At 44.1% G+C, this 514,807-nt stretch overlaps 1 protein-coding gene across 2 annotated transcripts; it reads left to right on the top strand.

Moving 5' to 3' along the window:
• The first annotated feature begins 91,436 nt into the window (after positions 1-91,436).
• On the top strand, positions 91,437-447,811 carry SUSD2 (sushi domain containing 2). Of its 2 annotated transcripts, XM_040416013.1 has the most exons (28): positions 91,437-91,796; positions 203,161-203,365; positions 209,881-210,032; positions 210,578-210,745; positions 217,356-217,530; positions 221,882-222,086; positions 225,566-225,651; positions 226,087-226,355; positions 226,432-226,566; positions 238,252-238,293; positions 248,597-248,821; positions 249,804-250,052; positions 252,788-253,048; positions 261,274-261,450; positions 267,674-267,878; positions 271,875-272,026; positions 273,487-273,654; positions 273,812-273,986; positions 277,975-278,176; positions 282,256-282,341; positions 290,142-290,410; positions 295,369-295,512; positions 297,360-297,515; positions 299,405-299,653; positions 300,248-300,514; positions 300,777-300,953; positions 440,895-440,991; positions 446,309-447,811. In XM_040416013.1, exons 1-28 carry the CDS (start codon positions 91,730-91,732, stop codon positions 446,370-446,372), a joined length of 4,827 nt encoding a protein of 1,608 aa, XP_040271947.1. In that variant the 5' UTR covers positions 91,437-91,729; the 3' UTR covers positions 446,373-447,811. The 2 variants fall into 2 exon arrangements, with proteins under 2 accessions (XP_040271947.1, XP_040271948.1); XM_040416014.1 differs by lacking the exons at positions 440,895-440,991; positions 446,309-447,811 and adding an exon at positions 301,272-302,712.
• The last annotated feature ends 66,996 nt before the right edge of the window (positions 447,812-514,807 follow it).

The raw sequence follows: 514,807 nt of genomic DNA, 5'->3' as shown, positions 1-514,807 counted from the left end.
TTCTTCTTCACCTCATTGAGCAGTCTGCCCTGTGCTCTTGCAGTCATCTTTACAGGACGGCCACTCCTAGGGAGAGTAGCAGCAGTGCTGAACTTTCTCCATTTATAGACAATTTGTCTTACCATGGACAGGAAGGCTTTTGGAGATATTTTTATAACCCTTTTCAGCTTTATGCAAGTCAACAATTATCTTAATCGTAGGTCTTCTGAGAGCTCTTTTGTGCGAGGCATCATTCACATCAGGCACTGATTCTTGTGAAAAACAAACCCAGAACTGGTGTGTGTTTTTTATAGGGCAGGGCAGCTGTAACCACACCTCCAATCTCATCTCATTAATTGGACTCCAGTTGGCTGACACCTCACTCCAATTAACTCTTGGTGATGTCATTAGTCTAGGGGTTCACATACTTTTTCCACCTGCACTGTGAATGTTTACATGGTGTGTTCAATAAAAACATGGTAACATTTCATTCTTTGTGTGTTATTAGTTTAAGCAGACTGTGATTGTCTATTGTTGTGACTTAGATGAAGATCAGATCACATTTTATGACCAATTTGTGCAGAAATCCATATCATTCCAAAGGGTTCACATACTTTTTCTTGCAACTGTATATAGTCAGGGACTGGGGTAGTGATAGTTAGGGCACATGTACATAGTCAGGGACTGGGGTAGTAATAGTTAGGGCACATGTACATAGTCAGGGACTGGGGTAGTGATAGTTAGAGCACATCTACATAGTCAGGGACTGGGGTAGTAATAGTAAGGGCACATGTACATAGTCAGGGACTGGGTTAGCGATAGTAAGGGCACATGTACATAGTCAGGGACTGGGATAGTAATTGAAAGGGCACATGTACATAGTCAGGGACTGGAATAGTAATAGTAAGGGCACATGTACATAGTCAGGGACTGGGGTAGCGATAGTTAGGACTCATGTACATAGTCAGGGACTGGGGTAGTAATAGTAAGGACACATGTACATAGTCAGGGACTGGGGTAGTTATAGTTAGGGCTCATGTACAGTACATACCAAAAGTTTGGACACACCTTCTCATTCAAAGAGTTTTCTTTATTTTCATGACTATGAAGGCATCAAAACTATAAATTAACACATGTGGAGTTATATACATAACAAACAAGTGTGAAACAACTGAAAATATGTCATATTCTAGGTTCTTCAAAGTAGCCACCTTTTGCTTTGATTACTGCTTTGCACACTCTTGGCATTCTCTTGATGAGCTTCAAGAGGTAGTCCCCTGAAATGGTCTTCCAACAGTCTTGAAGGAGTTCCCAGAGATGCTTAGCACTTGTTGGCCCTTTTGCCTTCACTCTGCGGTCCAGCTCACCCCAAACCATCTCGATTGGGTTCAGGTCCGGTGACTGTGGAGGCCAGGTCATCTGGCGCAGCACCCCATCACTCTCCTTCATCGTCAAATAGCCCTTACTTTCAAAGTTTTCCCAATTTTTCGGCTGACTGACTGACCTTCATTTCTTAAAGTAATGATGGCCACTCGTTTTTCTTTACTTAGCTGCTTTTTTCTTGCCATAATACCAATTCTAACAGTCTATTCAGTAGGACTATCAGCTGTGTATCCACCTGACTTCTCCTCAACGCAACTGATGGTCCCAACCCCATTTATAAGGCAAGAAGTCCCACTTATTAAACCTGACAGGGCACACCTGTGAAGTGAAAACCATTTCAGGGGACTACCTCTTGAAGCTCATCAAGAGAATGCCAAGAGTGTGCAAAGCAGTAATCAAAGCAAAAGGTGGCTACTTTGAAGAACCTAGAATATGACATATTTTCAGTTGTTTCACACTTGTTTGTTATGTATATAATTCCACATGTGTTAATTCATAGTTTTGATGCCTTCAGCGTAAATCTACAATTTTCATAGTCATGAAAATAAAGAAAACTCTTTGAATGAGAAGGTGTGTCCAAACTTTTGGTCTGTACTGTACATAGTCAGGGACTGGGGTAGTAATAGTAAGGGCACATGTACATAGTCAGGGACTGGGGTAGTAATAGTAAGGGCACATGTACATAGTCAGGGACTGGGGTAGTAATAGTTAGGGCACATGTACATAGTCAGGGACTGGGGTAGTGATAGTTAGTGCACATGTACATAGTCAGAGACTGGGGTAGGGGTAGTGATAGTGAGGGCATATGTACATAGTCAGGGACTGGGGTAGTAATAGTTAGGACACATGTACATAGTCAGGGACTGGGGTAGTGATAGGTCACATGTACATAGTCAGAGACTAGGGTAGTGATAGTGAGGGCATATGTACATAGTCAGGGACTGGGGTAGTGATAGTTAGGGCACATGTACATAGTCAAGGACTGGGGTAGGGATAGTTAGAGCACATGTATATAGTTAGGGACTGGGGCAGTGACAAGATGCAGACTGGAAGCTTATGTACCGGTATGTCACACACAGGCGTGTTCAGCGATCAGTGAATTGCTAACGATTAAATGCAAACTCTACTTAGTTAGAGCTTTGCTAAGGAGACTCTTTACATCCTGTTTTTTAGAACAAAGAAACATCTTTCCCTAATGATGTACAGTATATGACAAAAATGTTTAACCTCCCCGTCCCTACACTATATTATCAATAAACTGAAAAGACAATAACACTTTAACAATCAGCAGACAGCGCATGTCGGCACAGTTTATGGCTTTGTTGCGGCTGGGTCAGTGCAACCCCATGTGGTCAAAACCCCATGTGGTCAATCAGGATAGAGCTGCGACTTACGTAATGAGTCCTGCATCTTGGTCAGGTGTATATGATCAAGACAGGTTTCAGACTATGGGTTAAAATGTTGATATTCACTAGCAGCATGGAGCTATTTTGAAAATGAATTGAAACGTATTAGAAAGTTGTATAACTGTGATACAGTTATGACTAGTGTTGAGCGAATCCATTTGATCGGGACGAGCTGGCCGCTGCCATCTTAATTGAAGATCTCTCTCACACAAAATCATTCTGGCCGAAGTGATCGTGGGCGGTGCGAGATTTCGCGGTAGATCTTCAATTAAGGTGGTGGTGGCTCGACACATTGAAATGGCTGAGATAAGTATGATTTAATTTTTTTTTTTTTATTGTACACCGGGTTATTACTGTTAGATGCAGCGATCATGTATGATTGCGGCATCTGAGGGGTACAATGACAGGCAGCGGTGCAATCGCCACCCCCCCCTCCCGTCATTGCACCCACTACTTACAAAGAAATGTGATTCGTCACAAAACAAATCTTTTTGTAAAACTCTGCGGAGTAGCCAAATCAAATTTTCAAATACTTCGCTCATCGCTAATTATAACCTTTATTTGCACAAAAACAGGAAATGAATTGAAGGTTAGTTTAATATTTGGTTCAGTGGATCCTACTAATAACAGGAACAGGGCTGAGTGTGTTGGCACACGTTAGTGGTGAGTAACATACAATCAGTCAACTGTCATGTTGGCTTGTACTTTGACTTCTACTGATAATGCTCTAAAGATGTAAAACAATATAAAAAATATACTGTATATGTCATGTTTTTACGCACAATGGCCTCTTATGTAAGACTGCTGGCAGTTTTTCATTAAATGGATTGTTCCACAATTACCGTAAACATGAATTTCTGCACATGAATATAACCCCTTACATATCAGCTTCTGAGACTTTTGTACTGATGACCTATCCTCTAGATATGGTAAAGATAGAAGGCCACAGCAGCATATCCAGCAGGTTCTTCTTTATTATCGAGAACTTCACAGCATAGTGTACAAACAGTGGCAATGTTTTGGCTAAGTGTAGCCTTTGTCAAGCATATGTTACAAATGTGAAAGCCAACATATAAATCTAAAATCTAGTAACTCCCACAATCATAATAAACCAATCAACAGTTAGATCGATTGACACACCTACTTAAAATCGAATCACAATGAGGCTATATCTAACTGCCCAGCTGTTTCAAATGGGTATATGCAAATATAGCACATTCACCTGTATGGAGGAGTTGAGGGTAAGCATCCTACCTTTTTCCACTATCCTCTGGATATGTCATCAGTATCTAATGGGTGGGGTTCCAACACTCAGCCAGAACTCCCGCCGATCAGCTGTTTGACAAGGCATCAGCTTCTCACAGTTTTGCCTAGGTCATTTGACGTCACGTTCATTGGTCACATGGCCTAGGCACAGCTCAGCTCCATTGAAGTGAATGTTCGGAGCTGTATGAAAGTCTTGGAAAACAACTATAATTGAACTTTTTTTAATTTTATTTCATGTTATGCTAAATGTTGTATGCATTTTTATGTTAATTTGTGTGCTTCTACGAAATAGGTAAGCTTGTCTTAGTAAAATGGCCAGTTCCTTTAGTGAATATGAATAAGACTTGACATCTTTCCTGAAAGGAATACTAGCACAAGTTATGCATTTTAGATGATGTTTATTCATCCCTATCAATAAATGTATATACAGTCCTGATCAAAAGTTTAAGACCACTTGAAAAATGGCAAAAAATCATATTTTACATTGTTGGATCTTAACAAGGTTCCAAGTAGAGCTTCAACATGCAACAAGAAGAAATGAGAGTGAGACAAAACATTTTTTGAGCATTAATTAATTAAGCAATTAATTGAAAATAACGATTAAACTGAAACAGGCTGTTTTTCAGCTGATCAAAATTTTAGGACCACATGCCTTTAAAAGGCCAAATATATGCAAAGATGTGGATTCAATGCCATTTTCTGTCAGGTAGTCACACGTTGTGATGGCAAAGGCAAAAAAATTCTCCCTTTTTTAACATGGTCGGGTTGTTGAACTGCATAAGCAGGGTCTCTCACAGCGCGCCATCGCTACTGAGGTGGGACGCAGTAAGACAGTCATTTGGAATTTCTTAAATGATCCTGAGGGTTATGGAACAAAAAAGTCAAGTGGAAGACCCAAAAAAATTTCATCAGCACTGAGCCGGAGGATCCAATTGGCTGTCCGTCAAGACACTGGACGATCCTCGACCCAAATTAAGGCCCTTACTGGTGCTGACTGCAGCCCCATAACCATCAGCCGGCATCTGAGACTGAAGGGCTTCAAAAACAAAAAACGTCTTCAAAGACCTCATCTCCTTGAACGCCACAGAACTGCTCGTTTGGACTTTGCAAGAGAGCACCAAACATGGGACATTTAAAGGTGGAATAAAGTTTTATTCTCTGATGAGAAAAAAATGTAACCTTGATGGTTTCCAACGTTACTGACATGACAAGCAGATCCCACCTGAGATGTTTTCTACGCGCCACAGTGGAGGGGGCGCCATAATGGTCTGGGGTGCTTTTTCCTTCAGTGGAACAATGGAGCTTCAGGAAGTCCAGGGGCGTCAAACGGCTGCTGGCAATGTCCAGATGTTGCAGAGAGCATTCCTCATGACTGAGGGCCCTCGTCTGTGTGGTAACGACTGGGTTTTTAACAGGACAACGCTACAGTACACAATGCCCGCAGGACAAGGGACTTCTTCCAGGAGAATAACATCACTCTTTTGGCCCATCCTGCGTGTTCCCCTGATCTAAATCCAATTGAGAACCTTTGGGGATGGATGGCAAGGTAAGTTTACAAAAATGGACAACAGTTCCAGACAGTAGATGGCATTCGTGCGGCCATCTTCACCACTTGGAGAAATGTTCCCACTTACCTCATGGAAACGCTTGCATCAAGCATGCCAAAACGAATTTTTGAAGTGATAAACAATAACGGCGGAGCTACTCATTACTGAGTTCATGTTTGGAAGTTGGATTTCTGTTTTGGGGGGGTTTATTTTTTTTTTTGGAGGTGTGGTCCTAAACTTTTGATCAGCTGAAAAACAGCCTGTTTCAGTTTATTCATTGTTTTCATTAAATTGAATGCTCAAAAAATGTTTTGTCTCACTCCCATTTTTTCTTGTTGCATGTTTCACCTCTACTTGGAACCTTGTTAAGATCCAGCCATGCTAAATATCATTTTTTGCCATTTTTCAAGTGGTCTTAAACTTTTGATCAGGACTGTACAGTTGTCTAATGTCCATGCTTTATTTCCTAGGAATGTAGAGGCTTAACACAACTATTTAGAATAACACCTCCCGGCCATTGGCTTTGCTTAGTAATTTACAACTTACTTTTACAGTACATTTTCTTCTCAATTCTACTCCAGGTTTATAATGCTGCTTTCCATGATTCCTACTGCTCTAAAGAATGACCAGAAAATATGCAAGATTTTAGAAAAGCTGGAAAAGCTAGAGGAGAAGCAGTTTATCAGAATACGGCCTAACTCCTTCCTGAAGGTTCTAAGTGGACTTCGTACTTGGGAATTGTGTTCTCCTGACATAAGTGTGGCTATAGAGGTGAGAGTTAGTATTAGTTCAGATCAGTGTCAGCGTTATAATAACTGTGTAACAAAGACAAGAACCGGGAAGATGGACACACATTTTGTTGTTTTCTTCACTACATTTATTACTCAGCATTTTATTAATATCTTAGTAACCCTGTGTTCACTTCAAGAAGCAATATTGAAATTCTGACAGGGATCTAGAAGAAACTAATAACATATCTTTAATTAGCATTAAAGTGGTTATCCAAGACCTATAATGCCCCCCCCCCCCATATCCCCGGGTCTCTCACACAGATTATACTCACCTTGCTCCCCAGCACCCGCGTCGCTTCTGAGGCCGACACAGCCGCCGCTGCATCTCCCCGTTGCTCAGATTAAAACATCTGGCATCAGGAAAAGGAGGGGGGGTTAGCCAATAGCAGGCCGCGACGGAAACGAGCCTCCCTAATGTCACCCGTAATGCTAGGGAGATTTGTTCCCGTCACAGCCTGCTGCCGCTGTACTAATGGTCCTGAATACATGCTTCTCCTCTATAGCTCTCTGATTATGCACTGTGTAACTGGTGAAACACTTTGGGCAGAAGCATAGTATGTGATCCTTATAGACTGGAGGAACTGATAGGTCGGGGTCTAGGTTCCAGTGTCAGCCTGTGACAGTCCCTCTATCTGCCAATGGTAAGGGATAGTTTTGCTAGCGATCTTTTTTTTTTTTTACTTTTTTTTAATTTATGTTTTATATTATGTTTTTAAGTGTGAATGCACTTCTATTTTACCTTGGGAGTAGCATTTTTGTGCACTTTTGCCCCACCTATTCCACAGGTGACCTTGATTAGCTGGTACATATAGTTGTGCGTGTTTCTCCTCTCATTGGTTGCTTGGTGCACATAGAGGTTGCAAGGAGCAGCACACTATATGTGCATGGTCTGCTCTCCTGAATGTAGATGCCCAATGGCATAGTCCTGCCTAACAGACCACCTTGGTGCTGGTAGGTGGGCATAGATGTGTTTTGATCAAAATATATTGGCTGAGAGTCTCAGATTTTATCATATCAGAATGATGTCACGGCGCAGTGTGGTAAATACACTCCACACTGAACACAGAAGGGAAGGGAAAAGGTATTAGGCCTGGAACCTAGGGAAAGGGAAATGGTCACACCTAGTGACTCCCTGACTACTATCAGTATGAACAGACCTTGATGGTTGGAATGTTCATACGCAGGAATCTAAGCTCTATCTAACCCTAACAGGGCCCTGCAGATAGTGTCAGGCAGGGCCGTCTTTAGCACAGGGCAAAAGGGGCAGCTGCCCCGGACCAAGTTGCTCCTGGGGGGCCCAAGGCAGCTGCTTCTTGAGCCCCGCTGGCAACTGCCCACAAATTATTTTTTGTCCCATAAGACCAATTTTTCCACCAAAAGTGGAGGGAAAATTCCCATTATGAAAGCGCTGATTAGGACCGGAAAGCGGTGAAAGATCTGTACTCACCGCTTCCTGGTTCTCGGCTGTCGGCTGTGCAGTGGCAGCCTTCACAGCCGACAGCCGAGGACCAGGAAGAAGAGAGAGAGCGCTAGTGGTGAGGAGCGGCGGCGTCCAGTAGCAAGAGAGGTAAGTTATTTATTTATTTTATTTGTGCTAATAGCTGGGGGCTGATACATGAGGCTGGGGACTGATATAGGAGACTGGGATGAGGCTGGGGGGCTGATGTATGAGGCTGGGGGGCTGATATATGAGGCTGGGGGGCTGATATATGAGGCTGGGGGGCTGATACATGAGACTGGGGGGCTGATATATGAGGCTGGGGGGCTGATATATGAGGCTTGGGGCTGATATATGAGGCTGGGGGGGCTGATATATGTGTCATGCCCCACTCTGACGATGTGCGGAGGTCGGCCAGGATTGCAGCACGAGTTTAGTGTTTGTTTTGGAGTCGTGCTGGATCCGCCCCTCATCAGGTGCACTGGGTGGAGTCATTAGTTTAAATAGCTCCTCTGCCCAGTGCCCTGAGCGGATTATATTCATCATTGTGATCTTGGAAGCTAGGAAGGAAGGTTGGCTGTCTGCTCCAGCTCAGGAAGATAAGTGTTGTTTCTAGTTGGTTGTTTTGTGTCATCTTTCCCATCCAGGTTCTGTGCGAGCAGGCTGCTCCTATTTCCCACTTCACCATCTGAGGGAATTCAGGGTTTTGTCAGCCCAGGCACGGGGACATCTCAGATCTACCTTCAAGATCTGTAGATGGGCTGAGCAGTGCAGAGAAAGAGGTCAGGGATTAGCTAGGAGGTGACCCTTCCCCTGTCTCTCGCCCAGAGCCTGGTTGGTTCGTTATCTGTCATACTGAGTGCACGCCCGCCGTAACAATATGAGGCTGGGGGGCTGATACATGAGGCTGGGGGGCTGATACATGAGGCTGGGGGGCTGATATATGGCGCTGGGGGGGCTGACATATGGCATTGGGGGGCTGATATGAGGTCTGATTCAGGGTCTTATTAACATTGGGGGTCTGATTGGGGCTGTCAGCTGAGGTCTGATTAACATTGGGGGTCTGATTGGTGGTCTGACCTGAGGTGTAATTGAAAATATTTTTTCTTATTGTCCTCCTCTAAAACCTTATGGGCCGGTGCGTCTTATAGGGCAAAAAATACGGTACTTGCTTGCTCCTCCTCCCGACCTCCCCTGCCCTTTCCATATGCTGCGCGCCGTGACATCACCTGCAACGCTAGGGTGAGCCAAGCCCCGGTCTCCTTCTTGAACTGCAGAGCGGTGCCCACTTCCAGCCCTGAGCCCAGCTGCCCAGAGCACTGATCCTGAGCCTGATGGAGTCTTCAGAACTGTATTTACGGTAATTCACTGTAAGCTATATTATATATATTATATATATTTTTTGTGTGTGTGTGTGTTGTGGTGGAAGGCGTGATTGCATGCTAGGGTGTAGGAAGGCGGGATCCAGGGGGCCCAAGTAAATTCTTGCCCAGGGTCAAATCAATATTAAAGCGGCCCTGGTGTCAGGACACGGATGGCCTATTGCTTCCCAGATGAAGGAATAGGAGACCCCCTCAGGCCTAATATCTGCAGGTAGGGGAAAACAACAAACAACAAAGAATATAAACGTAACTTCCAGAAGTATGCGGACGAGCAGGAACTCAGAGAGAACCAACACCAGGACTTCCACAAACAAGGAGCTATCAACCGCATAGCATGATGGGTGAGGCCATAGAGAAGGAATGACCACTTAAGCTACACCTGAGACAAGAGGTGTGGTCATCCCCAGAAACAACACAGAAATGTGAAACCAAAGAGGCTGTCAATCACGTGCAGCCAGTCTCCTCGATCTTCTAGTCCCTGTCACAGACGGGACCATAACAAATGAGGGCTTAGTCCATATATAATGTTTGCATCTATTGTGTGAACATGACATGGAGTATTGTTAAGAGGAAGATGAGAGACACCAGACCCAACAATGCAGATGAACTGATGGCCGCTATCAAATCAACCTAGGCTTCCATACCACCTCAGCAGTGCCACAGGCTGATCGCCTCCATGCCACGCCACATTGATGCAGTAATTCACGCAGAAGGAGGCCCTGACTAAGTATTGAGTCCATATACTGTACATACTTTTTAGTAGGCCAACATTTCTGTATTTAAATCATTTTTTAATTGGTCTTATATAATAATCTAATTTTCTAAAATACTAACTTTTGGGTTTTCATTAGCTGTAAACCATAATCATCAGCATTAAAAGAAATAAATGCTTGAAATAGATCACTCTGTGTGTAATGAATCTATAGAATAAATGAGTTTCACTTTTTTAATTGAATTACTGAAATAAATTAACTTTTTGACGATATTCTAATTTATTGAGATGCACTAGTATTCAACTATCAATTATATTTTAATTAGTATAATTTCCAAACTGATTTTGTTTTCAATGAATACTTTTTACCCAAATCAGATGTAGGCACTACCCCGATTCCCCAAATAGCTTTCACTGGTAGCAAATGATAGACGTCCAGTATGTAGGACATCGTGCGGTGCTAGCAAACGATCCTGTTGTGGTGAAATGATCCTTTAGGCTCCTGCAGCCTTCTGTTTATTTACTGCTTAATTATAACCTGCTGATTGCTTTTTTGGCCCCATGGAGCAGCCATAAAACTCTGATGCATGCATCACATTAATAATTCGGATCCTCCTTATTTAAACAATATTCCAAAATCTTTTAAAATATTTTCCCCATGTTGACGAGCCTGTAACTAAAGACAATAGATAAACATCTAAATTAATAAATGTGGCTATGTTACCCACTGTGGGGTTTCGCTCTGGTAGATAGGGTAAGCGGGCGCAGTACAGAGGCAAAATACAAGTTCTTAACTCAAAACGTCAGTGTTTATTCACACTTGAGACAATTGCAGAAAACAGCACGTAACTTTGCAGTCTTGGTGTTAATTTACACACAGTGGAAAGTTCATATAACACAAGTCACCTTGCTGGCAGTTCTGCCTCTAGTATTCCACAGCAAGCTTTAGGGGGCCTGATTCCCCAGCATGCGGCTCTCGGCCCTCCAGCACGGCACAGAGCCTCAGATCCCCAAAAACAGAGACATCTCTGCTGAGCCCAGCTACCTATTTAAGGACAGCCAGGTGCTGCCAAAACCCGGACCGGCACTTAAACTCCGGTCTGGTATTTGACCTCACCTGGCTGGAAACCAGCCCAGCCGCACATGCTGGGAGAAAAATACCTGCCTTGCCAGACACAACCCCTCACTGTGACACATACCCCCCACCCCTCTTTGTTCAACCCTGAGGGGGTGGACACACGCCAGACAATGCACCCGGGACAGGACATCCACGTTTCCCTGCAACCGGCCTGCTCTGTGTTCTACCAAGAACTTAAAGTTCTGCAGAGTCAAAAAACATCTGGTGACCCGGGCATTCATGTCTTTGGCATGGCTCATCCACTTGAGAGGGGAGTGGTCGGTCACCAGGCAGAACTTTCTCCCCAACAAATAGTAGCAGAGAGACTTGAGTGCCCACTTGATAGCCAGGCACTCTCTCTCCACTGTACTGTATCTGGTTTCAGCTGGGGTGAGCTTGCGGTTTAGGCAGACAACAGGATGCTCCTCCCTGTTGACTTTCTGAGACAGTACAGCACCGAAGCCTACTTCGGAGGCATCCGTGTGTACCAAGAACTCCCTCTTGAAGTTAGGCATCACCAAAATCGGTGACCCAAACAGGGCCGACTTCAAAGCGGCAAAAGCTTCTTCCGCCCAATTATCCCAGCGAACCATCACTGATTTTCGTCCCTTCAAGAGCCCTGTCAAGGGCGCGGCTAGAGTAGCAAAGTGGGGAACAAACCTCATGTATTAGCCCACCATTCCCAGGAATGACTTTATTTGCCTAGTGGTGACAGGTCAGGGCCAATTCCATATCGCCTCTATTTTGTTCACTTGGGGTTGGATGACAATGACATACACCAGGTACTTAGTCTCTTCTAACCCTATCGCACATTTTTTTGGGTTAGCATTGAGGTCAGCTTTCCGAAGGGAGTCCACTACAGCCTACACTTTTGGTAGGTGACTTTCCCAGTCAGTACTGTGGATGACAATATCATCCAGGTAAGCTGAAGCGTACCGACGATGTGGACGAAGCACAATGTCCATTAGTCGCTGAAAAGTGGCGGGGGCGCCATGCAGACCAAAGGGTAAGACCTTATATTGATACAGCCCCTCAGGCGTGATGAATGCAGTTTTCTCTTTGGCAGCCTTCGTTAAGGGCACCTGCCAGTACCCTTTCGTGAGGTCTAAAACAGAAAAATTCCGGGCTTGTCCTAACCTCTCGATGAGCTCATCCACCCAGGGCATGGGATATGCATTGAATTTGGAAACCTCTTTAAGTTTTCGAAAGTCGTTACAAAACCACAACGTCCCGTCCGGCTTGGGTATCAATACTATAGGACTGGCCCACTCACTTTTGGACTCCTCAATGACATTTAGCTGCAACATTAGCTGCACCTCCTCCAATATGGCTTGTCACCTAGGCTCGGGTACCCGGTTTTAATCGGGCTTTTCAATGAGGCTCAGTGACAATGTCATGCTGGATTATGGAAGTGTGTCCAGGGAAGTCCGAGAACACATCTGTGTTCCGACTAACGAACTCTCTGGCCTCCTGAGTCTGTTTAGAGGAGAGGCTGTCAGCAATTTTTACTGTGGCAGCTGCCTATCTTGTATTATACAGAGGGGCCGGTACCTCTTCTCCTAGAAAACCCGGCCGCGGTCTGTCTTATGTACAGGTTTCCCTATCTTTCCACAGTTAGAGTAAATTCACATGGTAAACCTGCTCTGGCTTTTGCCGCCCTGGCTGGTGTACCTTGTAGTTTACATCTCCAATTTTTTTAAGTACCTCGTAGGGCCCCTGCCACCTAGCTAGGAACATACTGTCCACAGTCGGCACCAGAACCAAAACCCGATCACCCGGGTTAAAGATCCGGACCCTGGCCTGACGATTATAGACCCGACTCTGGGCTCGCTGAGCTGCCTCTATATGCTCCCTAACAAGAGGCAACACTGTCTCTATCCGATCTTGCATCTAGATAACATACTCAATGACACTTTTATGTGGAATGAGTTGTTGTTCCCACGCCTCTTTGGCCACGTCCAAGAGACCGCGAGGGTGTCTGCCATATAGCAGTTCGAAGGGCAAGAACCCAGTAGAGGCCTGGGGTACCTCTCGCACTGCGAACATGAGATAGGGCAGAAGGAGGTCCCAGTTCTTCCCATCTTTAGACACTACCTTTTTCAAAAAAAAATTAATGCTTGGTTAAACCGTTACACCAGTCCCTCCATTTGCGGATGGTAAACAGACGTCTGTAGTTGTTATATGTGCAGCAACTTACGAGAGTTTTCTCTCATCACCTTGGACATAAAAGGGTCCCTTAGTCAGTCAGAACCTCTTTAGGTAGTCCTACTCAGGAAAACATCTCCATTAACTCCTTAGCTATGAGTTTGGCCGAGGTATGTTGCAGTGGCACCGCCTCCAGGTACCGAGTGGCGTAGTCTAGAATGACTAAGATGTGTTGATGCCCTCTTGCGGACTTCGGTACTGGGCCTATGAGGTCCATAGCTATTCGGTCAAACGGTATTTCGATAATCGGGAGAGGTTCTAGGGGACTACGGAAGTGTGGCTGGGGGCTAGTTATCTGGCAGGTCGGGCAAGACTTACAAAACCCTTCCACTTCTTTGAATATGCTGGGGCAATAAAACTGCTGTAGAATACGATCCTGAGTTTTCTTCAGCCCCAGGTGACCCCCAAGAATGTGTTGGTGGGCTAGATCTAACACAAGCTTGCGATAAGCCTTGGGGACCACCAACTGTTCAATAGGCTCACCCCTTAGTTGGTTTACCCAATACAACATATCCTGATGAACCACAAAACGGGGAAACACTGACTCTGCACACATCCTCCACCAATTGTGGGGTTTCGCTCTGGTAGATAGGGTAAGCGGGCGCAGTACAGAGGCAAAATACAAGTTCTTAACTCAAAACATCAGTGTTTATTCACACTTGAGGCAATTGCAGAAAACAGCACGTAACTTTGCACTCTTGGTGTTAATTCACACACAGTGGAAATTTCATATAACACAAGTCACCTTGTTGGCAGTTCTGCCTCCAGTAGTCCACAGCAGGCTTTAGCGGGCCTGTTTCCCCAGCATGCGGCTCTCAGCCCTCCAGCACGACACAAAGCCTCAGATCCCCAAAAACAGAGACATCTCTGCTGAGCCCAGCTGCCTATTTAAGGACAGCCAGGTGCTGCCAAAACCCGGAACGGCACTTAAACTCCGGTCTGGTATTTGACCTCACCTGGCTGGAAACCTGCCCAGCCGCACATGCTGGGAGGAAAATACAGTTGTGCTCATAAGTTTACATACTTTGCAGAATTTATGATTTCTTAACCATTGTTAAGAGAATATGAATGATTACACAAAAACTTTTCTTTCACTTATGGTTAGTGGTTGACTGAAGCCATTTATTGTCATACAACTGTGTTTACTCTTTTTAAATTATAATCACAACACAATCTACCCAAATGACCCTGATCAAAAGTTTACATATCCTGGTGATTTGGCCTGATTACATGCACACAACTTGACACAAAAAGGTTACAATGGCTATTAAAGGTAACCATCTTTACCTGTGATCTGTTTGCTTTTAAATAGTGGGTGTGTATAAAAGGTCAATGACTTTCTTGACTCCTGACAGACCCTTGCATCTTTCAGCCAGTGCTGCACTGATGTTTGGATTCTAAGTCATGGGGAAAGCAAAAGAATTGTCAAAGGATCTGCGGGAAAAGGTAGTTGAACTCTATAAAACAGGAAATGGATATGAGAAAATATCAAAGGACTTGAGAATGCCAATCAGCAGTGTTCAAACTTTAATTAAGTGAAAAAGTAGGCGTTCTGTTGAAACCAAACCACGGTCAGGTAGACCAAATAAACTTTCAGCCACAACTGCCAGAAATATTTTTCGGGATGCAAGGAAAAACCCACAAAAAACTTTAGGTGAAATACAGGACTGTCTGAAAGAATGTGGTGTGACTGTTTCAAGATGCACAATAAGGAGGCACTTGAAGAAAGATGGGCTGCATGGTCGAGTTGCCAGAAGAAAGCCATTACTACGCAAATGCCACAAAGTATCCCGCTTACAATATGCCAAACAGCACAGAGACAAGCCTCAAACCTTCTGGCACAAAGTCAATTGAACTGTTTGGACACAACCATAAACGCTACATTTGAAGAGGAGTCAACAAGGCCTATGATGAAAAGTACACCATTCCTACTGTGAAACATGGTGGTGGATCGCTCATGTTTATGGGTGTGTGAGCTACAAAGGCACAGGAAATTTGGTCAGAATTGATGGCAATATGTATGCAGTAATGTATCAACAAATACTGGAGGGAAATTTGCACTCATCATCCCGGTAGCTGCTCATGGGAGTACTTGGACATTTCAACATGACAATGATTCAAAACAAAAGGCCAATTTGACCTGTCATTGGCTACAGCAAAATAAAGTGAAGGTTTTGGAGTGGCCATCTCAGTCTCCAGACCTCAATATCATTGAGCCACTCTGCGGAGACTTCAAACATGCAGTTCATGCAAGACAGCCCAAGAGTTTTGGGGAACTGGAGGCTTTTTGCCAGAAAGAATCGGCAGCTTTACCATCTGAGAAGATAAAGAGCTTTATCCACAACTACCACAAAAGACTTCAAGCTGTCATTGATGTTAAAGGGGGCAATACATGGTTTTAAGAACTGGAGTATGTAAACTTTTGATCAGGATCATTTGGGTAGTTTGTGTTGTGATTATGATTTAAAAAGAGTAAACACAGTTGTTTGACAATAAATGGCTTCAGCCAACCACTAACCATGAGTGAAAGAAAAGTTTTTTGTGTTATCATTCATCATCATTTCTGAACAATGGTTAAGAAATCATAAATTCTGCAAGGGTATGTAAACTTATAAGCACAACTGTACCTGCCTTGCCAGACACAACCCCTCACTGTGTCACACCACCCACAGCTAAATATAAAGCCTTTTGTTTTGTGTAATCTTGCTTTTTACAGCTCTATGATCAGCTTATTAATATACTGTTATAAGCCCATCAGCACTGTTGTCCCCTGCTGAACAGCAGAGCCCCCTTGTGTAGTACGGCCAGCTGCCCAGTTTACACAGCAGTCCAGTCCCAGCATGATGTAGGGCCTGACCAGACCAGTCCATCAGCAGCCTCCACTAAATAACTCGGCTTATGCTTATGCGCATGACGGATACCGGCCATATGCATTCCACATTTTGCGGAACGGAATAGTCGGCCCCTAACAGAACAGTACTATCCTTGTCCGAAATGCGGATAAGAATAGGACATGTTCTAAAATAATGCGGACGCCACGGAACAGATGTGCGGATGCAGACAGAACACTGAGTGTTGTCCGCATTTGTTGTGGCCCTATTGATGTGAATGGGTCCGTATCCCAAAAAAATGCAGATCGGATGTGGACCGAAAATATGTTCGCGTGCACAAGGCCTTACACTGCACATGTGCTAGTTTCCTATGCTTTATGCATTGTTGAGATTCACTCTGGTAGTTGGGATAAGCGGGTGCAGTACAGAGGCAAAGTACAAGTTCATAATTCAAATGTCCGTGTTTATTCACACATAAGGTCAAACAAAAAACACTCTTTGCAAGGTTGGTGTTTGTTAACACCAAGTAGAAAGTTTGTGCATAACAAAAAAACGTGATCTTGTCGGCGGTTCTGCCTCCAGCAGTCAAATTGCAGGCTTTAGATGGCCTGCACTCCCAATACACAGGTCTCAGCTTTTCAGCCCAGCACAGGGCTCAGTTCCCACACCAGCGATTGCCAGAGCTCTTCTGTCAGAGAGAGGTAATCACTCTCAGCTGACACTGCTGGCTGGGTTTTTTATAGGCCAGTCAAGACCCGGCCTGGAACGTGGGGAGTAGTCACCCACCCATCACTTTGACTACTCTCAGTAAGAGCCGTCCCGGATCAGCTATACAGCCATACTAAAATAGCAAAGTGTCAATCAGCATTAGCTGCCGCTGACACCTGAAAAAAACGGCTTTTACTTCACCGAGGCCAGGAACCTCGGTGACACATACCTTCCGTCAACAACGGACTCTTGTGCCTTCCTACAGCATATATGTTCGATGTGCACTTTTTTTTTAACATGGGAATATATGGTGATAGATTGCTCACAGGTAATTCTGTTTGTTTAAAATCCTGCAGGATTAGAGACAAGTTAAAAGATGTTGCACCTGGATCTGAATACATGTTCAACTGCATGTAATTTACAATTTTGTCTAGCCACTGAGATATTCATTAACCCCTTCCTGACCTAAGATGTACTATTACGTCATGGGAACCACTGCGTTCCCGCAATTTGACGTAATAGTACGTCATGGTGATCGCCCGGGCATTGGAGTGGTGCGCGGGCGATCACTGCAGGGGCCTGGCAGTCCCTGGTAGCCGAGCCCCTGCTGTATCTGCCGGCATCGCTGTAAAAGCTGATGCCGGCGAATTATCCCCTTCTATGCCGCGGTCCGGGTCGAGAAGGGGTTTGTGTTGGGTGAGTGAGCACATAGAGTCCCCGCGCTGCTGTGGCAGGGACACGATGCGTGACAAGGCAGCCTGATGCCGTGCAGAGGCTGCCCAATGCCTTGCACGGCATCGGGAACTGCTTTCTACGGGTGCTGAGGAGATCCGGCCTCAGGCTGGGTCTCCTAGGCAACCTGTTAGTGTATGACTCAGTGTCATACACTAACAGGCAATGCATTACAATACAGATGTATTGTAATGTATTGCAGAGGGGATCAGACCCCCAAAAGTGAACATCAGAAAAAAAAGTTAAAAAAAAAGTATTTTTAATAAAATTAATAAAGTAATAAAATTAATAAAGTAAAAAAAGAAAAAAACGCCCCTTTCCCCTTATTTTATAATAAAAGAACTGAAAAAAACCACACATATTAGGTATGTCGCGTCCGAAATGACCGGCTCTATAAATATATCACATCATCCACCCTGTCCGATAAACACCATAAAAAAAGAAAAAAAATGTGTAAAAAAAAAACATTTTTGCCACATTACATCACAAAACTTGCAACAGCAAGTGATCAAAAAGGTGTATGCCCTCCAAAACAGTACAGATAAGACCATCACCTCATCCCTCAAAAAATGAGACCCTACCTAAGAGAATCGGTCAAAAAATAAAAAAGCTATCACTCTCAGACAATGGAGACACTAAAATATGATTATTTTTTGCTTCAAAACTGCTATTATTGTGCTAAAGTGAAAAAAAAAAGCTTACATATTAGGTATCGCCACGTCCGTAGCAACCAGCTATATAAAAATATCACATGACCTAACCACTCAGGTGACCACCGTAAAAAAATAAAATAAAATGTTTAAAATAAAAAGCCATTTTTGTCACATTACATCACAAAAATTGCAATAGCGAGTGATCAAAAAGGCGTATGCCCCCAAAATAATCAAACCGTCACCTCATCCCGCAAAAAATGAGACCCTACCTAAGAGAATCGGTCCAAAAATAAAAAAGCTATGGCTCTCAGAGTATGGATACACTAAAATATCATTATTTCGGTTTTAAAAATGCTATTATTGTGTAAAACTTAAATAAATAAGAAAAAGTTGACATATTAGGTATTGCCACATCTGTAACGATCTGCTCTATAAAAAAGTGACATGTCCTAATTCCTCAGGTAAGGCTACTTTCACACTTGCGGCAGGACGGATCCTGTTATTGAGGTCCTTCCTGCATGATACTCATCTGATTTGTTTGTTCCTGCTTGGCTTCCGATTTCCCGTCCGTCTCATCCTCTGGTCTTGGCGTGCTTTCCTGGTTTGACTTCGGCTTGTCCTGATGATTCTCTGCTTGCTCCTCCGGTACCTTTTTGCTTTCTTGGTTTTGACGCGGCTTGTTTGACCTTTCTGTTTGTGTTGTTTGTGTTCGCCGCACTATCCTAGCTAATGGTTTGTCGACCAGTTGTCCCTTGTCGCTAGGACTTGCGAGGCAAGTAGGCAGGGACAGGGGTGAGGGTGGATATCAGTGGTCACTACCCCACCCCCTGTGTGTGTGACAAAAATGAAATTCTGAAATTTCATCTCCATATTCCATTAATTTTTGTGGAACACCTAAAGGGTTAAAAAGTTAGTAAAATCAGTTTTGTATACCTTGATGGGTGTAGTTTCTAAAATGGGGTCATTTTTGGGTGGTTTCTATTATGTAAGCCTCACAAAGTGACTTCAGACCTAAACTGGTCCTTAAAAAGTGGGTTTTGGAAATTTTCCGAAAAATATCAAGATTTGCTTCCAAACTTTTAAGCCTTCTAGGGTCCCCAAAAAATAAAAAGTATTTTTCAAAATGATCCATACATAAAGTAGACATATGGGAAATGCAAAGTAATTACTATTTTTGGAGGTATTACTATATATTATAAAAGTAGAGAAATTGAAATTTGGAAATTTGGAAATTTTTCTAAATTTTTGGTAAATTTGGTATTTTTTTATGAATACAATTTTATTTTTTTTTACACATTTTTACCACTGTCATGAAGTATGATATGTGACGAGAAAACAATCTCAGAATGGCCTGTATAAGTAAAAGCGTTTTAAAGTTATTACCACATAAAGTGACACGTCAGATTTGCAAAAAATGGCCTGGTTAGGAAGGTGAAAACAGTCCCGGGGTTGAAGGGGTTAGAATGCATAATGCGTAATCCCACCTTCTGTTTATTGTTTTCTTTATTTCTCATGCTCAGTTCCATCCTTCAAGTGCCTTCAGCCTTGTCTTCAGTTACAAGCTGTGACAATTACAGGTAGATTACTGCAGCAGAAAGGTCACTCCCCCAGAGAAAGGACACATACCCCCGAGAAAGGTCACGCCCGCTGATTTCCGAGCTTGAATAAATCTATCAGAGTGATTAATGGGGAGATCTTTGGATCTATGTGAGGTACAGGGCTGGTTCTGGCTAACCAGGTCTTGCTCTCTTTTGCCTGGCGACCCGGACCCACTTGTTCCTCTGCTGCTGATAGATGGCCCTGGCTCCAAAATTCCATGTGCTTTCCTTGCAGGCCGTGGTCTGCTCCTGCTTCCAAGGTTCCCCATCCTGTCTCTAGGGTGTTTGTACACTCTTGATGACTCTGAGTTTTTTGGCGGTCATTTTGGAGCATTTCTGCCTCAAAACACCCATTGGTTAAAAAAGTGTCAAAAAAGTTTTAAAAACGCGAAAAAAAAACACAGGAAAAACGTGGGAAAAAACACCCTGAAAAAAAACCTGTGGATCAGCTTGGAATCATGTGTATTTTTTCACGTGTTTTCAAAATCTGTGGTGCGAACAGCCTTTTAGATAAATGTGCAGAAAGTCCGCACAAATGCTCATGATGATTTTTTGTGTTTCTACATTAGCACTTTTTGGTGTGGATTTGATGTAGTGTTGTCGCTTATCTCAGACCTCTAGAAAAGGATAACATCCGCAGCTAAAATTGCAAACAAAATTGACATGCTGTAAATTCCTAAATTCATACAGCAGGTCAAGTTTCACACAGAAAACATTTGCAAAGTGTACTTGAGATTTGTTTAAACTCATACACTTTGGTACTGTACTACGCATGTATTCCGCCACATGTGGTGGTATCTTTCAAGTTCAGCTCACGTCCTGAACTGTTCCTGCCTACGGCTGGCTACTTGATTGTGTTTAAGCTGCCTTTCAATAGTGGAAGGTGCCTGAGTTTTTGGTAACATAGTAATGTAGTAACATACATAGTAACATAGAAAGGGTACATTCACACAATTGTGTTGCCACCATTCCCGTGTTGCAGACCGTAAAACAACGGTCTGCAAAACACGGGCATTGGCCATATGAACGCTGCATGGCTGTGTGGGCCCATTGCCTTCAATGGGTCTGCGATACGCAAGATAAGGCAAAAGATTGGACATGTGCCACAGAGGCACATTGAAGGCAGGTCTGTCCAGTTCAGCCTGTTATTCTGCACAGTTGATCCAGAGGAAAGCAAAAAAACATATGAGATAGAAGCCAATTTTCCTCATCTTAGAGGGAAAAAAATTCCGTCCCAACTCCAATCAGGCAGTCAGAATAACTCCCTGGATAAACAGCACTTCTCCAGAAATCTAATCTAATAACTAGCCTGTAATATTATTCAGAAATACAGGGAGTGCAGAATTATTAGGCAAATGAGTATTTTGACCACATCATCCTCTTTATGCATGTTGTCTTACTCCAAGCTGTATAGGCTCGAAAGCCTACAACCAATTAAGCATATTAGGTGATGTGCATCTCTGTAATGAGAAGGGGTGTGGTCTAATGACATCAACACCCTATATTAGGTGTGCATAATTATTAGGCAACTTCCTTTCCTTTGGCAAAATGGGTCAAAAGAAGGACTTGACAGGCTCAGAAAAGTCAAAAATAGTGAGATACCTTGCAGAGGAATGCAGCACTCTTAAAATTGCAAAGCTTCTGAAGCGTGATCATCGAACAATCAAGCGTTTCATTCAAAATAGTCAACAGGGTCGCAAGAAGCGTGTGGAAAAACCAAGGCGCAAAATAACTGCCCATGAACTGAGAAAAGTCAAGCGTGCAGCTGCCAAGATGCCACTTGCCACCAGTTTGGCCATATTTCAGAGCTGCAACATCACTAGAGTGCCCAAAAGCACAAGGTGTGCAATACTCAGAGACATGGCCAAGGTAAGAAAGGCTGAAAGACGACCACCACTGAACAAGACACACAAGCTGAAACGTCAAGACTGGGCCAAGAAATATCTCAAGACTGATTTTTCTAAGGTTTTATGGACTGATGAAATGAGAGTGAGTCTTGATGGGCCAGATGGATGGGCCCGTGGCTGGATTGGTAAAGGGCAGAGAGCTCAAGTCCGACTCAGACGCCAGCAAGGTGGAGGTGGAGTACTGGTTTGGGCTGGTATCATCAAAGATGAGCTTGTGGGGCCTTTTCGGGTTGAGGATGGAGTCAAGCTCAACTCCCAGTCCTACTGCCAGTTTCTGGAAGACACCTTCTTCAAGCAGTGGTACAGGAAGAAGTCTGCATCCTTCAAGAAAAACATGATTTTCATGCAGGACAATGCTCCATCACACGCGTCCAAGTACTCCACAGCGTGGCTGGCAAGAAAGGGTATAAAAGAAGAAAATCTAATGACATGGCCTCCTTGTTCACCTGATCTGAACCCCATTGAGAACCTGTGGTCCATCATCAAATGTGAGATTTACAAGGAGGGAAAACAGTACACCTCTCTGAACAGTATCTGGGAGGCTCTGGTTGCTGCTGCACGCAATGTTGATGGTGAACAGATCAAAACACTGACAGAATCCATGGATGGCAGGCTTTTGAGTGTCCTTGCAAAGAAAGGTGGCTATATTGGTCACTGATTTGTTTTTGTTTTGTTTTTGAATGTCAGAAATGTATATTTGTGAATGTTGAGATGTTATATTGGTTTCACTGGTAAAAATAAATAATTGAAATGGGTATATATTTGTTTTTTGTTAAGTTGCCTAATAATTATGCACAGTAATAGTCACCTGCACACACAGATATCCCCCTAAAATAGCTAAAACTAAAAACAAACTAAAAACTACTTCCAAAAATATTCAGCTTTGATATTAATGAGTTTTTTGGGTTCATTGAGAACATGGTTGTTGTTCAATAATAAAATTAATCCTCAAAAATACAACTTGCCTAATAATTCTGCACTCCCTGTACATCCAGGCCCCTCTTGAACTTTTTTTAGCAAGTTCACCATCACAACCTCTTGGCAGAGAGTTCCTTAGATTCACTGCTCTTACAGTAAAGAATCCCCTTTTACGATGGAGAAACCTTCTGTCCTTTAGACATGGAGGATGTCCCCACAGCACAGTTCTGGTTATAAATAGATCATAGGAGAGATCTCTGTATTGACCTTTGATATAGTTAGACATAGTTATTAGATATCCCCTCAGTCATCTTTTCCCTAAACTAAATAACTAAAATTTTGATAATCTTGACCCTCGGCTGCCTCGCCTGAACTCTGACTTGTTTCTCAGATACACACAAACTCTGCCTGCCTGACCTTGGCCTGTTTCCTGACTACGAGTATTGCCTGATCCCTTGCTGCTTCGCCGGGACTCTTCTGCTACTTCCTCTTTACTGGAACCGTGTCAGGACAATCTCACAGTTGCCTAATCAATTTATTCCAAGTTGGCCTGGAATAATGAAACTCTAATGTCAGACTTTTAGGAAGGGTTGTCAAGGCGAATCAAGGATAAACTGGTGGGTCAAGACTCTATAGGCCTTGGTATGTCTAGTTACCCTCATTGACCTTCGGTTCCAGGAGCGAGCCACAAAGGCAGCTCATGAGATCAGACCTTCTCGACAGACACCTCCATTTAAAGAAACACTGTTTGCATGCACCAGTGGCCATGCATATGGGAAGAGTCAGGTTTTCAAAGAAGAACGTCTGTGCAGGCGCTCTAACAATCTGTGTGTAACAAGGGGCAGGCTTCCTTCGCAGCACCGCCGGCTACCTGTGCAAGGAGATGGACAAGGATGTCACATGGCATAGTTGCACCTTAGCCCCATTCAAGTCAATGGGGCTGAGCTGCAATACGAAGCACAGTCGCTATATCATGTACGGTGCTGTGCTTGGTAAGTACCTGGGAGGCCGCTTCACTCACCAGAGGTCTGGTGAGTGTTGTAGATTCCTAAAACAGCTGATCGGTGGGGCTGCCGGGACTCAGACCCTCATCCACTAAATTTACCATTCCATACAGTTAATAATGGAATACCCGCTTTAAGAAAGGGCACATCTGTAATAGGAGCCATATATACATGTTACAAACAAATTCATATGGCAAAAATAAATACCATTACAAAATAAAAGGAACACACTAAATAAAAGCATACAAAACATAATAAATTAGTATGCTCTGAGGAGATGTATAACCACCTAGATAATGTTGTGCCCCTGGAGTATTATTTATTTTTTCCTTTCGAGGGTGTGTCCTTTTGAGGGTGGTCATTCACACTCAAAAGCTCAGTCTCTTTGCTTGGACCAGCTTGTGCAGACCAGTGAACAACATTCAGAATACTCTCCCAATAAGGAGGAATAGTAAACAACCGCGCCCTCCCCCCCAAATTCCGGTGGATGTTCTGAGACAAAAAAAAAACGGATGGGGATGTCTTAAAAGGTAACTAAAGCCAGGACCCAAACACAAAAAAAAGACCAACCAAGAAAACATAACATGAGTCTCTTCATTTTTCATCAAATATCACAACTGCAGAGCTTGAAAAAATAAACTAGAAAAGCATTGCATTGTTCTCTTAGGCTGCAGTCATGTCTGTTTTCCCCTCGTTTTCTCTTATGCTGGAGCACATACGTACGTCAGGAAGTGTTGTAGGAGGGTGCTGGGTTTAATGTGGATCACTTTTGTCCATACAGCAAGTGGCTATTTTGTTGGAAGGAATCTCCTAGTTAGTAATAGTACAATTTTGTTACAATCATGAGGCGCTGTAATAGACTGCAGAATAGTAAATCTACCAAGATAAATCCCACTACGTATTCCTAAATAGTGCCATAACAAGTCACATAATGATAGTCAGGCATGCAAGGCTGTGTTCACATCAAGTTTTGTCACATGATATATACTTTAAATGGCTGCTTCAGACAGATGTCATACACTGTCTTCCACTAAAGATGCTACAAAAATGGACTGTTGTCAGGCACTGCTGGAGATGATGATTCTTTGTGTGATCTTTTTTGTAAAAATAGGACAAATACATCTCCCAGCATGTCCAGACTGTTATTCTGGGGCATCAGTGAACTTTATAGAGAGATGGTTATAAGGGGACAGTACTATAAATCCTAGCATGTCCAGATTGTTGTTATGAGCCATCAGTGGACATTACGTGGAGAGGGATGTGAGGAGAGAACTAAAACTCCCAGCATGTCCAGACTGTTATTATGATGCATCAGAGGCCATTACATGAAAAGAGGTATAAGAAGAAAGAGAGCTACAACTCTGAGCATGTCGACTGTTATGGGGCATCAGTGGCCATTACATGGAGAGTGATATAATAGGAAATAGCTATAACTCCCAGCATTTCTAGGAGATTGGGAGCTATCAGAGGACAGTACAGGGAGTGAGCATAAGGAAATAACTACAACTCCTAGTATTTGACAACTTGTATAGGTAAACGCTAACCTCTCACAGACACACAGCACATGAGCTCCACCCACATGGTGACATCATTCAGGTCCTTATAGGCTCTTTAATACTTCTCTGCACTGCTGAACTCTCTCTGTCAATGGGTAAATGGGATGAATTGAAAGGAGCAAGTTGAAAAGGCTGGGAGGCAGCTGACAGATCTCAAGGGAGTGGGAGGGAAAGTGGCCATGGGGGCCAAGAGCAGGGACTCCTATAGCAGTGTAGGCAGATTGATTTGCCTTCAGTGTGGTTAAGCCTCTCATTTCCTGAACTTCTTGTTCAGTATTTGTGTGTTATGTTGGGCTCATTCAGTCAGCCATTCTGTAGCCAAAGATGGGGATGGACTAGGGAAAAGACAAAGTACTTTGTCTGCAAGATCTCTCTTAAACTACTTATGATAGCAGTTTGGGGAGCACATCGTAGATATAGCTGTGCATACACAATGGATTAAATGCATTTGTATGATTTATGTTTTTTTTTACTTTAGTTCTCGTTTAACAACCCCTTTAAAAAATGACCTTCATAAATATTTAATTTACGCTTTAATTCTTCTATTCAAAACAGAAATTGATTCTTTTAATCAGTTCATTGTTGTACTACCTCATACTGTGTTTTATTTCTTTTTTTGCTCTCTGTTTTTCAGTTTGTAAGAGAACATGTAGTGCAGATGTCATTAGAGGATTACATAAGCTGGCTTCAGACTCGACTGGCTTCCTCAGCAACAAGTAGGGCTCAGAGTGCCCCACCACAGAGATGTCCTCCACAACTCCATGTAGTAACATAGGACCATCATTCAAAGAAACACTTCACATGTCTGAACACTTAGGTTTTTGTGCAGTTTTTTTGTTTTTTTTTACAGCTTTTTTTATGTTTTGTTTAATGACGTCACTTAACAAGATTATGTATTCCACCGTTGTAAATTATTTGATTTGTACTTTTTTACATAGTTATCGAGAATACACAGTTGATGCATGCACTGTTTACAGACATTGTAAGCTTACTATAATTCTTCATGAGGTGACACTAAATATGTAACCCAACAGAGATGCTTTCATATCTAATTGACAACTGTTAAGTGTCCTAATAGGAATTATCATGTAGGCTCAATTCACAATAAGTTTTGCCATATGGTTGACAGTTTAAGTCTTAAAATTAGGCTTCATGCACACTACCATATCTGTTTTGTGGTTTGCAAATCGTGGATCCGCAAAGTACGGATAACGGCAATGTGTTCCGCACACCTTACCCCAAGTTAAAAATGCCTATTCTTGTTCGCAAAATGGGCAAGAATAGGACATGTTCTATTTTCTTTTTCTTTTTTTTTGGATGAATAGACATTCGGATGCATTCAGCAGACGGTGTGCTGTCCGCATTTTTTGCAGCCCCATTGAAATGAATGGGTCTGCATCTAATCCGCAAAAATTGTGGATCGGATGCAGACCAAAGAAACAGTTGTGTGCATGATGCCTTAAAATAAAAAAAGGAAGTCTGTAAATAAATACTGTACAGCAAGGATCCCTTTTTTCTATCTTTTGAGCCACATTCAATTCAGCTAACAATGGAGGACATTAAATGTGGAGAAACAATTGTTACACTGCAAACAGTATGCACATGTCTACAGCATTGTGTGAAACGTGAAACCAAAAACTAACATGCAGACACAGCAGGCTGTATCTTTTCCTGTGAAGCGTGCAACCACGTTAACAAACATTCGTAGAAATGTCACTCCATTCATCGCATGACAAATGTTCATTTAACGAAGGCTGCATCTGTATGTTAAAAGAGAGGTCAGTGGCAGTCATGAAAAAAGGCCCAAAAAAGTTCACTTCCCCATGAACAAAAAAATGGATCCATCAGATGGATACCAACTATTTGCCTTTTTGCGAAGGGGCAATTCGATGATCTGTTAAAGGTGTATTCCCATCTTAGAAAGACCCTCACTGATAAAGTCTTGGCATATCTTAGCAATATGCTGTCACTTTATAAAATGGGAGTAAAGCCTGTATTAGACAGGCAGATCAGCAAGCAATTGTCGGGAGGCAAGCGTTCCCTCCCGGAAATCACTTGCTAGCTAGCGGAAGAGACCTCTGCTATTACATACAGTGTTTTCCACCGCAGCATGGGGAGGAGCGATCACTATACCATCGCTCCCCCACCCCCTATGTTGTCTAGTGGTTTGCCAGAGGTAGATCGCTATTAGACAGCACTGATTTTTAAACATGCTTAGGCTACTTTCACACCTGCGTTCGGGTGTCCGCTCGTGAGCTCCGTTTGAAGGGGCTCACAAGCGGCCCCGAACGCAACTGTCCAGCCCTAATGCATTCTCAGTGGACGCGGATCCGCTGAGAATGCATCAGTCTGCCAGCGTTCAGCCTCTGCTCCGCTCAGGTGTCCGCCTGGCCGTGCGGAGGCAAGCGGATCCGTCCAGACATTCAATGGAAGTTAATGGGGACGGATCCGCTTGAAGATGACACCATATGGCTCAATCTTCAAACGGATCCGTCCCCCATTGACTTTCAATGTAAAGTCTGGACGGATCCGTTCAGGCTACTTTCAGACTTAGTTTTTTTTTCAAACTATAATGCAGACGGATCCGTTCTGAACGGATACAAACGTCTGCATTATAGGAGCGGATCCATCTGAGCAGACATCAGACGGACCCGCTCTGAACACTAGTGTGAAAGTAGCCTTAAAGGTTGTAGTTTTTAATGGCACCATTTTATGGGTACATATACTCATTGATTAACTATCCTTAGGGGGGTTTGTCACTTCAGTAAGTGGCATTTATGATGTACAGAAAATTAATACAAGCCACTTAGTAATATTTTGTGATTGTCCATATTGCTTCCTTTTCTGGCTGGATTCATTTTTCCATCAAGTTATACACTATTAGTTTCCATGGTTACGACCTCCCTACAATCCATCAGTGATGGTCGTACTTGCACACTATAGGAAAAAACGTCAGCCTCTAAGGTGACTGTGACCGTGGGAGGGCACATAGGCTGTTGCTTTTTTATAGTATGCACGCACAGCCATGCTGATGGATTGCAGGATGGTCACAACCATAGAAGCAAGCAGTGTATAATGTGATTATTAATCCAGCCAGCAAAGGAAGCAATATGGATAATAACAATACATTAGTAAGTGCCTTGTATTAACTTCCTCTACATAAAAAATGCTATTTGCTGAGGTGACATAACCCCTTTAACGTTCTGGGGAGAAAATGACTTTTTACATTGTAAATTTTGCAGTGTTCACTTTGCACCTTCTTCATTACCTTATTTTTACTTCTGGGTCAGTACGAATACAGCAATACCAAATATATATAAATGTATTTTACTACTCTGCACAATAAAACCAATAACTTTTTTATTTTGCTTTCTATAAAGCTGTCTGACGGCTTGACTTTTTTGCAGGACTACTTGTGGTTTTCATTGGTTTAATTTTGGGATACATAACAGATTTTGATCACTTTTAATTTAATTTTTCCTGACGCCTCCACAACGGCACTACGTGGAGGATTACCCCGCCTTCTCCAGGGACAGGAAACAGCTTTTGAGCCCAGCCAATAAAGGGCCCCCTCCCTCTTACCTTGTCAGTTGTGTTCTGTCCCTCAGAAGGATCGGGATCTCGAGCACCAGCATTATTCCGCATGGCCTTTGGTTTGTTTGTCCCGGCGCTGCCGGAGGGCCGTCGCAGGGGAGAGGATCACGGGACCCGATAGCTTGGTCCTTCCTTCCCTTGGTGAAACCCCAGCTGCGCTGGTCACCCCGGGCTGTTTCTCCGCGTTCTATGAGAACCGGCGTCTCTGTGCGGCTTGAGGGGGCGTGCCTGGGCCTGGGCACGCCCCCTTATTCCTCCCATAGCTGCGGGCGCTTGCCTCTATGACGGATCGCGTCATTAGAAGGGGCCGGCGTGGCGCATGGGAGGTGGCGGAGCTTAATACATAAGGTGGAAGTACAACCAGTCGGCAGCGTTCTACCCAGATTTTCTGGTCCTGCAGTTATTAAAGTGCTTCACTGTAGCCTACCTGAAGAACGAACTGACGATGCATGCCGAAGATGACTCTCCCAGAGAGCCCACAGATTCCTCCAGGCCTTCTAGCCCGGTAAGCCTCCTCCCTACTCCATGTATGAGGGGTGTTTGTTTGTCAATGCACTTGTATATACTTGCACTCGGTTTTCTTCTGGTGGTGGTTCCTAAAAATAAAAAAAAATAAAAAAAGGGGATATAGATAAAACTATTCTTGCTGTTGTGTCTCCTAGGGAAGAGAATCTTCTAAAAAGGAGCCATCCATCAGAAGAAAATGTGCTATGTGCAAAAAAGCGCTGTCTGGCTCTCATAAAAAATCTTTATGCCAAAAATGCTGCGACAAAGTGGTCTCAGAAGAAACCCCTTCCTTGGTGGAGACTCTGAGAAATATCATTAAAGAAGAAGTAGGGTCAGCGGTAGAAGCAAAGCTATCCACCATACAGCCCAGACCTTCTACCTCTAACACCTCCATTGTGGAGCAAGATTCCGATTTGGATGATGGAGAAATTTCATCGGGTCCAGACTCTGATATTTCGGAAGGCCCCCTTATGGTCGACCCATGTGTTCTGTAGAAGAGACAGACGTCTTGGTAAAAAATATCAGAGCTACAATTAATCTGGAAGAAGCGAAAGAGACACTATCTGTGCAAGATCAGATGTTCGCAGCTCTAGGAGACAAGAAAAAAACTTGTTTTTCCTGTCCACGCTAATATTAAGTCCTTAATCCAAAACTAATGGAAAGACCCTGAAAAGAGGCAATCCGCCTCTAAAATTTTCTAAAGGAAATATCCATTTGGAGAAGAGGACTCGGCCACTTGGGATAAAACGCCTAAGGTGGATGCCCCCGTGGCAAGAATTTCAAAAAAATCTGCCCTACCCTTTGAAGACCTGGGACTTCTCAAGGATCCCATGGATAAAAAATGTGAAAGTCTCCTAAAAAAGACATGGGAATCCTCCACCGCGGTGTTGAGACCAGATATTACTGCAACCTACACCGCCAGAACCCTGTCTCTGTGGTTGGGACAATTAGATGAGCATATTGGATCCGGCACGCCCAGAGAAGACTTCCTTGCTTCAATCCCTATACTGAAGCAAGCTTCAAATTTTATCGCTGATGCCTCAGCAGATATAGTAAAATTATCGGCCAGAACAGCCGCCCTATCAAACGCTTCACGGAGAGCTATTTGGTTGCGTACCTGGTCAGGTGATACGGCGTCAAAGAATAAACTTTGTTCTCTACCATGTGAAGGTGACAGAGTTTTTGGCACGGCTCTAGATGACATCCTGGAAAAAGCCTCGGATAGAAAAAAGGGCTTTCCCACTGAATCAAAGTTTTTTTTACAAAAGACGTTCCTTTTGTCCCCAGAAACGTGGTAGATTTGACCAAAAAAAGAAAGATTCAGGGCAGTCTTGGCAGTCTACCAGAGGGAAAGGAAAAGGGTTCTTGTTTAACCCCGACAAGTCTGCCCGCACATCCTCCCAATGACGCCAGAGTGGCCATAGGGTGAAGACTCAAGTTTTTCCACTCTGCCTGGGAGAACATTCAAGCTTGCCCCTGGGTACTAGAGGGGATAGAAAATGGATTCAGTCTGGAATTCAATCATTATCCCCCAAACCGATATATGGAGAACATAAAACTAAAAGCGGAGAATCAAGAGGCTATGGACCTACAGATATCACTCCTGCTGGAAAAGAGGGCTATCGTTCCTGTACCAGTGGAAGAACAAAAGGAAGGGTTTTATTCCCCGATTTTTCTGATAAAGAAACCGAACTGCTCCTTCAGAGCAATTATAAACTTGAAAGCCCTGAACAAGTACATAGTGTACAAAAGGTTCAAAATGGAGTCAATAAAGTCCGTGACCAACCTCCTTCAGAAAGACTGTTTCATGGTAAAATTAGACCTGGCAGACGCCTATTACCATGTTCCAATCCGAGAGAAAGACCAGAAGTTTTTGAGGACGGCAGTATGGTTCAAAGGATCCCTATGTCACTACCAGTTCCAGGTTCTTCCATTTGGCCTCAGTTCAGCTCCAAGACTATTCACAAAGGTCATGACGGAAGTGGCAAAACATTTTCATCTGGCAGGGATCCTATTGATCCCATACTTGGACAATTTTTTGATTGCGGCTCCATCGAAAAACCTCTTGTTTTGTCATCTTCAGATTATACAGAACACCCTGACCAACCTAGGATGGATGATCAACAAAGAAAAATCATGTCTACTTCCCTCAAAAAGAATGACATTTTTGGGAGTTCTTCTGGACTCAATACTAATGTATTCCTTCCTTCCAGAGCAAAAACAGGACACCTTGATTTCCAGCATCAAGAATTTCCGGAGACAGGAACGTCCCTCCCTCTGGAAAATAATGACAATCCTGGGTCTAATGACTTCAACAATTTCATCGGTAAAATGGGCCCAGCACCATACAAGAGAACTCCAGTCCTTTCTTTTGGAGAGCTGGGACAAAAAACAAACTTCCTTAAACAAAAGAATAAAAATTCCATCTCGTGTAAAAATATCCTTGTCCTGGAAACTGACAAATCAAGTCGTCATCACTACGGATGCCAGCCAACACGGGTGGGGAGCCCACAGGGGAAAACGGTTGCAGCAGAGCCTATGGGATTCTCACCTTCGACAAGCCTCGTCAAACTTGAGAGAGTTGACCGCAGTATGGGAAGCCCTAAAAGCCTTTGCCCCTTTCGTCCTCCTGAAGAATGTAAAGATTCTATCAGACAATTCAACAACTGTAGCCTACCTGAAACAGCAGGGAGAACAAGGAGTCGCTCCCTTTCCTTGGTGACAGCGAAGATCCTAAGATGGGCAGAGAAAAACCTACGGTCTCTATCCGCAACCCATGTGAGGGGAAAAGAAAATCAAGTGGCGGACTTCCTCAGCAGAGACCAACTAAAGGCAGGAGAATGGACTCTGAACAAACAGGTCTTCTTCAAGCAAATCTGTTCCAGATGGGGCACTCCAAGTGTCGACCTGTTTGCCACAAGAAAAAACACACAGGTCAGGGACTTTTTCTCCCTCTCAGTCCTAGATTGCCCCTTGAGTGTGGACGCTTTGTCAACACCTTGGCCCCAGCAACTTCTCTATGCCTTTCCCCCCTTTCCCCTGATACAAAGGGTACTAGGCAAGATCATGGAGGAAAATGCCCAGATCATACTGATAACTCCGTTCTGGCCCAGAAGATTGTGGTTCCCAGTCCTAAAGAACCTGGCAGGGGAAGACTTTTGGATTCTCCCTCCCCAGCCGGATCTATTGTCTCAGGGCCCAGTTGTTCATCCCAGAGTCACCCAGCTTCACTTAACAGCCTGGAGGCTGAAATGAGTATACTGAGAGGGAAAGGTTTTTCAGAGGCAGTAATATCCACCCTTTTGCAAAGTAGAAAACCTGTTACATCAAGAATATATCTGAGAGCTTGGGAAGCCTTTCTGAGGTTTAGTGGCGATAAATATGACCCTTCCGGAGAACTTCAGGTGGCGCTAATCTTGGACTTCCTTCAATCAGGACTAGATAAGGGACTATCTGTAAGTACCCTAAAAGTCCAGGTAGCAGCTTTAAGTGTGTTCTTAAATACCAAGATATCAGACATAAATGTTATCAAAAGGTTCCTTAGGGGGGCAATTAGAATCCGCCCAAGATTAAGATCTTCCGTTCCGCCCTGGGATTTAAATCTGGTACTATCCAGATTAATGTATCCACCCTTTGAACCTTTAGCTGAAATCCCCTTGAGATCATTGACCCTCAAGACAGCTTTTTTGTTAGCCATCACCACAGCAAGAAGAGTAGGGGAGATTCAGGCATTTTCTATCCTAGCTCCTTATCTTAGGATTCTAAAGGATAGAATCATATTGAAACATGCTCCTGAATTTCTGCCTAAAGTTGTAACAAAGTTCCACTGTCAACAGGAAGTTACTCTTCCCTACTTCTGTTCCCAGGCGTCCTCTGAGATGGAAAGACTATTTCATAACCTAGACTTTAGGAGATGCATCCTACAATATATGGAGGCCACAAAAGATCTAAGGAAATCAAACCAGCTACTTGTGCAATATCTGGGTCTACATCGTGGACAGGCAGCTAGCAAGACTTCCATCTCAAGATGGATCAAGGCCTGCATTGTCTTAGCCTATGAAACAGAAGGGCTAGCCCCTCCACCCTTGTTGAGAGCCCACTCCACCAGGGCATTGGCCACATCCTGGGCTGAAGGGGCCTCGGCTTCGATAGAAGAAATATGTCGGGCAGCCACATGGTTTTTTAAACATTACAGATTGGACGTCTCTACAAATAGAGATTTGTCTTTTGGACGCAAAGTCCTGTCGGCAGTTGTCCCACCCTAATCATGTCTTCTATATTATTCCTCCCCGTAGTGCCGTTGTGGAGGCGTCAGGAAAAGATAATAATTACTCTTACCGGTAATTGGATTTTCCTTTAGCCTCCACAACGGCACGAGGAATTCCCCCCCCCCAAAATAAAATAAAAAAAGAGGGGATAATTTTGAATATTTAACATTTTCATTTCTTTTACGCTCAGGAGAATTAATCCTGACCTCGTATGTTGAACGATATTGTTATTGATATTATTTACTTCATTAAATTTGAATTGTTGCATCTATCTTTGAGTACTAGGTTACTAACTGACAAGGTAAGCGGGAGGGGGCCCTTTATTGGCTGGGCTCGAAAGCTGTTTCCTGTCCCTGGAGAAGGCGGGGTAATCCTCCACGTAGTGCCGTTGTGGAGGCTAAAGGAAAATCCAATTACCGGTAAGAGTAATTATTATCTTTTTTTGTGGCAGATATACAAAAAACAGTAATTCTAGATTTCTTTTTTTTTACGGCATTCACCATGCGAGATAAACGTGATTATTTTCCATTGAGAAGCATTTTTGCATTGAAAAAAAGATGCATATGGTTTTCAAATTGGAGATTTTTAAATTAAACTTTTTTTTTTTTTTAACCATTTATTAGTTAAACAAGGGGACTCTGGCTTGTGATCGTTCGATCGCTTCCAGAAATACACTATACTACTTATGTAGTACAGTGTATTATGCTGTCAGAAGGATTCTGACAAACAAGCTGTTAGGCCGTGCTTCTGGATGGGCTAAATGGGACACTCCACTATTTAATTTGCAGCTGTGCTGATACCTAACAGAGGCAGCCCCCTCCCTCTGAAAGACCTTAGATGCTATGGTCAAAGGGCTGGGGTTTGCGATTCTGCCGATCCTGGCCGTTACATCAGGAGCACAGCTGTCATGAGAGAGCTAAGCTCCTGCTCTTCTCTGTATCGGTAGAAGGGTGGCAGCCTAGAAGGCCCCTTAATGACCGCTGTAAAAACACGTATTGGCATGGGGTTAATGCTATGCCAGGGGCTGGGGAGAGAACATACCTTTTTGTAGATCTTTTTTACATCAGCAGTAATGAGAATTTAAAGCTTTATTCTGCCAGGCTTTACTATCTTAAGTGCCCAGAGAAGAGCTTCAGTGTGAAGTGCTCTCTGCACTGGGCTGCTTTACAACCCCCTTCTGTCTGCTCTGAGTGACAGCTGTATCATCTAACTAGGAGACCACTACAGTTGTCACCTAGAGCAGGGGGAGGCGTGAAGTAGATCAAAGCAGAGAGCTCTTCACATTAAAACTTCTCCCTTAACATGCAAGAGATCAGAATCTGCCAGAATAAAACTTCATATTCTTACTACCCCTAATGAAAGAAGCTTTAAAAGAGATATATTTGTCCTGCTCTCCCTAGCGCCAACTAGTGCTGTTAACAGTTTACGGTCGCATGGTTAAAAGTTCTAACAGACTCCATTTAAAGAAGCACTCTATAGAGTACCAGTATATATGTCTCATACAGTACACAGATGTAGTGTACACTGAGGCTTACTATGCATATATTGACCAATGGTCTTTTGTGTAAAGTCTTTTTGTGGTTAGCCCTATAAGGCCTCTTTCACACGGGCGAGTTTTACGTGAACGCATTGCACCCGCACTGAATCCGGACCCATTCATTTCTATGGGGCTGTGCACATGAGTGGTGATTTTCACGCATCCCTTGTGCGTTGCGTGAAAATCGCAGCATGCTCTGTATTGTGCGTTTTTCACTCAACACAGGCCCCATAGAAGTGAATAGGGCTGCATGAAAATCGCAAGCAAGTGCGGATGCGGTGCGATTTTCACTCATGTTGCTAGGAGATGATCGGGATGGGGACCCGATCATTATTATTTTCCTTTATAACATGGTTATAAGGGAAAATAATAGCATTCTTAATACAGAATGCTAAGTAAATTAGGGATGGAGGGGATAAAAAATATATAATTATAATTAAACTCACCTCATCCACTTGTTCTCGCTGCCCGACTCGTCTTCTGTCTTCTTCTTTGATGACCTGGGAGGAAAAGGACCTTTGGTGATGTCACTGCGCTCATCACATGGTCCATCACATAATCATCACCATGGTGATGGATCATGTGATGAGCGCAGTGACATCACCAAAGGTCCTTTTCCTCCCAGGTCATCAAAGAAGAAGAAAGAAGAGAAGCTGGGCAGCGCGAACAAGTGGATGAGGTGAGTTTAATTATTTTATTTTATTTTTTTAACCCCTCCATCCCTATTTTACTAAGCATTCTGTATTAAGAATGCTATTATTTTCCCTTATAACCATGTTATAAGGGAAAATAATATGATTTACACAACACCGATCACAAACCCGAACTTCTGTGAAGAAGTTCGGGTCTGGGTACCAAACATGCCGATTTTTCTCACCAGTGCAAAACGCATTAAAACGCTTTGCACTCATGCAAAAAAGTCACACATTTTCCCGCAATGCATCCTATCCGGCCCTCACGCTTGACGCCCGTGTCAAAGAGGCCTAAGAGTAGTGATTCTGGAGAATATCTTCCTTGTTCCAGTTTCACACAACTTCTTAATTTCAGAATGCTTTGATGTGACTTGTAAATACTGTACATTTAATAAAACATAAATGGTTTGTAATTTATCCCTGAATGATCCTATTATGAGCTTTACATGATAAATCATGTGGCCTCATTTATTGGCTTGTATACAAAAGTGTTATTGAACTTTTTTTCACCTTTCACTTTTGGTTGCTTAACAGAGTGGACAGAAGCTTTCAAAGAAGTCTTTATTCTAGTACATACAGCAGTCATAGAAAAGAAGATGGCTCTGTTATAGGGAGACAGTTTTAAGGAGACTAACAATGTTATCTTGAAGCAGGGTTATCCTAATTTCCGGGGTAAGATCTCATAGGCTTTACATACACCTCTCCTAGATGTTCTAAATTGCTTCCACACTCTTCATATGAAACGTGTGGCTCACTGTGAAACTGATAGCCAGGAAGACTCTCTGATAAGTGTCCGTGGCCCTGTCAAAAGAGAGAGCCACAAGCATGCACGACAACCTCTCATATATTGTAGGTGGCTGCAGTAGGGTTCAGTTGGAGTTTGGAGGTAGAATGGAAGCCCCCCATTAATTCACATAAAAAATATTTCTCCAGACTTTTCCTTTACCTCATGGCTGCTGCAAAATCCCTTATACCACAATATTGGAATCAAAAAACACCACCGACCGTTTCACAGTGGCTAAATAAGGTCAACGATATTTACTACATGGAGGAACTGTCAGCCTGGGAGAAAAGATCCCACACAACATTTCAAAAAATATGGGAAGATTGGTTATCCTTCCGAAATACTACACCAGCACTTAAAGGGAACCTGTCACCAGTTTTATGGTGTCCTAACTAAGGGCAACATAAATAAGTGACTGATTCTCTTAGCAAAATGCTGGGTCACTTTCTTTAATTGACCCAGTCAATCTGCCAACATCTTGTATTGAAAAGCTCCAGCTGATAATGATGAGTCCTGAATATTCATGAGCCCCTGACTCTCCCTGCCCACCGTTAAAAAACAGGATGGATAGGAAACTGAACGGACTCCATTGTAGTCAATAGAGTCTATTCAGCTCTGCCAGGGTCCGTTTTGTGCCCTATCTCGCACTTCCATTATCTCTGTTTTGCTTCTCTAATGGAGCAGAACAATGGAAAAAATAGATGTGAACCCGACCTTATACTGAATCTTTTCCCACTATACATCAACCTGCTCAGCTCTTCCTGCTCTATAACCCACTTCCTACAGCTCAGACGCCATGTATACAATATGATAGGTTCCCTATGAAGATGTCAGTCTATTTCACTGCATTTCAGTTTGCCACTTATGGAAAAATCTGTATTTAATTAGGGGATCTACTGTAGTCTCTCTGTATTTGTAGGGGGTATGGTGTATGTATTTATTTAAGGGGTCTGAATTGGCTTACGGGGCTTAACCCCTTTAGTACCAAGCCATTTTTCACCTTACAGGGGTATTCCGGTTACCATAAATATAACTTATTACCTAATATAATGTAAATTTCACATATTTACCGTTCAGTAGTTATAAAAGTAGTTTTCCTCCTCTGCTGCCCACTGAGTTTTCTCATAAATTACCACGGCATTGACCTGTAGTTCTGAGCCTTTGTTAGGTCGAGCATGCTCAGTGTGTTGCTATCAGTTCTCTAGCTAAATGTCTTGTGAAACAAAGGGCGTGTCAGTGTGCTGGTGATTACTGAGTAGGGGGCGTGACTGGGCTGGAATATCAGGCAGCCAATCAATAAACATCAACACTTACAGCAGAAAAGCTAGGGATTGTGGAGATTGTCGTTTTGTGAGGGAAGAGCAGGCGCCATGATACTCTGTGTGTTGCAAGCTCACACAGGAGCTAGAGAAATGGAGTACAAGGTAAATAAAAAATCTGATTATATGTATAGGTATGGGTTCTGGTTGAGTCATAGCTTGCAGCCTTAAAGGGGTTCTCCGGGCTTAACCTTTTTTTGGGGATTAAAAGTTAATCTGTGGAAGAAAGATTATTGAGCACATACTTACCTTCCATAGTGCAGCCGGTTCCAAGATCCACCACCCGGTCACGTGACTGCTCTTGTCGGGCTTTCTTGTCTTCCGGTGAGTCTCACTCTTCCTTTCTTGTGCAGGAGACGGATCGTCATGAATGACATCACCGCCTTCTGCAAAAGAAAGGGCGTCTTCACTTACAACGCAAGCTCACTATGCTAAATCATAGTGCGCATGCGTGGGATTGCCGGCAGCTCTCTGCAGTGTACAGGCTTCTATGTGAAGCCTGTACTGACTCCTGCACAGCGCGATATAAGCGCTGTGCAGGAGTGACAGCATAGCAATCAGCCACAGAGGCTGATCGCTATGCTGTGCATGTCCCAGGGGGCACTTTGGATGGCAAACAGGGGGCAATAGATGGCAAACAGGGGGCAATGGATGGCAAAGAGGGGAACTGGATGGCAAATGGGCACTGGATGGCACAAGGGGCACTGGATGGCACAAGGGGGGCAATGGATGGCAGAATGGGGGTACTGTGGATGTCACTGTTATGGGGGCAGCGTGGACGTCACTATTATGGGGCAACTAATGACGTCACTGTTGTGGGGGCACTGTGGATGTCACTGTTATGGGGGCACTGTGGATGGCACTGTTATGGACGCACTTTGGATGTCACTGTTATGGGGGCACTGTGGATGTCATTGTTATGGGGGCACTGTGGATGGCACTGTTATATGGCACTGTTATGGGGGCACTGTGGATGGCACTGTTATGGGGGCACTGTGGATGGTGCTGTTATGGGGGCACCATAGATGTCATTGTTATGGGGGCACTATAGATGTCATTGTTATGGGGGGACTGTAGATGCCACTGTTATGGGGGCACCGTGGACGTCACTGTTATTGGGGCGCTGTTGACATCATTGTTATGGGGGCGCTGTGGATGTCACTGTTACGGGCGCTCAGTAAAAGTGATAAGGCTCGTGCACTGAACCTTTTCGGATTTGCGGTCTGCAAGTTGCGTATCCACTAAATAAGGTTACTGTCCGTGTGCGATTCACATTTTTTTTGCAGTCCCATTGAGTTCTATGGGTTTTAGATCTGCATTATGAGGACCAGAATAGGACATGTCTATCTTTCGCAGAACTGACATACAGATGTGGAAAACACATGGACATCATCAGTGTGTTTTCTACATCCGTATGTCAGTTCCAGTAAAGACAGAACATGTCCTATTCTGGCCTTCAAAATGAGGACCTCAAATCCATAGAACTCAATGGGACTGCAAAATTATGGATTGCAAAATGGATACGGTTGTGTGCATAAAGGTTTAGTTACACAGCTCAACAGGTTTTATGATACAAAATGGAATTAGTACACACTTCAGCAGGCAGTATCGCACACAACAGGCCCTGTATCAGGCACACATACATGTTAGTATTAGATACAGATGTGTTTGGACGTGCTTGCCGATTCCAACTGTTTATCACACTCTGGAGATAGTAAGGAAAGAGCCCGTGGACAGTCAGTAATGAGTTTAGATGCACAGCTCAGCAGGCTGTATCACATAGGATAGGATTAGATATACAGTTGTGTTCAAAATTATTCAACCCCCACTGAAATTGAGTGTTTTGGCCAGTTTGACATTGATTTTGATCATTTCAGTCATCTTGTTTACAATTAAATCAAAGAGGCACTTGTAAGTCAGACAAATATAACACAACATTTATAATGAAATAACCACAAATGTATTTTCTGTGCTCACATTATTATCAGTTTTATTCAACCCCCAAGTGACATTCAATCTTAGTACTTAGTACAACATCCTTTTCCAGTTATAACAGCTTTTAAACGGGAAGCATAGCTTGACACAAGTGTCTTGCAGCGATCTACGGGTATCTTCACCCATTCTTCATGGGCAAAAGCCTCCAGTTCAGTCACATTCTTAGGCTTGCGCGCTGCAACTGCTTTCTTTAAGTCCCACCAGAGGTTCTCAATCGGATTTAAGTCTGGTGACTGCGATGGCCACTTCAAAATGTTCCAGCCTTTAATCTGCAACCATGCTCTAGTGGACTTGGAGGTATGCTTGGGATCATTGTCCTGTTGAAAGGTCCGTCTCCCAAGCCTCAGGTTTGTGACGGACTGCATCACATTTTTATCCAATATCTCCTGGTACTGAAGAGAATTCATGGTACCTTGCACACGCTGAAGCTTCCCTGTACCTGTTGAAGCAAAACAGCCCCAAAGCATGATTGACCCCCCGCCATGCTTCACAGTAGGCAAGGTGTTCTTTTCTTCATAGGCCTTGTTCTTCCTCCTCCAAACATAGCGTTGATCCATGGGCCCAAACAGTTCTAATTTTGTTTCATCAGTCCACAGAACACTATCCCAAAACATTTGTGGTTTGTCCACATGACTTTTGGCATACTGCAGTCGACTCTTCTTATTCTTTGGAGACAGCAAGGGGGTGCGCCTGGGAGTTCTGGCATGGAGGCCTTCATTACGCAGTGTGCGCCTTATTGTCTTAGCTGAAACTTCAGTACCCACATCTGACAAATCTTTTTTCAGTTCCTCAGCAGTCACACAGGGACTTTTCTCCACTTTGCGCTTCAGGTAGCGCACAGCAGTCGAAGTCAGCATCTTCTTTCTGCCACGACCAGGTAGCGTTTCAACAATGTGTTCTGGTTCTGGCCAAGCTGCCAGTTCGGTTGATGTACTGCTCCAAATTAATTAATGTACGTGCACGGAGAGATCAAATCTGAGACAACCCACAGCTCGGAGTTAAAACAGTATCTCTGGTTTATTTTCTGAAAACAGCAGACAATACATAGGTTTTACGACTGGAAGAAGTGGGAGGGGGGAGTGAAAGATAAAGTATATCTTTTCTATTGGCTATGAACTCTATACTTTTCTGTAACCTTGACGTCCCAGAGGAAATTCCTCCCCCCTCCCCCCTTGCTCGTGGGTGAAACCGTTACTTCTTCTTTCTTTGTAACTGCTTGCTTGAGCTGAACGGAAACCACAAAGAAACACATGATAAAACACAAAGTAAGATTCTAGTTTATAGGTGTTGGCTGAATGCCTGGCCGCCATCTTAGCTAAACATTGTCCTCAACAAGCAAGTATCCATTTTGTATCAATAGTCCATAACAGTCCACCCTTGGAAACTTGATTGTAGACTTTCCCTTCGCCTAGCGAATCCCCTGGGCATACCATTCGTATCCTCTTCACCCGCAGTGGCGACAACCTACCCCTTATAGGTAGGCTCCCGGTTGCTCGGACTTGTGGTAATACCCTGGGATTCATCTCACCCTATCTCAGCCAGGCATCATTGTGAGGAGGGGGAGCTGTGTTGAACGATGTTTCCTTCTGTCCTTCCTCATCGTAGAGGAGCATAATAGGTCGTTGATCAGTTTTCTTCATTCTTTTTGAAAAGCGGGTCACACAAATAAGAACGAGCTTAATCACTACATATATCACCAATATTATTAGGGATACCTGCAATATTACTTGGACAATTCCCATGAGCCAACCCCCAATACCTTTGAACCAGTTATTGGGGTTAAGGGAAGAGAAGGTATCAGACCACCATGTATCTTTATCAGCTTTATGTGCATCCAGCCATTTATCTCTTAAATCCGCCATCTTCTCTATATCCACCTTAACTTGCAAATTACCCTGCGGGTCTATGTAATGGCAACAAGAGGGTCCCACAATCTGGCACATACCTCCATCTTTAGCTGTAACATAATCTAGAACTAATGTGTGTTGGTTGGTGACAATGATTAACTGGTTTTGCACAATGTTTGAGGTATTCATAAGTCTCATCACCTCCCATATTTGGTCATCCAGGTAGTCTGTTGCTACTACCAGATGATCCCACATCTGCATTATCATGGGATATATGAAGATGGAACTAACAATTTTGTTGGTAATGCTCATCTCTACTACATGTGGCTTGCCATTTGGTCTGGGTGTGTTATCTTTGGCCCTACGATACAAGGTGTGTTTAGGTACTGCATTTATGTCAATTTCAGAGTGTGGTACTATAAAGGTAGCAGGAGTAAGCCTGGCGATGGTGCACAGTCCTGTGACATTCTCGGATAACCATTTGTATGCTTTGTGTCCACAAACTAAGTATATGTCGTCTGGAACTGCTACTGCTGTGCCATTGAATAATCGGGTAATTAGTTTGGCTAATTGTGTCCCTTTCGCCAACTCATATCCTTTTGACTGACTTTCGGTGTCGTTAGCTAATATACCTGTCCGGAGATCCTGTACAGTACGGTTGTTACAGGGCAGATCCTTTCCGTTCTCAGCATCTACACCAATACACTGCACGTGGCTGTCTGTTTTTGAATCATTGCAACCTGAGTGTATGTGTGGACTAAATGTCATACCTTTGGTTTGTACTTGGAGACAATAACAGTGTGTCCAGCTAGGAAAACATGTGACATTAGCCCAGTGTCCCTCTTGCCAAGGAGTAGAGCTATAATCTACCGAGGGTCCTGATCTGTTTATCATGAGCCATGGGGCATCTGCCCACCCTGCAACAGGTAAGGCTACTTCCCTGTCCTTGTTTGTACTGGATTTAACTTGGTGTATACTAGTGAGAAAGATGGTAGAATTAGACAGGTCAATCAGTTCAGAAAGGTCCAGGGGTATTGCAAAATGAGGCATACTGGTTGAACTCACGGGACTGTGGGTACAGATCCAACAATCTCTCAGAGTTTCAGTCTCCTTCAACCCCTGGACTAAAATTTGATGGTGCCGTATCAGTGAATTGTCCCATTCATCACCCAGTGGTGTGAATACTGCAGATATGCCCACTGTCAAAGTCATGATCAGTATGTGAATCCTCATGGCTTATGGTTCCTGGGACGGTGGGACAGCCTTCACTCTTTTACAATGTGAAGCGTGGATCCAGGTGGGTCTCCCTTCGAGTTTCACAGAGGTTGGGGTGGTCAGCAACACCTGATAAGGTCCCTCGTATCGTGGTTCGAGGGTGCTTCTGACGTGTTTCTTGACCACCACCCACTCTCCAGGTTTGAGAGTGTGGCTTCCCTCCAGGGAGTTAGGATCTGGAATGGAAGAGAAAACTTGTGCATGTATATTAGACAATTGCTTGCTCAAGGCTATCACATATTTTGCAACAGATTCATAATGCATTTGTAACTGTTGTGGGAAATACTGTCCCATTCTTGGCCCTGTTCCAAATAAGATCTCATATGGGGTTAGTTTGTGTGGGGGCCTTGGTGTATGCCTAACTGAAAAGAGGGTTATAGGCAAACACTGAACCCAATTAAGCCCTGTCTCCCTGGTCATCTTCAGGATTTTAGATTTTAACACCCCGTTCAATCTTTCGACTTTGCCGCTGCTTTGGGGCCTGTATGGGGTATGACACGCCAGGTGTGACCCTACCATCTTCCAGACCTCTTGGGTTAGACTAGCAGTGAATGCTGGGCCCTGATCACTCTCAATGACCTCAGGTACTCCGAACCTACAGACAAGCTCCTGCATCAGTTTTTTTGCAGTAGTGGTTGCTGTCTGGTTTCGGACGGGGTAGGCTTCTGGCCACCCAGAGAACAAGTCTATCACTACTAGCACATATTGAAACCCTTGGCACATTGGCATCTGGATATGATCGATTTGTATCCTCTGAAAGGGATATAAGGCTTTCGGGAGACATTTTCTGGGAGTGGGCTCGGTTCTGCCGGGGTTACACTCTGCACAGATGAGACACGCTTGAGTATGTCTCACCAGGACAGGGGTTATCCCTGGGGCCACCCATATTTTGTCAATTAGCTCTTTCATGATGGTTTTGAATTGGTGGGTGGGCCCATGGGCCACTGAGGCTATTAGGGGATAAAGAGCTCTGGGTAGGCAGACTCTCTTTCCTTGTGTCCAGAGTCCAGATTCTTCTTCGAGGGCTGATTCTTTCAGCCAGATTTCCTTTTCCCTGGGAGTGGCCTGTTTCTGCATTTGTTTCAGTAGGTCCCATGTGATTTCTTCTTGTTCCAGGTCTTCCTGTGTTATCATAATCTGGTCTGACTGGACTCTTTCCTCTTTCACTGCTGCTTCATAGAAACATAGGATGTGTCGGCAGATAAGAACCATTTGGCCCATCTAGTCTGCCCAATATATCTGAATCCTATGAATATTCCCTGGCCCTATCTTATATGAAGGATAGCCTTATGCCTATCCCATGCATGCTTAAACCCCTTCACTGTATTTGCAGCTACCACTTCTGCAGGAAGGCTATTCCATGCATACACTACTCTCTCAGTAAAGTAATACTTCCTTATATTACTTTTAAACCTTTGCCCCTCTAATTTAAAACTGTGTCCTCTTGTGGTAGTTTTTCTTCTTTTAAATATGCTCTCCTCCTTTACCGAGTTGATTCCCTTTATGTATTTAAAAGTTTCTATCATATCCCCTCTGTCTCTTCTTTCTTCCAAGCTATACATGTTAAGGTCCTTTAACCTTTCCTGGTAAGTTTTATCCTGCAATCCATGTACTAGTTTAGTAGCTCTTCTCTGAACTCTCTCTAGAGTATCTATATCCTTCTGGAGATATGGCCTCCAGTACTGCGCACAATACTCCAAGTGAGGTCTCACCAGTGTTCTGTACAGCGGCATAAGCACTTCACTCTTTCTACTGCTTATACCTCTCCCTATACATCCAAGCATTCTGCTGGCATTTCGTGCTGCTCTATTACATTGTCTTCCCACTTTTAAGTCTTCTGAAATAATTACTCCTAAATCCCTTTCCTCAGATACTGAGGTCAGGACTGTGTCAAATATTCTATATTCTGCCCTTGGGTTTTTACGCCCCAGGTGCATTATCTTGCACTTATCCACATTAAATTTCAGTTGCCAGAGTTCTGACCATTCTTCTAGTTTTCCTAAATCCTTTTCCATTTGGCGTTTCCCTCCAGGAACATCAACCCTGTTACATATCTTTGTGTCATCAGCAAAAAGACAAACCTTACCATCGAGGCCTTTTGCAATATCACTTATGAAGATATTAAACAAAATTGGTCCCAGTACAGATCCCTGTGGAACCCCACTGGTAACATGACCTTGTTTTGAATGTTCTCCATTGACTACAACCCTCTGCTGTCTGTCACTCAGCCACTGCCTAATCCACTCAACAATATGGGAGTCCATGCTCAATGACTGCAGTTTATTGATAAGTCTTCTATGTGGGACAGTGTCAAAAGCCTTACTAAAATCTAGATATGCGATGTCTACTGCACCTCCACCGTCTATTATTTTAGTCATCTATAAGATTTGTTTGACATGATCTCCCTGAAGTAAACCCAATGTTGTTTTTCATCTTGCAATCCATGGGATTTTAGATGTTCCACAATCCTATCCTTTAATAGGGTTTCCATTAATTTGCCTACTATTGATGTCAGACTCACTGGTCTATAGTTGCTCGATTCCTCCCTACTACCTTTCTTGTGAATGGGCACGACATTTGCCAATTTCCAATCTTCCGGGACGACTCCTGTTACTAATGATTGGTTAAATAAATCTGTTAGCGGTTTTGCCAGCTCACCACTAAGCTCTTTTAATAATTTTGGGTGTATCTCATCACGCCCCTGTGACTTATTTGTCTTCACCTTAGACAGCAAACTTAGAACATCTTCCTCTGTAAAGATACATGCATCAAATGATTTATTAGTCATCCTTTCTAGTGGAGGTCCTTCTCCTTCTTTTTCTTTTGTAAAAACTGAACAGAAGTATTCATTAAGGCAGTCGGCTAGCCCTTTATTCTCTTCTACATACCTTCCGTCCTTTGTTTTTAATTTAGTTATTCCTTGTTTTAATTTCCTTTTTTCATTTATATATCTGAAGAATGTCTTATCCCCTTTTTTCATAGACTGAGCTAGTTTTTCTTCTGCCTGTGCTTTAGAAGTTCTTATAACTTGCTTGGCCTCTCTCTGCCTAATCTTGTAGATTTCCTTATCTTCATTGCTCTGGTTTTTTTTATAATTACAAAATGCTAGCTTTTTATTTTTAATGATTTGGCCGCTTGGTCAGCTAGGGCGTTTCCTCTGGCCTCAAGGGTGTCGGGTCGAGTATGGGCCTTTACTTTGATCACTGCCACTTGGTTGGGCAGGAGTACTGCTGCCATTAGGGCTGCTACTGCTGCAGCATTCTTAATCGGGGTTCCTGCAGCTGTGATGTAATCCCGGGCCTTCCATATTAGTCCAAAGTCATGAACCACTCCAAAGGCATATCTAGAATCTGTGTAGATATTGGCGGTAGAGTCTTTTGCCATGAGGCAGGCTTCAGTGAGGGCAATGAGTTCAGCTTCTTGTGCTGACTGGTCTGGGCGCAATTGTCTTGCACACAGCACTTCATGCTCACTAGTGACTGCCATGCCTGTATGAAATTTCCCCTTGTCATCGGCATACCTTGAGCCGTCCACAAAGAGAATCCAATGAGGGTTTGTCAGAGGAGTGTCTTGGACTGATGGTGGTGTCCCTACTTCAGCTTCCATCATTGTGATGCAATCATGTTCTTGTTCCTTGTAAAGAGAGTCGGTTGAGGCCCATAGTTCTTCTTCCTGAAGATCCTCTTCAGCATGTAGATCAATAAAATCTTCAGAATCTCCATTATACTCCCCCCTTGGAAGCGGAAGGAGTGCAGCAGGATTGAGGATGTGGCACCTCTGAATGGTGACATTATCTGGCAGAAGCAAACTACACTGAAGCCGGAGGTGGCGCTGTGCAGTGAGGTGTTTAGGTTGAGTCTGCTGGAGGATGGCAGAAATGTCATGGGGAGCCAGAATAGTGAGGGGATGACCCAGCACAACGTCAGATGTGACGTTTAGAAGAGAGATGACAGCATGGATAGCTCTGACACAGGAGGGGGCAGCTCTGGCTAACGGGTCAAGACGCTTAGAATAGTAACCCAAGGGTCGATTGCGGCCACCATGAGTTTGAGTGAGGACTCCAGTGGCATGACCTTGGCGTTCCATGACATACAGCCGGAAAGGAAGGTTGTAGTTGGGGATGCCAAGAGCAGGGGCAGATGCAATGGCGGCCTTCAATGACTGAAAAGCTTCTCCGGCCTCCATTGTCATCTGGAAAGGAGTAGCAGCATTACGAGGTATACAGTCATATAAGGGCTGCATGAGGACAGAAGCATCAGATATCCAAGGCCTGCAGTAGGAGATGAGTCCCAGAAAGGTTTGCAGCTGATGAGGAGTGTCCGGGAGTTGGATGTCAGAGATAGCCTTCTTCCTCGCCTCAGTTAGGTGCTTGTGACCTTGAGAGATGCAATGACCTAGGAAGACAACTTTGGGGAGACACAGTTGTAGTTTGGCTTGTGAGACTCGACATCCAGCAGAGGCTAAAAACTGGAGAAGTGAGACAGATTTTGTCATGCAGATTTGGGGAGAGACCGCACAGAGGAGAAGGTCATCCACATACTGGAGGAGTTCCACATCCGGGTGATCTGCTTGCCAGGGTTGCAGAACAGAGGACATAGCCTTGCTGAAGCAGGAAGGGCTGTTTTGAGCCCCTTGAGGCATAACAGTCCAGGTGTACTGTTTGCCTGCATGTGTGAAAGCAAAAAGAAACTGACATTTCTCATGTAAGGGAACAGAAAAGAATGCATTGGCCAGATCAATGACAGTGAAAGTAGTGGCAGTGGGTGGAATGCCAGCAAGGAGCGTGTGCGGATTGGGGACAATAGGTGTCTCAAGAACAGTAGCCTCATTGACAGCTCGGAGGTCCTGCACCATGCGGTACGTTGGAGGCTGTCCTTTCTCCCTTTTCTTCCGTACTGGGTAAAGGGGTGAGTTACAGGGAGAAGTAGTGATCTTGATTGCCCCATTCTGCAGGAGGGCCTGCACCTGGAGGGTAATAGCATCCTGTTGTGAGATAGAAAGCGGATATTGCGCTTTGTATGGCAGAACCTTGGGATCCTTCAGGGTCACAGTGACCGGTGGGACATTGAGGTGTCCGATATCCTGGGGTCCTTTGGTCCAGAGAGTATCGGGGATGAGGTGCAAAATGGTTTGCAGCGAATCCCCTTGTTCATATGAGTCAGCATCCTGAAGTGTGGTTAATGCCATAAGGAGGCAAGTATCTTCCGGGTGTAGGGCTGTACCGAGGGTGACTGTTCCATCCTCTTTGAACTGTATGTTAGCCTGGATTTTCTGAAGAAAATCAGAGCCTAACAGATTGAAGGGGCATGTTTGGCTGACAACAAACTGCGACATGACTCCTGCAGGGAGGTGGAGTTGGGGGGTTTTAGTCCGGGAGAATCTAGGGGAAGTGACTGTGAGTGGCTTGGTCACGGAGTTATGTTGCACAACCCCCTCTAGTCCAGAACAAGGTAATTGAATGTCAGTGAGCCAAGAATGAGGTACGGCAGTCTCACATAATACACTGCGGGCTGCACCAGTGTCCACAAGAAACGAAAGTTCCTTCCCTGCAACCTCGAGAGTCACTCGAGGGGTGGGACCGGTAGGAGGGGTAGAGACTGTCATATATGGAATGTCCCCTCCCTGCACTGGTTTGCCAGCGTCCTATTGCGATGAAGGGGGCTGAGTGCGCCCCTGTCGCCGTTGATTGGTTGGCCACAGATGTTTGCTACGGCAGTGCCGTTTTATGTGTCCGGGCTTGCCGCACCCATAACAGACATAAGGGGGTGGGTGTTCTCTACCATCTTCTCCTGACATTACGGCTATCACAGCAGCACGGGTTTTCTTTGTCTTACTCTCTAGACCCTTTGCAATCTGCTCCAACATATCTAGTGTCAAGGATTTCCACTCGGGGCGACAGGTCACAAGGGCTTTGTTTATCTCTGGTCGTAGACCATCGACAAACGAGCGGGCCAAGAGTCTGAGATGAACAGGCTCATTCTGACTAAAACCCATGTCTTTGTAATTTTGTTTAATCCTCTGAGCAAATTTCTCGACAGTTTCAACTTTTTCCTGTGTCATATCCTGTAATGTCGTGGATTGGTCTGCTAATCTTGCTTTCGCCCATTTCTGTAGTTGTTCTATAAAGAATTCTCCAGACTCATGATCCCGGGGGTCAAAGTTAGCACCTTTAAGTTCAGGGATGTGGATTTGATCCATTATCAGTGTGGAGTATTCACCTGTCTTGTTTTCCACTATACTTTGCAGGTCCGACCATGTGCACCCATAGGTTTGATGCACTTGGGACAGTTTCCTGAAAAAAGGGCATGGGATGGGTCTCAGGGTCAGGCAGTAAATTCACTATGGTGAATAACTGTTGTGGGGTGAAAGACACATATTTTGGTGGTCCCTGTGGCCGGTTAAGTGCTAGGGCTTCTTTCAGTGTCTCAAGGTTTCCCTGCTCAATTTTCTGTAAGTTCTTTTGTAACTCTGTAATCTGACCCTGCAGTATTTGATCTTGTGAACATCGTGATGGAGTCTGCATATTACCCTGTGCATTTTGTATGCCCATTGTGGATTCTGCAGCACCGTCTGCATCCCCCTGTTCTGCTTCATCAGGTTGCCCTCCTACTATTATAGGAGTAAGGGTGGCAGGTGAGTGGGGTAGCATGAATGTACCGTCCGGGTTAACCATGGGGTACAAGGTAGTAGGAAGGGGCAAGGGTGACATAGGAGTGACGGGGGGGGGTCCGGACCGAATGATATTAAAGGTCCGTTCATGGGCGTTGCCTGGGGACAAGATGGCGCTGTAGCTAACACGGGAAGTGATGGGACGTGCCGGGGAGTAGTTACCAAGGTGTGGTTTTGTGGGTGGGGAACCCCACAGGGAAGGCACGTATCACGGGAGGAGGGATTCTGTTGACCACATGTTTTGCAGGTCCACCCACCTGCTTTCTTCCCGGCGCCATTATAGGGTGGTGGCAAGTCATGTATCAATGCAACACCAGGCTTACAGAAATATCTCTGTCTTTTCTCATCAAAATTTAGTTCCCCCCGGTCTGTTCAAATTCTTTACTACAGTCCAACCACACACGGACCATGTCTGTCAATTTATTATCTTCTAACTTCCCCCTCTTCTCGTTTAACAACACTTGCCAGGTGGCACTACATAGGATGCCTCCTTTACAGACACTATAACTCTTCTCCAACTTAGTTAATCCTTTTATGAAACGTTTGCCTCTCATGTTCGCCACGTACTGTTCAGGTGAACAGTAGCCCTTCGGGACACTTTACTCATTTCCCATTATCTCTCGTACCTACTGAAGCCGCCTAAAGACCTCTGTATAGAGTAATCACTGGACGTGAAGACCTTTGAGTCCCGGTCAGCACACTCTGGGCTACCGCGAACCGCTCTCCACCCATCTGTGATCGTCCCCTTTATGGAGATTCGAGTCAGACACCGGGCTGAACTCCGATACAGGCACACAGGAGAACTCCGTGTCTCAGTCAGTGATACTTGTCAACAGGGTCTTCACAACTTATAGGCACAACACAGTACATCAAGACTTTAAAAAACATATGGGGTTCTTACTTTCATGCCCTCGAGGACGTCCCAGACTGCTTCCGCACCCCTCCCTCAGACGAACACCAAGAGGCTACACCAGGGGACACTTTATGGGCAAGATGACTCAATTTTCTTACCTCATATCACGGGTTACGATCCCGGTGTCCGTTAGTGCGCCTCTCCTCGTCTGGTCTCTGGGGGTACGGGAACAGAGGGTCCAATCCTCGAGCCCCACGATTGGGCGCCAAAATTGTTCTGGTTCTGGCCAAGCTGCCAGTTCGGTTGATGTACTGCTCCAAATTAATTAATGTACGTGCACGGAGAGATCAAATCTGAGACAACCCACAGCTCGGAGTTAAAACAGTATCTCTGGTTTATTTTCTGAAAACAGCAGACAATACATAGGTTTTACGACTGGAAGAAGTGGGAGGGGGGAGTGAAAGATAAAGTATATCTTTTCTATTGGCTATGAACTCTATACTTTTCTGTAACCTTGACGTCCCAGAGGAAATTCCTCCCCCCTCCCCCCTTGCTCGTGGGTGAAACCGTTACTTCTTCTTTCTTTGTAACTGCTTGCTTGAGCTGAACGGAAACCACAAAGAAACACATGATAAAACACAAAGTAAGATTCTAGTTTATAGGTGTTGGCTGAATGCCTGGCCGCCATCTTAGCTAAACATAGTCCTCAACAAGCAAGTATCCATTTTGTATCAATAGTCCATAACAAGTGCCCTTTGCCTTGAATTTGCGAATGATGCTTCCTATGGTGTCTCTTGGTATGTTTAACATATTTGCAATCTTCTTATAGCCATTGCCCTTCCTGTGAAGAGAAATCACCTCTTCTTTTGTCTTCCTGGACCATTCTCTTGACTTCACCATGTTTGTAAACACACCAGTAAATGTCTAGAAGGAGCTGAGTATCACAGTCCTTTTAAATCTGCCTAATTGGTGCTTATTATGCTTGATTGCTGCTCCTTGACATCCACAGGTGTTTTCAAAACCTGATCGAAAACACTTGAATGAACCTCTGTTCTTAAGAGTGGTAGTCTTTAAGGGGTTGAATAATTGTGTCAATGAAGAAATCACAAAAAAACATTAAATACTGTATTACAAAAACAATTGATGTCATTTTAGTTGCATTTGGTTCTTTAAAAAGTCCTTGTAAGATTTCATTCTGAACACAATTACAAATGTACACTAAATTCCCTAAAACCCTTTACAGCATTGGGGGTTGAATAATTTTGAACACAACTGTAGATGTGTGTGGGTGTGCTTGCTGCTTCCAGCTGTTTATTATTACTCTGGAGATGGTGAGGGAAGAGCCTGTGGACGGTCTGTAATGGGATTTAGACACTGAGTGAGAAGTAGAATCATGTCTGTGTGCAGAAAGATAGACGCCCCTTTCCCGCCCCCTTTGTCTTTGGCGGTTTTTTAAAATGTATGTAATTTGCTTGTATGTATGCAAGTCATTTGTACCTGAAGAAGGGGTATATCCCCGAAACGCGTTGTACCGCTTGCTTAATAAAAAAGAACCCTCATTCTATTCCAACTACTGGGTGGTTCTTGCGCCGTGGGACATTCTTTTTCTCTATTGAACTACTGGCTTTCTGAGGGATTCCAGGCATCCCTGAACAGAAGCACTCATCCCGGGCTGCATACCATCCGCCGTGAGGGGCTTATGCCAACCTGACATACGTCTACATTAGAGTTGTGCCTAATTTAGCACAACTCTACCAGGTGAGCCTCCATTTTTTGGAGATACTACTTATTACCTATCTAAAACGTTATTACCCTATGGTGCGCCATTTTTTTGTTCTACAGCTGAACGAAGCCTGCTTTTATTGCAGAAAGATAGACACAGGAGTTATAGATGGAGTAGCTGCTGCAGGCAGAGTGGGGGGCATGTCCAGCCTGTGACTCATCTCTGTGCAGTGCAGCCAGGCTTGTGTATTAATAAAGTTATGTATTCAACAAAACATGAAGGGCAGAAAGTAATCAGATCTGCCAGGATAATGTGATGTCTTCCAGGGAGAAAGGAAAGCTCAGACATGAAAAACAGGTATTGGGGGCATATGTATGCATGGTAAGGGGTGTTAGGAACACATAAAAAGAATTTTGATTTTGGGACCGGACAGCCTCTTTAACCGCCTCCGGACCACCTAACGCAGGATCGCGTTCCGGAGGCGGCTCACTCAGGCAGAGTCACGCATATACGCGTCATCTCGCGAGACGCGAGATTTCCTGTGAACGCGCGCACACAGGCGCGCGCGTTCACAGGAACTGCAGGTAAACGAGTGGATCTACAGCCTGCCAGCGGCGATCGTTCGCTGGCAGGCTGTAGATGCGATTTTTTTAACCCCTAACAGGTATATTAGACGCTGTTTTGATAACAGCGTCTAATATACCTGCTACCTGGTCCTCTGGTGGTCCCTTTTGCTTGGATCGACCACCAGAGGACACAGGCAGCTCTGTAATAAGTAGCACCAAGCACCACACTACACTACACCCCCCCTGTCACTTATTAACCCCTGATCACCCCATATAGACTCCCTGATCACCCCCCTGTCATTGATCCCCCCTTGTCATTGATCACCCCCCTGTAAGGCTCCATTCAGACGTCCGTATGTGTTTTACGGATCCATGGATAGGATCCGCAAAACACATACGGACGTCTGAATGGAGCCTTACAGGGGGGTGATCAATGACAGGGGGGTGATCACCCCATATAGACTCCCTGATCACCCCCCTGTCATTGATCACCCCCCTGTAAGGCTCCGTTCAGAGGTCCGTATGTGTTTTGCGGATCCACGGATCCATGGATCGGATCCGCAAAACACATACGGACGTCTGAATGGAGCCTTACAGGGGGGGTGATCACCCCATATAGACTCCCTGATCACCCCCCTGTGATTGATCACCCCCCTGTAAGGCTCCATTCAGACGTCCGTATGTGTTTTGCAGATCTGATCCATGGATTTTTGGCATTTTAGGGGCCCTAAAGCGTGAGAAGAAGTCTGGGATCCAAATGGCTAAAAATGCCCTCCTAAAAGGAATTTGGGCCCCTTTGCGCATCTAGGCTGCAAAAAAGTGTCACACATGTGGTATCGCCGTACTCAGGAGAAGTTGGGGAATGTGTTTTGGGGTGTATTTTTACATATACCCTTGCTGGGTGAGATAAATATCTCGGTCAAATGCCAACTTTGTATAAAAAAATGGGAAAAGTTGTCTTTTAGAGAGATATTTCTCTCACCCAGCATGGGTATATGTAAAAAGACACCCCAAAACACATTGCCCAACTTCTCCTGAGTACGGCAATACCACATGTGTGACACTTTTTTGCAGCCTAGGTGGGCAAAGGGGCCCACATTCCAAAGAGCACCTTTAGGATTTCACAGGGCATTTTCTACACATTTTGATTTCAAACTACTTCTCACGCATTAGGTCCCCTAAAATGCCAGGGCAGTATAACTCCCCCACAAGTTACCCCATTTTGGAAAGAAGACACCCCAAAGTATTCCATGAGGGGCATGGCGAGTTCCTAGAATTTTTTATTTTTTGTCATTTTTGTCACAAGTTAGCGGAAAATTATGATTTTTGTTTTTTTTCTTACAAAGTCTCATATATCACTAACTTGTGACAAAAAATAAAAACTTCCATGAACTCACTATGCCCATCACGAAATACCTTGGGGTGTCTTCTTTCCAAAATGGGGTCACTTGTTGGGTAGTTATACTGCCCTGGCATTTTAGGGGCCCTAATGCGTGAGAAGTAGTTTGAAATCAAAATGTGTAAAAAATGCCCTGTGAAATCCGAAAGGTGCTCTTTGGAATGTGGGCCCCTTTGCCCACCTAGGCTGCAAAAAAGTGTCACACATGTGGTATCGCCGTACTCAGGAGAAGTTGGGCAATGTGTTTTGGGGTGTCTTTTTACATATACCCATGCTGGGTGAGAGAAATATCTCTCTAAAAGACAACTTTTCCCATTTTTTTTATACAAATTTGTCATTTGACAGAGATATTTATCTCACCCAGCATGGGCATGTGTAAAAAGACACCCCAAAACACATTGCCCAACTTCTCCTGAGTACGGCGATACCACATGTGTGACACTTTTTTTCAGCCTAGGTGGGCAAAGGGGCCCACATTCCAAAGAGCACCTTTAGGATTTCACAGGGCATTTTTTACACATTTTGATTTCAAACTACTTCTCACGCATTAGGGCCCCTAAAATGCCAGGGCAGTATAACTACCCCACAAGTGACCCCATTTTGGAAAGAAGACACCCCAAGGTATTTCGTGATGGGCATAGTGAGTTCATGAAAGTTTTTATTTTTTGTCACAAGTTAGTGGAATATGAGACTTTGTAAGGAAAAAAAATAATTTAAAAAATCATCATTTTCCGCTAACTTGTGACAAAAAATAAAAAGTTCTATGAACTCCCTATGCCCATCAGCGAATACCTTAGGGTGTCTACTTTCCGAAATGGGGTCATTTGTGGGGTGTTTTTACTGTCTGGGCATTGTAGAACCTCAGGAAACATGACAGGTGCTCAGAAAGTCAGAGCTGCTTCAAAAAGCGGAAATTCACATTTTTGTATCATAGTTTGTAAACGCTATAACTTTTACCCAAACCATTTTTTTTTTACCCAAACATTTTGTTTTATCAAAGACATGTAGAACAATAAAGTTAGAGAAAAATTTATATAGAAATGTATTTTACAACTGAAAGTGAAAAATTAAATTTTTTTGCAAAAATTTCGGTAAATTTTGATTAATAACAAAAAAAAGTCAGCAGCAATGAAATACCAGCAAATGGAAGCTCTATTAGTGAGAAGAAAAGGAGGTAAAATTCATTTGGGTGGTAAGTTGTATGACCGAGCAATAAACCGTGAAAGTAGTGTAGTGCAGAATTGTAAAAAAGTGGTCTGGTCATTAAGGGTGTTTAAGCTAGGGGAGCTGAGGTGGTTAATGCAGTTTTTCAAAAATTAAGTTACTTTACCAGAATACTTCTTTTAGGACCAGGCCAATTTTTGGAAATCTGACATGTGTCACTTTATGTTGTAATAACTCTGGAACTCTTTTACTTACCAAGCCATTATGAGAATGTTTTCATGTGACTACAACCCTCAAGTTATTCAAAGCCGATTTTACAAACTTTGTTAATCCTTTAGGTGTTCCACAAGAATGAAAGGAAAATGGAGATGAAATTTATAAATTTTACTTTTTTGGCAGATTTTCCATTTGAATCCATTATTTCCTGTAACACAGCAAGGGTTAACGGCCAAACAAAACTCAATATCTATTACCCTGATTCTGCAGTTTACAAAAATACCCCATATGTGATCGTAAACTGCTGTATAGGCACACGGCAGGGCGCAGAAGAAAAGGAGCTCTGCATGGTTTTTGGAGGACAGATTTTCCTAAACTGATTTTTAGACACCATGTCCCATTTGGAGCCCCTCTGATGATCCCCTACAGTAGAAACTCCCCAACAATGACCCCCTTTTGGAAACTACGGTCTAAGGTGACAGTTTTATTGATACTATTTTGGAGTACATATGATTTTTGAACGCTCAATATTATGCTATATGAGACAAGGTAACCAAAAAATGTCTGTTCTAGCACAGTTTTTATTTTTATTTTTTTACAGTGTTCACCGGACAGGTTAGATCATGTGATTTATTTAAGTTTTACACAATGAAAGCATTTTTGAAAAAAAAAATCATGTTTTTCTGTCTCCATTTTCTGAAAGCCATTTTTGGGGCGATTGTCTTATATAGGGGCTCATTTTTTGGCGGGATGAGGTAACAGTTTGAGTGGTACTAATTTTGGGTACATATGACCTTTTTGATCACTTTTTATAACATTTTTTGGGAAGTGAGCTGGGCAAAATTGCAATTTCATCATAGTTTTATCATTATTATAACTTGGCAAGTATGCCATATAGACGTGATGGAACAATAGATTGGTGAAATGAATGATCTATAGATCTATCTATCTATACATCTGTATGTATCTGTCTGATCGATCTATCTACATTTGCAAGAAAAAGTATGTGAACCATTCAGAATGATCTGGATTTCTGCACAAACTGGTCATAAAATGTGATCTGATCTTCATCTGAGTCACAACAATAGAAAATCATAGTCTGCTTAAACTAATAACACACAAAGAATTAAATGTTACCATGTTTTTATTGAAAACACTATGTAAACATTCACAGTGCAGGTGGAAAAAGTATGTGAACCCCTAGACTAATGATATCTTCAAAAGCTAATTGGAGTGAGGTGTCAGCCAACTGGAGTCCAATCAATGAGATGAGATTGGAGGTGTTGGTTACAGCTGCCCTGCCCTATAAAAAACACACACCAGTTCTGGGTTTGCTTTTCACAAGAAGCATTGCCTGATGTGAATGATGCCTTGCACAGAAGAGCTCTCAGAAGACCTACGATTAAGAATTGTTGACTTGCATAAAGCTGGAAAGGGTTATAAAAGTATCTCCAAAAGCCTTGCTGTTCATCAGTCCACGGTAAGACAAATTGTCTATAAATAGAGAAACTTCAGCACTGCTGCTACTCTCCCTAGGAGTGGCCGTCCTGTAAAGATGACTGCAAGAGCACAGCGCAGACTGCTCAATGGGGTAAAGAAGAATCCTAGAGTGTCAGCTAAAGACTTACAAAAGTCTCTGGCATATGCTAACATCCCTGTTAGCGAATTTATGATACGTAAAACACTAAACAAGAATGGATTTCATGGGAGGATACCACAGAGGAAGCCACTTCTGTCCAAAAAAAACATTGCTGCACGTTTACAGTTTGCACAAGAGCACCTGGATGTTCCACAGCAGTACTGGCAAAATATTCTGTGGACAGATGAAACCAAAGTTGAGTTGTTTGGAAGAAACACACAACACTATGTGTGGAGAAATAGAGGCACAGCATACCAACATCAAAACCTCATCCCAACTGTGAAGTATGGTGGTGGGGGCATCGTGGTTTGGGGCTGCTTTGCTGCGTCAGAGCCTGGACGGATAGCTATCATCGAAGGAAAAATGAATTCCCAAGTTTATCAAGACATTTTGCAGGAGAACTTAAGGCCATCTGTCCACCAGCTGAAGCTCAACAGAAGATGGGTGTTGCAACAGGACAACCGCCCAAAGCATAGAAGTAAATCAACAACAGAATGGCTTAAACAGAAGAAAATACACCTTCTGGAGTGGCCCAGAGTCCTGACCTAAACCCAATTGAGATGCTGTGGCATCACCTCAAGACATCCCACCAGACATCCCAAGAATATTGCTGAACTGAAACAGTTCTGTAAAGAGGAATGGTCAAGAATTACTCCTGACCGTTGTGCACGTCTGATCTGCAACTACAGGAAACATTTGGTTGAAGTTATTGCTGCCAAAGGAGATTCAACCAGTTATTAAATCCAAGTGTTCATATACTTTTTCCACCTGCACTGTGAATGTTTACATGGTGTGTTCAATAAAAACATGGTAACATTTAATTCTTTGTGTGTTATTAGTTTAACCCCTTCCCGACCTTTGACATACTGTTACGTCATGGGAACCTCTGAGTTTCCGCAATTTGACGTAATAGTACGTCATAGTGATCGCGCGGGCACCGGAGCTGACCGCGACATAGAAGAGGTTTGATGCCGTGCAGAGGCTGCCCAATGCCTTGCACGGCATCGGGAACTGCCTTCTACGGGAGCCGAGCAGATCCATCCTCAGGCTGGGTCTCCTAGGCAACCTGTTAGTGTATGACTAAGTGTCATACACTAACAGGCAATGCATTACAATACAGATGTATTGTAATGCATTGCAGAGAGGATCAGACCCCCAAAAGTGAATGTCATAAATAAAGTAAAGTAAAAAAAAAAGTGTTTTTAATAAAATTAATAAAGTAATAAAATTAATAAAGAAAAAAAACGCCCCTTTCCCCTTATTTTCTAATAAAAAACTGAAAAAATAAACCAAAAACACATATTAGGTATTGCCACATCCGTAATGACCGGCTCCATAAATATATCACATGATATATCCTTTTTGTCACCTTACATCACAAAAAGTGCAACACCAAGCGATCAAAAAGGCGTATGCCCCTCAAAATGGTATCAATAAAACCGTCACCTAATCCCACAAAAAATCAGCCCCTACCTAAGACAATCGCCCGAAAAATAAAAAACTATAGCTCTCTTTTTTTGTGTCAAAACTGCTATTATTGTGCTAAAGTGAAAAAAATAAAAAAAGTATACATATTAGGTATCGCCATGTCCATAACAAACAGCTCTATAAAAATATCACATGACCTAACCACTCAGATGAACACCGTAAAAAGAAATAAATAATAAAACGTGTAAAAAAGGCAATTTTTGTCACATTACATCACAAAAATTGAAACAGCAAGTGATCAAAAAGGCGTATGCCCCCCAAAATAGTACCAATCAGACTGTCACCTCATCCCGCAAAAAATTAGACCCTACCTGAGAGAATCGGTCAAAAAATAAAAATACTATGGCTCTCAGACTATGAGACACTAAAATATTATTATTTTTTGCTTCCAAACTGCTATTATTGTGCTAAACTGAAAAGAATAAAAAAAATATACATATTAGGTATCGCCACATCCGTAACAAACAGCTCTATAAAAATATCACATGACATAACCACTCAGGTGAACACCGTTAAAAAAAAAAAGTGTAAAAAAAAAAAGCAATTTTTGTCACATTACATCACAAAAATTGCAACAGTAAGTGTTTAAAAAGGTGTATGCCCCCCAAAATAGTACCAATCAGACCGTCACCTCATCACGCAAAAAATGAGACCCTACATGAGAGAATCGGTCAAAAAATAAAAAAGCTATGGCTCTCAGACTATGAGACACTAAAATATGATTATTTTTTGCTTCAAAACGGCTATTGTGCTAAAGTGAAAAAAATAAAAGTATACATATTAGGTATTGCCACGTGCGTAACGATCTGCTCTATAAAGAAGTCACATGACCTAATCCCTCAGTTAAACGCTGTAAAAATAAAAAATAAAAATGGTGGCAAAACATACATTTTTTTGTTACCTTGCCTCACAAAAAACGTAATATGGAGCAATAAAAAATCATATGTACCCCAAAATACTACCAAATAAAACTGGCACCTTATCCCGTAGTTTCCAAAATGTGGCTACTTTTTTGAGTTTCTACTGTCGGGGTGCATCGGGGGGGCTTCAAATGGGACATGGCATCTAAAAACCAGTTCAGCTAAATTTGCCTTCCAAAAACCATATGGCGTTCCTTTCCTTCTGCGCCCCCTGCCGTGTGCCCATACAGCAGTTTACGATTACATGTGGGTTTTTTCTGTAAACCGCAGAATCAGGGTAATAAATATTGAGTTTTATTTGGCTGTTAACCCTTGCTTTGCTACTGGAAAAAATGGATTAAAATGTAAAATCTGCCAAAAAAGTGAAATTCTTTTTCCATCAATTCTTGTGGAACACCTAAAGGGTTAAGAAAGTTTATAAAATCAGTTTTGTATACCTTGAGGGGTGTAGTTTCTAAAATGGGGTGATTTTTGGGTGGTTTCTATTATGTAAGCCTCACAAAGTGACTTCAGACCTGAACTGGTCCTTAAAAAGTGGGTTTGGGAAATTTTCTTCCATACTTTGCTTCCATACTTTTAAGCCTTCTAACGTCCCCAAAAAATAAAATGTCATTTTCAAAATGTCCAAACATGAAGTAGACATATGAGGAATGTAAAGTAATTACTATTTTGAAGGTATTACTATCTATTATAAAAGTAGAGAAATAGAAATTTGGAAATTTGGAAATTTTTCAAAATTTTTGGTAAATTTGGTATTTTTTTTATGAATAAAAATGTTTTTTTAACTTATTTTTACCACTGTCATGAAGTACAATACAGGTTCTTCTCAAAAAAAATTGCATATTGTGATAAAGTTCATTATTTTCTGTAATGTACTGATAAACATTAGACTTTCATATATTTTAGATTCATTACACACAACTGAAGTAGTTCAAGCCTTTTCTTGTTTTAATATTGATGATTTTGGCATACAGCTCATGAAAACCCAAAATTCCTATCTCAAAAAATTAGCATATCATGAAAAGGTTCTCTAAACGAGCTATTAACCTAATCATCTGAATCAACTAATTAACTCTAAACACCTGCAAAAGATTCCTGAGGCTTTTAAAAACTCCCAGCCTGGTTCATTACTCAAAACCGCAATCATGGGTAAGACTGCCGACCTGACTGCTGTCCAGAAGGCCATCATTGACACCCTCAAGCAAGAGGGTAAGACACAGAAAGAAATTTCTGAACGAATAGGCTGTTCCCAGAGTGCTGTATCAAGGCACCTCAGTGGGAAGTCTGTGGGAAGGAAAAAGTGTGGCAGAAAACGCTGCACAACGAAAAGAGGTGACCGGACCCTGAGGAAGATTGTGGAGAAGGACCTATTCCAGACCATGGGGGACCTGCGGAAGCAGTGGACTGAGTCTGGAGTAGAAACATCCAGAGCCACCGTGTACAGGCGTGTGCAGGAAATGGGTTACAGGTGCCGCATTCCCCAGGTCAAGCCACTTTTGAACCAGAAACAGCGGCAGAAGCGCCTGACCTGGGCTACAGAGAAGTACTTTTTTCGGATGAAAGCAAATTTTGCATGTCATTCGGAAATCAAGGTGCCAGAGTCTGGAGGAAGACTGGGGAGAGGGAAATGCCAAAATGCCTGAAGTCCAGTGTCAAGTACCCACAGTCAGTGATGGTCTGGGGTGCCATGTCAGCTGCTGGTGTTGGTCCACTGTGTTTTATCAAGGGCAGGGTCAATGCAACTAGTTATCAGGAGATTTTGGAGCACTTCATGCTTCCATCTGCTGAAAAGCTTTATGGAGATGAAGATTTCATTTTTCAGCACGACCTGGCACCTGCTCACAGTGCCAAAACCACTGGTAAATGGTTTACTGACCATGGTATTACTGTTCTCAATTGGCCTGCCAACTCTCCTGACCTGAACCCCATAGAGAATCTGTGGGATATTGGGAAGAGAAAGTTGAGAGACGCAAGACCCAACACTCTGGATGAGCTTAAGGCCACTATCGAAGCATCCTGGGCCTCCATAACACCTCAGCAGTGCCACAGGCTGATTGCCTCCATGCTAAGCCGCATTGAAGCAGTCATTTCTGCAAAAGGATTCCCGACCAAGTATTGAGTGCATAACTGAACTTAATTATTTGAAGGTTGACTTTTTTTGTATTAAAAACACTTTTCTTTTATTGGTCGGATGAAATATGCTAATTTTTTTAGATAGGAATTTGGGGTTTTCATGAGCTGTATGCCAAAATCATCAATATTAAAACAAGAAAAGGCTTGAACTACTTCAGTTGTGTGTAATGAATCTAAAATATATGAAAGTCTAATGTTTATCAGTACATTACAGAAAATAATGAACTTTATCACAATATGCTAATTTTTTGAGAAGGACCTGTATGTGACGAGAAAACAGTCTCAGAATGGCCTGTATAAGTAAAAGCTTTTTAAAGTTATCACCACATAAAGTGACACGTCGGATTTGCAAAAAATGGCCTGGGCAGGAAGGTGAAACAGGCCCGGGGTTGAAGGGGTTAAGCAGACTGTGATTGTCTATTGTTGTGACTTAGATGAAGATCAGATCACATTTTATGACCAATTTGTGCAGAAATCCATATAATTCCAAAGGGTTCACATACTTTTGATTGCAAGTGTATAACTCTATATCTATCCATCTATCTATCTCATATCTATCAATCTACATGTTTATCTATCTATCAGTGTGTATATCTGTCAGATAGATAGATTTATAGATAGATAGATAGATAGATAGATCAATCTATCTATATATCTATCGGTTCTGTCTATCCTATTATCTATTTATCTATCATCTCTCTCTCTCTATCTATACGTCTATATGTATATCTGTCTGATCGATCTATCTATAAATCTATCTATCCTAAAATCTATATCTATCTATCTTTCAGTTCTATCTATCGATCAATTCTATCTATCTATCTATCTAGGGAAGAAAGAAAATGTTATGGGCAGGACAGCGATATTTAAGTAAATGCGGAGTGCCAGCGGCTCAAGAGGTGACCCACAACCAAAAAAAAAAGGATAATAAGCTGCTTGAGAAAGGTCCCCTTGAGAGGACTGAAACGTTGCTATCTGGTGATTAAACTAATACTTTTTTTCTTTTGGAAGTGCCATGGAATGTATTTGTATTATCTATCTATCTATCTATCTATCTATCTATCTATCTATCTATCTGATTGATCTATCTATGTATCTATCTAGAAAATAGTGAAATTGGGCAGCACAGCAGTTTTCTGCATACCGTAGATGTGGAGTGCCTGAGGCTGAGGGGGCGATCCACCTCCAAACAATATGTAAGCAAAGGAATTCCACGGCACATCCAGAAAGTAAAATCAAAGTGATAGCTTTATTCACCAGACCGCGATGTTTCGGTCCACTTGCTGGGACCTTTCTCAAGCAGTGACAAGTGTACTGGTGCAATGCGCATATTTATACAGGTTCACACAATCAATCATCAATTAATCAAATAAAATACAAAAAGTGTAAAAATATCTCATATTAACACACTATTTTCATAAATTACAATATGATTCATTAAGTGCATGGTAAAGTGACATCAGTGCATATATAAAAAAAATAAAAAAATATCTCATTCGTTAATTCATACATTCATGGATAATTGACATGATTGTTGTAAAACTCACACGTGATAATATAATTCAAATACCTTAGTGCAGGTGCATTTAATAAAAACAATGGGGTAGGAAGCCATGGAGATAGCGGGGATATGGTCCTCATGGATACCGGCGTATCGATTTGCGCACTGCGCATGTCCAAACTATTCTAACTTCCGGATCTCCGCATCACGTGATCGGGAATCTAAGTCACATGACACATGACTGCACTCGCGATCTCGCGAGTCCCCGCTGTTCAATCCATGCAGTGTTCCATACAGAAAGGAGGCATGAACCACAAGCCTCACCATGGAAACAAAGGGGCCGGTCAAGTTCATACACACACTACCCACGTGAGAAGTACACCCAAGCACTGCTTAACACCAAGCAAAGGGGACAATCAATTAAGGCTATGTGAAAACATTCTTGTATCTAAAGAACATCGGGAATATCGTGGGGTCGACACAATATATAGTTTCTGTTAAACGTCCTGACCCAAGTATATAATGCGGAAGTACCGCCTGAATCGGGAGCCAATAACCACTGGTTACACTGTATGTCCAACCTGGACACCCAGTGTATCTTCAGGGGTCTATTGAATCCCTAATAGATATAAAATGAAAACAAGTAAGAAATTAGATGGCAACCTCGTGCGTGCATTCCTGGACGCACCATTGGTCACCAATAGCACAAAGTCACCCAATCGTATGGAGACTCCAAATAATGCGTCATGTGGGTGTCACACACGACAACATATTGGAAATCCACAACTGCCACTGGGTGTCTATTCCTAGACCCCCAGTGTCGCAATGTAAGATCCAATCTCCCTGATTGTGGGGACATAGGCCCAATAACTCAATATAATATTGGTCAGGACGTATATATACAAACCGGATTCCAGAAAAGTTGGGACACTAAACAAATTGTGAATAAAAACTGAATGCAATGATGTGGAGATGGCAAATGTCAATATTTTATTTGTAATAGAACGTAGATGACAGATCAAACGTTTAATCCGAGTAAATGTATCATTTTAAAGGAAAAATACGTTGATTCCAATTTTCACGGTGTCAACAAATCCCAAAAAAGTTGGGACAAGTAGCAATAAGAGGCTGGAAAAAGTAAATTTGAGCATAAGAAGAGCTGGAAGAACAATTAACACTAATTAGGGCAATTGGCAACATGATTGGGTATAAAAAGAGCTTCTCAAGTGACAGTGTCTCTCAGAAGCCAAGATGGGTAGAGGATCACCAATTCCCACAATGTTGCGCAGAAAGATAGTGGAGCAATATCAGAAAGGTGTTACCCAGCAAAAAATTGCAAAGACTTTGAATCTATCATCATCAACTGTGCATAACATCATCCGAAGATTCAGAGAATCTGGAACAATCTCTGTGCGTAATGGTCAAGGCCGTAAAACCATACTGGATGCCCGTGATGTCCGGGCCCTTAAACGACATTGCACCACAAACAGGAATGCTACTGTAAAGGAAATCACACAATGGGCTCAGGAATACTTCCAGAAACCATTGTCATTGAACACAATCCACCGTGCCATCCGCCGTTGCCAGCTGAAACTCTACAGTGCAAAGAAGAAGCCATTTCTAAGCAAGATCCACAAGCTCAGGCGTTTTCACTGGGCCAGAGATCATTTAAAATGGAGTGTGGCAAAATGGAAGACTGTTCTGTGGTCAGACGAGTCACGATTCAAAGTTCTTTTTGAAAATCTGTGACGCCATGTCATCCGGACCAAAGAGGACAAGGACAACCCAAGTTGTTATCAACGCTCAGTTCAGAAGCCTGCATCTCTGATGGTATGGGGTTGTATGAGTGCGTGTGGCATGGGCAGCTTGCATGTCTGGAAAGGCACCATCAATGCAGAAAAATATATTCAGGTTCTAGAACAACATATGCTCCCATCCAGACGTCATCTCTTTCAGGGAAGACCCTGCATTTTTCAACAAGATAATGCCAGACTACATTCTGCATCAATCACAACATCATGGCTGCGTAGGAGAAGGATCCGGGTACTGAAATGGCCAGTCTGCAGTCCAGATCTTTCACCTATAGAGAACATTTGGCGCATCATAAAGAGGAAGGCGCAACAAAGAAGTCCCAAGACGATTGAACAGTTAGAGGCCTGTATTAGACAAGAATGGGAGAGCTTTCCTATTTCTAAACTTGAGAAACTGGTCTCCTCGGTCCCCAGACGTCTGTTGAGTGTTGTAAGAAGAAGGGGAGATGCCACACAGTGGTGAAAATGGCCTTGTCCCAACTTTTTGGGGATTTGTTGACACCATGAAATTCTGATTCAACATATTTTTCCCTTAAAATGGTACATTTTCTCAGTTTAAACTTTTTTTCCGTGATTTATGTTCTATTCTGAATAAAATATTAGAAGTTGGCACCTCCACATCATTGCATTCAGTTTTTATTCACGATTTGTATAGTGTCCCAACTTTTTTGGAATCCGGTTTGTACATTGGTCGGACCCCAGTTATGTAGCTGACGTTAAATAAAGTACATATGTAACCAAAAAGGAGGTTACTTCACATATATTATCCCCCTAAACTAGGTGGAATACCTTGGCCCGAACCACAATCTCACCTGGCCAGTATGTGGAATTTTTTTTTTGTTATTTCAATAGAAGAACAAGTCATAATAAACATTCTTTGTTATTTCAATAGGAGAACAAATACTAGTACATCTTTCTCCCTATATTGTGAGTTATCTTATATACATAATCAGTATCCAGTAGGACCCATAAATCGCCGCCTCCTCTTCCAAAATGGTCTTGTCTTTCCCAATTTCTGCAAGAGATAGAAAAGTATATTTAAAATCACCTTTTTAATCACAAGGAGCACCAATACATATCCAGGATCAGAAGCAAAGTCAACCCAACAAGAGCCCATTTAGGAGAATAGCCAAGGCTTATAGTCTACATTCAGCTCATTGGGCCTCAGTGTATTTAATGTAGAGATCCAATGGATCTCCCGTTTTTTCAAAAGGAGATTCCTGTTCCCACCCCTTCTAGGGGTAGGGACATGATCAATTAGCATCCATCTTAGTTCCCCTTCCTTGTGTCCCAAATCCACAAAATGCTTAGGTACTGGAAGGTCCATATGTTTTTTGCGGATAGTATATCTATGCTGATTAATTCTGGTTTTAAAATCAAGGGAGGTCTCACCTACATACAATAATTTGCATGGACACCATAATACATACACTATGAATGTTGAGTTACTGTAGAAGTAAGGAAATGTTTAATACAAACCGGATTCCAAAAAAGTTGGGACACTATACAAATCGTGAATAAAAACTGAATGCAATGATGTGGAGGTGCCAACTTCTAATATTTTATTCAGAATAGAACATAAATCACGGAACAAAAGTTTAAACTGAGAAAATGTACCATTTTAAGGGAAAAATATGTTGAATCAGAATTTCATGGTGTCAACAAATCCCCAAAAAGTTGGGACAAGGCCATTTTCACCACTGTGTGGCATCTCCCCTTCTTCTTACAACACTCAACAGACGTCTGGGGACCGAGGAGACCAGTTTCTCAAGTTTAGATATAGGAATGCTCTCCCATTCTTGTCTAATACAGGCCTCTAACTGTTCAATCGTCTTGGGCCTTCTTTGTTGCACCTTCCTCTTTATGATGCGCCAAATGTTCTCTATAGGTGAAAGATCTGGACTGCAGACTGGCCATTTCAGTACCCGGATCCTTCTCCTACGCAGCCATGATGTTGTGATTGATGCAGAATGTGTTCTGGCATTATCTTGTTGAAAAGTGCAGGGTCTTCCCTGAAAGAGATGACGTCTGGATGGGAGCATATGTTGTTCTAGAACCTGAATATATTTTTCTGAATTGATGGTGCCTTTCCAGACATGCAAGCTGCCCATGCCACACGCACTCATACAACCCCATACCATCAGAGATGCAGGCTTCTGAACTGAGCGTGGATAACAACTTCGGTTGTCCTTGTCCTCTTTGGTCCGGATGACATGGCGTCCCAGATTTCCAAAAAGAACTTCGAATAGTGACTCGTCTAACCACAGAACAGTCTTCCATTTTGCCACACTCCATTTTAAATGATCCCTGGCCCAGTGAAAACGCCTGAGCTTGTGGATCTTGCTTAGAAATGGCTTCTTCTTTGCACTGTAGAGTTTCAGCTGGCAACGGCGGATGGCACGGTGGATTGTGTTCACTGACAATGGTTTCTGGAAGTATTCCTGAGCCCATTCTGTGATTTCCTTTACAGTAGCATTCCTGTTTGTGGTGCAGTGTAGTTTAAGGGCCCGGAGATCACGGGCATCCAGTATGGTTTTACGGCCTTGACCCTTACGCACAGAGATTGTTCCAGATTCTCTGAATCTTCGGATGATGTTATGCACAGTTGATGATGATAGATTCAAAGTCTTTGCAATTTTTTGCTGGGTAACACCTTTCTGATTTTGCTCCACTATCTTTCTGCGCAACATTGTGGGAATTGGTGATCCTCTACCCATCTTGGCTTCTGAGAGACACTGCCACTCTGAGAAGCTCTTTTTATACCCAATCATGTTGCCAATTGACCTAATTAGTGTTAATTGGTCTTCCAGCTCTTCGTTATGCTCAAATTTACTTTTTCCGGCCTCTTATTGCTACTTGTCCCAACTTTTTGGGGATTTGTTGACACCGTGAAAATTGGAATCAACGTATTTTTCCTTTAAAATGATACATTTACTCGGATTAAACATTTGATCTGTCATCTACGTTCTATTACACATAAAATATTGACATTTGCCATCTCCACATAATTGAATTCAGTTTTTATTCACAATTTGTTTAGTGTCCCAACTTTTTTGGAATCCGGTTTGTAAAATGTTTTTTCTGTGTATTAGGATGTAGAAAATAGCTTCCTTTGTGTATGTAATGGCAGTTCACACAATTTAAACACGGGAAGCAACCCAACTTTTGACTTCGTAGGAAACTTTGTCTGCGTATCTTCTGCGGGCCTATATCAGTGCGTACCAATTTGACTTTCAAATTTTTAAAAAGATTTTTTTTTGTGACAGATAACACTTTATCCACTAATGTTTACTCAAAACCAACAGATAGGAATACACTATTGTGTTACACATGGGTGTAGGAACCCCCAAAAATCTGGGGGGGACAACATTTTTGCTCGCCGGGTATAAACTTACAGTTCTGAAGACTCAGGGGTGCTGGCTTGGCCGGGCAGAAGGAGTGTGGGAGACTGTGAGGCCTTTTTCTCCAAGCTGCTCCGGATTAGTGCTCTGGGCTCCGGGCTGGAAGTGGGCACAATAAGAAAAAAATATTTTTCATTACACCTTACAGCTAACAGCCCCAATAAGATCCCCAATGTTAATAAGACCTCAGATCACACCTCAGCTCAGACCCCAATATGAATGACCCCCAATCAGACCTCAGATAAGAGCCCCATGCCTCATAGCAGCCCCCAATCCCTCTCCAGCAGCCCCCAGGGCCTCTCATCAGCTCCCCAGTGCCAGTAATAACAGCCCCCCCAATCATGTGCCAGTAATAACAGGGCCCCCCCAATCATGTGCCAGTAATAACAGGGCCCCCCTCAATCATGTGCCAGTAATAACAGGGCCCCCCCAATCATGTGACAGTAATAACAGGCCCCCCCAATCATGTGCCAGTAATAACAGGGCCCCCCCAATCATGTGCCAGTAATAACAGGGCCCCCCAATCATGTGCCAGTAATAACACCCCCCCCAATCATGTGCCAGCAATAACAGGGCCCCCCCCCATTATGTGCCAGTAATAACCAGGCCCCCCCATTATGTGACAGTAATAACCAGGCCCCCCCATTATGTGACAGTAATAACCAGGCCCCCCCATTATGTGCCAGTAATAACCAGGCCCCCCCATTATGTGCCAGTAATAACCAGCCCCCCCCATTATGTGCCAGTAATAACCAGGCCCCCCCATTATGTGCCAGTAATAACCAGGCCCCCCCATTATGTGCCAGTAATAACCAGGCCCCCCATTATGTGCCAGTAAAAAAATAATTTACACTTATACTTACCTCTTTGGAGCGATGCGATGCAGGACTCTTCCGGCCTGTGTCCCGACTCCAGCGCTGTATGGCTCAGGCGGCGCGATGACGTCATCGCGCCGCCTGCGCCGGCCTCTGATAGGCTGCCGGCCTAGTAGTGCCGGCAGCCTATCAGAGGAACAGGAAAGGGACACACCTCCCTGCGGACGGCGATACAAACAGTCAGATCCCTATGGAGATGAGCGCTTCGCTTCCACAATGGAAGCGCTCATCTCAGTGCCTGCCCTACCGCCGCCGCACACACTGCCGCTGGGGGGGATTTGACCAAGCCTGCCCCCCCCATTATTTCCTGGGGGGGATCCGTCCCCCCCGCTTTCTACGACCAGGGTGTTACAATAGTGCACACCCGAGAGCTATGGTAAAATCATTGCCATTAAGTCAATACTTGCGCTCAAAATGCATAGTGAGCAATGATCAAGAATTAGATGCCACATTAAATAAAAGGAACACTTGAATACAGTGCATAGTTAGTCACGCACTGATCTCTTAACCACCTCCCGACCGCCTAACGCACGGATGCGTCCGGAAGGTGGTTGATTCATTCCTCCTGGACGCATCCGTGCGTCATCTCGCGAGACGCGAGATTTCCTGTGAACGCGCGCACACAGGCGCGCGCGCTCACAGGAACGGAAGGTAAGAGAGTGGATCTCCAGCCTGCCAGCGGCGATCGTTCGCTGGCAGGCTGGAGATGTGATTTTTTTAACCCCTAACAGGTATACTAGACGCTGTTTTGATAACAGCGTCTAATATACCTGCTACCTGGTCCTCTGGTGGTCTTCTTTGTTTGGATCGACCACCAGAGGACACAGGTAGCTCAGTAAAGTAGCACCAACCACCACTACACTACACTACACCCCCCCCCGTCACTTATTAACCCCTTATTCACCCCTGATCACCCCATATAGACTCCCTGATCACCCCCCTGTCATTGATCACCCCCCTGTCATTGATAACCCCCTGTAAGGCTCCATTCAGAGGTCCGTATGAATTTTACGGATCCACTGATAGATGGATCGGATCCGCAAAACACATACGGACGTCTGAATGGAGCCTTACAGGGGAGTGATCAATGACGGAGGTGATCACCCCATATAGACTCCCTGATCACCCCCCTGTCATTGATAACCCCCTGTAAGGCTCCATTCAGAGGTCCGTATGAATTTTACGGATCCACTGATAGATGGATCGGATCCGCAAAACACTTACGGACGTCTGAATGGAGCCTTACAGGGGAGTGATCAATGACTGTGGTGATCACCCCATATAGACTCCCTGATCACCCCCCTGTCATTGATCACCCCCCTGTCATTGATCACCCCCCTGTCATTGATCACCCCCCTGTCAGGCTGCATTCAGACGTCCGTATGAATTTTACGGATCCACTGATAGATGGATCGGATCCGCAAAACACATACGGACGTCTGAATGGAGCCTTACAGAGGAGTGATCAATGACGGAGGTGATCACCCCATATAGACTCCCTGATCACCCACCTGTCATTGATCACCCCCCTGTAAGGCTGCATTCAGATGTCCGTATGATTTTTACGGATCCACTGATACATGGATCGGATCCGCAAAACAGATACGGACATCTGAATAGAGCCTTACAGGGGGTGATCACCCCATATAGACTCCCTGATCACCCCCCTGTCATTGATCACCCCCCTTTCAGGCTGCATTCAGATGTCCGTATGATTTTTACGGATCCACTGATACATGGATCGGATCCGCAAAACACATACGGACATCTGAATGGAGCCTTATAGAGGGGTGATCAATGACAGGGGGGTGATCACCCCATATAGACTCTCTGATCACCCCCCTGTCATTGATCACCCCCCTGTCATTGATCACCCCCCTGTCAGGCTGCATTCAGATGTCCGTATGATTTTTACGGATCCACTGATACATGGATCGGATCCGCAAAACACGGACATCTGAATGGAGCCTTATAGGAGGGTGATCAATGACAGGGGGGTGATCAATGACAGGGGGGTGATCACCCCATATAGACTCCCTGATCACCCCCCCCCTGTAAGGCTCCATTCAGACATTTTTTTGGCCCAAGTTAGCGGAAATTATTATTTTTTTTCTTACAAAGTCTCATATTCCACTAACTTGTGTCAAAAAATAAAATCTCACATGAACTCACCATACCCCTCACGGAATCCAAATTTTTTAGACATTTATATTCCAGACTTCTTCTCACGCTTTAGGGCCCCTAGAATGCCAGGGCAGTATAAATACCCCACATGTGACCCCATTTCAGAAAGAAGACACCCCAAGGTATTCCGTGAGGGGCATATTGAGTCCATGAAAGATTGAAATTTTTGTCCCAAGTTAGCGGAAAGGGAGACTTTGTGAGAAAAAAATAAAAAATATCAATTTCCGCTAACTTGTGCCAAAAAAAAAAAAATTCTATGAACTCGCCATGCCCCTCATTGAATACCTTGGGGTGTCTTCTTTCCAAAATGGGGTCACATGTGGGGTATTTATACTGCCCTGGCATTTTAGGGGCCCCAAAGCGTGAGAAGAAGTCTGGTATCCAAATGTCTAAAAATGCCCTCCTAAAAGGAATTTGGGCACCTTTGCGCATATACCCATGCTGGGTGAGAGAAATATCTTGGTCAAATGCCAACTTTGTATAAAAAAATTGGAAAAGTTGTCTTTTGCCAAGATATTTCTCTCACCCAGCATGGGTATATGTAAAATGACACCCCAAAACACATTCCCCAACTTCTCCTGAATACGGAGATACCAGATGTGTGACACTTTTTTGCAGCCTAGGTGGGCAAAGGGGCCCACATTCCAAAGAGCACCTTTCGGATTTCACCGGCCATTTTTTACAGAATTTGATTTCAAACTCCTTACCACACATTTGGGCCCCTAGAATGCCAGGGCAGTATAACTACCCCACAAGTGACCCCATTTTGGAAAGAAGACACCCAAAGGTATTCCGTGAGGGGCATGGCGAGTTCCTAGAATTTTTTATTTCTTGTCACAAGTTAGTGGAAAATGATGATTTATATTTTTTTTCTTACAAAGTCTCATATTCCACTAACTTGTGACAAACAATAAAAACTTCCATGAACTCACTATGCCCATCAGCGAATACCTTGGGGTGTCTTCTTTCCAAAATGGGGTCACTTGTGGGGTAGTTATACTGCCCTGGCATTCTAGGGGCCCAAATGTGTAATAAGGAGTTTGAAATCAAATTCTGTAAAAAATGACCAGTGAAATCCGAAAGGTGCTCTTTGGAATATGGGCCCCTTTGCCCACCTAGGCTGCAAAAAAGTGTCACACATCTGGTATCTCCGTATTCAGAAGAAGTTGGGGAATGTGTTTTGGGGTGTCATTTTACATATACCCATGCTGGGTGAGAGAAATATCTTGGCAAAAGACAACTTTTCCCATTTTTTTATACAAAGTTGTCTTTTGCCAAGATATTTCTCTCACCCAGCATGGGTATATGTAAAATGACACCCCAAAACACATTCCCCAACTTCTCCTGAATACGGAGATACCAGATGTGTGACACTTTTTTGCAGCCTAGGTGGGCAAAGGGGCCCACATTCCAAAGAGCACCTTTCGGATTTCACCAGCCATTTTTTACAGAATTTGATTTCAAACTCCTTACCACACATTTGGGCCCCTAGAATGCCAGGGCAGTATAACTACCCCACAAGTGACCCCATTTTGGAAAGAAGACACCCCAAGGTATTCGCTGATGGGAATAGTGAGTTCATGGAAGTTTTTATTTTTTGTCACAAGTTAGTGGAATATGAGACTTTGTAAGAAAAAAAAAATCATCATTTTCCGCTAACTTGTGACAAAAAATAAAAAGTTCTATGAACTCACAATGCCCATCAGCGAATACCTTAGGGTGTCTACTTTCCGAAATGGGGTCATTTGTGGGGTGTTTGTACTGTCTGGCCATTGTAGATCCTCAGGAAACATGACAGGTGCTCAGAAAGTCAGAGCTGCTTCAAAAAGCGGAAATTCACATTTTTGTACCATAGTTTGTAAACGCTATAACTTTTACCCAAACCATTTTTTTTTTACCCAAACATTTTTTTTATTTATCAAAGACATGTAGAACAATAAATTTAGAGCAAAATTTATATATGGATCTCGTTTTTTTTTGCAAAATTTTACAACTGAAAGTGAAAAATGTCATTTTTTTGCAAAAAAATCGCTAAATTTCGATTAATAACAAAAAAAGTAAAAATGGCAGCAGCAATGAAATACCACCAAATGAAAGCTCTATTAGTGAGAAGAAAAGGAGGTAAAATTTATTTGGGTGGTAAGTTGCATGACCGAGCAATAAACGGTGAAAGTAGGGTAGGTCAGAAGTGTAAAAAGTGGCCTGGTCTTTCAGGGTGTTTAAGCTATGGGGGCTGAGGTGGTTAAAGAAATAAGTAGACAAAAACAAACAAACCTGGCCTGGATGTATTTCTGGAGTGTAATAATATTACAGGCTATAGCTACTAGAGAGGGGTCGTTGATCCAGGCAGTTATTCTGATTGCCTGATTGGAGTCGGGAAGGAAATTTTTCTTCCCCTATAGTGGGGAAAATTGGGCTTCTACCTCACAGTTTTTTTTTTGTCTTCCTCTGGATCAACTTGCAGGATGGCAGGCCGAACTGGATGGACAAATGTCTTTTTTCGGCCTTATGTATTATGTACTATGTTACTAAACAGAATACCGTTGGTAACAACGTGCACGGAAGATAATATACATATCAAGCAGATCATTTCCAAACATTGGCCCATTTTGAGGAGTGGGCATGGGGATATAGAAGAGTTTATTCCCCCCCCCTAATGTCATACAAAAGGGCAAAAAATTTGAAAGACAAATTGGTACGCACTGATATAGACCCGCAGAAGATACGAGGACAAAGTTTCCTACGAAGTCAAAAGTTGGCATACTTCCAGTGTTTAAATTGTGTGAACTGCCGTTACATACACACAGGAAGCTATTTTCTACATCCTAAGGCCTCATGCACACGACCATTGTGTGCATCCGTGGCCGTTGTTCCGTTTCCCGTGGACTTTCAATGGGTCCGTTGAAAACTCGGAAAATGCATCGTTGTTCATCCGCGGCCGTGATCCGTGTTTCCTGTCCGTCAAAAAAATATGACCTGTCCTATTTTTTTGACAGACAACGGTTCACGGACCCATTCAAGTCAATGGGTCCATGAAAAAACACGGATGCACACAAGATTGGCATCCGTGATCCGTGGCCGTAGGCTACTTTCACACAGACGGATCTCAGATAAGCTTTTTCAGAGCTGAGTTTTCACTTTCTTGAAAACTCAAATCCGACAGTATATTCTAACGCAGAGGCGTTCCCATGGTGATGGGGACGCTTCAAGTTAGAATATACTAAGAACTTGGTACATGACTGCCCCCTGCTGCCTGGCAGCACCCTATCTCTTACAGGGGGCTGTGATCCGCACAATTAACCCATCAGGTGCAGCACCTGAGAGGTTAATTGTGCGTATCATAGCCGCCTGTAAGAGATCAGGTGCTGCCAGGCAGGAGGGGGCAGACCCCCCTCCCCTGTATTTAACTCATTGGTGGCCAGTGCAGCCCCCCTCCCTCCCCAGTATTATATTCATTGGTGGCCAGTGCGGTCTACCCTCTTCCCCCCCTAATTAAAATCACCCCCCCATCATTGGTGGCCAGTGCGGCCTCCCCTCTCCACCCCTCCCTAATTAAAATCACCCCTCCATCATTGGTGGCCAGTGTGGCCTCCCCCCTCCCCCCTAATTAAAATCACCTTCCCCCATCATTGGTGGCAGCGGAGAGTTCCGATCGGAGTCCCAGTTTAATAGCTGGGGCTCCGATCGGTAACCATGGCAACCAGGACACTACTGCAGTCCTGGTTGCCATGGTTACTTAGCAATTTTTAGAAGCTTTATACTTACCTGCGATGTCTGTGACCGGCCGGGCGCTCCTCCTACTGGTAAGTGACAGGTCTGTGCTATAGGCAATGCGCCTCACAGACCTTTCACTTACCAGTAGGAGGAGCGCCCAGCTGGTCACAGACAGCGAAAGTAAGTATAATGCTTCTAAAATTGCTAAGTAACCATGGCAACCAGGACTGCAGTAGCATCCTGGATGCCATGGTTACCAATCGGAGCCCCAGCGATTAAACTGGGACTCCGATCGGAACTCTCCGCTGCCACCAATGATGGGTGAAGGTGATTTTAATTAGGGGGGGGGGGAGAGGGGAGGCCGCACTGGCCACCAATGATGGGGGAGTGATTTTAATTAGGGAGGGGGGGAGAGGGGAGGCCGCACTGGCCACCAATGAGGGGGGGTGATTTTAATTAGGGGGGGAAGAGAGGAGGCCGCACTGGCCACCAATAATGGGGGAAGGTGATTTTAATTAGGTTTGGGGGGGAGAGGGTAGGCCGCACTGGCCACCAATGAATATAATACTGGGGAGGGAGGGAGGGGGGCCGCACTGGCCACCAATGAGTTAAATACAGGGGAGGGAGGGGGGCCGCACTGGCCACCAATGAGTTAAATACAGGGGAGGGGGGCCGCACTGGCCACCAATGAGTTAAATACAGGGGAGGGGGGTCTGCCCCCTCCTGCCTGGCAGCACCTGATCTCTTACAGGGGGCTATGATACGCACAATTAACCCCTCAGGTGCGGCACCTGAGGGGTTAATTGTGCTGATCACAGCCCCCTGTAAAAGATCGGGTGCTGCCAGGCAGAGGAGGCAGTCATGTACACAGTTATTAGTATATTCTAACTTGAAGCGTCCCCATCACTATGGGAACGCCTCTGTGTTAGAATATACTGTCGGATCTGAGTTTTGACGATCTAACTCAAATCCGATGGTATATTCTAACATAAAGGCGTTCCCATGGTGATGGGGACGCTTTAAGTTAAAATATACCATCGGATTGGAGAAAACTCCGATCCTATGGTATATTAACTCCTGAGTTTACATTGAAAGTCAATGGGGGACGGATCCGTTTGCAATTGCACCATATTGTGTCAACGTCAAACGGATCCGTCCCCATTGACTTTCATTGTAAGTCAGGACGGATCCGTTTGGCTCCGCACGGCCAGGCGGACACCAAAACGACTTTTTCTTCATGTCCTCCAAAAATCAAGGAAGACCCACGGATCCCGTTTTTGCGGACTGCAAAAAAAAACGGTCGTGTGCATGAGGCCTTAAACACAGAAAAAACATTTTATTAAACATTTCCTTACTTGTAACTCAACATTCATAGTGTATGTATTATGGTGTCCATGCAAATTATTGTACAGTCCTGATCAAAAGTTTAAGACCACTTGAAAAATGGCAAAAAATCATATTTAGCATGGCTGGATCCTAACAAGGTTCCAAGTAGAGCTTCAACATGCAACAAGAAGAAATTGGAGTGAGACAAAACATTTTTGGAGCATTCAATTTAATGAAAATAAATTAACTGAAACAGGCTGTTTTTCAGCTGATCTAAAGTTTAGGACCACACCTCCAAAAAAAAAATAAACCCCACCAAAACAGAAATCCAACTTCCAAACATGAACTCAGTAATGAGTAGCTCCGCCATTATTGTTTATCACTTCCAAAATTCATTTCGGCATGCTTGATGCAAGCGTTTCCATGAGGTGAGTGGGAACATTTCTCCAAGTGGTGAAGACGGCCGCACGAATGCCATCAACTGGAATTGTTGTCCATTTTTGTAAACTTCCCTTGCCATCCATCCCCAAAGGTTCTCAATTGGATTTAGATCAGGGGAACACGCAGGATGGGCCAAAAGAGTGATGTTATTCTCCTGGAAGATGTCCCTTGTCCTGCGGACATTGTGTACTGATGAAAAATCGTTACCACACAGACGAGGGCCCTCAGTCATGAGGAATGCTCTCTGCAACATCTGGACATAGCCAGCAGCCGTTTGACGCCCCTGCACTTCCTGAAGCTCCATTGTTCCACTGAAGGAAAAAGCACCCCAGACCATTATTGTGCCCCCTCCACTGTGGCGCGTAGAAAACATCTCAGGTGGGATCTGCTTGTCATGCCAGTAACTTTGGAAACCATCAGGACCATCAAGGTTAAATTTTTTCTCATCAGAGAATAAAACTCTCTTCCACCTTTGAATGTCCCATGTTTGGTGCTCTCTTGCAAAGTCCAAACGAGCAGTTCTGTGGCGTTCAAGGAGACGAGGTCTTTGAAGACGTTTTTTGTTTTTGAAGCCCTTCAGTCTGAGATGCCGTCTGATAGTTATGGGGCTGCAGTCAGCACCAGTAAGGGCCTTAATTTGGGTCGAGGATCGTCCAGTGTCTTGACGGACAGCCAATTAGATCCTCCGGCTCAGTGCTTATGAAATTTTTTTGGATCTTCCACTTGACTTTTTTGTTCCATAAAACCTCAGGATCATTTAAGAAATTCCAAATGACTGTCTTACTGCGTCCCACCTCAGCAGCGATGGCGCGCTGTGAGAGACCCTGATGATGCAGTTCAACAACCCGACCACGTTCAAAAAGGGAGAGTTTTTTTGCCTTTGCCATCAAAACGTGTGACTACCTGACAGAAAATGACAATGAATCCACATCTTTGCACAGATTTGGCCTTTTAAAGGCATGTGGTCCTAAAATTTTGATCAGCTGAAAAACAGCCTGTTTCAGTTTAATCGTTATTTTCAATTAATTGAATGCTCAAAAAATGTTTAGTCTCACTCTCATTTCTTCTTGTTGCATGTTGAAGCTCTACTTGGAACCTTGTTAACCACTTCAGCCCCCCTAGCTTAAACACCCTTAATGACCAGGCCACTTTTTACACTTCTGCACTACACTACTTAAACCGTTTATTGCTCGGTCATGCAACTTACCACCCAAATGAATTTTACCTCCTTTTCTTCTCACTAATAAAGCTTTCATTCGGTGGTATTTCATTGCTGCTGATATTTTTACTTTTTTTGTTATTAATCGAAATTTACAGATTTTTTTGCAAACAAATGACATTTTTCACTTTCAGTTGTAAACTTTTTATCCTTGCCCACTGTGGAGAGATAGAGGTGATGTAGAAAGGAAAAAAAGGGGAAGAACCCTTCACACCCGTTAAAAAGAAAAAGAAAACACGTAATAGGCGCCAAATTCCCTCAGTCACGTGATGATAATTCGAATCTGTTGTTAGTTATATAAATAAGGTAGGTATGAATAAAAAGACCTTCACCTAGGTCTGATAAAAGAGCCAAAGATTTAAGACTATCAACACATCCTTGTGATGGTGATGTTGACAGATGATAATTATAAAATAAGAATAATAAAATCAAATGCACTCACTTCATGGGGGGGGGGGGGGCAGTCACCCGGATCAATTCAGAGACCCCTGGGACTACTTTTCCCCCCGGCCAGGATCACATGCAGAAATGTAAATAATTGAACAACGCCTACACAAGTGGCTTTCTGGTCAATCATTTTAATGGTACGTGGCTCAACGCGTTTCGAGGTCAAGGGCCCGAAATATGGAGAGAAGCCCCACATAACTCAACCATTATCCCCAAGCCACCTTGAAAGATCAAAAGGTATATTCAACCTATCCAAACACATTTTACAATACAACGAGATAGAACTACTGAGTAGAGGACTCTCTTTTTGTCCTACGGACACAATAGATCCATTCAAACTTTTTGTTGACTTAAACCAGTTTATGAGGAAACTCACCCTCAAAAGGCATTTTGCAGGAAAGACCGCTGCACAATTTAAAGTGGAAGACAAAATAGAACCCTCCACCCGATGTGTCAACCCATTCCATGTGATCTCAAGGGAAAATCTTCCTTCTACCCCTTAGAAAGTAGGGGGGCCCACATAGAATGTTTCTATAATATAGTACAGGAAGAATTAAAGATCGCACTCACTGAACAAAAAGGGAATAGGGAAAAAGATCCTTCTGTCGCCCACTCCAAGAAAAGTCATCAACAACAAAAAAATCTAAATTTTAATGAGCAGAAAGCACTAAAAAGCCTTAAGGCCAATAAAGAAATCGTTATAAAGAATGCGGACAAAGGAGGGGGGGTGGTAGTTATGAACTCCAACTACTATTTGACAGAATCTCTAAGAATCCTATCGGATTCTGATTACTATAGACCATTAAAAGAAGACCCAACGAAATCCTTCAAGAAATCCCTATTCGATCTTATAGATTCTGGATACTCTGGGGGAATTATTGATAAAAAACTAAGATCCTTTTTGAAAACTGCACATCCGTCAATATCTAGATTTTACTTTTTACCCAAAATCCACAAAAATCTCCAAAATCCCCCTGGAAGACCAATTATTTCAGGAGTGGGCTGTCTGACGGCCAATCTTTCTGCTTATGTAGACTGCTATCTACAGAAATATGTACCCCTACTCCCTTCATATATAAGAGACACATCTCACCTCATAGACTCCTTAGAATCTTTTCATTGGGAGGAAAATTACGTCTGGGTAACTCTTGATGTTTCGGCCCTGTACAGTAACATTCAACATGATTTAGGGATTACTGCTATTTCTCAGACTTTAACTCAGGATCCACATATGCCAGATCACCAAAAAGAATTCCTCCTAAAAGCAATTGAATTCATACTTCAGCATAATTATTTTACATTTAACGAAAAATGTTATATTCAAACACAGGGAACAGCGATGGGCACTAAATTTGCCCCATCCTATTCTAATCTCTTTATGGGGGTTTTCGAACAAAGATTTGGCCTGTTGACACATCCACAAATTAAGTTTTACCGTCGTTTCATAGATGACATCATTTTTGTATGGCAAGGTAATAGTAACGATCTAGTCCAATTTATTGATTCCATTAATTCCAACCATTGGAATCTCTCATTCACTATGGAACATAATCCAATGGAGGTGGTGTTCCTCGATCTGCATTTAAGCATCAAAAATAATAAAATCATCAGCAAAACCCACTTTAAAAATGTAGATGCCAATAGTTTTCTTGACTATAGGAGTTGCCATCATCCTAAATGGAAACGGAACATCCCCTATAGTCAAATGAAAAGGATTAGGAGGAACTGCACAGATGACCAAACTATGAAAACTCAGGTTAAGGAACTAAAAGAAAGGTTCAAAGAAAAAGGCTACCCAAAGAAACTTTTAATGGACTCCAGCAAGAGAGTATACCAAATCTCACAAAAAGAAAGTCTGAAACCTAAACCAAAATCCTCTATATTGGAAACAAAAAGCAAAGATAAGTTTCGAGGCTCAAGTTTGATCACTCAATCCTAATAAAAAATTGGCCAATTTTATTAAAGGACCCAATATTAGGCAAACTGATTCCTCCAACACCTGTCTTGATATTCAGAAGGGCCAAAACCCTAAAGAATCTGCTAGCCCCCTCCTGTCCGAAATTAGAGAGGAACCTCTCCCACTGTATAAAAATGACTAAGAGACCTCCAAAGAAACCATCCGGAAATTTTAAGTGTAACAACATGTGATGTAAATGCTGTAATATGTTAACAAACGGTAAAAAGGAAGTAACCATCCCCCCCAATAATGAAGTCTTTAATATTAAACATAGGTTAGATTGTGGAACAACTGATGTCATCTACCTCTTACGTTGTCCTTGTAACCTCCTCTATGTGGGACGGACCATTCAATCTGCTCGTGAGAGGATGAATGAACATCGGTCGAACATTATGAGGAAGGTAACAACCCATAGTGTATCCAGGCACTTCGCGATGTTTCATGAGGGAGATCCATCAGGTCTAACAGTCACATTACTAGAGAAAGATACAAAATCCTATCAATCTCTATGCCGCAAGGAGATGTACTTGATCTTTTGCCTCAACACCCTAACACCATTCGGTCTGAACGAATCACTTGAATATACTAATTACTGAACTTAACATCTATTTTTCTGTATAATACTGCTTAGATACCTTTTATCAATGTTTTCTATTTATTTTTATATATATTTTTTTATATTTACGTATTTATATTTACAGAATATTATCAATTTAAATTCATAATGATTATGCCTTGATTATTACTATGCCCATTATTAACTAATTATTAACTAACATTATTAACTAATATCTTTGCATTCAATTATTCAATTATTCAATTTGGACTTATTATCCCACTTAGAAATCACCCACTCCTTCATTTATTACAGCTCCAGAGAGGCCAACCATCCCTAGATATTAACCAAAACATATCTTAAGGTCCCCCCAGTTAATCAGGTTCATGATTCAGTATAATGATAAAACAGTAGGCGGAATGTATATACCCACCACACATAGTCAACCATTGTGAATACACATATCCACCAGACACAGCCAATCATTGGGGAGGTTGCATTCCAGGTTGGAACGCATCGCATCAGCGTTTATACCACATCCGGCCTGTCATTCCCGGAAGCAACATCCTCCTGTCACCAGAAGTAGATGGCGGTGCGTTCCACATCGGACCACCTGACGTTTTCAGTCCGGCAACTACGTGAGACAACCCGAGTTATGTGAGGTAGACTGAGCCCCTGTCCCCCTCCACCCTTGCCCCTGGAGATAAGTGCCCATACACGTTTCTTCCTTTTTTCAAAAACGGACAACAGGAAGTAAAATGGCGGTGCGTTCCACAGTGGAACGCATCGCAATTATGAATACTTAATATCCCACTAAAGATGTCTGTGGTTTTAATTTTAATGTAATAGAACCGTGGACCTTCCCCCAGTATCACCCAGACAACAGAAAAAGAAATACAGATGGAATATAAATAAAAATTCAAATACCCCAGGAAAATAACCCATTTCTAAGCATACAAACAGGAAATGGGAGGAGCCTTAGACATACACCAAGACACACGTGCAAACCAGCAGGCTACCTACAAATACCCCATGAAAACAATCTACTCCAAACATTCCAGACTGGTCTTAGAATCTTGTTCCAAGCACTCCTGAAGGTACAGATTAATTCAATCATTTTGGGATATACAAATCCAATACTTATTTAGAATTCTTTTCTTTTTATATACAAACCGGATTCCAAAAAAGTTGGGACACTAAACAAATTGTGAATAAAAACTGAATGCAATGATGTGGAGATGACAAATGTCAATATTTTATTTGTAATAGAACGTAGATGACAGATCAAACGTTTAATCCGAGTAAATGTATAATTTTAAAGGAAAAATACGTTGATTCAAAATTTCACGGTGTCAACAAATCCCCAAAAAGTTGGGACAAGTAGCAATAAGAGGCTGGAAAAAGTAAATTTGAGCATAACGAAGAGCTGGAAGAACAATTACGACTAATTAGGTCAATTGGCAACATGATTGGGTATAAAAAGGGCTTCTCAGAGTGGCAGTGTCTCTCAGAAGCCAAGATGGGTAGAGGATCACCAATTCCCACAATGTTGCGCAGAAAGATAGTGGAGCAATATCAGAAAGATGTTACCCAGTGAAAAATTGCAAAGACTTTGCATCTATCATCATCAACTGTGCATAACATCATCCGAAGATTCAGAGAATCTGGAACAATCTCTGTGCGTAAGGGTCAAGGCCGTAAAACCATACTGGATGCCTGTGATCTCCGGGCCCTTAAACGACACTGCACCACAAACAGGAATGCTACTGTAAAGGAAATCACAGAATGGGCTCAGGAATACTTCCAGAAACCATTGTCAGTGAACACAATCCACCGTGCCATCCGCCGTTGCCAGCTGAAACTCTACAGTGCAAAGAAGAAGTTATTTCTAAGCAAGATCCACAAGCTCAGGCGTTTTCACTGGGCCAGGGATCATTTAAAATGGAGTGTGGAAAAATGGAAGACTGTTCTGTGGTCAGACGAGTCACGATTCGAAGTTCTTTTTGGAAATCTGGGACGCCATGTCATCCGGACCAAAGAGGACAAGGACAACCCAAGTTGTTATCAACGCTCAGTTCAGAAGCCTGCATCTCTGATGGTATGGGGTTGCATGAGTGCGTGTGGCATGGGCAGCTTGCATGTCTGGAAAGGCACCATCAATGCAGAAAAATATATTCAGGTTCTAGAACAACATATGCTCCCATCCAGACGTCATCTCTTTCAGGGAAGACCCTGCATTTTTCAACAAGATAATGCCAGACCACATTTTGCATCAATCACAACATCATGGCTGCGTAGGAGAAGAATCCGGGTACTGAAATGGCCAGTCTGCAGTCCAGATCTTTCACCTATAGAGAACATTTGGCGCATCATAAAGAGGAAGGTGCAACAAAGAAGGCCCAAGACGATTGAACAGTTAGAGGCCTGTATTAGACAAGAATGGGAGAGCATTCCTATATCTAAACTTGAGAAACTGGTCTCCTCGGTCCCCAGACGTCTGTTGAGTGTTGTAAGAAGAAGGGGAGATGCCACACAGTGGTGAAAATGGCCTTGTCCCAACTTTTTGGGGATTTGTTGACACCATGAAATTGATTCAACATATTTTTCTCTTAAAATGGTACATTTTCTCAGTTCAAACTTTTGTTCTGTGATTTATGTTCTTTTCTGAATAAAATATTAGAAGTTGGCACCTCCACATCGTTGCATTCAGTTTTTATTCACGATTTGTATAGTGTCCCAACTTTTTTGGAATCCGGTTTGTATATATACATATATATACATGTTTTTCCTTTATATGTATTTATGTTTTTTGGTGCACAATATATGTTTTTTTATCTCTGTATATGTGCATATCCATTTTCTATTAATGGTCCATTGGATTCTCTTCATATCCATTTATTCTATTCCATTTACTTTATTCACTCTTGCATAATCAGTATCATTAAGCCCATGTGTTGTAAATTTTGTTCTATATGTTTATCTCTATGATGCACTATGTACGCCGAATGAAAATGGGGGGAAAGAGAAAGCAATTTCTCACATTGATATATACATATGGATGTTTGTATGTCTGTGTATATACATGCTCATACACATATGGGTGTATGTGTGTGTATGTGTCTATATAGACATATGTTTGTGTGTTTTTTGTTTTTATATAAATCTTTTATATTTATTATATTTATTTATTTGTTATAATTAAATTCCTTCATTTTATTTTCTCCTGAAGAAGAGGGCTTTAGACCCTCGAAACGCGTTGAGCCACGTACCATTAAAATGATTGACGAGAAGCCACTTGTGTAGGCGTTGTTCAATTATTTACATTTCTGCATGTGATCCTGGCCAGGGCGAAAAGTAGTCCCAGGGGTCTCTGAATTGATCCGGGTGACTGCCTTCCCCCCGTGAAGTGAGTGCATTTGATTTTATTATTCCTATTTTATAATTATCATCTGTCAACATCACCATTACAAGGATGTGTTGATAGTCTTAAATCTTTGGCTCTTTTATCAGACCTAGGTGAAGGTCTTTTTATTCATACCTACCTTATTTATATAACTAACAACAGATTCGAATTATCATCACGTCTAGATAGAGGTGGTGTAGAAAGGAAAAAAATGGGAAGAACCCTTCACACCCGTTAAAAAGAAAAAGAAAACACGTAATAGGCGCCAAAAAAGGGAATTTGGCGCCTATTACGTGTTTTCTTTTTAACGGGTGTGAAGGGTTCTTCCCATTTTTTTCCTTTCTACACCACCTCTATCTATTTTACATATACCCATGCTGGGTGAGATAAATATCTTGGTCAAATGCCAACTTTGTATAAAAAAATGGGAAAAGTTGTCTTTTGCCATGATATTTCTCTCACCCAGCATGGGTATATGTAAAATGACACCCCAAAACACATTCCCCAACTTCTCCTGAGTACGGCGATACCAGATGTGTGACACTTTTTTGCAGCCTAGGTGGGCAAAGGGGCCCACATTCCAAAGAGCACCTTTCGGATTTCACCGGATTTCACCATTTTTTACAGATTTTGATTTCAAACTACTTCGCACGCATTTGGGCCCCTAAAATGCCAGGGCAGTATAATTACCCCACAGGTGACCCCATTTTGGAAAGAAGACACCCCAAGGTATTTCGTGATGGGCATAGTGAGTTCATGGAAAAAAAAAAAAATTGTCACAAGTTAGTGGAATATGAGACTTTGTAAGAATAAAAAATAAAAAAAGAATCATCATGTTCCGCTAACTTGTGACAAAAAATAAAAAATTCTAGGAACTCGCCATGCTCCTCACGAAATACCTTGGGGTGTCTTCTTTCCAAAATGGGGTCACTTGTGGGGTAATTATACTGCCCTGGCATTTTAGGGGCCCTAATGCGTGAGAAGTAGTTTGAAATCAAAATGTGTAAAAAATGCCCTGTGAAATCCTAAAGGTGCTCTTTGGAATGTGGGCCCCTTTGCCCACCTAGGCTGCAAAAAAGTGTCACACATCTGGTATCTCCGTACTCAGAAGAAGTAGGGCAATGTGTTTTGGGGTCTCATTTTACATATACCCATGCTGGGTGAGAGAAATATCTCGGCAAATGACAACTTTTACAATTTTTTTATACAAAGTTGGCATTTGACCAAGATATTTATCTCACCCAGCATGGGTATATGTAAAATGACACCCCAAAACACATTGCCCAACTTCTCCTGAGTACGGCGATACCACATGTGTGACACTTATTTGCAGCCTAGATGCGCAAAGGGGCCCAAATTCCTTTTAGGAGGGCATTTTTATACATTTGGATCCCAGACTTCTTCTCACGCTTTAGGGCCCCTAAAATGCCAGGGCAGTATAAATACCCCACATGTGACCCCATTTTGGAAAGAAGACACCCCAAGGTATTCAATGAGGGGCATGGCGAGTTCATATAAAAAAAATTTTTTGGGCACAAGTTAGCGGAAATTTTTTTATTTATTTTTTTTCTCACAAAGCCTCCCTTTCCGCTAACTTGGGACAAAAATTTTAATCTTTCATGGACTCAATATGCCCATCACGGAATACCTTGGGGTGTCTTCTTTCCGAAATGGGGTCACATGTGGGGTATGTATACTGCCCTGGCATTTTAGGGGCCCTAAAGCGTGAGAAGAAGTCTGGAATATAAATGTAAAAAAAATTTTACGCATTTGGATTCCGTGAGGGGTATGGTGAGTTCATGTGAGATTTTATTTTTCGACACAAGTTAGTGGAATATGAGACTTTGTAAGAAAAAAGGAAACAAAAAAAATAAATAAATCAATTTCCGCTAACTTGTGCCAAAAAAATGTCTGAATGGAGCCTTACAGGTGGGTGATCAATGACAGGGGGGTGATCAGGGAGTCAATATGGGGTGATCACCCCCCTGTCATTGATCACCCCCCTGTAAGGCTCCATTCAGACGTCCGTATGTGTTTTGCGGATCCGATCCATGGATGCGTGGATCCGCAAAACACATACGGACATCTGAATGGAGCCTTACAGGGGGGTGATCAATGACAGGGGGGTGATCAGGGAGTCTATATGGGGTGATCACCACCCTGTCATTGATCACCCCCCTGTAAGGCTCTATTCAGACGTCCGTATGTGTTTTGCGGATCCGATCCATGGATGCATGGATCCGCAAAACACATACGGACGTCTGAATGGAGCTTTACAGGGGGGTGATCAATGACATGGGGGTGATCAATGACAGGGGGTGATCAGGGAGTCTATATGGGGTGATCACCCCCCTGTCATTGATCACCCCCCTGTAAGGCTCCATTCAGACGTCCGTATGTGTTTTACGGATCCGATCCATGGATGCATGGATCCGCAAAACACATACGGACGTCTGAATGGAGCCTTACAGGGGGGTGATCAATGACAGGGGGGTGATCAATGACAGGGGGTGATCAGGGAGTCTATATGGGGTGATCACCCCCCTGTCAGGCTCCATTCAGACGTCCGTATATGTTTTGCGGATCCGATCCATGGATGCGTGGATCCGCAAAACACAGACGGACGTCTTAATGGAGCCTTACAGGGGGGTGATCAATGACAGGGGGGTGATCATGGAGTGTATATGGGGTGATCACCCCCCTGTCATTGATCACCCCCCTGTAAGGCTGCATTCAGAGGTCCATATGTTTTTTACGGATCCACGGATACATGGATCGGATCCGCAAAACACATACGGACGTCTGAATGGAGCCTTACAGGGGGGTGATCACCCCATTTAGACTCCCTGATCACCCCCTGTCATTGATCACCCCCCTGTAAGGCTCCATTCAGACGTCCGTATGTGTTTTGCGGATCCGATCCATGTATCCGTGGATCCGTAAAAAACATATGGACCTCTGAATGGAGCCTTACAGGGGGGGTGATCAATGACAGGGGGGTGATCAATGACAGAAGGGTGATCAGGGAGTCTATATGGGGTGATCACCCCCCTGTCATTGATCACCCCCCTGTAAGGCTCCATTCAGACGTCCGTATGTGTTTTGCGGATCCGATCCATGTATCCGTGGATCCGTAAAAAACATACGGACGTCTGAATGGAGCCTTACAGGGGGGTGATCAATGACAGGGGGTGATCAGGGAGTCTATATGGGGTGATCACCACCCTGTCATTGATCACCCCCCTGTAAGGCTCTATTCAGACGTCCGTATGTGGTTTGCGGATGCGATCCATGGATGCGTGGATCCGCAAAACACATACGGACGTCTGAATGGAGCCTTACAGGGGGGTGATCAATGACAGGGGGGTGATCAATGACAGGGGGTGATCAGGGAGTCTATATGGGGTGATCAGGGGTTTCTAAGGGGTTAATAAGTGACGGGGGTGGGTATTGTAGTGTGGTGCTTGGTGCTACTTATTACAGAGATGCCTGTGTCCTCTGGTGGTCGATCCAAGCAAAAGGGACCACCAGAGGACCAGGTAGCAGGTATATTAGACGCTGTTATCAAAACAGCGTCTAATATACCTGTTAGGGGTTAAAAAAATCGCATCTACAGCCTGCCAGCGAACGATCGCCGCTGGCAGGCTGCAGATCCACTTGCTTACCTTCCGATCCTGTGAACGTGCGCGCCTGTGTGCGCGCGTTCACAGGAAATCTCGCGTCTCGCGAGATGACGCACGGATGCGTCCAGGAGGAATGAATCGACCGCCTCCAGGACGCATCCGTGCGTTAGGCGGTCCAGAGGCGGTTAAGATCCAACAATGTAAAATATGATTTTTTTGCCATTTTTCAAGTGGTCTTAAACTTTTGATCAGGACTGTATGTAGGTGAGACATCCCTTGATTTTAAAACCAGAATTAATCAGCATACTGTAGATATACTATCCGCAAAAAACGTATGGACCTTCCAGTACCTAAGCATTTTGTGGATTTGGGACACAAGGAAGGGGAATTAAGATGGATGCTAATTGGTTATGTCCCTAACCCTAGAAGGGGTGGGAACAGGAATCTCCTTTTGAAAAAATGGGAGATCCATTGGTGGATCTCTACATTAAATACACTGAGGCCCAATGGGCTGAATGTAGACTATAAGCCTTGGCTATTCTCCTAAATGGGCTCTTGTTGGGTTGACTTTGCTTCTGATCCTGGATATGTATTGGTGCTCCTTGTGATTAAAAAGGTGATTTTAAATATACTTTCTATCTCTTGCAGAAATTGGGGAAGACAAGACCATTTTGGAAGAGGAGGCGGCGATTTATTGGTCCTACTGGATACTGATTATCTATATAAGATAACACAATATAGGGAAAAAGATGTACTAGTATTTGTTCTCATTGAAATAACAAAGAATGTTTATTATGACTTGTTCTTCTATTGAAAAAACTAAAAATTGTTTTCCACATACTAGCCAGGTGAGATTGTGGTTCGGGCCAAGGTGTTCCACCTAGCTTAGGGGGATAATATATGTGAAGTAACCTCCTTTTTAGTTACATATGTACTTTATTTAACGTCGGCTACATAACTGGGGTCCAACCAATGTGTATATATACGTCCTGACCAATATTAGGGTCCATTCACACGTCCGTTGTTTCTTTCCTGATCTGTTCCGTTTTTTGCGGAACAGATCTGGACCAGATCTGGACCCATTCATTTTCAATGGGTCCTGAAAAAAAATCAGACATTGAGCTGTCCGTTTTTTTTCAGGACCCATTGAAAATGAATGGGTTCAGATCTGGTCCAGATCTGTTCCGCAAAAAACGGAACAGATCAGGAAAGAAACAACGGACGTGTGAATGGACCCTTATATTGAGTTATTGGGTCTATGTCCCCACAATCAGGGAGATTGGATCTTACATTGCTACACTGGGGGTCTAGAAATGGACACCTAGTGGCAGTTGTGGATTTCCAATATGTTGTCGTGTGTGACACCCACATGACACATTATTTGGAGTCTCCATAAGATTGGGTGACTTTTTGCTATTGGTGACCAACGGTGCGTCCAGGAAGGCATGCACGAGGTCGCCATCACATTTCTTACTTGTTTTCATTTTATATCTATTAGGGATTCAATAGACCCCTGAAGATACACTGGGTGTCCAGGTTGGACAAACAGTGTAACCAGTGGTTCTTGGCTCCCGATTCAGGCGATACTTCCACATTGTATACTTGGATCAGGACGTTTAACAGAAACTATATATTGTGTCGAACCCACGATATTCCCGATGTTCTTTAGATACAAGAATGTTTTCACATAGCCTTAATTGATTGTCCCCTTTGCTTGGTGTTACGCAGTGCTTGGGTGTACTTCTCACATGGGTAGTGTGTGTATGAACTTGACCGGCCCCTTTGTTTCCATGGTGAGGCTTGCGGTTCATGCCTCCTTTCTGTATGGAACACTGCCTGTATTGAACAGCGGGGCTCGCGAGATTGCGAGTGCGGTCATGTGTCATGTGACTTAGATTCCCGATCACGTGAGTGGTTACGCGATCACGTAATGCGGAGATCCGGAAGTTAGAATAGTTTGGACATGCGCAGTGCGCAAATCGATACGCTGGTATCCATGAGGACCATATCCCCGCTATCTCCATGGCTTCCTACCCCATTGTTTTTATTAAATGCACCTGCACTAAGGTATTTGAATTATATTATCACGTGAGTGAGTTTTACAACAATCATGTCAATTATCCATGAATGTATGAATTAACGAATGAGATATTTAAATTATTTTTTTTTATATATGCACTGATGTCACTTTACCATGCACTTAATGAATCATATTGTAATTTATGAAAATAGTGTGTTAATATGAGATATTTTTACACTTTTTGTATTTTATTTGATTAATTGATGATTGATTGTGTGAACCTGTATAAATATGCGCATTGCACCAGTACACTTGTCACTGCTTGAGAAAGGTCCCAACAAGTGGACCGAAACATTGCGGTCTGGTGAATAAAGCTATCACTTTGATTTTACTTCCTGGATGTGCCGTGGAATTCCTTTGCTTATGTATCTATCTATCTATCTATCTATCTATCTATCTATCTATCTATCTATCTATCTATCTATCAATCCATCCTGTCTATCTAAGGGTACTTTCACACTTGTGGCAGAGTTTTGATGGATCCGGCAGGCAGTTCCGGCGACAGAACGGCCTGCCGGATCCATCAAAACGTATGCCAACTGATGGCATTTGTAAGACTGAACAGTATCCGGATCCGTCTTACAAATGCATTTAAATGCCGGATCCGTCTTTCCGGTGTCATCTGGAAAAACGGATCCGGCATTAATTTTTTTCGGTCTGCGCAGAAGGACGGATCCGGCATTCCGGTACTTTTAATGCCGGATCCGGCACTAATACATTCCGATGTAAAAAAAGGCATTCCGGCAAGTGTTCCGGATTTTTGGCCAGAGATAAAACCGCAGCATGCTGCAGTATTATCTCCGTCCTGAACAGTCAAAATGACTGAGCTGAAGACATCCTGATGCATCCTGAACGGATTACTCTCCATTCAGAATGCATTAGGATAAAACTGATCAGTTATTTTCCGGTATAGAGCCCCTAGGACGGAACTCTATGGCGGAAAAGAAAAACACTAGTGTTAAAGTAAACAGTTCACTGTTTTTTCCCCTGCATCAATGAGCAGTGAAATTAGTCTTCCGTGAGGTCCATCACTAAAATGACTGTATCCACTGAGGTTTAGCAGGCTCTGCTTTGTGTGCTGGAGTCCAAGTGAATGGTCTTTGTACCATGGAATTGCTTCCTGTCAGCACAGTATAAAATCTGGAACTTCTCTCACACTGTTAGTTGTTCCCTGGGAGAGCTGCCAGGCTGGCTGTGTAAAGTTTGCCTTCTCCTACTTCAGTGCCTCTGGCCATAGTACTTAGGCAGGGCTTCACTGCCACATAGTGCAGACACAACCTTCTCTGTTTAAAGGAGTCTTCCTGCACCTCCTCCCAATTCTGTGTTCTAGAGCTGGCACAATGTGTGAGGCAGCAGCAGCTGTTTGATACTCAGTGTCCTTTACCCCAGTGCCAGGCTGGCACCATAGCCATCAGCTACTTTACCTTGTCCTAAACTGATCTCTCATGTGACAGAAATCTGAAGCTCAATATGCCGTCACTACTGCACTTTACTGTGTGCTTCTTGACTGTTTTCTACTATACTTACCAAGTCTCAGGTAGGTCTTCTTAGTGTTTTTATATGTTATGTTACTGATTTATGAGTTATCTAATAAGTGGACACCTGGCATGAGTGACCGGGTAATATATGTGTAAGCTGAGGCCTGATTGGAAGAACTCATCATAACTAGAAACCCTGTTTACTCATTTAATTGATCCTAACCAGCTTCTACATTTGTGGAACAGTTTACTGGCAGGCAGCCTGCATTTCACGTACAGTAGCAGTATTACATTAGGTCAAGTGGGCAATAAATTATTAAATCAGTGCTGCTTTTTTTGTTTACAGAGGACCTGTCACTATAAAATGCAGTGCAATCTGCAGGCAGCAGGTTATAGAGCAGGAAGAGCTGAGCTTGTTGATATATAGCTTTGTTAGAAAATATTCAGCAATACTTGTGATTTAGTCTACTTTCACACTCGCGTTTTGGCTTTCCGTTTGTGAGATTCGTTCAGCGCTCTCACAAGCGGTCCAAAACTGATGCATTCTAATGCATTCTGAATGGAAAAGGATCCGCTCAGTCTGCATCAGTTCAGTCTCCATTCCGCTAATGAATGACCCCTCAAATCTCTGCTCTTTCGGTACTCACTTGACCAAGTGGGTGGTCTATCAGTGATTGATAGCATTCCATGTATACAGGTGCATCTTCTTAATAAATTAGAATATCATCAAAAAGTTAATTGATTTAAGCAATTCAAAAAGTTTAACTCAGATACTGATTTATTACACACAGAGTGATTATTTTTGAGCAATTATTTCTTTTAATGTTAATGATTATGGCTACAGCTTAATGAAAACCCAAAAGTTAGTATCTCAGAAAATAATAATATGGTAAAATAGTTCAATATTGTAGACTCATGGTGTCACACTCTAATCAGCTAATCAATACAAAACACCTGCAAAAGTCTCCTATGCCTTTGAATGGTCCCTCCGTCTGGTACAGTAGGCTACATAATCATGGGGAATACTGCTGATTTGACAGTTGTCCAGAACACAGTCATTGACACCCTTCACAAGGAGGCTAATCCACAAAAGATCATTGCTAAAAAAGCTGGCTGTTCACAGAGCGCTGTATCCAAGCATATTCATGGAAAATTGAGTGGAAGGAAAAAGTGTGATAAAAAAAGTTGCACAAGCAACAGGGATAACAGCAGCCTTTAAAGGATTGTCAAGAAAATGCCATTCAAGAACTTGGGGGAGATTCACAAGGAACGGACTGCAGCTGGAGTCACTGCTTCAAGTGCCACCACACACAGACATATCCAGGACATGGGCTACAACTGTTGCCTTCCTTGTGTCAAGCCATATAACCCAGAGACAACATCAGAAGCGTCTTACCTGGGGTAAGGAGAAAAACGACTAGACTAGCACAGTGGTCGAAAGTCCTGTTTTCAGAGTGGCGAGGCACACAATCCATGTTGCCTGAGTTCCAGTGTGAAGTTTCCACAGTCAGTGATGGTTTGGAGAGCCATGTCATCTGTTGGTATTGGTCCACTGTATTATATCAATTCCAAAGTGAGCGCAGCTATCGACTAGGAAATTTTAGAGCACTTACATAGTAATATAGTTTGAAAGGCTGAAAAAAGACATACAGTATGTCTATCTAGTTCATTCTGTTATGTGGTCCCCGGCCCCCTGCGAGAACATACTGTATTGTGAAAATACTAATAACCGCTTCCATTATGGTCATTAGCATGCGGGAGCCACAGGAAGATGAGAACAGCACTACACTGGCTGTACTCCCCTTCCCTGGTTTTCTACCGGCCCCATGCTATGTCCTGACATAGTGACGGTGGGAAGAAGACCAGGGAGCATAAATGAATCTGCCAAGTGGCAGTGCCATCTGGAGCTGGAGAGGTAAGTTAATTTTTTTATTTAACATAGTAACATAGTTTATAAGGCGAAATAAGACATTTGTCCATCCAGTTCGGCCTGATATCCTACAAGTTGATCCAGAGCAAGGCAAAAAAAAACTCTATGAGGTAGAAGCCAATTTCCCCCACTTAAGAGGAAAAGAATTCCTTCCCGACTCCAATCAGGCAATCAGAATAACTCCCCATCTCTAGTAGCTATAGCCTGTAATATTATTACACTCCAGAAATACATCCAGGCCCCTCTTGAACTCTTTTTGTGAACTCACCATCACCACCTCCTCAGGCAGAGAGTTCCATAGTCTCACTGCTCTTACCGTAAATAATCCTCTTCTATGTTTGTGTACAAACCTTCTTTCCTCCAGACACAGAGAATGTTCCCTTGTCACAGTCATAGTCCTGGAGATAAATAGATGATGGGAGAGATCTCTGTACTGTCCCCTGATATATTTATACATAGTTATTAGATCTCCCCCCAGTCGTCTTTTTTCTAAAGTGAATAGCCCTAATTTTGATCATTTTCAGGGTACTGTAGTCCCCCCATTCCAGTTATTACTTTAGTTGCCCTCCTCTGAACCCTCTCCGGCTCTGCTATGTCTGCCTTGTTCACAGGAGCCCAAAACTGTATGACATTACTTAATTCTTTTAGGATACGGGTGTGTATGCCATCTGGTCCTGGCGATCTGTCTATTAATCTATTTAAGACGCCGCTGTACTTCTTCCTGTGTGAGACAGGACACTTTAATGGGGAATTTACTTTTGCATTCTGCATTTCATCTGACAGTTTATTTTCCTCAGTAAATACAGTGGAGAAAAAAATATTTAATAGCTTTGCTTTCTCCTCATCACTCTCTGCAACTCCCCCCTCATTACTCTGTTGAGGGCCGACACATTCAGATTTATACTTTTTACCATTTATATAATTGAAGAACATTTTAACATAGAAACATAGAATGTGTCGGCAGATAAGAACCATTTTGCCCATCTAGTCTGCCCAATATACTGAATACTATGAATAGCCCTTGGCCCTATCTTATATGAAGGATGGCCTTATGCCTATCCCATGCATGCTTAAACTCCTTCACTGTATTTGCAGCTACCACTTCTGCAGGAAGGCTATTCCATGCATCCACTACTCTCTCAGTAAAGTAATACTTCCTAATATTACTTTTAAACCTTTGCCCCTCTAATTTAAAACTATGTCCTCTTGTAGCAGTTTTTCTTCTTTTAAATATTCTCTCCTCTTTTACCTTGTTGATTCCCTTTATGTATTTAAAAGTTTCTATCATATCCCCTCTGTCTCGTCTTTCTTCCAAGCTATACATGTTAAGGTCTATTAATCTTTCCTGGTAAGTTTTATCCTGCAATCCATGTACTAGTTTAGTAGCTCTTCTCTGAACTCTCTCCAAAGTATCAATATCCTTCTGGAGATATGGTCTCCAGTACTGCGCACAATACTCCAAATGAGGTCTCACTAGTGCTCTGTAGAGAGGCATGAGCACCTCCCTCTTTCTACTGGCAATGCCTCTCCCTATACACCCAAGCATTCTGCTAGCATTTCCTGCTGCTCTATGACATTGTCTGCCTAGCTTTAAGTCTTCTGAAATAATGAACCCTAAATCCCTTTCCTCAGATACTGAGGTTAGGACTGTATCGCTGATTTTATATTCTGCTCTTGGGTTTTTACGCCCCAGGTGCATTATCTTGCACTTATCAACATTTAATTTTAGTTGCCCGATTTTTGACCATTCCTCTAGTTTTCCTAAATCCTTTTCCATTTGGTGTATCCCTCCAGGAACATCAACCCTGTTACAAATCTTTGTGTCATCAGCAAAAAGACACCTTTCCATCGAGGCCTTCTGCAATTTCGCTGATAAAGAAATTAAACAATATGGGTCCCAGAACAGATCCCTGAGGTACCCCACAGGGTTAGTTTTGCTCTGTTTGGAAATTAACCTCTCGGTCTCTAGTTTGGCTGCTTTTATTAGTTTTTTACATATTCTATTTTTTTCCTTACAGTTTTTCCTCGCTACCCTCCTGTTTTAGTGATTTAAATGCTTTCTTTTTTGTCATTTATTGCTTTCTTTACAGTTCTATTTGTCCACATTGTTTTTTTTCTTGTTCCTTAACCTTTTATTCCCATAAGGTATGTACCTCTCACAATTAGATTTTAGGACGCTTTTAAAAATATCCCATTTTGTGGCTGTATTTTTATTTTTGAGGACTTTGTCCCAGTTAGTTAGGCCTATGGCTGTCACGGAAGGTGTACAGCAAACTAGAAGACACAAAAGGAAGATCCGGCTGACTGGATCCAAAACTAAGAAACCAAAGGGATAGCCCTGCAACAGACCTGGCTCTCTCCCTAAACTGCTCAGCCTATGCAAAATTCTCAATGGTAGAAGATCGCATATCCTCGTACCTCGACTGAATAACCCCTGAACACCCTATAATAATGAGGGGACACGACCACCGGCTCCCTACATTTGATACGGAGGGAGTCAGGGTCTCCTGGGATCCAGCAAACAGGAAAATACAAATGAATAAACAAAACTTATCTATAGAAGACTCAGTAATAGCATCCAGCATGCATATACTCCAGGAAGTTGTATAAACCGCAAAGTGATGCAGTATGGGAAGGGATTTAAAGGGATGCAATCAGTGCAAATACATGACAGCTGAGAGAGGCTAACGAGATGAGAAAATGAAAGCAAAACAAAAGGAACCTCAAGGAGGAGGTTCTGAAGGACGTCTGTCAGAGCTTCTCAGATGTCTGGTGGTGACAATGGCCTCTTTTAGTTGGCTAAATTTAGCTGTTTGAAATTTTTGTATTTTTGTTCCTCCCTGAAGAAACACTCTTTTGAATGACAATTGGAAGGTTATCACTTTATGGTCACTATTTCACAGATGTCCCCCAACTTGCACATCAGTTGTTCTGTCAGGTCTATTGGTTAATACTATGTCCAGTATGGCTGTCTCTCTAGTCAGGTCCTGAACCAGTTGGGAAAGGTAATTGTCTTTGGTTATTGCCAAGAACCCGTTTCCTTTATGAGATATACTGGTTTCAGTTTCCCAGTCTATACCTGGGTAGTTGAAGTCCCCCATGATAACGACCTCATTATGATCTGCCGCCTCGTCTATCTCGTTTAGTAGCAGGTTTTCTGTGAACTCTGGTATTGTCACGGCGGGGAGTGGGGGAAACACCCCCTACTGTACAATGTAAAAGGATAAGAGATAGCTGCTATGCCAAGAAGCCAGGAAAAGGGAAGCAGGTCACCTCCTATAGCATCCCTAATCCTCTCATTAACTCCTCGCCTTATGAGCGGACCCCGATGGTGGGACTGCTCATACCCTGGAAACCTGGGACCCTGAGTTGCCCTGATAATCCCTCAGATAGGAGCAGGGAGGAGACATCCTGTTCATCCTAGACACAGAAGAACAAGAGTCTCATTCGACCTAATAGCAGGGAAAAGGAGAGATCATATACAGCAAGAGAATCGTCAGGTAAGAACACAAAACAACACACTTACCTGCCTAGGTCTCCACAACTGGAACCCGTGCATACATAAAGGAGCCCTAACACTAAACAGGACACCGTACCAACAACTCACACAGGTATCCAGTACACCAGACTCCGCCAGGACCCCTATGCCGCAAGGTGCATGGCAGCCCCAGGCAGCGCTGCATACAGGCTAGTGATTCACCCCTCCGGGAAACCAAACCCATTCCGGAGGAAACAACACACAGGGAAAACATCTTACATACATGCAGGGACAAACACCAACAAAAGCCCAGACATGTAACAACAATCAAGACGTACAACACACCCTGAACATAAACCCACACCTAACATACAACAAGTGAGGTAGGGTATAAGGAGCATACAAAAGGAAGACAAGTTATGTCCAACAAGATGGCCCTCAAGGACTGGCCAAGTTCACCCAGGAAAGGAGCAGAGCTCCAACACCAAACAAGGCTGGAGTACAACTGACTCCAGCCAGAAAGCCACAGGTAATATCCACATAGTGGCCACACCCAGGACACACCTAAATCCCAACCAGCTAGATTAACCGCTCGCTCAGCAAACAGCAGGGCGACACACCTTAACTCTTTAAAGACACTGCCTGATTTCACCTTAAGGACCAGGCCATTTTTTGCAAATCTGACCAGTGTCACTTTAAGTGGTGATAACATTAAAACGCTTTGACTTATCCAGGCCATTCTGAAATTGTTTTTTCGTCACATATGGTTCTTCATGACACTGGTAAAATGAAGTAAAAAAAATTAAGTTTTATTTATTAAAAAAAATACCAAATTTACCTAAAATTTGCAAAAAATTGCAAATTTCCAAGTTTTAATTTCTCTACTTCTATAATACATAGTAATACCTCCAAAAATAGTTATTACTTTACATTCCCCATATGTCTACTTCATGTTTGGATCATTTTGGAAATTATATTTTATTTTTTGGGGATGTTACAAGGCTTAGAAGTTTAGAAGCAAATCTTGAAATTTTTCAGAAATTTTCAAAAACCCAATTTTTAGGGACCAGTTCAGGTCTGAAATCACTTTGTGAGGCTTATATAATAGAAACCACCCAAAAATTACCCCATTATAGAAAGTACACCCCTCAAGGTATTCAAAACTGATTTTTACAAACATCATTAACCCTTTAGGTGTTCCACAAGAGTTAATGGCAAATGGAGATAAAATTTCAGAATTTAGATTTTTTTGCAAATTTTCCATTTTAATCCATTTGTATCAGTAACAAAGCAAGAGTTAACAGCCAAACAAAAAATCTATATTTATTGCCCCGATTCTGTAGTTTGCAGAAACACCCCATATGTGGCCGTAAACTACTGTACGGGCACACAGTAGGGCGTAGAGGGAAAGGTGCGCCGTTTAGTTTTTGGAAGGCAGATTTTGCTGGACTGGTTTATTTACACCATGTCCCATTGAAGCCCCCCTGATGCACCCCTAGAGTAGAAACTCCATAAAAGTGACCCCATCTAAGAAACTACACCTCTTATGGTATTCAAAACTGAGTTTACAAACTTTGTTAACCCTTTAGGTGTTGTACAAGAGTTATTGGCAAATGGGGATGAAATTTGAGAATTTTAATTTTTTTGCAAATTTTCCATTTTAATCAATTTTTTCCAGTAACAAAGCAAGGGTTCACAGCCAAACAAAATGCTATATTTATTGCCCCAATTCTGTCGTTTGCAGGAACACCCCATATGTGGCTGTAAACTACTGTACGGGCATACAGTAGGGCGTAGAGGGAAAGAGCAGATTTTGCTGGACTGGTTTATTTACACCATGTCCCATTTGAAGCCCCCCGATGCACCCCTAGAGTGGAAACTCCATAAAAGTGACTCCATTTTGTAAACTACGGGATACGGTGGCAGTTTTGTTGGGACTATTTTTAGGGTACATATGATTTTTGGTTTATCTATATTACATTTTTATGAGGCAAGGTTACCAGAAATAGAAATTCTGAAATTTCATCTCCATTTGCGAATAAGGCTACTTTCACACTTGCGGCAGAGAGATCCGGGAAGCAGTTCCGTCGCCGGAACTGCCTGCCGGATCAGGCAAAATATATGCTAACTGATGGCATTAGTAAGACTGATCAGGATCCTGATCAGTCTTAAAAATGCCTGATCAGTCGAAAAAATGCATTGAAATGCCAGATCCGTCTTTCCGGTGTCATCCGGCAAAAACGGATCCGGCATTTTTTTTTTCACCTTTTTTTCAGTCTGCGCATGCGCAAACCGGAAGGACGGATCCGGCATTCCGGTATTCTGAATGCCGGATCCGGCACTAATACATTCCTATGGGAAAAAATGCCGGATCCGGCATTCAGGCAAGTCTTCAGTTTCTTTAGCCGGAGATAAAACCGTAGCATGCTACGGTTTTCTCTTTTGCCTGATCAGTCAAAACGACTGAACTGAAGACATCCTGATGCAAACTGAACGGATTACTCTCCATTCAGAATGCATGGGGACATACCTGATTAGTTCTTTTCCGGTATAGAGCCCCTGTGACGGAACTCTATGCCGGAAAAGAAAAACGCAAGGGTGAAAGTACCCTAACTCTTGTGGAACACCTAAAGGGTTAACGACATTTGTAAAATCAGTTTTGGATACCTTGAGGGGTGTAGTTTCTTAGATGGGGTCGCTTTTATGGAGTTTTTACTCTAGGGGTGCATTAGGGGGGCTTCAAATGGGACATAGTGCCAAAAAAAAAGGCCATCAAAATCTGCCTTCCAGAAACCATTCGGCGTTACTTTCCTTCTGCGCCCTGCCCTTTGGTCATACAGCAGTTTACGACCACATATGGGGTATTTATGTAAACTGCAGTATGAGGGTAATAAATATTAAGTTTTGTTTGGCTGTTAACCCTTACTTTGTTGGAAAAAAACGGATTAAAATGGAAAATTTGCCCAAAAATTGCTTTTTGGCACAATTTTTATTTTTTATTTTTTACGGTGTTCATCTGAGGAGTTAGGGGGAGGGGTATTTTTATAGAGCAGATTCTTACGGATGCGGCGATACTTAATATGTCTACATTTTTTAAAAAAAATTATGTTTTACACTATATTATCTTTTTATAAACAAAAAAAAACATTTTAGTATCTCCATAGTCTAAGAGTCATAATCTTTTTAGTTTTTAGCCGATTATCTTAGGTAGGGGCCCATTTTTTGTGGAATGAGAGGACGGTTTTATTGGCACTATTTTGGTAGGCATATGAGTTTTTGATCGCTTGCTATTACAATTTTTGTGATGTAAGGTGACAAAAAAAAAACTTTTAATTAAATTTTTTTGACCGTGTTCATCTGAGGGGTTGGGGGGGTATTTTTATAGAGCAGATTATTACGGATGCGGCAATATCTAATATGTCTACTTTTTTAATTTATTTTAGTTTTACTAAATAATATTTTTTTTTAATTTTTTTTTGTTTTAGTGTCTCAAATCTGAGAACCAGTTTTTTTATCCGATTGTCAGTGGCTAAATTGGGATATAAATTTACTACTCCATGGAAGTTTGGTACTCCCTGAAGCAACCAATAATGCAGAGGCCCGGATGATCGGGGCACGTGTCACATTGAGTAGTGGTGTCCTTCCGTATCCCCCTCCTGTGACACACTCTGCACTTTTTTGGGGTCTGTCCCTTCTTTCCAGTATAGGGGACCACACCTGGAAAGTGTTGGCCAGGGATGATCCGGGTGCCTACAGTTCCCGAGGTACTCCGGCCTGCTCTTTCCCGGTCAGAAAAGATCAGGGCTTTGAGGACTGCCTCATAAAACTGAAGGAATGTCCCTGTGTTGCCAGCGCTCCGGGACAGCACAAAAGAGTTGTACAAGGCAACCTGTACCAAGTAGACTGCAACTTTTTTGTACAATGCCCGGGTTTGGCGCATGGCGTTATATGGCTTGAGGACTTGATCAGAGAGATCAACTCCTCCCATATACCGATTGTAGTCGACGATACAATCGGGCTTGAGGAACGTTGCCGCGGTAGCTCGCACAGGGACAGGGGTGATGCCGTTACCATGAATTGTGGACAGCATAAGGACATCCCTCTTGTCCTTATATCTGACCAGCAACAGTTTTACAGTGGTAAGGGCACGGGTCTCACCCCTGGGGATAGGTACCTGGAGGGGGTAGGTAGGGAGGCTGCGTTGATTTTTCCGCACGGTCCAACAAGCGGACGTCGATCTGGCGGCGAGGGACTGGAACAAGGGGATACTAGTATAAAAGTTATCCACGTACAGGTGGTAACCCTTATCTAGCAGTGGGTGTATAAGGTCCCACACAAGTTTCCTGCTTACACCCAGAGTGGGGAGACATTCTGGGGGTTGAATACGGGAATCTCGCCCCTTGTACACACGAAACTTGTAAGTGTACCCTGAGGTACTCTCACAAAGTTTGTACAGCTTCACATCATACCTCGCCCGCTTAGAGGGAACATACTGGCGGTAAAGGAGTCTCCCCTTGAATGCAATGAGAGACTCATCAACCGCGACCTCCCTTCCAGGTACATAGGCCTGTACAAATTTGACCCCAAAGTGATCGATGACCGGCCTGATTTTGTACAGGTGGTCATAGGCAGGATCACCTTGGGGGGGACATGCTGCATTATCTGAATAATGCAGGCATTTCCGGATGGCCTCAAACCGGGAGCGTGTCATGGCCGTACTGTAAAGTGGGGCCTGGTAGAGGACGTCCCCACTCCAGTAATGCCTGACACTAGGTTTCTTAAATAGGCCCATATGCAGCACGAGGCCCCAAAATGTCCTCATCTCGGCTGCACTGACCAGTGTCCAGCCACCGGGCCTAGCCAAAAATGAGCCCGGATGTTGAGCAACAAACTGTTGGGCGTACAGGTTTGTTTGCTCCACCATTAGATTTACAAAGTGGTCACTGAAAAAAAAGACTAAAAAAGTCATATTCAGTGAAGCCCACTGTGGAAATCTGGATTCCTGGTTGGCCTTCAAAATCAGGAATCACGGGCTCATAACGCTCTGGGGTACACCAGACAAGTTCACCGGCAGGGGGCTCTGGTGGATTTAACTGGTGGGCCAGAAAACTAGTACGAGCCCCAGAGCTGCTCGTACTAGGGTGGTCCACAGGCTACCTAGCATGGCGGTTCCCTTGCTCTGCCTGGTGGCGTCTCCGCAGCCTTGGGGGCTCATCATCATTGCTAGATGATGAGGAGGACGCGGATGACAACAGGAAAGTGGGGTCATCCTCGTCCTCACTGGGACTCTCGGACTCGGAGGCAAGCTGGGCGTATGCCTCCTCGGCCGAGAACATCCGGTGGACCATGGGGGAGTGTGTGTCTGCGTGTGTGTGTGCGTGTAAATCTTTATTTGGTGTGCGTGTGTGTGGGGGCACGGGTGTTTGCAAACTCACCCTAAACCTAACAGATAAAAAAAAAAGACTAACTAAAAAAAGGGGGTAAAAATGTGAAAAAATATTAAAAAAAATCTAAATTGCTGATCAACCGTCCGAAGTTGATCAGCGGTGGGGTGTGCGATGCGCTAACAGTGGCCCGACGCTAAGAGTGCCGGCCACAGTCAGTGTACGCACACAAAAAAAAACTGCCTGCACCCCAAAAAAGTTGTGGGGGGGGGGGCAGGGGGGCAAGCTGCAGCACCCCTGGGGGGTCTAGGGTCACACAGCTGTGCTGTGGACCCCAGACACCCAATTTAGGGTGATGCAACCAAAACAGTTGTTTTTTTTCTTCAACTAACTTTCCCTAAATATCCCTGCCTAATCTAACTTGTCCCTAGCCTTTCCCTAAATACCTGGGGGTGCTGGACCCCCCCCTTGCATTTAGTAGGCATCGGGTTGAGCAGGCACCAGGTTCGGAAATACATAGGACGTACCGGTACACCCTGTGTCCTTAACGATCGGGAAATCAGGGCGTACCGGTACGCCCTATGTCCGGAACAGGTTAAAGGGGAAATGCACATGCAAACTGACAACAACACATTGCCACCGGCAACCAGTCTGCACGGCAACCGTGTCGCGGTCAAACAACAATATGACTGTGACAGGTATATTAGGTGGTTTATAATAAACTCCTATTACTATTTTATTATTGTTTTTGCCTCCATGTATTTCTACCCACAGTGACGCCACATGTTCATGTCCATCACTTATATCTTCTCAGACTGTGGGATTTAGACAGGACTTTACATAAATGCAGACCCCTCCCCCTCTCCGTTTATCCTTTCTAAACAGACTGTAACCCTGTACATTAACTGCCCAGTCATAGCTATCATCCAGCCATGTCTCAGTTATTCACACTATGTCATAGTTCTCCTCACAAATCACTAATTCCAGTTCGCCAGTTTTATTAGTCAGGCATCTGGCATTAGTATACTGTGACACAGTGAGGGGTTGTGTCTGGCAAGGCAGGTATTTTCCTCCCAGCATGTGCAGCTGGGCTGGTTTCCAGCCAGGTGAGGTCAAATACCGGACCAGAGTTTTAAGTGCCGGCCCGGGTTTTGGAAGCGCCTGTCTGTCCTTAAATAGGCAGCTGGGCTCAGCAGAGATGTCTCTGTTTTGGGGGATCTGAAGCTTTATGCCGTGCTGGAGGGCTGAGAGCTGCATGCTGGTAAAACAGGCCCCCTAAAGCCTGCTGTGGACTACTGGAGGCAGAACTGTCAGCAAGGTGACTTGTGTTATATGAACTTTCCATTGTGTGCGAATTAACACCAAGACTGCAAAGTTACGTGCTGTTTTGTGCAATTGCCTCAAGTGTGAATAAACACTGACGTTTTTACTTAAGAACTTGTATTTTGCCTCTGTTCACGCAGAGGAGGGAGTTCACCGAATCCGGCATAATGCCAGGAATGCCTGATTCCCATGACTACAGTGGGATCTAGTTGCTTTCTCGTGTAAATGGCGGCTTTCAGACAGGCATGAAGTCCCTCATGCAGGACATTTTGTCCGGCCATAGACAGGTATTATGCTGGAATGCGGCTGGATCACATTGTAGTCAAAGGGGTTTCGGTGGTTCCTGGCATTATCCATCTATGCCAGATACGGTGAACTCCAGCAGGCTGTTCCTCTGCCGGTACAGCCTGCCAAATTCCAAAACGCTGATGTGAATGAAGGGTTACGCCCCAATCATATAACCGTGGTGTCACCGTTAGGGTTGAGCGAACCTGAACTGTAAAAGTTCGGGTTCAGGTTCGGTGTTCGGCAATTTCTTGGCGCTTTTTGAAAGGCAGAGCGGCCAATCAACAAGCGTTTAGCTGCCTGCCATTAGAAGCCATCACAGCCATGCCTACTAATGCCATTGCAGTGATTGGCCAGTGCAGCATGTGACCCAGCCTCTATATAAGCTGGAGTCATGTAGCGCTGCATGTCGCTCTGCTGTGCTTAGTAAAGGGATAGGATGCTTCCGCTGTGAGGGAGAGAATAGGACAGAATCTTTAATCAGAACTCCAATTGAACTCAGCAATCTACATAGATTTTGTTGTGTGGGTGCAGGGCACAATCTTTTTACCCTGCCCTGAGCCCAGTGACAGAGAAAAATAACTTGTATCCGCCTGTTAGTTAGGTGGGCGGCGGCCATTTTATGCAAGCTCAGTGCACCAGCACTGCATATGTGCTTTTGTGACATTCAAATCCAAGCTTGAAATACTGCAATAATAATCAGTTTTTTTTTTAAAAACACCCTTTTTTGGCAATATCCTACATCTGGTGCCTTTGCAGCATTAGTCAGTGTGCAATTTAAGCTAGAAATACAGCTATAATTTTCTGGGTTTTAAAAACACCCTTTTTGGGCAAAATATACAATTTTACAGCCCTTGCTGCATCTGCACGTGTGAAATTCAAGCCTTATATACTACTGTCATATTCTGTTAGTAAAAAAAACACCCTTTTTGGGCAAAATACTTAATATTGCAGCCTTTGCTGCATCTGTTATTGTTAGAAGCAAGCTTGAAATACTTCAATAATTTTCTGGTTTTGAAAAAACACCAATTTTTGGAAATAACCTTTATCTTGGGCTTCTGCAGCATTAGTCAGTGTGCAATTTAAGGTAGAAATACAGCTATAATTTTCTGGGTTATTAAAAACACCCTTTTTGGGCAAAATATGCAATTTTACAGCCCTTGCTGCATCTGCACGTCTGAAATTCAAGCGTTATATACTGCTGTCATATTCTGTTAGTGAAAAAACACACTTTTTGGGCAAAATACTTAATATTGCAGCCTTTACTGTATCTGTTATTGTTAAAATCAAGCTTGAAATACTTCAATATTTTTCTGGCTTTGAAAAAACACCCATTTTTGGCAATGCCCTCTATCTGGGACCTCTGCCGCATTAGTCACTGTGCATTTTAAGCTATAAATAATCTGGTTTTAAAAAAACACCCTTTTTTGGCAATATCCTACATCTGGTGCCTTTGCAGCATTAGTCAGTGTGCAATTTAAGCTAGAAATACAGCTATACTTTTCTGGGTTTTAAAAAACACCCTTTTTGGGCAAAATATACAATTTTACACCCCTTGCTGCATCTGCACGTGTGAAATTCAAGCGTTATATACTGCTGTCATATTCTGTTAGTAAAAAAAAACACCCTTTTTGGGCTGATTAATATTGCAGTCTTTGCTGCATCTTTTATTGTTAAAAACAAGCTTTAAATACTTCAATTATTTTCTGGCTTTGAAAAAACACCCATTTGTGGAAATAACGCTTATCTTGGGCCTCTGCAGCATTAGTCAATATGCAATTTAAGCTAGAAATACAGCTATAATTTTCTGGGTTTTAAAAAAAAAAACTTTTTGGGCAAAATATACAATTTTACAGCCCTTGCTGCATCTGCACGTGTGAAATTCAAGCGTTATATACTGCTGTCATATTCTGTTAGTAAAAAAACACCCTTTTTGGGCAAAATACTTAATATTGCAGCCTTTGCTGCATATGTCATTGTGAGATACACCCTTTAGATACTGTTGTTCTATTCTGTTATTAGAAAAACACCCATTTTGGGCAAAAATCTTAAATTGCTGCCTAGTCTGCATCTGTACGTGTGAGATACACCATTTAGATACTGTCGTTCTATTCTGCTATTAAAAAAACACCCATTTAGGGCAAGATTCTAAATTTGAGAAATATGAGGAGAGCGTCAAATAAGGGACGTGGCCCTGGTCGTGGTGCTGCTGGTGGAGCTCCTGTTGCAGGGAGAGGAACGTGGTCGATCTGTGCCAGCTACACGCACAAGTGAAACACCTTCTTCAGGTGCGAGTAGGCAACAGAACCTGCAGTGGTATTTGGTCGGGCCTAATGTGGCTCTACGAATGGTGAGCCCAGAACAAGTACAGGCGATAGTAGATTGGGTTGCTGACAGTGCCTCCAGTTCCTTCACATTGTCTCCCACCCAGTTTCCTGCTGAAAGATCAGAGTTGGCACCTGCAGCCGATGTCCATCAGTCTTTAACCTCACCCCTTTGCAAATCAGCCAAGCAGTCTGAGCCCCAAGTCATGCAGCAGTCTCTTATGCTTTTTGATGACTCTGTTAGCATGGTTTCCCCATGGCCATCCACCTAGCCCTTCCCCAGAAGTGGAAGAGATTGAGTGCACCGATGCCTAATCTTGTTTCAAGATGAGTACATGGGAGGACCATTGCAGCACGTCTCGGATGATGACGAAACACAGGTGCCAACTGCTGGGGCTTTCGAAAGTGTGCAGACTGACAAGGAGGACAGGGGTGAAGACTGGGTGGAAGATGATGTGGAGGATGATGAGGTCCTCGACCCCACATGGAATCAAGGTCATGCGAGTGACCTGTGTAGTTCAGAGGAAGAGGCGGTGGTCGCACAGAGCCACCAGCACAGCAGAAGAGGGAGCAGGGTGCAAAAGCAGAGCTGCCGTCCCCTAGACAGTACGCCTGCTACTGCCCACCGCAGCAAGGGACCTAGCACACCAAAGCCAGCTCCAAGGAGTTCCCTGGCATGGCAGTTCTTCAGACAATGTGCTGATGACAAGACACGAGTGGTTTGCACGCTGTGCAATCAGAGCCTGAAGCGAAGCATAAACGTTCTCAACCTGAGCACAACCTGCATGACCAGGCATCTAAGTGCAAAGCTCGAGCTGCAGTGGGGTAGACACCTCAAAAACCAAGAAAGGTCTCTGGCTCCTCCTGCTTCCTCCTCTGCTGCAGTCTTGGCCTCTTCATCCACCTCTGGAGTGACAGTGGCACCTGCCACCCCGCAAACAGAGGATCTGCCAGCAACACCACCACAGTCAGGGACGTTATATTTCCCTAACAGCACACTAGGTAAATGCAGTGGCGGCTGGGCCTGAGGCGGATAGCAGTTTGGCGCATGTCTTTCCACTACCGAGGATTGCAGGGCGCTTCAGTTTGCCTCCTGTTGCTTCCTCCTCCTACTCCGCTTCCTCATCCTCTACCGCCTCCTCATCCGGTCAGCGTAACACCTTCACCACCAACTTCAGCACAGCCAGGGATAAACGACAGCAGGCAGTTTTAAAACTTATTTGTTTGGGGGACAAACCCCACACCGCGCAGGAGCTGTGGACGGGACTTGAACAACAGACCGATGAGTGGTTGGTGCCAGTAAGCCTCAAGCCCGGCCTGGTGGTGTGCGATAATGGGCGAAATCTCGTAGCAACTCTCGGACTAGACGGTTTGACGCACATCACTTGCCTGGTGCATGTGCTGAATTTGGTGGTGCAGAGATTCCTTAATAATTACCCCAATATGTCAGAGCTGCTGCATAAAGTGCGGGCCGTCTGTGCGCGCTTTCGGCGTTCTCACTCTGCTGCTGCTCGCCTGTCAGCACTGCAGCGTTACTTCGGCCTTCCCGTTCACCGCCTCATATGCGACGTGCCCACAAGGTGGAACTCCACATGCTGGCCAGACTGTGCAAGCAGCAGCAGGCGATAGTGGAGTTTCAGCTGCATCACACACGTGTGATTCGCTCTGCGGAACAGCACCACTTCACCACCAATGACTGGGCCTCCATGCGAGACCTGTGCTCCTTGTTGCGCTGTTTCGAGTACGCCACCAACATGGCCAGTGCCAATAACGCTGTTCTCAGCATAACTATCCCACTTCTATGCCTCCTTGAAAAAATGCTGCTGGCGATTATGGAAGAAGATGTGGCACAGGAGGAGGCGGAGGAAGAGGGATCATTTCATAGGGTTTCTGGCCAGTCATTAACAAGTGGCTCTGAGGGTGGGTTCCTGCACCCACAAACGACAGGTACACAATTGTCCAGCCAGGGCACAGTTCTGGAGGATGACGAGGTGGAGGATGAGGAGGAGGAACCATGTTCACAGCAGGGTGGCACCCAGACCAGCTCATGGCCATCACTGGTGCGTGGCTGGGGGGATGCAGAGGACACAGACGATACACCTCCCACAGAGGACAGCTTTTCGTTGCCTCTGGGCAGCCTGGCACACATGAGCGATTACATGCTGCAGCGTCTCCGTAACGACCGCCGAGTTGCCAACATTCTAACTTGTGCTGATTGCTGGATGGCCACGCCGCTGGATCCCCGTAACAAGGACAATGTACCGTCCTTAATTCCCTCACTGGAGCGTAATCGTAAGATGCGCGAGTACAAGCGCACGCTGGTAGAGGCGCTGCTGGTGGCATTCGTATCTGACAGCGGGGGCACAGTGGAAGCATAAGGCAAAGGCAGAGGACTCGGAAGAGGTCTCCAACGCAGCTGGGGCACCGCCAGCACCTCAGAAGGCAGGGTTAGCATGGCCGAAATGTGGAAAGCTTTGTCAGCACGCCACTACAACCAGCACCACCAGCTGATATGGAACGTCTAAGCAGGAGGCAGCATTTTACCAACATGGTGGAGCAGTATGTGTGCACACGCCTACATGTACTGAATGACGGGTCTGCCCCCTTCAACTTCTGGGTCTCCAAATTGGGCACATGACCTGAGCTTGCCCTTTACGCCTTGGATGTGCTGGCCTGCCTTCCAGCCAGTGTATTGTCTGAACGTGTGTTTAGCACGGCAGGAGGCAGTATCACAGACAAGCACAGCCGCCTGTCCGCAGCCAATGTGGACAAGCTCACGTTCATTAAAATGAACCAGGCATGGATCCCACAGGACTTGTCCGTACCTTGTGCAGAATAGACATGTATACCGGCCTTAACCAGCCAATGTTATACTACAGCGCAATTGCCCATTCTTGTATTTTGGATATTTCACACTCTTTTGGAGTGTACCCTAATTAAAAAAAAAGTAAAACCAAAAACCAGTGTTGGCTACCTAGTCCTCCTCCACCGCCGCTTCCACCTACACCTCAAACTCCTACTCCATATGGACCTCCACCTCATAAATCAAGTTTTATTTTTTTTATTTGTATGTATTTTATTTTATGTAATTTTACTAATTTGTCTGTTACATTTTCCGGTGAAATTCACCAATTTATGGGTGTGATATACCCCTGCTCTACCTAGTAGACAGGTAACATTTAACTAATTTGTCTGTTACATATTTGGGTGAAATTCACCAATTTTTGGGTGTGATATACCACTGCTATACCTAGTAGACAGGTAAAAAAAATTCACTAATTTGTCTGTTAAATATTAGGGTGAAATTCATCAATTTGTGGGTGTGATATACCACTGTTATACCTAGTAGACAGGTAAAAAAAATTCACTAATTTGTCTGTTACATTTTCGGGTGAAATGCACCAATTTTTGGGTGTGATATACCACTGCTATACCTAGTAGAGAGGTAAAAAAAAATCATTAATTTGTCTGTTAAATATTCAGTTGAAATTCACCAATTTTTGGGTGTGATATACCCTTGCTCTACCTAGTAGGCAGGTAACATTTCACTAATTTGTCTGTTACATATTCCGGTAAAATTCACCAATTATTGGGTGTGATATACCCCGGCTTTACCTAGTACACAGGTAAAAACATTTCACTAATTTGTCTGTTACATTTTCGGGTGAAATTCTCAAATTTTTGGGTATGATATACCACTGCTATACCTAGTAGACAGGTAAAAAAAATTCACTAATTGTTGTGATTAAACCCCTTCTCTGCATAGGTGATAGGGACCTAAATTTAAAAAAATCATCTTTAATTGATGTGAGCGCCCTCCTTTCATTCAATGCTTAAACTTTAATAACTTGTCCCACATTTGCGCTTCAATAATTTGTCCCACTTTTCCGCTCGATCATATTTAATTTAAAAAAATTAACCTCCCTTGGATGAGGTCTTTCTTTCTCACGCTCCCTCTCCGGCGTGGAACCCTGATTCGCCAATAACCTTGATCAACATGGTAGGCTTAGAAAAGAACATCGAAAGTTGATAGAAAAGATATCCAAATGGATCGTGGACTTCACAGTGACGTGCGATCAGGCAGAAGTTATCTTGAGTCAACCAAGCGGCAGCAGGGCCTTTTCCTGTCTAACGTTTCCAAATCTTAAGTACCCCAATGACATTCCCTATAATTTTTTATTATTCATTCCAATAACAGGGCATCTTAAGAGTCCTGTATTGTTATTTATCGTCACTACCTCCCCAAGTCGGGAGTGGGTAATTGCTGTGCGCCCCCTCCTTTCCCTCAATTCTTCTGCTTTAATAACTTTTCCCATATTTCCGCTCGATCACAATTAAATTTCATCCATTGATCTCCCTTGGATGTGGTCTCTCTTTCTCACGCTCCCTCTCCGAAGTGGAACCCTGATTCGCCGAAAACCATGATCAACATGGTAGGCTCAGAAAAGAACATCGAAAGTTGATAGAAAAGATATCCAAATGGATCGTGGACGTCATTGTGACGTGCGACATGGTGGGGCAGTATGTGTACACACGCCTACACTAACTGACTGGTGGGTCTCTAAATTGGGCACATGGCCTGATCTTGCCCTTTACGTCTTGGAGGTGCTGGCCTGCCCTGCAGCTAGTGTATTGTCTGAACGTGTGTTTAGCACGACTGGAGGGGGTTATCACAGGTTATACTTCCCAATGTTTTGGGGTGTACCCTAATTTAAAAAAATAAAAATAAATTTAAAAAGCAGTGTAGGCTACCTCCTCCTCCTCCTCCACCGCCGCTTCCACCTACACCGCCACATCCACCGCCTCCACAACCTCCTACTCCATATGGACCTTGTCCTCCTAGATCAAGATTATTATTTTTTATTTTTACGTATTTTATGTTATTTAACCACTTTAGGACCACAGGTTTATACCCCCCTAGTGACCAGGCCCTTTTTTACAAATCGGCACTTTACAACTTTAATGGTTTACCTCCTTTTCTTCTCACAAATACAGCTTTCTTTTGGTGGTATTTGTTTGCTGCTGAGATTTTTTCTTTTTCTGATATTAATCAAAATAGACCGCAATTTTCTCAAAGAAAGTGTATTTTTAACTTTCTCTGGTTAAATTGTTCAAATATAATTACATTTCTATACAAGTTTGTGTCAGAATTTATTGTGCTGCATGTCTTTGATAAAAAAAATCCAATAAGTGTATATTTATTGGTTTGTGCAAAAGTTATAGCGTTTACAAACTATGGTACAAAAATGTGAATTTCCGCATTTTGAAGCAGCTCTGACTTTCTGAGCACCTGTCATGTTTCTTGAGGTGCTAGAATGCCAGGATAGTATAAATACCCCCCAAATTACCCCATTTTAGAAAGAAGACACCCCAAAGTATTCGCGGAGGGGCATGGTGAGTTTATGTATGATTTAATTTTTTTTCACAAGTTAGCGGAAAATGACACTTTCTGAGAAAAATAATAATAATTAAGTTTCCATTTCTACTAACTTCTGGCAAAAAAAATAAAAATCTCCCACGGACTCACTATGCCCCTCAGTGAATACCTTGGGGTGTCTACTTTCCGAAATGGGGTCAATTGTGGGGTGTGTTTACTGTTCTGGCATTTTGGGTGGGGCTAAATTGTGAGCAACCCTGTAAAGCCTAAAGGTACTCGTTGGACTTTCGGTCCCTTTACGCACCTAGGCTGCAAAAAAGTGTCACACATGTGGTATCTTCGTACTCAGAAGAAGTAGGGCAATGTGTTTTGGGGTGTATTTTTACATATACCCATGCTGGGTGAGAGAAATATCTCTGTAAAATGACAACTTTGTATAAAAAAATTAAAAAAGTTGTCATTTACAGAGATATTTCTCACACACAGTATGGGTATATGTAAAAATACACCCCAAAACACATTGCTCTACTTCTTCTGAGTATGGCGATACCACATGTGTGACACTTTTTTGCAGCCTAGGTGCACAAAGGGGCCCAAATTCCAATGAGTACCTTTAGGATTTCACAGGGCATTTTTTATGCATTTGGATTCCAAACTACTTCTCACGCTTTAGGGACCCTAAAATGCCAGGGCAGTATAAATACCCCACAAGTGACCCCATTTTGGAAAGAAGACACCCCAAGGTATTCCGTGAGGGGCACGGCGAGTTCACCGATTTTTTTTTTTTGCCACAAGTTACCGGAAAATGATTTTATTTTTTTATTTTTTCTTACAAAGTCTCATATTCCACTAACTTGTGACAAAAATAAAATTTTACATGAACTCGCCATGCCCCATACAAAATATCTTGGGGTGTCTTCTTTCCAAAATGGGGTCACTTGTGGGGTATTTATACTGCCCTGGCATTTTAGGGGCCCTAAAGCGTGAGAAGTAGTTTGGAATCCAAATGCGTAAAAAATGCCCTGTGAAATCCTAAAGGTACTCATTGGAATTTGGGCCCCTTTGCGCACCTAGGCTGCAAATAAGTGTCACACATGTGGCATCGCCGTACTCAGAAGAAGTAGGGCAATGTGTTTTGGGGTGTATTTTTACATATACCCATACTGTGTGTGAGAAATATCTCTGTAAATGACAACTTTTCCCATTTTTTTATACAAAGTTGTCAATTTACTGAGATATTTCTCTCACCTAGCATGGGTATATGTAAAAATACACCCCAAAACACATTGCCCTACTTCTTCTGAGTATAGCGATACCACATGTGTGCCACTTTTTTGCAGCCTAGGTGCACAAAGGGGCCCAAATTCCAATCAGTACCTTTAGGATTTCACAGGGCATTTTTTATGCATTTGGATTCCAAACTACTTCTCACGCTTTAGGGCCCCTAAAATGCCAGGGCAGTATAAATACCCCACAAGTGACCCCATTTTGGAAAGAAGACACCCCAAGGTATTCCTTGAGGGGCATGGCGAGTTCATAGAAGATTTTTTTTTTGGCACAAGTTAGCGGAAAATGATATTTTTTTTCTTACAAAGTCTCATATTCCACTATCATTTTCCGCTAACTTGTGCCAAAAAAAAAATCTTCTATGAACTCGCCATGCCCCTCAAGGAATACCTTGGGGTGTCTTCTTTCCAAAATGGGGTCACTTGTGGGGTATTTATACTGCCCTGGCATTTTAGGGTCCCTAAAGCATGAGAAGTAGTTTGGAATCCAAATGCGTAAAAAATGCCCTGTGAAATCCTAAAGGTACTCATTGGAATTTGGGCCCCTTTGTGCACCTAGGCTGCAAAAAAGTGTCACACATGTGGTATCGCCGTACTCAGAAGAAGTAGGGCAATGTGTTTTGGGGTGTATTTTTACATATACCCATGTTGGGTGAGAGAAATATCTCTGTAAATTGACAACTTTGTATAAAAAATTTTTAAAAGTTGTCATTTACAGAGATATTTCTCACACACAGGATGGGTATGTGTGAAAAGACACCCCAAAACACATTGCCCTACTTCTCCTGAGTACAGCGATACCACATGTGTGACACTTTTTTGCAGCCTAGGTGCGAAAAGGGGCCCAAATTCCAATGAGTACCTTTTAGGAGGGCATTTTTAGACATTTTGATTCTAGACTTGTTCTCACACTTTAGGGCCCCTAAAATGCCAGGGCAGTATAAATACCCCACATGTGACCCCATTTTGGAAAGAAGACACCCCAAGGTATTTCGTGAGGTGCATGGCGAGTTCATAGAAGATTTTTTTTTTTGGCACAAGTTAGCAGAAATAGATTTTTTTTTGTTTTTTCTCACAAAGTCTCCCTTTCCACTAACTTGGGACAAAAAGTTCAATCTTTCATGGTCTCAATATGCCCCTCAGCGAATACCTTGGGGTGTCTTCTTTCCTAAATGGGGTCATTTGTGGGGTGTCCTGGCATTTGAGGGTCTCCACAATCATTACATGTATGGCCAGCATTAGGAGTTTCTGCTATTCTCCTTATATTGTCCATACGGGTAATGAGATATTTTTTTTCCGTTCAGCCTCTGGGCTGAAAGAAAAAATGAACGGCACAGATTTCTTCATCCGCATCGATCAATGTGGATAAAAAAAAATCTCTGCCAAAAAATGTGCAAAAAAAAAAAAGAGGGGAAAGTTGCTGCCAGGACATAGGAGCTCCGCCCAACATCCAAACTCACTCAGCTCGTATGCCCTGGCAAACCCGATTTCTCCATTCACATCAATCGATGTGGATGAATAAATCATTGCCAGAATTATTATTATTTTTTTTATACAAAGTGTTTGCCAAAGCATATGAACACCGCCCCTCAGCTCATAAGCCTCGGCAAACGTATCTTTTTTACTGCAGAGGAGAAATCTCGTCTTGCAGCGCCGCATACACCGACTTTTGTGTAATCTGACAGCAGCGCAATGCTTCTGTCAGAATGCACATCAGTGCTGCAGCTAGTTGATCGCTTGGTTCACCTAGAAGGTAAAAAAAAAAAAAAAAAACAGGCAGCAACGCAATAAATTTATTAACATTAACTTTATATAACATTTGAAACAGAACATTAACTTTTATAAACTTTATTGAACATTTGAAACAGAACATTAACTTTTTGTTTACCTGTGATTTTTTTTTTTTTTTTTTTTTTTTACCTTTAGAGGATAAACCTCTCCTTCCCCATGGGACAATGTGCAAAGCGCAAATCGCCCAGAGATTTGGCGAAGTACATTATGCACTTTGTCCCAGGTGAAAGGAGATGTTTGTGGCACCTCTGTGTGAAAGGGCCCTAAGACCCCTGTGTGCCTGTCCTGTGTCACGCAATCCCTACACTAATAGTGTACCTGTGTGTGGTACTTGCGGAAACACTCCCCTATGCATAGGGCAGGCTGGTCAGGACAGTCAGGACAAAAAATGGTGGTGTCACGCCTTATTCCAGCCCTGCTACAGACACGACATCTTTTTCTTGGGGAACGGTGAGTTGGGGTACCAGGATAGACACTCGGGAAGTTTCTGGCATGTAGCCGGCTCACTACATCAGGGACTTGGGGCACGGACCCTCCTGGATACAGGAGTTCCGAAATGATCTCATCCTGGAATTTTAGGAAGGATCCTGTTCTCCCAGTTTTACTGTAGAGAACAAAACTATTAGACAGCCAATTGAATTAAATAAACAGACACCTTCTTATACCAGCGTCTGGTGCAGCGGGACACTAAATAGGGAGCCAACATCTGGTCATTGAAGTCCACCCCTCCCATGTGAAGGTTATAGTCGTGGACAGAGAGGGGTTTCTCAATGACTCCAGTTGCCCTTTCAATTTCTACTGTCGTGTCTGCATGAATGGTGGACAGAAGGTAAACGTCCCTCTTGTCCCTCCACTTCACCGCGAGCAGTTCTTGGTCACACAAGGCAGCCCTCTCCCCCCGTGCAAGTCGGGTATTAACGAGCCATTGGGGGAAGCCCCGGGGACTAGATCGCGCAGTGCCACAGCATTCAATTCCGACTAGATGCAAGTGCCGAAAGAGGGCCACACTTGTGTAAAAATTGTCCACGTATAAGTGGTACCCCTTGTGGAGTAAGGGTGACACCAAGTCCCAGACAATCTTGCCACTGCTCCCCAGGTAGTCAGGGCATCCGACCGGCTCCAGTTTTGAGTCTTTTCCCTCATAGACCCTAAAACGATATGTATAGCCTGTGGCCCTTTCACAAAACGTATACAGTTTGACCCCATACCGGGCGCGCTTGCTGGGGATGTACTGTTTGATGCCAAGGCGCCTGGTAAAATGTATAAGGGACTCGTCTATGCAGATGTTCTGATTGGGGGTATACGCATCTGCAAATCTGGATGACAAATGGTCTATGAGGGGCCGAATTTTGTGGAGCCGGTCATAAGCAGGGTGGCCTCTTGGATGACAGGTTTTATTGTCAGCGAAATGCATAAAGCGCATGATGACCTCAAAACGTGCCCTGGATATTGCAGCAGAGAACATGGGCATGTAATGTATTAGGTCTTTAGACCAATAGGACCGCAATAATTTTTTTTTAGTTAGACCCATGCTGAGGATAAGGCCCAAAAATGTTTTAAATTCGGAAATTGTGACTGGTTTCCACCGGTAAGGCTGGGCATAGAAGCTTTCCGGATTGGCGGTTATATAGTCTGTGGCGTAGCGGTTGGTTTCTGCCACAACTTAGTCATAGAGATCCGCGGTGAAGAACAGCTCAAAAAACTCAAGGGCCGATCCTAAATGAGCTGTCTCCATGCGAACTCCAGACTGGGCGGTGAAAGGGGGCAATATGGGTGCGGCGGAAGCAGGGGATTGCCAATTAGGGTTTGCCAGCACCTCTGGGAGACTAAGGGCTCTACGGGCCTGTGAACGTGGTGGCTGCGACGGGGGAGTTAATGCACGTGCAACCGTACCAGCTTGAACTGCCCTTCTGGTGCTCGCCACTTCACCAGGGAATACGGCAGTGCTGGTAGAAGGTCCAGGATGTGCTGTGCTGCTGGTGTATGCCGCACCATAAAAAAGATCAGTGCTAGCACTACTCTGCTGCAAATGAGGCTCATCATGCGGGGTAGGCAGAACACTGACACGTGGTCGGGTACGCCTGACCATAGCAGGGACCTCAACCTCGTCATCTTCACTAGCGGTTAGAGTGCCACTGCTGTCTACAGGTTCATATTCTGAACCACTGGATTCAGCGGGTGAGGCGTCCCCATCGCTTTCATCCATCAGGGCCAGAATCCTGTAGGCCTCTTCAGTGGAATACCCCTTTTTTGCCATTTTGGACTAACTAAATTTAGGGGGTATTCTTCTGAGACTACCCAGGAAAAAGAGCAAACCTGCCTAGTAAAAAGGAGTGCTTGCGAAGTAAAGCTGCGATCGCTAATAAAGATCCAAAAAGCTCAAAAGTGATCTTTATAGCGGCGTAGCGATTTTACGGTGTTTTTGCAGTGATCAGAAAAAAATTAATTCTGTCACTGCGGTGGGGCGGACTGAACGCAAGTGTGCGCACAAGATCAGGCGAAGACTGCGTTTTTTTGTAGAGTCTAAGGTGACCCTAATGTACTTATATAGATCTGATTGTGATCAGTCTTGATCACATACAGATACTATATAGTACTAGTGCTTATTAGCGACAGCGATGACGCTAATCAGCGACTAATCAGTGACTGCGGTGCGGTGGGCTGGGCGCTTACTACCTAACAAGTAGCTAACTACCTGGCGGTGATGAGGGACCCTTACAGGGGGGGTGATCAATGACAGGGGGGTGATCAGGGAGTTTATATGGGGTGATCAGGGGTTAATAAGGGGTTAATAAGTGACGGGGGGGTGTAGTGTATGTGTGGTGATTGGTGCTACTTACAGAGCTGCCTGTGTCCTCTGGTGGTCGATCCAAGCAAAAGGGACCACCAGAGGACCAGGTAGCAGGTATATCAGACGCTATTTACAAAATAGCGTCTGATATACTAATTTCATTGGATCTTTTAAAAATCTACAGCCTGCCAGCCAATGATCGCTGCCGGCAGGCTGTAGTTAAACTTGTTCCCATGGCTCTGACGTTCACAGGAAATCTCGGGTCTCACGAGATGACGCCTATTGGAGTCATCGAGACCTGAGAGCACCACCATCCTGACGCCTATCGGCGTTAGTGTGACGGGAGGTGGTTAAAGTCATTTCTCTATCCACTTGCTCTTAACCACATTTTGATGCCATTTGCAGCCCTCTAGCCCTTTCCATGACATTTTTACAGCCGAACTCGAACTTTTTTATGAAGTTCGGCCGAACCCGTCGAACCCTAACATCCAGGTGTCCGCTCAACTCTAGTCACCGTTGTGGACCGCAAACCATGGGTCTGCAAAACATGAACACCAGCCATGTGAATACTGCATCATGGTGCGGACCCATTGGGGCACATTTACTATAGTGTCTGCGCCAGTTTTTAGGAGTAAAAAAAAAAGTTGTTTCAGACTTATATTTTAAGTCTCATTTACCAACTGTTATTTCTCTTGTTTAGGAGACATTTTTACCTTGTTCGTCTAATTGTTATTTCGAGACTATTGTGGAGTTGTCTTTGTTTTGTGCCCTATTTCTTATGTATTTATGGTGGTGCGCACTTTTTTTCTTACATAAACAGTCTTTCTACCCCACTTCTGACCAGGCTTATTTTTCCCGTATGTTGTGAGGGGGTGCTTGTGCAATTTTTTGCATTGAAAGAAATAAAGTCGCCACTTTGTTCCTTTCATTTGTACACTTTTTTCATGCACAAACCAATGAGACACATCTTAGTGAATATGAACTTGTCTTACAAGAAAACAACCGCTAGGTCAAACTTTATGCATTCCATTATTGCTTATTGTATTTAAGAGGCATTCCGCTTTGATCCGTCATAATAGAAGTCTATGGCCAAGCATAACGGATCCGTCTGGTTTCCGTTATGCAGGACGAAAACAAAATACTTTTCATGACACCTCAGGTCAATCCACCAATCAGACCCCCAATGTTAATAAGACCCCAATAAGACTTCAGATCAGACCTCCAATCAGACCTCAGATAAGAGCCCCGTGCCTCATATCAGCCCCCAGTAGCCTCATATATGCCCCCAGTAGCCTCATATATGCCCCCAGTAGCCTCATATAAAGCCCATATATGCCCCTAGTAGCCTCATATATGCCCCCAGTAGTCTCTTTTCAGCCCCCAGTGGCCACATATATGCCCACAGTAGCCTCATATATGCCCCCAGCAGCGTCCATCAGCCTCATATGAAATAACGATGGATCACTGAGATAGTCATTAGGTTTGAGCAAATCGAAGTATCCGAAATGGACTTCGATCCGAATTTCAGGGAAAATTAGATTCACCGCAAACCAGAACTTCCTTGTGTTTCGTGGTAACGAATAAATTTTCCCTGAAATGGGGAAGAGGGGGGGGGCGGGAATCAACTTTTCCTGAAATGGGGGGGAATCATACTCACCATCCTTATCCACTTGATTGCGTAGAGGTCGCCACGGCCATCTTGATTGAAGATCCCTTGCAAAATCTGTCGTGCGGTGACGTATGACGTCAATATGCCGGCTAGCGCCATGACCTCTTCACGCCACCGCGTGAAATTTTGTGCAATGTCTTCAATCAAAATGGCTGTGGCGGCCTCTACGAAATCAAGTGGATAAGGTGAGTATCTGAGGGTTTAATGACGGGGGGCGGCGCAATCGCTTTGTGAGTAATTCATGACAGAGCGAATTTCTTTGTGACATTCGGCAAAGCAGCCGAATCAAAGTTTTGATAACTTTGCTCATCACTAATAGTCGTAGTTGATTTATTATGTTATTAAATGTTATCCCAAAGACCTCTAAGATGGTTTCACATAGAGCATTTTTTTTTTTGGGGGGGGGGGGGGGGGGGGGGATCACAGATTTTGTGGCAGCTTTTGATGCAGTTTTTGAGCCAAAGACAGAAGTAGGTTGGAAGGGAATGAGAAATATAAAGGAAGGACTTACACGTCTCTTTCCTGCTTGATGCACTTCCGGCTTTGGCTCAGAAAGATAGTAAAAAGTTATGAAAACTGTCCTTTGTACAAACATGGATAAGAACAATATGCGTGGAGTTATATTTTAAATTAAACAGCTCTAGTTGCAGTTTTATCTCTGAATAGTAAGAATTCCCCATTGAATACTGATAGTAATGTTTATTTAAATAGAATTTAATTGGACATACGGTTAATCTGAAGCATCGAAAATTATTAACGATAAAGAAGTTGTTCATTTTTAATAAGTTAAAGATTAGACATGCATGATGCCAATCCAATCTGAAGGTGTAGATGGGTAAGGAGACAAATTGAGCTTTTACTTCATTTGCATGGCCTTATTTGTGAAAATGTAAATATGTGCATTGTTCTTCAGCCTCCGATGACGATAATGAAGTACCCCAGACTTGGGGGGATCTGCAAATGTTTTATATGTAATGTATTGTTAGGCCATGTTATACCTTCATTCCAGCAGAGGAGGTAATGTTTGATAGTGCCTGTTCCTCCTCTCTTGGTAGGAGTGGGCTGTTCCTACTTCCTGCCGGGAGGGGGAGTTCTAGTCCAAAGAGTGAATGGAGAAGAAGCATATGCCTGAGCTCCTACTCCTATGGACCTTATCCAATTCTCCTTTGAGCCCATCACTTTAGAAAGACAATCAGTACTCATAACACTGTTCCAGAAAGCATCAGTGTGCCAAGGCAGCAGAGTGATCAGCAAAATTACAGCTTTAGGGTCCATTCACACGTCCGTTGTTTCTTTCCTGATCTGTTCCGTTTTTTGCGGAACAGATCTGGACCAGTTCTGTACCCATTCATTTTCAATGGATCCTGAAAAAAAATCTGACATTGAGCTGTCCGACTTTTTTCAGGACCCATTGAAAATGAATGGGTACAGAACTGGTCCAGATCTGTTCCGCAAAAAACGGAACAGATCAGGAAATAAACAACGGACGTGTGAATGGACCCTTTCAGACACTGCTGCAGATGAGGGACTATGGTTCAGACACCAATCACCTAGCTAACAACCAGGCCAGACAAACATCAAGCCTGGGTCTCAAAGTGGACACATACAGTCAGGTCCATAAATATTGGGACATCAACACAATTCTGACATTTTTGGCTCTATACACCACCACAATGGATTTGAAATGAAACAAACAAGATGTGCTTTAACTGCAGACTGTCAGCTTTAATTTGAGGGTATTTACATCCAAATCAGGTGAACGGTGTAGAAATTACAACAGTTTGCATATGTGCCTCCCACTTGTTAAGGGATCAAAAGTAATGGGACAGAACAATAATAATAAAGCAAACTTTCACTCTTTAATACTTGGTTGCAAATCCTTTGCAGTCAATTACAACCTGAAGTCTGGAACACATAGACATCACTAGACGCTGGGTTTCATCCCTGGTGATGCTCTGCCAGGCCTCTACTGCAACTGTCTTCAGTTCCTGCTTGTTCTTGGGGCATTTTCCCTTCAGTTTTGACTTCAGCAAGTGAAATGCATGCTCAATCGGATTCAAGTCAGCTGATTGACTTGGCCATTGCATAAGATTCCACTTCTTTCCCTTAAAAAACTCTTTGGTTGCTTTTGCAGTATGCTTTGGGTCATTGTCCATCTGCACTGTGAAGCGCCGTCCAATGAGTTCTGAATATTTGGCTGAATATGAGCAGATAATATTACCCAAAACACTTCAGACTTTTGTCAGCAGTCACATCATCAATAAATACAAGAGAACCAGTTCCATTGGCAGCCATACATGCCCACGCCATTACACTACCACCACCATGCTTCACTGATGAGGCGGTATGCTTAGGATCATGAGCAGTTCCTTTCCTTCTCCATACTCTTCTCTTCCCATCACTCTGGTACAAGTTGATCTTGGTCTCATTTGTCCAAAGGATGTTGTTCCAGAACTGTGAAGGCTTTTTTAGATGCCATTTGGCAAACTCTAATCTGGCCTTCCTGTTTTTGAGGCTCACCAATGGTTTACATCTTGTGGTAAACCCTCTGTATTCAATCTGGTGAAGTCTTCTCTTGATTGTTGACTTTGACACACATACACCTACCTCCTGGAGAGTGTTCTTGATCTGGCCAATTGTTGTGAAGGGTGTTTTCTTCACCAGGGAAAGAATTCTTTGGTCATCCACCACAGTTGTTTTCCGTGGTCTTCCGAGTCTTTTGGTGTTGCTGAGCTCACGGGTGCGTTCTTTCTTTTTAAGAATGTTCCAAACAGTTGTTTTGGCCATGCCTAATCTTTTTCTCTCTGATGGGTTTGTTTTGTTTTTTCAGCCTAATGATGGCTTGCTTCACTGATTTGGATCTAATTTTGAGAGTTGACAGCAACAGATTCCAAATGCAAATAGCACACTTGAAATGAACTCCGGACCTTTTATGTGCTCATTGTAATTGGGATAATGAGGGAATAACACACACCTGGCCATGGAACAGCTGAGAAGCCAATTGTCCGATTACTTTTCCTCCCTTAACAAGTGGGAGGCACATATGCAAACTGTTGTAATTCCTACACCGTTCACCTGATTTGGATGTAAATACCCTCAAATTTAAGCTGACAGTCTGCAGTTAAAGCACATCTTGTTCGTTTCATTTCAAATCCATTGTGGGTGTATAGAGACAAAAATGTTAGAATTGTGTTGATGTCCAAGTATTTATTGACCTGACTGTATATACACAAGTGATTGATTAATTGCCACACAGCCAGCCACCATACCACCTAATTTGGTGCCAGAAACTTCACTTTGTACTTGATACTGCTAGACATGCCACAAGTTATATTTTGCACTAAGTAAAGAGAAGCTGTTATATGTTTACTTCTGGCCTGATTTTTCAAACCACTATTCCACTGCACTGATCCCCAGGGATCAACAGCCTGAGGGGGTACACTGTTATACAACATCTCATCAGGGCCATTGCCACTCCCATGCTCTGCATCAGCTCCTCAGGAGCTCGCTGCAGTAACACAAACTTTGCTTTCATTTTTAAAGCTAATTTGGGTTATAAAAATGTTCAGTGCAAATCATCTACCAAAATCATTTCAGGGCATAGGATGCAGCACTATATGACTGCATGCCACTATAGTGCGGTTCTGGTATTATTTCCAAAGATGAGGATGTGCTGTGCAGAAAGACCCAGACACACATATATTAATGCTAGACTTTTCATGTACATGGCTCTTCTGTGTGCTTCAGAATTAACATCCATAGCCAGTACCAGCCTCATTAGGTTAGGTTCATTCAGCATTTTTTAAATGAGGATTTTGGTGCATTGTCCACACTGAAAAAATCCACATTAAAAAACACTCAACATTACTGTCCAGTATGAACTATGGCACAGACCGACAAAAATTACCATTCTTGCTGCAGTTGCCTTGAATAATTAGCTCCACTGAATTAGCATAAATCAGCCTGCAGTTCCTCGAAATATACAAATGCAAATCTTTAGCAGAAATCCAAGGATCTACCTTGGATTTCACTGCAAATACACATTTTTTTCGGACGTTTATTTCCGCCATATGAACATACTCTTTGATTGCCCTGTAGGAACATCCTACTTGGAGGTCTGCCGAGGTAGGAAATAGTGTAATTGTACTAGCCTATGATTCTTTTTGTGGATAAAGGCCATCACCACGTTATCAATCCATGTACACCAGTTTTCTGCCATTACTTTTGTGGGGCTTTGGAGCAAGCCTCAATAGAGCAAAACATGTTGCAACTGTTTGGGAGTTTTGCACCCTGCTTGCCACGTTTATCAGCATTGCCGTGACTGAGTGGTGCCAAACCTAGCTGGTCAGGCTCATTCATTAGACTTTACTTTAGAAAATTGTGGCTGAAATCTGCGTAAATTTTCAGTTCTGATGCACTAGCGGACCAAGATCTCTTTATTGTAGAGCATTTCATGTCAGAGTAAGACAGCTTAAGACTGGCGCCCAGAATGCTGGTCTTAAAGAGGACCTGTCGACTATCCTGACATGTTAGTTTTAGTGACTACTTTTATTCCCCATGTAATGCCAATTCTGGAGCATCTATCCCTATGACTCTACGTTGTGCCATTCCTGTATTATTCCTGCGGGAAGTTTACAAATAAAATAACAGCAGTCTGTAGTAAAGGTACTGCTGGGTGTTACCAGTAGTGGATGTGTCTGACTGACACCCCCCCCCCCCCCCAACTGGTAACACCCATCTGCACCTTTATTGCAGGCTGCCTGTAATTTATTCATAACTTCTAATGGAAATAACAAAGGAATGATACAAAACAGATTCATAGGAATAGATGCTCCACAATTGTTATTACATGGGGAATAAAAGTAGCTACTAAAACAGACATGTCAGAAGAGGTGACAGGTCCCCATTAATAAAGCTCTTCCGTATCAATTCATCAATGTAACAGGTATGAATCTTGTAACAGGTATAAATCTTTCTGAAGCTTTTTGTTGATTTTTTGCAATGGATTTCTGTTCTTTGACTTACTGCTGCTATATATATTTCTCAACATAATAGAGTATTTCCTACTAAAATAAAAAATACAGTAATTAGTAAACTATGATTTGTTCTCTTCTGTAAAATGAAAAATTGACTCGGCCAACAGATCTTTATCAAGCAATATTTATATCTCTGTTCCCATATCACTCCGCATGATTAGGGTAGGTTCACATGGAGTTTTTTGGAGGACGTTTTGAGGCAAATTTTCATGCAAGTTTTTCAGCCAAAGCCAGAACTGGATCCAGAAGGAATTAAAAGTATAAATCCTTCCTTTATATTTCCGATTACATTCAAATCCACTTCTGGTTTTGGCTAAAAAACCTGCAGGAAAATCTTCCTCAAAGGCAGAATTTGGCACTGTAAAAATGCTGGTTGATGACTCATGAGGGAGATCCACGTTGGAATCTGTCCCTACCTCAGGTCAAATAAATTGATCGGTTCATGAAACTGGAACATGTTTATTACTAAATGACTATTCCCAGTGTCTGACACATGTTAAACTTACAACAAGTAACATATTAAGTGCAGAGTTGAATTTGGTCAAAGGCCTTGAGGAATTAGATATTTATGACATTAGCAGATTTTCTTCTCTTTAGTCAGTACCTGGTAGAGTATTGATTCTCAACATTTCTCAGATAATGAAAGTACGTTATGCAATAATAGCAATAAAGGAATGAAATAGACATTATTGTATGTGCTGAAACTATATCTTGATCTTAAAGTTTCTGAAAGCCTAAATATATTTGTGCAAAGAAAAAATCATTTATATTGGGGTCTCATACACACACCGTCAAGGCAGCATCTTTCTAGCGCTGTGTTACATACATATTCTCCCCCATAAACATTGCTTGTAGGGGAGAATATTTTCATAAAGCCTCCTTCACATACACATATACAGAAGCCTATAGGAAAACATCATACCTAAGGCCCCTCTCACATGAGCGAGTTTTCCTCGCGGGTGCAATGCGTGACGTGAACGCATAGCACCTGCACTGAATCCTGACCCATTCATTTCACTGGGTCTGTGTACATGGATGTTTTTTTTCACACATCAGTTCTGCGTTGCGTGAAAATCACAGCATGTTCTATATTCTGCGTTTTTCATGCAGCCCTGGCTCCATAGAAGTGAATGGGGCTTCAGTGAAAAACGCATTGCATCCGTTTTTCACTGATGGTCGCTAAGAGTTGTTGTTTGTAAACCTTCAGTTTTTTATCACGCGCGTGAAAAACTCAGAGCGCATTGCACCCGCGTGGAAACTGAACGCAATCGCAGACAAAACTGACTGAACTTGCTTGCAAAATTTCAGTTTCACTGAACGCATATGGAGCCAATCCGTCACGCTCGTGTTAAAGAGGCCTAAAGCATCCAGAATTTTGAAAAAACACCACTGACCATATAAATTAACAAAGCCACCAAAGTGTCAAGGAAAAACAAAGCACAGAAGATTGAGTTATAACTAGAGATGAGCGAATCGAATCCCATGAAGTCGAATTTCCTCATGCTTTGTGTCAATGTTTTGATTTAACCTGAAATTTAAAAAACTAAAAATTCAAACTTACCTCCTCAATTTGCTCGCGACATTCCGGCAGCCTCCATCTTGCTTGAAGATCTCGACAGAAATCCTGTGCGGTGTTTTAGAGGGTCAGCTCAGCAGCAGACCTTTACCCCTAATGTTTTAGATGGTCAGATCAGCAGCAGGCCCTCGCCCCTAATGTTTTAGAGGGTCACCAGCAGGCCCTTGCTCCTAATGTTTTTGAGGTTCACCAGCAGGTCATACATCATAATTTTTCAAGGCTGTGTATGATGCCCTCCTTTATGTGTAATAAAAGGTGTATTGGAGTGCCGGTTCCTTGTAATTTCTGGCAGCCCTTTCACTTAGTGCAAAGGGCTTTATGAGTGTAGGAGTCTCAAGTGTACCACAGTGTGAATGGGGCCCTCCTTTATGTGATATACACGTTGTATCGGAGTGACTCTTACTTGTAATTTTTGCCAGCACTTGCACTTTAAATACAAGTAAATATACAGGAAATAATGTTTCCTAATCATTTTTCCTCTAAAATCGGTTTTGTGCATATTATTGTCAGTCTGTAAAAGTGGTGTACTACTCGGACAACATCGTTCCCAACAGCGACCTGGGAGTCCAAGATGCATTCCCCATGCTGTTCCCGAACCATTTCAGTGGTGTTTCCATCAATTTCTAACCTTTTCCTGTGAACCAAACACCCTCCTCTATTCAGAGCAGGGGGTGCCTGGTTTAATGCTTGGGTTCTCCCATTGACTTCCATTGTGCTCGAGTGCTCTGTAGAGCACCCGAGCACTTTGATGCTCAATCAACACTACTAATTACATGACTAACTTTGACTGCTATATCTGAAAGTGGCTTTTTAAAAAAAAAAAACACAATATGAAGTATGATGGCAACAGTAGAAGAGAAGAAGTAGGGGGGCTGTAAAAGCCCATAGACGAGAAACCCATACTGAGCAATCCAGCGACATACAAAAATCCTCAACCAAATTAGTGGTAAATATATCCTCTAAGATACTGTCAAATAGTAAGTCAAAGGTCCTTGATAAGAGATTTTCATTCTGCCTGGTATTTTGAACAAATTCGTTTGAGGTAGAGTTTATTTTTTTTCCAAAGAACAACCATCCAAAAAACTGTCCCAACAGGAATTTCCAGAGTTTTAATGGAAGGAAAGAGGTTCGGACTGAAATGTAAGAGTAATAGAACCCCCTGTGGCTGACTGCCATACTGAAATATATATTTCCTTGGTAAACAAAGAGGTCATGCCTCTTGCACATGGTTCCGTTCCATGCATTGGGGACCGCAATTTGCGGTCCCCCAATGCACGGGAAACGTCCGTGCAGCTACCAGGACGAATCCAGACACATTCAGCTTCAATGGGTCCGTGATCCGTCCGTTCCACAAAAAGAACAAGTTCTATTTTTTTGCAGAAGGGAGGCACAGATCGAAACCCCACGGAAGCACTCCCCAGTGGTTCCGTTCCGTGCTTCCGTTCCGCACCGCATCTCCGGATTTGCAGACCCATTCAAGTGAATGGGTCCGCATCTGTGATGCGGAATGCACACGACCGGTGCCCCGTGTATTGCGGAACCGCCATATGCGGCCCGCAATACGGCCATGGGAGCACTATGGCCGTGTGCAAGAGGCCTTAAAAAAATTACAAAAATACAGTCTAATTTATGTTTGTCTGAGGAGAAAGCTCTGAGGGACCTGCAGGCTGATGCTTCAATAGTTTATAAACCTGCCGGTAAGGGTGGGGCCCTAGTTCTTCAGGACAAGGATCAATATAGACAAGAAATTCTAATAAAACTAAATTATATAGATGTTTATATTCCCCTGGATGTTGTTCCTCAGTTTGAAATCCAGTGTGGGATTGAGGATATCATTAGTATGGCCTTACAAGATGCAATTATTGATGAGGAACTGTACAGGTTCCTAATTTAGGACAATCCAATTACTCCTGTTCTGTAAACCCCCCAAACGATCCACAGGGGCCTGAGGAATACAACCAGGTAGCCCTATCATCGCTGGTATGGATTTTACCAGCCCCTTGTAAATCTTCTTGGATCGGGTGTTCAATACTTTTGTTAGATCTATTAAATCATTGGTTTTGCATACTGGTGATTTTCCTGAGAAAGTTTGAGATATTACTGAACCACTGGGGCCACTCTTGGTTTCTTTTGGTGTGTGCAGCTGGAACACTTTGATAAACCATGAGTCAGGGCTTAATGCTATTTTATCTGAATTTATCTGTATGACTTAGAGCCATAATGGACATTAAGAGAAGCAAATTTGTTCTGTCCCTATTAATTATTGTGTTAGGGCAAAATTATATTTTGTTCGAGGACCGTTTCTATGGGCAATGCCCATGGACTACCATGGGGGCCAATGTACCCCCTCATGTATGCTAATGTTTTTATGGCCAAATTGGTGGTGTTATCGGTGTACCACAACACCTTTTTTGCCTTTTGTGCAATTTGGCTGCTGTACATTGACATCATATTTGTCATTTGGACTAGTGATGTTTAAACTGAAGGGGCTATCCTAAATCTATGTTGGAAGAGCAATTGGTTCAATCTAGAAACAAAGATGGAAGAAGCAAGCCTGAGATAAATAGGATACCATCTGTGTCCACCTATGGCACACATACTAATTAATTTCTTAAAATGTACTAGCCCCTTGTGAGGGATATACATCTTGAGATTTGTGATTTTCAGTAACCACCAATCACGGCATATCGGAGAGTGAACTCCATCAAAGATACACTACTCACAAAAAGTTAGGAATATTTGCCTTGTGGGTGAAAATTCATGATGAACCTAAAATGTACTCTAACCTTTGCAGGTGAACTTAATGTGACCTTCTATAAACTTTTGAATGCACATGTCCAACTGTTCAATGTTTCAGTAATTTTTGCACAACTTGCTGTTCAATAACAAGGAGCTTAATGGCAAAATTCACAACAGGTGATCCACGAATTGCCCAATAAATTTCCTGGTTTAATTAGAATTGGTATTTAAACAGTCCTCCTCATCATGCTGTTCACAATTTGACATCATGAGACCAAGACGACACCTAACAGTTGATCAACAGTACCTCGCCATTGCGAGGCTTCAAGCAGGTTCATGCTCTCAGACGGAAGTAGCCACTGAGCTTAGAGTGTCAAAAAGAAGTGGACATCCTTTGGCCACATCCCACACTGATGACAGCGTCATTGTGAACAATGCCCTGAGGAATCGGATGATGAATGCCACACAACTCCAGGCACATTTAAGGGAGGTGAGAGGTACTGAAGTGCCACGTTAGACCATTTAAAACAGTTTACATCAGGGTGTTTTGTGTGCTAGACGACCTGCAAAGGCACCTGATCACACTACCCGACACAGGCGTTATTGTCTTGCATGGGCCAAGGAGCATCTATGCTGGACGAGGGACCAGTGGGCCTCAGTGCAGTTCACTGATGAAAGTTGATTCACGCTGAGCAGAAATGATGGCCGCCAACGATGTTAGAGACAGCAAGGAGAGCTCTATGCATCAGCCACTGTTGTGACCAGATGGTGGTGGTGTTATAGTGTGGGCAAGTGTGTCTAGTCAATACAGAACTGCCCTACACTTTGTGAATGGTACAGTGACAAGCCCATACTACTTGAATAACATAATTATTCTAGTCATTGTGGCTCTGCATGAACAACACAGGCCTAGTTTCATCCACATGGACGACAAAGCGCCAGCTCATCGAGGTCGCATCATTAGCAAATGGCTGCTGGAGACTGGGGTACCTCAAATGGAGTGGCCTGCACTTTCTCCAGACCTGAATCCCATTGAAAACCTATGGGATCAGCTGAGTTGCCGTGTAGAGACTCGTAACTCTGTACCCCAGAACCTCAATGACCTGAGGGCCTCCCTTCAAGAAGAGTGGGATTCCATGCCTCTGCAGACAATAAATCAACTTGTGAACAGCATGAGACATCGTTGACAAGCTGTAATTGATGCTCAAGGCCACATGACAAGTTATTGAGACATTGATATTCTTTGTGGGGGTATACCCACCACTGTTGTTGGCTTTTGTTTCAATAGATTGTTTGAGATAAGGTAATCACTAGTGTTGATCGAGCACCATAGTGCTCGGGGGCTCAGTCCGAACACATCGGGATTCTCGGGTGCTCTACCGTATAATGGAAGTCAATGGGAGAACCCGAGCATTAAACCAGGCACCCACTGCCCTGAAGAGGGGAGGGTGTCTGGTTCACAGGAAAAGGGCAGAAATTGATGGAAACACCACCAAAGTGGTTCAGGAACAGCATGGGGAGGATGTCTGGATGCATATTGGACTCCCAGGTCGCTGCTGGGAACGATGTTGTCCGAGAACTACGCCACTTTTACAGACTGACAATAATACGCACAAAACCGAAGATGAAATTGATTTTAGAGGAAAAACATTCTTTCCTGTATATTTACTTGTATATAAAGTGCAAGTGCTGCCAAAAATTACAAGGAATGGGCATTCTGATACAACCTTTATATCACATAAAGGAGGGCCTCATTCACATTGTGGTACAATTGTTCATGTAGTGGGACTCTTACACTCATAAAGCCTATGCACTAAGTGAAAGGGCTGCCAGAAATTGCACTCCAATACACCCTTTATTACACATAAAGGAGGGCATCATGCACAGCCTTGAAAAATTATGATTGATGGCCTGCTTTTGACCCTCAAAAGCATTTGGAGCAAGGGTCTGCTGATCTGACCATCTAAAACATTATGGGCATGGGCCTGTTTCCGCTTTGGTGCCTCTAGATAACTTGAGCCCAATGGCACGTCCCCGTCACGGCGACGATCCCAGCATGCACTTTCTATAATACCGGTGTCTTCTTATGAGGCACAAGGGTCTTTGGGGCCCTCAGGCTCCTGGGCTCGGTAGCAACTGCTACCTCTGTACGCCCTATAGCTACGCCCCCGGGGATGATTATTGAATCACTAAGTATAACCCTGTTTGCAGCTATTTTTTGATAAATGGATCTTTCTGTTCATACTATAATAATATATGGTCAATTGTATTTATAGTATTTATTGTCTTTTCCACATTTTTTTATATGTTTTTAATCTTGTTTTTAATATGTAAATGTGGAAATAACCATCTAACCATAAGTAATAAGTAAGATATTAGCTTAATAAAGGCCGTGTCTAAACGTCAAAAAAACTAGCATGTTTTAATGTCACAAACAAGCATGTTTTAACAAAGAAAATAATACATTTGTGATTTTATTACCATTCCTTTGCCGTTAACTTTTCTATTTTCTAACTGGAAGAAAAATATGTTTTAGCTATTGTGGAGATTCGTTCTGGTAGACAGGATTAGCGGATGCAGTATAGAGGCAACAACAATTTCTTTGGATCAAACAGTTCAGTGTTTTATTCAGACTTTAGGCAAGTGACAAAACAAACAGTCATATTCAAACAGTCATATTCATGTTGGTGGTAATTCACACCATGCGGCAATTCTGCCTCAAAGAGTCCTTGCTGATAGCAGCACCAACCTGTTTTTACGCCAAACAGGTAGCAAGCCTTCATCCAGACACAAGGCTCCCAGATCCTAACACAGAGACCTGGCTTCTGAGCCCAGCTGCCTATTTAGGGACATCCAGGTGCTGCCAAAATCCGGACCAGTATTTAAAATCCGGTCCAATATTTCACCTGGCTGTAAATCAGCCCAGCAGAACATGCTGGGAGGAAAATACCTGTTTTCCCAGATCAAACCTCCCACTGTGTCACATACACCCCCCCCCCCTTTGTTCAACCCTGAGGGGGTGAACACACGCCAGACAGTGTACCCGGAAACAGGGCATCCGCGTTTCCCTGTAACCGGCCTGCCCTGTGTTCCACCGAAAACTTTAAGTTTTGTAGGGCGAGAAACCATCGGGTGACCCGGGCATTTCTGTCCTTCGCCTGGCTCATTCACTTGAGAAGGAAGTGGTTGGTCACCCCAAGGAATTTCCTCCCCAATAAATAATAGCGGAGAGATTCTAGTGCCTACTTGATAGCCAGGCACTCTGTCTCCACTATACTATACCATTCCATTAGTCGCTGAAAAGTGGCGGGGGCGCCATACAGACCAAAGGTTAAGACCTTATATTGAAAAAGCCCATTAGGCGTGAGGAAGGCAGTTTTCTCTTTGGCAGTCTCTGTTAAGGGCACCTGCCAGTACCCTTTCATGAGGTCCAAAACAGAAAAATACCGGGCTTGTCCTAACCTCTCGATGAGCTCATCCACCCGGGGCATGGGATACACATCAAATTTGGAAACCTCGTAAAGTTTTCGAAAGTCGTTACAAAACTGCAACGTCCTGTCCGCCTTTGGTATCAATACTATACGACTGGCCCACTCACTTTTTTACTCCTCAATGACATCTAGCTGCAACATTAGCTGCACCTCCTCCGATCTGGCTTGTCGCCGAGCCTTGGGCACCCGGTATGGTTTTAATCAGACTTTTGCCTGAGGCTCAGTGACAATGTCATGCTGGATTATGAAAGTGTGTCCAGGGAGGTCTGAGAACACATTTGTGTTCCGACTAATGAACTCCCTGGCCTACTGAGTCTGTTTAGAGGAGAGGCTGTCAGCAATTTTTACAGTGGCAGCCGCCTCTCTTGCATCAGACAGAGGGGCCGTTACCTCTTCTCCTAGAAAACCCGGCCGCGGGCTGTCTTCTGTACAGGTTTCACTATCTTTCCAAGGTTTGAGTAAATTCACATGGTAAACCTGCTCAAGCTTTCGCCACCCTGGCTGGTGTACCTTGTACTTTACATCTCCAATTTTCTCGAGTACCTCGTAGGGCCCCTACCACCTAGCCAGGAACTTACTGTCCACGGTCGGCACCAGAACCAAAACCTGATCACCTGGGTTAAAGATCCGGACCCGAGCCTGCCGATTATAGACCCGACTCTGGGCTCGCTAAGCTGCCTCCATATGCTCCCTAACAAAAGGCAACACTGTCTCTATCCGATCTTGCATCTGGGTAACGTACTCAATGACACTTTTATTCCCACGCCTCTGTGGCCACTTCCAAGAGACCGCAAGGGTGTCTGCCATATAGCAGTTTGAAGGGCGAGAACCCAGTAGGGGCCTTGGGTACCTCTCGCACTGCGAACATGAGATAGGGCAGAAGGAGGTCCCAGTCCTTCTCATCTTTACACACTACCTTTTTCAACATATTTTTTTATGTTTGGTTAAAATGCTCTACCAGACCGTCCATTTGCGGATGGTAAACGGACGTCCGTAGTTGTTTTATGTGCAGCAACTTACAGAGTTCCCTCATCACCTTGGACATAAAAGGGGTCCCTTGGTCGGTCAGAACCTCTTTAGGTAGTCCTACTTGGGAAAACCTCTCCATTAACTCCTTAGCTATGAGTTTGGCCGAGGTATGTCGCAGTGGCACCGCCTCCGGGTACCGAGTGGCGTAGTTTAGAATGACTAAGATGTGTTGATACCCTCTGGCGGACTTCGGTACCCCGGGTCTGGGGTGGAGATTTCTGGGGTTTGACTGCCTTCCTCCCAAAAGAACCCCCCTGTACTGTAGAGTCCTGGTAACCTCAGAGCGCTCTACCAGGTCGGCCATCTCAAGGGTATTACCAGGAGACACCTCCAGTGTCCATCCAGTGCTGGAGAGGGTACGGCAAAGCCCTCCAGAATACATCAGCCAACAGACGGTCCAGCATAGCAGTGGAACTCAGCACGTCAGGCTGCAACCATTTTTGCAACCGATGTAACAGATCATAATACTGAGGTCTCGCGGGTTCAGCCGGGTCAAACTCCCACTGATGCACCTGCTGGGCCTGGACCAACACATTCACCCCCAGTCTTGCCAGAATCTCACCCTTTACTGTTGTGTAATCGGCCGCTTGATCATCTGGTAAGTCGAAAAACACCTGCTGGGGTGCGGATGCCAGGAACAGAGCGACAAATTCAGCCCACTGATCATGGGGTAGTCTCTCCTTCACGGCCACCTTCTCGAACACCGCCAGATAGGTCTCGACGTCGTTCAAGGGGGTCATCTTAGGGATCGCCGCACGGACCGCTTTTCGGGCATCGTAGATGCTCTGGGATGCTCCTGCCGCTTGTAAAGCCATCACATGTTGCAATAACTGCTGGTTGGTTTCCTGTTGCTGCTTATTAGCCTCCTGCTCTTGCAAGTTAGCCTCCACGAGGGCTTTCACGACAGCTTCTATTTTGTTGAGGTTGTAATATTGCTGGTTTGAGGTAAGACATACAAAGGTGCCCGGAAAAACAAAAATATTTTGGCCTTCACGCCAGCCTCACTGCACTTGCCTGCATCCTCCACCAATTGTGGGGACTCGCTCTGGTAGACAGGATTAGCGGACGCAGTATAGAGGCAACAACAAGTTCTTTGAATCAAACAGTTCAGTGTTTTATTCACACTTTAGGCAAGTGACAAAACAAACAGTCATATTCAAACAAAAAGTCACCTTGCGGTGTTGGTGGTAATTCACACCAAGCGGCAATTCTGCCTCAAAGAGTCCTTGCTGATAGCAGCACCAACCTGTTTTTACGCCAAACAGATAGCAAACCTTCATCCAGACACAAGGCTCCCAGATCCCAACACAGAGACCTGGCTTCTGAGCCCAGCTGCCTTTAAGGACAGCCAGGTGCTGCCAAAACCCGAACATGCTGGGAGGAAAATACCTGTTTTCCCAGACCAAACCTCTCACTGTGTCACATACCCCCCCCATTTGTTCAATCCTGAGGGGGTGAACACACGCTAGACAGTGTACCCGGGACAGAGCATCCGCATTTCCCTGTATCCGACCTGGCCTGTGTTCCACCGAAAACTTAAAGTTTTGTAGGGTGAGAAACCATCGGGTGACCCGAGCATTTCTGTCCTTCGCCTGGCTCATCCACTTGAGAGGGGAGTGGTCAGTCACCAGGCAGAATTTCCTCCCCAATAAATAATAGCGGAGAGATTCTAGTGCCTACTTGATAGCCAGACATTCTCTCTCCAATATAATATACCGGGTCTTGGCTGGGGTGCCACACTATAAGGAAGAATCTGTTTCTATGGAAACAAGAAATATATTCCATTAAGCACAGGCTCTCATAATTAAATTAAACTGGACTTCAGGGTCTCTCATATAGGAGTCATATATGCAGGGCCGTTTGAAGGAATTTGGGGGCCCCAAGCAAAATAGACATGGAGGCCCCCCCCTCCATGCCCTTCCCACCTTACGCACGCAAAGCCTACAGGAACCACAGTATAGCCATACAGTTTAAGTTCACCCCCTAAACAGTGCCATCCACAGATCCCCCTCTAAACAGTGCCACCCACAGATCCCCCCCTAAACAGTGCCATCCACAGATCCCCCCTAAACAGTGCCATCCACAGATCCCCCCTCCCCTAAACAGTGCCATCCACAGATCCCCCCTCCCCTAAACAGTGCCATCCACAGATCTCCCCCCTAAACAGTGCCATCCACAGATCTCCCCTAAACAATGCCATCCACAGATCCCCCCCTAAACAGTGCCATTCACAGATCCCCCCTAAACAGTGCCATCCACAGATCCCCCCTCCCCTAAACAGTGCCATGATGGCACTGTTTAGGGGAGGGGGGATTTGTGGATGGCACTGTTTAGGGGGGATCTGTGAATGGCACTGTTTAGGGGGGAGATCTGTGGATGGCACTGTTTAGGGGAGGGGGGATCTGTGGATAGCACTGTAGGGGGATCTGTGGATGGCACTGCCATCCACAGCTCCCCCTACAGTGCCATCCACAGATCCCCCTCCCCGACGCTCACAGCAGTATATTCATAAACTAATCAGTAACTACTTTAACTTTAATCATTGCTCATTGCTGAGCTCTTTACTTGGATTATTTGCATATCTTACTTTGTCTTAGCTCCGGTAATAGCAGGCAGTACGGGGGGCGGCGCTCACTCACTGACGTCACGCGCCTGCGCCGCCTAGTGGGAGGAGCAGGCGCGTGACGTCAGTGAGTGAGCGCCGCCCCCCGCAATGCCTGCTATTACCGGAGCTAAGACAAAGTAAGATATCCAAATAATCCAAGTAAAGAGCTCAGCAATGAGCAATGATTAAAGTTAAAGTAGTTACTGATTAGTTTATGAATATACTGCTGTGAGCGGCGTGGCCCTGTATATTCTAACCCCCAGGCAAGCGTCCCTGTCACCATGGGAACGCCTGGGGGTTAGAATATACCATCGGATTTGAGTTTTTACGATCTCACTGAGCTCGTAAAACTCAGATCCGATGGTATATTCTAACCCCCAGGCGAGCGTCCCCGTCACCATGGGTTACGCCTGCGGGTTAGAATATACCATCGGATCTTCTGAGTTACTCAGCCTTAAAGGAAGCAAAACAAGCACCGACTCTGCTTGGCCCCGGGCCAGCTCGGGGCCCCAAGCAATTGCTTGTTTTGCCTGTCTGTTAGCGACGGGCCTGCATATATGACCAGATAGAATTTTTTTATATTATTTTTTTTAAGCTCTTCCTGATCTAGGAAGAAAATGTACTTCTCAGGGTACATTCACATGACCGTGCAATGTTTTGTGGTCTGCAAAAGACAGATACCGGCAGCGGTCGTGATTGTGGACAAGAATAGGACATACTCTATATTTAACGCGGGGCAGCGGAACAGAACTACGGATGTGGACATGAATGGGTCCGCAAAATTGCGGAACAGATATGGACCCATTCATACGGTCATGTGAATGTAGCCTTAGTCGGCTGTTAGTTTCCACTATAAGAAATACATTTTTGTCTTGATGATCCAACAGGTGGTGTGATTGCACCCATGAGATAAGCAGTAGTAGCTGGCTTGTATTACATAGCCCTGCTCTTGCTTAAAAATACAATTCATCCCCCAAAAAACTAGCTACATTGACTGAAAAATAAGAAAGGACAAACTTTATTAATCTCTAATAATAGAAAAACTGCAATGTCTTAAGAGCATAAAAGCATACAATCAGTGGTACAAAACAGTTACAATAATAATACATATAAACAGCTAGAAAAACAGTAGTAAGGTTGTCCGGCTTCAGAGTTGAACCCAGACATATCCCCTTCTTCACCCAGGCAGCCCCTCTGGGTGTAGCATCGGAGCATTTCATGCACCGATGCTCTCCCTTGCCCTGCATCACGCATTACAAGGGTTGTTTTTGTTTATATTTTTACATTGCTAGGCAGAGGTTTCTGCCCAGCACTGTTCCCAGTGACGTCACTGGCACTATTGGGTGGGCTTTAGTGCTACCCTAGCCTGTAAAAAATCGAGGGGGTCATTTTAGGGATCGCCGCACGGGCCGCTTTTTGGGCATCGTGGATGCTCTGGGATGCTCCTGCAGCTGGTAAAGCCATCACATGTTGCAATAGGAGCTGGTTGGTTTCCTGTTTATCATGTAGACAAAATTAATACAAGGCACTTACTAATGTATTGTGATTGTCTATATTGCTTCCTTTGCTGGCCTGATTTATTTTTCCATCACATTATACACTGCTCATTTCCAGGGGTTACAACCACGCTGCAGTGCAGATTCAAAGTCCAAATCCCACAGGGTGCTGCTCCTACAATCCCGGTCATCAGAAAGGCTGTAACTTTTTTCTATAGTGTGCAAGCACAGCCACCGCTGCTGTATTGCACCTGTGGTCGTTACTCCTGGAAACGATTACTCACAATACATTATTAAGTGTCTTTTATTAATTTTGTCTACAAAAAAAGTGTACATTCACACGACTATGTCTTTTGTGGTCTGCGAAGTGAAGATCTGCAAAATACAGATGATGATTTTTTTTTAACCCTTTGACTTTAATGGGTCCATGACCCGCATTATGCAGTATTTTGCATTGTCTGTCTTTTGTGGAAAGGACATACAGCTGCGGAAAGCACAAGGATGTCTTCCTGTATGCTTTCTGCATCTCAATGTCCTTTGTACAAAAGATAGAAAATGTCCTATTCTTGAAGGCAATGGGTCCACACAAAAAAATAAAATAAAATAATGCAACGTGGACATCACACGAATGTCTTCCACAATTTATGGATCCGTGTTTTGCGGACCGCAAAATACATACGGTCATGTGAATGCCCCCTAAACGTCATTTGCTGAAGTGAAATAACTCCTATAACCTGCTTGCTGCTACAGCAACTCAGCCTAGCAGTTCTACATTAAAAGACCAAGCCTATGCAAGATTTGTTTTATATATATGGCTTTTTCAAAACCTCTAGTTTGTACAGTTTATTATTGCCAGCAAAGCACCACAATAGCATGTTGCTGCAACAGATGAATAATTGCAATTTTTTTTTTCAGTGCAGTACATCCGTCCATGTTATTAAACGCATTGCATTATAGCAAAAAGCATTTTATGGCAATAATGCTATTTTTTTCGCACTATAAACACTGTGCACTATAAACTCAGAGTTCAAAGACATTTCACAGAAGACACATTATTGGTTAGTAGACAAATTATACCATCTGTTTCATAGTGCAAAAATTTCATTGTTGAACCAGTGATATCAATGGGGTTTTCTGGGATTTTGATACTGATGACCTACCCTCTGGATAGGTCATCAGTATCTGATCGGTGGGGGTCCAACACCCGGGACCCCTGTTGATCAGCTGTTTTAGAAGTCACCGGCACTTCAGTCAGCACCATGGCGTTCTCCGTGCTCACCAAGCACAGTCCCATACATTGTATAGTGGCTGTGCTTTGTATCATGCTCAGCCCTTTTCATTTCATTGTACAACACTTTTGTTGCTGAACCTGTGATATTAAACATTGTTCAAAGACATTTCACTGCAAACACTGCATTGTTCCCAAAGGAAATTGTCAATAGCAGCGTGCATTTTACAGTAAACCCGTGACTTTTCATTTATCGGCCTCATAATAAAATTTATTGAAAACAGAAGAGTTCAAAAAATAAAAAAACGGCCCGGAACTTGTCAAAATGTGGGTAGCAGCACTAGCCTGCCATACAGTAATAGTAGGCCATAGTTCTCCCTGCTTCCGAAAGGTGCAACATTATTATTGAGGACAAAAAGGATGTGATTGTGTACTGGATGACTCACTCCTACTCTCAGTCACAGCAGGATGTTGTGGATATCATCTCAGTGGAGGTCACCTCTCATGTGGAGTCTGATGCTGTACCTTGGAGCCAGGGCTCACAGAATTTCTCCTGCTCCTCCTCTTTGCAAGAGGGACATCTTCTTTTTTCCTAGGAGAGGCAACAAAGCCCTACAAGCACTATGGAAGATAGTCAACAGAGTCTACCTGTTGATGAGTTGTGTGATAACAGTCAGCGATTGGACTACCATGAGCATGAGGTTCAGGGGGAGGCAGGGGATCCCATGCATAGCTGTGTTGGTTGCAGTGGCAACTGTAGCCAAGGTGGTCGTGGTGGTAGGGGCAGTGGTAGCGACAGTAGCAATTGACAACAGGAAATCGGGAGGGGGACCAAGAAGCCAAGGATGACATATCACAGTCTGATAAAAGTGATGGGGAGGGTAAGGACTTTGATGATCATTGTGTATTGGACAGGACCTGGGAGCTGGATCAGGGTACTGTGAAGTTGGTAATCAGAAGAGGAGGATGGTGGCTGCAGCAGCAATAAAGAGCTGAGGTAGCGTATGTCCAGAACCTTCCAAAAAACTTCCAGGGCCAGATCTGCTTTGGGAACTGGTGATGCCACTGATATTGTAGAAGCAGGACAAAAATGTTCCAAAATTAAGCCTAGCTCAGCTGTCGCCAACTCTGTGCCGAGTGTGTGATATCTCTTGTCTGGCAGTTTTTCTCCACATTGTCGGAAGACAAATGCACTGCCATATGCAAGATGTGTTTGTGGGATTATAATAAGCTGTGGGCATTCTAACAGAAACATTGGCACCACCGCTATTGAACCACATGAAGTGGCATCACCAGTTAGTGTGGAAAAATGGAAGTGTCCTCCTTTTTCCGGTCTTTGCAGCAGCCAGGCCACATCCATGTGCAGTACAGTTTCCTTGTCATCATCATTTACTGCTTCTCTCACTCAGACTATTCCACCTCCTACTCCACTCCGTCCTCAGCTATCGATAACAAAATGTGTGCCCAAGAAGCAACTCTACATGCTACACATGTTTTAATACCACCTGGCGGTCCAGTTTCTGGCAGTGCAGTCTCTTCTGTATAACTTACTGGATTCTACTGCCTTTAGGGAACTGATAGCATGCTCTAGTCACCAGTATTTCTCCAAAAAAAGCCATCCCTGCCTTGTACTGTCACGTGGTGGAGAAGGTAGGCCGTTCGTTGCAATTCTCATTGTGCAGCAAAGTTCACACTACTTTGGACACCTGGAGCAGCTGTTGCAGGCAGGGGCAGTAAATGTTTTCAAGGCCCACTGGTTCATTGTTTTCCATGGCGAGGCAACACGGCTGCACAAAGCCCAAATCCACTTTTCAGTCGGTCTGGTTCCCACACCAGGCTCTTATCCACCTCCCTCTCCATGGACATGCACCTGCCCCAACAGCAGTAGGGCATTGCATCGCTCTCTCTCTCTCCTCCCTCCTATCATATATGTAAAGTGAAGCATTGCCATGCTGTTTTAGAGCTGACCGGCCTGTGCGAGAGTAGCAACAGAGCCAATCACTTGCTAAAGTGCATCAAGTAGAAAACATCCTGCTGGCCGTCTCCCTGCAAACTCCAACTGGGCAAGTTAATCAGCAACAATGGAAATATTGGCTGTTCTGCATTTGGGAAAAATAACACATACTCCCTGCATGGCGCATGTGATAAATATAGTCGTGCAACACTTTTTGAAAAAGGACAGTGGCTTGCATAGCATAGTGTTCATGTCCAGGAGACTGTCCTTGCATTTCAGCCATTCTAATGTGCTAAGAAATGCCCTCCTGGACTTGCAGCAACAGAGCAGTCTGTACTTACACCGCTTTTAGGGACCCACAAGGAGAAAGTCTTATGGAGGATGAGAATGAGAAGCTGTCACTGGAGAAGGAGGATGTTAATGACGATGACACTGGCCATGAAACCCAATCATCTTAGTGGGGGGCTGAGACAGAAAGAACTGGGTCCCCGGACACACTGGCCAGAAGCTGTATGCTTGCTTATGTAATGACAGGCGTATCATTTATATTAAGCAGTCTGGTGATTACTGGATAGCCATGCTTTACTTTATTACCAGGAAGCACTGCATACATAGCTTTCTGCAGCTTTCAGTGAGCAGTTGTAAGCCGTGTACCGGGGTGGGCTCCCCAGGATACAGCGAAATCATGAATGAGGAAAGCAACTTTGACACCAGCTTTTGTGAATCAGATTTCTTTTTACTGTAGCAAGGTATTAAACAAAACCCCAAAATGAACAAAGAATCGGGTTACATGCACCAGGCCGCAGCTGAGAACCCCTATGCTGCACAGCAAGATGTCCCCTGGTGGATACTGAGGCAGTTTGCCGTAATTTGCCTATTGACGGACACAACTAGAACTGTCCCACCGTACCTGTTATTACCCTTTGCATAACGCAAATGATTGTGTGTATGCTTAGTTTGGGTTATCTGCGGTACAGCACAGCAGCTTACAAACTTATCACTTCTATGCAATATTTTCCCCCTCTCCTTTACATAACCAGTATGATAACATGTGTTCAACTGTTACTTCCTTAATGAAGACAGTAAACAGGTTTGTAGTCATGGAAGATTGCTCTCAGAATGCAATGTCTCTTTAAGTATCAGAGTCCTTGTACTAACGGTAGCAACACTTTTGGCCTGATACACTGCAATGAACCTGACTGACTAACTACAGGCCTAATCTTTAGGCGCCAAACATAACTAGGCGGTGCGTGCACGATATTACTGACCCGGGTCTTGATCTGTGTCCGTTGATGCCTTCCAATTGAACAACGACAAGTCCTTTCAGCAACCATGAGGTACTCCAGGTGAGGGAGTTCTCCGGTCCTCAGCTCCGATCAGCCTTCCTGAAAAACAATTCCTTTTCCTCCGGACAGGATCTGTCTTGGACGGTGATTACTCAGCTGCTGTTCCTGAAGCTCTTGAACGCACTGACACCCTGGATGCGAGCATACATATTCAGTTTACACACAGTCTCTTGCAAGATGTCTGCTCTCCTGCTTCCTGTTTCTTGCTTCTCCAGCTCAGCTCCACCTCCTATGAATATGCAAAAGTTTGCAGTCTGTTAGCAATGTGGAGAAACAGCGGCCTCTTCTGGTCAAAACTCATAATGACAATTATACACAAAGAGTGAACAATGAGAGCTGTTTCACAATCTCACACAGACATCTGCTGCCCATGTGTCTAAGCAGGGCCGGCCTTAGGTGTTCAGGCGCCCTGTGCGAGCTAACCTTGTGGCGCCCCCCCCCCCCCCAAAAAAAAAAAAAAAACACTGCTTGTTGCTGGCATCATGGCATAGGCTGGCTGACTATCCAACCAAGTAGTTACCAGCCCACACACCCCAAAGGCCGGTGTAATGTTATACTTCCCTACTTCGTGAGATTTCCCTACCCTCGTCACTTCCAGTCGCACCGGACATGACGTGAGGAGGTGTGCAGCGCCGCGCAGGCTCACAACGACAGGTTAGGGAAGTTTCACAGCAGAGTGCGCATGCGCCAGGAGCCTCACCAGCGGTTAGGGAAGGGAAAAATTACGTACGGGCCAGTGCTTTTTCCCTACCCTAACCGCTGGTGAGGCTCCCAGCGCATGCGCAGTGTCGGCCGGTGTCCAGCTGAGAACATCCATCCGATCACCGCACCTGTGCACTGGCCCATAATTTTTCCCTACCCTAACCGCCGGCGAGGCTCCCAGCGCATGCGCACTCTGCTGTGAAATTTCCCTAACCCATCGTTGTGCGCAGTGCGCCCCCCCAATATAATAAACATTGGTGGCGCAGTGCGCCCCCCCAATATAATAAACATTGGTGGCGCAGTGCGCCCCCCCCAATATAATAAACATTGGTGGCGCAGTGCGCCCCCCCAATATAATAAACATTGGTGGCGCAGTGCGCCCCCCCAACACCCCAGTATAATAAACATTGGTGGCGCAGTGCGCCCCCCCCAATATAATAAACATTGGTGGCGCAGTGCGCCCCCCCAATATAATAAACATTGGTGGCGCAGTGCGCCCCCCCAACACCCCAGTATAATAAACATTGGTGGCGCAGTGCGCCCCCCCCAATATAATAAACATTGGTGGCGCAGTGCGCCCCCCCCAATATAATAAACATTGGTGGCGCAGTGCGCCCCCCTTCAATATAATAAACATTGGTGGCGCAGTGCGCCCCCCCCAACACCCCAGTATAATAAACATTGGTGGCGCAGTGCGCCCCCCAGTATAATAAACATTGGTGGCGCAGTGCGCCCCCCCAACACCCCAGTATAATAAACATTGGTGGCGCAGTGCGCCCCCCCCCAATATAATAAACATTGGTGGCGCAGTGCGCCCCCCCCAATATAATAAACATTGGTGGTGCAGTGCGCCCCCCCTCAATATAATAAACATTGGTGGCGCAGTGGGCAGTGCCAATGAGGGTTAAAAAATAATTAACTCACCTCCTCCAATTGATCGTCTTCTGTTCTTTCTTCATGACCTGTCAAAGGACCTGTGGTGACATCACTGTGCTCATCACATGATCCATCACCATGGTAATGGGTCATGTGATGAGCTCAGTGACGTCACCACAGGTCCTAAAGAAAACAGGAGACCGGCAGCTATGCGATCAACTGGAGGAGGTGAGTTAATTTTTTTAAATTATTTTTTAACCCTCACTGGCACTTCCCACTGTGCCACCAATGTTTCTTATACTGGGGTGTTGGGGGGGGGGGGCCGCACTGTGCCACCGTTTCTTATACTGGGGTGTTGGGGGGGGGGGGGCCGCACTGTGCCACCGTTTCTTATACTGGGGTGTTGGGGGGGGGGGCCGCACTGTGCCACCGTTTCTTATACTGGGGTGTTGGGGGGGGGCCGCACTGTGCCACCGTTTCTTATACTGGGGTGTTGGGGGGGGGCTCACTGTGCCACCAATGTTTCTTATACAAATACAGGAGGCGGGTGCCGGAATCAAATAGCCGGCACCCGACCTTTGTGACAGGGAGCTGCGATCAGCGGCAGTTAACCCCTCAGGTACCGCACCTGAAGGGTTAACTCAACTGCAGCTGATCGCAGCTCCCTGTCACAGAGGTCGGGTGCCGGCTATTTGATTCCAGCACCCGCCTCCTGTATTTGTATTTCAGGTCAGTTTTTTTCATTGGTGGCGCAGTGGCCACAGCCCCTCCCCTCCCCTCCTCCTCCTGCCTCTCTTCTTATTGGCAGCGGCGGGGGCAGCAGGCAGGTCAGACAGGGGAGAGGGAGATGGAGGGGGCGCCCCGAGGGAGAACACAAGTGCAGCCTCGCCTGCCGCAGATTACATTGCGAGCTGTCGGCCGCCCAGCGCCCCTGTTACTATGGCGCCCTGTGCGGCCGCGCAGCCCGCACACCCCAAAGGCCACCCCTGTGTCTAAGGCACCTCTCGAACCCCCGCAGAGTCACCCATCTCCTGATGTCCTCACAATCATAAGCAGCAAAAGCAATAGCAGCAGCCAGTTCAGTATCATCAACATAATGGAGCAATTTTTTCATGTGCCACGCCAAGCAAGGCAAAAAAGCAAAAAGAGACCTACCAGCTCAACACCCAGGTTCAGTCTTACCTGGACTCTAACCTTTCCCAGGTGCATACCATGTTCTCTGACCCCATGAACGTCTGTGTAGGCAGACTGTAACAGTGGCCCAAACTAGCCCAGTATGCTCTCTTTGTTCTCTCCTGCCTAGCGTCCAGTGTCTTCTCAGAGAGGGTGTTAAAAATGGCAGTGTGTATTGTGACACACAAACGGACAAAGTTGTCTTTTGCCAGTTTACAAAACATCACTTTTGCCAAAATGAACAAGGCATGGATTCATAAGGATTTTCACACTTGTCCAGCTGGAGTCAAATAGATCTGCCCTTGCTGACGGTGCTCCACCATGCCACTGTCTGCCTGAAAACCATTATGTTCTATATTGTATGAATGCTTTTGCTAATGCTGCTGTCTGCCTGCCTACGATCATGCTCCGTACCATATGGCTGCTTCTAATCCCCTACTGTCACTTCCATTACCTCTACTGCAAATACTGCTACACAGTCACCACTACTACTACTCCGAAACAGCCGCACACAAATCTGCTGCATTGTCTGTTCCATGCTGTGCTGCTACTGCTGTTGCTACTGTTACGGCCACATGCCACTGTTACTCTACCCTATCCACACTGTATGTCTGCTGATCCCATTTAAAAGTGAGAATTTTTCCAGGCTTGTTCAGAACAAGCACTCTTTCTTTTGACAAATCTGCCTCCGTTAATGCATACATTTTTAGAAACTTCTGCAGAGCAAGCCCCTCTTTCTTCTGACATTAACATATGTGTGTGTATAAACAGGGGCTGCTTTCCACCCCATTGAGGCATCATTTTTAGCTGCTTGGTCCCAACAAGCCACTTAAAAAATATATTTTTTTATCCCATATGACTGTGTTTAAACACTGTATGTCCTCAATAATTGACAATTTTTGGAAGGTTTTTAATATGAAAAGCATAATACATTATGGCGATGTGAACTGTAAAATGCATGGGAAAGTCCCGGAAGGGGGGTATATCTCCCCCAGGTTCCTCAACTGGCTGAGGTGGGTGAAATCCAGAATGATGCTGGCTTCAGTAAATATAGTTGCTGAAGCTATTTTATTTTTTATTCAGGGCTGGATTTTACTTGGATTGGGATGGTAGGTTTTGGCAGTGGGATCTCCCAATCGCCCCCCCCCCCAGTCCGGGCAGGTTTTCCCTAGCAGGAAGGGACCACCAGGTGAGGACTGCTCTAATCAGGCTGGGATAAAGCACCTCCCAGTGTGTCAGTCTGGGAAGAGAGGGAGAGAGAGGGATTTGGAACAGAGACCTGCAGAGGCTCTGTGAGTGTGGTCTCAGCCAGACTAGGCTGAGGGGGCCACAAGGCTGGGAGATAGCCTTCAATTTGGGGGACTCATATTTGATACAGCCTGGAGGCTGCTAGACTAGTGGGCTGAGAAAGCCGCACCTGAAACAGTGTGAGAACTGTGATGTATAGGTGAGTCAGAGAGACACGTCATATTTGTTTAGTTAGTGCCTAGACGGGCAGGTGTTTCTTTTGCTTTGTTTGTGCTGGTGTGTGAAGACTTCCAAATGAATGCACCGTTTGGACCTTAAACCTGGTGTCCGTGAAGAAGTCTGTGAGTACAACCCGCTGAGAGAGAGCGATCCCTGACAACATACAATGGCACAGTGTTTTAAAAAAGCTGTTTACTGTTAACTCATAGATATATACAGGGGCGGATTGGCCATAGACCTTACAGGGAAATTTCCTGGTGGGCCGATGCCCAGAGGGCTGCCTGGGCATTCTTCACCGCCTGCAAGTGGAAGTTTTTGGGGGTGTATTTTGTGCTGCTTGTATTTTTTTATGATGGACTGTGGTATTTGGCTCTGTTGGGGCCTTCCATGAGTTTGGACCCAACTACAAAACGGGGCCACTTTTAAGGTATTTTTTCCAGGGCCACTTTAAGTTCCCAGTCCACCCCTGGATATATATGTCAGTGTCACTCTGACATTATTTGCTATTGCTGTCATTGCGTTCAAGAGCTCAAGTGAAGGGGGAGGGAGAGTAGGAGCAAAAAATTTGCAAAGTACTTTGCTATCTCCAGAGCTCCCCTAGAGATGAATGGAGCAATATTGTGCATGCTCAACTTGCCGCTCCATTCATTATGGGGGATCTTACACCACCGATCTAACAGTTATCTCCTATCCTGTGGATTGAGGATAACTTACTAGAACTGAGAAAAGCCCTTTAATAATTACTTATATCATCTCATCTAAGACTATATACACAAACACCTGCAGATGAGAATTACGATTGTTGGAAAGGAAGCGTAACCTTCTTCCTGACAATCGCCTGCCTGTCTGTGAACCATTGCTATTACATGCAGTGATCCCCTCCTCAGTATGGGGAGGAGCGATCGCTGCTGCCATCACTCATCCCTATACAGAATCATTTTTTGCTTGCAGCAGAAATCTGGGGGTTATACGGTGCTGACTACCAGGAATAAATGTGTGGTGTCTTGCATTTTATGTGAGAAAGGAATCAAAACACCAAAGAGGTTCAAAAGTACCATTCACATTATCTTTCATATTAATAAGTAACCACTAGAGACTACGGCCCAGTGACAGATACCAGGGAGATTGCTTATCCTACTGCAGATAAGGAAGATGTAAATCCTTAACCTGGTGATCATGGACTGAGCTGTAAACTAGGGGATGTTCTGTGTATGTTCAGGATAAAACTGCATAGAAAATGCAATCATATTACAGGAATATAACAGAACGGTTATGTGAAAAATATGAATAAAACATGTGATGACAAGCCAGGGTACAGATAAATGTCAGGCAGCGATGACTCCATTAACAATCAATTTATCGATCGTTATTCATCATTAATATTATTTCATAGAGATGACTAATTATGTTGCGGAATGGACTATAATGTATTTTGATTAAAGAGGCAATATGGAATACACTGGTCCACATTTACTATTGTGCATGCATCTGGATTCTGACTTATTGTGTGCCATAATCTGGTCAATTTCTGGTACAAAATGTTGCATATTTTAAACATATTTATAAAGAAAATTAGCTAAAAATAATAATTCACTGTGCTCATCAACAGGGACATTGCTTTGTGGGAAAGGGTCTTAATACAGCACAAAATTGTGTTGCAAAATATGCCAAACAAAGTCACACAAAAGTGCCCAACCATGCACCAAATTTATCACACTCAATTAGTGTGATATCACAATGCAGAAGCTTCAGCGGCAAAGCAACTTTTCCTGCAACAATGCCCCCTGCACTGCAAACAAAAGTAATGGAACTTATTTCCATTTTTAGAAATATTGGAATATTTTATCTGTAGTTAAAAAGTTGGTAGTATTAGAAAAAAACACTGTATATTTTTGCCCCATCATTCTCATCACCGCATCCTGGCAGGAGGTTTACATGCAAAACTTCCTGTCTTCCTCTGCTTTGCTCTGTAACGTTTCAAACGGCTTGCAGACAAATAGTGATGGCCTTGCGGTTCACGGTGAACTATGCGCGTTCGCGATCCACTGAACATGCGAACATATAGAGATGTCCGTGCACGCCATATTCTTTTGCATTGCGCCGAACTTTGACCCATAACACATCCATCAGGTGGGACAGGACAGCCAATTGAAACGTTTCATCACATGGACACACCCCCAACCCTATAACAGAACCCGATCTGGCAGCCATTTTATATTATGTGTTTTGCCAGTGTAAGGAGAGGTTGCATTTTGGAGCAGGGACAGGCTGTTAGGAACACCAAAAGCTAGCTAATAGGGCCGCAAAAGTCCTTTTAAGGACTGGTAACGTTGTGCTATCGATAGGTGTGATACACAGAGGGGTGTGATATACTTATAATATACTTACTAACATAGAAAGTATATTTTAGTGCATTTGTATGCTTCCAAAAAATACTAATTGAGGGCTGCGATCTATCAGCTTCGACAAAATAGTGATTGAGGTTTTCCATATACCTGCGTCCACAAAATTACTGCTTGAGGCTGATATACCAGCTTTAACTAACAACTAATTGAGGCCTGCCATATAGCAGCTTCCACAAAATAGTGATAGAGGTTTTCCATATACCTGCTTCCACAAAATTACTGCTTGAGGGTGATATACCAGCTTCAACTAACAACTGATTGAGGCCTGCCATATATCAGCTTCCCCTAATACTGCTCTTCTCTAGGGAATTTGGCACAGGGTCATTTTGAAAATGACAGGCAGAGGAAGAGGCAGGCCGTTCCGCAGGGGTAGTAGGGGTCGGGCAGGTGCACCAGGCCGGAGCCTAAGTGGGAAGTTGGAGAAGGTGCGTGCGATTGCGTCAAAGGACGCACCAGAGTTGGTTAAGTGGCTCACTCAGCCTTCTGCACCCTCCTTATCCTCTGTATCTGCACCCTCCTCACTCTCTGCTGTGTGCACCCCCAAAGACACCACCACCACCACCACCATAGCCTCTCCACTCGAGTCAGAGGAATTATTTTCCCATCCATTCCCAGACCATACCGATGCGCAGCCATTCTTAGCATCGGATGAGGAAGAGCAGGTAGCAACGGCCACCACCCAGCAGTCTGACGACCCGGATCAGCCCAAGGAGGGTGGTCCTGCTGTTGCTGCCTACTCCGAGATCTCTAATGTCAGTGGTGGTGATGGTGACAATTATAACGTGTCGATGGACGTCATGTGGGTGCCCACAAGAAAGGAAGAGGAGGGGAGTTCAGAGGGAGAGACAGAGCAGCAGATAGGGAGGAGAAGCAGGCAGAACTCGCAGTGCACAGGAGGCAAAAAGCAGACTGCAAATGTATCTGGAGCGAGCCATCCACCATGCACGGTCAGATCTTGCGCTTCCAGGACACCGGCACATGGCTCTGCAGTGTGGGCTTTTTTTTAACGTGTTAGCTACTGACAAAAGTGTTGCCATCTGCAGCCTGTGCTGTCATCGCATAAGTCGCGGTAAGCCCAACACTCACCTAGGGACGACCTCCTTAAGAAGGCACCTGGCCTCCCATCACCGAGTCCAGTGTGAGCAACGCCGTCATAACCCCCAAAGCCACAGTCCTGGCGCTCCACGTCCTGCCGCTTCTCCTCTCTCCTCCCATTTGTCCTCCACTCCACCTTCCACTGTGCCGTCATCGCATTCATCTGGCACAAGGCAGGCATCCGTGGCCCAAATGTTCGAGCGTTAAAAATTATGACGCCGGATAATCCTCTTGCCCAACGGCTGACCGCTGGCTTGTTGGAACTGCTAGCCCGCCAACTACTGCCATATAAATTGGTGGACTCGGAGGCCTTTCGAAAATTTGTGGCCATTGGCACACCGCAATGGAAGGTCCCTGGAAGGAAATATTTCTACAAGAAGGGCATCCCTGAACTATATGGCCACTTTCAGCTGCAAGTGAATGTATCAATGGCACACAGTGTTGGTGCCAAGATACATCTGACCACAAACATGGGCAGGGAAGGTACATAACTTTTACTGCCCACTGGGTGATCCTTCTGACGGCCATCAAGCATGTAACCCGTGGCAACCGTGTGGATCTGGTGTTACCACCACGGATTGCATGGCGGCCGGCCTCTTCTTCTCCTCCTCCTACTCCATCCTCCGTCTTCTCCTCGGCTGACTCCTCCTTTTCACTGCTACCGCCTCTTCCGCTGCACACCCCAAGCTCCCCAGAACCTATTTGACGTGCCAGGTGAAATGCTTCCATGCTGTGCTCCAGCTGTTGTACCTGGAAACCAAGAGCCACACCAGTCCTGCACTGCTTTCAGCTTTGTGGTCACAGGCTGATCAGTGGCTAACCCCGCTCAATTTGACAGTTGGTAAAGTGGTGTGCGACAACGATGCTGAGCGGGCTGAAAAATGGCAAAATGATACACATGTTGTGCATGGCACATGTCCTGAACTTAGTCGTGCAGCGATTCATTGCCAAATACCCCCGAGTCCAGGATGTCTTGTGGCAGGCCGGGAAAATCCCTGGCCATTTTAGAATTTCTTACACGGCCATGGCTCGCCTTGCTAACGTTCAGTGGCGACACCACTTGCCCGTCAGACGTCTGATTTGTGCCTGCCCGACGCGCTGGAACTCCACCTTGTATATGCTTGATAGGCTGCTCCAGCAGAAACGTGCCGTTATCGACTACCTGTATGAACTTTGTGGCAGGACAGGTTCTGGGATGCTTGGTTTCTTTTCACTGCGCCAGTGGCTGCTCATGCGTGATGCATGCAGACTTCTGCGGCCATTTGATGAGATCACCAAACTGGTCAGTTGCAGCCAGGGTGCCATCAGTGACATCGTACCTTATGCCTTCTTTCTGGAGCATGCATTGCGTTGTGTCATTGATCAAGCCGTCGAGGGGCAGGAGCTGGAAGATAATAAAGTCGCAATGCTGAATGAATTCACAGGGAGGGCTACTCCATCTGAGACAAGTCAGCAGGAGTCTGAAGAGGAGTCAGAGGAGGATGGTGACTGGGTGGAGGAGGACGAAGAAGAGTAGGCTTTGAGGGGGACTTTAAACTTTTTTGGGATCCCTGGTGTTCTCCGTGGCTGGGTGGAGGAGATCAAGGAGCAGAAGCCAGGGCGCTCCACCGCTTCCAATTTAGTGCAAATGGGGGCCTTCATGCTCCAGTGTTTGAAGAGGGACCCCCGTATAAAAAGCATAAAGGGCAAAGACCTGTACTGGGTGGCAACGTACTTAGACCCCCGGTACAAAAACAAAATCGCGTACATGTGACCAGCATCACAGAGGGCTGGCAGAAAGCAGCATTTCCAGGCCTTGCTGCGAGAGATGCTGCATTCTGCTATTGCGGGCACTGGCGGAGGAATTTCCACCCACAGCGAAACAGGTGCGGGTACCAATCCTACCGCGCCTGCAAAAAGAGGGTGGTTTGAAGATGTGTTGGTCACTTCGAATATGAGATCATTCTTGCAGCCAACCCATCGACAGCAGCCCTCCGGATCCAGCCTCAGGGAACGCCTAGACCGACAGGTGTCCGACTACATCGGGTTATCAGCCGATCTGGACGCTCTGAGAAGCGAGGAACCCCTTGACTACTAGGTGTGCAGGCTTGACCTGTGGCCAGAGCTGGCACAATTTGCCATGGAACTCTTGGCTTGCCCCTTGTCGAATGTCCTGTCCGAAAGGACGTTCAGCGCAGCAGGGGGGATCGTGACCGATAAGCACACTCGCCTAGCTCACGACAGTGTGGACTAGCTCACATTTTTAAAAATGAATGAGGCATGGATCTCGAAGGAATTCAACACCTGTGATGAACACGTGTAAATTAATTTCCTCATGCTGCTCATATCCGCCAACACCCAGAAAAAAGAATGATCCTTGCCTTATGTATATACAGCGACATAAAAGGCTTTTTATGTCAGGTCAATGCCTAATTTTTGGGGCCTGTACTGGCCGACAGTTACATATTTAACCTGTTACCGCCTAATGTGCCTCCAGCCACAGTACCTCCAGCCTTACTATATAAGAAACTTCCCAGCAGTCATTTTCAAATTTTTTTTTAAAGTTCTGAGACAGACAGCAGTGTCATTGCTGTGCTCTCTGCTTTCCACACTACAGTAGATAGCATATATATATATATATATATATATATATATATATACACTGCTCAAAAAAATAAAGGGAACACAAAAATAACACATCCTAGATCTGAGTTAATTAAATATTCTTCTGAAATACTTTGTTCTTTACATAGTTGAATGTGCTGACAACAAAATGACACAAAAATTAAAAATGGAAATCAAATTTTTCAACCCATGGAGGTCTGGATTTGGAGTCACACTCAAAATTAAAGTGGAAAAACACACTACAGGCTGATCCAACTTTGATGTAATGTCCTTAAAACAAGTCAAAATGAGGCTCAGTAGTGTGTGTGGCCTCCACGTGTCTGTATGACCTCCCTACAACGCCTGTGCATGCTCCTGATGAGGTGGCGGACGATCTCCTGAGGGATCTCCTCCCAGACTTGGACTAAAGCATCTGCCAACTCCTGGACAGTCTGTGGTGCAACGTGACGTTGGTGGATAGAGCGAGACATGATGTCCCAGATGTGCTCAATTGGATTCAGGTCTGGGGAACGGGCGGGCCAGTCCATAGCATCAATGCCTTCGTCTTGCAGGAACTGCTGACACACTCCAGCCACATGAGGTCTAGCATTGTCTTGCATTAGGAGGAACCCAGGGCCAACCGCACCAGCATATGGTCTCACAAGGGGTCTGAGGATCTCATCTCGGTACCTAATGGCAGTCAGGCTACCTCTGGCGAGCACATGGAGGGCTGTGCGGCCCTCCAAAGAAATGCCACCCCACACCATTACTGACCCAATGCCAAACTGGTCATTCTGGAGGATGTTGCAGGCAGCAGAACGTTCTCCACGGCATCTCCAGACTCTGTCACGTCTGTCACATGTGCCCAGTGTGAACCTGCTTTCATCTGTGAAGAGCACAGGGCGCCAGTGGCGAATTTGCCAATCTTGGTGTTCACTGGCAAATGCCAAACGTCCTGCATGGTGTTGGACTGTAAGCACAACCCCCACCTGTGGACGTCGGGCCCTCATATCACCCTCATGGAGTCTGTTTCTGACCGTTTGAGTAGACACATGCACATTTGTGGCCTGCTGGAGGTCATTTTGCAGGGCTCTGGCAGTGCTCCTCCTGTTCCTCCTTGCACAAAGGCGGAGGTAGCGGTCCTGCTGCTGGGTTGTTGCCCTCCTACGGCCTCCTCCACATCTCCTGTGCTCGCCAGAGGTAGCCTGACTGCCATTAGGTACCGAGATGAGATCCTCAGACCCCTTGTGAGACCATATGCTGGTGCGGTTGGCCCTGGGTTCCTCCTAATGCAAGACAATGCTAGACCTCATGTGGCTGGAGTGTGTCAGCAGTTCCTGCAAGACGAAGGCATTGATGCTATGGACTGGCCCGCCCGTTCCCCAGACCTGAATCCAATTGAGCACATCTGGGACATCATGTCTTTCTCTATCCACCAACTTCACGTTGCACCACAGACTGTCCAGGAGTTGGCAGATGCTTTAGTCCAGGTCTGGGAGGAGATCCCTCAGGAGACCGTCCGCCACCTCATCAGGAGCATGCACAGGCGTTGTAGGGAGGTCATACAGGCACGTGGAGGCCACACACACTACTGAGCCTCATTTTGACTTGTTTTAAGGACATTACATCAAAGTTGGATCAGCCTGTAGTGTGTTTTTCCACTTTAATTTTGAGTGTGACTCCAAATCCAGACCTCCATCGGTTGAAAAATTTGATTTTCATTTTTTTATTTTTGTTTGATTTTGTTGTCAGCACATTCAACTATGTAAAGAACAAAGTATTTCAGAAGAATATTTAATTAACTCAGATCTAGGATGTGTTATTTTTGTGTTCCCTTTATTTTTTTGAGCAGTGTATATATATATATATATTTAATACAGATAGTTAGTGTAGGTTATATCCTGATATAGTGTAGCTGTTGCAGTGCAGGGTGTTAGGTACTGTGGTAGTGTGATAGGTTCTGCTGTCCAAACATACATGCAGACCTGCTAAAATGTGAAGTTTTACATATTGCGCCAAAATATTTGCATCGTTAGTGCCGAATTGTGCAATCACGAATATATTGGAGCACTCTAACTGCATATAAAGCCATTTTTTAAGTTCTGCCGTGCCAACCATTTTCTCCAGTCTCAGGAAACTTTTAGCAGCTTGGAAAATGTAGCAAAAGAGACCCATGCCTGTATTTCGCGCGTATTACGCGAATATTACATTATCGATTTTTCGCGATCAAGAAAATAATCTCAAATTAGCGAATTTGCAAATATATGACGAATATTCGCCCAAATATTCGTGAAATATAGCAAATTCGAATTAGCCTCTGCCTCTCATCACTATATATGGAAATAAATTAGTTAACTTGCAGTCCTTAGTGATAGTTGCCAGGTGTGCTGGTCCAGTGTAAAGCTGCCAGAAGAACAACTGTATTAAGAACCAACCTCTGAGAAATAGAACAGACATTTGACAGAAGGTTGAGGACCATTAAAAAGGGACAGTGCAGGATATTCAATTCTATGGAGGCCAATTGGGATAAATTGGAAGCCTTACTCCTAAAAGGGCAGACAAAGCCTACTGTAGATGGTCCTTCCCCTTCCCATTTAGATGGCTATTATCCTATATACTGTATCTTGCATGGGGGTCTGTATCCCCATATTTACATTCCAGTTGTATCAAAGTAATATGACACTTTACCTTTCCTACCTGGAACAACTTCTTCTCATCCCACTAGACTATGTTAAAGTCCACTTGACCTTTAATAAATGGATAGTTGATGTTCCCACCCTGTCCACATCAACACTGCTTCTCACCATTGTATGTACTGTAATATCAAATACCTCCCTCCTAGCTTTTAAACAGAAGTGCTGCTACAGGTGATACACATATAATGATATTAAGGAATTCTTCTAACTTACAAGCCAGTTTCAGAAATGACTTTTGCTGGGGGATCTTCCAATTTATTTATTACACTCTCCTTTCATAATTGCCAGGAGTTGTGATCTTGGGGAGTCCATGCGCCATTAGGGACCGTTTAGTTCCCTCATTCGCTTTTTCTTTTATCACAGGCATTATACACCTTGGATACAAAAACATACATGACATACCTCTTTCTTTTTTCCTCTTTGTTTTCCCGTTTTTTTTTTGTGTCTTCCCTGGCTTCCTTCATTTTTGACAGAATTAATCATATTCCTGATTTATGCCTTAAATTTGTGAACACGCCAGAGGTTTATTCCTCAAACATAATAAGCTGCATCAGTATACTAGGTCATTTCACTTTACTCTGTATTGTGACTACAAGGTCCAGGAATCTGATATTTGTTGTTTTGTAACATATTTTATTTTTTAAATTATAAAAACATTGAAACATAAAAAGGGATAGTGCTTGGAGAAAGTCAGTGAAAGGTTACGCACGTTTATGGCTGTATACTTCATTGCACATGGATTGCGGTGTTTGCTTCTGGTGCCCTTCCACACTTTTGACCAACATCCATTCTAGGACTGCACTCCGCAGCTGGGTATTGCAGAGTAATATTAAAAGTATTTGGTCTTTTGGAAAGATTGCTTGTATCTATAGAAAGAGACTCAGGGAGGACTGTCATAGTAGCTATATGCCCTATACACCGCATTTGGATAAAGCCTACCCTGTGAGATATCTCAGATCTGTGCCTACTACCTGTATTTGTACCATCCATTCAGTAAAAAAGATGCCTTTAGTTTGCTTTAACCAAGCCATTCTGGTCATTTGTCTCAAGAATTTAATGGGCCTCCTATTCTCCTGCTTTGTACCCCAATGTTTGTCTAACACCAAAGGGCACTCCAGCCACCAGCAGGCAGAAGACCCAAAATCCAGGGTATCCAGGGGAAAACAGAAATTTCTGAATGTAGAAATCCTGCTAGGATGCTGTGATGCTAAGAAAAGGCAAAGGAAAGTGCGGACATTAAAAACTGTTATGTTGGGCAACAAATATGCAATGTTTGGGGTACTCTGGGCAGATAAAAAAAAATTATTATGGGACCAAAAAACCCTATTCAATTTATTTTTCAGAATTGTACCTGCATTGGTCAAAAACAATACAAAATGCAATATATGCATGTAATATACACCATCAAGGGCTGCCTACTAAGTTAGATGATTTTCATTTGCAAGAGATTGCAAACGACTTCATAGCACATTGTGGACTGCACCTTCATGCCTCAGGCAAAAGCTCTTTACAGTTGTGTAACAAAGGTGGAGTGAAGTGTGGTGAAAGAGTTGGCAGCAGTTTACTAATCCTAACTTTGTAATTACTGTAAGACTGTCTCTGTCCAAGGTGACTCTATCCATTTTCCCTAAGAAAACAGCACGGGTACACATGACAGTATTAATTGATGTGTTTGCCCAATGTTGTTTCAAATGATTCATTGTACTTTGGGAAAGTTCCTTCCTCTTCATTAAGATCCAGTTGAGTTACAGTATAAGTACAGCTTCCTCTGCAAAGACTTCTACTGTACACAAATGGCACAGTCACATGGGGCAGATTTTCACACAGCGGGGATTCTACTCAGGATTTTGCCACAATTCCATGGCACACTCCACAAACAATACACTTCAAAGCCTGACTGTTACTTGTGGATTTTCCATTTCTTCCAATGTATTGTCAAGAGTGAAATTCACAATGCAAATCCGCATGCTGAGGATTTAGGGTATGGCCGCACTGGGCTGATTTTCTGCCACTTACCTCGCACACCAGGACCACTGTAAATCTGTGGAAAAATCCAAAGTTATTACACACTGATTTCTCCTGGATTTTGCTCCAAATTTCACTCAGGGTGCATAGGAGGAAACTCGCAGTGGAAATCCACAGCATAAATTAGCATGCTGCTGATTTAAAATGTGAACCACAAGCTAATGCGCTGCAGATTTTTTTATTTTATTGTTTTGCCGCCTGTGGATGAGAGTCCTTAAAATCCCCTCCACATTACTGGTACTCTAATTCACTCTAAAGTTGTTACACACAAATTCAATGCGGCAAATCTGCTGCATATCCGTCATATCTGGACAAAATCTGCACAACAGGTCAATTTAGCTGCAGATTCTTTCGCAGCATGTGGAGGATATTTGTAAAATCTACTCCACTATACTGGTACTGTAATACACTGCAGATTTTCCACCTGGAGAAATCCCATGGACCGCCAGGATAACACCCTCAGGACTAGCCCAAAGTCACACTGGTTGGTTGGCACAGTGGGTATACAGTCACCACCTATAACAGACATCTTGTGACACAATATCTGGAAATCGTGTTGCTTTGAAAAGCTGGTCATCTCCTGACATGCATATCAGGACATGTTAAGCCAAAAGAAAGGTTAAAGGAGTCTTCTGAGACTTTTCTACTGATGAGCTATTCTCTGGACCCCCGTCGATTGGCTGTTTGAGAAGGCACTAGTGCTAGCGCCACGGCCCACACTCAGATCAGTAAGCACAGCACCGTCAATTTGAAATTTATTAAGAGGTGCAGGCCTCTTAGTCCTCTTAATAAGTCTGACATATATTTGACCTTCCCTGCACCACAGATTGTGCAAAGAAAGAGAACCATCTCTCCAATGCAACCTATTGGAAGTTTTACACCGGAGAAGCCTGTGTCCATTCCACAGGTAACCGCAAAGACGAGATTAAATTCTTTTGTGATATTGCAAAACACCTTTCCCTTGAATATAATGTCCCACTTTTTCTGGCACTCCCCTGTAGGCTCGCTCTACTGAGGACATAGGAAATATGTATCGCTTGTTGTGTTGCAGTATTCAGTTACATTACAACACTACTTGTTTACTCAGGACAAGACAATGAAACCTCAGTGCCTCCTGTCAAAAGTCCCTTGCTACTAATCCTATGTTTTCCTCCTAGATGAAGCAATAAGTTACTGGTAAAATGTTCTGACTTTATAAATAAATACAAAATGTGAATTATTAAAACACACTGCTCTGCACTTGAGATGTGGACTACTGTAATATTCACCTTACAGAAACCAGTGTATCTACACATAAAGTGCCAAGATCTATGGATCATTGTTCACATTAATTCATGAATGAGCACATATCTGGCTAAGAGCGCTTTGACATCACTACTATTTATTTCCATCCTTATGCTCCAATATAGGACCAGAAGAACGAAAATTATAGGATTCGGCACATAACTGACATGAACGGAGCCAAGATGCATACCAAGAACACTAACATACATTGTATAGCGACAATGCTTAGTATTGAAGGCCAGACCCTTTCTCTTGAATGGAACTGAGCTGAACATAGGCCATGTGACCGATGAACGTGACTTCACTGGCCTTTTCAAACAGCTGATTGGCATGGGTTCTGGGAGTTGGACATTACTGACATGATATTGATGACCTATCGTGATCATAGCTAAAAAAAAACTTTTAAAGGTGGTCCTCATTGAGCTTAATGTTCCTACATAACACTTTACTGCTATTGTTATTCCTTTTCTGAAACATGTTATGGTTCTTAAATCTCACTTCTATTAACGGCATTATAATGAGAATGTACGTCAAAAACTAATTCATATTTACCACAATATATTTTTATACAAGCTCTATTTATAACATACCAAACGAAAGCAGCTCTATGTAGCTGTGTGCCTATGGATTGATTGAGAGATAATTGAAAAGAATACCCTAGTAGAGCAGAATAGAGTGGTGACAAAGAGAAATGTTCATCTCTGGTTAGAAGTGACACCTGTGCTCTGGGTGAGAGCTGTAGCAGTCTCTGGGTTGGATGATACAGCTGTCACTCAGAGCAGAGTAGCTCAATGTAGGGAGAGATTGCTAGAGCAATACTGTACATGACAGAATAAATGGTATGCAAGTGGTATGACCCCAAGAGGTATGACCCCCCAGTGCTGTCAGCAGTTTTGCATGGTCAAGGCTGGTGACAGACCCCCTTTAAAGTGTGGTTCCAATGAAAAATAACCTCAAAGATCAATCCTCAGTAACTACGATCCAAAGAAAACATGAAACGGGGCCGCACTGCTCAATGTCTCTCTCACAGGTAGTGGCTACCTATGTGCCTTGTCATGTAGCAGCGTACGTGGTGCTCAGTCCTTAATAACAGTGTTTCAAATCCATAAACGATAAGTAAAGAAAGACGAGCGGCACTCACCACTGCTGTAGTTGATTCCTTTATTCTTCATACAAAGACAGGTACAAACAATAGGGCTGGGGTGGACATATTCTGACACAGGACGCCAAGCGGCGACAGCCTCAGTAATTTTCTTGCAGCCTTATGATGTCGCCGTGTGCTCCTTTGTCTCGTTCTCACAACCGAAAACGACCGCCAGAAGTACAATCGGGAAATCCCTGGTGTAGTGTGCGTCGATGTGTGCGCAATTCCTCCAAAATAACATCACAGAGACGTTCTCAAGTAGGTTCCAATAATGTGCCTGCCTCCCAGCGGCTAGGCGTGGTTTATTTATACCAGAAGATGGGAGGCGGTCTTACAATCATGACCAATGAGGAGACAGGTTATGGTATGAAGTGATTGGCTGGAAGGCGGTCTCACAATCATGAACAATGAGGAGACAGGTTATGGTATGAAGTGATTGGCTGGCAAAGATGTGAATGATTGCGCGAAATTATGTTCGTGCGTTCACACACATATTCGCGCCCTTTCCGTTGCCGCGCTTATCCTCGTGGATGAAGAAACCCCCCGCTCGACGGTCCCCATCCCTCCCTCCTCAGCCGGCGCCATGACACTGGTATCCTGCAGTAATACCAGGCCGGGCACAAATCAGCTACAGGTCGGGACGACCAGACCATCATGCGAAAGTCTCTGCGCAGATGCGAACGTGAATACGAACGAATCTGCGCATCTCCATAGGATAGATGGCGACCATACGGCGAACAATAATTTTTCCACAACAGTTCCCCCCTTTTTCGCCATATGTTGTCATTTCAGCGGCTTCCTAACACTACAATCACTCAAACCAGACCTCTAAAGGGAATAAACATGTAAAAGGGGGACATGCTACACTACAGATGAACTAACAAGAAGAACCTGGCCTATCATTCTTGGGCCTCTTCGGTTGCTTGACCGCGACGTCCGGTAAGGGTGGTGACAAAGAAAAGTCTCTAAAGTGTCTCTAATAAAGAAATGACTTCAAAAGGAAGGGTGATTCTCCATGACGGTTCCTTAAAATGCGGTGGTTCTTCTTGGCTTGGTCCTCCTGGAGTAAGAATCCAATTGCTCCAGGCGATGGTTCACTGCGATCATAACGTGGTCCTCTGAATGGCTCCTCGCGACTCGATTCATCAATCAGCAGGTCATTCTCACCGCCACATAGAAAAGAAATAGAAAGCACAGCAGTAACAGGACATACACTCCTATTTCCTTAAGCCACGATCCTATAGAGAACAACATATCACCGAAGCCCCCCAGACCTTTAAAGGGGTTCCAACCTTCATCTGCAATCACACGTGCTTGCCCCTGTAACGCCTTAACTCTATCTAGATGGGCCTGAACCTTGTCACCAGTATCTTCCACCCAGGTGCAGCAATCCTCCCCAATGAATTCACAGAAACCCCCCTTTTCAGCTAAAAGATAGTCGAGAGCCATCTTCTCCTGGAGGAGAAGAGTTCCCGTTGAAGAGACTGCACATACCCCGTCAGCTGGGAGTGTAAAGATGACAGCTGCTGGTGAAAGTACAACCCTGTCTTTGGTCTACTCCCGAACAGAATCTCATATGGAGACAGCCCATGAGGCCGTCTTGGTGCATTGCGCACAGAGTAGAGAGCAATGGACAAACACTCGGGCCATGGTTTACCCGTGTCGGCAGAGATCTTGTTCTTGATAGTACCGTTTAGTCTCTCCACCTTGCCACTGCTTTGGGGATGGTAAGGAGTATGGAGACCCTGATTGATGTGGAGAGCCTCACATATCTCCTTGAAAACTTGTCCCGTAAAGTGAGTCCCCCGGTCGGATTTAATGGTTTCGGGTACTCCCCATCGACAGACAACCTCAGAAAGGATCTTTTTGGCGGTCGTTGTGGCATTAGCTTTTTTAACGGGCCAAGCCTCCGGCCATCCAGAAAACATGTCTACACAGACCAAAGCATACTCTTGGGGCCCACTCCTAGGCATGTTGATGTAATCAATTTGGATTCTCTGGAAAGGGTACTCAGGTTTTGGGGAATGTTTCTTTGGGGTTATAGCCGTTCGTCCAGGGTTGTGTAAAGCACAGACCAGGCAAGCACTAGAAAATTTGGTGGCTGTGGTGGAGAATCCTGGAGCTATCCAGTACTCTTCCACTTGAGCACACATGAAAGTTTTGGACTGGTGACTGGGGTAGTGAGCTAAATGGGCCATCATTGGATACAATACTCTTGGCAAGCACCACTTACCACCGAGACCCCAGATCTTATCAGCCCCCTCTGTTGCCCCCAACGATGCCCATTTCCGCTTCTCTGAGTTCTCTGTCTGAGCCTGCAACTTCTTGAACTCATCCAACGACACATCAGTGGGTTTAGCCAGCATTAGTATCAGGGGAGGGGGGTCTAGGGCTCCTTCTTTAGCAGCCAGATCTGCCATTGCATTGCCCCTAGCTTCCATGGTGGTCTCTGTGGTGTGAGCCTCTTGACCTTTAAGATAGCCACTTCTAATGGGAGTGTAAAAGCTACAAACAATCTATTGATTAGTTTGGCGTGCTTCACAGGTTTCCCCGAGCTAGTGAGGAATCCTCTGGCCTTCCAAATTGGACCGAAATCATGGGCTATTCCGAAAGCGTACCTTGAATCCGTGTATACATTGATCCTTAATCCTTCATGTTTCTCACAGGCTCTGGCCAATGCGTGTAATTCGACCTCTTGGCCTGACATGTGGCTGCTGAGTGAGCCTTTTTCTACTATTTTGTCGACTGTTGTTACAGCGTAGCCCGTGTGAGGTTTACCATCTGATGTGTTATACCTGCAGCCATCTACAAAAAGATTTATTGCTTCCGGAAGGGGAGCTCCCTTGACAGGGCTAACTGCTTCTGTCTCAAGCTCCATGAGCTCGAGACAGTTGTGATCTTCCGAGTTTTCAGTCATGGTCGTGTTAGCGTCGGTCGCAATCCTTTCATCCTCCCTCTCTTCTTCCGAGTCTGATTGGGTCGGGAGAAGAGATGCAGGATTGAGGATGGTACATCGTCTTAGTGTAAGGTTAGTAGGGGTGAGGAGAGCCACTTCATATTTGGTTAAACGGGCGGCCGAAAGATGTTTGGTTTGGACCTGGTTAAGGATCTCTTGGACAGAGTGTGGGGTGAAAAGGGTCAAAGGGGAATCTAAAACGATATCACCTACTTTGTGAAATAGTACAGCGCAGGCGGCTACAGCTCGGGCGCACCCAGGTGATCCTTTGATGGCCGGATCCAGTTCAGTTGAAATGTACATGATGGGTCTATACCTGGATCCGTGTAATTGGGTCAGTACCCCAGTGGCATGCCCTTTACTTTCGTGACAGAAAATGGTAGGTTGTAGTTGGGAATACCTAGTGCCAGGGCTCTAGAAAGTTCCTGGATCATATCCTGGAGGGTTGACCAGTTTTCATCAGTTAATTGAAATGGTGTTTGTGACGGAAGAGTATAGAGAGGACCCAGTTTAGATGAGATGTTAGGGATCCAATGTCTGCTATAATTGATTAGACCTAGAAGGGCTCTCAACTGTCGGGCATTACGAGGTTGAGTGAAGTTTCTGAGAGTCTGTATCCGTTGCATTGTCAAATGTCGGGTTCCTTTTGAGATACAGTGACCTAGAAAAGTAACCTTCTCCATACAAAACTGCAATTTCTCTTTGCTAGCCTTATTCCCAGTGGATGCCAGATGGTTAAGCAACGAGATGGTATGCCTATAGCATGACTCCTTATGCGGGCAACAAACCAACAAATCGTCCACATATTGCAACAGGGCGACCTCCGGATCCTCTGGCACCCACTGATCTAATACCACCTTTAGCTTACAACTGTATTCCGACTGGCTAGTCATGGACCCTTGTGGTAACCGGGTCCATGTGAGTTGTTTACCCTGGAAGGAAAAAGCAAAGAGATATTGACACTGGGGATCCAGTGGTACAGAGAAAAAGGCATTGGACAAGTCGATGACACTAAAGTACGAAGCCTTAGGAGGGATGGAAGCAAGTAATGTGTAAGGATTAGGCACTAACGGGGCATCACTGACAATGATTTTGTTAATGGGTCTGAGATCATGGACCAGTCGGTAAGTGACTTCCTGGCCCGTGGCTGATTTATTTGCCATCGGAAATAGAGGAGTGTTACATGGGGATTGAGTTGGGGTCAAGACCCCGATTTGGAGATACCTGTTGATCTGGATTTTGAGGCTGTCCATCTGCACTATGCTCAGCGGGTACTGCGGTAATAAGCAACCGGGGGCAATCCGTATAGTGGCTGGAGGTACTGGCAGCAGGCCGACGTCATACTTGTCAACCGCCCAAAGTTTAGGATCTACCTCGGCCAGCACGTCCAGGGGCACAAAGTTGCCAGGTTCTCCAGTATACGGAACTGCCACCACTGCACACAGCAGCTCGTCTGTGAGTGCACTAGTAATCACAACACCCTCCGGGGTTTAGGAGATTTTTGCCTGAATTTCTGACAGAATGTCTGCCCCCAAAAGGTTAATAGGGACATCATCTGAGTTCAACAAAGATCTAATTGCCTCTGTGTGGTGGCCTAACTTACAGTGCAATGGTTTAGTCTCTCTGAGAGTCACTGATTGACCTGTAGTCCAACGGTGGGGGTAGTCTTGCCAGAAAGTGGAATCCTGCCTCTGAGGTCTTGGGTTTTTAGGACAGTTCTGGCTGCGCCGGTGTCAATGAGGCAGGATAGAGGGTATGGCAATTCCTCAACAAACAGATTGACATGAGCTGACACCGGTTTGCCGTTTCCCTAGCGGGCTGAGCTGTTGGACTGTGTAACAGCTCCGATGTTCTGGGTATGTACAGGATCGGGGATGAAATGGTAGATTCCCGGAGGGCCATCCGTATTGCAGTAGGATTTCCCTGGGTTTGGTTTATGTGCATAGGGCCGGTCAGGGGTGGTCTTATGAGGTTTGGGAGAATCCTGGTCCTCCTCATCCTCATACTCTGGACAGTGGCGTGCTACATGACCTCTCTGACGGCGAAGGAAACAGACAGGACTAGGATATTTGTTCCCTTTGTTTCTCCTTTGCCTAGGATGGTTACTCTGGGCAATTAACTCAAATGCTGTCATGATTTTGGCCGACTTGGTCTCCTTCCTTGCATGCAAGTCCAGCTCTATAGCCTGGATTGTTGCCATGAGGGAGTGGAAGTCCATGGAGTGAGCTTCCGGCCGTGCCATCATTAACCTATCCCTCAATTTAGGCACTAATCCAGCCAGGAATTTGGCCTTCAACATCAGGTGGATTGGACATATGGGTTGTGAATTATCGGGGACATCTGGACCTGCCTCGAACCCTGCGTCTGATACCCCTTGTTTTAATCTCCGCCAGTAGACTGAGGCATCCTCATCTGGACCTTGGATTGCTGTCATGAACTGGAAGGGGGACACAACACTGTATATGGTAGGCATTTTGTCTGTCAAGTGTTTGCAAAATTCCTTACCCCCCGTCTTGAGTTGCTCATGTGTGGTTATACCACACCTGGAAATGATGTCACCTGCAACATCTTCACCTACAGTGGCTCTGAGGATGCGTGCACAATCTGCTCCACTCATCCCATAGCTCAGCTGATTGACATTCATTTTCTTGGCAAACCCACGCGGATTAGTCCTGTGATCTGGGAGGTCATTCAAGATCTCCCTGATCTCCCCTGCGGTAAAAGGTACGTGCCAGGTGATACGGCTCGTAGTGTTTTGTCCGGGGGGTCCCTCAAATCCTTGTACCCGGACTGGAAACACCCCGAGAGGTGGAACAGCCTCAGCGGGAGGCCTATTAGAAGGTGGTAAGTCGCTGGAAGGGGGTTGGAGAGGCTCTGCCACAGTCACCGTTTCCCCCAGATTGGCCAAAGACGGATACCAAGGCTCTATTTTTCGAGGACTAGCTGTTGGCTCAGAGTCCGGGGCTCTAGGAGTCGGTTCAACTGGAGGTATTTGCCTGTTCAGGCTTGCATCTAATTGGCACAATTTGGTAATGAGTAGTCTCCGACTACGATCAAACGTGACTCCATAAACCTCCCTGAGTCTGGCCCCCAACTGTTCCTCTCGATAGCGCCTATAATCCCCCTCCGGGCTCTGTTGGAAATCATCCCTTTCTAAAGCCGCTATGCACTCAGGTTTGGGTTTATTGATTATGGAGAAGCCTCTGGCTTCACATAGTGTGACTAAATCAGATTTCCCAAGGTGTCGGTAATCTGTTTTATCAAAGACATCGGTTGCCGGTCCCTGAATTGGTGGTGGAGATGGAGACAGAGCGGCTGAGGCTGCTGGTATGGCCTGTGTAGCCAGTAGGTTTAAGCCTGCCTGCAGCTCGGTCTCATCCCTGGTTTTATTGGACTCCGTAGTTTTAGTTGGACGGGAGTACATGAAAGTGTTAGTTCGCACTGTCTGGGACTATTGAATGCCCTGTTGCTGGAGCTCGATGGATTCGTGCAGCCACAGTTCTGCCTTCTGGAGGGAACCATGGCTTTGGAGTCTAGTGGGGAATTCACGGACAAACTTTTTCCAAATCCAGACCTCAAAGGTCCCTTCTTTGGGGATGGTCCACTCGGAACCTACAGTCCTTTGGTGCCAATCTTTGAGGGGCTTAACAACTCCTCCTCCATAGATGGATTTCATGTGCTGCTTGGCTGTCCTATAGTCAGAAGTGGTACCCTTCTGTTCCCTATATTTCCCTAAACCCATGCTCGAGCCTTCTAAAAGTAGGTGCGTCCACCTCCAGTGTCCCGCGACAAACGCCTGGACGGCTGCTACTCCCCTTTGTTTGCCTCTGAGTTGCCCTAGGGTTTCGGGAACCGACACACGGACTCCGTTCACCCTAGTTAGACCTCAGGAAAAGGAGTAATCAGTGTGAGGAAAAGGGCTCTCGCCGACACACGGCGGCTCTCAGAGTCTCCTAATGAGATATACCAGCCTCGGTTTTGGCTCTGAATAGTGACCTGACCACAGGATAGGGCTTCCAATTGACCTGGAGTGAAAGGGGTGCACAGAGAACATACAGTATCTTCTGTGGGGACGAGGGGCGCACAGGAAACAAACACACAGTACTCCTGTGGGGAAAGGGGTTACTCACACAGCTATTGGTATCCCCGGGTGATATATATATCACCTTGTCTCCTTAAAAAAAAAGCTCATCAACTCACAATCCTTTGCCTATATTATTCTATATAGTCAAGCTGAACAGCACACGAAGCCCTTTTTGCAGTGACTGATCAAAAACCTCTCGCTCAGCAGCAACCCTTGAATTCAGACAGTAGTTCCCACACAATATCACGAGACCCCCAGTAACTAAAGAAAGGTCTCCCAACCAAATCAGAGATATATATATATATATATATATATATATATATACACTCACCTAAAGAATTATTAGGAACACCTGTTCTATTTCTCATTAATGCAACTATCTAGTCAACCAATCACATGGCAGTTGCTTCAATGCATTTAGGGGGGTGGTCCTGGTCAAGACAATCTCCTGAACTCCAAACTGAATGTCTGAATTGAACTGAATGTCAGAATGGGAAAGAAAGGTGATTTAAGCAATTTTGAGCGTGGCATGGTTGTTGGTGCCAGACGGGCCGGTCTGAGTATTTCACAATCTGCTCAGTTACTGGGATTTCCACACACAACCATTTCTAGGGTTTACAAAGAATGGTGTGAAAAGGTAAAAACATCCAGTATGCGGCAGTCCTGTGGGCAAAAATGCCTTGTGGATGCTAGAGGTCAGAGGAGAATGGGCTGACTGATTCAATCTGATAGAAGAGCAATGTTGACTGAAATAACCACTCGTTACAACCGAGGTATGCAGCAAAGCATTTGTGAAGCCACAACACGCACAACCTTGAGGCGGATGGGCTACAACAGCAGAAGACCCCACCAGGTACCACTCATCTCCACTACAAATAGGAAAAAGAGGCTACAATTTGCACGAGCTCACCAAAATTGGACAGTTGAAGACTGGAAAAATGTTGCCTGGTCTGATGAGTCTCGATTTCTGTTGAGACATTCAAATGGTAGAGTACGAATTTGGCGAAAACAGAATGAGAACATGTATCCATCCTCTGATGGCTACTTCCAGCAGGATAATGCACCATGTCACAAAGCTCAAATCATTTCAAATTGGTTTCTTGAACATGACAATGAGTTCACTGTACTAAAATGGCCCCCACAGTCACCAGATCTCAACCCAATAGAGCATCTTTGGGATGTGGTGGAACGGGAGCCTCGTGCCCTGGATGTGCATCCCTCAAATCTCCATCAACTGCAAGATGCTATCCTATCAATATGGGCCAACATTTCTAAAGAATGCTATCAGCACCTTGTGGAATCAATGCCACGTAGAATTAAGGCAGTTCTGAAGGCAAAAGGGGGTCCAACACCGTATTAGTATGGTGTTCCTAATAATTCTTTAGGTGAGTGTATAGAGAGAGAGAGATATAGAGAGAGATATATATATATATAGAGAGAGATATATATGTATATATATATATATATATATATATATATAGAGAGAGAGAGAGAGAGATATATATAGAGAGAGAGATATAGAGAGATATATATACAGTACAGACCAAAAATTTGGACACACCTCATTCAAAGAGTTTTCTTTATTTTCCTATGAATTAACACATGTGGAATTATATACGTAGCAAACAAGTGTGAAACAACTGAAAATATGTAATATTCTAAGTTCTTCAAAGTAGCCACCTTTTGCTTTGATTACTGCTTTGCACACTCTTGGCATTCTCTTGATGAGCTTCAAGAGGTAGTCCCCTGAAATGGTTTTCACTTCACAGGTGTGCCCTGTCAGGTTTAATAAGTGGGATTTCTTGCCTTATAAATGGGGTTGGGACCATCAGTTGCGTTGAGGAGAAGTCAGGTGGATACACAGCTGATAGTCTTACTGAATAGACTGTTAGAATTTGTATTATGGCAAGAAAAAAGCAGCTAAGTAAAGAAAAACGAGTGGCCATCATTACTTTAAGAAATGAAGGTCAGTCAGTCAGCCGAAAAATTGGGAAAACTTTGAAAGTAAGGGCTATTTGACCATGAAGAAGAGTGATGGGGTGCTGCGCCAGATGATCGAGATGGTTTGGGGTGAGCTGGACCGCAGAGTGAAGGCAAAAGGGCCAACAAGTGCTAAGCATCTCTGGGAACTCCTTCAAGACTGTTGGAAGACCATTTCAGGGGACTACCTCTTGAAGCTCATCAAGAGAATGCCAAGAGTGAGCAAAGCAGTAATCAAAGCAAAAGGTGGCTACTTTGAAGAACCTAGAATATGACATATTTTCAGTTGCTTCACACTTGTTTGTTATGTATATAATTCCACATGTGTTATTTCATAGTTTTGATGCCTTCATAGTCATGAAAATAAAGAAAACTCTTTGAATGAGAAGGTGTGTCCAAACTTTTGGTCTGTACTGTATGTAGAGATATATATATATATAGAGAGAGAGATATACAGTACAGACCAAAAGTTTGGACACACCTTCTCATTCAAAGAGTTTTCTTTATTTTCATGACTATGAAAATTGTAGATTCACACTGAAGGCATCAAAACTATGAATTTACACATGTGGAATTATATACATAACAAACAAGTGTGAAACAACTGAAAATATGTAATATTCTAGGTTCTTCAAAGTAGCCACCTTTTGCTTTGATTACTGCTTTGCACACTGTAAAGGGGGAATATTAATCACCAATATTTATGCAAATATCGATAATTAATATTCATAAATAGGAGGAGCCGTCTATTGATAACGCCTATTTATGCCTTTATATAACAACAATACTTTCGCTATGCTTTACAATAATCGCTACACTAGCTGCATGCGCCTTACTAACTAACTATCGCCAATAACTACACGTTACACAGATAGTTACAGGTAACAGTATTTATTACTAACAATACACTACGCACGCAATACTAACAATACAGCACTAAATATACAATCCTAAACTACACTACACATTCCCAATTCCACCCATCAACTAACTATACAGTTCACACATACAATATTAACAGCCCACCCATCTAGTTCTATACTATCCCTATGGGGTACGCCGAGGGTTAATGGTGGCCTTACAGGGGTGTAAGCCGACCACAAACACAAAGGGTTAACAATGGGGATAATATCAGAACTGTACGGCAATGCAGGGGCTAAATACCCTGCAAGTGTACAGTGAGGGGGGGGTGTGTGGCAGGGTTTCAGCAGGGGTTACCACCAGGGGTTAATCAGGGTAGGGAAAGGGTATATCAGGGGTTTCAGGGGCAAGGGTAGCCAGGGTGAACAGTAGGCAGGGACCAGGGTCCATCAGGGCACAGGGACCAGGGTAACTACCAGGGGTAATGCCTGGCAGGGAAAGGGTTAATCGTTGGTGGGATAGGGGTTGAATCAGGGCCCAAGGTGCACATCAGGGAAATATAGGGGTTACAGGACCAGGGGTGATATGTGAGGGGTAGGTAGGGGCTACACAGGTATACTTAGGCCTTATCCAGGTGGTCATCATGAAGCTGCTCTCTCCCATGCGTGTCTGAATCTAGTCTGGTTGCAAGAGGCCGCACCTATGCTCTGCTTGGGGCTTTATAGCCCAAAACCAGCCCCCCTCCTCCTTCCTCAGGCATGTGACATCATAGTGTCACTGTGACGTATGCCTGCCTACAATCCCCAGAGTCCTCCCCCCCCTCCTAGTCCCAAAAATGCTGGGAGTAGGGGCATGGAGTTTTAGCCATGGGCAGAGGTGTGGAAAAACAGGTTTTTGATGTCTCTGTTTAGAAGGTCCCCTCACAAACGGTGCCAAAGAGTCTGATTGCTTTGGGCCTGAACAATAGGGGACTAGATGCTAATCAGCTGTTATCCTACAGGCTATCAGCACAAGTTTTTCTCTAAACAACTCTGTTGATAACAGTTGGAATTGCATATATACATATATATATCCACAGATGCTTGGCACATCTATAAACACATACACATACAAAACCGGGGGTATGAATGGGCAGCAATAAGCCCACATACATACTGTCATGCTGACATAAGTGTATATACATAGACATGTGTGCAATTACATACACACATATCTATATATACACACACCCTCGCATATATCTGGGGCATCACATACAGGGGACATGCATATGTCCCCACTTGCCATACAGGGCCAATATATATACGGTCATAAAGGAAATATATACTAACTATAAGGGGACACATATAAGGGGGCACATATATATACTAATATAAGGGGGATTATAAGGGGGCACAGCTTCCAGGGACCACATTTTTCCCACAGGGGCCACCATGAGCCCCTGGGGATCACCATGGGCAGACGTGCGCAGATGCTGGGCACATCTGCGCACATCACCCCATGATGCGGTGGTTAATGTATGCATATATATACCATACATGCCCGCACGTGTTTGCAGGCATGCATGTATATATATGCATACGTCTCAACCCTTCCTCAACACACACTCTTGGCATTCTCTTGATGAGCTTCAAGAGGTAGTCCCCTGAAATGGTTTTCACTTCACAGGTGTGCCCTGTCAGGTTTAATAAGTGTGATTTCTTGCCTTATAAATGGGGTTGGGACCATCAGTTGCGTTGAGGAGAAGTCAGGTGGATACACAGCTGATAGTCCTACTGAATAGACTGTTAGAATTTGTATTATGGCAAGAAAAAAGCAGCTAAGTAAAGAAAAACGAGTGGCCATCATTACTTTAAGAAATGAAGGTCAGTCAGCCAGCCGAAAAATTGGGAAAACTTTGAAAGTAAGGGCTATTTGACCATGAAGGAGAGTGATGGGGTGCTGCGCCAGATGACCTGGCCTCCACAGTCACAGGACCTGAACCCAATCGAGATGGTTTGGGGTGAGCTGGACCGCAGAGTGAAGGCAAAAAGGCCAACAAGTGCTAAGCATCTCTGGGAACTCCTTCAAGACTGTTGGAAGACCATTTCAGGGGACTACCTCTTGAAGCTCATCAAGAGAATGCTAAGAGTGTGCAAAGCAGTAACTAAAGCAAAAGGTGGCTACTTTGAAGAACCTAGAATATGACATATTTTCAGTTGTTTCACACTTGTTTGTTATGTACACTGCTCAAAAAAATAAAGGGAACACTTAAACAACACAATGTAACTCCAAGTCAATCACACTTCTGTGAAATCAAACTGTCCACTTAGGAAGCAACACTGAGTGACAATCAATTTCACATGCTGTTGTGCAAATGGGATAGACAACGGGTGGAAATTATAAGCAATTAGCAAGACACCCCCAATAAAGGAGTGGTTCTGCAGGTGGTGACCACAGACCATTTCTCAGTTCCTATGCTTCCTGGCTGATGTTTTGGTCACTTTTGAATGCTGCCGGTGCTTTCACTCTAGTGGTAGCATGAGACGGAGTCTACAACCCACACAAGTGGCTCAGGTAGTGCAGCTTATCCAGGATGGCACATCAATGCGAGCTGTGGCAAGAAGGTTTGCTGTGTCTGTCAGCGTAGTGTCCAGAGCATGGAGGCGCTACCAGGAGACAGGCCAGTACATCAGGAGACGTGGAGGAGGCCGTAGGAGGGCAACAACCCAGCAGCAGGACAGCTACCTCCGCCTTTATGCAAGGAGGAACAGGAGGAGCACTGCCAGAGCCCTGCAAAATGACCTCCAGCTGGCCACAAATGTGCATGTGTCTGCTCAAATGGTCAGAAACAGACTCCATGAGGGTGATATGAGGGCCCGACATCCACAGGTGGGGGTTGTGCTTACAGCCCAACACCGTGCAGGACGTTTGGCATTTGCCAGAAAACACCAAGATTGGCAAATTCGCCACTGGCGCCCTGTGCTCTTCACAGATGAAAGCAGGTTCACACTGAGCACATGTGACAGACGTGACAGAGTCTGGAGACGCCGTGGAGAACGTTCTGCTGCCTGCAACTTCCTCTAGCATGACCGGTTTGGCATTAGGTCAGTAATGGTGTGGGGTGGCATTTCTTTGGAGGGCCGCACAGCCCTCCATGTGCTCGCCAGAGGTAGCCTGACTGCCATTAGGTACCGAGATGAGATCCTCAGACCCCTTGTGAGACCATATGCTGGTGCAGTTGGCCCTGGGTTCCTCCTAATGCAAGACAATGCTAGACCTCATGTGGCTGGAGTGTGTCAGCAATTCCTGGAAGACGAAGGCATTGATGCTATGGACTGGCCCGCCCGTTCCCCAGACCTGAATCCAATTGAGCACATCTGGGACATCACGTCTCGCTCTATCCACCAACGTGTTACGTTGCACCACAGACTGTCCAGGAGTTGGCAGATGCTTTAGTCCAGGTCTGGGAGGAGATCCCTCAGGAGACCGTCCGCCACCTCATCAGGAGCATGCACAGGCGTTGTAGGGAGGTCATACAGGCACGTGGAGGCCACACACACTACTGAGCCTCATTTTGACTTGTTTTAAGGACATTACATCAAAGTTGGATCAGCCTGGAGTGTGTTTTTCCACTTTAATTTTGAGTGTGATTTCAAATCCAGACCTCCATGGGTTAATAAATTTGATTTCCATATTTTTTTTTTGTGTGATTTTGTTGTCAGCACATTCAACTATGTAAAGAACAAAGTATTTCAGAAGAATATTTAATTAATTCAGATCTAGGATGTGTTATTTTTGTGTTCCCTTTATTTTTTTGAGCAGTGTATATAATTCCACATGTGTTAATTCATAGTTTTGATGCCTTCATAGTCATGAAAATAAAGAAAACTCTTTGAATGAGAAGGTGTGTCCAAACTTTTGGTCTGTACTGTATATAGAGAGAGATATATAGAGAGATAGATATATAGATATATATATAGAGAGAGAGATATATATAGAGAGAGAGATAGAATGAGAGAGAGATATACAGTATATATATATATATATATATATATATATAGAGAGAGATATATAGATATATATATATATATATATATATATATATAGAGAGATATATATATATATAGAGAGATATATATATAGAGAGAGATATATATGTAGAGAGCTATATATATATAGAGATATATATATATACAGTGGGGGAAATAATTATTTGACCCCTCACTGATTTTGTAAGTTTGTCCAATGACAAAGAAATGAAAAGTCTCAGAACAGTATCATTTCAATGGTAGGTTTATTGTAACAGTGGCAGATAGCACATCAAAAGGAAAATCGAAAAAATAACTTTAAATAAAAGATAGCAACTGATTTGCATTTCATTGAGTGAAATAAGTATTTGAACCCTCTAACAAAAAAAGACTTAATACTTGGTGGAAAAACCCTTGTTTGCAAGCACAGAGGTCAAACGTTTCTTGTAATTGATGACCAAGTTTGCGCACATTTTAGGAGGAATGTTGGTCCACTCCTCTTTGCAGATCATCTCTAAATCCCTAAGGTTTCGAGGCTGTCTCTGTGCAACTCTGAGCTTGAGCTCCCTCCATAGGTTTTCGATTGGATTAAGGTCCGGAGACTGACTAGGCCACTCCATGACCTTAATGTGCTTCTTCTTGAGCCACTCCTTTGTTGCCTTTGCTGTATGTTTTGGGTCATTGTCGTGCTGGAACACCCATCCACGACCCATTTTCAGTTTCCTGGCAGAGGGAAGGAGGTTGTCGCTCAGGATTTCACGATCCATGGCTCCGTCCATTTTCCCGTTTATGCGAATAAGTTGTCCTGTGCCCTTAGCAGAAAAACACCCCCAAAGCAAAATGTTTCCACCCCCATGCTTGACGGTGGGGACAGTGTTTTGGGGGTCATAGGCAGCATTTTTCTTCCTCCAAACACAGCGAGTTGAGTTAATGCCAAAGAGCTCTATTTTGGTCTCATCAGACCACAGCACCTTCTCCCAGTCACTCTCTGAATCATTCAGGTGTTCATTGGCAAACTTCAGACGGGCCTGCACATGTGCCTTCCTGAGCAGGGGGACCTTGCGAGCCCTGCAGGATTTTAATCCATTGCGGTGTAATGTGTTTCCAATGGTTTTCTTGGTGACTGTGGTCCCTGCTAATTTGAGGTCATTAACTAACTCCTCCCGTGTAGTTCTAGGATGCTTTTTCACCTTTCTCAGAACCATTGACACCCCACGAGGTGAGATCTTACGTGGAGCCCCAGAGCGAGGTCGATTGATGGTCATTTTGTGCTCCTTCCATTTTCGAACAATCGCACCAACAGTTGTCACCTTCTCTCCCAGCTTCTTGCTAATGGTTTTGTAGCCCATTCCAGCCTTGTGCAGGTCTACAATTTTGTCTCTGACATCCTTGGACAGCTCTTTGGTCTTTCCCATGTTGGAGAGTTTGGAGTCTGCTTGATTGATTGATTCTGTGGACAGGTGTCTTTTATACAGGTGACTAGTTAAGACAGGTGTCCTTAATGAGGGTGACTAATTGAGTAGAAGTGTCTAACCACTCTGTGGGAGCCAGAACTCTTAATGGTTGGTAGGGGTTCAAATACTTATTTTACTCAATGAAATGCAAATCAGTTGCTATCTTTTATTTAAAGTTATTTTTTCGATTTTCCTTTTGATGTGCTATCTGCCACTGTTACAATAAACCTACCATTGAAATGATACTGTTCTGAGACTTTTCATTTCTTTGTCATTGGACAAACTTACAAAATCAGTGAGGGGTCAAATAATTATTTCCCCCACTGTATATAGAGAGATATATAGAGAAAGATATATATATATAGAGATATATATATATATATATATATATATATATATATAGCGATATATATATATATATATAGAGATATATATATAGAGATAAATATATTCCGAAACAGTTTCTAACAATACAACAGTTAGGGCACAACCAAACTAATCAAGATGTCTGCCAAACCCACAGTCTTCACACACACACAGTGGGAAATAAAATGGCCGACAAGCACACATGGCTTTCACACACACAATGGAAAATAAAATGGCTGACAAGCACACATGGCTTTCACACACACAATGGAAAATAAAATGTCCGACAAACTCACATTAAGATAAAAGATAAAAAGTTACAACAAAAACACAATACTCTGTACTGCTCAGCAAACACATCACAATCTCACCATACATTCTCTGTACAATCAACTCAGATCCACCAAAAACTACACAATGGAAAAGCACGTACCTCAACAAACCCCCTGTTTAGATACTGATGGCAATATCTGCCTGCTGTGGTGTTAAACTATAAACAGCCGACCTTACACACAAAGCCCTCTGTTGGATCTCCCACCATAGATCCTTTGTCCCAGCAGAGCACTGACCCGCCCTTTGCAGTTGAGAAACCCCCACAGCAGTTATGCAAACATGCAACAAGTATCTGGGCAGCTATTATTGGAAAAACATCAACCACATACACCAAAAGGTTCTTTAAGTAGATTTCTTTCCCGATATCAGCAGATTGGAGTACACAGATTTAAATTCACAAGGAGCAAAACTTTCTCAAAAATGAGATTGAGGAAAATAATTTTCTTACCTTATGCCGGCGTTTTTTGCTTTTTGAAAATTAAGCTGTGTCTCCTTTAAGCTCTGCTGATAAAGGGGAAAGAAATTAGCTTTCTAACTGTGCTCGCCAACTGATGTCGCCGTGTGCTCCTTTGTCTCATTCTCACAAGCGAAAACGACCGCCAGATGTACAATCGGGAAATCCCTGGTGTAGTGTGCGTCGATGTGTGCGCAATTCCTCCAAAATAACATCACAGAGACGTTCTCAAGTAGGTTCCAATAATGTGCCTGCCTCCCAGCGGCTAGGCGTGGTTTATTTATACCAGAAGATGGGAGGCGGTCTTACAATCATGACCAATGAGGAGACAGGTTATGGTATGAAGTGATTGGCTGGAAGGCGGTCTTACAATCATGACCAATGAGGAGACAGGTTATGGTATGAAGTGTTTGGCTGGCAAAGATGTGAATGATCGCGCGAACTTATGTTTCCGTTGCCACGCTTATCCTCGTGGATGAAGAAACCCCCCGCTCGACGGTCCCCATCCCTCCCTCCTCAGCCGGCGCCATGACACTGGTATCCTGCAGTAATACCAGGCTGGGCACAAATCAGCTACAGGTCGGGACGACCAGACCATCATGCGAAAGTCTCTGCGCAGATGCGAACGCGAATGCGAACGAATCTGCGCATCTCCATAGGATAGATGGCGACCATACGGCGAACAATAATTTTTCCACAACACTTACCATCAGTACTGTAGGTCTCTTCTTACAAATTCACTTACATGAAGTTGTTATCGTTGTCTACTGTGTTACCAATACAGTGGAGCTGCAGCTCATTCCTTGGTCACTGTATCTACAAGTCTGGTCACTCAACCCCTCTCTCTCCCCACTCTCACTACAGAGAGAGAGAGAGAGAAACTGGTCGCTTGAATCAGTGTCAATCTTGCAGTGAACAAAGAACTTTATTAGCTAGCAAATTTCCTTTATGGCAGCTTTTACTTGCCTGTTTGGGTTAGCTACTTTTCTGTCTCTCAGCAAGGAGAGTGTAAAGGTCTGCAGTGATTCAAGTCTCTTCCTTCTCAAATGAATAGTGTGTGCAACCTAAAATTAATAAGTGCTTAGAGCTTATCTTTCTTAAATTCTAGATTAAACTTGAATTAACACATTGAGGTGCATCCCTAAAGCGGCCTGTAATTGGATTGTTGAAGATACATTTTAACAATTCAGATTTTACAATCATTAAGAGGTATTATGGTTTCAAAAAATAAAGCTGATCAATTATGCAAAGAAAAGCTATTACATTTTCCAATAATGTATCAATTCCTTGTGTTGCCAAGCTTGCAATCATTTAATAGGAGCCTTCATTGTTCACTATCCTCATCATGTCATGATTGTTGGTTTGGCAAAAGTCTACATGGAGGTCGAGAAAATATTTTTAGTAACTTGCATGGACTGTATTGTTTGGTCTGGAGAGTAAAGTGGAGTAGCACGTTTTTTTTTTGTAATTCCAACTAGAAATTTTACTGTTTTGTAAATTATCAATGTAATGATTATGTATGTGGAAGTCCTTATGAACAAATTCCAGATTTGGTCAGTATAAATATATTCAAGCCAAAACAAAGACTAGATCCTAAATTTATCTACTCTGCATCCACTCCTAATTTTGGCTTCAAAATACTGAGCAAATCTGCAATATGTGAATAAGACCTAACAAACATCACCAGTTTTGTCTTGTGTGGTGTTAACTAGCCAGGCCACTACGTGTGTCAGAATCAGCCACTGGCTAGAATAAAGTAATACAATTTATATGTATAGCAGTAACCTGGATTCTTACAAGTTTGTTACATTACGGTTTTAGTAACTCATGGGAAGGTATGCTAATAATATCTGTATTTATAAAATGAGCAGCAGTGGTCTGAGGTTTTACTCTCCATCATTAACCACAACGCATGCCATAAATTCATTCTCTGACAAGTTAAAACAGCAATTTCAGGCTTATGCACCTTGGATACCCAGTGCAATAAACAGGCATTTAAACTGAAGTCAGCTGGATAAGCAGCACATGGTTTCTTTGCTACAATGACCTGCTATGCCATTCACTATGCAGGTCAGCACTGTAGATGACTAATTAATACTGTACAGCAAATATTGAGCTTGATTTGAGGAGGAAATAGCTAACTTAAAAAGTTTTCAATGAATTGTAACATGCCATATAATATCATAGCAATATTGAAATATTTCTGCCTAGTTAAACCTGTTATCCTGCAGTGTTTATCAACAGGAAGACAAAATAGCCCCTATAGAAGAAGTTACAAACCGTATGGCAGTGATACTATACAGATTGATCAATTATCTAATACAGATAACATAGCTTATATAACAGAAATTTCATACTAAGATGTGTAATGACATACTGCACAGTATGGACAAAAATATTGGCACACCTACAGTACACATTACGCCCACTGGAGCTTTTATGAAATTTCATTCTGAATCCATAGGCATTAATATGGAGTTGCTCCCCCTTGGTTTTCCCCCAGGGAAGGTATTCTACAAGATTTCGGAGTGTGTCTGTGGGAATTTTTGCCTATTCATCCAGATGAGCATTTATAAGGTTAGAAACGTATGTTGGACGAGATGGCCTGACTTGCAATCTCCATTCTAGTTCATCCCAAAGATGTTGGATGGGGTTGAGGTCAGGGCTCTGCGCAGGCCAGTCAAATTCTCTCTACACCAAACTCACCCAACCATGCCTTTATGGATCTTTCTTTGTGCACGGAGGCACAATCATACTAGAACAGAAACTGAATCTCCCAAACTGTTCCTGCAAAGTTGGAATCATGGTCCCTGGTGAAAGAGTTCAGCTTGGGGCCCTCTTCTCTGTGCTTTGTGGCCAGGGGCAGGGAAGCACATTGCCTTCCTGCTTCCTGAGGCAAAAAATTTTAATGGCACTCCCCCCATGCCAAATTCTTCACCTTTTCCTCCAGCCAGAAGTTTAGATTGCCCCAGTGCAAAATCTATGACAGAGCCCTCCCAGCATGCACTTTCTATAATACCGGTGTCTTCTTATACGGCACAAGGGTCTTTGGGCCCCCTCAGGCTCCTGGGCCCGGAAGCGACTGCTACCAATGCACCACCTATAGCTAAGCCCCTGCTCAAAGTTGATAGAGGAATATCTCGAAGGTGTTGCAATGGTGGCATCCTATTGTAGTGCTACATTCGAATTTAGTGAGTGCTTTAGAATGATCCAGATTTTGACACCATCTTTGACTGTATGGACATGGTGGTTTTTACAGACACAGAAGCGAAAGGGATTTCCTGCTGTAGTTTTCTAACATTCCTTAGATATGTTAGAAAGTTAGGTTGATGTGGGTTGTGTAGTCTGTACCAAACCCTTTAACAAATAGGTGACGGCTGACTTGGACTGGTATTGAGTAAATCTATGACACGCCACCATTGCCTACATGGTAATGAAAAGAAAAAACTGTGGTATAAATCAGATCTGGTGTATTAAAAATCATACCAAACATAGAAATATAGAATGTGTCGGCAGATAAGAACCATTTGGCCCATCTAGTCTGCCCAGTGGCATAGCTTGAAATGACTGGGCCCCACAGCTAATTTTTGAATGGGGCCCTTCTCCCCCAGTAATTTTTTTGCAAACCCCTTACTTTCATGCCGCCCTCATTCCTGTGGCTAGTAAAGATCGCTCTCTCAGACCAGACCGGCAGCTTTTCCAGCCGTTTTCTACACTGTCTATACTGTCACTGTATATAATTTCATTGTGCAATACTGTTGAGGGGTCCCAGACAAAATCTTGTAGTCCTCCTTCTCCTGGATGGGCCCCTTCTGGGTCAGGGCCCCAAAGCAGCCGCTTTCCCTGCTTCCCCTAAAGTTACGCCCCTGAGTCTGCCCAATATACTGATTACTATGAATAGCCCCTGGCCCTATCTTATATGAAGGATGGCCTTATGCCTATCCCATGCATGCTTAAACTCCTTCACTGTATTTGCAGCTACCACTTCTGCAGGAAGGCTATTGCATGCATCCACTACTCTCTCAGTAAAGTAATACTTCCTGATATTAATTTTAAACCTTTGCCCCTCTAATTTAAAACTATGTCCTTTTGTAGCAGTTTTTCTTCTTTTAAATATTCTCTCCTCTTTTACCTTGTTGATTCCCTTTATGTATTTAAAAGTTTCTATCATATCCCCTCTGTCTCGTCTTTCTTCCAAGCTATACATGTTAAGTTCCTTTAATCTTTCCTGGTAAGTTTTATCCTGCAATCCATGTACTGAGCACAATACTCCAAAGGAGGTCTCACTAGTGCTCTGTAGAGCGGCATGAGCACCTCCCTCTTTCTACTGGTAATTCCTCTCCCTATACACCCAAGCATTCTGCTAGCATTTCCTGCTGCTCTATGACATTGTCTGCCTACCTTTAAGTCTTCTGAAATAATGACCCCTAAATCCCTTTCCTCAGATACTGAGGTTAGGACTGTATCACTGATTTTTTATTCTGCTCTTGGGTTTTTACCCCCTAGGTGCATTATCTTGCACTTATCAACATTAAATTTTAGTTGCCCGATTTTTGACCATTCCTCTAGTTTTCCTAAATCCTTTTCCATTTGGTGTATCCCTCCAGGAACATCAATCCTGTTACAAATCTTTTTGTCATCAGCAAAAAGTCACACCTTACCATCGAGGCCTTCTGCAATTTCGCTGATAAAGATATTAAACAATATGGGTCCCAGAACAGATCCCTGAGGTACCCCACTGGTAACAAGACCATGGTCTGAATATACTCCATTGACTACAATCCTCTGTTGTCTGTCCCTCAGCCACTGCTTAATCCATTCAACAATATGGGAGTCCAAGCACAAAGACTGTAATTTATTGATAAGCCTTCTATGTGGGACAGTATCAAAAGCCTTACTAAAGTCTAGATAAGCTATGTCTACTGCACCCCTGCCATCTATTATTTTAGTCGCCCAATCAAAAAAATCAAAAAGATTAGTTTGACATGATCTCCCTGAAGTAAACCCATGCAGTTTTTAATCTTTCAATCCATGGAATTTTAGATGTTCCACAATCCTCTCCTTAAGTATGGTTTCCATTAATTTCCCCACTATTGATGTTAGGCTTACTGGCCTATAGTTGCCTGATTCCTCCCTACTACCTTTCTTGTAAATGGGCACAACATTTTCTAATTTCCAATCTTTTGGGATGACTCCTGTTACCAGTGATTGGTTAAATAAATCTGTTAATGGTTTTGCTAGTTCACCGCTAAGCTCTTTTTTTTTCCCAACAATTTTACTTGTTCACAAAAAATACATATGCTCAGGTAGGGCGGACAACAGAATTATGTGTCACATGGTGAGCATTTTACATTATAATAAGAACAAAACATATCAGAAACAAAATAAAAACAACTGTCTTCGTGAGTTATATTGTATTACACTATAATGTGTCTGGACTCTTTCCGTCAGTAAGGGTTCAGATAATGGAATACACCAACATTAAGGATGTTCCCTAGGTAGGGAATGTATCCCTATAAAAGACTTAAGATCTCTGTTGTAATCTACCTAAAGAACCTTTCAATTGTTCAGTCAGATACCATTTTGTTATAGTAAAAGGCCTCATTATGTTATCTATCTCTGAATCTGAGAGGATGCGCGTCAAGAAACCTCGCCATTTTCTAATAAACTTCCCTATTTTCATTTCTTTGTTTCTCTCTACTTCCCTTCTTTCCAATGTCAGTACGTTTTTTTAAGTTCTGTAGTATATGTTCCTTCGTGGGGTAGACAGGTTGTAGCCAGTTCTGCAACAGGCTCCTCTTCGTGACCAGACAGATAGCTTGAAAAAGAACTGGCAGCTTCTGTTCTACCAGGCCTTCCTCCCCTTTCTTCTCCCAATAATGGAAAAGATAGATCATAGGGTCAAGTGTTATATAAAGTGCCCAGATATCCTTTATGAGGCTTGCCATTTGACTCCCCTAGATTTTGGGCAGGACCACAACTCGTGAAACAAGTCAGTTTTTTGTGTATGGCATTTTGGACAGTATGCCAGCCTGCATGATCCTGAAATGCGTGTCCCTCCAAGTTTCGTTTATGATGTTATTTCTCACTGCCCACCACCCTTTTAAGATTTTGTTTCCTGCCTCCCGATCTTCTAATACTCGTGCCCAAGGCCTGAAAGCCTGCTGAGGTAACCCATCTCCCAAGACTTCCCTAATTTGTGCGTACAAACAAGAAATGGACTGTGGGCCTGTCCCTCTCTGTATGATTTTATCGAAACTAGTTTAAGTAGTTTCCCTAGAAGGATCCAATAAACTTTCAGTTACGAAATGTTTTACCTGTGAAAATTGGATGCTTTGAAAGGTGCTCAACCGATATTTATCTATGGTCTCTTGCCGCGTTAAACATCTGTTTTCTGTCCGGTGCATCATATGCACCACTGTTAAGATACCTTTTTCTCTCCACTCTTTAAATTGTCTATTACATCTCCCGTGTGCAAATTCAGGGTGATCCCACAAGGGCAAATATTTAAATATTTTTTGGCTAAGGCGAAATTGTTTTCTGAGGGCCTTCCAGGCAGCCCAGGTACAGTACAGGCCAAAAGTTTGGACACACTTTCTCATTCAAAGAGTTCTCTTTATTTTCATGACTATGAAAATTGTAGATTCACACTGAAGGCATCAAAACTATGAATTAACACATGTGAAATTATATACATAACAAACAAGTGTGAAACAACTGAAAATATGTCATATTCTAGGTTCTTCAAAGTAGCCACCTTTTGCTTTGATTACTGCTTTGCACACTCTTGGCATTCTCTTGATGAGCTTCAAGAGGTAGTCCCCTGAAATGGTTTTCAATTCACAGGTGTGCCCTGTCGGGTTTAATAAGTGGGATTTCTTGCCTTATAAATGGGGTTGGGACCATCAGTTGCGTTGAGGAGAAGTCAGGTGGATACACAGCTGATAGTCCTACTGAATAGACTGTTAGAATTTGTATTATGGCAATAAAAAAGCAGCTAAGTAAAGAAAAACGAGTGGCCATCATTACTTTAAGAAATGAAGGTCAGTCAGTCAGCCGAAAAATTGGGAAAACTTTGAAAGTAAGGGCTATTTGACCATGAAGGAGAGTGATGGGGTGCTGCGCCAGATGACCTGGCCTCCACAGTCACCACCTGAACCCAATCGAGATGGTTTGGGGTGAGCTAGACCGTAGAGTGAAGGCAAAAGGGCCAACAAGTGCTAAGCATCTCTGGGAACTCTTTCAAGACTGTTGGAAGACCATTTCAGAGGAATACCTCTTGAAGCTCATCAAGAGAATGCCAAGAGTGTGCAAAGCAGTATTTAAAGCAAAAGGTGGCTACTTTGAAGAACCTAGAATATGACATATTTTCAGTTGTTTCACACTTGTTTGTTATGTATAGAATTCCATATGCGTTAATTCATAGTTTTGATGCCTTCATAGTCATGAGAATAAAGAAAGCTCTTTGAATGAGAAGGTGTGTCCAAACTTTTGGTCTGTACTGTATGTCTAAAAATAATTGAGTTTCTCAGATGCATAGGTAAGCCTTTCAGACTCGTATGAAGTAAAGTACAGGGCACATATGGTGAAACAAGGGCCTTCTCGAAAGCAAAATCTGAGTAGTGGCTTGTTTCCCTTACCCAATCTATGATGTGCCTAAAAAGACATGACAAGTTGTACAGTCGCACGTCTGGCAAATTCATGCCACCTTTAATTTTAAGTGCCATAAGTTTTTTGATACCTATTCGGGGACGTCTCCCTCTCCACAAAAAACAAACAAGGTCACTATGGAGCTTAGTAATATCCATATGCTTAATCAAAAGAGGCAATGTTTGCATTAGGTATAGAAGCCTCAAAACGCTAATCATTTTAACCAAATGCACTCTCCCCAAGAGAGACAAAGGAAGACCCTGCCATTTCCTTAGTTCCTGGGCAATTTTATGAAATAAAGGAGTATAATTAAGCCTGTATAACGAGTCTGTAGTATGACTTAGCTTAATTCCTAGATATTTAATAGTATTACTCGCTATAGGTATTCCACAAATGTGTGACTCTTAGCTAGCCAGATTTCTCCCTCTGCTCAGGCTCAGGAGAGCGCACTTTGCCACATTTATTTTAAAACACGAGAATGCGCCAAAATTCCCAATCTTGTCTAATATCATTTGGAGTTCCTCTTGGGGCTTTTCCACAAATAAGAGAATGTCATCCGCAAAAATAACTGCCTGCATCGTCTTATTTCCTACTTTAATTGTCATGAGAGGCAGGCGGCGGTGCTTCTGTTCCCCTGCGCTGCCGACAGTCCCCGATCTCACGGCAGCCCAGATGCTCGCTGCGTCCGGCTGCGCTTCCCAGTTCCCGGCGTCTCCGTTGACATGGTGACGGGGGAAGTGGTACGTCCGGCCGCACTCCTCCTGCAGGAGCGGTCGGCGTTCCCCGTCACCATAGGAACCAGGTGGGGCTGATGCACTCGGCGCTCGGCTACTGTCAGGGAGGATGGGTCATGTGACGCTGGCCATGTCACATGGTCCCTTTCCTCCACTATTTAAACAGGCAACCTGCTGGCCACAGGTTGCCTGTGATTTCGTCTCTTGGGCTGTATGTATTATATACTATTATCTTACTTGACCTCTGGTATTTGACCTTGATCGTTTCCTGATCTCTCTTCTGCCTGCTCCCTTTGTACTGATGCTATCTCTCGGATTTGACCTCGGCTCGTTCTCAGATTTGTCTCCTGCCTCTTCCCTTGTATTGATGTGACCTCCCGGACCGACCTCGGCTAGTTGACCCGCCATTGCCTCTCCCATTACTGGGTACCTTTGTCTTGTCTACCTCCCTGTCTATCCGTTTGCCTATGTCTAGTGTATCGCTCCCTGCCTTGGCTGTCCGGTTCCTCTCTGGCTCTATCCTCTCTACTTTGCACTTACATAGGTCAGGGACCGTCACCCAGTTGCACCTCGTCACCTAGGGCGGGTGGTGCAAGTAGGCAGGGACAGGGTTGAGGGTGGCAGTCAAGGGGGTGCACTTCATCTCTACCTTCCTTACGCGTGACAGAATCACAGGCCTAATTAGCATTGACCCTCTACAGAGTCTCACCGAGCATGTGCAGTGTCTTGCTCAAATTGTGCATGAGTTAGGGGAGAGGTTACAGGCACAGGAGACTGCCCGAAAACCCCCCACTCTCGCACCCGCCGCCATTCAGGTGGAACGGCATATTAAATTACCCGATCGGTTCTCCGGGGACCGCCTGAGTTTTTTAGCTTTCAAAGAGAGCTGCAAACTTTATTTCCGACTACGACCTCACTCACCCTGACCAACAGAGGGTTGGGATAATCATCTCTTTGCTTCAAGGGAAGCCCCAGGAGTGGGACTTTTCCTTGCCGCCTGATTTTCCTTGTCCGAATTCTGTCAACCACTTTTTCCAGGCGCTTTCCAGGGGTCCATTACGATGAGCCTGACCGAGCATCTGTGGCTGAGTCTAATCTAAAGGCCCTTACCCAGGGGGATCGGCCCGTAGAAGATTATTGCACCCAGTTCTGCAAGTAGTGCGTTCCCTCGGGCTAGAACGAACCAGCGCTCAAATGCCAGTTTAGGGCAGGGTTGACAGAGAGGTTAAAGGATATGCTGGTCTGTTACCCCAGTCCTGACTCTTTAGCCATCAGATTAGACAGACGGATTAGAGAGAGACAGCGGGAGCATTTGTTTTCTCATCATACTCTTCTTAAACCTGAAGCTTCTCCTACCGAACCCAAGATATAGGCTCAGTTGGACAAGCCCATGCAGCTCGGGATGACGCGAAGAGAACTACGCCGTCGTCGGGGTTCTTGTTTCTATTGTGGCGATTCCGACCACTGGGTCCGTCAGTGTCCCAAGGCTCCTCCTTCCGGAAGATCGTCCAAGTCAGAGGGATCCAAGGACAAGGTACTCCCGGAGGTGGTAAGAAGCAAACTATTGCTGCCTGTCTCAATTGCCTTTGGGGTCTTAAAGGGGTCAGGAAGTGCTTTTGTCGAGTCAGGGTCAGATTTTAGTTTTGTTGATCTAAAATTTGTATAATGGGTGGGGATCCCAATACTAAAATTGTCCACCCCGATCCAGGTGGTCGCCATCGACTCTACCCCCCTGCTGGGGGGGCACGGTAAAGCTCCGTACTCCCGAGCATTTTTGTTTTCGACTATTGGGTGAGTGTCATGACTCTGTTCCGTGTGGTCATCCAGGCATCGCTGCCACTAAGGAATTGCTGTTGAGGTCTTTCTGGTGGCCTACTTTGTCTAAGGATGTACGATCTTATGTTTTGGCTTGTGAGGTATGTGCCAGATCTAAAACCCAGAGGACACATTCCGCCGGTGAACTACAACCACTACCCATTCCCTGCAAGCCATGGTCACACATTTCCATGGATTTTATTTCTGACCTGCTCCCCTCCGAGGGAAAGTCAGTGGTTTGGGTAGTGGTTGAATGTTTTAGCAAGATGGTGCATTTTGTTCCCTTAAGTAAGCTCCCTGATGCGAAAACCTTACCATCCTTGTTTATTGAACATGTGGTACGCCTGCATGGTGTCCCTGAAAATATTGTCTCTGATATCCTTGTTTCTAGATTCTGGAGAGCTTTTTGTCAAAGATGCGACATCTCTTTATCCTTTTCGTCTGCTTTTCATCCAGAGACTAATGGGCAGACGGAACGGCTAAATCAGGCAGTGGAGCTTTTTCTGAGGTGTTATATATCGCACAATCAGATTTTATGGGTGAGATACCTCCTGTTGGCAGAGTTTGCCATCAACAATCGGGTTAATTTGTCCTCGGGGCTATCTCCTCCTTTTTTTTGTAATAGTGGTTTTCATCCTCGTTTCAGCTATAATTCCTCTGTGTTTTCACTCAACCCGCAAGCATATTCTTTCACCTCTAGACTGTGCACAGTCTGGGCACAGGTTCATGCGAACCTGGAAAAGGCCCAGGAGATTCAGCGTAAACATGCCAATAAGAAACGTTCCAAGGGAGTAAATTTTGTACTCAGCGATAAAGTGTGGTTGTCGACTAAGAATCTTTCTTTAAAACATTGTTCTAGGAAATTCTCTCCGCGTTTCATAGGACCATATAATATTATTGAGGTTATTAACCCGGGGTCTTTTAGAGTAAAACTACACGACTCCCTTCGTATACATGATGTGTTTCATAATTCTTTACTCAAGAGATATGTGTCACCAGTGGTTCCTTCTAAAAAACCTCCCCCACCTGTGGAGGTTGAAGGTCAGGAGGAATTCATCATCTCTAGAGTCATGGATGTTAGAAAGGTTAGAAACTCCTTTCAATACCTGTTCCACTGGAAAGGTTTTGGACCTGAGGAGAGGTCCTAGGTACCGGTGTCTAGGATGCATGCTTCCAGGTTAATTGCTAAGTTTCACCAGGAACACCCTGAGAAGCCCTGTCCGCGATTGTTGGGTCCAGAGGCCCTTCGTGGAAGTGGGGGTACTGTCATGAGAGGCAGGCGGCGGGCTTCTGTTCCCCTGTGCTGCCGGCGGTCCCCGATCTCACGGCAGCCCAGACGCTCGCTGCGTCCGGCTGCGCTTCCCTGTTCCCGGCGTCTCCATTGTCATGGTGATGGGGAAAGCGGTACGTCCTGACGCACTCCTCCTGCAGGAGCAGTCGGCGTTCCCCGTCACCATAGGAATCAGGTGGAGCTGAGCGCCGAGCTAGGCACTCGGCACTCGGCTACTGCTGGCCACAGGTTGCCTGTGATTTCGTCTCTTGGTCTGTGTGTATTATATACTATTATCTTACTTGACCTCTGGTATTTGACCTTGATCGTTTTCTGACCTCCCTTCTGCCTGCTACCTTTATACTGACGCTATCTCTCGGATTTGACCTAGGCTCGTTCTCGGATTTGTCTCCTGCCTCTTCCCTTGTACTGACGTGGCCTCCCGGACCGACCTCGGCTAGTTGACCCGCCATTGCCTCTCCCATTACTGGGTACCTTTGTCTTGTCTACCGCCTAGTCTATCCGTTTGCCTAATTCTCGTGTATCGCTCCCTGCCTTGGCTGTCCGGTTCCTCTCTGGCTCTATCCTCTCTACTTTGCACTTACGTAGGTCAGGAACCGTCGCCCAGTTGCGCCCCGTCACCTAGGGCGGGTGGTGCAAGTAGGCAGGGACAGGGTTGAGGGTGGCAGTCAAGGGGCTGCACTTCCTCTCTACCTTCCTTACCCGTGACATTAATGCCAGTGAATTGCCCCTGTGTATTAAGATAACGCACTAGAGTTTCTACTGCTATATTGAACAGGAGGGGGGACAGGGGACATCCCTGCCTGGTGCCCCTGTATAATTCAAAAGGGGTAGATAAGAAACCTGGCGTGCTTAGTCTAGCCTGAGGTCTTTCGTACAGCCTCGGGAGGTAGGTCCTGAAAGACCCCATAAAACCTATTTTGTCCAGCACCCACCCCAGGCACTCCCAATGTATATTATCGAAAGCTTTCTCTGCGTCTAGAGTGACTAAGGCGGGCGCCGAAATTGGATGAGCCCTGCAGGCCACCCCATCCATGGCTGCCAGTACTCTGCGCACATTAGTGATCGCGGACCTCCCCTTTACAAAAACCAACCTGGTATGGGCTAATCAGACTCGGGAGAATCAGCGCCAGCCTGTTGGCCATGAGCTTGGATAGTATTTTCACATCCTGATTTATTAGGGAGATCGGGCGGTATGAAGACGGATCGTTCGAGGGCCTGTCTGGTTTTGGTAACAATCTGATATATGCCATAGTCATGTGAGTCGTAAATCGCCTTCCCTGTAGGATCGCATTTCCCATTGAGGAGAGAACTGTCGATACCTGAGTAGCCATCATTTTATAGAAGTCCCCAGAATATCCGTCAGGCCCCGGCGCCTTGTTCCCTGATAGTGTAGCAATAGTAGCCTGTATCTCCTCCTCCGTGATGGGTTTATTTAAACTGTCTAGTTGCTCGGGGTAAAGGGTCGGCAGAGTCACACCTCCAAGAAATTCAAACGCTCCCCCTCCTTCACTACTAGGTGTGCTGTAAAGTCCAGAATAATACTCCCTAAACACTTGTAGTACCTCTACAGGGTTGGACCTGACCCTTCCTTCAGGGTCTCGTATGCAGTGCAGAGGGTATATCGGACAACGCCCCTTCGCTAGGTTAGCCAATAATCTGCCTGCCTTATTTCCAAATTTATAGAGTTCAAGCTCCCATTGAGATTTGTAAAAGCTTTCCCGTCTGTCAGCCCAGAGGTCAAAGTCCCTACGTGCCTCCATCCAGTTCTGTTTATGTTGAGGGGAGCGGGATTGTATAAATTCCCTGTAAGCCTTCTTAACCCTATTGCTGGTCTCCAGGTATTTTTTCTTGGTGGCTTTTTTAAGCCCGGACATGTAAGCTATCAGCCGACCCCTCAGGACTGCTTTACCCGCCTCCCAAAAAAGCATTGGATCCGCGCCATGTTCCTGATTCAAAGTGCTATATTCCAACCACCATCCCTTCACCAGGTCTGCAAAAGATTCATCTTTTGCCATAAAAGATGGGAATTTCCAAATAAATTCAATTCCGCGCGGGATCGTGTCAGCCATTGTCATTATAATCGGGGAATGGTCCGATATCACCAATTCCCCTATTACTACATCTTGCACCCGCTGTAGCAGTTGGGAGCCCAAGAACCAGTAGTCAATCTGCGATGATGAGTCATGTGCGTGGGAATAATGAGTAAATTGCCTCTCATCAGGATGTAAGACCCTCCAGGAATCTAACATGCCCAAATCTGTAAAGAAATACGTCAAAATCTCCCCATCTGGTCGAACGGCCCGCACTGATCGATTTGCCTGTTGACGGTCTTCTATCCTGCTGACTACAGCATTGAATTCTCCTCCGATAAGTTTGTCCCCTATGGGGTCCTGCAACACCATAGCACTCAGCTTCGTAAAAAAGGGGCCCTGGAATACATTAGGAGCATATATGTCCCCAGCTGAACAAGATAGTTTGAAAGCAGATACTCTGCCCTCTTCATCCCTGAAATGTGCCTGTGTCCTATGCGACAGATTCTTATGTATTAAAGTAAGTACCCCGGCCTTCCCCTTTATTGCAGAGGATCCATAAACCTCGCCAACCCATAATTTCGCCATTCTATGGAAATCCGGCTCCTCAAGATAAGTTTCCTGCAGAAGCGCAATATCTGCGCCGAGGCGTAAAATCATCAGGCGCTTCTGCGGGGAACGCATGCCTTTAACATTCCAAGTAACTAAGTTAAGCATGTTATGATAACTACACATAAAGAGCCCTTGACGGAATCACTCACAAAGACAGTAATGAAACATAATATTAACAGAACATCGTTTGGATAACCACAGATAAGAAACCAACACATAGCGGTAAAATGAACTGTTCCCACTATATAATAATCCCAAAAATTGTATATTACGGACTTCACTTTTTTCTGGTACCTTGCGTCCCTCCGTCACCTCCTATATGAACCAAAATAAGTATAAGAGAGAAGACTACCTAGGGCAAAGATTGTTCCTAATTTACCCATTAAAAAAGAGTCCAAGGGGAAACGGAGCGTGAGTCCTCAGCGACGATGTCTCCGCTGTTCGTTTGCCGGCATCTTGGCGTTGTCTTTGTTACTCTGTCCTTGAGATGACGTAGCACCATTCGTGAGTCGCTGAAAAGGTCTGGATCCTCCAATTTCCGTAGATTCCGCTTCATCCCTTCCGCGAAGATATGGACCCTGAGCAAAAAAACGCTTCAGCCTCCTTGGATGAGTTAAGTCTTGTAAGACCCATCCGCACATCTAGTACGGAGTATTGCGGGGTATAACAGCTGGAAGCGAGTTGTATCGGAAAAGAGATGTGCAGATGTCGCTAAATGCTCTCCTTTTCTTTGTAACCACCGCTGAGTAGTAGTTAAAAAGTATAACAGTAGAGCCTTGAAAGGTGAGCGTCTCTTTCCGAGCCCGGAATGCCCGCATTATTTCCTCCTTATCGGTGAAGTCCAAGAACTTCATGATAACCTGTCTTGCTTTAAGTGGCCTGTCCACATTGTCCGTATGTCCCCTATCCCCAACATTCAGCGGCCCCAATCAATGTACCCGCTCCACTCTACGTGGAAAAGACAGTCCCAATGCTCTGGGCAACTCTGATTCACAGATGCGCCGTAGTTCAGGACCCTTTATCTCCTCAGGCAGTCCCACAAGGCACACATTGCTGCGCCTGGAGTGGTTCTCCAGATCATCTATTTTTTCTGTGAGTTCTCCAATTGTGCGCTTCAGCGCCTGCACAGACGACTTGGTCCTCTCAATATCTTCCTCTGCGCATGCCATGCGCTGTTCAAGTTCATCAATCCGATGTTCTTGCAAGGAAAAGGCCTCCTGCAGGTCATTTAGTGCCGCCTGTACAGTGGCCGATAATGAGGCCTTAAGATTTGGGGCCAAATGACTGGCCACTTCTATGGCCAGCTCTTTAAGAATATGTGCTGAGAGGGGGTTGGTGCTAAACAAGTCATCCTGTGAGGAGACAGGCATCCTCTCTGGCGATCTCCCCCGCTGCGCATCTGCAGTCACAGGCATGTCCGCCACCATCTTGGTCGGCACGCTGGGTTCGGGACCTTGCTCCTCTCCTTCCCCTGTAGCCTTCCCGCTCCTGATCAGGTACCTCTCCATCTGTGCTGCAGCTTCTTCCAGTTTGGCTCCCGTGCTGTGGGGAGAAAAAATTAGCCGTACGGTGATCTAAGGAGGGTGGTTTGCTGTTGAGGTGCACGGAGCTTCTTCCCGACGCGTCACTCCATACCAGCGCCGGAACCAGAAGCGCTAAGCTCTTTTAATAGCTTTGGGTGTATCCCATCAGGCCCCTGTGACTTATTTGTATTAATTTTAGACAGCTGACTTAGAACCTCTTCCTCTGTAAAGACACATGCATCAAAAGATTCATTAGTCTTCCTTCCTAACTGAGGTCCTTTTTCTTCATTTTCCTTTGTAAAAACGGAACAGAAGTATTCATTGAGGCAGTCAGCTAGTTCTTTATCTTCTTCCATATACCTTCCTTCTTTTGTTTTTATTTGTTAATTCCTTGTTTTAGTTTCCTTTTTTCATTTATGTATCTGAAGAATGTCTTATCGCCTTTTTTCACTGACTGAGCTAATTTCTCTTCTGCCTGTACTTTAGAAGCTCTTATAACTTGCTTGGCCTCTCTCTGCCTAATCTTATAAATTTGCCTGTCATCCTCATTTTTTATTTTTTTTTATAATTACTAAATGCTATCTTTTGTTTTTTATGATTTTGGCCACTTCTGATGAGTACCACAGTGGTCTCGTCCTCTTTTTGCTTTTACTGACAAGCCTAATGCAATTATATGTTGCCTTCAATAGTGCCACTTTTAAGTAGTGCCATTTCTCCTGGACTCCATTGAAACTGTTCCAATCTGATAGGGACTCGTATACCTCTAATCTAATTTTAAAAAGTCAGTTTTTCTAAAATCTAAAACTTTTGTTTTTGTGTGGTCTGACTCAATTATTGTACTTATAGTAAACCACACTGGTGATCACTAGATCCCAAGCTTTCCCCTACAGTAATATCAGATACCAAATTCCCATTTGTGAATACTAAATCTAAAATGGCCTCCTTCCGGGTTGGCTCCTCCACTACATGCTGTAGAGATAATCCCAGTAGGGAATTTAGAATATCTGTACTCCTGGCAGAACTAGCTATTTTGGTTTTCCAGTTTACATCAGGAAGATTAAAGTCTCCCATAATGATAACTTCCCTTTTCAATGTCATTTTAGCTATTTCCTCAACTAGTAAATCATCTAATTCTTTGACTTGGCTAGGTGGTCTATATATCACACCTACACAAGTTACCTTATGATTATCAAGCTGCAACGTAACCCAAACTGACTATAAATTGGTCTCGCTAACTTGTATTAAATTAGATTTTATGCTATCTTTCACATACAGGGCCACCCCTCTCCCTTTATTGCCTTCTCTGTCTTTCCTATATAGAGAGAACCCAGTCATTACTCCCATTGAACTATGTCTCAGTAACAGCCACTAAATCTATATTCTCAGATGCCATTATAGATGCAAGTTCATTGATCTTTTACCCTAAACTGTGAGCATTTGTAGACAAGACTCTGAGCTTGTCATTTCTTAACCTATGTGCTACTGGCATCATGTGAGTATAATAAAGGGCATGGCCTTTATTAACAGATTCCTGTTTGGTAAGTTTTTCACAATGCTGTTTGTCCTTAAAGAACATCTTGATTATTTATTCCTATTACTTAAACCTCTACTTAAAGGTGTTGGCCACTATCTATTACTAGCTGCTCATGTGCTGGGAACAGCACATACACGCCACTGGTAATAGGCAATTATTAAACCATCGGCACCGATGTCCAATAGTTTAATATACATAACTTGTGTTTACTTGCAGATTTGCTTCCCTGCTTCCCAGCGCTGTGCTTCAAAAATGGCTGCCGATGAAGGGTTCTGTCTACTTACAGTAGGCATTGACTGTGCATGTGCTAGTTCCCCTGTCTGTCCCCAGTGTAAGTGAATAAAGGCCGTTGATAGAGAGGACCCTTTCTGCAGCAACGGGGCGCAGGTGGGAAGACATGCAAGTAAGCATATTAAACCATTGGACATCCGCATCGATGGTTTAATAATGCCTATTACTAGCTGTAAGTATGTGCACTTGCAGCCAATTAACATATGTGGCCAATTCCTTTAATGTGGCACTGCCATGAGACAAGTTCGAATAAAGGGTTAAAATTGAAGGTTCTGTTGCCAAATGCTCTTGTGGCGACAGTGATTGTGAAAGTGACAAGTGGCACCTTAAACTCCTTTATGAGGTTGATATTACTCTTTAGACCGGTTCCAGAAGGGCATGTGAGGTCCATGAAACATGGTCTATTTAATGAAACACTGGCCACAGCTTGATTGACCCAAACTCACAGCATTAGGGCTTGTTCACATGACCGTGCCGTTTTTTACGGTCCACAAATTGCGGATCCGCAAAAAAAGGATGCCGCCCTTGTGCCTTCCGCAATTTGTGGAACAGGAGGCCCATTATAGAAATGCCTATTCTTGTCCGCAAAACGGGGGCCATGGAACATAGCAACAGATGCGGACAGCATACAGAGTGCTGTCCGCATGTTTTGCTGACCCATTGAAATGAATGGTTCCGTATATGGACCGTATGCAGAACGCATAAAACGGTCCGTATACGGAATGCAAAATACGTTCGTGTGAACGAGCCCTTATAGATCACTATGATGCAGTGAGTTCAGGTCAGCCGGGGCAAATTATCAGAGGGCTTTCAATTACCTTTTTAAACTAAATTCTGTTTGTTTAATGTCTCATCCTGTTTTTTACATTAGGAATATTAGATACAGTACTTTTTAATTAAAATAATACAATACTTCACACAAATCCTAAGGTGTTACCAACACCTGTTTCGTCCTGGCAAAGATCCCCACAAATCTCAGATACCAATTATGAAATCAAGTCATTTGCTTAATTTACATAGGCATAGATACACAAGGGCATTTCTCATCTTCTACTGTGTGAAATGCAGCAATAAACAAACTGGAAAGACAGCATTTAAGGTCTAATAATCTGCATGGAAGACACTCATTATATAATTATAGCTATGTCTTACCTTACAAGTTTCAGGGTAGAATTACACTGCCAAATCTTCAGGCAGGTCAATTGACTATCAATGATAAACTCATTTGCATCAGCCTTTATGGGTGATCATAAACATTCAGAGCATACTCATTCTCATTATGGAGGTCGTAGTAGACATAAGGGGTCTTAAAACTCAGACAAAACTCCACTGGGAAAGGCTTAGCAATTGAGCTCTCCTTCCAAAAAGAAAAGAAACATTTAACTTATTATATATTATTTTTTAGAATGATTTTGGGGTTGCGGCGAAAGATAAAAAAACAAAACCTGTCATTGTGTTTTTTTTCAGGGGGCGGGGGGTTGTGTTCCATTTCCCAGTTTACCAGCAAAATAACATAACAGAAATAGTTAAATTTGAGAAGTGGTTAAAGGGGTTCTCCGGGAATAAAGAAAATGAAAATATGTATATATTACTTTATTATAAATATGTTCCCAAATACCTTTCATTAGGTACAATGGCTTGCTTTGTCTAGGGAGCAATGATTTGGAGAAACAAAATGACCGCTGTCCTATTAGTGCACACAAAACCTGTCCTAATGACACAGGAGGACAAGGTACTTCACAACACTGAGGTAAAAAGCTACCTCACCCTCCTCTCTGCTCTGCTTGTCAGGTATTATGATCCTGAATACAGTTTAATATGATATTTAGCTGAATCTTTGTCGGAATGGAGTTCATGAGGAGACATGAAGTACTGAGAGGACGGACAGGACAGACTGTGGTAATGTGGAGCTGTGGTAATGGAGACTGCACACAAGTGCTGCTGCTCATCAGCTAAAGATCTTATCATCTGTATTCAGGATCATAATCCCTGACAAGCAGAGAAGAGGATGAGGCCGCTCTTTAGCTCAGTGTAGTGAAGTAAGTTGTCCTCCTGTGTGATTAGGACAGGTTTTGTGTGTACTAATAGGACAGTGGCCATTTTGTTTCTCCTAATCATTGCTACCTGGACAAAATAAGCCATTATAACTAATGTAAGCTATTTGGGAATAAATTTATAATGAAGTAATATTTAAGTATTTTAATTTTCTTAATTGCCAGAGAACCACTTTAAGAAACGTTTGTTCGATAATGATATATTGTGTTAAGCCTTTGAATTTAGGAGCTGCAAAAATTGGAAAAGGTTTTAGGTGATATTTCACAATTGCATTGGGAGAATATTTTTTCTAATATTAAATATGCCTCATACAATGCTTTCTAGGTCTGTTCACAGTGTAAATTTTTCACAGGTCATATTATATACCATTTTTTTAAATTAAAAATTCTGGAAAAAATGTTCTGATATATGTCCAACATGTGTTCAGGGGTCTACTGACCTGATCCATCTTCTTTAGAGATGTCTGAAGCCTGTTATTTGTATATGAACAGATACTATGTCCCTTAAGGTTCGAAAGTGCATATCTGATGCCAAAACGAGAGCCTTGATGTGAGCCAAGATGCTGATTCTTAAGCTGTGGTTGTCTACAACCATTCATTTGACTGTGGTCTTGAAAAATATGATGAATAATATGATTTGGTATAAACAAGGTTTATGTATATATAAAGGCACTATGTTAAATATACAGCTACCTGGTGTCCTTGGATTTCATCATTGCTTAAGGAGGTTTCGAGTTTTCTGAAATTATAAGATTTTTTTTTCTCCCTCTTTCTTCAGTTCGATAAAGTGGGTGGTGGGCAGGGATGCACTTAGCCTTTCTACTGCCTGAGGCGAAAACTGAAACGGCATCCCCCCATGCCAATTTCTTAACCTAACCCCTTTGCCACAATGAAAGCGCTCATTGCCCATGGCCCTTCCGCTGCCCCCTTTTGCCCCTTCCTGGTGCTGCCTGAGGCGATCGCCTCACCTGGCCTCATTGGTAGTGCACCCGGAGTGGTGGGATAGATATAATATTTGTATACTGTATGCAATAAATTTCCAATAAAAAACAAAAAGTAAAACAATAGAAAATGAATATCATGGGATATGATGGCGGTGGTACCATATAAATATTTTTTTTAACTGAAGATTAAAGAATTAAAATAATGAGATAAACTTGTTTTTCTGAGGAGGTGAGTAGTAGCCTGGACAGAGGGGTGGCCGTGAATAAAGTATTTTTGGACTTTGTAAAGGTGTTTGACACTGTCCTTCATACATGCCTAATGGGTAACTTAAGGTCTATTCGTGTAGGTAGCATAATTTGTAGTTCTCAGTCTCTGCTCAAATTTGGTAAGGTTGGGTCCTGTTCTTATTTTGTTGTCTAGAGTCTGTACCATATGTGGTTTAGGAGTCTGGAATCTGTATTAATGCTATAATCTGCAGTCTGTATTTAAGGTCTGGACTGGGGTTTGTATTAGTTAGAGGGTCTGGTCTAGGTCTGTATTGATTCTGGTGTATTGACTCTACTGGTTTGAGGTCTGTAGTTATTATGGGGTCTGGTATCTGTTTTTATTTTGGTCTCTAGTATGAGGTCTGTATTCTAGGGTCTGTATTTATTTTGAGTTGAGTTGTCTGTATTCATTTTGTACTCTGGTCGGGGGTCTGTACTTGATTTGAGGGTTTAGGGGCTGTATTTATTCAGGGGTCTAGTGTGGGTTCTGTGTTTATTTAGGGAGTGGTATACTAGGCTATTGTCTGGGTTGATCTGGGGTCTGTTTTTATTTTGGTGACTGTAATTATTTTGCATCTAGGGTCTGTATTTTTTCTAGTGATTGAGTCTGAGTACATGTTGGGGTCTGGTGTAAAGGGAATATCTTTATTTTCTTGGGATGTGATGTCTTATACTTTCCTTTTGTTTAGGTCAGTGGTGTTTGAAGGACATGGTCTAATGTATGTTCTGTCGATGGGTGGCATATGTTAAAAACATCAGTGAGGCGCAAAACACACGTTCTGTACTTACAAATCTCCCTGATGTAACTTCTGTAAGGTAGCTGTATTATGGTGTATGCATATGCTGTACGTTTGTGTATATGCATTGTATGTATGTGCTTGTTACAAATGAAAGCCTGTCCCTGCCGTGAGTATTAGGGTCCATTCACACGTCCGCAACTTAGGTCCGGATCTGTTCCGCAATTTTGCGGAAGTATGCGAACCCATTCATTTTCAATGGGTCCGGAACGGATGCGGACAGCATCCTATGTGCTGCCTGCATCTGCATTTCCGGATCCGCACTTCCGGATCCGCAATTCCTTTCCCCAAAAAAATAGAACATGTCCTAAAAGGCATTTTGTATTATAGTGCCGGTGCATCCGCAATTTGCAGGCCTTAAAACACCTATGGACGTCTGAATGGACCCTTAATAAATGTTGCTCTCTCTGACTGTCCCTATGAGTAGAAGTGACTATATGCCTGGCCGTGCCTATAGCAGGATGCTAGCCTATTTGCAGGCTAGAGATACAGTTGCAAGAAAAAGTATGTGAACCCTTTGGAATGATATGGATTTCTGCACAAATTGGTCATAAAATGTGATCTGATCTTCATCTAAGTCACAACAATAGACAATCACAGTCTGCTTAAACTAATAACACACAAAGAATTAAATGTTACCATATTTTTATTGAACACACCATGTAAATATTCGCAGTGCAGGTGGAAAAAGTATGTGAACCTCTAGACTAATGACATCTCCAAGAGCTAATTGGAGTGAGGTGTCAGACAACTGGAGTCCAATCAATGAGATGAGATTGGAGGTGTTGGTTATAGCTGCCCTATAAAAAACGCATACCAGTTCTGGATTTGCTTTTCACAAGAAGCATTGCCTGATGTGAATGATGCCTCACACAAAAGAGCTCTCAGAAGACCTACGATTAAGAATTGTTGACTTGCATAAAGCTGGAAAGGGTTATAAAAGTATCTCCAAAAGCCTTGCTGTTCATCAGTCCACGGTAAGACAAATTGTCTATAAATGGAGAAAGTTCAGCACTGCTGCTACTCTCCCTAGGAGTGGCTGTCCTGTAAAGATGACTGCAAGAGCACAGCGCAGACTGCTCAATGAGGTGAAGAAGAATCCTAGAGTGTCAGCTAAAGACTTACAAAAGTCCCTGGCATAGGCTAACATCCCTGTTAGCGAATCTACGATGCGTAAAACACTAAACAAGAATGGATTTCATGGGAGGATACCACAGAGGAAGCCACTGCTGTCCAAAAAAAACATTGCTGCGTGTTTACAGTTTGCACAAGAGCACCTGGATGTTCCACAGCAGTACTGGCAAAATATTCTGTGGACAGATGAAACCAAAGTTGAGTTGTTTGGAAGAAACACATAACACTATGTGTGGATAAAAAGAGGTACAGCACACCAACATCAAAACCTCATCCCAACTGTGAAGTATGGTGATGGGGGCATCATGGTTTGGGGCTGCTTTACTGCGTCAGGGCCTGGGCGGATTGCTATCATCAAAGGAAAAATGGATTCCCAAGTTTATCAAGACATTTTGCAGGAGAACTTAAGGCCATCTGTCCACCAGCTGAAGCTCAACAGAAGATGAGTATTGCAACAGGACAACGACCCAAAGCATAGAAGTAAATCAACAACAGAATGGCTTAAACAGAAGAAAATACGCCTTCTAAAGTGGCCCAGTCAGAGACCTGACCTTAACCCGATTGAGATGCTGTGGCATGACCTCAAGAAAGCGATTCACACCAGACATCCCAAGAATATTGCTGAACTGAAACAGTTCTGTAAAGAGGAATGGTCAAGAATTACTCCTGACCGTTGTGCACGTCTGATCTGCAACTACAGGAAACGTTTAGTTGAAGTTATTGCTGCCAAAGGAGGTTCAACCAGTTATTAAATCCAAGGGTTCACATACTTTTTCCACCTGCACTGTAAATGTTTACATGGTGTGTTCAATAAAAACATGGTAACATTTAATCCTTTGTGTGTTATTAGTTTAAGCAGACTGTGATTGTCTATTGTTGTGACTTAGATGACGATCAGATCACATTTTATGACTAATTTGTGCAGAAATCCATATAATTCCAAAAGGTTCACATACTTTTTCTTGCAACTGTATGTGCTTGTTGACTTCTTGTGGGAACTTTGTTGTATTTCTCCCCATTCTCCCCATTCAAATGAACAAACTTCAAATCAATGAAACATTTATGGGATATTCATGTGTGGCAGATTTTTCATCAGTTACATTGATCTGTATTAATCCATTCCATTCATCTGAATAAGGCTGTTACAGTGGCAAGCACATGGATTTCTGCAAGCCTCCTTCAGATTACTAGGACATATCCATTAATTTCTCCATATCATCCAGGGACATCAGCACATCACATGTACATGGGTAGATAGATGCCTGGCTAGTAATGTACAAAATATTGTGCACTTTAGATGTATGCTTGGTCTATTGCATTGAAAAAGCACATCATTTACTCTGCAGCTTTTTTACCTCAAGGTCATGATACTTCCCAGTGAACTTGAAGGCCATGTCGGCCTAAAAATAAATCATACGTATAAATTGTCTGTGAAGCTGTAGTTTATGACAGATTCTAGCCATTCCTCTGCTATCTGTTTCATGCTTCACTGGCTAATGACTGCCATCTTCTAACTGGGGTTGTCACCTCCTTTCTCGGCCACTGCACTGCCTATTATTCAACAGAAGCAAGTTAAATTTATCATTTAGGAGAATGGGAAAACTGAGACAGAGTATGACCCTCTATGCTAGACACTGGCGTAAAAAATAAAACTTGCAAGCCCACAATTTGCAACTTTTTGAATGCCACTGTGCCTAAACGTTGGCGTACATGCCATCTGCATGCCAACCTTGCCATATTATGAAAAGGGAGAGTGGTAGGGATGGGACAAAGGCATGACGTGGGCAGTGCCATTGGCCTCAGCACATTCACTCCACCTACAAGCTGAAGTAGATTTCAGTCTAGATGCACGGAATGCTGGAGGATGGATGCAATTTATGACTAGGTCTACGCCTTGTCATAAGTGAAGAGCATCCTTTGGTGCCACAGGGGATATCGAAGACCGGCATAAAACTGTGGCCTAAATGACCCCCACTAGGTAAACTGTAATAGCTGCCATTTATTGAGAATTTTATGGCTCTATAGAACCTCTGAGATTTTAGTAGAGCATTTATAGACTTCTATGGGATTCTACTGTACTTCCAAATACATAAGAAGTCATGCATAAGTTTTTCTGTCATATGTATCTGGAAATCAAGTCATGCTGCACAGTATTATGTAAGTTTTCTTGCCTAGAAGCATTGCATATGACTAATAATGATATGGATGGTAATATGATATTGTATATTCATTATACAGTGTGTGAATCAGTCCCTATGTACTGCATGTTCTTCTCTAGGCTCCTACTTTTTCGTATAAAACTCCAAAGTTATATTTATGTGATATTACAAGGCAACATTTTGGCCATGCAGGCCCTTGTACCAGCCAAGTCAAGAGCTTTGTTGGCTATTGCACTGTGTAGCCGACACTTTATCTGTTAGTATGACATACAGGGAGTGCAGAATTATTAGGCAAGTTGTATTTTTGAGGATTAATTTTATTATTGAACAACAACCATGTTCTCAATGAACCCAAAAAACTCATTAATATCAAAGCTGAATATTTTTGGAAGTAGTTTTTAGTTTGTTTTTAGTTTTAGCTATTTTAGGGGGATATCTGTGTGTGCAGGTGACTATTACTGTGCATAATTATTAGGCAACTTAACAAAAAACAAATATATACCCATTTCAATTATTTATTTTTACCAGTGAAACCAATATAACATCTCAACATTCACAAATATACATTTCTGACATTCAAAAACAAAACAAAAACAAATCAGTGACCAATATAGCCACCTTTCTTTGCAAGGACACTCAAAAGCCTGCCATCCATGGATTCTGTCAGTGTTTTGATCTGTTCACTATCAACATTGCGTGCAGCAGCAACCACAGCCTCCCAGACACTGTTCAGAGAGGTGTACTGTTTTCCCTCCTTGTAAATCTCACATTTGATGATGGACCACAGGTTCTCAATGGGGTTCAGATCAGGTGAACAAGGAGGCCATGTCATTAGATTTTCTTCTTTTATACCCTTTCTTGCCAGCCACGCTGTGGAGTACTTGGACGCGTGTGATGGAGCATTGTCCTGCATGAAAATCATGTTTTTCTTGAAGGATGCAGACTTCTTCCTGTACCACTGCTTGAAGAAGGTGTCTTCCAGAAACTGGCAGTAGGACTGGGAGTTGAGCTTGACTCCATCCTCAACCCGAAAAGGCCCCACAAGCTCATCTTTGATGATACCAGCCCAAACCAGTACTCCACCTCCACCTTGCTGGCGTCTGAGTCGGACTGGAGCTCTCTGCCCTTTACCAATCCAGCCACGGGCCCATCCATCTGGCCCATCAAGACTCACTCTCATTTCATCAGTCCATAAAACCTTAGAAAAATCAGTCTTGAGATATTTCTTGGCCCAGTCTTGACGTTTCAGCTTGTGTGTCTTGTTCAGTGGTGGTCGTCTTTCAGCCTTTCTTACCTTGGCCATGTCTCTGAGTATTGCACACCTTGTGCTTTTGGGCACTCCAGTGATGTTGCAGCTCTGAAATATGGCCAAACTGGTGGCAAGTGGCATCTTGGCAGCTGCACGCTTGACTTTTCTCAGTTCATGGGCAGTTATTTTGCACCTTGGTTTTTCCACACGCTTCTTGCGACCCTGTTGACTATTTTGAATGAAACGCTTGATTGTTCGATGATCACGCTTCAGAAGCTTTGCAATTTTAAGAGTGCTGCATCCCACTGCAAGATATCTCACTATTTTTGACTTTTCTGAGCCTGTCAAGTCCTTCTTTTGACCCATTTTGCCAAAGGAAAGGAAGTTGCCTAATAATTATGCACACCTGATATAGGGTGTTGATGTCATTAGACCACACCCCTTCTCATTACAGAGATGCACATCACCTAATATGCTTAATTGGTAGTAGGCTTTCGAGCCTATACAGCTTGGAGTAAGACAACATGCATAAAGAGGATGATGTGGTCAAAATACTCATTTGCCTAATAATTCTGCACGCAGTGTAAATATAACTTTGGAGGTTTATAGAATCTCTAGTGCCTTGGCCTGTCCCTGATTACAATTTCACCTGACCCTTTCATGCACTGCATCATTTCCTCTGACCCCCGTGGGTTAACTGTTAACCACACAGAGACTACTCCAGGAGGTAGTTGCCTGGTGGTTCCCCTGAAGTCCAGATCTCTGTACAGTGGAAAAAGGGCTGGTTGAAACCAGGGTACTACCAGGATAACTTCCTTAGGATTAGTTCTAAGTCAAATCCTTTGGTTAATACAGTGGTTCCACACCCACTGCAAAAACAGTAAAATATATTTATGCTTATTGGATGTATATTCATTATACAGTATGTGAATCAGTCCCTATGTACTGCATGTTCTTCTCTAGGCTCCTACTTTTTCGTGGACCACCCTGTATAAAACTCCAAAGTTATATTTATGTGATATTACAAGGCAACATTTTGGCCATGCAGGCCCTTGTACCAGCCAAGTCAAGAGCTTTGTTGGCTATTGCACTGTGTAGCCGACACTTTATCTTTTAGTATGACATAAATATAACTTTGGAGGTTTATAGAATCTCTAGTGCCTTGCATTCTTCACTTTTGTATATTAATTCTGGTTATCCTTTGATACTGGATGGCAGCTCTGAAATATGATGTATGTTTTTATTCACAGGTGAAATAGAATCATGCCAATCGCAATGTGGTAGACATCTCCAGAATTGCTCCTGCCATGCAAGTTGCTTGAATTTAGAAAACTGTTGTACAGATTATCGTAAATTATGTCTCCAGATTTCTCCCCACTCAGGGACCTTAATGGGAGGGAAAGACTTTACTGTTCTTCATGTACCTTTTGATAAGACTATAAATGTGACCTGCAGGTAAGTGGAAAAATGAAATTTAAAATTAAATTTCCACTCAATCACAATTTTAGTTTGTATTACTCTAAGTAGGTCTGCTGGCTAATTTGTTCATACATCTTTATTGCAGTGGGTGGCCATTTTTTCTGATACAGGCCTCCTTGTCACCGGCATTGATATAGAATTGAATGATTAAATTGTGTCTGATCGCAGGCACCACTAGAAGGCGCTTAAAGGTTTACTGCATTCTGTTTCAACTCAAAATAAGAAGTATGCATCATAACGAAGTACTACTTGTATCATAGTACAGTGGCCCCAAAATGCTGCCCAAACCCCTGATGAAGCCAGATTAGCTGGTGAAACATGTTGGGGGGCAGTCTTAGGTTTTAGTTTGCTGACCTCCTATGTTTATGTGCCTTCAAGTGTTTGATTAATACACAGATACGTGCTATGCTCTAAGCGATCAGTGTGTGCCAGTGCACACTTCAATCAGAGTGGTGGTGTGGGGAAGTGCACTCCCAGCCACCGTCTAAAAACAAAGAAATTCAATAACATAGTGATCTGGCACTAATAATGAGCATCAGCTAGTTTTAACCCACAGTGTTTAGAGCTCACTTATAATAGTTAATAGATGTGCTTACTTCATTTTAAGCGAATCATTAAAAGTTACAATTTATTACCTGGGACAAGAAAGGAAATTAGCCTGTAGCTATGTGATTGTGGGTTGTTAAATCCTTTTCCAGATAGTGTCGAATTTATTCCTGTGTTGAAAATAACAACCCCAAACAAAAAATAAAATATAATTGAAATAAAAATAAGCATCATTTTTAATTACTGTATTGCTCATACTCTGCCAGCCCTGACCTTGGCCTGTCCCTGATTACAATTTCACCTGACCCTTCAATGCACTGCATCATTTCCTCTGACCCCCGTGGGTTAACTGTTAACCACACAGAGACTACTCCAGGAGGTTGTGGCCTGGTGGTTCCCCTGAAGTCCAGATCTCTGTACAGTGGTAAAAAGGCTGGTTGAAACCAGGGTACTACCAGGATAACTTCCTTAGGATTAGTTCTAAGTCAAATCCCTTGGTTAATACAGTGGTTCCACACCCACTGCAAAAACAGTAAAATATATTTATGCTTATTGGATGGATTTTCTAAGCAATAATACATTCTGAAGATCAGTAGTGTCACTGACATTGTATGTTGAACATGGCTCCAAGCTGAAGTAAGACCATTGTTGTTGAAAATATAGTATCCTGTGGCCATTGTAATTTGAGGCCTAATGCCAATCATTTTGCCACATTACAATATATTTAGCATTTTGATACCTCTCCATATATAGACTGTTGCTTGCTTTTAATGAATGGAAACTTTCTTTCTGCAATTCAGAGGATTAAAGGGGTTATCCCATAACTAATGTAAAGAAATTTAAATCAGACATCATATTGTACATGACAATCTGTTTCTAGCAAAGCTAGAATCAGGCTCGTACCTCACATGGATCCATAGATCTCCTCATTCATTGTTCTACTAGATTTATATCAAGCTGACAGCTGAAGGGGAGTGTCTTTTCTGCTGCAGCTCAGGGGGCGTGTCCATTTTGCTGCAGCTCTCTCCCTATCACAGCTCAGGAGGCAGTATTTTTTCTGAGACAACCCAGCCTGTCTGGGATACAATTGTATCTATTCTAAAGTATCCCATATGAGATTAACATATCAGGAGCACAAGTCCCTTCCAGTTCCTCAACTCCAGCTGATTGCACTAATAAATTGACACAAATTGTGTGTATGTGAACATGGCTAAGGCTACTTTCACATTAGTGTTTTGAATTCCGAATGTTATGCTGGACCTGTGCAACCCACCAGAGATCATCCCCCCACCCCCCTTGTACTTGTTCCGCTGATCCGCTACTTGCGGGCTGCGCAGGCATGAGTTCAGTCCCTTCGGTGCGCAATCCTGTCCTGCGGCGCGTGATCCCGCGAGACCCGCTGCAAGTAGCGGATCAGCGGAACAGGTACAAGAGTGGTGGGGGGGATGATCTGTTTGGTTGCCCAGGGTCCACTCCCATCAATATTAAAGGGCCCAAGCAAAGATTTCTGCAGTGGTGAGGAAATGAAACATAACAGATATTGGAAAGTTACCGAATGTTGTATTATATAATGACTGCAGTCTGCAGCACTGCACTTCATTTGCGTAAACCAGAACATGCCTTTAAGCATGCCTTTAAGCATGGCTTTAATGTGCAATTTCAACACAGGGGGCTTTTGCCCTGGATGTTTTCAGACCCTAGCAACACCCCTGGCTGCAAGCAGCGTTTTTCTGTCCGCGATGTAGTGTGGAGCAAGGCGAATCTGACACAGAATGTAAGTCAATGGGGACGGATATGTTTTCTCTGACACAATAGAAAACAGATCCGTCCCCTATTGACTTTCAATGGTGTTTAAGACGGATCCGTCATGCCTATAGAGGACACAATACAATCGGATCTGTTCATGATGGATGCATGCGGTTGTATTATTGTATGGAAGCGTTTTTGCAGATCCATGACGGATTCGCAAAAAACGCCAATGTGAAAGTAGCCTAAGTCCATGTAGGGTTTCAGTCTCAGGGTGTGAAGAAGAATGTTTCCATTCACTGACAGCAAAATGGGATCTGGATTATGGTGAGGAATATAAATGCAAAATCCATTTTATTATTGCTTTTTTATCTAGTATTGGACATTATCTTCATCTAACTTAACCCCTTAAAGGGCATCTGTCAGCAGATTTGTACTATAAAACTGGCTGACCTGTTGCATGTGCACTTGGCATTAGAAAGTACAACTTGTCCCACAAAAAACAAGTCCTCATACAGCTATGTCAGGCATGTCCAAAGTCCGGCCCGCGGGCCAATTGCGGCCCGCGGTCCGGAGTAAAACGGCCCCCCAGAGGTTTGATTAAATCGTTGGTATTCCGGCCCCCGGCCTCTCTCACCTGTCACCACCAGCTACTCACCGGGAGCCCACAGCTTCACAGGAAGAGGCTGCATCAGCAAAGGCCAAATCTCGCGGCGACGTCCAAGATCACGCTAGATTTGGTCTTTGCCTTCACAGAAAAGGAAAGCCGAGATCTCACAACGTCCGAGATCTCGCAGGATTTGGGCTCAGGGAGAAGGAAACCCCAAATCTCAGATGTCACGAGATCTCGGACATCGCAAGATCTCGGCTTTTCTTCTCTTGTAAGGCCAGAATATCGGTCATACTGCACATAACATAGAATTGTAATCGATTAAGTTGCAGTTTGTTGAGGTCTCCTACCTCCACGGTCACATTACCCCCAGAGGACATTTATACAGTGTGAAGGTCCCAAATGTAGAAGAAAAAATTTATTAAAACATTTCTGGCTGCGTTCTAGCGCTGAGTTCCAGGTCCAAACATAACAATCAAAGTCATCACCAATTAACGTCGCCTTTCCTTCTCCCTGCGCCTCCACAATTACAGCCACAAGGCCAGAGCGACCATAAGGGCTATTGAGCCTATTTGAGTCTATTGAGGAAAAAAAAAACACACTTGCAGGCTGGGCTGTGAACTAAAGCAGAAAAGGGGGCATAATCCGAATCAGTGGTAGCAAGCTGTCATACCCTTCATTAACCCCTCACTATACGTCACTGGGCTAGAATCTGATTATCTGATTGTGCTCCTAGTACTCTCTACAAATAACTTCTCCCCATCTGGCCAATTTTTATAATGGCAACTACAAATAAGAAACGAAAAGTTGACAGTGAGGGATGCCGCTTCCAGGACAGGTGGAAAGTGGAATATTTTTTCACTGAAATACGGAATCACTGTGTTTGTCTAATATGCCAAGAGACTGTGGCTGTTAATAAGGAATTTAATGTCAAGAGACACTACCAGTCGAGACACAGCACATACGTCAAGCTAACAGGGCACGACCGCAGTGACAAGGTGAAGCAACTTGAAGCTGTTTTAATGTCACAACAGCGATTTTTTACAAGAGCACGTGAGTCAGATGAAAATGCCACAAGGGCTAGCTACGAGGTGGCAACGTTAATTGCTAAAAATTGCAAATCTTTTGCTGAGGGTGACTTTATTAAAGAATGCGTTATGAAAATGGTGCAAAATATCTGTCCTGAGAAGAAGTCAGAGTTTTCCAAAATTTGCCTGGCTCGTAACACTGTAGCACGGAGAGTAGAAGAAATTTCATCAGATATTAAGAGACAGTTAACGTCAAAAGGCGTTGATTTTGACTTCTTTTCAATAGCCTGTGATGAAAGCACGGACCTCTCCGACACAGCTCAGTTGCTGATTTTTCTGAGAGGGGTGGACGATGAAATGAATGTGACTGAAGAGCTACTTGACCTCCAGAGCCTTAAGGACCAAACAAGAGGAACAGATTTATTTGTTTCTGTTAGTTCTGCCATAGATGACATGAAACTGCCTTGGAACAAAGTTACTGGGATAATTACTGATGGGGCACCTGCCATGGCTGGTGAACGAAGTGGATTATCAACCCTAATCTGTAACAAGGTGATCGAAGAAGGAGGCAAAGCTATTAAACTGCATTGTATCATTCATCAACAAGTTCTCTGTGCTAAACATCTCAAATATGACCATGTTATGAAACTGGTGCTAAAGACCATTAATTTTATTCGCTCTAGAGCCCTGTGCCACCGCCAGTTTAAACAGTTTCTACTGGATATCCAGGCTGAATACGAAGATGTTTTATATCATAACGATGTAAGATGGCTCAGTCGAGGGTCTGCACTGCAGCGTTTCTACTCTCAGAAAAGAAATTGGAGAATTCTTGGAAACAAAGGGACAACCGATGCGAGAACTATCTGATCCTATTTGGCTGGCTGATTTAGGGTTTCTAGTCGACATAACAAAGCATCTGAATGTACTGAACACGAGTCTTCAGGGCAAAGATGCAGCGGTAAACCAGCTTTATTCACACCTCAAAGCCTTTGGAACAAAGCTGCAACTTTTCCAAAAGCATTTGGCACAAACACCGCCCAATACCATTCATTTTTCAGCGTTGCAGGAAATAATGAACAGTTTTCCACAGGATGATATCAGTGCACAAACGAGCAGGTATGCAGCAGACATCGTATCTCCTGCTGGGGAGTTTAGACGGCGCTTTCAAGATTTTTCAGCTATTGAAAAGGGGATCACCCTTTTCTCCTCTCCATTCTCTGTTGACCCCGACAATGCTCCAGATCAGCTGCAGCTCGAGCTCATTGACCTGCATTGTGACAGTGAGTTACGCAGTCGGCACTAACAGCTCTCTCTTGTGAAAGAGCCGTTTTAAAGAGATTCGAACATTGGCAAAGAAAATGCTGAGCTTGTTTGGCTCAACATATTTGTGTGAGAAGACATTCTCTGTTATGAACCTTAACAAGAATCGCATGCGGACAAGACTAAGTGACTCTCACTTGCGTGATATATTGCGCATCAAAACCACAGCCTTTGAACCAGATCTAGCCTATCTGCTGCAGTCCAGATCTCAGTTTCACCCTTCACATTAGTGCAGGCAAGATTTTTTTCAGTTGAGATGAATACATTGTAAAATCTCAGTTAAAGGGAACCTGTCATCAACTTTATGCTAATCTCACTGAGGGCAGCATAAATTAGTGACAGAAATGCTGATTTCAGCGGTGTGTCACTCATGAGCTGAAAGTAAGTGGTTGCTGAGAACCAGCATCATAATCATTGCAGCCCAGGCCTTGAAAAGAGTCACGGCCACCTGAGAAGAGTCCTGGTTATTCATAAACTCCTGCTCTCCCCACCCATCTGCTGATGATTGGCAGTTCTCTCCTAGAGAGAAAGGGGGAAAACTAGGTAGAAGCCTGTCAGTCATCAGCAGGTGGGCAGGAGAGCAGGAATTCATGAATAACCAGGACTCTTCTCAGGTGGCCGTGACTCTTTTCCAGGCCCAGTCTGCAATGATTGTGATGTTGGTTCTCGGCAACCACTTACTTTTAACTTATAAATGACAGACCCCTGAAATCAAATCACCTGTCTCTACTTTATTCTGCCTTTAGTATAGTATGGGCGGAATAAAGTTGATAACAGGTTCCCTTCAATGTCAGTTGGTCAATCAGTTATAAATATATTTGAACATATGTGCATACTTGGTGTTATGTTCCTGTTCACATTTTTGGAATTTAAAAGTTAACAGACAACCTTGTAATGTACTGTTTCCGACATATTTCTGCCTCCTGTTTTTTATATTGAAGGCAGAGTGATTTAACACCTGTTTAGATTTGTCATCCAAGTCACAAAATGAAAGGTATGCCGTTTGCAATAACATTTGCATAAAATAGTTAATTTGCATGTAATTTTAATGGTTCAAAGAATGTTGGGCAAAATGGTCGGCCCTCGCACATGTTCACTTTATCAAATCTGGCCCTCCTCGAAAAAAGTTTGGACACCCCTGAGCTATGTGAACTGAAAAGTAAAAAAATTATGGCCCCAGAAAGGCAGGAAGTGAAAAATGAAAAGGGTAATTCCTAATAGATTTTTTTTTCTACTTTCAGATTCAACAATGAAACTGATACTCAGGGTTATGTTACTGAACTTGGAAATGCTCACTGCATTTCTCCACTGCTATTTCAGACTGGCCATGTCCCATTTACATTGCTATTCAGTGGAGTATCCAGCTCGTTTCCTTCTGGCACTTGGCTAGCAGGTAAGATGCTGTAAAGCAAAATATAACCCCCATACAGAGACGTGGAATAAGATGGCCGAAGGCAGATGAGACCAGAATTGGTTTGGTTTAAAATTATCTATCAAGAAATTTTGACAACATTCTTCAAAAATTTTCTTAAATGTTTTAAAGTTTTTGGGCATTTTTGCCAATAGATTTAAAATATCTATTTTTTTCTTGCCATCAAATGAATTATTCCCTAATCATTGCAGACTTAGGGGTCCAGTGGGCGGTCCTACTTAGTGTGTATGCACACACTGATAGATGGCAATCAGAGTAGACCCGCCTAATGGACTTCTTAACCTACAGCAGGGATTTAAATAAATTATTTTATCCATAATCTTTTCCCATAAAACTAAATATTAATCTGATCAGTTCCTCCTGCACTTTTAGGCTGCAAAGTGACCATTTCCCTTTACAGTATTATTATTATTATAATTATTATCAATGTTGAGATCTGATTATTATGAGTGTTAATAATAACAATATTCTTCTATGCATGATTAGTGTTTGCTTTTGATTTTCAGTTCATCACAGCAAAGTTTCTGAGGATGAAAAGAGCCAATTGGTTGAGTCAAAAACATGGCAATATTATGGAACTCCTGGATATAATGGCACTCTCACAATGACCTGGAATCCCAGGACTCTTCCAGCTCAACATGTCCGTATTGAGGTTTGGAGCTATAATGAAACAGGTGAGGTCACGATGCTATCCATGCATGCTCTATTGTCAGATATAACGTATGAATATTTATTGCTTGCTTTGCAGATAATGTATTAAAATATAGTCACTGGTTGGTGGAGACCCTTATCCTACCTCTGGGATACAGACCAAATCTCACTCACTAACACAGCCACATACAGGAGGAGTTGCATAGTCTTCTCCTCCTAACAGTAAGGGACTCTAGGAAGCAGATGAGCCTGGGATTCTTTCAGGCCAAGTCTTCTCCTTAAGGAAGTCTCTCCAGTCTATATTGAATGCAGCAGCCAGGCTCATCTATCTGTCTAACCCCTAATATGATGGATCCACCCTGCACCAGTCACTGCACTGATTACCTATAGAGTATAGGATTCAATTTAAACTTATCACTGTCAACCACAAAGCTATCCACAGTGCTGTCCCCCCCCCCCAATGATTTTTTACTAATATCCACTCTAATCTGAAACTCTGACTTCCATCTTCAACACTTCTCTCAAGCTACACCAAGTTCTCTGGAATACCCTACCCCAAGCAATTAAAGGGAACCTGTCATGTGGATATTTGATTATAATCTAACTAATTATATACAATCATTTACTACTAAAAAGTGCCTTAGATGTATTTACTTACTGGTGTGACAGATGGTTACCTCATAATATACACACAAAGATGCCACATGCCGCATGCTAATGAGCTGATTTGAGTCCAGCGTGATGTCAGTGAGTCCAGCGTTTTTTTAATTCAGAGATATAACCACTCCCCTGCCCACCTGCTGCTGATTCATATGCAAAATAACTGTCAATCAGCAGCAGGTAGGCGGGAAGAGTCAGGAGCTCAGGAATATTCAGGACTCATCATTATGAGCTGGAGCTTTTCAATACAAGATGTTGGCAGATTGACTGGGTCAATTAAAGAAAGTGACCCAACATTTTTCTAAGAGAATCAGTCACTTATTTATGTTGCCCTTAGTTAGGACACCATAAAACTGGTGACAGGTTCCCTTTAAGTTAATTTCCAACTTCCATAGTTTTAGGTTCTCCCTAAAAACACATCTCTTTTAGGGTGGCTTATTGCATCCCCTAATCAAATACTTCTCCACAACTCCTCTCTATTCTCCCCCCTTTAACATTATTCCTCAGATTTTTCATCCAGCAGTTTCTACCGCACTCCATGCACTTATAAGCACTACTGATACTGGCTGGTGACTAGTTAAGATTGCTGGACCATTGTACAATTGTACAAGAGCAGGGCCCTCACTCCTCTTGTTTTAAAGAGGTTGCATGGGATTTATATATTGATGGCCTATCCTCAGAATAGGCTATTAACATCTGATCGATGGGGGGTCTGTTGCTGCAATTAGGGACTAGGGGACTACACCTCGCTTGTCTATGGGATTCAAATTGGTTAACGGTCTTCCCCTGTGCCAAGGCAAGTTGTCTGGCCTAAGCATCAAAAAAAATTTCACTGCGTAATGGATTCTCTGCCAGGCGTAGCCTGTGCAATTTTTTTTTATTAACTAAGCCTGGGGGGTACCCCCTTACAAACTAATTTCAATACAACAAATTAGAAGCATTTATTAAAGCAACCAATCAGAAGCATAATAGTATAAAGGAAAAATACATCTAGACATTACATACAAGCACATGATTCAAAATATTGCAAACTGCTCCTATTCTACATTTATCAATATCGTGCTATTTCATCAGTTCCCTAGTTGCACAGCAGAATCAAAATTCCTTATACATAAAAGTTGTAAAACAAATTAAAGAAAACACATATATTACTTAATTTAATGATATGTGGAAGAAGTAGACAAAATAGATGCTGTTTAACACATACTGAAATAATAAAATATTGCTGACTTCATCAGTTCCTCTTTCCTTGCAGTCTACAAACATCCTGCTCTTTATGACTCCTAATTACATGGTAACCAAACAGAAATTTAAGCATACAGACTTAAAAATGGAGAATACTTAACAATTAAGTACAATTAGCACAGTTCCTGTTGATTAACTAGTTAATTTCTTTTACAGGGTCCAACTCCTGGCTGCAATACTAAGCACAGTAACTATACAATGTATGGTGCCGTGCCTTGTAAGCTGCAAGGAGGCCGCAGCGCTCACCAGAGTGCTATGGTCTCTTCAAACAGCTGATTGGCGGGGGTGCCAGGTGTTGAACACCCACTGAACAGATATTGGTGACCTGAGGATAGTGCATCAATATACAAATCCCAGACAACTACTTTAATTGATGTTTGGTTTATTAACATGCTATGTCTCATTTTGTCCATACATATACTTTCTGGTTTGCAGAGAGCTACAGCATATGTTGGCGCTATATAGAGATTATCTATATACTGTATATAAAAGTGAAACTTTGTTCGTTTGTTTGTATGTTGGTTCTTCATAGGCTCCTACATACTTTGATGGATCTCAAGGAATCTTGGTACATACAGATGAAGCAGTGTTAACAGTCACAGTCATAATGCATTAACTCTTGGTGATCCACCTTAAAATATTGGGGGTTGTCAAGTTCATCCAATAGGGATCGTGTTATGCAGCATGCACTACAATGTACAGTCGTGGCCAAAAGTTTTGAGAATGACACAAATATTAGTTTTCACAAAGTTTGCTGCTAAACTGCTTTTAGATCTTTGTTTCAGTTGTTTCTGTGATGTAGTGAAATATAATTACACGCACTTCATACGTTTCAAAGGCTTTTATCGACAATTACATGACATTTATGCAAAGAGTCAGTATTTGCAGTGTTGGCCCTTCTTTTTCAGGACCTCTGCAATTCGACTGGGCATGCTCTCAATCAACTTCTGGGCCAATTCCTGACTGATAGCAACCCATTCTTTCATAATCACTTCTTGGAGTTTGTCAGAATTAGTGGGTTTTTGTTTGTCCACCCGCCTCTTCAGGATTAACCTCAAGTTCTCAATGGGATTAAGATCTGGGGAGTTTCCAGGCCATGGACCCAAAATGTCAACGTTTTGGTTCCCGAGCCACTTAGTTATCACTTTTGCCTTATGGCACGGTGCTCCATCGTGCTGGAAAATGCATTGTTCTTCACCAAACTGTTGTTGGATTGTTGGAAGAAGTTGCTGTTGGAGGGTGTTTTGGTACCATTCTTTATTCATGGCTGTGTTTTTGGGCAAAATTGTGAGTGAGCCCACTCCCTTGGATGAGAAGCAACCCCACACATGAATGGTCTCAGGATGCTTTACTGTTGGCATGACACAGGACTGATGGTAGCGCTCACCTTTTCTTCTCCAGACAAGCCTTTTTCCAGATGCCCCAAACAATTGGAAAGAGGCTTCATCGGAGAATATGACTTTGCCCCAGTCCTCAGCAGTCCATTCACCATACTTTCTGCAGAAGATCAATCTGTCCCTGATGTTTTTTTTGGAGAGAAGTGGCTTCTTTGCTGCCCTTCTTGACACCAGGCCATCTTCCAAAAGTCTTCGCCTCACTGTGCGTGCAGATGCGCTCACACCTGCCTGCTGTCATTCCTGAGCAAGCTCTGCACTGGTGGCACTCTGATCCCGCAGCTGAATCCTCTTTAGGAGACGATCCTGGCGCTTGCTGGACTTTCTAGGACGCCCTGAAGCCTTCTTAACAAGAATTGAACCTCTTTCCTTGAAGTTCTTGATGATCCTATAAATTGTTGATTGAGGTGCAATCTTAGTAGCCACAATATCCTTGCCTGTGAAGCCATTTTTATGCAACGCAATGATGGCTGCACGCGTTTCTTTGCAGGTCACCATGGTTAACAATGGAAGAACAATGATTTCAAGCACCACCCTCCTTTTAACATGTCAAGTCTGCCATTTTAAACCAATCAGCCTGACATAATGATCTCCAGCCTTGTGCTCGTCAACATTCTCACCTGAGTTAACAAGACGATTACTGAAATGATCTCAGCAGGTCCTTTAATGACAGCAATGAAATGCAGTGGAAAGGTTTTTTTGGGATTAAGTTAATTTTCATGGCAAAGAAGGACTATGCAATTCATCTGATCACTCTTCATAACATTCTGGAGTATATGCAAATTGCTATTATAAAAACTTAAGCAGCAACTTTTACAATTTCCAATATTTATGTAATTCTCAAAACTTTTGGCCATGACTGTACACACTAATGTAACTGTAACTGCTGGGGCACTGCTTCTCCTCCCACAACTTTCATTTTACTACATCACTTCTTACAATACTGCGTTTAACACACTGTGGCTTTCCAGCTGTTGCAAAACTACAACTTCCATCATACTGTGATGGTTGCAGGCTGTCAGGGCATAATGAGAGATGTCGTTTTGCAACACCTGGAGACCCACAGGTTGGTAAATGTAGGTCTACAGCATTGTAAGAAGCGTTGTAGCATATAGTACCTCCAAACTTCTTAAAAGGCCAAAGGAGGGCAATAACAGTGGTGCCCCCACACCTCAATTATACCCCCATAGTGCCCCACATGTTTGCCAGCCTAGCTCTTTCTAAATATATTTGGTGATACAATGCTGGATCCTACCTCTCCCTAAAGACAAACCTGGCAAACAGAGCGAGATGCTATCTAATTAAAGTGCAGCCCATAGTACAGAACACAGAGGTGTAGCTAGGCTTTCCTTCACCCAGGGCAAGGATTCAGGTCCCCCCCCCCCCCCCATGTCACTCAAATTTACATAAAAAGGGAACCGTTTTCTTTTTACAAATTTTGTTTTGCACTAAGCCAGTTTTCTAACTCCGCCCAGTGCATAACTACACTCACCCAGTCCCATCTTATAAAATCTATCATAGGGTACATGGTGGTACCAATACTCCTTGCAATAAATGAAAGAACCAACTGTCCCTACCTCATCCAGAGTGTCGCTGCCATCGGCATGATGTCCACTGGATCCGGAACAAGGTCCCTGTGGTGATAGAGGAAAAAGAATAATCACATAAGGAAGGGATGGTGACTGTACCTGGTAAATAACTACAGTATGAGGGGGCTCTGTGCTGGCCCTGGAAGACCGAGCCATCCAAATGTATAACAGGGTAATCTAGGGCATTTCCCCATAGTGCTATCACACAGTACTTATGCCCACATTGTGCCCCCTCATGGTAATTATGCCCACATTGTGCCCCATTTACAGCATAAATGCTCACATTGTGCCCCCCTCATAGTAGTTTTTCCCACATTGTGCCTCCTTTACAGCATAAATGCCCACATTGTGTCCCCTCACAATAGTTATGCCCATCTTGTAGCCCCTTCACAATAGTTATGTCCTCCTTGCGGCCCCTCACTGTAGTTATGCCCACCTTTGTGCCCTTCCCAGTAGTGATGCCCAACTTTGCACCCCTTCACAGTAGTTATGCCCACCTTTGTGTTCCTCACAGTAGTTATGCTCACCTTTGTTCCCCCTCACAGTAGTTATGCTCATCTTTGTGCGCCCTCACAGTAGTTATGCTTATCTTTGTGCCCCCTCACAGTAGTTATGCTAACCTTTGTGCCCCCTCACAGTAGTTATACTCACCTTTGTGCCCCCTCACAGTAGTTATGCCTACCTTTGTGCCTGTCTCAGTAGTTATGCCCATCTTTGTGCCCCTCACAGCAGATATGCCTATCTTTGTGCCTCCTCACAGTAGTTATGCCTACCTTTGTGCTCCTCAAAGTAGGTATGCCCATCTTTGTGCCCCTCACAGTAGGTATGCCCACAGTTTGTACCCCATACTGTAGTTATGCCCACTTTTGTGACCCCTCACTGTAGTTATGCCCAGATATGTGCCCACTCAGTGTAGTTATGTCAACTTTTTTGTCCCCTGACAGAAGTTATGTCCTCCTTGTGGCCCCCCTTTGGCCTCCCCTGCTCCATGAAAAGAAAAAAAACACAAATACTTCCCTGCTTCCCTGATGATCAGCACATCCAGCAGCTTGACATGCTCACACACATACACATCGCGCTGCTGGCTGTGCAGGAGGCTGATTCCCGGGCTTTCAGCGCTTTTCCCACACAGCCGGCAGTATGATGTGCAGCGTGAGGGGGGAGCGCTGGAGATCAGCAGAACAGTGAAGCAGGGAGCGGACGGCTCCTAGGCATAATGTGACTGGTCCATGCTGTGTGTTAACAGCAAAGTTTCCTAATACATTGATATAGAAAAATTATTATATGTCAAATTCTTGTACTATAATTTAGTTTTCCTGGTGGAGGCACACTTTAATATTTATACTTTATTTACAATATAATGAAACGTATATTAATAGAGGGATCTGTGAGATCTATTGTAGCACTCAATGTGGAAATGTTTTAAATTACATAACTGGTTTCCCAACCTACCCCATGAGTAGTAAATTATTTTTGAATATTATCCAAAGTCATCCAGATATTTGTAAAATACATTTTAAAAAATTTGCTCTTTAGTGTACGTCTATTAAAGCCATAGGGTTGCCATTTTGCATTGATATACCCATAGCGATAAAAGTACCAAAGCACCTATCAGTATGACAGTAATGAATTCCTGTTGAATCTCCCCTTTTTGCTATTTTTCTATTTTCAATTTTGCTAAAATATACATCACAAGCATGAAAGCATGATAACATAACTCCATACTGCTTATCCCGCCTTTCCAGGAATTCCATACTCTGAAACATGGGAGGCTGACTGGACTTACCTCTACACGTTGGAGGTAGCTCACCCCAACAATGGCAACTTCACTTTCACTCCAGTTCCTGCACAATCTCCATATGATCACTGGGAAGTGGGAATGTTAAGGATCAGTGCAAGTAACCAAAAGGAAGGAGAGAGGTAATTTATGAATTTTTTCTTTAGCGAGTCATAGCTATACAAAGGAGGAAAACTTTCACTGGATGCCCTTGCATTAAGATATTAGGCAAATATTTCTCAATATCATGATATTACTCAATAAACTTTCTGTTTGTACTTCATTTTTCGCATCTTATTACACTGCTATTTCTACAACCTCATTTAAAGGACTTATGTATATCTGTATATAAACTCTTAGGGCAGATTTATCAGTATAAATACAATGTTTTCTGATGAAAATACTATGAAAAATTTGTAGTTCAGGCCAATTGCATATTTATGCCTCCTTGTGCCACCTTGTGGCTGAAAATGTGGATGTAGTGTACTTTTTCTGCCATTAATTTGGCTGTAAATCGAAGTAAAAATCTGCATCTTCAAGTAAAAATCTGTAGCATGCTCTGAATTCCATGTTAATTATTTACTGGTATGGGTATATTGGGTTTTGAAAACCCTCTTCACATCTATTGTACTTTAACCCCTTAGTGGCCAACCTGTTTTGGGCCAAATATTTCAAGAGCCATAACTTCTTTATTTTTCCTTCGATGTATTTTGTAGAACAAGCTGTCTTTTTTAGTAGCACAATTTTGTGGTACATCTAATCACTAATTAACTTTTATTACCTTTGTTTGTGGAGGAATAGAAATAAAGGGCAAATAGTTTTAGTATGACCTATACCAAATATACTAAGTATACCATATTTTTTTGGATTTTTAGATGCAACAACTTTTTTATTTTTACTTGTATTTGGCTGTGTTACAACTTGCTGTTTTCATTGATATCAGTTTTTTGGCGTTCACTGTTCAGGTTCAATTACATGATGGAGGAGGGGATTTAATTTTTTCATTTTTTTCCATTAAATGATGGAAATGTGTGTGTGGTTTATCGTGGAGAATTTTTTTATTTTATAATAGTTTATGTAATTCTTAATTTTAAAATGTCTTAGTTCGGCAAGGGGATTTTTGGCATGCAATCCCTTGACGCTCACATAGTATACTGTACTACTCATGTAGCGCAGTGTACTATGCTGTAAGTTGAAACTGACAGGCAATCTATTAGGCTGTGCCTTTGATAGAACTGAGGGCAGTCCTGGGGATCTTCATTGGACATCGACACCTGCAATATGATTTGCAGAGATTATGATAGGTGACAGAGGGAGCCCCCTCCTTCTGAACCCACTTATATGCCATGGTTGCTATTTGACAATGGCATCTAAGGGGTTAAATGATTGGGATTAGTGCTTCTGCCAATCTAGGATGTTAGAGCAGGAGCCGACTGTCATGATAGAGCTGAGTGTCTGCTCTTCGATCCATGGGAGACCCGTACAGCACTTAGAGTCGGCTGCCATAAAAAGGTGACTGCCAGCCTAAGGCCCCTTAGTGATCACTGTCAAAAGACGTATTGATAGTTAGTGATGGGTAAAAGGGGTTATCTGCTTTATATATCTCCCCAGAAGTTCTCTGCACTGCAGTTCTTGTCCTCTTCCCACTGTTTGTATACAAGGCTTCAGCAGTGATATGTGGGTGTATAGTATTGAATGTGGTTTTGTTTTTTTGTTTTTTTCCCCTGTTTCAGCTGCACAGCTAGATCTATTTTACTCAGAATCAGGAGGTGTCTCCCGTCTGTTAATTCTACCACCACTATACTGGTGTGATGTTGTTTCCCTTACTTTCCACTATGTTTGTTTTCTGCTCTGGACACAGAACACTTAAAGACATACATGAGGCTGCTGTGATGCTCAGAAGCAGTGTAGAAGCAGATGTTTCATCGGCCTCACAATCTCAGCTACTGTATCTCTGACATTACCCCATTTCCTGTGAACCATCTTCTGAATTTCTGTTACCTGGAAGGCATCTTGCCTGACAACAGGCTATGGACTGCAAATTAGGTCGAAGTGAGACCCCATAGGGCCATGACTTTATAGCTTTTTTAAGGTGGATGCAGGCAGATGTATATATTTATATATATATATACAGTGCTGCCCATAATTATTCATACCTCTGGCAAATGTTGACGTAAAGTTACTTTTATTCAACCAGCAAGTAATTTTTTGACCTTTGCAAAAGCTCATCTGGACAGAGAAGACAAAGAAGACGACTTCTGGTCTTCTGTGTTATGGTCAAATGAAACAAAAATTTTATTGTTTGGTCACAATGATGTTTCCTTCATTTGGTGTAAAAAAGGAGAAGCCTTCAACCCAAAGAACACCATCCCCACTGTCAAACATGGTGGTGGGAACCTAATGCTTTGGGGGTGTTTTTCAGCCAATGGACCAGGGAACCTAATCACAGTAAACGGCACCATGAAAAAAGAGCAATACATGAGGATTCTCAATGACAACATCAGGCAGTCTGCAGAGAAACTTGGCCTTGGACACCAGTGGACATTTCAGCATGACAATGACCTAAAACACACAGCAAAAGTGGTGAAGAAATGGTTAGCAGACAACATTAACGTTTTGGAGTGGCCCAGCTAGAGTCCAGACTTGAATCCAATTGAGAATCTGTGGAGGGAGCTAAAGATCAGGGTGATGGCAAGAAGATACTCCAACCTGAAAGATTTGGAGCTCATTGCTAAAGATGAATGGGCAAAAATACCTGTGGAGACATGCAAAAAGTTGGTCTGCAATTATAGGAAGCATTTGATTGCTGTAATAACTAGTGATGAGCGGCAGGGGTCATATTCGAATTCGTGATATTTCGCGAATATTTTGAAGAATATTCGTCGAAAATTTGTGGTTTTTTTTTTTACTCGAAAAATCGGAAAGGTAATGATTGTGTAATATGCGAATTTTTGTAATTCGAATTTTCAGATTTCGAATTTTTCAACTTACAACTATTAGACAAAGAAGATTATAGCACTATATTAGCTAAATTGCCCTATATTCGATTTTTTTCGAATATTCTCTATAATGCTATAACTTAGTTTTTTCGAATATTCGTAATATTCTAAAACAAGAATATTTAGCAATATAGCGAATATTAAAAAAAAACGAATATAGAGCAAAATTCGCAAACACTACTACTCCTAAAGTCAAGTATATTGCAGCCTTCTTATTGGCCCACAAGCTAGAAGCAGTGAGGGATCATGTGTACTGATAAAAAAAAAAAAAAATCGAAAATATAAATTCGAATATTCGAAATTCCGAATATATATAGCTATATTAGAAATATTCGCGAATTTTCGAAGTACCTATATTCGCAATAAAAATTCGAAATTCGAATATTCGTGATCAACACTAGTAATAACCATTAAAGGCTTTTCTATTGATTATTGAGAAGGGTATGAATAATTTTGGACTGGACACTTTTTGCTCAAATGTAAATAAAAGCTGAGAAAAGTTTTTTCCCCACAATAATGCCTCTTGTACATCGTCTTATTATCAATTGCCGGTTGAATAAAAGTAACTTTAAGTCAAAATTTGACAGGGGTATGAATAATTATGGGCAGCACTGTATGTATATATATATATATAGTGGTGATTCGCTCTGGTAGACAGGACAAGTGGACGCAGTATAGAGGCAAAGACAAGTTTGTAACTCAAAAACGTCAGTGTTTTATTCACACTTATGGCAACAAAACAGTACGACAGTCCATTTGTAGTTTTGGTGTTCGTTCACACCTAGACAGTTCATACAGTAAAAGAGTCACCTGTTATCCTAGGTGTTAGTTTCACATCCAATCGGCATTGCTCAGGACAGAGCAGACCTTCCAAACTCAGGCCTCCAGCCTAGCACACGGCTCAGATCCCAATCCAGCGATTGCCAGAGCTCCTCTGTCAGAGAGGTAATTACCACCAGCTGACAGTGCTGGCTGTTTTTTTTTTTAATATAGGCCAGTCAAGACCCAGCCTGGAACCTGGGGAGCAGTCACCCACCCAACACTTTGACTACTCCCAGTAAGAGCCATCCCGGATCAGCTATTACAGCTATACTAAATAGCAAGGTGTCAAACAGCAACTGCTGCTGACACATGAAAACTGGCTCTTACTCCACCGAGGCCAGGAACCTCAGTGACACATAACTTTCGTCAACGACGGTCCCTTGTGCCTTCCTACAATATATATACAGTGTATATATATACAGTATATATATATATATATATACATACACACACATATATATATTATATATATAGAGAGAGAGCAGAGGGTTTTATGACAAGTACAATGCTTTCTTTCTTGTGGGCAAGTGCCTTTTCACAGATGGTAGTATAAATGTGCTAACGGTGGCATATTATGAGCTTCAATTCACATAATGGTATTTCTGCCTGTAGAACATTTTAATTGAGTGACTGACATAGTATCTTAACTAAAATGTATTACATTGTGTCACAGGAATGTACAAGCAATATGGAGTCCTGTCCATGCCTTAGCTTGGCACTTATCAGAGAACTTCAGAGACAACCCTGCCGACTGGGCATCTAAAAAGTGTATAGACTGGACACTTTTGGAAACTGAGAAGCTGCCTAATTTCTTGAAGGAGGTTGCAGATTGCCCCTGCACACTAGACCAGTCCAGAGCGGATACAGGAAGATATCATGTATGTACTAGGACTAGTAGTCTGACATCTTTTCACTTTATGGGTTGATACATTCAAAGCAACAAGAATTACCTGCGTGTTCACAATTAAGTCTAAAATGGAGAGATACAAAGGTTTGCTATCAATAGGATGGCCTATCCAGCTATGACATAATCAGCCAGACCACATTTCTAAATATTAGATTTCAAGTAGTGCATGTGAAATTGGGTTTTGTCTAGCATGGAGGATAAAAGCCAGGTCCAACTTTATTTTAATCCAGTGAAGATAAAATCACAGTCCAGGGTATGTTATAAGAGAAAGTTAAACATGGCTTATGCAGCTTGAGAGCAGCACATGTTTAACTTTTTACTCATAGGTGCTAATAGTAAGAGTGCACGCTGTGCTCAAAACGCGTAAGCAATGTCTACATTTCTTCATTTACAACTAACCATTTCTACATTTACAACTAATCACTGGATTGTGACTTCATCTTAATTGGATTAATTAAAATTAAGTTGAAGCTGACTTTTATAGTTCGTGCTGGACAGAACCTTCTCTCTGATGTTTAACCGAATCAATGGTCAGTCTCATACTCTGGATTTTAAAGGCACAGCAGAGGTGAGCTGGGTTTCTGCTTTGTCATACAAGTGAAGTGAGGGAATTATGGGAAAATAATTCTCATCAATTGCATCAGCATAAAAAGTTATCAGCAGATAAGAAACAGCATCTTGATATAGTTATACAGTGGTCTTGCTAATTCTTAGAACTGCTAGAAAATCTGTGTTTTTATGTGTTTTTGGTTGTTATCATCCATGTCAGTTAGAAAAACCAGTAGGGCCCTATGCAGAATCAGTACCTGTCTCCCTTCACCCAAACAACAGACATACAGTTAACCTATAATGAACACTTGCCACTTGGCACCAGTCTGCAGATATATAAGTGATTCAAAGATTAGAATCGCTTGATGTTGAATTGATGCCATTTTCTAGTTAGTTTTTGCCTCTGAAACAATTATCCTCTAACTACAATATTGTGATGCAATATTGCAAACTAATGCCACAAAGAATAAATTCTTTCCGAAGTTCCACAGTGTAATATTATACAGTATTTTATTGTATTAATTTTGATAGTAAATGTAATAGGGGATTTTGCACAAAATTTATTCTGTGTCATGATAGCAAAGGCCATTGTCAAGTTTGCAGTGCGTGCCCGTCACAGCCCCACTACTTCAGGCAGGCATGGGCGCCACTCCACTCACCCTGTGTCTGTTGCAGGTCCAATGCTCCGGCAGCGAGCCCAGGCGCCTGTGTCCTGTGTGTTTATTGAGGATATTATTTATTGAACAGCACCTCATTCTGCAGTATTGCAAGGGCTAAATCCTCATCTGGTTCTGTGTGCAGCGGCTAGCCTGTTTCTTATGTGTATTTAGCTTCTGCTATATATGTTGTGCTGTTTGTCTCATTCCCTGCCTGAGCAGTAGGTTTTCTAGCTTGCTAGATCATGCAAAGGTGCGATAATCTACATGTCTGCCCATATACCACTTTCTGCCTGATTCCCGGATTCTGACCCTCTTCCACCTGACCTTACTGAAGCCACATCATCATTCTGACCCTGTTCTACCTGCTCTGACCTTTGGACTATTCACGGATTCGCACAAACTCTGGCTGCCCTGACCTCAGCCTGTTACTGACTGTGAGTTTTGCCTGATGCCTTGGTGCTTCTCATTAGTGTTTCTGACCTCTTTAAATCATCTGTCAACCACTCAACCACACCAGGACTACTCCAGGTAGAGGCCTGGTGGCTCACATACAGTTCAGGTCCCTGTATAGGGATTAAAGGGTAAAGAGACTGCCAGGATAATGCCATTAGGATTAGCTCTAAGTTAAATCTGTTGGTTTACACAGTGGTTCCACACTCATTGCCCATAAGAGCCATAACATCAAGACTTTGACATACAACTATAAGATGAATTTTAATTTCCTTTCAAGGTCATAGTACATAGCTAGAAGAAGTCTATAGTTAATGATAACATTTTAATAATAACAGGAATTAATATTATTATAGGAGAAGACTCACTTTTAATGAGTAAGAGGAGGGGAGCAGGTCACCAGCAGTAGTGGAAGGGGAAGGTAATGACTGGCCATACATAAAGGGATTTGATTTATTAATTTGTGAGTGAAGACCAGTGACATTAATTTACATTGCAGAGTCTTAATTCATACAGTATGTGATGAAGCTTCAGCCTGCTTTTTATAGGCTTGTTAGCTTTTACAAGTTCTCTGCAAAAAAGTTAATTTTATGCTTAAGAGGTAAATGTTATTTGTTGCTTTTCATTGTGCACTGTGCATCCAAAATGACTTAGTTAAGTTGCCAGGGTGATGGGCTGGACCCACCCCCTGGTTAGTAAGATTTAGCTCAGCAGGCCTAGAAGAAGGACGTACGTTACATATGTGAGCTCCTAGAAACAAGGCCAGATCCAGGGAACCTTCATTCCTAAGACTGAAAACTACCAGAGAGCAACTCTGATAAAGAGAACAGACATTCACAGAAAGTTAAGAATAATTTCAAGGCTGTGCCAGAAAGACAATAAGGTGATCGCTCACAAAAGACTTTACTGCTTGTGGAAAGGGTATATTGCTTTGTGCTCCACCACACTTTGAAATGGACAGCCCATCTGATCTAAGATCTGCACTCCACATATTGTTAATTGCAGAAAGTGTTAATGAGATTGGAACTGCACACCTGTGGTCATTTGGAAAGATTGCCTAGAGGGAGACTCAAGGACAATTACTACCATCATTGCCGCTGTCCATACACAGCTATTGGGAAATGCCTACTCTGTAATATACGTCATACTGTGCCTATTGCTGCTATATGTTCTGCAATTGCCATCATTTATGCAGTTAAGACTTTATTTATTGAAACCAAATGGTCATTGACTTCACCACCATCCACCATACCCACTCACCTGCCTTGCACTCTGACAACTGTACACCATCAAGGGCACCCCATCCATCAGCAGGCAGGAACCCCCAAAAGCCCAGAGTGTGCCCTGTGGGAAGAAAGAGTGTGCCCTCCCATCACTGCAGGGAGTGCCAGGGTGAGGACTCCCCCTACGAGAGCTACGCTACCTCCCTTCCCAGGCCCGCTGCACAAGCAGAACTCCTAAGAGGAATTTAATAGATGTTGATGTAATCCTGTAGAACACAGGAAAGCTTGACATCATGTACACAAGGATGAGCATGTTCTGCACTGGGGGTCAGTCTAGGATCACATGAGGCAACTGCCCATAAGGGTTTTAACTGTATGGACGCAAGTGAACTGGCATGAAATATTACACTGCTAGAATACTGCTCCTTTAATCCTTGCCATAGATGAAAGAAAGACTATGCCCCTATCTGAATCCTTCTTTGTTAACATTTCCATCTGCTTACATATATTTATTAGTAGATGGAGTGTAAAGTAATAACTGAGAATTTTGTGGTATGTTATTTTTTCAGACAGATTATGGTTGCAACATTGAAAAGGGTAGTGTATGTACATACCACCCAGGAGCTGTGCACTGTGTGAGGAGCATACAAGCAAGGTAATCTACTAGCTTCAAAGGGGTTATTCCATGAACAGCATTCATCATTTATTTATTGGCTAGGTGATAAATGTATGTTTGGTGGAGGTCCGACCCATGGAGCCACCAGCTATACCAAGGTCAAGGGTCCTCAAGTCCCCTGTTTGAATGGAGCAGTAGTGTGCTTGCCAGACCATTGTCTTCTTCAGTCCCATAGAAGTGAATGAAGCAGTGGAATGACATGAATACCATCACTCCATAGAAGCCGGAGACTAGGCGACTTCATTCTTGGGATTACTGGGGGCCCAACAGCCAAGATAGGTGACCAAATGCTGTCCATTGATGAGCCCTTTGAGTTTCTTAAATTATATAATATACTAATGTATATTATTATACATTTGTACAATTTTAACATTAATGTATGCACAATATTGAAGCTTTTTCCTTTTCTTATAGCCCTCAGTATGCTGCAGGACAACAATGCTGCTATGATGCATCAGGAGCTCAGGTCCTAACTACTGATTCACTAGGAGGCAGCACACCTGACCGAGGCCATGACTGGGGGTCCCCTCCGTACAAAAAGCCCCCCAGAATACCTGGATTTTCTCACTGGCTATATGATGTGATTACTTTTTACTACTGTTGTCTGTGGTCAGATAACTGCCATTACTACCTCGAACTAAGACCATCCAGTGACTGCCGCACATACAAGCCACCAAAAGTTGGTGAGGAAAGTTATTTCTATAAATGGTGTGGTGTATAATATATGTTGAATTATTAAACATCTTTCTTCTGCTATAGCTTCTGCTTTTGGAGAGCCTCACATTATAACATTTGACGGCTTAAATTACACGTACAAGGGTAAAGGAGAGTATTATTTGGTGAAATCTACAAATCCATCTCTGAGCATTCAGTGCCGTACCAAACCTTTTCAAGGTAAGATTGACACAAAAAATATACACTATCCACAGTGTTAAATTGCATAACCTTTACATTGGCTACTTTGAGGCATTGCCAGTATCTTGGGTCTAAACCATAGATATTAATTTGTACTTAGTAGGACTACATTTCCAAAAACTAGGAGTGGTAGTGCAATTTATTACCAAGACTTCCAGGCAACTAATCAGAGACCTTGCAACTTGTTGTAGGTCCTTGACCTATTGTATTATTAGTGCTCCATATTTTCTTCAGATATTTACTTGTTAACCTATTTTAATTTGGGGTGGCGTCTAGTGTTGGGCGAGCATGCTCGGCTGAACAATAATTTTACTCGAGCATCGCGATGCTCGGCACATCACGGTGTTCGGCCGAATACCGCGTGTGCTTGAGCGAGATGCTTGAGTCTCCTCGCCGCACGTTTGTTGGCTGCTACCCAACCAATAAATGTGCAGGTAAGTACTGCCATTCACTGTAATTCCGTAGCCACGTTGGCTACTGGAATTACAGTGATTGGCTGGCCGAAACACGTCATCGGGTGCTGTATAGCACCCGATGACACATGTTTGGCTCAGTCTTAGTCAGGGAGAGCTGGAGAGCAGAAGGGAGAGATAGTGTAGGGAGTGAAATAGGAATATTTTAGTTTTTATACTTGTTATAGACCCAAAAGTCCTTTTAAGGATTATTGTTGTGTGTGGCAGCAATATATATTTTTAGCGCAACCTGCGCTAAATTGCTAAAACTTGTTAGAGACCCAAAAGTCCTTTTAAAGGGCTTCTGTCACCCCCATTGTGCATTTTTCATTAGCCGACATTAGCTATTTGCTAATGTCAGCTGAGTGCAATCATACATGTCCTACCTTTGTCTGTGGCTTATTTCATGTAAAAATTATACTTTTATCATATGCAAATTTCTTCACTACCAGCAAGTTGGGCTTGCACTTGCTGGTAGCCGCAGCATCTGCAGCTTCTAGACACGCCCCATCTCCTCTTGATAGACAGGGCCAGCGAGCGCTCTCCTCCTCCCGCTGGCCCCGTCTGCTGCTGAATTCCCGCGCCTGCGCCATAACGTTCCTCAATCGGCGCAGGTGTACTGAGTGAAGGACGCACTCTTGCCAGCTCCTTCCTCAGTGTGCCTGCGCCAATTACGTCACACTACACCCGGAAGAGAAGACTGCCGATTATCGCTGATGCCGGCAGTCTATCAAGAGGAGATGGGGCGTGTCTAGAAGCGGCAGATGCGGCGGCTACCAGCAAGTACACGCCCAACTTGCTGGTAGTGAAGAAATTTGCATATGATAAAAGTATAATTTTTGCAAGAAATAAGCCACAGACAAAGGTAGGACATGTATGATTGCACTCAGCTGACATTAGCAAATAGCTCATTTTGGCTAATGAAAATTGCACAATGGGGGGAGACAGAAGCCCTTTAAGGACTGTTGTGTGTGGCAGCAATATATATTTTTATTGCAACCTGCGCTAAATAGCTTGCAATTGTTTGGCCGCTGCAGACGGCGACATTATCTGCGCTACATCTCCTGTGTAATGTATGCGCAGCCTAAAACTATCTGTGACATCCAGTGTACTTTTTCTGTAGATAGTGTCCGCTGCGGACAGTTACATTACCTGCGCTACATCTCCTGTATAACGTTTGGGTATCCGAAATATCAGTGACATTCAGTCTAATTTTTTTGCTGCTGGTGACAGTGACATTATCTGCGCTACATCTCCTGTATAACGTTTGCCCATCCTTAATATCAGTGACATCAATTCAGTCAAATTTTTTAGTAGCCACTGGTGACAGCGACATTACTTGCACTATACCTCCTGTATAACGTTTGTGCATCCTAAATATCAGTGACATTCATTCAGTGTAATTTTTTATTAGGCGATGGTGACAGCGACATTACTTGCGCTATACCTCCTGTTTAACATGTGCACATCCTAAATATCAGTGACATTCATTCAGTGTAATTTTTTATTAGGCGGTGGTGACAGCGACATTACTTGCGTTATACCTCCTGTACAACGTTTGTGCATCCTAAATATCAGTGACATTCATTCAGTGTAATTTTTTACTAGGCGGTGGTGACAGCGACATTACTTGCTCTATACCTCCTGTTTAACGTGTGCGCATCCTAAATATACTTGCAAGCATATACAGTTGCAAGAAAAAGTATGTGAACCCTTTGGAATGATATGGATTTCTGCACAAATTGGTCATAACATGTGATCTGATCTTCATCTAAGTCACAACAATAGACAATCACAGTCTGCTTAAACTAATAACACACAAAGAATTAAATGTTACCATGTTTTTATTGAACACACCATGTAAACATTCACAGTGCAGGTGGAAAAAGTATGTGAACCCCTAGACTAATGAAATCTCCAAGAGCTAATTGGAGTGAGGTGTCAGCCAACTGGAGTCCAATCAATGAGATGAGATTGGAGGTGTTGGTTACAGCTGCCCTGCCCTATAAAAAACACACACCAGTTCTGGGTTTGCTTTTCACAAGAAGCATTGCCTGATGTGAATGATGCCTCGCACAAAAGAGCTCTCAGAAGACCTACGATTAAGAATTGTTGACTTGCATAAAGCTGGAAAGGGTTATAAAAGTATCTCCAAAAGCCTTGCTGTTCATCAGTCCACGGTAAGACAAATTGTCTATAAATGGAGAAAGTTCAGCACTGCTGCTACTCTCCCTAGGAGTGGCCGTCCTATAAAGATGACTGCAAGAGCACAGCGCAGACTGCTCAATGAGGTGAAGAAGAATCCTAGAGTGTCAGCTAAAGACTTGCAAAATTCTCTGGCATATGCTAACATCCCTGTTAGCGAATCTACGATACGTAAAACACTAAACAAGAATGTATTTCATGGGAGGATACCACAGAGGAAGCCACTGCTGTCCAAAAAAGACATTGCTGCACGTTTACAGTTTGCACAAGAGCACCTGGATGTTCCACAGCAGTACTGGCAAAATATTCTGTGGACAGATGAAACCAAAGTTGAGTTGTTTGGAAGAAAAACACAACATTATGTGTGGAGAAAAAGAGGCACAGCACACCAACATCAAAACCTCATCCCAACTGTGAAGTATGGTGGTGGGGGCATCATGGTTTGGGGCTGCTTTGCTGCATCAGGGCCTGGACGGATTTCTATCATCGAAGGAAAAATGAATTCCCAAGTTTATCACAACATTTTGCAGGAGAACTTAAGGCCATCTGTCCACCAGCTGAAGCTCAACAGAAGATGGTTGTTGCAACAGGACAATGACCCAAAGCATAGAAGTAAATCAACAACAGAATGGCTTAAACAGAAGAAAATACGCCTTTTGGAGTGGCCCAGTCAGAGTCTTGACCTCAACCCGATTGAGATGCTGTGGCATGACCTCAAGAAAGCGATTCACACCAGACATTCCTAGAATATTGCTGAACTGAAACAGTTCTGTAAAGAGGAATGGTCAAGAATTACTCCTGACCGTTGTGCAGGTCTGATCTGCAACTACAGGAAACATTTGGTTGAAGTTATTGCTGCCAAAGGAGGTTATACCAGTTATTAAATCCAAGTGTTCACATACTTTTTCCACCAGCACTGTGAATGTTTACATGATGTGTTCAATAAAAACATGGTAACATTTAATTCTTTGTGTGTTATTAGTTTAAGCAGACTGTGATTGTGTATTGTTGTGACTTAGATGAAGATCAGATCACATTTTATGACCAATTTGTGCAGAAATCCATATCATTCCAAAGGATTCACATACTTTTTCTTGCAACTGTATACAATTTAACCCCTTAAGGACTCAGCCCTATTTCTCCTTAAGGACTTGTCCATTTTTTTGCAAATCTGACCAGTGTCACTTTAAGTGCTGATAACTTTAAAACGCTTTGACTTATCCAGGCCATTCTGAGATTGTTTTTTCGTCACATATTGTACTTCATGACACTGGTAAAATTAAGTAAAAAAAAAAATATTTTTTTTGCATAAAAAAATACCTAATTTACCAAAAATTTTGAAAAATTAGCAAATTTCAAAGTTTCAGTTTCTCTACTTCTGTAATACATAGTAATACCCCCAAAAATTGTGATGACTTTACATTCCCCATATGTCTACTTCATGTTTGAATTATTTTGGGAATGATATTTTATTTTTTGGGGATGTTACAAGGCTTAGAAGTTTAGAAGCAAATCTTGAAATTTTTCCGAAATTTACAAAAACCCAATTTTTAGGGACCATCACTTTGCGAGACTTACATAATAGAAACCACCCAAAAATGACCCCATTCTATAAACTACACCCCTCAAGGTATTCAAAACTGATTTTATAAACTTCGTTAACCCTTTAGGTGTTGCACAAGAGTTATTGGCAAATGGGGATGAAATTTGAGAATTTCATTTTTTTGCCTAATTTTCCATTTTAACCCATTTTTTCCACTAACAAAGCAAGGGTTAACAGCCAAACAAAACTGTATCTTTATTGCCCTGACTCTTCCGTTTACAGAAACACTGCATATGTGGCAGTAAACTACTGTACGGCCACACAGCGGGGCGTAGAGTGAAAGGTGCGCAGTTTGGTTTTTGGAAGGCAGATTTTGCTGGACTGGTTTATTTACACCATGTCCCATTTGAAGCCCCCCTGATGCACCCCTAGAGTAGAAACTCCATAAGTGACCCCATCTAAGATACTACACCCCTCAAGGTATTCAAAACTGATTTTAAAAACTTTGTTAGCCCTTTATTTGTTGCACCAGATTTAATGGAAAATAGAGATACAATTTCAAAATGTCACTTTTTTGGCAGATTTTCCATTTTAATATTTTTTTTCAAGTTACAAAGCAAGGGTTAACAGCCAAACAAAACTCATTATTTATGTCCCTGATTCTGTAGTTTACAGAAACACCCCATATGTGGTTGTAAACTGCTGTACGGGCACACGGCAGGGCGCATAAGGAAAGGAATGGCATACGGTTTTTGAAAGGCAGATTTTGCTGGACAGTTTTTTGACACCATGTCCCATTTGAAGCCCCCCTGATGCACCCCTAGAGTAGAAACTCCAAAAAAGTGACCCCATTTTAGAAACTACTGGATAGGGTGGCAGTTTTGTTGGTACTAGTTTAGGGTACATATGATTTTTGGTTGCTCTATATTACACTTTTTGTGCGGCAAGGTAACAAGAAATAGCTTTTTTGGCACCGTTTATTTTTTTTGTTATTTACAACATTCATCTGACAGGTTAGATCATGTGGTAATTTTAAAGAGCAGGTTGTCACAGACATGGCGATACCTAATATGTATACAATTTTTTTTATTTATGTTTTACACAATGATTTCATTTTTAAAACAAAAAAAAAGTTTTAGTGTCTCCATAGTCTAAGAGCCATAGTTTTTCAGTTTTTGGGCGATTATCTTAAGTAGGGTCTCATTTTTTGCGGGATGAGATGATGGTTTGATTGGCACTATTTTGGGGTGCATATGACTTTTTGATCACTTGCTATTACACTTTTTGTGACGTAAGATGACCAAAAATAGCTTTTTTTACACCGTTTTTACTAAAAAAAATTTACGGTGGTCACCTGAGGGGTTAGGTCATAGGATATTTTTATAGAGCCGGTCGATACGGATGCGGCGATCCCTAATATGTATACTTTTTTTATTTATGTAAGTTTTACACAATGATTTAATTTTTGAAACAAAAAAAATCATGTTTTAGTGTTTCCATAGTCTAATAGCCATAGTTTTTTCAGTTTTTGGGCGATTATCTTGGGTAGGGAATGATTTTTGCGGGATGAGATGACGGTTTGATTGTTACAATTTTGGATTACATGCGACTTTTTTGATCACTTTTATTACCTTTTTGGGAAGTTAGGTGGGCAAAATTTCAATTTCATCATAGTTTTTTATTTTTTATTTTTATGGCGTTCACCGTTCGGGTAAAGTAACCGTTTTATAGATCAGGTCGTTACGGACGCGGCGATACCAAACATGTGTAGGGAATTTTATTTTTTTCATTTTTAATCAGTGATAAATGTGTTTTTTGATTTTTACTTTTTTTTTCACTTTTTTTTAACTTTTTTTTGACCCAGACCCACTTGGTTCTTGAAGATCAAGTTTGTCTGATGTCTGTATAATACAGTACAGTACACCGTATACTGTTTTGTACTGTATTTTACTTACACTTTGTCTGAACAGATCTATCAGCACCATGGACAGCAGGATGCCTGAGAAGGCGTCCTGTTGCCATGGGAACCTTTTCCTTCTTCTCAGTAGTGGCCAGAACTGCGCAGACGGGGAAGGGTAAGGAGGGGGCTGTCTGGGGGCTCTCTCCCTCTCCATTGGGGGGCTGCAAAGGCACAGCAGCCCCCCGATGGGAGAGGGAGGGAGCTCCCTGAGCTGTTAACCTTTTCCATACAGCGGTCCATACGGACCGCGGTATGGAAAGGGTTAAACGGCTGACATCGCATCACAGATGTCAGCCGTTTATACCAGGGTGTCAGCAATGTGCTGACACCCTGGTATACCCACTAGCCACCAACGATTATTCAAGGGGAGGCGGTCCCGCCTGCCGCACCTCCCACACCCCCCCCACCACCCGCAACACCCCCCCTGCACCTCCCACCGGGATAAAATCATTCAGGGGTGCAGGGGGGGGGGTGAAACATATATATTTTAGGATTACTAAAGTCTCTGATGCCCGCGGATCAGAAACTACAGAAAGCGCAGCAAACCGCAGGTCTGAATTGACCTGCGGTTTGTTGCAATCGCCGACATGGGGGGGTCGCGCATTTAGCCGAGGTGCCTGCTCAATGATTTGAGCAGGCACCTTGTTCCGATCACAGCCGGCTGGGCGGCAGTGATCGGAACAACACATGACGTACCGGTACGTTATGGGTCCTTAAGGACTCGGGAAACATGCCATACCCGTACGTCATGCGTCCCTAAGGGGTTAATATGCGCAAGGCGAGTAGTAAGAGACGGGGAAGTGGCGTGCTGCTGGGCGCGGTGAAACTGTGCCTGCTGCCAGAGCACAAGAAACACACTCATCCATGATACCTAGCTTCATGTCCCAGTTTGCAGGACGGCGCAGGACACCACTCTCGAAGTCAGACCAGTGCGACCAGGTGGTCGGTTGGATTGCAGCAGATAATGCTTCCAGTCGGTTAAGCACCACCCTTTCTTCCACAAAGTCCAGTCTCAGTAGCCAAGAGTCTGGTCAACAGAATCCTCACCCTGATACTCCTTCCACCCACCATAGAGAGTCTTGGCAAACAAGTGATCCCACACTCGAATATTCTGAGGAGCTGTTTTCATTGCCATTGGTTAATTTGGGCCTCTCGTCAAGCCCGCTTGAAGAGGGACATAAGGAGATCTTGTGCTCTGATTCCCAAACTCTGGAGTATCCACAGTCAGAAGAAGATGACGGTGGGGAACGGCAATTAGTGTTTCATGAGGTGGATGATGATAAGACACAGTTGCCAATAAGTAAACCGCAATTAGTGTCTCAAGAGATTCATGATGAGGATGAGACACAGTTGTCAATAACTGAGGTTATTGTTAGGTCAACAAGTCAGGAGGATGACCAGAGTGAGAAAGTGGAAGAGGAGGTTATAGACGATGAAGTCACTGACCCAACCTGGGAAAGGTGGCAAGCCGAGCGAGGACAGCAGTACAGAGGGGGAAGGATCCGCAGCACCGCAACAGGCTGGAAGAGGCAGTGGGGTGGCAAAAGGGAGAAGGCGGGCCACAACAAACAGGCCCGAAAATGTTCCCCGGAGCACCCCCTGGCGGCAATCTCCCTTGCCAAGGGGTATGTGTTCCGCAGTCTGGTGCTTTTTTGAGGAAAGTGCGGACGATGAAAGAATTGTAATTTGCAACCTGTGCCATACCAAAATGAGCAGGGGCGTGAACACTAGCGACCTCACCACCACCAGCATGCTCCGCCACATGGCATTAAAGCACCCTAATAGGTGGTCCGAATGCTTGGGTCCACAACCAGTGTCTGTGGGTCACACCACTGCCTCCTCTTCCCCTGTGTTACATGCTGGCCAATCCCCTGTTCAAGACGCAGGCCCGGATGCCTCCCGACATGCACCTGGACCTTTGCAAGCACCATCAGCTAGCACATCCACTTCTGTGTCCCATTGCAGCGTACAGATGTCTATACCCCAGGCCTTTGAACGAAAGAACAAATACCCAGCTTCCACCCACAGACCATAGCACTAAATGTGTACATTTCCAAATTGCTGGCCCTGGAAATGTTGCCATTTAGGCTTGTGGATACTGAGGCTTTCCGCAGCCTGATGGCGGTAGCTGTCCCGCGGTACTCTGTCCCCAGCCGCCAATATTTTTCATGGTGTGCAGTCCCAGCCTTACACCAGCATGTGTCCTGTAACATCACCCATGCCCTGACCAACGCAGTTATTGGGAAGGTCCACCTAACGACTGACACATGGACAAGTGCTTTTGGCCAGGGACGCTACATTTCCCTGACGGCACACTGGGTGAATGTTGTGGAGGCCAGGAGCGAGTCGTACCCTGGGATGGCACAGGTTCTACTGATGCCCTGGATTGCCGGCCCTACTTCCATTAGGGTTTCCGCCGCCACCTACATTAGTGGCTGCAAACTCCCCTTATCCTCCTCCGCCTCCTCCTCCACTTCCACCTCTGAATTATCAGCTTGCAGCACCAGTCAGCCATCAGTCAGTAGCTGGAAGCAGTGTAACACTGCAGTGGGGAAGCGGCAACAGGCCATGCTTAAAGTGATCTGTTTAGGAGACAAACAGCACACTGCTGCAGAGCTGTGGCAGGGGATAAGGGACCAGACTGAGCTGTGGCTCTCACCACTCAACCTACAACCAGGCATGGTTGTGTCTCATAATGGCCATAACTTGGTGGCGGCTTTGGAGCTCGGCAAGCTCACACACATACCATGCCTAGCCCATGTGTTCAACCTAGTGGTTCAGCGGTTTCTCAAAACCTACCCCAATTTTCCTGAGCTACTGGTCAAGGTGCGCCGCGTGTGTGCCCATTTCCTCAAGTCATCGACAGCTTCTACCGGTCTGACAACGCTGCAGCAGCACTTGCAATTGCCAGCTCACCAACTGTTGTGCGGCGTGAGCACTCGCTGGAACTCGACGTTCTACATGTTGGCCAGGCTTTGTGAGCAGCAGAGGGCAGTAGTGTAATACCAGCTGCAACATGGTCGTTGCCTTTTCAGTCAGCTTCCGCTCTTCACAAGCGACGAGTGGGCATTGATGTCTGACCTCTGTGAGGTTTTGCGCAACTTTGAGGATTCAACATAGATGGTGAGCAGCGATAACGCTATTATCAGCGTAACCATCCCACTTCTGTGTCTACTCAAACATTCGCTGCTCACAATTAAGGTGGACGCTTTTCATGTGGAAGAGGTGGAAATGGGGGAAGAAAGTACACAGGGTGATAGCCAGACCACCCTCAGTTTGTCTTCTCAGCGCGAATTGGATGATGATGATAAGGAGGAGCAGGAGATGGTTGCCTCCGCTACAGAGGGTAGTACCCATGGAAGTTTAATTCCATATGTTCAGCGTGGATGGGTAGAAGAGGAGGAAGAGGATGAGGAGATTGAGTCATCCTCCTGATGAGGACAGCGAAGTCTTGTCTGTTGGGACTCTGGCACACATGGCTGACTTTATATTAGGATGCCTTTCCTGTGACCCTCGCGTTGTACGCATTTTGGCCAACACCAATTACTGGTTGTTCACCCTTCTCGACCCCCACTACAAAGATAACTTCTCATCTCTCATTCCTGTGGTGGAGAGGATGAGCAAAATGGAGCAATACCAGAAGGTCCTTATAGAAAAATTGCTCCAAAAATTTCCAGCTGACAACGCTGGCTGCAGAGTACGTAGTTCCTTGGCCAACCGAGGAGGGGAGAAGAGGGGTACACACAGCAGTTCCAACAGAGGCAGGGCAACACTCTCCGAGGCCTGAGAAAGTTTTATGACACCCCACCAGCACCCTCAACCTGATGCGTGGCTTAGTGTCACAAGGAGGGAAAATTTTTGGAAGATGGTGAAGGAGTATGTAGCAGACCGTGTCAGCGTCCTCAGTGATCGCTGGCGGTCTACGCCTTGGAGGTGCTGGCCTGCCAGCGTTTTGTCAGAGCGTGTATTTAGTGCTGCTGGGGGCATAATAACTGATAAGCGCATCCGCCTGTCAACTGAAAATGCTGATTATAAAAATGAACAAGGCCTCGATTGCCCCTGACTTCTCTACTCCACCAGAGGAAAGCGGCTGAACATAAAGGCACTCTAAATGTGGCTTTTATGGTGTATTGAATACACTGTATTCCAAGGCACCTCTTCCACAACTAAAAAGGGTATATGGTTCAATCTGCCTTTTCTCGTCCTCCTCCTCCTCCATCATATCAACATGCTTATTAGGCTGCCCTCGCTCCTAATGTTTTAGAGGATCAGCTCAGCAGCGGGCCCTCACCCATAATGTTTTTGAGGGTCACCAGCAGGCCCTCAACCATAATGTTTTAGAGGGTCAGCTCAGCAGCAGACCCTCACCCCTAAATTTTTAGATGGTCAGCTCGGCAGCAGGCCCTCGCCCACCAAATTTTTTAGATGGTCAGCTTGGCAGCAGGCCCTCGCCCATAATGTTTTAGATGGTCAGCTCGGCAGCAGGCCCTGATATTAAGTACAGCAATGTATTATTTGAGCGATTAAAGGATCTTTGTAAGACCAATACATATAGTAGAAAAAAAATTAAATGTGCTTTAAAGGGTCAAAGAAAGCATTTTTTCATCAATAAAAGAATCTACAGTATATTACAGAAAAAACAACAACAAAAAAAACGTATACACATTTGGTATGGCCAGGTCCGTAGCAACCAGCGTGGGGAACGCTGTTAAAAAAATTACTGTCACATGTACTGTCAAAATTGCTGTCACATGTACTCTAGAATGGTATAAATAAAAACTAGGTCATCCCGGAAGTCCAGACACAGGTGGTTGAAAAAGAAAAAAGTTTTAGTTAGAATATGGCAACACAAAATTTTAATTTTTTTTCAAAGTGATTTTTGTTGCTCAAAACATAAAAAAAACTATATAAATTTGGTATCTCCATAATGATATCGCCCATACTGAATAAACTTAGACTGTCAAATATACTGAACAATGAACAGTGTAAAAGCAGCAAAAAAAACAAAAACTAGAATAACTTGACTTCTCTTTTTAAAAATATATTTATTTTAAATGTAGTAAATAATCTTGGAATCCCTGTAATTGTATTGAGCCACAAAATAAAGGGAAAGTAAGGCCTCATGCACACGGCCGTGGCCGTATTGCGGCCCACAAACAGCGAGTCCGCAATATGCGGGCACCAGCCGTGTGCTCCCTGCATCACGAATGTGGACCCATTCACTTGAGGAGCTGCGGTGCGGGATGGTGGCACGGAACCCCACGGAAGCACTATTTTTTTGCGGCGCGGACGGATCATGGACCCATTCAAGTTGAATGGGTCTCGATCCATCTCAGCTGCCACAAGGACATTGCCCGTGCATTAAAGTACTATAACTGCAGGACATGTTACATCTTTGCAAATTCACATCACAGTTGTTACAGCACATATATAAAATCATATAGTATAAAAATGATAACCTTTCTTATAACGTATTCTTTAATTATCCACATTATGGCATACAGAGGCAGAGACACCAAAGGAAAATGAACCTCCTCCACATTCAGGTGAGTTTATGCTGCTTTTGACCATTTTATATATTGTATTTACATTTTACCTGTTTGTGCCCTGCATTTGTTCTTTCTATCTGTCCTTGGGCTATTTTCTAAAGATGCAAAGTGGTATTGTTTTAATTACAAAGATATTAGCCCTTTTTTGCATTATCAAAAATTCTCTGCTGATTAATTTATAAGTATATCTTTATAGCAATGAGTGCTCTATTTTCCTGATCAGGTGTCACAGATTGAACAGTATGCAGAAAGCTTCCATGCTTCCTATAGTAGTGCCTGCAGACAGTCAGCATTGGATTTTTAAATCTATGTCTGTTGAGGAGGTTTAGAGTTGAAAATCTGACTTTAAAGGGGTTGGTGACTTTCTGGTTACTGTTGACCAATGTGTTTGTAAGATGATTATATGGCACTTACTAATATTGCCTTTGTTCAAATTCTGTGCCATTTTCTATATTTCATAAGGTACACTACCTTGTTTGCCAGGTATTTTGTGCTGTCCACACAGATGTCCTGTCCATAAAATGGCCGCTGATGGAGGGTCATGTGACCAGGCAAATCGTCTTCATGTGATGTCTCTTCTGTTCAAATACATTACACCTGCTATCTGCTCTTAAAATTGTGGAAGTTTACAGCAGATGAAGTGGGTTTGAATAAAGAAAACACCACATGAAGATGATTTGCCTGATCACATGACCTTCCATTAGCGGCCATCTTATGGACAGGACCTCTGTGTTGACAGCACTAAAGATTCACCTAACAAGGGGACATGGCTTATGAAATATAGCAAACGGCACAGAATATCAACAATGGCTAAATTAGCAATCGCAATATAGTCATTTTACATACACATTACATACACTTTGACCCTAACTAGCCAGAGGGTATGGCATGGGCACAGGAGCTGTGCTAACATCATCCACAGTGGGAGCTGGCTATAATGCACAGCCAGGCTCCCACTTCAATAGCTAAGATTGGAACTAACTCCAGACACAGCTGCTTATCCTAAATGCTGCGGTATATTAGATAGCAACCACAGCATCTAAGAGGACTGATGGGGTAACTGCCAATCCCATTGATTAGCCATGATACAATTGGAGGGTGCCAGTGGTTGCTATAGCATCCGAGGAGGCTTAACTATGGTACCTCCATTGCTGCATCTTAATATGTCTATTCCCAAAGATACACTGTAATACATTTAAAAAATCATTAAAAAAAAACTATGGAGAAATTGCTACCCCCCCCTCCAAGTGAAAATTTATATGTACCCCAATTTAAAAATAGAACTCATCCTATAAAAACTGTCATGGCTGTGTGATGGTTTGATGGTAGTGGACCGTAACACTTTAGCCGTGCATGTTGCCGGTGGCAACGTGTAGTTTTAGCATGTTTTCAGACTTCCTCTTTAAAGGGTTGTCTCACCTCCTTATTTACCAGCTCCCTCGCGGCTCTTGGGGCCTCAGTTCCCTGCTTGCTGCGGGCGGAGCTGAAGGCACAATGAGCAGGGCAGGGAGGATGCAACCCTGCCGCTTGCTTGTGCATGCGCGCACCCTGTAAATCCTATGAGCTTGTAGTAAAGCTCAGATGAGGTCGCCGGGCCGGGAGTGACTGCACATGCACAATAATTTGTGCGCGCTCGCTCCCGTGATACCTGGTCACCAGATCAGCCGGCCGATAGGGTTCCTGTGCGCCTGCTCTGGCACCGCTGATGACATTACAGTGGTGGCCGTAACTGTCATGGTCTTACCTGCTTGCTGCTCTCCTTCGTTTGACATGTGCTGGCGGCCATCTTGGGTCCTGGGTTTCTTGTAGCCTTCCACCCTGCGGCTCCTCCTTCCCCTGGGAGGAGCTGGATGCCTAGCTCATATATATAGGAGGTCTGTGGCTTCAGTTCCTTGCTTGGTCCTCTTGTGTTCACATGCTTCTAAGACTGCTGCTGCTTCTGGTTCCTGATCCTGGCCTCGTCTGACTACCCTTCTGGTTCCTGACCTCTGGCTTCGCAAAGACTCTGCTCGGTTTCACCATCCGTTTGGACTTTTGCTTTACAGCTTTATTTTCAATAAAGCCTTCTTATTTTCACTTATCTCTTGTTGTACGTCTGGTTCATGGTTCCGTGACATTAGGACCAAGCCATGAATTCTGACGGTACAGGGCCATCCTCGCTACCCACGCTGGTTGCCAGACTTGATCAGCAGGATCACCTGTTGGGTCGGTTCGCTGTGGCGTTGCAAACCCTGCTTGAACGCACGGCTCATTTCGCTCCCGTTGCCGATGGGTCGGTTGTCGCTCCTGGGCTCGCTCCTACTGCCGCTCCGGTTGTTGCGCCAGAGTCTACCCCGACACCTGTTGTTGCGCCTGCGGTGTTTCGGGGTATGACCGGTTCTGCCCCTCTTCCACAGCGCTTTGGGGGAGAGCCAACTCAGTGCCGAGGTTTCCTTAACCAGGTGGGCATTTATTTCGAGTTGCTGCCACATGCCTTTCCTACTGAGAGATCAAAGGTGGGCTTCTTGATCTCGCTGCTCTCGGACAAGGCCTTGGCCTGGGCCAGCCCTTTATGGGAGAACAACAATCCGGTGGTTGCCGAGTTTTCCGGTTTTGTTGCTTCTCTTCGGAAGGTATTCGATGTGCCGGCTCGAGCTGCCTCTGCTGCGAAGCTCCTTATGTCCATCAGACAGGGTTCACGATCCGTAGCTGAATACGCCATTGAGTTTCGTACCCTGGCAGCAGAGGTGGGCTGGAATAATGAGGCTCTGGTCGCTGCTTTCTCTCATGGTCTCTCGGATGCCTTGAAGGATGAGGTTGCAGCTAAGGACCTACCAGTTGAGCTCGAGTCTCTTATTTCTTTCCTGATTTTGATTGACACCAGACTCAGGGAGAGACCTTCCTTTAAGGAGAACCTGCGGAGGTCTTCTAACAGATTGGTGCCTACGTTTGCTGTCCCACCCGTGCCTCCCTCTCCTCCCACGCCTCCTGGGGATGACTTGTCTGGGGGTGAACCCATGCAGCTGGGGTTTGCTCGCCTGTCCGAGGGGGAGAGGGCACTCCGGAGACGCGAGGGCCGATGCATGTACTGTGGTCTCGGTGGGCATTTTCGGTTGGCATGTCCGAACCGTCCGGGAAACGCTCGTACCCTGAGATCCTGTCGGGGGCAGATCTTGGGTGGAGTCTCCTCGTCCCCGGTTTCCCGTGTTGACAAACCACTGATCACTGTTGTCCTCTCCTGGGTCGGGGGCTCGGTGACGACCCAGGCGTTGGTGGACTCTGGTGCTGGTGGTTTGTTCATTGATAGTGTGTTCGCTGCCGCCAATTCCATTCCTCTGCAGGCTCGAGGTTCCCCACTGGCTCTTGAGGCGATAGACGGCAGACCCCTTCTGCCGCCACACGTGACTCATGAGACGCTTCCAGTGGGAATAGCCATTGGTGCCGTTCACAGAGAGTCGGTCTGCCTCCAGGTTATTTCGTCTCCACACTACTCGGTGGTCTTGGGGTACCCCTGGCTCCAGAAGCATAATCCGACTTTCGATTGGAGATCGGTCGAGATCCTCTCGTGGTCACCGCAGTGTGGGGCTAGTTGCATCCATGGGTCTGTCAAGTTGCTGTGTACTTCCTCGGACTCTCTGTTGCCTCCTGAATACGAGGAGTACCGGGATGTATTCGATAAGGTGCACGCGGTTGCCCTACCTCCGCACCGCCCATACGATTGTGCCATAGAGTTACAATCTGGTGCCGTTCCTCCTCGTGGCAAAGTCTATCCACTGTCGGTAGCGGAGAATGAGGCCATGGAGGAGTACGTGAGGGAGGCGCTTTCACGCGGACACATTCGCAAATCTTCGTCCCCGGCAGGGGCTGGATTTTTCTTTGTGAAAAAGAAGGGCGGTGAGTTGAGGCCTTGCATCGATTACAGGGGTCTCAATCGCATCACGATCAAGAACGCTTACCCGATACCCTTGATTTCCGAGCTGTTCGATCGCCTTAAAGGGGCCACGGTCTTTACCAAACTCGACCTGAGGGCGGCATATAACCTGGTAAGGATCAAGGCGGGCGATGAGTGGAAGACCGCGTTTAACACCAGGACCGGTCATTACGAATCCTTGGTTATGCCCTTTGGGTTGTGCAATGCGCCCGCAGTCTTTCAGGAATTCATCAACGATGTTTTCCGTGACCTGTTGCAGCAGTGTGTGGTAGTCTATTTGGATGACATCTTGGTATATTCTGAATCCATGGAGGCCCACATTCTGGATGTCAGACGAGTGTTGCAACGGTTACGAGAGAACAAGCTGTTCGGTAAGCTTGAGAAATGCGAATTTCACCGATCCCAGGTAACCTTCTTAGGTTACATCATTTCCGCTGAGGGGTTCTCCATGGATCCTGAGAAGGTTTCGGCTGTCTTACAGTGGCAACAGCCCAGTGGTCTTCGTTCCCTGCAGCGCTTTTTGGGCTTCGCCAATTATTATCGGAAGTTCATCAGGGACTTTTCCATGCTGGCCAAGCCTCTCACGGATCTGACCAGGAAGGGCAGTAATTCCCAGGTCTGGCCGCTCGAGGCCATCCGAGCTTTTGAGGCCCTAAAGTCCGCCTTTGTGTCGGCTCCGATTCTGTCGCATCCCAACCCTGGGTTGCCCTTTGTCCTCGAGGTGGACGCGTCTGAGACGGGAGTAGGCGCCCTTCTGTCTCAGCGTAGAACACCAGAGGGTCCTCTGCTTCCTTGTGGGTTTTACTCCCGGAAACTGTCTTCCGCGGAGTGCAACTATCAGATTGGTGACAGGGAGTTATTGGCCATCGTGCAGGCCCTTAAAGAATGGAGGCACTTGCTCGAGGGTTCGGTGGTTCCGGTTCTCATCCTGACGGACCACAAGAATCTGACCTACCTTTCTGAGGCCAAGAGATTGACACCACGTCAGGCCAGATGGGCTCTGTTCTTGTCACGTTTTAATTACGTGGTCTCCTACCTACCCGGTTCCAAGAACATCAGGGCGGATGCCTTATCACGGCAGTACTCCGAGCTGTCCAGGGAGGAGTCGATTCCGACTTCGGTCATACCTCCGAATCAGATCCTGGCCGCCATTCGCACCAGCCTGACCTCTCCCCTGGGTGAGCAGATTTTGGCGGCTCAATCTGGTGCTCCCTCTGGGAGACCCAACGGCAGATGTTTTGTGCCTGAGGAGTTGCGCACTCGGTTGTTGCGAACCTACCATAACTCCAAGACCGCGGGGCATCCTGGAAAGAATCAGCTGTCCTGGGCTGTTTCACGTCTGTTCTGGTGGCCTTCCCTACGTTCCGACATCGCCGCATATGTAGCGGCATGCTCCGTTTGTGCCCAGAGTAAGTCCCCTCGGCACCTTCCGTTGGGCCTTCTGCAACCCATAGCCACCGGGGAGCGCCCATGGTCACACCTGGGGATGGATTTCATTGTGGACCTCCCTGCATCCCGAGGCCATACGGTCATTCTCATGATTGTGGATCGGTTTTCCAAAATGTGCCACTGTGTTCCTCTCAAGAAGTTACCCTCTGCACAAGAGTTGGCCACGATTTTTGCCAGGGAGGTCTTCCGGTTGCACGGTTTGCCTAAGGAGATTGTGTCGGATCGGGGGAGGCAGTTTGTGTCCAGGTTCTGGCGCGCCTTTTGCTCCCAGTTGGGGATTCATCTCTCCTTCTCCTCGGCCTACCACCCTCAGTCCAATGGGGCCGCAGAACGATCCAATCAGGCCTTGGAGCAATTCCTTCGTTGCTATGTCTCCGATCACCAAGACAATTGGGTTGACCTCCTGCCTTGGGCTGAGTTTGCCAGGAACACGGCGGTGAACTCTTCCTCTGGGACGTCTCCCTTCATGGCCAATTATGGGTTCCAACCTGCCGTGTTACCGGAGGTATTCTCTCCCCAGGATATTCCGGCTGTGGAGGATCACCTTTCCGTCCTACGTGCTTCTTGGGTACAGATCCAGAAGTCCCTTGAGGTCTCTGCGCAGCGCCAGAGATTCCAGGCTGATCGCAGACGAGCGCCTGCTCCTTCCTACCAGGTCGGAGACCGTGTATGGTTGTCCACCCGCAACCTCAACCTTCGAGTGCCCACTCCCAAGCTGGCGCCTCGCTTTGTTGGTCCCTTCCGAGTGCTTCGCAGGGTAAACCCGGTAGCCTATGCCCTTGCGCTTCCTCCTGGCATGCGGATCTCCAACGTGTTTCATGTCTCCCTGTTGAAGCCACTGGTGTGTAATCGTTTCACTTCCTCGGTTCCTCGGCCTCGTCCGGTCCAAGTGGGCAATCGTGAGGAATATGAGGTGAGCAATATCCTGGACTCACGCCTGGTCCGCGGTCGGTTGCAGTTTTTGGTCCATTGGCGTGGTTATGGTCCAGAGGAGCGTTCCTGGGTTCCCTCCGCAGATGTCCATGCTCCTGCCTTGCTCCGAGCCTTCCACGCACGCTTCCCTCAGAAACCGTTTTGTGCTCCGCGGAGGAGGGGCCCTTGAGGGGGAGGTACTGTCATGGTCTTACCTGCTTGCTGCTCTCCTTCGTTTGACATGTGCTGGCGGCCATCTTGGGTCCTGGGTTTCTTGTAGCCTTCCACCCTGCGGCTCCTCCTTCCCCTGGGAGGAGCTGGATGCCTAGCTCATATATATAGGAGGTCTGTGGCTTCAGTTCCTTGCTTGGTCCTCTTGTGTTCACATGCTTCTAAGACTGCTGCTGCTTCTGGTTCCTGATCCTGGCCTCGTCTGACTACCCTTCTGGTTCCTGACCTCTGGCTTCGCAAAGACTCTGCTCGGTTTCACCATCCGTTTGGACTTTTGCTTTACAGCTTTATTTTCAATAAAGCCTTCTTATTTTCACTTATCTCTTGTTGTACGTCTGGTTCATGGTTCCGTGACAGTAACCCCTAAAAACGAGCATCGAATTTGGGGCACTATAAAGAGGAATAAGAGGTGACAGAGGCAAATTGGAAAATGAATCTATATTACAGAAACCATCCTAGAACTACAAGGAAGTGATTAAATGGTGATTACTGAGGTGAGACAACCCCTTTAAGGTTGTTTTCCCTTCCCATTCTGGTGGGTATGGGGTTAAAGTGTGAGCAGGTGGAGCTGGGTGTGGGCTCCTATAGTACTTGGGCTTGGAGCCTGAGGTTTGTGGGACTTCAGCTTCTTGTGGAGCTGGAGTTATGCTGCCATCCTGGACCTTACCATCTGTCCAGTTTGAGGGCCACCTTGTTGGACATAGATTGTCATCCCTTATGTATTCTCCATGTTCCCTACCTTACCTGTGTTTATGTTTGGTGTGGGTTTATGCTCAGGGTGTGGTGTACGACTTGCAGTTTCATGTCTGGTATTTTGATGTTGTTCGGCCAGCATGTATGCAAGGCGTTTCCCTGTGTGTTGTGCCTCTAGTGAGGGGGCACTTGGGTTCCTCAAAGGGGGAACTGTATTGACCACCTGCCTGCAGAAGTGGGCTCCAGGGGGAACCACTAGTCAGTAGCAGTTGTGGTTTCATCTAGTTGTTGTGGCAGGTAAGTGCTGTTGTTTCAGTGTGTGCTGTTTGCGCTGGGTGCTTACCTGCCAATCTGGTTTATGCTACTGTCTGTCCCATTCCTTGTTGCTAGGCCTGCTGGAGACTCCTTTTCATCCGTGTCGTGGATGAACAGGTCGTCTCCTAGCCCTGACATTATTACCAGGGATCTCTAGAGTTAGTAGGGCCCAAGATTCTGGGTATGAGCCCTCCCACCATTAGGGTTTGCTCATACAGTTAGAGGTCAGGGCTAGGATTTAGGGATGTGTTAGAAGGTGACCTGCTCCCTTTATGCCTAGTGGCATATTCCGCCAACCTACATTGTACGGTGTGGAGTTCCCCCCACTCCCCACCGTGACAAAAACATGCCCCCATACATCTACATCAATGAAAAAATAAAAAAGCTGTGCTCTTGGAATACAATAAAGAAGAAGAAAAACAAAAATACAAAATTGGTCCCATCTGGAAATTCACTGCATATTCACAGGATAAGCCTTAAAATCCTGTGTGGATCCCACCTCTGGAACATGCTGCTGTGTCGAAAACAAGGACCTGTATCACACAACACTCTTCATTCACTTCTATGGCATTTCTGAAAATATATGTTCTTACTTGGCTATTAGTCCCATGAAACTAAATGGAGAGACCGCCCAAGTATGGCCACCCTGTGATGCAAGACGGAGACCCGTTCTCAAGATGATGCAGGTCCCACATCACTAGGAAATTTGCAGCATGCTGCAGGGGTGTACGTGTGTGGCCAGATGGGAGTAGTAGTATTACTCATAGTTCTGATGCTCCCTGGGCTTGTGCAGTCATGTGGGAAGGCATACCTTTCTTACTTTTGGGGCACACTCTGGTTCTGGGATCCTCCTGCCTGAGGATGGTTGAGATGCCCTTGATGTTGAAGGTTTTGAGGTGTAAGGCAGGGTCCCTGAAGTTTGAGTCAATGATGACAGTAAGGTTTGTTGCCACAAACTCACTGTACTTTATTGTAGCAGTTAATGGATAAGTCACGCAAGCGCTGTACAGATCAAATGCAGGTTCAGCACTTTGCATATGCAATACCCAAGGCTGTGCAGGGAGGGCTAGTCTCTCTCTTTCTCTCTCTCTGTTTAATCAAACAATGCAATCTTTTTTCCCAGCCTAAGAGGTACAATATCCCTTTTCTGGATCTACAGTACTTAGATACCCCAGTATCCTCAAAGGAATACAGTGTCTGGACAGTGGATCCTTTCTGTCCTGTTTTATATGATGGGAAGCCGAAAGTGTGTTACTCCCACCAAATGCAGAGATGCCTGTAGCCCGAAACAAAATTTTCTGCAATCCTATTTTGATCTGGCCACTAAACATTTTGTAAGATCTAATTTCCTTGAGAGCTGTCACTTTTGTGACTTGTAATCCACAGAGTAGGGAGATTCCTTATGTCTCTGTGCCATACTGCTGTCTAGCTGTTCACAGGTCTGCAGCTCACTAGACACTTAAAGGGAACCTGTCATGTGGATATTTGATTATAATCTAACTAATTATATCCAATCATTAACTACTAAAAAGTACCTTAGATGTATTCACTTACTGGTGTGACAGATGATTACCTCATAATATACACACAAAGATGCCACATGCCGCATGCTAATGAGCTGATTTGAGTCCAGCGTGATGTCAGTGAGTCCAGCGTTTTTTAAATTCAGAGATATAGCCACTCCAGTGGCTACCTGCTGCTGATTCATATGGAAAATAACTGTCAATCAGCAGCAGGTAGGTGGGAAGAGTCAGGAGCTCATGAATATTCAGGACTCATCATTATGAACTGGAGCTTTTCAATACAAGATGTTGGCAGATTGACTAGGTCAATTAAAGAAAGTGACCCAGCATTTTGCTAAGAGAATCAGTCACTTATTTATGTTGCCCTTAGTTAGGATACCATAAAACTGGTGACAGGTTCCCTTTAAGTTAATTCCCAACTTCCATAGTTTTAGGTTCTCCCTAAAAACACATCTCTTTTAGGGTGGCTTATTGCATCCCCTAATAAAACTCTTCTCCACAACTCCTCTCTATTCTCCCCCTTTTAACATTATTCCTCAGATCTTTTCATCCAGCAGTTAAAACTGGTGACAGGTTCCCTTTAATTTCCTCCTAGAGAAGAAAGTGTGGTGCCCGCTTAGCCACCAGGGACTGCCCTCTGCTCCCTCTCCATACAAAGCCTATGGGACATGTTACATGAAATACAATAACATTTTTAATGGTTTGCAGTGAGGGCACTGCACATTTGTGGAAAATCCTGAGAATATGTCAAAGGCCTCATGCACACGACCGTGCCTTTTTTTGCGGTCCGCAAACCGCGGATCCGCAAAAAACGGAAGCCGCCCATGTGCCTTCCGCAATTTTCTGAAGGGAACCGGTGGCCCATTGTAGACATGCTTATTCTTGTCCGCAAAACGGACAAGAATAGGACATGCTATATTTTTTTTGTGGGGCCTCGGAACGGGGCAATGGATGCGGACAGCACACAGAGTGCTGTCCGCATCTTTAGCGGCCCCATTGAAGTGAATAGGTCCGCACCCGAGCCGCAAAAACTGCGGCGCGGACCCAAAAAACGGTCGTGTGCATGAAGCCATAAGCATATAGTTAGTCTTTTCAGGCCCAAACAGGTCCATTCTTAAAAAAAAAAAATCAAATACAACTAAATGATTACTGACATACAGCATAATTTTGAGCTCTTGATTAGAGGGTCACTTTAATACATTTCCTTAATTAGTTTGAATACTGATGAATAATAATGTCATTTATATGGTTTCTCCTCATTTTAAAGGGTTGGTTGCAAGATTTTTGACAGCATTACAAGAAGACAGAGCTCCCCATCGGCGCTTATTATCTGATAAGATAAATGTGGCTAGCATTTCCTCAGTGGCCATGCAAGAAGAAGACTCTGATGTGGTTGAAGTACGTTTGAAAAATGGAACGCAGAATGAACTGGAGACTCTATTGAATGGAGAAGTCCTTAGCTTTGAAGAGCAGAGCTGGATGGATATGAAAGGTACTGTATAAATCAGCTTTAAAGGGGTTGTGTCCTCTGAGACGCTGGTATATCTCAAGGATATGCCATCAATGACATGATGTGTGCGGGTCCCCAGAACAGGACCCCCGAAGTGAACAGAGAGCCTGCTTCTGCAATCTCAGGTATTCCCATAGAAGTGAATGAAGCAATGGTCGTGCTTGCACAGTGCACTCTCCATTCATTTCTACCGGACTGCCAAAATAGCTGAGTGTGCTCAGTGTGCTCCCATAGGAATTAATGGAGAGCACGCTACACATGCGTGGTGCACTCACCTTCACTTTCAGGGGCCTGTCAAAGTCCCAGATGACACAAACGATAAAAAAAAAAAAAAAACAGGCGGCACTAACCACAGTAGTGAATAATCTTCATTTATTACATCCATAAATATGCTCTAGTTGACAAGTCAGGGGCGACAAACATACCATACCGGCGAACAGCAAGTGAATTTCATTATCTCCAAAGTTGTGTTATCTCCAAGATACTGTACTTCATTGAATGATTTTGTCATTCGATTATTCAACTTGAAAACAATTTTAAAACTGGGATCCAAAGTTGGCTTCTGTACCCAGGTACTAGTAGATACTGAAGCCGACCTAAGATCCCAGTTTTAAAATTGCTTTCAAGTTATAAAATCAAAGTCCAAAGTTATAACTCATTTCACCTCAGTGCAGCCCGCACATTTGAATGCTGTGAAGTTGTGAATGTTCTTTGCATTGTTTACTTACATGATACAATCTCCATTTTCAATGTAGTTACACACGGTATTGTCATAAGGGATCATTTGCCTTAGTAGGTCTAGTATTTTGCACCCGATTGTGCCAATAGTTAAGGCCCTCGTGTTCAGGTACAACAATAAAAATAAGGTACAGTAGAAGATGCAGCTACGAGACAGACGAACAATTTAATGGTTATAAATAGCTTATTAGACATTTCTAAAGTAATTTTTGCCTAATTGTTTCAGAGGTTTTCATATTTTCTCCAATTACATCAAATGTGACGGTGATGTTTCCATCTGGAGCTGGAGTGGAAGTGAGAGCCATTAAAAGATTTCTGAGCGTCTCCGTTCTTCTCCCTGAAATATTCCAAAACAAAACCCGAGGGCTTCTAGGAGTCATGAACAGTGATCCTGAAGATGACTTCACTCTGAGGAATAGTACACAACTGCCAAGTTCTGCTAGCCCAGAAGAAATTTTCAGCTTTGGTGCAGATTGTGAGTATTAACACAGAACTGATGTAGACATATTCATCTTATGACCCAAACATTGCATCAGATATATAAATCTTACTAAAGGTGTGATCATTAATACTGTATATTGTAAAAAACTGGTGATTCTAGTTTTGACTGTGCCGTTAGAAGATCAACAATGCTTATTTATTCAGCAAGTAATTATTTCTCAGGATTGTGGATTTTCTTTCACAATAATGTATCTCATAATAAGTTTATAATATCCGTGCTGCTTAACCCTGTAGGGTACCTTCATACGATGGGTTTTGAAAACACGCTTTTAAAATCCGTGCAGAATCCATGCTGATTTTAAAAGCGGTTTTTTTTCGGGTCTTTTTTGCTTGTTTTTTGGGACTGCATACTTGAATGCAAATCTGCATTTCTACTCACATTTTTTGTGCGCAAACCACGCAAAAAATGTGCAGACGGTTATGGACCATAAGGCACATTTTTTTGCCACTTTCCATTCATTTCAGTGGGAAATTCAGAGCAGAATATGCGCCGAGAAAGGGCAAGTGCTGCTTTTCATTGAAATGAATGGGAGGCTTTTTGGATTTATTTTTTGCCACTGATTCTGCACTGAAAGTGCACCAAAAACTCAGTGTGAATGAGCCTTATTTTGGTGTTTAAGATGCAGCTTTTTTTTTTTTTAATCTGTGACACATTGTTCTTTATGCTAGTGGTAACATTTCGACAATTATTTTTGGGGTTAATTTATGAAAACATCTGAAATTTACAGAACATTTGTAAAAATTAGCAATTTTCAAAATCTGAATTTTTCTGCTTTTAAGGCCTCATGCACATAACCATATATCTGTTTTTGTGGTCCACAAATGCGGATACCGGTTGTGTGACTCCCGCATTTTCCCCTTCCACGGGTCCCATAAAATGGACAAGAATAGGACATGTTCTATTATTTTTTGTGGAGCCTCAGAGCAGACATACTGATGCAGACAGCACGGTTGTGTGTATGAGCCCTAAGACAGATAGTCAAACCACACAAAATAACTTAATTAGTGTTGATCGAGCACCAAAATGCTCAAGTAGAACACTTTGCGATGCTCGGGTGTTCTACCGAGCCATCGAGCACAATGGAAGTCAATGAGAACCAAAGGCACCCCCTGCTCTGAAGAGGGGAGGGTGTCGGGACTCTAATTCAGCTTAGGAGTCCCTGCTTTGACTCCATATACAGCTATGTCCATATATGGAGTCAGTGCTTGGGGACACCCAGTGTATTTTAATCTAATTTAGCCTCTATTTCAGAAAAGTTTCTGCCGGGATTCAAACTCACAACCTTCTGTATTAGAGGCAAGGCACTTAACCACTCAGCTATAATAGCTGCATAGCCCATTAGTTTAAAAAAATAAAAATAAATTCTGTTCTGAAGGGACCTTAAAAGGACGATATATTAGAAAGCTCCATAACTCCAAGCATTTTAAAAAATGTACCCCTGTACAGGAAATAACGCAAAATAGAGATTACATTGAAAAAATAAACGTAATTTTAATAAATTTTTTCTGTAAGGGTACTTTCACACTTGCAGCAGGATCCGGAAATCTGCATGAAAACGGATAGCATTTGTAGACGGATCCGGATGCGGATCCGTCTCACAAATGCATTGCAAGAACGGATCCATCTGTCCATTTGTCATATGGAAAAACGGATATGTTTCTATATTTTTTTCACATTTTTAAAGGTCTGCGCACGCGCAGACCGGAAAGGTGGGTCCGGCATTGCAGTATTTTTAATGCCGGATCCTAATACATTCCTATGGAAAAAAATGCCGGCATTCAGGCAAGTGTTTAGTTTTTTTGGCCGGAGATAAAACCGCAGCATGCTGCGGTATTATCTCCATCCTGAACAGTCAAAAAGACTGAACTGAGGACATCCTGATGCATCCTGAACGGATTGCTCTCCATTCAGAATGCATGGGTATAAAACTGATCAGTTCTTTTCCGGTATTGAGCCCCTAGGACGGAACTCTATGCCGGAAAAGAAAAACGCTAGTGTGAAAGTACCCTTACACAACAGGTGTTGACAGAGAATCCAAACTCAATATTTATTATCAAGATTCTCCAGTTTTGACAAATATCCCATATGTGGTACTAGTGTGCTAACTGACCCAAACACGGGCCTCAGAAATAAAGAAGCACCTAAGGCTTAGTTCACATGAGTGACGTGAGCCCCATTCATTTTTATGGGGCCAGGTAAAAAAATGCCCAATATAGAACATGCTGAGATTTTCACGGACAGCAGAGATGATCGGTGAGAAACAATGCTCATTTGTAGATTGTAAGCCCACGCAGGTAGGGCCCTCTATCATTCTGTACCAGATTGTAACTCGTCTTGTTCATGCCTAGTGCAATTGTCTGTATTATGTAAGGGCACTCCTTTTCATATGTACAGTGCCATTGAATAAACCGCGCTTTAATAATAATAAATAATAATATTCACATACCCAATAAAATGAATCGGTCAAGATTCAGTCTGAATGCTATCAGTTCACAACACACTTTGCATTTATTTTTCAATAGGGGTTCGGGGGTGTTTGGCCCACAGGCTGCTTTGCTTGGGGTTCATTGTCATTTGATCTCTTTGTGTGTACAATACTGTCACATTATGTATTTCAGATATAACCAAATAGTGCATTAATGTCTGTTCAAATATAAACTAAAACAAAGTATTAGGAAATGCCTATTCATGTAATCTCTCTTTCCCAGGGGCGGTGACAGAAGAAAGCTCAATCTTTCAGTATGACTCTCCAGAATTGATCAGCAGTTATAAACTAAAACATGACCCAGATTTTATTCCCACATTTAAAGTTGATGACAATGATACTCTGGTTCAAGATGCCAAAATCTTGTGTGGCAATGATATGTTCTGCACATTTGATGTCTTAACAACAAAAAGTTTGGATATTGGCAATGCTACCAAGATCTCCTATACCAGTCACAGAGCATTGGTGGACAGTCTTCAACCAGGTAAAAAAATGTAAACCTTACTGTTATCTAACCTTACTATCGAACAAATTTGTAATAGTTATATACAGGTGAAACTCGAAAAATTAGAATATTGTGCAAAAGTCCATTTATTTCAGTAATGCAAATTAATATTAATTGCATTAATGCAGCTTAAAATTTGAATTTTTAAATTTAAATTTAGAATTTTGTGAAAAGGTACAATATTCTAGGCTCAAAGTGTCACACTCTAGTCAGCTAATTAATCCATACCCCCTGAGCAAAGGATACCTCAAAATTGAGACTTTGGGGATTCATAAGCTTTAAGCCATAATCATCCAAATAAAGGCTTGAAATATCTCGCTTTGCATGTAATGAGTCTATCTCATATATTAGTTTCATCTGTTAAGTTGCATTACTGAAATAAATGAACTTTGCACGATATTCAAATTTTTCAAATTGTTACATGTAGGTACTAACTATATTGTAGTATTAGTTTGAATTAGAAAGGAGAGTGAGCACTCACAACATCTGTGTCATATGGAAATAGTTTTACTTAGACCTAATTGGTCAGATAAGGTTATAACAATAATAGCAATAATCCATTCACAATAAAATACAATGAACCTAAAAATTATCTAAAATTACTATGATATGGTACCATTTAATTTCCACAACTGTATTCGGGGTTGAAAATTCGTGACCGCACTCCGTGACACTTATAACAACAGTGTCACTGTCTGTAAGTATAATAGATGGAAGCGTCCTAAAAGTTCCTCATATGGGGCACTTGAACGGCTTGTCTCCAATGTGAGCAGACGCCGTATAGAGTGATTCCTCCAGGAAAGTTCACTCCAACCAGAACGGTAAAAGCAAAGTCCCAGACTTATAATTTTTCAGTTCCTACCTGGTTCCTTGGTAATGTATCTCGCTATGTGGCGTCTCCTCGAGGCGAGCGGTGCCGGCCGTCCGAGCGTCTTACGCCGCAAGTCTCAGGCGGGTGACGTCACAATATCGCGGGATCCGGCAGGTAGGATTCTGATCAGCAATCTGCGCTGAAAGCTGTGTCTGTACTAACTTTGCTGAAGATTCATTCATGCATGGCCATGCAATCCATAGGAGGGTCCGGTATATTAGGTGGGCGCTTTTCCTTCTCTTTCACCAGACGCGTTTCGGGGCGTCTACACCCCTTCCTCAGTGGTCATAGCGCCATCAATCATTATCCACCTTTTATAGTCTCTATGGTAATCCACAAAAACAGGAATCCGGATCATCTGGACATAATGACTACCAATGCGGTTTTAAGTGCGGTATTCGTGCGGTTTTTCAACATCCATTGCGTTTTTTATTACAAATGCATCTAACATACTATAGTATCCTGCCCGACACAGTATTTAAGATAAAAAATGATAATTTAATACTTTAATATGCTTATTAAAATTGAAATGGTTAAAAACAATAAATATACATACATACTAACCCTTTCTATACACACATTAATAAGCATCAGCTGATATATCTGGGGACATTATTATATAAATATATAAGATTATAAGATATAAATATATGAAGATATAAAATATATAGGGAAGGGTTTGTGGAAGAATTTCTGCCAATGAAATAAATGTAGAAAGTGAGGTTCAGAAGTCATGGATGCTGATCTCCTCTCCGAGGGGGGGCCCCAGAGCCGGAAGGCTAAACATGGGATCTCCCGTCAGAGAGGGGAACAGCACCCTATAAGAAGCCGAAGATCTCCAGGTCCGAATTCAGGCCTGCTGGCAATAGGCAGCCAAATTCATAAATATGTTTCGATTCGGCTCTGGACATCCTCCTGATATAATCTCCCCCTCTCCAATGTCTATCAATTTTTTCCAGGGCCACAAAGAACAATTTAGATGGATCCCTGTTATGTACTTCATCATAGTGTTTGGAGAGGGAGTGTTTCAAATAGCCCTTTTTGATATTTGATACGTGTTCACCTATTCTAATTTTCAATAATCTTTTTGTTCTGCCAATGTATTGGCGCTTACATGGGCACTGTATCAAATAAATAACTCCAGATGAGTTACAAGTGAGGCAATTGTTAATTTCCCAGACAAAAGAATTGTGTGCTGAGTGTACTGTGGTTGTTTTTCTTTCTTGTAGGCTCATCCTGCACCCCATACATCTCCCGCACTTAAAAAAACCTTTAAGGTTCATATAGGATCCTAAATTAGTAATTGTGGGTCCTTTTTCTTTCACTGACGGGGCTATTTTTAGTTTTAAATTTGGGGCTTTTGTATATATTATTTTCGGTATATTCGGCAGTAACGGGCCTATCACCCTATCACTCACCACGTGATGCCAGTGTTTAAATATAATATTTTTTATCTTTTTATAATCACTGCTAAAGGGTAGAATTATTTTAATATCACTCTTAGAATCCTCAATTGTCTCAATTGCTGTTTTTTCTTGAAAAAAGGACTTCCTGTCTAATTTTCTCACCTTGTTTAGGGAATCATCCAGAACCATTACAGGGTATTTCTTATCCATAAATTGCGATTTCATTCTGACTGCCTCTTCCTCGAATTTTTCCGGTTCGGTACAATTTCTCTTAATTCTCCGGAATTGGCCTAATGGGACATTTAGTAGCCACCTAGGTAGGTGGCAACTATCAAAAAGAATGAAACCATTCTTCGCAGTTGGCTTCTGGTATGTACTACAGGAATAGTGATCACCTACCTTTTTTATCAATAGATCCAAAAATTCAGTTTCCTCACTAATATTGGACGCGAAGACTAAATTTCGGTCATTGTTATTAATTTCTTCCAAGAACCTCATTAATTCTGTCTTTCCCTTCCTCCAAATAAATATCACATCATCGATGTAACGCCGCCATAGGACCAGATCCGCCCCAAGTTTGGGCATGATGGTAGTAAATTCCCATTCTGCCAGAAATAAATTGGCATAACTTGGGGCAAATCTGGTCCCCATGGCGGTGCCACATCTCTGCAGATAGTATTCCCCCTCAAAATAGAAATAATTGTGTTGTAAAATATACTGGATGCCTTCCAGTATCAATTTTATTTGGGGGTCCTCAAATGTGCCACTCCTTATCAATTGTTGTTCGACTGCCTCCAATCCCTGTTGATGGTCTATAATTGTATACAGGGATTGGACGTCTAGAGTTCCCATAATCCAGTCCTGTTCAATTGTCAATTCCTCCAAAATCTGTATGATCTGTGTGGTGTCTTTCAAATAGGTTTTAGTATTTTTCACCACAGGTTGGAGCTGAAGATCTATGTATCTAGACAGGTTGGAAGTGACGGATCCTATTCCGGACACTATAGGACGTCCCGGGGGATCCGTCAAACTCTTATGTACTTTGGGCAAGCAGTAGAAGGTCGGTAACCTTCTCTCCGTGTCCAAAATAAACTCCAATTCTTGTTTTAGGAGAATTCCCTGTTCCAATCCTCTCTTGCATAGATCCTCCAAGCCCTGAACAAAGTCCTGTATTGGGTCACTCTTGAGTTTTGTATATGTAGCCTGATCAGCTAACAGTCGTAGACACTCCTTATTGTATTGATCAGTGTCTAGGATCACCGTAGCTCCGCCTTTATCAGCCGGGCGCACGGTGACCCTATTGTCTTTCTGGAGTGACTTAATGGCCTGTATCTCCCGTTTCGTCAAATTATTTTTGACGGGTGGTCTAACCTTCATCTTCCTTATGTCATCCTCAACACATTTTTGAAAGGTAGCTATCTCTTTACCTATCTCATTTCGTGGGAACATTTTGGATCTCTTTTTCAGGGAGGTGTGTTTAAAAGGATCAACTACTTTGCCACCGGTTGATTCTCTAGTTATGGGATTTTTTATATGATATTTTTTAAGGCAAAGGTTCCTGATGAATTTTTGGATACCTATAAAGGTTGAGAATTTATCTGTGGTATTAGACGGGGCAAACTTCAACCCCTTATTCAATAAATTAATTTGTGCAGTAGTGAGGATTTTTGAACTTAAATTAATTATGGATCCCATCTCTGGGCTTGTGAGTGTTTCTGGTGTCGTGACTCCCTTCCTCTTACTTCTCCTGGTCTTCCTTTTTCTGAGTGCCAGTGTTGTTGGTGATTTGTGTCGTTGTTGTAGTGATGGTGCTGACTCCGTGTTTGGTGATTTGGATAATGGTCCTTCCCTGTCGGATACTGATATCTGGTGTTCTTGTGCCTCAAATTGTATGGTGACCTGTGTCGTGGTGGTGTTTGGTCTCTGTATCTTGTGCGTGTTCTGTGATGTGCCGGGGTGAGATCTAAAAAATGTTGCCCTGCTAATTCTTCATATCTGTTACTGACAGGTACATTGTACCTATCTATTCTCTCTTCTCTGCCTAACTCCATATCTGACAATCCCTGATGTAAAATGTCCTCTTCTTCTACAATTTCTATGTGTCTTTCTTGTTCTTTGTTTTTATAGGTTTCTATATATTTCTTACTTTTTTTGTTAATTATATCCCCCTCTAATTTGTCTAAACTCCTACATAGTCTGTCCTGCCATGTATTAAACTCTGCATTTCTGGGAAATTTCTCTATATGTTCCCTTAATTTATTAATCTTTATGTTTAGATCCCCCAGGATCTCTAATCTCCTTTTAATGATCAATTTCATCATGGCAACTGATTGGTTGATCAATAAATCATTCCACTCTCTAGTAAATTCATCACTGATGAGATCCTGGGCTGGATTCTTATTTATCAATAATCCTTTTGGTATTTTAGTCTCTTCTACATAATAATTCAAGGAACGTATCTCCCAGTGTTGCCGTAGTTGTTTTTGTAACAGACTTTCTAAACTTCTAAAACTCTCAGTCATTGAGTTATTCTCAGCAGTTTCAACATAATTGGGATCATTAAATTTATAATTCTCAGCTTTCAGCCTCTTATTATCCATATGATGCCAGATGTCCATAGTATATTTCGGGGAGCTCACCCACAAATACGGGCTAGGAAAAATGTAATTGTATATATATAGGCGGGTGGCTCACACCTAATAGCTACGGTGGGTGCTACTAACTTGGGGCGGATCTGGTCCTATGGCGGCGTTACATCGATGATGTGATATTTATTTGGAGGAAGGGAAAGACAGAATTAATGAGGTTCTTGGAAGAAATTAATAACAATGACCGAAATTTAGTCTTCACGTCCAATATTAGTGAGGAAACTGAATTTTTGGATCTATTGATAAAAAAGGTAGGTGATCACTATTCCTGTAGTACATACCAGAAGCCAACTGCGAAGAATGGTTTCATTCTTTTTGATAGTTGCCACCTACCTAGGTGGCTACTAAATGTCCCATTAGGCCAATTCCGGAGAATTAAGAGAAATTGTACCGAACCGGAAAAATTCGAGGAAGAGGCAGTCAGAATGAAATCGCAATTTATGGATAAGAAATACCCTGTAATGGTTCTGGATGATTCCCTAAACAAGGTGAGAAAATTAGACAGGAAGTCCTTTTTTCAAGAAAAAACAGCAATTGAGACAATTGAGGATTCTAAGAGTGATATTAAAATAATTCTACCCTTTAGCAGTGATTATAAAAAGATAAAAAATATTATATTTAAACACTGGCATCACGTGGTGAGTGATAGGGTGATAGGCCCGTTACTGCCGAATATACCGAAAATAATATATACAAAAGCCCCAAATTTAAAACTAAAAATAGCCCCGTCAGTGAAAGAAAAAGAAAAAGGACCCACAATTACTAATTTAGGATCCTATATGAACCTTAAAGGTTTTTTTAAGTGCGGGAGATGTATGGGGTGCAGGATGAGCCTACAAGAAAGAAAAACAACCACAGTACACTCAGCACACAATTCTTTTGTCTGGGAAATTAACAATTGCCTCACTTGTAACTCATCTGGAGTTATTTATTTGATACAGTGCCCATGTAAGCGCCAATACATTGGCAGAACAAAAAGATTATTGAAAATTAGAATAGGTGAACACGTATCAAATATCAAAAAGGGCTATTTGAAACACTCCCTCTCCAAACACTATGATGAAGTACATAACAGGGATCCATCTAAATTGTTCTTTGTGGCCCTGGAAAAAATTGATAGACATTGGAGAGGGGGAGATTATATCAGGAGGATGTCCAGAGCCGAATCGAAACATATTTATGAATTTGGCTGCCTATTGCCAGCAGGCCTGAATTCGGACCTGGAGATCTTCGGCTTCTTATAGGGTGCTGTTCCCCTCTCTGACGGGAGATCCCATGTTTAGCCTTCCGGCTCTGGGGCCCCCCCTCGGAGAGGAGATCAGCATCCATGACTTCTGAACCTCACTTTCTACATTTATTTCATTGGCAGAAATTCTTCCACAAACCCTTCCCTATATATTTTATATCTTCATATATTTATATCTTATAATCTTATATATTTATATAATAATGTCCCCAGATATATCAGCTGATGCTTATTAATGTGTGTATAGAAAGGGTTAGTATGTATGTATATTTATTGTTTTTAACCATTTCAATTTTAATAAGCATATTAAAGTATTAAATTATCATTTTTTATCTTAAATACTGTGTCGGGCAGGATACTATAGTATGTTAGATGCATTTGTAATAAAAAACGCAATGGATGTTGAAAAACCGCACGAATACCGCACTTAAAACCGCATTGGTAGTCATTATGTCCAGATGATCCGGATTCCTGTTTTTGTGGATTACCATAGAGACTATAAAAGGTGGATAATGATTGATGGCGCTTTGACCACTGAGGAAGGGGTGTAGACGCCCCGAAACGCGTCTGATGAAAGAGAAGGAAAAGCGCCCACCTAATATACCGGACCCTCCTATGGATTGCATGGCCATGCATGAATGAATCTTCAGCAAAGTTAGTACAGACACAGCTTTCAGCGCAGATTGCTGATCAGAATCCTACCTGCCGGATCCCGCGATATTGTGACGTCACCCGCCTGAGACTTGCGGCGTAAGACGCTCGGACGGCCGGCACCGCTCGCCTCGAGGAGACGCCACATAGCGAGATACATTACCAAGGAACCAGGTAGGAACTGAAAAATTATAAGTCTGGGACTTTGCTTTTACCGTTCTGGTTGGAGTGAACTTTCCTGGAGGAATCACTCTATACGGCGTCTGCTCACATTGGAGACAAGCCGTTCAAGTGCCCCATATGAGGAACTTTTAGGACGCTTCCATCTATTATACTTACAGACAGTGACACTGTTGTTATAAGTGTCACGGAGTGCGGTCACGAATTTTCAACCCCGAATACAGTTGTGGAAATTAAATGGTACCATATCATAGTAATTTTAGATAATTTTTAGGTTCATTGTATTTTATTGTGAATGGATTATTGCTATTATTGTTATAACCTTATCTGACCAATTAGGTCTAAGTAAAACTATTTCCATATGACACAGATGTTGTGAGTGCTCACTCTCCTTTCTAATTCAAGCTTCCACTACTTTTGGGATCGGGCACCCAACTTTGAGTTAGTAGCACCCACCGTAGCTATTAGGTGTGAGCCACCCGCCTATATATATACAATTATATTGTAGTATTGTAGTTTCAATTTTCTCTCTTCTGTATAGAATGTCAGACATAGACAGATGTGGCAGAATAGAGCAGTTTTTAAGGTGGCCATACACAGTCCATAGCTGTCAGCTGATCAGCAATCACTCCCGACTAAATCATAACCCCCCCTTCCCCCCCCCCGAATTCACCATACATATTCGGCTCAGCCAAACATACATGTGTTGTCAGTGGGAAAAGAGGAAAAATCCACTTCCAGAAACTTCCGGCAGCAGCGTATCTCTTGGGAGGACAAAAGTATCAAGCGAAAAAATCTAGTTTAGCCAATCTTTCCTTTTCCTAACATCATCAGTTGGGGAAGAGGCATGAGCTTCTCCTTAGATTGTCAGATTCTTGGCAAAACACTAATGTAAATGGTGTCTTTACACTACTGGTAGTCAACCTGGTATGTTGTAGAGGTGTTCAATTAATTCCTTGAAGGGGTTGTGCAGCAAGTACATATTGATGACCTATCCTGTTGCAACCACCAACAACCAGTAATGGGTTGAATTGAATTAATCCCTGGATACTTCCCAGTCGACTGCATGCAGTGGATAGTTGCACCCTATAGTATTACCCGATAGTGATCCAGAGCTTTATGTAACTGAGAAGAATACAGGTCATCCGTAGTATGTACAGTATGATTTCATACATTGTAATACTTGTCATTCCTTTTTGCAGTGGTCACATGTGGCAGGCTCGCTCCACCAGCAAATGGCACAAAGAACGGAACAAATTATTCAGTTGGTTCTGTCATCACATTGAGTTGTAATAGTGGTTTTGTGATGACTGGATCTAAGCAGAGAACATGCCAAGCTGATGGTAAATGGTCTGGTGAACCAACCATGTGTATTCTAGGTATGAGAAATACTATTTAAGCTTTCTGCCTTGTTAGGTGTCTTAGATGCCATTGTCTCATTATTTCACCTAGTTTCCTTTACTACCAATTGTGCTAGCAATTTCATTTACACTCTCCTGGCTGTGTTTGTAGTATTAATGAGGGCACTCTTGCTATTGTTGAAGGTATTTTCCGGGACTCATGTATTGATGATCTGTCCTCAGGATAGGTCATCAATATCTGATAGGTGGGAATCCAACTCCATGTACCTCCACCGATCAGCTGTTTGAAGAGACTGCAGCCCTTCTGTGAATGCTGCAACATCTTCCTATGGCAGTAATGTCATGTTCATTGGTCACAAATTTGCTCAAAGAGCTTCTTATTTTCATATAGTGAGTATAGCAGTATTTTCAGCGTTTGCATGTGTCTTTGACTTTGTACAAGAATTGTACTGCTACTTAAAGTCCTTGTTTGGGTTTATGTTGCAGATTGCACCAGACCCCTACCATTTTGGAGGTGCTGGTCTAACTCTCTTTTGCATTCAGTCGTCACATGGCCTACATGTAGCTCAGTATCATTCAAGTAAATTCACAAAGTCCAGTAGATATTACTGCATGGCACAATCACCCTTACGACCAAGATGTGTAGAGGATTTTATTGGTACAGTATCTTAAAGCAACATATACAATACGTTTTCGGGGATATTAGCTTCCCCTTCATCAGGCAAAAATTGCTTATACAAAGATACAGCTCACATAAGGTCTTTTATATTTAAAAAAGGCGCCAAACAGGAGGAGCACACTAATTGAGGGCTGTCCCCAATTGTCAAAGGTACACCCCTCATTTGCATATGTATAAATGATAATACTGTGATCTTAAGTAAAATATCCGTGTAAAACAAAGAAGGCTCCATTAAAATCATGACAAGACACACAACATGAATGAATGAATAAATATATATAATATTTATATATATAAAACATAAATAAATAAATCTAATTCCTACAAAAACTGTTTTTAGATGGTCCTGTTCAGTCTTTTGCATTTCAGATCAGTGATAGTTCTCTTAGGGATCGAGAGCATTACGAGCAGTAGCCAATAATATTCAGAGAGAGGATCACATGGTCACAGCTGCGGTCACGTGACTGGTGAGTGTTGTTGGACAACCACAATCCTTATAAAGGAATGTTGTTGCCCTTGAGGTCACGTGATCGGAACTTGACTGAGTTCAAGGAGTCATGTGAGCGAAGCTGTCAGGACAGCAGTTCAATTGAGATGGATAGTTAAGATAAGTAGTACTATTTCTGATTTTTACTATTTATGATTTTGGTCTATTTCGCCTTCAAGGTAGAAGCAAAATAATATAAAATATATTTATATGCGTGGATTATAAAATCACATATAAAAATAAATAAATAAAATATAAATATAAATGGCTAAGATAAAAATGTACCACCTAGATTAAGGGGCATACAGAAACAAACAAAATATAATGGCAAAAATAATAAATAATATATAATGATTAAATAATCGGAGAATAATGTCAATGGTGAAATGAAATAAAAGAAAATTAGTTGGTTAAATACACATATATTGGTAAAATGAGTAGTCATAATGTTGTTACCCAAGGATGGACGAACCCGTGCTCCACAAGCTCAAACCCAGACCCCGTGCTCCACAACCACCCCACCATGGAATCCGCCGCCACGGACCACAACAGAACTCCACGATGGCACGCATCACGGAAACCCACAATAGGCACCCCGCCACAACAGAATCCCACGCTGGCCATAGACTTCCACCGTGATGGAACGCAACACGGAATGCCCCCCACAGGCCCCCGCCGCCACAGAAACCCGCCACGGCCCGCGGGAGTGGAATCCACAACAGAGCCGCCACAAAACCTGAACCCGCAAAACACAGGCCCGCTCATCCCCAGCTGTGACTAAACAACATGAGGGGTGGGTTCATCATCCAATAAGCGGATAAATAGGATCAAATCATATGCTTTCTATCTCTTCCATCGTACATTCTCATCTGTTGGCCATGATTATTTTGGCCCGAAATACAGATTGCAAGATTACAAGTTGATTTCAAATGCCTCATTTAGGCCAAAAGGGTTCAGACTATTTAAATTAAATATCCAGAACATCTCTTGTCTTTTAATGGACTGCATTATATTTCGGAGATGTAATGGTATCTGTTCAATAGGAGTGATTTTAAAACCTTCATGGGAACCCTCATGTTTTTCCACTGCATGTTTTGATACGCTATGTTTAGAGAACTTCTTCCTAATATTAGACCTATGTTTGTTGAGTCTATTTTGCATTGTTTGGATAGTGCGATCCACATACTGTAGGCCACATGGGCATTCGAGTGGATATATCACTTGGGTGGAGCTACAATCCAAATGGCTCTTAATTTGGAAGGTTTTACTGGTTTGGTTATTAAGAAATTCCTAGCTTTCACAAATCATATCACAGCACATACATTTAGATTGTCTACACTTGAAACTTCCATGTGCTGGATGTATATTAGCAAGTGGTCTTTCTTTTTCAGGAATTCAGCATCTTAATTTACTGGGGACTTGTATATTGTTGAGAGTCTTGGTTCTTCTAAATTTTATAATAAACGACTGGCTCATAGTATTTTTGCATACAAATACTTTTTATTATCGCAGCAATTATACCAAACACTATCACATTTAATAAAAGTTAAAAATCATATTATTTCATGTATGATATTATCATTGATCCCTTTCAGCAACAATAAACATATAAAAATGCAGAGCTCACGCATAAAATTAAAAACTAAATTTGGAGTACTCCAAAAATGAACTATGACTTCTCACAATAATGTATTCACACAACCGGATTGAGCGCTATCATAGGAACACAAACACCTGAACCAGGAGGGTTCTAACAATTGGTAATGTAACATTGTGGCCAAATTTCAATACCGGTGCTATAATAGCTCATCAAAGGAACTAAATACACACAAAGTATTAACCCCACCGGAGAAACTAATAGATACAGTTATATCTGTACCGCTGTGTGAATACATTATTGTGAGAAGTCATAGTTCATTATTGGAGTACTCTAAATTTAGTTTTTAATTTTATGTGTGAGCTCTGCATTTTTACGTTTATTGTTGCTGGAAGTGATCAATGATTATATCATACATGAAATAATATGATTTTTAACCTTTATTAAATGTGATAGTGTTTGGTATAATTGCTGCTATAATAAAAAGTATTTGTATGCAAAAATACTGTGAGCCAGCCGTTTATTATATTATTTATTTGTATGATTACGGCCAGCTGGTAACTGGCAGGCTGAGCTCCAGTAGTTTGTTGGTCATGCTCCTCTAAAGTTTATCAATATCTTCTAAATTTTAAACTGGGATGTTTTGGGATGATTTTTCCCAGGACTGGATCTTTTAAAAAAAATGTACCAATGTTTGTAAAGAGCATTCTTTATTGCTGCATGTTTGTGGTTATAAGTCGTAATGAAATTTAGGTTGAAAGCAGCAGTCTTCTTTTTGGTTACAGCTTGTTTATTGAGAAGGTGTTCAGCTTGTGTCAATTTAGATACTTTTTCATATGCCGAGTTTACAATACTCTGAGGATATACCTTGCTCAAAAACCTTGTGTATAAGACCTCACTTTGTTTGTGGAAATCAATGTCTAAAGTACAATTTCGTCTCAACCTTTTGAACTGGCTGAAAGGAATATTGGTTTTTCATTTTTTTAAATGTGCGCTCCCAAAGTCCAAATAGCTGATGCTATCAACCTTTTTAAAGAATGTGCGAGTTATAATTATATAACTTATAGTTATAAGTCCAGATATTCTATTCCAGACTGATTCTGGGTGCTGGTGAAAGAAAGTCCCCAATTGTTATCATTCATATAACTAGTGAATTGTTCGACTGTATTTTATTCCCCACCCCAAATGAAACTTAAGTCATCTATATACCGTCGGTAAAATATTATATTATTTATCCAATATTTAGAATTATAAACATATTGATCTTCAAACATCCCCATGAACAAATTTGCTAAACTTGGCGCAAATCTCCTACCCATCGTGGTTCCCCGGATTTGTTGGTATATCTGGTCATAAATGAAAAGACGTCATGAGTAATTATAAATCTAATACCCTTAAAAATGAACTCCTTCTGGTGTAACGGCATTCTTTGATCTTCATTGAGAAAATAGGATATACATTCAATACCTAAATCGGGATGTTAGAATATAGAGATGACACATCTAAAGTTAACCAACGATAACTAGCCTTCCACTGTATATTTTTTAGATTATTGATCAGAGATGTCAAAACTTTTAGATAACAGTATAAATTTAGCATATATTTCTGTAGGAAAATGTCTATATAGTGTGATAAATTACATGTAAGGGATGATATCCCTGATATAATAGGCCTACTGGGAAGATTTGTAGGATGTTTGTGGATTTTTGGTAGATGGTAAAAAATAGCTAGAGCAGGATCTTTCACTAGAATACATTCTTTTTCCTTTTTATCGAGAATATGAGTGGCTGATTGTATCAGTGAAAGCATCTCTTCCTTATATTGTGATGACGGCTCTTCATGGAGAGGTATATAATAGAATCAGAGTAAATTCTATGGGCCTCTCTGATATAGTCTTCTCTATCCTGAACTATAATTTCTCAACCTTTGTCAGCGCTTCAGATGACAATATTGTCATTAGATAATAATGTTTTAATAGCTGCTTTCTCTTGTTGGTTTCTCTTTTTCTTATTTGTTTATATTTCTATTTCATTTATTTATTTTTATACATGTGATTTTATAATCCACATGTATAATTATATTTTATTTTGCTTCTACCTTGAAGGTCAAATATAGACCAAAATCATGAATAGTAAAAATCAGGAATAGCACTAATCATAACTATCCATCTCAATTGAACTGCTGTCCGTCACGTGAGTATCAGGTCACGATCAAGTGACCTCGAGGGCAACAACATTCCTTTATAAGGATTGTGGTTGCCAAAAACACTCAACGGTCACGTGACCGCAGCTGTGACCATGTGATCCTCTCCATGAATATTATTGGCTACCGCTTGTAATGCACTTGGTCCCTAAGAGAACTATCACTGATCTCAAATACAAAATACTAAAACAGGACCATCTAAAACAGTTTTTTATGTATTAGATGTATTTTATTTATTTTTTATTTTATTTATTCATGTGTATTGTCATGATTAAGATAAAATTATAAGCATTTATACATATGCCAATGAGGGGTGCAGGGGCAGCCCTCAATTAGTGTGCTCGTTAAAACAATATATAAAAGACCTTATGTGAGCTATACCTTTCTATAAGCAATTTTTACCTGATGAAGGTGAAGCTAATATCCCCGAAACGCATTGTATATGTTGCTTTGAGATACTGTACTAATAAAAGAAGATCCGACCTCTACACATCCTGGTCGTAAAGGTGATTGCGCCATGCAGTAATATCCACTGGACTTTGTGAATTATCCTCCTGGGGGAAGGGCATCTCCTGCATGGGGGAATCTATCTGCGCTGCACACTAAAGGCCCAGAACAAATTTTATTTACTGGAATATGCCTACAATAGCACAACTCCATAAGGTAAGCCTCCAAGTGGAAACCTTGATTAAGGTACTGCACCTTGAATGTACTTACCCTATGTTGCGCCTTTGTTTGTTGTTCATTTGACAGAACTTTTGCCCTACTTAAAGTAATCATTCAAGTATAATGGCCTGGGCTGCAATTCCAAGCACTGCCATTGTACAATGTACGGCACTGTGCTTGGTATGCTGTAAGAAGGCCGAGGAGCTCATGGGAATGATGTGGCCTTTTCTAACAAGTGATTTACCAGGATGCTGGGAGATGGATCCGCATAAATCAGATATTGATGACCTATCCTTAAGATAGGTCATCAATTTTGTCCACCTGGAAAACCCCTTTAAATATATATTTGTGTACTGTATGGTGATATTATGTGTACAGTATATTGGTACGTTCTGTATACACTGTGTAATGTCTACTTTCCAAAATCCTGCATACGCTCCTGATTATTATTAAGGCTGCTATTTTTGTAATTTAATTAATACTGAAGTCTACCATACTGAATTTGCATACTCATTGCCACATACTATAATGCCACCTCTAAAATTTTAATATTTTCTTAGTAGTTTATTTTCGTAAATCTATCTGTAATTATGTTTGCTATAATTTGCAGGATCTACTAACTCTTGTTCCAGTCAGTGTGGACAAGTCCTAGCTCAGTGCTCCTGTCATGCTACCTGTGAAAAACTTGCTAATTGCTGCCCAGACTACAGATCTTTCTGCATTCGTATTTCTCCGGATTCTGGTTTGCTGATGGGAGGAAGGGATTTTGTAATTCTGAATGTGACCTTTAACTCCAGCTCCATAGTGAAATGCAGGTATGCGGAACTTGTATAATAAGTCTGTCTATTATACATTTAATCTGTAACTATCTACCATCTCCTGATTTATTCAAATCTACAGTATGCATCGCATTTGTCAATATAAAAAATATCCTGCACATTTACAAAACAGGCAGATCTACTAATCAAAATGCACCAAAATTCTACCACTTTTTCTGCCAAGTCCGACAAGTGGCGTAACTTATCGCGAAGAGCCCTAAGTTTGCTGGAAAGGGAACACGGCTTAGGGTACTTTCACACTTGCGGCAGGACGGATCCAACAGGCTGTTCACCATGTCGGATCCGTCCTGCGGCTATTGGGGACGGGGGCGGAGCTCCGGCGCAACACGGCGGTGCACGGCGAAAAGGCCGCTGGACTAAAATTACTGCATGTCAGGCTTTTTAGTCCGGCGGCTTTCGCCGTTCAGATATGTAGTTACTAATAACAGGATATTCCCGAATCAATAACTATTAGACTTACTTACCCCATATTTAAAGGGAACCTGTCACCAGTTTTATGGTGTCCTAACTAAGGGCAACATAAATAAGTGATTGATTCTCTTAGCAAAATGCTTGGTCACTTTCTTTAATTGACCCAGTCAATCTGCCAACATCTTGTATTGAAAAGCTCCAGCTGATAATGATGAGTCATGAATATTCATGAGCTCCTGACTCTCCCCGCCCACCTGCTGCTGAGTGACAGTTTGTTTCCATAGGAATCAGCAGCAGGTGGGCAGGGGAGTGCCTATAGCTCTGAATTAAAAATACGCTGGACTCAATGACATCACGCTGGACTCAAATCAGCTCATTAGCATGCGGCATGTGGCATCTTTGTGTGTATATTATGAGGTAACCATCTGTCACACCAGTAAGTGAATACATCTAAGGCACTTTTTAGTAGTTAATGATTGTATATAATTAGTTAGATTATAATCAAATATCCACATGACAGGTTCCCTTTAATAAAGATTCAGCCCTTAGCAACAAGTAAGTGCATATTGATAAAAACACTTTTTATAAGTAAAGGAAAGGCAGCGAGGGGTGATAATGGTATAGTTTAATTAAGTATATTAAGACCAATAGAAGAATATATGTCACTTTATATGCTCTAACGGCCTGTCAGTGTCCCTTTATTACTGGGGAGGAGGGGGGGGGGCGCACGGCCCACCAATTATTTTAATACTGGGGGGGGGGTGCACTGCCCACAAATGTAAACATTTTAGAAGGCACCCGACCTCTGACAGTGAGCTGCCATCCGCGCAATTAACCCCTCGGGTGCCGCGGATGGAAGCGACCTGTCAGAGGTGCGTCCCCATCACTATGGGAACGCATCGGGTTTCGAATATACCATCGGATCAGAGTTTTCTCTAATCCGATGGTATATTCTAACTTCAAGCCCTGGCTGCACAGGATCTAAAGGGAGCACGCACACAATTCTTGCTTTTACGCCCTCCGTCTTCTCTATGAGGAAACAGGGAGACGGAGGACACATAGCAACGGGATTTTCAGCGCAGGTATTAATAGCCAGAAGAGGGAACAAAAATGCAGAAATTAAGAGTTATTGAATACACAGTTAAAATTTTAAAGAGGGGCACTGAGGTGATATTAATCAGCCACATCCTATGCTACAAAAAAAAAAAAATTGGACAGTTATCCTTTAAAGAATTGGGAGTCATCAGATACTATGAGGTATTCTCCAGTTGCAGTACATTGTGGAGATACTATAATGTATGCTCCAGCTATAGTGACGGGGTGAGGAAGTAATATGAAGCATGTTATTGAGGTACTACAGAGAGCTACAGCAATATCCATGAGGTCAGGTACAAGCAGGGGAAATACTGTGGTACATTCAGACAGCTGCCAGTGAAGCGGGAAAAATGCTACAGGAAGTCCTAACAGCAAGGTAGTAGAGCACAGACCCTCCACATGTGAGTATATTACACAAGGTGCAGTACACATAACTGCTAATACATACAACACGTCTCGTCACAACCATGAAGACAGCCGTGACATCTGAAAATAGTCCTGTACCTGATAGCTCGTCAGCTCCCGGAGACAGCAGTCCAACAATAAACACTGTGTCAAAGAGTGTTGCGCATGCGCATTGCACACCACAGACAGCTCCTGAGCTTTGGTTCAGCAAGTGAATCGAAGATTCGATTCATGAATCAATTCTTTTGAATGAACTGATTCAAATAAACCGATTGATGTAAAAGATTTGAACTTCCCATCACTACTGTGCACTCGCATCTATGACGGCGCGTGCACACTGAACTTTTCCTGTTCCTTTTGGCTAGTGTATTCCTCTAGTGCACACGCGCCGTCATAGATGCGAGTGCGCAGGTACGGGATCTCAGCGCTAGTCCGGTGGATCTAGCGATGTCAGTCAAAGGGATTGGGGGCATGAATATTAGAATAAGGGCGGAAGTATAATTGAATGGGTGTCGCAGAAGCAGTGCTCGGAAGGCATAAGCCCGCCTCTGAGTGCTCCTTTTGCTCATTAGCATATTTTTTAAGTAGATTTTCCTGTCAAACCGGACCTAATAGAAGAAAAAGAAAGGTATGCTTTTTGTCAGCGTTATGAGCCCTACTTGGCTATATGCCAAGTAGGGTATACTTGCACCAGGTGACAGAGCCTCTTTAAGATCTGACAAAGTGTGCCAGAATTATACACAGTAATTCTCATGTTAGCGAGGGCTATACAGTGACATGCAGATGGGCAGAGGCTAAGGGCTTACTACCCCTCCTTTTCAAATGATAATGTCCTGGATTCAGCAGTGCAGTCCTTCATTAATGGCAATGTTTCATTATTATGATGATTATTATTATTTATTATTAAAGCGCCATTCATTCCATATGATGTACATATGATAAGGGGTGCACATACAGTACATAATACAGACAATTACACTAAGCATGAACAAGACAAATTACAAACTGGTACAGAAGGAGCGAGGGCTTACAATCTAAAAAGGGCTAACAATCTACAATTTCAAGCAACGCCTCTTGTTTCTGCCTGGCAATACATCCTCTCCAATAGCTATGGGCACAGAAGAAGCATCCTGGGAAAGCAATGGGTTAAATGTATTAGATTGTTATGGGGCTATGTGACATAGGATACAGAGGCCATCTTTGTTAGAGGTGTACTGGACACCATGGCTAGCTTCTTCACCAGAGTTCTGCATTTGGCCTGATTACGACATTTGATGGCACTGTTATGAAAGCTTGGTGGTTGGTTCCCTTTAAGCTGTGGAAAGGAATGGGTTGAAGGGGTTTTGACTAAATTCTAGCTTTCATATAACCTGTGGAAGGAAGATCGCTCCACAGCCACTTATCGTTCCGTTACGCCCCCAGTTCCACAATCTGGGATATGATCTACCTTACTGGCTGCAGGCTCTTTTGCTGATGTCTTGACCAGATACTTGTTCAGCAGCATAATGTACAATCTGGGATATGCTCTACCAGACTGGCTGCAGGCTCTTCTGTTGATGTCTTGACCAGATACTTGTTCAGCAGCATAATGTACAATCTGGGATATGCTCTACCAGACTGGCTGCAGGCTCTTCTGCTGATGTCTTGACCAGATACTTGTTCAGCAGCATAATGTACAATCTGGGATATGCTCTACCAGACTGGCTGCAGGCTCTTCTGCTGATGTCTTGACCAGATACTTGTTCAGCAGCATAATGTACAATCAACGGCACGATTGAATAGTGTAGTAAGTAATGGTGGAACAATCTTCTTTCACAGGTTGTATGAAAGATAGCATTTAGTCAAAGCACCAGAGAACCCCTTTACAGTACAGTAACCCATTTACAGTAACTGTTTCAGTGAGCCCAATAACAGGTCTACTTGACTGCAGTGTATAATATGTATTAGATGGAACAGTGCCACGTGTGCGCATAGTGTGTCCTTATTTTTTCATATGACACTACCCCTCCTTCAAGTTGATGTTTGGTTTCTAATAAAAGTGACTTTTTTAAAATCTTTCAGATTTAACAAAGAGATCATTGTGGATGGTTTTCTTGATGTGGATGGTCATGCGCACTGCGTGTCACCATTACTCTATGAGACGGGGCGTATTCCTTTTGAAATGTCTGTGGATGGAGGAAGCACATACCCTCATTCAGGAACTTGGCTGTCAGGTAATTTTCTTATTTCCATATATGTCTTAGTGCTGTACAGATTTATTGTCAACACTCACATCAGTCAGGGCCCCCAATACAGTAACTTAACTAATTTCATATACTGGGACCAATGGACCTATCAACATGTTTTAGTTGAGTAGGAAAAACAACAAAGTACATTGTCAAAACCTACACAAGCATGGTGAGAACATAGAAACTCCATGCAGATGTTGTCCTTGGTCAAATTCATACTCAGGATCCCCAGTGTTGCAAGGCACCAGCCCTACCATCGAGTCACTGTGCCGCCCATGTATTAACCCTTTTATCATTCACAGTAGTAATCCCAAAAGACAGCAGCTAACAACTGTCCTTCCATATCATGATATACACATGCTGTTTACTGTAAATGCATTGTCCCTGGTGCCTTGCTCTGCTGTATATGCACTTGTTCTGTTGCTTTGGACCTTAGTACAATGTGATTAGGTAGCACCGTGGACAGGATGTCAGAAGGATTCTACTGGCTATCTTTTCTCCACCTATAGCTGATGCGAGCAAAATTACAAGAAGAAATCCAAAGATAAGTACTTTGGGGGTCATTTACGATCAGAAATACGCCTATATTAGGCATATTTCTGGTGCATATCGCGGCGCAAAGGTTATTTTTGCTGTAATCTGCAACTTCTCCCCGCTCACACCAGGTCTAAAAAAGTGGGTGTGGTGTGGGCAGGGGAGGGGATGGGCGGGCAGGCCTGTCTTAGAAAATGGTCTAAATGTAAGCCTGCAAGGAAGCTGTCTTACATTTAGACCGGCGCTGGATACGCAGAAGTTATGGAGAGGCCGGCGCTTCTTCATAACTTCAGCAGATCCACTGCCAGCGCAGGGGCTTATTAAGACAGACGTCTAAAACGCCGGTCTTAATAAATGACCCCCTTTATTTTTATCTCCAGTAGGTTGTTATAAAAGAATCTCATCCCAGAAAACCCCTTTCAGACCACACTATTAGAAATGATAATCAGCAGAGCATATTCTGACAGCGGCATGTCTATAGCGGGGATAAAAGTAGCCGCTGCACCAACCCTTGTGTCTCTTGGGGTCCCCTATTCTATATTAGAAGAACAGTATTAGAAATGGCAAGCGCCTGTTGTGTGCCTCTTGTGCTGGCGCAGACACTGAAACAGAGGGGGTTTCTGGGAGATATACAATTTGGAAGTCTGAAGAAATGTAGTTCTGTATGGAAAAAGTCAATAATAGAACTCATTCTGCCCCCTCCCAACCCCCAGGACAGTATAAGATAAGTAAAGCAATGTATGTAAAAAGTTTGTTAACATTATATATAGACAACATGTGGAAGTGTACCGTAGCATCTGACATCTGAAACTTATGGAACCACCATTACTATTGAAATATGACTGTATATTAACTGGGGATATTACTACTCTAACTACTACTCTAATCAAATATGTTCTATTCTATCACAGTGCATCCTGGGAAGGTGTCAGAATTGGAGAAATGTACTCTAGTCAATGAAACAAAGTGGCAGTATTATGGCACACCAAATTTCGGAGGCAGCCTGACTGTTGAATGGAACCCAGAAATATTGAAATCAGATTTAGTAGACATTGAGGTCTGGGGCTACACGGAAACAGGTACAAATCTCATACAAGGGTCACAGCCAAAAGTGTTCAACCTACTGTACTACTGCAACTCCGGGATCAGCAACATCCGGCTCTCCAGCTGTTGTGAAACTACATCTTACAGAATTCCGCTTTTGTGAAGAAAATAATTGTTCATTCCTGTCTTTAGGAGAGCCATATTCTGAATCTTGGTCACCCTTCTGGCACTATCTCTATACGCTGGTACACAGACAAATCAATAATGGAACTTTCACCTTCGATCCCAAACCAGCAGCTGAGGAACATAGAGTCTTTGAATTTGGAAGCCTTAGGATTGTACCAAGTGGCTATGATGACGGCAAGTGGTAAGATCTGTCTGCTCTTCACTTTTCATTGAGAAACAACATTAACCATTGTTTAAAAGGAGTCAGAAATGGCAAAAGGGCTTTTTTTTTCAAAAAAGGTGGGACTCTTGTTCGTGGTTTTTGTCTGATGTTGTAGCTTGGCACTAGTTGCTATAATGGACAGGAATTTTTTTGTCTGGAAAAATGATTGAGATGTATTTTTCTATCCATTGGCATTAATTAAACATACTCAGATTGGGTGATTGTTAACACTTGAGTAACATAGTAACATAGTTTATAAGGCTGAAAAAAGACATCTGTTCATCCAGTTCAGCCTGTTACCCTGCAAGCTGATCCAGAGGAAGGCATAATCTATAATCTATATTCCACTGCCTGTCCAAAAGAAAAAGTCGCCACCAAAAAAAAAAAAAAGGTCGCACACTCTAATATTTTGTTGGACCGCCTTTAGCTTTGATTACGGCACGCATTCACTGTGGCATTGTTTTGATAAGTTTCTGCAATGTCACAAGATTTATTTGTTGTGTTCATTTTTCACCAAGATCTTGCATTGATGATGGTAGAGTCTGACTGCTGCGCAAAGCCTTCTCCAGCACATCCCAAAGATTCTCAATAGGATTAAGGTCTGGATTCTGTGGTGGCCAATCCATGTGTGAAAATAATGTCTCATGCTCCCTGAACCACTCTTTCACAATTTGACCCTCATGAATCCTGGCATTGTCATCTTGGAATATGCCCGTGCCATCAGGGAAGAAAAAAATCCATTGATAGAATGACCTGGTCATTCAGTATGTTCAGGTAGTCAGCTGACCTCATTCTTGGAGCACATACTGTTGCTGAACATAGACCTGACCAACTGCAGCAACCCCAGATCATAGCACTGCCCCCACAGGCTTGTACAGTAGGCACTAGGCATAATAGTTGCATCCCTTCATCTGCCTCTCTTCTTACCCTGATGCGCCCATCACTCTGGAACAGGGTAAATCTGGACTCATCAGATCACATGACCTTCTTCCATTGCTCCAGAGTCCAATCTTTATGCTCCCTAGCAAATTGAAGCCTTTTGTTCTGGTTTGCCTCATTGATTAGTGGTTTTCTTATGGGTACACAGCTGTTCAGTCCCAATCCCTTGAGTTCTCTTCACATTGGAAATGCTCTTACTTTCACTATTAAACATAGCCCTGAGTTCTACTGTTGTTTTTCTTCGATTTGATTTCACCAAACGTTTAAGTGATCGCCAATCACGATCATTCAGGATTTTTTCCCCGCCACATTTCTTCCTCGAATACGATGGGTCCCCACTATCCTTCCAGTTTTTAATAATGCGTTGGACAGTTCTTAACCCAATTTTAGTAGTTTCTGCAATCTCCTTAGATGTTTTCTCTGCTTGATGCATGCCAATGATCTGACTCTTCTCAAACAGACTAACATCTTTTCCACGACCACGAGATGTGTCTTTCGACATGGTTGTTTAAGAAATGAGAAGCAACTCATTGCACCATTTGGTGTTAAATAACTTATTGCCAGCTGAAAGATAATCGCCCATGCAGTAATTATTCAATAGGAGGCTCATAACTATTTGCTTAGTTAAATCCAGGTGGCGACTTTTTTTTTGGACAGGCAGTGTATTATTACACATAATACATCCAGGCCCCTCTTGGTGAATTTACCTTCACCTCCTCCTCAGACAGAGAGTTCCATAGTCTCACTGCTCTTACCATAAAGAATCCTCTTCTATGTTTGTGTAGAAACCTTCTTTCCTCCAGACTCAGAGGATGTCCCCTCATCACAGTCACAGTCCTGGGAATTAATAGATGATGGGAGAGATAGCTCTGTATTAAGGTGGATTTAGACTGCTCGATTTTTAAGGCAGATTATCGTGAATACCCATTCCTGCTCTTGTTCCCGACAATCTGCCCATCTAAATGTGCCGCCAATCACCCCATGAACGAGTAAAACGCTCTTCTTCACTGAACGAGCAGCTGACTGTCGGGAAGGAACGCTTTCTTCCTGACAATCGGCTGTAACATTGTGCATTATAAACCCGCCTTAATGCTCTGTTCTTTTTATTATTTCATACTGTAAATACTAGGATAATATTCAGATTTGTGCTTCATTTTACAGGGTGGTGAGTAAAGAACATAGAATCATATAGGGCTCCGTTCAGATGGCAGATTTTGCAAAGACAAAATATGGCACGTATTCCATGTCAGAAACTACTCTGGTCTCTACCGCAGTTTTTCAACTTAAATGCGGCCTACTTACTCGCGGTTTAGCCACATTGAATGGAGTTAAAGGGATTCTGTCACCTCTTTTTACCCTATTGAGATGTGAAAATGCACAGCTAGATCGCCGATAGCATGTCCGCAATATACCTGTCCCATATCTCTGAGTGGTTTTATTGAGTGTGAACAAATGATTTTATATATATGCAAATCAGCCTGGTAAGGAGCCCACGGGGCTGTACTAACCGTTCTGGAGCCCAGCCAGGCCCACCTGTGAGGGAGCCCAGCACCGCCTGCATCCACAAATCTCCTCCTTGCGCACGAAGTCAGATCGCCGTAAGCTCGCGATGAGCAGTGCCGGCATAGTGTTCCTTCCCTGTGCTGGCATCAGACTCAGGGAAGGAACTGTGCATGCGCGAGCTTGCGCACCGCGAGATTACGGCGATCTGACTTCGTGAGCAAGGAGGAGATTTGTGGATACAGGCGTTGCTGGGCTCCTTCACAGGGGCGTGGCTGGGCTCCAGAACGGTTAGTACAGCCCCTTGGGCTCCGTACCAGGCTGATTTACATATATATATATATATAATCATTTGTTCACACTCAATAAAACCACTCAGAGATATGGGACAGGTATATTGCGGACATGCTATCGGCGATCTAGCCGTGCATGTCCGCATCTCTATAGGGTAAAAAGAGGTGACAGAATCCCTTTAAACTGTGAGGAGACACTCACTTCGGTTTCCAGTTTCTTTGTGGATACCATGGATGTGTCCACCACGGCAATAAACAGATTTTTCTGCACCAAAATGTGCTTGCAAAAGACTCCATATGAACAAGACCTTACTGACAGACTTGGGCTGACAAGTGTCGAACAGGGTTGTCAGCTTCATCATATGTACAGCACCATGGAATGAATGGCGCTTTAATAATAAATAATAATAATAATAATCTGGACAGCTTAGCCAAAAGTCATGGGCAACTACATTGAAACACCAACAATACAGAAGCGATATCTGCAGGGGCGGACTGGGAACTTAAAGTGGCCCTGGAAAAAATACTAAAAGTGGCCCTGTTTTGTAGTTAGGTCCAAATTGATGGAGGGCAGGCCGAGCAATACCATATTGTGCCACATTATACCACCCAAACAGAGTCTAATACCACAGTCCATCACAAAATACTGCTAGCAGCACAAAATACATCCCCAAAAACTTCCACTGGCAGTCCGTGAGTAGGGCCCAGGCGGCCCCTTGAGCATCGGCCCACCGGGAAATTTTTCCCTGTAAGGTCTATGGCCAATCCACCCCTGGATATCTGTCTATAGTTCAGAATGGGTGACTACATTTTTATAGCCTTTTGGTGAAATGATGAATGTTTGGTGACCCTAATGGCAAATTGTGTTTAATTCAGACGAATATAAGGTTACATACTCATTAGGATGACAGAGCACATTTCATCATTCAAAATGAATTTGTATGACATTGTGTATAACGCAGTTACTTGGCAGTAAGCTGAGCTATAGTAGACTGTGCCTAACAGCTGCTACCAAGGTAAACCTGATTATGGCATGCATCTAAAGGAGCATATACACATGGTGAGGTTATGTTATTACCCTAGGCAGATTATGGGGAAAAAATCGCATTGGTAGCTCTATAATTGTTTTTGCTTTTGTCTGGATCAACACTGCACTGACTTTAAAAAACTATGTCAGCAATCCCTTTTCTACCATTTTCGTTATGTTTGTGATCACAACTATCTGTTCTCTTTAGGAATATCCACTCTTTATGGAGTGTAGATCATGCCATGGCTTGGCACCTAGGAGAAGATTTCCGCAAGGATTCTGCTGGTTGGGCACATAATAAATGTCTGAAGTGGCATGAAAGTGACAAGAGTCTTCCAGATTTTCTATCAGAGATCATAGACTGCCCATGCACACTAGCACAATCTAGGGCAGATACCGGCAGGTTTCATGTATGTTACTTCCAAAACACATGCTTCTTATAAATGTTATTTATTGCCAATGGATTGTGTTTTAAAGGCATGTATGTATGTACAGTACAGACCAAAAGTTTGGACACACCTTCTCATTCAAAGAGTTTTCTTTATTTTCATGACTATGAAGGCATCAAAACTATGAATTAACACATGTGGAATTATATACATAACAAACAAATCTGAAACAACTGAAAATATGTCATATTCTAGGTTCTTCAAAGTAGCCACCTTTTGCTTTGATTACTGCTTTGCACACTCTTGGCATTCTCTTGATGAGCTTCAAGAGGTAGTCCCCTGAAATGGTCTTCCAACAGTTTTGAAGGAGTTCCCAGAGATGCTTAGCACTTGTTGGCCCTTTTGCCTTCACTCTGCGGTCCAGCTCACCCCAAACCATCTCAATTGGGTTCAGGTCCGGTGACTGTGGAGGCCAGGTCATCTGGCGCAGCACCCCATCACTCTCCTTCATGGTCAAATAGCCCTTACTTTCAAAGTTTTCCCAGTTTTTCGGCTGACTGACTGACCTTAATTTTTTAAGGTAATGATGGTCACTCGTTTTTCTTTACTTAGCTGCTTTTTTCTTAAAACAAATTCTAACAGTCTATTCAGTAGGACTATCAGCTGTGTATCCACCTGACTTCTCCTCAACGCAACTGATGGTCCCAACCCCATTTATAAGGCAAGAAATCCCACTTATTAAACCTGACAGGGCACACCTGTGAAGTGAAAAACATTTCAGGGGACTACCTCTTGAAGCTTATCAAGAGAATGCCAAGAGTGTGCAAAGCAGTAATCAAAGCAAAAGGAGGCTACTTTGAAGAACCTAGAATATTACATATTTTCAGTTGTTTCACACTTGTTTGTTATGAATATAATTCCACATGTGTTAATTCATAGTTTTGATGCCTTCAGTGTGAATCTACAATTTTCATAGTCATGAAAATAAAGAAAACTCTTTGAATGAGAAGGTGTGTCCAAACTTTTGGTCTGTACTGTATATATACAGTATATGTAGGGCCGGCATTAGGGGGAGAGAAAACTGGGCAATTGCCCAGGGACCCAATGGTTGTTGGGACTCCAGAGTGGGGAATTTTCTGGCTTAGGAGTCCCTGCTCTGACTTAATATATGTTGGGGGCACCCTGTGTATATAAGTGTAATTTAGACTCTATTTTTTAAATGTTTCTGTGGGGATTTGAACTCACAACCATCTACATTAAAGAACCTTAACCACTGGTCTATAGAGCTCAATCCTAAGGCATTGCTGAAAAACCTCATAGAAGTCATTCATAGAACTTCTATGAGGTTTTTAATACAAGATAAACTTCTATGAGGTTTTTCAGTGGTAACAGCATTGAGCTTTATAGCCCAATGGTTAATGTTCTTGCCTTTAATGTAGATGGTTGTGAGTTCAAATCCCCACAGAAACATTATAAAAATAGAGGCTAAATAAAACTTAAATACACAGGGTGTCCCCAAAAGTAAATGTAAAATATGATCAAATAACACCTGTATTAACCCACACCAACCTTTTTAACTTGTGTAACCAGTATTTTTTGTTGGGAAAGGTGGCAACCCTAACAGCACCCCTCTCAGGACATCTATAGGCCTGTTCACTGCAGCAAGCTAAGGCTACTTTCACACTTGCGCTTGATCGGATCCGTTCTGAACGGATCCGATCATATTAATGCAGACGGAGGCTCCGTTCAGTACGGATCCGTCTGCATTAATAACTTAGAAAAATTTCTAAGTGCGAAAGTAGCCTGAGCGGATCCGTTCAGACTTTCAATGTAAAGTCAATGGGGGACGGATCCGCTTGAAGATTGAGCCATATGGTGTCATCTTCAAGCGGATCCGTTCCCATTGACTTACATTGTAAGTCTGGACGGATCCGCATGCCTCCGCACGGCCAGGCGGACACCCGAACGCTGCAAGCAGCGTTCAGCTGTCCGCCTGGCCGTGCGGAGGCGAGCGGAGCGGAGGCTGAACGCCGCCAGACTGATGCAGTCTGAGCGGATCCGCATCCATTCAGACTGCATCAGGGCTGGACGGAAGCGTTCTGCTCCGCTCGTGAGCCCCTTCAAACGGAGCTCACGAGCGGACAGCAGAACGCTAGTGTGAAAGTAGCCTAAGCCTCATCGGGACTTCGTAAAAAATTATTTTTTTCTTTCCATCGCGATGTTCTGACCCTCATAACTTTTTATAGTTATGTCTACGGAGATGTGTGGGGGCTCATTTTTTGCGAGACAATCTGTTGTTTTTGACAATACAATTTTGGGGTGTGTGTGACTTGATCACTTTTTATTCAACTTTCTTGGGAGATAAAGGGATGAAAAAATGTGAATTGGCCTTTTTTTAATTTTTATTTCTGTTACGCCATTCACCATATGGGCTAACTTTTTAAAATATTTTAATAGTATGGGCGTTTTCGCATGCGGTGATGCCCATAATGCTATTTTTTTTGTTTATTTTCATTTTGTGGCTGCCATCTAGTGTCCTGAACTGGGATATACTAACAATGAGCCTGGAAGCCTTGTACAGGCTGCGGCTTATTTTTAGAACAGGGTGCTTTCCCTGATCTCCTCTTGGGGTAAGCGCGCCTGAAGAGGAATCCCGCGCTTCCGTTTTTTAGCACTCTCAGATGCTGTGAGTAAGGGGAAATCATTGCTGTGAAGGGAGGGGGCATGTGGCATATTCTTGGGCCATGAGGGTGAAGAACTGTGTGAGGAGCTTTACGGGGTGTAAATCTGTGAGGGAGCGCCGGAATCGACAGAATGTAACTGTGTTGTTAGTACATTATTACAAGATTTGGGGCCCCACTTTTGATTTTGCCCAGGGCCACATTTTGTCTAAAACCGGCCTTGTATATATGTTTATCTCTCTCTCTCTATATCTTTCTCTCTCTCTCATATATATATATATGAGAATAATTGCCGCAGCACTCTCTGTCTCCAGTCATATACGGTTTATTCACCAACTGTGTGACGTTTTGACTTCACAGAGTCTTTTTCAAGCATATTTGACTGGTTTGGCGGGTCAATACTCTGCCAGCCTAGAAGTGACAGACTGCTAAATCAGCATGTATGTCACTAAACTATGTTGCCCTTAGTGAGGGTATCAATGTACAGCTGACAGGTTCTCTTTGATGACCTATCCTCAGGATAGGTTATCAGTATCTGATCAGTGGAAGCCAGACACTCCACACCCCCACTGATCAGCTCCAGTGCTGGAATTAGCCATTTCAATGGAACAGGAAGCACAGCTCCATTCAAAGTGTAGTGGCCATTGTGGGTTACTACAGCTCTGCTCCCGTTCATTTCAGTGGGAATGAGATGCAGTAACCCGGCATGACCACTACACTTTAAACGGAGCTGTGCATCCTGTTCCATTCAACAGCAAGTTTGCACATTGAATGCTGCAGGGATCAGCTGATCGGTGGGGGTGAGGGGTGTCTGATCCTCACTGATCAGATATTAATGATCTATCCTGAGCATAGGTCATCAGTATCAGGTGCCTAGAAAACCCCTTTAAGCTTTATTTTTACAATACCAGTGGACCCCTTTAAGGGACATATCCACATTCTCGAGAGATGTATACGTTACTTTAGCTACTTGGTAACATAGGCAGTCATGGCCCCATCTTCCTGTCCCTGGGTCACTTGTCAACCTCTGTGCAGGGTTCAAACTCCAGCTAATGCAAATAAACAAACTAATGGAAAAAGGCAATAGTGCAGTAAAAATGTATATGCTGATGGAGGTTGTAGTCTAACTCTGCTGCGGTCACTGCACGCACTTATAGTATATGACAACACGAAAGAATACTCTTACTTCAGCAGAACTGCGCATAAACGTGCTGAGTTATCATTGGAATACACAGCAGCAGTCCTTTCAACCTCGGCACATACTGTACTATGAGTGTTTATAACTATATGCCCCGTCTTATATTGCCATAGGTCACTTCTCGCTTGCCTCTTGCTCTCTACTCAGCCAAAAGTCCAGCCACTACATGTTACATGAAGCGTTTATTCCGAAACTGATGAAGCACTCTTTTTATATTACAGCCAGATTATGGATGTGACATTGATTCAGGAAGCGTGTGCACATACCATCCTGGAGCTGTGCATTGTGTCAGAGGGATCTATGGCAGGTACTATGTCTTACTATGTTCTGGGTCACAGTAGTAGATACATGCTTAGCTAATCCTGAATAGTTGTAAGGTATTAAAGAAGGAATGTGGTTTAATCTAGACATGAACATACAGTTGAAACCAGACGTTTACATACACTATATAAAAAGACACATGTGCATGTTTTTAAAAAAATATCTGACATGAAATCAGAATAAACCTTTCCTGTTTTTGGTCAATTAGGATTACCATAATTATTATTATTTGCCAAATGACAGAATAATGAGAGAGAGAATGCTGTAAGAATTTTAGAATTTGTGATCTCCAATCATTATTTTTGCGATTGCGCATATCGGCACTAATGATGTGCATATTTTTTGCTCAATACATGCAACTTCACGTTTTCTCAGGTCTGAGTAGATATTACTGATTGGTGCACTAAGTATTGTTGTGACATCAGAGCACTATGTCTGTAGCATGTATGTATGGACAGCAGAGAAACAGTAATTCCTATCACACTACCTAACACCTTGCACTGGAACCTATCAGCTACACTATATCACTATCTAACCTACACTGACTATCTCCCACTAACTATCTGTATTATATATATGAGCTAACTATCTAATGTAATTGGATAAGGAATTGGATCCAGATGAAAGCACAGAGCACAGCAATGTCACTGCTCTCTCTCTCTCTCTCTCTCTCTCTCTCTCTCTCTCTCTCTCTCATAACTGCAAAAAACAGCAGAAAATAACTGCTGGGAAGTTTCTTATATAGTAAGGGGCAGGCAACTTTCCTATTGGTTGCTAGGGATGTTACTAAGCTCTGACAAAGATATTGCATCCTTCTCATTGGCCCACAAGCAAAAAAAAGGGGTTACTGATGAAAAAAAATCTAGAATATTCGTGAGTACGAATATATAGCACTATATTCTACATCTTCGCAAATTCTCGAAGTGCCGATATTCGCGATAAAAATTAGCGATTAGAATATTCGCGTTCAACACTATTCATTAATATTTGGTACCATTGCCCTTAAACTGTATGACTTGGGTCAAACGTTTTGGATATCCTTCCACAAGCTTCACACAATAGTTGGTTGGAATTTGGGCCCATTCCTCCTGACAAAACTGGTTTAACTGAGCCATGTTTGCTGGTCGCCTTGCTCGCACCTGCCTTTTCAGCTTTGCCCATAAATTTTCAATAGGATTGAGATCAGGGCTTTGTGATGGCTACTCCAAAACATTGACTTTGTTATCCTTAGGCCAGTTTGTAACAAGTTTGGCAGTATGCTTCTGGTCATTGTCCATTTGGAAGACCCATTTTTGCCCAAGCTTTAACTTCCTTGCTGATGTCTTGAGCTGTTGCTTCAGTATTTCCACATAATCTTCTTTGCTCATGATGCCATCTATTTTGTGAAGTGCACTAGTCCCTCCTGCAGCAAAATAACCCAATAACATGATGCTGCCACCCCCGTGTTTCACAGTTGGGACGGTGTTCTTAGGCTTCCAAGCTTGTCCCTTTTTCCTCCAAACGTAACAATAGTCATTATGGCCAAAAAGTTCAATTTTAGTTTTGTCAGACCACAGGACATGTCTTCAAATATGTAGATCTTTGTTCTTGTGTGCATTTGCAAACATTAATCTGGCTTTTTTATGTTTCTTTTGGAGTAATGGCTTCTTCCTGGCAGAGTAGCCTTTCAGCCCATGTTAATACAGTACTCGTTTCACTGTGGATATTAACACACAAGGTCTTTTGCTTTTGTTCTTGGGTTGATATGCACATGTCGGACCAAATCACGTTCATCTCTTGGACACAGAACCCGTCTCCTTCCTGAGTGGTATGATGGCTGGACATTCCCATCTTGTTTCTACTTGCGTATAATTGTTTGTACAGATGAACGAGGCACCTCCAGGTATCTTGAAATTGCAACTAAGGTTGAGCCAGATTTGTGCAAGTCCACAATTCTCTTCCTGATATCTTGGCTAATTTCTTTAGACTTTCCCATGATGCTACACAAAGAAGCAGTGTGTTTCAGGTGTGCATTTGAATACATCAACAGGTGTGTCTCTAATTAACTCAGATGTTTCCAACAAACCTAACAGAAGCTTTCAAACACATAACATCATATGGGCAGTCCAGAATTGTTTAAAGGCATAGTAATATTAGTGTATGTAAACTTTTGACTTTGCAGAAAGTAATTAAAATGCCTTAAAACATTCTCTCTCTCTCTCTCTCTCTCTCATTATTCTGGCATTTGGCAAGTAATAACAGTTATGGTAATCCTTAATGACCAAAAACAGGACAGGTTTATTTTGATTTCAGATATTGAGGAAAACATGCATATGTGTATATAGTGTATGTAAACTTTTGGTTTCAACTGTACATAACATAACAGAGTATCTGCAAAGGGTTGATTGTTATACTGTTATTTGGTTAATTAGAGTGTTCTGACTTGTTGGATTTGCCTTCGCAATAGTATTTTATGGATAGGTCAGGGTTAACAACCTTGACTCAGCCCCTTTATGTTGCTAGGAGCTGGACCTGGCTCGGTCCCTAGTCAGCAGAGAATCTAGTGCTAACTGAGGAAAAGAGAGGACCTACATGTCCTTGCTCCCCAGGACTAGGCTGAATCTCAGAGAACCATTATCTCTGAGATAGCGACAGCTAACAAAGCAGCTTTGTCCAAAGTGCTCCAGAGAGAGAGAGTGAGAATGGAAAAAAAGGTTCAGAATCTGCAAGGCCGTGCATTGGAGTCAGCAAGGTAATGGACACGTTTAAGGCTGTCTACCAGAGAGAGTTTTGCCAGCGCACCCATCCAAACTTTGAGACGGTCTGGCCAGCCGTATCTTAAAGGGAGTCTGTCACCACAATTTGTCCTTATATACCGCTTACATAGCACTATAGCATAACTATAGATTAGTTAAATGGTACCTTTGTCTTTTTGTATTGATGTTCACCAGGGGCAAAAACGCTGTTTTATTCATATGTAAATGAGGGCTGTAAGCGCCCAGGCCGCTCTGCCTTCTTCTCACATAACCCCTCCCCAGCCTCTTGCTTGGCCCACCCTGTAAGCCTCTTACGTCATCCAATGTACTGGCCGAGATCCCGCTGGCGCATGCGCACTGTGACGGCCATTGTGGGCAGCAGCATCGTTCCATGCAGTTCGCATTCGTTTTTGCCCCTGGTAAACATCCAAACAAAAAGACAAAGCTACCATTTGACTGATCTATAGTTTTGCTACAGTGCTATGTAAGCGGCATATAAGGGCAAATTGTGGTGACAGATTCCCTTTAGAGCTGTATCCCTCAGTCTCGAAATAGTAGAACATCTACTGTGAATCTCATTGCCAGACTAAGGTTCTGCAGAAAGAGAGAGACTTTAGAAAGAGAGAAGGCATACCACAAACCCCATTATTGCCCCTATCTGTACATTGCTGTTGAGGAAGAATTGCACTGTGATTTGCTCGGAACTGTGCCTTGACACTGTTGAATGTACTGCTACTCCTATTTTGCACTTTAGTAAAGAGATACTCATTTATTTACTACAAGTGGCCTGGTCACTGACTCAATTACTGTACACTGGCTATTGTACCTGTGTCCACAAACCTGCCTTGCACCCTGCTGAGCCCCAACACCAAGGTGTGCCCTGATGAAGAACAGGTGCACCCTCCAGTCACTGCCTGGTGCTAGGAGGGTATCTGTGTGAGGACTGTCACTATGATCTGTGTGTACACTCATTCTTGCAAGAACCACTACCACTCCCATCCTCCACTCGTTGCTCCTGGGCTGCCGCTGCATATAAAAATGAAGTTTTGTGGATGGTAGTGTTTATGGAGATAAGAGGCTGTCATTGTTAATAGGGACATGGACTGGTGCTTTTGATATAGGTTATGGGTTTGCCATTGTTGATAGGGGCATTTGGCTGGCACTTTTATATAGGCTCTATTAGGAGAACATTGACGGTGCATCTGTGTGTGAAATATTTTAGGTTAATTAGTAACCACAAGACAAACATTTTTCTAGTCTACATATCAGACCATTTCATTCTGTTGCTTTCGCCAGCATGAAATGGATGCATACACAAATCAAAGGATTATATTCAACTGCACAAAAATGTAAGCCAGTGTGACTTCAGGCTAAGTGTCCCTTTAAAGAGGACTTCTGGCAGCAAAATGTTGATGCCCTCTTCTCAGGTCAGTGAAGTTACATTCATCGGTCACATGGCCTATGTGCAGCTCAGTCCTATTCAATTGAATGGGCCTGGGCTGCAATACCAAGAACAGACATTATACAATGTATGGCGCTGTGCTTGGTATCCTGTCAGAAGGCCACGATGACGTCTGATTAGAGGAGGTGCCTGGAGTTGGATCCCCACCAATAAGGTATTGAAGACCTGAAGACCTATCCTAAGGGCCACTGAAGTATGTGCTATTTCTTGTAGCTCTACAGGTGTTACATCAGTGGCCCGTGTCCACCACTGCGCCGCAGTTTCTATTAGGAACTTTATTAACTGAACTACTGCTACTCCCATTTTATCTTCATCACCACTCCCCTCCTCTCCTTGCTCTATGTTTAGTTGCATGGCTGCTTCTAATTTCTAATTGGCTTCTGCTATAAATGCTGGGCTGCCCCTTCACTCCTTGCCTGAACTTAGGTTCCAGTTTACCAGTAAAGGTATGCTATTGTGTTTGTCTGCCTGTGTACCAAACTTCTGCCTGTTGACCGACTGATACTCCACTTCCTGCTCTGACATCAGCCTATCTACTGTACTGACTCCTGCTGCCTGACCTGACTTTGGATTAGTTTCACGGATTTATATAAACTCTGCCTGCTTACTGACTACGAGTTTTGCCTGACTCCTTGGTGCTTTGCATTATTAATCAGTGTCTCTGACCCCTGTCAGTCACCTGCCAACTAAACCGGGACTATTTTAAGAGGTAGCGGTCTGGTGGGTCCCTTGCAGTGTAGGCCAGATCCCTGTATATGGGTTAAATGGGTGAAAACCAGGGGACTGCCAAGATGAAGCCCTTAGTACTAGCCCACAGTCAAATACCCACTGCCTGTTACAGTAGGTTAAATTAGTTTTCCGGGAGTTTAACACTGATGACTAGTGATGAGCGGCATATGCAATATTCGAATTCGCAATATTTCGCAAATTTTTGGCCGAATATTCGCCATAAATTAGCAAATTAGAGAATTCGTGATCTCCAGTCATTGTTTACTTGATTGCGAAAAAGCGGCAATGTAATATATTTGCGATAAATTTGCGATTAGAATATTCAGCACTATTCGCAAATACGAATATACAGTACAGACCAAAAGTTTGGACACACCTTCTCATTCAAAGAGTTTTCTTTATTTTCATGACTATGAAGGCATCAAAACTATGAATTAACACATGTGGAATTATATACATAACAAACAAGTGTGAAACAACTGAAAATATGTCATATTCTAGGTTCTTCAAAGTAGCCACCTTTTGCTTTGATTACTGCTTTGCACACTCTTGGCATTCTCTTGATGAGCTTCAAGAGGTAGTCCCCTGACATGGTCTTCCAATAGTCTTGAAGGAGTTCCCAGAGATGCTTAGCACTTGTTGGCCCTTTTGCCTTCACTCTGCGATCCAGCTCACTCCAAACCATCTCGATTGGGTTCAGGTCCGGTGACTGTGGAGGCCAGGTCATCTGGCGCAGCACCCCATCACTCTCCTTCATGGTCAAATAGCCCTTACTTTCAAAGTTTTCCCAATTTTTCAGCTGACTTACTGACCTTAATTTCTTAAAGTAATGATGGCCACTCGTTTTTCTTTACTTAGCTGCTTTTTTCTTGCCATAATACAAATTCTAACAGTCTATTCAGTAGGACTATCAGTTGTGTATCCACCTGACTTCTCCTCGACGCCACTGATGGTCCCAACCCCATTTATAACGCAAGAAATCCCACTTATTAAACCTGACAGGGCACAACTGTGAAGTGAAAACCATTTCAGGGTACTACCTCTTGAAGCTCATCAAGAGAATGCCAAGAGTGTGCAAAGCAGTAATCAAAGCAAAAGGTGGCTACTTTGAAGAACCTAGAATATGACATATTTTCAGTTGTTTCACACTTGTTTGTTATGTATATAATTCCACATGTGTCAATTCATAGTTTTGATGCCTTCAGTGTGAATCTACAATTTTCATAGTCATGAAAGTAAAGAAAACTCTTTGAATGAGAAAGTGTGTCCAAACTTTTGGTCTGTACTGTATATAGCACTAGATTCAAAATATTTGCGAATTCTCGAAGTGGCGATATTCGCGATAAAAATTTGCAATTCGAATATTCGCGCTCAACACTATTGATGACCTATTCTCAACAGGAACGTAGCTAAAAGCTCATGGGCCCTGGTGCAAGAGTTCAGCTTTTGGCCCCCTTTCCCTCAGTGCTTTGTGGCCAGGGGCAGGGAAGCACATAGCCTTCATGCTACCTGAGGAAAAAATTGAAACAGCACCCCCCATGCCAAATTCTTGACCTAACCCCTTCCCTCCAGCCAGAGATGTAACTTGACCTGCATGCACTTTCTATAATACTGGTGTTTTCTTATGTGGCACAAGGGTCTTTGGGCACACTCCTCTGCCCAGTAGCGACTGCTACCTCTGCACCCCCTATAGTCAAGCCCCTGATTCTCAAGCTATGTCATCAATATCTGATCAGGTTGGCCCTGACACCTAGCATGCATTCAATCAGCTGTTTGAAGAGGCAGCATTTACTGGGGCACCAATGCCTCTTCAAATAGCTGATCAGCAGGGATGCTGGGAGTCGGATTCCCATTGATCAGATATTGCTGACGTATACTGAGAATACACCATCAACATTAAACTCCTGGAAAATCCCTTTAATGTCCAAAGGTTCCCCAAGGAAAAATGTTATATTATAGATTCTCTCTAAAAACAACGTTTTCATAGAGCTTCACTAAAACAATCAAAACCAAATTATATTATATAGTATTTACACAAAAGTAATTGAAAGCATTATGCAGTTTCTCTAGATTCTTCACTACACTAAATAACTCAAATGCAGGGATAACAGTTCCACCTGGGCTCTGGTGGCCCAAAAGCCCCTCTACCACATAAAATTGTTATTTTGCTTACTTATATTGCACCGAAATACTCCACAGATAGTATCTTTATTTGCTGTCCCCGGGGGAGCTCAAAATCTAAATTCACTACCAGTATGTTTTTGGAGTGTGAGAGGAAACCCACGAAAACACAAGAAGAACATACAAACTCCATGTAGATGTTCTCCTTGGTTAAACATAGGACCCCAGTGCTAGCCATTGCTATTGTACTAACCAAGCAATAAAACACCAGTTTTATAAATATCATATCGTATATGGGGACATGTAAAAGATTTTGCATTGGGGCCCATGAACTTGAAGTTACACTCATGCTTATATACTGTATATTTTTCATTGCCTAGCACTGAAAGGCAATCCTAAAGGAATTTACTTATGAATGCCTTTAAATCAAAACCACCACAAAATAGAAAATTGCAAGTCTAGGAATAGGTGATTTTATCTTGACAGTACATTTTGCAAATGCAAAGAATTTTGGCGCCTACCCAAAAATGTTCACTTTGCATAGGAGGTCTTGAGTGGTTCTTTAAATGAATGCTATGTTTTCCTGACCTACTGCAGTTATATTAAAGCATCATAAATCTGCATGACGTTCCATCAAGACAGGGTACTTACACTGACTGAATACAGAAAAACTACTAGTGAGGGTAAAAACCACATCTTCTATATGTCATTCACAATTTTTTTTTCTCTCTCTCTCCAGTCCTAAGTATGCAGCAGGACAGCAGTGCTGCTATGACGAAAGAGGAATCCAAGTCCTTACTAGTGATTCAATAGGCGGCAGCACCCCTGACCGAGGACATGACTGGGGGTCCCCTCCATATAGAAAGCCTCCCAGAGTGCCTGGGTTCTCCCATTGGCTGTACGATGTGATCAGCTTCTATTACTGTTGTCTGTGGTCAGATAACTGCCAGTATTACTTAGAACTCAGGCCATCCAGTGATTGTCGCACATACAAGCCCCCAAAAGTCGGTAAGTAATTGTAATCCACTCTTAATGAAAAACAATGATCTTGCATTCCACTCATATAGCCAGCCTAAGCCATCATTTATGATCAGTGAGGCTTTGAGCCCTGGGACCCCTACTTATCCTGAGAATGAAGAGGCTGCAGCAGTGATTTAGCGCAGTCTCCCCTCTGTTTTCCTGGCAATTGGCTGTGCAGGGAACTTCAGCCAGCCCTATTCACTAGAAATCAGCTGACTTAGTGCCCCTTTATGCTCTGGATCAGGGGGGATTCCAGAAGAAAGATTCCCCACGATCATAAAGTTCTGGCCCATTTTAATACATAATAAGTGTGGCATATCCTTTTATGACTAGCCCTGACCAAATGTGCTAATATGCTATAACATATAACAATACTATATAACAAGCTGTATGGGTTTTTGGGGAAAAGTTTTAGCTTTTGATGAAAGAGCAGAGAATTTAGTGCTATACAGCCAGTGGATCACAGTCCAAAAGTAGAGGGTGGTGCCATTGATTAGCCATCAATGAAGCAATCAGTCAGCCAATAACTGTACATGAATGAAAAATGAACATGAAATACAGTAACATAACACTAAGGAATATTAACAAAGACTAAGGACACAAGAAGGGGCAGGTGAGGTAACCGGGAAAAGGGAAAGGGAGGAGAGTAGGGGAATGGGTGGAATCTGGAGTGGGGAATCATTGGAAGGCCATCATACCCCCAATAGGAGTGTGGAGTCAGGGCATGACTGAGATGAGGTGTTAGTCCTCCAGGTCCCAAGTCGCCTTAAAACAGTTTAGTAGTGTTGTATAGAGAATCTTTTAAAGGAGTTTTCCGAGTGTTTTATACTGATTACTAGGGATGAGCAAATCGACTTCGGATGAAACATCCGAAGTCGATTTGCATAAAACTTTGTTCCAATACTGTACGGAGCAGGAGCACCGTACAGTATTAGAATGTATTGTCTCCGATGCGCCGAAGTTATTACTTCGCGAAGTCTCGCGAGACTTCGGGTAATAACTTGATAAATTAATTTGTACTATAAAAAAACATTTCCCAAACTTCGGCTCATCAGATACAATGCATTTTAATACTGTACGTACAGTATTGGAACGAAGTTTTATGCGAATCGACTTTAGACGTTTCATCCAAAGTTAATTCGCTCATCCCTACTGATTACCTCTCCTCCAGTGAGCACCGCAGCCTCCTCGCAACTAACCAAACACAGCGCTGTACCTTGGATAGCGGCTGTGCTTGGTATCGCAGCTCAACCACATTCACTTAAAAGGGACTGAGCTGCACTGGCTTAGTAAGAGGTCACCGCGCTCACCAGAGCACTGGAGCCTCCTCAAACAACTGATCGGCGGGGTGCCAAGAGTCGGATCCTTACTGATCAGGTATTGATGGCCTATCCTGAGGATAGGTCATCAGTATTAAACCCCTTTAAGTTTTCTAGGGAGCAAATATACAGTCCAGTATAAAGATCACGCCTTGGTAATAGGTGTCTGTACAGATGTATAGAATAAGCTTCCAAAAAGGAACAGTTAGGAGACAATCTCAAAATCTATGGAGTAATTCCACCATATGGGTGGTATCGTCGTGTTTAGAGATTGCAGGAGGGAAGCAGTGTGGAACCAATGGATCAGTAGTTTATATTGAATTTCTTTATAGGTGGAGCAAATAGACAATTTACCTGCTTAACTCCAGATAATCTGTCTGAGACCAGGAGAAACGGGTTTGCGAATGGCTGTCAACCATTTGTCCATGTACAGTATTTATGGTGGGGGCCCCATTTCCAACAGGGGAGTAAAGTATTTGGTTATAAAATGGCATATTTTACAATAATGGAATCTCTTGCTACTGTAGGTGGGAGATCCAGTTGATGAGTTAGGTATTCAAAATGTCTCATTTCCAAAGTTGTGGTGTCATCCACATCAGCCAAACGAAAGAGACCCACGGCTGACCAAGACCAGACGGTAGAAGATGTCAGACTCTAAGGGATTGCAGGAATATAGACAAAGGATATCACAGAGGAGTTAATATATGATATGTCTAAAGGAATTCTTAGGGCCTAATAGGGGGGTAGTCCATTGGCCACAGGATGGAGTTAGGGTGCATTGGAGTGAGGTACAGCTTTTTAATTTCTGTCCATTTAGTAATGGTATCTTCTTGGGTCATCCAAAAAGGAATATAGATCTGAGATGGGTTACCCGGTAATAATAAATGAGAATAGGCACTGAGAGCCCCCTGAGCCAGCCCGAAAGCATGACTGTTGGTACTATTATACCGTTTATTATTCCATATGAAGTCAAAAATGTCCCTCTACATGAACGCCAATTTGGATAGTGGACTTCTAGCAGTTGGGGTATCAAAAAGGATTTTAGGGAGGAGGGTAATTTTTACAGTTGATACCCCACCCAACAAAGATAAATGCGTTTCCATTTGTGGAAAAATTACCAATGTCGAGAGGAGGAAAATTACAAGAAGACAAAGAAGAGTTAGAAGCAAAGATGTGGACTCCTAAATATGCCTTGAGATCTCTTTCTTACCGGATTTGCAGTATTTTGTTTATATATATATTTAGCAGAAGCATGTTAGGCTACTTTCACACTTGTGTTGTGTCTGGTATTGAGATCCAGCAGAGGATGCATTCTGAATGGAAAGAGATCCTGTCAGGATGCATCAGGATGTCTTCCGGTCCGACAGCACCAGAATTACAAATGCAAGTGTAAAAGTAGCTTTAGATGTAAAGTTATGAAGTTAAGGCATGTCTATTTTAGCCATATTTATAACAATACTAGCAGAAGGACCCGGCTTTGCACGGATATATTTAATCTATTTCATTTAATGTTTCTGTGTGTCGTTAAGATATCAACAGTATCCTCCATAACAGTGACCTCTACAGTACCCCGCCCCCTTAACAGTGAACTCCACAGCCCCTTACCCCTTAACACTGACCCCCCCCCATAGTGCCCCCCCTCCTTAAAATGGGACTTCCACAGCAGCCCATCCCCTTAACTTTGACCTTCACAGCAGCCCGCCCCTTTAATAGTGAGTTTCACAGCACCCCACTCCCTTGACATTGACCTCCTCAGGGGCCCGCCCCCTTACAGTGACCTATACAGCACCCCGCCCCTTAGAAGAGACCGTCCCCTTATTTGTGTCCTCCACTGTTCCCTGCCCCCTTAACAGAGACCTCCACAGCACCCATCCCTTTAACAGTGACTGCCACAGTACCCCGTTCCCTTAACAGTGACCTCACAGTACCCCGATCCCTTAACAGTGACCTCACAGTATCCTGCTGACTTAACAGTGACCTCCACAGCAGCTGCCCCTTTAATAGTGGCTCATGCCCCCTTAACAGTGACCTCCACAGTGCCTGCAGATTTAACAATGACCTCTACAGCGGCCTGCCCCCTTAACAGTAACATCCACAGTGAACGCCCCTTTAACAGTGACCTCCACAGTGCCCCCCCTTTAACAGTGACGTCCACAGCTGATGCCCCTTTAATAGTGGCCCCTGCCCCCTTAACAGTGACCTCCACAGCAGCTGTCCCTTTAATAGTGGCCCCTGCCCCCTTAACAGTGACCTCCATAGCGCACCGCCCCTTTAAGGCTAGGGCTACATGACGGCATGTGTCACACGGCATTTTGTCGTACCAATGTCGCGCAACAATTTTTATAATGAAAGGCTATGGTGCCGCACTGCGACATGCAACATGCTGCGACTGCGACACAACAGTCGCAAAAAATCCATCCAAGATGGATTTTTCTGTGACTGTTGTGTCACAGTCGCAGCATGTCGCAGTGCGTCACCATAGACTATCATTATAAAAATTGTCATGCGACATCAATGTAGCAGTGTAGTTGTGCCCTATGTGTTGTGAAACTTATTGTTGCGCCACACATGTCGTCGTGTAGCCCTAGTCTAAAGCTGACCTACAGCAGTGAAGAAAAATGGCTGGGTTGTTATGGAAACCTGGAGTAAAACTGTGTGTATGTAAAGACTAAGGGCCTGCAAGCTTCTGGTGGCTAATAAGGGACATGTGACCGTATGTATGGCAGTTGGGATATGAAGAGAAAGACTTGCAGGCTTCTATTGGTTAATGCAGGTAATTTTTGTGGGAATATCTCAGGAATGGTATGTCCTAGAGAGCTGAGACTCAGTCTAAAACCTTCCCGGACACCTGGTGTACCTGTGTGCCAAATTTGGTGAAGATTGGTCCAGTCGTTTGGTCGCGCATAAAGAACAGACAGACAGAAACTCCTTTCTATATATAAGAGATAAGAAATATATAAGAGATGAAACGCACATACATAGGCTTATTATATCAAGCAGAACAATATGTTTATCAGTACAGAGTCCGCAGCGTTCTCATTGCCGTTATTTTGCCATCCTGCTAAAAAATAAATAAATGTCTTTATATTGATTTGGGAGATAAGCATTACCAGTTAGTTTTCTGAAGCCATATTGCCATCTAGTGGAAACTAAGCATATTGCAGGCTTAGTGTGTAGTTTGCAGCAAAGTTGTCGTTTAAATCTAATGTATATAATTAAATGAAAATATAGTGGGTGATAAAATTTGACAATTTACCACTAATAAAATTGCAATTTCAAATTAAGTTACAGATTTATCATGCAGATGGTTCAACACATCACAGAGAAATATGTTTTACATAATACATCCTTGATATTTTGATCTTTTTAGAAGGATGGTCATAAGCTATTCATCTAATTTGACCACCCAGCACATAAATCTAACGTCTTGCATCGTGCAGTTATTTGCATGAGCTTAAACTCCTGTAGATGAAAGCTACATAGTCAACTACAGTCAATGTAACTATGTATTGGTGTCACACAATAAAATATTATAGGCAGTGCATGAAACAGTATAATCCCTAAGAAATTAGATATTGATCATCTGCCATAATGTTTATTAACATATATCATTTGTATCTGTTGCAGCTTCTGCTTTTGGAGATCCTCATTTTATTACCTTTGACGGGGTCAATTACACTTTCAAGGGCAAAGGAGAGTACACACTGGTCAGCTCCAGTTATAAGTCACTCATGATACAGGGTCGGACACAACCCGTTATACATGCAAATGGTATGTGTTTACCAAAAGACAAGGGGGGAATCTATCATGAGGGTAATATTTGAAGCCAGTTTTGCTTGAGCCTGCATTGGCGTACTCTGCACCAAATTTATCTAACGTTGCATATTGGTTTGTAAACTTGGTGCATTTTTACTTTTAGCACATTTGTCTAGACATACTACTCCAGTTTTTTTTCTTTTTTATGCTGTTCCCTACTTCAGGGAGTTTGCAAGTTTATTTGCAACTTTAAAAAAAAATATCTCGGTGATAAATATGGAGCGAAACTCCTTAGCCTAGCTAACCATGTCGAGTTCCTCACTCGCTTTTCAAAACTGGAGTGAGTGGTGTAAATATGCAAACCGTCACAATTTTTTGTGCAAGTAAACCCAAAAATTTGCAAATAAGGCTACTTTCACACTTGCGTTTTGTGCAGATCCGTCATGGACGGATCCGTTCAGATAGTACATCCATCTGCATCCGTTCAGAACGGATCCGTTTATATTATCTTTAACATAGCCAAGATGGATATGTCTTGAACACCATTGAAGGTCAATGGAGGACGGATCCGTTTTCTATTGTGCCAGATTGTGTCAGTGAAAACGGATCCGTCCCCATTGACTTACATTGTTTGCCAGGACGGATCCGCTTGGCTCAGTTTCATCAGCGGAGACGGAACAGAGGCAAACTGATGCATTCTGAGCGGATCCTTTTCCATTCCGAATGCCTTCGAATGCAAACTGATCCGTTTTGGACCGCTTGTGAGAGCCCTGAACGGATCTCACAAATGGAAAGCCAAAACGCCAGTGTGAAAGTAGACAAACTATTTTGCTCCTTTTTGGAGTCAGTACTCTGGAGTGCAGAGTGTAATAAATTCACCTCCCCTCTTTAATGTGTTTCACTAGAAAAACAATAGAAGCATCCATTACAATCTCTAGTTTTTATAAACCATGACGGAAATGATTACATATTCTACTGTGTAATACACATCTACCCACATCTACTAATCTCATTTTTCATACATGCTAGGGTTAAGTTAATTTGTAAGGTCTTAAAATAAAGTACTTGGGGGGTCATTTATTAAGACCGGCATTTTAGACTCCGGTCTTAATAACTCCTACGCTGGCGGTGGGTCCGCTGAAGTTATATAGAGGCACAGGTCTCTATATAACTTCAGCACATCCACCGCCAGTCTAAATCTACGCCAGCTTCCTTGCAATCTGCGACAGATATACGCCAGAATATTGGCATATATCAGTTAGTAAATGACCCCCTTGGTGATTGTGTGAAGATACACGCACACACATTACAGCCAGTTCTGTTGACATGCTGTGTACAGAGATCACAGGTTCATAGGTCTCTACTGTATCAACATGAGCGCATAAGTAAACTGCATGGTATTCTTTCACTTGTCCACACGATTTCGGAGGGGGTACAGAATTTATGAATCAATCTTTGTTACATACGGTAGGTGCATAACTTTCAGGATGCAGTAATTGGAACACTATTTCTAAAATAAAGTACATTATATATATCAATGACTGTCCAATAATCCAGTACCTCTATTGTACGTTGGATTACTAGATACAATTAGATATGATATATTATTAGATCTATTTAATAACCCAGTGTACACCATTTCCCATTAATGCTGGACTATGGGGATTTTCCTGTAAGGTACAATCCCTTAAATAGAAAATTGTAAAATAAAAGGCTTAGAAATTGTTACTATAATGTGCTATTGGTAATTGGAATATTTTTTGAGAGCACCCTATCTTTCCTTCATATACTACAAAGGTGAAGATGGAAGTTTTCTGGATAAACTGAAATATTTCACATGCTGTATACTTTTTTCATTGAAGGTTCCACCACTTCAGTGACTGGATTCTCCTCTGTGGCCATGCAAGAGGGGAGTTCTGATGTTATTGAGGTGCGTCTAGCAGAAGACTTAGTCATGATTGAAGTTTTTCTAAACCAAGAACCTCTACGCTTTAATCGGACATGGATAGATCTTAAGGGTAAATTACTCTGCTGGTACAAATTATTCATATAGTAAATGCTTATGCAATTCCACATGTATTCTAGAAAGATAAAAAGTAAAATGGAAAACAATACATATTTCCCTTTGGGCCTCTTTGCATGGCTCCTAGCTAGCCAAATCCAGGCCAAACAGGTGCAAATATACTTCTGTGTTAAAATGTTATCTCCTATACAAATTTGACCGTAGGAGATGGAGGATGAGAAAAGTAAAATCCCATTAAAGGGGCTGTAGTCTGCATCAACTTCTTGCATGAAAATTACTATGTGAAATAGAAGAGAACAGAAGGGGCACAGTGGAAGCTAGTGCTCCACAGCCATGCTGTCTCCAGGTGTATGTGGGTCCCATGTCTACTTCATCTTCAGCATGACAAGTGTGGACTATATTTATCCAGATTGCTATAGAGTCTCCCCAAGCCCAGATATGCCTGGCTTCTGTCCAGCCTGTGGAGTTGAGCCACAGTCCCTTCATTCTATTTGGTGGGACCCCAAGCATAACATGTGAGGTTGACAAATGTAGGCTTAGGAAGAATAAGGGGAAAGATGGAATGAAATATAACTGCAGAATCAGTCTATAGAGGGTTTGTTTGTAGTCTGTAACCCTTTCCCAACATCCACCGTACATGTATGGTGGATTTTGGGTCTTTAAAGATGGCATGTGCTCCGGATCGGAGAGAGCGCCATAGCTGCCAGATGCCTGCTGTTTCACACAGCAGACACCCGTGGCTATTGTCTGCGATCGGCAGTAATGCCTATCGTGGACATTTAACCCCTCGGGTGCCTTGGTCAAATAGGCAGGAACGCCTCCCCTGGGCAGAGAACGGGGAAGGCATTCCCTATAACTATTGAGACTGTACTAGGCTTCTAGGCTCATTACTTGCATATTACAATTCAGGACAGCAGGTGGCAGCACTGAATTGTAATATAGTGATCTATGTATAGGGTAATGGAAAAAATTCCTTTACGCTATACAAATTTCAATCTAACGATTGCAAATTGGGGTCCACTTGGGGACCTAGGAAAAATCAAAGAAAGGTGAAAAAAAGTTTAAAAAAATATTAAGTAAAAAAATATTAAAATTCTAATCGCTCCCCTTTTCCCAAAATAAAAATACATAATAAAAAAAAATAAGCATCATGGGCAATGCTGTGTGGAAAAACATTCATACTATTAAATATTTTAAAAAAAACTTATCCCATAAGGTGAATGGCGTAACGGAAAAAAAATGGTCTATTCGCCATTTTTTCATCACTTTACCACCCCAAAAAATTTATAAAAAGTGATCATAAAGTTTTACACACTCCAAAATGGCATTAACAAAGACTACAGATTGTCCTGTAGACATAACAAAGTAGTATAAAAAAGTTATGGGGGTCAGAAGATGGTAAAGAAAAGAAAAACAAAATTCAAAAGTTTTTTTTTTTTATCGCCGTAATTGTACTGACCTGGAGAATGAAGAGCACAAGTCAGTTTTACTGCATAGTGAGTGCCGTAAAAACAAAACTCACAAAACTGTGGCAGTATTGTGTTTTTTTTCCAGTTCCACCCCATTTGGAATATATTTTTTTTCCAGTTTCCTGTTACATTCTATGCAATATTAAATGGTGCCATTAGAAAGTACAACTTGCCCCACAAAAAACAAGTCCTCATGACTATTTGAACATAAAAATAATAAATGTTATGGCTCCAGAAAGGCAGGGAGCGAAATATAAATTAAAATATAAATTAAAATATTTTAGTAGAAAGTTCCGTCTAATGCAGAAAGGAGAAAACATGTCTAGACATGAAGGATGTAGAGTCCTCCATACATGGATAGTTAAAAAAAAGAAAATGGACGAACTGCCTAATTTTATGTCTGTTCTTCTTTAAGGTGTATTTCTGTTTTATGGTGCTGACAAACGTGTGACGGCAATGTTTCCTTCTGGAGCTGGGGTGGAAGTGAGAGGAAGTGGAAAGTTTCTGAGTATTATTGTCCTTCTGCCAGAGGAGTTCATGAACCAAACACAAGGGCTCATGGGAGTCATGAACAATAATCCAAATGATGATTTTACTCTTAGGGATGGAAGTGTGTTATCAACTAGTTCAACTTCAGAAGAGCTTATCCAGTTTGGTGCTAATTGTGAGTATTGCCTGAACCAGTAGAAATCTTCTTCATAGCACCAATTCAAGAATGCACTAGGTGTAACTGCAAATCTGCAAAGCTCTATATATTCTGTTGTCACTGAATCTCTGCCAGCCTGCTTCTTGTTTCCTGTTCATCATTGGTCTTGAACCTGTGGTTATCCAGCTGTTCTAAAACAAAAAAAATAAAACCCTTCCAGCCACAAGCAGGGTGTGGTTGTAGTTGTACAATATCTGGAGAAGTACTAGTTGGTGACCGCTCATGTGGATAATGTAAAGCTATAGGCAATCAGACATTAGGTTGTAGCACACCAGAGTTGCTGCTGCACAGTGGCAAAGGTTATCAGGTGATCGGAGGATTTCATGTGTCTGCTGGAGTATTTCATCTGTTATTTTTTGTTGTACATGATGACCAGTGTATCATAGTGGCCATCATATGTCACCACTAGTCCTTTTTTGGCTGGGCTACAGCACCTACTGCTGTGTACATAGCCTAAACTGGTAAATTCAGAATATATATATATATATATATTTTTTTTTTTTATAACAGAATAATACAATGCATCTTATTCAAGTGTTGTGTTGATTGCAGGGGCAGTGACCATTGACAGCTCACTCTTCACATACGACTCCCAGTGGCTGATAGAGAACTATCAAGAAAAACATGACTTCCAGTTCTTACCCACCTTCTCTGTTCAGGAGGATCCCAATGATCCACTTACTAACAATATGAAGAACATATGTGGGAATGATTATTTCTGTCGTTTTGATGTGCTTACCACTAGAGACCTGGACATTGGAAATGCAACTTTAATGTCACATGATAACCACAAGAATTTAGTGCAGAGTCTGCAGCCAGGTATGGAAGAAATGACTACCGTGTAGGAGACATTGAAGTTATGTGTCAAACTCATGGCCACTTCCAAGCAACTATCATATAGTGACAATTCGATGCTTATTAGCTCACAGTGTGAATTACTCATAGAATTAATATACTACCTTTTATTTGGTCATAGAGGACTAACCAACTCCTGACCTTCGGTGTACAACAGAACAGAAGCATGTGTTGTCTACTAGAATACAGTGATTAACTTTGCAATATTTTCTTCCATTTGTGTCAGTGGTCTCTTGTGGCTGGTTAGAGCCTCCAAAGAGTGGGAAGAAGGAAGGAACCAACTACCTGAACAACTCTGAAGTGAAATTCACCTGTAATAAAGGATACATTCTAGTGGGACCATATTCACGCAGATGCCAAGCAGATGGTACCTGGAGTGGGCAAACAAGTCAGTGTGTATCAGGTAAGTGAACCTTCTTCGTTGTGTCAAACATACTGTACTTCTAAATCTCCCTGGTGGTTTTGATGGTCGGTTTCTTGGTTTGGGAACATTATGGAGTCTGTGCTATTTCAGTTTGCATTCTAAGGAATTCTGCTCATTCTCTTCCCAAAAACAGAGTTTTTACTATGGTGATGAACCTGTGGGTATGGAGACGTGGGTCTACTCTCTTGCAATATTCTTAACTGCATTTTAACTACTTAACTGCATGTTCCCTGGTGCTGATGGTGATGGCAGAACTAATTATTATAAAAATTGACCTCCCAAGATTCTATTTTCCAGCCCCAAAGTCACAAAATAATGACATCAAGAGACCATTTGGTATAAAGTATTTGCACCACCCTTGAGTTTTGAGGGTTCGGCACAGTGATATCTCAAGAGAACTGGATGGAGATGTCTACGACCCATATAATAGCATAACTTAGAAGAAGTCTTTGGTTCAACAATGCGTTTTTTTTTTTTTTTTTTCTGGATGTCATTGATGTATATCTGTGTAGGTGTATGATTATTTTATGCAGTTTAGGTAAAAATAGAAAGCACATTTTCTTGGTTCATTGCTGGCTTGTTCTGCGGACAGGGTACATTTCTAGCATTATGTATTGTCTTTTACATTAGATTGGAGATTGCTTTTACCTTGTGTACAAGTATTTCATGGTAGATGTTTTCTAATGACAAAATTTCAAGTATTCTAAGGACTGGGATAAAAGGACCAAAAATAAAAGCAATGACACGTATTACTTTTTACATTCCAGGGCTATTTTAGTTGATTTTTAAAGTACTGATCCTCAATCTTCTTCTCTAATAGCCAGTTGGTCACCGCATTATCACTGTGCATGAAAACAGCCACTGGAATGGTTTATCTGTACATGTCACTGGTAGGGTGGCTGTTAATGGCCCATTCCTTTAATAAAAAGGTTGCTGGATGTGTACAGTGGATCCAAATGCTATGTCCATCAGGACACTAAAACTGGTGAAATCATAGCCCACCTGATTGTAGCTCTCAATATTCTTGTATTGTAAGTTAATGGTGTCCTACTTTTCTAATATTGTCCTCTTTAGTATAATTTTATGAGACTCATCAATTTCTACTCACATCATAAACACATATACAATGTAAAAATCGTATGCAGTGTGGTACTGTACAGATGCAATCATTGTTAACCTGACACTTACACATGGTATTTCATGCATTAAATGTGCAGTTAACATTTGCTACATTTACATATGGTTTTACTGCATTCTGTTGTACAGAACACGGTTGCCTACACAACTACACAATGCTGTACCTTCTTTTACGGTATACTAATGCATACCAGGATGATGGACTCCAAGAGTATACTATTTTGTCTTCTGTCATGTCAATGAACATGCCTATGGACATGCTTAGCATGTTTATCAATAGTTTTCCTGGTGTAATGACGCTGGGTGTTTACAAGACCACTGAACTGGACTTCATGTGCAGCAGTTGCCTTTCCCAAGTATAGACAGTATCTTCTGGTACTCAGCTACCTCCAGCAATAGGGCTGAATGAATATATGAAGCACATGTCAACACTGGCAGACAACAAGGTACTGAGATAAACTCACCGATCTTACGAAACGAATGGTGATGGCCACGGATCAATTAGAGGGGAGTCCAACAATGGAATAGATGGCAGATGGTAATGGCATACAGGTTGGGAGTGGATGAATGACAGTGAACAGAAAATAAAGATATACTGGTATACCGTATTTTTCTCCCTTTATGGCTACATGCACACGAACGTTGTTTGTTTCAATGTCCGTTCCATTTTTTTTGCGGATAGGATGCGGACCCATTCATTTCAATGGGTCCGAAAAAAATGGCACCGTGTGCTGTCCGCATCAGTATGTTCGTTCCGTAGCCCCGCAAAAAAAAAAATCAAAAATGTTCTATTGTTGTCCGTTTTAGGCATTGTTACAATGGATCCGCAAACAAAAACGAATGGCATAGGGATGTCATCCGTTTTTTTTTTTTGCAGATCCGCAATTTGCGGACCGTAAAACACATACGGTCCTGTGCATGTAGCCTAAGACACACTTTTTTACCCCAAAAGTGGGTAAGAAATGGCAGTGCGCCTTATAAAGTAAATACTAACGAGTGCAGTACAGCAGGACCAGGGAGCGGTGAATATAGTGCTCAGTGTGTTGGCTTCTTCACTCACTGCTCCCAGGTTTTCGGCTGCCCGCACTGCGCTGTGACCCTTGCACAGCATGAGGACATACTGTAGATGTGCTCTGTGACCTCATGCTGTGCGACGTTTGGTCACAGCACGGCAAGAAGAGAGCTGGATCTCCCGAGTGGAGGAGCTTTCTGGAGCAGGAGAGAGAAGTTGATTTATTTTGACTGATCTGAGGCCTGATTAATATTGGGGGTCTGATTAACATTAAGGGTCTGATCTGAGGTCTGATTAACATTAAGAATCTGATCTGAGGTCCAAATAACATTGGGGGTCTGAGATGAGGTCTGATTAACATTAGCGGTCCAATCTTGGGTGTGATTAACATTGGAGGTCTGATTGGGGGTCTGATATGAGGTCTGATTAACATTGGGGTCTGATATGATGTGTGAGGTGAGGTCAGATTAACATTGGGGGTCTGAGTTAAAGAGGACCTTTCATGGTACCCCCTGCTGATGCTGCCACACTGCCTGTTTTATTTTAAATATTGCTCCTATGCCCCCCTGTAGTTTTCCCACTCAGTATGCTAATCCTGAGCATCTGTACAGGGAGGAGGGGGCGCCAGGGTTTCTTATATTGGACGTCTCCTTCTCCCTGACGGTGTCGCAATCCAATCACAGCGAAGAGCATCACAGTCAGGGAGAAGTTTAGCTTTTTTTTCTCCCTGGCTCTGACGCTCTTCACTTTGATTGGATCGCGACACAGCCAGGGAGAAGGAGACGCTAATTGAGAATCCCTGGCGTCTCCTCCTCCCTGTACCGATGCTCAGTATTAACATACTGAGTGGGAAAACAACATAGGCGCACAGAGGGCCGTAGAAGCCATATTTTAATAAAACAGGCAGGGTGGCAAGTAAAGGTATTTATCTAGAATTTAAAAAAACATGAAAGGTCACTTTAAGGTTTGATTAACATTGGGGATCTGTCTTAAATGGCGAAAAATACAGTACTTCACAGCAAACAGACAAGAATAGAATGACAGGGAAATGATAAACAACACACTTAAATGCTGACAGCAAAGGAAGGCCTGAGGACTACAGGTCCCAGGATATACTGAAACAACACAATAGACTAAAACAAGATTAAGAATCCCTTGTCTTTTAAAGGCTAAGCAACCAACAGCTTATCTCGAACAAGGTGATAACCTGACCCAGACTCAGATGCAAGGCAGATTCATAGCAACTGCCTAAAACAATGTTAGTAAACAGGTATGAATAAGGCAGCAAGAAGGCCATTAATGTGATCTCAACAGGGTCTTAGGTAAAAATAGGCTACGGACAGCACAATCCCTGATCACTGAACAAAGTCAAAATTGTGTTGTTTACTAGACAAATGGGTATAAGTGAAACACATTTCTAGTGATTGGACAAAATGGTTTAGTGTCCCATTGGGATCTACAAATAAAATACTTCGTCTTTTTTCATATGTTGTCTTACCGTTTTTAAATGGTTATTCCTGTATCAGAAGATAAATGTTGCAATTTTATCAATATATTTTCTGAAACAATTCCTCAAAGCTGACAAGATCTCTACCTGCAGTCATTCAGTAGTAACCTTCATTGTTTACTTCCTGGGGATTAAATATTTATGCATAATATATATTAGAAAATCGTATAACCTTTTATCATACAAAGAATAACCTTAAATGGTCACTAATTTGTCACACAACATAGCATAAATCAATTGTACGAACGATCACAAGAAATGTCTAGTTCTCCCGTTATCAGCCATTTACCAGCTTGCCGATCCCCCACCCACATTAATTGTTTATTTCTTTGAAAAATGCTTCCAGCTGGGGTATCACACTCAGACAAGCAGGACGGCACAACTACATAGAAAGCTTATAGCTGATAGTGCTTCATTCACAAAAATGCAGGTCAGTACTTCTCTGTAATGTCCTCCGTTATCCTGTGGTTGCTTCTAAGTGACTGTGAGACAGGAAGGAGATTTTCCTCTACTTTATGTGTGTGTGCAGTGGATGGCAGCTAGTCTCCATCCACCATGTCTGAGAGAACTGAAAACCAGTTATTCAGCAAGCACAGAGGACAACTGCTAAAAATGCCGGATACAAGTCATAATAATAATATAATATGTTATTCCTCATATACACACACTGTACTATTGCAAATGTTGTTGAAGGCTCAGTGCTGCTTTAATTTGCCAATACCAGAATACTTCTTTAGATATGTTTTGCCTGGACTTACCTGTTAATGTAATATCACTAGCAGACCAGCTGTCGTCACTACCTACGACGCCAGAACCAGGAATCGGAACTACAATGCTCAGTACAATGTAGTGGCTATGTCTATTTACTGCAGCGTTGCCCCCAGCCTGATGATCAGCAGTTTTATGGCATGTTGGGATGTGTTGTGCACAATTCCACCATTACATTAATTAGCAGAGACAATTGTGTAAATTTATCAAAATGGGAGCAAAGGCAAACTGGTAGATATGGCCATAGCAACTAATCAGATCCTAGCACTCATTTTTCAGAGGCTCTTTGGAAAATAAAAGCAGTGACCGGATTAGCTGCTATGAGCAACTGCTCCAGTTTCCCTTTGTGTCAATTTTGATAAATCTCTCTCTCTTATGTTTTATATATATATATATATACATACATAACAGATAAGTCATAACTTACAGATCCAATTATAGAACTAGTGAATCAACAGTCTTTACAGTGAGAGCAATCATTTGGATCCTAGTTATTGTTTTCCAGGGAGAGCATGCTATAAGGGCAGATGCACACGAACGTATATTATTTCCGTGTCCGTTCCATTTTTTTTTGCAGACCGTATACAGAACCATTCATTTCAATAGTTCTGCAAAAAAAAATTGAAGTTACTCCGTGCGCATTCCGTTTCAGTATGTCCGTATTTCCGTTACACAAAAAAATAGAACATGTCCTATTATTGTCCGCATTACAGACAAGGATAGTACTGTTCTATCAGGGGCCAGCTGCTCTGTTCCGCAAAATATGGAATGTACACGGACGTCATCCGTATTTTTTGCGGATCCGCTTTTTGCGGACCGCAAAATACATACGATCGTGTGCATGAGCCCTAAATGTTGCACATCTCAGCGCCGGCTTAGATATTAATGGGCTATCTTCAGGATAGTCAGCTTCCAGTGCCAGAAACTATACAGTTACAGACGGAACTAGAAGCATAATGCTCCGGTCACTGTGTACTGGTACTGCAGCTAAACTCGCATTTGAGTGAATGGAAGCTGAGCTGCAGTACGCTGGTGCTGGAAAATACAAAGTGGATGAAGCCTTTTATCCCCTGTACAGCTTTCAGCACTGGTGGAAGCGAAACAGCTGATCAGTGGGGGTGCTGGGTGTCAGACCCACACTGATATGATATTGATGAACTGTTCTTGGAACACTGTGATGAATACCGTACCCCGACTGACGTCGGACGTCAACTACGTCGAGCTCACAAGATATGGTATGGTCACTGGTTACCAAGGCGTGACGTTACACCCTCCTGGGGGAGTGGGTAAGGTCAGTCTTGTTACAGTTTTCACATATTTCTCCTGTCCACACGGGTACAGAGAGGCAACAAGCTGAGAGAGCCTTTTCACTGCCCCAGTGAAACAGAGCTTTCTCAGCTCTGAAGACTGCCACTAGTTTCTTGTATGATATAAGCCGGTCCGGTAACGGGATTATATAGGGTAAGAAACCAAACCGCAGTAGCATATTGCTAGGCCTAAACACGGACGTGGGGATTCGTGATCGAGATATAAGACAGCCCAAGATTAAATTATATATTTAATCGCCTTAAGGGCTCACTAGAAATAACACTATACACACAAGGAATATATACAGTGGTCTGAGGTTACAAATACAGGTGGTATGGTACAAACAGGGTTAAGTAGAACAAAAGTCAGTTTACCAGATGGATGAGTCTTTTTGGATTGTCTTGGGTTCTTAGCTGTATTCACATGGAGGGCAGTTATGTCAGCAGGTTGCAGGTCCCTCTAAACACATCGCATGATGTGACCCTCCTTCAGAGAAAATACACGCCCACTTGCTGGCACATGCCTTTTAAACTGTAGCTGGCCCCTCCTATTCCCGCCTCTGGGAAGGGTTTCCCCCTCCCTGCTAATCCTGGCAGTTCAATGACCCACAAAACCCTTTAGGGTTCATAGCTCCAGACCAGAAGGTCACAGGGAGATGGTTCTGGGACCAATAGACCCGCCTGGGTTCCGGCTACAAGAAGAGTCCAAGCATGGTACCGTTATTTAGTTCCTATGGGGAGATATGTATATCTCCCTTTCCTGACCTCCCACCGCCAGACTATGACCATGGGCCTGTTCATCGTGGCCACAGGGACACAAATATGTATCCGGTTTGTGCCTGTGATTGCCGGGCGATTCATAATTCCTTATAAATTGCCATTCCATGCTGTCTGCTAGATTTGATTGAACTGGGGAATGGCTTAGACCCCCTGCAGGGACGCTTTTCCTGTTTCATTAGCTGGGTTCCTGGCGGGCTGAATGGAAGTGTGAAAAGTTGTAAACAATGATGGACTGCTATAGGTCCTCTGCCATCTGCTGGCTTTGAAGCAGGGCACCCTTGTGGAGATCACTACTTCTGCTACCTTTCAGCTGATGGCTGGTGTGGGACATGGCTGACAGTAAATATTAATCCATATTCCTCACACCTCCTGTGTTTCTGCGTGCTCCCATCCGTACCCTCTCTGATGGCGAATGGCAAAGTGGTACGGCTGGAGCGCCAGGCTCCCGCGTACCCACCTCCCATTCATTCCTGACAAATGGAGTTACCCTGACTGAGCATGACACCGAGGCTCAATTACTGGTGTCAGGCAGTACTATAAACGGCCGCGTGAAGTCGGCTGCCTGTGGTACCGGGAAGCTGGAAAGGGCGTCCTTCAGCGCTGGGAAGGCCCTCTCACATTTGTTTGTCCAATCGACTGCGGAGGGCAGCTTCTTTCTGGTGTGGTCCATCAGGGTCCTCGCCAGGCTACTATAGTGGGGCGTGAACCCCCTATAGTACCCAGCGGTGCCCAGGAAGGAGATCACCTGGTTATTGTCCCGGAGGGTGAGCCAGGATGTGCTGGTATCCACTCTCTGGTTCCAAATCATTCCCGCCGCCGGCCCGGGGCCCCTTGCTCATGCCCAGCTGGCACTTTCCTGGTGTAAGGGTCAAGCCTGCCTGGCAGATCTGCCCGAGCATCTTGTGCCAGATGCTCTCAGGGATCCTCCAATGTAGGACCGAAGATGGCAATGACCTCAAGTCCCTTAAGCAGCTTGACCATCCGCTTAGAAGTGGCAGGGGCATACTCCATGCCCAACGGGATCTTGGTGGACGCCGTCCTTCCAGGCGTTTTGGGGAACAGTTCCCGGAAGGGGCAGCACTCTGGAAGGGCACCTGCCTCCCGCTCATGATGCGCCTGTATCAGGTTCACGGGGAAGGTCTTCTGCATTCCCCCGGGCATGGTCCAGGGTGACCAGGTACAAACGCTGGTGCGGTATGGGCCCTCCCAGGCCACCTGAAGCTTATCCTAAGGTATCCATGCTTGCTGACACACCTGGTGGGTCCTCTCACAAGCCATCTGGTTGCACCCCCGCTTCTGGTTGGTCTGGGCCTGCCCCCTACTGTCGTTCACCAACCGCGACCAGGTCTGCTCCTTTTCCTGAAAGCGCATGACACACTCGATGACCGACACCGCAGGGGTGGCTACGTCTTCTCTCCAGGCCTCTGTCTTAGCGGCCCCTGGGTATCTGGTCACCAGAATTTCATGCGCAACCCACAGAAACTCCACCCTGAACGGATAAGGTGCCAAGAAGTGTCTGACCCTAGGCCACGCCTCCGGTGAGCCCTGCTGGACTGTTTCCCGGCACAACCGTCCTTGGTCCCAGACTTCCCTCTGGAGGTCTGAGTCCAAGGGAGGCCGTGCCACCTGCTCCGCGAGAGCTTTCAAGCTGGCACCAGCCACTAACACTGCCTTAAAACTCCTGACGGGACGTGGCCAGAATAGACAAGACTGCCACGTCCCCTGTCAGGTCCCCGGAACCTGTCTCCTGGCCTCCATATGACTCGGCAGCCATTTGGTCGGAAGGGGGAAAGCCATCAGAGCCCTCAGGGGCCCCAGCACTCCCTCTGCGCGTGACAGAAGCTATAGCCACTGCCACCGCTGGTAGTGCCTGCTTCCCCTTGGCTTCCAACCAAGTCGCCAGTCCAGACGGTCTAACCTGGCCCTCTGACATCCCAGTTGTGGAGGAATCCTGCACTGAGGCTTTACCTGGGAGCCCTACTTCTCCTGGGACAGCCCTGACCTCATTTTGTCCCCTCAGTAGCCACACCTGAGGACAACAGGTTCCAGCAGGCTTGCTGGCCACACCCTGGGGCCTCAGCACAGCTGGCGTGAATGACCGCCTCCCCACTGATGGGAGAGACACACACTACATCCCCCACCCCCACATCCCCATCAACAGGCATGTTATGAACAATAACAGTATCAACAGGGGTGGACATGACATCACATTCTGGGAAATCGGACCTCGGGGTGTCAGCGGCCACATGCTTAGATACAAGCCGCCCAGGTCCGTCCCAAGCAAAACATTGGTGGATACCCCCACCTCCCTTACTCCTTGACCAGCTCCCCAGTCCAAATAGACCTTGGCGATGGGCAACGCCGGTTCTTCTCCTCCAATCCCGGAGACAGTAAGGGATCTTCCGGGCAATAAATCAAGGGGTGCCACCAGTTCAGGCCATACCAGAGTCATCTCAGCGCCGGTGTCTCTAATTCCCATGGCCACGGCCTGGCCCACGGTGACCAGTTGAAAATTGTCAAGGGACCTCCCACCACCCCCACCCACACACAACACAGTGGACGGTTTCCGGGTCGATGACTGGGATGGGTCTCTTGGGTGCTGGGGACACATGGTCTTGAAGTGTCCTGGCTGTTTACAGAGGTGGCAAAGTTGGTGTTCCCCCACCGACGTGGAAAGTAAAGCTGGGGCCGGTGCCAACTTGGGCCTAGGGGCAGGGGCAGCAGGGGCAGAGTGTGTCTTACCCCCTCTCCAGCTGACAGGTTTCCGGGCCTCTGAAGTCCTGTTGTTGGTGTACTCGTCGGCCAGGGCTGCTGTTGCAGAGGCCCCCTTTGGTTCCGGTCTGGAGGTACTGCTGGAGGTCCTCCGGGCAATTCCACAAGAACTGCTCTGTGGCAATGAGCTCCTTCAGCTGCTGGACGGTGGTGAGCTCCAATCCCGTGGTCCATTGGTCGACCGCTCTCAGCAAGGCCTGCATGTGATCGGCCCAGCTCTGGGTAGAACCCCGCTGCAAACTCTGGAGCTTTTTCCGGTGTGTCTCAGGGGTCAAGTTGTACTGCCGGACCAGAGCCAGCTTGATGTCCTCATTGCTCAGGATGGTCTCGCTGGGCAGGTACCCAAATATTTAAAGGGCTTTTTCCCTGGGACGTGGTGTTAGGAATCGGACCCACTGGTCCTCCGGAAGCTGGTACTGATGGCAGGCCGTCTCAAACGCCAACAAGAAAGTGTCTAAGTCTCCATCTTTGTCCAGCAGGGGGAAGTCCTCCGCCCGCAGTTTTGGAATCCGGATCTCTGGAGTCTCACATCGGGCTGGGGAGGGCTGCTGGAGTTGGAGCTGGAGCACCTGCAGCTGGTGCTCACGCTCTGCAGCCTCTGCTTGCTCACGACGCTCTGCAGCTGCCATGAGGATACCGTAGGAATCCTGGTCTCCGGCCTGGAAGTGGTCCAGGGCAGCCTGTAGGAGAGCAGCTGAGCCTGCCTAGCTGGGGGGATGGGCAGTTGGGGTTCGGCCCAACGCGGGCCTCACCGCTGGCAACTGGCTCCTTGGGGAGCTTTGTCTGTGCTCCCCCTCGCCTTGAATAAAGTTACCTTCCACCTCCTCTGGGACCCTCATCTGCACTGCGTCCTCCCCGCCACCATTCATAGCATCGGCTATCTCCTTAGCTTTGCTCCTTGTGATACTGGCCATCATTGCAATTGATGGTCACTGACACAGACTGCAACCTGATGCACACATACACTTTATTATATTTGCACTCAGACTGTCTAGTGTTTAGCTGATCTTAAGACTCCAGCGGCAAAAGCTACTGCTGGTAGTCTTTAGTGTCTGGGAATATAGGTCCCACACCCACTACGTCGAGCTCACGAGATACGGTATGGTCACTGGTCATGGGTAAGGTCAGTCTTTGTACAGTTTTCACAGATTCCTCCCGTCCACACAGGCACAGAGCGGCAACAAGCTGAGAGAGCCTTTTCACTGCCCCAGTGAAACAGAGCATTCTCAGCCCGGAAGACTACCACCAGTTTCTTGTTTGATATAAGCCTGGTCCGTTTACGGGATTATATAGAGTAAGAAACCAACCCGCAGCAGCGTATTGCTAGGCCGAAACACGGACGTGGGGATTTGTGATTGAGATACAAGACAGCACACTGAATATATACAGTGGTCTGAGGTTACAAATACAGGTGGTATGGTATAAACAGGGTTAAGCAGAACAAAAGTCAGTTTAATAGATGGATGAGTCCTTTTGGGTTGTGATGAGTTCTTAGCTGTATTTATATGGAGGGCAGTGATGTCAGCAGGTTGCAGGTCCCTCTAAACAAATGGCATGATGTGACCCTCCTTCAGAGAAAATACACACCCGCTTGCTGGCACAAGCCTTTTAAACTGTAGCCGGCCCCTCCTCTTCCCGCCTTTGGGAAGGGTCTCCCCCTCCCTGCTAATCCTGGCAGCTCAATGACCCACAAAACGCTTTAAGGTTCATAGCTCCAGACCAGAAGGTCACAGTGCGATGGTTCTGGGACCAATAGACCCACCTGGGTTCCAGCTACAAGTAGAGTCAAAGCATGGTACCATTATTTAGTTCCTATGGGGAGATATGTATATCTCCCTTCCCTGGCCTCCCACCGCCAGACTATGACCACAAGCCTGTTCATCGTGGCCACAGGGACACAAATATGTATCCGGTTTGCGCCTGTGATGGCTGGGCGATTCATAATTCCTTAAAAAATCGCCAGTTCCATGCTGTCTGCTAGATTTTATTGAGCTGGGGAATGGCTTAGACCCCCTGCAGGGACGCTTTTTCTGTTTCATTAGCTGGGTTCCTGGCTGGCTGAATGGTAGTGTGAAAAGTTGTAAATACTGGTGGACTACTAGAGGTCCAGACTCCTCTGCCATCTGCTGGCTTTGAAGCAGGGCCCCCCTGTGGAGCTCACTACCTCTGCTACCTTTCAGCTGATGGCTGGTGTGGGGAAATGGCTGACAGTAAATATTAATCCATATTCCTCACAAACACCCTTTTAATTCCTATGTAAATTAGCGTGTAACACCCCTTTGGGCATCCCTCGATAGCTGTGGAGTATATCGGTTCTCACCTCACTATGGTGCAGTGCCTCCACCCAAATCTTGTTTGGAGCTCTATAGGATAGCAGAAGGGTCTTCCTCTTCTGCCAGGGGTTGACTTGAAACCTCTGCCCAGCTCAGTACACATTTGCCCCAGGAAAGAGTTAACTGATCATGATCAACAGGTTTATTTGGGAAAGGGTAAACAATGGTTAAGAACATAAAGATAGTACAATAAATAGAACAGAGCATAGATTGCAATTCTGTCTAAGGAAAACCCCAGGTGAAGGGGGTGGGCTTTCTGTAACAGTATGCAGTGATGATGTTCACACGCACTCTCTTTTAGAAGATAAAGAAGTATACTCTTCCCAGCTATCTACTCCTAGCTTGCTATTAACTACTGATTAGCACTCAACCTAGGCCGATTGTTGGGGCCCGGTTGCAGAAAACATTGGCACTCTAAGGTTGGTGCACTTATGCTTGTCCTGCCCAGGAACCAGCTGGAGGCTGAAGCATTCAGAATCTTGAATGGCAATGGAGTTGGGGGCAAGATCTTCCTGGGATGCAGGACAGCACTTCTCCAGTAAAACAGGCTGGGCTGTAGAGTTAATGCAGCAGCTGGACTCAGGCTCGAACTGGCCCACAGGGGTACAGGTGAATTGCCCGGTGGTCCCCTGAGGAAGGTGGCCCCTAGTCTGCCACACAATACAGTAGACTTACTGCACTACATATAGATAGGCAGCATACAGCACCTCAATCAGCCTATGTTCCTATAAAAAAAACTGGGTAGATTTTTTAAGAAACTACACAGTTGATCAGAGGCCGCCAGCCAGTATCCTCTTTTCTCAAGGACCCACCTTCTCAAAGTTGCTACAAGGACCTCCATAATCAATCATCTTGTAGCATCTTGCTGCTGTCTGCTACTACATGAGCAGGTAATATTGGAATGTAGTCATATGGTGGGCCCACAAAATAAATGTTACTGGTGGGCCCCAGGCACCCCAGTCCAACACTGGCTGGACTCTCTCCTCACACAGGAATCACAGGAGCTGTCAGGGCTGTGCTGTACTGTCTGCACAAAAGCAGGGCTCACTTCTATCTGTGGAGATCTCTGTCTCTCTATCTCCTGGCCATACGGCTGTCTTTAAGATGGTTGCTGTTCCTCTTCCTTCTTTAGCATCTCACCCTGGTCCCCCTGCTATTGGCTGGAGGGAGAGCAAGTGCTCATGGGATTTTAAGTCCACTTCAACTCAGAAGAATCAGCACTAATGCCTGCTGCAATTGACAGCAGCATCCACTAGACTCACTGATTTTTCTCTAGGGGTTACAAGCAGTTAAGTCTATTTAGGGCCAACTTCCTGCATAGACATCTTGCCTTGCCCTGTTAATCAGGAAAGAGAGGTAGGACTGACAGAGAAAGTAAGAGAAGCAGTGGCTTGAGCTAGTCTTCAGTACATTTAAAAGGGTTGGCCACTTTCTGGTTACTGTTGACCAATGTGTTTGTGAGATGACCATATGGCACTTACTAATATTCCCTTTGTAGACATTTTGTGCCATTTCCTATATTTCATAAGATATGCCCCCTTGTTTTTGCCAAAACGTTTGTGCTGTCCACGCAAAGATCTTGTCCATAAGATGTATGCTGATGGAGGGTCATGCCTCCTCCATTCAGCATTTTACTGTTATGAGTATAGTAAAGGTGCAGTGTGCCTGATGGAGTGACTTGTCTGGTCACATGACCCTCCATCAGCGACCATCTTATGGACAGGATCTGTACGCGGACAGCACAGAAGATTTGCTTAGCAAAGGGGCACAGAATCTCTACAAAGGCTATATTAGTAAATGCCATGTTGTCATCTTACATAGAAAGAGGCCAACCCCTTTAACTGATCTGTTACTTAGGAATTAAAACTTTTTCTCCAGAATGAAGCAACAGATCACTTAGTGAAATCATTACATTCAGCTGTGCTAGCTCTATATAGCCCTACAAGTCAGTGTGCCTTGCTTAACAGTAAATTTCACAGTGACAGTTTTTTTTAAGGTAACCCTTCCCATGGGGAATTCCCATTTTAGGCATATTAACAGGATGTCATAAATGTCATAAAATAGGACTACCCATTTAAGATATTCATACTATATTTCACACCCAAATATTTCCTATAAATGATTTTCCCTTCTATACCCATAAAAAGAGTTGTGAAGTGTCATATTGATGACCTTTATTTGGAATAGGTCATCTCAACCTCAAATCGGCTCCCTGCACCCTTGCCGATCAGATGGGAGAGGAAGCTGTAATTACGCTGCACCATCGCTACAATCTAGACAGCACACAGGTAAACATTGAAGAGGACACAATGCTCACACCAGCGTCATGGCCTCTTCAAACAGCTGATTGGCATGGGCGCCAGGAGTTGGACCTTCATTGATCAATTATTGGTAGTAGTTGTACTCCCTGATTTTCCTTTTTAGGAACTTTTGTAGACTTTCCAAGTAACCATAGGCACAAGGGCAGGCTGACCAAAGACCATACAGGGAAATTTCCCGGTGGGCCGATGCCCAAGAGGCCACTGCCGCCCTTCTCAGGCTACCGGGTATGTAACGATCTGTGTCTCTCAACATTAATTCACAATGAGAGCATCAGGTACTTATGTACCTAGCCGGGTACCACAGGTGCCCTCCTGAATTCAGTTGTATCACCATTGCCCATGGCTTCCTGCCTCACTATTGTCACACTTTGGTGTGGGAGGGAAACACCACACCGAGCATAGGAGGGAAGGTGAATCAGGCCTGAGAACTAGGGAAGGAAGATGGACACCTCCTAGTGAAAACCCTAACCAAAATCCTGATTGACTACCAGTATGAACAGACCCCAAACGTAGGTAAGTTCATACGCAGGAATACCTAGAGTCCTATTTGACCCTGGTACTAATGGCAGGGACGAGACTACCTGTTCCTCCAAAAGGAAGGACGAACAGGAGTCTCCTACAGGCCTAATACAAACAATAGGGAAATGCAACACACAGAACCCCAACAAAATACAAAAAGGGAAAGGAAAGACTTAACTTCAAAGGGGCTATGGAAGGACCAGGAACTCAGCCGAGATCCACACACTAGCTATCCACAACTAAAACTGAAGCTATAAACCGCACAGCTTTGTGGGAGAAGCAACTATAAATAAGGAAGGTTAAATTACCACATTAGCAACACCTGGATGCAAGGGGTGTGGCCATTACTAGAAACAATACAGGTGCCTATTTATCCACAAGGAAAACCTGTCAGATCAAACTATGTGTTGCCAGTCTCACAGATCTCCTGCCACTCACTGTCGCCGGGACGTCCGTATGTCTCGGTACGTTTGTGACAACCATTCACTTTCATAGGAAACAGGCCACTAGGCTTGAAGCCTATGAGGTAGTGATCAAATGGCACAGGAACGCAGGCATCTCAGGCTCCAGGTTGGAAGAGGCCTGTGGTCTGTACTGCATATGGTATGACTGAGCTGGCCTACTTGTGTTGCTGCTACCTTCTGTCAATTTGGGTGGGCCACTTTTAGTTTTTTCCAGAGCCACTCTTAGTTGCCAGTCTGCCCCTACATAGGCATGGGGAGAGGTCATCAATGTCACAACACTGCGCAACCCTTTTAAGATCTGTGTGGTGGTAGCAAAAACTACACACACACCTGTATACACAAGGCGCCTATTGCTCATTTAATTGAGTTGCTGGAGAAGAAACAAACACTATGGTAGGAACATTATAATGATTGTTATTTTGAGATTGCTTATTGCTATTTGTCCTGAACATCGCAGATCACTCCAGCTTGACTAGTCCCAGAAGATTTTGTTATACAAGACAATTACTGTATTTTACATTACTAGAAATTCTGTGTGTAAAAATGAACTGGATAAAATAATGAGCGCAGTTAAAATATAAGAACAGGTGTTTTGCAATGAATTGAACACTTCTGGAAATATGTAGCAAATTACACATAATAAGAGAAGCATTAATCAAAGTAAATGATAAATCTTTGCCTCTAGACTACTTTAAACAGAACATTTAGTGGTGTCTGTCCCACAAGAAGCTTGCAGCTGTCCTCTCCGCTCAGGCAGGGGGTTTAGAGATAAGCCAGGCTTGGCTTTCCTTTAAAGGCAGCTCTGTGTCACTCATCCATGCTTCCACACATGGAACTGAGCCTTCATTTTTCAGGAGCGGGCCATTCCTAAATGTTCCCAACTTGTCGCGTGGCACTCACAGATGTGGTGAAGTGTCCTCTGTTGAGTTGGGAAAAAGAGATCTCCTAAATTGTAGATTGTTAAAGGGGTAATATCACAATTGAAGAGTATTTGATATATGCACCATATTAAATTGAGGTATGCAGATTATACACGCTGGCTGCTCAAATATCTCTGTAATGACTTCACGTAGGGCCTCAGGACGTGGCAGAGACGTGTGCATGGTCCCTCGCCATTTTTATGGCATAAGAAGCTGCAAACATGTGCCTCACCATAAATTGGGAACATTCTCCGGCAGCGCAGGGGATGTCAAGACTGGCAAAACATATGGCGGTCTTGACAAATCTCCCCTGCTGTCCTGCACTATGGAGCAACATGCATTCTATGTGCCTTAGTAGTATGGAGAAAATCGCCACCAGAACCAATGCTTCTAAGAGAGAATAGCTCCATAATATGACAAATGGATTTTGACTGAAAAATAAAGGATAAATGATTTTTATAAAGAAGGAGGCATAATATGTTTGTTTGCATGAGACATTAATCTATGACAGTATATAAAGAAATATCATAAAACCCTGTTGAGCAACATGTTGTCCTTGATATGGATGGCCTACATATAGGAGGGAATCAGCTACCTCAGTGTTCTCTCCACAAGGTTTGAACAACACTGCTATTTATCAACTCACAGGCACATTCTCTCACTTCGGTTTAAGGAGCTGCATAATTAGAACGCATGACTAAAAAGGTCCTATGCACAAAACGACATATTATGCAATAGCAATAACATATTTGGCCACTAGGTGGCATCAAAACCACAGTGCTACATGCAATGCCTGTCCACTTCTTGCATGAGGGAATATTTTTTAATTGAATGATTTCTCCAATATACAGCCTGGTAGTGATGTCACCAGTCATACCAGTATAGAGCTACACGTGTTCAGGGTGTTACTATAGTGCATACTCATAAATGATTATCTTGCTGGTGTTTCACAGCAGCTTAAAGGCACAAGTCATCACATTACCCGGCATACTGCATAACACGGCAACGTGGTTCTGCTCAGATGACACATTTAAAGGAGATATAATGACAGGGGCAAGGCAAGAATTGGTGTTTGCCCCTCATGGTGTCATTGAGACACGATATGTCTTATTGGTTTTCTGCCTGCCCCCCCCCCCCTCCTCTTTTCTCCTTCTCCTCAGGTTCAAGTTAGCGACAAGGACAGCGTGGGGATTGGCCAGAATGGTTGCTGACTGGTTGCTGGGCAAACAAGGACAGTAGTTTAATTGGCCAAATTGGTTGCTGTCCAGTTGATGGGCATTGTGCTATTTTTATCCCTCAGTGTGGATTGGTTATGGGCCTCCTGTGGCGGGAAGTTTGAAGTATTTATAGCGGTCACTCACCGTGTGGAGCCTGTCAGCGTGTGAAGATTTCAAGCAAGAAGATCATCCACTCTGCATGTTAAGTGAGTGTCGGCGACGGCAGCGGCTCCAGCGACATCAGCGGCGGGTGAACCTCGGGTCTGAAGAAGGAAGAAGCGGCTGAACAGAAGAGGTGGTGGCAGCTGGAAGAAAGAAGTCGCCAGCGTTAGAAGAATCTGGCTGAAGCAGTGCCGGTGAGCACAGTGGCTGGGCCCGCATGCCAAGCGGCGGAAGAAGGAGCGGGTCACGTGACCGAAGAGGAGGAGCAACGGAGCAGACGTTCCAGTACTAAGCAGGACAGTGATTCCTCTTCCTGCCCTGCATCGGAAGTTCAGCTGCCTGCAGGATCTCGGTCATCTGGAAGAAAGAAGAGGCCAAGGATCACTTATTCTCCTTCCAGGATCTCTGGATTAGGTGGGCGCTAGCGGTCTCCTCCCAGGTCGGCGGTCTCGCAGCCTGGTTCTGAGGAGATAGCTAGGCAGCCTACTGAAGATTTGGCGGAGCAGAGCTTTGGTGAGGATATGACTAGGCAGTTACGTCTGCCTGATTATTTTGCCTTTAATAATGACCAGAATGTTTCCTTTTTACAGGGTTTAGCCAGGGTCTTTTCTGACCTGGCTCAAGATGCTGCTTCTAGTACAGGGGCAGCCGTTCTATCACCGGCTGCTGCTTGGACTGACCGTCCCTCATCGTTTGCTGTTACGGCTTCTGGTGGGGGTGGGCCAATTTTGACTAATGTGGTCGGTGTGACTGAATCTTGTTTGAAAGAGGTGATGTCTTGTGAGGTTTCTCCTCTGGGATTTCATCTGCCCAATTCTGTTAAAGAAAGGATTTGGTGGAGGGAGTACATTGACTTTTTCTCGTTGATCCCTTCGTCCAAAGAAGTGTTTAAGTCAGAGAAAAGGGTGGATGAAAGGTCAGAGGATGAAAGAAAAAGGACAGCCCCAAAATCATTTAACAATTGGCTGCAAGTATCCTCATTTATGTTCTGGTTTGTTTCAGCATGTTGACACCATCCTTGAGGCTTACCGTAATTTCGGTGGTTTCTCTTGGTTTCAATATGATGAAACATTTCGGCAAAAATTAGCGGTTCATCCTGGTTTAAATTGGGGGTAGTAAAGATGTTGGTTTGTGACTGAGTTTAATGCTTCCTCTGGCAGAGTATTGAAGCAGCAGGCTAATCCTACCCAGAATGTTTTAAGAAAGGGACTTTGTTTTGCCTTTAACGAGTCAGCGTGCAAGTGTTCGATTTGTTTGGGTCCGCACCCTATGTTTCGCTGCTTTAAAAGGCCCCAACAGTCCGTTACCAGTCGTGATTTTAAAAAAAGCACTGACTCCGCTGAGGTTGGAAAACTTGATTCCATGGCTAGGCATTTACCAAATTCAGGAGAAGGCGGAACTAATTCTTAAAGGTTTTAGTAATGGTTTTTTCGTCCCTCAATTTAAAGGTCCAGGGTGTGTTTGGATGGAGAATCTGAATTCAGTTAATTTAAATGTTGAAGTGGTAAGGGAAAAAATTGAGAAAGAGGTATTATCAGGTAGGGTGGCTGGAATGTATTACTTTGATAAATGTTTGCCAATGGGTTTTTCATTATCCTGTTCTTTTCGTAGTTTGTTTATTGTGTTACTATGTATTCTGTTAAAGATGGTGGTTTGTTACATTATTTGGATGATTTTTTGTTTGTAGGCCCCCCAGTTCTGATGTTTGTTTATTATTGTTGAATTGTTTTTATGAAGTTTGTAAGTTTTTTGGTATACCTTTAGCGTAGGAAAAAAAGTTTTTTCCTTGTTGTAAAATAACATTTTTAGGTGTAACAATTGATACTGTAGCTATGGAGTTCAGGCTTCCAATGGATAAAGTTAATAAGTTGTTGGAGCTCCTTAGAACCATGTTATTGGTTAAGAAAACTACAATGCGAGAATTGCAGAGTTTATTGGGCCTCTTTGTTTTTGCTTCAAAAGAAATTCCTATTGGGAGGGTATTTTCTAAAAGACTTTACATGGCAACTAAAGGTCTTAAGTCTCAGTTTTCTCACATCAGATTATCTAAATCGTTGAAAGACTATTTAAGGGTTTGGGAGGAATTTCTGGTTCATTTTAATGGAGCTAGTATGTGGCAGCGTGAATTTGTCGATTCTGAGGCATTAGGCCTAGTCACTGACTCATCAGGTTCATGGGGTTATGGAGCATATTTTCAGGGCCGCTGGTGTGCGTAACCATGGCACGAGTCTTGGAAAGTGGATAGCGTTTTGAAGAACTTAGTGTTACTTGAGTTATTCCCATTAGTCGTGTCTTTAGTAATATGAGGGCAGGAGCTTGCTGATAAGAGAGTTTTGGTTTATACAGACAATTAGGGTCCATTCACATGTCCGTGAATGTGTCCGCACCCGTTCCGCATCCGCATTTCTTCCGGTCCGCGGCTCCAGAAAAAAATAGAACATGTCCTATTCATGTCCGCAATTGAGACAAGAATAGGCAGTTCTATGGGGGTGCCGGCCAGGTGTATTGCGGTTCCGCAATACACTACGGATGTGTGAATGAACCCTAAAGGTGTCTTATTTGCGGTGAATTGTTTGTCATCTAATAATGAGATGGTAGTAAAGTTACTGAGTTTTTTGGTTCGTTGTTGTTTGTTTAAGAATACAGTTGCAAGAAAGTATGTGAACCCTTTGGAATGATATGGATTTCTGCACAAATTGGTCATAAAATGTGATCTAATCTTCATCTAAGTCACAACAATAGACAATCACAGTCTGCTTAAACTAATAACACACAAAGAATTAAATGTTACCATGAACACACCATGTAAACATTCACAGTGCAGGTGGAAAAAGTATGTGAACCCTTGGATTTAATAACTGGTTGAACCTCCTTTGGCAGCAAAAACTTCAACCAAATGTTTCCTGTAGTTTGCAGATCAGACGTGCACAACGGTCAGGAGTAATTCTTGACCATTCCTCTTTACAGAACTGTTTCATTTCAGCAATATTCTTGGGATATCTGGTGTGAATCGCTTTCTTGAGGTCATGCCACAGCATCTTAATCGAGTTGAGGTCAGGACTCTGACTGGGCCACTCCAGAAGGCGTATTTTCTTCTGTTTAAACCATTCTGTTGTTGATTTACTTCTATGCTTTGGGTCGTTGTCCTGTTGCAACACTCATCTTCTGTTGAGCTTCAGCTGGTGGACGGATGGCCTTAAGTTCTCCTGCAAAATGTCTTGATAAACTTGGGAATTCATTTTTCCTTCGATAATAGCAATCCGCCCAGGCCCTGACACAGCAAAGCAGCCCCAAACCATGATGCCCCTACCACCATACTTCACAGTTGGGATGAGGTTTTGATGTTGGTGTTCTGTGCCTCTTTTTCTCCACACATAGTGTTGTGTGTTTCTTCCAAACAAGTCAACTTTGGTTTCATCTGTCCACAGAATATTTTGCCAGTACTGCTGTGGAACATCCAGATGCTCTTGTGCAAACTGTAAACGTGCAGCAATGTTTTTTTTGGACAGCAGTGGCTTCCTCTGTGGTATCCTCCCATGAAATCCATTCTTGTTTAGTGTTTTACGTATCATAGATTCGCTAACAGGGATGTTAGCATATGCCAGAGACTCTTGTAAGTCTTTAGCTGACACTCTAGCATTCTTCTTCACTTCATTGAGCAGGCTGTGCTCTTGCAGTCATCTTTACAGGACGGCCACTCCTAGGGAGAGTAGCAGCAGTGCTGAACTTTTTCCATTTATAGACACTTTGTCTTACCGTGGACTGATGAACAGCAAGGCTTTTGGAGATACTTTTATAACCCTTTCCAGCTTTATGCAAGTCAACAATTCTTAATCGTAGGTCTTCTGAGAGCTCTTTTGTGCGAGGCATCATTCACATCAAGCAATGCATGCTTCTTGTGAAAAGCTAACCCAGAACTGGTGTGTGTTTTTTATAGGGCAGGGCAGCTGTAACCAACATCTCCAATCTCATCTCATTGATTGGACTCCAGTTGGCTGACACCTCACTACAATAAGCTTTTTGAGATGTCATTAGTCTAGAGGTTCACATACTTTTTCCACCTGCACTGTGAATGTTTACATGGTGTGTTTAATAAAAACATGGTAACATTTAATTCTTTGTGTGTTATTAGTTTAAGCAGACTGTGATTGTCTATTGTTGTGACTTAGATGAAGATCAGATCACATTTTATGACCAATTTGTGCAGAAATCCATATCATTCCAAAGGGTTCACATACTTTTTCTTGCAACTGTATATGGCTTAAAGGGTTTCTGTCACCTGAAAAATAGTTATTAAGCTGGCTGACATTAGCGATGTGCTAATGTCACCTGAACATAACTATACTAGTGCCATCTCACTGCCTGAAGCCTTTATTGATAAAAACAAACTTTTAAAATATGCTAATTAGCCTCTAAGGAGCAGGGGGGGCGTTGCACCTGCTCCTAGAGGCTCTGTTTGCCCACCTCTTTTTACGCCCTTCTTTTCTTCATGGACAGGGCCAGGGCAGCGCTGCTCTCCTCCCGCTGGCCGTGACTGCAGTGTAAATATCGTGCTGTTCAGTATTCGGCGCAGGCGCAGTGAAGAAGTCAGCAGCCACCGAGCGTCCTTCCCTCACTGCGCCTGCGTGATATTTGCACTGCGGACACGGCCGGCGAGAGGAGAGCAGTGCTGCCCTGGCCCTGTCAATCAAGAGAAGAAGGGCGTGAAAAGAGGTGGGCAAACGAAGCCTCTAGGAGCAGGTGCAACTCCCCTCCTGCTCCAAGAGCCTAATTAGCATATTTTAAAAGTTTGTTTTTCTCAATAAAGGCTTTAGGCAGTGAGATGGCACTAGTATAGTTACATTCAATCATTGAGAGGGCCGCGGTTTTGTTGGGGGGGGGGGGGGGGGCAAGTTTGGCTGATGCCGCACTGGCTGTTGGGGGTTAGTCGCCCAGCCTTCTGGGTGGACAGAGGATGCTCAGTAATGGACTTTTATTAATATATTTGGAATTTTAAGGGTTAATGATTTATAAATTTTGGTCATATTTATTGGTTACCCCCAAATTTAATAAAGACCGTGGCCATTTTTATCCACAATTGGTAGAATGTCTTTATTTATAATATTTATTAATGTTAAGTTGTTGAATATGACACCATGATAGGGGCAAGGCAAGAATTGCCGTTTGCCCCTCATGGTGTCATTGAGACACGATATGTCTTGTTGGTTTTCTGTCCCCCCCCCCTCTTTTCTCCTTCTCCTCAGGTTCAAGTTAGCCGGCGACAAGGACAGCGTGGGGATTGGCCAGAATGGTTGCTGACTGGTTGCTGGGCAAACAAGGACAATAGTTTAATTGGCCAAATTGGTTGCTGTCCAGTTGTTGGGCATTGTGCTATTTTTATCCCTTAGTGTGGATTGGTTATGGGCCTCCTGTTGCAGGAAGTTTGAGGTATTTATAGAGTCACTCACCGTGTGGAGCCTGTCAGCGTGTGAAGATTTCAAGCAAGAAGATCATCCACCGCCCGCCCTCCCATTTTTTTTTTGTCGCAGTCTTGTTGATTATGAAGGGGCATTAGTCGCCCAGCCTTCTGGGTGGACAGAGGATTGCTCAGTAATGCACTTTTATTAATATATTTGGAATTTTAAGGGTTAATGATTTATGAATTTTGGTCATATTTATTGGTTACCCCCAAATTTAATAAAGACCGCGGCCATTTTTATCCACAATTTGTAGTATGTCTTTATTTATAATAAAGGTACAGGTACATAATGAACTGATGCTCTCAGCATTTATTAGGCCAGCCACCGCAGGTGCCCTCCCAAACTTAGCTTTATCTCTGCCTTCAAGACAGTGATACCGTTGAATACCATGGTGAGGGCAGCAGTATTTTGTGCAGCACGATGGTATTTGGTTCTATTGAGGTGGTATTTAGTGCTGCACTATGGAATTGCAGGCCCGGCCTACTTCTGTTCTCCACACCTATATGTGTTGACCCTGCCTTATGTCTATTTGGACCTGCCTACAGTGGTAGGTAGTGGTAGTAGTACTCACAGTTCATGGTGGCGTGATCCACCCTGGTGCTCCCTGGGCCGTGTGTAGTAAAAAGAGGATGCATGTTTTCTACCCTTGGGGCACAACGTGTTGTTGGGGATCCTGCCTGGTGGTAGTTGGAGTGACCTGGATGGTGATCAGTGTGGATGGGTGCAAGGCAGGAGTAGAGAACAAACAAGCAGAGTTTGGCACACCACAGCATGAGTGCACAGAAGAAATCTCAGACCGACCAAGTGGTAAATGTATCAACCAGGAAAAAAAAAATCTACAGCATGTTTTAAACATCTACATCTTCTGTTTTAATGACTCTGTGATGACTTCAAGAATGTGATCAAGATGGAGATTTTTTTCCTGGTTGATGCAAGGCAGGAGTGCAGAGGCAAAGGCCAATGAATGGATGGATAGTGGAGTCAATAACCAGGCCATTGTTTAGAATTAATAAAGTCTTTCTTTACTGGATGAATGATAGGAGTAGTAGTACGGATAGCATAAGGCACAGTTCCAAAGTATATAGCAGTATAGTCTCCTCCCAATACCTGTGTATGAGCAGCAACAATAATGTTAGTAATAGTAGTCCCTGACTTTCCTTGTAAGGACACTTAGTAGTCTTTCCGAGTAACCATAGATGTGCTATACTGTTCTTGTTAGTTATTTCTGCAATTCCCAGGCTGAGGGGTCCAGATCCAGATAACCAGTCTGCCTCAAAATGTTGCAGGTGCTAAAACAATATTTCCTTTGCACAGCAGTAAAGTATATTGCCATAAACGAGCTGTACCTTACTGATGTTATCTTACACAACCTGGATAATTGTTCTGGACCTCCTATGATGGCTTATCTCCTTCTCTCAGGGGTACTGTGGTGGTAAAGTTGCTTCTTTGGCAGCTGAAGTTTCAGAGACAGAGGTTCTCTAGACTTGGGCCTGGTCTGCAGGGCCTCTCACACATGCATCCCTCCTGTAGCTCTGCTCAGACTAGACAATAGAAGCAGGGGCGGGCTAAATCCATTATCCTGGTACCCTAACCAGTCTGCCACTGTTAACTATTTGGTTGCCTAAACATTGCTATTAGGTTTACAAAGTGCATAGAAGGATATGTGCTTTAACAACAAATCACATTTACCTTGTGACAATAAATTAACCCTTTTAGCAATAATTAACCCTTTGCAGTAGTCCTCTGGAGTACTGAACATCCCGCAATCTAAGGGATTAAAATCTCATAACAGTTCAAAGGGTGAAAGACTAGTGAAGGCTTTTGGAACTTCTCCAATGGAAAACAGTAAGTAAGGTATCAAACAGTTCCAGTCTTAACCTTCCTTCTCTACATCCTTTTCAACTTCTCGTAAGAGTTTTGTTAAACTTTTCTACCTACTTTCTGCTTCCGTTACTGATAATACAACCATCTGCATCCATTTGAACGGATCCGGTTGTATTATCGTTCACATATTTTTTAACAAAACTGATCCGTCATTAACTCCATTGAAAGTCAATGGGTGACGGATCCGTTTTCTATTGTAGCAGATTGTGCCAGAGAAAACATATCCGTCCCCATTGACATGCATGGGGGTCATGACGGATCAGTTTTGCTCCTCATCCCCAGGATGGAAAGCAAAATACAACATGTTGCAGTTTGCTCTCTGGGAACGCAACTAAATGGAACGGAATGCATTTTGGAGCATTCCGTTCTGTTCAGTTCAGTTTTGTCCCCATTGACGATGAATGGGGACAAATTGAAGCTTTTATTCCCGGTATTAAGCCCCTATGACGGAACTCAATACCGGAAAACGTTAACGCTAGTGTGAAAGTACCCTAAGTCATCCATCTGAGGATGGTATACAGAGGTACCTAGTTGTTTAACTTCCAGAATTTCACACAATTATGTTATGACGTTTGACATAAATGTTTTCCCTTGATCAGTCAAGATTATTTTTTTTTGACAATTCAGATCTAGGGAATACTGTATATGGAACAACCCTCTTGCAATGCACTTATATTATATATTTCTTAAATGGTTTATAACTTTTTACACAACTTTGCATAAATCAATATAGTAAGCAACCACAAGAAACTTTGTAATCTTGCTCATGCTCTCCCAACATTTCTAGCCATCTGACATGTCACATTGTCTTGCTGGAAGAACCCATTCCCCCCTAGGGAAGACAATCAGCATGTATGGATGTAAGTGATCTGCAAGGATGGATTCATACCCAAATCGTTTGAGAGTGCCTTCCACATGGATTAGTGGGCCTAGTGTATGCCACAAAAACATTCCCCAGTCCCATAATGCTGCCAGTACGAGCTTGCGTTCTTCCAAGAATGGTTGCAGGAAGTGATGTTTCTCGTCTGTCACGCCAACTTCTATTTGTTCGATGAAACAGAAAACGTGACTCATGGGAGAAAACAACTCTTTGAAAATAAGTGGAGGTCGAATTCTGATACTGCCTCAAAAATGTAAGCCTATTCTGCCAATGCAGTTTTATTAGCAGAGGTGCAGTGACCGTCTTTCTGCTTTGAAGCCCCCTACGCAGTAGGGGTCACTGAACTGTTGTTTTAGACACGCGTCTCCTGGTTCATTTTGGTGGTGAACTGTTCCACTGTAATGTGTCGGTCCATCATTGCGAACCTCTCACATGAATTTCATGTGATGCTCTGCAGCTTCCACATCATCTATTTGCAATGGTGCCATTTGTTCACTCACAACACACCACAGCAACATGCAAACAGTTCACAAACTGTGCAGTTCTAGAAATACTGCCACCCTTGCACCGAATGCAAATAATCATCCTTTGCAACCTTGATACATTGCCTCTTTTACCCATGACAGCAATGAGGGATATATGTGTAGACAGCCTATCACATACATTATATACCCACCAAGCCAGCTTACGACATGAACAACGCGCTGTTGATATTAAAGAAGGAATTGGTTATAATAATGTGACTCTACTGTATACCCTTCTGTTTATCCCTATTCTTGTTTCCAGATTCTCTCTAAATAAAAAAACTATTCCTCTCTAAATCTGTTTGTTAGAAGGGACAATGTGAGAAAAACCTGAATTATTTATTAGAACAATGCACACCAAGGTTCTTGTAACTGAGAAAAATGGTTTTCTAATGTCATCATAAACGCTAAAAGCTTTCATCAGCAGTTTGGCTTATTATCTGTAAAGTAGCATTACATTATTTGCTTGCATGTTTAATGATACTGCTATTGTTGATCGAGCACCAAAGTGCTCGGGTAGAACACTTTGGGATGCTCGGGTGCTCTACAGGGCACCTGAGCACAATGGAAGTCAATGGGAGAACCCAAGCATTAAACCAGGCTCTGAAGAGGGGAGGGTGCCGGGTCCCACTGAGGGTCCCACTATGCAGAAGATCGCTGTACAGTGGGGGCATCCCCCAGTGTGAGTCCGCGCTTAGGAGTCCCTGCTCTGACTCCATATATAGCTATGTCCATATATGGAGTCAGGGCTTGGGGACACCCAGTGTATTTAAATCAAATTTAGCCTCTATTTCTGAAAAGTTTCTGCCTAAATGTGAACTCACCACATTAGAGGCAAGAACCTTAACCACTCAGCAATAAAGCTGAATGATAAACTGTGTCAGAAAAACCTCATAGTAGTTTCTCATGTAGTAAGTATTCCTATACAGCAGAAGTATCATTTTATATTTAACTGTAGGTTAACATGCAGCTCTATAGCGTAGTGGTTAAGGTTCTTGCCTCTAATGTAGAAGGTTGTGAGTTCAAATCCCGGCAGAAAAAAAAAGAGAGGCTAAATTTAATTTAAACATTATATATATACACTCACCTAAAGAATTATTAGGAACACCATACTAATACGGTGTTGGACCCCCTTTTGCCTTCAGAACTGCCTTAATTCTACGTGGCATTGATTCAACAAGGTGCTGATAGCATTCTTTAGAAATATTGGCCCATATTGATAGGATAGCATCTTGCAGTTGATGGAGATTTGAGGGATGCACATCCAGGGCACGAAGCTCCCGTTCCACCACATCCCAAAGATGCTCTATTGGGTTGAGATCTGGTGACTGTGGGGGCCATTTTAGTACAGTGAACTCATTGTCATGTTCAAGAAACCAATTTGAAATGATTCGAGCTTTGTGACATGGTGCATTATCCTGCTGGAAGTAGCCATCAGAGGATGGATACATGTTCTCATTCTGTTTACGCCAAATTCGGATGTTGAATGTCTCAACAGAAATCAAGACTCATCAGACCAGGCAACATTTTTCCAGTCTTCAACCGTCCAATTTTGGTGAGCTCGTTCAAATCGCAGCCTCTTTTTCCTATTTGTAGTGGAGATGAGTGGTACCCGGTGGGGTCTTCTGCTGTTGTAGCCCATCCGCCTCAAGGTTGTGCGTGTTGTGGCTTCACAAATGCTTTGTTGCATACCTCGGTTGGTTATTTCAGTCAACGTTGCTCTTTTATCAGCTTGAATTAGTCGGCCCATTCTCCTCTGACCTCTAGCATCCACAAGGCATTTTTGCCCACAGGACTGCCGCATACTGGATGTTTTTCCCTTTTCACACCATTCTTTGTAAACCCTAGAAATGGTTGTGCGTGAAAATCCCAGTAACTGAGCAGATTGTGAAATACTCAGACCGGCCCGTCTGGCACCAACAACCATGCCACGCTTAAAATTGCTTAAATCACCTTTCTTTCCCATTCTGACATTCAGTTTGGCATTCAGGAGATTGTCTTGACCAGGACCACCCCCCTAAATGCATTGAAGCAACTGCCATGTGATTGGTTGACTAGATAATTGTATTAATGAGAAATAGAACAGGTGTTCCTAATAATTCTTTAGGTGAGTGTATGATTACAATAAAATAACATAAAAATAAAATAACAGTATCCTAAAATGATCACGGTCCCTCCTTTGTAATGAGCTGCGGAGCTCTCGCAGCTCACAATTTCTGCAATGACTGCAATGCTTTATAACTTTGATTGAAATTTCCTGTGTAATGTCATCCAGACTTTCGATGAAGATGAAAACTTATGCGGCTTTGGGTAATGTCCAGTATCACTATGCGCTTGTATTTAGTGCGTTTGATACTTATCAGTGGTAGCTTAGTATGGTAGATGAAAGTTCACTCACTCACATATGCACTCACATATGCGCCACTCGGACATCTCATATATGTCGCTGTTGTATAAAATATAATGCGCTTCTTACCGGATCCTTGTAGCTCTATCTGCGAAGTGGTACCTGTTTGGATATGCGCTACACACCGGCAGCCCCACAGATGCTCTCTCGCTGGTGGCGGCACTTCGCGCCTGCGCAATGTGAGTATCTGGACGCTGACAGCCCACGAGTTGTTCCTCACTGATATCGAAACTCCACGCACGCATACTTCGATTTCACAGTCGCCAAGTTGTATCTTCTTTTTGTAATTGTAACACTCGGGATTTCTATGGTCCAATCGTATAACACAGGGTCTTTAAAGGATGCAGTCACTCTTATGACCAGACGCGTTTCAAAACCGCAAGGGTTTCTTCCTCAGTGGCAAAAAAATTATGTTAACAAGGGGGACACATCGCTCTTTAACCTCCTCAGGACCGCCGTACGCAGGATTGCGTCTTTGCGGCGGTCCTGTTGTTCTGGGTGGACGCGCCGGTGCGTCCTCTCGCGAGACGCGAGATTTCCTGTGAACGCGCGCACACAGGCGCGCGTGTTCACAGGATCGGAAGGTAAGCGAGTGGATCTCCAGCCTGCCAGCGGCGATCGTTCGCTGGCAGGCTGGAGATGTGATTTTTTTAACCCCTAACAGGTATATTAGACGCTGTTTTGATAACAGCGTCTAATATACCTGCTACCTGGTCCTCTGGTGGTCCCCTTTGTTTGGATCGACCACCAGAGGACACAGGCAGCTCAGTAATATGTTGCACCAAGCACCACTACACTACACCCCCCCCCCCCGTCACTTATTAACCCCTTATTAGCCCTTGATCACCCCTGATCACCCCATATAGACTCCCTGATCACCCCCCTGTCATTGATTACCCCCCTGTCATTGATCACCCCCCTGTAAAGCTCCATTCAGATGTCCGCATGATTTTTACGGATCCACTGATAGACTGATCGGATCCGTAAAAATCATACGGACGTCTGAATGCAGCCTTACAGGGGAGTGATCAATGACGGAGGTGATCACCCCATATAGACTCCCTGATCACCCCCCTGTCATTGATCACCCCCCTGTAAAGCTCCATTCAGATGTCCGCATGATTTTTACGGATCCACTGATAGACTGATCGGATCCGTAAAAATCATACGGACGTCTGAATGCAGCCTTACAGGGGAGTGATCAATGACTGTGGTGATCACCCCATATAGACTCCCTGATCACCCCCCTGTCATTGATTACCCCTCTGTCATTGATCACCCCCCTGTAAAGCTCCATTCAGATGTCCGCATGATTTTTACGGATCCACTGATAGACTGATCGGATCCGTAAAAATCATACGGACGTCTGAATGGAGCCTTACAGGGGAGTGATCAATGACTGTGGTGATCACCCCATATAGACTCCCTGATCACCCCCTGTCATTGATTACCCCCCTGTCATTGATCAACCCCCTGTAAAGCTCCATTCAGATGTCCGCATGATTTTTACGGATCCACTGATAGACTGATCGGATCCGTAAAAATCATACGGACGTCTGAATGCAGCCTTACAGGGGAGTGATCAATGACTGTGGTGATCACCCCATATAGACTCCCTGATCACCCCCCTGTCATTGATTACCCCTCTGTCATTGATCACCCCCCTGTAAAGCTCCATTCAGATGTCCGCATGATTTTTACGGATCCACTGATAGACTGATCGGATCCGTAAAAATCATACGGACGTCTGAATGCAGCCTTACAGGGGAGTGATCAATGACTGTGGTGATCACCCCATATAGACTCCCTGATCACCCCCCTGTCATTGATTACCCCTCTGTCATTGATCACCCCCCTGTAAAGCTCCATTCAGATGTCCGCATGATTTTTACGGATCCACTGATAGACTGATCGGATCCGTAAAAATCATACGGACGTCTGAATGCAGCCTTACAGGGGAGTGATCAATGACTGTGGTGATCACCCCATATAGACTCCCTGATCACCCCCCTGTCATTGATTACCCCTCTGTCATTGATCACCCCCCTGTAAAGCTCCATTCAGATGTCCGCATGATTTTTACGGATCCACTGATAGACTGATCGGATCCGTAAAAATCATACGGACGTCTGAATGCAGCCTTACAGGGGGGTGATCAATGACAGTTGGGTGATCACCCCATATAGACTCCCTGATCACCCCCCTGTCATTGATCACCCCCCTGTCATTGATCCCCCCCCCCCCTGTAAGGCTGCATTCAGTCTTTTTTTTGGCCCAAGTTAGCGGAATTTTTATTTTTTTCTTACAAAGTCACATATTCCACTAACTTGTGACAAAAAATAAAATCTCACATGAACTCACCATACCCCTCACGGAATCCAAATGCGTAAAATTTTTTAGACATTTATATTCCAGACTTCTTCTCACGCTTTAGGGCCCCTAGAATGCCAGGGCAGTATAAATACCCCACATGTGACCCCATTTCGGAAAGAAGACACCCCCAGGTATTCCGTGAGGGGCATATTTAGTCCATGAAAGATTGAAATTTTTGTCCCAAGTTAGCGGAACGGGAGACTTTGTGAGAAAAAAATAAAAAATATCAATTTCCGCTAACTTGTGCCAAAAAAAAAAAATTTCTATGAACTCGCCATGCCCCTCATTGAATACCTTGGGGTGTCTTCTTTCCAAAATGGGGTCACATGTGGGGTATTTATACTGCCCTGGCATTCTAGGGGCCCCAAAGCGTGAGAAGAAGTCTGGTATCCAAATGTCTAAAAATGCCCTCCTAAAAGGAATTTGGGCCCCTTTGCGCATCTAGGCTGCAAAAAAGTGTCACACATCTGGTATCGTCGTACTCAGGAGAAGTTGGGCAATGTGTTTTGGGGTGTCATTTTACATATACCCATGCTGGGTGAGATAAATATCTTGGTCAAATGCCAACTTTGTATAAAAAAATGGAAAAAGTTGTCTTTTGCCAAGATATTTCTCTCACCCAGCATGGGTATATGTAAAAAGACACCCCAAAACACATTCCCCAACGTCTCCTGAATACGGAGATACCAGATGTGTGACACTTTTTTGCAGCCTAGGTGGGCAAAGGGGCCCACATTCCAAAGAGCACCTTTCGGATTTCACTGGTCATTTACCTACTTACCACACATTAGGGCCCCTGGAAAATGCCAGGGCAGTATAACTACCCCACAAGTGACCCCATTTTGGAAAGAAGACACCCCAAGGTATTCCGTGAGGGGCATGGCGAGTTCCTAGAATTTTTTATTTTTTGTCACAAGTTAGTGGAAAATGATGATTTTTTTTTTTTTTTTTTTTTCATACAAAGTCTCATATTCCACTAACTTGTGACAAAAAATAAAAACTTCCATGAACTCACTATGCCCATCAGCGAATACCTTGGGGTCTCTTCTTTCCAAAATGGGGTCACTTGTGGGGTAGTTATACTGCCCTGGCATTCTAGGGGCCCAAATGTGTGGTAAGGAGTTTGAAATCAAATTCTGTAAAAAATGACGAGTGAAATCCGAAAGGTGCTCTTTGGAATATGGGCCCCTTTGCCCACCTAGGCTGCAAAAAAGTGTCACACATCTGGTATCTCCGTACTCAGGAGAAGGTGGGGAATGTGTTTTGGGGTGTCATTTTACATATACCCATGCTGGGTGAGAGAAATATCTTGGCAAAAGACAACTTTTCCCATTTTTTTATACAAAGTTGGCATTTGACCAAGATATTTATCTCACCCAGCATGGGTATATGTAAAAAGACACCCCAAAACACATTCCCCAACTTCTACTGAATACGGAGATACCAGATGTGTGACACTTTTTTGCAGCCTAGGTGGGCAAAGGGGCCCACATTCCAAAGAGCACCTTTCGGATTTCACTCGTCATTTTTTACAGAATTTGATTTCAAACTCCTTACCACACATTTGGGCCCCTAGAATGCCAGGGCAGTATAACTACCCCACAAGTGACCCCATTTTGGAAAGAAGAGACCCCAAGGTATTCGCTGATGGGCATAGTGAGTTCATGGAAGTTTTTATTTTTTGTCATAAGTTAGTGGAATATGAGACTTTGTATGAAAAAAAAAAAAAAAAAAAATCAGCATTTTCCACTAACTTGCGACAAAAAATAAAAAATTCTAGGAACTCGCCATGCCCCTCACGGAATACCTTGGGGTGTCTTCTTTCCAAAATGGGGTCACTTGTGGGGTAGTTATACTGCCCTGGCATTCTAGGGGCCCAAATGTGTGGTAAGGAGTTTGAAATCAAATTCTGTAAAAAATGACGAGTGAAATCCGAAAGGTGCTCTTTGGAATATGGGCCCCTTTGCCCACCTAGGCTGCAAAAAAGTGTCACACATCTGGTATCTCCGTACTCAGGAGAAGGTGGGGAATGTGTTTTGGGGTGTCATTTTACATATACCCATGCTGGGTGAGAGAAATATCTTGGCAAAAGACAACTTTTCCCATTTTTTTATACAAAGTTGGCATTTGACCAAGATATTTATCTCACCCAGCATGGGTATATGTAAAAAGACACCCCAAAACACATTCCCCAACTTCTACTGAATACGGAGATACCAGATGTGTGACACTTTTTTGCAGCCTAGGTGGGCAAAGGGGCCCACATTCCAAAGAGCACCTTTCGGATTTCACTCGTCATTTTTTACAGAATTTGATTTCAAACTCCTTACCACACATTTGGGCCCCTAGAATGCCAGGGCAGTATAACTACCCCACAAGTGACCCCATTTTGGAAAGAAGAGACCCCAAGGTATTTGCTGATGGGCATAGTGAGTTCATGGAAGTTTTTATTTTTTGTCATAAGTTAGTGGAATATGAGACTTTGTATGAAAAAAAAAAAAAATCAGCATTTTCCACTAACTTGCGACAAAAAATAAAAAATTCTAGGAACTCGCCATGCCCCTCACGGAATACCTTGGGGTGTCTTCTTTCCAAAATGGGGTCACTTGTGGGGTAGTTATACTGCCCTGGCATTCTAGGGGCCCAAATGTGTGGTAAGGAGTTTGAAATCAAATTCTGTAAAAAATGACCTGTGAAATCCGAAAGGTGCTCTTTGGAATATGGGCACCTTTGCCCACCTAGGCTGCAAAAAAGTGTCACACATCTGGTATCTCTGTATTCAGGAGAAGTTGAGGAATGTGTTTTGGGGTGTCTTTTTACATATACCCATGCTGGGTGAGATAAATATCTTGGTCAAATGCCAACTTTGTATAAAAAAATGGGAAAAGTTGTATTTTGCCAAGATATTTCTCTCACCCAGCATGGGTATATGTAAAATGACACCCCAAAACACATTCCCCACCTTCTCCTGAGTACAGAGATACCAGATGTGTGACACTTTTTTGCAGCCTAGGTGGGCAAAGGGGCCCATATTCCAAAGAGCACCTTTCGGATTTCACAGGTCATTTTTTACAGAATTTGATTTCAAACTCCTTACCACACATTTGGGCCCCTAGAATGCCAGGGCAGTATAACTACCCCACAAGTGACCCCATTTTGGAAAGAAGAGACCCCAAGGTATTTCGTGATGGGCATAGTGAGTTCATGGAAGTTTTTATTTTTTGTCACAAGTTAGTGGAATATGAGACTTTGTAAGAAAAAAAAAAAAAAAGAAAAAAATCATCATTTTCCGCTAACTTGTGACAAAAAATAAAAAGTTCTATGACTTCACTATGCCCATCAGCGAATACCTTAGGGTGTGTACTTTCTGAAATGGGGTCATTTGTGGGGTGTTTGTACTGTCTGGCCATTGTAGAACCTCAGGAAACATGACAGGTGCTCAGAAAGTCAGAGCTGCTTCAAAAAGCGGAAATTCACATTTTTGTACCATAGTTTATAAACGCTATAACTTTTACCCAAACCATTTTTTTTTTTACCCAAACATTTTTTTTTTATCAAAGACATGTAGAACAATAAATTTAGAGCAAAATTTATATATGGATGTCGTTTTTTTTGCAAAATTTTACAACTGAAAGTGAAAAATGTCATTTTTTTGCAAAAAAATCGTTAAATTTCGATTAATAACAAAAAAAGTAAAAATGTCAGCAGCAATGAAATACCACCAAATGAAAGCTCTATTAGTGAGAAGAAAAGGAGGTAAAATTCATTTGGGTGGTAAGTTGCATGACCGAGCAATAAACGGTGAAAGTAGTGTAGGTCAGAAGTGTAAAAAGTGGCCTGGTCTTTCAGGGTGTTTAAGCACTGGGGGCTGAGGTGGTTAAATAGAGCCTGAGCTTGAATTAAAACCTGGACCGGACCATGACTTCTAATAGTATATCATATACATTACATAATTTTGTTTACATTTAGCTTAATAAGCCTGCATCATTCTCCACATATGAATAATTGCTATAGAATAAGCCTATCATTAGGTTTTTATTTCTATAAAAATAGCGACACTTTGTCACCTTATACTTTAATTGATTGCAAAGTATACTAGGATCTCGGAGCCATTCATTACATTACTACACAATGATTGGAGATGACCGCTTTGCTTCAACCGATGGCTTATCTGGTACCGATGGGAGGATGCAGGACATGCCGACGCGCTGGAAAAACAGCCTGGCGTCGTCATGTCATGTAAACCTGCCACCGGACCATCTATAGAAATCCAAAAATTTCCAGTTTGGAATTGAGCCCCTTGGGTGCCAAAGTCGCGAATTCATTAATCATCTTTGACTAAGAGTAATCCTTGTATACTTTGCAATCAATTAAAGTATAAGGTGACAAAGTGTCGCTATTTTTATAGAAATAAAAAATAAGTTATTTGTGTATATATACTGCTTTTTAAGCCTGCCATTTATTATTTTTTTTGTAATTACACATTTATTTTGTGCCATACATTTTTTACAATTACTAAAAAAAATAATGGCTACTGGCATTACAGTGATTGGCTGGCCGTAACGCGTCATCGGGTGCTATATAGCACCTGATGACAGGTGGTTCGGCTCAGTCTTAGTCAGGGAGAGATGCAGCAGAAGGAACAGATAGTGTAGGGACAGGAATTGGTTTGTTTGTTAGGCAGGTTTTACTGGTGAACGGTGTTAGAGGCGCTACATCTCCCGTATAACATTTGCCCATCCTAAATATCAGTGACGTTTAGTCAAATTTTTTCGTCGCTGGTGGCAGCAACATTATCTGTGCTACATATCCTGTATAAGGTTTGCCCATCCTAAATATCAGTGACATTCAGTCTAATTTTTTCGCTGCTGGTGGCAGCGACATTACCTGTGCTACATCTCCTGTATAATGTTTGCCCAGTCCAAATATCAGTGACATTCGGTCTAATTTATTTGTGTATACACTTACAAAACCTGTGCTACTGTATGTGTGACATACTTGCAAGCATATATACAATTTAATATGCTGAAGGTGAACAGTAAGGGACAGGAAGTGGCCGTGCTGCTGATGGTGCACGCAGAGGCCGTGGCCCTGTGCGCAGTGAAACTGTGCCTGTTGCCAGAGCACAAGAAACACTAATTCACGATACCTAGCTTCATGTCCCAGTTTGCAGGGTGGCGCAGGACACCATTCTTGATGTCACACCAGTGCGACCAGGTGGTCGGTTGGATTGCAGCAGATAATGCTTCCAGTCGGTTAAGCACCACCCTGTCTTCCACAAAGTCCAGTCTCAGTAGCCAAAAGTCTGGTCAACAGAATCCTCACCGTGATCCTCCTTCCTCCAACCATGGAGAGTCTTGGCAAACAAGTGATCCCACACTCGGATATTCCGAGGAGCTCTTTTCATCGCTTTTCCTTGATTTGGCCCTCTCGCCAAGCCCACTTGAAGAGAGACATGAGGAGATCTTGTGCACTGATTCCCAAACTCTTGAGCATCCACAGTCAGAAAAAGATGATGGTGGGGAATGGCAATTAGTGTTTCACGAGGTGGATGATGAGGATGAGACACAGTTGCCAATAAGTCAACCGCAATTAGTGTTTCAAGAGGTTCATTATGAGGATGAGACACAGTTGTCAAAAAGTGAGGTTCTTGTTAGGATAACTAGAGTGAGGAAGTGGAAGAGGAGGTGGTGGACGATGAAATCACTGACCCAACCTGGGAAGGTGGCAAGCCGAGCGAGGACAGCAGTACAGAGGGGGAGGGATCTGCAGCACCGCAACAGGCTGGAAGAGTCAGTGGGGTGGCAAAAGGGAGAAGGCGGGCCACACCAAACAGGCCCGCAACTGTTCCCAGGAGCACCCCCTTGCGGCAATCTCCCTTGCCAAGGGGTAGGTGTTCCGAAGTCTGGCTCTTTTTTGAGGAAAGTGCGGATGATAAAATAATTTTGCAACCTGTGCCATACCAAAATGAGCAGGGGCGTGAACACTAGCAACCTCACCACCACCAGCATTATCCGCCACATGGCATTAAAACACCCTAATAGGGTGGGCTGAACACCTGGGTCCACAATCAATGTCTGCGGTCACATCACTGCCTCCTCTTCCCCTGTGTTACGTGGAGGACAATCTCCTGTCCAAGACACAGGCCCAAATGCCTCCTGCCCTGCACCTGGACCTTCGCAAGCACCATCATCTACCACATCCACTTCTGTGTCCCAGCGCAGCGTACAGATGTCCATACCCCAGGGCTTTGAATGAAAATGCAAATGCCCAGCCACCCACCCACAGGCCATAGCACAAAATGCGCACCTTTCCAAATTGCTGGCCCTGGAAATGTTGCCATTTCGGCCTGTGGACACCGAGGCTTTACGCAGCCTGATAGCGGTGGCCATTTCTCGTTACCCAGTCCCCAGCCACCACTATTTTTCCAGTAGCTGAAAGCAGTGTAGCACTGCAGTGGGGAAGAGGCAACAGGCCGTGCTGAAACCTATTTGCTTAGGTGACAAACAGCACACCGCTGCAGAGCTGTGGCAGGGTATACTGAGCTGTGGCTCTCGCCACTCAACCTACAACGAGGCATGGTTGTGTCTGACAATGGCCTTAACTTGGTGGCCAGGCTTTGTAAGCAACAGAGGGCAGTAGTGGAATACCAGCTGCAACATGGTCGTCGCCTTTCCAGTCAGCTTCCGCTCTTCACAAGCGACGAGTGGGCATTGATGTCTGACCTCTGTGAGGTTTTACACAACTTTGAGGAATCAACACAGATGGTGATCGGCGATGCCGCTATTATCAGTGTAACCATCCCACTTCTGTGTCTATTGAAATGCTTGCTGCTCACAATCAAGGCGGACGCTTTGCATGTGGAAGAGGTGGAAATGGGGGAAGACAGTACACAGGGTGATAGCCAGACCACCCTCCGTTCGTCTTCTCAGCGCAAATTGGATGATGATGAGGAGGAGCAGGAGACGGTTGCCTCCGCTACAGAGTTTTGCACCCATAGTAGGTTTATTCCATCTGTTCAGCGTGGATGGGCCGAAGAGGAGTAAGAGGATGAGGAGTAGAGATGTCGCGAACATAAAATTTTCCGTTCGCGAATGGAGAACGCGAATTTTCGCAAATGTTCGCGAACGGGCGAACCGGGCGAACCGCCATAGACTTCAATAGGCAGGCGAATTTTAAAACCCACAGGGACTCTTTCTGGTCACAATAGTGATGGAAAAGTTGTTTCAAGGGGACTAACACCTGGACTGTGGCATGCCGGAGGAGGATCCATGGCTAAACTCCCATGGAAAATTACATAGTTGACGCAGAGTCGGGTTTTAAAAGGGCATAAATCACCTAACATTCCTAAATTGTTTGGAATAACGTGCTTTAAAACATCAGGTATGATGTTGTATCGATCAGGTAGTGTAAGGGTTACGCCCGCTTCACAGTGACAGACAAAACTATGACAGACCAAACTCCTTGTTTAACGCACCACAAACAACCGCAAACAGTCCATTTGCACAACCGCAAACAGTCCATTTGCACAACCGCAAACTCCCCATTTGCACAAGGTTGGATACCAAGCTAGCCATGTCCCGTTCCTTGTCCTCACTGATGTCATTGAAGGTCTCTTCCTCCACCCAGCCACGTACAAAACCAAGGGTCCCTGAAAGGTGACAACAAGCCCCCTGGGACGCCTGCGGTGTTTGGTCTTCCACCTCCTCAAAGCCACTTTCCTCCTCTGACTCCTCTTCTTCAGACTCCTCTCTCTGCGTTGCCTTTCTCTGCGTTATTATAAGGTGTGTTAAGTAGTACTATTCCTATCAGTTTAATCCCTGTTACATCCCCTATCAGGGGACGTGTATATGGAATAGATTTTAGGAACCGGGAGATGGAAAAAGATGCTTGTTTGGTCCTCCTACTTCCAATTAGGGGCACTGCGCGTGCAATCTACTGTGCCACCAGATAGGAGTGGTGTGTTAAGTAGTACTATTCCTATCAGTTTAATCCTTGTTACGTCCCCTATCAGGGGACGTGTATATGGAATAGATTTTAGGAACCGGGAGATGGAAAAAGATCCTTGGTCGGTCCTCCTACTTCCAATTTGGGGCACTGCGCGTGCAATCTACTGTGCCACCAGATAGGAGTGGTGTGGTAAGTAGTACTATTCCTATCAGTTTAATCCCTGTTACATCCCCTATCAGGGGACATGTATGGAATAGATTTTAGACAACCGCAAAGAGTTGTCAATAGTTGACACACTCATGACATAAATTTTATTCCTCTATGTGTCAATCTTGATGTAGTGATGACTGTGCTTGTGCGCACGTTTGGGAGATTGAAGGCGATGGGGTTTTTTCAAAGCCTATGGTCGTGCTGAGGTAGTTCAGTGACAGTTAAGTGACCCAGAAAACAATGATTCTGCAGTGTGGGCCCATTGTTGGCCTAGTAGGCTTTAATGATCACCTTAGATGATCACAAAGAAAATGAATGTTTTTTCTGTGCAAAATTATCCAGCCGATCGCTTTTGGTCTGTTCACAATGAAGCAACGACCTTATCATCTGGGGTGTGCCAACATTGCCATTGCCAACACACTCATAGAGGTGGTCGCTTCATTGTGATACGCAAGCCCCTTCACCACAATAAGGTAACGATCACGAAGGGGAATTGACACATGTATGTGCCTTTTTTGTTTGTTTTGTTTTTGCAGCCACAGTGCAGCACCAGCGGCCAGAAAAATTTATGTTTCCCAGGCAGAAAGTGCCCTAAAATATTGCGGCTTGAACCCTAGTTGGTGGCGGATAAGTCACGCAAGTCATCCGGCATTCAGAGATAAAATACAGCAGCGTGTGGACCATTTTTAGCCCAAGGCAGCTCATCTCATCAGGCCTTTTTTAGTCGAATGTATCGCCCACTGTCAGTCCCTTCGGGATTCATGCCTCATTCATCTTAATAAAGGTGAGGGAATCTAGACTTTTTTGACCTAGGCGACTTCTCTTCTCAGTGACAATACCTCCTGCTGCACTGAAGGTCCTTTCTGACAGGACACTTGAAGCGGGGCAGGCCAGAAGATCTATCGCAAATTGGGATAGCTCAGGCCACAGGTCAAGCCTGCACACCCAGTAGTCAAGGGGTTCATCGCTCCTCAGAGTGTTGATATCTGCAGTTAAGGCGAGGTAGTCTGCTACCTGTCGGTTGAGTCGTTCTCTGAGGGTGGACCCTGAAGGGCTGTGGCGATGCGTAGGACTTAAAAAGGTCTGCATGTCCTCCATCAACAACACGTCTGTAGAGCGTCCTGTCCTTGCCGGCGTGGTCGTGGTAGGAGGAGGTTTACTTTCACCTCTTCCCCTGTTACATTCCCGTTGTGCTGTGACATCACCCTTATACGCTGTGTAAAGCATACTTTTACATTTATTTTGGAACTGCTGCATCCTTTCCGACTTACGGTAATTCGGTAACATTTCAGGCACTTTCTGCTTATACCTGGGGTCTAGTAGCGTGGCTACCCAGTACAGGTCGTTCTCCTTCAGCCTTTTATATACGAGGGTCCCTCAACAGGCACGACAGCATGAAAGACCCCATTTGCACAAGGTTGGATGCCGAGCTACTCATGTCCCGTTCCACATCCTCAGTGATCTCACTGAAAGTCTGTTCTTCCCCCCGGCCACGTACAACACCACGGGTACCAGATAGGTGACAATGAGCACCCTGGGATGCCTGCTGTGGTTGGTCTTCCTCCTCCTCCTCAAAGCCACATTCCTCCTCTGACTCCTCTTCCTCACACTCCTCTTCCAGCGTTGCCGCAGGTCCAGCAAGCGATGCTGATAAGGATGTTTCTGGTGGTGATGGTGACCACAACTCTTCCTCTTCCTCTTCACGCTCATCTACGGCCTGATCCAGCACTCTTCGCAGGGCACGCTCCAGGAAGAAAACAAATGGGATGATGTCGCTGATGGTGCCTTCGGTGCGACTGACTAGGTTTGTCACCTCCTCAAAAAGACGCATGACCCTACAGGCATTGCGCATGAGTGTCCAGTAACGTGGCAAAAAAATTCCCAGCTCCGCAGAGGCTGTCCTAGCACCTCGGTCATACAAATACTCGTTGACGGCTTTTTCTTGTTGGAGCAGGCGGTCGAACATTAGGAGTGTTGAATTCCAATGTGTCGGGCTGTCGCAAATCAAGCGCCTCACTGGCATGTTGTTTCGCCGCTGGATATCTGAAAAGTGCGCCATGGCCATGTAGGACCGCCTGAAATGGCCACACACCTTCCTGACCTGCTTGAGGATGTCCTGTAAGCCTGGGTACTTATGCACAAAGCGTTGTATGATCAGATTACACACATGTGCTATGCACGGCACATGTGTCAACTTGCCCAAATTCAATGCCGCCAACAAATTGCTTCCGTTGTCACACACCACTTTGCCGATCTCCAGTTGGTGCGGAGTCAGCCACTGATCCACCTGTGTGTTCAGGGCGGACAGGAGTACTGGTCCAGGGTGACTCTCTGCTTTCAGGCAAGTCAACCCCAAGACGGCGTGACACTGTCGTATCCAGGATGTGGAATAGCCCCTGGGGAGCTGGGGGGGTGCCGTTGATGTGGAGCAAGACGCAGCAGCAGAAGAGGACTCAGCCAAGGAGGTTAGCGAAGAGGATGGAGTAGGAGGACAGGCGGTGTCACCAACTCCTCTGCAGAGCCACGCATTCCATGCTTGGCAGCCGTCAGCAGGTTTACCCAATGCGCAGTGTAGGTGATATACCTGCCCTGACCGTGCTTTGCAGACCAGGTATCAGTGGTCAGATGGACCCTTGCCCCAACACTGTGTGCCAGACATGCCATTACTTCCTTTTGCACAATCGAGTACAGGTTGGGGATTGCCTTTTGTGCAAAGAAATTTCGGCCTCAGACTCCACCAGCTTGTATGGTAAAAGCTGGTGGGCTAAGAGTTCCGACAAGCCAGCTGTCAGACGCCGGGCAAGGGGGTGACTTTGTGACATTGGCTTCTTACACTCAAACATGTCCTTGACAGACACCTGACTGTGGGCAGATGAGCAGGAACTGCTCAAGGCGAGAGACGGAGTGGCGGATGGTTGAGAGGGGGCAAGGAGGACAGCAGTGGTTGACGTGGCTGAAGATGCTGGACCAGGAGGAGGATGGCGGCTTTGAGTTTGTGTGCTGCTTGTACTCATGTGTTGATCCCATAGGCGTTTGTGATGTGCGATCATGTGCCTTCGCAAAGCAGTTGTACCTAGGTGGGTGTTGGACTTCCCACGACTCAGTTTCTTTTGGCACAGGTTGCAAATGGCATCTCTGTTGTCAGAGGCAGACACACTGTAACGGGGTTCCGAAGGTGCACTCTGTCCCCCATTACCCGCAGACCTGTTGCTTAGCTTTGGGAATGTGGATCTGTGTTTGACCTCATTCCCAGGGCGGCTTTACTGCTGGGTGGCTCCCTGCTCCTAAGTCTGCCTTGAGCGCCGAGCTGATCACTCGGTGCTCAACTGGTTGGTCTGTCGGTCATGTGACGCTGGCCATGTCACATGACCCTCACTCCCCACTATAAATACAGGCAGCCTGCTAGTCACAGTTTGCCTGTTATTTCTAGGTTCCTGGCTATTTGTTGGACTACTGATTACTCACCTGATTCCGTTCCCTGACGATCCTTTGCCTGCTCCTCCTGTACTGCGCATCCGTCCTGGTATTGTGACCTCGGCTCCCACCTGACTACTCTCTTAGGACTCCTCTGGTACTTCTCTGCTCTCCTGGTATTTGACCCTGGCTTCTCCTGACCATTCTTTGCTTAACCCTTTTGTACTGCGTAGCTCTCTTGGTTCTGACCCTGTCCGTTCATGTTCCGTATTTTGTCTTGTCTGTCTTCCCTGCACGTATCCTAAGTTAGGGACTGTCGTCCAGTTGTCCCCTGTCATCAGGACTCGTGAGGCAAGTAGGCAGGGCCAGGGGTGAGGGTGGAGCGCAGTGGTCACTATCCCTCCCCCTGTGTGTGTGTGGACGTGACCATTACACACACACACAAAAAATGCCACACTGCTAAGCTCTGCAATGACGGCATTCTGGTGGTGGCAACAGCATGCGTTGATTGGCGTGCTGTCTGGCTGACCCCGGGTGCCGATGCATGCTGTCTGACTGTGCCACTAGCTCCTTGCGATGACCTCCCCCTGCATCCAACTCGTCTCCACCTCCTCTCTGTCTCCCCATCTGAACTTTCCCCCTGTTCTTCTTCTCTTCGAGCGGGCACCCACGTGACATCCATGGACACATCGTCATCATCAACTGCTTCACTTGTATCTGACAACTCAGCAAAGGAAGCAGCAGCGGGTCCAACATCATCATCATCACACCGTACGTCCATGTGTGTAATGCTGCCTGACTGAGACATATCCCTGTTATCTACATCCTCTGGCAATAATAGCATCACTAATTTCTTCCAACTGATGTGTAAATAACTCCTCTGACAGATCAAGTGAAGCGGCTGTGGTGCTAGTGTTGGTGGTGGCGGCAGGCGGGCGAGTGGTAACTTGAGAGGTGCCCGAAGCTGAGCTGGAGGAGGATGGTGCGTTTAGGTTCCGAGCGGAAGCTGTAGAAGATTGGGTGTCCTGTGTTAGCCAGTCAACTATGTCCTCAGAACTTTTCGAGTTCAGGGTACGTGGCCTCTGAACACTGGGCATTATTCTAGGGCCAAAGGGAATCACAGCACCATGACCACGACGGCCCCTGCGGGGTGGCCTGCCTCTGCCTGTCATTTTTTTTTGGATTCGTTTAGTTGTACTATGCGTGCAAGCTACTGTGGCACGAGATACGAGTTGCGCTGGTCACACTATGCACTTGCAGCTGGGCCTTAAACACACAAACACGTGTGTGCAACTGACTGCTATTTATTCACAGTCAAAATTGTTGTTTTTCTTTCAATGTAATCTACTGTTACACCAGATATGAGTAGCGCTGGTGACACTATGCACTTGCAGCTGGGCCTTAAACACACAAACACGTGCAGGCTACAGACTGCTATTTATTCACAGTCAAAATTGTTGTTTTTATTTCAATGTAATCTACTGTGACACCAGATATGAGTTGCACTGGTCACACTATGCACTTGCAGCTGGGCCTTAAACACACAAACACGTGCAGGCTACTGACTGCTATTTATTCACAGTCAAAATTGTTGTTTTTCTTTCAATGTAATCTACTGTGACACCAAATATGAGCTGCGCTGGTGACACTATGCACTTTCAGCTGGGCCTTAAACACACAAACACGTGCAGGCTACTGACTTCTATTTATTCACAGTCAAAATTGTTGTTTTTCTTTCAATGTAATCTACTGTGACTCCAAATATGAGTTGCGCTGGTGACACTATGCACTTGCAGCTGGGCCTTAAAAACACAAACACGTGCAGGCTACTGACTGCTATTTATTCACAGTCAAAATTGTTGTTTTTCTTTCAATGTAATCTACTGTGACACCAAATATGAGTTGCGCTGGTGACACTATGCACTTGCAGCTGGGCCTTAAACACACAAACACGTGCAGGCTACTGACTGCTATTTATTCACAGTCAAAATTGTTGTTTTTCTTTAAATGTAATCTACTGTGACACCAGATATGAGTTGCGCTGGTGACACTATGCACTTGCAGGGCACGAGACACACACGCGCGTGCAGGCAACTGACTGCTATTATATTACATTACATTATATTATATTTAAATGCAAGCTACTGTGACACCAGATAGGAGTGGTGGCACTGGGCAAGTGGGCACAGTATACGCTGTGAGCCTGACACACACGCTGGCAGGAAACTGCAATAAAAAAAAAAAAAGCAGACTGATGTTCTAGCCCTAAAAAGGGCTTTTTGGGGTGCTGTCCTTACAGCAGAGATCAGATGAGTCTTTCAGGACTGTAGTGGACACTGAATACACTAGCCTAGCTATCGATTTCCCTATTAAATCAGCAGCAGCTACACTGTCCCTCCTCTCACTAAGAATGCAGCTTCCGAATGAATCTAAAATGGATGCTGTCCAGGAGGTGGGAGGGTCTGGGAGGGAGGGTATGATGCTGATTGGCTGGAATGTGTCTGCTGACTGTGAGGTACATGGTCAAAGTTTACTCAATGATGACGAATAGGGGGCGGACCGAACATCGCATATGTTCGCCCGCCGCGGCGAACGCGAACAAGCTATGTTCGCCGGGAACTATTCGCCAGCGAATAGTTCGGGACATCTCTAATGAGGAGATTCAGAGTCATTCTCCTGATGTCACGACCATGGTCATGGTCGTGACTCAGGATCCGCATGCAGTTGCCTGCGGTTTGGTTTTATTGTCAACCACATGGTGAGGGCTGCTGGTATGTTGCCTCACGTGTGGTTGCCGCTGGCAACATGATTTGGTACTTGGCAGTATAGCAGCCTGAGCTGTTGCTAGGCAGCTTGCTGTCAAGTGCATGCGGTTACACCTGGTTGGGTGTGTGTGTATGTATGCACTTTGTATGTCTGGTGTGCACGAGGTTTATGTAGGTGTGCACTGTGACACTTCCCTTCACTGTGGCTGCCCGTGGCAACGTTTGGTATTGTGTACATGTGATGGCAGTGTCTCGGCCTTCTGGCTGACTCCCAGGACATGGTTGCCACGCATGACGTTGCCTGCGGTAACAGCTGCAGTGTGATGTTTATTTGGACACTTCCCCTTTAAGTGGCTTTTTCCCTTGCCTGGTGTAGGAAGGGTTACCTCCCTTCTTAGTTTGTGAACACTGGGAGTGTGTGTGGGTGTGGCCACTTGGGGCTATTTAGCTTCTGCTGGATGCCAGACTCTGAGGGGTACTTCAGCCATGGTTAGCTGAAGTCATCCTCCTGGTTATTATCATCTGTCAGTGTGGGCCACCCTTCTGGTCATAAATTATGTTACATGGTGTTATGAGGGTGTGTGTGGTCTCATTGTTATTGCAGCTTATGGTCCTGGGTTCCTGTGTGATGTGTGGTGTGTGCTGTGTCCGTTTGTGTTCTGGACAGCAGCACGCTTTGTTGTCTGTGGCAGGTGAGTGTTGTGTTTGTTGCATTTACCTGCCATTGCCATAAGTTGTTTCTGTTCCTCTTGTAGCTTGGCCACTTTAGACTCCTGTTTAGGAACGGGCTGTCTACCCAGCTCCTAGCTCAAGGATCGGCAGAGGGTCAGAAGGGATCCGAGGTTCCTGAGCATGAGCCCTCCTACCTTCAAGGGCGGCTCATGCAGCTAGGAGTCAGGGTCAGATTAGGGAAGCTCTAGGAGGTGACCTGCTCTCTAATTCTGTGGTACTGGCCAAGTAGCGACCTTCCATCTTCTGGCATTGCACGGCTGAGGGTTTTCCCCATCCTCAACCGTGACACCTGATGAGGACAGCGAAGTCTTATTTGTTGGGACTCTGGCACACATGGCTGACTTTATGTTATGCTGCCTTTCCCGTGACTCTGGTGTTATACGCATTTTGACCAACACCGATTACTGGTTGTTCATTCTTCTCGACCTCCGCTACAAAGATAACTTCTCATCTCTCATTCCTGTGGTGGAGAGGACTAGCAAAATGGTGCAATACCAGGGTAAGTAGTTTCTGGCGGCAGGGTAAGTAGTTTCTTGGGGAACCGAGAAGGGGAGACGAGGGGAACACACAGCAGTTCCAACAGAGGCAAGGCAACACTCTCCAAGGCCTGGGACAGTTTTATGACACCCCGCCAGCACCCTCACCCTGATGCGCGGCCTAGTGTCACAAGAAGAGAAAAGTTTTGGAAGATGGTGAAGGAGTAAGTAGCAGACCGTGTCAGCGTCCTCAATTATCCCTCTGTACCTTACAACTATTGGGTGTCCAAGCTGGACACGTGGCACGAACTGGCGCTCTATGCCTTGGAGGTGCTGGCCTGTCTTGCCGCCATTGTTTTGTCAGAGCGGGTATTTAGTGCTGCTGGGGGCATAATAACTGATAAGTGCATACGACTGTCAACTGAAAATGCTGACAGATTGACTTTTATCAAAATGAACAAGGCCTGCATTGCCCCTGACTTCTCTACTCCACCAGAGGAAAGCGGCTGAACATAAATGCAATTTTAATGTGGCTTTTATGGTGTATTGAATACACTGTATTCCCATGCACCCCTTCCACCACAAAAAAAGTGTACAGTGGGGGAAATAATTATTTGACCCCTCACTGATTTTGTAAGTTTGTCCAATGACAAAGAAATGAAAAGTCTCAGAACAGTATCATTTCAATGGTAGGTTTATTGTAACAGTGGCAGATAGCACATCAAAAGGAAAATCGAAAAAATAACTTTAAATAAAAGATAGCAACTGATTTGCATTTCATTGAGTGAAATAAGTATTTGAACCCCTACCAACCATTAAGAGTTCTGGCTCCCACAGAGTGGTTAGACACTTCTACTCAATTAGTCACCCTCATTAAGGACACCTGTCTTAACTAGTCACCTGTATAAAAGACACCTGTCCACAGAATCAATCAATCAAGCAGACTCCAAACTCTCCAACATGGGAAAGACCAAAGAGCTGTCCAAGGATGTCAGAGACAAAATTGTAGACCTGCACAAGGCTGGAATGGGCTACAAAACCATTAGCAAGAAGCTGGGAGAGAAGGTGACAACTGTTGGTGCGATTGTTCGAAAATGGAAGGAGCACAAAATGACCATCAATCGACCTCGCTCTGGGGCTCCACGCAAGATCTCACCTCGTGGGGTGTCAATGGTTCTGAGAAAGGTGAAAAAGCATCCTAGAACTACACGGGTGGAGTTAGTTAATGACCTCAAATTAGCAGGGACCACAGTCACCAAGAAAACCATTGGAAACACATTACACCGCAATGGATTAAAATCCTGCAGGGCTCGCAAGGTCCCCCTGCTCAGGAAGGCACATGTGCAGGCCCGTCTGAAGTTTGCCAATGAACACCTGAATGATTCAGAGAGTGACTGGGAGAAGGTGCTGTGGTCTGATGAGACCAAAATAGAGCTCTTTGGCATTAACTCAACTCGCTGTGTTTGGAGGAAGAAAAATGCTGCCTATGACCCCCAAAACACCGTCCCCACCGTCAAGCATGGGGGTGGAAACATTTTGCTTTGGGGGTGTTTTTCTGCTAAGGGCACAGGACAACTTATTCGCATAAACGGGAAAATGGACGGAGCCATGTATCGTGAAATCCTGAGCGACAACCTCCTTCCCTCTGCCAGGAAACTGAAAATGGGTCGTGGATGGGTGTTCCAGCACGACAATGACCCAAAACATACAGCAAAGGCAACAAAGGAGTGGCTCAAGAAGAAGCACATTAAGGTCATGGAGTGGCCTAGTCAGTCTCCGGACCTTAATCCAATCGAAAACCTATGGAGGGAGCTCAAGCTCAGAGTTGCACAGAGACAGCCTCGAAACCTTAGGGATTTAGAGATGATCTGCAAAGAGGAGTGGACCAACATTCCTCCTAAAATGTGCGCAAACTTGGTCATCAATTACAAGAAACGTTTGACCTCTGTGCTTGCAAACAAGGGTTTTTCCACCAAGTATTAAGTCTTTTTTTGTTAGAGGGTTCAAATACTTATTTCACTCAATGAAATGCAAATCAGTTGCTATCTTTTATTTAAAGTTATTTTTTCGATTTTCCTTTTGATGTGCTATCTGCCACTGTTACAATAAACCTACCATTGAAATGATACTGTTCTGAGACTTTTCATTTCTTTGTCATTGGACAAACTTACAAAATCAGTGAGGGGTCAAATAATTATTTCCCCCACTGTATATGGTTCAATCTTCCTTTTCTCGTCCTCCTCCTCCTCCATCATATCAACATGCTTATTAGGCTGCCCTCGCTCCTAATGTTTTTGAGGGTCAGCTCAGCAGCAGACCCTCACCCCTAATGTTTTAGAGGGTCACCAGCAGGCCCTCGCCCATCATGTTTTAGATGGTCAGCTCAGCAGCAGACCCTCACCCCTAATTTTTTAGAGGGTCAGATCAGCAGCAGGCCCTCGCCCCTAATGCTTTAGATGGTCAGCTCAGCAGCAGACCCTCACCCCTAATGTTTTAGAAGGTCTGAGCACTTCTGTGAGCACTCCTATACCAATGAACTGTAACTAACAGCTCCCAATCTTAGAGGAGCTTTTTGCTTTACAGCCAGGATCGAAGGCAATGCCAGACCAAACCATTAACCCTTTAAATTGCCACAATCTTTAACCACAGCATAATCAAGTCCTGGAGTCCTCCCATGCATAACGTAAACCGGACAGATCCGTTATGCAGGCCATAGACTTCTATTATGATGGAATGAATAACTAAAAGCTTCTAAAGGCATTCTGTTATGCATTCCGTCATGGAATAGCGTTATGGTCCGTGGTAACATTATACCACAACCCGAACCAGAAACGAATGTCAAAATATGAAATTCACTCACCCCTAATTACTGGTATAAAATAATTTTGTAAGAAAGTAACTCCTTAATGGGAGTATAAAAAAGGAAAAATAATAAATAGAGGTGCAGTGAATCCTCTTCTATCGCATATATAGTAATTTCAGGATTTTACTAGTGTTGTAAACTCACTGTTGACTTCAAGCGCAGAATTATATAAGTGAGTGTGTCCTGTGCATCTCAAGTGACTGGAGTATTACTAGCAGACAAAAAAGGATTCTTTATGGTAAGAGCAGTGAGACTATGGAACTCTCTGCCTGAGGAGGTGTTGATGGTGAGTACAATAAAGGAATTCAAGAGGGGCCTGGATGTATTTCTGGTGTGTAATAATATTACAGGCTATAGCTACTAGAGAGGGGTCGTTGATCCAGGGAGTTAGTCTGATTGCCTGATTGGAGTCGGGAAGGAATTTTTTATTCCCCTAAAGTGGGGAAAATTGGCTTCTACCTCACAGGTTTTTTTTTTTGCCTTCCTCTGGATCAACTTGCAGGATAACAGGCCGAACTGGATGGACAAATGTCTTTTTTCGGCCTTATGTACTATGTTACTATGTTACTAATAATGAATAGAGACTGCTTTCTATGCACTAATTGATAATGGAAAACATTGGCACTCTGGGCTACACCTACATGTTCTTCAAGAGGCACAGTGCTGCCCTTGTATCCATACACCAAAGCAGCTGCAGCTGTTTATTACACAGCGGTAATATTCCTTGCCTACAAATGATGACGGATGTCTTCAGTGCTGCACTAATGAGGTGTGATGTGTGCATCACATAACTGGAAGACTTGTCACACACTCTTCCAGTTGTCCCAGCTGTATGGCGATTCCACTGAGCAGATTCATTTGGACAATAGTATAATTTAGCTTATTTTTCACCTATTAAAAGCAAAATAGATAAGGTCAAGTTATCAGTTTGTCTTCCCCAATAGTCTTCAAGTGGTTCTTCAGGAATTCATAAAATAAAAATACTGAAAACACCTTTATATTACTTTAATATAAACACATTCCCAAATTGCATTCATTATTTATAATGGCTCTGCTTTCTCTGCAACTACCACGCCCTTCTGGACTTTGACTGACTGAATTTAGGAAAAGTCAGGATGAGGTGTGCTCATGTTTACACTGCCTGGCTCTGTCAATCAAAGTGCAGAGGACGCAGTGGTTGCAGAGAGCAGAGCCTCTTGGTGTAACGGCAACACCCCCATTGCTCCTAAAGGCTCATGTGCATATATTAAAACATCATTTTTCTTAGCAATGCGAACACATATGAACATGGGACCAACACAGATGCCTTCAGCTGCCAAGTGCAAATGTAACAGGTCAGCCAGTTTCATAGGTACAAATCTGCTGACAGATGCCTTTTAATAGGTATACATTCTGAACTGTTATGTATTTTACAAAGGACCACATCAAAACATCTACTGGAATTTCACCCTTATATAATTAATCTCTTAAGGAAACCCCCCCCCCCCCCCACATGCACGGCGCTGGTGGACGTGACTTAAGGACCAGCGCCGTACACGGCGGGCTGATTGGGAGTTTGCAGAAGCTGCACTTGCCCAATCAGCAGCACGAACCCGGCAGTCACTGACAGCCAGGCCCCTGGTGCATACGCCGACATCGGTGAAAACACAGATGCCGGTGTATTTAACCCCTTGTATGCCACTGTCAAAGCTGACCGCTGCATGTAAAGGGTTTGCAGATGATATGGGTGCCCTCTGCATCTCCGTCGGGTCCACGCGTTGCACTGGCGAGGACCCGATGGCAAAAAACACAAGCCCGATGCCTTCCATAGGAAGCCTGCTAGATCCAGCCCTTAGGCTGGGTCTCACAGGCAGGCTGTAAGCATACAAGCTGACATGCAATGTATTACAATGTAGGATGTATTGTAATGCATTGCAGTGGGGATCAGACCCCAGAAGTTGAAGTCCCATAGTGGGACAAAAGAAAAAAAAGTACAAAAAGTGTTTTTCATAATAAAAAAAAAAAAGTTTCAAGTAAAAAAAATATATTTTATTTCCCAAAATAAAACACATAATATTGTAAAAAAAAAGAAGAAAAAAAAAAAGAAAACCAGACATATTGGGTATTGCCGCATCCGTAACGACCGGCTCTATAAACATATCTTATGATTCACCCCCTCACCTGAACGCCGTAGAAAAAATAAAATAAAAACTGTGCTAAAACAATAATTTTTGTTGTCACCTTACATCACATAAAGTGCAACACCAAGCGATCAAAAAGGCGTATGCCCCACAAAATAGTACCAATCAAACCGTCATCTTCACCCAAATCAAACCTTCAAAATCACCCAAAAAAAAAAAAGGAGAATATGGAGACACTAAAACATGATTTTCTTTTTGTTTCAAAAATGCTTTTATTGTGTAAAACTTAAATAAATTAAAAAAAGTTGACATATTAGGTATTGCCACATCTGTAACAACCTGCTGTATAAAAATATTACATGACTTAACCCCTCAGATGAACACCGTAAAAAAAAGGTGTCAAAGAAGCAATTTTTTATCACCTTACATCACATTACATTACAAAAAGTGTAATACCAAGCGATCAAATAGTCATATGCACCCCAAGATAGTACCAATTAGGGATGAACAAATTTCATGTTATGAAATTCGTTCACACTTCGTTTGGTGGTAAAAGCAGAATTGCGTTATGGATTCTGTTACCAGGGACCATAACGCAATTCTATGACGGAATGCATAACGGAATGCCTTTAGAGACATTCCGTTATTCATTGCATCATAATAGAAGTCTATTGCCTTCATAATGGATCAGTCCCGTTTCCGTTATGCAGGAGAGGACTCCCCTGCATAATGGAAACGGGACGCAATGTACTCCCTAGCACAATGACAGCAATATCAAGTAATGTCAGAGTGACACTGACATATATAGCTGTGGGTAAACGCATGTTTTACAGCATTAACAATCAGCATGTTTAAAAACACACTGCGTTGTTGCACGTGTCATGCCTTTTCATATTCCAAAGCTTCAAAAAATAGTTCCTTATTGGTGGCAGATGTTGTTTAACCCCTTCACGCATTATGACGATAATGTGTGAAGGGATGTAAGGAGCAGAGATGTCACTGAAGGCAATTTCCTAAAACAGAACTTTTAATCTACATACAATAAAAATCCAAAATTAATCAAGGAGCCAGAGGCTGAATGTGATACCTATAGTGCAAAAAGCTGTCAAAACAGTGGACGTTAGCAAGAGTCAGGGGTAGGATACAACTGGGCCAATTCAACAAGATATACTATAGCTGTCCCTAATTTTGCCCTTATCCACACTGCTCAGCCCAGAGATACACCTTAAAGGTAGATGTACTCTGTCCATGTACCTAGGCTAACCTGTCCTTATACAACCCTATCACTTTCTAACACCACATACAGTATCCCTTAATACAGCAAGAACGCTGAATATGGGCTGCCCTATCGTATCTGGTGTGAACTCGATAACTCAGAACAGTGGTATTTATATTGATAAGATTCTCAAGGGATTTGTGTCAGCACTCCCTTCTTTTACAAGGGACACAATGGATTTTTTAAGGAAAATTGAAACTATCAATCTGGAACCATCATGATCCCTTGCAAGTATTGATGTGGAGTCATTATACAGCTCTATTCCTCACTCCAAAGAGTTGATGGCGGTAGGGGAATTTTTAAAGACGAGGGCAGTCTGTTACCACTCTCATAATGAATTTGTGCTGACCCTTTTAGAGTTTGTCCTCATGCACAATTATTTTCTGTTTGACTCACGTTTCTTCCACCAGCTCAGGGGGACCGCTATGGGGAGCCCCTGTACTCCTACTTATGCTAATCTCCTCCTGGGCTGGTGGGAGGACAAAGTGGTCTTTCCCGACAATCAAGCTTGGTGGTGACAAAATCGTCTTTTGGACACGCTATATAGACGATGTCTTTGTCATCTGGAATGGTGACCTGAATAAATTCAAATCATTTATTAAGATCTTAAACACGAATGAGTTAGGCCTGGTATTCACTTTTGAGTTTCATCCAGATACACTAACGTTTTTGGATGTTAGGGTCACCAAGCAGATAGACAGATTGGTCACAACCACCTTTAGGAAGACCACTGCTACCAATAACTTGTTACATTGGGAGAGTTACCACCCTACGAACCTTAAAAGAGGCATACCTCGTGGTCAGTACTTGAGGATGAAAACAAAACTGTTTAGATCCAGAGAGTTTTTATTGCGATTCAAGGAAGCTTCAAGATCATTTTAGGGCGAGAGGCTATCCCCAACAGGTCCTAAGAAATGCTTTCCAGAATGCTGTAGGACGGGAGCGGAGTTATTAGAATTATCTCCACTTATGATACTGAAAATCGAAGAATAAGGGAGATAATCAATAAATAGACCTAATGGATCCAGATGTGGCTGATGTGGTGTCACCCCGCCCAAGTATCACCTTTAGACATGGTAGATGCATGCGAGATCGGCTAGTTTATAGCCATTTTTCATGTCCTGTCCCAGTAGGTACCTGGCTAGACAGGAAACCACTGGGTACTTTCCGTTGTGGCACATGTTCTGCGTGTCGCTTTGTTAGGAATTCAAAAGTCAACATATGTTCAGCCACAAATAAAAGTTATTTTGTAAGGGATTTCATCAACTGTAGGAGTAAAGGTGTAGTGTACCTCTCTCAGTGACCCTGTCCTCTAGATTATGTGGGGAAGACATTTATGGAATTCCGTCGCCGAATTCTTGAGCATATTAATGACACCAGGAAAAAGAATAACACCCCCATGGGTGTGGGAGTGCCATGACGGAGACCTTACTTCTGTATCATTTTCAGCACTGGAATTGATTAGACCCTCTCCCAGAAAAGGTGACTAGGACCGTAGAATCCTTTAAAAAGAAACTGAATGAATATATAGGTTCCGTTCCCAGTCTCCTGGGGACTAAACGAGAGACTCACCTTTTCTTGCTACTGTATATTTAAGGGTTGGCCGACTTTTCTTGTGCAATTGCCTTCTCCTCCTTTACCTGATGAAAATAAATATCGGCACATGAAGCGCTAACTTCATTCATTTTTAAAAATGCTCCTTTATTTGACTATTATGGCAGTATCAATTTGAAACAAAACTATAGTCACACAACGTTAGTGGTTGTCGTGTATAGTAATGGGTATCTTGTGGGTATGTATCGTTTTGAATTGGAAGATCCACTATATGATTTTGTCATAGAAACATAGAAACATAGAATGTGTCGGCAGATAAGAACCATTTGGCCCATCTAGTCTGCCCAATATACTAAATACTACGGATAGCCCCTGGCCCTATCTTATATGAAGGATGGCCTTATGCCTATCCCATGCATACTTAAACTCCTCCACTGTATTTGCAGCTGCCACTTCTGCAGGAAGGCTATTCCATACATCCACTACTCTCTCAGTAAAGTAATACTTCCTGATATTACTTTTAAACCTTTGCCCCTCTAATTTAAAACTATGTCCTCTTGTAGCAGTTTTTCTTCTTTTAAATATTCTTTCCTCTTTTACCTTGTTGATTCCCTTTATGTATTTAAAAGTTTCTATCATATCCCCTCTGTCTCGTCTTTCTTCCAAGCTATACATGTTAAGGTCCTTTAATCTTTCCTGGTAAGTTTTATCCTGCAATCCATGTACCAGTTTAGTAGCTCTTCTCTGAACTCTCTCCAAAGTATCAATATCCTTCTAGAGATATGGTCTCCAGTACTGAGCACAATACTCCAAATGAGGTCTCACTAGTGCTCTGTAGAGCGGCATGAGCACCTCCCTCTTTCTACTGGTAATTCCTCTTGCTATACACCCAAGCATTCTGCTAGCATTTCCTGCTGCTCTGTGACATGGTCTGCCTACCTTTAAGTCTTCTGAAATAATGATCCCTAAATCCCTTTCCTCAAATACTGAGGTTAGGACTGTATCACTGCTTTTATATTCTGCTCTTGGGTTTTTACGCCCCAGGTGCATTATTTTGCACTTATCAACATTAAATTTTAGTTGCCAGATTTTTGACCATTCCTCTAGTTTTCCTAAGTCCTTTTCCATTTGGTGTATTCCTCCAGAAACATCAACCCTGTTACAAATCTTTGTGTCATCAGCAAAAAGACACACCTTACCATTGAGGCCTTCTGCAATTTCGCTGATAAAGATATTAAACAATATGGGTCCCAGAACAGATCCCTGAGGTACCCCACTGGTAACAAGACCTTGGTCTGAATATACTCCATTGACTACAACCCTCTGCTGTCTGTCCCTCAGCCACTGCCTAATCCATTCAACAATATGGGAGTCCAAGCCCAATGACTGCACTTTATTGATAAGCCTTCTATGTGGGACAGTATCAAAAGCCTTACTAAAGTCTAGATAAGCGATGTCTACTGCACCTCCTCCATCTATGATTTTAGTCACCCAATCAAAAAAATCAATAAGATTAGTTTGACATGATCTCCCTGAAGTAAACCCATGCTGTTTTTCATCTTTCAATCCATGGGATTTTAGATGGTCCACAATCCTCTCCTTAAGTATGGTTTCCATTAATTTCCCCACTATTTATGTCAGGCTTACTGGCCTATAGTTGCCCGATTCCTCCCTACTACCTTTCTTGTAAATGGGCACAACATTTGCTAATTTCCAATCTTCTGGGACGACTCCTGTTGCCAGTGATTGGTTAAATAAATCTGTTAATGGTTTTGCTAGTTCACCGCTGAGCTCTTTTAATAGCTTTGGGTGTATCCCATCAGGCCCCTGTGACTTATTTGTATTAATTTAAGACAGTTGACTTAGAACCTCTTCCTCTGTAAAGACACATGCATCAAAAGATTCATTAGTCTTCTTTCCCAACTGAGGTCCTTCTCCTTCATTTTCCTTTGTAAAAACTGAACAGAAGTATTCATTGAGGCAGTCAGCTAGTTCTTTATCTTCTTCCATATACCTTCCTTCTTTAGTTTTTAATTTGGTAATTCCTTGTTTTAGTTTCCTTTTTTCATTTATGTATCTGAAGAATGCCTTATCGCCTTTTTCCCCTGACTGAGCTAATTTCTTTTCTGCCTGTGCTTTAAAAGCTCTTATAACTTGTTTGGACTCTCTCTGCCTAATCTTATAAATTTGTCTGTCATCCTCGTTTAGTTTTTTTTATAATTCCTAAATGCTATCTTTTTGTTTTTAATGATTTTGGCCACTTCTGCTGAGTACCACAGTGGTCTCTTCCTTTTTTTGCTTTTACTGACAAGCCTAATGCAATCTTCTGTTGCCTTCAATAGTGCCACTTTTAAGTAGTCTCATTTCTCCTGGACTCCAATTAAACTGTTCCAGTCTGATAGGGACTTGTATACCACTAATCTAATTTTAGAAAAGTCAGTTTTTCTAAAATCTAAAACTTTTGTTTTTACTTATAGTAAACCACACTGACTGGTGATCACTAGATCCCAAGCTTTCCCCTACAGTAATATCAGATACCAAATTCCCATTTGTGAATACTAAATCTAAAATGGCCTCCTTCCGGGTTGGCTCCTCCACTACTTGCTGCAGAGTTAATCCCAGTAGGGAATTTAGAATATCTGTACTCTTGGCAGAACTAGCTGTTTTGGTTTTCCAGTTTACATCTGGAAGATTGAAGTCTCCCATAATGATAACTTCCCCCTTCAATGTCATTTTAGCTATTTCCTCAACTAGTAGATCATCTAATTCTTTGACTTGGGTAGGTGGTCTATATATAACACCTACACGAGTTACCTTATGATTATCAAGCTGCAAGGTAACCCAAACTGACTCTAAATTCTTCTCGCTAACTTGTATCAAATTAGATTTTATGCTATCTTTCACATACAGGGCCACCCCTCCCCCCTTCTTGCCTTCTCTGTCTTTCCTGTATAGAGAGAACCCTGGTATTGATATATCCCAGTCATTACTCCCCTTGAACCACGTCTCAGTAACAGCCACTACATCTATATTCTCAGATGCCATTATAGCCTCAAGCTCATTGATCTTATTCCCGAGACTGCGAACATTTGTAGACAAGACTCTGAGCTTGTCATTTCTTAACCTTTGTGCTACTGGCCTCTTCTGGCATTGTTCCGGGGGGCAGTCGGACTGCTGGATTATCACTCTTTTGCCCCCCTTTCCTAGTTTAAATGCTTCTTAGCAAATACTTGGAACTGTTCACCGAGGACATTCGTTCCCTTGAGAGAAAGATGCAAACCATCTTTCTTGTACAGTTCTTTTCCATTCCAACAAGAGCTATCATGAGACACAAAGCCAAACCCTTGGTTCAGACACCATTCACCAAGCCATACATTGAATTCCTTAATGCGCATCTTCCTGTCATGCTGAAGGTTATGCACAGGCAAAACTGCAGAGAATGAAACAGTTGATGCAACCTCCCGTATATCCTTTCCAAGTGTATGAAAAGCTTCTTTCACCTTTGAAACCTCATTGCAAGCCAGATCGTTTGTCCCCAGATGGACAATAACATCCACTTCCCTTTCCTGCTTTGCTTGCCTAAGAATATTTAGGATCCGTTGTCTATCCCTGCTAGCGGTAGCACCAGGGAGACATCTCACAACACCATTCTCCTCAAACTTCACACCTCTTATGATGGAATCGCCCACCAACAGCTGCTTACTATCAATCCTCACCTTCTCCCTTTTGTCTTTGGCTGCAGTCTTACATACTTTAGGCATGGGAGATGATTGTTTCTCACCCACTGTGCTTGAGCCATCCTCCATGTTGCTCTTGCACTCTGAAAGTGCTGCAAATGAATTATGGAGAGCCACAGACTGTGGGACATGCCTTCTATCCACAACTCTCAGTCTACCTGAACCTACAGTAACCCATCCATTTCTAGGGGGCCTCTGTGGCAGTGGCATTGCAATGTTCTCAGCCTGAGTTTGTTTAGTGGTTAATTTAAAAATCTCATATTTCAAAAAGGTGATTTCCTGCTGCATTATGGAGAGCTGTCTACAGATCAGACAGTATCCAAACCTTTGAAGAGTGGAACCTGAAATAAAAGCACAACAATTCCTGCACAGAACCAGATCTGCCATTGTAAAGAGGGGAAATATTTTAAACAAACAAATCTTACTTGTTTAGATTGTATCCACCTCCAGATTACCTCCTGAGTATCTCCTGAATATCTCCAATGCACTTATAACAGCAGCACTTGAAATAGCAGCCTTGGAAAAGCTGATTTGATTATTTCTCGTGTCTACATTCTCCCCTCCCTTTGTGTTAAATCTGGTATGTGGGGACTATAGGGCTCCCCCCCTCTCCTCTCTTCCTACATTTCTCGTGGTTTCCTTATTTATCTCCCCTTCCCCTTTCTGTCACCTGGTATGCGGCCTCTACATTGCGCTACTTGTACTGATATCTTCCTTAGCGATGGACCGGTGCGTTCCACATCTATCGCGTGTGGAACGCACGGCCATCTTGGATCCTTTCACTTATGTGTCCCACGGGCATTAGGCGTGGAACTCGCGGCCATGTTGGATCAGGTATCTCCGTGCGTTCCACAGGCGTACAGTGTGGAGCGCGCGGCCACGTTTAATCATGCGGCCGTGTACTGTTTGGCGATGGGACGGGGAGTGTATGGAGTGTGTTCAAAGGAGAACGAGGCTTGGAAGTTGAGGGGCAGAGATATAGAACTTGGGAATGAGATCTGGGCGTCCTGGCGTCCTAAGTTTACTGGAGCAGACACACGGGGAGGAACTTTTCATAATATTATCCAATGAGAATGGGTATATCTGATCATGGGATTATGAGGGGGCAGATATTTACATTGGGTCAACCAATCAAGGTCTTGCCCTCCCTAGCATTACTATTTAAATGCAGCTCTTTTCCCTGGCAAAATGGAGCTATCTGTTTGCCCCAGCTGCGCATCTGTTATCTGTGAGAGGATGTGACTTCATCCGGATCAGCTAAGTGTTTTCCTCATTATAGGAACAATAAGCATTGTATGTTGGTTGCTTATATACTATCTGTTTCATTTTTTGGTACTTCGTCTCAGATTAATGCTGGTCTGGGGCGCTCCAGTATTTTGTTTATCATTCCCTATTTATTTATATGGCATCTAATTATCAGTTTGATCTCCGTATTCTGCATTTGGCGTATCTATCACCGTTTATTACTATTACTTCTGTACATGGTATCCTATAACCACACTGATTTGTGTATATGGCATTCTATTACCATACTGATACTAATAGTCCCCTGATGAACCTTAGATTATTTTTAAGGGGAAATGCGTTGGAACAGTGCACTGTGTGAGAAAGTTATAGGGCTGTATAAGGACAGGTTAGCCTAGGTACGTGGACAGAGTACATCTACCTTTAAGGTGTATCTCTGGGCTGAGCAGCGTGGATAAGGGCAAGAATAGGGACAGATGTATCATATACCTATGGTCTGTCCTAAATGCATTCTGTCCCTGTTTTTTGCTAACTATCCTATGTTTTTGACAGTTATTGTTCCACTTCAGATACTCATATTCAGCTTTCTTGCTGTATTAAGGGATACTGTATGTGGTGTTAGAAAGTGATAGGGTTGTATAAGGACAGGTTAGCCTAGGTACGTGAACAGAGTACATCTACCTTTAAGGTGTATCTCTGGGCTGAGCAGTATGATAAGGGCGAAATTAGGGACAGCTATTGTATATCTTGTTGAATTGGCCCAGTTGTATCCTACCCCTGACTCTTGCTAACCATCCATTGTTTTGACAGCTTTTTGCACTATAGGTATCACATTCAGCCTGTTGCTGCTTGATTAATTTTGGATTTTTATTGTATGTAGATTAAAAGTTACATTTTAGGAAATTGCCTTCAGTGACGTCTATGCTAAATTAGCAATTTTTCCTTGGGACATTTTGGTATTCTGTGAATTTGATGTATGGAGCAGGCCTCTGGCTGTATAATACAGCTGGCACCCGCCCACACTGACAGGAAGTGGCGATCGCACCTCCCCTGTCATTATACCCCTCAGGTGCCGCGACCAACGCTGATTGCGGCACCTGTGAGTGAAGGCAGAGGGATGCGGCTTCCTCAGCCTTCAGATCAGAGCCCCCGCAGTGAAATCGCGGGACTCCGATCAGTTGCCATGGCAGCCTGGACGCTGTTGAAGCGCTCCAGGCCTGACATGGCTTTCTCCATACTAAGCTATGCTCGAGGCATAGCTCAGAATGGACAGTGTGAAAATCCTATTCACCCTAATAGAGATCTATTAGGGTGAATAGGAGAGGGGATCCTCTGTACTCGGCCCCTATGGGGGCTAATAGTTTAAAAAGAAAAGTGAAAAAAAACCACCAATATATTAAAAGTTTAAATAAATAATAAAATAAACATATTAGGTATCGCCGTGTCCGAAAATATCTGAACTATTAAAAAAATATTTTTAATTCCTGTCCTCCACCAAAAAATTAAAAAGTGATCAAAAAGATGTACATACCACAAAAATAGTACCAATAAAAAGTACAGTTCGTTACGCAAAAAAAAAGCCCTCATACAGCTCTGTAGACTGAAATATAAAAACGTTAAGGCTGTGAGAATATGGCAATGCAAAAACAAAATTTTTTTTCAAAGGTTTGTATTTTTTTTAAAGTAGTAAAACAAACAAAAAACCTATACAGGTTTGCTATTGCAGCGTTCATATTGAGCCACAGAACAAGTACATCAGGTCATTTTTAGTGCACAAAGAACACTGTGATGTCAAAACCCCAAAAACCTTGGCGTAATTAGTTTTGGTTTTTTTTGCCACACAAATATATTTTTTTCCATTTTCCAATATGAGATATGGTAAATTAAATGGTGGTCATAAAAAAATTGCATATTTTCATTCAAAAAATAAGCCCTCATATAGCTATGTGAATGGAAAAATAAAAATGTTATGGTTATTGGAATGTGGGTAAGAAAAATCCAAAATGCAAAAATGAAAATAGGCCTCGACCATATGACATGCACAAGTGTGGCTTGCTGGAACAAAGCCTCCAAAAATGATGCCAGAATGCACACAAAAGTGATAATTGTCAGAAGAAAGAGCGGCTCATTCTGAACGAGCCTAGAAAATGTTGCCCTTTTAATTGGGAGTAGCAGGACTACAGAGTAGATGTAGCAAGCATAGGGTAATTGTGGCATGTGGCCGGAACAGTAGGGATAGCAGTAGCTGCATAACATGGAACAGACAAGGCAGTATGTCAGCTGCTTAGGGGTTGTAGTAGTAGTTGTGTTGGCAGTTGTTTAACATTAATAGTGGTGGCAGTTAGGGATCTGCAGAGATGCAGGCATGCAGACAACGGCAGTGGCAAGATGGCGACAGTAGCATGATGGCAGCAGCAACAGCTCAACCATAGGGTGCAGAACATGACGGTGGGCAGGCAACATGATGGTAGGAAGGCAGATATGTTTGTTGATCATCTTAACCACAACACCTGGAATCTTAACTTTTCCCTTGAACAAAGTCCCAGAGAAGCCATTTTTCTCGACTTACATTTGAGCATTAAACATAATCGCATATGCACTAAAACACACTTTAAAGATGTAGATGCTAATAGCTATTTAGATTATCGAAGCTGTCATTACTCAAAATGGAAAAAGAACATCCCTTACAGCCAAATGAAAGGGGTCAGAAAAAATTACTCCAACGACCATGATATGAGCACACACCCTATGATCAGAACAAAGCCCAATATATAGCTGTCTGTAAGAACGTTATCAAATAACCCCAAAAACAACAAAACAACAAATGTATAATACGAAAGATAACAAATTTTATTAGACTAGTAGTTTAAAATATAATTACATATACATATGTTAGCAGCATTATTAACACAGGAAAAAGTACCCACATGACCACTATCCTCAATACATACAAATAATATGCTCCTATAATTGAAGGGATAAAATAGATCCCAACAACAAAATAAGTAAAGTTCAAAGTGCAGAGAGACGGATCCGAACACTCCACGGAGGACCGCAGAACACAGACAGGAAATCCGGTCTGCGGTTCACCGTAGAGCGCATTATCGTGATCCGCCCCTCCTAGTGTACAGAAGTGAGTGTGGTCCTGCGAGGTCACGGGAGCGCATCGCAAAAACCTTAGTCACGCGATCTCGCGAGATCACGGACCCGTGCCGAGAGATCTATCAGATCGCGTTCCACAATGTAGCGCATACATTAAATGTACCCTCTACTCCCAATACTTGTCTGGTGATAGAGCACCATTGAGTGGGGAAGGTGAACCAAAACCTATAAGTAAGGTATACTAAGTATATTAAAGAATATACAGTGCTGCCCATAATTATTCATACCCCTGGCAAATTTTTACTTAAAGTTACTTTTATTCAACCAGCAAGTAATTTTTTGACGGGAAATGACATAGGTGTCTCCCAAAAGATAAGACGATGTACAAGAGGCATTATTGTGGAAAAAAAACATTTCTCAGCTTTTATTTACATTTGAGCAAAAAATACAAGATGTTCCGCACTGTGGAAAATCTCAGAGGACGTGGTCGGAAGCCAAACGTGACACCTGTTCTGGCCAGGAGGATAGTTAGAGAGGTGAAAAAGAATCCAAGGATCACCACCAACTCTTTTATTTAAGGCTACTTTCACACTAGCGTTCGGGGCTCCGCTTGTGAGCTCCGTTTGAAGGGTCTCACAAGCGGCCCGAACGCATCCGTCCAGCTACCAATGCATTCTGAGTGGATGCGGATCCGCTCAGAATGCATCAGTCTGGCAGCGTTCAGCCTCCGCTCCGCTCAGCAAGCGGACAGCTGAACGCTGCTTGCAGCGTTCGGGTGTCCGCCTGGCCGTGCGGAGGCAAACGGATCCGTCCAGACTTACAATGTAAGTCAATGGGGACGGATCCGTTTGAAGTTGACACAATATGGCTCAATTTTCAAACGGATCCGTCCCCCATTGACTTTCAATGTAAAGTCTGGACGGATAGGTCTGAAGCTACTTTCACACTTAGAATTTTTTCTACAATATAATGCAGACGGATCTGTTCTGAACGGATCCCAAGTCTGCATTATATGAACGGATCCGTCTGGGCAGACCCCAGACGGATCCGCTCTGAACGGTAGTGTGAAAGTAGCCTAACCAGTATTTATGTATTCTTATTTTATCCCTATTTTTAATATACCGCCACTATGCATTTAAGAATGTTTTTACACCATAGTCGCTAATTTATGTCTTATATCCAATACATTAACACCCATTGTCCACAGACAAATGGGCCCCTAGAGCATATTTTTTTCGTAACATTCATTCTATGTATGCATACTTTACTAGTATTTGCTATACACGCCATTCATTTACAATATACATTTTTATATGCACTTCTATGTGAAGGTCATTCATTACGGACACTTAGAATATTTAATTCAGGGGTGTTCAGCTACTGAACATCCCCCACTGCCACCAATGAACTTATATAATCATTTTTTCTACATAGGCCATTTAGGACCCTCCACTTCCGTTTTGCCGGGTCCGACGTGGAATGCATGTGCGTTCCACAGCAGATCCCGGCTTCTCCTTTTTCTTATTTGGACATCTTTTACAATATAGGAAGACCCTCCACTGCCACCAGTATACATATATAGTAATTTGAAATACCCATATGGGTTTTTTATGCTATGAATATTAACCATTACCAGGATCCCCCACCGGAAGTTACATGCGTTCCAGGGTGAAATACATAACCTCATTTCCGCACCTGCATTTTAATTCAGGCGGCAATCCTCCACTATTTAAAGGGATAGGGAACATGTTATAACTATGTCTGTCCTGTACTTGGTGTTATGACTGCTCCTGAAGAAGGGGGATTTTGTTTGTTAACCCCTGAAACGCGTTGAGCTTACTAATAAAGATCATTAATTAAGATGCTGAAACGCCAATGCAAACCCGCTCTTATTTGCATTTAAAAACACAGTTTCAAAAAAGACCTTTCTCTACTGTAAAACACTTGTTGCAAACTTGCAATGTGATTACCCCCCCCCTTCCCCCACAACACCAATATAACAATGCAGGAAAGGCTGGTGTAAGATTTGACTACTAATTTATTTGCAATTAAAAACGCAGTGTAATAAACTTACCTGTCTGAGCAGAGAGATGCACTCCTGGTGACGTGACCGCATCCTTAGTAACAGGATGCAATGCTCTGTTTCTCCCCACAGCGGGCATGTGCTGGGGGAGATTAGCAGTGGCCTGATTAGCTCAGCTGCTCTATTACTTTGTACTAGTGTTTCTGACTAATAGAGTGCCGAGACAATGGACTTTTCAGGTTCTGATCCAGGAACTCGGCGCTCTATTTAGATCCCTGCATGGCCATACACCAGTGCCAGTGATAGTCTTGTTTAGCTCACTAGCTAGATTCCTTGTTCCTGTTCCTGTTTCGCTTATTGATATACTGTATTTTTAGGGAGTGTTGTAAACTCTATTTTCACTCATTCTTTGGGTATTGAGGCACAGAGAGTTGGTGTCATCATGTCTCTGTTGCAAAAGTGACTTTTAGTAATTTTCTACTTCCACCCAATTCCCCTGAGCTGTGTTTCGCTCACCATTTTTTTCAGCTCTTGGTCTTTTATATGATGAGCCTGACAGAGCAGCTTACGTGGAGAGTCGGTTCCTTTCTTTGCGTCAAGGCAGGCGACCAGTAGAGGAGTATAGATCTGAGTTCAGTAAGTGGTGTACTGCGTCTGTCTAGAATGATCCGGACCTGAGGTTGCAGTTTAGACAGGGTCTTCCAGACACTGTAGTCTAAAGGACCTTCTAGTTAGTCACCCAACCCCAGGTTCTTTAGATAAGTCTCTGGCTATATTAGTAGACCGATATCTTAGAGAACATAAACATGAAGGTTCTGTCTCTGTTCGTCCTTCTTCCTTCCTTTCTATCTCTCAGTCACCTGTGTTTAGGGTGCCAGTGGAGTCTGAAGAGCCTATGCAAGTGTGTACCTTAGCTTCCCAGTAGTGTTGAGCTAATTGAAGTATCCGAAGTGGACTTTGATCAGAATTTCAGGGAAAATTTGTTTTGCTGTGAAGCCAAATTTCCTCGTGCTTCGTGATAACTAATAAATTTTTCCTGAAATTGCAGTAAAAATAAAAAAACATTCTCACCCTATCATTTGAGTGTGAAGACTGTGCCGCTGCCATCTTGCTTGAAGATCTGCGCAAAATCTCATGAAAGCTGATGTATGATGTCACCAAACCGGCCAGCGTGATGATGTCATCACGCACTACGAGAGATTTGCTTTGGATCTTCAAGCAAGATGGCTGCGGCGGCCTCTTCACGTTAAGGTAAGTACAATTTATTTATTTTTATTGATCAACCCTTGAAAGGACTTAATATTCATCTCAGATGCCACAATCAGCAATAAATGATGCATGTGATGGGTTCAATGATGGGGGGCGGTGCAGTCGCCATTCATCACAAAGCAAATTGTTTTGTAAAATTCTGCGAAGCAGCCTAATCGAAGAAGTTCGCTCATCTTTACTTCCCAACAAAGGCGGGAGCATCACTTGAAGAATGGCCTTTGCTTCTACTGCAACAGTCCTGCACATCAACTGCGATCCTGTCCCAGTAGGCTGAAGGCAGAAAACCTCAGCGTCTGAGTGATGTTCGGGAAGGTCACCAAGATGCATAGGTATTTCCCCAAAAAACTGACAGGGTTCTATTGCCTGTTAATCTGTCTTCACAAGGGATGTCTGTTTCTGTTTTAGCTTTTGTGGCTTTAGGGGCTGCAGCTAGTCTCATTAATTTAGATTTTGTGATTGCTCTGGGATTTAAATTACTTAGATTACTTGATCCAATTCCAGTCTCTGGGCTGGATACCACTCCCTTGACTGGAGGATTTATTGAGTATAAGACTCCAGATTTGGTAATGAAGGTTGGTTCTATTCATTCTGAAAAGTGTGTCTTATATGACCCTGGTAAAGGATACATATTCCTGTCTTTAATTGGAGTACTGGGGAATTAGTAAAATGGGACTCCCAATCATTGCATTTCTTTCCAGCTCTCTAGTCTTGAACTAGAGAAAGGTCCCTTACCTGAATACATTGGGTTGTCTTATCATGGACAATGGGGGCATATCGCTAGCATATGCCCCCATTGTCTTATAGGTGTGGGTCCCACCGCTGGGACCCACACCTATATATTGAGAACGGAGCCCTGCAAGTGAAGGAGGATGCACTGCTCATGCGCAACCGCCCTCCATTCATTTTCTATGGAGCCCCATAAAAACGAATAGGAGCGGTGGCCACGCATGCGCGGTATGCTCCCATTCACTGCTATGGGGAGCCGGCTTGGTGGTGGCCGGACTGGAGTCCTCCAGCCACCGCCTCCGTTCTCGATATAGGTGCGGGTCCTAGGGGTGGGACCCGCACCTATAAGACAATGGGGGCATATCCTAGCGATATGCCCCCATTGTCCATGATGAGACAACCCCTTTAAGGTTTTTTAGGATATTTTCTTCAAAAAGGCATCTGAGACCTTTCCTCTGCATCGTGATTATGGCTGTGCTATAGAACTTGTAGCTGCTCCTTAAGGGCAAAATCGATAATTTTTCTGGACCTGAAAGACCGTCAGATATCTGAAAGACAGATATTCAAGATAGTCTAAGGAAGGGACATATTCAGCTGTCTGTATCCCCTATGGGAGCTGGGTTCTTTTTTGTTGGGGGAAGAAAGACAGCGGTTTACGCTCTATCGATTATAGGGAATTAAAACCACAGTCAGGAATCAATATCCTCTCCCCCTTATTCCTGATCTTTTTATTCAAATTGTTGGGACTCAGTGAAATTCTAAGATTGACCTCAGAGGAGCCTATAATTTGGTGAGACTACAGGAGGGGGACGTATGGAAGACGGCATTCAATACTCCTGAAGGGTATTTTGTATACCTTGTAGTGCCCTTTGAGCTGTGTAATGCCCCAGCAATCTTCCAAAACCTCATAAATTATGTTTTCTGTGAATTTCTGGGTCTCTTTGTATTTCTTCTGACTGGGCTTCACGTGTTACGCATGTGAAATAGTTCTACAAAAACTAAGAGAAAATCAGCTGTTTGCTGAATTCAGTAAGTGTGTTTTTGGTGTACAGTAAGAGAAGTCTCTTTCCTGGGTTATATACTGTCTCCTCAAAAATTGTTTATGGATCCCACTAAAGTGCAAGCTGTTGATAATTGTGCCAGACCAATTTCCCTCAAGGCCCTTCAAAGATTTCTTGGGTTTGCAGATTATTATCGAAAAAGTATCAAATATTTTTTTATCATTGCCAAGCAGCTTACTGATTTAATCAGCAAAGGGTCAGATCTAACACATTGGTCTCCTGATGCTCTGTCTGCTTTTAAAACTGAAGGATTGTTTCATTCTTGCTCCAATTCTTATTCAGCCTGATGTTACCAAGCAATTTATTGTTGAAGTGGATGCTTCAGATATTGGAGTAGGTCATCTTCTCTGACTAATTTACAACTAATTACATGTTTCTTCATTTCAATAAAATTTTCCTCTACGGAGAGGAATTATGACATCGGCAATCGTGGATTATTAGCCATCAAATAGGCATTCAAGTAATGGCGTAATTTCCTTGAAGGGGCTAGTCAAAAAAATTATTGTACTCATGGATCATAAGAATCTGTTCTATCTTGATAGTGCCAAATGCTTGAATCCACATTAGGTCTTTTTCTTTACCCAGTTTAATTTTATCGTTACTTATCACTAGGGATGAGCGTAATAACTTCATAAATTGAATGCTACTGTAAAAAAACATTTCCTGAACTCAGGTTTGGTTCCAAGGTACCACTTGAAATGTTTTTTTTTACAGTAGAAATCAATTTATGAAGTTATTACGTGAAGTTTTGTGTAATAACTTTGGCTCATCGGAGCCAATACATTCTAATACTGTACGGAGCGCTTGGACCCACATCTCTATGGATTTCATAACTGACCTTCCTTCCTCCTAGGGGAGGACAGTTGTCTGGCTGGTTATTGACAGGTTCTCAAAAATAATTCCATTGAAAAAAATCCCTGGCGCTAAGAAATTAGCCAATTTGTTTATTAACAATATCCTCAAATGACATGGGATACCGGAGTCCATTGTCTCAGACAGGGGAGTGCAGTTTATCTCAAGATTCTGAAGAGAATTTAGTAAAAGATTGGGGATAAAACTGTACTTCTCTTTGGCGTTCTATCCTGAGACAAATGGACAAACTGAAAGGGTCAACCAGGTTTTAGACCAGTTGCGGTCTAGCCATCTAAGACTTGTACTGCAAGTAGCTAGGGACGTTGCTGTCCAGGACCTCAATGTCCTTGTCCATATCTACTCTACTGACATGACAAGTAGTTTTGGAAAATACTTTTTTCTACTGTAAAACACAAGTTGCAAACTTGTAATGCGCTTATTCTCCCTCCACCAACTCTAATATAACAAAGCAGGAAAGACTGGTGTAAGATTTACCATGTTATTTGCGTTTCAAAACACAGTTTAAAAAAACACCTTTCTTACCATTTCTTGATTTATGTTTCTTTACTGACTTCTGTGTTATTTGTATTCAGTTTCACTGATATAAAAATTACATTATTGCAATTAAATGCTTTGGCTACAATGCAACACATTTAATAATACCGGACAGATATAATGCACTGAAAAATAAATTGCAATTGCTAAGCAGCAGAATGCTATTGGGGTGCTGTGCTGGCAATAATAATATGTAGAAACCTGAGGTTTTAGAAAGAAAAGTCTGTCTCTCTGTTCAAATTAGAAAATAGAATATTTTTTCTTGCAAGTGGCTGGTCTTGTAGCACAGAACAGCAAGAATGACATTCTGCTTGTTTTGCACAGTCACCTCCCTTCCTGCTGCCCCAATTATGGAAAGCCTTTCCCCCACTTTCTCCAAGGGTGATATGACCATCCTTATTCTTCCTCCCTTGAAGTTTTGCCTGCCAACATGTGCAGCATAATGCCACTGCATTTCACTTGATTCACTGGATTCATCCGAACGAACCTGAAAAGCTTTGGGTTTGTATGGCAGATAAATTTTTGGGAAATTTGTAATGAACCTGGTTAATCGATATGCTAATCCTTAATCCAGTCCTATCCCCTCTTCCTTCAAGATAACATGTATTTCACATTATAAATTGATTTATTTATAGAATGGTAACTTGTACCAAATATCCAGATTTACTCTCAGCACTACTGAACTAATAGAGATCGATGTTTACATACTCTCATGACGCCTAAAGGAATCTGGCCTATTTTAAAAGTGTTCTTCTTGACAAGACTGTCTGCTATCCATGTTTTGCTTGGTACATTGAAGATTTTCTTATGTTGTTTCTGAACAGAACAGATGTGGGTTCAGAATTTAACAATGCATTCCTTTGCAAGATAAAACTGCCAAGATTTCCCAAAGGGACAACATGAGAAGACAGATGCCTCTAAAAATAAAAATCCCACCAACTCTGATTAGTGGGGAGCATGTTAAAATACCAGTTGATGGTCAGGAGAGAGGATAATTTCAAGACAAACTTGTGGGGTTATCCCACGATTATTGTAAAAAAACAATAATCAGATATACAATACATAACAGTCTCTTTCTAAGGCCTCATGCACACGACAGCATATATTTAGCGATCCGCAAAAAATACGGATCACGTCTGTGTGCATTCCTTATTTTGCGGAACGGAACAGCTTGCCCCTAATAGAACAGAACTATCCTTGTCCGTAATGCGGACAATAATAGGACATGTTCTATTTTTTTGCAGAATGGAAATATGCACATACGGAAACGGAATGCACACGGAGTAACTTTCATTTTTTTGCGGACCCATTGAAATAAATGGTTCTGTATACAGTCCTCAAAAAAAAAACTGAACGGACACGGAAAGAAGATACGTCTTAACAAAGATAGAACCAGCCCTGTACCACACATGGATCCAGAGATCTCCCCATTCATTGCCTGAATTGGTCTGCTAGATTTATTTCAAGCTGCCTTTATGCTGCTGTCTCTCCTTGTAACCGTCACAGTTTCTAACAGTAGATATGGCTGGTGGCAGTTTAAGGATGAAACAGCATGCACATCAATCTGAGTGATATTACTGAGGTGGATGGAAAAATAAGGAAAGGAACAACCTTACAGATACATGTTATTGAGCAACTCAGTGGTTATACAAATATTTTTATTACATGCAATTACAAAAGTGTTCAGATCCAGGTGCTAGTTTGAAAAATGCTGACTTTTTTTCTTGTGGGACAATGAAATGAAAGTTTTTACCTCGCAAAACATTCGAGGAACAGGTGCTTTACACTGTGACCTAATATTAACCATTTAGGACTTTGCAGATAATTTAATGATGATTATTGTTATATTTTTATAACATTTGTACCATCAACAAATACTGTAATTTCAATCACCTTAAACACAGTGGATGGAAACTGGATCTAAATTACTTAGAGAAAGTGCTAAACTGGACCATATGTTTCACCTATAGCTCCCCCTTTCTCTGTGATTTTGGGTCTTGGTTAGGGTTGAGCGAACACCTGTAAGTTCAGGTTCGGCCGAACTTTGGCGCAAAGTTCGAATTCAGGACCCGAACTTGACCCCGAACCCCATTGAAGTCAATGGGGACCCGAACTTTGGGGCACTAAAATGGCTCTAAAAAAGTCATAGAAAGGGCTAGAAGGCTGCAAAAGGAAGAAAAATAGGGGTAAGAGCAGGACCTGCAAACAAATGTGGATAGGGAAAAAAATTTAATTAAAAAAAAAGTTAAAAATAATGATCTTGAACTAGGAGGCGGAGGTCAAAGTGGAGTAGGAGGTTGAGGAGGCGGTGGACGTGGGGGTGTAGGTGGAAGTGGTGGTGGAGAAGGAGGAGGTAGCCAGCACTATTTTTTTTACTTTTTTAAAAATATTTTCTTATTTTTTTTATTTTTTATAAATTTGGGAAGACCACAAAACATTGGGAAATCTAAAAAAGAAAACAAAGAGAAAGTGCTATGGAGTATAACAATGGCTGGGTGTGGCCGGTATACTTGTCTATTGTGCACAAGGTACGGACAAGTCCTGTGGAATCCATGCCTTGAACGTGAGCTTGTCCACATTGGCTGTGGACAGGCGGCTGCACTTGTCTGTGATCACCCTCTCCCCCCCGCCGTGCTGAACACACGTTCGGACAGTACACTGGCTGCAGGGCAGGCCAGCACTTCCAAAAGACCCAGAAGTTGAATAGAGCATACCAGTCAGTACATGTAGGTGTGTGCACGTGTACTGTTCCACCATGTTGCTGAAATGCTGCCTCCTGCTAAGATGTTCCATATCAGCTGGTGGTGCTGGTTGTTGTGGCATGCTGACAAAGCTTATCCACATTTCGGCCATGCTAACCCTCCCTTCTGAGGTGCTAGCGGTGCCCCAGATGCGTTGTCGACTTCTTCCTCTGCCTTCGCCTTGTGCTTCCACTGAGCCCCCGGTGTTAGGTGGGAATGCCATCAGGAGCGTGTCTACCAGCATGCGCTTGTACTCACGCATCTTCCAATCACGCTCCAGTGACGGAATTAAGAACGGCACCTTGTCCTTGTAGCGGGGATCCAGCACGGTGGCCACCCAGTAATCAGCACTGGTTAGAATGTGGGCAACTCGCCGGTCGTTGCGCAGGCACTGCAGCATGTAGTCGCTCATGTGTGCCAGGCTGCTCAGAGGCAACGAAAAGCTGTCCTCTGTGGGAGGTGTATCGTCTGTGTCCTTTGTATCCCCCCAGCCACCCTCCAGTGATGCCCATGAGCTGCTTTGGGTGCCACCCTGCTGTGAACACGGTTCCTCATCCTCCAGAACTGTGCCGTGGCTGGACAATTGTGTACCTGGACTCTGTTGGTACAGGAACCCACCCTCCGAGCCACTTGTGAATGACTGGCCTGATAACCGTGGAAATGATCCCTCTTCCTCCTCCTCTTCCTCCTGTGCCACATCCTCTTCCATCATCGCCCGAAGCGTTTTTTCAAGGAGACATAGAAGTGGGCTAGTTATGCTGAGGACTGCGTCATCGGCACTGGCCATGTTGGTGGAGTACTCGAAACAGCGCAACATGGCACACACGTCCCGCATGGAGGACCACTGGTGGGGAAGTGGTGCTGTTCCGCAGAGCAACTCACCCGTGCATGCTGAAACTCCACTATCGCCGTCTCTCCAGCATGTGCAAGGTGGAGTTCCACCTTGTGGGCACGTCGCATATGAGGCGGTGAGCGGGAAGACCGAAGTTACGCTGCAGCGCAGACAGGCGAGCAGCGGCAGGGTAAGAATGGTGAAAGCATGCACAGACAGCCCGCACTTTCTGCAGCAGCTCTGACATATCGGGGTAATTTTTCAGGAACCTCTGCACCACCAAATTCAGCACATGTGCCAGACAAGGGATGTGAGTCAAACCGGCTAGGCCCAGAGCTACTATGAGATTTCGCCCATTATCGCACACCACCAGGCTGGGCTTGAGGCTCAGTGGCACCAACCACTCATCGGTCTGTTGTTCCATGCCCGTCCACAGCTCCTGCTCAGTGTGGGGTTTTTCTCCCAAACAGATGAGTTTCAAAACAGCCTGCTGTCGTTTCCCCCTGGCTGCGCTGAAGTTGGTGGTGAAGGTGTTACGCTGACCAGATGAGGAGGTGGTAGAGGAGGAAGTGGAGTAGGAGTAGAAGGCAACAGAAGGCAAAGAGAAACATTCTGCAATCCTAGGTGGCGGAAGGACATGCTCCAAACTGCTATCCGCCTCAGGCCAAGCCGCCACTGCATTTACCCAGTGTGCAGTTAGGGAGATATAATGTCCCTGCCCGTGCTTACTGGTCCACGTATCGGTGGTTATGTGAACCTTGCCACAGCTGGCGTTGCACAGTGCACACCTAATTTTGTCCACCACTTGGTTGTGCAGGGCTGGGATGGCTTGTCTGGAAAAGTAGTGGCGGCTGGGAGCCACATACTGTGGGACAGCCACCGCCATAAGTTTATTAAAAGTATCCGTCTCCACTAGATGGAATTACAGCATTTCAAAGGCCAGGAGTTTTGAAATGCTGGCATTCAGGGCCAGGGATCGCGGGTGGGTAGGGGGGGTACTTCCTCTTTCTCTCCAGTGTTTGTGAGATGTACAGCTGAACGCTTCCATGAGACATTGTGGAAATGCTTGGTTGATGGTGATGGACGTGTTGGCGTTGCTGCCACATCCTCTGTTTGCGGGGTGGCAGGTGTCACTGTCACTCCAGAGGGGGAGGAAGAGGCCGAGACTGCAACCAGGAGGAGCCTGAGATCTTTTGTGGTTTTTGAGGTGTTTACTCCACTGCAGCTCGCGCTTTGCATTTAGATGCCTGGTCATGAAGGTGGTGCTCAGGTTTAGAAGATTTATGAAAAAGCAAATACAGGACGGCTCTGCCTCCTGGTTTGGGATGGCCAGGTGCACCTATCTGATGTCGCACTCAAAGCACCAAAGTAATATATCAAAAGTAAAGATGGGCACTCTAATATCCGGAACCAACAGGTAGTATAATCATACTGTTATTATACTACCTGTTATACTATACCTGTTGGTTCCGGATATTAGAGTGCCCAGCTTTACTTTTGATATATTAGAAGATTTATGCCTCGCTTCACTGCGTGCAAACCACTCGCGTTTTGTCGTCAGCACATTGTCTAAAGAACTGCCATGACAGGGAACTCCTTGGAGCTGGCTTTGGTGTGCTCAGTCCCTGGTGCAGTGGGCAGTAGCAGGCGTACTGGCTAAAGAACGGCCACTCTGCTTTTGCACCCTGCTCCCTCTTTTGCTGTGCGGCTGGTGCTGTGTGACCACTACGCTTTCCTACGAACTTTCGCATGACCTTGATTACATGTGGGGTCTAGGACCTCATCATCCTCCATATCATCTTCCACCCACTTTTCATCCTCATCCTCCACATCATCTTCCATCCACTCTTCACCCCTGCCCTCCTTGCCGGTCTGCACACTGCAGAAAGCCACAGCAGTTTGCACCTCTGCTTTTTCATCATCAGAGATGTGCTGTGGTGGTTCTCCCACGTCCACATCCTGAAACATAAGTGGTTGGGCATCAGTGCACGCAATCTCTACCACTTCTGGAGCAGGGCTATGTGGACGGCCCTCGGAAACGCTGCCAGCAGAGTCATCAAAAAGCATATGAGACTGCTGCATGAATTGGGGCTTAGACTGCTTGGCTGATTTGCAAGGGGGTGAGGTGAAAGACAGATGCCCCTGGACTGCAGGTGCCAATTCTGCGCTTTCAGCAGGGGACTTGGTGGGAGACAATGTGAAGGAACTGGAGGCACTGTCAGCCACCCAATCTACTACTACCTCTACTTGTGTGACAAGTGCAGCACTATGAAATGCCTTTTGCGCTGTGGCATTAGAGGAATTTTGATATCTCTAACTTTTTAGTCCAACCAGACTGTTTGTTACTCTGCAATTCTTCTAGCACCGTTCTATGAAAAAAGTAGGTTTAAAGAGCACACCAAATGCTTTAAATAACTTCTTTATTAACTTCAATTTTTCTTCATATAACACTGCCGCCTCCCCAGCAGATAGTCCATGTACAAAACATGTGTTGAAAAGATATCACAAAATGGCGGTATGCATAAGATGGTGGTTCAACTGTTCAATCTTGTCATTCAACATAAAATGGTGGATATATTTCTCTCTTGAGTATCTGTACTCTCACTTTAAGTTATTTAAGCACTTTATGATCTCTCTGAGAGGTATAGCTGAGGTCTAACTACTGTAATAGTTCACTTGCTGAATTTGGTCGCATTTAGCAATATGCAGTTAGCATTATCTATTTGCAGATTGGTTGAGTATGATCTGGTATGGTTGTATGCAATTTGGATTGCAATATGGAATTTGAATTTGGATTGTGAACTTTGTAGTTTGGAACTGTAAGTAAACACACATATAACTGGTTAAGTATACAGTTCTAATCACTATATTAACAGTAGGAACATTATATAACTGTTTTAAATACCTATTTTGGCCTCTCTGCTTCCATAAAACACAGCTCTCAGTGGAGTGAATGTCTTTTCAGCTTCTCTCCTCTGGTGTATAATGAATCTAGCAGCTCTAGGGAATTTCCTACACAGGCTTTGTGTGAGGCTGGCTGTGATTGGTCTAGACTCCTACCCAGCAACAACAGTTGCTCTATGCTTTCTGTTGTTTCTGCTGTGTCATTGAGCCTACCTCACATCCATATAATGAATCTTAAAGGCATATTATCTTTTCTGCTTCTGTTAACACAATATATATATAACAGTTATATGACATCCAAACATGAAGTCACTGTAAATAACTCTGCTTTTGTCTTTAACACACAAAACATAGGAACTGTATTAAGGTTATTAGCAGGTCTAGCTGTATAAAGATATAAGCTATATTAGCAACGTAGGACAGGTCTTAGCTGGCCAGCTACAACTTGTTCTGGCCTCGCCATTCGTACACCGGTATTCGGGCCTACAAAATAACGCTGAACATTCTGTTGCCTACGTGCACCTGAGGAAGTTTTTTCATTTTTTCATTTGGGCGTGTAGCTGGCACAGATCGACCACATCCTCTCCCTGCAACAGGAGCTCCACCAACCCCAGCAGCACCACGACCAGGGCCACGTCCCTTATTTGATGCTCTCCTCATTCTTTGAGGTCACCCACTGAACTAACAGACAGATTAACTATATTATTTTCCCTGTCACGTATGCAGTGCAGGTGTACTTCACGCAATAAATGGGTATATGACGCACACTACTCATTTGCCTAATAATTCTGCACGCAGTGTATATAAATTTCTCTGTCACGTATGCAGTGCAGGTGTACTTCACGCAATAAATGGGTATATGACGTGCACCTAATTAACAGACGGATTAACTATATCAATTTCCCTGTCACATATGCAGTGAAGGTGTACTTCACACAATAAATGGGTATTTGACGTGCACCTAACTAACAGATGGATTAACTATATCAATTTCCCTGTTACGTATGCAGTGCAGGTGTACTTCACGCAATAAATGGGTATATGACGCACACCTAACTAACAGACGGATTAAGGCTACATGCACACGAACGTTGTTTGTTTCCATGTCCGTTCTGTTTTTTTTGCGGATAGGATGCAGACCCATTCATTTCAATGGGTCCGCAAAACATGCGGACAGCACACCGTGTGCTGTCTGCATCAGTATGTCCGTTCCGTAGCCCCCCCAAAAAATAGAACAAGTCCTTTTCTTGTCTGCTTTAGGCATTGTTACAATGTGTTGGATCCACAAAATAAAAGCATGGCATACGGATGTCATCCGGTTTTTTGCGGATCCGCAATTTGCGAACTGCAAAACACATTTGGTCGTGTGTATGTAGCCTAACTACAGGGAGTGCAGAATTATTAGGCAAGTTGTATTTTGAGGATTAATTTTATTATTGAAACAACAACCATGTTCTCAATGAACCCAAAAACTCATTAATATCAAGCTGAATATTTTTGGAAGTAGTTTTTTAGTTTGTTTTTAGTTTTAGCTATTTTAGGGGGGATATCTGTGTGTGCAGGTGACTATTACTGTGCATAATTATTAGGCAACTTAACAAAAACAAATATATAACCATTTCAATTATTTTTTTTTACTAGTGAAACCAATATAACATCTCAACATTCCCAAATATACATTTCTGACATTCAAAAACAAAAACAAAAACAAATCAGTGGACCAATATAGCCACCTTTCTTTGCAAGGACACTCAAAAGCCTGCCATCCCGGATTCTGTCAGTGTTTTGATCTGTTCACCATCAACATTGCGTGCAGCAGCAACCACAGCCTCCCAGACACTGTTCAGAGAGGTGTACTGTTTCCCCTCCTTGTAAATCTCACATTTGATGATGGACCACAGGTTCTCAATGGGGTTCAGATCAGGTGAACAAGGAGGCCATGTCATTAGATTTTCTTCTTTTATACCCTTTCTTGCCAGCCACGCTGTGGAGTACTTGGACGCGTGTGATGGAGCATTGTCCTGCATGAAAATCATGTTTTTCTTGAAGGATGCAGACTTCTTGCTGTACCACTGCTTGAAGAAGGTGTCTTCCAGAAACTGGCAGTAGGAATGGGAGTTGAGCTTGACTCCATCCTCAACCCGAAAAGGCCCCACAAGCTCATCTTTGATGATACCAGCCCAAACCAGTACTCCACCTCCACCTTGCTGGCGTCTGAGTCGGACTGGAGCTCTCTGCCCTTTACCAATCCAGCCACGGGCCCATCCATCTGGCCCATCAAGACTCACTCTCATTTCATCAGTCCATAAAACCTTAGAAAAATCAGTCTTGAGATATTTCTTGGCCCAGTCTTGACGTTTCAGCTTGTAAGTCTTGTTCAGTGGTGGTCGTCTTTCAGCCTTTCTTACCTTGGCCATGTCTCTGAGTATTGCACACCTTGTGCTTTTGGGCACTCCAGTGATGTTGCAGCTCTGAAATATGGCCAAACTGGTGGCAAGTGGCATCTTGGCAGCTGCACGCTTGACTTTTCTCAGTTCATGGGCAGTTATTTTGCGCCTTGATTTTTCCACACGCTTCTTGCGACCCTGTTGACTATTTTGAATGAAACGCTTGATTGTTCGATGATCACGCTTCAGAAGCTTTGCAATTTTAAGAGTGCTGCATCCCTCTGCAAGATATCTCACTATTTTTGACTTTTCTGAGCCCGTCAAGTCCTTCTTTTGACCCATTTTGCCAAAGGAAAGGAAGTTGCCTAATAATTATGCACACCTAATATAGGGTGTTGATGTCATTAGACCACACCCCTTCTCATTACAGAGATGCACATCACCTAATACGCTTAATTGGTAGTAGGCTTTCGAGCCTATACAGCTTGGAGTAAGACAACATGCATAAAGAGGATGATGTGGTCAAAATACTCATTTGCCTAATAATTCTGCACGCAGTGTATATAAATTTCTCTGTCACGTATGCAGTGCAGGTGTACTTCACGCAATAAATGGGTATATGACGTGCACCTAATTAACAGACGGATTAACTATATCAATTTCCCTGTCACATATGCAGTGAAGGTGTACTTCACACAATAAATGGGTATTTGACGTGCACCTAACTAACAGATGGATTAACTATATCAATTTCCCTGTTACGTATGCAGTGCAGGTGTACTTCACGCAATAAATGGGTATATGACGTGCACCTAACTAACAGACGGATTAACTATTATATTTGTGTGTCAGGGCTACAAAGTACAATGTTGCATTGCACCCACAAAAAAAATAGCTGTAGGTCAACCACAGAATTAACAGCCAGATATTTGATTAGCTTTCTGTGTCAGGGGTGCAAAGATGGTGTATTGCACCCACAAAAAAATCGCTGTAGGTCTCCCACAGAATTAACAGCCAGATTTATGATTACAGCTTTCTGTGTCAGGGATGCAAATGGTCTATTGCACCATCAAAAAAATCGCACTAATACTGTCCCTCACTTCAGCTGCCTGCTTTCTGTCCCTTCACTACTGGTGCTACATGTGATCTAGCTTATATAGAGGCTGGGTCACATGATGCATCGGCTAATCACAGCCATGCCATTACTAGGCATGGCTGTGATCGCTTCTAAGGGCACACAGCTTAAAAGCTTGTTGATTGGCTGTCCTGTAGCCTTTCAACAAGCTTTATTAAATCCCTGAACACCAAACTTGAACCCAAACTTTTCCAGCAAAGTTCAGGTTCGGGTCCAGGTACCAAAAATCGCAAAGTTTGGTACGGACCCGAACTTTACAGAATTCTGGCTTCAAAAAGTTGCAAAATAGGGATTTCTGACTTTTGGGATTTATGTACAAAAAAATTGAATTTTTTTACTCCACCACTCCAGTTTTGAAAAACTGGCAGTAAAGTGGGCATGGTTAGCCAGTAGGGCTGTTCTAAGCCAGATTTATCAACTTTTTCACAGTTCTAATATAGACATTAGTGATGGACGAACATCGGCCAGGACGTGTGCGATCAAATGCCCCTTTAATGGCAGGCGAACCTGAAAAACCTTCAGGTCATATTTGCAGCCACCAAATACTTACTAGAAGTGCACAAATAGTCCTACAACATGGACAGTGACATACCAGAGGGGGATCAATAGCAAAAATTCCCACCAAAAATATGTATTTTAATCAGGGGTCATTTTTATGCGTCTTAAAGGGAAACTCTCAAAAATGTGCCCTGCTGGAGCCTATTAAAATTTTATTTTAGGCTACGACAGTGACAAAATTTTATTTTAGGCTACGGGAGTACGGGCCCCAAAAATTTGGTATTCAGAAAAGAACAAGTGATTATGTGGCTGGAGGAATATTAGACGGTCAGTGGATAGCAATTTTGGATGTCTGACCTATCAACTTTCGATGTTATTTTCAGAGCGAACCACGGTGACCATGGGTAACGGGGAATCAGGGTTTGATTCCGGAAAGGGAGCCTGAAAAACAGCTACGGCTACCACTTCCAAGCAAGGCAGCATGTGCGCAAATTACCTATTAGGTATAATTAGGTGAGGGCCTGTAGGTGAGCTGACCCTGTAAAAGATTGTAGGTGAGGGCCTGCTGGTGAGCTGACCCTGTGAAACATTGTAGGTGAGGGCCTGCTGGTGAGCTGACCCTCTAAAAAAGTATATGCGAGGCCCTGCTAGTGAGTTCACCCTGTAAAACATTGTAGGTGAGGGCCTGCTGGTGAGCTGACCCTCTAAAAAACGATATGCGAAGACCTGCAGCTGAGCTGACCCTGTAAAACATTGTAGGTGAGGGCCTGCTGGTGAGCTGACCCTCTAAAAAATTATATGCGCGGCCCTGCTGGTGAGCTGACCCTCTAAAAAATTATATGCGAGGGCCTGCAGCTGAGCTGACCCTGTAAAACATTGTAGGTGAGGGCCTGCTAGTGAGCTGACCCTCTAAAAAATTATATGCGAAGGCCTGCAGCTGAGCTGACCCTGTAAAACATTATATGCGAAGGGCATACATGCAAGGGCATTATATGCGACAAATAAATATGTTGATATAATGGAGGAGGAGGATGAGAAACTGAATATTCAACCATTTACCCTTGTTTCTGGTGGACGGGGTGCATGGGAATACAGTGTATTCAATACACCATAAAAGCCACATTTAAAGTGCCTTTATGTTCAGCCGCTTTCCTCTGGTGGAGTAGAGAAGTCCTGGTCAATGCAGGCCTTGTTCATTTTTATAAGAGTCAACCTGTCAGCATTTTCAGTTGACAGGTAGATACGCTTATCTGTTATAATGCCACCAGCAGCACTAAATACCCACTCAGACAAAAGGCTGGCGGCAGGGCAGGCCAGCACCTCCAAGGCGTAGAGCGCCAGTTTGTGCCACGTGTCCAGCTTGGACACCCAGTAGTTGTAGGTCACTGAGGGATCATTGAGGACACTGACACGGTCTCCTTCACCATCTTCCAAAAAGTTTCCCTCCTTGTGACACTAGGCCGCGCATCAGGCTGAGGTTGCTGACAGGGTGTCATGAAACTGTCCCAGGCTTTGGAGAGTGTTGCCCTGGCTCTGTTAGAACTTCTATGTGTTCCCCTTGTCTCCCCTACTCCGTTGGCCAAGGAACTGCGGACTCTGCCGCCAGTGTTGTCAGATGGAAATGTTTGGAGCAATTTTTCAACAAGGATCTTCTGGTATTGCACCGTTTTGCTCGTCCTCTCCACCAGAGGAATGAGAGATGAGAAGAAGATCTCTTTGTAGCGGGGGTCGATAAGGGTGAACAACCAGTAATCCGTGTTGTCTAAAATGCGTATAACGTGCGGGTCACGGAAAAGGAAGCCTAACATGAAGTTAGCCATGTGTGCCAGAGTACCAACAGGCAAGACTTTGCTGTCGTCTTAAGGAGGATCACTCTCAAATTCCTCATCCTCTTCCTCCTCTTCTGCCCTCCCACGCTGAACAGATGGAATTAAACTTCCATGGGTACTACCCTCTGTAGCGGAGGCAACCGTCTCCTGCTCCTCCTCTTCATCGTCCAATTCGCGCTGAGAAGACGAACTGAGGGTGGTCTGGCTATAACCCTGTTTAATGTCTTCCCCCATTTCCATCTCTTCCACATGTAAAGCGCCATCCTTAATTGTGAGCAGCGAGCATTTGAGTAGACACAGAAGTGGGATGGTTACTCTGATAATAGCATTATCGACGCTCACCATCTGTGTTGATTCCTCATACTTTCTTAAAACCTCACAAAGGTCAGACATCCATGGCCACTCCTCGCTTGTGAATAGTGGAAGCTGACTGAAAAGGCGAGAACCATGTTGCAGCTGGTATTCGACTACTGCCCTCTGCTGCTCACAAAGCTTGGCCAACATGTGGAACGTCGAGTTCCAGCACGTGCTCACGTCGCACAACAGCCGGTGAGCTGAAAATTTCAAGCGCTGCTGCAGCGCTGATAGACTGGCTGAAGCTGTCGATGACTTGTGGAAATGTGCACACACCCGGCGCACCTTCACCAGTACCTCAGGCAAATTGGGGTATATTTTGAGAAACCGCTGAACCACTAAGTTTAAGACGTGGGCTATGTCTGAGCTTGCCGAGCTCCAAAGCCGCCACCAAGTTACGCCCATTATCAGACACAACCATTCCTGGTTATAGGTTGAGTGGCGAGAGCCACAGCTCAGTCTGGTCTCTTATCCCCGCCACAGCTCTGCAGCGGTGTGCTGTTTGTCCCTTAAGCACATCTGCTTCAGCATGGCTTGTTGCCACTTCCCCACTGCAGTGCTACACTGCTTCCAGCTACCGACTGATGACTGACTGGTGCTGCACGAGGATAATTCAGAGGTGGAAGTGGAGGAGGAGGCGGAGGAGGAGAAGTGGGGGTTGGAGCCACTAACGTAAGTGCTGGCGGAAACCCTGATCGACGTAGGGCCCGCATTCCTTGGTATCGGTAGCACCTGTGCCATCCCAGGGTACGACTCGCTCCCGGCCTTCACAACATTCATCCAGTGTGCCGTCAGGGAAATGTAGCGTCCCTGGCCGAATGCACTGATCTATGTGTCCGTGGTTTAGTGGACCTTCCCAGTAACCGCATTGGTCAGGGCACATGTGATATTACGGGACACATGTTGGTGTAAGGCGGGCACAGCACACCTTGAAAAATAGTGGCCGCTGGGGACTGCGTAACCTGGGATGGCCGCCGACATCAGGCTGCGGAAGGCCTCAGTGTCCACAAGCCTAAATGGCAACATTTCCAGGGCCAGTAATTTTAAATGCTGCGTATTTAGTGCTATGGCCTGTGGGTGGGTGGCTGGGTATTTGCGCTTGTGTTTAAATGTCTGAGTTAAGGACATTTGATAGTATGCCAAAATAGGGGGACTGGTGGGTGGAGATACCCTCCAAGTCTCACCTATTTTTGAATAAACCCTTTTGGGCGCCAATAGTGGTGGGTTGGTGTTGAGCTACTTAGGTGTGTAATAGGTTTTGTATCAGCATTACATTTGTAAAAAAGTGTATAGAGATATCAATGTGTAGGATAAAAATGTATATATATACACATATATAAAAAATCTACATAAAAGATCAAAAGATTGTACACATATATAAATTCTGCACAAAAGATTAAAATATTGTACACATAGGTAGGATCACTGCATGCCGTCTCGAGTGCCTAAGAGACCGTGTTCTGCAGTATCGTACACAATATAGTTTGGTACAGTTAGGCAAATCAATAGGTAAAAAATGTGTTTAAAAGGATACCATTACACATATTAAAATAATGTGGTATCGTGGGTTCATTTACTCACTTCACGAGGGGGGCGGTTTACCAGGATAAGCATAATACACCTGTAAACCGAGTACCCCCCCAGCCTGAATCGCTTCTAGAGTATTAATGGATGAAGGCAGCCAATCACACGGGTGCTTCTCTTCAAAGGTCTTTATTGCATGTACATATAAATCCGGCTCAACGCGTTTCGGGACAGGCACGTCCCTTCATCAGGAGCAATAGTGTCCCTGTGTATGATCACAAGTATTTATACCCTAAGTGTCCTATTGAAATGTTTGTTAAAATGGCCACTAATTGGCAAAAGGGCGCCAAAAAACGGCGCCAAAGATGCATTGGGGGACCGCCCATGTGTGGTAGAGGGCATCTCTAGCCGATCTGTGCAGCCGGTCGGAAGGGGGAGGGAATCCTAGACAAAAAAGAACATAAATACCTCAAAGTGTCCCATCCAGCCATCGCCCGATTTTATTACCTCCCCAAAATCCACAAATCCCTGTTCCAACCCCCCAGTAGACCAATTATCTCAGGAATAGATTCCCTCACCTCAAATCTGTCAGAATACATTGACACCATCCTTCAGAGATACGTTATCACGCTCCCATCCTACCTTAAAGACTCAGAACACCTTATCAAAAGCCTAAAGGAAGTCACGTGGCAAGACGATTTCATCTGGGCCACGCTGGATGTAACATCACTATACAGCAACATCATACACTCACTAGGCCTGAATGCTACAAATAGATATTTGGACAACGATACAATCATGACACCAACCCAAAAAGAATTCATCCTGAGATCCATAGAATTCATACTAGACCACAACTATTTTACATACAAAGACAATTTCTACATCCAAATCAAAGGAACAGCTATGGGCACTAAATTTGCACCTTCATATGCAAATCTGTTCATGTGGGCTTTCGAGGACCAACATGGTCTACTAAAACACCCCAACATCAAATTTTACAAAAGATACATTGATGATATCATCTTCATCTGGCAAGGAAACAATAATGACCTCAAAACATTCGTACAGACCCTTAATCAAAGCAATTGGAACATCAAACTTACACTAGAATCAGACCCGACTAACGCAGTTTTCCTAGACCTCCATCTCAATAGTAAAAACAACATTATCTCCACCAGCACACATTTCAAAAACATAGACTCCAATAGCTTCCTAGATTTCAACAGCTGTCACTACCATAAATGGAAAACCAACATACCCTTTAGCCAGAGGAAAAGAATAAGACGCAACTGCACAAACACGGACACTGTGAAAACAAGTAGAGACCCTAAGCCAAAGATTCCTACAAAAAAATTACCCCCCACAACTCATCAAAAATTCAAAAAAGAAAATCTCACAAATAGATCAGAAGGAAAGCATTCAACTAAGAAAAAAAATTAACCAAAGAAACTCCCTTCATACCAGGGTTAATCACCAGGTTAATCACCAGGTACAATAAAAACCACCAAACAATCAGACAAATTTTAACGAAGCACTGGTCAGTACTACTGAAAGACCCCATTTTAGGTAAAGAATTCCTGAAAACACCAAGACTTACCTTCCGAAGAGTTAAAACCCTTAAAAACATTCTAGCCCCAAATGCCCAAACAAACACACCCAAAAAAACGACGAAACAGACAAAAATCAACAAACAAACATCAGAATTCAAAGGATCTTCTAAATGCGGCGTGAAAAAATGCAAATGCTGCCAGATGATTAAAACAGCAAACAGAGAAATAGACATCCCACACCCCATAGGCAAGATCACATTCCTACAACAAATGACCTGTGCCAGTAGAAACGTAATTTACCTACTTCAATGCCCCTGCATTATCTATTACGTTGGTCGCACGACACAAACCCTGAGAGAGCGAATGAACGAACACAGATCAAACATAAAAAGAAAAATCACGACACACAGCGTCTCACGCCACTTCACACTCAACTCTGTAGGAAGGAAATGTTCTGGATTTTTAAACTCAACACCCTCACTCCATTTGGTCTCAACGAAACACTGGAACACGCCAACTACTAATCACCAACTACTACTAATAATCAATTCACCGCCAAAGCCAAACCCAATACCCCCCGCCACCACCCCATACTGCCCAACTAACATTTATGTTCCACTTATGTTCCCTTTAAACTGCTGAATGTATCCAGACCAAAACATCCAAGTATTATATTAAAAAAAATCCCTAAATAAAACCCAAAATAGAGTATGTAAACACAAAACATAAAAACGCCAAAACATCCAAGTATTATATATAAAGATCCCTATATAAAAATCCCTAAATAAAACCCGAAATAGAGTATGTAAACACAAAACACAAAAAGGGCTTAGTAAAGAGCGATGAAAGCGAACTTTATATGGAGAGAATGTACGCACATGTATCTGCTTATATGTACACATTTTAAAAAATAGCAACACAAATAGAGCAAACTGATTTCACACAATTTATTTATTGAAGTATTGATTATACCCAAACCACATTTTAAATACATATGTCTCTGATCGTTACCCCGAGAAAAATATATTATTTATTTTTATTTTCATCCATTTTATTTTATTTTCATCCATCTAATTTCAAAAATTTTGTAATAATTTTAATTTTAATTTTTAATATAATTCTTAACATTTTTGAAATATTTCTCATTTATTTATAAATTCTGTTCATGGCGTACCCCATTAACACACCTAAATAAAGGTTAACACCCCCCCTTTTCTTCACCCTCCCCCCTTTTGTTCCCACTGATACTCGCCAACTATTAGCCCCACATCTCTTTACCCTGATCCCCACACGATATTAGAATAAAGCAAGATAGATTTTATGGGACCCTTATATATGGCATATTATATTTATGCCACCATAGAAGATCTTTCAATACAATCCTTCTTATTATACCCAAATGCCCAGTCTATGTACCCCAGAGATGAATCTACCCCACTATACACAATATCATGAAGCTCAATTTGACCATACAGCTTAAACAGCATAAAGATCCACACAAAAAGTAGTGAAAGCAAAGATCGCAAAAAACCGGAAGTCCCACATGCGTTCCAGCTTGGAACGCAAAGCCGAACTTCCGGACACGCACACCGCACATAGAAAGAAATCAAAGAAACCAACCACTAGACCGGACGCTACGATGCGTTCCAGCTTGGAACGCACCAACTTCCGGTTATGCGCAAAAGTGCAGCCGGACACTCCCCCTTCCGGCCGGCCGCACAGATCGGCTAGAGACGCCCTTTACCACACATGGGCGGTCCCCCAATGCATCTTTGGCTGATGGTGCTTGCGAAGGTCCAGGTGCAGGGTGGGAGGCATCCGGGCCTGCTTCTTGAACAGGGGATTGGCCAGCACATAACACTGGGGAAGAGGAGGCAGTGGTGTGACTCGCAGACACAGATTGTGGACCCAGGCGTTCGGCCCCCCTTTTACGTTGCTTTGATGCCATGTGGCGGATTATGCTGGTGGTGGTGAGGTTGCTAGTGTTCACGCACCTGCTCATTTTTGTATGACACAGGTCGCAAATTACAATTCTTTTGTCGTCTGCACTTTTCTCAAAAAAGTGCCAGACTGCGGAACACCTACCCCTTGGCAAGGGGGTGACCCGTGGAACAGTTGCGGGCCTGTTTGGTGTGGCCCGCCTTCTCCCTTTTGCCACCCCACTGCCTCTTCCAGCCTGTTGTGGTGCTGCAAATCCCTCCCCCTCTGTACTGCTGTCATCGCTCGGCTTTTCACCTTCCCAGGTTGGGTCAGTGACTTCATCATCTAACACCTCCTCTTCCACTTCCTCACTCTGCTCATCCTCCTGACTTGTTGACCAAATCACAACCTCAATGATTGACAACTGTGTCTCAATCCTCTTCCTCAACCTCTTGAGACAGTAATTGTGGTTGAGTTATTGGCAACTGTGTCTCATCATCATCCACCTCATTAAACAGTAATTGCCGTTCTCCACCGTCATCTTCTTGTGACTGTGGATGCTCAAGAGTTTCGGAATCAGGGCACAAGATCTGTCCCTCTTCAAGCGTGCATGGCGAGAGGGCCAAATCAAGGAATGGCGAGGAAAAGTGGTCCTCGGAATATCCAAGTGTGGGATCACTTGTTTGGCCAGATTCTCTATGGTGGGAGGAAGGAGTATCAAGACTGGCCTTGGTGGAAGGCAGGGTGGTGCTTAACTGACTGGAAGCATTATCTGCTACAATCCATCCGACCACCTAGTCACACTGGTCTGACTTCAAGAGTGGTGTCCTGCACCGCCCTGCAAACTGGGACATGAAGCTATGTATTGTGGATGACTGTTTCTTTTGTGCTCTTGCAGCAGGCACAGTTTCAACACGCCCACGGCCATGGCCTCTGCGTGCACCATCACCATCACGGCCACTTCCCCGTCCCTTACTGCTTGCCTTCTTTATTTTAAATGTGATATACAGTCAGGTCCATAAATATTGGGACATCAACACAATTCTAACATTTTTGGCTCTATACACCACCACAATGGATTTGAAATAAAACGAACAAGATGTGCTTTAACTGCAGACTGTCAGCTTTAATTTGAGGGTATTTACATCCAAATCAGGTGAACGGTGTAGGAATTACAACAGTTTGCATATGTGCCTCCCACTTGTTAAGGGACCAAAAGTAATGGGACAGAATAATAATCATCTTTCACTTTTTAATACTTGGTTGCAAATCCTTTGCAGTCAATTACAGCCTAAAGTCTGGAATGCATAGACATCACCAGACGCTGAGTTTCATCCCTGGTGATGCTCTGCCAGGCCTCTACTGCAACTGTCTTCAGTTTCTGCTTGTTCTTGGGGCATTTTCCCTTCAGTTTTGTCTTCAGCAAGTGAAATGCATGCTCAATTGGATTCAGGTCAGGTGATTAACTTGGCCATTGCATAATATTCAATTTCTTTCCCTTAAAAAACTCTTTAGTTGCTTTTGCAGTATGCTTTAGGTCACTGTCCATCTGCACTGTGAAGTCACATCATCAATAAATACAAGAGAACCAGTTCCATTGGCAGCCATACATGCCCACGCCATGACACCACCACCACCACCATGCATAACTGATGAGGTGGTATGCTTAGGATCATGAGCAGTTCCTTTCCTTCTCCATACTCTTCTCTTCCCATCACTCTGGTACAAGTTGATCTTGGTCTCATTTGTCCATAGGATGTTGTTCCAGAACTGTGAAGGCCTTTTTAGATGTCGTTTGGCAAACTCTAATCAAGCCTTCCTGTTTTTGAGGCTCACCAATGGTTTACATCTTGTGGTGAACCCTCTGTATTCACTCTGGTGAAGTCTTCTCTTGATTGTTGACTTTGACACACATACACCTACCTCCTGGAGAATGCTTTTGATCTGGCCAACTGTTGTGAAGGGTGTTTTCTTCACCAGGGAAAGAATTCTTCGGTCATCCACCACAGTTGTTTTCTGTGGTCTTCCGGGTCTTTTGGTGTTGCTGAGCTCACCGGTGCATTCCTTCTTTTTAAGAATGTTCCAAACAGTTGTTTTGGCCACGCCTAATGTTTTTGCTATCTCTCTGATGGGTTTATTTTGTTTTTTTTCAGCCTAATGATGGCTTGCTTCACTGATAGTGACAGCTCTTTGGATCTCATCTTGAGAGTTGACAGCAACAGATTCCAAATGCAAATAGCACACTTAAAATTAACTCTTGACCTTTTATCTGCTCATTGTAATTGGGATAATGAGGGAATAACACACACCTAGCCATGGAACAGCTGAGAAGCCAATTGTCCCATTACTTTTGGTTCCTTAACAAGTGGGAGGCACATATGCAAACTGTTGTAATTCCTACACCGTTCACCTGATTTGGATGTAAATACCCTCAAATTAAAGCTGACAGTCTGCAGTTAAAGCACATCTTGTTAGTTTAATTTCAAATCCATTGTGGTGGTGTATAGAGTTAAAAATGTTAGAATTGTGTCAATGTCCCAATATTTATGGACCTGACTGTATGCTTGAAAGTATGTCACACGTACAGTAGTGTAGTATTTGGAAGTGTAAGCGCAAAAAAATTTAAAAAGGCATTTGGGATGTGGAAACGTCACACAGGAGATATCCCGCAGATAATGTTAATGCTGTCACCAGCGGCTATTAAAAATTACAGGAAATATCACATGATTAAGGTATTGGTTGATATACCGGGTCTTACCACACCTCCTTCAACTACCATGTTCCACCTGTCCTCCCCCCGATATAATATATATATATAACATAACCACAGATGAAGGAGGTCCTGGAAGCCCCCAAATTGTCCACATACACAACCACACGGCAAATCCACCTTGCCTCCAGCCGCAGTATACTAGCTCGGAGACACCCGGTGGTGGACGCCTCACCAAACCAAACAGTTAAGTCCCACCATGAGAGTCCAGCCCCCACCATAAGGGGCCCTCTCAACCTCAAATCCCGATCCGTACTACCAGCTTCCAGTACCTCCTGCCGCCACGACTGCCATGACATAAACCTCCCCCCTACCCGAAACAATCACCCCCCATATCCGCTTCTTGCTACTTTCCTTTTCTTCTTTTCTTCTTTTTTTTTAAATATATTTATTTCTTTATTTTAAAACCAACACTGCCCATCCACAAAACACATTCCCATCCACTACCCTACCTCTACCCCCCCCCCCCGCTTCCTGCAACACACGGGAGGGTGGGTGGGAGTTTTTCTCTGCACACAAAATGGCACCCCTCACTTTGAAACACCCCCATAAATAGCCCCCCGGACTCCTCCCCCCTATGCAAGGCCCCCCTTCCTTAACTACACATTCAAATCCCTTAACCCTCACCTCCCTCACCCTCACAACCAACCCAACCCCCTGCCGCCAACAACGCGCAACTTGACCCGCCACCCCACTCAAGCTTGCGCATTCCGCCACACAACCAGGACTCTTTCAAATCCATCCTGCAACCCCAGTGACCATAAGTCAATGCCCACTGCGTTCAAATGAACTCCATCCCTCCTCCAGAATTCCCTCACCCCATCCTCCAACTCCCTATGCCTTACTGCAATCGCCCCATGCCTCGCCACAAATTTCCCGATAGCCCTATTCACTTTTATCCGAGCCTTGTTGATTCTATCGACCGACCGTGCCTCCCTCCACTTCCTACGAGGAACAATGTCCGACCACACCACCAATATTCCAGGAAACAGCGACCAAAGCCTCAAAAAATCTAACTTAACATCTCGAATCAGGTTAGGCACTGGCGTAACCCCCAAATCATTACCCCCACAATGCACCACCAGCACATCCGGGCCCCGATCCAAACGCACAAATCTATGTATTTCCCGCAACACCCCCCCCATAACATGCCCCTAAACCCTAACCACCGTACCACCGCCACCTCCTCTGCCAACCCCAACTGTCGACCCTGCTTTCTAACATCCGCCCTAAGCGCACCCCACCACGCGAAGGAGTGTCCAAGGATCCAAACAAGAGCTGCCGAGGAACCTGAAACAACAAAAAATCACATTAAACATACTGCCCCTCATTAACCCCTCTCACACCAAACGATCCAACCTGACGTACGATCTAAACCTTACAGATTCCCACCTACCGATCTTCATAATCTGCTCATCACTCAGCCCAAACCTAGCTGCTTCAGTCGCAGCCCCGATCCTAAATGAATGCCCCGTATACCTCACCGAATCCACCCCCATACCAGCCAAACACTTCTTCAACACCGCCACAAATTGGTATCTAGATATAAAAGATCCATCCTCGTGCCTCGTGCCTGAGCAAGGGGCCTTCCACAAAAGTAGCACCCCTCCTAAAGTCCACCAGGGAGGCCACCGGACACATCATGCACCCAGGCACTGCAAACAAAGTGACCCTACAACCCCTGCCTTCCCTATCTGTCTTGGACCCCCTCAACCGGATTATCACCCTGTCCCCTCCCACATCTACATCCTCCACAGACAAACCTCCCTCACACCGCATACTCCTGCTTACCAATTCGCCCAACCAAAAAGCACCAAAAAACGCCAACGAGAAAGCCACTTTAAATAGCCGCCGTTCCCATACCGAAAAACATACCACGTCAACCTGCCTCCCAACACCCAAGAGCAACTCAAACGATATGGGCCTCCTGCCATCCTGATACCGCTTACCTCGCCTCCAACCCTTCAAAACCTGTTTAACCAAAAATGTCTTAGACAAATCCACTAAACCCCTGAACTTGAACCCGAATGCTAATCCTGCTACACACCTGTTAACCTGCGCCACCAACCACCCCTCCTCCTTCATTTGCCTCAAAAATAACAACAAAGGAACCTCTCCCCCATCAACCCCTACCCCTAGTCCCGTACACCACCGCTCCCAACCAGCCCAAGCCCTCTCATACGCCGCCCACGTCCCTTCACTCAGGGATGCCCTAAACAGTTCCGCTACAGTACCTCCAAGATTTCCCACATTGACGCCGGACAAACTAAGCCTTCCAGGTCCGCCTCCGGTGCCAACTGCCGAAACCGCTCCCACTGCGAATGAGAAAGAGCATCAGCAATTTAATTAGACACCCCCGGGACATGACACGCAACCACCCATGCATTAATAGACAGACACTGTAACACCATATGCTGCAACAACCGCACCACAGGAGGGGAGGAAGCGGTCAATGAATTAAACGCTTGCACCACCCCTAAGTTGTCACAATGATCCTATCCCTAAACTCATCGCCCCACAACACCACTGCCAACACTATCGGGAAAAGCTCCAGCAACACCAAGTTCCGCACCCATCCCCTACTCACCCATGACTCAGGCCACCTGCCCGCACACCAATGCCCTTGGCAATACACCCCAAACCCCCCACCCCCGCGGCATCTGAAAATAGCTAAAAATCAAAATTATCCATCACCTCCGGCAGGACCAATGCCCTGCCATTAAAATGTTGCAAAAACCCGCCCCACACCTCCAAATCCGTCTTCAATTCCTTCCCTAACCTAATAAAATGGTGCGGAGCCGTCACACCCACCGTTGCCGCCACCAACCGCCTACAAAAGATTCTGCCCATCGGCATAATGCGACAGGCGAAGTTCAGCTTTCCCAACAACGATTGCAGCTCCTTCAACCGTATCTTCCTTCCCCTCCCCGCCCTTTCCACCGCTACCCGCAAATCCCGTACCTTATCATCAGGGAGTCTACATTCCATGCTAACCGTATTAATAGTGATCCACAAAAAACTAAGTTAGGTCGTAGGACCAACCGTTTTATCCTCCGCTAACGGAACCCCGAACGATGAAAAAACTGCCTGCAATGAACCCAACAATAACGCACACACCCGCGAATTCGCTGGAGCCAAACATAAAAAATCATCTAAATAGTGAATGATGAATGAACAACCTGCCACATCCACCACCACCCATTCCAAAAACGAACTAAACCTCTCAAAAAAGATACGGGCAAGATACCGAACAACCCATAAGTAAACATCGATCCACGAAAAACTTCCCTTCTCAACAACAACCCAACAAATGAAGGCTATCTGGACTAACTGGCATCAGACGAAACGCTGCCTCAATGTCCGTTTTAGCCAATAGCGTCCCAGGACCCAACTTCCGCACCCAGCCCATGGCCGCATCAAACGACATATAAACCACCGAACAAATGTCGGGGTCAATACCGTCATTGACTGACGCCCCTTTCGGAAAGGAAAGATGGTGTATCAACCGAAATTTATTCGGCTCCTTTTTTGGTACCACCCCCAACGGCGAAACCCTCAAATTCTCTAACGGAGGTGCATCAAATGGCCCATCCATCCTACCTAACCGAACCTCCCCTGCCAATTTATCCGCCACCACTGGAGCGCGTTCTAACGCCGAACGCAGATTCTTTCCCCCCCAAACCGCAGGCAAAGGATCCGACAGTATTATAAACCCAACCGTAAACCCCTCCCGCAACCATTCCGCCACCTCCCGGTTAGGATATCTATCTAAGAACGGACCCATCCTTTCCACCCGCACCGGCGTCCGACCCTTTTCCACCACCCCTGCACCCCCTCTCTGCCTAGCCCCCCTAAAACACCTGTTTGCCCCGTGATTCCCTCCGCAATTGGCACATTCATGCTTGAATCTGCACTTTGCTCCGAATTTACATCCCCCCTCATTAAACAGGAAGCACTGTCCCTTTGCGGACGCGGACGCCAAGGTATACTGCCCAGACCCCCCTGCTTCCCTCCGAAAGGGCTGCACCTGCCTCCCCGGCGCCGTCACCCTCATCCATAAGCCAATATCCTTATGGTCCCATCGCATATTTGGGCGGTTCCTTCCGGCGGCGAGCTAACCGCCCCCGCTGCCTCCCCCCTCAACATACTGGCCATCTGGGAGCTCAAACATTCATGGCCCCGCTCCGCCACTGCCTCCCTTAGCCTAGCCAGCATATCATCAATGGTAAGTGTCTGGGACATCTTAACAGTTTTTCTCTGCACACAAAATGGCACCCCTCACTTTGAAACACCCCCATAAATAGCCCCCCGGACTCCTCTCTTCTATGCGACGCCCCCCTTCCTTAACTACACATTCAAATCCCTTAACCCCTAACCTCCCTGACCCTCACAACAACCCTAATCATGCTGGCCTCCCCTTAGCTGCGCCCTAGTCCGGCCATACTGATATTTTGGATGAGGAAACGTTATACAAGAGAGGTACCACCGGTAATGTCACTGTCCAAAGCGTCTACGTAAAAAGTACACTGTATGTCACAGATAAACATAGGCGCACACTTTACACTGGAGATGTGGCAATGGTAATGTCACTGTCCGCAGCGAACACCGTCTATTGAAAAAGAACACTGGATGTCACAGATATTTTTTGGATGCACACACTTTACACTGGAGATTTGGCGCAGCTAATGTCACTGTCCGCAGCGGACACAGTCTATTGAAAACGAACACTGGATGTCACAGATATTTTTGGGATGCACACACTTTACACTGGAGATGTGGCGCAGCTAATCTAACTGTCTGCAGCGGACACCATCTATTGAAAAAGTACACTGGATGTCACAGATATTTTAGGGATGCGCACACTTTATACAGGAGATGTGGCGCGGATAATTTAACTGTGCGCAGCGGACACCATTTACGGAAAAAGTACACTGGATGTCACAGATATTTTAGGGATGCACACACTTTACACGGGAGATGTGGAGCGGATAAGTTACTGTCCGCAGGGGACACCGTCTACGGAAAAAGTACACTAGATTTCACTAATATTTTAGGGATGCGCGAACTTTACACAGGAGAATTGGCGTGGATAATTGAACTGTCTGCAGCGGACACCGTCTATGGAAAAAGTACACTGGATGTCACTGATATTTTAGGGATGCGCACACTTTGCACAGAAAATGTGGCGCTGATAATGATTATTTTTAAAGAGTAACTGTCCGCAGTGGCTTATTAGATGCTATTTAGCGCAGGATGCGCAAAAAATATATATTGCTGCTGTCACACACAGTAGTCCTTAAAAAGACTTTTGGGTCTCTGAAAAGTTTTTGTAATAAAAATCTTCCAATAACACTCCCTATACTGTCTTTTCCCTTCCTATGCTCAGCTTTCCCTGACTAATACTGAGCGAACACATGTCATCGGGTGCTTTATAGCACCCGATAACGCGTTACAGCCAGGCCCTCACTGTAATGCCAGTAGCCAACATGGCTACGGCATTACAATGCGTGCCAGTACCTCCCTGCATGTTTATTGGCTGCATAGCAGCCAAGAAATGTACGGGGAGGAGACTCAAACATTGAGCTCGAACACATGCGGTACTCGGCCAAGTACCGCCATGTGCCGAGCATCGAGATCATCACTAGCATTCACAGATCATCACTAGCATTCACCTGACAGAAAAGAACAAGTGATTATGTGGCTGGAGGTATTTAGGACGGTCATTGGGTTACAATTTTACTGTAGGCCAGTACAGGTCCCAAAAATTAGGCATTCACCTAACAGAAAAGAACTAAGTGATTATGTGTATGGCGGTACATTGGCGGTCACCTGAATAAAAATTTACTGTACACCACTGAGTTGAGGCCCCAAAAATTAGGCATTCACCTAACATTCCGCTGTATATACATAAGACAAAGACCATGCTTTGTTCTGGGTGGTGGCGGATATGTGTGGGCTGGCATGAGGAATTCCCCCGAGACTTGAATTCCTCCAAGATCCATGCCTCATTTATTTTTAGAAATGTGAGGTAGTCCACACTGTCGTGAGCTAGGCGAGTGCACTTATCGGCCACAATCCCCCCTGCTGCACTGAAAGTCCTTTCGGACAGGACACTCGACAAAGGGCAAGCCAAGAGTTCCATGGTAAATTGTGCCAGCTCTGGCCGCAGGTCAAGCCTGCACCACCCAGTAGTCCAGGGGTTATCTCCCGCTTCTCAGAGCGTCCACATCGGCCGTTAACCCGATGTTGTTCGGACACCTGTCGGTCTAGTGTTCCCTGAGGCTGGATCAGGAGGGGCGGCTCTCGATGGTTTGGATGCAAGAATGATCTCATATCCGAAGTGACAAACACATCTTGAAACCCCCCTTTTCTTGCAGGCACGGTTGGATTGGTACCCACACCTGTTTCACTGTGGGTGGAAATTTCTCTGCCAGCGCCCGCAACAGGCAGAATGCAGCATCTTTTGCAGCAAGGCCTCTGCGGTAACATGTCCGCCATTTTCTGTTGGTACCAGGGGTCCAACTACATTGCCACCCAGTACTGGTCTTTGCCCTTTATGCTTTTTATACAGGGGTCCCCTCTTCAAAACACTGGAGCATGATGGCCCCCATTTGCACTATATTTGAAGCAGTGGAGCGCCCTAGCTCTTGCTCAGCGCCCAGGAGAATGCCGTCCTTGGTCTCCTCCCCCCAGCCACAGACAACACCAGGGATTCCGAAAAAAGTTAAAGTCCCCCTCAAAGCCTGCTCTTCTAGCTCCTCCTCCTCCCGCCAGCCACCATTCTCCTCTGACCCTCCTTCAGACTCCTGCTTACTTGTCTCAGATGGAGTAGCCCTCCCTGTGAATCCATTCAGCATTGCGACTTCCTTATCTTCAAGCTCCTGCTCCTCGACGGCTTGATCAACCTACAACGACAGCAATGCACACTCCAGCATGTTGCTACTGGAGCAGCCTATCAAGCATATACAAGAAGGATTTCCAGCGCATCGGGCTGTCACAAATCAGACGTCTGATAAAAAGGTGGTGTCTCCGCTGAACGTCAGCGAGGCGAGCTATTGCAGTGTAAGATCTGCTAAGCAGATTGGGACCATTGTCGCACACCACTTTACCAACTGTCAATTTAGCGGGGGTTAGCTACTAATCGGCCTGTGACTGCTAGAGTTGAAAGCAGTGCAAGACCGGTGTGGCTCTTGGGCTTCCAGGCACAACAGCCGCAACACAGCATGGCAACGTCTCACCTGGCACGTCAAATAGGTTCTGGGGAGCTTGGGGGGTGCAGCGGAAGAGGCGGTAGCAGTGGAAAAGGAGCAGTCAGCTGAGGGACGAGGATGGAGTAGAGGAGGATAGAAAGGCAGCCTGCATGCAATCCTTGACGGTAACACCAAATCAACTCGGGTTGCCACTGGTTACATTCTTGAACGGCCGTCAGAAGTTCATCCAGTGGTCAGTAAAAGTTATGTACCTTCCCTGCCCGTGTTTGCTAGACTACGTGTATCTTGGCACCAACACTGTGTGCCAGTTATATATTAAATTGCCGCTGAATGTGGCCATATACAGGGAGTGCAGAATTATTAAGGCAAGTTGTATTTTTGAGGATTAATTTTATTATTGAACAACAACCATGTTCTCAATGAACCCAAAAAACTCATTAATATCAAAGCTGAATATTTTTGGAAGTAGTTTTTAGTTTGTTTTTAGTTTTAGCTATTTTAGGGGGATATCTGTGTGTGCAGGTGGTACTATTACTGTGCATAATTATTAGGCAACTTAACAAAAAACAAATATATACCCATTTCAATTATTTATTTTTACCAGTGAAACCAATTATAACATCTCAACATTCACAAATATACATTTCTGACATTCAAAAACAAAACAAAAACAAATCAGTGACCAATATAGCCACCTTTCTTTGCAAGGACACTCAAAAGCCTGCCATCCATGGATTCTGTCAGTGTTTTGATCTGTTTCACCATCAACATTGCGTGCAGCAGCAACCACAGCCTCCCAGACACTGTTCAGAGAGGTGTACTGTTCTCCCTCCTTGTAAATCTCACATTTGATGATGGACCACAGGTTCTCAATGGGGTTCAGATCAGGTGAACAAGGAGGCCATGTCATTAGATTTTCTTCTTTTATACCCTTTCTTGCCAGCCACGCTGTGGAGTACTTGACGCGTGTGATGGAGCATTGTCCTGCATGAAAATCATGTTTTTCTTGAAGGATGCAGACTTCTTCCTGTACCACTGCTTGAAGAAGGTGTCTTCCAGAAACTGTCAGTAGGACTGGGAGTTGAGCTTGACTCCATCCTCAACCCGAAAAGGCCCCACAAGCTCATCTTTGATGATACCAGCCCAAAACAGTACTCCACCTCCACCTTGCTGGCGTCTGAGTCGGACTGGAGCTCTCTGCCCTTTACCAATCCAGCCACGGGCCCCATCCATCTGGCCCATCAAGACTCACTCTCATTTTATCAGTCCATAAAACCTTAGAAAATCAGTCTTGAGATATTTCTTGGCCCAGTCTTGACGTTTCAGCTTGTGTGTCTTGTTCAGTGGTGGTCGTCTTTCAGCCTTTCTTACCTTGGCCATGTCTCTGAGTATTGCACACCCTTGTGCTTTTGGGCACTCCAGTGATGTTGCAGCTCTGAAATATGGCCCAAACTGGTGGCAAGTGGCATCTTGGCAGCTGCACGCTGACTTTTTCTCAGTTCATGGGCAGTTATTTTGCGCCTTGGTTTTTCCACACGCTTCTTGCGACCCTGTTGACTATTTTGAATGAAACGCTTGATTGTCCGATGATCACGCTTCAGAAGCTTTGCAATTTTAAGAGTGCTGCATCCCTCCTGCAAGATATCTCACTATTTTTGACTTTTCCTGAGCCTGTCAAGTCCTTCATTTGACCCATTTTGCCAAAGGAAAGGAAGTTGCCTAATAATTATGCACACCTAATATAGGGTGTTGATGTCATTAGACCACACCCCTTCTCATTACAGAGATGCACATCACGTAATATGCTTAATTGGTAGTAGGCTTTCGAGCCTATACAGCTTGGAGTAAGACAACATGCATAAAGAGGATGATGTGGTCAAAATACTCATTTGCCTAATAATTCAGCACGCAGTGTAGCTCTGGAATGCCAGTGGTCAGCTGTTGGGCAAGAGGGTTATCTGGCGTCATCAACTTTTTTACGTTCGAGCATTTGGGCAATGGAGCCTGCCTTCTGTCAGATGAACGCGACGTCGGCATGGTGGAAGGTGGAGTGTGAGGACAAATGGGAGGAGAGAGGAGAAGGAAAAAAGGAAGGACATGGAGCACCGGGAGTGTAGATTTGTGGGTTCTGACAGCCTTTCTCCCACTGGGCCTCAGTGATGGGAGGCCAGGTGCTTTCTTAAGACGGTCCGTCCCTAGGTGAGTGTTGGGCATACCGCGGACTTATGCGTTGACAGCACAGGCTGCAGATGGCAACACTATTATCAGCAGCTGACTTGTTAAAAAAAGCCCACACTGCGGAGCCATGTGCTGGCATCCTGGGAGCGCAAGATGTGACCGTGCATGGTGGATAGCTCGCTCAAGATACACTTGCAGTCTGCTTTTTGCCTCCTGTGCACTACGAGTTCTGCCTGATTCGCCTCCTTCTCCTCCCTATCTGCTGCTCAGTCTCTCCATCTGAAATCCTCTCCTCTTCCTCTCTTGTTGGCACCCACGTGAGGTCCATCGACACGTCATCATCGTCACCTTCACTACCACTGACATTAGAATAGGCAGCAACAGAGGGGACCACCCTCCTTGGGATGATCTGGGAACTGTCGTCAGACCGCTGGGTGGTGGTCGTTGCTACCTCCTCTTCCTCATCTGATGCCAAGAATGGCTGCGCATCGGTAAGGTCTGGGAAATAAATGGGAAAATAATTTCCTCTGAATCGAGTGGAGGGGCTATAGTGGTGGTGTCTTTGGGGGTGCACACAGCAGAGAGTGAGGAGGGTGCAGATACAGAGGATGATGAGGGTGCAGAAGCGGAAGGCTGAGTGAGCCACTCAACCAACTCTGGTGCGTCCTTTGACATAATCACACGCACCTTCTCCAACTTCCCACTTAGGCTCCTGCCTGGTGCACCTGCCTGACCCCTACCAACCCTGCGGAATGGCATGCCTCTTCCTCTGCCTGTCATTTTAAAAATGACCCTGTGCCAAATTCCCTAGAGAAGAGGAGTATTTGGTGGAAGCTGGTATATTGCACCCCTCAATCAGTATTTTGTGAAAATAGGTATATCAAACCACTTAATTAGTAATTTGTGGAAGCAGGAATTTTGCACCACTCAATCTGAATTTTGCAGAAGCAGGTATATCAAACCCTTTAATGAGTATTTTGTGGAAGCAGGTATATTGCACCCCTCAATCAGTATTTTGTGGAAGCAGGTATATAGAACCTCTTAATCAGTATTTTGTAGAAGCAGGTATATCGCACCTCTCAATACGTATTTTGTTGAAGTAGGTATATCAAACCCCTTAATCAGTAATTTGTGAAAGCAGGTATATCGCACCCCTCAATCTGTATTGTGTGGAAGCAGGTATATCACACCCCTCAATCAGTATTTTGTGGAAGCAGGTATATAGAACCCCTTAATCAGTATTTTGTAGAAGAAGGTATATAGACAGAAAGAAAAAGTAAAATAATATTTTTTTTTCTACCTACACAAAAATAAGGGCCAGATTAATGTCATGACCGGCATACGCAAAGGGAGGGAAAGGGAAGGCCCTGTCCAAGGGAGAGGGAAAGGTGGTGACCCCTGACTCACCTTGAGGCTGGCACCTGACTGCCCTGACGTCCCTAGACGGGTTCCTCACCCATACGCCGATCACGTGCCTAAACCCTGGCTTTCCCTAAGATGAGCCCTACGTAGTGAACGGGGCGGTGGGAACACTAGTCCGCACCACTGACACTAAAAGGAAAACACCAAGGAGAGGACAGACAACACAGACAAAACATAAAATCCCAGATGGACGACAACAGCAGACAACATAAGTCCAACAGGGATCCGGAGGGTAACATTCTGGAACAACAACCAGGGAACACAGCTACACAGCTCCAGTGGGTCAGTATAGAAGTCGAGGCAGGAAGCTCTATATCTGGCAACCAGAGAAGTGGGAGAGGGGAATATAAGGAGGTAGGGATTGCTGGACAAGAAACAGCTGAGGAGAAGGAGCTACGGATCCCTGAGTGAGCCAAAAAGGGTTGCAAGGCAAACCCAGAAAGCTACCATTAGGAATCAGTCCTATCTTTATACATAGAGCACGCAGCCACCCGCTGCGACTTCCTGACCCTGGGTATAACAGAGTCCGGCGTGGCTCTTGACACCCTCGTGACAGCACCCCTCAATCGTATTTTGTGGAAGCAGGTATATAGAACACCTGAATCAATATTTGGTGGAAGCAGGTATATCGCACCCCTCAATCAATATTTTGTGGAAGCAGGTATATTAAACCCCTTAATCAGTATTTTGTTGAAGCAGGTATATCGCACCCCTCAATCAGTATTTTGTGGAAGTAGGTATATAGAACCCCTTAATCAGTATTTTGTAGAAGCTAGTATATCGCACCCCTCAATCCGTATTTTGTGGAAGCAGGTATATCGCACCCCTCAATCAGTATTTTGTGGAAGCATGTATATCGCACCCCTTTATCAATATTTTGTTGAAGCAGGTATATCGCACCCCTCAATCAGTATTTTGTGGAAGCAGGTATATCGCACCCCTCAATCAGTATTTTGTGGAAGCATGTATATCGCACCCCTTTATCAATATTTTGTTGAAGCAGGTATATCGCACCCCTCAATCAGTATTTTGTGAAGCAGGTATATCGCACCCTCAATCAGTATTTGTGGAAGCATGCATATCGCACCCCACAATCAGTTTTTTTTTGGGCAACAGGTATATCACACCCATTGCAAATACCTGCAGTTTTGCAGCAGAACCACACTCAACTGCTTCACAATAAAAATGCACTATAATATACTTTCTATGCTAGAAAGTATATCACAGGTATATCACACTCCTCAATTAGTTTTTTTGGGGACAATAGGTCTATCATACCAGTTGCAATTAGTTATTCCAATAGCGTTTGTACCTCTATATAGCTGCGGTATCGCAGCAGAACGCACACAACTGCTGCACATTAGAAATGCACTATAATATTCTTTCTATGTTAGAAAGTATAAGTATATCACACCCTCAGTATATCACACCTACAGTTGCAAGAAAAAGTATGTGAACCTTTGGAATGATATGGATTTCTGCACAAATTGGTCATTAAATGTGATCTGATCTTCATCTAAGTCACAACAATAGACAATCACAGTCTGCTTAAACTAATAACACACAAAGAATTAAATGTTACCATGTTTTTATGAACACACCATGTAAACATTCACAGTGCAGGTGGAAAAAGTATGTGAATCCCTAGACTAATGACATATTCAAGAGATAATTGGAGTGAGGTGTCAGCCAACTGGAGTCCAGTCAATGAGATGAGATTGGAGGTGTTGGTTACAGCTGCCCTGCCCTATAAAAAACACACACCATTTCTGGGTTTGCTTTTCACAAGATGCATTGCCTGATGTGAATGATGCCTCGCACAAATTAGCTCTCAGAAGACCTACGATTAAGAATTGTTGACTTGCATAAAGCTGGAAAGGGTTATAAAAGTATCTCCAAAAGCCTTGCTGTTCATCAGTCCACGGTTAGACAAATTGTCTATAAATGGAGAAAGTTCAGCGCTGCTGCTACTCTCCCTAGGAGTGGCCGTCCTGTAAAGAAGACTGCAAAAAGCACAGCGCAGACTGCTCAATGAGGTGAAGAAGAATCCTAGAGTGTCCGCTAAAGACTTACAAAAGTCTCTGGCATACATTGCTAAGATCCCTGATAGCAAATCTACGATATGTAAAACACTAAACAAGAATGAATTTCATGGGAGGATACCACAGAGGAAGTCACTGCTGTCCAAAAAAACATTGCTGCACGTTTACAGTTTGCACAAGAGCACCTGGATGTTCCACAGCAGTACTGGCAAAATATTCTGTGGACAGATGAAACCAAAGTTGAGTTATTTGGAAGAAACACACAACACTATGTATAGAGAAAAAGAGGCACAGCGCACCAACATCGAAACCTCATCCCAACTGTGAAGTATGGTGGTGGGGGGCAACATGTTTTGGGGCTGCTTTGCTTGCGTCAGGACCTGGACGGATTGGTATCATCGAAGGAAAATGAATTCCCAAGTTTATCAAGACATTTTGCAGAACTTAAGGCCATCTGTTCACCAGCTGAAGCTCAACAGAAGATGGGTGTTGCAACAGGACAACGACCCAAAGCATAGAAGTAAATCAACAACAGAATGGCTTAAACAGAAGAAAATAGGCCTTCTGGAGTGGCCCAGTCAGAGTCCTGACCTCAACCCGAGATGCTGTGGCATGACCTCAAGAAAACGATTCACACAAGACATCCAAAGAATATTGCTGAACTGAAACAGTTCTGTAAAGAGGAAAGGTCAAGAATTACTCCTGACCGTTGTGCACGTCTGATCTGCAACTACAGGAAACGTTTGGTTGAAGTTATTGCTGCCAAAGGAGGTTCAACCAGTTATTAAATCCAAGGGTTCACATACTTTTTCCACCTGCACTGTGAATGTTTACATGGTGTGTTCAATAAAAACATGGTAACGTTTAATTCTGTGTGTGTTATTAGTTGAAGCAGACTGTGATTGTCTATTGTTGTGACTTAGATGAAGATCAGATCACATTTTATGATCAATTTGTGCAGAAATCCATATCATTCCAAAGGGTTCACATACTTTTTATTGCAACTGTATCTATAGCACACCTATACCAGTCCTTAAAAGGATTTTTGTGGCCCTATTAGCTAGCGTTTGGTGTCCCTAACAGTCTGTCCCTGCTCCACAAAGCAACCTCTCCCTACACTGGCAAAGCACAGAATGTAAAATAGTTGCTAGATCAGATTCTGTTATAGGGTGGGGGTGTGTTCATGTGCTGAAACATCTCAATTGGCTGTCCTGTCCCACCTGATGGATGTGTCATGGGTCAAAGTTCGGCGCAATGCAAAAGAATATGGCGCATGTGAACATTGCCATATGTTCGCATGTTCGGCGAATCACGAACGAGCAAAGTTCACCGCGAAACGACCTCCGGGCGAACCACAAGGCCATCTCTAATAGACATCAGATGTCAGGTAGTCACTAGTGTAACTTAATTATAATGTAATCACAGAGTACCTTCACCAGTGTAAAACGTAACCTTTACTGATGATCATTAAAAATCACCCAAATTGTGCCCTTAAAAAGCAATTAACATTGAGGCTGGACAGGACAAGGAAAGGAAAATTGATGGGCAGAGACCAGACTTTCCATCAAGATGACCACCTCTGCACCATCAATGCTCCTATGCTGACCCAGACTGATCCCTTATTGTACCCTCTTCAGGCTTGGCATCTCATCTAGGATTTAGGGAAGTATAATCATATCCTCCCCTTTCTGTCATAGCGACTGTTATTTTTATTGGCCTATCCTGTTGTTATTAAAATTTTATCGAAAGTCATACTTTGATTATCAGCATTTAAATGGTGTGTGGTAGATTTTTAAAAGGGTCTCAGTAGTAGCAGCACTGTGGACATTTGGTATGTGATGCAGATGCATTATATTTGGTCCAAAATATGTGGGAATTGTCTTTCTTTATGGCCATGAGATTTACCATTATCATTTGAGTATTACTCAAGAATATAATCTGATACGGCACACATATTATTGCCTCCATTCTTGTATCGTTTGTTTTTTGGAGTTTTTTTGTTATTATATGTGGTCCCCTGATGAACTGACCCCAGAGAACGGTTCAGAGAAACGCATCGGGACAAAGTTTGCATTCCTGGGACATATGGTATGTGCTCCTTTTTTTCCACTGATGATCAAAACCTGGACGCCACTGGTTTATTTGGGAGCATCTATGTATTATGCGTGATTACTTTTGTTGTAACTTTATTATTTTATGATACATGCATTGACTTATGACATTACTATTGGACTGTAGTCATATTAGGTCTCTTCTCGGGTGTCGGTATCTATCCCTTGTCAGGGACATATAGGGCCTATCAGGAGGTTCCTTACACGGGATCGCCCCTATCGGGGCGGCCATTCCGTTTTGCTATACAGAGCCTATAGCTTGATAGGGGAAGTGTGAAGGTGAGTCAATTTTCCTTTCCTCGTCCTGCCCAGCCTCACTGTTAATGCTTTTTTAAGGGCACAAATTGGTGATTTTTTAATGATCATCAGTAAAAGTTACGTTTTATACTGGTGAAGATACTCTGTGATTACAGATTTATCAACTGCAACTTGGTTGAACATGACTTAGGCTACTTTCACACTAGCTTTTTTTATTTTCCAGTATTCCAGTATCATAGGGTCTCAATAACGGAAAAAAACGCTTCCGCCTTGTCCCCATTCATTGTCCATGGGGAAAAATACATAACTGAACAGAATGGATTGCTCCAAAATGCATTCCGTTCCACTTGGTTGCGTTCCAATAATGGAGAGCAAACCGCAGCATGCTGTGATTTTCTTTCCATCATGGGATGCGGAGCAAGACGGATCCGTCATGACACACAATGCAAGTCAATGGGGACAGATCCGTTTTCTATGACACAATCTGCCACATTAGAAAACGGATCTGTCCCCCATTGACTTTCAATGGAGTTCATGACGGATCCGTCTTGGCAGTGTTAAAGATAATACAACCGGATCCGTTCATAACAGATGCAGATGGTTGTATTATCAGTAACAGAAGCGTTTTGCTGAACCCTGCCGGATCCAGCAAAAACGCTACTGTGAAAGTCCCCTTAAGTCTTTTTTCAACCGTATTAATTATGTAATTTTTTAAAATGTCTCAAAATTACTTGCAAGTTTTTTTCCACTAAAGTTGTGGCATAAAAAGTTTACCTTGTTTCTTACTGGACTGGTGAAACTGTGTTGTCGAAATGTTCTCTATGCCTGCTAAATTAAGGCGTGCACAATTTGTGCATTTAATGGACTTTGAATAATACCAAATAGTGGAACTTCCAGAAGCTGGATGATCCATCCATCAAATCTTGGAAGGAGTTGGATGAGAAGTTTCTGTAGTGCATTGATGGTGTCGACAGTGGTCAGAGCTGCTATATCTCAAAGGACAGCAATATCATCACAAATTGGTTCTGCATTGGCCCCTGCAGTGACTGCTGGGCCATGGGAAACTGTCTACCTAAAGCAGGACTGCATTCACACATTCCACTAACTTGTTCGCCACTAATGTTCTATCATCACGAAGAGCACCTGTAGTAGTGCCACAAGAGAGCCCACAAGAGGCATGAATGGCGGTGCGCTCCCATTCACTTCTCGTTGTAGGTGTGGGTCCCATCTTTGTCCTCTATCAGACAATGGGGGCATATCATAACGATATGCCCCCATTGTATGTGATGGGAATACCTCTTTAAGGCTGCGTTCACACGGGCGAGATTTCCGCGCGGGTGCAATGCGGTAGGTGAACGCATTGCACCCGCACTGAATCCGGACCCATTCATTTCAATGGGGCTGTTCAGATGGGCGGTGATTTTCACGCATCACTTGTGCGTTGCGTGAAAATTGCAGCATGCTCTATATTCTGCGTTTTTCACGCAACGCAGGCTCCATAGAAGTGAATGGGGTTGCGTGAAAATCGCAAGCATCCGCAAGCAAGCGCGGATGCGGTGCGATTTTCACGCATGGTTGCTAGGTGACAGTCTATTCACTGTATTATTTTCCCTTATAACATGGTTATAAGGGAAAATAATAGCATTCTGAATACAGAATGCTTAGTAAAATAGCGCTGGAGGGGTTAAAAAAAAGAAACAAATTAACTCACCTTCTCCTCTTGATCGCATAGTTCGCGGTCTCTTCTGATGAGCTGTCGGCTAAAGGACCTTTGGTGACGTCAGATCACATGCTCCAATCACATGGTACATCACCACGGTGATGGACCATGTGATTGGAGCATGTGATCTGACGTCACCAAAGGTCCTTTAGCCGACAACTCATCATTAAAGAAGTAAAGAAGAGACCGGGAACTACGCGGAGGAGGTGAGTTAATTATTTTTTTTAATTTTTTTTAACCCTTAATTGATCACCTACTAAGCATTCTGTATTCAGAATGCTATTATTTTCCCTTATAACCATGTTATAAGGAAAAATAATACAATCTACAGAACACCGATCCCAAGCCCGAACTTCTGTGAAGAAGTCCGGGTTCGGGTCTGGGTACCACAGTCGGTTTTTTATCACGCGCGTGCAAAACACATTGCACTCGCGCGATAAAAGCTGAACATCGGAACGCAATCGCAGTCAAAACTGACTGCAATTGCATTCCTACTCGCGCGGGTTTGCCGCAAGACACCGGGACGCATCCGGACCTAATCCGGACACGCTCGTGTGAACCCAGCCTAAGAGGGAACAAGATAATGCCTACCGACACACTGCTCACTCTACACAACACGCTCTTCAGGGTATCTCGCAGCTCCCCTTGCTAGCTCGATTACCAGATTTCTCTCCCATAGAGAATGTCTACAAATTTAAAATGCCCTATTCATTTCATAATAATTTGTGGCATAACCCCTTCAAAAATTTCCCTCATGAATTTAAATATTGTCCCGTTAGTGTGATTGACCAAGTGCCACTTTGCATTCTGGCTGCTCCAGATGAATGATGAATTTTACTAGATAAAAGGGTTATACAGTAATAAACGAAAAATTTTCAAAGGTTTTATAGTTTATTGCACTCAATACCCACACACTGTTGAGTGTTCAACATCTGTAATATAGGAACCACATTGCACGTAAAGTGCACTATCCCACAAAAACATGTGGACATGGAAAAACATTAACTAAAACAAAAGATGTGACTGCATTTGGGGCTGTGTTCAAACAGGGATCACAAATACTCATTGTCAACAGCCACCCATGTGTTTCCCATAAGGGAATGTCATGGGATTTGCATGCTCTCTCTGTTCATCAGATGTTCTTAATTTGAATCAATATGTGAAAGTCTCTGATTGGGTAAGACAAGTCCAAGGGAATTTGATGCTATTGTTCTGAGCAGCATGAACATATTGTAAGGTCCTTCTTAATCACGCAGTTCTATTATGTTCCGTAAAAATAGGCAATTAAAATTAATATGATACATTAGACCTTTGGTGTAAAGTGTGTGATTGTATTGAATACATGCAACTATAGCAACTGTGTTTTCCCCTAGGAAAATACTATTTACTAGCAATTTACTTGATGCCATGACTAAATATATGAAGGGCAGACAGAGACAAAAGATGCAAGGTAAAGAAAAGTTTGATATGTTAGTCACTATCGCTGGCTTGCTATTCCTGGCTTTCAGAGTCCTCCTCCTGGCCACTGCTACTATTATGCATCCCCTCCATGACCATGTGCATGTGCAAACTTCTGGTTTCTTAATGGGTCAGTTGTGCCAAATATGCTTGCTCTCACCCAAAGCCTGGGTTATAAGGTTTCATAAGGGACCCTCCTCCACTCTTGGCCTAGGCAACCATGCATTAGGTTCCAGTTCATTGCTAAGGTGTTGTTTGTCCGCTTCTACCCCTCTGAGCTCCGTCTATTAGTCTGCCACCTGCCCTGACCTTTGTTGTCCATATACTTCTTGCTGTGGCAGGCGCATCACTATGAAGTGCCTTTTGCGCTGTGGCATTAGAAGAATTCTGATATCTCTAACTTTTTAGTCTAACCAGACTGTTTATTACTCTGTAATTCCTCTAGCGCCGTTCTATGGAAACAGTAGGTTTAAAGAGCACGCCAAATGCTTGAAATAACTTCTTTATTAACTTCAACTTTTCTTCATATATAACACTGCCGCCTCTGCAGCAGATAGTCCATGTACAAAACACGTGTTGAAAAGATATCACAAAATGGCAGTATGCATAAGATGGTGGTTTAACTGTTCAATCTTGTCATTCAACATAAAATGGTGGATATATTTCTCTCTTAAGTATCTGTACTCTCACTTTATGTTATTTAAGCACTTTACGATTTCTCTGATATATATCTGAGGTCTAACTAATAGTTCACTTGCTGAATTTGGTCACAATTTGAAATATGCAGTTAGCAATAACTATTTGCAGATTGGTTGAGTATGATCTGGTATGGTTGTATGCAATTTGGATTGCAATATGGAATTTGAATTTGGATGGTTGCAGTTTGTACCACTAATACACGGAAAAAAGTGCTTTAGAACATAACTGCACCGCTGAATGGCAAATATATATTTTTTGTGCCACTAATACATGCCAAAAAGGGCTGTCATTTTCTCACATCACCGCACAAAAGCAAATACTTTTTTTTGTGCCACTAATACACGCCAAAAAAGGCTTTATAACATATAACTGCACTGCTGAATGGCAAATAGGCCCTTATTTTTTCCACTAATACATGCCAAAAAAGGCTTTAGAACATATAACTGCACCGCTGAACGGGTAATATATATTTTTTTGCCACTAATACATGCCAAAAAGGGCTGTAATTTTCTCACTTCACCACACAACGGCAAATACTTTTTTTTGTGCCACTAATACACGCCAAAAGGGCTTTAGAACATATAACTGCACCACTGAACAGAAAATATACAGCATATATTTTTGCCACTAATACACGCCAAAAAGGGCTTTAGAACATATAACTGCACCGCTAAATGGCAAATATATATTTTTTTGGCACTAATACACGCCAATAAGGGCTGTAATTTTCTCACTTCACCACACAACGGCAAATACTTTTTTTTTGGGCTTTAGAACATATTTCTGCACCGCTGAACGGCAAATAATATATATTTTTTTGCCACTTATACATGCCAAAAAGGGGCTTTAGAACATATAACTGCACCACTGAATGACAAAAAGGCCTATATTTTTTTCCACTTATAAACGCCACAAAAGGCTTTAGAACATATAACTGCACCGCTGAATGACAAATAATATATATTTTTTGCCACTAATACACGCCAAAAAGGGCTTTAGAACATATAACTGCACCGCACAACGACAAATAAGACGTAGAAATATTTCCTTGTAATAAGCCGTGTTAATGGCTGTATCAAACAGCACTTGCACCCCAATAACAAGAACGGTTTGCTGGAATTACAGAGCTGTATAATGGCAATTTGGATCCGCAGTCAGTGCAGGAAGGTGTAATAGGATTGTTCCTGCTACCCATGCTATAAACTCCCCTACTTAAAGGGGTTGTCTCATCTCAGACAATGGGGGCATATCACTAGGATATGCCCCCATTGTCTGATAGGTGCTTGTCCCATCGCTGGGACCCGCACCTACAATGAGAACGGAGCGGGGAAATGAACGGAGGGCACACTGCGCATGTGCAGCCGTCCTCCATTCATTTCTATGGGGCTGCCGAAAATAGCCGAGCGCTGGCTCAGCTATTTCCGTCTGCCCCATAGAAATGAATGGGAGCAGGGGCCGTGCGTGCGAGGTGCGCTCCCATTCACTTCTACGGGAGCAGCGCTTGGTGGTGGTCCTCCAGCCACAGCTTTCTCCGCTCAGTTCTGGGGAGAGCTGTGGCTGGAGGACCACTGCTCAGTTCTGGCTGGCTGCTGATTGGCTGCATGCATGACATTCTGGATAATCCCTCGTTCCCACAGTTCCTTGCTCCATGTCCTAACACGTGCAGCAGCCATTTTAGAAAAAAATGCGATTCGTTACCACGAAGCGTGAGGAATTTTGGATTCGGTGCAAATCAAATTTTTCTCTTGAGATAAGGGTAGAAGGAAATTGTGAGTGTTCTAGGCAGCTGAACATTTAGACTTAGGGTTGCTATTGCATCCTGCCTCTGCTAAACTATATATTTTTCTAAATACACTAAAACCATGCAGTATTTTTGGAGGCAATGTATATACAGTATATGCATCAGTAGAACAGATGGCCTCTTGTCCTAAGTAAATATTCACATGTTCTAGTGAACGTTATTGTAATGCCAGCAGTTTATTGGAATACTCATGACCGCTGGATACTCACCTCTCCTGCAGTGCTGTGGTGCCGGTTGTCCATGGTGACCGGCATTGCTCTGCTTCCTCCCAGTGGTCTAGGCTGCCAGAGTATATATAGGTCTGCCTGCTCCATACTGTAGGCCTCTTCTGGCCTCCAAGTTTCCATCGACAGAGCACATGTTCTCGCCAGCTGTTATAGGGCCAGCATGTGGCCTAATTGGTCCCCAGCCAATGGCAGCCTTTCCTGGGTTATGCAAGGTTATTTTTTATTTAAGGTTATTTATGAAAAAATTAGTCCACGTACTGCAATTAACATACAGTATGTTATAGTGTAGGCCACCTGACCTTCTGGCCTGACTTTTGCCTGTTTACTGGAATGACCCTGTGATACCTGCCCTAACCTACTATTTATTTACTGGGTTGCACAAACTTTGCCTGTCCTGACCTCGATTTGTCCACTGACCTTGCTCTTATCTGTCCCCTTGGTTCCACACTCCTCTTGCTCTTGACCTGTTTGGGTCAGCTCTCACTAAACAGAGACTACTTCAAGTAGTGATCTGATGATTCCTCTGAAGCAGAGTCCAGATCCCTGTTCATGGGTTAAATGGTGACAACGCTCTTAGGAGTAGTAGTCAAGTCTGTTCAAAGACGCAGTGGGCCCACACCCACCTCATTACAATTATATTAATTTCGATAATTATTAGAGACTATTTATTATTAATTAAAGTATTAGAACATTGCTTAGTGCACAAAGCTATATCAATGAGGCTGGATACTCTATAAGCTTCTTATATAGAAAAGGAAGAAAATAATTGCGACAAAGCTAGCTTTCAGTAGTACAATGTGAGTGTACTAATTATGTGTTCCAGCATTGGTTGTACTTTTTTTTTTTTTTAATAGTAGACTCAGCACTACAGTAAATCAATAATTTTTGCTTCTATTCCTTTCCTTTCACTGTATATGTTTGACGCTATGTCAGACAGGAGTTCCTTAGTCTAACTAGAGGAATTTATACTGGCAAATTATTCTCCATCTAAACAGAACATGTGCATGTAAACTTTCAACTATATTGTAAACTTTGCTGGTATGATTGCACGTCAAATACCATCTAAAAAGTTTTTGGAGAATCTGCCAATATGGAAAAGACCCAAGTTGAAAGTGATTGGATCCAAGGTCTGCTCTGAGTGGGGACATTAGTCCTCAGTGACCCATTATTTTGTGAAGAGCCGGGACACAGTAAAAAAAATCCTCAAGGACTACGTTTGGCCAGTCCACCATTGATATCAGATGATGGCCATTTTGAAGACTAACTTTCATAAGAATCTGTTTTTCTTTTGTGGTTGCCTTGGTTTTCACTATGGCAAGAAACAAAATGATCATCAGTGGAAATTATTAACATTCATGTAGTACAGAACTCAATCCTGGCATCTGAGTGATATTCTGGGAGATTTTCGGATATTTCACAGATTGTCCAGGTGCAGACATGGTAGAACATACTACTACTATGTTCCGCTTGTGAACATCCCACCTCAATGGTTCCTTTCAATAACAAAGTGCAATATGAATTATGGTAGATTAATTTCAAGCCTATTCATATGAGACCAATGTCTGTTTTTTGACTTAGTGGAGGAGAAGAGCGGGGGCTCGTGATGGGGGCTATACATTCCTTAATTTACCAAGACAACTGTAGAGATGCATTGTGTGCTGCTGTTGGGAACATACCATGACGGTTATTTTCTCACATTAGCCAGGGATTTCACGAGACTTGATGAAGTTTCTCAAAGTATGCAAACTATTTGTCTATGAAATTTCAAGTCTGTTGTCAAGGCCCACCTGTTTTGGTTTTGGAAAAGTATCAAAAACACAAAGGTTATGCTATGCTGTCTACCACACAATGCTAAGGTTTCCTGGCTTAGTTCCAAGGGGATTGTTAGCAGTGAATAACAGGATTGTTGACAGTCTAAGACATTATAACGTACATAATATACTGTATAAACCTCATCTAGGGTTACACACAGTGCTTATACTTGCTGTATAACTGGTTCAGTTACAATATTGCAATTTATGATGAACCTATCGCCTTCATAAGACAGTAAGCACACAATAACTTACAGTATGTATTTGTTAGCAACCTCTTAAAAATAAAGTGTATGGCTTTCTCCAACATCCATCTAGTGTAATATATTTAAAGTCCTTGTCCAGCCTAGGAGCCGACAACCCCAGAAGTTTGAAAGTGTACCCCATTAAAAAACCCATTTCAGCGCTGCTACATATTTTCTGGCCTCTACCAGGCCCAAAGGGACAAGAAGTGGCTTGGTCCTGTAAGACAGCTAAGGCCAGTCACTAGTTCAATAGTCACAAATGCTTGAAAGCAGGTTACTAGCAACGATGAAGGGCCCAGACGTGGTCAGAAACAGGGCAGTGACGCTGGAATGGCAGAACAGCAGAGAAGTGACTGTTTTTTTTAATGGACAGAAGAATGGAAATAATAGGTGAAGGTGTGAAAGCAGCCATACTCTGTTCTTTAAGCAATACTTTACATGTTCGTGTATCTTCCAATAATTAGATATATGGCTACAACGCTATGTGCCAGGGTAATCAGGAGCATAGTTAGAGGACCCATCACCATTTCTGACTTGTCTGTTTTAGTAAATACTTATATACCCAATAAAATAACAACTGAAGCAACTTTTCTTATGACTTTTATGTTATGATGTGTTATGACTGATTGGACAATGTCAGTGGCACACCCCAACCTAGTAACACAAATTGCAATTTATTTATACATTTCTAGGACCAATGACTAAGGATGGGAACAGCACAGAGCTATAAGAGAGGATGCTCATGGGGAACATGAGTATTTACTAAAACAGCAGTCAGGAGAGGTGACAGGCAAATTATTTGGTAGGATATACAATGTGACAGGAAAGATTGATTATGGAAACAGCTGTGCTCACTGTGCTGCATTGTTTCTGTGCCTCCCAGAGAAATGAATGAGCGTGACGCGATCAGCGTAGTACAACGAGCTTTGATTGTTCTGTAACTGCTGGTTACGGAAACAACGTAACAGAATTTTATTATTTAAAAGATAACTGTCACCATGGAAATGCTGAGCAATCTGCAGGCAGCATGATGTAGAGCAGGAGGAGCTGAGCAGACTGATATATAGTTTTATGGGAAGAGATTCAGTAAGACCTGTAATTTGTACATTCATATCTCTGCTATTATTATGCATAGGAGTCATGTGGGCGGTGCCACTCAGTGATTGACAGCTAACTCTTCATATCTAAGCATACAAGGAATAGTATAAAAATTGAGCACCGCACACTGTGATTACTGGTGCCTGCAAGGACTGAACAGTCGTAGTCAATAATATGTAAATTGCGGCACACAGATTATTTGTTTGTGATTTTAGTTATTTATTCATGCGATATACAAAATTCAGATAATAAGACCTCTGAGGAAGGTCCGCTTGGACTGAAACGCCCGGTCACCATCATTATCAAGAGTGGTTGTCTAATTCGGCTTACAATGTAACTGGATCATGAATTTTGCATGATATTTATTGATGCAATAACTAAAATCACAAACAAATAATCTGTGTGCCGCAATTTACATATTATAAGAACTGTTCGGTGTTCGCCTCTTTCTTGGCGCTTTTTGAAATGCTGCACAGCAGCCAATCAACAAGCGTCATACTACTTGCTGCAAGAGGCCATCACAGCCATGCCTACTAATGGCATGGCTGTGATTGGCCAAAGCAGCATGTGACCCAGCCTCTATATAAGCTTGGGTCACGTAGCGCTGCACGTCACTCTGCTGTTACAAGTGTAGGGAGAGGATGCTGCTGGACTTGTGATTTCAGAGAGAGAATAGGAGAGAATCTAACTCAGCGATCTACAGACAAATAGTTGTGTGGGTGCAGGGCACTATAGTTTTACCCTGCCCTGAGCTCATTGACCAAAAAATACTAACTTTTAGAATTCTGTTAGTTAGGTGGGTGGCGGCGACGGCCATTTTATGCATGCTCAGTGCACCAGCACTGCATCTGAGCTTTTGGGACATTGCAAATCACTATTTTTTGGGGGCAAACTACAACATCTGGATTAGTCAGTGTGCAATTTAAGGTAGAAATACATCCATCATTTTCTGGGGTTTTAAAAGCACACTATTTAAAAAAAAAACTGTATTTTCAAGATCTGCAAGTGTTAAATTCAAGTTTAATATATACAGCTTTCAGATTCTGTTAGCAAAAAAAGACTTTTTTTGGAAATCTACAACATCTGGAATAGTCAGTGTGCAATTTAAGCTAGAAATACACCCATCATTTTCTGGGGTTTGAAAAACACACTTTATTTTTTATTTTTAAAACAGTATTTTCCAGATCTGCAAGTGTTAAATTGAAGTTTAATATATACAGCTTTCATATTCTGTTAGCAAAAAAAGACTTTTTGGGCAATCTACAACATTTGGATTAGTCAGTGTGCAATTTAAGGTAGAAATACACCCATCATTTTCTAGGGTTTGAAAAACACACTCTTTTGACAAAAAACACTATTTTCAGGCCTTGCAGCATCAGCACTTGTGAAATTACAGGCTTATATACTGCTGTCAAATTCAGTTTTTAAACAAACACTCATTTGGACACAAAAAATTTAGTTGGCAGCCTTTGATGCAGATGTCATTGTGAGATAGAAACATAGAAACATAGAATGTGTCGGCAGATAAGAACCATTTGGCCCATCTAGTCTGCCCAATATATCTGAATCCTATTAATAGTCCTTGGCCCTATCTTATATGAAGGATAGCCTTATGCCTATCCCATGCATGCTTAAACTCCTTCACTGTATTTGCAGCTACCACTTCTGCAGGAAGGCTATTCCATGCATCCACTACTCTCTCAGTAAAGTAATACTTCCTTATATTACTTTTAAACCTTTGCCCCTCTAATTTAAAACTGTGTCCTCTTGTGGTAGTTTTTCTTCTTTTAAATATGCTCTCCTCCTTTACCGAGTTGATTCCCTTTATGTATTTAAAAGTTTCTATCATATCCCCTCTGTCTCTTCTTTCTTCCAAGCTATACATATTAAGGTCCTTTAACCTTTCCTGGTAAGTTTTATCCTGCAATCCATGTACTAGTTTAGTAGCTCTTCTCTGAACTCTCTCTAGAGTATCTATATCCTTCTGGAGATATGGCCTCCAGTACTGCGCACAATACTCCAAGTGAGGTCTCACCAGTGTTCTGTACAGCGGCATAAGCACTTCACTCTTTCTACTGCTTATACTTCTCCCTATACATCCAAGCATTCTGCTGGCATTTCGTGCTGCCCTATTACATTGTCTTCCCACCTTTAAGTCTTCTGAAATAATTACTCCTAAATCCCTTTCCTCAGATACTGAGGTCAGGACTGTGTCAAATATTCTATATTCTGCCCTTGGGTTTTTACGCCCCAGGTGCATTATCTTGCACTTATCCACATTAAATTTCAGTTGCCAGAGTTCTGACCATTCTTCTAGTTTTCCTAAATCCTTTTCCATTTGGCGTTTCCCTCCAGGAACATCAACCCTGTTACATATCTTTGTGTCATCAGCAAAAAGACAAACCTTACCATCGAGGCCTTTTGCAATATCACTTATGAAGATATTAAACAAAATTGGTCCCAGTACAGATCCCTGTGGAACCCCACTGGTAACATGACCTTGTTTTGAATGTTCTCCATTGACTACAACCCTCTGCTGTCTGTCACTCAGCCACTGCCTAATCCACTCAACAATATGGGAGTCCATGCTCAATGACTGCAGTTTATTGATAAGTCTTCTATGTGGGACAGTGTCAAAAGCCTTACTAAAATCTAGATATGCGATGTCTACTGCACCTCCACCGACTATTATTTTAGTCACCCAGTCAAAAAAATCTATAAGATTTGTTTGACATGATCTCCCTGAAGTAAACCCATGTTGTTTTTCATCTTGCAATCCATGGGATTTTAGATGTTCCACAATCCTATCCTTTAATAGGGTTTCCATTAATTTGCCTACTATTGATGCCTAGACAGCAAACTTAGAACATCTTCCTCTGTAAAGACACATGCATCAAACAATTTATTAGTCATCCTTTCTAGTGGAGGTCCTTCTCCTTCTTTTTCTTTTGTAAAAACTGAACAGAAGTATTCATTAAGGCATTCGGCTAGCCCTTTATTCTCTTCTACATACCTTCCGTCCTTTGTTTTTAATTTAGTTATTCCTTGTTTTAATTTCCTTTTTTCATTTATATATCTGAAGAATGTCTTATCCCCTTTTTTCATAGACTGAGCTAGTTTTTCTTCTGCCTGCGCTTTAGAAGTTCTTATAACTTGCTTGGCCTCTTTCTGCCTAATCTTGTAGATTTCCTTATCTTCATTGCTCTGGGTTTTTTTATAATTACAAAATGCTAGCTTTTTATTTTTAATGATTTGGGCCACTTCTGCTGAGTACCACAGTGGTCTCTTCCTTTTTTTGCTTTTACTGACAAGTCTAATGCAATTTTCTGTTGCCTTCAATAATGCACCTTTTAAGTAGTCCCATTTCTCCTGGACTCCATGTAATCCGTTCCAGTCTGATAAGGACTCATTTATGACTAATTTCATTTTTAAAAAGTCTGTTTTTCTAAAATCTAAAACTTTTGTTTTTGTGTGGTGGGACTCTTTCACAGTTCTTATATTAAACCACACTGACTGGTGATCACTAGATCCCAAGGTTTCGCCTACAATGACATCATATACCGAATCCCCATTTGGGTAATACCAAATCCAAAATGGCCTCCCTCCGGGTTGGCTCTTCAACCACTTGTTGTAGAGATAACCCCAGTAGGGAATTTAGAATATCTGTACTCCTGGTAGAACTTGCTATTTTGGTTTTCCAGTTTATATCTGGAAGATTGAAATCTCCCATAATGATAACTTCTCCTTTCATTGTCATTTTAGCTATTTCTTCAACTAGTAGATCATCTAGTTCTTTAACTTGACCAGGTGGTCTATATATCCCACCTACACGAGTTACTGCATGGTTAGAAAACTGCAACGTAACCCAAACTGACTCTATGTTGGCCTCACCAACTTGTATTAGGTTAGATTTAATGCTATCTTTCACATACAGGGCCACTCCTCCTCCTTTCTTGCCTTCTCTGTCTCTTCTGTATAAAGAGTACCCTGGTATGGTTATGTCCCAGTCATTTCTTTCATTAAACCATGTCTCCGTAACAGCCACTAAATCTACATTCTCAGATGCCATTATTGACCCAAGTTCATTGATTTTTTTACCTAAACTGCGAGCATTTGTAGACAGGACACTGAGCTTATCATTTCTTAACCTCTGTGCTTCTGACCGGTTCTGGCATTGTTTCGGGGGGCAATTGGACTCTTTTATTTTCACTCTTAATACATTTGGGTTACATTCAGAGATTTTAAATACCGCCATTTGGTGCACCAATATTGAATTCAGGCCTACAGAGGTTCAGGCCCTCTGAGATACTACCTCTACATACAGGGGTTTAAATTAGGCATTTGAAATACATCCATTTGAAATACAGCCATTTTGTGCAAAGATATATTTACTTCAGGCCTACACTGGTTCAGACCATGTGAGATACACCCCTACATACAGGGGTTTGAATTAGGCATTTGAAATACAGCCATTTTGTGCAAAGATATATTTACTTCAGGCCTACAGAGGTTCAGGCCCTGTGAGATACCACCTCTACATACAGGGGTTTGAATTAGGCATTTATAATACAGCCATTTGAAAAACAGCCATTTTGTGCAAAGATATATTTACTTCAGGCCTACACTGGTTCAGACCGTGTGAGATACACCCCTACATACAGGGGTTTGAATCAGGCATTTGAAATACAGCCATTTGAAATACAGCCATTTTGTGCAAAGATATATTTACTTCAGGCCTACACTGGTTCAGACCGTGTGAGATACCCCCCTACACACAGGGGTTTGAATCAGGCATTTAAATACAGCCATTTTGTGTAAAGATATATTTACTTCAGGCCTACACTGGTTCAGACCGTGTGAGATACCCCCCTACATACAGGGGTTTGAATTAGGCATTTGAAATACAGCCATTTGAAATACAGCCATTTTGTGCAAAGATATATTCTGAAGTCTCCCAAAAGCATGTGGGAAAAGGTGTTAAGGTCTGATGGAACCAAGGTTGAACTTTTTGGCCATAATTCCAAAAGATATGTTTGGCGCAAACACTGCACATCACCAAAAGAACACCATACCCACAGTGAAGCATGGTGGTGGCAGCATCATGCTTTGGGGCGGTTTTTATTCAGCTAGAACTGGGGCCTCAGTTAAGCTAGAGGGAATTATTAACAGTTCCAAATACCAGTCAGTATTGGCACAAAACCTTCAGGCTACTGCTAGAAAGCTGAACACGAAGAGGAACTTCATCTTTCAGCATGACAACGACCCAAAGCATACATCCAAATCAACAAAGGGATGGCTTCACCAGAAGAAGATTAAAGTTTTGGAATGGCCCAGCCAGAGCCCAGACCTGAATCCAATAAAAAATCTGTGGGGTGATCTGAAGAGGGCTGTGCACAGGAATGTGCCATGCAAAAATACCCAAAAAGAGTGCTGTAATAAAATCAAAAGGTGCTTCAACAAAGTATTAGTTTAAGGGTGTGCACACTTATGCAACCGTATTATTTTATTTTAATATGTTTTTTTTCCCTCTACCTAAAAGATTTCCGTTTGTTTTTCAATTGAGGTGTACAGTTTATAGGTCACATTAAAGGTGGAAAAAGTTCTGAAATGATTTATCTTTGTCAAAAATTTTTTACATCACAGAAACCTGACATTTTAACAGGGGTGTGTAGACTTTTTATATCCACTGTATATATATATATATATATATATATATATATATTGTGAGGGATTGCTTTCTCTCAGGGGTTTCAAGCACAGATTTCTTCCTCAGACAAGGGTTTTAGTGTCCAAACAGTACTTTATTGTGGCACACCAACATAAACACAGCAAAAGAAACAAACACCTGCCCGTCTAGGCACTACCTATTACACAAATAATGTATCCCTGTCTCACCTTGTATAACACAGTTCACACCCGTGATCAGATGCGGCTTTCCCAGCCCAACCTCCAGCAGCCTCCAGGCTGCTCCCACACCAGTGTCTCTTGGGGGACAGTGGTCTAGAAGTCTTCCCAACGCTGACCGTGCGACCCTCTTCCTTAGGCGTCGCTGGACCCCCCCAAACCTCAGGCTAAACCCAGCCTTATGGTCTCTCAGCCCTCCCGGCTCAGACCACACAGAACCACTCCAGGCTTCTGTGTGCAAGACACCACCTCCTCTCACTCTGAGGATTCCTTTATCCCCAGGTGATTACTGCACCTGGTCTTGCTTCAAGCCTGTTGATTGTGGGAAAGACATATCAAATCCTGCCATATATCTCCCCTAACAACCATGAGGCCTGTCACTGCCTCACATACCCCCCTCCTCTGTTCAAACCCATGGGGATGAACACCTGCACAATCACAGGATGTCTGTGAGAGGGCATTCACCTTACCTGCAGTTTTCCCTTTGTTTTGCCATACCTAGGCCAACAAAGCTCGGTTTGTCACGAATACTTGCTTTCTACCTAACAGATAGTGTTTAAAGGACTCCAGAGTCCATGTAAGAGGCCGACCCTCTCTTTCTACTCTTTGACCTCGCTCTCCCTTTGTTTTGCATAGCTGCTTCAGCAGAGCATGCTTCTCACGGCTCGCCTCTTTTCCACGCATCTGGACCACTTTTTCCTTCTTTTCAGCAGGGGCTTCCTCGGGTTTGGGGGCAGATTCAGAGTCTTCTGCATCTTCAGTGGCTTTTCCCACTTCAGCAGCCCCTCCTTCATCCTCTTCTTTGGGTTCTGCAGCATCTGAGGATTTCTTCCACTCTAAAACATCAGCCTTAGCTTCTTCAGCTTTTATCTCTTTGGAGTCTCCATTCACTTTGTTAGCCTTCTCATCCTTCTCGGACATGGCATCATATACTGGCAAAACACTCCTTATTTTTGTTGCACAGGCGCTTACACTCTAAGTTACTAACGCTGCGGTACCGCAACGGTATCGCCATCGCTGCTATTCACAAGTGACACGTATATTCTCTATTCAGGTACTGCACAATGCACTCCCTCTCCACCTTCACTTTTTGTCAGTGCCCAAAGAAACACAGTATACAGTAGCTCTACAACTTCAGATCGGTGATTACTAGAGTTGAGCGAACCCGAACTGTAAAGTTCATGTTCGTACCGAACTTTAGGTTTTTCGGCACCCGGACCGGAACCTTTTACGTAAAAGTTCGGGTTCGGTGTTCGGCGCTTTCTTGGCGCTTTTTGAAAGGCTGCACAGCAGCCAATCAACAAGCGTCATACTACTTGCCCCAAAAGGCCATCACAGCCATGCCTACTATTGGCATGGCTGTGATTGGCCAACTGCAGCATGTGACCCAGCCTCTATTTAAGCTGGAGTCACGTAGCGCCACCCGTCACTCTGCTCGGATTAGTGCAGGGAGAGGCTGCAGCTGCTGTGAGGGAGAGATCAGGGTGAAATCTTATCAAGAACTGCTTTTTTTACTCAGCGATCTACAGCAAATGTGTTTTGTGGGTGCAGTGCACAATTTTTTTAAGCCTGCCCTGAGCCAACTACTGCTGAAAATGAACTTTTTTTACTTCAGTTTGTCAATATCAATACATAATCGGCAGCCATTTTATGCAACGATAGTGCACCAGCACAGGCTATCTGCATGTCTGCAAGTCCAGAAATACATCTTTTTGCTTACTGGGGTGAAAAACCCCTCTAATATACTGCAAAATCTGGGATAAGACATGCATAAGTGACTGTCACATTTAGGCCAGAAATACGGCTTTTTGGTTACTGGGGTGGAAAAACCCTCTAATATACTGCACATCTGGGATTAGACGTGCATAAGTGAGTGTCACATTTAGGCCAGAAATACATCTTTTTGCTTACTGGGGTGAAAAACCCCTCTAATATACTGCAAAATCTGGGATAAGACATGCATAAGTGACTGTCACATTTAGGCCAGAAATACGGCTTTTTGGTTACTGGGGTGGAAAAACCCTCTAATATACTGCACATCTGGGATTAGACGTGCATAAGTGAGTGTCACATTTAGGCCAGAAATACATCTTTTTGCTTACTGGGGTGAAAAAACCCTCTAATATACTGCACATCTGGGATAAGACGTGCATAAGTGACTGTCTTTTTTAGGCCAGAAATACGGCTTTTTGGTTACTGGGGTGAAAAAACCCTCTGATATACTGCACATCTGGGATTAGACGTGCATAAGTTACTGTGAAATTTAGGCCACAAATACCGCTGTCATATAGAGTTAAAAAAAAAATTAGTGCAATACCCTACATCAGGGTTTTTATTGGCGGTTAATTAGTTTTAACAGACTTAACCACTTTTTACTTTGCTTTGTGAACGCTAACTATGAGGCAAACATCTAATAAGGGACGCGGTCATGGTCGTGGTGGTGGTGTTGGTGGAACTTCTGGTGCAGGGAGAGGACGTGGCCGTTCTGCCACAGCTACACGTCCTACTGAACCTACTACCTCAGGTCCCAGTAGCCGCCAGAATCTACAGCGATATTTGGTCGGGGCTAATGCCGTTCTAAGGATAATAAGGCCTGAGCAAGTACATGCGCTAGTCAATTGGGTGGCTGACAGTGGATCCAGCACGTTCACATTATCTCCCACCCAGTCTTCTGCAGAAAGCGCACAGGTGGTGCCTGAAACCCATGCCCATCAGTCTGTCACATCACCCCCGTGCATATCGGGGAACCTGTCTGAGCCTCAAGTCATGCAGCAGTCTCTTATGCTGTTTGAAGACTCTGCTGGCAGGGTTTCCCAAGGGCATCCACCTAGCCCTTCCCCAGGGGTGGAAGACATAGAATGCACTGACGCACAACCACTTATGTTTCCTGATGAGGACATGGGAATACCACCTCAGCACGTCTCTGATGATGACGAAACACAGGTGCCAACTGCTGCGTCTTTCTGCAGTGTGCAGACCGAAAAGGAGGTCAGGGAGGAAGACTGGGTGGAAGACGATGCAGGGGACGATGAGGTCCTAGACCCCACATGGAATGAAGGTCGTGCCCCTGACTTTCAAAGTTCGGAGGAAGAGGCAGTGGTGAGACCGAGCCAACAGCGTAGCAAAACCGGGAGCAGGGTCCAAAAGCAAAGCAGCCGTCGCCAAAACAGTTCGCCTACTACTGGCCACCGTCACCAGGGACCGAGCACACCAAAGGCAGCTTCAAGGAGTTCCCTTGCATGGCACTTCTTCACACAATGTGCTGACGACAAGACCCGAGTGGTTTGCACGCTGTGCCATCAGAGCCTGAAGCGAGGCATTAACGTTCTGAACCTTAGCACAACCTGCATGACCAGGTATTTACATGCGAGACACGGGCTGCAGGGGAGTAAGCACCTTCAAAACCAAGAAAGGGCTCAGGCCCCTCCTGCTCCCTCTTCTGCTGCTGCCTCGGCCTCTTCCTCCGCCTCTGGAGGAACGTTTGCACCTGCCGCCCAGCAAACAGAGGATGTGCCACCAACAACACCACCTCCGTCACCAAGCATCTCCACCATGTCACACGGAAGCGTTCAGCTCTCCATCTCACAAACCTTTGAGAGAAAGCGTAAATTCCCACGTAGCCACCCTCGATCCCTGGCCCTGAATGCCAGCATTTCTAAACTACTGGCCTTTGAAATGCTGTCATTCAAGCTGACGGACAGCTTCAAACCGCTCATGTCGCTTGCTGTCCCACAGTACGTCGTTCCCAGCCGCCACTACTTCTCCAGGAGAGCTCTGCCCTCCCTGCACAACCAAGTATCGGATAAAATCAAGTGTGCACTGCGCAACGCCATCTGTGGCAAGGTCCACCTAACCACAGATACGTGGACCAGTAAGCACGGCCAGGGACGCTATATCTCCCTAACTGCACACTGGGTAAATGTAGTGGCGGCTGGGCCCCAGGCGGAGAGCTGTTTGGCGCACGTACTTCCACCGCCAAGGATCGCAGGGCATCATTCTTTGCCTCCTGCTGCCTCCTCTTCCTACTTGGCTTCCTCCTCCTCTTCTACCACCTCCACACCCGGTCAGTGACAGACCTTCACCACCAACTTCAGCACAGCCAGGGGTAAATGTCAGCAGGCCGTTCTGAAACTGATGTGTTTGGGGGACAGGCCCCACACCGCGCAGGAGTTGTGGCGGGGTATAGAACTACAAACCGACGAGTGCTTCCACCGCCAAGGATCGCAGGGCATCATTCTTTGGCTCCTGTTGCCTCCTCTTCCTACTTGGCTTCCTCCTCCTCTTCTACCACCTCCTCATCCGGTCAGTGACAGACCTTCACCACCAACTTCAGCACAGCCAGGGGTAAATGTCAGCAGGCCGTTCTGAAACTGATGTGTTTGGGGGACAGGCCCCACACCGCGCAGGAGTTGTGGCGGGGTATAGAACTACAGACCGACGAGTGGTTGCTGCCAGTGAGCCTCAAGCTCGGCCTGGTGGTGTGCAATAATGGGCGAAATCTCGTTGCAGCTCTGGGACTAGCCAGTTTGACGCACATCCCTTGCCTAGCGCATGTGCTGGATTTGGTGGTGCAGAAATTCATTCACAACTACCCCGACATGTCAGAGCTGCTGCGTAAAGTGCGGGCCGTCTGTGCGCGCTTCCGGCGTTCTCATCTTGCCGCCGCTCGGCTGTCTGCTCTACAGCGTAACTTCGGCCTTCCCGCTCACCGCCTCATATGCGACGTGCCCACCAGGTGGAACTCCACCTTGCACATGTTGGAGAGACTGTGCGAGCAGCAGCAGGCCATAGTGGAGTTTCAGCTGCAGCACGCACGGGTGAGTCGCACTTCGGAACAGCACCACTTCACCACCAATGACTGGGCCTCCATGCGAGACCTGTGTGCCCTGTTGCGCTGTTTCGAGTACTCCACCAACAAGGCCAGTGGCGATGACACCGTTATCAGCGTTACAATACCACTTCTATGTCTCCTTGAGAAAACACTTAGGGCGATTATGGAAGAGGATGTGGCCCAGGACGAGGAGGCCAGTCTTTTAGAAGTGACTCAGAAAGAGGATTTTTGCAACAGCAGAGGCCAGGTACAAATTTGGCCAGCCAGGGCCCACTACTGGAGGAGGAGGAGGATGGGGATGAAGCATGTTCACAGCGGGGTGGAATCCAACGCAGCTCGGGCCCATCACTGGTGCATGGCTGGGGGGATACGGAGGACGCAGACGATACGCCTCCCACAGAGGACAGCTTGTCCTTACCTCTGGGAAGCTTGGCACACATGAGCGACTACATGCTGCAGTGCCTGCGCAACGACAGCAGAGTTGCCCACATTTTAACGTGTGCTGACTACTGGGTGGCCACCCTGCTGGATCCCCGTTACAAAGACAATGTGCCATCCTTAATACCCTCACTGTAGCGTGATCAGAAGATGCGCAACTACAGGCGCACGCTGGTAGACGTGCTCCTGAGAGCATTCCTGACTAACGCCGGGGGACAAGTGGAAGCACAAGGCGAAGGCAGGGGAGGAGGAAGAGGTCGCCAACGCAGCTGTGTCAGCGCCAGCACCTCAGAAGGCAGGGTTAGCATGGCCGACATGTGGAAAAGCTTTGTCACCTCGCCGCAACAACCGGCCCCAACTGCTGATATGGAGCGTGTTAGCAGGAGGCAGCATTTGAACAACATGGTGGAATAGTACCTGTGCACACGCCTACACGTACTGACTGATGGTTCTGCCCCATTCAACTTCTGGGTCTCAAAATTGTCCACATGGCCAGAGCTTGCCCTGTATGCCTTGGAGGTGCTGGCCTGCCCTGCAGCCAGTGTACTCTCTGAACGTGTATTTAGCACAGCAGGAGGCGTCATTACAGACAGACGCAGCCGCCTGTCCACAGCCAATGTGGACAAGATCACGTTCATTAAAATGAACCAGGCTTGGATCCCACAAGACTTGTCTGTACCTTGTGCAGAATAGACATTATACACCATCAAACAAACATTCTTGTACTCAAATCAAGTGCAATGATTCTTTGTTTTCTTTTTTTTTATTTGTCTCAATATTTTGGGGGCTACCTACCCCATTAAAAATAAAAAAATAAACATTGTTGGCTACCTCCTCCTCCTCCATTGCTGTCTCCAACTACAACACCACATTCACCGCCTCCTCAACCTCCGACTCCATATCCACCTCCTTCTCTGAGTTGCAGGTTAATAATTTGTAATTTTTAGTTATTTAATTTCATTTTAAGTTACTTCCCTATCCACATTTGTTTGCAGAGCAGTTGCCATGCTCTTAAGCACATTTTACTGCCTTTTACATCCCTCTAGCCTTTTCATGGACTATTTTAGATTTTTAGTGCCCAATTTTTAGTGCCCTAAATTGAAAAAATTCTTATTTTCAATTGTCGAGTGACATTTTACCATTTTTGGCGTATACAAACCCCTGCTGTGCCTGGGTTACAGGGGCCTAAATCTCTCAAAATCCTCTGTTTTATTGCTGGGTGACATGAACCCCCTTTTGCAGTGAATGAACCCCTGATGTGCCTGGGTGACATGGGCCTAAATCTCTCAAAATCCTCTGTTCTATTGCTGGGTGACATCAACCCCCTTTTGCCGTGAATGAACCCCTGCTGTGCCTGGGTGACATGGGCCTAAATCTCAAAAAATCCTCTGTTCTATTGCTGGGTGACATAAACCCCCTTTTGCCGTGAATGAACCCCTGCTGTGCCTGGGTGACAGGGGCCTAAATCTCTCAAAATCCTCTGTTCTATTGCTGGGTGACATGAACCCCCTTTTGCCGTGAATGAACCCCTGCTGTGCCTGGGTGACAGGGGCCTAAATCTCTCAAAATCCTCTGTTCTATTGCTGGGTGACATGAACCCCCTTTTGCCGAGAATGAACCCCTTCTGTGCCTGGGTGACATGGGGCTAAATCTCTCAAATTCCTCTGTTCTATTGCTGGGTGACATGAACCCCCTTTTGCCGTGAATGAACCCCTGCTGTGTCTGGGTGACAGGGGCCTAAATCTCTCAAAATCCTCTGTTCTATTGCTGGGTGACATGAACCCCCTTTTGCCGTGAATGAACCCCTGCTCTGCATTGCTGACAGGGAACTAAATTTAGTGAAAACATCTGTTACTGATCGGAAGATGCGCGAGTACAAGCGCACGCTGCTGATGGCATTCCCACCTGACAGCAGGGGCATAGTGGAAGCACAAGGTGAAGGCAGAGGAGGAGGAAGAGGTCTCCAACGCAGCTGGGGCACCGCCAGCACCTGAGAAGGCAGGGTTAGCATGGCCCAAATGTGGAAAAGCTTCGTCAGCCTTGGAGGTGCTGACCTGCCCTGCAGCCAGTGTATAGTGTGAACGGGTGTTTAGCACGGCAGAGAGCATTATCACAGGCCACAGCCAATGTGGACAAGCTTACGTTTATTAAAATAAACCAGGCATGGATCCTACAGGACTGGTCCGTACCTTGTGCAGAATAGACATTTATACCAGCCTCATTAAACCATCAATTCTTGTACTCAAGTGCACTTATTCTTTGTTTTATTTTGTCATATGTCTCAATATTTTGGGGGGATACCCCAATTTAAAAATAAAAAATAACACAAATCAGTGTTGGCTACCTACTCCTCCTTCACCGCCGCTTCCACCTACACCGCCACGTCAACCTTCACCGCTACATCCACCCTTCCACCGCCTCCTCAACCTCCTACTCCTAAATCCAGATTGTTATTTTTATTTCTTCTGTATTTTCTGTTATTTTAAGTCATTTCCATATCCACATTTGTTTGCAGAACAGTTGCCATGCTCTTAAGCACATTTTGATGCCTTTTGCAGCCCTCTAGCCCTTTCCAGGACTATTTTAGAGCCATTTTAGTGCCCAAAAGTTCGGGTCCCCATTGACTTCAATGGGGTTTGGGTTCGGGGTCAAGTTCGGGTCCTGACCCTATTACTTTTACTTGTCCTGAGCCTGCCCCAGTCGGCGGCACCGCTCAGTTTGAAAAAGTTTGCTCACTTGCGCTCACACGGAGCGCTGTGTGACGTCACAGTAATAGCTATGGATAGCTAGGAGGACCAAAGTTACTCCAACACGTTTTGAATAAAACTTTATTCTTCGTCAGGGATGCTAGTTCGGACTCCTAGTGTTGTTTATATAGATCTATGTCTTCTCCTTCATTTAACCCCCTCATATCTTCTACACTTTAGTTGTCATTCATTCAAAGGCAAATAGCTCAATTTCTGAATTCAGTCCCGATGGTACTAGTGTATTTAAATTGAAGATCCAGCGGGTCTCTGCTCTGGACATTTTTTTTATGAAATCCCCCCCTCTATCTTTATTCACTATCTCTATTTCACTGAGTATAGTGCCATTGCTATTTCCCCCATGATTTTCTTTGTAGTGTCTTGAAAGAGGATGACCTTCATATTTTCTCCGGATTTTATAGATGTGCTCCCCTATCCTTTTACTTAGGGTTCTTTTAGTACGACCTATATATAGTTTCTTACATAGACATATTATTGTGTATATAACCCCCTGGCTTCTGCAAGTGATATGATCTCGTATCTTGTATGTAGCCACGTTAGTTCTCCATTCATTTTTTATTTGCGTAGTCATATGTTGTTTCCTACTTATTTTCAGTTTTTTACACACCCCACATGTGCCGCATGGGAAGAAGCCTGCTTGTGGTTTTAACCCTTATATCCCCATTTATTGTCTGATTTTCACTTTTTTTACTTACACATTTATTTATGGGGGCTACTAGGCTACCCACATTTCTTGCCTTTCTATATATAAATGTGGGGTTATTTGGGATGTAATCTCCTATTATTTTGTCTTCTTTCAGGGTCTCCTAATGTTTTTTGATGATCTTCCTCAATATTCCTGTCTGGCCATTATTAGTGTTGATCACGAATATTCGAATTGCGAATTTTAATCGCGAATATCGGCACTTCGAGAATTCGCGAATATTTAGAATATCGCAAAATATATTCGTAATCGCGAATATAAAATTTTTTAACAAAATACCAGTTTTAGCGAATTTTCGCAATCAAGAAAATAATGCCTAGAGATCATGAATTCGCGAATTCTCGAATATAAGGCGAATATTCGCCCAAATATTTGCAAAATATCGCGAATTCGAATATTGCCCCTGCCACTCATCACTAGCCATTATATTGCGTGATGATTGGCGTTATTTCAAAAGGTTCTCCTTCTCTATTCTTGTTCTCCTGTTCTTTGGTCTTTTCATTCATTAGATCTTGTCTGTTTATTCTCCCTACCAGTTCTTTTTGTTTTATTAATTTCTCTTTATTATAACCTCTTTGTTCAAATTTCTGTTGTAATTTATCTGCTTCTACTTGATAATCATCCTTTTTTGTGCAGTTTCGTCTAATCCTCATGAACTGGCTTTTTGGAATATTTTCCAGCCATTGTGGAAGATGGCAACTATCCCATGAAATGAAACTATTTGTGTCCGTCGGTTTGTTATATGTTTTTGTCTGTATTTTTCCTTCCTCAATGTATATAGTGAGATCCAAGAAATGTATTTCCCTACTGTTAAATACCAGTGTAAATTCTAGATAAAATTCATTTTTATTAATTTCATTAAAAAATGTGTTTAGTTCCTCTTCCCCTCCCCCCCAGATGAATATCACATCATCTATAAATCTTTTCCATAGGACGAGATTCCCCCGGAGCTCGCCATTGGGGTGGATAACCTGCTGTTCCCACTGGCCCACGTATATATTAGCGAAACCCGGTTCGAATCTCGTCCCTATCGTGGTACCCCACTGTTGTATATAAAATTTGTCCTCAAATAAAAAGTAGTTTTTCTTTAAAATAAACATGATACAATCCCCAATAAAATCAATTAGATTTTTTGCTGATTCTGTAAACATAGTTTGACCGCATTGCACCCTTTTTTATTCTCAATTATTGTGTACAATGATTTTACATCTAATGTCCCCAGGATGTAGTGCGGTTTCCATTTTTAATTCAGAAATTTAGCTATTTGCCTTTGAATGAATGACAACTAAAGTGTAGAAGATATGAGGGGGTTAAATGAAGGAGGGGACATGGATCTATATAAACACCACTAGGAGTCCGAACTAGCATCCCTGACGAAGAATAACGTTTTATTCGAAACACGTTGGAGTAACTTTAGTCCTCCTAGCTATCCGTAGCTCCTACTGTGTCGTCACACAGCACTCTGTGTGAGCGCAAGCGAGCAAACTTTTTCAAACTGAGCAGTGCCGCCGGCTGGGGCAGGCTCAGGACAAGTAAAAGTAATAGGGTCCAGCCTCCCAAAATCCCCTTCATGTTTGGATGTGAGAGCGAGAGGGAAGAAAGCACAGGACATACAGCTGAATAGACAAGAATTCAGAAACAGGTAATCACCGATCTGAAGTTGTAGAGCTACTGTTTACTGTGTTTCTTTGGGCACTGACAAATAGTGAAGGTGGACAGGAGTGCATCACGCAGTACCTGAATAGAGAATATCATATACTAGAACTCTTAACTCCACCTCCTCTTTCTCACAGAGGTTGGAGGCACCGGGGACCCCGGGGTCTTTAACATACTCTTCGTCTTTAGGCATTCCCTCCAGGTCAGCCAGGGCATTCTTCTCCATTCGTGCAAGCTCCAGGAGAGCCCTCCCACTGTAGTAGACAGCATCTGCAGGCTGGTCGTCTGTCTCCTCGTATTTCTTCCCCAGCAAGCTGCTGGCTACTTGGAAGGGCTTGTAGGCGGAGGGGACATCTTTCAGGCCCAGGCTACACTCTTTTGTCTTCCGCAGCCCTTAACAGCTGCATCAACTTGTTCAGCAGAGATATCTTCCATCTTCTCTGCCTCGGCCGGCACCACAGCGCTACTCCATCTCCAGACCCATTCTTAACAGGCTCTGGCTTGGACTTCTTGGCATCTTTCAGAGGACTCTTCCCTTCAGGTTTCTCATTTTCTGGCGTAGCGTAGCTAGAAATGACTGGGCCCCAAAGCAATTTTTGAATGGGGCCCCCCTCCCCCAGTAATTTTTTTGCAACCCTTTCCTTTCATGCCTCCCCCATTCCTGTGGCTAGTAAAGATCACTCTCTAAGACCAGGCGTGGCAGCTGTTCCATCCGTCTATACTGCCACTGTATATAATTTCATTGTATAATACTGTTGAGGGGGCCCTGACAAAATCTTTTAGTCCTCCTCCTCCTGGATGGGCCCCTTCTGTTGTTTTTCCAGTCCTTCACCTTTACTTTGCTCCTCAGGGAGATAGCATTCTCTTGAACATTGGCAGACACAGGAGTACCCACATTTTTTTGGGCAACCCTGTAGTAGTTCCACTCAGGGACTCTTCAAACCCTTTGTCGAGGTCGACTGTAGTCCTTTGTGGTTTTTCTGGAGTCTTTGCTCTTCTCCTGGACATCAGGCAGTAGACCATTCAGTTCACTCATCTCTTTATGGGTTTCCTCCTTTAACCCTTCTGAAGCCTTCCTCAGTTGCTCTGTGAAGACAGCTAGTCTCTTCTTTATCATATATAGGGACTGTGTTGAGAGAGAGAAATCACCCTCCTGATTGCAGCTGTACTGACATGTCAGATCACATATTATTGCCTGGGCATGGGTCTCAGACACTAGGCTGACGTCTCCCCACTTAACTCTCTGCTCATCAGGTATACAGTCAGGTCCATAAATATTGGGACATCAACACAATTCTAAAAATTTTGGCTCTATACACCACCACAATGGATTTGAAATGAAACAAACAAGATGTGCTTTAACTGCAGACTGTCAGCTTTAATTTGAGGGTATTTACTTCCAAATCAGGTGAACGGTATAGGAATTACAACAGTTTGCATATGTGCCTCCCACTTGTTAGGGACCAAAAGTAATGGGACAATTGGCTTCTCAGCTGTTCCGTGGCCAGGTGTGTGTTATTCCCTCATTATTCCAATTACAATGAGCAGATAAAAGGTCCAGAGTTCATTTCAAGTGTGCTATTTGCATTTGGAATCTGTTGCTGTCAACTCTCAAGATGAAATCCAAAGAGCTGTCACTATCAGTGAAGCAAGCCATCATTAGGCTGAAAAAACAAAACAAACCCATCAGAGAGATAGCAAAAACATTAGGCGTGGCCAAAACAACTGTTTGGAACATTCTTAAAAAGAAGGAATGCATCGGTGAGCTCAGCAACACCAAAAGACCTAGAAGACTAACTAAAACAACTGTGGTGGATGACCGAAGAATTCTTTCCCTGGTAAAGAAAACACCCTTCACAACAGTTGGCCAAATCAAGAACACTCTCCAGGAGGTAGGTGTATGTGTGTCAAAGTCAACAATCAAGAGAAGACTTCACCAGAGTGAATACAGAGGGTTCACCACAAGATGTAAACCATTGGGGAGCCTCAAAATCAGGAAGGCCAGATTAGAGTTTGCCAAACAACATCTAAAAAAGCCTTCACAGTTCTAAAACAACATCCTTTGGACAGATGAGACCAAGATCAACTTGTACCAGAGTGATGGGAAGAGAAGAGTATGGAGAAGGAAAGGAACTGCTCATGATCCTAAGCATACCACCTCATCAGTGAAGCATGGTGGTGGTAGTGTCATGGCGTGGGCATGTATGGCTGCCAATAGAACTGGTTCTCTTTTATTTATTAATGATGTGACTGCTGACAAAAGCAGCAGGATGAATTCTGAAGTGTTTCGGGCAATATTATCTGCTCATATTCAGCCAAATGCTTCAGAACTCATTGGACGGAGCTTCACAGTGCAGATGGACAATGACCCAAAGCATACTGCAAAAGCAACCAAAGAGTTTCTTAAGGGAAAAAAGTGGAAAGTTATGCAATGGCCAAGTCAATAACCTGACCTGAATCCGATTGAGCATGCATTTCACTTGCTGAAGACAAAACTGAAGGGAAAATGCCCAAAGAACAAGCCGGGACTCAAGACAGTTGCAGTAGAGGCCTGGCACAGCATCACCAGGGATGAAACCTAGCGTCTGGTGATGTCTATGCGTTCCAGACTTCAGGCTGTAATTGACTGCAAAGGATTTGCAACCCTAGTATTAAAAAGTGAAAGTTTGATTTATGATTATTATTCTGTCCCATTACTTTTGGTTCCTTAACAAGTGGGAGGCACATATGCAAACTGTTGTAATTCCTACACCGTTCACCTGATTTGGATATAAATACCCTCATATTAAAGCTGACAGTCTGCAGTTAAAGCACATCTTGTTAGTTTCATTTCAAATTCATTGTGGTGGTGTATAGAGCCAAAAATGTTAGAATTGTATTGATGTCCCAATATTTATGGACCTGACTGTACCTGTCGTCTGGTCGCTACTAGTAACCACTTTAGTTTCGCAAGACCTTAACATGGTAGCTTCACTCTTTGAGTTGCTATCGGTCACAGCATATACGTCACATTTACTACTCATGTCATTATTAATTCTGACCTCTAGGAGCTAATCCCCACCTGGGTCATTTCCTTATTAAACATAGAACATTGGAGAGACTGCACATTCTCCTCTGGTATGTGTGGTACATACTCTAACCCTGCTACATTTTCCACATTGCGTTCCCCCAGCGGCGTTCTCTCAACATTTATTAACACTTCGGCATCCTTTAGATTTTTTTCCCCAGGGGGCGCTTCTCCCCTGATCACAACCTGCAACGGAAAAGGCATATCATCATCATTATATGGCCCCACATTTTCATTATGCACTTCAATTTGCTTGTCAGGTTCACTTTGCACCTCATCTGCATCATTGTTTCCAATGGTCATTTCACTCACACCACTGTGTTCAATGTGTATCTCCGTCACACTCTTATTTAAAGGGATAGGTTCAGGTTCTGCAGGAGTTTTTCCATTTCCCCAGAATAACCGGAAATTACGGCCAAACATTTTCTCAGGCATGAGCGTATTTTTAACACCAAGTTCATAAGTCCCAGTTCTCACTGGAGTTTCACCCTCCAGAACCACAGGATAGTCCTTGCTATCCCTGTCCATGTCCATCACATGGTCCCCAGCTACAAAGCTGGCACGCACCATGGTGCCCAGACTACCAGAGTCCACAAAAGCCTTAACGGCGCAGTCCTTCACCACCAGAGGACATAACTGTGGCTCAGTCTCTTGTCCCACTAAAGCCGCACGAACACAACCCGCATACAGCGACTGTTGCCATGTAGCATCACACTCCCTGGGCAATGTGGTCAGAGGGCACTGGAGCATCCCCGATCTCCTCGGCAGGGAGACTTTTGTGGGACCAAATTGCCACTGGGACAAACAACCAGTCTTTCGCCCATGCCCAGCCTTTGGAGTCATGCTTCCTCGTGCACTCCTCCACACACCCCAAACAGCCGGAACTCTCTTACCCACAGTAGTCACGGGTCTGGCACTCCGGGGAGGTGTTGGTGCTGCCGGGATTTCTCTGTTGTGGTCTTCCTTCACTTCCTGCATCCTGAGAACTTGCAGCTCTTGGTTCCTGGTCACGAGGTCACTGCCCAGTTCCTCAGCACAGCTGTTACTGTGGGAAACGCCTTGGGATAGGACTTCTCTTTGTGTGTCCAACTCCTCCATGAGTTTTTTATGCTCCTGTTGCCACTTTACTTGCTCTTGTTGCCACTTCACATGCCTTAGGTTAGCCTCCTCCCTGAGCTTTTTATGCTCCAGATTGGCCTGCATCAGCTGCTCGGTAAGATCCTCCATACACCCCATAGCAACAGACTTTTCACAACAAGTCGACTTTAATTAGAGACCACAGTCTCCAGGTGTCTCTCTTTCGCTGGACTTCTGGCCCTTTAAATCTCAGCAACTTGCAACACAGCAGAAATGTCCAGAACAGCAGCTTTTGTCAGCACCTGCTCTTTCTGCCATGCCGTTGCCCCTAGCAACCAGTCTTTTTAGCAACCTGCTGTTGTTAATTTTGCACGTATCCTCCACCAATTGTGAGGGATCGCTTTCTCTCAGGGGTTTCAAGCACAGATTTCTTCCTCAGATAATGTTTTTTAATGTCCAAACAGTGCTTCATTGTGGCACACCAGCATAAACATAGCAAAAGAAACAAACACCTGCCCGTCTAGGCACTACCTATTAAACAAATAATGTATCCCTGTCTCACCTTGTATAACATAGTTCACACCCGTGATCAGATGCGGCTTTCCCAGCCCAACCTCCAGCAGCCTCCAGGCTGCTCCCACGCCAGTGTCTCTTGGGGGATAGTGGTCTAGAAGTCTTCCCAACGCTGACCGTGCGACCCTCTTCCCTAGGCGTCGCTGGACCCCCCCCCCCAAACCTCAGGCTAAACCCAGCAATATGGTCTCTCAGCCCTCCCGGCTCAGACCACACAGAACCACTCCAGGCTTCTGTGTGCAAGACCCCACCCCCTCTCACTCTGAGGATTCCTTTATCCCCAGGTGATTACTGCACCTGGTCTTGCTTCAAGCCTGGTGATTTGGGGAAGACAGAGAAAATCCTGCCATATATCTCCCCTAAGAACCATGAGGCCTGTCACTGCCTCACAATATATATATATGGCGTGTTTTTATTGTGATTTAAAGGGGTGATTTAAACTTTTTTTAAACTTTTTTATAACAATAACTTTTAGCCCCCTTAGGAGGCTAGAACCTGCGATCCTTTGAACCCTTGTCTCATTCACCATAATAGAGACCTATTAAGGTGAATGACACTCTAACATGCACAGCTTAGCAGGAAGCTTACCATGGCACACTTCCAGCAGTGCCCAGGCTGTTATGGTACCCGATCGGAGCACCGCAATTTCACTGTGGGTGCTTCGATCGGAAGGCCGAGGGAGCTGCATCCCTCTACCTAACCACACAGGGGTCAAATGACGGGGTATGGTGTGATTGCCATTCCCCGTCATTGCAGCTGGGTGCCTGCTGTATTATACCGCAGCAGCCTGCTCCATACAATTGCTGGGGAATAATGCCGTACATGTACAGCATTATGCATTAAGGGGTTAAAGCCCCTCTCTAAATGCCCCTCCCTAAATGTCCCTTTACATGGGCTGACTTTGCAGGCAATTATTGGGATTGAAGCGTTCATTTCCCACTAATTGCTTGCTTTTCAGAAGAGGTAAGAGCTGCATTTACATGCAACAATCATCTCCTATGTATGGGGATGAGCAATTGCTAATGTGAGTGCTTGTCCACATGGAGAACCATTGCTTCTAGGAAGCAGATCCTTGTTTAGAAAGCACAATCTACTGCCCAGAAGTGATGACTTAGGTGACTGCAGCAGCAGTGCTTTCACCCAATAATCAGCAGCTCCTTTAAACAAATCAGTTATTGGTACAAGCGCTCCTAGGAATGCTTCTTCCCAATAATTGCCTATGTTAAAAGGCTTTTAGATGTCTTCACAGATAGACGAACCTCTTAGACTTCTAAGTTTAATTTCAGGAAGAATGGCTCATTCCATATTTATTTAAATATACTGAAGGGAAGATATTGCAATATAACTTCATTTAACTAAAGAGTATTGACATGTTTTCTTTAAAACCGAGTAGGTGGCTCAGATAAATTTTGAGTGGATGTATACTCATCATAGGAAGTACTCTCAGAGGCTAATACGATTATGAAAATGATGTACAGGGTGGGCCATTTATATGGATACACCTTAATAAAATGGGAATGGTTGGTGATATTAACTTCCTGTTTGTGGCACATTAGTATATGTGAGGGGGGAAACTTTTCAAGATGGGTGGTGACCATGGCGGCCATTTTGAAGTCGGTCATTTTGAATCCAACTTTTGTTTTTTCAATAGGAAGAGGGTCATTTGACACATCAAACTTATTGGGAATTTCACAAGAAAAACAATGGTGTGCTTGATTTTAACGTAACTTTGAGTTATTTACAAGTTTCTGACCACTTACAAAATGTGTTCAATGTGCTGCCCATTGTGTTGGATTGTCAATGCAACCCTTTTCTCCCACTCTTCACACACTGATAGCAACACCGCAGGAGAAATGATAGAACAGGCTTCCAGTATCCGTAGTTTCAGGTGCTGCACATCTCGTATCTTCACAGCATAGACGATTGCCTTCAGATGATACGAGATGTGCAGCACCTGAAACTACGGATACTGGAAGCCTGTGCTATCATTTCTCCTGTGCTGTTGCTATCAGTGTGTGAAGAGTGGGAGAAAAGGGTTGCATTGACAATCCAACACAATGGGCAGCACATTGAACACATTTTGTAAGTGGTCAGAAACTTGTAAATAACTCATGAAAGAATAAAGTTACGTTAAAACCAAGCACAACATTGTTTTTCTTGTGAAATTCCCAATAAGTTTGATGTGTCACATGACCCTCTTCCTATTGAAAAAACAAAAGTTGGATTCAAAATGGCCAACTTCAAAATGGCCGCCATGGTCACCACCCATCTTGAAAAGTTTCCCCCCTCACATATACTAATGTGCCACAAACAGGAAGTTAATATCACCAACCATTCCCATTTTATTAAGGTGTATCCATATAAATGGCCCACCCTGTATAATAGCAAAATCTTGTTCTTTTAAATATGAAACTACCGGTAAATCTTTTTGTTCTGTAGTATACATATATTAATGTCAACTCCCACCATACTCTTCTTTATCATTGATGTTGTAATGGACCTCTTTATGAATTGGATTTTTGAGTTGATGTATTGGTGAGCTACAACACACCATTGGTGACATCACATGAAAGTGGGTGGGATTTTTGTTGATTGCTCACTTTAGCTTTTCGGAAGTTATCAATGAGCATATTGTATGACTCTGCCTCATGCTTACTGAAGAGGATTGGAACATTCTGTTCATGTCTCTCACACTAATGACGATGAAGTGGATTAGAGATGGGGTTCAGATATAAGATGAGCCAGTATCTTAATTGAATAACCACTGCTTTCTTATATTTCAGTGGCGCAGAACCAGAATGTGAAATGTCTATGTTTGAGTGAAGCTTGCCCAGCACTGTACAATTGCTGATGTTCTGCCAAACAAGTTTAGTTTGTTACGTTTTGTTAGTTGCTGCCCACAGCAAAAGACATGCTGAGAAACAGAAACCTTCTGAATGACTCAACACATGCAAATAAAAGGCTTCCTCAATGTCATAGCACTACAGTTATCTACTGTCTGGAATGCTCACTTGCAGGGTCACCATCATAAATACCTAGGCTGAATATAGTCAGAGCCCCTGAACTATCTAGTCTATCAACCTCTATTCCATCAATATCTAGTCCAAAAACCTCCGTCATGTAGATGATTATATGCATCGGTCTACTCTTGTCATCTGAGGAACATCTTTAGAAGCACAGTGACCCAATGATTTTGAAATGAAGAGAAGTAATATGATCCTTATGCAACCCCTCACCTACATGCCATATTTTTAATCAGTCCATGTGAGAGGAACAAAATTAAGGGTCTGTGCATTTACCCTTATCAGAAATGGTGGATAACATTTTAGGAACCTGGGTTGCACGTTATTGCCTATTAAACAAGACATTTCATTTTAGTAAAACGTCATTGTTCCCTTTCAGAACCTGTGGAGTACAGGATGGGCCATTTATATGGATACACCTTAATAAAATGGGAATGGTTGGTGATATTAACTTCCTGTTTGTGGCACATTAGGATATGTGAGGGGGGAAACTTTTCAAGATGGGTGGTGACCATGGCGGCCATTTTGAAGTCGGCCATTTTGAATCCAACTTTTGTTTTTTTCAATAGGAAGAGGGTCATGTGACACATCTAACTTATTGGGAATTTCACAAGAAAAACAATAGTGTGCTTGGTTTTAACGTAACTTTATTCTTTCATGAGTTATTTACAAGTTTCTGACCACTTATTAAATGTGTTCAATGTGCTGCCCATTGTGTTGGATTGTCAATGCAACCTTCTTCTCCCACTCTTCACACACTGATAGCAACACCGCAGGAGAAATGCTAGCACAGGCTTCCAGTATCCGTAGTTTCAGGTGCTGCTCATCTCGTATCTTCACAGCATAGACAATTGCCTTCAGATGACCCCAAAGATAAAAGTCTAAGGGGGTCAGATCGGGAGACCTTGGGGGCCATTCAACTGGCCCACGATGACCAATCCACTTTCCAGGAAACTGTTCATCTAGCTGGCACGTTCCCTGAGTTTTTCCAGCAAGATGGTGCACCCCCACATTATGGATGTCAGGTCCAAGCATTCCTAGATGAACAGTTTCCTGGAAAGTGGATTGGTCGTCGTGGGCCAGTTGAATGGCCCCCAAGGTCTCCTGATCTGACCCCCTTAGACTTTTATCTTTGGGGTCATCTGAAGGCAATTGTCTATGCTGTGAAGATACGAGATGTGCAGCACCTGAAACTACGGATACTGGAAGCCTGTGCTAGCATTTCTCCTGCGGTGTTGCTATCAGTGTGTGAAGAGTGGGAGAAGAGGGTTGCATTGACAATCCAACACAATGGGCAGCACATTGAACACATTTTATAAGTGGTCAGAAACTTATAAATAACTCATGAAAGAATAAAGTTACGTTGAAACCAAGCACACCATTGTTTTTCTTGTGAAATTCCCAATAAGTTCGATGTGTCACATGACCCTCTTCCTATTGAAAAAACAAAAGTTGGATTCAAAATGACCGACTTCAAAATGGCCGCCATGGTCACCACCCATCTTGAAAAGTTTCCCCCCTCACATATACTAATGTGCCATAAACAGGAAGTTAATATCACCAACCATTCCCATTTTATTAAGGTGTATCCATATAAATGGCCCACCCTGTAGAGTATGAATGGCTGCCCACAGGTTAGATTGGACCACTTAGTTGCCTAGGCTTAAAGCAACAGGACCACTTGTGCTGCCCTCTTGTGGTAAGGCCAGATATGGTGATGTGTTTCATACAGTCATTGCTTAAAATGCAGTTTATCTAAAAAAAAAAAATTGTATTTAAGCATTACAAGATGGTGTGTGAATACAGACGTGTTTAAAGGGCAGTTACCATACAGCCAATAGTTTCTTCCTTCCAAGTTGTGTCTTTTAAAGTCTCAAAGGAAAGAGAGAATAGCAATATATGTGTATGGTAATGTGCAGATAGCCTTGTAAATGCCTTGCATGAAACTGGAAACCTAAGAAGAGGGATTTCATCCAAAATTCATTTGTCCTTTAACACATGATAGGAATGTCTATTTTTCCCAAAAGGCAGGGGATGCTTTAAAGTTAACAAAAAAATAAAAAGAATAACCTATATCGTAGTAAAACAAAGTGTGTACAAACAATGTGTTATTAGAGATGTGTAACTATTTGGTTGACATACAAAATGGTGGGCTTTCAAAAATTGGAATAATTAATCTTTGTGTGACAATAGCAAAAATATTGCACCACTGAAAAACTTCAAGGGGTTTTCCAAGTTTTTACAATCATGTGGCCCCATCACTGCAGTCCACCAGCTGACATCAAACATCACAAATTGATAGCTTACCCTATCAATGATAAAACTCAGAAACCCCTGTCCGTAAAATGACAACAGCAAACACTATGGAGATTGAAATGAAAAAAAAAAGAAATTACTGTGATTTCAGTGATTTCACTGTAAACTAAAACTGGTTGAGCTTGTCATAAATCAGAAATGAAGATTCTTATTTTTCTTTCAGATAATACTTTGGGCATTGTCCTCGGATGTGTGTTTGGATTCTTTGCCCTCTTAATCCTCATAATATTGATTGCCCTACATGAAAAAAAGCACAGCAAGTAAGTGGTGCAACATGAACATGAGATGCCAGGATAAAAATGCTATTTCAAATATTTTTACTTTAATGTTGTTCATCCCCCAAATGTAAACGGGGTAAAACAGGAAAGATTTATAATTCTCTGTATAATGCTGAACACTATAGAACTACTTAAAGGGGTATTCTGGTTGTTTCACATTATCCTCTATCCATAGGATAGGGGATAACTATTAGATCGGTGAGGCCCTACAGCAGGGACCCCCACCGTTCGCGAGAACAGATAGCTTCAGTCAGGGCTGGCTCCAGGTTCATGTGGGCCCTTGGGTGATAAAGTCTCAGTGGGCCCCCTTACACAGTAATAACTCGCTGAGTACAGATAATATAGTAGATATCACCTGCAGTCCTATGTAACAGCACAGATAACACTGTCATGGCTATCTGAGTACAGAAAATGTAGTAGTGTTACCTGCAGTCCTATGTAAAACCACAGATGACACTAGTGCTAATAATGTGTTAGTGTTACCTGCAGTCCTATGTAAAACCACAGATACCACTAGTGTAGATCATGTGGTAGTGTTACCTACTTCCTTAGTGTGCCTCCCTGTGTCTCTCCCACCGACTCCATGCTAGCAGCGCTGCCTCCTCTTCCATCTTCTTCTTCTTCCTGCCCCGCACAGAACGTCCTGATGCAGCTGCATCAAGACATAGGGACACTGCCTGCATGGTGATGGTGACACACAGGGAGAGACACACACACACAGGGAGAGACACCCACACACACAGGGAGAGACACACACACAGGGAGAGACACACATACACATACACACAGGGAGAGATACATGCAACAGGCCGGTCCGCAGGGGAGAACACGCAAGGTTCACTGTGGGCCGACGGGTGCAACAGTTCATCGGGTACTCACAGTTTGCAGATGGCTCCCTGGGCCAGCAGTGCAGTGAAAGAGAGAACAGCACTAGATTCTCCGGGGCACACTCTATTACAGGGGACACCGGTCAGGTGGTGATCGAGGTGCCCTTGATGGTGATTGGGTTTTTGAGTGCTTGTGCGGCTGGGCCCCTGACTTAGGTGATGTCGTGACGCCAGCACCTTGGTGGTGCAAAATTTTGAGAGTGGTTGTAGTATGGAGATAGAAGAATAAGGCAGGGTTGAATCCGACTATGAACTTTACTGTAACCAGGATCTTGACAGCACTTTACATCCAGATATAAACAGTCTCTTATGAACAGGCAGGTTGGATGTAGCAAATCCCAGTAACAGGCTGTGCATGTGGTTATATCTCAGGCTATTGTAGAAGATTGTGTACTCACTGATTTTCAGCTCTTTGTCTGGCTTCAGTCTCAGTAAAGGTAATTCCAGTCTTTGTCTTCTACACACAAGTGATGTAACAGATGTATTATCTGTCCTTGAAGTAACGGTGAGACTGCCAGAAGCTAATAAACCTTCACCTTATTAAGAAGGCACCTAAAGCCTAGAATAATGGCTGTTGTCCTTCCTTTGTCTTTTCACAATAAACTTGGTAAAATCCACTTGGCACTCCGGAAGAGTAGACGGTAGAATACAGACTTCACCTCTGCCTATTTTCCTGGCTTGACACTGAGACCATGAAATGGCTCCTCTGGGCCGTGGAGCCCAAGAGAGAGCTGAGAGGAGAGGGGTCCTCTTCTTCCCCCTTGCTCCTCACTCCATCTCCTTCTTCCTCCAAACTCTTACTCCCAACTCCCTCACTAGGCATGAAGTGCAGTATATATACTGTGGTGGTACCCACATCTAGTGGTGGAATGTGTGTAATGCCCCTAACAGCCTGGTAACAGGGATTCTACATAATAATGAAATACAGCATGATATAACATATGACATAACAAGCTTTTGCAGTGCCCACGTACACCAGTGGGACGCTGCATACACACACACATGGAGAGATACACACACAGGGAGAGAGAGACACACAGGGACAGACACATGCACAGGGACAGACACATACACACAAGGACACACACACTGGGACAGTCAAATACACACAGGGACAGATACACACACAGGGGCAGACACACACAGGGACAGACACACACACAGGGACAGACACACACAAACATACACACACAGGGACAGACAGACACACAGGTACAGACACACACACACAGGGACAGACACACACAGCTACAGACACACACACAGGGGCAGACACACACAGGGACAGACACACACACTGGGACAAACACACACAGGGAAAGACACACACACACAGGTACAGACACACACACACAGGGACAGACACACACACACACACAGGGACAGGGACAGACAGACACACACAAGGACAGACAGACACACACACACAGGGACAGACAGACACACACACACACAGGGACAGACACACACACAGAGGGACAGACACACACAAACATACACACACAGGGACAGACAGACACACAGGTACAGACACACACACACAGGGACAGACACACACAGCTACAGACACACACACAGGGGCAGACACACACAGGGACAGACACACACACTGGGACAAACACACACAGGGAAAGACACACACACACACACAGGTACAGACACACACACACACAGGGACAGACACACACACACACACACACAGGGACAGGGACAGACAGACACACACAAGGACAGACAGACACACACACACAGGGACAGACAGACACACACACACACACACACACACACAGGGACAGACACACACACAGAGGGACAGACACACAGCTAGGCCTCACCACATTCCAGCCAGGCTCCTGTCTGTACAGGAACACAGCTCTCTGCTCCCCTGGCTCCTCCCCCACTGGTCTCATGGGTGGATTACATCAGGAAGGTATTTTAGCCCAGTAAGAAACTCCTACCCTGTTCTGAGTTCTGGGGCCGCCCACCCCAGCAGTGCACATGGCAAAAATTGTCTGCATTGCTGGGGTAAGCTGTCCTAGAATTCAGAACAGGCAGTTTAATGAAGACCAGGACACAGCTGCAAGAGTGAGCGGGCAGAGTGCCCCCCACCCAAGTGCCTGGTGTGCCGGGTGCTGACGCCGGCCCTGCCTGCAGTCCCCCTAAAAAGAATAGAGTGGCCGGTCACACATCGGCATTCATTTCTGTGGGAGTTCCATAGATAGCAGAGTACATTGCTCGACTATCTCTAGAATTTCTATAGAAATAAATGGAGAGGCTGCATGCATGTGCGACCGGCCACTCTGTTCTTTTAAGGGGGGCTGCAGTGGGTACAGGACCTCCATTCTTTTGATTGGTGGGGGTCCCTGCAGTAAGACCCCCACCAAGCTAATAGTTATTCCTTATCCTATGGATAGGTGCTAACTTGAAATAACCTGAATACCCCTTTAAGCTTTTTGTGATATAAAAAGAACCTGTAGCCAAAAATACATGGGAAATTGCATTTTTTCAATTTCACCCAACAAAGAATTTATTTTCTGTCTCCCAATAAAAGATATGTTAACTTAAATAGTGTAATTAACTATGTGGCAAGGGCTGGCTATGCATTTAACCCCTCTGACAGTGCGGTCAGTAGCGACTGCAGCATCTGAGTGGCTAGACAGAAGGAAAGGACTACACCGTAGAGCTCCAATTGATTTCTATGACAGCCTGGAGCCTTGTGAAGGCTCCCTGGCCTGTGATACCTAGCTGCCTGAAAAGCCATGCCCCAGGCATGGTCTGACAGGCAGCCTGTCAGAATCCCATAGACTACAATAGTAGTTTTTTAGTCAGACTATTAGTATGCTCCATCTTCTGTATGGTAAAATAATAGTTATTGACTTGAATGGTCATTGTTTTTGATCCTTCATTTCCTTGGTCAATCGTATAAATGTCTATATACCTTAGCACTTTGTAATTTGAGTGGGAATGGTCATAAGTGAACACAATATGAAAAATAAGCAGTACCAATGATGAAAGTGTATTATGCATGTCCAAGGTGCTATCATCTTTCACCGTTATGTGTGAAGATTTCCAACATCAGCAAATTAAATGTAGTGATTAATAACATGCCGCATCCTGGCAAAGTATCAGAATATAAATGTGCTCCTTCCTGAGCCTTGGGCGACACAGGCAATGTTACAAGATAACCTTTTACACATCTTATCATGTTCCTTAGGCTCTTTGCCATTAGCTAAATGTATAAAACTTGATAGGTGACGTCCATCCAACCTTTGGCAAAATATCACACTATTTTTAGAATTTCAGAGGAGAATTACTGAATTTTGTAACAAACGCTTCCAGTTAATGCCATCATTCATTGATAATGTGAAGGGTAAAGGCTTTGCCAGTTGATATGCCATACCTGGGAATTACAAGGCATGTAGGACAGGAATGCAGAGCGTGTTTAAAATGACTGCAGCTCGGACATAGAAAGTTAAAAGAAGGTAATTGATATTCTGTTGCTGTGTTCAACACTTGTAATCTCAACTCCTGTGGTTTGTACAATGTGACCTCCAGCTATCAAATGGATAGTAATAGAATAATTAGAAGCACTAGCAACTAATTATAGTGTGAAGCGCAGTGGAGAGAATTTCAAAAGGTGCAATGAACAACCAGGTGCAATCCATACCTTGTAAATATAGGCTTAACAGGGTTGTCCACCTTTTATTAAGTGATAGGCTATCACTAGACACCCCACCACCCCAAACCCCCTGATCAGCTGTTTGGCTATAGCTCCGGACCAGAAGGAGACTATTCTATCTACTTTGTAGTGAGCTGAGCTTGTCACTGCAGAAATGCTCGCAGGACAGGCCATAACTTTATAAAAAGTGGACAACCCCTCTAAATAGCCTTCTGGACACACGTACCATAAATGCTGTGGATTTTCCACAGGAGAGTTGCACGCAGAAAATCAGGAGTATTTACAGTAGCACAATTTTCATCCATATGCTATGGATGTTTTCTGCTAGACAATTCACCTGTAACTGGACACGTGGTGCTTATTTAAATTCTGCAGCATGGCAATTATGGTTGCGGATTTCTGCCACGGATTTCACACTTTGCCATGTGGAATTTGGCCAGATATGCTATGGATTTTACGCTGCAAAAAATGTCGTCACATGTGGCGGTACAAGTTGTGGTGGATGTGTGCAGCCAATGGCTGCAGAATCTTGCAAGTAATCCTTAGATATTACCTTCCAAAGTCTTGTGGCCATTAGATGCCACAAGATGTGCTTGTACCCTCAGGATATTAAGATTATTTCAAGGAACATGTAGCATTCCATGAAGCACGCCAGAGTAGTCTAACTTTGTACAGAATCTCACAGAAAAATCACTAAACAGTGCAATAATCTCTAACTATTTTTATTTTGCAGGAAGAGTGAGATAAATGTCCCTGCAGTGACATACCACAAATCTCACAAAACTGACGACCCCTAAAAAAGGTTCCACATGAAATGAGAGAAGAAGCACAGCCGAAATGCCGTACTTTATATACGATGTTCTATTTTACAGAACTGTCAGTGACACAAACCAAGGAGGAACATAATAATAAATTTATCAGAAATCGAATTCACCTAGCAACCAGCTTACGTTATACCTATTTCCAGTGCCCCTCTACAATAAAGGAAACATCGAGCCATGAAAACAACCTGCCTGGATGTTAAGAACTGAACCCACGTGTGTTTTTGCTCCTCCACACTAAAAACATCTGTAGAAGGAACAGTGCAGTCTTAACACTGAGGTGTCCATTTTGTAGAATAAAGGTTGAGAAAACTTGAATGACAAGAAGCTTATTAGGGTCATACATGAAGTGTTGGAACTTCAGCAGATAGTCAGTAACAGTACACATAAGAACTAGCGCTACTTTTACTTTTCTTACTGACAGCTACAAATTGTGAGGATACCTAGACATGGAATCATACGGATTCCTCTGTACAATCAGCATTATTTCACCAAGTTGGTGTTAAATGGGTCTGACATTACTGACTTTCTGACAGACCAAATGATTAGTAGTTATGCTCTTTATTACATCTTGTTAAAAAAAAAAAAAAAAAACTATAGCCCAGGATACTTACGCATTTCAAACTACTACCATGTGTAAGCCATCCTGGGATTGCAGTTTTTAACAAGACGTAATAAACACTGTTTTCATCTTTTCTAAGAAAACTGTTGCTGGAACTTTCCTTTATCTACTCACCGGTTCATCCAGCCTACGTGTACCAGCGTGGTGGTGAACTCTGATCCAAGTGGACATGATTTTCACTTATACAGAGAGCTGAAGTTTTCTTTTTAGTTTGGTCTTAGTTAGGATCTTAGACAGTACACAGTATCTGTTAAAAAATAAGTTTCAACAAATAAATGGTATTCTTTGTATAGCAAATATTCTACAGTTTTCCAACACTTTTTGTATCAATTCCTCATGGTTTTCAAGAATTTTGCTAGCTGTCTTTCAGAGCCAGTTGTGTAGCTTCCATAAAGGCAGACTGGGCGTATCGGAGGAGGGGGGCCTGGCTCTGAACTCATTTTTCTGTTCCCCCCCAAAAAAAACACTGCATACAGCTGCCACTGGGGGGAGCTCAGTGCAAACAGATTTTGCAGCTTCCATTGAAGTCAGTGGTAGTTGTATGAAATCCTAGGCACTGGTCTCCCGCTAGTGGTGGTTGCAGACAGTTTTATAATATGCTATGTTCAGGGAAGCAGGAGATTTGTCACTATATTGTCTGGTCTAAATAGATTCAAAAATATATTAGAAAAGAGTGGCGTATTTTTGAAGCACCTATGCCACTTTTTTGAAGAGTCAGATAAAGTGGGTAAGGTGGAGGGTGACTTTTTTTATTAGATTTTTTAAATAAAAATTTCTTCTCCTTAATAAAGCAAACTATAAATTCATAAAAAATCTGAGTTGTTGTGCTTTGTGTTCCACGTTGCCTGAAAGTGATTGATGCACACATAATGGGAAACTGGGTGAGGCAGGGGGTCCCATACTAAGTTTTACCATGAAGCCCAATGGGATCTGTCTATGCCCCTGTTTAGATCTGTGCCATGCACCAGTGTGCTCCTCACATGGTCTGATATTTTTTTTTAAAGTAAACAATGAACGTTGCTATTTAGTGTTGATCGAGCATGCTCGCCCGAACACCAGTTCGGCTTGAGCATCTCGATGCTCGGAACATGGCGGTGTTCGGACGAGTACCGCAGGTGCTCGAGCGCAATGCTCGAGTCTCCTCCCTACACTGTTACGCAGCCTATAAACGTGCAGGTAAGTACTGTCCTCACTGTAATTCCGTAGCCATGTTGGTTACTGGCATTACAGTGATTGGCTGGCTAGAACGCGTCATCGGGTGCTATATAGCACCCGATGACGCGTGTTAGGCTAAGTCTTAGGTAGAGCTGTGCTGAGGAAGGGACAGACAGTGTAGGGAGTGATATAGGAATAATTCTATTAGAAAAACTTTTCAGAGACCCAAAAGTCTTTTAAGGACTATTGTGTGTGGCAGCAGCAATATCTATTTTTAGTGCAAACTGCGCAAAATAGCTAAAACTTTACAGGACAAATGTCTTTTTAAAGACTGTTGTGTGTGGCAGCAATTTCTATTTTTAGATAGCGTGCGATAGTTAGGCCGCTGCAGACAGCGACATTAGCTGCGCCACATCTCCTGTGTAAAGTGTGCACATCCCAAAAATATCTGTGACATCCAGTGTACTTTTTCCGTAGACGGTGTCCGCTTCTGACAGTGACATTACAAGTGCCACATCTGCAGTGTAACGTGTGCGCTGAAAATTTTTATCTGTGACATACAGTGTACTTTTTTCGTAGACGCTGTGGACAGTGACATTACCGGTGGTACCTCTCCTGTATAACGTTTCCTCATCCCAAATACCTGTGGCATTCCCTATTATTTTTTATTAGCCGCTGGTGACATCATTAACATTATCTGCGGGATATGTCCTGTGTAAAGTTTCCACATCCCAAATACCTTTTTAAATTTGTTTGTGCATACACTTCCAAATCCTACGCTACTGTACGTGTGACAGACTTTCAAGAATATATAACATTTAATATGAAGAAGGCGAGCAGTAAGGGACGGGGCAGTGGCCCTGATGCTGATGGTGCACGCAGAGGCACTGGGCGCGGTGAAACTGTGCCTGCTTCCAGAGCACAAGAAAAAAAATCACTCACAATACCTAGCTTCATGTCCCAGTTTGCAGGGCGGCGCAGGACACCACTCTTGAAGTTAGACCAGTGCGACCAGGTGGTCGGTTGCATTGCAGCAGATAATGCTTTCAGTCGCTTAAGCACCACCCTGTCTTCCACCAAGTCCAGTGTCAATAGCCAAGAGTCTGCTCAACACAATCCTCACCCTGATCCTCCTTCCTCCCACCATGGAGAGTCTGGGCAAACAAGTAATCCCACACTCGGATATTCCAAGAAGCTCTTTTTAGCGCCATTCCTTGATTTGGCCCTCTTGCCAAGCACACTTGAAGAGGGACAGATCTTGTGCCCTGATTCCCAAACTCTTGAGCATCCACAGTCACAAGAAGATGATGGTGGGGAACGGCAATTACTGTTTACTGAGGTGGATGATAATGAGACACAGTTTCCAATAAGTCAACGGCAATTACTGTCTCAAGAGGTTGATGAAGCGGATGAGAAACAGTTGTCAATCACTGAGGTTGTGGTTAGGTCAACAAGTCAGGAGAATGAGCAGAAAGATGAAGTGGAAGAGGAGGTGGTGGATGATGAAGTCACTGACCCAACCTGGGAAGGTGAAAATCCGAGCAAAAAAAGCAGTACAGAGGGGGAGGGATCTGCTGTACCGCAACAGGCTGGAAAGGCAGTGGGGTGGCAAAAGGGAGAAGGCGGACCACACCAAAAGGCCCGCAACTGTTCCACGGAGCACCACCTTGTGGAAATCTCTCTTGCCAAGGGGTAGGTGTTCCTCAGCATGACGATTTTTTGAGGAAAGTGTGGATGACAAAAGAATAGTAGTTTGCAACCTGTGCCGTACCAAAATGAGTCGGGGCGTGAACACTAGCAACCTCAGCACCACCAGCATGATCCGCCACATGGCATCGAAGCACTGTAATAAGTGGGGCGAACGCCCGGGTCCACAATCTGTGTCTGTGGATCACACCACTGCCTCCTCTTCCCCTGTGTTACGTGCTGGCCAATCCCCTGTCGAAGGCGCAGGCCCGGATGACTCCCGTCCTGCACCTGGACCTTCGCAAGCACCATCAGCGACCACATCCACTTCTGTGTCCCAGCGCAGCATACAAATGTCCTTAACCCAGGCATTTGAACGCAAGTGCAAATACCCAGCCACCCACCCACAGGCCATAGCACTAAATGCGCAACTTTCCAAATTACTGGCTCTGTAAATGTTGCCATTTAGGCTTGTGGACAATGAGGCCTTCTGCAGCATGATGTCGGTGGCCGTCCCGCGTTATGCAGTCCCCATCCGCCACTATTTTTCATGGTGTGCCGTGCCCGCCTTACACCAACATGTGTCCCGTAACATCACCCGTGCCCTGACCAACGCAGTTACTGGGAAGGTCCACTTAACCACACACACATGGACAAGTGCATTCGGCCAAGGACGCTACATTTCCCTTACAGCACACTGGGTGAATGTTGTGGAGGCTGGGAGCGAGTCATACCCTGGTCTAACGCACCTAGTTGATCAGTTAGGATCTCAACTGCGGAAGCAATGGACATGCACTATTATCCCACTGCCCTTGTTCTTGGCTGTGGGATTCGCGGTTACTCAGTATGTACCCCAGGCGTCTCTCTCAGTCTTGGGCGGAGAGTTTGGGGTAACAAAATCATTTACCGCTATCCATCTATTTAGTATTACTGCTGGAGAGGAAGGTCTCCCAGTATTACAGGAGTTACAAGTTAGTATAAGCTTGTGCACAGTTCAGAGTTAGTATCTAGTATGCAATAGGTTCAGGGTTAGTATATAGCATGTCCTCAGTTTAGTATATTGTATGCCATAGGTTCAGAGCATGTCCACAGTTTAGTATATAGTATGCAGTAGGTTCAGAACATGTCCACAGTTTAGTATATAGTATGCAGTAGGTTCAGAGTTAGTATAGCATGTCCACAGTTTAGTATATAGTATGCAGTAGGTTCAGAGTTAGTATAGCATGTCCACAGTTTAGTATATAGTATGCAGTAGGTTCAGAGCATGTCCACAGTTTAGTATATAGTATGCAGTAGGTTCAGAGCATGTCCACAGTTTAGTATATAGTATGCAGTAGGTTCAGAGTTGGTTTGGCAGTATCGTTTCACACCAGTCAGGAACCACCCCACTCAGAGTTCCAGGACATTAATCAGAGCAGGTTCAGGCATATACTTGCGGTTAGTTGGTCCTGGCTAGGAAGCCAGCAGTGGGGAAGCCAGTGGCAAGAAGGTAGACAGTCCTTCACGCTGTTGTTACGGATCCAGGTCTGGATATGTGGACAGAGTCCTCAGATGCAGTGGAGCTAGCAGGGTGCGCACTCCATTAGTGGAACACCCTGCTTAGCACCTGTCTTCTATTTAAGGGCCGGACGGTAAGTGGGCGGAGTCACTGGAGGGCCCAGCAGCCACTGCGTTCCACGCTGGAGCACAAGCCAGCGTAACAACACATGCGGTCGCTGCGTTCCACGCTGGAACGCAAGCTAGCGTATCATCGCAGACGGCCGGTGCGTACCACGCTGGAGCGCAAGTCAGCGTATCGTCACAGGGAGCCGCTGTGATCCAGGCTGTACTGTTACAGTACCCCCCCCCTTAAGGGACCCCTCCGGGGTACCCCACTAGGTACTACCCCTTCCATCTAATGAGATACTGGATCTTCCCCCGTCTTCTTCTGGAATCAATGAGCTGCTCAACTTCAAATTCTTCTTCTCCTTGGACCTCTATCGGAGGCAAGGGTCGAGGATCACTTGATGGGAACGGCCTAGATCTAAACGGCTTCAGTAGTGACACGTGGAATGTGGGATGTACCTGTAATCGTGGAGGAAGGGTGAGTCTCACCGTGTTGGGGTTAATAATCCTTTCTATCGGAAAAGGACCCAGGAATTGTCTTCCCAATTTCTTGGAAGGTACCCCCAACCGAAGGTTTTTTGTTGATAACCAAACCGAGTCCCCGACCTGGTAGGGAGGACTTTCTCTCCTACGACGGTCGTAGTAACACTTCTGTCTTTCTTTTGCCCGTTGAAGGTTGTCTTTTAGCGTCTTAAGGGTAGTTTGCAAAGTGGTCAGATAATCGTCTGTGGCTGGAACGTTTGTGGGAAGGCTGGTTTGAGAAAGAGACCTAGGGTGAAATCCGTAATTAGCAAAGAATGGATATGTAATGTGGAGGAATTCGTAGAATTATTATAGGCGAATTCAGCGAGAGGAAGTAGGCCCTCCCAGTCATCCTGGAGAAATGAGCAGTGACATCTGAGATACTGTTCCAGACACTGATTCACCCTTTCAGTCTGCCCATTAGTTTGGGGGTGATAGGCGGTAGACATTCTGTGGTCGATTTGAAGTCTGGAACAAAGTGCTCTCCAGAATTTGGATACGAATTGCGAACCCCTGTCTGATATGACCTGGCTAGGAATTCCATGTAACTTAATAATATTAGACAGGAATACCACGGCCGTTTCCTTGGAGGAGGGTAACTTCTTGAGGGGCACGAAGTGTGCCATCTTAGTCAGCAAATCCACTACCACCATGATGGTGTTTTTTCCTCTGGAAAGGGGAAGTTCAACTATGAAATCCATCGAGACCCATTCCCAGGGTCTGTTGGCAATGGGAAGACTCATTAGGAGACCATAAGGTCGGTTTCTGTCAGTTTTACATGAGGCACAGGTCTCGCACGTGGAAACGTATTCCTCAATTTGTTTGGTCATCTTTGGCCACCAGAAGTTCCTGCGTATCAGGGTTGTGGTTTTAGCAATGCCGGGATGTCCCGCGAGGGGTAAATCATGGCAAAGTTTGATCACCTGATTGGTGAGGGAGGGTGGTATGTACAGTTGGCTGTCCTTGTAAAGGAGACCCTGTTGGTTCTGCGAAAGACCAGGGGGGGTATTAGCATGGTCATTAATTAGAGCATCCTTGAGCTGGGTTTCCAACGTTATGGTGGCAAGGACGAGTTTCTTCGGTGGAATGATCCATGTGGGGGCCGTGTCTGAGGTGCGAATTTCAGCCAGTCGTGACAAGGCGTCGGCCTTCCCATTTTTTGAGCCTGGTCGGTATGTAATTTGGAAGTTAAACCTGTCAAAAAAAAAACTCCACCGTACTTGACGGCCTGATAATGTTTTATTGGTTTTCAGGTATTGTAGATTACGGTGATCTGTATAAATTGTGATGGGGTGTATTGATCCTTCAAGTAAATGCCTCCAATTTTCCAGGGAGCACTTTATGGCGAGGAGTTCCTTTTCGCCTATGGGGTAATTGAATTCGGCGGTATTTAGCGTCCGGGAGTAGAACCCGATAGGATGTAACGGAGTTGAAAAAGAGCTTCGCTGGGACAGAACAGCTCCTATGGCTGCCTGGGATGCGTCTACTTCCAGCACGTAGTGATGGTTCGGATTTGGGAGAGTCAGTATCGGTGCCGTAGTGAACCTGTTCTTTAATAACTCAAACGCTGATTGGGCGTCCTTGGACCAAACGAACTTCGTGTTGACACTAGTTAAGCGGGTTAGTGGTTTAGTGGTAGCGGAGAAATCTTTAATGAATTTCCTATAGAAGTTTGAGAACCCCAGGAACCGTTGAAGAGCTTTCCTGGAATCCGGAATCGGCCAATTTTGGATGCAAGTGATTTTTGAGGGATCCATCTGGATACCTTTGGGTGAAATTATGTATCCGAGGAAGGGAAGAGAGGTAGTCTCGAATACACATTTTTCCTGTTTGACGTATAAGCGATGAACACTTAACCGTGCGAGAACCCAACGGACATGTTTCCTGTGATCGTGTAAGTTATCGGAATACACTAGTATATCATCAAGATAGATGATTACACATACGTCCAGTAGATCCCTAAAGATGTCGTTAATAAAATTTTGGAATGTGGCAGGGGCGCTGCACAACCCGAAGGGCATCACTGTATACTCGAAGAGACCATACCGAGTGCGGAAAGCTGTCTTCCATTCATCACCTTTTCTGATCCTAATTAAGTTGTATGCGCCTCTCAAATCCAGCTTGGTGTAGATTGTTGCTGTTTGTAATCTTTCTATGAGTTCGGATATTAGTGGCAAGGGGTACCGATTTTTGATTGTTACTTTGTTCAAGGCTCTGTAATCTCTAATGGGCCTTAGGCTTGAGTCTTTGTTTCTCACAAAGAACATCCCTGCTGCTGCCGGGGAGGTTGAAGGCTGAATAAAACCTTTTCGTAAGTTCTCTTCTAGGTACTGTTTGAGGTGAACAAGTTCTGATTGTGCCAATGGATAAATTCTACCCGTGGGTATCTCACTACCCGGCAGCAAGTCTATGGGGCAATCGTAAGATCTATGGGGCGGAAGAGATTCCGCCTTCTTTGCGCTGAATACCTCAGCAAAGTCTGCGTATTGGCTGGGGACCTGGTTCACTCCCACGTGCATGAGAGATTTGAGAGGAAAGCAGGTCTCCATACAATAAGGTGACGTAAACTGAACTCTCCCCTGTTTCCATAGGAGGGTTGGCTGGTGTATTTGCAACCATGGCAACCCAAGAATCACGGGAAACAATGGAGAGTGTATGATATCAAAGGATAAGAATTCTGTGTGGTTATTTTCACATGTCACCATGAGGGGTTGAGTCTGACTGTGGATAGGACTAGAAGTGGTACCGTCAATGAAACTCACGGATATCGGAACGTTTTTTCTCATGTGGGGAATTTTATTTCGCTCAACCAGATGCATATCGATAAAATTCCCCGAAGCTACCGTGTCCACCATGGCTTCAACGATAATCCGGTTTTGGTCCCACTGTAAGGTGAGAGACGTGTATATGTAACCACCAGTACTATTTTTTGTACTGCCTAAGGTACAAGACGTGCCGCTCTTACCTTCACACTTCTTACGTATCGCGGGGCATCCGTCAACGGTATGGTCAGCAGACGCACAATATAAACAGAGGTTGAGGTTACGTCTCCTGGCTTTCTCTCTCTCGGTCAGAGGACCTCGGATCGCCCCAATCTCCATCATCTCTACAGCAGGACCCTGGCTGGACGGTCTTGGGTTGGGTGTGAAGCCTGAGACTCTCTCGGCTCTGCGTTCCCTCTGCCGTCTGTCAATGGTGGTGGCCTTCTGCATCAAGGCATTAAGTGTAAGTGGTAATTCTCCTCGGGCTAATTCGTCCTTCAGGGCCTCGGAAAGACCTAGGCGAAACTGATTCCTAAGGGTGAGGTCATTCCATTCAGTCTCCCGGGCCCAGCGAGTGTATTCCGCAATAAAGTCCTCTACAGGTCGTCTCCCTTGTTTAAGGCTGCGTATAGCGGTCTCAGCGGTCAGCTGTTTACTATGGTCCTCGTAGAGAAGGGCCATTTTCTCAAGAAACAGAGGGAAGGATTCCAGGACTAAGTCTTCTTTTTCTAAATAAGTATTGGCCCATGCTCTGGGCTCCCCCCTGAGGTATGAGATCATGGTAAGTACTTTTGTTCTGCCAGTTGGGTAAGTCCGGTGCTGCAGCTCAAACATTAGTTTGCACGCGTTCAGGAAATCCCTGAACTGCCTTCGGTCACCCGCGAATATCTCAGGTGGGCTGACCTTGGGTTCTGGTCCATCACGGGGGTGTCCTGGCCCCTGAGTGACAAGTTGCCGTATTGCCTGGTTTTCTAGCTGGAGATGTTGTATAGTCACATTGAGGGTCTCCACCCTCTTAGTGAGGGTGACGAGGTGACCTGCAACCTCCGCTGGATCCATGTGGGTTCCACTAATATGTAACGCACCTAGTTGATCAGTTAGGATCTCAACTGCGGAAGCAATGGACATGCACTATTATCCCACTGCCCTTGTTCTTGGCTGTGGGATTCGCGGTTACTCAGTATGTACCCCAGACGTCTCTCTCAGTCTTGGGCGGAGAGTTTGGGGTAACAAAATCATTTACCGCTATCCATCTATTTAGTATTACTGCTGGAGAGGAAGGTCTCCCAGTATTACAGGAGTCACAAGTTAGTATAAGCTTGTGCACAGTTCAGAGTTAGTATCTAGTATGCAATAGGTTCAGGGTTAGTATATAGCATGTCCTCAGTTTAGTATATTGTATGCCATAGGTTCAGAGCATGTCCACAGTTTAGTATATAGTATGCAGTAGGTTCAGAACATGTCCACAGTTTAGTATATAGTATGCAGTAGGTTCAGAGTTAGTATAGCATGTCCACAGTTTAGTATATAGTATGCAGTAGGTTCAGAGTTAGTATAGCATGTCCACAGTTTAGTATATAGTATGCAGTAGGTTCAGAGCATGTCCACAGTTTAGTATATAGTATGCAGTAGGTTCAGAGCATGTCCACAGTTTAGTATATAGTATGCAGTAGGTTCAGAGTTGGTTTGGCAGTATCGTTTCACACCAGTCAGGAACCACCCCACTCAGAGTTCCAGGACATTAATCAGAGCAGGTTCAGGCATATACTTGCGGTTAGTTGGTCCTGGCTAGGAAGCCAGCAGTGGGGAAGCCAGTGGCAAGAAGGTAGACAGTCCTTCACGCTGTTGTTACGGATCCAGGTCTGGATATGTGGACAGAGTCCTCAGATGCAGTGGAGCTAGCAGGGTGCGCACTCCATTAGTGGAACACCCTGCTTAGCACCTGTCTTCTATTTAAGGGCCGGACGGTAAGTGGGCGGAGTCACTGGAGGGCCCAGCAGCCACTGCGTTCCACGCTGGAGCACAAGCCAGCGTAACAACACATGCGGTCGCTGCGTTCCACGCTGGAACGCAAGCCAGCGTATCATCGCAGACGGCCGGTGCGTACCACGCTGGAGCGCAAGTCAGCGTATCGTCACAGGGAGCCGCTGTGATCCAGGCTGTACTGTTACACCTGGGAAGGCACAGGTGCTACCGACGCCAAGGATTGCGGGCCCTACGTCGATCAGAGTTTCCGCCAGAACCTACATTAGTGGCTTCAACCCCCACTTCTCCTCCTCCGCCTCCTCCTCCACTTCCACCTCTGAATTATCGACGTGCAGCACCAGTCAGCCATCAGTCGGTAGCTGGAGGCAGTGTAGCACTGCAGTGGGGAAGTGGCAACAAGCCATGCTGAAGCAGATGTGCTTAAGGGACAAACAGCACACCGCTGCAGAGCTGTGGCAGGGGATAAGAGACCAGACTGAGCTGTGGCTCTCGGCACTCAATCTAGAAACAGGCATGGTTGTGTCTAATAATTGCCGTAACTTTGTGGCGGCTTTGTAGCTCGGCAAGCTCACACACATCCCATGCCTAGCCCACTTCTTAAACTTAGTGGTTCAGCGGTTTCTCAAAAACCTACCCCAATTTGACTAAGCTACTGGTGAAGGTGCGCCGTGTGTGTGCACATTTCCGCAAGTCATCGACAGCATCGACACATTTCAACTGTCAACGCTGCAGTTGAACTTGCCAGTTCACCAGCTGTTGTGCGACGTGAGCACATGCTGGAACTCGACGTTCCACATGTTGGTCAGGCTTTGTGAGCAGCAGAGGGCAGTAGTGGAATACCAACTGCAACATGGTCGTCGCCTTTCCAGTCAGCTTCCGCTATTCACAAGCGAGGAGTGAGCATGGATGTTTGACCTCTGTGAGGTTTTAGGAAACTTTGAGGAATCAAGACAGATGGTGAGCGGCAATAACGCTATTATCAGCGTAACCATCCCACTTCTGTGTCTACTCAAACGCTCGCTGCTCGCAATTAAGAACAACGCTTTTCATGTGGAAGAGATGGAAATGGGGGAAGACATTACACAGGGTGATAGCCAGACCACCCTCTGATAGCCAGACCACCTTCAGTTCGTCTTTTCAGCGCAAATTTGTCGATGAAAAGGAGGAGGAGCAGGAGACAGTTGCCTCCGCTACAGAGGGTAGTACCCATGGAAGTTTAATTCCATCTATTCTATTCTGCGTGGGTTGGCAGAAGAGGAAGAAGAGGATGAGGAGATTGAGAGTCATCCTCCTGATAATGACAGCAAAGTCTTGCCTGTTGGCACTCTGGCACACATGGCTAACTTCCTGTTAGGCTGCCTTTCCCGCGACCCGTGCGTTATACGTATTTTAGACAACACAGATTACTGGTTGTTCACCCTTCTTGACCCCCGCTACAAAGAGAACTTCTCATCTCTCATTCCTCTGGTGGAGAGGATGAGCAAAACGGTGCAATACCAGAAGGTCGTTGTTGAAAAATTGCTGCATAAATTTCAATCTGACAACGCTGGCGGCAGAGTCCGAAGTTCCTTGGGCAACCGAGGAGGGGAGACAAGGGGAACACACAGCAGTTCCAACAGAGGCAGGGCAACACTCTCCAAAGCCTGGGACAGTTTCATGGCACCCCACCAGCACCCTCCGCTACTATCTCCTAAGAGCCTTTATACTGTCATCTGATGTAATTTACATTAAGTCTTCCACAAATATGCATATAAATCCATGTTAAATGTAATCGTTCATGTAATTAGCTTGGTTACAGTAGGTGGCAGCAGCACATTGGCAGGTACAAGTCACAGTTTAGTGTATCTGAGCTGGAATGGATCATTCCAGCTTAGCTCCCCCTCTGTGGAGAGGTGGGCTGGTCCCACATCCTGCAGCATTAGTGGAGAAGGAAGTTAGAGTCAGTGTACCAGCCATCCCAGTTGGGGAAGGCTGTGTGATAGTGTGTGGAGCTCCCCTGCATAGGGAAGACAGCAAGGACCTAGTCTCGACTGAGACTTGGCCATATACCCAGTCTGAGCACCTTCAGTTCGGCTTCATGAGGAAAGCAGAAACTACAGACAGCCTTTAGAATTCCAGGAAGAAAGCATCCCCTGAGAATCCATCTGTGAGATAAGTCCAGAGTGCCTTGGAGAAGTCAATTTCTCCTCAGCTAGTCTGTTTCCACAAAGCAAAAGGTACAGATAAGTGCAGAAGCTAATCCTGCCATAGTTACAGAGCTACCAAGCAGACGTTTTATCCTGCAAGCTCCACATTTAAAGCAGAAGTACTCATTCCTGCCAATGATTGCCAAAACCTGCTGGAACCAAGAGACCAAAGCTGTTTACTGACTGCTTGGATGAAAGTTACCTCAAGTAAAGAAACATTTGAACTTCATCTAAAGGTCTGGACATAATTTCTTCTGCTAAATTCCTCTATTACTCCTACTATGACTACACTGAAATTTATTGCAAGTGAGCCAGGAGTCTGGCCATACCCAGGTAGGAGACACCGTGACACAATTATCACTATCCTACAGAGACATTATAGGCCATTACACCACTCTGGCATTCCTAGTCTGGCACGTGCGTTATAACACCTTGAAAGGGCCCTGGGATAGTACCCTGCGTCGCGACAAATACAGGATATATTATCCACCTGACCCGGTCACTGCAATAAACATGGCGTCAGCTAACCCGTTTCTGGTCACTGCACATAGCAGACCATGTCAGCGTCCTCAATGATCGCTCAGTGCCTTACAACTACTGGGTGTCCAAGCTAGACACGTGGCACGAACTGGCGCTCTACGCCTTGGAACGCCGCCAGCGTTTTGTCTGAGCGGGTATTTAGTGCTTTTGTTAGCATTATAACAGATAAGCGTATCCGCCTGTCAACTGAAAATGCTGACAGGTTAACTCTTATAAAAATGAACAAGGCCTGGATTGACCATGACTTCTCGACTCCACCAGAGGAAAGCTGATGAACAAAAGACACTTTAAATGTGTTGTTTATAATGTACTGAATACACTGTATTCCCATGCACCCCTTCTACCACAAACAAGGGGGTATATGGTTGAATCTTCCTTTTCTCATCCTCCTTCTCCTCTTCCATCATATCAACATGCTTATTTGTCGCATATATGCCCTCGCATATAATGTTTTACAGGGTCAGCTAACCAGCAGGCCCTCACCTACAATATTTTACAGGGTCAGCACACCTGCAGGCCCTCACATATAATTTTTTAAAGGGTCAGCTCACCTGCAGGCCCTCGCATATAATGTTTTACAGGGTCAGCTCACCTGCAGGCCCTCGCATATATTATTTTAGAGGGTCAGCTTACCAGCAGGCCCTCACCTACAATCTTTTACAGGGTCAGCGCACCTGCAGGCCCTCGCATAAAATGTTTTACAGGGTCAGCTCACCTGCAGGCTGTTGAGGGAAGTGTTGGATTTAAATATATATGTATATATGCCCTTACATATATGCATGTATATTGGCCCTTTTGCATGGGCCGGTCCAGGTGGTATGGGTGTATACATGGAGATGTATGTATGCCCCCTTGTCAACATACATCTCTATGTGCAGAAAATATTTATTAAATCCCCATAAAATACAAGTAATAAAATTTATAAGAACAATGTAGCAATAATATACAACATTACAGTCACATATATTGTAGTAGATATGATCGATACTATATTCAATAAAAATATATTCGATAGAAATATTTGATAAATTGAATGGTAGAAATGTTGAAAGAATGATAGAATATTCGATACCACTCAATAGTGTCGATAAATTCAATAATATATATCACACCAAAAAACTTCAAGTATATGCTGTTATTTGGGAAAGAGGGGATATTATCTTCTAGCACTCTATCCCAATTTGGGAAACTGAATGTCACTGAAAATGTTGTAGGTGTATTCACTGGGAGCACAATATGTTCATAAAGTGTCCACAGGAATCCTGATAATGTGAAAAGTCTCTTATAGCATATCCTTTTAAGGTCGATATGAGCTTTGAATTGAAGAAAACTTTAAATCGATATTTGGCTTACCGTCTAGCGTCTGCTGTCTCCCTATTGCTTCAATGGAGCTTTAAATATTTGCCGGCTTATTCAGTCGCTCCATACAGCAAGCTGGTTTAAATTTGCCACTCTGTTCCGCAGTTTCCTTTGGTGCAGCTAAATATCGATTTAAAGTTTTCTTCAATTCAAATCTCATATCGACCTTAAAAGGATATGTTATAAGAGACTTTTCACATTATCAGGATTCCTGTGGACACTTTATGAACATATTGCGCTCCCAATATATACACCTACAACATTTTCAAATTGGGATAGAGTGCTAGAAGATAATACCCCCTTTTTCCCAAATAACAGCATATACTTGAAGTTTTTTGGTGTGATATATATTATTGAATTTATCGACACTATTGAGTGGTATCGAATATTTCTATCGAATATATTTTTATTGAATATAGTATCGATCCTATCTACCACATGTATACCTAAGTGCCCCCAGGTTGGGTGGATATATATGTATATACTGATTTGATCCCCAGGTTGTGTAGTGTGTATATGTGTACATACACTGCGTGCAGAATTATTAGGCAAATGAGTATTTTGACCACATCATCCTCTTTATGCATGTTGTCTTACTCCAAGCTGTATAGGCTCGAAAGCCTACTACCAATTAAGCATATTAGGTGATGTGCATCTCTGTAATGAGAAGGGGTGTGGTTTAATGACATCAACACCCTATATTAGGTGTGCATAATTATTAGGCAACTTCCTTTCCTTTGGCAAAATGGGTCAAAAGAAGGACTTGACAGGCTCAGAAAAGTCAAAAATAGTGAGATATCTTGCAGAGGGATGCAGCACTCTTAAAATTGCAAAGCTTCTGAAGCGTGATCATCGAACAATCAAGCGTTTCATTCAAAATAGTCAACAGGGTCGCAAGAAGCGTGTGGAAAAACCAAGGCGCAAAATAACTGCCCATGAACTGAGAAAAGTCAAGCGTGCAGCTGCCAAGATGCCACTTACCACCAGTTTGGCCATATTTCAGAGCTGCAACATCACTGGAGTGCCCAAAAGCACAAGGTGTGCAATACTCAGAGACATGGCCAAGGTAAGAAAGGCTGAAAGACGACCACCACTGAACAAGACACACAAGCTGAAACGTCAACACTGGGCCAAGAAATATCTCAAGACTGATTTTTCTAAGGTTTTATGGACTGATGAAATGAGAGTGAGTCTTGATGGGCCAGATGGATGGGCCCGTGGCTGGATTGGTAAAGGGCAGAGAGCTCCAGTCCGACTCAGACGCCAGCAAGGTGGAGGTGGAGTACTGGTTTGGGCTGGTATCATCAAAGATGAGCTTGTGGGGCCTTTTCGGGTTGAGGATGGAGTCAAGCTCAACTCCCAGTCCTACTGACAGTTTCTGGAAGACACCTTCTTCAAGCAGTGGTACAGGAAGAAGTCTGCATCCTTCAAGAAAAACATGATTTTCATGCAGGACAATGCTCCATCACACGCGTCCAAGTACTCCACAGCGTGGCTGGCAAGAAAGGGTATAAAAGAAGAAAATCTAATGACATGGCCTCCTTGTTCACCTGATCTGAACCCCATTGAGAACCTGTGGTCCATCATCAAATGTGAGATTTACAAGGAGGGAAAACAGTACACCTCTCTGAACAGTGTCTGGGAGGCTGTGGTTGCTGCTGCATGCAATGTTGATGGTGAACAGATCAAAACACTGACAGAATCCATGGATGGCAGGCTTTTGAGTGTCCTTGCAAAGAAAGGTGGCTATATTGGTCACTGATTTGTTTTTGTTTTGTTTTTGAATGTCAGAAATGTATATTTGTGAATGTTGAGATGTTATATTGGTTTCACTGGTAAAAATAAATAATTGAAATGGGTATATATTTGTTTTTTGTTAAGTTGCCTAATAATTATGCACAGTAATAGTCACCTGCACACACAGATATCCCCCTAAAATAGCTAAAACTAAAAACAAACTAAAAACTACTTCCAAAAATATTCAGCTTTGATATTAATGAGTTTTTTGGGTTCATTGAGAACATGGTTGTTGTTCAATAATAAAATTAATCCTCAAAAATACAACTTGCCTAATAATTCTGCACTCCCTGTATATATATATTGATCAGCCTGGCTCTGTTATGACGTGGGAGTGTGTGATGTTATGGTGTAGCAGCTGGGGGGAAAGCTCTCATTTTACAGCTTGGACAGGAAGTCCTTTGTTTCAGTTCAAGCATTCCGTCACACGCCCACGATGATGTCATCACCCTCCTGTTGAAGAAGGAGGAGGGGGCTGCTTTTGTGCTATATTAGCCCAAGTAGGACCAAAGTGCGGCCTCTTGAATTCAGACTACAATCAGAGACACATGGGAACAGCTCCCTGAAGGAAGAGAGGCCACATGCCCTTGGAGATGGCTGAGTAACCCTTTCCCTCCAGAACCCTAATTCCCCTGCCCTGATTCCCCTGCATTAACCCTTACACCACCAACGGACCCTAATTTCCTTGTGTTCCCCTATAGCCCCTGCTTCCCTTAGTTTACCCCTAATCCCCCGATAACCCTTGGTAACCCTTACCTTCACCTGCAACTCATTTCCCCCTATACTCCTAATATCCCCTGTGTTCCCCCAGGATTGTAGATCCCTCATATCCCCTGTTACCCTGTTATTGCCCCCGTGCTTGTACCCCTTCACGGCTGCCCTGCTTACCCCAGCAGCAGCAGTGTCCGTAATAACTCCATGTTATTCCCCGTAGGGATAGTATATTGAGAGGATTGGGTGGGCTGCTGGTAAAGTGTATGTATGTGTATTATTGTAATTGTAGTTAGATTCTGGGGAGGACTTGGGACTGTGTTAGCGTAGTTAGAACCGTATTAGTGTGTTGTTGTAGTGTATTTACTTATATTGCTGTGTGCTGCTATAACTATATATGTCTATACCATTGATATAGATATATATAAATATAAGCAAATATTAGACTGTTACGTATAGTGTGTTAATAAATACCTTTTATTTAAGCACAGTGTGTAGTCTTTTATAGTAGTAAGGCACCACAGTAATAGCCGTAGTGTAGTTCAGTGGAGTGTATAGGTAACAGAGGTAGTTAGTTAACCTAGATAGGTATTTATATTATGTTAAAGGTATAAATAGGCGGGGTCATCGATAGACGATTCATGCCTATTTATGAATATTAATTATTGAGATTTGCATAAATATCAATAATTAATATCCCCCTTTACATTGGCGAGTCAGGCCCACTGCTAGGAATTTGTATCTGTGTTTGGTATTGGTGAGAAAAATCGCTTACGCTGTGAACTAGTCAGGTGGGAGGGACATGGTCAGTGGATTCTGAGCGTCCATAGCCTGATAGTTCGGACAGGTAAAGCGTTTTTCTCAATCAGAACTAGACACAGAGCAATCTCTACAGCATAGAATCTAAAATCTTTTCAGATTTTTGTGTATTAACGATTTTCTGATTGCCTTGCACGCCCACTGAACACTGGAGATAAGTCGTCACATGCGTGACTGAAGAGAGGACCATCACCGACGGAGCTGAACAGAGAAGTCCGGCTGGACGGGAGAAGGCGTTAAAGGACCTCTTCCACGCAGCACACAAGGGACAACAAAGGACAGCACCAAGGAAGATGGGCTCTCATCAAGACGTAAGTATGGACTTCTCCACACTACACCACCTAGCTAAACACAGCACATTTAACCCCATCCTCCCCACCACTTACAAGTCAGCAGAAATGCTGTGGTCCGATTTGTTAGCACAGGCTTGTAGCTATGACAAGCTATGTGTTAACAAACGGACGGTGTTGAGCAAGGCCACCAAATGGCTTTGGATGCTAGCCAAACTTGTGCATACATTTGAGGCTAGTATCTGCAAGCCAAAGGAAGTTGCGCTGGTGTCTCAGTCAACGGAGACAATTCCTCCGAACATTCACTGCCAATGCTGTGCCAGTAATTCGGACCAGGTTTCGGCATTGCGGGCACAACTGGCGGAGAATGTACAGTCTACTGTTAACCGAGATGCGCAAGTGGCTAGGATAGAGTCACAGTTAGTAGAGCTGCAGAGGCAGAAGGAGGAAATTGAGGCTAAGTTGACTCAGTCTTATACTGAGGTCAAGGCCTTCAAGGAGCGGACTGCCTCTACTGAGGTGACTGTAGCCAAATTGAAGGCTGAGGTTGCTGTAAGGTCCCAGTTAATGTCTGGCATGCAACAGGTTATCACCAATTTGGTGCCGGCCCTTTCTTTTTCTGTAAAGTCAGGGTCGGAATCTCCCAAAACTTTGCCCTGTGCAGGGCAAAAAGGGGGGAGAGTAGTCCCGTGACTGGTCAAATCATCAGATCAAGCCTGTCCAGACTATCAGATTTTTCCCTGACTTTGGGAAAAAGAACTGTTGTGAAGAGTGCGTCCCTGAGGATGGAACAATTCAGGAGAAGGGAGCATGGCTGCAGTGTAGACAGACCTGGGCCATGCAGAGCAAACATCAGATGTTTTGAATGTGGGGGCCTAGGTCACATAGCGAGACACTGCAAAACAGATAGGAACATAACACACAGGACAGGAAACCAAGTCACGTGTTTCAGGTGTGGGAACAAAGGACACATTGCAAGGAATTGCCCTTGTGCAAGTAATTGCAATGTGTCCAACAGTAGTATTAGCCAGATAACAAATTGTGTAGTGGGGTCTAGTCAGCTTGGCCATAAAGGAGTTACCTCTCGGCAGCATCAACAGCTGCTGAGGGGTCAGAATGGCCAAGCTAGGCTAGGCAACATTTGACACCCCTGTACTATTTGTTACACTGTTTGCTCCCTGTGTATGTCCATGTTGTGTATTTTTGTTATCTGTTTGTAAGTTTTCTTGATGTTGAGGGTGGTGGTCCTTGTCTATGAATGTGTTCCACCATACTGATTTTTGTAGTTTCCTTGCTGTAAGTCCAGTCGCTGCTGTTTTTGATTCATTCTTGTGTTCCCTTTGAGTAGAACTTTGTTATACTGTGGATCGAGAAAATTGTTGGTTTGCGGAATGGGTGACATTGGAACAGAGTTAAGTGGGATGTCACGATGAGCAACCAAGGTCTCTGATCGATACAGGTAACACTGTTTTGCTCAAGGTTTTCGGTAGGGCTGTGTTACACTGGGGACTGGGGCGGACAGACAACATTGCTGTAATGTTGTGCTGCGCACTTAATTCTAGTCCGAACAGGTAACACAGCTCTGATTGGGATTGGACACAGAATGATTGGCAGCAGAGTGTGGACTGTGTTCTTGTATTGTGGAGTCCTGGGGAGCCAGGGCATGAACCATGCCATTGATTCTGCAGGCCTCCACAAGACAGGATCACAGGGGGAAATCAGCCTGGGTACACATGAGTGGACGGGGATACGGTGCCATCAATAACAAGATGGTGCTTTGTCCACAGCTCACTTCAGTTATCCTAACCTAGTAGGGTGGCCATCCTTATCTGTTGGTGCAGAGGGATGTGTAGCAGAGGACGCCATCCTCTGAAGGGAGGGTGTTCAGACACCAGTGTTAGGATAACCAGGGGTCCTGTGAGATAAAGGGCAGCCCAATACCTTTCTCCACTCATGGGTCAAAGGTATTGGTGCTGGGATTTTGACATCTAATTGCACCGTGAGGGGAGAAATCCCCCAGGAGCGCCTGGTATTTTCTTCTGTAATAGGTGTGTTCACTATGGAGCAGAGGAAAAACCCAGATGACGCCACAGAAGAGAGTAGCTATCCCCCCTGACACTCTTGTGAAGCTCCAGAGGATCCCACTGGATTTTGGCAATCAAGCAACCTTTGTTCAGAGGTTTTCAAGAGATGGAGGACTGTGCCACAATCCAGCGGGAGCATTATCTCAGGCTCTGGAGAAAGACTTGGAGATGTTCGGGTGGAAGAGCTTATTCAGCTACGATCTCTTGTTTCACCCAGTAAAACTTGTTCTGGTCATCATCATCTATCAGAGGGTCAAGGGACTTATTGACCAAACACACCAGAACCAGACAGAACTTTACTGAACTAACTGGAGGAGGAGGCTCAGGACATAACTCCAACATAGTTCTGTAGCCAAATATCTTATGGACACACTTTGTTTCCTATGAGGGTTCAGGACGTATAACTTGTGCTATCCTGAAACCCTTTAGCACTATGTACATATATTGATTTTGTTTGTTGTTGATTGTGTACCCATGGACACTCTAGGTACAAATGTGTGACAGCCTATACTCAGGGAAACTCGCCAAACGCACTGCGGTGAGTTATAATTTGGCTGTACACATTTGCATCCTATAGTCGTTTCCCAGTGACACGGGGGTCTGTGACCTACCTGTGTCTTTGGAGGTGTAGAGAGATAGGCCAGGTTGCATGAGTCTCTATGGGTACACACATTTAATGGAATTTGGTGGTGTTGGGAGGGATGTGACCTGTTTTTGTGTGAATGGGGAAGAGTAGATTCCCTAGGGACAGGCCCCCCTCCTTTACCAAGGTATTTGCCACTTTAACCCCAAGAACGGTGACGTTTGTAAGGGTTGGACTGAATGTCAGTGAGTGCGGTGTTCTTTCCCGCAGTTAGTATTTAGGTACTATGACATCACCTCTTACCAGAAATTCTGACCTGCCTTGTAAAAACCTACGTATCTGTCTATGGGAGAACCTCTCCAACAACTGAGTCTTCAATCAAGATGAAAGTCATACTTGTGTTAAAAGGCCAGCCTACGGCCGTCCGTACCCCATAAGGAGGTGCTACATGGATTAAGGGTAAAGTCATTCTGGAATCATTGGGAGTGACTGACACCGAAAGACTGGCACTGACATTGGGGGTGACGGACGCCAGAAGAACAACAACACTGGCAAAGAGAAAGAACACGGTCGCTGAGTGGAGTGATCTAAAGACGGCGAGGGTGAAGCCATTTCGGAGTCAGAAATAGACTACATAGGGAGTGGCTGACACCTGAGGATCATAATGTAAGATGCAAGTAAAATTACAGAGAAGACGGTGTATTCTGTGGATGGAGACACCTGGTTACGTTGAAGGGCAGGTCGGAGGTGTTAGTGTGCGATGGGTGATGACTAGGTACCTAAGGGCCATATTACTTCAGTCCTTCCTGAACTGTTACCAAGAGGGGGGTTGAGGGGGCAAAAATATCCCAACCCTTCCCCCAAAAGTTGATTGTCGTAATTTCGACAACAGGGGGATTGTTGAGGGAAGTGTTGGATTTAAATATATATGTATATATGCCCTTACATATATGCATGTATATTGGCCCTTTTGCATGGGTCGGTCCAGGTGGTATGGGTGTATACATGGAGATGTATGTATGCCCCCTTGTCAGCATACATCTCTATGTATAATATATCCATAGGCAGGTGGGCTTATTACTGCCCATTTATGCCCCAGAATTATATTGTGTGTATGTATATACATGTATACCTAAGTGCTCCCAGGTTGGGTGGATATATATGTATATACTGATTTGATCCCCAGGTTGTGTAGTGTGTATATGTGTACATATATATATATTGATCAGCCTGGCTCTGTTATGACGTGGGAGTGTGTGATGTTATGGTGTAGCAGCTGGGGGGAAAGCTCTCATTTTACAGCTTGGACAGGAAGTCCTTTGTTTCAGTTCAAGCATTCCGTCACACGCCCACGATGATGTCATCACCCTCCTGTTGAAGAAGGAGGGGGGGGGCTGCTTTTGGGCTATATTAGCCCAAGCAGGACCAAGATGCGGCCTCTTGAATCCAGACTACAATCAGAGACACATGGGAACAGCTCTTTTATAGTAGTAACGCGCCACAGTAATAGCCGTAGTGTAGTTCAGTGGAGTGTATAGGTAACAGAGGTAGTTAGTTAACCTAAATAGGTATTTATACAGTATTATGTTAAAGATATAAATAGGCGGGGTCATCGATAGACGATTCACACCTATTTATGAATATTAATTATTGAGATTTGCATAAATATCAATAATTAATATCCCCCTTTACACAGGCCCCCGCATATAATGTTTTACAGGGTCAGCTCACCTGCAGGCCCTCACATATAATGTTTTACAGGGTCAGCTCGCCAGCAGGCCCCTTACCTACATTCTTTTACAGGGTCAGCTCACCTGCAGGCCCTTGCATATAATGTTTTACAGGGTCAGCTCACCTGCAGGCCCTCGCATATAATGTTTTACAGAGTCAGCTCGCCAGCAGGCCCCTCACCTACAATCTTTTACAGTGTCAGCCTCGTATATCATTTTTTAGAGGATCAGCTCACCAGCAGGCAATCAATCATATTTTTTCAATTATATAATGTTTTACAGGCTCATCTCACCAGCAGACCCTCACCTACAATCTTTTACAGTGTCAGCCTCGTATATCATTTTTTAGAGGGTCAGCTCACCAGCAGGCAATCAATCATAATTTTTCAAGGGTGTATGATGCCCTCCTTTATGTGTATGGAGTGCCAGTTCCATGTCATTTTTGGCAGCCCTTTCACTTAGTGCATAGGATTTATGAGTGTAGGAGTCCCACTACCTGAACAATTGTACCACAATGTGAATGAGGCCCTCCTTTATGTAATATGCAGGTTGTATCGGAGTGCCTCTTCCTTGTAATTTTTTGCAGCACTTGCACTTTATATACAAGTAAATATATAGGAAAGAATGTTTCCTAACAATTTTTCCTCTAAAATCGATTTTATCTTTGGCTTTGTGCGTATTATTTTCAGTCTGTAAAAGTGGCATACTACTCGGACAACATCGTTCCCAGCAGCGACCTGGGAGTCCAAGATGCATCCAAACATTCTCCCATGCTGTTCCTGAACCATTTCAGTGGTGTTTCCATCAATTTCTGACCTTTTCCTGTAAACCAGACACCCTCCCCTCTTCAGAGCAGGGGGTGCCTGGTTTAATGCTCGGGTTCTCCCATTGACTTCCATTGTGCTTGGGTGCTCGGTAGAGCATCCGAGCATCCCGAGGTGTTCGGCCCGAGCACCCGAGCACTTTGGTGCTCGATCAACACTATTGCTATTCATAAATAGCAAGTGAATATCTTGAAAACTGTGGGAAATATATACAGAAGAGAGAAAGTATCCGGAAAATTTTTGTTAACCCAGCTCCCTGTACCTTTAATTCTGTCCCCACGCGCAGGTATGGGCGCTGGGCTTCTTCACTCCTTCCCGCTGCTGCATGTCATGATGACAGCTTCAGGCAGCGAGGTTCTTAGCTGTGGTCTGCACTCCTGGCACCAGCATCTCCCTCCTGGCTCTGAGCAGAGCTTACACTCTGGCACAGAGGTTCTTGTGTGTATTTAGGGTGTGTGCGGCTGTGTCTCTTCTCCCTTTGTGAGGCAGCATGCGCACGCTTCCTATCTTCCCCAGCCTATGGCTGGTCTGCTTAAGGTATTTTAAGGCGCCCCCTTCTACAGGAAGACACCCGAGAAACTTAGGTTACTAGCTAGTAGGGATGAGCGAACCCGAACTGTATAGTTCGGGTTCATACCGAATTTTGGGCTGTCCGTGACACGGACCCGAACCCGAACATTTTCGTAAAAGTCTGGGTTCGGGTTCGGTGTTCGGCGCTTTCTTGGCGCTTTTTGAAAGGCTGTAGCGCCGCACGTCACTCTGCTCTAATCAGTGTAGGGAGAGGTTGCAGCTGCTGTTAGGGCGAGATTAGGCAGCAAAAAACTTAGGGATTAACTCAGCAAAAACACTTAATTCAGTGATCGATCTACAGCTGTGGATCATTGAACTGCTGCTATTTAATTGCTCACTGTTTTTAGGCTGCCCAGAGCATTTTTATGTCACTTTTTTCTTGGGTGATCGGCGGCCATTTTGTGTCTTGTGGTGCGCCAGCACAAGCTGCCACCAAGTCCATTTAACCATCAATAGTGTGGTTATTTTTGTTGCTATATCCTACATCAGGGGCTTGGCTGTGCTTGCTATTTTATGGAGGGGTAAAATACAATTGCCAAAATAGCAGTACCCTAAATCTGGTGTTTCAGCTGTGGCTAGCCAATTGTAATACTGTCTGCTGTCTGCCAAAGCACAGTTTTTGTTCTGGGTTGAATACAATTCCCAACTTAGCAATTCCCTAAATAATTTTTTTCTGCTGTATCAGGCCAAGTTTAAATCGATCCATAAAAGGGTATATTAGATTTAAAGTGCGGATAGTGTCATCCTCAATAACTTCACACGCTACCGTGCATTTCCAAGTTTAATTCTGTCCGTAAACGTATACCTGTCACCCAGCGCCTAAATAATAGGCCTAAAATTTATATTCAGCTAAATCTGTGTTTATTGCTGAGGCTGGTCAATTCATTTAGTGTCCACCAAAGCACAGTTTTTGTTCTGGGTTCAATACAATTCCCAATTTAGCAATTCCCTAAATAATGTTTTTCTGCTGTATCAGGCCAAGTTTAAATCGATCCATAAAAGGGTATATTAGATTTAAAGTGCGGATAGTGTCATCCTCAATAACTTCACACGCTACCGTGCATTTCCAAGTTTAATTCTGTCCGTAAACGTATACCTGTCACCAAGCGCCTAAATAATAGGCCTAAAATTTATATTCAGCTAAATCTGTGTTTATTGCTGAGGCTGGTCAATTCATTTAGTGTCCGCCAAAGCACAGTTTTTGTTCTGGGTTGAATACAATTCCCAACTTAGCAATTCCCTAAATAATTTTTTTCTGCTGTATCAGGCCAAGTTTAAATCGATCCATAAAAGGGTATATTAGATTTAAGGTGCGGATAGGGTCATCCTCAATAACTTCACACGCTACCGTGCATTTCCAAGTCTAATTCTGTCCGTAAAAGGGATACCTGTCATCCAGGGCCTAAATACTAGGCCTACAATTTATATTCAGCTAAATCTGTCGTTACTGCAGTGCCTGTATTAGTGTAATACGGTACCTAAATAGATAGCCAGATAGTGTTAGGTGCCTGTAAAAAAAGGCCTGAATTTGAATTCAATACATTGGGCCAAATATATTTTTTCTTATTGTGGTGAACTGTAACAATGAGGAAAACATCTAGTAAGGGACGCGAATGCGGACATGGTCGTGGTGGTGTTAGTGGAACCTCTGGTGCTGGGAGAGGACGTGGCCATTCTGCCACAGCCACACGTCCTAGTGAACCAACTACCTCAGGTCCCAGTAGCATCCAGAATTTACAGCGATATTTGGTGGGGCCCAATGCCGTTCTAAGGATGGTAAGGCCTGAGCAGGTACAGGCATTAGTCAATTGGGTGGCCGACAGTGGATCCAGCACGTTCACATTATCTCGCACCCAATCTTCTGCAGAAAGCGCACAGATGGTGCCTGAAAACCAAGCCCATCAGTCTGTGACATCACCCCCATGCATATCAGTGAAACTGTCTGAGCCTCAAGTTATGCAGCAGTCTCTTATGCTGTTTGAAGACTCTGCTGGCAGGGTTTCCCAAGGGCATCCACCTAGCCCTTCCCCAGGGGTGGAAGAGATAGAATGCACTAACGCACAACCACTTATGTTTCCTGATGATGACATGGGAATACCACCTGCTGCGTCTTTCTGCAGCGTGCAGACTGAACAGGAGGTCAGGGAGGAAGACTGGGTGGAAGACGATGCAGGGGACGAAGAGGGAGCAGTGGGCAAAAGCAGAACACCCGCCAACAAGAGAGTCCGTCTGCTACTGGCCACCGCCATCTGGGACCGAGCACCCCAAAGGCAGCTTCAAGGAGTTCCCTGGCGTGGCAGTTCTTCAAACAATGTGCTGACGACAAGACCCGAGTGGTTTGCACGCTGTGCCATCAGAGCCTGAAGCGAGGCATTAACGTTCTGAACCTTAGCACAACCTGCATGACCAGGCACGTACATGCAAAGCATGAACTGCAGTAAGGTAAACACCTTAAAAAGAAGGAACTCACTCAGGCTCCCCCTGCTACCTTTTCTGCTGCTGCCGCCGCCTCGGCCTCTTCCTCCGCCTCTGGAGGAACGTTGGCACCTGCCGCCCAGCAAACAGAGGATGTACCACCAACACCACCACCACCTCCGTCACCAAGCATCTCAACCATGTCACACGGCAGCGTTCAGCTCTCCATCTCACAAACATTTGAGAGAAAGCGTAAATTCCCACCTAGCCACCCTCGATCCCTGGCCCTGAATGCCAGCATTTCTAAACTACTGGCCTATGAAATGCTGTCATTCAGGCTGGTGGACACAGACAGCTTCAAACAGCTCATGTCGCTTGCTGTCCCACAGTATGTTGTTCCCAGCCGCCACTACTTCTCCAAGAGAGCCGTGCCTTCCCTGCACAACCAAGTATCCGATAAAATCAAGTGTGCACTGCGCAACGCCATCTGTGGCAAGGTCCACCTAACCACAGATACGTGGACCAGTAAGCACGGCCAGGGACGCTATATCTCCCTAACTGCACACTGGGTAAATGTAGTGGCGGCTGGGCCCCAGGCGGAGAGCTGTTTGGCGCACGTACTTCCACCGCCAAGGATCGCAGGGCAACATTCTTTGCCTCCTGTTGCCTCCTCCTCCTACTCGGCTTCCTCCTCCTCTTCTTCCACCTGCTCATCCATTCAGCCACACACCTTCACCACCAACTTCAGCACAGCCCGGTGTAAACGTCAGCAGGCCATTCTGAAACTCATATGTTTGGGGGACAGGCCCCACACCGCACAGGAGTTGTGGTGGGGTATAGAACAACAGACCGACGAGTGGTTGCTGCCAGTGAGCCTCAAGCCCGGCCTGGTGGTGTGCGATAATGGGCGAAATCTCGTTGCAGCTCTGGGACTAGCCGGTTTGACACACATCCCTTGCCTGGCGCATGTGCTGAATTTGGTGGTGCAGAAGTTCATTCACAACTACCCCGACATGTCAGAGCTGCTGCATAAAGTGCGGGCCGTCTGTGCGCGCTTCCGGCGTTCACATCCTGCCGCTGCTCGCCTGTCTGCGCTACAGCGTAACTTCGGCCTTCCCGCTCACCGCCTCATATGCGACGTGCCCACCAGGTGGAACTCCACCTTGCACATGCTGGACAGACTGTGCGAGCAGCAGCAGGCCATAGTGGAGTTTCAGCTGCAGCACGCACGGGTCAGTCGCACTGCGGAACAGCACCACTTCACCACCAATGACTGGGCCTCCATGCGAGACCTGTGTGCCCTGTTGCGCTGTTTCGAGTACTCCACCAACATGGCCAGTGGCGATGACGCCGTTATCAGCGTTACAATACCACTTCTATGTCTCCTTGAGAAAACACTTAGGGCGATGATGGAAGAGGAGGTGACCCAGGAGGAGGAGGAGGAGGAAGAGGGGTCATTTTTAGCACTTTCAGGCCAGTCTCTTAGAAGTGACTCAGAGGGAGGTTTTTTGCAACAGCAGAGGCCAGGTACAAATGTGGCCAGACAGGGCCCACTACTGGAGGAAGAGGAGGACGAGGATGAGGAGGAGGTGGAGGAGGATGAGGATGAAGCATGTTCACAGCGGGTTGGCACCTAACGCAGCTCGGGCCCATCACTGGTGCGTGGCTGGGGGGAAACACAGGACGATGACGATACGCCTCCCACAGAGGACAGCTTGTCCTTACCTCTGGGCAGCCTGGCACACATGAGCGACTACATGCTGCAGTGCCTGCGCAACGACAGCAGAGTTGCCCACATTTTAACGTGTGCGGACTACTGGGTTGTCACCCTGCTGGATCCCCGGTACAAAGACAATGTGCCCACCTTGCTTCCTGCACTGGAGCGTGATAGGAAGATGCGCGAGTACAAGCGCACGTTGGTAGACGCGCTACTGAGAGCATTCCCAAATGTCACAGGGGAACAAGTGGAAGCCCAAGGCGAAGGCAGAGGAGGAGCAAGAGGTCGCCAACGCAGCTGTGTCACGGCCAGCTCCTCTGAGGGCAGGGTTAGCATAGCAGAGATGTGGAAAAGTTTTGGCACCACGCCACAGCTAACTGCACCACCACCTGATACGGAACGTGTTAGCAGGAGGCAACATTTCACTAACATGTAACAGTACCTGTGCACACCCCTCCACGTACTGACTGATGGTTCGGCCCCATTCAACTTCTGGGTCTCCAAATTGTCCACGTGGCCAGAGCTAGCCTTTTATGCCTTGAAGGTGCTGGCCTGCCCGGCGGCCAGCGTTTTGTCTGAACGTGTATTCAGCACAGGGGGCGTCATTACTGACAAACGCAGCCGCCTGTCTACAGCCAATGTGGACAAGCTGACGTTCATAAAAATGAACCAGGCATGGATCCCACAGGACCTGTCCATCCCTTGTGCAGATTAGACATTAACTACCTCCCCTTAACCATATATTATTGTACTCCAGGGCACTTCCTCATTCAATCCTATTTTTATTTTCATTTTACCATTATATTGCGGTGCAACCCAAAGTTGAATGAACCTCTCCTCTGTCTGGGTGCCGGGGCCTAAAAATATCTGACAGTGGCCTGTTCCAGTGTTGGGTGACGTGAAGCATGATTCTCTGCTATGACATGAAGCCTGAATCTCTGCTATGGGACCTCTCTCCTCTGTCTGGGTGCCGGGGCCAAAATATCTGACAATGGACTGTTCCAGTTTTGGGTGACGTGAAGCATGATTCTCTGCTATGACATGAAGACTGAATCTCTGCTATGGGACCTCTCTCCTCTTTCTGGGTGCCGGGGCCTAAATATCTGACAATGGACTGTTCCAGTTTTGGCTGACGTGAAGCCTGATTCTCTGCTATGACATGAAGACTGAATCTCTGCTATGGGACCTCTCTCCTCTGTCTGGGTGCCGGGGCCAAAATATCTGACAATGGACTGTTCCAGTTTTGGGTGACGTGAAGCATGATTCTCTGCTATGACATGAAGCCTGAATCTCTGCTATGGGACCTCTCTCCTCTTTCTGGGTGCCGGGGCCTAAATATCTGACAATGGACTGTTCCAGTTTTGGCTGACGTAAAGCCTGATTCTCTGCTATGACATGAATACTGATTCTCTGCTGACATGAAGCCTGAATCTCTGCTATGGGACCTCTCTCCTCTGTTTGGGTGCCGGGGCCTAAATATCTGACAATGGACTGTTCCAGTTTTGGCTGACGTGAAGCCTGATTCTCTGCTATGACATGAAGACTGATTCTCTGCTGACATGAAGCCTGAATCTCTGTTATGGGACCTCTCTCCTCTGTCTGGGTGCCGGGGCCTAAATATATGACAATGGACTGTTCCAGTTTTGGCTGACGTGAAGCCTGATTCTCTGCTATGACGTGAAGCCTGATTCTCTGCTATGACATGAAGACTGATTCTCTGTTATGAGACCTCTCTCCTCTGTCTGGGTGCCGGGGCCTAAATATATGACAATGGACTGTTCCAGTTTTGGCTGACGTGAAGCCTGATTCTCTGCTATGACATGAAGATTGATTTTCTGCTGACATGAAGCCTGATTCTCTGCTATGGGACCTCTCTCCAATTGATATTGGTTAATTTTTATTTATTTTATTTTTATTTTTATTAATTTCCCTATCCACATTTGTTTGCAGGGGATTTAACTACATTTTGCTGCCTTTTGCAGCCCTCTAGCTCTTTCCTGGGCTGTTTTACAGCCTTTTTAGTGCCGAAAAGTTCGGGTCCCCATTGACTTCAATGGGGTTCGGGTTCGGGACGAAGTTCGGGTCGGGTTCGGATCCCGAACCCGAACATTTCCGGGAAGTTCGGCCAAACTTATCGAACCCGAACATCCATGTCTTCGCTCAACTCTACTAGCTAGTCCATTTTCCTGTTTGAGCTGTTTACTGTTGGTTCTTGTCATTCTGTGTACTAGACTTTGGATTACGTATTATGAACTTTGCCTGATTGCCGCCTGCCCTGAACCTAATCTACTTTTTTACAGACTTTACCTGACTGCCGCATGCCTTGACTTCTGCCTTTGTACCCTGACTACACCTCCTTCTGATCAGCCTCTGGCGTCCCAGCATCCAGTGAGTATATTGTGTCACCTGGAGGTCAATCCAGTGGGTTCACACTCTGGTCCTGATTTCCTCGTGTTCCAATTCCCCTCTGAGGTCATAACAATTGCCCAGTTTTTTAATGATACAAAAAACAAAAACACCATAAGGGTTTATTCACGCATTGTGTGATTTAGTGAACAAAGAGGTATGTCCAAAATTATGTAATTTATTTGATTCATTTTTACTAAGACCTAAGATATATGTATCCTATGAAATCACTAGTTACTAAAATATTAATATATAGCATTCCCATGGAGGATGGCTCAGCATATAGAACAGATGGCCTCACTGCATGCAGGCAATGCCGTGTTAGAACTGGTGTAACTTATTTAAAAGCAGCATAAGTAATATTTCTCTTGTAATTATCTTGTAAAGTGAGATGTAAAGCGTTCAATTTTGATTATTGTTTTGTGTTTGGTTCTTTTTTTTACGTTGCAGGTCTTATCATTTGAAATGCAATCATACTGGTGTATAGGCAGTCAGTTAGGGTATATTCACACATTGATGTATAATTGGAGATTTTTCCAGCTATTGTGCTGGAAAATATCGATTTTATCAAGGACACGAGGCGGGCATTATGCGTAACTTTCTTTTACTGAATCCGCAGCTAAAGAGTTAAATATCAATAGATAAAGAAAAAACTTGTTTAGGTACAACCTAGCATGCTTGAACATATAGTAACCAATGAGGATGTATCAGAGAACATATAAGCAATATGAGGATAAACTCTGCCCTATTTCTTTAGTAGTATAACATGGATAAACAGTTAGATAATGAAAATCACAGGAACAGGAATTTCTCTGCATCGGATGACAGTAGAAGTCCAGGTATGGAGAGTCTATGGAAGGAAGTCAGAAGATTCTCGCGGAATGTCTTTATTTGGAAATCGGGTAGACGATGGATATTTCCCAGAAGCCCGAAGATTCTTTTTATTGTTGGTAAGCTGAAAATTATGAGATAAAAGCATAGGGATGGGTTAAATAGGGTGGAATAATGCTCGCCTCGTGCCCTTAATAAAATCTATATTTTCCAGCACAATAGCTAGGAAAATCTCCAATTTTATTACAGTACAGGAGGCTCCCATTATGCGAGTTCAAAGCTTGCTATATATCATATATATAAGATTATAATGTCTATTACTAATCGAAAATAGCATAATAAGAAATAAGAAATTAGAATAACAGTGACTATGAAACTATTCTAGTAAGGTCGTAGAAACATGAGAAATAGGATGAAAATAAAAGGTTCGGAAAGTAGACTCAGAGGACCAGTTAGCGGCTTTAAGAAGATCAGCCAGGGAACCACCTGATTGAATAAGTTTGGTAGAAACGGCTCCCCTAAGAGAATGGTCCCCAAAACACGAAATGTCAATGTTAGCAAGGGACATGACTTGTTTAACCCATCGGGCTAGAGTGGGAGAGGATACCGGCAAGTGTGGTTTGCAGTAAGAGATCAGTAGTTGAGGTTTGGAGGGATGTCGAAGCGAAGCAGTCTTATACTCATAAGAATGTAGACATTTGACCACACATAGGTGCTTGTTGTGTGGAAAGGCTGGGTAGAAGATGGAATGAACGTTGGTCCTATTTCGTCTAGTTATAGTAAAATGTACGCCGTTAGGGGAATAGGATCTGTTAGAGATATCCAGGGTTTTTACATCTGAGACTCTTTTAATGGATATAAGACATACAGTAATAAGAAAGTTAGTTTGAGAGATAAAAGTTTTAGAGATAAAGAGTCATTATCTCCCCAAGATGATATAAGGCCCAGGACAACGGTAACGTCCCAAGTTGATTGGTATTTTGGCAAGGGGGGGTTTGAAACGGAGAGGATGACACGTAGGACTTGACATCCCTAGTTAGAGTGGGCCACCAATAAGATCTAGAAACCAGATCCTTAGTGCCCTCAACACCCGGATGTCCACAAAAAGCAGAATCGTGACACTCACCCAACAGCTGGAGACGAAATTGTACGGGAACAAACAACTTATCTGTTGGGGTGGATACCGGTGCCAGATGTTGTTCAGACCTAATGCGAGCCGAGATATCCTGGGTTAGAGTTGCTATGAAGATTTTTGCTGGTAGGATGGATTCAGGTGGTACCTCAGTAGGTTGAAAAGCATGGAAGCTCCGAGATAATGCGTCCGCCTTCACATTTTTACTTCCCGGCCTAAACGTAATGGAAAAATCAAAACGAGTAAAAAACAGAGCCCATCTGGCTTGACGGGGATTCAAGCCTGTACCACGGACAAGCACGAGTCACACTTAGGCCCCCATCTCACCAACTCCCCCTTGGACCAATCTATAGTGGGGTATATAACTACCGGGAAAGCAGGGGAAGCACGAGTCACACTTAGGCCCCCATCTCACCAACTCCCCCTTGGACCAATCTATAGTGGGGTATATAACTACCGGGGAAGCAGCTGCTTCGGGGCCCGGCGTCCCGCACGTGTGACGTGTGACAGTTTATTTTCAAGTTCGTTCGTTATATATCGATGTCTTACTGTTCAGGGCCCCTTCACAGCAGCTGACCAGGCCCCCTCGCTAATGTGATCTAATCTTACTGTCTCCTAAAGTCTTCTGATGTGTCTGGGATTCGAACCCACAACCTCCAATGTCTGAGTGTATCAGAGGCAAAGCATTTACCCTCACAACCATAAAGGCTGCAATACAACTGATTGAAAAAATATGAGACTACTGTTATAGCTGGCTAAGTGTACATCTATACACATGACAGCCGCCCTAACACACCCAGCACTGCTACATCTAATACACATGACAGCTGCACCAGCACACTCAGCTCTACTATATCTCTATATATGACAGCTGCCCCAGCAAACCCAGCTCTGCTACATCTATACACATGACAGCTGCACCAGCACACTCAGCTCTACTATATCTCTATATATGACAGCTGCCCCAGCAAACCCAGCTCTGCTACATCTATACACATGACAGCTGCCCAAACACACCCAGCACTGCTACATCTAATACACATGACAGCTGCACCAGCACACTCAGCTCTACTATATCTCTATATATGACAGCTGCCCCAGCAAACCCAGCACTGCTACATCTATACACATGACAGCTGCACCAGCACACTCAGCTCTACTATATCTCTATATATGACAGCTGCTCCAGCAAACCCAGCTCTGCTACATCTATACACATGATAGCTGCCCAAACACACCCAGCACTGCTACATCTAATACACATGACAGCTGCACCAGCACACTCAGCTCTACTATATCTCTATATATGACAGCTGCCCCAGCAAACCCAGCTCTGCTACATCTATACACATGACAGCTGCCCCAACACACATCTATACACATGACAGCTGCCCCAGCACTGATATATCTCTATATGACAGCTGTCCCAGCACCCTCAGCTCTGCTATATCTCTATATATGAGCAGCTGTCATGTGTATAGATGTACACTAGAAGTCTCATATTTTTTCAGTCAGCAACAAGGCATCTCCTATGGTCTAGTGTTTAGATGCTTTGCCTCTGATACAGAAGGTCGTGGGTTCGAATCCCAGCAGAAACCTTTTCTGAAATACAAGCACTGACTCCATATATGGACATACAGGGCGGGACACAGGAAGAGGCTGCATTGCATCGCTGACATGGAGGTAAGTAGGAGTGTTTATTATTATTTTTTAATACCCGACTGTTACTGCCATGGGGGGAACCTGATACTGGCACATGGGGGGGAGAGGGTTTGGCACCTGATACTGGCACGAGGGGGGGGGGGGGGTTGGCATCTGATACTGGCACATGGGGGGGGGGAGAGAGGCACCTGATACTGGCACATGGGGGGAGGCACCTGATACTGGCACCTGGGGGGAGGGGGGGGGGTTGGCACCTGATACTGGCACATAGGGGGGGGGGAGAGGCACCTGATACTGGCACATGGGGGGAGGCACCTGATACTGGCACCTGGGGGGGAGGGGGGGTTGGCACCTGATACTGGCACATGGGGGAGGGGAGAGAGGCACCTGATACTGGCACCTGGGGAGGGGGGGTTGGCACCTGATACTGGCACCTGGGGAGGGGGGGGTTGGCACCTGATACTGGCACAAGGGGGGGGGAGGGAGAGAGGCACTTGATACTGGCACAAGGGGGGGGGAGATGGCACTATGATACTGGGACATGTGGGGGGGGGAGGAGAGAGGCACTTGATACTGGCACATGATGGGGGGGCATCTATGGGGACACTTACTGGATCATCTATTGGAGGGCATCTACTGGGGCACTATATATGGGGTATTTTATACTGGTACATTATGGGGGGCACTAGCAGGAAGGGGGGAGAGGAGACCTATGGGGGAATTTACTGGGGGCACTATATAGGGGTATTTTATACTGGTACATTATGGGGGCACTATGGGGACATTAGCTCAACTGGGGGCATTACAAGGGGGTATTTTTGCACTGTCACATTATAAGGAGAATTATTACTACTGGGGGGGGGGCATTATGGTGGGCTTTATTACTCCCCCATGGTATGACCCCCTAGTATCAGCACCAGCCTCTCCCTGCTCTGCTATCCCTCTGCCCCTTCTCCAAATCCTTATTATGAAATCTTTCTCATTAGGATAAAGCACAACATCAGCTCCGCCGAGCCCCCGGCCAAAGTGTGGAAGTGGCGTCCGAGATCCCCAAGGGCCAAGCCAAGTAATTGTAAGTTTTCATGTGAAATATGTTTATGTTATACACATACAGCATACACTGTGCCACACAATATACAGTATACCGCTACACTGTGCCACACAATATACAGTATACCTCTACACTGTGCCACACAATATACAGTATACCTCTACACTGTGCCACACAATATACAGTATACCGCTACACTGTGCCACACAATATACAGTATACCTCTACACTGTGCCACACAATATACAGTATACCTCTACACTGTGCCACACAATATACAGTATACCTCTACACTGTGCCACACAATATACAGTATACCTCTACACTGTGCCACACAATATACAGTATACCTCTACACTGTGCCACACAATATACAGTATACCTCTACACTGTGCCACACAATATACAGTATACCGCTACACTGTGCCAAAGGAGTGGGGTTTACACAAGTTAATCTGTAACGGTCACGTACACACACACACAGGGGGGAGGATAGTGAACACTGCGCTCCAACCTCACCCCTGGCCCTGCCTACTTGCCTCACGAGTCCTGATAACAGGGGACAACTGGACGGCAGTCCCTAACTTAGCATACGTGCGGGAAGGACAGACAAGACAAATAACGGATAGTGAACGGACCGGGTCAAAACCAAGAGGACAACGCAGTACAGAGGGATAAGCAAAGAAAGGTCAGGAGAAGCCGGGGTCATAAATACCAGGAGAGTCGAGAAGTACCAAAGGAGTCCGCAAAGAATAGTCAGGTGGAAGCCGAGGTCAATATACCAGGAAGGATGCGCATTACAGGAGGAGCAGGCAAAGGATCGTCAGGGAACAGGATCAGGTAAGTACACAGGTATCCAACAACTGCCAGGAACCTAAATTAACAGGCAACCTGTGGCCAGCAGGCTGCCTGTATTTATAGTGGGGAGTGAGGGTCATGTGACGTGGCCAGGGTCATGTGACGTGACCAGTCGAGTACTGAGTGATCAGCTCGGCGCTCAAGGCAGACCTAGGAGCAGGGAGCCTCCCAGCTAGCAAAGCTGCCCTGGGAACGAGGTCAAACACAGATCCTTGCTCCCGAAGCTAAGCAGCAGGTCTGCGGCTGATGGACCGAGTGTGCCTTCGGCACCCCGTTACAAGGCTGATCTGTAAGCCTTTCTGGTACCCGGAGCCCAGGCTTCAGAAAGGAGATCTTTAGTTGATTGAGAAAGGTTTGGAACACTTTCAGAAGGCCGGAAATGAGCCAGGCTACTAGAGGCAGTTGGTGGGACAGTATTAGCAGGTGTTGTTCGCCAAAAGGGTTCAACAGAAGATTTGGAGAATAAGGGAGGATCCTCTGGAAATCTATAAGCATCCCCAGAATTTGGGGAAACCACGACTGGGTCGGCCACCAAGGGGTAATGAGAACAATTGTCAATTTTTGAATAGAAACATGCAGGAGAACTCTGGGAATCAGAGCGAGAAAAAGCATAGTTTTTGTCTCAAAGGCCAAATCTGGAGAAAAGCATCCACTCCCGAAGTTTCGGGGTCGGGACGCCAACTGAATAACCTGGGTACTTGTCGGTTGAGGCGACAAGCAAATAGATCTAGGTGAAGAGGCCCCCAAAGAGTATTGAGGAGATGGAAAATGGCCGGATTCAATGCCAATCGCTCGCATCTATGAGATATCGTGAATTCCAATCCGCTATGGAATTAGATAAACCTGGAAGATACTCTGCCTTGAGGACAACATTCCTGATCAGACAAAAGTGCCAAAATTCTTTTGCGATACTGGCCAGTATTTCTGATCTCGTGCCGCCCAGGCGGTTGATGTATTGGACGGTATAACAAAATAATAGCAAAGACAGGTGCACTCTGCGGTCTTACTAAACCCTCAAACAGATTTTAAAATTGAGAGATTAGTCAACATGTCCTACGGTGTAGGACATGTCTAAGCCCGGGCACCACGCCAAGGTTTCTCAAGTAGCCCGGGACCTAACACTCTCCTAACTGAGCCGTATGGGCAATACCAGGAGCCAGTGGGCAAATTACAGGAGCATGAGGCCGACTCACAAACAACTCACCAGTTACCTTCAGCATGTAACTATGCTTGCAGTGGGAGGAGGGAGGAGTCTGCGAGTCCCACTCAAGACTGGCTGATATAGCCCGCAGAGTGCACCTGTCTTTGCTATTATTTTGTTTTATTGTTATATTGATTATGACATCCACACAATTGCTACCTTGTGTAGGATGTCTATTGTGATACTTGTGGTTCGCTGCGGGCATCCTCCACCATATGCATTTTTGCTGGGGATCGCCATTAGCAACGGGCCACAAGTGCAGGATTTGCTCCCCTATATATATGCACGACTGCATGTGGGTTTGAGCACCTCCTGCTAATACCACGCTAGTCTTTTCAGTTTGTATACAGAGATTCCTGGAGGTGTATAAACTCCAATTTAAATGTGCCTGTTTTCCATCTACAGGTCACATTTAGGTGCACCTGTGAGGCCTGGGCTATATCAGCCAGTCTTGAGTGGGACTCACAGACTCCTCCCACTGCAAGCATGGTTACATGCTGGAGGTAACTGGTGAGTTGTTTGTGAGTCGGCCTCATGCTCCTGTAATTTGCCCACTGGCTCCTGGTATTGCCCATACGGCTCAGTATCAGGATCAATTTTCAGCCGCTAAAGCGCCCTGTAGTGTAAAGGGGCTGGAAATATAGCTTGTATGGAGACCGATAGGAGGCCAACTATTCAAGCAATGGTCCGAATGGAAATTATATGTTTGTTGAGAATCGAACGAATCTCTTTCTGGATTACCTTCAACTTCTTGGAAGGGAGGCTCAACATGGCCGATTCGGTATTGATCATAAAACCCCAAAATGTAAGTTAATACAGATTTCTCGTAATTGATGAGAAATCCGAGGTCCGTCAGAAGAGATAAGGTCCAATTCATGTGAAGATGTGCCAGTGATATGGATTCCGCTAGAATCAGTATACCGTCCAGGTATATAATGAGGCGCACTTCACGGGAACATAGGGAGGCTACTACCGGTTTCATTAACTTGGTGAAGCACCAAGGGGCTGAAGAAAGACTGAATGGGAGGCAGGTAAACTGCCATCTCTGACCTTCCCAAACGAATTGGAGAAATGGCTGAGAAGAAGGATGGACTGGTACCGTCAGGTAGGCATTTTTACCAACCAATTGTTTTTTAATAAAAGGTTGCTAAGTAAGTGAATCCCTTCCATTTTGAAGTGTCTGTATTGTATGAAACTGTTCAATAGACGTAAGTTTATTACTGGGCGAAATCCGCCGTCTTTCTTCTTGACCAGAAACAGGTTGCTCAGAAACCTGGAAGAATGGGAGGGAACTTGAATTATTGCCTGTTTGAAACATAATTCCTTGATTTCTAGGTCTATTAATAGTCGATCTTCGGTCGAAAATTGTATGGGATGAGGGAGGTGTGATTGTATTGGACAGGACACGAAGTCTATTTGGAAGCCCTGAACCGTATTGAGGATCCAGCAGTCTGCAGAAATCAAAGCCCAATGATGGGTAAAATGTCAGAGTCTGCCTCCTAGGGGTATGAGAGAAGAATTAAGGGAGTGTGGACTTATCGCCAGATGCTCTCGGACGTGTGAAACAGCGTTGTCCTCGGCCACGCCAGGATCGTCCCCGATAGGGGAAGAATGGTGAAAATAGACTAGGTGGAGCAGCGAACGCTGTTCTCTCAGGTTGGTAGGAACCTCTGTTTCTATAATTTTGGTATGTCCGGCTGGGAAAGCGGCTCCTAATTCCTTTCCCGGCACGGGTAAAGACCTTGTTCTGAAATACTTTCTTTAAATTGGTCTGTGCCCGGTCTAGAGAGAAAAATAATCCCACATATTTATTAATTTCTTTTATGAATGGTTTACCGAAGAGAGAGCCGTCCATGGGAAGATTCGATTCTGAGGTAGCCAATTGGGTGTAGCCTGTGGCGCAGTGGCGTGCCCAGGGGGGGCGGGGGGGGGGGGCGGTGCGCCCCGGAGGCCGGCTCTGACGGGGGTGCCAGCAGGCCCAGAAGCAATGAGCGCTTCATTCAATACAGATGGAAGCGCTCATTGCTGAAGCGCTGACACCCGTGACCCACATACTGTGGCGGGGCAGGGAGCAGAACGCATAGTTCCCTGCCCCGCCCCACTGCCGATCACCGCCATAGGCTTCAGGCCTAGTAGGCCTGAAGCCTATGCGGTAGTGAAATCCCGGCAGTGAGTCCCGGAACAGTGAGTCCCGGTATGCGGTAGTGAAATCCCGGCAGTAAGTCCCGGCAGTGAGTCCCGGCACAGGCGCGCGCGATGACCTCATCACGCGCCCCTGTGCTGGGATTCAGCAGCACAGTGCTTGGACTCTGCGAGCAAGCGCAGGTAAGTATTTAGCTTTTAGGTTTTTTTTATTTTTTGTTTTTTCTCTTTTATGTGCCAACTTTGGGGGACATGAGGGGGCTGGGGTGCACACACGACAGAGGACGTGGGGGGGGGAATATGGTGGGATGCTGTGTGAGGGCAAATTTTTATTTATTTTATGTGCCAACTTTGAGGGACATGAGGGGGGTGCACACAGGGGGAAGTGGGGGGGGATATGATGGGATACTGTGTGGCACAGTGGGGGGCAAACTATTATGGGAGGGATGGCAATGTGGGGGACACTACTGTGTGGGGGGCAATGTGGGGGACACTACTGTGTGGGGGCAGTGTGGGGAACACTACTGTGTGGTGGCAGCGTGGGGGACACTACTGTGTGGGGAACACTACTGTATTTGGGAAGCGTGAGGGACACTACTGTGTGGGGGTAGAGTGGGGGACACTACTGTGTGGGGGGAAGCGTGGGAGACACTACTCTGTGGGGGCAGCGTGGGGGACACTACTGTGTGGGGGGTATCATGGGGTGGACTACTGTGTGGGGGGCAGCATGAGGGACACTATTCTGTGGGGGGCACTGCTGTCTGGGGGACACTACTGTGTGGGGGCAGTGTGGGGGACACTACTGTGTGGAGGCAGTGTGGGGGACACTACTGTGTGGGTGCAGTGTGGGGGACATTACTGTGTGAGGGGAAGTGTGGGGGACACTACTGTGTGAGGGGAAGTGTGGGGGACACTACTGTATGGGGGACACTACTGTGTGGGGGACACTACTGTATGGGGGCAGTGTGGGGGACATTACTGTATGGGGGCAGTGTGGGGGACACTACTGTGTGGGGGCAGTGTGGGGGACACTACTGTATGGGGGCAGTGTGGGGGACACTACTGTATGGGGGCAGTGTGGGGGACACTACTGTGTGAGGGACACTACTGTGTGGGGGGCAGTTTGGGGGAAATTACTGTGTGGGGGGCAGCATGGGGGCCTTTCTATTGGGGAGGCACTGTAGGGGCCATTCTATTATTTCTGTGGACACTATACAGGGATTATTACCTGGAGCACAATATAGGGTGTTATTATTACTGGGGGCACTCTAGGGGACATTATAGCGGCTGTAGACACTATAGGAACATTTGGGGGTCATTTATCAAACTGGTGTAAAGTAGAACTGGCTTAGTTGCCCATAGCAGCCAATCAGATTCCACCTTTCATATTTGACAACTCTTTTGGAAATCTAGTTCTACTTTACACCAGTTTGATAAATGACCCCAATTATGTCTATTAGGGTCACTATTTTTTTTAGCAGTATAGTACCTGGGGCATTGGGGGGTACAACGGGTACAGGTATTAGGGGTGGCAGCAGGATGACACTGTGGGGAAACTAGGATGGGGAGGTTGATGGAAAAACTGAGAAATCTAACGTGTTTGTGTTACAAACTCTGTAGAAACGAGATGCGGCTGATAGAATTTCTCAGGGTGGTCTAACGGAGGAGAAGAGGAAAGAGAAGGTCTACATGACAGGAGATGTCCCTGTATGTAAGAGGTATGTGGTCAAGTATTGGGGGGAAAGGGGGTGCCAGAGAAATGACCCGCCCCGGGTGCCAAACACCCTGGGCACGCCACTGCTGAGGGGATTTTGGAGGTGCCGACTGGGCAATCGCCCTAGTGACCGACCTGGAAATTGTCTCTTGTACAGATGACATAGCTGAGAATAGCCTCCTGTACAGAGCGTGACACAGACTGGTCAATAAAATTTTGGATTTGGTCCCCTGACATAAAGTCTGTATCCTTGTCTCGATTTGGGGCAGACATGACCAAAATATATATATATGAGGGCACTGCAATAACAGAAATTCACAGTTTATAGTGAGGCCTGTAAGGGCAGGGATCTCAAGTCTCCCGGACGTTCAGGGAGTCTCCCGCTATTAGATAGCGGCTCCCTGATGCCCGCATGTGAAACAATATATCCCGGAAAAGTTTACTCTAGTGATGTCCGGTTCATGAACCGGAGGAGTCGATTCCTCTGACTGAGCTGATCCGTGTGAAGCCGCTCAGTCAGATAGCAGAGCAGAGAGACGCTGGCAGCAGGGAGGGAGGAGTGTAATCTGATCCCAGAGTGGAAGCCAGCCCCGCCCCGCCCACCCCGACTTGCAACCAATCAGAGCTCAGGCAAGCAGCTCTGAGTCACACACTGTACAGAGGGAGTCTAAAAATCAAATGAGTCTACAGGTTAAAAGAATCTAAAGATCCGACTTAGTTAGAGACTCATTCGATTCTTTCAGTTAAAAGAATTGTGAGTCACTCGAACAGTTTACACTGAGGCTAATGACCAGGCTGAAGCAGTGATAAGGTTAAGGGACAGAGGGCAGTCAGCAGAGAGATAAGAAACATAGAAACATAGAATGTGTTGGCAGATAAGAACCATTTGGCCCATCTAGTCTGCCCAATATATCTGAATCCTATGAATAGTCCCTGGCCCTATCTTATATGAAGGATAGCCTTATGCCTATCCCATGCATGCTTAAACTCCTTCACTGTATTTGCAGCTACCACTTCTGCAGAGAAGTGACAGGACAGGATAAGAGAAGTGACAGGACAGAGTTTAGATTACAGGTTGAATTAATCCTTTAGTGTCAAATTGGCTTCTCAAGGAGATATATATGTTAAAGGCATCCCTTCTTCTGTCTCATTCAGTAGCTATATAACTATTGAGAGAGATGTATTTTTTTTAAATACATTTACACATTTAAGGCTACTTTCACACTTGCGTTCGGTGCGGATCCGTCTGGTATCTGCACAGACGGATCCGCTCCTATAATGCAAACGCTTTCATCCGTTTAGAACGGATTTGTCTGCATAACTGTTTTTTTTCAGATCTGAGTTTTCATATCGTGAAAACTCAGATCCGACAGTATATTCTAACACAGAGGCGTTCCCATGGTGATGGGGACGCTTCAAGTTAGAATATACTGAGAACTGTGGACATTAATGCCCCCTGCTGCCTGGCAGCACCCGATCTCTTACAGGGGGCTGTGATACGCACAATTAACCCCTCAGGTGCCGCACCTGAGGGGTTAATTTTGCATATCATAGCCCCCTGTAAGAGATCAGGTGCTGCCAGGCAGCAGGGGGCAGGCCCCCCTCCCTCCCCAGTATTATATTCATTGGTGGCCAGTGCAGCCCCCCTCCCTCCCTCCCCAGTATTATATTCATTGGTGGCCAGTGCGGCCCCCCCTCCCTCCCCAGTATTATATTTATTGGTGGCCAGTGCGGCCCCCCTCCCTCCCCAGTATTATATTCATTGGTGGCCAGTGCGGCCCCCCTCCCTCCCTCCCCAGTATTATATTCATTGGTGGCCAGTGCGGCCCCCCTCCCTCCCCAGTTTTAAATTCATTGGTGGCCAGTGCGGCCCCCCTCCCTCCCCAGTATTATATTCATTGGTGGCCAGTGCGGCCCCCCCTCCCTCCCCAGTATTATATTCATTGGTGGCCAGTGCAGCCCCCCTCCCTCCCTCCCCAGTATTATATTCATTGGTGGCCAGTGCGGCCCCCCCTCCCTCCCCAGTATTATATTTATTGGTGGCCAGTGCGGCCCCCCTCCCTCCCCAGTATTATATTCATTGGTGGCCAGTGCGGCCCCCCTCCCTCCCTCCCCAGTATTATATTCATTGGTGGCCAGTGCGGCCTCCCCTCTCTCCCCCCCCTAATTAAAATCACCCCCCCCCCATCATTGGTGGCAGCGGAGAGTTCCGATCGGAGTCCCAGCTTAATCGCTGGGGCTCTGATCGGTTACCATGGCAGCCAAGATGCTACTGCAGTCCTGGCTGCCATGGTTACTTAGCAATTTTAGAAGCATTATACTTACCTGCGCTGTCTGTGTCCGCCCGGGCGCTCCTCCTACTGGTAAGTGAAAGGTCTGTGTGGGTCATTGCTTATAGCACAGACCTTTCACTTACCAGTAGGAGGAGCGCCTGTCACGGAACCATGAACCAGACGTACAACAAGAGCTAAGTGAAAATAAGAAGGCTTTATTGAAAATAAAGCTGTAAAGCAAAAGTCCAAACGGATGGTGAAACCGAGCAGAGTCTTTGCGAAGCCAGAGGTCAGGAACCAGAAGGGTAGTCAGACGAAGCCAGGATCAGGAACCAGCAGGGTAGTCAGACGAAGCCAGGATCAGGAACCAGCAGGGTAGTCAGACGAAGCCAGGATCAGGAACCAGCAGGGTAGTCAGACGAAGCCAGGATCAGGAACCAGAAGCAGCAGCAGTCTTAGAAGCATGTGAACACAAGAGGACCAAGCAAGGAACTGAAGCCACAGACCTCCTATATATATGAGCTAGGCATCCAGCTCCTCCCAGGGGAAGGAGGAGCCGCAGGGTGGAAGGCTACAAGAAACCCAGAAACCTAAGATGGCCGCCAGCACATGTCAAACGAAGGAGAGCAGCAAGCAGGTAGAACCATGACAGTACCTCCCCCTCAAGGGCCCCTCCTCCGCGGAGCACAAAACGGTTTCTGAGGGAAGCGTGCGTGGAAGGCTCGGAGCAAGGCAGGAGCATGGACATCTGCGGAGGGAACCCAGGAACGCTCCTCTGGACCATAACCACGCCAATGGACCAAAAACTGCAACCGACCGCGGACCAGGCGTGAGTCCAGGATATTGCTCACCTCATATTCCTCACGATTGCCCACTTGGACCGGACGAGGCCGAGGAACCGAGGAAGTGAAACGATTACACACCAGTGGCTTCAACAGGGAGACATGAAACACGTTGGAGATCCGCATGCCAGGAGGAAGCGCAAGGGCATAGGCTACCGGGTTTACCCTGCGAAGCACTCGGAAGGGACCAACAAAGCGAGGCGCCAGCTTGGGAGTGGGCACTCGAAGGTTGAGGTTGCGGGTGGACAACCATACACGGTCTCCGACCTGGTAGGAAGGAGCAGGCGCTCGTCTGCGATCAGCCTGGAGTCTCTGGCGCTGCGCAGAGACCTCAAGGGACTTCTGGATCTGTACCCAAGAAGCACGTAGGACGGAAAGGTGATCCTCCACAGCCGGAATATCCTGGGGAGAGAATACCTCCGGTAACACGGCAGGTTGGAACCCATAATTGGCCATGAAGGGAGACGTCCCAGAGGAAGAGTTCACTGCCGTGTTCCTGGCAAACTCAGCCCAAGGCAGGAGGTCAACCCAATTGTCTTGGTGATCGGAGACATAGCAACGAAGGAATTGCTCCAAGGCCTGATTGGATCGTTCTGCGGTCCCATTGGACTGAGGGTGGTAGGCCGAGGAGAAGGAGAGATGAATCCCCAACTGGGAGCAAAAGGCGCGCCAGAACCTGGACACAAACTGACTCCCCCGATCCGACACAATCTCCTTAGGCAAACCGTGCAACCGGAAGACCTCCCTGGCAAAAATCGTGGCCAACTCTTGTGCAGAGGGTAACTTCTTGAGAGGAACACAGTGGCACATTTTGGAAAACCGATCCACAATCATGAGAATGACCGTATGGCCTCGGGATGCAGGGAGGTCCACAATGAAATCCATCCCCAGGTGTGACCATGGGCGCTCCCCGGTGGCTATGGGTTGCAGAAGGCCCAACGGAAGGTGCCGAGGGGACTTACTCTGGGCACAAACGGAGCATGCCGCTACATATGCGGCGATGTCGGAACGTAGGGAAGGCCACCAGAACAGACGTGAAACAGCCCAGGACAGCTGATTCTTTCCAGGATGCCCCGCGGTCTTGGAGTTATGGTAGGTTCGCAACAACCGAGTGCGCAACTCCTCAGGCACAAAACATCTGCCGTTGGGTCTCCCAGAGGGAGCACCAGATTGAGCCGCCAAAATCTGCTCACCCAGGGGAGAGGTCAGGCTGGTGCGAATGGCGGCCAGGATCTGATTCGGAGGTATGACCGAAGTCGGAATCGACTCCTCCCTGGACAGCTCGGAGTACTGCCGTGATAAGGCATCCGCCCTGATGTTCTTGGAACCGGGTAGGTAGGAGACGACGTAATTAAAACGTGACAAGAACAGAGCCCATCTGGCCTGACGTGGTGTCAATCTCTTGGCCTCAGAAAGGTAGGTCAGATTCTTGTGGTCCGTCAGGATGAGAACCGGAACCACCGAACCCTCGAGCAAGTGCCTCCATTCTTTAAGGGCCTGCACGATGGCCAATAACTCCCTGTCACCAATCTGATAGTTGCACTCCGCGGAAGACAGTTTCCGGGAGTAAAACCCACAAGGAAGCAGAGGACCCTCTGGTGTTCTACGCTGAGACAGAAGGGCGCCTACTCCCGTCTCAGACGCGTCCACCTCGAGGACAAAGGGCAACCCAGGGTTGGGATGCGACAGAATCGGAGCCGACACAAAGGCGGACTTTAGGGCCTCAAAAGCTCGGATGGCCTCGAGCGGCCAGACCTGGGAATTACTGCCCTTCCTGGTCAGATCCGTGAGAGGCTTGGCCAGCATGGAAAAGTCCCTGATGAACTTCCGATAATAATTGGCGAAGCCCAAAAAGCGCTGCAGGGAACGAAGACCACTGGGCTGGGGCCACTGTAAGACAGCCGAAACCTTCTCAGGATCCATGGAGAACCCCTCAGCGGAAATGATGTAACCTAAGAAGGTTACCTGGGATCGGTGAAATTCGCATTTCTCAAGCTTACCGAACAGCTTGTTCTCTCGTAACCGTTGCAACACTCGTCTGACATCCAGAATGTGGGCCTCCATGGATTCAGAATATACCAAGATGTCATCCAAATAGACTACCACACACTGCTGCAACAGGTCACGGAAAACATCGTTGATGAATTCCTGAAAGACTGCGGGCGCATTGCACAACCCAAAGGGCATAACCAAGGATTCGTAATGACCGGTCCTGGTGTTAAACGCGGTCTTCCACTCATCGCCCGCCTTGATCCTTACCAGGTTATATGCCGCCCTCAGGTCGAGTTTGGTAAAGACCGTGGCCCCTTTAAGGCGATCGAACAGCTCGGAAATCAAGGGTATCGGGTAAGCGTTCTTGATCGTGATGCGATTGAGACCCCTGTAATCGATGCAAGGCCTCAACTCACCGCCCTTCTTTTTCACAAAGAAAAATCCAGCCCCTGCCGGGGACGAAGATTTGCGAATGTGTCCGCGTGAAAGCGCCTCCCTCACGTACTCCTCCATGGCCTCATTCTCCGCTACCGACAGTGGATAGACTTTGCCACGAGGAGGAACGGCACCAGATTGTAACTCTATGGCACAATCGTATGGGCGGTGCGGAGGTAGGGCAACCGCGCGCACCTTATCGAATACATCCCGGTACTCCTCGTATTCAGGAGGCAACAGAGAGTCCGAGGAAGTACACAGCAACTTGACAGACCCATGGATGCAACTAGCCCCACACTGCGGTGACCACGAGAGGATCTCGACCGATCTCCAATCGAAAGTCGGATTATGCTTCTGGAGCCAGGGGTACCCCAAGACCACCGGGTAGTGTGGAGACGAAATAACCTGGAGGCAGACCGACTCTCTGTGAACGGCACCAATGGCTATCCCCACTGGAAGGGTCTCATGAGTCACGTGTGGCGGCAGAAGGGGTCTGCCGTCTATCGCCTCAAGAGCCAGTGGGGAACCTCGAGCCTGCAGAGGAATGGAATTGGCGGCAGCGAACACACTATCAATGAACAAACCACCAGCACCAGAGTCCACCAACGCCTGGGTCGTCACCGAGCCCCCGACCCAGGAGAGGACAACAGTGATCAGTGGTTTGTCAACACGGGAAACCGGGGACGAGGAGACTCCACCCAAGATCTGCCCCCGACAGGATCTCAGGGTACGAGCGTTTCCCGGACGGTTCGGACATGCCAACCGAAAATGCCCACCGAGACCACAGTACATGCATCGGCCCTCGCGTCTCCGGAGTGCCCTCTCCCCCTCGGACAGGCGAGCAAACCCCAGCTGCATGGGTTCACCCCCAGACAAGTCATCCCCAGGAGGCGTGGGAGGAGAGGGAGGCACGGGTGGGACAGCAAACGTAGGCACCAATCTGTTAGAAGACCTCCGCAGGTTCTCCTTAAAGGAAGGTCTCTCCCTGAGTCTGGTGTCAATCAAAATCAGGAAAGAAATAAGAGACTCGAGCTCAACTGGTAGGTCCTTAGCTGCAACCTCATCCTTCAAGGCATCCGAGAGACCATGAGAGAAAGCAGCGACCAGAGCCTCATTATTCCAGCCCACCTCTGCTGCCAGGGTACGAAACTCAATGGCGTATTCAGCTACGGATTGTGAACCCTGTCTGATGGACATAAGGAGCTTCGCAGCAGAGGCAGCACGAGCCGGCACATCGAATACCTTCCGAAGAGAAGCAACAAAACCGGAAAACTCGGCAACCACCGGATTGTTGTTCTCCCATAAAGGGCTGGCCCAGGCCAAGGCCTTGTCCGAGAGCAGCGAGATCAAGAAGCCCACCTTTGATCTCTCAGTAGGAAAGGCATGTGGCAGCAACTCGAAATAAATGCCCACCTGGTTAAGGAAACCTCGGCACTGAGTTGGCTCTCCCCCAAAGCGCTGTGGAAGAGGGGCAGAACCGGTCATACCCCGAAACACCGCAGGCGCAACAACAGGTGTCGGGGTAGACTCTGGCGCAACAACCGGAGCGGCAGTAGGAGCGAGCCCAGGAGCGACAACCGACCCATCGGCAACGGGAGCGAAATGAGCCGTGCGTTCAAGCAGGGTTTGCAACGCCACAGCGAACCGACCCAACAGGTGATCCTGCTGATCAAGTCTGGCAACCAGCGTGGGTAGCGAGGATGGCCCTGTACCGTCAGAATTCATGGCTTGGTCCTAATGTCACGGAACCATGAACCAGACGTACAACAAGAGCTAAGTGAAAATAAGAAGGCTTTATTGAAAATAAAGCTGTAAAGCAAAAGTCCAAACGGATGGTGAAACCGAGCAGAGTCTTTGCGAAGCCAGAGGTCAGGAACCAGAAGGGTAGTCAGACGAAGCCAGGATCAGGAACCAGCAGGGTAGTCAGACGAAGCCAGGATCAGGAACCAGCAGGGTAGTCAGACGAAGCCAGGATCAGGAACCAGCAGGGTAGTCAGACGAAGCCAGGATCAGGAACCAGAAGCAGCAGCAGTCTTAGAAGCATGTGAACACAAGAGGACCAAGCAAGGAACTGAAGCCACAGACCTCCTATATATATGAGCTAGGCATCCAGCTCCTCCCAGGGGAAGGAGGAGCCGCAGGGTGGAAGGCTACAAGAAACCCAGAAACCTAAGATGGCCGCCAGCACATGTCAAACGAAGGAGAGCAGCAAGCAGGTAGAACCATGACAGCGCCCGGCCGGTCACAGACATCGCAGGTAAGAATAATGCTTCTAAAATTGCTAAGTAACCATGGCAGCCAGGACTGCAGTAGCGTCTTGACTGCCATGGTAAACGATCTGAGCCCCAGCGATTAAACTGGGACTCCGATCGGAACTCTCCGCTGCCACTAATGATGGGGGGGGGGGATGATTTTAATTAGGGGGGGAGAGAGGGGAGGCCGCACTGGCCACCAATAAATATAATACTGGGGGGGGGGAGGGAGGGGGGCCGCACTGGCCACCAATAAATATAATATTGGGGAGGGAGGGGGGGGAGGCCGCATTGGCCACCAATGAATATAATACTGGGGAGGGAGGGAGGGAGGGAGGGGGACCGCACTGGCCACCAATGAATATAATACTGGGGAGGGAGGGGGGTCTGGCCCCTGCTGCCTGGCAGCATCTGATCTCTTACAGGGGGCTATGATATGCACAATTAACCCCTCAGGTGCGGCACCTGAGGGGTTAATTGTGCGGATCACAGCCCCCTATAAGAGATCGGGTGCTGCCAGGCAGCAGGGGGCAGTTATGTCCACAGTTCTTAGTATATTCTAACTTGAAGCGTCTGTGTTAGAATATACTGTCGGATCTGAGTTTCACGATCTAACTCAAATACAATGGTATATTCTAACATAGAGGCGTTCCCATGGTGATGGGGATGCTTCAAGTTAAAATATACCATCGGGTTGGAGAAAACTCCGATCCGATGGTATATTAACCACCTCAGCCCCCAGTGCTTAACCACCTCCGGACCGCCTAACGCAGATTCGCGTTCCGGAGGTGGCAGCGCTGCGCACAGTCACGCATATACGCGTCATCTCGCGAGACGCGAGATTTCGCTCCAAGCCGGCCCGCGCATGCGCATCGCGGGCCGGCAAAAGTTAAAGAACAAGTTCGTCACCAGCCTGCCAGCAACGATCATTGGCTGGCAGGCTGGCGATTTTTAAAAAATCCAATCACAAGCCATATAACAGATCATATTAGTAAATATGATCTGTTATATGGCTTCTCTGCTCCTGTGCTGGTCCTTTTCGTCGGTTGGATCCAGCACAGGAGCAGACTGAACTGTGAGTAGCACCAACACTACACCTTAGCCCCAGATCACCCCCCTGCACCCCAATTAACCCTTTGATCACCCCTTTGATCGCCCCTGTCAATCACCAGTGAAAGGAAAAAAAGTGATCAGTGTAAACTGTCACTTTTTTTTTTTCACTAGTATTGGCTGTTAGGTTTTAGGGATAGTTTAGGCCCCTTGGTTAGGTAGTTAGCGTCAGTTAGCGCCCACCCCACCGCACCGCAGTCACTTTTATTCGCTGAATAGCGTATCGCTAATCAGCATTTGTACTTTTATAGTATCTGTAAGTGATCAAAACTGATCACGGTCAGATCTATAATAGTATTAGTGTCACTTTAGTTCGCCCTCCACCCAAAACGCAGTGTTTGCCCGATCAGGCCTGATCGGTCGCCCACACGTGCGTTCACCCACGCCCGCCCCACCGCAGTGACAAAAAATATATATTTTTTGATCACTGCACATTCATTTTACACGCACTGCGGCGATAAAAAAATCTGTTTTGATATTTTTTATCAACCGCAGCGGCCTCCGGTACTTCGCTAGCCTCCCCTTTGTAAGACAGGCTTGCTTTTTTTCTTGGGTAGTCTCAGGGAATACCCCTAAATTTAGTAGTCCAAAATGTCAAACAGGGGGTATTCTTCTGAAGAGGCCTACAGGATTCTGACCCAGTCGGATGAGGAGTGGGAACCCTCATCTGATGAATCTAGCGGGTCAGAATATGAACCTGTGGAAAGCAGTGGCTCTCTGATCCAAAGTTCGGACGAGGAGGTGGAGGTCCCTGGCAGCACCAGGCGTACCCGGCCCCATGTCGCTAGACCACAGGTTATGCAGGATCCGCTTCAAGAGCAGCAGAGTGGGGCTGTCGCTGCCGGATCACGTGGTGAGGCATACACCAGCAGCGCAGCCCTCCCTGGACCTAGTACCAGCACTGCCGTACAACATGGTGACGTGGCGAGCACCAGAAGGGCAGTTGAAGCTGGTACGGTGGCACGTGCACTAGTTACCCCGTCGCAGCCACCGCAAAGACAGGCCCGTAGAGCCCCTAGAATCCCTGAGGTGCTGGCAAACCCTGATTGGCAGTCACCAACTTCAGCCGCACCTGTAGTTCCCCCTTTCACCGCCCAGTCTGGAGTTCGGGTTGAGACGGCTCAAATCGGTTCGGCCCTGGGATTTTTTGAGCTGTTCTTGACTGCGGAGCTCTTGGACTTAGTCGTGGCAGAGACCAACCAGTATGCCACACAATTTATATCCGCCAACCTGGGAAGCTTTTATGCCCAGCCTTTCCGGTGGAAACCAGTCCAAGTTTCCGAAATTAAAATTTTTTTGGGCCTTCTCCTCAACATGGGCCTGACAAAAAAGCATGAATTGCGGTCATATTGGTCAACGCACCCGATTCATCACATGCCCATGTTCTCTGCTGCTATGTCCAGGGCACGATTTGAGGCCATCCTCCGTTTCCTGCATTTTAGCGACAACACCACCTCCCGTCCCAGAGGCCACCCAGCTTTTGACCGGCTCCACAAAATTCGGCCCCTCATAGACCATTTCAACCAGAAATTTGCAGATTTGTATACCCCCGAGCAAAACATCTGCGTAGACGAGTCCCTAATACATTTTACCGGGCGCCTTGGCTTCAAACAGTACATCCCAAGCAAGCGTGCCCGGTATGGGGTCAAATTGTATAAGCTCTGTGAAAGGGCCACAGGCTATACCCACAAATTTCGTGTCTATGAGGGAAAAGATCAGACCCTGGAGCCGGTCGGTTGCCCTGACTACCTGGGGAGCAGTGGGAAGACAGTCTGGGACTTGGTGTCACCCTTATTCGGCAAGGGGTACCATCTTTATGTGGACAATTTTTACACAAGTGTGGCCCTCTTTAGGCATTTGTTTCTAGAACGGATTTGCGCCTGTGGCACCGCGCGAACTAGTCGCGTGGGCTTCCCCCAACGGCTTGTAACCACCCGTCTTGCAAGGGGGGAGAGGGCTGCCTTGTGTAACGAAGAACTGCTCGCGGTGAAATGGAGAGACAAGCGTGACGTTTACATGCTCTCCTCCATTCACGCAGACACGACAATCCAAATTGAGCGAGCAACCCGTGTCATTGAAAAGCCCCTCTGTGTCCACGACTATAATGCGCTCATGGGAGGGGTGGACTTCAATGACCAGATGTTGTCTCCGTATTTAGTTTCCCGCAGAACCAGACGCTGGTATAAGAAGGTGTCTGTATATTTAATTCAATTGGCGCTGTACAATAGTTTTGTTCTCTACAGTAAGGCTGGGAGAACACGATCTTTCCTCAAATTCCAGGAAGAGATCATCGAGAACCTCCTTTACCCAGGAGGTTCCGTGGCCCCATCCCCCAGTGTAGTTAGCCGTCTACACGAGCGACATTTCCCCAGTGTCGTTCCTGGTACCTCAACCCAACCGTCACCCCGAAAAAGATGTCGTGTCTGTAGCAGGAGTGGAATAAGGCGTGACACCCGCTATTTCTGTCCTGACTGTGCTGACCACCCTGCCCTATGCTATGGAGAGTGTTTCCGGAAGTACCACACACAGGTACACCTAGCATAGGGATTGCATCTCACAGGACAGGCACACAGGGCTATTAGGGCCCTTTTACTCTCAGCTGCTGCAAACCTCTCCTTTCACCTGGGATAAAGTGCATAACGTACTTCGCCACATCTTTGGGCGATTTGCGCTTTGCACATTGTCCCATGGGGAAGGAGAGGTTTGTTCTATAAAGGTAAAAAAAACTAAACAAAAAAAAAATTACCGGTAAGTAAAAAAGTTAAAAAAGTTTAAAAAAGTTAATATGTTCTGTTCTAAAGTTAATAAAGTTATTGCTTTGCGGCCTGGTTTTTTCTTTTTTGTTTTGTTTTTTTTACCTTCCAGGTGGACCATCCGATCGACCAGCTGCAGCACTGATGTGCATTCGGACAGAAGCATTGCGCTGCTGTCAGATTACACGCAAGTCGGTGTATGCGGCGCTGCAAGACGAGATTTCTCCTCTGCAGTAAAAGATATGTTTGCCGAGGCATATGAGCTGAGGAGGTGGCGGTGTTCATATACTTTGGCAAACACTTTGTATATATAAAAAAAAAAATCCCGGCAATGATTTATTCATCCACATCGATTGATGTGAATGGAGAAATCTGGTTTGCCAGGGCATACGAGCTGAAGTGGGTATGGATGTTGGGCGGAGCTCCTATGTCCTGGCAGACGCCTTTCCCCTCCTTTTTCTTTTTTTGGCAGAGATTTTTTCATCCACATTGATCGATGCGAATGAAGAAATCTGTGCCTTTCATTTTTTTCTTTCAGCCCAGAGGCTGAACGGAAAAAAAAAATCTCATTACCCGTATGCTCAATATAAGGAGAATAGCAGAAACTCCTAATGCTGGGCATACATGTAATGATTGCGGAGACCCTCAAATGCCAGGGCAGTACAAACACCCCACAAATAACACCATTTTGGAAAGAAGACACCCCAAGGTACTCGCTGAGGGGCATATTGAGTCCATGAAAGATTGAAATTTTTGTCCCAAGTTAGCGGAAAGGGAGACTTTGTGAGAAAAAAATCAAAAAAATCAATTTCCGCTAACTTGTGCCAAAAATTTTTTTTTTCAATGAACTTGCCATGCCCCTCATTGAATACCTTGGGGTGTCTTCTTTCCAAAATGGGGTCACATGTGGGGTATTTATACTGCCCTGGCATTTTAGGGGCCCCAAAGCGTAAGAAGAATGCTGGTATCCAAATGTCTAAAAATGCCCTCCTAAAAGGAATTTGGGCCCCTTTGCCCACCTAGGCTGCAAAAAAGTGTCACACATCTGGTATCTCCGTACTCAGGAGAAGTTGAGGAATGTGTTTTGGGGTGTCTTTTTACATATACCCATGCTGGGTGAGATAAATATCTTGGTCAAATGCAAACTTTGTATAAAAAAACTGGGAAAAGTTGTCTTTGCCAAGATATTTCTCTCACCCAGCATGGGTATATGTAAAATGACACCCCAAAACACATCCCCCACCTTCTCCTGAGTACGGAGATACCAGATGTGTGACACTTTTTTGCAGCCTAGGTGGGCAAAGGGGCCCACATTCCAAAGAGCACCTTTCGGATTTCACAGGTCATTTTTTACTGAATTTGATTTCAAACTCTTTACCACACATTTGGGCCCCTAGAATGCCAGGGCAGTATAACTACCCCACAAGTGACCCCATTTTGGAAAGAAGAGACCCCAAGGTATTCGCTGATGGGCATAGTGAGTTCATAGAACTTTTTATTTTTTGTCACAAGTTAGTGGAATATGAGACTTTGTAAGAAAAAAAAAAAATAAAAAATAAATCATCATTTTCCGCTAACTTGTGACAAAAAATAAAAAGTTCTATGAACTCACTATGCCCATCAGCGAATACCTTAGGGTGTGTACTTTCAGAAATGGGGTCATTTGTGGGGTGTTTGTACTGTCTGGGCATTGTAGAACCTCAGGAAACATGACAGGTGCTCAGAAAGTCAGAGCTGCTTCAAAAAGCGGAAATTCACATTTTTGTACCATAGTTTGTAAACGCTATAACTTTTACCCAAAACATTTTTTTTTTACCCAAACATTTTTTTTTTATCAAAGACATGTAGAACTATAAATTTAGAGCAAAATTTCTATATGGATGTCGTTTTTTTTGCAAAATTTTACAACTGAAAGTGAAAAATGTCATTTTTTTGCAAAAAAATCGTTAAATTTCGATTAATAACAAAAAAAGTAAAAATGTCAGCAGCAATAAAATACCACCAAATGAAAGCTCTATTAGTGAGAAGAAAAGGAGGTAAAATTCATTTGGGTGGTAAGTTGCATGACCGAGCAATAAACGGTGAAAGTAGTGTAGGTCAGAAGTGTAAAAAGTGGCCTGGTCTTTCAGGGTGTTTAAGCACTGGGGGCTGAGGTGGTTAAACACCCTGAAAGACCAGGCCACTTTTTACACTTCTGACCTACACTACTTTCACCGTTTATTGCTCGGTCATGCAACTTACCACCCAAATGAATTTTACCTCCTTTTCTTCTCACTAATAGAGCTTTCATTTGGTGGTATTTCATTGCTGCAGATATTTTTACTTTTTTTGTTATTAATCGAAATTTTACGATTTTTTTGCAAAAAAATGACATTTTTCACTTTCAGTTGTAAAATTTTGCAAAAAAAACGAGATCCATATATAAATTTTGCTCTAAATTTATTGTTCTACATGTCTTTGATAAAAAAAAATGTTTGGGTAAAAAAAAATGCTTTGGGTAAAAGTTATAGCGTTTACAAACTATGGTACAAAAATGTGAATTTCCGCTTTTTGAAGCAGCTCTGACTTTCTGAGCACCTGTCATGTTTCCTGAGGTTCTACAATGGCCAGACAGTACAAACACCCCACAAATGACCCCATTTCGGAAAGTACACACCCTAAGGTATTCGCTGATGGGCATAGTGAGTTCATAGAACTTTTTATTTTTTGTCACAAGTTAGCGGAAAATGATGATTTTATTTTTTATTTTTTTTTATTACAAAGTCTCATATTCCACTAACTTGTGACAAAAAATAAAAACTTCTATGGACTCACTATGCCCATCACGAAATACCTTGGGGTCTCTTCTTTCCAAAATGGGGTCACTTGTGGGGTAGTTATACTGCCCTGGCATTCTAGGGGCCCAAATGTGTGGTAAGGAGTTTGAAATCAAATTCTGTAAAAAATGACCTGTGAAATCCGAAAGGTGCTCTTTGGAATATGGGCCCCTTTGCCCACCTAGGCTGCAAAAAAGTGTCACACATCTGGTATCTCTGTATTCAGGAGAAGTTGAGGAATGTGTTTTGGGGTGTCATTTTACATATACCCATGCTGGGTGAGATAAATATCTTGGTCAAATGCCAACTTTGTATAAAAAAATGGGAAAAGTTGTCTTTTGCCAAGATATTTCTCTCACCCAGCATGGGTATATGTAAAATAACACCCCAAAACACATTCCCCAACTTCTCCTGAGTACGGAGATACCAGATGTGTGACACTTTTTTGCAGCCTAGGTGGGCAAAGGGGCCCACATTCCAAAGAGCACCTTTCGGATTTTACAGGTCATTTTTTACAGAATTTGATTTCAAACTCCTTACCACACATTTGGGCCCCTAGAATGCCCGGGCAGTATAACTACCCCACAAGTGACCCCATTTTGGAAAGAAGACACCCCAAGGTATTCCGTGAGGGGCATGGCAAGTTCCTAGAATTTTTTATTTTTTGTCACAAGTTAGTGGAAAATGATGATTTTTTTTTTTTTTTTTTTCATACAAAGTCTCATATTCCACTAACTTGTGACAAAAAATAAAAACTTCCATGAACTCACTATGCCCATCAGCGAATACCTTGGGGTCTCTTCTTTCCAAAATGGGGTCACTTGTGGGGTAGTTATACTGCCCGGGCATTCTAGGGGCCCAAATGTGTGGTAAGGAGTTTGAAATCAAATTCTGTAAAAAATGACCTGTGAAATCCGAAAGGTGCTCTTTGGAATGTGGGCCCCTTTGCCCACCTAGGCTGCAAAAAAGTGTCACACATCTGGTATCTCCGTACTCAGGAGAAGTTGGGGAATGTGTTTTGGGGTGTCATTTTACATATACCCATGCTGGGTGAGAGAAATATCTTGGCAAAAGACAACTTTTCCCATTTTTTTATACAAAGTTGGCATTTGACCAAGATATTTATCTCACCCAGCATGGGTATATGTAAAATGACACCCCAAAACACATTCCCCAACTTCTCCTGAGTACGGCGATACCAGATGTGTGACACTTTTTTGCAGCCTAGGTGGGCAAAGGGGCCCATATTCCAAAGAGCACCTTTCGGATTTCACTGGTCATTTTTTACAGAATTTGATTTCAAACTCCTTACCACACATTTGGGCCCCTAGAATGCCAGGGCAGTATAACTACCCCACAAGTGACCCCATTTTGGAAAGAAGAGACCCCAAGGTATTCGCTGATGGGCATAGTGAGTTCATGGAAGTTTTTATTTTTTGTCACAAGTTAGTGGAATATGAGACTTTGTATGAAAAAAAAAAAAAAAAAAAAATCTGCATTTTCCACTAACTTGTGACAAAAAATAAAAAATTCTAGGAACTCGCTATGCCCCTCACGGAATACCTTGGGGTGTCTTCTTTCCAAAATGGGGTCACTTGTGGGGTAGTTATACTGCCCTGGCATTTTCCAGGGGCCCTAATGTGTGGTAAGTAGGTAAATGACCTGTGAAATCCTAAAGGTGCTCTTTGGAATATGGGCCCCTTTGCCCACCTAGGCTGCAAAAAAGTGTCACACATGTGGTATCGCCGTATTCAGGAGAAGTTGGGGAATGTGTTTTGGGGTGTCATTTTACATATACCCTTGCTGGGTGAGAGAAATATCTTGGCAAAAGACAACTTTTCCCATTTTTTTATACAAAGTTGGCATTTGACCAAGATATTTCTCTCACCCAGCATGGGTATATGTAAAATGACACCCCAAAACACATTCCCCAACTTCTCCTGAGTACGGCGATACCAGATGTGTGACACTTTTTTGCAGCCTAGATGCGCAAAGGTGCCCAAATTCCTTTTAGGAGGGCATTTTTAGACATTTGGATACCAGACTTCTTCTCACGCTTTGGGGCCCCTAGAATGCCAGGGCAGTATAAATACCCCACATGTGACCCCATTTTGGAAAGAAGACACCCCAAGGTATTCAATGAGGGGCATGGCGAGTTCATAGAAATTTTTTTTTTTGGCACAAGTTAGCGGAAATTGATATTTTTAATTTTTTTCTCACAAAGTCTACCGTTCCGCTAACTTGGGACAAAAATTTCAATCTTTCATGGACTCAATATGCCCCTCACGGAATACCTGGGGGTGTCTTCTTTCCGAAATGGGGTCACATGTGGGGTATTTATACTGCCCTGGCATTCTAGGGGCCCTAAAGCGTGAGAAGAAGTCTGGAATATAAATGTCTAAAAAATTTTACGCATTTGGATTCCGTGAGGGGTATGGTGAGTTCATGTGAGATTTTATTTTTTGACACAAGTTAGTGGAATATGAGACTTTGTAAGAAAAAAAAAAAAAATTCCGCTAACTTGGGCCAAAAAAATGTCTGAATGGAGCCTTACAGAGGGTGATCAATGACAGGGGGGTGATCAATGACAGGGGGAGTGATCAATGACAGGGGGGTGATCAATGACAGGGGGGTGATCAGGGAGTCTATATGGGGTGATCACCACAGTCATTGATCACCCCCCCTGGAAGGCTTCATTCAGACGTCCGTATGCGTTTTGCGGATCCGATCCATCTATCAGTGGATCCGTAAAAATCATGCGGACATCTGAATGGAGCTTTACAGGGGGTTGATCAATGACAGGGGTGTAATCAATGACAGGGGGGTGATCAGGGAGTCTATATGGGGTGATAACCACAGTCATTGATCACGCCCCTGTAAGGCTTCATTCAGACATCCGTATGCGTTTTGCGGATCCGATCCATCTATCAGTGGATCCGTAAAAATCATGCAAACATCTGAATGGAGCTTTACAGGGGGGTGATCAATGACAGGGGGGTAATCAATGACAGGGGGGTGATCAGGGAGTCTATATGGGGTGATCACCACAGTCATTGATCACGCCCCCGTAAGGCTTCATTCAGACGTCCGGATGCGTTTTGCGGATCCGATCCATCTATCAGTGGATCCGTAAAAATCATGCGGACATCTGAATGGAGCTTTACAGGGGGTTGATCAATGACAGGGGTGTAATCAATGACAGGGGGGTGATCAGGGAGTCTATATGGGGTGATAACCACAGTCATTGATCATGCCCCTGTAAGGCTTCATTCAGACGTCCGGATGCGTTTTGCGGATCCGATCCATCTATCAGTGCATCCGTAAAAATCATGCGGACATCTGAATGGAGCTTTACAGGGGGGTAATCAATGACAGGGGGGTGATCAGGGAGTCTATATGGGGTGATAACCACAGTCATTGATCATGCCCCTGTAAGGCTTCATTCAGACGTCCGGATGCGTTTTGCGGATCCGATCCATCTATCAGTGCATCCGTAAAAATCATGCGGACATCTGAATGGAGCTTTACAGAGGGGTAATCAATGACAGGGGGGTGATCAGGGAGTCTATATGGGGTGATAACCACAGTCATTGATCATGCCCCTGTAAGGCTTCATTCAGACGTCCGTATGCGTTTTGCGGATCCGTTCCATCTATCAGTGGATCCGTAAAAATCATGCGGACATCTGAATGGAGCTTTACAGGAGGGTGATCAATGACAGGGGGGTAATCAATAACAGGGGGGTGATCAGGGAGTCTATATGGGGTGATCAGGGGTGATCAGGGGCTAATAAGGGGTTAATAAGTGACGGGGGGGTGTAGTGTAGTGTAGTGGTGCTTGGTGGTACTTTACTGAGCTACCTGTGTCCTCTGGTGGTCGATCCAAACAAAGGGGACCACCAGAGGACCAGGTAGCAGGTATATTAGACGCTGTTATCAAAACAGCGACAATATACCTGTTAGGGGTTAAAAAAAACACATCTCCAGCCTGCCAGCGAACGATCGCCGCTGGCAGGCTGGAGATCAACTCTCTTACCTTCCGTTCCTGTGAGCGCGCGCGCCTGTGTGCGCGCGTTCACAGGAAGTCTCGCGTCTCGCGAGATGACGCATATATGCGTGACTGTGCGCAGCGCTGCCACCTCCGGAACGCGATCCTGCGTTAGGCGGTCCGGAGGTGGTTAATAGGGACTCCTGACTTTACATTGAAAGTCAATGGGGGACGGATCCGTTTGCAATTGCACCATATTGTGTCAACGTCAAACGGATCCGTCCCCATTGACTTGCATTGTAAGTCAGGACGGATCCGTTTGCAAGCTGCAAGCTGCAAGCTGCGTTCGGGTGTCCACCTCCTGAGCGGAATGGAGGCGGAACGGAGCCAAACTGATGCATTCTGAGCGGATCCTTATCCACTCAGAATGCATTGGGGCTGTACGGATCCGTTCAGGGCCGCTTGTGAGAGCCTTCAAACGGAACTCACAAGCGGAACCACGAACGCAAGTGTGAAAGTAGCCTAACCCTCCATTTTAATTATATTATTTACCCCAGTGTTAAATTCACCCCCCCTGGATGCTTGTTTTTTTCCTACAGTGGGGTAGATAATTACACACAGGGTTTTAAAGAATAAACTTCCTGACTCAGCGGGTCAGCAAGTGAATCGAAGCATCCGCGCATGCGCATTGCGCAACCTAAGCTTCGGTTCACTTGCTTCTTGTCAGCTCAGCGAATGAACCGAAGATTCGATTCATGAATCGGTTCATTCGAATTAACTGATTCAAATGAACCAATTCATGTGAAAGATCCGAACTTCCCATCTCTAGTTTACTCGCAGTAAACTTTTCCGGCAACCTGTAGCAGTGTCCTCTTCTCGGCACGTGCGCACAGTGCAAGAAGAAGCCGATGCCAGCAGTCCGCAACGGCGCATCAGGCTGATGCGCACGCGCGGGATCTCAAAGCGGGAGGAGGGGGAGGGAGGGAGAGGCGGCACTGAGGAGTAGAAGGCGGCGCTGGGCACGAACGGCGATGCGTGCGGTCGGGCACCATGCATCCACAGACCTCCCCTGCTTGGGCACCTTACTTCAATGATTGACAGGTTAGTAAAACCTGTTTTTCCGCAGAATAAAGCCACAAATAGCTGTTATAAGGCCACCTTAGAAATCAGAATGCTACCTGGACATGAGCATATGTTTAGCTCACAGGGCTCATAGGTGGTGACAGAATCCCTTTAATCATATACATAAATATGATAATTTGGGGCAGGGTAATGAGCCCAGTCCTCCACACCATAGAGCAGATACTGCATATGTTTGGAAAATGTAATAAAAAGTTCATGAAAGAAAAAAAAAAGAAAACCTCCCTGAAATGAGTTTTTGCAGGTTGGGATGTCTGTAAGGGTAGATAATTAACTACCGGTAAAATAATATAATATATGTGTATATATCAAAAGTATTTTCCTCAGGTGAGGTATTCAAAGGCAGAATTAATATATATATACAGTATATATATATATATATAGAGAGAGAGAGAGAGAGAGAGAGCAGTCACTAATATGGCCACAGAGAGTAAATTATGAGGAAACCTGTGAGGTAAAAATCTTTCTACACAGCAGATTAACAATGTCCGTCCAGTCTGAGAGCAGCGCTCGCACTGACTGGAACAGACGGGAGACGAAGGCTGACGACCAACCAATGTCGGAAAGGAAAATTAGGACACATATGTTAAGTAAGAAAGATGAAAAAAGATGAATGAAAAGTTAATTCAGGAGGGGGTAAGAAACAAAGAGTGAATATAGAAAATAAGGACAATAATGAGCAAATATGATAGACTGATATCATTAATATAGCAAGACAATTTTCACTCAGCTGTTATCACTGCGGACGCAGCTAAAGAAAGAGGACGGAGTTTATCCTCATATTGCTTATATGTTCTCTGATACATCCTCATTGGTTACTATATGTTCAAGCATGCTAGGTTGTACCTAAACAAGTTTTTTCTTTATGTATTGATATTTAACTCCTTAGCTGCGGATTCAGTAAAAGAAAGTTACGCATAATGGGAGCCTTGTGTACTGTAATAAAATCTTTGTTTCTTGATTTTTGCAATATAAGGTGATTTGTGTATTTGGTCATCAGTGTCTGTACACAGGTTTGACGTTAGGAAGTGTAAACTGGGCCACTTCTAAGAGGCCCTGCTTAATGGTAAACCTACAGTATACTGTAAACATGTATACCCAATGACAAAAAATGTATTTACTTATTGTAATAAATTTACCTGTCCGGGCTCCAGCGGCGTGATCCTCAGACTCGGCACAACCGTGTTGGGAGAGAAGCGCTGTTCAGCCATGCCCCCTGGTGATGCGCCCGAATCTTTAGTATGCAATGTTCTGTTTCTCCCCACAGCGGGCGTATGCTGGGGGAGATTACCAGTGGGATGATTGGTCATCTGCTCTATTACTGTGTGCTAGTGTTTCTGACTAATGGAGAGCAGAGTCCTGGACCTATCAGATTCTGATCCAGGGACTTGGCCCTCTATTTAAATCCCTTCCTGGCCATACACCATGCCATTGATAGTTTTGGACTCACTAGCTGTGTTCCTGGTTCTTGATCCTGAGCTTTATTAGATTGCTGGTGTTTCTGACCCCAGCTTGTCTTCTGACAACTCTCTGTCTCTCATTTGGTACTGCTTAGCCCATCTGGTTCTGACCCATTTACGTCCGTCTCTGCACTGAAATAGCATGTCGTCTAGCTATTTATGGCTGTACTGCAAGTAGCTTAGGAAAGAGGACTGGCTTCTAGACTTAGGGCTCACTGTCCTTGTCTGTCTCTACCTACAGTCATTACACTTATTGAAATGTTGGATTTCTGCAAAACTCTGCATGCAGTTATGTCTCAGGCAGACACAATCTGTAAATGATTACAGGTGTGGTCTGATTAGACACTGGGTCTTGCCACAAGAGGGCGTAAAATTGCTTCCTTAGTGCCCTATAAATTGTTCTCAAAGGTAAGAGATTGCTAACTGATAGACATGCCTCTACATTGCATTTGAAGACATTTTGACTAGTAGACAGACTGAGAAAGGGCATCTCATTCGACTGACAGAAGCAGGATGGTCATTTTGGCTAATTGCCGCCATCTAAGCCATTCTGACCCAGTTGTTAGGAGGTGCTGGGTTCAGTGGTTACATGAGGGCATGCACACACAGCAAACAGACTCTGGATAGCCCAGACATACCACCAGTGGAGAGGATTGTTTGATCTGCTGACAAGTACGACCAGCTCCTAGAGGCTGTTGTCCACCATCCAGACACAATTGGAATCTTTATTACACACCCCTGTCTCTGGCTCGACCATTACCTGGCGCTTAACAGAAGGAAATTTGGTGTCACAGTGCCCATTACATGTCCTTCCATTGACAGCCTTTGTTTGCAGTGGTGTTGTGATCAAGCAATCTGGACTACTACAGACTTGAACTGTTTCTCCTTTAGCGATGACTCCAGTTTTGGTTTTGGATCCCATGACGGTTGGGTTCAATTAAGGAAGCCTCGTAGTGAGTACCTCAATGCCTTTGTTTTGGAGCAACACACTGCCCCAACTGTGGGTGTGATGATCTGGGAGCCATAGTACACAACAGTTGGTTACTCCTATTAGTGATACAAAGGGTACTAACAGCTCAGCGATATATGCTTGACATCCTGCAGCCACATGTGTTGCCTTTCATGGCAGGGCTTTGAAACTGCCACTTTTTAGGTAATGTTCAGCCACACACAGCAAGGGTTTCCCAGAGATGTCTCCACCAGATTACAACGCTTTCTTGCCCTGTCCGGTTACCAGATTTATCACCATTTGAGCATTTATGAGACCAGCTGGGAATCCTGACTGTGCAGGACCTACAGGCCCAACTGCATCATCTGTGTGTAAATGTGTCACAGGATACCATATAGAACCTGTATGACTCCATGCTCAACTGTGTCTCATCTTTTATCCAAGCTAGAAATGGTAACAGGGTAATAGACCCTCCTTTTAATTGTATTATAAAAAAAAGTATTCTTTCGCGCTAATATTGTAATCACTTACATATATCATCATTAAATTAACACATAGAAAGTTTTATTTGATTCCAACACTCCTTCTTGGTGTGTTATTTTTTTTGTCAAAAGGTGTATTATTTATTGTTAATTATATGATCAGTGATTATATGCAGATTCATTTTTCACATTCTTACGTATCATAGCTGTGTGACTTAAGTTACACCGTTGGACACTACTGTTTCAAGGACACCTATGATTCTCACCAACTTCTGACATCTCATAGTGACATGTCAGATGGTTTGATTGGTGGGCATCCAGTTGAAGTATTCAGCTGAGAGTTGTGCTCCCTTGTTTCTGTTTGGCTCAGTCGTAGACATTGTCCATAGACATTCTATGGATCCATACACTGCTCGCTCCGCTGTCTGAGGAGAGCAGAACAAAAACAAAGGAGCACAGATCTGAATTGAGCACTTCTGCTTTGTCCTTTTAGCAATCGGTGGGAGTCTCAACCTGACATGTCAGAAGTATATGAAAATGATGAGCATGCTTTAAGGTGTTCTTTGTTATGGTTTTTGAAAAACAATGCTAAAAGTATTGTAGCTTCAAAGTTTATTGGCTGAAGCAAATCATGTTTTCTAGACCCTGTGATTACAGTTTCATGGTTGTGGTAATTCTGCCTCAATTAGAGATATATAAAATTTGAAGCAAATGTTATAGGATAAGGGCTCATGCACAGGACCATTGCCTGTTTTGCAGTCTGTAAATTGCGGTTCCACAAAACATAGATTCCAGCCGTGTGCATTACGCATTTTTCAGAACGGAATGTTTGGCCCATAACAGTTTTATCCTTGTTTGTAATACGGACAATAACAGGATGTGTACTATTTTTATGCGGAAAAGTCATACGGACATACGGAAACAGAATGTACACTGAATAAATTCAGTTTTTTTATGTCCATTGAAATGAATAGATCCACCTACAGGCCACAAAATAAATGAGCCCTTAATGTGTATAATACAGTATATATATATATATGAGTATATTGCAACGGTGTAAGATATCAGTAGAAGAAACATCAACACAGGGTAAATTTACATGTTACTGTCAAATCAAGAAAAGTGCTATGGCAACAGTACAGCTCATAAATGAAGTGGATGAGGTGGAAAGTCTACAGTATGTGGAGCATGGGCTCATGGTCTGTCTTTTATATAGCAGTAATAGGGCTTCCATAGATGTGCACAAGTTTTTACCGTGGTTCTATATACTGCAGATTTCACACTGAGGCATATGCAGTGGAACGGGAGAAGCCACAGCAAAGGATGAGAGTGGTAGTGGCTCTGGCTGTCACAGTGGCTTTCTTTAAGCCGTTACTCCTTAGGGCAACATGCAGTGAAAGGAAGACGCACCCTTTCTTCCCCCCGGGGCACACACTGGTTCTGGAGCTCCTGTCTAATTGTAGTCGGGGTGCCTGTGATGTTAGGTGTTTGGATGGGAGCTCCAGGGTGTGTAGAACGCAATGGCCAGCATATGGTGTAGGAGTCAAGAAACCAGGCCATAAGTAGAAGAATAAATGTCTTTCTTTACTGTAGTTCAAAATTGGAGTTGTAGTACATCCAACTATATCAGTCCCAATTCCAACTGTATGCAGTGCAATTCTCTCCCATATGGCGATGTATGGATTTAGGCAAGGATGGGAGTTGCGGACCTCTTTATACACAATCTGACTAAAGTCTCTTTCAGTAGAATCTATGCTGGCATTAGTATTCTTGCAATGGTGGCTGTAGTGTCCACTGCAGGATACAGGGTTTTGAAGGCATATCTGGCCAGGAGGTGTCCAAGTATGAAGGGTGTCTTAACAATGTCCTTCACTGCAGTAAAGTCTTAACAGATTTTGGTAGCAGATTACCTTACTGACTCTAATGCTCGGCCATGCAGATTCTAAGTTCTCTCTTTCTCTCCTGTAGATCATGTAGAGTTTGTGGAGCTTGTTTAGAGCTTTCTGGGCCTGAGAAGAGGGAGCACAAGGCAACAGAGCTTCCTCTATTTCTGCACTCTCACTCTCAGTTCCTCTAAGCTGAGAGTGGAGCCAGTCACAAGGGCTTAGTCAGAATTGTTAACCCTGGCTGTGCCATCCATACATAACTATATTGGGTGAAATACATAACAACTCATTACATTACAAATCAAACCCTTGCATATACCTCCTGCTCTGGGGTACTGCACATACAGGGGTACATTTATCAAAACTGGTGTTCCAATATGCCAGTCTTGAGCCTTCCCTCTTAACAAATTAGGCGCATCTCTGCCCCTCCATACGGCAGAAACGCAAGTATACGCCAGTCTGGAGTTCAGTTTTTAAGAGGTTCAGTTTTAGATACAGAGAGAGGACATGATGTTGGAGACAGCATGCCAGACAATTACTGGTGTTTTGGAGTAAAACAGGGGTGATGTCATGGGCTGAAGTGTATAGTTGGGTGTCGTCAGCATAGAGATGGTATCGAAAGCCAAATCTACTGATAGTCTGTCCGATGGGGGCTGCATAGAGGGAGAAGAGTAGAGGACCTAGCACTGAGCCCTGAGGAACGCCAACATCAAGAAGAAGAGAAGAAGAAGAAGAGCCAGCGAATGATACACTAAAGGAGCAGCCAGAAAGATAGGAATAGGACCAAGAGAGAGCCAATTGAGTGGAGCATGGTGAGGAAGAGTTTATGGTCTACGGTATCAAACGCTGCAGAGATCTCCAGCAGAATCAGTAGAGAATAATCACCATTTCTTTTTGCTGTTAGGAGATCGTTGGACACTTTAGTAAGGGCAGTTTCTGTAGAGTGAAGAGGGCGAAATGCAGATTATAAGGGGTCAAGAAGAGAGTTTGCAGAGAGATAGCTTATTAAGCGAGAATAGACAAGACATTCAAGGAGTTTAGAGATGAAGGGGAGGTTAAAAACAGGTTAAAAAAATTTCTTTTTGCTGTTAGGAGATCGTTAGACACTTTAGTAAGGGCAGTTTCTGTAGAGTGAAGAGTCGTACACAAACAGACAATTCATCCCAGCATACCCCTTATCAAGGTGTAGCTACCAATGTCCTTTTACCTGCCTCAGACTCCACTTTTCCATCTTCCTCTTCCTCGTCTTCTTCTTCTTTTTTAGCCAAAGGCCAGGCCTCTTACCAGTTAAGGGACCGCAACAGGAACAACTGACTGACCAACTACAGGTAATTAACCTTTCAGACCATGATTTGACTCCCGCTGAGGCGAGTCTCCTACAGAAGGGTCTATCTTTTGTGCCAACGACAAAATTTGACACTTTTACGTGGGTAAAGGATTTGAATTTTTTTGGTAGAAAGTTGAAATGGCACAAATTTTTTAAAAACTAATAAAAAAACGTGCCTTGACCTGGGAATCAACCCAGAGGAATTCCCTGACTTCCAAAATCTCATGGAACTCTTGGAAGAGGGCACAAGAACACCAGGAAAAGGTCCCTTTACGGAACTACGATCTCGGAGTACCAGGCTGCCACCTTTGGTCAACACTGAACATATCGACATTTTCTTGCGTCTGGTTATTTCAGATATTGAACGGATACAGAGTGTCTCCCATCACTCTAATTTGTCTGTGGCTGAGTCCCAGGCACTAAAAAATCTGGAGAATAATAAAAATCTGATCATTAAACAATCGGATAAAGGTGGCAACTTGGTACTTCTTGACCATCATAGGTACCAACAGATGTGCCTGACTTTATTGAATGATAAAAATAGCTACAAAAAAATCTCCTCCGACCCTACCGAGACTTTCCTTGCAGACTTATCCAGAATTCTTGATCAGGGTTTACAACAAGGCATTATCAATAAAACTGAATTTGAATTTCTACTCCCTAAAGCCCCTCAAACAGCCACCTTTTACTGTTTACCAAAAATACACAAGGGGGTACATCCCCTTAGGGGTCGTCCAATTGTATCCGGCATCGATTCCCTAACACATCACAGTGGAATTTATCTGGACAAGGTACTTCGTGATTTTGTCCTGACTCTACCATCTTTTACTAGGGATACAATGGATTTTCCCTGCAAGATAGAAACCCTAACAGTCAACCCCAATAGTATCCTGGCGAGCATAGACGTGGATTCGCTTTACACGTCCATTCCACACGATCGAGGAATTGGAGCTGTAAATTACTTCCTCAATACCAGAGGAACTCATTTTTTCCAACATAACGATTTCATTTTACGGCTGTTGGAATATACCCTAACTCACAATTTCTTCCTGTTCAATGGCTCCTTCTACCACCAGCTCAGGGGGACGGCAATGGGCAACTCTTGTGCCCTTACCTATGCCAACCTCCTCCTGGGCTGGTGGGAGGATAAATATGTCTTCCCAGATCAGCACCATTGGTGGAATGAGAATATCACCTTTTGGACTCGTTACATCGACGATGTGTTTCTGATCTGGGAAGGAAGCCTTCCCACTTTTCATAAGTTTATTAACACCCTAAACCAAAACGAAATCGGGCTGAGCTTCACCTTTGAGACCCAAATGGAACAAATCACAATCCTGGATGTTGTAGTGAAAAAAATCGAGGGGACCCTGAGTACTTAGGTTTACCGAAAACCGACAGCCACCATCAGTATCCTTCACTGGGAGAGTCACCATCCCACTGCCTTAAAGAGGGGGATCCCTAGAGGACAGTACCTGCGGGTTCGCAGGAACTGTTTCTTGGGAGGCAGTTTTTATCTTGAATCAAGAAAACTTAAAAACAGACTGAGAGAGAGGGGCTATCCTCTGACCATCTTAAGGGAGTCATTCCATTCCAATTCGCAGAGTCGAAGAAAAGGGAGGACCTTTTAATACCAAGGCATAGGGACAATTCAGACGAGAGTCTGATACGCCTAATCTCGACCTTCGACTCTGGGAATAAGGAAGTAGTATCCATCCTGAGAAGACACCGGCCGATTCTCACGATA

Source organism: Bufo bufo, chromosome 2 (genome assembly GCF_905171765.1).
Source record: "Bufo bufo chromosome 2, aBufBuf1.1, whole genome shotgun sequence".
In the NCBI taxonomy this organism is placed as follows: domain Eukaryota; kingdom Metazoa; phylum Chordata; class Amphibia; order Anura; family Bufonidae; genus Bufo; species Bufo bufo.
This window is presented reverse-complemented; position numbering and strand designations above follow the sequence as displayed.

Excerpts from the sequence above, each read along its gene's own strand:
- SUSD2 (XM_040416013.1), top strand. The coding sequence starts at position 91,730 with ATGCCGTCACTACTGCACTTTACTGTGTGCTTCTTGACTGTTTTCTAC. Across the intron at positions 91,797-203,160 it reads CTATACTTACCAAGTCTCAG|GTGAAATAGAATCATGCCAA; the intron begins GTAGGTCTTCTT and ends TTTTATTCACAG. Across the intron at positions 210,746-217,355 it reads TTGGAGCTATAATGAAACAG|GAATTCCATACTCTGAAACA; the intron begins GTGAGGTCACGA and ends CCGCCTTTCCAG.